Source organism: Canis lupus, chromosome 14, assembly GCF_048164855.1.
Source record: "Canis lupus baileyi chromosome 14, mCanLup2.hap1, whole genome shotgun sequence".
Classification (NCBI taxonomy): domain Eukaryota; kingdom Metazoa; phylum Chordata; class Mammalia; order Carnivora; family Canidae; genus Canis; species Canis lupus.
In genome coordinates this window covers 8,956,671-9,503,364 of record NC_132851.1, presented here as the reverse complement: position 1 = coordinate 9,503,364, position 546,694 = coordinate 8,956,671, and the positions used below count along the sequence as shown (strand labels likewise).

The following is a 546,694-nucleotide window of genomic DNA, read 5'->3' as shown; positions in this document are numbered from 1 at the left end:
TCACTGACCTCTACCTCTGAAACTAATCGCAAATACATTATATGTTAATTAATTGAATTTAAATTAAAAAAAAATTTAAGAAAGACCTTTTAAATAAATAAAACTACTGGTTGAGTGTTTGATGAGGAACAGGGTGTTTTACATAATCTCTAAGCATCTTCCCACAGATTACTAATAACAAAGGGTAAGATAGTAACTGTACGATAGAAAGAGCTGGTGACCACTACCTTAAAGTAGTAATCAAAGTTAATGTCACTAAAATTAAGACAATGCTCCATTATATATGTTTGATATGATCCACCGAGGTCATAGTATTTGTAGTATTCTTGCTGACAAAGCAGGTTAACCCAATCATAAGGAAACCAAAAACCCAGATCAAAGGACATTCTACAGTCTACCTTATCTATCCACTTAGAAAATATCAAGATCTGGAAAGACAAAAATGACTGAAGAAATGTTGTAGATTTAAGGAGACTAAACATATAGGAAAACAAAGTGATATGTAATACTGAATTAAATATTGGGCTGGGTAGGAAAAAAGGACATTGGAAAATTGATGAAATTGGAATATAGAAATATGAATTAGGTGAAAAATAATATTCAGTTGTAAATATCCAGATTTGGATCATTTTACTGTTATTTATGTAAATGAATGTCCTTTTTTAGGGAAATGTACTCTGAAATATTTGGAAAATAAAGGGATACCTTTCAACTTATTTTTTTTAATGATTAAGAAAGAGAAAGAATTCAATAATAAGGCAAGGGGTTGAATATGAAAGTAAGTGGTGAATCTGGGGTAGAGAGTTCTTTGTACTATTTCCATAACTTTTCTGTAAGATTGAAATTGTATTGAAATTAAAGCTTACAAAATGTTTATATTGTTTTAGAAGAATTGGGAGTGGCAAAGAGGTCATAAATAACGCCAAAAGCTAATATCAAGAGCAGAAGTACAGAAGTCTGGACATGTGAAGAAGGAGCTTTGGAGTTTTAAACCCTGTAAAAGGAAGCATTTTCTGAGGGTGATAGACTAAATCATGGCCTCACTAATGAATGATGTCTAGGGAAAGGGAAAACCAATATCCTGGCACTGTGGAAGGAAGAAAAAGGCCTGTCATCAATACAATGTTTCAAGTCTACAAAGATGACAACAGTGATTTAGTTGTAGACAAAGACTTCTCTAAGTGTTAAGATCACCAAATAAGATGGAATGAGTGGATAATAACAATGTAGTTGAGTAGAAGGTGGCAATAAATGGATAATATTGTGGCTCAAAGAAAGGCACCAAGAGGGGTTAGTGGGGCAGCACTGAGGAAGAAGCAAAAAATGGGAACTAAATGTATACAGACATTTCCAGGAGCGAGGAGAAGGTGAAGGTGAGGGAGGGAAGCCTCTATTTCAGAGGGTGGCCAGAAAAGCAGTATCATCAGGCAAAACCATGTTTCACTTAAAGAAAACAATGCATTCAGGGCAATGTCAAAACCATAAGGTCACCTCTTCAACAGATAGCCCTGAGAAAACGTGATATCCACATTCAGATGAATAAAATGGACCTTTACCTTACAACGTATAGAAAATCAACTCAAAATGAACCAAAGACCTAAGTAAGAATTAAAAAATAAAACTTTTAGATGAAAACATAGAGGAAATCTTCATGATGTTGGATTTTGCAACATTTTCTTAAATACAACACCCAAAGCACAAGCAACAAAGGAAAAAAATAGACAAATTGGACTTCAAAAAAATTGAAAATTTTTATCATATCAAGCAAGCAAATCCAAAACACAGAATGGGAGAAAATATTTGTAAATCATATCTGATAGTATTTGTATATAGAAAGAACTCTTACAATGCAACAAAAAGACAATTTAAAATGGGTCAAAGAACTTGAATAGACATTTCTCCAAAGAATATATACAAATGACCAACAAATGCATGAAAAGATGTTCAACATCACTAATCATTAGGGAAATGCAAATCTAAACACGAGATGCTACTTTATAGCCACTAGGATGGCCATAATAAAAAATGGAAAAGGACTTTGGAAAAGATAAGAAACTGGATCCCTCCTACATTGCTGGTAGACATGCTGTTACAGCCATTGTGGGAAAAATGATTTGGTGGTTCCTCAGTCAGCTGAACATAAAAATTATTGTATGATCCCATAATTTCACTACTAGAGGAAGGAGTGTGTGTGTGTGTGTGTGTGTGTGTGTGAGAGAGAGAGAGAGAGAGAGAGAGAGGGAGGAAGAGGGAGAGGGAGATAAGTACAAGAGCATACAAAAGAAAATCTGTATATAAACATTATGCTAAGTGAAAGAGGCTAGACACATGAGGCTACTTAATTATTATAGGATTCCATGTGGGGAAATGTAGAGTGACTATATAATGGGTATGGGTTTCTTTTGGCAGTGATGAAACAGTTCTGGAACTAGGTAGTAATGATGGTTACACAACATATGAATGTGTTTAATGCACTGAACTTTACAGTAAGTTTTATTTTATGCATGTTGTAGCACAATAAAAAATACAGGGTATCAAAAAATATTAGAAGAAGCTAGAGAGGTGTGAAATTATATTGGGTGTCTGCAGATGGAGAACAAGAAGATGAGAAGAGTTGCACGAAGACACCAGAAAGAAAACCTGGAACCAAATTTTGAAAAGCTTTTAACATCATATTAAAGAGTTTGCACATTGCTCTAGAAACAAAGATCCACTAAAGAGTTTTAAGAAACAGAGAAGATTGACCTGACAGTTCTAAAGTTTCTGTATACTGTCTTGAATGGGGTTCCAGCAGGATTTCAAAATAGCCATCAGAAATTCTTTTATGGACAGTTTCAGTAATAAACTTGATTAAGTTGTTTCCTCCCTTACCCCAGTAAGCCAGGGCTCAAGTCTCCTAGTATATAATTCTTCCAACCTCCTTCTTAGACTATAAGCTAAAAGTAGCCAGCTGATGGCCATCCCTAAGACAGTTTATTTTTTTAGTATAGTTGACATACAATGTTGCATTAGTTTTAGGCATACAACCCAGTGATTCAACTTCTCTATACACTATGCTATGATCACCATAAGATTAGCTACCATCTGTCAACATAGTAAACTATCATACCATTGACTATATTCCTTGTTTGGGTCTTTTATTCCTAGAACTTCCTCCTTGCTAACCGGAAGCCTTTATCTCCCACATTCCTTCACCCATTTTGCCCATCCCCTCACCCTCTCCCCTCTGGCAACTAACAGTTTGCTTTATTTATAGGTCTGATTCTGCAAGGATTTCCTACCTCTTAGGATACTTTTTTTTTTTTTTTTCTGTTAACAAAAGGAGACAAAGGCCTCCCTAAACAATTAGTGGACTGAAGGCCCAAGTATTTTAACAAAAATATCTCCCTGCTCCCAGACAGCCCTGAGGAGCTGAAGCCTCCTCTTAGCTGTGGGATGATCCTTTGTGTGTAAGCATGAAAGCCAGAGCTGCTGACATTTCATGGCAGAGAGTCAACTCTGCCGCCTGCAAGTCTGGCATGTAAGGCATATAGATCTATCTTTAATCAAAACCACAGACAGTTGGCATTTGGGGCACTCCAAGAATGCAGGCAGGAATTCTCTGTGATCCAACCCTGGCTCAAAGCTCAAATGAACACCTGATAGAGATATTTGGTAAGATCCATTATTAACTATTTACTAGTTAGCCACTATTATGTTTGAGTTAATAAATTTCATACAGAGGCTTTATCAACTATAATTCCCTATTTGTTTGGCTCTTTTAGATTTTAATATTATAGCTTCAGACTCAAATATTCAACTAAATAACTTTTTTAAAAAAAAACTAGCAACACATTAGCCAGAGTTCATTTGAGACCTTTTGTGAGTTATCCGTAGTCATTTTATCCCTCTAGACTCATCCTCGACTTTTCCTCCATAGAGCCCTAACTTTTTCCTATTTATCTAATTGATAATGTACCTTCTGATGTGTTATTTGCTGAGGATACAAAGATAAGATATGAGGATACATAGATATGACATGATTACTGCCTTCAAGGTACTCTCTTAGCCTCCCGCTCACCCCACCCCACTTCCCAAAACCAAACAGATATTGCAGCAACAAGGTATTTTCCAAGTGTCTCCCTCCAGTACTGTTTTAGTAGATCACAATTCTGTGCCAAACATCATTAGAGACATCTCCCCATTCTAAGCAGGAATGCATTTTTCAAATCACAAGGAGATGAAAATTTAGGACAATTAGACAAGAAAAAAAGGGTTTACTGTCCCTTTATGCCTAACAAAATGGGGTGCCAAGAAATACCCAGATAATACCATCTCTGTCTTGGTTTTGAGCAATCTTGTGTGTCTTCCCACCTGAGCAATCCAGAACCCCTAAGGCTTGCATACTACCTACAGCCAAACTTCATGACCCTGACCAAGAGGGGGTCAGGGTCCTTTTCCAAAGGAAAGGACATGCTATGTCCTTTAGTAGCTCTTGAGCCTCAAACTGTGCTATCCCATCATAACGCTGTTACTTCTTTTGAGTCATGAGGGACAGGTCTGTCTGTCTGTCTCTCACCTGTCATAGAATCATTAAAAATGCAAAATTTTGAATAAAATTATAAAATTATGTTTTAGAGATTTTACAAGATCAACATGCCTTCTTCCTTTGTATAATACGTATTATTTATTTTACAGTGACTTATTTAAGAATAAACAATGAGAGGGGTGCTTGGGCAGCTTAGTCAGTTAAGCATTTGACTGACTCCTGATTTCAGCTCAGGTGATCTCAGGGTTGTGAGATCGGCTCTACCAGGCTCCACACTCAGTGGAAGTCTGCTTGAAATTCTCTCTCTCCCTCTCCCCCTATGTCTCTCTCAAGTAAATAAATCATTAAAAAAAGAATAAACAATGAGTATAGTTTGTTAATTCTATTTGTTTCTCATGAAAAGAGAAGAAAATTATATGCTAAGCATCAGGACCCATGGTGATGATTAATCTTACATTTCAACTTGTTTGGGCTAAGGGACACCCAGATAGCTGGTAAAACACTATTTCTGGGTATATTCAAAAGAATGTTTCTAGAAGAAATTAGCATTTGAATCAGTAGGCTCAGTGAAGAAGACCTGCCCTTACCAATGTGACTGGGCATCACCCAATCTGTTGGCCTGAACAGAAAGGCAAAGGAAGAGTGAATTCTCTTTCTTCTTGAGCTAGGACATCCATTTCCTTCTGCCTTTGAACATCAAAAGTCCTGGTGTTGGAACCTTTGGACTCTGAGCTTTATACCAGCACCCCACCCCTTTGGTTTCTCACACCTCTGGCCTCAGACTAGTAGTTACCCCATTAGCTCTCCTGGTTCTCATACCTTTAGACTTCACCAAATTCTACAACTGGCTTTCCTGGTATTCCAATTTGCAGACAGCAAGTCAGAGGACTTGACAGCCTCCATAACCACATGAACCAATTTGTATAATAAATCTCTTCTTATCTATCTATTCTATTGGTTACGTTTCTCTGGAAAACCCTAATACACATTTTAAAAGAGAAATTAACTTAGGACTTCCTCATTGCAAACATGCAGCATGGTGCTAGGTATATGGATTTTTTTTTTTTTTGATGAGACACTAAGTTTTGTCCTTATTTGTGGGCCTCCACAGAGAATACATAATCTGCCCCCCACGCACACACATACTTTATTCAGATTCTCTTTGAATTTCCAAACAGCACTAGTTTTTACAATACCTTTGAGTCAATCCAGTTTACATATAGGAATTCTACATAATTAGTTACTAAATTTTCATCAGTTGCCTCCAACATTGCAAAATAAACACCAAGCTGCTGCATCTGAATGAGTCATTAAGGCATGCAGCTTCTTGTCTATCCACTATTTGTGACCTATGTGCTAAATGCTCCATACTGCTGGAATGGAATAGAAGCAGAGGTAGTAATAATTGTGAACTTTATACATAGCCAAACTCATTGTGGGGTACCCATAAACCATGATGGAGTTTTCATTCTGGCTTGCATCAGTTTTAGATACTACTATCCTGAGGTTATTACAGTCTTGCCACTGAAGCAGCCCAATGTGGGAATGTTTCTCTCCTTCTTGCTATCCTGCAAGCTATGAGGCAGCCCAAGGTCTTCCACATAGAGGCAGTTCATATTCAGTCCTTCAGACTCCATCCTCTCCAAGGCCAGTGTAAGGTCTGATTTACATGGAGGCAGTAGGAATTCTGCCTAAATTTTCAACCAGGGAGATCTGAGCTTTGGGAATTATTAATTCTTGATTTAAAAACTGGTAATTTATTGTTTTCCCTGAACCAGTGTTGGACCTATTAGCACTTAGAGGAGTGATCAACTGGTACTCTAGAATGCCAACAGGCTTCAAATAGGCCATTTCTACAACGGCTCAGTTCATTTTCCAAAGCTGTTTCTTTATGACCACATAGACAAAGGAAAATATGTCCCATGAATTTATTCTAACTCTTTCTCCCTAAACAGACACAAAATCTGCAGTTGAGAAGACAGATCCAACACAGTCTTAGAATGTCTGACACATCTTATGGTCATCTGATCTCCACTTTTCTCCCAAATAACAAGAGTGGGATTCCCTTTAATAGAAAGGATGTGAGAGGATAAATGGTTAATAGTTATATAAAGAGGAAGTAAATTTAACTTCAGCAAAAATTAAAATTCTAATGATAATCTTTAGCAAAGAACTAAACCCATCACTGGAAATGCAAAGCAGAAGCTGGATGTTTATGGCAAGGGGCTATGGAAGGGATATACAGTTTGAGTGAGAAGTTAAAGGTTCTGTGAGGGCAGCCCAGGTGGCTCAGCGGTTTAGCACTGCCTTCAGCCCAGGGACTGATCCTGGACACCTGGGATCGGGTCCCACGTGGGGCTCCCGGCAAGGAGCCTGCTTCTCCCTCTGCCTGTGTCTCTGTCTCTCTCTCTCTCTCTCTCTGTGTTTCTCATGAATAAATAAATGAAATCTTAAAAAAAAAAAAAAAGGTTCCGTGAGATCCAAATGCATAACAAAACAAGATCCTAAGCTGTTGTCCAGCCAAAGCACAATCAAGAATGGTTTTCTTTTCCCATGTAGCTTGAGAGGCCACCAGATGTCAGTGTAAGCTGGAAAAGAAAAGCAACTCTTTGGGGTGTGTGTGTGTGTGTGTGTGTGTGTGTGTTTTGTTTTTATAACTTGCCTAAATTTACATGAGGAGAGAACATTCTGGACATGTTGGACATAAACACTAAGAGGAATATCAAATACAGAAACTCAAAAAGTGTCAAGGTTTGTTAATGAAACCCATGATTAATCAATCAGTTTCCAATTTTTCTCATAAAGGGAATGTTTTACTTAACCAATGCCACATTTGGGAGGAAGAAACAGTGGTTTCTGTCGGTCAGATAAGCAGCAAATAGCAAAATTATTTTAATAAACTTGACTTTGTGATACCTTCTTACCAAAGATGAATACAGGCATCATGTGAAATGGGCAAGTTATTTGGGAGTCACAGCTATTGATTAATTCCAGGGAATTCTACAGACTTTTCCACATTCCCCATGTGAATAACCTGGCTTTATTGTCTTATTGACAATTTTAGAAAAAGTTCTGCCTACTTAGGGTATTTAGCCACAAAAAATTAAGTAAAACAATTAAAAAAAATTAAGCCACAAAATTAAGTAAAAACAATAAGAAAAAATTTACTATGGTTAGAATAAATGGGCATCTGCCAGAAAAATAATTTCATATCTACTTCAAAGGTTAATAGGGTCTTGTGGGAGCCTCACCTATACTTTCAAATTAGCCATGATGATAAGTGAAATCTTTCCTTAAAACCAGAATTGTCCCTGAGGAAATAAAAACCAATCTTTTTATACCACTTTATGCTTATCAGACAGTACTTCTACCTACATTTGATATTAACAGTGATCCTGTTATATAGATAAAATAATTCCATGCCTATTTCATAGATGAGGAGATCGAAGCTAAACCCAAAATTTGCACATTGGATTCACTTCTTGGTATTCACTTCCCATTTGTTTTTGGGTTTTTTTTTTGTGTGTGTGTGTGTGTGTGTGTGTTTGTGTTTTGTTTGTTTGTTTGTTTTATTTTTAAGTAGGCTCCACACCTAGCATAGAGCACGATGTGGAGCTTGAACTCACAACCCTGAGATCAAGACCTGAGCTGAGATCAAGAGTCAAGCACTTAACCAACCAAGCCACCCAGATGCCCCTCCATTTGTAAATTTCTGACTCAGCTACAAAAGCGAATAAAAAGAGCCATATGCTATTGGAAAGGTTTTGTATTGGGGCGCCTGTAGGGCTTAGTCAGCAAAATGTCTGACTACTAGTTTTGGCTCAGGTCATGATCTCATGGGTCCTGAGATTGAGCCCTGTAGTAGGCTCCATGCTCAGCAGGTAATCTGCTTGAGGTTCTTTCCCTCTGCCCCTCACCCTGTATACATGCTGTCTCTCTAAAATAAATCTTTCAAAAAAAAAGATTTTGTATTTCCAGAGAAAACCACCAGACAAAGGCAGAATAAAGAGACAATTCTGAGTGTGGTTATCCAACAGAGAAAACAAAACCATTTAATGTGGTCAACTAAAGCAATTCTTGTCAAATTCTAAAGAGAGTAAATTTGTCATAAGACTACACCACTGTAAACAAAATGGAAAATGTAGATATTTTTTACCTTCATGTCTTTGGCAGGAGTAGGATGGGTTTGGAGCAAAATATACCTGATGTTTATTTATAAGGCCTTAATTCCATATTTAAAAATTTTATTGTGCAGAAACTAGGAGAAAAGGAAAGTAAAAAGTTATGAAGATTTGAGAAAGAGCCTCAATAAAATGAACGTTTACTGTCCTGAGTTCTGAATGGATGAACAGGGTAGTCAGAAGGAGAGAGAGAGACAGAGAGAGAACGCAGGTACTGGGTTCCTTGGAATGTACCCTGAACAGGTTCCCTCAGAAACAGACAAGGGTTTGACTGCAAGTGGTTTACTCAGCACTTAGTCCAAGCAGAGGCGTGAGGGAGTGAGGCTGGCTAGCAAGAATACTTACTAGAGCCAGTCACTGCTGTGGGCAGCCCGAGGTCCCGCCGGCCAGGGAGTTCTGAGAGAAAGCAGAGAACACACCTCTGAGAGTATCTCAACCTCCAACCCAGGAAACTGGTGTATTTACTCCTCAAACTCCCATCCATCCTTGCCTGAGAATGCCTTTAGGGACATCCACTCTCAGGCCCTTCCAGCTTGTCTTGGGCAAGAGCCAAGCAAGCTCATGTGGCCAAGAATAAACACTCAGAAAATACAGGGGGCTGAAGCATCAGCCTTCTGCCTATAGAGATGAATGCAGGAGGAGAGAGGTGGGGCACCCATGCCATTTACTATACCCAAGTCACAGGCAGTCCTGGTCAACCTCAGGCTTCCTGAGCAGGGCAGGGCACCAAGCTTGAAGCTTACCACATGGCCAAAAGCAGACAGAGAAAGGGACTGAGCCATGTTTGCTCAGTTCCTCACCCAAACTCAGAGGAGTAAATCAGGGGCCATTGAGGAACCAGTAGTGTACTCAGGGGAGGTAGGACAAAAAGACTCTCCGACGATGGTAATTCTGAGTGAGAATTCTAGTAGGTGAGAAGGATCTAGAAAAATTCCTTAGAATGTCTTCACTCACTTTTGTTACCTCTTGGGTTACCAAAAAGAAATCCCAAGCAAGCTACTTTTTCTGCTGGGACTGCAAGCACCTAAGAGACTCTGAATGAGAACCACTTAGCTAACCCTAGGCAAACCTCAAAATTATAGAGAGAATAAACAGTGGTGGTTATGGTCAGCCCCTATTTGAGGGTGGTTTCTTACAGGCCAATAGACAACCTGAAACAGAGCTCATGAAAATCAAACTCCTCTGACTTCAACTAACCAGAAAAGGGGGTTAGACGGCATTCTTTGGGTCTTTCAGGACTTCCCTGGAATGGAGATGGGGTTTGGCCCCCTGACCCATTTCTTCTCTTTCTGTCTATGCCTCCTGCAGCACTCATTCCTGTGCTGACTCCTCTCTGGCCAACCCTTCTCACTACAAAACAAGTGACAAATCACTGTTCACTCCCTTAGTCTGGAAATTCTACTGGTGCTCACCTTCAGAAATGGCCCTGAGGGGAGACAACTACCAAAATGATTCTGAGGAGGTGATATTTTCCTAGAAGACACTAGAAGATAGGCAGCATTAAGTAGGGTCCCTTTCAATGCAGCACGAATATAAATCTCATTGGCTTCTTTTGTTGCTGTTGTTTTAAGCTGTGTATAAAACATTTCCGGGCAGCACCTTTTCATCAGCACAGCAGGAGATGTTTTTACTTATTGAAAGATGCCAGATGCAGGCAATCACCTTTGCTCCCAGGTCTCCTTCACAGACCACTACGCAGACTGGTGTGGAAGTGGCCGCAGCCTCGGCCTAACAAGCACCCAGCCTTGGCCAACGAGATCTCCCACCCCTAGGACACTGGCAAGGTGGGAGGGCCACAGGGGTGGGGGGCTCTGGCAAGTGGGATAAGGGGGTTGGGAGGGATCGGTGGAATGGAAGGAAGTGAAACATCTAAGCTTCTAACTCAAAATAACATAGATTTCTGAGTCTGTGGCCACTGTCCTACTTGGGAACTAGTATTGCCACATGCCCCAAATGTGAGCTAAGTGACCCAGGGCCTCTTCTGTTTTTTACAAGTATAGAAAGTCAAGACAGCTTTGCTGTAACATCATTGCTTGAATCTTCTCTTGGCTTTGCAGGTCTCAGAAGCCTTTGGTATGGGTTTTTAACTATCTACATGCTCACCTTCAACTCTGGACCAGCTCGGCCACCTGTTCCAAATGCAACATGGAAATGTGATCATGAAGTACATTATTGGGTTCACCTTTGCCATGCCTCCTACCAACCCAGACAACTTACTGGACACTGTCATTACTTCATAAAAGCAGCAGTACAGTTAGGCATTCTCATCTTAAGCTCATTAAATAACAAGGGGGTTGAGAAAGCGCAAGGGTTCTCCACAAACGCGGTTCCTGTGACCATGGCCTTCATGTGCATGCTTGACGGCATAAACTCGGCAGCAGTGGTTCTCAGCATGAGCAGCACATTTGAATCACCCAGAGAGCTTTTAACATGTGCTCAAGGCAAGCCGACCCCCGGCCAGTTACATGAAAATCACTATGGGTAGGTCGCAGGCACTGGTCATTTTTAAAGCTTCCTCCTCATCCTAAGGTACAACTCAGTGCATTTTTTGCTGCGTATTATTTTCATGGATCATAAATCCTCATGGTTTCCAGAATAACTGCTCTCAATGCCTTCTGAAATTTTAGGGCTGTCCACTCCCACTGTTCCCATTTATTTGTTGCACTATTTGTCACTACAGAGGACCCTAAATCTGTGTTAAAAGGAAACTTGCAAGTCAGAAATATAGAAGACTCTAAGAATAGAAAGAGCTCTGGAGAGAAATTGTCTGTTGCCTGAAGATAGGTTCTGCATCAAGCATTAGCCTTAGTCTAGTCATTCTCCCTAAAGACTTGGCAATTGTGTCTAAGTGTTTTTATGTAACCCCCAAAAAGAGGGGTGCCCTCTAGACCAGAATTAGCACATTGCATCCACGAGGCAGTACAAATATATGTCCAAAACGCCTTGACAAAAGGTGTTTTACTTATATTTCTTGAAAAGATGCAGAAAATTATACAGCATAAAACAACAAAATATGCTTAAAAATGCTGTCCGCCCCCCAATCCCACACAGCAGTATAACAAATGCTTCTAATATGTCCTCCATGCTCTTTCAAAAACACCATCTATCAAATATTCAGCCTACTTGGGACTTTCCACCTCTCTCTCCCTTTTTTTTAAATCAATGTTTCTTTCTATAAATAGCTTACTGTCTCTGATATTAGTCATTGATACCTTATTTTTTTATGCCCAGATTCTAAAATGTCTTATTCTAAGAATGAGAGCACTTTTCCTTGAGAAATCACCCATCTTCCTTGCAAGTGTTTCACGTATAGCTGATCAAATCTGCCTCCAGGACTGAGCACCAGCCCTGGCCAACCATCTGCAGCCCACAGTGACCTACCTTGGTCAAGCACATGTGCCAATTGGAGGCAATGGAAAAGGACTGTTTGTGCTATTGGGCATAAGACTTTTACTTCTGAGGATAGCAGTGTCAGAAATATAAATCCATAGTTGCCAAAAGAGAGTATAAGAAGTCTTGAGAATGAATCCAATGACCAAAGTATAAAACTCAGGGGTGAATATAAAACATCTGGGTGTGACAACATCACTCATAGAGGTTAATCCCAAACCTACTAAGCGTTTGATGGAATCCAGCTGTGCTTCAAGAAAACCCACTCTGCTTCCCATATAGAAGACAAATGCTCTTAGAGTATTTTGAGTTAGTTCTCTGTTTCTTAAAACTGGAAGAGTTAGGGCTAATACTGAAACCAATACTTGGATACAGGGTATTCTAAGAGTCCATAAATGTGGAGTTGGCTGAACTGTGAAGGGTGGATGACAATAAGGATACTCCCTACTATTACAAAGTTGAAAATGTTTATTATTAGGTGGTTAACCCACCACCTATTGCACCTGGGATACAGATAACATGCCTAATGAAGCTGAAATACTGGGGCTGTTTTCAGAAAACTCTAGAATGTAGGGGTGTATTGATTATTCCATGTAGCCTTCACTAAGCCCCAAGAAGAAACAAACTTCTTGAATGGTGTTCTGTACATGCTAGCCCATCTGGAAATAGAGGGAAGAAAATAGAACCATGCTAAGAAAGACCTTTTCGTCATACAAGTAGTTGAAAGAGTTTTAGATTCTGTTCATGTTTTTTACTTGCAGGGTTAGCAATACTAAATTCTGTGGCCCAGGCTAAAGTTGGAATTGAGGCTAAAAGTGGAGGAGATAAGATAGCAGGAAGAATCAATCACTTTTTCCCTCAGACTTCTTTTAAACACCCCAACCTGTGAACTCCCTATCTACAAAGCAAACCATCAGAAAAAAGCCAGTCATTGGACTATAGGCTGAGGACAAGGGAAAGATAATATGGGCCTTTGGGCTATCTTGAGGCAGAAGCCAAACTAAGAGAGTATTAAACTAATCACCACAAAGATGTACAGCATTCTAGGGTCCGCTGACCAGAACCTAAATTCTGGCACTGACTCGACAAGGTAACTATTTTGGCTTTACTAAAATTGACCGGCACAAATAGATTCCAAACTTTCTTAGCTTTTAAGAGAGTCATGTTTTTCAGAGAATCCATAGTTTGTTGAATAAATGCCTACACATATATTGTTCTGAAACCTTTCTTTTTTCAGTTAGCCATAGGTCTTGGGAAGCAGCCTATGCCAGTGCTTACTGGCATAACCCTCTCTAACTTCTGCCAATGGTGTTTTGTTGTATAAAAATGTTATAATTATTAAAATCCACTCTTGCTGACCACCGACTACTATCTAATTTAGAGATATAGAGAATGTTGCACTATAATAGTTTCTTTTTAAAAAATTTTAAATTATTATTATTTTTATTGGGGTTCAATTTGCCAACATAGAGCATATCACCCAGTGCTCATCCCGTCAAGTGCGCCCCTCAGTGCCTGTCACCCAGTCACCCCAACACCCCGCCTACCTCCCTTTCCACTACCTCTTGTTCGTTTCCCAGAGTTAGGTGTCTCTCATGTTCTGTCCCCCTCACTGTTATTTTCACTCATTTTCTCTCCTTTCCCCTTTATTCCCTTTCACTATTTTTTATATTCCCCAAATGAATGAGACCATATAATGTTTGTCCTTCTCTGATTGACTTATTTCACTCAGCATAATACCCTCCAGTTCCATCCATGTCGAAGCAAATGGTAGTTATTTGTCATTTCTAAAGGCTGAGTAATATTCCATTGTATACATAAACCACATCTTCTTTATCCATTCATCTTCAGTGGGTACCGAGGCTCCTTCCACAGTTTGGCTATTGTGGACATTGCTGCTATAAACATTGGGGTGCAGGTGTCCTGCCATTTCACTGCATCTGCATCTTTGGTGTAAATCCCTAACAGTGCAAGTACTGGGTCGTAGGGCAGTTCTATTTTTAACTCTTTGAGGAACCTCCACATAGTTTTCCAGAGTGGCTGCACCAGTTCACATTCCCACCAACAGTGTAAGAGGGTTCCCCTTTCTCCACATCCTCTCCAAAATTTGTTGTTTCCTGTCTTGTTAATTTTCCTCATTCTCACTGGTGTCGGGTGTTATCTCACTGTGTTTTTTTTTAATAATAAATTTATTTTTTATTGGTGTTCAATTTGCCAACATACAGAATAACACCCAGTGCTCATCCCGTCAAGTGTCCCCCTCAGTGCCCGTCACCCATTCACCCCCACCCCCCGCCCTTCTCCCCTTCCACCACCCCTAGTTCGTTTCCCAGAGTTAGGAGTCTTTATGTTCTGTCTCCCTTTCTGATATTTCCTACCCATTTCTTCTCCCTTCCCATCTATTCCCTTTCACTATTATTTATATTCCCCAAATGAATGAGACCATATAATGTTTGTCCTTCTCCGATTGACTTATTTCACTCCGCATAATACCCTCCAGTTCCATCCACGTTGAAGCAAATGGTGGGTATTTGCCATTTCTAATGGCTGAGTAATATTCCATTGTATACATAGACCACATCTTCTTTATCCATTCATCTTTCGATGGACACCGAGGCTCCTTCCACAGTTTGGCTATTGTGGACATTGCTGCTAGAAACATCGGGGTGCAGGTGTCCCGGCGTTTCATTGCATCTGTATCTTTGGGGTAAATCCCCAACAGTGCAATTTCTGGGTCGTAGGGCAGGTCTATTTTTAACTCTTTGAGGAACCTCCACACAGTTTTCAACAGTGGCTGTATCAGTTCACATTCCCACCAACAGTGTAAGAGGGCTCCCTTTTCTCCGCATCCTCTCCAACATTTGTGGTTTCCTACCTTGTTAATTTTCCCCATTATCACTGGTGTGAAGTGGTATCTCATTGTGGTTTTGATTTGCATTTCCCTGATGGCAAGTGATGCAGAGCGTTTTTTCATGTGCGTGTTGGCCATGTCTATGTCTTCCTCTGTGAGATTTCTGTTCATGTCTTTTGCCCATTTCATGATTGGATTGTTTGTTTCTTTGCTGTTGAATTTAATAAGTTCTTTATAAATCTTGGAAACTAACCCTTTATCTGATATGTCATTTGCAAATATCTTCTCCCATTCTGTAGGTTGTCTTTTAGTTTTGTTGACTGTATCCTTTGCTGTGCAAAAGCTTCTTATCTTGATGAAGTCCCAATAGTTCATTTTTGCTTTTGTTTCTCTCGCCTTCATGGATGTATCTTGCAAGAAGTTACTGTGGCCGAGTTCAAAAATGGTGTTGCCTGTGTTCTCCTCTAGGATTTTGATGGAATCTTGTCTCACATTTAGATCTTTCATCCATTTTGAGTTTATCTTTGTGTATGGTGCAAGAGAGTGGTCTAGTTTCATTCTTCTGCATGTGGATGTCCAATTTCCCAGCACCATTTATTGAAGAGACTGTCTTTCTTCCAGTGGATAGTCTTTCCTCCTTTATCGAATATTAGTTGACCATAAAGTTTAGGGTCCACTTCTGGATTCCCTATTCTGTTCCATTGATCTATGTGTCTGTTTTTGTGCCAGTACCACACTGTCTTGATGACCACAGCTTTGTAGTACAACCTGAAATCTGGCATTGTGATGCCCCCAGATATGGTTTTCTTTTTTAAAATTCCCCTGGCTATTCGGGGTCTTTTCTGATTCCACACAAATCTTAAAATAATTTGTTCTAACTCTCTGAAGAAAGTCCATGGTATTTTGATAGGGATTGCATTAAACGTGTAAATTGCCCTGGGTAACATTGACATTTTCACAATATTAATTCTGCCAATCCATGAGCATGGAATATTTTTCCATCTCTTTGTGTCTTCCTCAATTTCTTTCAGAAGTGTTCTATAGTTTTTAGGGTATAGATCCTTTACCTCTTTGGTTAGGTTTACTCCTAGGTATCTTATGCTTTTAGGTGCACTTGTAAATGGGATTGACTCCTTAATTTCTCTTTCTTTGGTCTCATTGTTAGGGTATAGAAATGCCACTGATATCTGAGCATTGATTTTGTATCCTGCCGCACTGCCAAATTGCTGTATGAGTTCTAGCAATCTTGGGGTGGAGGCTTTTGGGTTTTCTACGTATAGTATCATGTCATCAGCGAAGAGGGAGAGTTTGACTTCTTCTTTGCCAATTTGAATGCCTTTAATGTCTTTTTGTTGTCTGATTGCTGAGGCTAGGACTTCCAGTACTATGTTGAATAGCAGTGGTGAGAGTGGACATCCCTGTCTTGTTCCTGTTCTTAGGGGAAAGGCTCCCAGTGTTTCCCCATTGAGAATGATATGTGCTGTGGGCTTTTTGTAGATGGCTTTTAAGATGCTGAGGAATGTTCCCTCGATCCCTACACTCCGAAGAGTTTTGATCAGGAATGGATGCTGTTTTGTCAAATGCTTTCTCTGCATCTGTTGAGAGGATCATATGGTTCTCGTTTTTTTCTCTTGTTGATATGATCAATCACATTGATTGTTTTACGAGTGTTGAACCAGCCTTGCATCCCAGGGATAAATCCCACTTGGTCATGGTGAATAATCTTCTTAATGTACTGTTGGATCCTATTGGTTAGTATCTTGTGGAGAATTTTTGCATCTGTGTTCACCAGGGATATTGGTTTATAATTCTCCTTTTTTGGTGAGGTCTTTGTCTAGTTTTGGAATTAAGGTGATGTTGGCCTCATAGAATGAGTTTGGAAGTATTCCATCCCTTTCTTTCAGAACAGCTTTAGTAGAATAGGTATTGTTTCGTCTTTAAACGTTTGATAGAATTCCCCTGGGAAGTCATCTGGCCCTGGACTTCTGTGTCTTGGGAGGTTTTTGATGACTGCTTCAATTTCCTCACTGGTTATTGGCCTATTTAGGTTTTCTATTTCTTCCTGTTCCAGTTTTGGTAGTTTGTGGTTTTCTAGAAATACATCCATTTCTTCTAGATTGCCTAATTTATTGGCATATAGCTAATATTTTTAAAATCATTTGTAATTTCTTGGTATTGGTGATGCTCTTTCCCTTTTCATTCATGATTTTATTATTTTGAGTCTTTTCTCTTTTGTTTTTAATTAGGCTAATGGTTTATGTATCTTACTAATTCTTTCAAAAAAACCAACTCCTGGTTTTGTTGATCTGTTCCAGTTTTTCTGGTCTCTATTTCATTGGGTTCTGCTCGAATCTTTACTAACTCTCCTCTTCTGCTGGGTGTAGGTTTTATTTGCTGTTCTTTCTCCTGTTCCTTTAGGTGCAAGGTTAGCGTTTGTATTTGAGTTTTTTCCAGTTTTTTGAGGGATGCTTGTATTGCAATGTATTTCCCTCTCAGGACTGCTTTTCCTGTATCCCAAAGATTTTGAACAGTTGTATCTTCGTTCTCATTAGTTTCCATGAATCTTTTTAATTCTTCTCTAATTTCCTGGTTGACCCTTTCATCTTTTAGCAGGATGGTCCTTAACCTCCACGTGTTTGAATTTCTTCCCAATTTCTTCTTGTGATTTAGTTCTAGTTTCAAAGCATTATGGTCTGAAAATATGCAGGGCACAATCCCAATCTTTTGGTATTGGTTAAGACCTGATTTGTGACCCAGTATGTGGTCTATTCTGGAGAAAGTTCCATGTGCATTTGAGAAGAATGTGTATTCAGTTGCGTTTGGATGTAAAGTTCTATAAATATCTGTGAAATCCATCTGGTCCAGTGTATCATTTAAAGGTCTTGTTTCTTTGGAGATGTTGTGCTTAGAATATCTGTCATTTACAGAAAGTGCTGTGTTGAAGTCACCCAGTATTAGTGTATTATTATCTAAGTATGGCTCAACTTTGGTTATTAATTGATATACTTGGTGGCTTCCACATTCAGGGCATAAATATTCATGATTGTTAGATCTTCTTGTTGGATAGATCCTTTAAATATGATATAGTGTCTCTCTTCATCTCTTACTACAGTCTTTGGGATAAACTTTATTATCTGATATGAGGATGGCTACCCCTGCTTTCTTTTGAAGACCATTTGAATGATAAATGGTTCTCCAACCTTTCAGTTTCAGGCTGTAGGTGTCCTTATGTCTAAAATGAGTCTCTAGTAGACAGCAAATAGATTGGTCTTGCTTTTTTATCCAATGAAACCCTGCACCTTTTGATGGGGTCATTAAGCCCATTCACGTTCAGAGTTACTACTGAAAGATATGAATTTAGTGTCATCATGATACCTATTCAGTCCCTGTTTTTGTGGATTGTTTCTTTGGACTTCCTCTTTCTTTTACAGAGTTCCCCTTAATATTTCTTGCAGAGCTGGTTTGGTGGTCACACATTCTTTCAGTTTCTGCCTATCTTGGAAGCTCTTTATCTCTCCTTCTATTCTGAACGAGAGCCTTGCTAGATAGACTATTCTTGGCTGCATGTTCTTCTCACTTAGGACCCTGAATATATCCTGCCAGCCCTTTCTGGCCTGCCAGGTCTCTGTGGACAGGTCTGCTGTTAACCTAATACTTCTCCTCATATAGGTTAGGGATCTCTTGTCTCTTGCTGCTTTAAGGATCTTCTCTTTATCTTTGGAATTTGCAAGTTTCACTATTAAATGTTGGGGTGTTGAATGGTTTTTATTGATTTTGGGGGGTATCTATTTCCTGGATTTGAATGCCTGTTTCCCTCCCCAAGTTAGGGAAGTTCTCAGTTATGATTTGTTCAAATATGCTTTCTGGTCCTCTGTCCCTTTCAGCAACCTCTGGAGCCCCCATTAAATGTAGATTTTTCCTTCGGAGACTGTCATTTATTTCCCTTAACCTTTCCTCATGATCTTTTGTTTCTCTCTTTTTTTCCTTAACTTCCTTCCTTGCCATCAACTTGTCTTCTATGTCACTCACTCTTTCTTCTATCTCATTAACCCTCGTCGTTGGGAACTCCAGTTTGGATTGCATCTCATTAAATGATTTTTAATTTCAGCCTGATTAGATCTAAATTCTGCAGTCATGAAGTCTCTTGAATCATTTATGCTTTTTTCTAGAGCCACCAGTAGCTTTATAATTGTGCTTCTGAATTGGCTGACATGGAATTGTAATCCAAATTCTGTAACTCTGTGGGAGAGAGGACTGTTTCTGATTCTTTCTTTTGTGGTGAGTTCTTCTTTCTAGTCATTTTTCTCAGTGCAGAGTGGCTAAAAACAAGTTGTCCTGGAAAAAAGAAGGAAAAAAAAAAGGGAAAGAAAGGGAAAAAAACAACCAAAACCAAAACCAAAACAAAACAAAAAAACCAAGGATGGGTATCCTCTGGTTCTATATACTATAAATCCCTCGACTTCCCCTGGAGCTTTCCAGCACTGCTTGGTCAATAACTTGCTTTTCCCCTGTCCTTCCAGATGGTCTTCTGGGGGAGGGGCCTGCTGTGCTGACTCTCAGGTGTGTGCACCTGGGGAGATGCCCCGCCCCCTGCCGGGTGCTGGCTCAGTCAGAGCTGTGTACCCCGAGGCTCCTGTTCCCTGGCGCCCCTTCCCTCCCAGGCACAGGGTGACACCAGGAGGGACACCACCACTGGCGGCAGCCAGCTCCCCAGCCCTGGAGTCAGCTCCCCAGTAACCATCACAGCAACCAGTCCACAGGGGCCTGGATGCTCCGGGGGCGGAGGGCGCTGACCTGCACAGCTCGGAGGCCCCGGGACAGGAGCGTCTGTCCTGGGCCCTCCCTGCCCCCGCCTGTCCCGGGGGAGGCAGGGTCCCGGGCTGTTTCCCCCGCGCCCTGGGCTCCGGGGCCTGCGCCGCTGGAATCGCGCTCCCGGGGCCGCGGCTCCGGAAGGCAGCAGGTGCAGCCCCCTCCGCCCGGAGCCCCCGCCCGCCCCCCGGCTCCTCCCCGAGGCCCCCCGGCGCGGCTCCAGCCCTTCCCCTAGCTCTGCCCGCTCTCCCCCGGGCGCCCTCCTGCTAGTGGCCCCGGGAACCTGGGGGCTCCGCTGCCCTCCTGCGGTCCTGCTCGAGCTCCCTGTGAGCGCCCTCCCGGCGGGAAGACTCCGGGGATCGTTCAAGTTCCCGCTTCTCCCGGGCCCTCCCGGCCTTAGCCTGGCTCCTCGCAGGGCCCCCCATTCTTCTTCTTTCTTCTTCTTTTCTTTCTTCTTCTTCTTCTTCTTCTTCTTCTTCTTCTTCTTCTTCTTCTCCTCTTCTTCTTCTTCTTCTTCTTCTTCTTTCTTCTTCTTCTTCTTTCTTCTTCTTCTTTCTTCTTCTTCTTCTTCTTCTTCTTCTTCTTCTTCTTCTTCTTCTTTCTTCTTCTTCTTCTTTCTTCTTCTTCTTCTTCTTCTTCTTCTTCTTCTTCTTCTTTCTTCTTCTTCTTCTTCTTTCTTCTTCTTTCTTCTTCTTCCTTCTTCTTCCTTCTTCTTCTTCTTCTTCTTTCTTCTTTCTTTTCTTCTTTCTTTCTTTCTTTCTTTTTCTTCTTTCTTCTTCTTTCTTCTTCTTCTTCTTCCTTCTTCTTTTCTTCTTCTTCCTTCTTCTTCTTTTCTTCTTCTTCTTTCTTCTTCTTCTTCTCTTCTTCTCTTCTTCTTCTTCCTTCATCTTCTCTTCTTCTTCCTTTTCTTCTTCCTTTTCTTCCTTCTTCTTTTCTTCTTCCTTCTTCTTCTTCCTTCTTTTCTTCTTCTTCTTCTTCTTCCTTCTTCTTCTTCTTCCTTCTTTTCTTCTTCTTTTCTTCTTCTTCTTCTTCTTCTTCTTCTTTCTTCTTTCTTTTCTTCTTTCTTCTCTTTCTTTCTTTTTCTTCTTTCTTCTTCTTTCTTCTTCTTCTTCCTTCTTCTTCTTTTCTTCTTCTTTCTTCTTCTTCTCTTCTTTTCTTCTTCTTCCTTCATCTTCTCTTCTTCTTCTTCCTTCTTCTTTTCTTCTTCCTTTTCTTCCTTCTTCTTTTCTTCTTCCTTCTTCTTCTTCTTTTCTTCTTCTTCTTCTTCCTTCTTCTTCTTCCTTCTTTTCTTCTTCTCTTCTTTTCTTCTTCTTCTTCTTCTTCTTTTCTTCTTCTTCTTCTTCTTTTCTTCTTTTCTTCTTTTCTTTTCTTTTCTTCTTTTCTTTTCTTCTTCTTCTTCTTCTTCTTCTTCTTCTTCTTCTTCTTCTTCTTCTTCTTCTTCTTCTTCTTTTCTTCTTCCTTCTTCCTTCTTCTCCTCCTCCTCCTCCTCCTTCTTTTCCCACTTTCCTACCTTGTTAGAAGCGAAAACCTTTCTCTCTGTAGCGTTCCAGCTGTTCTCTCGTTAAATCTCAAGGTTATCTAGGTAAGTTGCTGGGACGGGTGAGGTGAGGGCCCTACTCCTCCACCATCTTCCCCGCCCCTATCACTATAATAGTTTCTTCTTTAAAACTCCAACCTGGTACTATGGGAAGGGTTATCATATTTTAGCAGACAACCCCTAGGAACTCAAACAAGCATTTGTTCGATAAACGAATGAATAGCTATCTTTATTAACCATGAGCACTGTGCTTCGTTCCCAGATAGAAAAGTCTCAGAAATATCCTCCATAATGTTTCAGCCAAAGACCTTGGCAAAGTGCCACGTGGACGGTGAATTTAGGATCTCACCTGTGATGCTCGAGCAGCCTGCCAGCACAGAATCTCCACGCCCCACTTCTCTTTTTCTTTCTGGTTGGTTTTGTCAAAGTACCACGGTTTCCTACTATGCCAGCAGCATGTTTGTTTTTCATTTGTGGGTGGCTTATAAAGCCACAGATGTAGGTGGGTGGCAGGAACTCAGCACTTTGCTTCCTGAGCGATAAGTACCGCCATCAACTGTGCACATATGGCTCCTATTAACGTAAATGAAAGGCACGTGTCTAATGTGGAGGGCAAAATTGGCAAAAGTGAAACAGCTGTACCTATTGACCCTCTCTTTGGAATAGGTGCTACCTGAGGTCAATAGTGCCATCCCCTTTTCTAACCTGTTTATATGACTTCCTCATTGCATAATGGTCATTTCTTTTTCCCTCTGTTCACATATCATAGGCTTTTTCCCAGGCTCTTCTCAGAATGAAAGAAGACATCTAGGAAAGCCATAGTGCATGGAGTCTATCCACACCAATTACAAACAGTAACCTTCCAATGCCGGCAGAAACTGGGTGACCAGTCATTGGTATATTTTAGAGGAGAATCAAATATCGAATTGGGATAGTGGTTGACTGGAAGGTTTCATTTGACCTCAAGTGTCTATGATTCATGGGTTAATTCAGTGAACACATTTTGAGCATCTTAATATGCCAGTTCCTGGTAGAACTTGGACATAAAACAATTTCTATTTCCAAGGATTTCACATTTTAGAGATGGCAGTCAAGAAAACTGCCTCCTACAAGAAACCATGAACAATTTGAGAGCAACGAAACTGCTGCTTATTGTCCTGTTGTTGGCACCCTAAGTATTTGTTATATGACTAAAATATCACAATGTATGTGAGCAAGTAGAGACATGGATCTGAAAGTTGAAAGAATAATCTAAACCTGGATGGAAATTGAGTTGTCACCATAAAGATATTAGAGAAAATATAAAAATGAATGAGACTGACCAGGAAAAATGTATGAAATGTGGCCAGATTTGGAGCAACTGACCTCTAATGGACAGATATGGGGCAAGGAGCCACCAAGACACAAACAGAAATGTAAGATGAGAATCTGTAAAAAGTGATGTCCTGGAAGTGAAGAGAGGCTGCTATAATAACACACCATGAACCAGGTGGCTTATGAACAACAGAGGTTTATTTCTCACAGTTCTGGAGGCTGGGAAGTCCAAGAGGAAGGCCCTGGCAAATTTGGTGTCCACTGAGGACCAGTTTTCTGTTCACAGATGGCACACTCCAGTGCATTAACTTCACATGGTGGTAGAAGTGAGGCAGAGCTCTCTGGGGTCCCATCTATAATGACATTAATCTTACACTTTTTAAAGATTTTATTTATTTATTCATGAGAGACACAGAGAGAGAGAGAGAGGCAGAGACATAGACAGAGGGCTCCCTGCAGGGAGCTTGATGTGGGCTCCATCCCAGGACCCTGGGATCACAACCTGAGCTGAAGGCAGACGCTCAACCACTGAGCCACCCAGGCATCTTAACATTAATCATATTTATGAGGACTCCACCTTCACGACCTCATCACCTCCCAAGGACCCCACCTTTTAATTGTATCACCTTGGAGTTTTGGATTTCAATGTATGAATTTTGGAGGGACACAAATATTCATATCACAGCAGTTTCAAGAAGAGTGCTACCAAAGAAAAGCTACAGAGTACATAGATCAGATCAGATGGAAAGTTCCCATTTAATAAAAAGGATTAGAAAAAAAATAAAGGAAAGCAGGCTAAATAATATAGAAGTAGCCTAGAAGAGGGAAAAATAAAGCTAAAGAAATAAGGCTTTCCTTTGTCTCTGTCTTTAGGATAGAAGCTTCCTTCGTATCCCTAGATATGCTCCCTAGAACCCAGCGCAATGATTAGCAAAGAAAGTACTTTCCCATGCAATTCAGCTATGTTTTAAGCTGGAGAGAAAATATTGTACCGACATATAAAATGCTGATAGTCCTTCCCAATTTGTACAAAACATTAATTTAAAAGATGATTGTGTTCTCAAATTCAACTTCATCTTTCATGTATCTGTATTATGCTTTTTAGTGTCCATTCTGCACTTCTGCTCTCAAGTGCTAGTGTCCAAAAACACAAGGGGGGATAAAAGTAATAAATTTTAAATGAGGAAACCTAGGAAGAAACTAACCACGTGGGGTTTGGTGATTTTTTATTTCATGGACAGATATGCTCAAGTTTGTGATTTCACATTATAAATGTAAAGTATGCTCTCAGTTCACATAACAGAATTAAGGAGTCTGGTTTTTTTTCATGGTGTTCTGAAAAGTATCATAAAATCTGAGGGTCTTATGGTATCTCTTAGACAAATTTGAGAACTGTTGTCCTAATACAGTAGTTTTCATGGAGTAATCAAATTTCCTATTCCTACTTACTCCTTCCCTTTCTTATCTGAAGTCTTATAGTGAGTTTAGTGTGGAATCTACCTTCTTTTTTTCTTAAGATTTTATTTTTTTATTCATGAGAGACACACAGAGAGAAAGAGGCAGAGACACAGGCTGAGGGAGAAGCAGGCTCCATGCAGGGAGCTTGACGTGGGACTCGATCCCAGTCTCTAGGATCATACCCTGGGCTGAAGGCGGCACTAAACTGCTGAGCCACCTGGGTTGCCCTGGAATCTACCTTCTAATGAGAAAACAGCTTTGTCCTTTGTGCCTAGATGACAACGATTGCCAAGGACACAGAATGTTTCAGACTGGGAGGTGGGACTATGGGTAGGTTTTGGAGAAGCTAGATAATTGGATAGAAAAATGGATATTTTAATAAATATTACTGTGTACTATTTGATTCGCCTATGAATCTTCTCAAAATAGCATAAATAAAATATTTCCATTTTTCCTAGATTCCTTTTTGGGAGTCTGGATTGTTTTTGGAAAGTTAAACTACTACTTAAATGGTGCTACTTGAGTCTTTAGGTTCAAAGGGGTCACATCCAGAATTTCAGGTCCATTTGAGTAGTTCTGAGGCAGGTCTCCAGTTAGCTGTCCTAACTTCCTGAGCAGAGAACTGTCCTCTCAATGACACACTGTTGCACACATTTACCCATGTATAACTACATCTGGGCAAATGGCTCTGCCCTCCTGTTTTGCTTTAGTTCATTACCGTTTAAACCCAAAAGGTTTTGTTTATCAGCAATATCTGTAACTTACTTCCTGTCAGCATCTAAAGGAGCCTGAACACCATCGGAAATGAAAGTAAAAGCCTTCTAAGAGCTTCAAGGAGTCAGAGCTAAGGGAAGGGCATTTGAATACCACTGTCATGATAGTCTGAAAAAAGAGCTGATCTCTGGACATGCTCAAAGCTTGTGACCTTTACTATCAAATGTGAAGAAGGGACTACATACAGAAGTACACACCTAGGAACAACTTGTGTCCCAGCCTTAGCCAACCTTCTAAGGACAAGAAACCAAAGGCCTTTTTATCTCATGATGAAAAATTACTCCCTCATCATTGGTATGTGATCATTTCCACACAAGGACTAAATGAGCTGAGAAAATCCCATTTCTTCCGCCCTTGGGAGCATTAGCTGGACAAAACAGACATCCTACTGATTTACAATCTGGACAGCCTTTCTCACATATGTGACAAAGTATTTTTCACAGAGCTTTTCTCAGCTGTTGCTTTTTCCTGACGCAAGTGTCAAATGCTCTGGCAGGTAAATTCTGCATCCCTGTGGTGGCCTTGGGCATTGGCATTTGTAAGCCAGTATATTTCTGTCATCTCCTGCATGTCAGAGTTCAACCCATGGGTTGGAGGAAAGGCAGCTGCTCTTGTTCCTGGGGGAAAATGCACTTAAGAAACTTTTTAGCACACAACCTCAGCATTTCCTTTGAAGGATAAGTGGGAGAGTTGGAGATCCAAGGGGTTCAGACCAGGACAATGGACTCTCTAGAGCCAGATACACAAATCTAAGAAGCTTAAGGAGACTGCAAGGTAGAAGGAAATGATAAAAGATCGGGGCCTCATCCCATGCATCATTTTGGCCAAATCTCTTAGGTAGAATCCAGAAACTCTTTTATTTGATTCTGCCTGACAAAGCACAGAGATGGAATTAATTTTCAATGCATTTTATGTTGTATAGACATAGCAGGAACTGATAATTATGGAAAGAACCAAATGTGTGTGTGTATATATGTGTATATGTTATATACATATATATTATATGTATCTCAAGACATCCTACCAGCTTAGTTAGCTGTCAGTTGAAATATTTGACACTTTACCAGAAGACATTTCTACTTTTCAAAAAGAAAAGAGTAGGAAAAACCATCACTGGTTGAAGCAACACTTTACACACTGAAAGAAATATAAAATATTAGAGTCAGAAATTACCTTAGACTTAAATTTCTACACTCTTCATTTTGGGTGAAGAAACTGAGGCTCAATAAAGTGAGGTGACTAAGGTCTCAGCTGGTTAGTGAGAATAGTAACTTTCATGGTTATTTAGCAAAAAATAAATAAATCAATCAATTTTCCAAGGCATGGTGCTGGGTATCTGTGGCTACAAAGGGGAAATAAACATGCTACATTCAATTCTTTGAGGGCAGGAGCTATGGTTTCCAACAGGGAAGAAAGATAGTGTTTAAGTATCCCAGCCAGAACCAAACATGTGATAGTGGATAAAGCTAGGAGTGGATGAGCTTATTCAGGCACAATGTGCAGAGCAAAGACACGAGACACAAAAGCCAATCTTCATATGAAAATTCCAAGGTTGATTCTACAAGCCCTATCTCAATCCATACCTGCAAAAAAACAAAACAAAACAAAACAAAAAAAACTTGGTATCATCTCCACAGCACTATATTGTTCAATCTTGTGATGTAAGAGAATTTTATGTGAATGAAAAATGTCATATTTATGCCAAAATGCTCTCTAATCTTGTGCTGGTTACTGTAAAGCAGATTTTTATACAAATATGCCAAGCTTCAGCACCTGGGAGGTCACATTTCCCATTTTTATATTCAAACTATTATAGTTGGAACCCTCTTATCCTTTTGATGTGCAACGTTTCTAGGTTATCTTAGCCTCTATAACAGAAAACCACAGAAAAAATGGTTTATAAATATACAACAGGAATTTATTTTTCAGAATCTTGGAGGCTTGAAGTCCAAGATCAGGGCACTGGCAGATTCAGTCTTCTGAGAGCCACTCCTCCTGGCTCACAGCCTACTGTCTTTTCTCTGTGTCCTCACATGAAGCAAGGGGGTGAGGGAGCTCTCTGGGTCCTCTTTGATAAGGGCATCAATCCTGTTCATGAGAGTTCTGCTTTCATGACCTAATCACCTTCCAAAGGCCCCACCTTTTATTACTACAGATGGTCTCTGACTTTTGATGATTTGACTTACAATTTTTCAACTTTACCATGGTGTGAAAATGATGGGGAAACATACCTGGAATTTTGAATTTGGATCTTTTCCCAGGCTAGCGATATGCTACAGGACCCTCTCTCTCCATGCTGGAGGGTCTTTTTTTTTTTTTTCCTCATTCTAGCACTTTATTGGAAACTGGTTGCATACATCAATGAAATCAGACCAAAGTAAAAGCATCACTTCCACACAATATTCTGATATCTGTGCTATCTTCTGTGCTAGAATTTAATAAATCCCAAGATGTTCCTGATTTTGGTCAAGGAACTTGAGTGGTCCAGAAATCTTTCTATAAATATAGATCATAGCATCCAAAATAACCATCACTGTCTTGAGTGAGTTCCCAAAGTCCTGGGAACATCTCTTAAAATCTGTAGCTTAGACTGGCTGCAGTGCTGGTGGGAGGGAATGAAGGGTGTACACTTTACACCACGGAGCTGGTTAGAACAGGTGCTGGGGTGAGGGGACAGAGCTCCTTGAGTGTGAGACACACAAGTGAGTGGGGGCTGGAGATCCTGAAAGCCACCCGGGGAACTCAGCCACCCTGTGTTTTCCAACACAGCTTGAGTGTCAAAGTGAGAAGACTCAAATGCAGAAAGGTCCCAGTCAGCCACGTGATCACGAGGGTAAACTACTAATACACTTACAACCATTCTGTACCCATGCCACCATTCTGTTTTCCACATTCAATACAGTCTTTAGTAAATTATATGAGATATTCAACATTTTGTTATAAAATAGGCTTTGTGTTAGCTGATTTTACCCAACTGTAGGCTAATGTAAGTGTTCTGAGCAAGTCTAAAGTTGGCTATGCTAAGTTGTGATGTTTGGTAGGCTAGCTGCATTAAATGCATTTTCAACTCATATTTTCAACTTGTGATGGATTTATTGGGATATAACCCTATTAAAAATTGAACAAGATCTGTACGTCTATAGGAGTCAGGATTTCAACATAACAGATTCTGGGGGTGGGGTGTAGATTCAGTCTCTAGCATACGTTTTCTTCTTTTAACAGCTTCTGAGTATCTCAGCATTTTGTATGTTCCCCAAGTCCTCCCCTGACCACTCATCTGATTCTTGACCCTATAAACTGCTTCTTTTCATCCCAGGAGAGCCATCCCCAGGTGTGCCACAAGCCCTTCCCCTTTACTTGTCACAATGCTGTAGAAATTAGCTAGTATTTTAAAAATCATAATGAGACTATTTTAAGAATAATTCAAAGATACTGCACAGTTCTTGGCTTCTTACAGGTCCTTTGCAAAACAGGTTTACATCACGTCCTCTATCCCACGCCATTTGCTCAGAGCTAAGGGTTTATCCTATACCCAACCACTGTTCATGCTCCAGGTACCTCACACCTCCACATCTAGACCAAAGGGAGCCCAGGCTTCAGAAAGAGAAGGAAGTATTTCCCTCACCCTGTTCTAAAGCTCACTCAGGAGTGACTGCTTTCCAGAACGACTGACAAAGGAAATGCACATTTCCTTCAGATGCAAACCTATTCCTATCTACCAGGTTGTGGCTGAGCTGCTTACAAGACAATTCTGTGATGGCTGATAAGCATGTTTCCCAAAGTTCATGTTCTTTAGCTGGTCTCCAATTTATAGGACCCAACGGAAGTGAGCTGTTGCCAAAATTAGCACAATTCTGTGATGGGTAGGATAATGTCTTCCAAAGATGTCTATTCCTAATCCCTGGAACCTTTGAATGTGTTTGTTACCTTACATGGCAAAAAAGACTTTGCAAATGTGATTAAGTAAAACCTTGAAATGAGCAAATTATCCTGGATTAGATGGACAGGCTCAATGTAATTACCAAGGTCCTTACTCATAGAAAAACTTCCCCAGCTATATTGAGAGGTGGACGTGACTACAGAAGAGAGGGCAGAGACTTGCAACATAACTTGTTTTGTTGCAAAGAAAGGGGCCACAAGCAAAGGAATATGGTCAGCCTACAGAAGTTGGAAGAGGCAAGGAAATGGGTTCTCCCCTAGAGCCTTGGTAAGAAATGCAGCTTTGCCAACACCTTGACTTTACTCCAGTGAAACCTATGTTAGGCTTCTGACCTCCAGCCTATAAGACAATAAATCTGTGTTCTTTAGGCCACTAAGTTTGTGGTAACATGCTATGGCAACAGTAGAAAACTAATACCTTATTCCTTTTCAGTCTTTCCTCATTAAGTATGCAAAAGACATGGAGACACAGTCTCACCTAGGAATAAACTCATAATGTGTATTATGTTTGTTACACTTGTAATATCAATTCATCTTGGATGTGCTGTAGGGAATTTTGATAAAATTCTGTACTAAATTTAGTCATTCTTAGACTCAAGAAAATGATCTAAAAAAGAAGAAAATGATTTAAAACAGTAAATAATGTTGAGGTCAATAGGGAGAAAATTTAAATCAATTAGAAATAAGTTCTCTGGGATCCCTGGGTGGAGCAGCGGTTTGGCGCCTGCCTTTGGCCCAGGGCGCGATCCTGGAGACCCGGGATCGGATCCCACATCAGGCTCCCGGTGCATGGAGCCTGCTTCTCCCTCTGCCTGTGTCTCTGCCTCTCTCTCTCTCTCTCTGTGACTATCATTAAAAAAAAAAAAAGAAATAAGTTCTCTAACCCAGGGGTTCTCAGCTTTGGCATTATTGACATTTTTGGGCCAGATAATTCTATTATGCAGGGCCATCCTGTGTATTGCAGGATTTTTAGCAGCATCCTCACCTCCACCCACTAGATGCCAGTAGCAAGCCTCCAGATGAGACAGACACTGCCAAAGGTCCCCTAAGAGACAAAATCATTCATGATTGAGAACTAACATTCTATCCCAGCGATACCTTGGAGGACAAAAAGCTGTCTTATAAGGATAAACTCGCTATTGTAGGATACAGAAATGTTCAGTTAAGAAGTATACACTGGTAGGGTATGTGTCATTTCCATAGGTCTTTATATTTTCAGTACATGAAACACACAGTGTCTGAGATACAAATATTCATTTCAAAGTGATTTGTGTATAGGGACCTTCTTGGATAAACTTTCAGTACTGTCTTTTGCTTTTAACATAAGGTCTCTTTCCATGAGTCAATCGTTTTTCCTGGCAAACTGACTTGGAATGGTGCTAAAGAGAGTTGGGCACTGCGGCTTTACTTGTAAGGACATGGCACAGCTTCTGAGGAGATCACACACCAACACAACCAGTTGCAGGTAGCTTCAAGTTACAGAGCACAGACCAGTGGGCAGGACGGGGATGTCACCATATAGTCCCTTACTAGGTAAGACGGGCAGGGGCTTCAAATATCACTAAATTTGTCTGGGCTAAAGCTATTAAATGGGATGTATTCTCAGGGGGGAAAAACTCACTGAGTTAGATGTCATACACAACTAGTCCCATACTTCTATCCATCAAATGAACTCGAGTTAGCTATTTAGCCTTAATTGCTGACACCTCAGGCTGCCATGTGCACAAGACTTCAAAGGTAACCTATTCTTCTCAAATATGGTAATGATCTAAAAATAGGGAAGTGATTTAAGAACCAAACAAAGCAACTGAGTTGGTTGTTTATATCCTGCGAATCATCCAGCACATGAATTCAACTGACAACAATTTGAAAATGAGAAATTCGGCCAAGAGCAAAACTTAAACCGCTGTCATGATATCAACCCAAATTAATAAATTAATAGAACAGATGCTCCAAGGTTCTAGTCTAGAGCAGAAGAGCTAAGAATTTGGGTGACATTTCTTTCTGACCATCATTAAAGTCGGCTGGGTCTTTTTTGCAGGACAGAGACTTTTAAAACTGGATTTTTCTTCAATGTACATTTATAATGTCTGGCTGCCACATGAATTAATAGCCTATGGAAGCAGTATTTGGGAATGGGAAAGTGAGTTAAATGTGATAGATAAATGAGCTATTTTTAGCAGAGTTCTATTTTAGATGGTTTTTATAAATATACTCCCTGTAATTAATAATCACTATATAATTAGAGAAAAACATCCTTACTTCTCCTTCAAAATAATTAATAATTCCCATTCTCCTTTTAGATTAGTTCAAGGCAGTATCTCAGTTATATTATAGATAATACTCTATGGTCACAACTTGAAGCTCTCTCCACATAGTTCGGGGTCTGTTACATAGAATGAGAACCCTCGGATGGAAATTTCAGGAAATCAGGTTTCAGAACAAAATACAAAAAACCTTTTGTTGCTGTTCTTCAATGAGAATTGTTTAACCAGAGGCTGAATTCTATTGTTAATGATTTCTGGCAAGGGCCGTATCATTTTTTATTTACAGCTGTGTGTGCAGGAGCCCTGATTTCAACGAAAGGCTAACGGGAATTCCTTAGAATGGCCTCTCCACACCATCAGAATTCTACACTCTAGCATCTGGAGGTGGCTGTCAGCTGGGGCTCCCAGGTCCTGGGTTCTAAGATGTCAGATGACTCTCCCAGCACCAGAGGGACCTGACATGGCCTCCCAGAGCAGGGAGCAGTGATAGGAGGGCTTGTCCTGTTTTCTGTTTTAGAGCCACTGGCCATGATGGAGCACAGGCTCTGTCAATAGCACAGGTTAGTTCCGTATGGGGAATGGCCCATGGCCCACTCTTCTGCTCCTTACTCCCCTTTCCATCAGCAAAAATGTTTGTAATCCTGTTACAGTCTCATCCCTAATAAAGCAGGCCCTGTATTAATGATTGTAAACTAGCTCATAACTTTGGCTCAAACCTGTTCCCTAAGCATATTGTAAACTGAAATCGGTCAGGCAATAAATATATATTAAGAACCTACTGTGTCAGGCATTGTAGCAGGCATTGAGAATAAAGGGATGAGCAAAACAGGGGTGATCCTTGCCTTTTAAGATGTTAACAATTCAACAGAGAAGATAGACAATGAACAAGCACTCCAGGAGCATATGGTGGCAGCCTCTCACCTATGGGGGTAGGGGTTGTGGGAAGGGGGCTTGACAGAGCCAAGGGGGATTTAAGCTGAGACCTGAGGAAGGAGTGGGGATAGGACATGGAAAAGAATGAGTGTTCCAAACAGAGGAAGAATGTTGAAGGCCAGTAGTCAGCAGAGCTATCCGCTTTTGAGGAAGAGGTAGAAGTTGCCCATGGATGGGAGAGAGGTAGAGAGTCCTGAACACTCAGGCTGGAGAGAGGGGTGGAGGTCTTCCTCCTTCTTGGTGATCGTGTGGTGTAGCCACATTAAATCAGTTACTCTGGAAACAAGGAAAGTACCACCCTAAGCACCATGAAACCACTTACCCCAAAACCAGTATGCATCTCTTCCTTGAGTGAAGCACTGTCCCTGCCCAGATAACCCAGGTGCTGATCTATTCTGGCCACACAGCCTAGAGGTGACCCCGAGAGCAGAGCCAGTGACTGTCTCTCTGCTCCATCTTTCTGCAGTTCCTACCAAAGGTTGCTAGGAAGTTGCTACCCTCTCCCAGCGGGGGCCTACTATTGCTGAGGTATGGTGAACACCACAGTTTCTAGGTCCTTCCCCACCACCTGACTCCTGGTACCACCCTGCTGGAATGCTCCTAATAGACAGACTTGATCAGGGACTTTAATGGGATATGCCCATTTGTCCATGTTGTTCTCCGGGCACAGCATTACCTAGGGATGGAGTATGGAGAGGGGAATGTTAGTGAGATAGCCCATCCTTCCATACTGCTTTATCCTCACTATCCCCTTGGGTATTGACTGCGAATGATATTCTGGAATGACAGATATCATTCCAGCCTCTCTCCTTCACCCCCTACTCCTAGGTTGCATGATGTGGGGGTGGGGAGAGATTGTGTGGATGCAGGCTGTAAACAGTGCAGTCTCCCCCATCTGTAATTAGGGTCCCTGCCACACCTCTGCATCCTGCAGGTTACCACTGGGTGAAGAGAAAGCTTTCTCTGATTCCCACTTTTAGCCACTCTCATGAGCTCTGAGTCTCATGGATATATGTCAGTTTTGGGGCTCTTCTCTCCCCTGTTTCTCAGAGCAGGAAGCTCTCCTGGGCCTTGGCACACATGCCCCCAGGGAATACCTCTAGTTCTGAGTAAAAGGAATCAACCTGGTCACTGAAGAATCTTGGAGGGCACAGGGTGGCCATCCAGCGGCGATCAGAGATAGTAGCAATTTACTCTGGAAACCTCATCTGGAAAAAGAAACTGCAGTTTTATGCAGCTGAAAGCAGACTTATTGGGTAGAATTTGAGCCCTAACTAACTGATCATGATGTTAAGAAGTGATGATTTATTGTTTAGGTGTGATCATAGTGTTAGGGATATATTAAAAATAATCTTCTAGAAAGACAAGCAGGGCTGAAATATTAATAAAATGATACACTGTCTAGTAGTTTATTTCAACATCATCTGACAATGGAAGGAAAGTGGGGATATATGAGGTTAGACAAGTTTAGCCATTAGCTCATGATTGCTGAGCCTGGTTGACAGAGACTCCTGGTACACAGACTTATGATACTGTAATCTCTACTTTTGCCTGTGTTTCAAATTTTTCCTACTACATAGTTTTAACGAGCCAACTAAAGGTTTAAGGTAACTGAAATCCTTTAAAAAGGTATTAATAAATGGCATTTACTAGGTGAATAAAGGCAGAACAAAATCTTCACAACACACATGGAATCCAGCAAACCAAAGATAACTTTTGGAAGACCTTCTACTGTGGATTATAGACATGGGAAATATCAGGCTTGGAAAATCAAAATTAGATCACATACAAAGAAGGAAAAAATCAGTAGAAAGATCTTAAGTAATATATATTCTTTCTTGGCAATGACACTATTAGATTTACCAGATAATCAAGATTTAAAAACAGTAACAACAAAAACAAACATGTATTCATTTTCTAAAAAGTTTTCAGTCTAGTTCTGCTAGAGGGAAGAAGTATGGTTCCAAGTAACCTCCAGCTCTCCAAAATTGGTTTCTGTGTAAATGAGAGATAATTTGAAACCTCTCAGAATCATTCTTTTTATTCTAATGTTGGCAGGTTTGGCTCAAAAAACAGACATCAGTTTGTTATCAAAAGGATTGGAAATACTCAGTTCTAAATAAATAGTGTAAAAATTCAGGAAGTGGATCCTAACCCTCAGGTGGGCCTCAACCACAAAATGTAAGAGAAAAGGAGAGAATACAGTGAGCTAGTCATTTCATTCTAACTTAGAATTTAGATGCCATCACAATCCAGATTCTCAGTTCAGTAAAAACTGCCAAGGTTTTCATATGACCCTCCATCTGCCACTGAGGAACTGAATCAGGAGACAGACAGGAATTGACCACTTTCGGTAGGATCAGAGCCTAACAATGAACTATTGGGTGCCTCGGGTGCTAAGCATGTCACCAACGACACTGAATATACTTTTCAGCCCTCTCATTATCTTTCCATTTTACAAATAAGGAAACCAAGGCACAGAGATGTTCAGAAAGTCACCTAAAGTCATATAACTAATAAGATGCTAAGTTTGGATTTAAAACTTCTCTGACTACAGAATCCACGTCCATTGTCACCACACAAGCCCATTTTATCAAATACAATGGGGACTATAAAGTAAATCAGAGATTGTTTTCTCTGGCATTGACCAAGTAAACGCACACTCTTTTGTTGATCCATCAAGCAAGTCATCCAATTATGTCCTTCATCCCTCACTACAATTAACCTCTAGTGCTGTGAAATTCCTTTCCTTCCAGAAGCTCATCAGGACTCCAATCTGGGATATATGGCAAAGAGCCACTCTTATATTTAAAAGTAGCCACTTATTTTTCACACTCATACACACGCACATGTGCACACATACATTGATTTTGGTGGGTTGAAAGCCAGAGACTAAGATAAAAGAATCCCTGAAAAGGATGCCTGTGATAATCAAAAATAACTTCTGATTAGAATTCAAAAGAGAGCCCAATCTAAGGCAAAGCGGACTTGTTAATTTGCCAGAGAAACTACTCATTTCCTGTCCTGGAAGGAAGTAAATCTAGACCCGCATGTATGTGAGTAACATGGCCACACATGACTTGTGAAAGCACTGAGAAAGGAGGAACTCTTTTCAGACAGGGTCTTTCTTAGGAGTAAGAGGCAAGGCCAATCTTTCCCCTGCAAGCTCAAGCTCATTAGCTCCGTGTTGCTAGCCTCATATGTGATCACTAAGATTTATTGTATAATATTTAGGTAGATCCAGTTACAATGTCCCTATTAACTCTGAAGGACAAGTTATTTGGCAGAAAACTGAATGCAATCCTCCCCCTTTGAGAGATTTAAATACTTGTCTCCCTAACCCCACTGGAAGAACAATCTTGTAGCTAATAATATGCTCTTTGCAATAGAGCTCTTTGGCTATTAGAGTCATTAATTAAAAGACATCTTCTCCATGATATAACTTTTGAACTAGCTGATCAGAAGCATTTATTTTTTAAATTTTATTTATTTATTTATGAGAGACAGAGAGAGAGGCAGAGACACAGGCGGAGAGAAGCAGGCTCCATGCAGGGAACCTGATGTGGGACTCGATCCCGGGTCTCCAGGATCAGGCCCTGGGCTGAAGGCAGCGTTAAACCGCTGAGCCACCCGGGCTGCCCTGATCAGAAGCATTTAAAGGTAAAATAAGGCATCTTATTTTCCAGTTTTTGATACCTATGTGGGTTGACTGCACTAAATCCAATTCAAGAACCCTTTGCTTTGGCTGTATCATATTGTGTATTTCAAACAGATGTTATCTGTTAGGTTTAGCGTTTTGTTGTACTTTGTGCTGGGGTTTCTCATGAATGATAGTGACCAATTGCTTTTTATGACGCTAGGCCATAAGACATTCTAGGTGTAGTAAGTTTCCTCATTTAATTAAAAACGTGGAAAGGACAAATAATGGTCTACACTCACGTTCTCCTTCACAAATACTTCACAGTCTTATGAGGTGAGTGGCAAAAATGAGTAATATATAATTTCAGTGAAGGAATTGAAGTTTGTGCATTTTTTTCTTGAATTAAAACAGAATCATGTTTTTTCTTCTATAATCACTCTTGCTAGCTTGAATTTTAATTCTGGATTTTGATTAATTTTACATGATAAAACTCCAGTTCAAAGTGGCCTAAATAAGAAAAGGAATTTATTAGTTAACATAACTGAAGAGTCTTAGAGTAGTAACATCTTCAGATATGGCTTGAGCAAGATGCTAAAACAGTGTCACGTGGACTTTTACTCTCTTAGCCTTCTTTGCTTTCCTTTATGGTGAGTTCCTTCCCAGGTAGGCTCTCCCCATGAAGTAACAAAACAGCTCACCCTATCACTTATCAACACCAACAGAAATTAAACCTTTCCTTCCCAGTATCCTAAAAAACTCTAGGATTGAATCTCACTGTATCACTGGGGTCACTTCTCCATTTCCGCCTCTGGGTTGGGGGTGGGAAGATAAAATATACTGATTTGTTAGATCAATCACTCCCCTGGAGAGGAGGAATGGGGCAGGTAGTGGGTCATACTCAATGACGTGGGCAGAGAGCAAGATGATTACTGAAAGACAAAATGAGATGCTGGTTCTAGAAAGAAAAATGAGAACCAAGCAGACAAAGATCAGTCAACTTCATGCAACAACGTGGAATGTTAGAAAAAGCATTTGTCCACTACACCTAACAGACAAACCTATGTTGTTTCCTGTTCTTACATGGCAATACCAGCAAGTACATTGTGGTGGTAATGTGAATTATAATCCTGTAAATCTTAACAATTTATTTTCTCATTTTATTGACAGATAAATTTTGAATAAGGAAGATAGCAAGAGAAAATGCAGAGAGAGTAAGTACTATATCCACATCCATATTGACTCTGATGCCATTATGGTAAACTTTGCTTAAATTTGCATCCAGATTCTTTTTAAGCCTCATCTATTATACATGTAAAAACAGATAAAGACATGAGAGCTGCTTGCTCCAAGACCTTTGAAGAATGAATTTTATGGTAGCCCATCTTTATAGGAGGAGAACCTCTAATCCACTGAAAAAACATTCTGGTTGCTTTAATTTATGTTGTTTGGGTTTATTTTGGAATTGTTCCCTCAGACTTCCAACTGATATCAGCATATCCTGTAGAAATTGCTACAATGTTATTGATTATTTGCAGAAAAATACAATTTGCAGAAAAATCTATGCTTTAAAATGAGGGTAGGAATGAATGACTTGCATTGCTTTATACATTCAATTGCCTTTTAGTGCCACAACATAATTCTAACTTGTTTAAGATTGTCATAGAATAAGATAGTTGATGTAGGATTTTTTTCCAGCTACTTGTTTAAATTATGTATTACTTTGACACATTTTTCTAAAGTGCATTATTTAGTAGCTTAACATAGATATATGGGCCATAGATAAAAATATCAACTAAATTAGCATGTCAAAAATCGGCAGTGTCAGGTCTTAGAATTTACTGGGGTTTGAATGGATCTTTAGCTAATGTATTAAGAGGTCTTCAAACTCAAACAGAATTGGAGTTGTGTCTGCTGTGTCTTCCAGAGGGTCAACTAGCTTCTTAATGCTATAAAGGTATCTTTCTCATTGCAGTTTCCAACCTGTGCTAGAAGGAGTAACAAACAGCTTGTTAGAATTTATCTGAGAGTACATAGACCTCTATGTGATAATTTAAGGAGCTCTGCAGTAAGGTACAACAGTTTCAGTGGCAGTGTCTGTTAAGGTCCATAGGATTCATAAATGATCTATCACTTTTTCACTTCATGTTTCTTGTGAAATTCAAATGAAATAATCTGAAAGTTTTTTGTAAACTATGAAACAATATCCAAAAATTAAATGGTGTTGGTATTATTTTTCCATGAACTTGAAGATTTTATTTGTTGCTGAAAATCATCCAAATTCTTTTTTTCCTTCCTGTAGCCTTCAGAGATAAATCAAAACAAGTAATGCTTTGTTTTATTCAATCATGTTTTTATTTGCATTTGATTTTTCCAAAGTCCAAGTTCTAGTTTGGTTTTAGATTTGTTTTGAGGGATTGAGTTACATATTCTATAACATTTTGGAAGTGTTGGGAATGAATATTTGCTCAGAGGATCTTGGGTAAAGGTTTATAGTATTTTAATAAGTAGATTTGACTGATCTAGGGAATCTATTTCCCATATCATCTAATAAAGGGCCAAGGAGTGAAGTATGGATAGGTAATATAAGAGGCCTCTTTGAGATCAGCCCTTTCTTTGTTTGGTAGATTCAGGGTATGCCTATTTGCCAAGTTTAGCAAATAAAGTAAAATACTGGTTAAATTTGATTTTCATACAAACATGAATAAATTTTTAGTGTAAGTACTGCCAAATGTTATGTCCTGTACTTTATCTGGCAACTGTAGGTAAGACACAGCTTTTAAGATTCTTAAAAGACTCCTAATCTACTTGAAAGGGACTATAAGTAGTCTTAACAAAACTGTAACCTTCAGGTGATCTTTACCCAAAAGTGAGATACTTTTTGCCACCTATAAAACAATTCTCTAGGTTGACCAGGGTCATCTGGGATGTTCTCATTTAGTGTCTCTCATGTAGGTGAAATTATATGGCTGCGGGGCTGGAGTGGTCTAAAGACCCAACTAAGCTAAAGATCCAAGACCTCACTTAGATAACTGGCTATTGACTGGGAGTTCAGCTGACACTATTGATTAAAGTCTCTGCACATGGCCAATCCTCATGGCTTATGCTGCTTCTGGCATGGTGGCTGTGTTCCAACAAACAGCCCAAGAATAAGTGTTTCAAGAGCTAAATCTTTTGCTTTTGCTTTCAAAATAAGCAAACTCAGCAATATTATTGATACCACAAGCACTCATGTCTTAGAGATGTCCAATATTGTTATAGCAGATGTTGCATGGCTTCTGCTCTTTAGGAACACATTTCCTTCAATAAATACAAATAGAAAGATAGAAGAGAGGTCGAAGAGTAGCAGCAAATGATTGAACAAAGGAGCAAAGGACAGGCGTGGAGGCAAGTTATAGACAGAGAAGTGGTAGCCAGGAGCAGCAGATCAGGGTACTAGATAAAGTGGGAAAGCTATGGATTACACTGGATTGATATATGGATCATCTAGGAAAATTCTGAGGATATAGAGAGCTGGGTTAATTAAGAAATACGTTGACTTCTGAGGAAGAAAAACTGAGAAACTTAAATACAGTTAAAAAAAAACTGTCCCCCAATTTTTTATACTTTAAACCCTAGAAGGGACTAAACTATGGTAAGTTTGTGGTTTATCCTTTCTTAAAGAAAATAAAATTTTGATTTTATTTACACACTTTTCCCATTTAAGTCTATGTCTAGTCACTTTAAAATAAAAGGCTACTTTCACTTAAATGTACTAAAAATATTAATTTAACCATAGAAAATTGCCTCTAACACAAATCTTCGTTTATATCTTGAATTACAACATTCAGTGCACTGCTGTTTTCCTTCCTTATTTCATGAATGTCCCAAGTATAAGCTGAGAGTCCCAAAGGCATTCAGGAGCTTGAGTGAGTCTAATTCCCCTCTATCAGAGTTTCTAATCACAAGTTCTTGACATGCTTAAGATACAATGTGTGTACAGACAATGTTTGATTGAGGATCCCTATAATTGTAGGTTAGCCCCAGAGGTCTCTTTGGTTAAATAAATATTAGGTCTGTTAGAATGCTACCTTTCCCAACCATAACACAGCTGCCTGCTGAGCAGAACAGTTGGTAGATAGGAAAGTAGTGAGTAAGAATATGTTCTACCTGTTGCTATGAAATGTGAAAGGAGGTAGCTGATAGCTTGACTTGTCCTGAGAGACTGCGGAATAGAAAGGTCAAGCAACTCAGTTGTACATTTGGTGTAAAATGCAACTGAGTTGTTTGTGAAAGGCAAGCCCAGAGGGAGACTGTAACAAGAGGGAGAAATGAGATCACTCTGTCCAGCCAGTGACTGAAGAATCAGGCTATGATCTTTGGGTCTGTCACTGTATCAGAAAACAGGACATTTCACCAACAGCATTCAGTAAGTGACCTGGAAAGCCATTGAGTAGGGACGGAAAACTAATGGGAGTGTACATTTCATCCCTCAGAGTGTAAGTGGCCCCGGGAAAAGCAAAATAAAGCTAGTGGTCATCAGTCAGCAATATAAGAGTCCTGTTGATGTGGCCCAGCCATGAGTAACTAGAAGAAAGTTTTATTTGGAAAAATGAGCTTAGGAATGCAAATGAGTTAAGGTGATAAAAGGGGAATAAGCAGTTTGACTCTACATGGCATAAAGGTTAAGATTAACCTAACATAGCATTTCTAAATAGCCTTGGAGGCAGATAGTAATACCTGAATATTTAGTCTTTAGTTTCCTTCTCTAAGAACTAGTCTTGACATTGGAGACATTAGATAATGTTGGAAATTTGCAGTGGATCTTGACTACATGAACTGTTGCTTTAACCTTGTCATATCATCACTGTGGCAGAAAACACAAAAGTGGTTCATTTGTAGGTATTTCAGACATCAGTTACTTGTCCTCCCTCACTTAAAGAAAAACAACTCCTAGAGGGTTACCTAACACACTTCAGACAAGTGTCTTTGTTTATCTTCCAGTGAAGATCAAAAACTCTTCATTCCTACGTGTTTGAGGCTGGGTTATGATAACTAGCTATATTTGCAGCCATGGGAACCAAATCCTAGCATCCTCCAAGTAGTCATTCTGATCATACTTCTCCTCGCCTCAGATGACCACTTAAAGGCAGAGGGAAGGATACCACTTCTCTGTCTTTCTTTCCTCTGCAAGAGTAGTTCAGCAGCTCCATTAAGGTATTCGGATTTCCAAATTTCAGATTCCATGAAGCGGCTTTTCAGGTTGGAACTCCACAGAGCAATGGCAGATTAGTTGACACGTCTGAGTTTGAGAGGAAAATGGAATGAAGCACATCACAACAGAAAGAAGATGTACCACGATCCTTTTTAAGACAGCTTCCGGCCACGTGAATCACTGAAACTTCACTGAGCATCACAATTACTTCCTAATCAAATTTACCCATGGGTAACCCTCAAAACATTGAAGGACTGGGACAGCCTGAGCCCTGAATGAAGGCTGGGGCTTGAAGGTCCCACTATGTGCCAGGTGTTAACCCTTGAGGTGATGGATTCAGGTGTCTAGATGTTCCTGAGCAGAGGCCGGCATTGGGCACCAGTGTGGCTTGCACGAGTATTTCAACATTCTAGCCATGGTGCTGTCTCTGCATACACCTGCATCCCATCATCCCTGCGTATAGCCTGTGCCTCTCTCTAAATGGTCTAAGACACAACAGAAAACAAATATCAGATGATCTTAATTTTGTACCTGCTGTGTTTCTTATGCAATTATGTAGTTAACTGCATTGTTTTCCTTGTGTGAAATAATCTTTCCCACCTTCAGTAAAGATTTCATGAACACACAGTGATTGTGAAAGCTTCCTGAAGGAAGGAATCTGTCATCTAAAAATATCATAATTACTACTCTCTAGTATGGTCTTTGAAAGATTCTTAAAGAATTTTTGTCATGTAACTTTCCTGACACAGTCATTAAAAATGCACATACTTAGCTGGATTCAGATTCGAAAGTTATAACTACTGCTACCCTCCTTCTCATTATTATTAGCATATTGTACTGGTGTTATTTAGAGAATATTCTAAAGGAAAGTTTAGGCTCAATATTTTTCACTGTCCCTAAGCCAAATATCTTTGAAGGAGTCAGAAATATACTCTTGTTATGTTTGTTGGTTTTACCACAATTAAAAAAAATGAATGATGGGCAGCCCAGATGGCTTAGTGGTTTAGCGCTGCCTTCAGCCCAGGGCGTGATCCTGGAGACCCAAGATGGAGTCCCACGTCGGGCTCCCTGTATGGAGCCTGCTTCTTCCTCTGCCTGTGTCTCTGCCTTTCTTTCTGTGTCTCTCATGAATAAATAAATAAAATCTTTAAAAAAATGAATGATGTTGGCAGTTTAGGGTTAGAGTATATAAGAAATCCAGGGACTTTCAATAGAAGGACATAAATAATTATACACACACACACACACACACAGATACCTGTATATTAACTGAGATGTGACTTGTAAGTATCAAAACCATATTACCTTGACTAATGGGTAAGAAAAAATATACTCTATCATATCGTCAGGAATATCTGAGGACATAGTACAGTTTTCACAGCTAGGCAACTTCCTCAGCAGAATAAGATGAGACTAACACATTAGCATTAGCACCAAAACCTAAACCTTTAGTTGATAAAGGAATGAAAAAATAAAACATGTACTGAAGAAGACAAACCTGTTTATCTCATCACTTAGAAGAGGTTTCAGAGGGAAGAATAAGTTGTGGAATTGGGTGAGCAGAGGACGATTTATGGAAGTTCACTTATAATCTCATCTGTGGTACTAGCCAAAAACCAAGCGTGAGTGACTTTACCTTAGAGTAGAACAAAAAGCCCTCTTGAATGCATATTGAGCTTCAAAACAAAGAGCAATGTAACAGGTGGCTACTAGATAAAAGTCTCCTGAAAGAACACTGTCATTAAAAATAACCTGAAGAGTATTTTAAGTACAGTGTACAGTCACTTAAGGAAGGTAACAGAGCCATTGACAAAGAATGACAGGGATGCTCAGCAAGTAACTGCTTGGAATTGCAGTGCACCTGTTTTACATAGAGGCTAAAAAAAAATTTCAGTGAAGGGTAGAATTCATCTCCCATTCTAATTTTACTGTCATAATAGCAGCCATGCTGCCACTCAGAGATCTGCTACTGCTTCTGCATTGTTTACACCTGCCTGGAGTGGGATGTTGCACAGTCAGAAGTAACATTTTGCCAGTAAGTCCCAAAACAAAGTTTCTGTCAAAGAGGATCAGCGGGTGTGGAGGAGCAGACACAGAGGAAAGAAGTAAGTGTTGGAATCTGCATTGAGAAAGGTCCTTTCAATACAGCCCATCTCTAGCTGAGCCTGTCTTGTGCCATACAGCAAAGAGCCTTTGGGGTTTTGAGAATCTGAGCTTGAATCAGGATGCAAGATTTCAATTCTGTTTATATCATCTATTTCCTCCACAACCTGGACAAATAATGTCTTCCACAGCTCCACTTACCCGTCTTAAAATGAAGATAAGGTACATGTTTTTCCACTTTAAGTTGTAACCAGGAGATGCTTAGACAGAGTCTCTTAGGAGACTAAACGTAACACAAGATGCATTGTAGACTCTAGCGGCATTGAGCTGTATTTTCACTGAAGTAAATTCAAAAGACATACTTGGGATGACCCAGAAGCCCATATATACACAAGATACAACATAATTCCTTGACTGTCATTCATTTTGTGCATCCTATTAAAAAGCAGTTTTCAAAAGCAGGGAATTATAATCATGTAATTCTCTGTCTCAGGTATATACTGTAATAATACAATTTTTTAGCAGTAACCATGGTTTACCAAGTCCAGTTTTAAGTACTTTACACATATTACCCATTAATCTGCCCAATAGCCCCTGGTTAATACTACTTTCATCCCCTCTTTATATTTAGGCAAAGAAGAGAGAGTAGGTAAATAAGTTGCCCTAGGTGGACTGGTTTTCTCCTGCTGTATAACAAATCTGCACGAACTCAACAGCTGGAGATAATACACATTTATTAACTCACAGTTTCTATCAGTCAAGAGTCCAGGCATGCCCTAGTGTTCCTTTCTCACAGTTTGCTTGCAAGGCTGCAAGGAGGTGTCGGCTGGGCTGCTTGCCCATCCCCAGGCTCAGCTGGGGAAGAATCTGCTTCCAAGCTCATGCAAGTGGTTGACTGAAATGCTCTCCTTGCAGCTGCAGGATAGAGGACCCCCCCCCCCTCCGCCCCGCTTTGCTGGCTGTTGGCCACCTTTAGGTCCTAGAGGCCTTGCTGTGTACTTAGTACCTTGGCTACTTAGATCACCAAACCCACAAGGAGAGCCTCTCACCTCAGGGAAGAATCAGTCCCTCCTGTAAGGGCTGTTCACCTAATAAAGTTGGGCCCTACTAGGAGTATTCTTCCTTTTAACTCAGAATCAACCAATGTGAGACATTAATTGTATCTGCAAAATCTCTTCACCTTTGTCGTCTTCTGCCAGCGGGAAGTAAGTCACAAGTCCCACTCTCATTCAAGGGGAAGGGATCACACAAAGGTGCAAATAACAGGAAGTGAAAATGATTGTGCAAACAACAGGAAGTGAAAATGATTGAGGGTCACCCTAGGGTCTGTCTGCCACAGTAGATCAGCGCTCCTCAATCTTTAACGCACATACAAATCATCTGGCATTCGTGCTAAATGCAGATTATGATTCAGTAGGTCTGGGATGGGGCTGAGAGTCTGCACTTCCAAGCTGCCAGGTGTTGCCGATGCTACTGGCTGGTCTAGGGACCACGCAGACCCACAAAGCTCGGGGTAGGAACCAGCAGCTTAAGCTCCTAGCCCCCCTGCTCTTAACCACTTCACTAGTCAAATCTTCCAGAATGCACTATGGTTGTTATCAACAATGGGTCTAGTTTTATTTTTGTCCCACATTCATCCTTGGAACCCTAAGCTATTCAATGTAGTTGACATCTCATTGCCTTCTTTTGCGTTTACGTGATTTACAGAACAAAACTTTTCATGAGCAACTCGACCTTCAAGTCGAAGCTTCAGGCACACTCCAGCTGGTCCGAATGCCCTCCAGCCCCTTCCTCAGAGGAGACAAGTGCCCCAGTTAAGGGTGACACCCTGGGGAGGGGATTTTGCCTGCTGAGGAATATTGTATTACTGTAGATTCTCAACCATCACCCCTCCCAATAAGATTATTTTTGTTTTATAAATTGGACCTCCATAGACATGCTCACTTGACTGAAGTGTCTCATCAGAGAAACCTTTTCCTTGTAAGGAAAAGGAAAGGAAATACAGGTTTTAAACATTCCTTGTTTTTTTTTTTTTTGTTTTTCCATTCCTTGCTTTTGAAGAGAATATTTACTCTAAAGAAGACAGGATTTAAGACATGTACTTAACTACAAATAACTCTCCCTGGATTTTAGAGAGAGTAAAGAAGAGAGTAAAGAAAGCTTGAACAAAACTTTCTCTTTTAGCAGTCTCTCCCTGACAGGAAACTGTTATCTACCTTCTTTTAAAAATGCTTAGATCCTTAGACTTAAATTTAGCTCTCAGGCACCCTCTCCTTTCTCCCCCTGGGGTACAAGTGGTGTTAAATGACAGATGTTAAACAAGATATCTCCCCACACAGCTTCTTTTGACTCTTTGAATAAGTGCCAAACTCTACTTAAAATAAAAAAAAAAAAAAAAATCTGATGTCTGTCAGAGGGCTTTGAAATTAACATAACTCAGACCTCCTGCCAGTGTCCTAAACTTAAAATAGTGAATTACCAATTGTCTGCCAGTTAGCTGCAAGGCTTCCAAAGCCAAGCCACTGTTCCAAGATTGGAGCATGCCTCCAACGCTTATGGCACTGGGAAAATGAAGGCCGAAGGACCATGATAAATGCTTCCTTGTAAAACCCCACATTGAAAAGCTGAAATCCTACCACAGATGCTAACCACAATGAGATCATCACTCCCCACATCTTTTGAGCTGTGCTAACAGCTTTACATTCCAGGCCCCATTTAATTTGCACAACAAACTTGTTAAATTTCCACTTCCCACTTGGGCAGGGGGTCTCAGGCAGAGAAAAGTTAGGTAATACACCCAAGGTCACACGGCTGACTGAGCTGGACTGAGCTGGATCTCAAGTCGGCCTCCTGATGCAGGCTGAGAACAAGCACAATGGACGCTAAAGAAAAGTGAGAGAACACATGCAAGAGGACATTAGTGGATTGAATGGTGCCCCCCCCCCCACTGGATGGCCCACAACCTAACCCCCAGAATTTGTGAATATGGTGTCATTTTAAAAAGAGTCTTTGCTGATGTAATCAATTTGAGGATCTCAAGATCCTCCTGGGTTATCTGGGAGGGCCCTAACTAAACCCAATGACAAGTGTCCTTACATCAGAAAAAGGCTGAGGGGAATCTGACGCAGACAGAAGCGGAAAAGACACAGACCGGAAGGTGAGCGACCACACAGAGGGACAGGCAGAGGCAGAGGCTGGAGCGCCGCTGCCGCAAGCCCCGGAAGCCGGGAGCCACCAGAAGCTGGAGAGGCAAGAAAAGACTCTCTCCCTGTCAAGGTCGTGGCCATCTGCTCCCTCAGCCCCAGCAAAACAATACAGACGCGGAGAACGGAAACCTTAGGTTAACACGTTGTGGAGACCCGTGTGCCTGAATCTCTGACTGGATTGGAAACCCCGAGAGGGCGCAGACACTACCTCATTCGTCTCTGAACCTCTAACATCCGCGATATTGATGTGCAGCTCCATGAACGTTCATGGACCAGGACCACAGAAAGAGCTGGAAGTCTGGCAAGCAGAGGCGGTAAAGGCTGTAAGCCCGAGACCATCCAAAAGCGCCGCAAGGCCGGCGTGGGCAAGTCGCTCTCGTCGACAAGGGCCGCGAGCGGCTGCAGGTGCGCATGCGCGGCTCTTCCGCAGGCCTGAGGAGGCGAAGCGCCCGGCGGCCCGCCCTCCTGTGGGGCATGTGGCGGCGCCCTGGGGAGACTCCGAGCTGCCGTTTTCAGCCCTTGTGTAAACAAAACGTAGTCATGGAAATGGACACGTTTCCGTAAAATCTGATATGGAGAAAAAAAGAAATCTGAGGTCCAGGGAAGCCCAGGTGGCTCAGTGGTGTAGCTCCTGCCTTCAGCCTGGAGCATGATCCTGGAGTCCTGGGGTCCTGGGATCGGGTCCCACGTGGGGCTCCCTGCATGGAGCCTGCTTCTCCCTCTGCCTGTGTCTCTGCCTCTCTCTGTGTCTTTAATAATAAAAATAATCTTTTAAAAAAAGAAAGAAATCTGAGGCCCTCCTACTCTCCACTCTTTCATTGTTTTATTTTTAATTTACCTTTCAAGTCAATGCATCATTAACACACCCGGGGATGCAGCCCTGTCTCCCTCCGCGGTCACCCCGGGGCTCGCCCACCACGTGTGGCCCGAGAGCCTGCCTGGTGCGCGGTGCTCAGCGCTTGGGGTGCGTCAGTACGCGAAGCGGGCGAGGAGCTGTCTTCACGGCCTCTCAGGCGGCTGCGCTGGGAAGTCGCGGCCCAGCTCGTCGACGGGCTCCGGCAAAGACTTGGACGGACGGCAGCCAAGCAGCTCTCTCTCTCCTGCCACATTTGCAAGTAGGCTTTTCTGGAAGCTTCTAGAGTTTCTGGATACGGGAGCAAATGTGAACATATACTCTTATGTTCTCTTTGTCTTGAAAGCATATTGTACTATGTCTTGCTTTTTAAATTTAATGTCTCTTGGAGCTTTTTAAAATATATGTTTAAAAAATATATATGTTTATAAGATTTTATGTATTTATTCATGAGAGACACACAGAGAGAGAGAGACACAGGCAGAGGGAGAAGCAGGCTCCATGCAGGGAGCCGCTCGCGGGACTCGATCCCAGGACCCCAGGATCACGCCCTGGGCTGAAGGCGGCGCTAAACCGATGAGCCACCCGGGCTGCCCCTATCTCGGAGCTTTTTATCAGATAACTTTCTTGACCGGAAAGTTTCCCTGTTTATCTCTTTTTGGACTACTGACTAGAACATCCTTATTTGTGTGGATACAATGATGTATTTAATTGTTTCCTTATGATAGGCATTTAGGTTGTTTCTAATCCTTCACTGTTCTGAAAAATGCGGTAATGCATAATTTTGTACAAATATCATTCGACTCTCTTGGATAATTTCCCGTAAGAGGAATTTCTGGGTCAAAGCTATATGAATGAGTGATTTTAACAAATATTGCCAACCGCCCTCCACGGGACTTTTACTGATGATTACCTCCTGATACTGGTGAAGCAGAGTGCTTGTTTCCCACATGAGACCAACGAGTGTGACATAAACTTTATTTGTAAGTGTCTTGGCCGTTGCAGTGTGCAGAGAAGTGATAATCTCATGTAATTAAAATTTTTTTTCATGTCTTATGAATAAGGGTGTATTTAGGAGCCATTTGCATTTCTTTTCCAATGAACTCTTTATTCATATTTTTGCCCAATTTGCTACTGGGAAGTTGGCCTTTTTCTCATTGATTTCTATGTGTTTTTCATATACTAGGGAGATTATTCTGTTTTAAGAGTCCACAAATATTTCTTCCTGTATGTTATCTTTTCACTTTATCTATAGTTTCCCTTTTCTTTATATTTTTCCTTGCATAATTTTTTTAAAAATTTTTTATATTTTTTCCTTGCATAATTAAAAAATTTTTTTTCCTTTTTAATTTTTTTTAATGTAGTAACATTTATTGATATTTTTCTTTATAGCCTCTGGATTTTGAGTGCTGTCTTCACCACAAATTTATAAAAGAATGTTCTCATTTTCTTCTAGTATGGTTTCATTTTTTTTACATTTCATCTTTGATTTATTTAGAATATTTGAATAGAATATTTGATTTATTTAGAATATATTCAGGTGCACATTGTGAAAGATGAATCCAACTTTTTCCCCAGATGCCTCCATGCTTTTCCATCACCATCTTTTGAATAATCTGTTTTCTCCCTACTGATCTAACACCTCTATCATGTATTCATTTCTTGTGTGTAGTTGGGTTTGTTTTCTATCCTGCTCCAGTGGTTCTGTTTGTCAGTTCATATATCAATACAATACTGTTTAAATAATTGAAGTTTTCCTGTCTATTCTTTTTTTTTAATATTTATTTTTGAGAGAGAAAGGGAGAGGGAAGGAAAGAGACTTAAGCAAACTCTGCCCAAGCATGGAGCCCAACATGAAGCTCAATCTAATGACCCTGAGATCACAATCTAAGCTGAAACCAAGAGTTGGACACGTCAACTGACTGCACCACCCAGGCACCCCAGTCCTTGATTGTTTAGTTTTCATATGGTCTGTAGAACGTTTGTCTCATTGTAAGGAAAGACAAAAATTAAATTATTGGAATAGAGTTAAATTTCCCATAGAGAGAAATTATGTAAAATTTTCCCATCTAAGGAAAATATTCTCACTGTAGAATATTTTTTATATTTTATTTTTTAAGTTTTATTTAAATTCCAGTTACTTAACATACAGTATAATATTGGTTTTCGATGTACAATATTCAGTACTTCTTATATCACCTGTGTTCATCATAGCAAATGCACTCCTTAATCCCCATCACCTAATTAACTCATCTCCAGCTTGTTCTCTATAGTTAAGAATCTGTTTCTTGATTTGCCACTTTCTCTCTCTCTTTTTCCCCTTGCTCATTTGTTTTGTTTCTTAAGTTCCTCATATGAGTGAAATCATGGTACTTGTCTTTCTCTGACCTATTTTGCTGAGCATAATACTCTCTAGCTCTATCCTTGTCCTTGCAAATGACAAGATTTCATTCCTTTTTATGGCTGAGTAATATCCCATTCACATCTTCTTTATCCATTCATCTATCGACGGACACTTGGCCTATTAGCAAAAATGACATACCCAATTATGGTTTTATCTTTTATTTATTCAGTTGTATTTTGTGCCTTTCAGGAGTGCTTTATGGTACATAGTTTTTGCATATTTATTAGTAAGTTAATTTGTAGATATTTTATCTTTATTGTTATTATAAATGGCTAATTTCTTTCATTATACTTTCCAAATAATTTTCTTAAATATATGAGTGATATTTATTTCTGCACAATAATTATCTAACCCACCACCCCATTGAATTCTTATTCATTTAAAACTATTTTTAGTTGATTCTTGTGTTTTCCAAGTACACATTCATAGTCTTTGTAAATAAAAATAGATTTATGTCTTCAACTCCCATTTTTCTACCTCTAGCATCTTTTTCAAGACTTTTCTTTCATTAGTGTCTTTCCACCTCACCCATGAATTTTTGGATATGCTTTATAGCCTCCCTTTTGCTTCACAGAGATTTCTTTATCTTTAAATTATGGCTAAATGTTCACATTTTTCACTTTTTTTGTGGCAACTTTTTTCTCATAAATCTTTTTTGATAGGTTTACTGTACTTCTCCACATTTTCTCTTACAGTGTGTTTAGGTTAATATTGTGCCTATTTAAAACTTTTTTTCATCAATGAGTTGAAGTTTTCTGGACTAGGCATTTTAGAAAGCTGCTGTGGAGAGGGAGGAGATGCCAGGGTAGCTTCTCAGTGTTCAAATCTCTGTTGCTACCACAGAGATGGACTGTTTCCTATAAGTATGGTGCATCCATGCAGTTCTCTATGCAACCTTATTACCTCTGCCTCTTTAAATCCATTGCTTTTCAAAGTTGAAGTTCGGAAGGATTTTTATTGCTATTTCTGACACCAGATTTTCCCCTTACTATAGCAAACAAGTCATGCAGCTTTTTTACTAGAGGGAAAGCCCTTCTTTTCAGAAAATGTGTTTTCACAAAATCCTTTGGCAACCTATCTTCTAAGTATAGGAGTCTTAGTATAGTGTCTTCACTTCCTGTTAGGTGGATTCTAACCAATCTCAGCTATTTTAGCAGTCATTACACATATATCAGAGTCTGCAAATTATCTGTGTTCTTTTAACTGGAGACAGTCTGACAGTTTTTTGTTTTTTTGATTTTTTACCTGTGGTTTTAGATGACTCCCAGGGGAGGGGGGAGCCTGGCATACAAAGCCATGTTCAATAGGCTATCTCAAATATTTTCTTTTCCTCAAAATGACAGCTCTTCCCTGAAACTTTCTAGCACAAAGTTTCAGGATTGGGAGTAGATTATATGAAAAATGCATGTCTATAGATGAGCTGTGGGTGTGTGGTATAATTATGATTACCTATTTCCTTCTGGTTTTCCAAACTTTCTCTTTCTGTCATGACTTTCTCTCTCTTTCCCTCAACACATATACATATTTATATGCACAGTCACACACACACACACACACACACACACACAGAAGAGGATGTATATAAGATTATCAATGCTCTATAGGAAGTTTAAATAAGTGAGAATCAAAACTCTCCCTTGGATCGGTAATGAGGAATTCATCTGTGACCCTGAATAAACTGAGTTTGTGGACAGAAACCAGAATTGTGAGTTGAATAAGTTGAGATGTGAACAAAAGGTCATAGATTAAGGAGCATAGACCACCTTTTAAATGTACTTTTTTTCTTCTTTCCTGAAATATAATTGACATATAATCCTGTGTAAGTTTAAGATGTACAACACATTGTCTTGGTATACTTTTTAATGCAAAATTGTTATCACCATAGAGTTAGGTAACACCTCCATCAGGTCATATAAAGACACTTGGCTATTAAGGAAAGGAAAATTTTGCAGGATCACATAGAAAGTCAGGGCTAAGAAACTATATTTAGGCCTCCTTAAGAAGCTTGTTCAGAGGGTGGTGTCATGAGATTGTGAAGTCCTGTCCTTCAAGGGGGAAAATAATTTGCATTAGAGCATAGTCATTAATAGCCCTGACTCTTAAGTCAGAGGACCTGGATTTGATCCTGTTATAACTCTTGTTAGCTCTGTGACCTGGCACAGCTTAGTCTCCATGATCCAAAATGATGCCCTAATTTGTATGAGTCCAGATCTTTCTCCTGAGCTGCAATCCCTGCTTTCTGAATAATGTCCTGCAAGTATCTCTAATGTGACCAAAATTTAATTTAATGTTTGTCCAATCCCCAAGCTTATGCCCCCTGCATTTTCATTCTTAGTGAATGAAACCATCTATGTAGAAACCCAAGCCAGAATGCCCATGTTTATCTAAATGTCTTCATTTATTTCACAACTAATATCTCATTGTTACCAATTTATATCAATTGTACCTCTTCATTTCACCTGTAGTATTTTTGCCCTCCTGCCCAAATTTACTGCTGCCATCTTGGAGTATTTTTCAATCAACTCTTACCTATGCTACTGCTCTCCTATGGCCTCTGCCCTTGCTCATGGCCTTGAGCCAGAAATCCTCAGTTCAGATTTGTGAATCAAGTTCCCAGGGAAGGGGGAGGGGAAACAGTTGGTGGAAGAGAGTGGGAGCAGCTGCCCATTGGCTAGAGTTTGGCACAGTTACCATAGTAACCAGATTGAGCAGGTAGGGGTCACCTCTCCACTCACCCATTTCTAATGGTGGAAACAATCCAGGTCTGCCTAATTTGGAGTTAGCAAGACTAACTGAAATTTCTGAGTTAGAAGGGCTGAAATGGGGTAGGAAAGAGGCCACAGACCCATCCCCCCACTCCTACATCCTGTTCTTGTGGTAGGGAACTTCCTTTGGATAAAAGAAAAAAATTTCCTGAGTCTCAACTCTTGCCCACATACCATCCTGAATCTATCCTTCATACCACCACCGAAGTAAATTTGTTAAAAATTTTAATCATGCCATTCTGCAGGCTAAAACTTTATAATATTAGAATAAAACCTACATTTTTTATTAGGGCTTTAAAGTGCCTCCACAATCTGGCCCTGCCTATTGACCTCTCTATTTACTTCATTGGTAAAGAAGGTGAGAAGTGGTCAAATTCTGGATACTTTTCAAGATAAATCCAATAGAATATACTAGTGGACTGGTTGTGGAATATGAGAAAAGAAAAAGAGTCTAAGATAACTTCAGGTTTCTTGGCCTGAGCAACTGGTAGACCAAAGTTAATTTTTGAGCTGAAAAGAAGAATACTGTGGAAAGCTCACATTGGAAATACTGAGTATTCAGTTTTGTACACATTAGGATTGAGCTAACCATTAGGCAGACATCTAGTAGATATGACTACCAGGTTGCTGAGTATACATGCCTGAAGTATAAGGGATAGGTCAGGCCAGACACTGACGTTTGGGAATTGTCATCATGAAGATGGCGTTCAAAACTTTGAGATCACCAAGGAAGTAAGGATAATTTGAGCAGTGAAGAGGGCCCAGCTTTGCACAGTCCAATGTTAAGAAGCTAGGGCCAGAGTGGGGTGGGGGTGGCGGGGAAATTGGGGGGCGGGCAAGTACCAGCGAAGGAAATTAAGAGGGAACAGCCATAATGTAGGAGGAAAACCTAGAGAATTTTTTTCCAGAGGTCAAGTGAAGAAAGCATTTGAAGGAGTGACTGTTCTAATGTGTCAAATATTGCAGTTAGGACAAGTATATTTAGAACTAATAACTATTAGATTGCACAATATGGAAGTTATTGGTGACAGTACAAGGGTAGTTTTAATAAATTGCAAATGTAAGATCTGTTTGGATTGGGTTCAAGAGAAAACAAGAGACAGAATTGGAGGCAGGCAATAAACACAATTCTTCCAAGGAGTTTTACTGTTAAGGGGAGTGGAGGAATGGGATATATGTGGGGTCAAGAGATTATATTTTTAAAGGTGAAATAAATACCAACATTGTTCATATTTAAATAGATGTAATAATCATTTGTGTTTGTTTGCTAAATTAAGTTAATGTGACGACAGTTTGGTAATAGGTTTTGTGATATTTGTTTTCTGAAATTTTCCTTAGTTTCTGGGAATATATGTAAACTGCTATGGTCTATAATGTAAAAGTTAATACTCATTACTCTTACTGAAATTTGAAATGCAATCTATAAATCTAGGTTATTTATTTACAAGATGGCATCATTATTCTTGATAACAGTGTAAGTAACAATAATATGAATAGCTTCCATGTGGTGTCCTTATACAGTGTAGTGAGAAGTAGGCTGTCCTACAGACCTCATCCTACAAAAACATGATAATGACACAGGAAAAATTATGATTGCCATTTTCAGACAAGGCAATTGAGTCTCAGAGAAATTCATGAACTCTGCATGGGTACAGAGTTTTGAAAGAAGATCCAGAATGCAAAACCAATCTGCTTGAACCCAGTATCTGGGGTACTGGTCACTATGCTCTTAAAACCTACATGTTGAGTCTCTGTTGGACCCACAGCACAGTAGGATCTAGAACCATGGTTCTCAACTATAATGGTATGTTAGATTAAGGTAGTGTCAGGACTCTATCCAAAACCTGTCTCTAGGTCTAGCACTTTACCATATGTAGTTTGTAAGCCCCACAGGTGATCCCAATATGATTTAAGATTCTGATGTGATTCTCAGTGATTGTAAACCACTGGGCACTATATTCTAGTAGATTCCAGGAAAGAGTCTGTATTCAACAGAGTTATCATTACTAAATAACTGAGACCTCATCTGCCCCTCATCATGCTGAGGGAAACCTTTTAGACACTGCCTATAAATTACCTTAAAATAAAACACTATAAATAAGCTTTCCCTTACAGCCTCCAGTCCCTGCAAATGACCCCACTTGACCTTCCCATCTGACGACTCACTCCTGCCATGCGTGCAGTATTAATACTATCCTTCATCAAACAGAATTATTTAAGGAGCTTTAAATTTCTAACACCATGACTCAATATCAAGGTATGAATAGCAATAGCCATGTAACAGGAATTACACATGCCAGGCATGGTGTTAAGCGCTTCCCATGTGTTATCTCATTTAATCCTCACTGTGACCCTATGAGGTAGATGCTCTGATAATATTCATATTACAGATGGAGCAATTGAACCATAGAGAAATTAAATAACATGGCCTAGGTCACCCTGCTAACCAGCAGAGCCCAGATTTTCACTGGGTATGCTTGACCGCAGAGTCCATTTTCCTGGTTACTCATAACATCTCCACAGGCATTCCTGGGGCTTCCTCACTTCAAGATGGAAGCTTTCCCTTCTTACTACAAATCCTCCTCTTTTCCTGTTCTTTCCTAGCTAATGTCACTTCCTCACACCCATCATTTAAATTGAAATCTCTGGGTCATCCTTGACACCCATTATCCACATGACTAACTAGTAACTAGTCCCTATGTTCTTTTGATAGTCCCCCTCAGTGGCTCTCAAATCTTTCAGATCCTCATTTGGTTCTTTCCAAGATTATTTTAGTAACTCCTGTAAATAGTCTCCCTACCCTAGTTTTATCTTTTTCAATCTAAACCTCACTTTACCAGCTCTAGATCTGATTATTTGGTAATGCAAATTTGAGATTGCATTGAGTTTAAAATGCCACACTGATACAATAAGTTGCTTATGACAAAACACCAATTCCTGAGCAAAATATTGTTTACAATGTAGCTCCAACTCACTTCTTCAAAGGCCTGTCCTACTGCTCTCTAGCCCTTTATCCTTACCCCATAGACACTGTATGTTCTTCTATAAAGTTCCTAAACTGGTGCCCACAAGCAATCTCTTCCAAAGACATGCTATACCATGTTGGTTCACCCAGAACTACTGTGTGTGACTGTGTGTGTGTGTGTGTGTGTGTATGTGTATTAACTGTCACCATTTAAAGAATTGGGAGAGTTTTTGCAAAAATACACACTTCTTATGTTTCTTGAAACATTACTTCATCAGTTGCCCATAGTCCTCACCACTCCATGTTGTACCCCCAATCCAATTCACTTCACACATTTGAGTAACCCACATAACCTGCAGGCATTTGAGTTTGTGATATCTACTCCAGGCCATCAGAAGGTCTCTAACTATACCATGTATCTTATTCCTCAGTAACTTTGTTCATGTTGTTTCTACAGATCAGAGACCCTTTTTCCACCTGCTAAGGTTCTCTTTATCTTTGAAAAGCCAGAGAAAGGATCACCAAATTTTTATGAAGTCCTTCCAATAAAATCAGACATGCTGTGCTCAAGGATCCCATTAAGCTTTATTTGTATTTCTATCGTAGCTCTCCCCAAACTATCAAAACAGTTGTGTGTGTCTTATCCTGGCTAGACTGAGAAAACCTTGAAAGTAAGTTCTGTTTTGATCAGTTTTCTACCCTGTCTCATGTTGCTTACCATCATGCTTCACCCACTGTGTACACTCCATGAGCACTGAGTAAATTCAATTGAAATCAGAAATTCTTTTCGTTCTTTATTAAAGTATTTTTATTCCCACTTTGTGAAACTGAGCTAGTAAAAGAATTATTAGTTTATGTAGAAAGGATCAATAGAATAATTGCTTCATATGAGCTTTGAGAAAATGTAGATTTCTGAAGTATTGTTTTTTAATTTTTAAAAATTTTTTAAAAAAAGATTTTATCTATTTACTCATGAGAGACACATAGAGAAAGAGAGAGAGTCAGAGACACAGGCAGAGGGAGAAGCAGGCTCCATGCAGGGACCCCTACGTGGGACTTGATCCCAGGTCTCCAGGATCACACCCTGGGCTGAAGGCGGCGCTAAACTGCTGAGCCACCCGGGCTGCCCTTTTTTAAAAATTTATTTTTATTTTTTTAAAAGATTTTATTTGTTTATTCATGATACACACACACACATAGAGATTCCTGAAGTATTTTTAGGAAGAGTATATAGCTGATGACAAATATTGGTCCTACTTGACTTCTCAGTGCATTATGCAAAGAATTCTATAGATACAACCCCTTCCCCTCCTCCCAAGTATTGCCTATATCAATCAAGTAAAAACTAATATTTTTTCAACACACTTTAACACTCATGACAAACTTCATAGGTGGTAATTACTTCATTAATCAGCTTTGCACCCTCACCTACAATTTCTAATATCATGTTTTCATAAGAAACTCATGTTGTAAACTATTTCCCTCTATCTTTATCTTTGAGACTCCATTTTCATTGCTTTTCCACCTCCTATTAAAACAGAAGAGGGGGGATCCCTGGGTGGCGCAGTGGTTTAGCGCCTGCCTTTGGCCCAGGGCGCGATCCTGGAGACCCGGGATCGAATCCCACGTCGGGCTCCCAGTGTATGGAGCCTGCTTCTCCCTCTGCCTATGTCTCTGCCTCTCTCTCTCTCTCTCTCTCTCTCTGTGACTATCATAAATAAATTAAAAAAATAAATAAAACAGAAGAGGGGATCCCTGGGTGGCTCAGAGGTTTAGTGCCTGCCTTCGGCCCAGGGCATGATCCTGGAGTCCCGGGATCGAGTCCCATGTCAGGCTCCCTGCATGGAGCCTGCTTCTCCCTCTGCCTGTATGTCTGCCTCTCTCTCTCTCTCTCTCATGAATAAATAAAATCTTTAAAAAAAAAATAAAACAGAAGAATACTGAACTCTTAAGAATCCAGATATAGGTTGAGAAAGAAGATAGAACACTTCTTTTAAAATACATATAGATCTTGGTTTAGAGAAGGAATGCCTGAAGGAGACATAAAGAGGAAACAAATTTTAAACTCTCTTCTGGAGAAGCAGAAATGAGGAACCACAGTTGCCATGGAAGTGAAATGTCAGAAGGAATGACCAGATTCTGTTAAGAGCTGCCTGAGTTTTTTTTTTTTTTTGCCAGGACCATCTGCTGACAGCCCCGAGCCCCAGGTAGTGACTGCAGTGCTGTTAATATTGAAACACCAATAATAACTTGCTGTCTTCACTTCATCTCCCTCTTTCGGAATTGAATGTGGAGCAGGTGTGCACAGGAAGGCAGAAAAATCCCTTGAATGATTGTAAATTAGTTTGATCCTGGGCTAAGCTCATGGGCACTGCTAAAGAACCCCATTCCTTCCAAGGCATTCCATGTGGGATGAAGGGAATCTAAGAGGAACCAAACAGTCTGCAGTATATCTACATTCTTAAGAAAGTATGTCAGAAATTTCAGACTCAGATTTAAATCTTCATTTGTAATAGTTTTCTTTCCTGGTGATCCAATTTCCTCTTAAGGCAGATTTTGTTTCAGTTAACATTATCAGATGCTGTTGAACTCTTGGGTACACATCTGACAAATTTTAGATAGAGCATTAAATCATCTCCAAAACTGCCTTAATCTAAGAGGTAAATGACCTACATGATGAAAAATTGACATCGACATATTTTTTTAAATAAATTTGTCTCCTCATCAGAATTAACTGAGCTTTCATGCCATTTTTTTTGAAGCTCTTAGTAGCTCTCAATCAATATTGATTAGAGGTGGGGCACCTGGTTGGCTCAGTGGTTGAGCGTCTGTCTGCCTTTGGCTCAGGTAGTGATCCTGGGGTCCTGGGATAGAGTCCCGCATCAGGCTCCCGGTGAGGAGCCTACTTCTCCCTCTGCCTCTGTGTGTGTGTGTGTGTGTTTCTCATGAATAAATAAACAAAATAAAATAAATATTGATTAGAGGAAAGGATACAGTTCTAAACTCTATAGAACTGTTGTGTGACAAAAACAGACACATAGATCAATGGAACAGAATAGAGAATCCAGAAGTGGACCCTAAACTTTATGGTCAACTAATATTCGACAAAGGAGGAAAGACTATCCACTGGAAAAAAGTCAGTCTCTTCAATAAATGGTGCTGGGAAAATTGGACATCCACATGCAGAAGAATGAAACTAGACCACTCTCTTTCACCATACACAAAGATAAACTCAAAATGGATGAAAGATCTAAATGTGAGACAAGATTCCATCAAAATCCTAGAGGAGAACACAGGCAACACCCTTTTTGAACTTGGCCACAGTAACTTCTTGCAAGATACATCCACGAAGGCAAAAGAAACAAAAGCAAAAATGAACTATTGGGACTTCATCAAGATAAGAAGCTTTTGCACAGCAAAGGATACAGTCAACGAAACTCAAAGACAACCTACAGATTGGGGGAAGATATTTGCAAATGACGTAACAGATAAAGGGCTAGTTTCCAAGATCTATAAAGAATTTATTAAACTCAACAGCAAAGAAACAAACAATTCAATCATGAAATGGGCAAAAGACATGAACAGAAATCTCACAGAGGAAGACACAGACATGGCCAACACGCACATGAGAAAATGCTCTGCATCACTTGCCATCAGGGAAATACAAATCAAAACCACAATGAGATACCACCTCACACCAGTGAGAATGGGGCAAATTAACAAGGCAGGAAACCACAAATGTTGGAGAGGATGCGGAGAAAAGGGAACCCTCATACACTGTTGGTGGGAATGTGAACTGGTGCAGCCACTCTGGAAAACTGTTTAGAGGTTCTTCAAAGAGTTAAAAATAGACCTGCCCTACGACCCAGCCATTGCACTGCTGGGGATTTACCCCAAAGATACAGATGCAATGAAATGCCGGGACACCTGCACCCCGATGTTTCTAGCAGCAATGTCCACGATAGCCAAACTGTGGAAGGAGCCTCAGTGTCCATCGAAAGATGAATGGATAAAGATGTGGTTTATGTATACAATGGAATATTACTCAGCCATTAGAAATGACAAATACCCACCATTTGCTTCAACATGGATGGAACTGGAGGGTATTATGCTGAGTGAAATGAGTCAATCAGAGAAGGACAGACATTATATGGTCTCATTCATTTGGGAAATATAAAAAATCGTGCAAGGGAATAAAGGGGAAAGAGAAAAAATGAGTGGGAAATATCAGAAAGGGAGACAGAACATGAGAGACTCGTAACTGGGAAACGAACTAGGGGTGATGGAAGGGGAGGTGGGTGGGGGGTGGGGGTGACTAGGTTACGGGCACTGAGGGGGGCACTTGGTGTTATTCTATATGTTGGCAAATTGAACACCAATAAAAAATAAATTTATAAAAAAAAAGAACTGTTGTGTGAAAAAAAAATCTTTGTCTTACTTTAAGAAATTATTCAGTGCTGAGTCCTGAGCATTTTTATTTGGTTAGCACTCTTCATATATGGTTCATTTTCTCTCCAAATAACCTGTCTAGCAAGTCCTTTTTAAAAACTATATTTCAACCTTTGTTCTGAAAATTGAATGAATGGCTTTTTCTGCATCTACCTAAAGGCCTGTGAAAGAAGGATGTGTAATTAAAAACAAAAGGTCAGGTGAGGATTACTTCCGATAGCATTTGCTCATTTTGTCTTTAAATGCTCTTTAAAAAATTTTTTTTTCAAAACATTTGAAAAGATCTTAGTAATAATCTATGAAGTTCAACATGTGTGTAGGTCTTAATTTAAAGATTTAAAATTGGACCAAAATTTTGATCCTCATCTTTCTATCAATATGACCTGTCTATACAATTCAAGATTGGGACTGAAAAACCTGGCCTTCGTCTACTCCTTATTTGGGCCTCACTTTTTCCATCTGGAAAATGAAGGTTGGAGGATGTGATTCTAAGGGGGTATTGAATAGGGGTGAAGACAAAAGAAAAAGGGACTTCAGGGTCTTTGATAACTAGAATAAAAAGCACAAGTTTTGAATCAGACAGATGTGAGTTTGAATTGCAGATATTATTAGCCGTAGGAAGTTAGATTTCATTGTACTCTGCTATAAAATGGGACTAATTAAGAGCTATATTGAGATTTAAATGAGAACAAGCCTATAATATTCCTAGCACAATTTGTGCACATATTTTATGCTATAAATGGTAGGACCATATTTTAAGGTCACGAAGAACATAAGGCTGAGCACATGATCAAATCTAGTAGTTTCCACTCTGGCACTTGAGAAGAAAGGGAGTGCATATCACTGTCCTTTCCCAGCAGAGATGTCCCTCTGCTGTGATGAAACTGGAGACGTCAGGGTTTAAAAAAAGCACACCATCGGGGAAGGCACCACGTCTTGGCAAGAAATGTTTAACATAGTTTCCACTATCACCAAACTCTCCCCCCACCACACACACACACACACACACACACACACACAAACACACTCTGCTTCTATTTAAATCTCGGCACTCCATGGTCCATACTCCCAGGCTCCCAGCAGAGAGGAGAAGGCATGGCTCCGGAAGAAAAGGCAAGAGAAGAGGGCCCAGCCAAGCGTGCCCTCCGGAAGGTACGCACAGCCACCCTGGTTATCAACTTGGCCCGAGGCTGGCAGCAGTGGGCAAATGAGAACAGCACCAGGCAGGCCCAAGAGCCTGCAGGTTGGCAGCCGGGAGGAGCCCAAGACCCACCGCAAGCTCCAAAGCCAGTGATCTACCCCACACCCCAGCAGAAAGCTCAGAGCACCCTGAAGTCTCCCTCCCAAAAGCCAGAGGGCCATGGAGATGGACAAAGCTCTGAGGAAGCCTCTGAAGTCTCTCATATCAAAAGGAAAGAGGTGACCAAGACAGTTGTCAGCAAAGCTTATGAGAGAGGAGGTGATGTGAGCCATCTGAGCCATAGATACGAGGATGGCGACATGCTTGGAGCTGGGCAGCCAGAAAATGACATTGACAGAATGCTCCACAGCCATGGCTCCCCGACACGGAGGAGAAAATGTGCCAACCTGGTATCTGAGCTGACCAAAGGCTGGAAAGAGATGGAACAGGATGGGCCCAAGTGGAGGAGTGACAGCATAGACACAGAGGACAGTGGCTACGGAGGGGAGACTGAGGAGAGGCCCGAGCAGGATGGAGAGCAGGTGGTCGCCACCAGAATCAAACGCCCCTTGCCTTCCCAGTAAGTGAATGCCCCCCTCCAGCTCCTTATACTGCCTTTGAGCCCCAACCAGCCAGGGGGCCTGGGGCAGGGAAATGTTACCAATGGTAGAGTGAAAATCTTAAACATTGGGCAGGCCGCAAGGTCCTGCAGGGAAGGCATGCTCCTGAGCTAAAGGAGCAGTGCCGAGCTAGACACGGACTTCTGGGTCAAGGGCCTGAACTCTTTTGTTTCTTTAATGTTTTGAACCAAACACTCAAGTTTTAGCCTCAACAAAGGTGAAGCCCCCAGAGAAGGATGTCTGTGTTGGGTACATTTTTAAAATAAATTTCGTGATGAGTAGCAAATTGGCTTATTTCTCTGCAGAAAAAGTGCAGACTAGGATGCACATATGATGCACTCTATATGAATAATAATAGCTTTTATACATGGAGCATATGTGGCAGGTAGTGTGCTAAATTCTTGGAAGCCTTAATCTCAATTACTTCACCCAATACAACAGAATTTATCCCAAAAGGTTACTGTTGCTATCATTTTACAAAGGAGGAAATGGGCTTAGAAAAAAAAGACTAGATGTCACAGTGAAGATCTTCTGTCCGCGTACTTTGGATTAGCTAGAGGTAGGAAGGGGACAGCTGGGGTCAAAAAGAAGTGGAGACTAGTGCTGGTAGACTAGGACTGGGCAAACGTTTCCCTTGTCTCAAATCAGTCCATAGTATTATCAGGAGACACATCTACCCACATAGTGCATGTGGGACACACGTCTCTATGACCCTGTAAACAGGTGGGAGGCTGCTATCCAATTTGAGAGTAGCCTCTGATGTTAGACGACCCAAGTTCAAATTCCAGCTCTGCCCCAACAATAGTTGATAATACTGTATTACATACTTGAAAGTGGCTAAGAGAGTAGATCTTAAATGTTCTCACCTCCTACCCCCCCGTCACAGAGATTATTTTTCTAAGCCCATTTCCTCCTTTGTAAAATGATAGCAGCAGTGACCTTTTGGGATGAATTCTGTTGTATTGGGAGAAGTAACTGAGATTAAGGCTTCCAAGAATTTAGCACACTACCTGCCACATATGCTCCATGTATAAAACCTATTATTATTCGTAGAGAGTCTATTATTTGGCAATTTTTCACACTTTCAGAAAGAGTTTGTTCTGTTGTTAAACAAAGACAGAGATGCTATTAAAGCTAAGTCATTAAAATACCACAACCCTAAAACTTTTAGATATCAGATACATACACCTACACACACACACACACACACACACACACGCGTGCACGCAAACACTGAGTCAAATTGATACACTTATTCAGACAAAAAAGTACATACTTTAAGACACCACACACAATAGAAAGTCTGGCTATTTCACTCCACAACCATAGACTATCAAAATATGTGAAAAGAAAAAAGAAAGAAAGAAAGAAAGAAAGAAAGAAAGAAAGAAAGAAAGAAAGAAAGAAAGAAAGAAAGAAAAAAAACCAAAATATGTGAAAAGTCTCTGATATGATGAATGCTTACAAACTGACTCCCTTTGGGAATATTAGATGTATAGGTATGTTTTTAAACTTTATGAAACAAAGTAAAGAACAAAACTGAGGACCCAATTTGACAAAAATATGTCACAGTTTGTGACTTTAAGGGTGTTTTGAAAGAATTAGAACTATGACATCCCATGCTTTCAAGAAAACTGAAACGGCAAATGTAGATAATTATAACAACCTTCATGCATTTAGTGCTTGCCATGGGCATTTTACATGTTCTGTCCTTTTAATTCTCATGATCCTATGAAGCAGGTATTATTATTCCATTTTAGGGATGAGGGCACTAAAGCTCTGAGGGCAAGTTTACCCAGTAAGTTAGTGACAAAGCTGAGATGTGCCTGTCTCCAAATGCAATGTTTAGAAATCAGACTTGGTGCTACCTCTCCCTGCAGTGCTTTGAAGATGTGTTGAGAGATTTGGATTTGTGCTCTACTTATATTAATACAGAAATTCATCATCAGAAATAATTATCCTACCAGGAAATATGGAACCATGTCAGGCCTTGTGGATTTTGGGTGTGCATGTGTGTGTGCGGGTGTGCGTTTGCTAGAAATGGAAGAATAGAACCCAGCAGAATAAAGATTGAGGATGTCACAGTGAAGATCTGTCAGTGTACTTTGGATTGGCTAGAGGTAGGAAGGGGACAGCTGGGGGTCAATGTTTATTCATATATTTATTCATTTAATCCTCACAGTATTGTCATGGGTAGGTATAATTAATATCCACATTTGACAGATGGGGACATAAGACAAAGATATAGTAAAGAATTTGTATAAGATTGTAAAGCCTATGTGATTTGAACCAGGCAATGTTGCTCTTGATTTCACTCTCTTCACCACACTCTCAACTGTTTCACCTGGAAGTGAGGGCGCACATACAGGACCCTCCTCAGGTTCCTAAAATCAGGCATGTACATGGACACCTTCTTAGTGTGATGGAGGGGTGCATAAGCTTTGAATGAGAGACAGTTAGGTTTGAATCATGGTTACTTTGGCAAATTATGTCTTTGTCCTCATCTAAAAAATAGATGTAACCCACAGAGTTATTTTGATATTAATTATGCAAAGCAATGGACCCAGAGGAGCTCCTAAATACGTTCTAGGCATTATAATGCAAGGGGCCATTCCTGGTGATCCCAACCCTACAGGCTGCTAGGAGACTGATCCTCAGGGTTGGGGTGCAGGGGTGGGATTAAATCTCTTCTTTCCTTCTTTGGTTCATTTCTTGGTCATAGAGTACACAAGGTACCAGAATGTCGTGTGCAGGAACAGCATCTCTTAATGTCAGTGGTAATCCTAGCTGTGCTCAGGAAGCTTCAGCAGAAGCCTGATGAGACTCTCAAGTACTGCTTGAGAAATGAGCATGGCATTATTGAGTAAGCCTATATGAAAGGAGGATTTGTTCATTTATTTTTATTCTTTACCCATATCTACCAATAGGGAGAAAATTATGTATCCTGAATGTTTAAGTAAAAAGAAAGTTTTTTGGGTGGTTAAGAATTTCCATGGATAACAAAATCAAACAAGTTAGGTTTGGTAAAAAGTAGAGATATTCTTTACTAACAGAGTTTTGCTAACTAGGTTTTACTATGAAATTAGTTTTATTTTATGCTTTATTTAAAAAATATTGAGTGTTTTGATTGTATAGCTACATGACTTGTTCACTCCAGCTCCTTTAGACAAAAGAAACTGCATCCTTCACCTGTACATTAATGGTATAATATTAAAGTGCCAATCATCTATTCATCCTCTCCTCCAAGTTATATTCAGCAAAAATAATAATAGCTGAGAATAAGAATGCTATTTTATAGAGAAGGGAATTGACTCACAGGGACATTAAGAAATGTATCCAAGTCGTAGAGTTAGTAAGTGATGAAGTTGGGAAGGCTGATGACAGAGTTCTTAACCACTATGCTAGGCTGATTCTCTCAGTAGAAAACAGACTCAAAAAACCAAAATGGAGATCAAAGTGTCAGCTTCATTAACAGAATCTAGTAACACCCAAAGTGTAAGGTCTGAGTACAACTGTATTGAAGGACTTTGCTGGAAATGGAGGCCAAAGTATGGCTTTTTGCTATTTGACCCCAATTCTAGAGCATGGGACCCTTTCTATGGACTCTGAGGACAGTGACCAATCTGCAAGTGGAGTCACAGGCCTGGCTCTCAAACCTGATTGATAATAGGCAGAGATAAATGTGACCCTCTGAATGGCATGCTTCCAATTAGTCAAATTGGTTATCCTTCCTGTGGAGAGGAGAAAGCAAACCAATGCACAGATGAGCAAATTCTCCCCAGCACCTCCCTGGGAAGTTGGAAAGGGTGGCAGAAATTATTTGCTCAACTGACAGAGAGACGTTCCCAGGTGAAGAGGAGAAATACTCCGTCCACAGGAGAGTCTACGAGGTGGGGCCACGAAAGCGGATTTCTGCTTTCTTCATGCAGATCTAAGACTTAGAACCAGAAAATTTCACCTCTGGGCCCCATGACATTTTGAAGCATTGTTTGGTGATGCAGGTGAAGGCCACCTACCAGAGCTTTTCCAGTGCCAGTGAACTTGGTTAAGTTTGAAATATACCTTTCAGAGCTTTTATTTCCTGTTGGGTTTATTAATTTTTAACAATTCATCCACATAATTATTACTCCAAAATGATAAAACTGTGATACAATTAATTCCTATATTCTCAATACATTGCTGAAAAGCCCATATTCACATGAGAAAGCAACACTCAAATTGATGCCATTTTTAAAGATGACAAAAAAAAGGGGCACCTGGGTGGCACCTGGGTCCTGGGATCGAGTTCCACATCAGGCTCCCCACAGGGAGCCTGCTTCTCCCCCTGCCTATGTCTCTGCCTCTCTCTGTGTCTCTTATGAATAAATAAATAAAATCTTTTAAAAAAGATGACCAAAAATAAATTTCAGAATTTATCTCAATGAATGAATATACACTTTCCAATTAGAACACTTACAATGTTTGGTAGAATTAGTGACTTTGTACATAATTGGACAAGGGAAATATTTGATTCACCACAAGAAATTCTGTTTACTAAGAATGAAGAAACTTCTTAAGAAGACAAATTTAGATGAAATATTACCATCCTAAAATATGGATGTGATGCCAGTCTTTGGCTTTGCTTTCTACAAATTTAAGCTAGATTTTTTTTTCTAAATCTCAATCTAAGCTATTATTCACATTTTTACTTGAAGATAAAAAAAAAAAAACAGGATAAACTGGTATATCGTTTCTTATGTTCATTGACCAAGAAGATATTCAAGGTATAAGATTTTCTAATCGTGATTTAAACATTAACTTTCAGACTTTTTAGAAATCAGAAATACAAAAACAATACAGAACATTTATAAGATAGAGACAAATACTCATTAAGGTGTATTTCCTCCTGGTACTTCATTTTTTATAACCTATGTTCTAATTCTCGCTTATTAGACCCATTCCTTTGCTTTTCTTCTCTACTATTACTGGAAATTACAATTTGACGATATAACAAATGGACATTAAGATTTAGGAGGTGCTTTTTTAGAAGATAAATCCTTCACTTCCTCAGAGATTTATTGTCTTGCCAAACTCAACCTTATCCCTAATGACATAGAGTTTCAAAACTCAGGGACTCTAAGTTCCTAATGCAAATTAGAGAGAAAAAATCCCTACATCAGGGAATCAGAGAGCCATATAACATGCAGTTTAAATAAGTTTCCTTTGGAGGCTGATTTGAATATTTTCCTTTTTTTTTTTTTTGCTTTAAATTATAAAATCAATATGGTATCAATAGAAAAGATAATTTTTAAAAAATGAAAAAATTCAACTGCCATCTGGATAATGACAATTGTTTTCAATCATGCACATGCCACCGATTTCTTCATCCTAAATGTGTATGCATTTTATATGGTTAGAATTTTACCATATATTCACATTTGTATTACTGATTATTTTCAAGAATGTCTTTTAATGTCTATTTACTTTTTTAAAAAAATTATTGACTATCCAATAAGTACCTTAAACTTTGACACAGACTAAGTGTCATAAATACTTTGATAAAAGATGGAAAGTATGCCAACATGCGCAGGGGCTCCTTAAAGGGAAGATTTACAGTACCCTCCCACCTCTTATCTGTGGGTGCTAAGACCTTCAGTGAATGCTTAAAACTGCAGGAAATACAAAAACCCTATATATATTATGCTTTTTCCTAATATATGTATCTATGAAAAAGCTTAATTTAGAAATTAGGCACAGTAAGAAATTAACCACAATAATAATAGAATAGAATTATTATAACATTGTGCTATAATAAAAGTATATGAATGTGGTCTCTCTCCCTCAAAATATCTTATTGTTCTATACTCACTCTTCTTCTTGGAATGATGTGAGATGATAAAAAACCTCCATAAGGAGGGGCACCTGAGTGGCTCAGTGAGGTAAGTGTCTGACTTTTGATTTTGTCCCCGGTCATGATCTCAGGGTTGTGAGAATGAGCCCCATGTCAATCTCCACACTGGGCATGGAACCTACTTGGTATTCTCTCTCTTCCTCTCCCTCTGCCCCTACCTGTTTGTGTGTGCTCTTTCTCTCTTTAAAAAGAAAAGAAAAGAAAAAAAAAATGCCTACATGATGAAGTGAGGTGAATGATGTAGGTACCGTGATAATGGCATTAGGCTACTCTTGTACTGACCTTCTGATGACTCATTAGAAGGATGATCATTTACTTCCTGAATATGGTTGCCCATGGGTAAGTGAAACTGTGAATAATTGTGGACAACTGTATTACATTTTATAATATAGGACAGAACTGCAATTGACACTTGGGAGATACAAGTATGAGTCAACAAACTATTCTTTTCACTTTCTTCTGAGATGTTTCAAATCTCTTCTCTTGCAGGATGTCCCTGCTTCAAATCTGGTATGAGCTTTGGGTTACGCTAGGATGGGCTTGAGTTTGCTATTCAAGGCTATGCCTGTCACGTATTGCCATGGTTCTAAGGGGAAAAGGTGTTTGCTATCATCTGATAATGAGATCAAACAGCCTATATCTGGGAAGCTGAACAGGGACAGCCTCTGGAGAGGCAGGGGATAGTGAGGACCAGCAGGGCTGAGAGAAATCCATCCGGTTTCAGTGTGGTGAAATTCCTAGCACTTTTCCATATATATGTGACTTAAAAATTGCAGTAACTGTGCATACGGTTTCTTATGTGCTTTTTCCCACTTAACTTGGCCATATATTTTTGTTTATGTGGCTACAAAGAAGAGAAGTGCTATACGTATCAGTGTTCTATGTATCAGTGTTAAACCATATCTAGTTTGAGCTCTCTTGTAATAATGAAACTGAAAGCAAGCAGTTTTGAACACACAAAACCTGGGAATTAGTGAAAGTCTGCCATCTAGTGGCTGTTATTCCTCTTTTGAAAATGCTAATATGAGTATAGGTGTCTCCCCATCCATGTCTGTGCGTTTCCTGCATCGGCTAACCAGATTTCAGGAAGGAAGTGTGAGACTGGATAGTGAAGAATACCCACATCTGACCTGTAACTGGGTTTTGAATAAAAATTGTGAGAGTTTGGATAGCAGGGCTACTTAGCTGAGACCTGCTGCTCATGTGAACAACTGAAGTGAGTGTTTGTATCTCCAATCTCAGTGCTTCCAGACATGAGGCCACTTGGTATTGGGGAGAGGAAGGGTGGGTCACTTGTAACAATGAGGAATACAAATCTGTGACTTTTAGATAATCCAAGAATTATATTTTACTTGTGAAGGCAAAGAGACCCGAGAAAAAGAGTCGAGGAGATTGGAACTATAGAAAAGACAGAGAAATCTTTTAAAGATAAATTTTACTGATTTTAAAATTAGGCCTGTACCTTCATGATACTTCTGGTCCACATTGTTCAAGGCGGTTGGTTTTTTTAAATAAGAAAATGCAGTCCAAATTGCAAGGACACACACACACATCTGAAACACAATTCACCTACTTCTTGGACACTGTACCTGCATGATGAGTGACAGACATCACTGCACAGTGGGAAGAGTATTGACTTTAGCCTCAGACAACTGGTGTTTAAAACTACCTTTGCCCCTGGTTTAGGACATTATTTCACAGTAGTTACACATAGGCCTGGTTCAAATTCCACAACTATCATTTAACAGGTTTGTGACTTTAAGCAAGTTACTTAACCACCCTGACCTCAGCTTCCCCATCTGGGAAGTGAGAATAGTTGCACCTATCTCACAGAATGGTTATAGAAATATTAATGAAAAGCATTTAGAAGAATACCAGCACAAAGTATTCAATAAATGTTATTATTGCTAGCAATCATCTTCCACCTATACAACTTGATACTCCAAAATTTGAGGCACATCATTGATACTAGTATAAATATGCTCTCATTCAAAATCCATATATGGTTTACACATATCTATGTATACATAAGTGAATAATACACAATGTATATGTGCTAGTATAATAAGTCTTATTTTTTCGAAATAACTGGTTTCTGAAGTCCCATACAAAATAGTTTCCTTAATGCATTTATAGGACTCCAATTCTAAAATGTTATCAGCTTGCAACTTTAAGACATACATATTACATAATATTTGTGTAAAGAAGCTTTTTTCTTGAAGTAGAGTTTAATATATTTTTATGGTGTACCAAAATGAGAACAATGTAGTTGTCAACTATCCTCAAATAAAAAGAAAGAATGGTGTGACGGTTATACTTTTTCTTCTTTCATTTCGAATTATGTTGTGATTATATTTTGTTAATAATGAAAAAAATAGACTTACATTAAGTTGCCTACGTGCAGGCAGTACAAAGAGAAAGCAACACTTGGATGTTAAATATCAGTATCTTGATTCTTCACCCTCTTTCCCTTAAGGGCGAATAGATTTACAGAGAAACTCAGCTGCAAGGCCCAGCGGAAATATAGCCAAGTGGATGACCTGAAAGGGAGATGGCAACAATGGGCCGATGAACACATACAATCCCAGAAGCTCAATCCTTTCAGTGAAGAATTCGATTATCAGCTGGCCATGTCCACCCGCCTGCACAAAGGGGATGAAGGCTATGGCCGTCCCAAGGAGGGAACCAGAACCGCAGAAAGGGCCAAGCGAGCCGAGGAGCACATCTACAGAGAGATCATGGACCTGTGCTTCATCATCCGTACAATGGCCCACCAAAGGCGAGATGGCAAGATCCAGGTCACTTTTGGCGATCTCTTTGACAGATATGTTCGTATTTCAGATAAAGTAGTGGGCATTCTCATGCGGGCCAGGAAGCATGGACTGGTTGACTTCGAAGGAGAGATGTTATGGCAAGGCCGAGACGACCATGTTGTGATTACTCTACTCCAGTGAACCTTCAACACGAACACCTGACTTGACCCACTGTTGTCTTAATGCTAAACACTAATGTAGTAAAAATTAAAAAACAAACTGCTCTGTAATAAGTTAGTAAATATTAAACAGTTTTTACATAAATGACTTTCTGGCACTCTATTTCTGAGGAAGTTTGAAGATTTTGAGGAAGCACTCACACAGCATGTCAGAAGGCATGTCGAATGTTATTAGTATACAGTAATAGCATGTCTCTGCCTCTCTCTCTCTGTGTGTGACTATCATAAATAAATAAAAATTAATAGCATAAATATTTGAAATTCTACTTAACCTTTAGGCAAAAATATTTGGCTATTAATTGCAGAAATTATTATAGATCTTTAAATAAACAATTACTAAATCTAAGAAAATGCTAACTCTAGGTAAACATTAGCAGAATATATTAAGACGTGTCATTTTGAAGGAAAGGATACTGTTAAGTTTGGCAAAACTAAACATTTTCTAAGAAGCTTGACTTTATACTATTATTTCTATCAAAGCATCACATAAAATAAACACATAAATAAAAAGTAAGTAAGATGTTGAAATTGCTGAAATTTCTCAGTGAGCTGGGAATTTAAAAGATTTCCAATAGGAGTTAATCATCCTTTTGTATGATTTTCACAAACTACATAAAAACAAACATTGCTGGTGTTTTAAAGCTAAAAGAGAAGGCAGTATGTTTACCTTTTTACCTTCACTGTGAAAGTAAAGCACAGGTGAGAGATTCAGAATGACCTGTCTTTCTAGGACTTCTTGGAGAAGTTTATTTTTTCTCAAAACCTTAATGTGCCATGCTGCTTACATTTATGTCAATATACAATGAAGTAGGAATACAGAAAATTCTACAATGAAGTAGAATATTCAGTGTAGAAGAATCTGATAGAATCATTGGTAAGTTAGAAACAGATTTGAGCTATTTTAATTTTCTTAATGCTCTAACAAACTTTATGAAATATCTGAAAGTCATAAAATGGCAATATTCATTTTGCCAAAGTGAAAAAAGCTGTTTAATATGATGACAGAGAAGTTTAGTGGGCATTTATCTGTTACTTGTTATTTTTTCTCGGATTTATTTATTTATTTATTTATTTATTTTTAAAACACATTTTTTTTTTAATTTATTTATGATAGTCACAGAGAGAGAGAGAGGGGGGCAGAGACGCAGGCAGAGGGAGAAGCAGGCTCCATGCACTGGGAGCCGGATGTGGGATTCGATCCCGGGTCTCCAGGATCGCGCCCTGGGCCAAAGGCAGGCGCCAAACCGCTGCGCCACCCAGGGATCCCTTTTTCTCGGATTTAATGTGTCTTACGAAATGCTAAAAACAAACTGGATAAAAAGTGTGGTAATAATTACTGAATTCACTGAAAGCGCATAATATAGTACTTTCATGTTACAGAAATTAATGTCAAATTATAACACCTCGAGATAGTAGACACTCATAATTGTTAGTTGTTAGATTTAATATAAGGTATAGATTAAACTATTATAGGAATTATCTTTGTTTTCATGTATGATTCTCTTTCAAACTGAAAGTTCCAATATCTTCTTAAAGAAGGATGTACATTTTTGTTTCCATAATAGATTTGTTAAATTACAAGTTAATGACCAATATTTCTAAATAGAATTTCATATAAGATGTACACTTCTATCACAGTGAAACTTATGTCAACATTCAAAGTCATGCACAAGAATAAAAGATATTTTCTATATTTTCTGTTCTTGTTTATATATTACTATTTTAATGTTATATTCCACAATGCCACTTTCTTGTGTTTCTAATTCAACAAAATTATAGAGTGCAAGTTGGGTTGCTTCTGGTATTGGTGGAATATTTAGACCAAGGCTTCAAAAAAATTTCCTCATATTCAACTCTGGGCAATAACAGTTTATGCAAGTACTGATGCAGATTATTCCAAATTTCAACTTGTTGGAATTTGAGGATGGAGTTAGAAAATCTTCTCAGAGAGCCTACATTAACACTTTTCTGAGTAAGGGGAAGTCAGAAAGCTAGTTCCCTTAAAGGAAAATGCCTGCTTTGTGACAGAATTTTATCCTAAAAACTCCACGATAAGAAAATCTATAGTTGAAAACAGAGCTTTGATACAAAAAAAAAAAAAAAAGAAGATAAGTAGAACTCAGATGGCAAAAGTCCTCGTAGATATTTATAGTTCTCAAAATAATATATGAAAATTACACATGAAATAAATATACACCATCAATAGCATTTCACCAATGGTAATTTTAAATGCCCAATTATAAGCAGTATACACTTGGTTTCCAAATCTTCAGAATTTTTCTTTTCCAAACTTTCAGTAAGATGTTTAAAGAATTTTGGGGCAGTTGAAATGTACTTTTGAAAAACCCCTTCTGTCTGGACCACTAAATGTTTGATGCCTTTCAACTTTTATAACGAAGTTTTACGACTTCCTGATTCCCCAGTTCACCTTCTTACCATTCTGCCCACCCGCCCGCAACAGGAGGGAAGTTCTGTGTTTGAGTTTTCTCTTTCCATGCAAGGTGGGGCTGCATCTATGCTCTTTGCCTTCCACTTTGAACTTCTCAAACTCGTGTTACTTCTTTTTTTGATACCAGCAACAGGTCTATCAGGTGCTGGTTCTCACACAATGTGGGGCTAATTCTTTATAAACCAAAATTTTGAGTCCATGGGAACTTGTGCTCAGGGAAGGATTGCAGTACTTATTAAGTCACCCTGTTCAGGGATAAGAGGAGCAGAAGACCATCTGGCTCATGCTAACGTGGCCTCTTAGTGAAGATGCTCCCTTAGGATTCCTAGAATGTTACTTTTCAACCCCAGTACCTACAACATTTCTTAGTACACAGTAAGGACACAGTTAATGTCTGTTGAATTATTTAGTTTATAAATGCGTTATATGACCTAATCTTTCAGGCTAGAGATTTTCGGAGAACTATGGTTCACTATCATCCCAACAAGGATTATCTGATGACATTGGGTGCTCGGATTTGGGGGGGCATGTCAGCATTTAACAAAATTACATTGAATTTAGTTTTGACCAAGAAATTCCACTCCTTAAATATTCCTTGAAGATAAAACTTAGTATGAAAACATATATGCATAATGCACTGTGCATTAAATTGTAAAATACTGGAAAAACAATACATGGATGAACAAAGTATGGTACAACCACACAATGGATGCAGCTCTAAAGAAAAAAAAGGAAAATCCCTAAGAAGTTATTTTTAGTGTGTATATATGTGTATACATATGCCTGCACAATGTACACACACTGGGTTACATATGTACGTTTGTGTGTGTGTGTGTGTGTGTATAAAATGGAGGATATCCAGAAATAATGAGATTGACTTCCTGTAGGGTGGGGGGGAAATGGGTTGAAAGAGACAGGATTCTATAGTTTGACTTTGAAACCCTTTAAATCCTTACATATACAAAAAGTAAAATTAAATAAATGAAGACGGGGGATCCCTGGGTGGCGCAGCGGTTTGGCGCCTGCCTTTGGCCCAGGGCACGATCCTGGAGACCCGGGATCGAATCCCACGTCGGGCTCCCGGTGCATGGAGCCTGCTTCTCCCTCAGCCTATGTCTCTGCCTCTCTCTCTCTCTTTCTCTGTGACTATCATAAATAAATAAAAATTAAAAAAAAAATGAAGACGGGGATCCTTGGGTGGCTCAGCGGTTTAGCGCCTGCCTTTGGCCTGGGGCATGATCCTGGAGACCGGGATCGAGTCCCACGTCGGGCTCCCTGCATGGAACCTGCTTCTCCCTCTGCCTGTGTCTCTGCCTCTCTCTCTCTCTCTTTCTCTTTCTTTCTCATGAATAAATAAATAGAATCTGAAAGAAAGAAAGAAAGAAAGAAAGAAAGAAAGAAAGAAGAAAGAAAGAAAATGGAATGTAAACAAAAGTAATAAACAAATTCTATTTCAAATGATTAACCACATCGGATGAAAAAAGAAATGAACATAACTCTTGAATATAGTACTTTGATTAAATATCCTCAGTCTAAAGACAAAAATCTGCAAAGGAATGTTCTACTTTTTTATGAGGGTATGGGTGTAACAATTCTGAAACTAATATCTATATTGTCAGATTATGCAAATGAGTAATATACAGATATCTTTCATTCCTCACTGTAGGAGAAGAGAGATACAAGCATGGAGGGAAGACGAGGACGAATAATGGTAGATTGCAACTAGAGGTATTAGTGTGCATTCATGATGTGTGAATTTACTTTCTGTCTCCTCAAAGGCCCTAGAAGCAATGCCACCCCAGTAGCAACAAGCACATCTAATATTCCAATTTTCAAGTATCATTCTCCTCAAAAAGAAATATGTATACTTGGAGAAATAGCTGATTCTAGGATTGGATTACAGGAAGTACAGGTAAAATCTGGAACATTGTTGTATCGGAGGCAAGCACTCAAGAAAATGAAGAATTGTACAGCCAGCAGTCCATTTGATAGGGCACCCGCTGGTTAAGTATAGGAGAAAAATGGATCATAACACTTCGAATAAAAAAGAAAAAGAACCCATTAGTTCGTACCAATAATACATATTCTTAAATGATAAAAGAAAGCTCTTACAGTAAACGTCAACTAGTAAAAGTGCTGGGAATGAAAGTTAGAAAAATCATTTTGCAACCATTTCTATAATTCAGGCAAGGATCCTTGATACCAAAACATTGTGAAAAATTGGGGGATAGAGTATCTATGGTATTAAAGAATCTCCCGACACATTCTTTATTAATTACAAAAGGAGAATGATAGTAGTGGAGAAATAAAGTGAATAGTATATTAATCAATTATAATCGAAGCTATTATCACTAATAAGGGGATAAATATACATATGTGCATCCTAATATGCAGAGAACACGACATCACTTCTGCGGTTTTCTTGCCAAAAAAAGCATAACCTAAATATAGGAAAAATTTAGACAAATCCACATTGATTGACATTCCATAATCCTGAGCTCTTCAAACGTATCACTGTCATAAAACCCAAAGAATGACTAATGAACTCTTCCATGTGAAAGGAGATCAAAGAGAATAACGGACTGCAATGCAGGATCCTGGATTGGATTATGGGATCAGGAAAAATAATGCTTTAAAAGACAGTATTAGGACCATTGGTGGAATTGAAAAATGAATGGCATATTAAATCAAAATATTGTATTACGTTAAATTTCCTGAATTCAGTCAATCATTGTACTGTGGTTATAAAAAAGGATACCCCTGTTTTTGGAGATGCACACAAATACATATGTAAAGTATGACAGAATTAGATTGAGCATAATAGGTGAGTGGATGGGTGTGTGGAGAGAGGAGAGAGCAGGGAGAGGAGAAAGCAGATAGTTCTGGAAACATTCTAATACCTACCTCTTGGTAAACAAACGTACACATTACTGTTGGATATAAACCAATGCATTAAATTGCTGGTCAAAGGCTTAGCTTTAATAGAGAGTGCCAAGAAAAATTTCCAAGGTTGTCCCACTTTACATTCCCTTTTAAGATAGCTCTTATTGGCTCTTTTAATACATTTAGGGATTGCCAGTCTTTTTTGTTGAACTTTTCTGATTTGTAGTCGATTATGTATTGTGTATTTGAGATTAGAGCTGTTGTTATAGAAACCCTCCATTCTGTTGCTCCCCCTTTCATTTTTAATATTTTCTGATGAAAAGTTCTTAAAATTTTAATGTAGTAGAGTTCATTTCTTTCCTCTATTAGTTCATTTGTGTCCCATTGAACAAATGTATGCATAGTCCAAGGTCATGAAGATAGCCTGTATTTTTAAAACTAGTAGTTCGGGTGGTCTCAGTGGTGCAGCGGTTTGGCGCCACCTGCAGCCTGGGGTGTGATCCTGGAGACCCGGGATGGAGTCCCACGTCGGGCTCCCTGCGTGGAGCCTGCTTCAACCTCTCTCTGTCTCTGCCTCTCTCTCTGTGTCTCTGAATAAATAAGTAAAATCTTTAAAAAAAATAAAACTAATAGCTTTATTTGCTTTTACCTTTTCCATTTAGTTCTATAATCTGTAATTTTTGCATGTGGTGTGAGATAGATCAAGATTTTTTGTTCCATACACATATCTAATTAATCCAGCACCACTAAGCAAGTGTCATCTTTTCAAAAAAATAAATTCTGGACACTTGATTTTGGTACTTTCCTCTGTAAATCCTTTGACCGATACAACATTGTAATACTTATCAGCTTTTTAATAGGTCATGGTATCTGGCATTCAAGACCACAGCCTCATTCTTCTTGGCTATTCTGTCTCTTTAAATTTCCACATAAATTACAGAATCAGCTTAATTTCCAAAAATAAAGCTGGATGAGATTTTCACTATCAATATGGATTGACTTGGAGGACGGGTGGAGGACGGGACCTCTTTCAATATTGCTTCCAGTCATGAATACAGTATATCCTTCCTTCGGGGGTCTTTCTTTGCTATATATCCAGTGTTTTCAAAGGTATTACAAATGGCAATATTCTAGGCTTCATTTTCTAATGGTTAGTTGTACATGAAAATGAAGTCTTTATATCGAACTCAGATTTAGTGACCATAATCAACTAATTAATTCAAATTCAAATTAATTAATTCAATTTTAAGTTTGATCTTTTGGAATTTTCCATGTCCACAATCATGTCATATACAAATGACATTTAAAGTTCTTCCTTCCTAATCCTTATGTCTTTTCTCTATTGCTTTTCCATTAGATAAAACTCTCAGAACAATGTTGAATAGAAGTGGTGATAGCAGTTATCACTGTCAGATTTCCTATCTCTAGGAGGAAATTTTCAATAAATCACTATTACAGATAATGCTTTCTGTGTATTTTTCAAGAATAATTTTTTTAAATCATTAATGATTAAGAGCCCTTCTTCCCTAGTTTGCCAAGGTTTGATCATAGACCGACATTGAAATTAACCAAAAGCTTCCAATATTTCTAGCGAGATGATCATGAAAAACTTTTTTCTATAAATGTGGTAAATGGTACGTTTAAAAATGTTAATTACTCTTGCTTTACTGGAATAAACTTAATCTAATCTGGTTATTCTTTTATAAATGGCTGACTTGGTGTTTTTTTTTTATTTAAAATATTTTATTTATTCAGGAGAGACACAGAGAAAAAGGCAGAGACACAAGCAGAGGGAGAAGCAGGCTCCCCACAAGGGAGCCTGATGTGGGACTCAATCCTGGATCCTGGGATCACACTCTGAGCCAAAGGCAGCCGCTCAATTGCTGAGCCACCCAGGCATCCCATGATTTGTGGTTATTTTATGTCTATGTTCATATGAGACTATTTTAGAAATTTATATTCTTGTAAGGATTGTTAAAGTTTTGGTATCAAGATCATGCTGGCCTCAAAAGGCAGTATCAGAAGTTCTTTTCTCACTACCCTGGGAAAAGTTCATCTAAGACTGACTTTTTTTCCTTAAATACTTGAAATAATTACCCAGTGGAACCATATGGGCCTGGTTTTGTTGTGTGTGTATGTGGACTATTCCTTTTTAATTAATAAGTTCAAATTCTGCTGTATTCAAAAATTGTATTTCTTCTTGGGTCAGGTTTAGCAAAGTCCATTTTCCAAAATGCTTTTTACCTACATTGTCAAGTTTACTGAGGTAAAGTTGTTCATAGGATGCTCTCTCTTTAGAGTCTAGAGGCTCTGTAGTAATGTCTCCTTTCAAATTCTTAACAATGGTACTTTTTCCTTCATCTTCCTGGAGGTTTACAGTTTTATTATCAGATTTTCTGTCTTGGATATTTGCATAAATTTTATTGACTTCTGTTCCTATCTTCATTTTGTCCCACCTTTTATTTTCATTAGGTTTGTTGTTATTCTAGTTTCTAGAAATGCAAGTTTAAGAGTCTTTTCTTCTATCACTTAATTTAGTACCATACCCCTGAATTTATCTCAAGAGCTCTTTCTTTTCACTCGGTCTATAATCTCCAAGAGCATTTCACTTGTAGGTTATGGCTTCAACATCTACCTGTATGTGCTGATTTTAAAATCTTTTTATCAGAACAAAATATTACCCCCCCCACCATTAGCTAATTTCTCATAACTAACAATTTCCCTGTCTGCTGCTTGTTTCCCTTTTTTGCCCATCATTCATATCAATGGGTAATATACTCAGTTGCTAAGTAAAATACCTAAGAGCTATCCTTACCTCCTTCTGACAAAAAATGATATCGTGTTAACTAATTACTAAATCTCTTTCAAATCCATGCCTTCCCCCCTCCCCCCCCCCATGCCTCCTTCCTGATCATCATTGCTACAATTCTTATTCAGGCCTTATCCTTTTTTATCTGGACTGTATAACAGACTTGTTTGCCTCTTGGTCTCTAATTTTTTTCTTTACCAATCTAATTTTCAGAGATCTTTCCTAAGTGTAAACTTGATCGTGTCATTCTTCTACTCAAATTTTCTTAATTGTTCCTATGAGATAAAAAAAAAAAAAACTACATTTCTTGGCAATGCACATTATAAAACTCTTTATTGTATAAGTTCTACCTTCCTATGCACTCCCCATCAAAAGAGAAAACAACATAATCTAAAAATAGCAAAGGACTTGCACTTCTTCACAGGTTAAGTGCCCTCTCACTTCCTCATTTTTTTTTTAAAGATTTTATTTATTTATTCATGAGAGACACAGAGAGAGAGGCAGAGACACAGGCAGAGGGAGAAGCAGGCTCCATGCAGGGAGTCCGACCTCACTTTCTCATTTTTTAAACTATGTTGTTCTCTCTACTTGAATACATCCTTCCATCATTACTATTACCAGCACCACTACCACCACCACCCAAAACTATCAGAAGCATTTTTTACACATAAACCACAGTAGAAAGCTTAATCAAAGACTTCTTAGATATGAAAGTAATTTGATTATTCAATAAATTCCAAACTCAAATTTGTATTTAAGTATTTAATTTTATTTGGTATACACGACCAGGACCTTATTGTAACTGAAATCCAATACAGGATTTTTTTTTTTTTTTTAATGATTAGTCAGCCCCACAAAGACAATAATACTGCTGTGGAAGACCAAAGGGGAAAAATGATATATTTTTATTTACAATTCTCTATATTGTAAACATTTAATCTATATACTGTTACTAACTTATAATGAGATAGCTTTACATAGACAAGGAAATGATGCCCACATTTCTATTCATATTCAGCGATAGCATATTAAATAGATCAGATTTTCTTTTCCATTAGCATTATGCTTTCTTTAGATAATTATCTAAACTTTTCAAAAGATCTAAATATAGTCAAGTCCTATACAACTAAAACTACTAAAGCCAACATATTTGGCTTATAATTTCCTTTTCAGAATAATTTAAAGTGCTATAAGCAACCTGGCAATCGACACTTTCTATAAGAACAAAACTACCTTTAAACATTAATTTACAAGGTAATATACAATGTTTATCTGGAATAGCTGAAATTTCAGCACAAGGTCACTGTCACATGTATAACAGCAGGATTTTTTTTGCATAACATGAAGCTTTGAAATTAACTGATGAGTGACTGCCACAATGGCATATTATTGGTTTCCTACAAAAGAGGATAAGAACTACTAGTATATTCTATCTCGGTTTTTTTTTTTTTTTTTTTTGAGGTCACTTGACAGTAAGTTTGCATATTCAACAAGTCTACTGAGTTACAATATTGTCTACTATAATCATTGCCCTTTTATAACAGCAAATGCTAATGGTAGTTTATAATATATACCACTCAAAAAAAACACACTTTTTTTTTTTCCTTTTGAACAGGAACCTATATTTTGGGAGTTGATATGCAATAAGGCTAAAACAACAGAACTATAAAACAGTATATCTGACACAATATGTTGAAGAAATATGTATCTGTTTCATAGTTTTTGTACTTATGATAATGCCCTGCTAAGCTACAAATATGTAAATAGTATATTTTCTCACTTGATATATTAAATCCAATAGAATCATCAAGTTCTCATTCCCCTTTGTATTTTAAAACTTTATCAGATAATCCAAACATGAAATCATATGCCCAAACCTGCAGATCATGTGCACTGTGGTCTATTACAATCAGAATTCTCTTCAAATTTCATTTTTATTAAAATGAAATTGAGAATGCCTACAAAATTAATAAAGAATGTTGTAGTGTGAATTAAAATTAGAACTCAGTGGTTTATGAAATATGCATTATTTTGGCATGTGTTTTTCCTTCACAAGAATGACTAAACTGACAAGTCCAACAGTCACCTGTGCCAACCTCACAGATACCTCACAGCATTATCTAGTCTTCATTCTCTCAATGTCCCAATTAGATTGCTCTAGTAAAACAATCAATATAGTTTTAAAAATAATAAACTAAAAAATTCAAAGAAAGAGCACCATCTGATTAGGAGACTGAGATAACATGGATTGTAGATGAGGTGGTCACTATGATTAAAAGGTTGCCAAAATTCTGACAAAACCCACGCTGTTATACTGCATGGACCCACACCATGGTCTAAACCTAAAAAAACCCTGGGACAGAAACATGATTTTAAAAATAAATTCCAAAATTATAGCTGTAAAAAATGGTGATACAATTAATTTTAAAGCACGAGTGACATGTTACATTGTATTGCTTCTTGAACTTTCCAAAGAATGCTTGTCCATGTCAGGTTTGGGCCATTATCCTGCTAAGACAGAGAGCATTACATTTATTCAAAAGCCCAGATTTCAATGTCTTGGATAAAGAAATCTTCCTTCTTAGAAAGCGTATGATTCCCAAATGTTTTACAAGAATGGCTTCTTCCATGGTAAAGATCTCCATCAAGCCAAAGGGCAAATTCTCCCCTGAAATATATTAAAAAAATAGTTTTAAACAATAATCTCTTAATACTTAAGGTTGTAAGACAATTATTACAGAGGGTATAAAATAATAAGTTAATTAAATTAATTTAAATGAGGCTTTTCAATATTCAAAATTCTGATATCATTACTTTTTTCAAGCCTTTCCCACTGGTACAAGGCAATTTTGTTTTGTTCACACCCTCTTATAAAATCACTTATTACACAGATCAAATAAAATGAATCCTCTAAAATTAGATTTATATAGCATTCTTTTGAGATGGGTGTCACACTGTTTTATTACACAGATCAAGTAACAAAATGAATTCTCTAAAATTAAATTTATATAGCATTCTTTTGAGATGGGTGTCACTCTGTTCTTCTTTGCTTGGTATTATGGGTTTCTTTTTGCTATACAGTTTTAATATATTTGACACGAGTTAAATATTTAATATACTTAACATGAAAACTTCCTCTCATCTAACATTATTAACGTGTAGTTAATGTTAAGGTTCTTTCTCCAATTCACAACTGAGGAAACTTTCAATTTGCTAACGGTCCCATATGGGACATATGTTGAAACCAGAATCTAAATTGGTCTAACTCCAAAGTCTATATTTAGTTCACCACATCATGATTTAGGTTTTGGGGCTCCTATTTGGGATTCTGGAATATCAAGATCCTGTAGCTTTAGGCTTCTGAGCCTGTACTCTCCTTCTCCAAAGACTGTACTTGTCTTAATTTGTTATCAAATGACCCAACGTTTAGTTGAGCTTACTGCAATCAGATGGTATATTCAAAATCAAGTTTCAGCAGACATCTAGTGACATTAGGTATGTTATTTTCAAAGATTTAAGGCACCCTTAGCAGCCTGAAATTACTAGCCACTTGCTTGTGATGCCCTCCTGGAGAGCTAACTGAATCACATGTAAGACTACCATTTGGGCTAAATGACTGCCTGCACTCCACCAAAAAAAAAAAAAGTGTAACTGGAACATACAAACATATGCTGATTCCAACAACTAAAAATAACATGGTTTTTAGTTACTAGTTATGTCTTTCAGAGAAGGCTAATTTTTTAACCACTGAAATCATGTCTTTCAAACACACATCTATAGAGAAGTGGTAAAAGAATTTGTTAGAATTACTCAGGGTAGTGAGCATTCTTATAGGTTAACAAGATTCTCCAGCCTGGATGAATTATTATATATCCTCAGCTGTGGGAAACAAATAATATTTTATAAGTTTGGGAATTACTTAGCATACTTTATGTCTGATCCTGAAGGACAGAGAGAACTACCAAAAGAAGGCATCACTGTTTGCTAATAAGCACTATTTGAAAAGTCTAGGCTAGGAGGAGGTAGAGCAAACTATATGTAAACACTGTAAAGGCTGAATGAAGTCAGGATAAGTAAGCAAACGTTCTTATAGTGCCTGCTATGCAAAAGAATCCAATCAAATTAATGATTGACACATACTGTTAAAAACAAAACAAGAAAACAAATTCTGAAAATCTGGGCAGAAAGGGTATCACAAATTTTTTGTAGGAAAACAAATTTCTATTATTCTCTGACATATCCATTCAAATAGTCTCCAGGGTAGAATAAAAAGAAAATAACTGGAACTTTTTTATACGTTGGGAGAAACAAAATAACATTGTATTTTTTTAAAAACTTGAGAAGGTCTAAGGCATTACTGCATTTTACTTTCAAATACAAGAAGTCACACTGTACTCTAAGGATGGGCTTTAATCAAAAGGGAAATCAACTCAACAGCATTTTAAAATGAATAAACAAATATTTTATCAATAGTTTCAAATACTACACTTAAGCAAACCCTCTTGTAAATATATTGTTTTCTTAGTCGTAATATACAAATTAAGATTCTAATGTCAAAACTTTCCAAAGATAACTGATTTTATAAGTCACACAAATAAGTAAAGTATCTTTAAAAATCTCATGGTAAAATGTTCAAGAGACTTACCCTCCACCACCAAAAGCTAGTGAATCCATGTCTCCCTTGATAAAAAACATATTATCTCCTGTCCACTTAAAGACCTACAGAAATACAAAGAAAGCTTTAAACATGTAGATGAAAATGGTCACTTTACAGAGTCGGTTCTCCCAAACCCCAAGTACTGAAAGCCTAGACTGACAGACATAAGAGGAATAAGAACAATAAGGATAAAAGACTGGGCAGAAGGTTCTGGTGCTCTGGGCTTCTGTATTTGTATGACTAAAGTTAAAAGCATACAACTTTCATTTCCAAAGCCTCAAATCTTATTATCTATTTATACATATTTCTCTTTTCTATGTATGTGTCAAGAACTGAATAGTTAATAAAAAAAGCAGAAAATTGGTTAAAAAATTGATATAGATGCCAATAACTTTTTTTTTGATGCCAATAACTTTTAACATTAAACAGAAATGTCATTAATTTGATAATACTTTGATATAACGCCAAGGTCTTTTTCCTTTGGATACTGATTTGCCTATCATTATTCTTATATAAGTCTGCTACAAATGTTCATGATTTCTAGTTTCAGTTTTTTTAAAGAGCAGTGAGAAAATAAAAACATTTCAGAAGTTCAAAAACAAAATCTCTAGATGTTCATATTCTTAATTTTTTTTTACTAGCCTTCTTCCATGGGAGTTCTACTTAAATGTAATACAATAACAATTTCTAGCACATCATCTTTACTGTAATACAATAACAATTTCTAGCACATCATCTTTATCAACTTTTCCTCAAATATTTATTATAGTTTTCAATAAACTTTAACAACTTTTTCATAGTTATATAATACCTAATTAATTAATTACACAGTCAAGTAGAAATAGCATAAAAAGATTTGAGTACAAGCACAACTGATGCTTCAAAAATCTGCAACAGGGGCACCTGGGTGGTTCAGTTGGTTGAACCTCTGACTCTTGGTTTCAGCTGAGGTCAGGATCTCATGGGCCCTGAGATCCAGCCCTGAGTTGAGCTCCATGCTCCTTGGGGAGTCTGCTGCTCTGCCTTTCTCTCTCTGCTGCCCCCCTCCCCTCATACTCTCTAAAATAAGTAAATAAATCTTTAAAAAAATCTGTATCAATTATAAACTTCCAGTTAGCTGTAGGCATTGGTTGTTATGTTTTATGAGGGAATGGAAAGCACTGGTTAATCTAGTGAGCTGGTTAAGCTTAAGTTTGCTAAAAAATCTTCTAGTGTGTTATCAAAACCTTCCTATTTTGATAATCATAGAAACTGTTTCTAAAGACTACTTTTTTAACGGTGTTGATTCCTTTTTTCGAGATTATAATTTCATCTCTTAAGGAAAGGTCTGATACACTGAACTTTAATGTACCTAAGATGCTGCGATTGCATGCGATGTTTTACAGTCAACATATTCTTTAATTTTAGGTCTTTAATTTTAGGTCTAACTAGTACTGGAATGTAGTCAATTTAAATTAATTAAGCCATAATAAAGAAAAAGAAATCAGATAATTTAAACCTAAATGATTTATTTTTTAAATTTTCATTACTTACATTATGCAACTTAGTCATTAAAAGTTTCTAAGAATTTCACAATGGCAATTCAGAATAGTAATAATGATGTATACTCCTTACTGAGACCATGATGTATGTCTGGCATTATGCCCTGTTACATTTTATGGTTCCCATTCTATCCATAGGAAAGTTAAACCTCAAAATGGTCGAAAAGTGTGAAGTTATAGTTAGTAACAACAGAGATGAGCGTCAAATGCAAGTGTAAATGCCTCCAATGTGCATGTTCTTTTCATTATGCCATCTCTTTATAAATTGAATACTGGAATAATTGTCCTTACCTCAAACTCTGGACAGAACGTAAAAACAAAGGTTTCTCCGGTACCATAAAAGCCATCACTCACTTTAAATGGCTCAGATGCTAATGCACCAAAAACCTAAGGATTAAAAAGAGGCATGGTTAATGACATGACTATTAATTTGCTTCATTAAGCATTACCTCATTATTTAAGTAAAATGCAAAAAAAAAGGAAATGAAATATAATTTTATCTACTACTTAAAAAGGGAAACACGATCAGCTGTTATGAAATTTGCATTATTGTCAAATACAAAGCATATCAGTTTCTCAATGGGGAATTTTTTCTAGTTTTGAAATCTAAAAAGATTCTTATAAACAAACAATCTTAAAAAGTGATTACCTCGTTTCAGGAGAACTTATATGCACAATGCATGTACAATAGTTATAACATGTTACAGTGGGATTATAGGATTTAGCAAAAACTCTTCTGCATCAGTAAACATTCTACTAACTAAAAAGGTATATGCTACTTTTGTCTTCATTATATAATAAATTCCATGAGGGAAGGCCTCGGTCTTAACTGGTTGGACCTGTAGTGCTATGCTCTTACACAGAACAATAGGTATCACAGCATAAATAACCTAAAAAAGAATGAGTGAATAAGGAACCTGGATAAGTTATTTCAATGCTGTGGGTCTAAATTTCCACAGCATTAAATGGGAATGTAGAGAGTTTTATAGATGATTTCTATAGTCACTGTCTCTGATCTGCTTTTTATAGTCTTAGTTTTTAAAATAGACTTTCTTGTTGAAAGGTACATGTTATACATATATATGTTTTATATAAATACACACAGCTCAATGTGGAATTATCACAAAGCAAATCCCATTTAACAACCTTCATTTAGATCAAGAAACAGAACATCATCAGCACTTTGGAAGCTGACCTTGTGCCTCCTCTTCATCACCACCTCCACTTCCCCAAGGAAGCTAACTAGCTTGAATATCATAGATTTGTTTTGCCTATTTATGAACATTCTTTAAATGGAATCATAAGATAGTTACTCCTTAGTGTCTGGTTTTCAACTCAACGTTACATTTGTGACACTTATCTATGCTATGGCATGTGGTAAGCAGTTCCTTCATTTTTGTGCAATTACCTTTATTGTATAACTCTGGGAAAGTTGATGAAATTCGTTTAGTCATAGTTAACTCTTCAAAACAGTGATGTTATAAAAGTATCAATCTCATAGAGCTTTGACGATTAAATAAGATAATGCATAAGTGATTAGTTAAATGGGTGGGAAAAGCACAATAAAAATGTCAGAAGTAGTAGTATTTTGTTTTGTTTTTTAAATTAATATTGCTATTTCATCTTCTCACTCTCCAATCCTAGCAACTGACCTAACTTGATGTTTCAGGAACAAATCAGTATTTCTCTTGCCTTCCTATGGTTTTGTTCTGGTATCATTCTCACACAATTACCTTTAAGTTTTAAAACTACCTATGCTTCAAGACTCTAACAATATTCACTCTTTCAATGAACTTCATTCTGACCTTGTCCAAATAGATATGAACAATCCTTGCTTTAAACACCCCTTTTGCTTTCTCTAGGTTCTCACTACACTTGATACTGGTACACATATTCTTTTTTATCAGACTATAATCCCTTTATCCATGCTCTTGTTTATTCTCTGTATCACTCAACAATGTCTTGTATATTAGAAGTACTCAATATTATCAGTAAATTTAATAAAATACACTAATGAAAATAATTTTTATCAAAAAACATATTAAATGTTACTTTTACTGTAATCTCTGAAAGGGTAATGTATCTATGTAGTTACTTTTCATACCTGCCCATCACTGTCTTTAATCACCATCAGCACTGGGGTGTCTAAACCTGTCATTGTTCGATAAAGGGTCTTCAAGCTTGTGCCATGCTTCCCAGTGCCATAAACAAGAGTCCATGGATAGCCAATTGTTCTTGGTGGAAGATGCTTGGTAAGCTTTGCAAAACAAAATTTTAACATTTTACTTGATAGCTATCTATTGTCAACGTGCAAGATAGTAATGCCAGCTGGAATGTAACAGAACTTTATAAAATTGAAGGCTACGCAAATAACAGTAGAAATTATTCTCAAAGACACAGAGATGCTTGAAGAAAAAACTGCATTTCTCAGCATGAAATAATAATTGTCCACCAGGAAAAGAAAGGAACAGGACCCACAAGACACAGAGTAAAAGAAAGACAAGAAATAGGGATTACTCACTGTTTTTACCCTCTGTACTGAATTAACAAAAATACTGAATGGACTAACAGCTTAATTATTAATAACTTCTCAAATAATGGGCTCTAGAAATCAAGTTTCAACATTTTAAAGCTGCGACTTTGAGCAAGATACTAAATTTCTTTATGTCTAAATTTTTTCACTCATAAAATGTGCAGAGTGCACATTCAATCCCTTTAGGTGCTATAAAAAACTACATGAGATAATCACATAAAGCAAGTAACTAGTACACAGTAAAAAATTAAATTTTGGCTATTATAGTGTCTCATCTAAATTGCTATTGTTTATTTTATTTATTTATTTTTAAAGATTTTATTTATTCATGAGAGAGAGAGAGACAGACAGAGACACAGGCAGAGGGAGAAGCAGGCTCCCCACAAGGAGCCCGATGCAGGACTCCATCCTGGATCCCGGGATCAGAACTTGAGTCAAAGGCAGATGCCCACCCACTGAGCCATCCAGGTGTCCCCACTATTGTTTATTTATTTATTGTTTATTTTAATGTCTGCTCCTAATATCTTCTATTATACTAGTTGCTGTATTTTGTTTACTTTTCTTCACGGGAAAGGAAGACTAACAGCAGTAACCCTGCTTCTTTAATTTGAAGAACTGAAAAGAGGCTGTTTTACTCTTATGGGTACATACTCTGAAATGCACATATGTAAGTATGTCATACCTTTTCAATTTGATCTGGCAGTAAGAGTTCACTGGGATCACTTAGGTTTGGTCGAAAAGATTCAGACTCCAGGTCTGCTTTTGCTGGAGCAATCTGCTTTGAATTTATGTCTTCTCTTGTAGTAATCTAAAGAGGTAAACAGCAATAGCATGTTAATATAAGACTGCAACGTGCAATAAACAGTTTCTGCCTTTTGAGAGAAATAAAACTTTGCACCTTAAAAAATGGGCTAAAACTTTAATTTAGGATTTTAGAAGGCAAAGATGTCCATCCATCTAATAACAATGGTATATCCAATGTAGAAAAAGATCTTTTAACTATAAGCAGACATTTTTCTTATCTACTGTATGACAGAAAGAAAATGATTAACACCCATATTTCTGTGTGAAAGGAAAAATCAGATGCAAATTTTAATTTTTCCGTTGAAGGGCAAAAGTGAGCCAGCTAGTTTGCTATTTATCTGTGCTAAATTATTTAAAATATGTGGGATTTTTTTTTCATGATAAACATAAAATTTGCCAAAAATAATTAAGAAAACATTCTGGTGCCAAAGTTTTAATTTAAAGAACTTTCTATGAGTATGTGTGCATACAAATTATTAGCTGCTTCACTGAAAAAGTTACCATTACTTTAAAAATTGCCTTCATTATTTTTGCTTTGGGGTCACATGATAAATTTAATTTTTTCATAACCATATCTTAAAAATTAGATAAATTTAATGCATTAAAAAAGAATATATGCTTTTGCATGATGCAAATGATCTGACATTCCTAAAATGATAGAAATGTTGATTAACTCAAACTCTGATACAATCTATTCTATTGATACTTTTTCATATTAATTTAATTTTTATTATTATTTTAAGATTCTATTTATTCATGAGAGACACAGAAAGAGGTAGAGTTGTAGGCAGAGGGAGAAACAGGCTCCATACAGGAAGCCCGATGTGGGACTCAATCCCAGGACCGCGGGATCATGCCCTGAGCCAAAGGCAGGTGCTCAACCACTGAGCCACCCAGGCGTCCCATATTAATTTTATTTTAATATATAAAATGCAGTAACATTAGGAAATAAAAGCTATAAAACATATCTATTATTGATGAAACTTTTAAATTGGAAAACAGAATTCTATTGGAGCAGATAACTAAAATGCAGCAATGCACAGAGACTGTGATTCCATTAAGAATGAAATCTTGCTAAATTATTTTGTTTCTTTAACAGATTTTTTACCAAACCTAAATAGCATGTTTTCAATCAATACATGTTCTAGAACTGTATTGCTTTTTGGTGATGAGAAGTTAATACTATATTAATTCTTTCACATCATCAGCATGTTTTACCCTTATTCTGATGATGTGAAAAGTTAAAAGAAAAATCCAAGGCAACATGAGAAGCATTAAAAGAAAAAATAATTCAGTAGATGTAGCACAGCCATGAAAGCATATCTCATTAAGAAGAGTAAAACACACAATAATACACAAAACTGAAAAATGAGTTCAACTGTATCACTTTGTTTCTAAAAAAAAAGAGAAAGAAATCACAAAGATTATTTTATGGAATTTTAAATAATTTATCTAGTTTGGTAGGTAGGGTATACTATTCCAAAGTATTTCTAATACCAACCAGGAATACCTCAAAAACAAAAACAATTTAGCTTATTAAAATATTTGATGTGGAGTTGATACAATTGAAATAGCCTTAAAGAAGAGAAAATATTAAAGTCTTGCTTTGCATTAAAAGGTTTTCAAATTTTCTGATAGTACTTCATCTTTCAGATGCTACTGAGTAAAGATTCATCCTCAAACCCAAAGACATTCTTCCAATGTTAAAATTAAATGAACACTCTTTATTGCTTTAAGAAACACACAGTTACTGAGAACAGTTCTACAATGCCAGAAAATTCCTCTGAATATTTTTAAAATGAAAAGATGGCAGAAAGTATAATCCTGAAGCTCTTCAAGGCAAAACTGTACTCTTTAATACAAAAAGGAATTTTCTGATGGGCTATTTTAGTGCTGCAGTCAAGACAAATCCTTTAAAAATGAGATTTGCCCTGACGAGAGACACTAAAAACAAGGAGGATTCACTCTCCGGAGGGGTTTAAACTACTGAATGGGGCACCTGGAGACGTCTGCAGAGTGTGCGCAGTTCTTCAGTATTTAGAGCATCGATCCTGCGGTGATACTCAGCCACTGACACTACCTGAATATGGAGACAGGAAGACAATAATTCCACTGACAGTTGAGAAAAAGAGCCAAAACAAAACAAAACAAAAAAATATGGAGAAATTTAAATGGAGAAAGAGAACTGTCTGTAATCAGGGTTTCTTTCCCCACTCCATGCTGAAAATCCAGGAGATTTCTATATCAAACTACAGTGAAATACACATGACTGAGTTTAAAAGTCCTATATACAACAATATAAGGTTTATGAACTGCTTCGTACAGATAGAATCTGATTCAATAAATAGAATAATAGTTGTTTATAAAGGAAACACTACAGAAAACAACATGCTGTTTTGCTAACATCGAAGATAACATCAAAGATAAAACATCTAAAATCATAATGGCAGGCATTTTACAAAGAAAATGTAGTTCAAGTCTCCTCTCCAAATCAGGTTAGCTCAAATATTATATCCTAATGGCAATGCTGGAAGCATTTCTTCTAAGCAAAGGTGAGAAACATACCCATGCCACATGATCTGTATCAGAAAAAAAGGGAGGAAGCAAGAATAAGATATGAAGTACATTGAAAAACCTAAAGTAGTAAGAAAAATGAAAGTAAAAATTAGATTTTCAGAAGTATATCTAATCAACAGTACCTTCTCAGGCATGTCTACATGACTCTTTTCAGTTTTTGTCTTTATATTATTTCTTTACAGTTGGTACTGCAACAGTTATTTGTGACTAAAACTTAATAACTATCCTACATTCTAAATTCCTAAGAAAAATTCTTTGTCTTAAATAATTGCCTAGACCAGTCTCTTGTATAATGTATTTGCAAGCCATATAGAACAGAGGAACATTATTACAAAAAGTCCACAAAAATAGACAAGTTTCCTTAGGTTGATATAACAACTACAACCTTCTCAGATTATAATCTAATTCCTAAAACAGAAACCATAAAAAAGTGAATTCTGGTTGTGTCATTAATATGTGCTGATTCTCCTGAGCCAAAGCAGATTCATTTTGTGATTAATGCAGTTGAATCACTGGCTCAGAAAGAGTTGACTTCTAACCTAGGTTTTAAAAAGCTCTTGTTCTAGCCAACTAAAATAAATTAACCACTTGTAAATATCAAGGAAATTCTGAAGAGTTATGTGAACCTGTTAAAAGCTGTGAAAGACATGAGAATAGTAAAAAGAAACTGGATTTCTGTTTTAGCATAATATTGAATTTTACAAAGCAACAATGTATGTATGCAATATGATAGTCGATTCCCGACTTACAAAGAAATGTAAAATGGTTATGATCTCAAGCTCTAGAGGATCAGATGGATCTGAGTTTGGACTCCTTTTTATCTTTTTCTTCATAAAACAAAGGAAATAATAAGAGCACATTTTTTATGAAATGAAATAAAATGCACATATAAATGATTGAGTACAGTGTCCAGCACACAGTAAATAATAGCTACTATTACTAACATTACTTTTACCTAATCATTTTTCGCCAATTTACCGTAAGGACTAAAGGGATTTAATGTTCAAAGACCTTCCTTATTTATTTATGGATATTAAAATATTTCAGTTTTGAGAGTTCAACTATCTAGTATATTATGACTCTTCTGAAATCAATTAAATTTCAGGATTAGATAAAAATATTAAAGATCTTTCAATTAAAAACAAAAAGTTTTCAATAAAGATGAAAGAAAAATAAGGTCCTAAAAGTTAAAAAATCATGGCCTTGTTTTTTGTGACCAGAAAAAGAAATCTCCACAAAATATTAAATGGCCAGCTGTATTTTCCCTTTTCCCGTGGTATTCAAACTGATCAAGTCTTCTAGCCAAGAGTTTTCAAATTATATGACTTTCCTACTACTCAGCATTCTATTTTTTTAAAGGGCCAATAGCATCTTAGTATTATTATTATTTTTAAAGATTTTATTTATTTACTCATGAGAGACAGAGAGAGAGAGAGAGAGAAGCAGAGACACCGCAGAGGGAGAAGCAGGCTCCATGCAAGGGAGCCCGATGTGGGACTAGATCCTGGGTCTCCAGGATCACGCCCTGAGCTGAAGGTGGTGTTAAACGGCTGAGCCACCTGGGCTGTTAATACTAGTTTTACACTTATTTCTTAAAGCTCATTTTACCACATAAACACAATTCTTCGATGGAAGTAAAACTAAATTATGCTCACAAAAGGAATTACTTACAAGCTAACTCTATCAATAGCACTGAGTAGGAGTTATCAGTGAGGGAACCATGAACTGCCTATCCTAAGTATAAGCTTATAACATTTAGTCAAATCTTAGTTTCTTTAATGTCACAATCTACCTTTTCTCATTCACACTCTTTTTGTAAAAAGCCTGTATTTTGGGACTTATAAACTCATTTCTTCAATCCTAAATATTTACTTGTGTTGTAGATACAAAAAAAAAAAAAAAAAAACTGTCAAAAGGGTCTGTGCATTAATACAGAAAAAATGAGTACACAGATAATATGTCATCTTCTCAAATTAAATGAATAAAGAGATACAGATTCCAAGCATGTATGATGGAACTAGAATTAGTCTTAAATTAGTTTTTATCTCTTTGGTAAATCATATGTACAGAATTTACTTACCCAAAAAGATTAAACCTCAGAAAATGGACATATCTCTACAATATGTCCTGCATCATACTTCCAATACTAAGGATGCACAGTCAAAGAAACCAAGACCTCAATTAAAAGTATATTCACTGTCTTGCTAGAGTCATTTCTTGAGGAATAAAGTATTTTGCACATACTGCCAAATCCCCTCTGTAAGAAGTAAGTACTATGACCTACTCTCTACAGAATTAAGTGCTACTCTCCAGTCTTTTCAGTCTGACAAAGGACTCTCACACAGAGAAAGTATTCCCTAAGCATTTATTTTCACAGAAAATAAATGTATGGGCAGGATTAAATCCACCCATCTTTATTACAAAGGAACTAACAACAACAACCAATATAGAACAAAAACTTAAAGAACTAACAACAACCACCAATATAGAACAAAAGCTAAAGCTAGAGAAAACACACAGTTTCTCTAAGACCCATGAATAAAAACATGTTCATAAAGACCAACACCACAGTCTAACAGTCCTCCTTCCAGGATGTTCCAGTACTTCCCCCTGAAATTACCCCACAAACAAACCAAAATCTCCCATCCCCCCCAACTTCCTGACAAACTAAGAAAAGTCTGGTGGATAACTATGAAAATGCCATTTTTATCCCTTACTTATTTCTTACTTTTGTTCCATAGTAAAGGAAAATGGAGTAGAAAGACAAATATATCTAGTCAATGCCATTTATACTTACCTTGGTACCTAAAAATATGTTTAATGAGGAGAAAATCTAAGTTGTAGTAGCTAATGAAAAGGCACACAACATTATCCTTGAAATCACATAACCTTCTGTTCTGTACATACACAACAACGTTTTATTACAAAATAAGACCTGGATTATGTTAAAACTTCGCTTCTTTTTGCCCTAAACTACTGGTTTCAAAATAACACTTCATGGAACTGTAATAAATAAGGTATAAAAGAAGCAAATAAAGAATCATAAATTAGCCAAAAAACAGAATAGAGGAAAAAGAGATGTAATCCAGAATGAACTGAAAACAGAACATATTATCAAAGTTTTGATTTGAATAAATCTATATTTAAAATTACTTCCTCTTAAGTATATTTGCAGGTGATTCATAGATTTTCATTAGAAGGCAGATATACTCACTGTTCTTTTAGTCAAAAAGAAACCTGTAAACTACTCAAACTATTGCTTTGGCTTTTTGGAACAATAAATACAAGAAGTGAATCTCATAAAAAGGGAATAATCTAATATTTTCCATAGTATGTCAGGGGGAAAGAACACTCATTACGTAATCTTGAAATATATAAACCCACTATTAAGAACTGGAGATTTCAAAGCTCCTTTATCAGTAATTCACAAATTCAGCAGGCAGAAAATCAGTAAGATTATAGTTGAACTGAGAAACATCCTCAATTAACTGGATCTAATTGACTTGTATACACTATTCATCTAAGGACAACAGAACACACATTCTTCTCAAACTCACATGGAACATCATTAAGACAGACTGCACATTCTGGTCCATAAAACATACCTTAACAAATAGATATCATAAAAAATATGCTTTCAGAACATGACAGAACTAAAATTTAGTAACAGAGAAATAGTGGGAAAATCCCCCAAATACTTTTCAACAACACATTTCTAATTAATGCATAGTCAAAACGAAAGTCTTGGGAGAAATTTGAAATGTTTTGAGCTAGATGGAAAAAACACTCCAAAGTATCAAAATTTTGGGATGTAGTGAAGATAGGAATTAGAAGAAAATTCATAAAATAAAATGCATACATTAAGAAAATATCTAAAATTAATAATCTAAGCTTCCATCTTAGGAAACTAGAAAAAAACACATTAAATCTTAAGTAGAAAAAAATAAATAATAAAAAAGTTAGAGCAGAAATCAATGAGACTGGAAACAGGAAATCAACAGAAAAAAAAAATCAATGAAACAAAGTCAGTTCTTTGAAAAGTTAAATAAAATTGATAAACCTCTAGCCAAGCTAACTAAAAAAGAGAAAGAAGAAATGAATTATGTCAGAAATGAAGAAGGGCTATCACTGTTGATCCCGTTGACATTAAAATAATAATGGAATATTATAAGTGACTCAATACCCAAAACTTTGATAACCTAGATGAAATGAACCAAATCCTTTAAAGATACAAACCACCAAAACTTACACAAGAAAAAAAATAGATCAACTGAGTAGGCCTATATTGATGAAAGAAACTGAATTAATAATTACTAACCTTCTAAAATAGAAAGAATGAGGCCCAGTTCTAGCCAACTAAAATGAATTAGTTACCAGGAAACATCAGGATACTCTATAAAAAAGCTATGCAACCTTGTTGGAAGCTATGAAAGACATAAGAACTAAAAAAAGAGATAAACTGGGCAGATTTCCATTTGTGCCGTTATTATTATAGTGACTTTTGCAAAGGAACGACGCATATACTATGGTAGCTGATTCTGTACTTACGAAGAAACTCAAAGTAGTGATGATCTCTAGCTCTGGAGCATCTGGAGTGAATCCAAATGGATTCACTGATAAATTCTATCAAACATTTAAGGAAGAAATCATACTAATTTTCTACAATTTCTTACAGAAAAATAAAATATTTCCCTACTCAGGGTCTAAACATCCAAACAGACATTTCACAAAGACAGATGGCATATAGATGGCAAAGAGGAATTCAATATCATATGTCATCAGGGAAATACAAATTAAAATAATGAGATACTACTACATACCTATTTAGGATGGCTAAAATCCAAAGTACTGACAACGTCAAATGCTGGGGAGTATGTAAAGCAACAGGAATTCTCATTTACTGTTGGTACAGTGCAAAATGGTACTGCCACTTTGGAAAAGTCTAGTAGATTGTTACAAAACTAAACATACTCATATAATCCAGCAATTATGCTCCTTGGTATTTATCCAATGAGTTGAAAACTTATGTTCACACAAAATCTACCCCCAAAATAGCTTTTTACTAGAAGTATCAAACATTGGAAGCAATTAGGATGTCTTTTGATAGGTGAAAAGATACAAGACACTGGTATATTGATACAACAGAATATTAAGTCAGCACTAAAAATAAATGAGCAATCAAGCTATCTAAAGACAGCGAGGAACATTACATGTATCTTACTAAGTGAAAAAAGCCATTCTGAAAAGTCTACATATTGTGTGATGGCAACTATATGACACTCTGGAAAAGGCAAAACTACTGAAACGAAAAAGATCAGCAGTTACTGGGTATTCAGGTAAAGAGGGATAACTAGAGGAAGCATAGAGAACTTATAGGGCAGTGAAACAATCCTGTATCATCCTATAATGGTATATGTCATTACACAGAATGCACAACACAAAGAATAGACATTAAGGTAAACTAACTATGGACTTCGGATGATAATAATGTATATAATATTAGTTCATAATTTGTAACAAATATACATACCAAGATGTGAATAACAGGAGTACTGTGTGTGTGTGTTGGTGTGGGGAGGGGTATATGGGAACTCTGTACTTTTCAATTTTTTTGTAAACCTAAAATTGTTCCAAATATAAAATCTATTAATTAAAAAAAAAAAGAAGAGGAAGAACAAACACAAAATTCTGAGAGGTGGTTACCAATTTGAGGAAAACATGAGATGACAGAGAGAACACATAGGCTCATACAACTGCTTTGGTAATGCTCTAGTTCTTAAGTTGGGGAGTGGGATCATAGAGATTCATTTTATTATTATGCCTCCTATCTTACATATGCTTTTCAACTACTAAGTCAAATAATAAAGAAAAAATATTCTACACTGAATATATATGTATATATCTTTTCAATTAGGTTGTTAACTAGAAAGCAGATGTTTTACATATAATAAGATGTATATATAGTAGTTAATAAACATCTTGTGAATATGTACTAGGCAACACAGTATAGCAGAAAGAATACAGACTTTGGGTTCAGACTTCTGCCTTAAATAATTCTAATTCTGCTTTTTACTAGGTTTTGTGAACTTGAGCAACTGCATTTAATCTCTATATTTCTATGTCTTTCAAACAGAAATAATACTTTAAGTATTTTATGAGTAATGATAACATATCTGACATATATAAAATAAACAATGATACATTAAATATACAAAATAAATGTTAATTCCTTTCCCCTGGTTATGCTGTGAAGATTTTAAGAAAGTGTAAAGAATTTAAGGGCAGACGCTAAAGCCAGAATGCCTGGATTCAAACCATATACTGGCTGTAGTAAGACAGCTATATGCTTTTGTGTCTGAAAATGGAGAGGAGAGTAGCAATTTTCACCATGAGGATTAAATAAATGTTAAATGTTTAGAATAATACAATGTTATTTTTAGTACACAGTGTTAGAGCTTAATTATTTTTCTCATTAACTTGATTATTATCTTGAACCAAGGTCATGAAGATTTTTACGTTTAAAGTGGCTCTTCTTATGGACTTATTTCTTGCAGAGATGTAAATAATTTATGACAGGATTTTTCTCCTTTGTTTGCATACATGAAAGCCTACGTATAAAAAATTATCTTGTCACATATGAGGGCTTAAATAGAAAAGAAAATGGTGACTAGTTTAATGAAATATTGATAGAGATAAAACAGTGTTGCTATATTTAATGATTTGTGACTTTAATCTGATTAAGCCTAAATTCTTCTTATAAAACAGGCTTATACCGCTCAACCAAATTACAATTTATTGACATTTAAAAGGCAGGATAAAGCATATGGTTACATCAAATATATAAATAGCTTCAAATAAATAGTTAGAAATTAAAGTTTAGGTTGTGTGTCAGAATAAACTCTAAACTGGCCTTAAAAAAAATAAAGACAGGAAAGTTAACAAGCATGCCTGATCAATATGGTTCTCACTGAAGCTAAATGGCAAAGGTTTACATTCATTTCATGTCTTTTAGAACATATTTTACCTATTCGTTATTAGTTAATGTCTCCAAGTCTTAAATTAATTTATTTGTAAAAATGAAAATAATCTACATCTGATTAACACACAGAGTTAGTTGTGAGGTAAAATATGATGCTATATACATGAGCATTTAGAAAACTGTCCTGGTTTACATAAATACATAGCCATATTAATACCAGCTATAAGGCAGTTTATCAGTGAGATCTATAGACACCATTCTACTAATCAGTTGACATGACAAATTGTGAAAAGCTATAAAATATTTGTTATTCTATAAGAATCATTTTATTTTATTTTATTTTATTTTATTTTTTTTAAAGATTTTATTTATTTATTCATGATAGTTACACAGAGAGAGACAGAGAGGCAGAGACACAGGTAGAGGGAGAAGCAGGCTCCATGCAGGGAGCCCGACGTGGGATTCGATCCTGGGTCTCCAGGATCGTGCCCCGGGCCAAAGGCAGGCGCCAAACTGCTGCGCCACCCAGGGATCCCGAATCATTTTATTTTTTAAAAAGATTTTATTTATTTATTCATGAGACAGAGAGAGAGAGAGAGAGAGAGAGAGAGAGAGAAAGAGAGAGAGGGGGAGACAGGCAGAGGGAGAAGCAGGCTCCATGCAGGGAGCCCAATGTGGGACTTGATCCCTGGACTCTGGGATCCCGTCCTAAGTCAAAAGCAGATGCTCAACCACTGAGCCACCCAGGTGTCCCTAGAAGAATCATTTTCTATTTTTGATTTTAAAGCACGAGATTTTTCAGGCAAAATCTTATAGGAAATCTCAATCTACAAAACAAGAATTGCTAATCTTTTAAATCTTATTTTCTTAAGTTTTTCTCCTGCCTTATAGCTTCTAGGGTATCTATTCTAAGGCAAGGAAAACAGCTAGAAAACCAGAACCTGAATTTGTCTACACATCAGAACACAACATACTGTACTGTCCCATTTTTAAAAATCTCTCAAATACATCCTGGTTAGGTAAAGAATGGGATAATAAAGCTGTCTCTGTGCTCCATAACAGCTTGGTTCAGTAATTACTTCATACCTGTTTCCTCATCTTTAAAATGGGGAGTAATGCTGATTCTGCAAGGTTACTGTGAAGGTTAAATGAAATAATACATAAGCTATATGCATGAGCCAAGCTGAAGACCAGTGAGAGGCATGCTTTCATATCTGACAAGATCACACAACAGCTTCCTATAAGGTTAAAAACAGGAAATGTTGAGTGTGGTAAGTTTGTGATGCACATTATGATGATCTATAAAATTCAAAACATGCACAATTTTGTCTGTATTTATAACAGATTAAACTGTATTAAAGTCTTAGCAAACTAATGCCAAGCAGTTATTTGAGCTGCAAATAAAAAAATACATGAATGTTTCACTGTTGTTGGTTTTAAAAAGAAAGCTGTGTTCACTTCAGATGCCTACATCTGTGCTGATATATAACATGAACAAAAAATTGAAATTATTCAACTTAAACATAAAAAGACATAACAACTCAAGCCTGACAAAAACTAACACTAGTTGAAATAATTTTAGTATTTTTTTTGTGCTTAACATTTATGAGTAGTAAGCTGCTATGGGGGGCATCTTCCAAAGTCATTTTTGGTTTTAAGTATGTGTCTAGCTTTATTTAAATCATCCACAATTACAGTAAAAATAATATTCATAAGGCAAGTTATAATCTTGAATTACCACAGAAAGAACTGGCAGTATATTTTCTAACAAATAATGCACACATATTTTTACTAAAAAATAACAGGATTCTCAAAATAGTAAGGCTGAGATTTTTCCTGGCTAGAGTGAGTATCTTTTAAAAGTTTTGTATTAGGTAGCACCGCTGGAAAATTTTAGAATAGTTTAAAGGAGACTTTTCTCAAGATAACTAAAATAATTGTCTTAATACACAATATTATAAATGTCCCTAGTCTGGGATCCAGTCAAAAATTAAAGTTAATTCACTCTGATTGTTCTACTCAATTTCTTAAGAAAAAAATTCTGAATATTTTCCTACAACAACTAAAATTAAAAATTTAGGTAGTAATAAAGATTTAATAATTTCCTATTACTGTAAACTAGGAAAGTCAATACACTTTTACAAAACAAAATTACAGTTTATTCATTTCCTTTTTTGAAGATATTTAGGATTAGCAGAAATAAAGTACTTCACACTTCTCTGTAATCATACAACTTTGTATTCTACAAATATTCTCTCTGCTTAAACTTTCAGGAATTGTATATTTTTGCATCATGTCATCATAAAGACTAGTAAACAGAGAAATTGAAATCATTGACTAAGATTTACCAGAGTATATTTATGATTAATTGGTTGATGTCTTCTCCCTTTTTTTCCATACCAGAGACGAGACATTTCCTTTCCAGAGCAAATTAAGTTAAATTAAATCTCATAAGGACTGTTTTAAAAAGCATTCTTCCTCTGTTAAAGATAAATTTTCAGCACAGGAGCTCTACTACAGTGACAAAACAGTTTGCTAGGGACAAAGATTTGATTGACAAGACACAGAGCTAATCGCTAAGTAGTATCCATTGCAAAGATAGTTCTGAGTGGAGACTGTAAAACCAGGGAGGGAAGAGAAGGTTTCCCATGTTTAAGTTTGGTTGCACTGTACCCAAATGTGCAAAAAAGGGCTCAAAAGTTTAAAGACACAGAGCATGTATTTGCAAACACTAGTATAGTAAGAAATACACTAAAAATATCTATCATAAAAAAGTACTAAGTGCAGTTTCCAGACTCCCTCCTAGAGTGCATAAATGATTTCCACTAATATTTTGTTGTTTTGGCTCATGCAGTCAGTCATACATCTATTCTTTACTTAAATCTAAAAATCCAATAAAATGTCATCTTTATGTGACCATTTTTTAAACGATTCTTTGAGTACCTCCAACTCTCAAATTTCATAGAAAGCCTATGTAAAAATAAAGCCAATTCACTACAAATAAATCCTACACAAATATTTAAGTGACCTGAAAATTCCTTTACCTGTTTATACAGTCCATTTTTGCTTTTTTATAGATTTTATTTGAGATAGAGAGAGAGCACATGAGCAGGAGGAGGGGCAGAAGAGAAGCAGACTCCCTGATGAGCAGGGAGCCCTATATGGGGCTTGATTTGATCCTAGTACCCTGACTGAGATCATGACTGCAACCAATGGCAGATACCGAACTGACTGAGCCACCCAGGTGCCCCTATACAGTCCATTTTAAAACTGCATTTTCTAATAGCTAATTTCTTGAAAAGGTACTTTATTTATATAAATAAAAGATTTTATTTATGAAATACAGAGACAGGCAGAGACAGAGGCAGAGGAAGAAGCAGGTTCCCTGTGGGGAGCCCGATGTAGGACTTGATCCTAGGACCCCGGTATCGTGCCCAGGCCGAAGGCAGATGCTCAGCCACTGAGCCATCCAGGCATCCTTCTTGAAAAAACTACTTATATTTATTATACCAACATATACTTCACTAATCAGTGGTATGCTGAACATAACCAAATAAGTGAATATTTAAGATTAAATATTACGGCTATAAATTAAAACTTCCTAGAGCTCAATTTTAAGTAGAATATCAATGCATATAATAGTATGCCTGAATATTTCTCCGTATTTCATTTTATTTTATTTTTAAAGATTTTATTTATTCATGAGAGACACAGAGAGAGAGAGGCAGAGACACAGGCAGAGAGTTAGAAGCAGGCTTCTCGCAGGGAGCCCGATGTGGGACTCGATCCCAGGACTGCAGAATCACGACCTGAGCTGAAGGCAGATGCTCAACTGCTGAGCTACCCAGGCGTCCCATCTCCATATTTTAAACCAGCTCTTCCTCCTTTATCTTGTTGTGTGTTCACACAAAGCTGTGTATACATGACACCACCCTTCACACACATACCACCTTTATAGTATACACACACACACACACACACACACACACTGAACCACACCCACAGCTCCACAGCTTCCTCCACATTCCAAAATGTACACACAAAGCATGCAGCAGACTCCACACTAAATAACCTACCTCCCACTCAGGTCTCCCATCTCCCCAACCAGCCCCACCACTCTTACCCTAAGATCTCTTTCCCACAGTCCCCCATATGCACACTGTAATTATCCCCACATTCATCTTACTACACATTACACATATTTATACAAAGAAAACAAAAACAAATTCAAAAATATATATGTACCTGTGTTTATTGCAGCATTATTTACAACAACCAATTGAAACAACCTAAGTGCCCATTAATTGATGAATAAATAAAGATGAAATGGTACACATGTGTACACACACACACACACACACACACTGGAATACTATCCAGCCATAAAAAGAATGCAATCTTGCCATTTACAACAATATAGATGGACCTTGAGAGCATTATGCTCAGTGAATTAAGACAAAGACAGGTACTTTATGATCTCACATGTGGAATTTAAAACAACAAAACCCAAGCTCACAGATAAATAGACTGGTGGTTGCCAGAGGCAAGGAGCTGGAGGTAGGCAAAATGGGTGAAGGGGGGTGAGGGTGACAAAAGGTATACATTTTCAATTCTAAAATATGTCATGAGGATGTAACATACATGGTGATAATAGTTAACACTGTATTGGATATTTGAAAGTTGCTAAGAAACTATATCTTGAAGTCCTAATCACAAGAAAAAAAATTAACAATATACACGTGACAAATACTTGAAACCTGCTGTGGTGATCATTTGTAATATATACAAATTATCAGATCTTCATGTTGAATATCTGAAACTGATATGCTATATATCAATTATATCTCAATTAAGAAAACAACTGATTTAAGCTATTTAAGCCTGGTTTTCTGTTTCTTGAAGCCAAATGCTTCCTAATTAATAAACACAATATCTAGCAGACATAAAAAATGAGTTCAGTAAATCTTTCTTGCCTTTTTTTCATTGTGTTTAGAAAATATATTAGATCATTTAAATATTTCTAGTTATCCCAGAGCTTGAAAGAGATACCAATTTACCATTAGTGTAAAATAACAAGACTATAAAATGAAGCACTTTTAAAAACATAACCAGTTTAAAGGTAGATCATAATTCATTCATAATTCAAACGTTCTCATGATTCAGATACTCAACAATCTCGTTTCCTCTACTTACTTTATTGGTGTTGAAATTATGAGATTTCTTCTGTGTTGGGAGTGGTCTATCAGGGGCAAATATATAAAATTCACCCTATTCAATATTTAAGGTAATATTTTAGAAGCAATTTTAATGTTTAAAATCATAAATTAGTTGTTCACTGCTGGTTTATAGAAATACAATTGATTTTTGTGTTGTTAAAAAATAAATTAATCTGTCATTTATCCATCCTGTCTCTTCTCACAATCAATACTAAATAACATTTTGGATTTTTTAATAGAAATATGATAGCCTGTAACTTCTGGCCAATTACCAAGGGAGAGTATTAACAAAAAGCAAAACATTAGTTCAAAATTTTCCTGAGGTAGATAACATCCTAAGCTAACATTTTCATTAGTCAAAACAGACATTAGGCATGATTAATGAGTGCCCAATGCTAATATGAGAAAACTTATGAACAGTCTAGAACTGGGGATCTACTGTATAGCACACTACCTATAATAATACAGTATTGTTATATTTGAGAATTTGCTAAGAGGATATATTTTATGTTGTATTCTTATTACAAAATAATAATAGTAATAATGAGAGTAGGAAGAAATTCTTGGAGATGATGGATGTATTTATAACTGTGATGATGGTTTCATGGATGTATACTTGACTCCAGACTTATCAAGCTGTACATATAAATATGCAGAGATTTTTGTATGTCAACCCTACCTCAATAAAGTGATTTTAAAAATACTTAATATAGAGGGATGCCTGGGTGGCTCAGCGGTTGGGCATCTGCCTTTGGCTCAGGCCTGATCCTGGAGTTCCGGGATCAAGTCCTGCATCGGGCTCCCTATGTGAAGCCTGCCTCTCCCTCTCCTATGTGTCTTTGCCTCTCTCTCTCTATGTCTCTCATAAATAAATAAATAAAATCTTTAAAATAATAAATATTTAATATGGAAATATTAAGACAACTTGTATTAACTCATGAATTCTAATTGCTTTAATATTTAGAAAGTAACGCTTAAAAACTTAAGAAATCTGCAAGTGTCTGCAACAGATACATTGACAGTCCCCCAAATTCTAATTGTTTTTAATGCTTTTGATTTCTACCCTTTTGTCAATAATTAAAATTATCAAATAATTATTATTAAAATATTTGATAATTTTAATTTAATGATTCATTAAATTAGTTTTGGAGTTTTGGTTTGTAATATTATATGATCTTATCAATGTAAAAAAGTATATTTTTCTTTAATTGCCTTTAATATACACAGCTGCTCTATTTAGTGACTTAGACATAGAATAATTTCATTTTGAACAAAAACAATTCTGTATGGATTTTGCCAGCTACGCTGAGAAGTAATAAGAAATTTTGTTCTATGTATCACCTCGATTTTAATTTTGGCACTACTTATGCCTTAATTAAAAATAAACCTTTCTGTTTAATAGAACAAATATTAGAATACTCATTATCAGATAGCATAAGAAATAAAATATTCACCAAAGAACTGAAATCATCTCAGAAACCAAAAATTGAACAAAATACATTTTTATCAATATTTTGGCAAGAGAAGTGAAGACTAGACTGGTATGAAATGCTTCTAATACTAATCATTACTTTTAAGAATAAAAAATACTATTATGCCATATAATCTACTGGCACTTAGTACTAGTAAACTCCTATTTTAAAGTTTAATAAAAAAGTATAAACCTGGGAGGTAAACTTCTAAATAAATCAATGAAAGCTAATTTAATGAAGTCAATTGCTTAATTGTTTTCTCATCCCAGGGGCACTGCATGTCTTAATTAGTAGGTTTGGAGTCTGAAAGATATTGAACTGTAAGTGGGATAAAATTAACTTTAAAGATGAAAAAATGGAAAACTTTTTCTGCCAGTTCTTATCCCAAAAGGAGTGCAAGTCAACTGAAAGGAAGTGGCACAAGCAATTGTAGCTTAAAGAGCTACATTTCTGAGGCCTGAATCATTTAGCAGCAAGACTGGCATGTCCAAAACATGTGACACTTTGAAACCCAAACATACTTTCAGAGGATTCAAATAGAGTCTCCAAGACTACAGGAGACTATAAGACTAATAGGCTATTAGAGACTTTTAGAGACTCTCGGGTTGGCATGTGAAGCTGTGGGTGATAGAGCCTAAGGGGTCAGCCATTAAGCCACGTGGCACCTGCTGACAGGAGAAATTTGACTTTTGTATTACTATAGTTTCACTTCTGCTTCATAAGAAATTTTTAAAATTATTTTTGTATTACAGCAGATAAAAAGATGAATGCAAAATTCATATGAATCTTAGAGATAAAACAGGCTTCAAAGATACTTTAAGATATTGTGGCTGCTGTGTTAGACTATGCTACTAGACTCTTGTGTACTTGTCAAGTACATCATTTAAAGAGCATTTGATGGACAAATTCAAGAGGTGCAGATCAATGACCTACAGAGTGGTATGTTTCTTGGTTTCCCTCTCCTTGTAGTGCCTCTGAGCACACAATGTGATAAAAATCCTTTGGTGTGTTAGGGATCTATGCCTGAAGTAATTCGGCCTGGCTGTTATTGATAAGAAACACACACACAAACAAAAAGCTGTGCTTTTAAAAATCAAGGCATATAATGATTAAGGAAACCTTTCTCCACACTGAACCAAATTTAAGTTTTTGGTGTGCAGATGCAAAACACAGAATAGGAATATCTTAAAAAATATTTTATGCAACCTAACTTGCATGACAGGGCCTTGAAAATTAAACTATGTTATGATTAATACAGTCTGAAAAAATCTCCCAGCTTAGGATTTAGCAATATTTAACATAACACCTGAAGTGATGACATGGAGTAGCACAGTTTTCATCATGTACAATATCATCATGTGAAGAGCTTTACAGAATACTGATTTTTATTTGGTCTGAGGTGACCCTGAGGCAATGCTTTTTGAAAGCTCTCCCAAAGGACTCAAAGGTTCTGCCAAGATTGAGAACCTGGTGTGGAGAAAAGGACAACTGAATGAATTACAGATTAACTATTATGACGTGTTACTATGAGGATTTTAGCCAAATAAGAAGCAAGCTTAGAGAAATTATCTATAGAATAAAGATAACAGTCTATAATTAGATGGGTTACTCTAGATCTAAGGCAGAAGAACATGTTAATGACTCTGGGGATATGGTCAGCAAAATTCAGACTGTATGACATTCTAGAAAAAAATATAATTTCTTAAAAATGAAAATTACAAGGAAAAAAGCAAAGCACAGCAAAAAAAATGGACAGAGAACCTACATTTACAGACTTAAGAGACATTTTAGCTAACTGAAACATTTGGAGCTTAGCTGGATCCGGATTCAAATAACAAGTTGTAAAAATTTATTCTTATTATATATAATGTACACACACACACACACACACACACACACACACACAGGCTCCGGGATCACAACCCGGAGTCAAAGGCAGATGCTCAACCACTAAGCCACCCAGGTGCCCCCAGCTTACATATATTTTAAACATAATTATGACATTTGAAGAAATGTGAACTGAGGAGAAGGAAGGTTTATAGATGGAATAAGCTGATAAAGCTGAGTGATGATATATGCAAATTAATACTACTTATCTCTATTTTTGTATGTTTATCAAATCATAGCATTATCATCAGGAAATGATGTCAATAGGCATCTTTCCCCACTTTTATCTCAAGATCTTCCTACACATTCTTGAAAGGCCACTAAAATACTTCCCTTGTCAGTGAAAATCTATAAAAACACTCTCCAACAAAACCCAAAAGTAACATTTTTCACCAAACTGCAAAGCCCCACAAAAGATACTATCCTCAGTATACATGCTCTACTTCTACTACTGTCACCAGTAAGAAGCAGAAGTTTCTACTACTGGTGACAGTAGTAGAAACTAGAGGAAAAGAATTTACAGTAGTTCCTTTCCAGTTGCAACATAAGGTTATTATTAAACTCCCAATAGCAGAAGGACTCATAATTAAGGAACTTAAGATACTATGGCTGGAAAAAATAAACTTGATATAAGCCAATGTTTTTATGCTAACAATACTGACTGAACTAGAACAATAAAGAATATATGGTAAAGGATATCAATCTCCTACACACCTTGAGCTATATGCATAGTTTCTCAGACTTCTTAGATTCTTTCAATAATCAGGAATCTTAGAATAGAGGCTCTTATTCCTGACAACTTTAAAAATCAGGCTAACTGCTCTCAATGAATATAGGTTTCTGCTGCTCTCAACTCTCTCTGGAATTCACTATACAAATCTCTAAGTGTACTTCTTTACTCCTTCCTTTTCTCATCATTTCTAATTTTTAAATTCCAGTATTTTCTAATCATCTTCAGTAAGACTTTCAATTTGCATAGGTTATAATTGAAATTGTTTCAAATATTATAGAATCTTTCTTGCTATTTCAAGTGCATATTTTAGTAATTTGGGGTGCTATAGTTTGAATTAAGTTTTAACACCCTTGAGAGTAATGATGAAGACAGTGTTGAATCTACAAAGAGTTAATAAATGGGGGAAGTACTAGATAAACTAACCTTAGAAGAAGATTAAAAAGGAATAAATACTTTCAGATTATCATTATCACAGTATATAGAAAACTTTTGTTGCTGATGTACATCAAAAGGTAGAACAAAGACAGACTAAACTTACAAACCTATGTTCTTTAAACTGTACGAAAAAAAGTTTCTAACAGAGTTGTCCTAAAATGAAAAGTACTGTCCTTTGAGGTAATAAACTCTATTACTGAATTATGTTAAAGCAGACCCAAGAATAGCGTAAAAAAATGAGAGGCTGAACTGCCAGTTAATTCCAACTTCCAGAGTTTATAAATTTATGACAAAATATTTACTATAACTGACATTAAAATTTATTTTAGGATGTAGGCCATCTTGGAAGATGAGTAAAACTTGTATATCCTATTTTAATATTTGCCCAAATTTAACCATTTAATAATAGTAATGTAATATTTGTTGAGAATGAATTATATCCTTCCATTGTTCTTAGCTGAGGATATAGTCATATATGAAACTGACAAAATCCTGCCCTCTGGCACTTACATTGGGAGAGGGACAGGAGAAGCTAGAGCAGAATAAATTAATTATATGTGAAAGTTTTCCCAATGTATAAATTTCTGGTTAGCAATATATTTCTGCTTGGCAGCAGTTAGGGATACTAATCTTCTAAGTATCACTGAGGCAGAATAAGAGTGAGTAGAGCACCTAGTTTTAATCAAACAGACTGATGTCCAAGTTGGCAGCCATAATAAGTTCATCCTGTATTCTAACTCACCTATTTTCCACCTCTATGTAGAAAAAAGGCCCCAAAACAGCATTTCACATTTTGAAGTAATTTTACCTAAGTACTCAAAAAACTTTCCATTTTAAAAACATGTAACATTTAAAATACTTTCTATGTCATTATATATTTGTTCACCAAGAGTAAACCCTAATGTAAACAATGGACTTTGGATGAAAAAAGGATATGCTTTTCATTTAGGCACCTAGTAACCATCAGGCACTAGACCAGCATGGTACAAGAGAAATGCAATATGCAATACATATTACAATTATAAATTTTCTAGCAACTACATTAAAAAAGAAAAAGAAACCTAGTTAAATTAATTTTGATTTTTATTTAATTCAATATATCTAAAATACTGTCATTAAGCATTATAAAAGTTGATATTTTATACTTTTATTTTTTTTAAAAGATCTTATTTATTCACAAGAGACAGAGAGAAAGAGATAGAGGCATAGACACAGGCAGAGGGAGAAGCAAGCTTCATGCAGGGAGTCCGACATGGGAACTCAACCTTGAGTCTCTAGGATCACACCCAGGGCCGAAGGCGGCTCTAAACCGCTGAGCCACCAGGGCTGCCCAATATTTTACACTTTTAATTCTAAATCTTTAAAATCCAGTGTATATTTTGTATTTATAGAACATCTCAATTCAGACTAGCCACATTTCAAAAGTGCTAAATTGCTACTTGCAAGTAGTAGCTATTGTATAAGAATTAATATATTTACACTACAGCATCTCTCAATTCAGACATTAAATTTTCACAGGAAATACCTGATGCTGTTTAGATTTAGATTAAAACTGACAGTTGAAAAAGTAAATTCATATATCCTAATTGTTCTAAGCACATAAAAAACTTATCCAATAACTGATTCAAGTATCCATTTTAAAATTTAACTGGAAGTCAGTAAACTTAAAAATTCAATTCCTTAGTTGCACTAGCCACATTTCAGGGACTCAGTAGCTACATAATAAAGATGTGGCTACCTTATTAGACAGTACACCACTGTTTTCCTAGAAAATGCAGCAAAAAGTTTCTAAAATTATTTTCTCTTCCATTTCCTTTTTATTCGAATTCTGGTTGAAAACAGGTGAGGAGAGATTTATTTTTTCTTCAGAAATTATACCCTATAGAATCTGCCATAAGAACTGAGGCAGTTCCTTTGAATCGAAATAGTAATCAATCAGTAGTGATAGTCTATTATTTCCAAGGTTAAGTGCAGCCCCAATGGAGAAAGGTCCCTTACTTGACTGAAATTATTGCAACCCACCTTGTCACCCAAATTAGAAATTTCAGTTATCTAGCTGTCATTAAATCCTGTCTTAATAGCTAGCTGATAACTGTTTAAAAAACTTCATCACCTTCTATAGTACCGCAGTGCAAGTATCCATCTTGGATCATCTGAGCTATCTTAAAAGCCTCCTAAAGCTAATTTTAAATACACAGAGATTTTATATATGTCAACACCCATGTAACTAACTGTCACCTGTAAAATACAGAATATCTCCAGTATTCTATAAAGTTCTCTCCTGTCCCTAGCGATCCCCCTCAGAAACAGGTGGTCTGATAGAATTTTGATTAGTTTTGACCCACTGAACTTCATGTAAATGGAATTACACCGCATATACTCTTTTACACCTGGCTTGGTTTAATTAAACACATTATCTATGAGATTCATCCATATGTTGCCTGTCCAAGTAGACCTTTTTTATCACTAAGTTATATGGAATTCTATGAAATATTCTCGAATTTATTTATCCATTCTTCTCCTGATAGGAATTCAGGTTGTTTCCAGTTTGGGACCTATTGCGAATAAAGCTGGTATGAAGTTAATAATGCTGGTTTAAGTATTAAGAGAACCCAAAATAAATGTTCAATATATGTTACCTCTTTCCCTCCATTGTATTAGAGTTACAGTAGAAACTGATGCTGTATATACTACACAGAATGAACTTAAACAATTCAAAATCAGGTTGAAAGACATGCCATGTATACCTCCAATCATTATACATGTTGAGTACATGTACAATAAATACATATCACATATACAACCACAAACATTAACACCAAGTGATTAACAAAATTGAATTCTGTTTAATATCACATTTTAGCATCTGCTCTATATTTTCTAATGCATCAAGAAGATATTAATCCAGGCAACCACAACAGAAAAACTAGATTTTGTTACTCTATCAATGCAATAAGACAAAGCATATAAAAAACATGATTATGTAATATTAAAAGACATATCTTTAAGAGGTTACAGAAAGTTAATTACTGTTATTCTGTCCATTTAAAGAAGTTCAATATATTTGAGCATATTAAATTTGACATTTTGTAAAATTAGCATCAGCTTCCCTAGCATTATTGTAAATTCATTTCAAAATAATGCTTGAGTATGGACTTAGAAAGGAGTGCTAATTGACATGAACGTGTTAAATGACTGGTGCACTTCCTCCATGCAGGAAGTGATATTAAAATGAATCAGATAAGAAATGTTTTATATAACTTAGTAAAATAGCAATTAATATTCTAAAAGGCACTCAATAAAAGTCATTTTACTGCCAATCAGTTGCTTCTTTAATATTTTAAAGCAAAAAAATCCAGGTTACTAATCAGATTCATTCAGTAAACATATATACATGGATGGTAAACCCTTAAAAAATCACTCTTTGGTACAAAGATCACTTGTACTTTGCCTGTACTACCGTAAAGCTATAAATTCACAAAAAGCAAAAAGATCAATGAAATCTTCACATATTTCTCCTTACCTCCCATTCTCTGGCTGCTGCTTCATTAGTAGAATCCTCATTTGTTTCAGATTCTTCAATCTTCTTCACTACTATGAATCCAGGTTCTCTGGTATATTCACCAGTGTCATCTGCATATATTTCTGGACTCCACTGAATGAAGAAGGCATACAAGTGGTCTGTCCTGTTAGAACAAGTGACTGTTAATAACAGACCTACTATTCTGTGCTCCTAGCTATAACTACAAAATGATATTTGTTATGTATCTTCAAAAAACTAGAAGACTTAAAATACATAGAACATATACTATGCTTTATTTAAAAAGATAATGAAGCTGAATGGCAGGAAGAAATTAACTTAAATCTAGTTGGCTGTGTTCTGTCAAGTTGTTCTGAGAAACTATTTAGATTTTTCTTGGCATGCTTTTGAGTAAACTCAGATGCTATACAAGGTAAAATTTTTCTTTTTATCCTTAAAGAAACTAGTGATAGGAAAGGAAACTGAACCAGCAATTGTGACCTCATTCAAACGATGACCTAATTATCTAAAATACAAGTAAACAATTTACTAACTGCCTATTTTAAAACCTGGACATTATACAGAACTTTTCCAAGTTTACAGAAATTTCATGTGTTTAACTTTTAATGATACCAGGAATACACAATGTATTACTGGTTCAGGGATAAATGGTCTAATCTTTCAAGTCTCTGGATCCCATTTTCAATTTTGTTTACTATAGTGAAAATATCTATGTTTCCTTGGCTATTAATTAGCAGGGATAATTAAATTATAAAAAGGGATTATATTATTACCTGCCTTGAGGCAGGGGTCATACTGTTTAATATTTTGATGAACCTTCTTGCTCTAAGACTTTTTTTAAGTTTTTATTTAAATTCTTGTTAACACATCGTGTAATATTAGTTTCAGGTGTAGAATTTCAGTGATTCATCACTTAGATACAGTGCTCAGTGCTCTTCACAATAAGTGCCCTCCCTAATACTCTTCACTCATTTAGCTCATCCCCTACTGACCTTCCTGCCTCCAGCAACTGTTCAGTTTGTTCTCTATAGTTAAGAGTCTCTTATGGTTTGCCTCCCTCTCTGAGACATTTTAACTAGGTTTCTTTACCACTAAAACTAGGAAGATACTCACTTTTTTTTTGCATTAAATCACAAACAAAATTTAAAATGGGGTAAATTAAAAAGTACAAAATAAGAGCTCAATAATTTTAAGGGATCCTGTGGTTCAGTCAGTTAAGCAATTGGCTCTGTTTTGACTGAGGCCATCATTTCATGGGTTGTGAGATCCAGCCCAAGTTGGACTCCATGCTTGGCAGAATCTCCTTGAAGATTCTCTCCCTCTGCCCCTTCTCCAAATCGTGTGCAAGTCCATGTACACACACTCTCTCTCTCCCTCTCAAATAAATAAATCATTAAAAAGGTAATTTTAAAAAGATTTAATGTTAAGTTTTAATCATAAACCATTTTTTAAAAGTACTTTTCCACTGGTGTTAAGTGACATCTAAGATAGTTTTAATTCAAGGAATCTCAATGTTTTTGAGTCTTTGTTTTTTACCTTTCTTGTGGTACAGCAAACCAATATTCATGTTTCTTATCTCTCTGCGCATACTGTTGCATTGTCGCACTTGCTTGAGATACAAATGTTTTCCTCATTGGTTTTCCAACTCTGAGACATAGGAACTTATGTAATCGATGCCTTCTCTTTTCTTTTAAAAGTACAGAACCTAGAAATGAAATACAGAATTCTTGTAATTCTCAAACACCATACTTATATAATTTATTTTAATTAATGTTTACCTTCAAACTTCTGACAAGTAATACAGAATAAAACTTAATTTACTGACAGTCATTTAGATGAATTCTCATAAGTAACTTATTTTCTTCCAAAGGTAAAGTGCCAGGTAATAAAAAGACTCATGAAGTAGCACCCAAGTTAAGAAATGATATTATGTCTAAGCATATCAGGAAAAATGGGAAAGGTTTAAGAATTCTTTCATTAAATTTTTGCTTGGAACAACTTTATTAATTACATGCACATATATATTTTTCTGAGTATTCTCTATCAGCCTTCTAGAATAACATCTAAACCATTTGTAGAATTTTTAAAGGTTTAAATCCAGTTATTACAGACAAAAATTTAATAAAAATTAATGAAGCTTTTACATATATGTGAGGTAGGCTAAAACAATCAACAATATGTTGGATGCAGCCACCTGTTTGGACAATTTATTATGAATGATCTCTAACTCTTTCAAACAGAGATGCTGACATAGGTATACTGAAGTCTGATGCTATGACTGAATTCAGGATTCTGGACATTACTAGCTACAACGGTGGCATACTATGGAAGTAAAAGCACTTATCTGTGGTCAGGAGCACTGGGTACTAGTCATGGCTTTCTTCTGTATCGTGCAAGGTGCACATATCTATCTTAGCCTCAATATTTGCATCTGATTAAGAGTGAACTTCTACCATTTGCCCCACAATTATTTTCCACAGTTGTATATTTATTAAACCATGTTGTTATAAAGTCAGTAAAGATCAGAAACATGGAATATTTCCCTACTATAGAACCTCTAGTTACTTAAAATTAGTTACTAAAACAGATTTTCATTCCTTTTCCCCTCAATAAGAACCCAAAGTTAATACAGGTATACCTATATCTAAACTTATCAATTTTTCTCCTTTAGTATTTTGTTACAGGAGCTCCCTCCCCATCAAATTTCATACCTCAACAAACGCACTAAAATTAAAGCATTCTACCACATTATAAACATATCCCTCATTTTATTTTTTTCAAAAATTTCAAAATATAAGGCAACCATCAGACACAAAGAAATCAAATTCACACCAGTATTCTTTACAATACCAAAGACAGGAAATATCTTAACAATACAAATTGTTAATAATAACTGAATGTCCAGTATGGAAATGGTTAAAATACAGGGCCATTAAAAGCCATATTTTCAAAAAACCATAATGACATGGGAAATTATTCATGACATAAAATATTAAGTGAAAAAAAGGTACAACACAATAATCCTGACTTTACATAAAAAACATGTATAGATAAAAATACCAAAATTGTATACATATGTATTTATATGTGTATGTATATACATATACACACCAAAAATCAAAGATATATACACCAAATGTTAACAATGATTATTTCATGGATGCATTTTGGGTAATTTTTATAAATTTTATAAAAATCTCCCATTTTGTCAAATGGGTAATTTAATGAATATTAATTCTGAATAAAGAAAAAGGCATTACAAAATAATTATTCAATCTTTTATAGAGCTTTGAGTAAATTAATTCTTTAACATCTACTGAATATCATTAGGATATCTAAAAAAAGATGGCACAAAGAAAATGAAAACAGAATACATGTATTTTAAAAACTGAACCAAACTTGTGTGTATTGCTGGTAGGAATATAAAATGTGCAGCCACCATGAAAAACAGTTTGGGGGTTCCTCAAAAAGTTAAACACAGAATTACCACTGGATCTAGCAAATCCTCTTTGGATATATATCCAAAAAACTTGAAAGGAGGGTTTCAAATAAATATCTGTACACCAAAGTACATAGCAAGATTATTCACAATAGCCAAAAGGTAGAAACAACCCAAGTGTACATTAACAAATGAACACATAAAAAAAAGGTGGTATATAAAGTCAACTGCTGAATGATGCAGGGGTTAGGGACACTGACTCCCTACATAGTCAAAACTGGAGTATAACTTTTGACCCTAAAAATCCTAACTACTAGTAGCCTAATGCTGACTGGAAGCTTTACCAATAATATAATGATTTATATACTATATTCTTAGAATACAGTAAGCTAAAGAAAAGAAAATGCTAAGATAATCATAAGAACAAATATTAAAAAATACACTTAAAATTTATAGTACTGTACTGTATTTTGAAAAGTATGTAGAAGTGGACCTGCAAAGTTCATTCAATGTTGTTCAATAGTCAATTCTATAATGGAATATAAAATATAAAATATAATGGAATATAAAATATAAATATTTTGAAACATGCTACAACTTGGATGAAACTTAAAGGTATTACTCTACCGGAAATAAGTCACACACAGAATAACAAATACTATATGATTCCACTTAAATGAGGTGCCTCATGTAGAAACAAAAGTTCAAAGAGACAAAAAGTAGAATGATGGTTGGCAGGAGCAAAGTAAGGAAAGAATGAGGAATTACTATGTAATGGGTATAGTTTCTGTTTGGAAAGATGGAAAAGTTCCGGAAATGGATAGTGGTGATGACTACACAACAATGTAAAGGTACTTTAATGTCACTAAATTTTACACCTAAAAATGGTTACGATTGTAAATTTTATTTTATATGTATTTTAGCAATAATTTACTTTGGAGTTTAATTTAAAAAGTTCATATGCAGATTGGAGTGATTTAGAATCAATATTTTAATAGAGTATAATAAATGCTAACTAAGATAACTGAACTATACTCCATTTAATCTATTATATATTAAGGGGAGCACTGTATATTAGAAATAAAACATAGTCTATAATTTTCATAAGTAAACAGTACTAAAAACCAAAACTGATAGAGAAATAGTGTTTTAATTTATTCTCAGTGCTTTATAAAGGAAAACTAATCAAATAATGACAAACTCTGACACCTGGAATACGGTAAGAAATAAATTTTTATGTTTAATTGCATTTTTTAAAGGCAGAATTACAAACTTTGGCAACTACAAATTGCAATATTTTATGTGCAGTGAAAAAAGACATTTTAATGAGGTAACATACCAAGAATTAAGAGAAAAATGGAAAAGTCATAACTATCATAGAGCTTGCGTGCATTTTCAAGAAATTTTTTAAAGATGGAACACAAGAGTATCTAAATGCAGTGGAAAAGATGCTCATTACGTGTACAATCCACCACCGGATAAGAAAAGACAAGACTAGGAACTAGAGACCACATACTTATCCCCAGAGAAAAATTAGTCAAGGGCCACTAGATCATCCTTCAGAGTAGCTTAAGATACTGCAGCTTTTCAGTCTATGAGGAAAGAGGAAGACAACATGTGATAAGATGAATTAACTTTATATATTGCTTAACACTTACCTTCTAAATCAGCAGTTGCGATTTTATGTTTAATTTCTTTTTGTGACACCTGTTGAATATTTTCCCTTTGCTGTCTAGTCTGTTGCATAGTATGGGTTTTCCAGAGTTTCCGTAGCTCTTCTACCTCTGTCTCAGAGTCCTGATTTTGCTCCTTTCCTTGTTTTCCTTTGTTGACAGTTTGCTTTTGTTTAAAATCTGCTGCTTCCTCACAAGGCATACTTTCTTTTTCACCCTCTTCTTGATGTAGTGAATTCTCATTAAGAAGAAAATCCTGGTCTGCATTATCTTTTAAACTTGTGCTTTGTTCTTTTGGGCCAGATATTTCCTGAAAATTATCCGTAGCTTGATCTTCCTTCATGGCTCTTTCCAGATTATTTAAATTTATTTTAAGAGAAGTCGTCCCAATTTCATTTGTAGAATGTCCAGAATCAGATTTTAAGTGATCAGGTGTATTAGTAGACTCTGAAATGGCTGTTAAGCATTCTATGCCACTCTGATGGACAGTTTGCACAGATTCTGATGACGCACCAGATGATTTATCTTGTCGAAGCTCATCTGAAGAGACAAGCTCCTCTCGTATAGGAGAGAGTTCTGATTCCGTGAACACGTCCTCAGAAAGAGACTCCTCAGTGCTCTTCGGGGCTGTGCTGGCACTATCATTACCTGCATCGCGGGTTCTGGAGTCTATTTCATCAGTATGACTTTTTGTCATTTTCTTTAAATGGCAGAAGTCCCTTCCTGATACCTGATCTATTTCTCTGCCAGTAAACAAAATTAAAAGTTGTTACTTTTTAAATTCTATTTTATTTCCTACAAACTTAATACTAAATTAGTTATCACTAAAAAGGTTTCTAGAAAAGGGTGTAGCATATATCTCAACAGCACATCAAAAATTTGATTTATACAGACAGACCAAGTAAGCAGTTAAGTCAAGCTTTTGCAATATCTAGGGATCTGAGAAATATCAACATAAGATTTCCTGAATTAATCCACCTTAAAGAAGCTGAAAATATAAGTTTTGGGTGAAGCTCTAATTCTACACTAAAATTTACTGATTACGGGAATATGGAAAACAAGCTTAGATAAAATTTGGATTAAAATTTTAAATGTCTTAGTAAAGAAAAAATACACAGATATTACACACATGGACACACATAAACATCCAGTGCTTATTTACATGTAAATAGAGATTACACTAAAATATGCACCTCAAATGCAAAGCTGAAGACCAACTGGAATAAAACGGAGACAAAAATACTTACGGTAATTCTTTAGGCTACCAGCAACATCTCTTAATAATTCAGAAAAAAACTTGTTCAGCTAAAGGTTCAGATACTAGATATGTGAATAGTTAATAATTCTATCAAGATTTCCATGTTTAATGGCATTTGTATATAGGAGTACTAATGTTCAAGGTTAGATAGCTTAAGTTCTGGAAGGAGGCAGTACAAACATCTACATAAAGCATGAAATAAAAGAAATTTAAAACGATGGTTAAAAAGTAGTTTGTGACAAAAAAAAAGTAGTTTGTGACAAGTGGAAATTAACATGAGTTCTTAGTGGAAAAACTACTAACATTTTTATAAGTATAGGAGATAAGTTTAAACAAATAATTGGCTGTTTCTGGATGTGAAGCTGGGTAACCTCTATTTAATTCTTTCCTTGTGATATTTTCCAAATTTAATATAATGAGTATGCATAAAATTTTTTAACTAGAATAGGTAAATATTTATTTTTAAAAAAGCTCTTAAGTTGAATTACAACTCCTGTCTGTTTTGTCTCTCTTGCATTTGATTCACCGAAAGAAACATAAACATCTAATTTGTGCTATTAAAGATGTAATAGTGTCATCTACTGGTGATTCACTCAAATTGCATAGATACGGTCTTGGCACTTGGAAAAGGCAAAAGTTTTGAGAAACTGTGCACATTTAATAAGATCATTAGGTAGGAGATAAAGTTAACAAATGTAAGAAGACACACGTTTGTATATGGACTGGTAAAACCTTCAGAGTTAAAATGCTGAAAGACTATGCCAATGATGTTACTACTGCTGAATACAGTTCTAGAACACTACTTTTGAAATCAACTTTCCAAGTGGAAGACAGAAGGAAATCAATCAAATCTTATACCTCAGTATTGCTACACATGACATTACTCTGCAAAACTACTTGATTTATTTGATTCACTGCCAAATATTGTTTTTGATTAATTCACAAGGCAAGACTGAAAGACTTCTTTAGGGAGGAAGGAGGAATTTCTTTAAATGTTTGGGTCAAATGCATGGTCTTACCAGGGACATTCTAAATAATAAAACAGTAATTTGCAAGAAGAAGAGCACTACAAAATCTTAGTGGAATACTTACAGATTACTCAGCATAAAAGAATCCCAAAGTATCATAATAAAAATAAAAAAGCAGGGCAACAGAAAGTGAACCTCACAGTTCAATATATACATACTTAAATAATCTTCTTGTTTTCTAATCTAATCCTTTACTCTTTCACCCTTGTCTCATCCCCCCACCCACCCCAATATTATTTATTTCCTGAAAGTGACTTTGGATGAAGATATTCTAGGAATTACCTGCACCTTTACAGGTGAGTTTACAAAGCCAAAATAATTTCTATTGGATAGAAGGTAGAATGGAGACTGTTTGAATAAGGGATTTTATTCTATCACATGTATCCTAACAACTCATGTACTCTGTCTCAGAAACAAAAATAATTTGTTTTTCTCCTATGCAAGCAGTTCTGTACCACAAGGGTTAATTTTCATACAATGATCCACATCCCTGTGGGCTAATAAAAGGATATATATCTCAATATCAGTTAAAGTGAAGCCAATTTTTAAACCTTTGACAAAGTATGTGTAGAGGAATGGAAAGTGTTCTTTTCTGTTCTCACTCCTTTCTTTGTATATTACCTTTTACTTTTATTCTTTTCTTTTCTCTCTGGTCATTCCTTTGGTCAAGCACATTACTTTCAAAGGCCATGCTGAGCTGCAGTCTTATAACTATGTTATTTGAATCGTAAGAATCCCTTGATCAGTATATTCCAAGGTTAACTTTTTCAAGGTCAACTGAGGGAGAAGGATGCTCATGGGATCTCCCTCAAATCCCACACCAGAATCTTCAGGCTGTTCTAAGAAAAATTTGAATGCTACCCTAGTCTACTTATATTACCTTGAATTAGTCACAGGAATAATTTAAAATTCTGAATGCTGTGTCTGAATTAAAAGGGCTGGTAAACACTAAATTAAATAAGGTTTATAGGTTACTTTTAAATATCCAGTTCTGACCAATTATACAAATATAAATCTAGAACAATTCCTAATTATTCAAAATGTGTTAAATATAATCTTTTCAGACTGTACTTTTTCATTGTTGATAAAATGAAAAACGCTTATAATAAAACTAATAAAAAATACTTGAAAGCAAAAAAAAAAAAAACAAAAAACTAGGAGTATTAAACCAGAGTCATCTACCTAGATGCAATAAAATTCCAAAGGAATATAAATACCAATCTTACATGGGTAAGGATTCCTTTATTTTGCTATCCAAAATTTCTTTGTACATTGCAGCTGACATCACCTCTTCCATTGGACACATGATGCCATATTCCTCACAGCCATTCTCTTGAACCAAAGGGTCAGTTTTATGTGGATCAAACATTATATTATTTGGTGTAACTAGCAGCACACCACTGACTGTACCCTAAGATGAAGAAAAAAAATAACATTTAATCTTCAAATTTTAAATTTTCAAAAAGTATTCTAGCTGTTTTTAATAATTTTCTTCCAATGTTAAGCCATCTGTTATATATAAAAGTAGTACATTTAAGCACTAAGATATTCTCATGAAAACATTTTTCATGTTTTACATTGATCTGCATTCTGCTTCCTGTGTTCCCCTCACTAGAGGTACCAAATATACTTTTATGTTCACAAATAGGTTTAATAAATATTGTGCCGATAATTCAATCTAGTATAAAAGAAAAATAGCATATTCTCTTTAAAATATTTTTTTAAAAATCTGTTTCAACTTGAGTCTGTAACTACATAGCTATTTGACTGTGGGCATGCAAAGCTCCTGGGCCTCACTGTCTTCATCTGTAAGAGTAGGTATATTAGATGACTTCTAGAGTACACAGTAATCATTTTAACTTAATCATGAAAAGTTATAAAATTTTAAATACATTTATAATAAACAGCAATATAAATATGAAGAGTCCAACCTCTTGTTTTACAAATGAGTAATCTTAAGTCCATGAGAAGCTAATCTCACTAACATTAGCTAATACTATGGAAAGCTTTATATGTATCATGCTCTATATACATTATTATTTATTTGCTCTTCATAAGCATAGCTATGAGATGATTATACAAATGGGAAAATTAAGGTAGTGAGAGTCTAGTCAACTTATTCTAAGTAATAAATAACACTGCTAACATAAGTGGTAGAATCAAGGTAGTTTGTGTTTTTAAATAAAATCCCTCCAGATTTGAGTCTAAAGTACAGTCATTTCAACTCAAGTGCTAAAAATTCCTTTAATTCAATTTTTAATTCCCATTCTACTATATTCTGTAAGTGTTAAAAATGAAGAGCCAGACAGAATTCTAAAAATAAACTAAGTAGTTACTTCAAAGAGGCCTGTCCTTTTTTTTGGAAGCTATTAAGGAAAAGAAAAACTTAAATCATGCTTGATTTGGTATCACATCCTTCTTCAAAATCCATATTCAACTCTCTAAATTTACCTGGCTTAATTTTAAGAACATAAAACTTAAGTAATGAGAGATACTACTATTGAAAATGATCAAATGGAAGAGTAAAAACAGAAAATACTTAAAATTGTCACCCATCTGGAAAAAAGTTATTACAGATGTTCAAGATAATAAAACATGCTTATCATTTGTAGAAACTGCATGCAATATTGGAGAGAAGCATATGTATGTGTGTATGTGTTTTGGTGGAAAAGGGGGAATCAATCTTGAAAGTCTAAATAGCATTTTTATTGTTGATCAGACCAGGGGCCACCTAAAAAAGGACTAACTTTATATAATATTTGATTGATATTTTAAATAGATTCATATGTATCAGATATGTTTGTATTCCTGGATCATATGCCAACACAAGTCAAAGAGAGATTGTAAGGTATGTTGCAGGGACATTTACATCCCTAAGGATAATCCAAAAAATAGACCATCAAGAGCAGAGTATATACAATGTAAAAAATCTTAAAGATTTTTTTTTTATTTAATTTGCCAACATATAGTGTAATACCCAGTGCTCATCTCATCATGTGCCCTCCTTACTGCTCATCACCCAGTTACCCTATCCCCCCACCACCCACCTCCCCTTTTGCAACTCTTTGTTTCCCAGAGTTAGGAATCTCTCATGGAAGGTTTCTTATTCTCTATCTTCCTTACTCTATCTTACCTTCTATAATTTTAAGTTATTTGAAAATAAAATCAAGTGATCAGTAAGAATTAAGGAAAGCAAACACCAGGTCTCTGAAAAACCTCAGTTAATTCTTAATTTCACAATTTCAAATAAGCATTAGCTTTAAATAATGGTTTAAGGATGAGATTCACTGGCATTACAACTCATCTTTCACTTTAGAATATTTTTGCAAAGACAATTTGTAGTAGGCATATACAATAGAAAAGGCCCAGTATTATGTAATGTTTTAATTCACTATACCTGTTAATACTATAATACTGCTAGTTAGTAGTGCAACAACAGAAATAATTTGAAAAGCCTCTCAAAATTGTGTTTCTGCTTCTTAGATTAGAAGGGGCTTAAAGCCCTACCTCTTAACGCTAGACTGATCAATCTGTAATGTTACTTTCCAGGAAATCATCCTTAAAATTGCTGCTACTGATACTGAAGATGTGCTAATGTATTCTTCAAGCTTCTTTCCCTGACTCTAGGTGGGACTTTGAGATATCCTTTCTGATATTGTTCTCCCCAAATCAAGAGCTGACCATGAGAAACACTACTTCAATATAAAATTCATAAAAATCTTTTGACAAACTGCTCAAATTCATCTAACCAAGACCAAGTGTGAAATCATAAATTCATACTAAAGCATTCCTCTTTCATTCTTTTTTAATACTGTTTCATAAATCTGAACCTATCAGGAGCAAGAACATATTATAGTAAGTGGTTTCCAATTAAAATATCTCCTTAATCTCAAGACTTTCAGAAACTTTAAGCAGAGATTTCTCTTTAGTATTAGTAACTGTCAATTCCTTATGTGCAATTACCTGACTAATCTTCCATGGAGAAAATATTTGTTAGAAAATAAAGTCTATTTATAAAAGAAAAGTTACCACTCACACTGCAGTATTTCTGTAAATACTAGAAGATAAAAAACTATGAGCTGGGAATCCAATCCAGTAGAGAGAAAAGCTTCCACTGATCTTTTTTAAAAAGAGTTTATTTATTCATGAGAGAAACAGAGAGAGAGGGGAGCGGGGGCAGAGACACAGGCAGAGGGAGAAGCAGGCTCCTTGCAGGGAGCCTGACATGGGACTCGATCCTGGGTCTCCAGGATCATGCCCTGGGCTGAAGGCAGCGCTAAACTGCTGAGCCACCCAGGCTGCCCTTTTTTTTTCAGTCTTAAGTCCACTGTAACTTAACTATGACAATTTTATTGATAAATTTCCAAAATTTTTATATAAAAAAAAGTTACTACAATAAATCTATAGGAAGACCCAGCCTCTAGCAAATGAACATTAGGTTACAAGCTGTTCCTAACCCTGCCATTGACTTTATCTTTTCTTTGATACTTAAATACAAATTTTATTCAAATAGCTACAACTGAAATTCTGCTTCTAGCCAAGAACTAATTTTGCCTAAAACTACTAAAACCACACACACACACTACATCAAATGAGTGTTTTCAGCTACTGGAATGCTGGGCAGTGATACCTTTATAAGGGAAAACAAAGAAGATGAACTCTACAAAAGCCCCAGCTTACTGAGTAGAGAGTTTCCAGGCCAGAGGCAGAGAAAGGAGAGAAGAGATGAGCACTCCCTACTGAGAATGCTTTGGATATCTACTGAAGGCCTTCTTTCAAATTTCCAGCTGAGCACTGAATGCTACTTATATGAATGGCAACTATCCCAGGACAAGAAAAGCAGCAGCATTCAAAAGCAGAGGAAACAATTCATGGAGTCAACAGAGAAAGGAATAGTTTGTGTTCTCAATAACCACTGCAAAAAAACCTTGTAATTTATAGGGTCCCAGAAAACTCAGAAGGGCATAGTCTCTCAGTAAAGAGAAAAAGTAGCTATTTGCTTTGGTCCTGCCTAACAAAACTTAAAACAAAGCCATGTTATGATCAAATTGCTTTTAAAAAAACAACTGTGTTAGAGAAAATAGTATAAGAATATGTAGGAAAATACACAAATATCTAGTACTCAAGAAGATAAAATTTGTCCAGTTAAAAATTACTAGGCATGTAAAGGAAAATGAAAAAAAGGGGGCTCATCACAGTAACAAAAGTCAATTAACAGGAACAAATACAGAAGTGAGAGAGATAAATTAATTAGTAGAAAGATGTTATAACAATTATGATAACCATATTCTACATATTCACGAATATAGAAGATAGATTGTACATAGTAGTTATGGACAAGGAAGATAAAAGAGAGCCAGTCTGAACTTACAGAGATGAAAAATATGCTCAAGAGAATTAATAGCAAATTAGACAGGAAGAAAAAACATTAAGTGAACTTAAAGGTATAGCAATTGAAATTTCCCAAAACAGAGAGATAGGGGGGAAAAAAAAAAAAAGAACAGAGCATCAATGAGTTATGCACAAAACCAAGCAGCCTACTTACTACTTGCATAACTGCAGTTCCCAAAGAGGAGAGGATAGAGAGAGAAAAAAAAAGTGAAGAAATATGGCTCTGAATTTTCCAAATCTGATGAAAACTATAAACCAACAGATTCACGAAGCTGAGCGAATTCTAAGTAAAACAAACAGAAAAATACTCCAGGGCACATCATGATCCAATTGTTCAAAATTAATGGTAATGTGACTCTCTTAGAGATCTGTACTCTGAAGACTATAGAACGCTTATGCAAGAAATTGAAGAGGACACAAAGAAATGGAAAAACATTCCATGCTCATTGACTGGAAGAAAATATTGTTAAAATGTTTATACTACCAAAGCAATATATGCATTTAACATAATCCCTATCAAAATACCACCAATATTTTTCAGAGCTAGAACAAATGATCCTAAAATCTATATGGAATCACAAAAGACCTGGAATGGCCAAAGCAATCTTAAAAAAGAAAAAGCAAAGCTGGAGGCATCACAATTCTGGACTTGAAGCTATAGTCATCACAACCTGATTACTAGGTTGTAGTCATCAAGACAGTATGGTACTGGACAAAAACAGACACATAGATCAATGAAACAAAACAGAAATACCAGAAATCGACCCATAACTATACAGTTAACTAATCTTCGATAAAGCAGGAACGAGTACCCAGTGGAAAAAAGGCAGTCTCTTCAACAGTGGTGTTAGGAAAACTGGATCGCAACATGCAAAAGAATGAAACTGGACCACTTTCTTAATACCATATACAAAAATAAATTCAAAATGGATGAAAGACTTAAACGTGAAACCATCAAAAATTCTACAGAAGAACATAGGCAGCAAACTCTTTGATCCTGTCTATAGCAACTTCTTAACTAGACATGTCACCAGAGACCAGGGAAAAAAAGGAAAAATGAACTACTGGGACTTTATCAAGATAAAAAACTGCACAGCAAAGGAAACAATCAACAAAACTAATAGGCAACCTACGGAATGGAAGAAGATATTTATTTGCAAATGTTGTATCTGATGATAAAGGGCTAGTATTCACAGTTTATAAGAATTCAAGAAACACCCAAAAAATAGTCCAGTTAAAAAATGAGCAGAGGACATGAATAGATATTTTTCCAAAAAAGACATCCAGATGGAAAATAGACACAGGAAGTTGCTCAAGACATCATTCAACATCAGGAAAATACAAATCAAAACTAAAATGAGATAGCACCTTACTCTGTCAGAATGGCTAAAATTAACAACACAAGAAACAACAGGTGTTGGCAAGGATGGGTATAAAGGGGAACCTTCTTGCACTACTGGCGAGAATGCAAACTGGTGCAACCACTCTGGACAACAGTATGGAGGTTCCTCAAAAAGTTAAAAACAGAACTATGCTATGATACAGCAATTGTACTACTATTTACCCGAAGTATACAAAAATACAGATTCAAAGGGGTACATGCACCCCAAAGTTTATTTATAGCAGCACTGCTTACAAGAGCCAAACTATGGAAGGAGTCCAAATGTCCATCAACTGCTGAATGGAGAGAGAGGAGGGGCAAGATGGCGAAGAGTAGGGTCCCCAAGTCACCCGTCCCCACCAAATTACCTAGAAAACCTTCAAATTATCCTGAAAATCTATGAATTAGGCCTGAGATTTAAAGAGAGACCAGCTGGAATGCTACAGTGAGAAGAGTTCCCGCTTCTATCAAGGTAGGAAGACGGGGGAAAAGAAATAAAGAAACAAAAGGCCTCCAAGGGGGAGGGGCCCCGCGAGGAGCCGGGCTGAGGCCGGGGCGAGTGTCCCCAGGACAGGAGAGCCCCGTCCCGGAGGAGCAGGAGCTGCACCGACCTTCCGGGGGGGAAAGGGGCTCGCGGGGAGTTGGAGCAGGACCCAGGAGGGCGGGGATGCCCTCGGGCTCCCGGGGATACTAACAGGCACCTGCGCCCCGGGAGAGTGCGCCGAGCTCCCTAAGGGCTGCAGCGCGCACGGCGGGACCCGGAGCAGCTGGGGGGGGCTCGGGGGCGGCTCCGCGGAGGGGGCTGCGGGGCGGGAGCAGCTCGGGGGGCTCGGGGGCGGCTCCGCCGAGGGGGCTGCGCAGCCGGGAGCGTGAATCCAACAGCGCAGGCCCCGGAGCACAGGGCGCCGGGACACAGCCCAGGATCCGGCCTCCCCCGGGACAGGCAGAGGCCGGGAGGGCCCAGGACAGCAAGGACGCTCCTGCCCCAGCTGAGCAGATCAGCGGCCCCGCCCCGGAGCCTCCAGGCCCTGCAGACCGAGAGCTCCGGAGCTACTGCGGGGGCTGAATCCAGGGCTCCAGTGCTGGCCCCGCCACTGCGGTTGTTCCTCCGGGGGCCTCACGGGGTAAACAACCCCCACTGAGCCCTGCACCAAAACGGGGCTGAGCAGCTCCCCCAAGTGCTAACACTGGAAAATCAGCACAACAGGTCCCTCCCCCAGAAGACCAACTAGACGGACAAGTTCCAGGGGAAGTCAAGGGACTTAAAGTACACAGAATCAGAAGATACTCCCCCATGGTTTTTGTTGTTGTTTTTTTTTTTTTTGTTGTTGTTGTTTTTTGTTTTGTTTTGTTTTTTGCTTTTTGATTTGTTTCCTTCCCCCACCTTTTTTTTTCCTTTCTTTCTTTTTCTTTCTTTTTTCTTCCTTTTTTCTTTTTCTCTCTTCTTTCCTTCTTTCTCTCCTCTCTTTTTCTCCTTTTCCCAATACAACTTGTTTTTGGCCACTCTGCCCTGAGCAAAATGACTAGAAGGAAAACCTCACCTCAAAAGAAAGAATCAGGAACAGTCCTCTCTCCCACAGTTACAAAATCTGGATTACAATTCAATGTCAGAAAGTCAATTCAGAAGCACTATTATACAGCTACTGGTGGCTCTAGAAAAAAGCATAAAGGACTCAAGAGACTTCATGACTGCAGAATTTAGAGCTAATCAGGCAGAAATTAAAAATCAATTGAATGAGATGCAATCCAAACTAAAGTCCTAATGACGAGGGTTAACGAGGTGGAAGAACGAGTGAGTGACATAGAAGACAAGTTGATGGCAAAGAGGGAAACTGAAGAAAAAAGAGACAAACAATTAAAAGACCATGAAGACAGATTAAGGGAAATAAACAACAGCCTGAGGAAGAAAAACCTACCATTAATTGGGGTACCTGAGGGCGCTGAAAAGGACAGAGGACCAGAATATGTATTTGAACAAATCATAGCTGAAAACTTTCCTAATCTGGGAAGGGAAACAGGCATTCCAGGCATTCAGATCCAGGAAATAGAGAGATCCCCCCCTAAAATCAATAAAAACCGTTCAACACCTCGACATTTAATAGTGAAGCTTGCAAATTCCAAAGATAAAGAGAAGATCCTTAAAGCAGCAAGAGACAAGAAATCCCTGACTTTTATGGGGAGGAGTATTAAGGTAACAGCAGACCTCTCCACAGAGACCTGGCAGGCCAGAAAGGGCTGGCAGGATATATTCAGGGTCCTAAATGAGAAGAACATGCAACCAAGAATACTTTATCCAGCAAGGCTCTCATTCAAAATGGAAGGAGGGATAAAGAGCTTCCAAGACAGGCAGGAACTGAAAGAATATGTGACCTCCAAACCAGCTCTGCAAGAAATTTTAAGGGGGACTCTTAAAATTCCCCATTAAGAAGAAGTTCAGTGGAACAATCCACAAAACCAAGGACTGAATAGATATCATGGTAACACTAAACTCATATCTCTCAATAGTAACTCTGAACGTGAACGGGCTTAATGACCCCATCAAAAGGCGCAGGGTTTCAGACTGGATAATAAAGCAGGACCCATCTATTTGCTGTCTACAAGAGACTCATTTTAGACAGAAGGACACCGACAGCCTGAAAATAAAAGGTTGGAGAACCATTTACCACTAGAATGGTCCTCAAAAGAAAGCAGGGGTAGCCATCCTTATATCAGATAAACTAAAATTTACCCTGAAGACCATAGTGAGAGATGAAGAGGGACACTATATCATACTTAAAGGATCTATTCAACAAGAGGACTTAACAATCCTCAATATATATGCCCCGAATGTGGGAACTGCCAAATATATAAATCAATTAATAACCAAAATGAAGGAATACTTAGATAATAATACACTTATACTTGGTGACTTCAATCTAGCTCTTTCTATACTCGATAGGTCTTCTAAGCACAACATCTCCAAAGAAACGAGAGCTTTAAATGATACACTGGACCAGATGATTTCACAGATATCTACAGAACTTTACATCCAAACTCAACTGAATACACATTCTTCTCAAGTGCACATGGAACTTTCTCCAGAATAGACCACATACTGGGTCACAAATCGGGTCTGAACCGATACCAAAAGATTGGAATCGTCCCCTGCATATTCTCAGACCATAATGCCTTGAAATTAGAACTAAATCACAACAAGAAGTTTGAAAGGACCGCAAATACGTGGAGGGTAAGGACCATCCTGCTAAAAGATGAAAGGGTCAACCAAGAAATTAAGGAAGAATTAAAAAGATTCATGGAAACTAATGAGAATGAAGATACAACCGTTCAAAATCTTTGGGATGCAGCTAAAGGAGTCCTAAGGGGGAAATACATCGCAATACAAGCAGCCATTCAAAAACTGGAAAGAACTCAAATATTAAAGCTAACCTTCCACATAAAGGAGCTAGAGAAAAAACAGCAAATAGATCCTACACCCAGGAGAAGAAGAGAGTTAATAAAGATTCGAGCAGAACTCAATGAAATCGAGAACAGAAGAACTGTGGAACAGATCAACAGAACCAGGAGTTGGTTCTTTGAAAGAATTAATAAGATAGATAAACCATTAGCCAGCCTTATTAAAAAGAAGAGAGAGAAGACTCAAATTAATAAAATCATGAATGAGAAAGGAGAGATCACTACCAACACCAAGGAAATACAAACGATTTTAAAAACATATTATGAACAGCTATACGCCAAGAAATTAGGCAATCTAGAAGAAATGGACGCATTCCTGGAAAGCCACAAACTACCAAAACTGGAACAGGAAGAAACAGAAAACCTGAACAGGCCAATAACCAGGGAGGAAATTGAAGCAGTCATCAAAAACCTCCCAAGACACAAGAGTCCAGGGCCAGATGGCTTCCCAGGGGAATTTTATCAAACGTTTAAAGAAGAAACCATACCTATTCTCCTAAAGCTGTTTGGAAAGATAGAAAGAGATGGGGTACTTCCAAATTCATTCTATGAGGCCAGCATCACCTTAATTCCAAAACCAGACAAAGACCCCACCAAAAAGGAGAATTAACAGACCAATATCCCTGATGAACACGGACGCAAAAATTCTCAACAAGATACTAGCCAATAGGATCCAACAGTACATTAAGAAAAATATTCACCATGACCAAGTAGGATTTATCCCCGGGACACAAGGCTGGTTCAACACCCATAATCAATGTGATTCATCATATCAGCAAGAGAAAAACCAAGAACCATATGATCCTCTCATTAGATGCAGAGAAAGCATTTGACAAAATACAGCATCCATTTCTGATCAAAACTCTTCAGAGTGTAGGGATAGAGGGAACATTCCTCAACATCTTAAAAGCCATCTACGAAAAGCCCACAGCAAATATCATTCTCAATGGGGAAGCACTGGGAGCCTTTCCCCTAAGATCAGGAACATGACAGGGATGTCTACTCTCACCACTGCTATTCAACATAGTACTGGAAGTCCTAGCCTCAGCAATCAGACAACAAAAAGACATTAAAGGCATTCAAATTGGCAAAGAAGAAGTCAAACTCTCCCTCTTCGCCGATGACATGATACTCTACATAGAAAACCCAAAAGTCTCCACCCCAAGATTGCTAGAACTCATACAGCAATTTGGCAGCGTGGCAGGATACAAAATCAATGCCCAGAAATCAGTGGCATTTCTATACACTAACAATGAGACCAAAGAAAGAGAAATTAAGGAGTCAATCCCATTTACAATTGCACCCAAAAGCATAAGATACCTAGGAATAAACCTAACCAAAGAGGTAAAGGATCTATACCCTAAAAACTATAGAACACTTCTGAAAGAAATTGAGGAAGACACAAAGAGATGGAAAAATATTCCATGCTCATGGATTGGCAGAATTAATATTGTGAAAATGTCAATGTTACCCAGGGCAATATACACGTTTAATGCAATCCCTATCAAAATACCATGGACTTTCTTCAGAGAGTTAAAACAAATTATTTTAAGATTTGTGTGGAATCAGAAAACACCCCGAATAGCCAGGGGAATTTTAAAAAAGAAAACCATATCTGAGGGCATCACAATGCCAGATTTCAAGTTGTACTACAAAGCTGTGGTCATCAAGACAGTGTGGTAGTGGCACAAAAACAGACACATAGATCAATGGAACAGAATAGAGAACCCAGAAGTGGACCCTCAACTTTATGGTCAACTAATATTTGATAAAGGAGGAAAGACTATCCACTAGAAGAAAGACAGTCTCTTCAATACATGGTGCTGAGAAAATTGGACATCCACATGCAGAAGAATGAAACTAGACCACTCTCTTGCACCATACACAAAGATAAACTCAAAATGGATGAAAGATCTAAATGTGAGACAAGATTCCATCAAAATCCTAGAGGAGAACACAGGCAACACCCTTTTTGAACTCAGCCACAGTAACTTCTTGCAAGATACATCCACGAAGGCAAAAGAAACAAAAGCAAAAATGAACTATTGGGACTTCATCAAGATAAGAAGCTTTTGCACAGCAAAGGATACAGTCAACAAAACTAAAAGATAAGCTACAGAATGGGAGAAGATCTTTGCAAATGACCTATCAGATAAAGGGCTAGTTTCCAAGATTTATAAAGAACTTATTAAACTCCACAGCAAAGAAACAAACAGTCCAATCATGAAATGGGCAAACGACATGAAGAGAAATCTCACAGAGGAAGACATAGACATGGCCAACACGCACATGAAAAAATGCTCTGCATCACTTGCCATCAGGGAAATACAAATCAAAACCACAATGAGATACCACCTCACACCAGTGAGAATGGGGAAAGTTAACAAGGCAGGAAACCACAAATGTTGGAGAGCATGCGGAGAAAAGGGAACCCTCTTACACTGTTGGTGGGAATGTGAACTGGTGCAGCCACTCTGGAAAATTGTGTGGAGGTTCCTCAAAGAGCTAAAAATAGACCTGCCCTACTACCCAGCAATTGCACTGTTGGGGATTTACCCCAAAGATACAGATGCAATGAAACGCCGGGACACCTGCACCCTGATGTTTATAGCAGCAGTGTCCACAATAGCCAAACTGTGGAAGAGCCTCGGTGTCCAACGAAAGATGAATGGATAAAGAAGATGTGGTATGTATACAGTTATCAAAATGAATTAAATCTTGCCATTTGCAATAATGTGGATGGAGCTAGAGTATATTATGCTAAACATAATAAGTCAGTCAGAGAAAGACAAGTACTATATTTCACTCATGTGGAATTTAAAAAACAAAACAGATGAATATATGGGAGGGGGATTAAAAAGAAAGGTAAAGGGAGACAAACAGTAAGAGACTCTTAAAGATAGAGAACAAACTGAAGGCTGATGGAGAGACATGGGTGGGGGATGGGCTAGATGGGTGATGGCTACTGAGGAGAGCACTTGTCATGTTGAGCATTGGGTGTTGTATGTAAATGATGAATCACTGAATTCTACTCTTGAAATCAATACTGCACTGTGTTGATTGACAAGAATTTAAGTAAAAACCTGAAGGAAGAAAGAAGAGACTATCTTAAATGCAACCAAAGAAAAACACAAATGTTGTACAATATACCAAATATAAAAATTGTAGATGACTCCTCTTCAGAAATAGTGCAAGTCAGAAAACAACGGAGTTCTGAAAGAAACATCTTTAAAGTTGTGAGAGAAAAAATAACATGTGTGACTTGATAAGTTGGTAACATACTACTGCTACTTTCTAAGCAGTATCTGGAGTATATTCTCCAATTCTGTGTTACTTTACTATACTCCCTTTGTTTAGAAAAGCAGCAAGCTGTGGCAGATGAAACATGCACTCACACAGGGTTTGAATTCCTGCCATGATAGGGAAACCTTGGACGTATTAACCTTTTCTGAAAGTTTTTGGTTTTTTTCTTGTGAAGAAGGGAATAGAACCACCTACTCCACAGGATTATTTTGAGTTCATGAAATACTTAAAACCCCTCATAGAGTTTTCTGGCATATAATAAATACTCAATAAATAGTAGTTATCTTCCTAGTTATCTTCCCTTTATGTGTGATACTAAGTTTGTAAGAGTTATCACCCCAAACAGTGCCCAGCAGTGGTCATTTTATATCAGCTTTTTGAAATACTCTATCAACAGCAAATTAGCTGTACTTTATTCTAGTAAATTTATATCCCACTGCCTTTAACAGCTACAAAATACCACCAAATTCTGTATTAGTTATAAGCAAAGTCCATACTAACCTAAACTATTATTTCCACCAATATCTTCTCAAAATATTCAAACAGTTGCTGATGCTGGTAACTTAAAATGCAAATGTCAAACTGTCATATTTCAGTAATAAATAAAGCATAATTAAAATTTTTTCTCATGTATTATTCATTACCTTGCCACTGGTAATATATTTGCAATTAATTTTAAGAAATTTCTCAGTGAATGCTTCTTCTTCCTCAGAAGTTGAAGATACAACTCGTGTAGGTCGAATACCAGTAAAAGTAGATAGGGGAGTTGCTTCTTTCAGGTGGACTACATCAGGATTCTTAAAAAACAAACAAACAAAAACAATAACAAAGGCACTTCAGAGAACTAAATAAAAATTAAATTAACACTTTATTAAAGCCAAATGAATAGCTTTCCTCAATTCTCATCACATTCTTGGGAGGTCAGCTTAGTATTTTTTTTAAAGATTTTATTTATTTATTTTTGATATACACAGAGAAAGAGGCAGAGACACAGCAGAGGGAAAAGCAGGCTCCATACAGGGAGCCGGATGTGGGACTCGATCCTGGGTCTCCATGACCACACCCCGAGCTGAAGGCAGTGCTAAACCACTGAGCCACCCGGCCTGCCCAGCTCAGTATTTTTTAAAAGATATTTACTCATCTATTTTTTATTTTTATTTATTTATTTGAGAGACAGAGAGAGAACACGCAAGCGAGCATGAATTGGGAGGAGGGGAGAGGAAGAGGGAGAAGCAGACACTGCTGAGCAGGGAGCCCATCTCTTGTACCTGCACCCCCCCCCCACACACACACACACACAGAGACACACTCAGTTGCTCCTAAAAAGACCATTTAATACATCCCTCAGGTATTGGGAAGAGAGAAAAGATAGAATGCTTGTCTGTGATACTTAGGAATTCAGCCAAACTCATTCATTGGGAGAGTCTTTTAAAATCTTAAGCTACAAAGAGTTTATCAATGCCATCGTACAAAGTATTAGTTAGATCACATGTTTAACTTTTTTAATGCCATTGACCATTTCACAGTGAAGCCTAAGGACCTCCTTCTCAGAATGTTTTTTGAATACTTAAACTATAGGATTGCGGAAGTAAAACAATTACAATGAAACAATTATCAAAACATTTAAAAAATTAGTTATATTTTTAATTTATAATAGTTATATATATACTTCATTATTAAACATGAAATGATAAAATCTAGTGTTGACTGATAATTATAATTTTGAACTAGATGGTTATAAATAGTATTTTTAATATCAACAACTCAATTGATTTGAAAATACCTGTGAGTTCCATTGGAGACAAAGTCGCAGGTACATATAGTGCTACTTTACAGCTTATTTGTATTCTTAATTTAAAAAATATATTTCACTTAAAATTATTCATATCCAAGTTCACAGACCCTTAGAATTCATAGTCCTGTCCAAAGTTCAACATTCTGTACAATGTAGGAAGGCTAGACAAATGTCCTTTATTTTTGTTTTAAATACCTCCAGAGGCATTTTATACTTCCTGAGTAAATAAATAGTGCCTTACAGAATAGTTTTCATAGTATCTTCTTCAGAGCTTTGAGCTAAAATCTGACACTTTGTAACTAATACCCGATAGCCTTTGGAAATAATAAACAAGAATGCCTCCTCTTCAATCTCCAAGATGTTGAGATATTTGAAAAACACTCTCAAATTTTAACATAACTTCTACTCCAATAAACAGATCTAACTCCTTAAGTCTATTTGAGAACAAAATTTAGACTGCTCTTCTAAATTTCATTCGTTCTCCTAACAGATACCTAACAAATATTTTTTGAAGAAAAATCAGTACAGAATACTGCAAAATAACTGTATTTAATATACTATGATTATGTTTTAAAAGGCCTAAATGGAATTCAATTTTAACAGATGCATGACACTGTTCAATCATTAATATCTATTAAGTTCTCCTCAAGCTTTTCATTTTATGATGCAAACTAATAAAATAACTTTATACTCAGTCTGTTGTCTCTGGTGATTACTATACCTGAGTTTTGTATAACGTATAAATTCATAAACTCATGAATATTTGTTATATTCAAGTGTTATATGAACTATCTCATTTAATTTTCAAATCATTCATATTACTTAATTTAAAGGAAACTTATGGTTAGCCAAGTTCAGTAACTTGCCCAATGGATAAGATGAAGCGGAGATGCAAAAGCCAGGTTACCAACATATGAACTAGTGCCCTTCACTGCAATACTTTCACCTTCCCTTTCAAATATTCTTCTAAACAACCGATAAATTTGCAAAGGTAATAAAAGGCAATTCCTGAGCCACTGGAAGGTCCTCTTAACCTTGCACAAAACTATGAACAAATTTTCTTTATTACTGTTCAGTTACTGCCAAATCCAGTTGACAACATTATCTACTATGTAACTTATCATTCACAAAAACTGTATCCAGAAACACTGTCAAATGTTTTCCTTATATGAAGATATACCTCGTAGAAGAACATGATCTCTTAGGTTCCCTTCAAGTCTCAAATTCTATAACTCAGTATCTATACAATCCTGATCTGTCAATTTAATCCTATTAAAAATAATACATGAAATTAGCTTAGTAAATGCCTAAAGTATAGCACATAAGAGTATATTTCTTTTAAAAAAGGCTTTGTTCAGAGGAATTGTAATCAGATCTCATAACTTACATATATGTACATTACCCAAAATATCAGTGTCTCTATGTAGCTAGTTTTGACTGATATGCATAGATTCTGATTCTTAATGCAGTGATTTTGAAGCTCATGAGTGCTTTCTAAAGATCTTCGTGCAATTCTGTTTTAGCCATTAGGGATAGAAAGGTCCTTGAAAACACAGAAGTATAAAAACATCTATCTAATGAGCCTCAATCATTGTCCCAAATGTTCAAATGTGCAAAAGTTAAGAATCACTAGAACAAATGAACCAAAAATGTTGACTTAGGGTCATCTTTTTTTTTTGTACAATATGATTAAATATTATACATTATGATTTTTCCAGCTATTAAAGTGGTAATAAAGACCAGACTACCTGGTAACTGAAGGTAGCCTAGCTAATTGAAGGAACTTAGACACAATTACTTAACCTCTCTCCCTCAGTTTCCTTATTTGTAAAATAAACACTGTTACTGGTCACGCACTGGAAGAAACAGATGGCACATCAAGCTAAAGAGTTTAAAAATGGAAGTATTTATAAAGATATACATGTACAGTGTATATGAAAATTCAGGGCAAACAACAGAGGCTTCCTTATCACCCATAGACCTAAAAAAGTAAGGGGAGAAACAAATACCATAGTAACAGAGGGCTCCTGTGGGAGCACAGATGAGAGGTTGAAGAATGTAGCCACTCTGGAGTGACCTTGTGGGGAGGAAGCTCCGCTCCCTTTATCTCCTGACAATGTTCTTGAAAGACCACAACCAAGAGAAGCAAAAGCTCAAGGGAGCACACTGATGTAGTCTAAAGCCCAAAGGAAAGTGTAAAATGGTTCTAGAGGAGAAAACAAAGACTGTCAGGCCAAGTGCTTTATTTCATAAGTTTGAGGTTAGGAATAAATGACAATACTTTTAATGTACTTAAAATTGTACCTGACACATGGTAAACTTTAGCCACTTATTCTTTACTCTTACATTGGTTCCACCTCCTTCTATGTTTCTTCACTAATATGTAAAGAAAAAAAATGGGAAAAAACTGACCCTGGAAATTCTCAAAGATAATATTTATGTGAAAATAAACTATTTAAGAAACCCATTGAGATTCTTTATGCTAACAAAGCCAGGAACGTATTTTAGCCTCGATGGTAAGCCACTACAAAGCTGAAAATTCAAGAAACCTATAGGTGATCATTAAAAATATAAGCTGACAATTTCTGGGAAAAACATGTGCAATACTAATAAAGATTTTAATTACTATAATATGAATTATATTTAAAACATAAGATCTTTGCTTCTAAGTAATTTAGAATGAAAGACCTAAATACAATAATTACATAAGGAGATATAAACACTAGAGATATGTAGAAAGTTACATAGGAATCTTGTGAGTCTAGTGATGAACAATTCTAGGTAAAAAACAAAATACAACTAAGGTTTATAAAATTACTGTTCAAAGAATTATTTCTAATTATTGCCTATAATCAGATAGCAGGTGATGACTATCATCAGGGAAAGGGAAAACTGTAAGAACTCAATGATTCGTAACTCCTTCCTGGATCCTTCGTAGGGAGAAAAGAATTTATTCATATGGCCAGTCATATTAGAGGATACCTTCTGGCCATCTTTGACAGCAGCTGAATCACTACAGATTAAAAAGATAATTCATACAGCTTTATTATACTCTTCCTCTCTTCCAGTAACATGGCAAAAATGAGGAAGAGAGCATTTTTACATAGGAGAAGGTCTGGCTTTGTTGCTCCCTTGAGCTTCAGCATTCTGTTCTTTTTGATCCTATGCCTTTCAAGAAAGCTTATTGGTAAGATTTGGGTTAAAAGTGAGGGACAGAAAAGGATCCCACAGCATTTTATTTTTAAAATTTTTTAAAACTTTTATTTATTTATTCATGAGAGACACAGAGAGGGAAGCAGAGACACAGGCAGAGGGAGAAGTAGGTTCCATACAGGGAGCCCGATGTGGGACTCGATCCAGGGTCTCCAGGATCATGCCCTGGACCAAAGGCAGGTGCTAAAACGCTGAGCCATCCAGGGATCCTCGATCCCACAGCATTTTAGCAGGCAGGATGCTGACTAAAACAGCCAAGTTTTCACAATTCTGCTTTAGGATTTGAAAACGAAGGTAAATTAACCCTAAGCTACATTGCTATCCTATGTTGTTGCACTGCTTCTAAATATAGAGATTTCTAAGTGTCATGGAAAAATGGCATGGCCATGTTCAAAAAAGTATTCTTATATCGTTTGGTCCCACAATGCCTACTTATTAGAACCTGATGTTCCCATCAACAGTGAAAAGTGTAATACATCCCTTTCATGTGACTGCATTCTAAAGTACAGTGCTGATATATTTACACAATTAAGATATCCAACAAATAAACATTTGAAAATGACCCCACTTCTCTGTCTCACACACACAACACACTCAAACACACACTACAAGTCTCTGAGCAAGGAGTAAAGTGGAACTAGTTTAATACTAGAGCTTAAAAACCTATCATCTCTAATAATTTGGTTTTTTTCATCTCTAATAATTTGTAGGCAAGTTAATATTTTGTTTTGTTACCCATAGGTCATTTGGTATCTTTTTTTTTTAAGATTTATTTATTTATTTATTCATGATAGACATAGAGAGAGAGGCAGAGACACAGGAGGAGGGAGAAGCAGGCTCCATGACGGGAGCCCGACGCGGGACTTGATCCTGCGACCCCAGGATCGCGCCCTGGGCCAAAGGCAGGCACCAAACCATCAAGCCATCCAGGGATCGCCAGTCATTTGGTATCTTAAACTCTGAGATAAAGATTTGGTATCTTTACTCAGGGAATAAAAGGCTGCCTCCTAAAGTAGTAGGCAAGGCAACACAGAAGACTCTTCCACAGGAACCTAGCCATTTAATAGAGAACAGTCTTTTATATGTAAACATAATTATTAGGTCATCACAAAAATGGGAAAATATGATTATATTAATTTACATAAAATAGGCAAAAAATATAATACCTTTCAGGGAAATTTTAATAAAAAATTATTAAATACCATTTGGTTCTTTAAAATTCATTTGTGAAGTATAACTTATATAGAATATTCCTTAAAAATGCTAGGTAAATTAATTATACAGAATACTTGGAAGAATGATCAAGATGGTAAGTTACTTTTTAAAAGACAGTGTATCAAATACAAATTCAAGAGTTCTACATACTATATAAATAGTGACAGGAAACTGAAATAAAATCAAACAGGACATGGACTTCCTTTCGTGATGCTGTCACGCTTAGTAGGTAAAGCTCCCTCCTCAGCTAAATTATATAGCATTTATTATAAGAGAGAGTTAATGAATATCTGAACCACCACCGATAACAACAGCAAGTTAATTTAAGCTGTGTAGTTTAATTAGAATGTTCCCTTTAAAAACTGAAATTTATAAATTTATGTAACAAAATAAAAAGGCAAATTTTGTTTTAACCATAGTCAAACCATGATAAAAAAACAAAACAAAACAACAACAACAAAAAAAAACAGGGCAGCCTGAGTAGCTCAGCAGTTTAGCGCCGCCTTCAGCCCAGGGCCTGATCCTGGAGACCAGGATTGAATCCCACATCAGGCTCCCTGCATGTAACCTGCTTCTCCCTCTGCCTGTGTCTCTGCCTGTGTCTCTGCCTCTCTCTCTCTCTCTCTCCCCATCTCTGTGTCTTTCATGAATAAATAAATAAAATCTTTAAAAAAAAAAAACAAAACAATATGAGGGTCGCCTGGGTGGCTCAGAAGTTGAGCATCTGCCTTTGGCTCAGGGCATGATCCTGGAGTCCTGGGATTGAGTCCCACATTGGGCTTCCTGCATGGAGCCTGCTCCTCCTTCTGCCTATGTCTCTGCTTTTCTCTCTCTCTGTGTCTCTCATAAATAAATAAATAAAATCTTTAAAAAAAAAAAAAACAAATTCCCAATATGATATATACATATACAGTGAGATTTCTTCATATTATCTTTGAAAAGTATGAATACTTACAGTGGCCTTATCAAATTCAGCTTCGGAAGATGTTGGTGACAAAGGACTTATAGGGCTCAGAGATGGAGAGCTCTCCACACTGGAGACATAGTCAGGATCAGGAACATACAAAACCTGCAAGAAAACATTCATATAAGGATTCAGTCAAATTGAAATATTTATAATTGAATAGTGTTCTTATAAGCAAGTCATTAACAATGATCTTCACCAAAAAAATAGAAAAAATAAAAATCTTCAAATTAAAAGAACATTACCATAACAATTCTAACAAAGTCAAAAAAGAAGATTTAAATTCAATTTAGACAAGTTTGATAATAAATACTGTCAAGGATAGGGTGGGGAAACAATAATTCTCATATATTACAGATGCTCCTCTTAGATTACAATTTGGCAACAGCTAGCAAAATTTAAAATGCATGTATCATTTAACTCAACAATTTTACTTCATGGACTTTGCAGTCATCCCTGCATATAAAAGAAGAGATAGATATAGAAGAGCGTACCCTAGAGCAATGTTTATAACAACAAAAGAAACAGTCTAAAGCTTATTGTGCTATGTTAATATATCAATATAGTGGAATACTATCTACACATAAAAAAGTCTGAGGTGAAGCCATACTCAAGTAAAACATTTTCTAACAATCAAAGTTAAATAAACAAAAAAAGAGTAATGCTAGAATATTTCTGGAGGACTATATAAACTGTAAATGTGGTTGCTTCTAGAAAAGGAAATTGGAAGTCTGAGATAGGATAATTTTGAATTTTCTATCACGTACAGGTATTGCTTTGAATGTTTTAATAAGCTCTTTAAAATTACACTTGAAAAGATAATTCACATTTTCAATCTTAGTAATTTTCAATTACTAAGAAAAATTAGTATGTATAGAAGCAACCATTTTCTCTTCTATAGCCAACATGATTTATTCAAAGCATGCATAAAATTATTCCTAAATTTTCTATATATTATTAACTACACTTCAGTGGATACTTTGTCTTGCTACTGAATGCTTTTAAACACCAATGCATTAAAAAAAGATACCTGTCCAGTAACAACTGCTCGAGAGAATAACTTATTTAATTGAACAAGTTCGTTGGGCGTTGTATCAAATTTCAGGGCTATACTATTCAAAGAATCCCTTGATTCAACCTGTTTGAAAGAAAAAATAAATTATTTGAATCTGTTAAAACAGGAAAACTAAATTATGAGGTTTAATATCATTAAGATGTCTGTGGACCAATCTCACATTTAATTAACAAATGGTATTTTCCATCTTTAGATATAGGATAACTTGAGAAATTTTGTGCTTTCTTAGTAAATGGTCCCTTTTATAATATAGTATATGCTTTATCACAGTATATCATAATTATATGTGGGCCTCTACTTCAAGTAATTGCTAAACACAAAATATAATTTACAAAACACAGATGATTTTTATTCTTACAGGCTCTAAAATACATTATTTCTTTGACTAGTTTCTAAAACATATGGAACCTAGAAACATACAAATTTTATTTTAGAAAAGTATGCCTGTATCAAACATAAAATACTATTTCTAATGATCTTTATGTATATATCCTATCATTTAAATACATAAATTAGAAAACATATTTGAACCAAAATTCAGCAATCTGTTTCTAAGTCATTAATATCCTTTAATGATCATATTTACAGAAATCTTAAATCATGGGATTTTTCCCAATTATCTTGAAAGAAAAAATCACTTGCTCAGTCAATATATTCCTTTGGAGTCCTCCATTCAAAGGGCATTATGGCAGCTCTGTAGGATAAAATTAAATGCAACTGAATGGTTTTAGTGCACAAGGGATTTACAATCTAGTTGGAAAATAAGAAAGACAAAAAAGGTTATATATGAGAGATGAAGAGCTTTATTTTTTTTTAATTTTTATTTTATTTATTTATGATAGTCACAGAGAGAGAGAGAGAGGCAGAGACATAGGCAGAGGGAGAAGCAGGCTCCATGCACCGGGAGCCCGACGTGGGATTCCATCCCGGGTCTCCAGGATCGCGCCCTGGGCCAAAGGCAGGCGCTAAACCGCTGCGCCACCCAGGGATCCCCCGAGATGAAGAGCTTTAACTGAAATCACAAATATAACAGAAGTCCTGAGTATGAATAGTGTACCACATTTGCTCCAAATTGTCCAGGAAAGACTTCATTAAAAGCTAGATTTTGAAGAAGGAATAGGAATTTGAGAAGTAGAGAGAAGGGAAAAGAACACTCAAAGTGAAGAAAATAGGACTGACACATTAGGAGAAAAAGTACAAAACACTTTTTTGTGTGATACTCTTTCTTCCTTCCAAACCATCCAGAGTACACTAATGAGTTTAGGGTTTTTAGGAAGGTGAGTAACTAGAGTTAATTCTCAAAAAGGATGAGATTGGATGGCATTTAGAATTATGCTGTAGGAGACTTTCAAAGTCATGAAAAATAGATATGCATGTAGTGTAAAAATATATATATATTTTTCCCTTAAGGGTTATATAAAATCAAATTTGTGACAAATACATAGGATAATAATTGGATAGTTTTGCTTCCTTTTTGTGCAAACTTTCCCATCTATGTAATGAGATGATCTATCATTTACCCATCAAGACAGTATATTTAGAAGCTTTCTGTAAACCAATTTTATTTTGCAGCAACATCTGTAAGTTTACAAAGTACTTTCATATTATTTTACATTTTATCCTCACAATGATCCCATTAAATGAGGGTGATGCAAGTAACAAAAGATACCAATAATTATAAAGCAAAGAAGTTACATGGCCTCAGTGGCAACAGGTCTAGAATTAATAAGACAAGAGAAGAGATGCAGAAAAACCAATTTAACACTACTGCAGTAAATGAGGTTAAAGTAATAAAAATGTAAAAAGAGATTAAGGTATATAAGGTTTCCAAATAAGACTTGAGAAAGCACTCATGGAATGAATGAGGTTGTGAGGATGGCAGTAAGAGTAGTAGCAGGTCAGGGGAGCAAATGGCAATAAAAAACTAATGCCAAATCCAAAATTCCAATCTGGATGAATAACAGACTGAGGGAAATGGAAATAATAAAATCAAGCTTCAGACAAGGATGGAGAAATTGGTAAGAGGTTTGCTAAAACTTATTAAATATCAAATGAAAGTAGGAAATACAACCATCTAGAAAGGTAGGAATAGAAAAAAATTGGGGTCTCACGCCACATAGTTTATATATAGTAAGGTTCTTAAGATCTCCAAGTAATAGAATATAAGTGGGAAAGTGAAAAGAAACAAGGGACCACCTATATTTAGAATCAAGAAGAGTAGAACAGTCAATAAAAGAGATGGGTGATAATCTTTCAGAACTATGAATGACATACTCCTTAGACCAAAGAAACACAGTAAGTAAAAATTTGTCTGACTCTAGACTTATCACAGTAGCACTGTAGAACTGTACACAAAAAAAGGAAACTCCAAAACAATCTTAAAAAGATTGTCTGAAATGAATAAAAATAAAAAGGCAAGAGAGGGACATAAGACAACAGATTGCAATACTGAGAGCATTGTCAAAAAACAACAGTCAACCTGATGATCTATAGACAGGTCAAGTACCAGGAAGGAGAGTGAAGACTTTCAGACATTGCTTGATTATCCATTCCCAGGTCGTCACTGAAAAGAACTGTTAAAGAACCCTATGAAGAAGAAAAGTAAAACCAGAAAGAAGGAACAATGAGCAAAAGGCAACAAAGAAAAGACCCCTGGGTTTGATAATTAGAAAATCATTAGTGACCTTGAAAAGGCTCTTTCATTAGAAAGGTATAGAAATATTAAGTTAACTAGGAAGAAAATGATAAATGTACAGCATTTTCAATGTTAGTTTTGATTCCTACTGAAAGTGATTCCATAATTAAAAACAGTATGTATGTTTATACATGTACATACATATACGCAGGTATACATACATATATAATTTTAACCTTAAAGCTATGTAAATACAATGATTGATTTATATTATATTTATATAGTATGAAATATATTTAAGCAAGATCACAAATATTTCAGAACAAATTCTGAGAGTATATCATATCAAAAGTTTTATTTTAAGGGAAACAAAGAAATATATCTTTTCCTAAGTATAAAAATGTCATATAAATATAAGATGTTATAAGAAACTTTTATAAAACTATAATAAGAATAGAACATAGGAAAATAAAATCTTACTAAGTTCTAGAAATACATTTCTTTCTTTCTTCTAGGATTTGGCATAGGGAATAAACAATTAAAAAACAGGGGGTAAAAATCTAAACAAAGACCTACAAGAGGATGTTTTAGAACTTTTCTGGTTAACACTTGATCATTTCCAAAAGGTTATTTATAATGTTAAGAAAAAATGTAATTTCAAGTTTCAATTATCCCTCCAATAAAATAATGGCTCTTAATTCAAATTCAACTTTGTTATAGATAACACAAGTTTTATTGATTTTACAAGAAGGGTAAACTCCTAAACTCAAAACAAACTAAACTTTAACAATTCTTCACACACAGTTACATGTGTAGATAACATCTTATGCCTCATGCCTATAATCTTATGCCTAAATAAACACTAATGAATACGTCAAATTACACAACCCATTATTTAAATGTTTGAACTTATTTTCTCAATTTCTCAATCATGCAGAGAATGTACAAGCACACTCAATTTAAGTTTATAATATGCTTTAAGAAGAGATTTTTTCAAATGTAAAAATAATCCTACCCTAAATATTTGGTTCCCAACCTTTACAAAATACTTAAAATCTCAAATTATCAATTATACACCATATATGGAAATAAAGTATAACTTAGGTTTTTGATAATTTTTTCAATTTTAAGGGTTCATCAGAAATAAGATCAAACCAAGACTAGGTTTCATGATGATACAAATGCAGAAATTGTTTAAAATTGCTATTTTCTTAATACAGTTGTAACATATTAGGAAACACAAAATAGTAACACAAAATTAAGATCAGTTAAAATAATTGCTTTATAACATTAACATTATGCAAATAAACAATATTTATATACAATCAAATAAGCATTACGCCACAGACTAAAGTGGATTGTTCTCACTTCAGTTTTCCATAGTAATCAGAAATGTAAAAAATGGACTCTAGAGAGATTTGAAGAACACAGAAAAAAGTTCCATTTCAAAGCTAAACAAACTGGGCAGCCTGGGTGGCTCAGCGGTTTAGCACTGCCTTCAGCCCAGGGCGTGATCCTGGAGACCTGGGATCAAGTCCCATGTCTGGCTCCCTGCGTGGAGCCTGCTTCTCCCTCTGCCTGTGTCTCTGCCTCTCTCTCCCTGTGTCCCTCATGAATAAATAAATAAAATCATTTAAAAAAAAAAGCTAAACAAACAGCCATAAATCAGTGCAAATAATCATGTGAGAGGTTATTCTGGAAGATAAATGTCAACTTATCTTTAAAGTATTCTGCCATTTTCATTATTCTTAATACTGCTGGGAATATAATGAAGATCACATTTCTAAAAGAGTAAATATCTTCCTAAAAGCCCAATCTAATAAAAATTATTATCACAATACAGGAATTTTGACTCCGTGTAAATTACCATCTATATCAAATTAAACTTGCTGGAATAAATATCTTTGTATCACACTTAGTAAATTTTCTCTTTAAGGAAAAAATAAAACCTAAAATAGAATTAAGAACTTAAGTATTATTAATAAGTTATTTAAAGGCAAGTATGGATTTTTGAAATAAGGCAATTAATCTTTGTCTTATTATAATATAAACAAAGAATGTCTTAACACTCTTGCAAAGATAAATCAGTTTTTTTCAAAAGCAAATAACTTACTGTATATTCAATAGTTCCTTTAGGTTTCTGAAAGGACATTCGTCTCCCATCTTTCTTGTCTAAGGTCTTCTTTTGGCCAGTGTCTGAAAAAAATGAGGTAAAACTCCTATTAAATTCATTTTCCTTTCAGAACAATGTCAAGGACTGATAACTAGAGTTCATTGGGCAGTTATCTACTAGACACACTATTAATACAGTTTGCTCCCTGGGATTCTCTGCTCTAAAAGGTAACCAACTGTTGAAAAAGGAAATGTACCTTCTTGCTTGCTTTAGCAACTGAATAGTATAAGATTATGCTATAATAACTGGAAGTCAATTCAAAATATAAACAACTGTCAGCGAAAGGATCATTAAAAGTTTTATTAAAAACTAAATTACGGATCATTTCTTTCAACCTACCTAACTTGATTACAATTAACTGTATTTGAGGATATATTATTATTACAAACCAAGTCTGAAAAATGTAACATTGGTCTTTTTTTTTTAAGATTTATTTATGTATTTATTTATGATAGACTTAGAGAGAGAGAGAGGCAGAAACACAGGAAGAGGGAGAAGCAGGCTCCATGCCAGGAGCCCGACGTGGGACTCGATCCCGGGACTCCAGGATCGCGCCCTGGGCCAAAGGCAGGCGCTAAACCGCTGAGCCACCCAGGGATCCCCAGTTTTTATCTCTTTTTAATAATTCCTTTCACTGAGTGGTAACCTACAAAATACTGTGCTTGCTTTGTTCCAAAATGCCTCCTCAGTGCCTGACATGGCAAGCATCCAGCTTGAACTAATGTTCTGAAGCAACAACTTCAACCATACCTAGAACTATCACAATTCTCATAAAACTGTCAATTTTCCACAAAGAAAAGCAGACAGATTTATGGCTCATCCATTACGCCCCTGGGGGGAATGAATAGTGTGTGTATGTGTGTGTGTGTGTGTATCCCCTACTTTTATTTCCTAAGTATTTACAGAATTCTTAAAAACTGAGAGGGGGAAAAAAAGATAAAAACTCAGAAAAACAGATAAAATATATGATCAAACAATTCACAGGAGAAAGTAAAAATGGTCCCTAAACATATAAAAATATTTTCAACCCAACTCATAACTAGAAAAATCCAAATGTGAACTACACAGAGATACCATTCCTCAACTATCAGATTGGTAAAATTGAGAAGTCTGACTACACATAGTTTGACGAGGGAAAAAAACAGCATTCTTCTATATTTATGGTAGGAATGCAAAATGATATAATGCTTATGGAAGGATAATTATATTTGCTTATTTCAATCTATTTTCCCTCCAATGAAGAGCATATATTTAGATATTCTTATGATAAAACATTAAATTATTTTAAATCTAAAACTATTTTACAAGTTTTAAATAGTAATTTCTGCTTTTATAAACAGCAGAGGTAGCCAAAAACACTATCCTCATTTTGTTGTTTAAAGCAATGCAAAGTACAATTATAGATTACTTTTAACTAATAATATATAGCCATCCTTAATTTATTTTAGGAATAAGCATTAGTCTACATTTATTTTGCCTAGTAGAAGTTTTTCAATTTGTGTTTCCTAATATCCTAAGAGTTCATTAAACATTTAATCACAATGAAGTTTGCAATTGCACTCATTTTCAAGAGTTCACCACGGAGTGCAATTCAGAGCAAAAAAACCTAATATACCAGCTGTCTATAGTTTCAACTTTATTTTTTTTTTTTTGGTTTCAACTTTAAAACAAATTCAAAGTATCTACCTTAATTTAGAATTATATATTATTCTAATGTTTATTGTAAGAACAGTTAATTTTAATAACATTAAAACATTTATTCATAAATGTAACTACCAGAGCACAATGAAACAAACTGATCATTCTCTTCTATCAATTTGAAAACACAATCACATAATCACAATATTTGAGACTTTGTGAGTGATCACAATTGTCACCTGGCTCAGTCTCTTATTAAGTAATCGCAATACCCTTTTTAAAGACAGCTGCCAGCATAAAAGAATCCAGACAGTGAGTATGGAGAGGTCCTATTCCTCTTCCTCACAAAAGTTATTACAATTTAGAAATATATACATATTTGTGATTTATTTAACAATCAAAATAATAAGCAATTATCAAGTGATCAGTATGAGCCAGCCACTGTTCTAAGCGTTTCACATTTATTACTTTATCTGATTCCTTGGTCCTATAAAGTATCATTATTATCCCCACTTTACAACTTAAAGAACCTGAAGCACATTAGTGGCTACTGCAATTAGGGAAATGTTACTGGAATCTAGTGGGTACAGGCCTTGGATGTTGTCAAACATTTTGTGCTAAATGATGTATACCACATTTCCCTAACAAATTCTCTGTCCCAGAATGTTCATGCTTTTGAGGTTGAGAAGCCTATGTACCCAGCACCTTATATGATGTCTGGCATATAGTAGGTGTTCAGTAAGTTTTTGCTAGGTAAATGAATATATAAAACTTTCCCCTGAGATAAAATTATATTTATGTACTGAAAAGAACAAGGGATTTAGCTTTTATTCCATCACTACCAGAAGCAGACACTTCTATGTAATCTAGAGCAATAAATTTCCATTCTGAGTCCTACAAACTTTGATACTGTATTTTAATAATTTGGTCAAAATATTTTATAATTTCTACTCTAATTTCTTCTTTTGCTATTTAGAAAGTATTGCTTAATTTGCCAATATATGACAGTTTTTTTTTTTAATTTTTATTTATTCATGATAGGCACACAGTGAGAGAGAGAGAGGCAGAGACACAGGCAGAGGGAGAAGCAGGCTCCATGCACCGGGAGCCTGACGTGGGATTCGATCCTGGATCTCCAGGATCGCGCCCTGGGCCAAAGGCAGGCGCCAAACCGCTGCGCCACCCAGGGATCCCTATATGACAGTTTTTTAAATTCTTTTGGTTACTGATTTCTACAGTAATTGCCCAATGGTGAAAGAAAAGAAAGAAGCTCAAACCTTTGAAATGTGTTGAAATTTGTTTTATAATCATATATAAATTTAGTAAATATTCTATATGTACTTAAAAGACTGTGTATTCTGTACCATAGGGTAGTGTTATATGTGAGTATATCATACATACCTTTAATCTATCTCCATATCCATAAGATCAAGTTTGATTATGTTGTTCAAATTTTCTATATTCATATTAGTTTGCTTTTATATGCTTATTCTGTAAATTACTAATAGATGTTAAAATCTCCTACTATGGCTGAGTGGCTTAGTTGGTTCAATGTCTGCCTTTGACTCAGACATTTCCACTCCCTCTGCCGGCTGCTCCCCCTACTTGTGCACTGTCAAATAAATAAAATCTTAAAAAAAAAAAAAAACAAAAAACTCCCACTGAAATTATAGGCTATATATATGATCCCTTATAAATTTTTCTACTTTATTTTCTGTATTTTGAGGCCATGATACTAGGTTCATATAAATTAGTAACTGTTTTATCTTCCTGGCAAACTGAACCTTTTCTCAGAATACTTTTTGCCTTAAAGTTTGCTTTGTCTTATATTAAATATACCAGTTATTCTTCTATTAGTGTTTTTCTATTTTCAATACCTCTTTATCCTTACACTTAATTTTTTATATTTTTTTAAAATTTTTTTAAGAGTTTAATCTCTAACCCAATGTGGGACTTGAACTTAAAACCCAGAGATCAAGAGTTACATTGTCTACCAACTGAGCCAGCCAGGTACCCTATCCTTACACTTTAGATATATGTCACTAAAGAAGAACCTTTTTGTCTATTTTCTATTTATCTGCCTGTTCTGTTACCTTTTTTTCCTTCTTTTGGATGACTATTAATTTTGTTTTCCTCCCATCAATTTAGAAGTTATACACTGTTTAACATTTCTGTTAGTGTAGCATTCCAGAGGTTATAGCTTGAAATATGGACTTATCACAGTCTAATATTAACTAATACTCTTCTCCTCTTTCTGAACAATATAAGGATATCAAAGACTGTGTGCCCCTGCCAAGATTTACATGCTATTGTTATTAGATACTTTTAACTACATATATGTATAAAAAAAACTATGCCATTATTTTTCTTTTTTATTATTTTTCTAGACAGTCAATATTTACTTAGTTTTGCCTTCATATTTACCATTTTTACTGCAACTCTGGGTAATATTAGAGAGTGCAGAATTCGAGGTTGGCAGATATTCTCCCCTGCCTTTTAGTTTCTACAGTTTCTGTTGGGAAATCAACTGTCAATTTTATTGCTACATCATTAACTATTTGTTCTGATTGCCTCTAAGAAATTTCATCTTTGGTGGGATTTAGTACTGATTCCACTAGAGGTTTGTAGGGATGCTTGAATCTATGAATAAAGTATTTCATCAGTTTGAAGTTTTCAGTCATTCTCTTATTAAATAATGCTTCTGCCCCATTCTCTTTCTCTTCTCCTTTAGGGACTCAAATATACATACATTAGAATTTCCCATTGTATCTTTTATTAACCTTAACCATCTCCCATATTTTCCATTATTTTGTCCCTCTCTCTTTACTCTGGATATTTTCTTCTGACCTATCTTTCAATTCACTAATTCTCTCTTATGGGGTAGCTAATTTGCTGTTGAATTTCTACAAAGGCTCTAACTTGAATTACATTTTTTTCAGTTCTAGAATATCCATTTTTCTTTTTTATAATTGCTATCTTTCTCCAAAATCCTCAATGCAAAATTCTCAACACAGCTATTTTAAATCATAACTACAATAACCAGAATTACTGTGAGTCTGTTTCTCTTCACTGTTGTTTCTGAGGTGTTGGTATATGCCTAATTAAATTGTGTGCTGCATACTATATTTGCAAAATTGTTTATAGACAGAAATTGACAGACAAAAAGCTGTATCTCTCCAGAAAATATTATTTGCTTCTATCTATCAAACAGCTGAGGAAACTAGCAATACCAGATCTTATTAATGAAGATATAGGAATGATAATCTGAAGCTAAGCCAATATCTTATGAGACTCTACCTACCTCAGTTTTTCTATATCCTAAGGTACAATGTTTTAGGATCCTCCATGAGAGTTCACCACCTCCCTTGTATTGGGTCTTGTATTCTATCCCTGTCCCTTTATGTATGTTGTTAAAAGCACCTTTTAATCTCCTAGTTGCTATTTCTGGAATTAACACATTACCCAGGGAAAAAGCAATCTCAAATTGGAGCTGCTCCTCCTTGGCCTCTGTCCTCACTCAGATCCTAATCTAATCATATCAGTTTGCTTTCTGATACTCTCAATAAAATTTATTTTGTTTTGGCCCAGCTTTTCAAATTGTTCTCAGCAGGAACGTCTGAATCACCCAGCTTGCTATTACCAGGCTCAGAAATCCCCAAAGATTTTTAAGCAGAGAAATGAAGCAGTATCAGAACTTTAAATTAAAGTCATTTTGGTAATAGAATGGAGAAGGCAAACTGGAGAAAGAAAACAAGCCTGTAAACCAACAATGAAAATAGCATGAGATCCAGTCTTAAAATACTAGAAGCCCACTATTATAACTGAATAGTCTAATTTTGGCAGTAGCTACTGATAAAAGTATGATAAATTAAAAATACTGAGCTGGAGTCAATATTTTCAAACACAATAATACAGATATTACAACTCCAAAAGCGCCTTTTAAACTACAAGAGATATTCTGATTAGTTTTTCTAATTAATTGATTAATTAGTTTTTAATTAAATTAATTAAAATTAATTAATTAAAATTTAATTTAAATTAATTAGTTTTTCTAATTAATTGAAAAAAAAATGCCTGTATTTTCAAACTTTCACCTTTCTGATGACTCTTCATAATCAAAACAAAAATAAATTTTAAAAATCCCTCCATTTTTCTTCAACTTTGTAAATATCCTCTTCTAGATATTACACTCTTTCTGCTTTTCATAGTTGAACTCTTGGAAAGAAGAGTCTACTTTCACTGTTTTTACTCTATCACTACCCACTGATTCCACAATGCACTATAATGGCTTCTCTCTGCTCAGTTCACTAAGCCTGCCTTGACAAAGGAGAATAAACTAAGTGGTAAATATAATGGGCCTGTTCAATTTTATGTTATTTGATTTCTGTGAAGGATTCAACTAATTTCTTCTCAATGCTCATCTTTCCTTTTATTTGGTAATATCTCATACTCTTATTGGTCTCCTACCCATTAGTTGTTTCACTTTAGTGCCCCTTTTCTCTATCTAGCCAAGTATTTTTTTTTTTTTTTTTTGGTCTGCTTCTAAGTGAACAGCTCCATTATATAAAGTGCTACATAGAGAGAGCCTTGCTACTTAAAGTTGTTTTTCAGGGACCAACAGTACTGGCATCACCTGGGAGCTTATGGTGAATGCAGAATCTCAGGCTTCACTCCAAAACTACTGATTCACAATTGATATGCAAGCACAATAAATTTGAGAAGCACTAATAGTTTTTGAAAGGATAGAACTTGCAGACTGAATAACTGACAGAAGAAATGGGCTTCCCTACTACTGACAGTAAGACTAGCAATTTACAAATCTCTGTCAAACTAATCTATTATTTTCTAAAGTAGTCATTGTGATAGACTAAATTGTTACTGAGTATCCCGTATTCCTCTCTGGGAGGGAATATGAATACACTGCAGTAAGATATTTATGTCTGACATGTCCATTGTCTTGCTTCAATCAATGAAACATGAACAGAAGTGATAAGTATTCCAGGTAAACTATTAAGACCCACATTATACTTCTTAACTCTCTTTTTCCTCTATTTCAAGACCAGGGCCATTCCATATAGTGGCTGCCCCATCAACATGGATCCTAGAGGAATGATGTAAGTCCAAAGAGTATCACACATACACATAAGTACACACAAATCTGATTTCCTTTCTGCTCTTGATTAAATTATAGTGCTTGGAAAATAAAAGAATCCATGCACAAAAAGCAAATCACCTCCTATGAGGAAAAGCACTCTAGCTTGCTTAACACTTCTTTTTGGAAACATTATTCATTGCTAAAAGACTGAAGTTATGTTAACCGAATAAAAATAAAAATTCCAAGAATGAGGAGGACTCGATAAAAGGAAGAGTGAAATGCACTGAATAATGGTATAAAAATATAGATGAAAAACTGTGAATGTTACAAGTATGAAAAATATAAAAAATAATGAGTCAACATCAGGAAATGGGGAGAAAATATATGGCAGATGCTAATGTCATCTGAAGCAAGAATAATACAAACGTCTTAATATTTTCTCAAAATCTGCTTAACTTTAGATACACCTTTTAGGAAATACTTTCTTATGGCAAAAAAGTATATCTTTAAGTTATTTCTTTCAAGCTCTCCATATGTCAGTCCTTTCTGTATATATACATAAATCTGGACAATAATGCCTATCTTAATATTAATTATGTCTCTGGATGGCTAGATTGGAGGTGGTTTTTAAACTTTAATCTTGCAATATATGACTTCTTCATAGTTGGCATACACGAATTTTACTTAAAAAAAAAAAAAAAAAAAAGGTTTGGGCAGCCTGGGTAGCTCAGCGGTTTTAGCGCCGCCTTCAGCCCAGGGCATGATCCTGGAGCCCTGGGATCAAGTCCTGAGTCAGGCTCCCTGAATGGAGCCTGCCTCTCCCTCTGCCTGTGTCTCTGCCTTTCTTCTCTCTCACTCTCTGTGTCTCTCTCATGGATAAATAAATAAAATCTTTAAAAAAAAAAAGTCCTATAAAAGACTGGAAGCAAATATACTTAAGATTCTAACTTCAGCATTTTTCCTTCCAGCACATAAATGAGTCTTCTTTTCAGGAACTTTTCATCATCACCTCAAATTTCCTACGGTCTCAATCCTGTTGAGAGGTTGCCATACAATTTAAACATGCATCTTAAAAAGATAAAAATAAAAAAAATAAACATGCATCTCTTCTCAATCTGAATTATAAAATGTCCAAAGTGCTTGTGAAGAAAAAAGACAAAAACACAAAAGCTCATTGAGGCTTAGTAATTTGATTGAGAGAAATAGTATTGAGGAAAATAGTGGGTTTTTTTAAACCCTACTTACACATTAGAATCACCTGAGAAACTTAAAAGTAGTTGCAGTCCTAACTGTAGATATTTTGATTTATGATCTAAAACCTTTGATTATGCCAGTTTACAGAGATCTCATGCTAAGAGCGGGGCCTTACCATCAGAAATTTAAAAATCTACCACGGAATTCTAAAGTACAGCCAGTATTGAGACTCACTACTCTAGAAGAGTGCTTTCCAATGAAACTTTCTGAAATGACAGAAGTAGTTTACATCTGCATCATCAGATATGGTGGCCACTAGCCTTGAGGCTTTGAGTGCTTGAAATATGGTGAGAACGAAAAATAAATTTTTAATTTTACTTAATTAAAATTCTACTTCTGCAGAAAACTCTATAGAGTAGCACTGCTTTAGAAAATCTAAAATGGAGAGCATTTGCGTTATGATCTAAAATCTGTAGTTTATAATCTGGCACCTGCCCCTCAATTAAGACACACGATAACTGCATATTTGGATTAATTGCTTTGGCCCTGTCACAACTGCTTTTATTAACTTGCATTTTGTTATTGTACCACTGAACCTCACTAAAGAATGGTGTTAAAAAATAGCTTTTCGAAATTAGAGGCTACATTTACTTATAAAAATGGTAAGGATACTTTTTGCTACAATAGAGTCCCACGAGAACTTTTTCTCATTATTCTATCCAGAATAGTGATATCCCTGCAATGAATGGAGTTTTAAACAACGATGGAAATGTTGTTATCTATTATAGTAGCCACTAGATAAATGTGGCTATTAAGCACTTGAAATGTGAATAACGAGGAACTGTGTTGAGGAATTTGGAGTATAGACTCTATTTCTGCATTGTCCTGTATGACAGAAGTCAGGCATATGTGGTGGCTCTTTTAGTTTAAGTAAAATTAAAAATTTAGTTTGTGTTTCTCTTGCCTGTAGAGGCAACAGGCTTATCTTAGGGACACAGATTTATGTCTGATCATATTTCCCTTTTTTTCACTGCTAGAAAACAAAGGCAAAATTTTGGCCTTTCTCTAACCCATGAAATTTGACCATAAAATATGCCCCCCTTTTTTTTCCAACAAAATTTGTCAAGAGTCTCTTAATGTAAGTTTGTTGGTGACCATGAAGAGAGACTTTATAAACAAAAGAACTATTTGCAGTTACTTTATTTTTTAATTAATGTTTGATTTATTAAAGGACAAATGTACAAACCTAGTTTTCCTTTAAGCCTTCAACTATAAAGAACGTTTTATTTTTAAATCTAGTAACTTCTTTTTTTTTTTTTTTTTTTTTTTAATGATAGTCACAGAGAGAGAGAGAGAGAGAGAGAGAGAGGCAGAGACAGAAGCAGGCTCCATGCACCGGGAGCCTGACGTGGGATTCGATCCCGGGTCTCCAGGATCGCGCCCTGGGCCAAAGGCAGGCGCCAAACCGCTGCGCCACCCAGGGATCTCAAATCTAGTAACTTCTAACACACTTCCCAAGGTGCTTTTGATAGCTGATGGACTAAAACAGAAAACAAACTAAATATCCTTAAAGAATCCTATTTATAAACCTGAGGAGTTAAATTTTCTCACATAAACTGCATTTACAAATTTACCGTATTCTACATTAAACACTTTAATTGGCTCTAACAAAGACATCTAAGAATATTAACTGTAGGTAAATTCATTAGAATAAAGTTTAAAATATAATTAAGTTCTAAATATTCTCAGAGCTAAATTTAGCCAAATACTTAAACCTTGCAATTTAAAAAACAATTACACAAACAAAATGTATTTACAAGACTAATTTGTATGTACTCTAATAGACCTAATTCTCTGAAACACAATTTGGGGGAGGGGATAGCCAGCAGGCACTCTCATACAAGGGCAGGGGAGAGGCAGAGGGAGAGAGAATCTTAAGCAGACTCTGTGATGAGCATGGAGCCTGATGCAGGGCTTAATCTCACAATCTCACCTGAGATCATGACCTGAGCCAAAATCAAGAATTGGACATCTAACCGACTGAGCAATACAAATGCCCCTAAAACACAGTATTTTAAAGGGCAAATACAGATTATTCCTAAACTTAATTCAAAAATATTAATATTAAGCACTTAATAAATGAAATTTATTATCTATATTTAACTTCTAACCTTACCATGGATAAAAGACCCACTAAGTAGTGATTCTCAAAGTGAGATCCTTAGATCATATGAAGGAAAGCAGTAATTCTCAAAGTGTGGTCCTCAGACCAGCAGCACCAGCATTACTTGGTAAACTGTTAGAAATCCAAATCATGGAGCCTAATACAGAAGTACTAAATTAGAAGTTCTGGGGAAGGGGCCCATCATTTTTGTTCTAATGAGATTTTCAAGTGATTCTGACATACACTAAAGTCTGAGAATTACTGCTTTATTGTAGCGTCAAATATTCAGAGACTGTTTTGTCCGAAAACACAGATAACACAAGACTTCAGTTCAGAGATCCTGAGATGAGCAACAATTTTAAAATAGGGAAATATACCCTGAGAAGGAAACAATATGATGAGTTCAAACTTACCATCAGTTATCACTAGCAGACTAAGGTTATTTATCAAGGTGGAATTCTTCTCCTCCTCCTCCCCCCCCCCCCACCACTTTAAGAAATGAGACTAAGAATGTAATCATCTAGGATCCTCCTCCTCCACTGACCAACACTGTGAGTCTTGGGTTCTTTTTTTTAAATAGTTTTTGCAATAACTGGTCCTCCAAATCTTTTAGAGGCACTTGGTCTTTCATGTGTTCAAGATAAACTATTATCTAACTCTTATGTGTAATCAGCATCTGCAATTTCTAATCTCTTCATTGGATTTTGCTTTTTCAGCTCATTTTAATATCTTTCTAACCCTAGAGAAGCTTCAATGATAACCCATCCTATTCTTTACCTAATTTAACTTGTTTTAATTTATCACACATCATAGAGCTCTGCATTCTTCTCACGTTTTTTTTTTTTTTTTCCCTGTCTGACAGGGCCATCACTCTTATAAATATTAAGATATCACCTGAATCTATTCTACATCCCTTCTTTCTTTGTCTGGCTCAGTTTCTTCATCAGGAAAATGAGATAACAGTACCCATCTTAGAGTTGTTATTAGGATTAAATATTTTCTAGTGCCTGCTCAATGTTCCTGGCAACTAGTATTCTTGTTGCTGTTCCTCCTGATAAGTGTTTTAATCACTAAAGCTAATTGAAAATAAATTTTAAATAGGACTGAAATGCGTTTAAAGTATACTGTCACAGAGTTGACATAGCAGGGTAGCTTATGATAATAACTATATCACAGAAAGTTGAGACTTAAACTTGATAACCTAATTATTTACACTTACTTATTACTATTATAATCTAGTAACGTGAATACTTTTAAAAGCTAAGTAAAGTAAGTCAGAGAAAGACAAATACCATATGATTTCCCTCATGTGGAATTTAAGAACAAAACAGATGAACATGGGGAAAGGAGGGAAAAATAAGATGAAATCAGAGAGGGAGACAAACCATAAAAGACTCTTTACAGGGGATCCCTGGGTGGCTCAGTGGTTTAGTGCCTGCCTTCGGCCCAGGGCGTGATCCTAGAGTCCCAGGATTGAATCCCGCATCGGGCTCCCTGCATGGAGCCTGGTTCTCCCTATGCTTGTGTCTCTGCCTCTCTCTCTCTCTCTCTCTCTGTGTGTGTGTCTCTCATGAATAAATAAAATGTTTAAGAAAAAAAAAAGTTAAAAAAAAAAGACTCTTTACAGGAAACAAACTGAGGGTTGCTGGAGGAGAGGTGGGTAGGGAGTTGGGGTAAGTGGGTGACAGGAAGTAAGGAGGGCACTTGATGTAATGAGTACGGGGTGTTATACGCAACTGATGAATCACGAAACTCTACTTCTGAAACTAGTAATACACTATATGTTAATTGATTTTACACTAAAAAAAATTTTTTTAAAGCCTGCATAGTATAGGTTATGGTCATGCTCCCTAACAAGAGCTATACTCAAGGTCCAAAAATTTTTCTTGAATCAAGTCATAATTTACTCTCTAGGCAGAAACAAGAATTGCATCATAAGATTTTTTTTTTTTTGTAATTATTATCGACTAGAGTGATGGTGTGATAAGCTCCTTAATGTGTCTAAGTCTCAATTATGGTTTTCTTGGGGGGAGACTATAAAATGTTGGAGTCAGAAAACACTAAAAGATAGTAGCCAAAGGAACCACCTAGGAGAGTAAAGGAATCAAACACTAACTAGTCCAGTAAGTGTTTTATTTATAAAAAGAGCAGAATCAAAAACATTTGACCAAAATCTTACCTAATTCATTCTTAATACATCAACAGTAAAGCTATTTTATCAACTGAACACAAAATGGGGCAAGATCACTACAACAAATGGGGTCCTGGAGTGTAGCCAATTTACAAGTGGGGATGTGTCTGTACAAGAAATGCTGCAATATTTAAAGGACATTTTAAAGAACTAAAGGAAGGGTGAGACGATAGGAAACTTAAGCAGCTTTTATAAAAATCTGAAATAAAGGTAGTCACAAGCAGAAAGTGCAAAATAAATCTTTCAAACAGACTGACAGATATTCATTCTGAAAGACAAATACAAAAAAAAAAGAAAAAATCCTATAACCAAAATCCACTGGGTAGCCAGAAATAGAAATAAAGCATCGTTTATTTTTCACTTGTATGTATACATGTTGCCTCTCAACGGAGTCAATCTAGGAAACTATACTTATTCTAAAAATGGTGATCAAATTATTGCTGGGTCAAATTACTTCTTGAACTACCTTCAGAACTCTGTAGGCATAACTTCATAGATCCACAACGTTTTTACACCAAATACTATTTTCTAGCTTTACTGCCCATCATTTTCACTAGCTGTGATCTAAATGAAAAAGAGCTCTAAAATTGAGAACCTTTGGGATCATCTAATCAGTCTCATTTACAAACAAGAAAAGATAGGCCCAAAGAGATTAAGTAAATGTACAAATTCTTTCAGCAAGTTAATGATAGGATCTCCTGCACACCTGACTGTGGTCATAACTAGGACATCACAAGGCCTCTCTAACTTGTGTCAGACATCTGGGAGCACCATAAATATTAAACAATGTGCCGTGACTTGATAAGGCAGCTTCAACAGAAGAGGAACTTTAAAACTGCAACTCTGAAGGAGAGCGTCAGATATAGCAGTCTGCTCAATAAATGTCTTAGAGTGAATAAATCTGATATATATGTTTGGGCTCATTAAAATACTGATCATATTCCTTACTGGTTGAATCACATCACATATTTCTGAGTTCTACATCTATCCAGAGGCTAGTCACCTATGAACTGTTTTCAATCAAGCAACGAAAGATTCATTTTAAAAAATCCTTTATTCCAACACTTTAAAAGTCCAGTCCTCATCCTGGAGAATTCTGCATCTGGTTAACATTCTTCAAAGCAGATATATAGGATCCCCTCCTTTTCCATTTTTAATTCCATAAACAGGAATTCTAAAGATATGTTAAGGAAAGTGAGGAAAAATCATTTTAAGGGGGCAATGCTATAATTAAGATTTTTAATATTCAAGTTTCTTCAAAGTTTAAATTACACACCTACACACACAGATCAACAGATGTCTCCCCTGTATCACTGCTTTAAAATGAGTGGCAAGATGTGGGGTTATGGATAGATTTTAAACTCCGTGAGCTTTTCTCTATTTTCTAAACGCTCTAATGCTAAGTTTACTCTTGTAACACCAAAATGCATATTAAAACAACTAGCAAAGATAAAACAGAAAAGACTAGGTCTGCTGCTTATGTAGAGGCCAAGGACACTGGACAAGTTCTCTTATGGAATACCTCTTCAGCGAGCGCTTTTTAAAATTCCGTAAGACATCAGCATCGGGCCTTTATCACTGTTTTTGTTTTGTTTTGTTTGAAAGAACGGTACGAAGACGTATGATGGAAAAAAAAAAAAAAGGCTAACACAGGAGCGGGTAGAGTGGTCGCTGAGGGGGAATAAGTCTCTTAAGTTCTGCCACCTCGACACCACGCGCGGTCTTTCCAAGTCCACGGCACGGAAACCAACCCAGGCTCCAGCGTAAACTCCGCATTCTCCTTCCGACGTAACACTGAGGGCTGGAGCCGGCGACCCCGGCGGTCGCCAGAGACCCAGTAACCTCGCGACCCCGACCACAACCAAACCCGCCGCCGCGCTCTCCAGTACCTCGAGGAAAAAACACCCGCATCATAATCGGTGCGATAGTCACCTCCCAGCGGGAGGGAAAAGAAAACAGACAAACGAAAACAAACAGAAAGGAATGGGTCCCCTCGTCCCAACACTCGGCGGGGTGAGGAAGGTGGAGAGTAGCTAAAGCAGGAAGAGCAGAGCAGGAACCGCGACGACGCAGACCGCGGCAGGTCTTCCGTCCCCGGCGCCGCGGGCCTCCCTCCCGCCTCCCTCCCTCCCTCCCTCCCGCCTCGCGCCTCGCGCCTCCCGCCTCGCGCCTCCCGCCTCGCGCTCACCTGCCAACGCCCCGCCGCGCGCCCCCCGCCCGCCGCCCGCCCCCTCCCCGCCCCAGCCCTCAGCCCGGTCGGCCGCGCGGGAGGCGAAGGAAGGCTGGGCTCACCGGGTCCCTCCGGGCGGGACGGCGCCGGGGGCCGGTGGGGCGGGGACCCGCACCCGGGGTCCCCCTGCGCGGGCTCCCTCAGGTAATCCTCGAAGCGCACCTGCCGGGCTTCGCCGCCACCCCCGAAGCCCCACAGGCGGTTGGCAGTGCCCCGCAGGAGGCGCCCGCTCTTCCCCGTGAACGTGGTCAGGTAGTCCATGCTGCCGCGGGGCAGGCGCCCAGGAGGCCGCGGCGGCGGAGGCGGAGGCGGCGGCGGCGGCCGAGGCGGAGGAGGCGGCGGAGGCGGCGGCGGCGGCGGCCACTGGGTGCGCGCCCGCCCCTGCGACCCGACCCGGGGGCGGTGGCTCCGCGCGCCTCACAGGGGGCGGGGCGGGGGAGGGGGCTTCCTCGGCGGGGCCCGGGGGCGGACCATCCGGAAGCGAGGTACCGGGGGATCCGGGCGAGCAGGGGCCGCCAAAAGTTTTTTGAAAAGTTCTTCTCGGGCTTCCAGACGCCACGTCAGGCAAAACTTCGCTTGGGCAGGAGGTGCGCTCTCCCTGGAACAGAGACGGGCCACAAGCCGGCGGCTTCCAAGCAGGTCGGACCGGCCCGCCCCCCGCTCCCCCCCCCGTCCCGCGCCAGTGGAGCAGGCCTGCCCCGCCCTGCCCCGCCCCGCCCCGCCGGGCCGGCCGGACTTGCGGGACTGCGGCGGGCAGCGGGGGCCGAGCGGGGCCGAGCGGGGCCGAGCGGGGGCCGAGCGCGACCCAGGGGAGGCTCTGCTGGAGCTACCGCGACCTGGGGGGGGGGCTAGGGGGGCAGTGCAAAGGGTTTCGGTGCGTGCGTGTGTTGGAGGAAGGGGCACCACTCAGACTTACGCAGTTGTGATTTGGGGTGCTGCGTGGGGGAGGAGGGGAGGTTATTTTTAGATAAAACTTCGTAATTAAAACAAAACCAACCTAAATAAAAAATAAATTCCCCAAAATAACCAATCCAGATGAAATGCTTTTTTACGAAGCATTAGGGAGACCACACTCGAAGAATAAAGCATTCATAGCCAACGTTTTCACTTCCTTGTGGCGTTATGAACTGATGTTAAGAGTTTGACATGCCATGAATCTGGTCCCCTAAAGCAAGGTAATTAAGGGCCTTAGTGTGCAACCTTATATCCTCCCTTAGGCAGAGAAGAATCAATGACTTTTTTTTTCCCTAAAGTTCAACTTATTCATTTTTATTTTAATATTTTATTTAAATTCAGTTTGCCAGCATACAGTATAACTCCCAGTGCTCATCCCATCTTGTACTCGCCTTTAAAGCCTGCACCCAGTGACGCCACCCCCCACCCCCCTCCCCCCTCCCCTTCTGCAGCCCCATCCCCCACCCCCTCCCCTTCTGCATCCCTTAATGTTTCCCAGAGTTAGGAGTCACTTCTCATGGTTTCTCTTCCTCTCTAATTTTTCCCCACTCAGTTTCCCTCCTTTCCCTTGCAGTCCGGATAAATCAATTTTGACATTTACTTGATTTTGTTTCTGTGAGATCTGATTATTCTCTTCCTTTCACATCTATACCACTTCTAGTTTTTTGCACGCATTAAATAAATAAGCCTTCTTTCTTGGAATTACTAACTTATTACAGTATGTGAAGAAAAGGTGTGAATTAGTTAAGAGTTGAAGATTTAGTCATACCAAATAATGGAGTCCAGAAAATCCTTCAGGAACTCCAGCGTTTTGCCAAACCATAAAGATTATCCCCTTCTTCCCTTTTTCTAATTGATACTTTTCCCCCACCATCACCTTTTCAGCTTAAATTCTTACTAGAAAAATTTCACCATTCTAACAACAGCATCACCTTTATACCTGATTAAAAATACAGAATGTTTGGGCTATACCCCCAGAGTATAACTCCAGTGTTTGTGAAAAGGGATCCTGGAATCTGCATATCCAGCAAACATCCATTCAGATGTTTTGGACCTCCTACTAGACACATCTGGTAGAATGGTAAGTGGCTCCTAGTTTTTCTGAGATTTCCTTTTGATAAGGAAGCATAACCACCCTTAGCACCACTTCAAAAATCTCACAGAAGCTCAGTAAGCTTAAAAATCGAATTGGAATGACTTAGGTCTAATTCTGATTAAACTGAAATTCTTTTTCTAAAGTATGTTTTATGTCTTTAAATTTATCATTTAGTTCGTGATAACCATATCCAAAATAGTGTCTGAGTTTTTTATAGTTGATTAAATATGCATTTTTATATCCAACCTCAGCAGGAACCTATACTCTATCAGTTCAAATACAGGTTTATAGGCAGTTAACCCATCTTTTTTTTTTTTTTCTTCGTTTCATGGAAAGCTACAGCTTCTGGAGAAAAATGTATAACCTTGATGATTAAGTGCTTTACAAATTTTGATTTAAACACAACTAAAGACCATAATGTCTCCAATATCCTTTTATGAATATAATCAGCTTTCTTTTTTATTCCTCACATTTGTTTTCTGAACCATCACTATTCTCCTGAAGTTACTAAATTCATCACTCCAATATGTTATTTTGCCTTCTGCATGAGAAGTCATAGGCCACCAAATATGAACACTCTCACTTTTCTTCCCTTTTTCTTTTCCATCTACAACAAGCTCATCTTCACTATTTTGCCTCAGAAGGAAGTCTTTACTTCTGTCCATGCCATTCCCTCCAAATTAACTCTTTAGTTATTTTTTATGTATGAGAGAGAGCTCACAAATGGGAGGTGGGGGGTAAGGAGGGGAGAATGGGAAGTGGGACAAGGTGGGGCAGAGGTACAAGCAGATTCTCCCGAGTGGGGCTGGATCCCAGGAACCTGAGATCCTGACCTAAGCCCAAAGCAGACGCTTAACCAACTGAGCCACCCAGGCACCCCTCAAAATTAACTCTTGATCTTAGTCTGGTTTATATTATATTTGACTTCTCAGCATTATGACTCCTCTCTTGTATTATTTTCTCTCTCTACACTCCACTCTGGTTCCTTTCCCTTTGCCTACCTATATCATTCACATAAATCCTTCATCCTTAAAAAAAAAAAAAAAAAAAAAAAAAAAAAAAGGTTTCTTTATACCATGCCTGCCTCCTCCAGCAACCTTTGCCTCATTTTAAAATACTTTTATTTACATATGATTTACAAGCCATGTAATTCATCTGTTAAAGATATACAATTCAATGGATGTTGTATATTTACACAGTTGTTAAACCATCACCAAAATCTAATTTTTCAACACTTCTCTCACCCTAAAAAAGATACTCCTTACCTCTTTGCAGTCACTCCTCATGCCCACACCCAGGAGTTGGTGACCACTAGTCTATCATTCGTCTTTATGGCTCTACCTTTTATTTTTTATTTTATTTTTTTTTAATTTTTATTTATTTATTTATGATAGTCACACACACAGAGAGAGAGAGAGAGGCAGAGACATAGGCAGAGGGAGAAGCAGGCTCCATGCACCAGGAGCCCGACGTGGGCCTCGATCCCGGGTCTCCAGGATCGCGCCCTGGGCCAAAGGCAGGTGCCAAACCGCTGCGCCACCCAGGGATCCCCTATGGCTCTACCTTTTATAAATATTTCATACATATGGAATTATATAATACCTGACTTCTTTCACTTAGCATGTTTCTGAGGTTTATTCATGTTATAGCATTTATTAGTATTTCAATCCTTTCTATTGCAAATAATATGCCACTGTATGGATATATCACATTTTATTCATTCATAAGGTGATGGATATTTGGACTGATCTCATTTTTTGGCTATTATGAATAATGCTGCTATGAACATCTCTGTACAAATTTTTGTGGACATATGTTTTCATTTCCCCATATGTATAATAGTATCAGTTTATGGTCTACAAAATGATAATTTAATACAAGTATGTATTGCAAAATGATTACCACAATAAGGTTAGTTAACACCTCCATCAATGCACGCAATTACTTTTTTTGTGTGGCGAGAACATTTAAGTTTTACTCTTTTGGTAATATTCAAGCATGCAGTCACCATGCTATACGTTGGAACCTCAGAACTTACTCATCTTAAAATTGGAAGTTTATATTATTTGAACAACATTTCTACATTAATCCCAACCCTAATTCCCTGGCAACCGCTATTCGAACCTCTGTTTCTATGAGTGCACCTTTTTCAGACTCTGCATGTAAGCGAGATCATACAGTATTTGTCTTTCTTTGACTTCTGTTTCACTTAGCATAATGCCCTCAAGGTTCATCCATGTTGTTGCAAGTGATAGAATTTCCTTTTTTTAAATGACTAATATTTCTCTCTCTCTCTCTCTCTCTCTCTCTCTCTGTGTGTGTGTGTGTATGATATTTTCTTTATCCATTCATCCAGTGATGGACATTTAGGTTGTTTCCAAGTCTTGACTATTGTGCATAATGTTGTAGTGAACATGGAAGTGCAGATAAATCTTCAAGATAGTGATTTCATTTCCTTTAGATATTTCCTTTAGCTATATACCCAGAAGTAAAATTGCTAGATCATATGGTAGTTCTAGATTTATTTTTTTTGAGGACCCTCCATACTGTTTTCCACAGTGGCTGCACTAATTTATATTCCTTCCAATAGTGCACAGGGTTCCCTTTTGTCCACGTCCTTACCAACAGCTGCTATCTCTCATTGTTTTGATAGGCAGTGATTTTAACAGGTGTGAGGTGATATCTCATTGTGTTTTGATTTGCATTTATCTGGTGATTAGTGATACTGAACATCTTTCCATGTTTCTGTTGGCCATTTTTATGTCTTCTTTAGAAAAATGTTTGTCGAAGTATTCTGCCCATTTTTTTTCCATTGGCATTTTTTTTTTTTTTTGCTATTGAATTATCAATTCCTTATGTATTTTGGATATTAACCCCTTATCAGATAAATGGTTTGCAAAGGTTTTCTCTCATTCTTTAGGTTGGGTTTTCATTTTATTGGTGGTTTCCTTAGCTGTGCAGAAGCTTTTTAGTTTGATGTAGTCCTACTGGTTTATTTTTGTTTTTGTTGCTTGCCCTTTTGGTATCATATCCAAAAAATCATTGCTAAGATCAATGTCAAGGAGCTTTTGTCCATGTGCTTTCTTCCGGGAGTTTTACAGTTTCAGGTTTCGCATTTGCGTCTTTAATCCATTTCATGTTACTTTTTGTGTATGATGTAAGTTAGGAATTCAATTTCATTCTTTTGTGTGTGAATATCCAGTTTACCCAACATCATTTGTTAAGAGATTGTCCTTTCCCCGGTGAGTATTCTTGGCTCCCTTGTCAAATGTTAGTTGATAGCATATGGATGGTTTATTTCTGGGCCTTGATACTGTTCTGATTACTATAGCTTTGTAATATAATTTAAAATCAGGAAGTATGATGTGTCCACTTTTCTTCTTTCTCAGGATTGGCTATTTGAGGTCTTTTGCAATTCCATATTAATTTTTAGGATTGTTTTATTTCTGTAAAAAATGCCACTGGACTTTTGAAGGGATTGCATTGAATATGTAGAACTCTATAGGTGATAAAGGCATTTTAACAATATTGCTCTAATACATGAACACAGAATACCTTTCCATTTATTTGTATGTTCAATTTCTTTCCTTAATGTTCTTATAGTTTTCAGAGCAGAGATCTTTCACCCCCTTGGTTAAATTTATTGCTAAGTATTTTGCTACTTTTGATGCTATTTTAAGTGGGATTGTTTGCTTGCTTTCCCTTTTGGATTAGTTCATGGTTAGTCTAAATGAATGCAACTGATGTTCTATGTTGATTTGAATCCTGAAAATCTATTAAAATCATTTATTAGTTCTAACAGTATCTTCATGGAGTCTTTAGGATTTTCTATATATAGGATCATATCATCTGTGAATAGAGACAATTGTATTTCTTCCTTCCATGTTTGCTTGCCTTTTCTTTCTTTGTCTTGCCTAAATGCTCTGGCTAGAACTTCCAGTACTGTGTTGAATATGAGTGGTGAGAATGGGCAACCCTGTCTTCTTGACCTTAGAGGAAAAGCTTTCAGTTTCACCATTGAGTGTGATGTTAAGGGGCTTGTCATATTTACGGCCTTTATTAGGTTGAGGTACATTTCTTCCACACCTGATTTATTGAGAGCTTTTGCCATGGTAGGATACTGAATTTTGTCAATTATTTTTCTGCATCTTCTGAGGTGATTTTATAATTTTTATTTTTCATTCTATTAATGTGGTATATGACATCTATTGATTTGCATATATTAAACCATTCTTGCATCTCAGGGTTAAATCCCACATAATCATGGTACATGGTCTTTCTAATATGCTATTGAATTTGGTTTGCTAATATTTTGTTAAAAATGTTTGCATCTGTATTCATCAGAGATATTGTCCCGTAGTTTTCTTTTCTTGTGGAATTCCTATCTGGCATTGGTATTAGAGTAATGCTGGCCTCATAAAATGACTGTTGGGAGTGTTCCCCCCTCTCCCATTTTTTGGAAAAGTTTAAGAAGAACTGGTGTTAATTCTTCTTTAAATTTTTGGCAGAATTCTTCACTGAAACCATCTGGTCCTGGGTTTTTCTTTTTTTGAGGTGTTTTTGATTACTGATTCAGTCTCCTTACTCATGTTTGGTCTGTTAAGATTTTCTATTTCTTCATCATTCAATTTTAGCAGGTTGTATGTTTCTAGGAATTTATCATTTCTTCCAGGTAATCCAATTCTGGGCATACTGATCTCTTATGAACCTTTAGATTTGTGTGTTGTTGGTTGTAATGTCTCCTCTTTCATTTCTAAATTTATTTATAGCTGTTTACCTTTTTTTTGTCCCCTTAGTCCAGCTGAAGGTTTGTCACTTTTGTCTTTTCAAAAAACCAACTCTTAGTTTCATTGGTCTTTTCTTTTGTTTTTCTGGTCTCTATTTCATTTATCTGCTCTGATCTTTACTAGTTCCTTCCTTCTAACTTTTGAATGAAGTTTGTTCTTCTTTTCCTTCTTTTGTTCCTTGAGGTATAAAGTTAGGTTGCTTATTCGAGCTCTTTCTTTTTTCTTAAAATTTTCTATAAAATACCCTCTTAGTACTGATTTTGCTATTTCTAATAGTTTGGGTATGTTTTGTTTTCATTTTCATTTGTTTTAAGATACTTTTTGATTTCCCCTTTGGCCCATTGGTTGCTCAAGAGTGTGTTGTTCAATTTACAAATATTTAAGAATTATGAATGTTTCCAGTTTTCTTACTGTTATTGATTTCTACTTTCATACTATTGTGGTTGGGGAAAGATATTTTATATAATTTCAACCCTTTTAAATTTGCTGAGACTTGTTTTGACATAAGATATGATCTGTTCCGGAGATTATTCAATATGCACTTGAGAAGAATGTGTATTCTGCTGCTATTGTACGTTATGTTCTGTATTTGCCTGTTAGGTCCATTTGGTCTAAAGTATAGTTTAAAACCAACGTTTCCTAATTGATTTTCTGCTAGACTAATCCATCCATTGTTGATTGTGGGATATTAATCCCTTATTATTATTGTATTGTTATCTGTCTCTCCCTTCACATGTGTTAATATTTGTAAAAATATATTTAGATGCTCCAAAATGGGTATATCTATATTAATGATTAGTATATTTTCCTAATGAACTGACACCTTTGTCATTTTATAATGACCTTCTTTGTCTCTCATGGTTTTTTACTTAAACCTATTTTGTCTACTTTGAGTATAGCTATTCTTGCTCTCTTTTGCTTTCCATTTGCACAGAATATCCTTTTCGATCTCTTCACCTGTAGTCTTTATGATTCCTGAAGTTAATATGAGTCTCTTGTGGGCAGCATATAGTTGGATCTTGGTTTGTCTTTTTTTTTTTTTTAAATCTATTCAGCCACTCTATACCTTTTGACTAGAGAATTTAATACACTTACATTTAAAGTAACAGGTAGAGACTTGATAAGGGCTTACTGATGCTGTATTATTGTTTTCTGATTGTCACTTAGTTCCTTTGGACCTTTCTTTCTCTTTTGCTGTCTTCCTTTGTAAATTGAGGGATTTCCACGGTGATATTCTTGTATTTCCTTCTTTTTATCTTTTGAGTATCTACTCTAGGTTTTTGCTTTGTAGTTACCGTGAGTTTTACATAAAACAAAATAGTTTTTTAAGCTGAAAACTTAATTTCAATAGCATGTAAAGATTCTACAATTTTACTCCTCCCCCTTTTGTTTTTGATATTTGTTTACCTCTGTATTGTGTATCCATCAACAAATTATTAAGCCATACTTATTTTTAATACTTTTATCCTTTAACCTTTTTACTAGAGATGTGATTAATATATCACCATGTTACAATCTTAGAGTACTCTAAATTTTACTATATACTTATCTTTATCATTGTCTTTTATATTTTCATTGTTTTTTAAAGATTTTTTATTTATTTATTCAGAGAGAGAGAGAGAGAGAGAGGCAGAGACACAGGCAGAGGGAGAAGCAGGCTCCATGCAGGGAGCCCAATGCGGGACTGGATCCCGGGTCTACCAGGATCACACCCCCAAGCTGCAGGCGGCGCTAAACCGCTGCGCCACTGGGGCTGCCCTATTTTCATTGTTTTTATGTTCTCAATTAGTATCTTTTCATTTCAGCTTGAAGAACTCCTGTTAGCATTTTTTTGTTGTTGTGTTAAAGCCTGTAAAATCTAACTGGCAACTATTTTATGGGATAGAAATGTCAGCACTCAAATTTCTGATGTGATCTGTAGAACCACTGATTGAATCAATAAAGTAGACAGACAGTAAGCTAAGAGGTTTTCTAAGTGTTAAGAAACAAAGGAATGAATCTATTTTTCACTTAATCTATCTGCATCTGTTAGTGAACCTACAGCTAAACTTGGTGTGTAGCCAAACTGGTTAAAGCTTGACATTAACGCTTTCTGTATTAAAAGTCTTGGTGATTTTTTCCTCCACTAAAAGGGTGGCACTAGCATTCAAACTTATCATATGAGACTGTCATTTGTGTCAAAATTATCACAGAGCGGAAGAGCATCCGTTGTTGTTTGGATACAACCATGATCAAAGCATGAACAGTATATGGCAATGATTCAATTTAACAGAATGGGAAAGAACTTAATATTAAGAACAAATTCCCCTGTAGTAGATGCCAATCCAGGATATGATCATCACAAACCCTACTAAAAACCAAGTAATTTTTGGTCAATTTGAAAACTGTCTAAAAAGTGTTAACAACTACACTTGTCAGAAAAAAAAATAAACATATGTAAGTAATCAAATCAAGCAAGGACCTAGGAATAGCATCATTGAGAATTGTAATTGAAACTTAAGTCACAATAACTCATATCAACTTGCCATATACTTATTTGAGGACTATTTTTATATCCTATCAAAGATTACATTATGTTAATTACAGCTCAAATACTCCATATCTGGAATGTGGCAGCTTCTGACTCTGGATCAATTTCACTTAGCTCATTGAATGAGTGCCAAGAGATATTAGCATTTATATCCAAAGTTGTGAAAACTTAACAAGGCTTTGAAAGTCTTTGGGATCAATAGCCAATCAAAATCCCCACAGAGGAGTGTTATGGTATGAAGGCAAATATTTACAGTCTCTTTCCACTGCAGATTTCTTTTTCTGTCTGTACTGTGTGGGGTTGTAGTACAGTGTTTATTTCTACAGATGTGACTAAGTGTGTAGCCATGAAGTAGTCTACTCTTTATCTCTATCTCTGATGCAGGACTCAATCCCAGGACCCCGGGACCACACTCTGAGCCAAAGACAGATGCTCAACCACTGAGCCACCCAGGCGTACTGCTTTTCCTCTACTTTAAAAACACTCCTTGTTCACAGCAGCAGCTTTCTGTTGATAATGACAGTCAGCTGTGAAACCTTTTTCAAATGCAAATTTCCCAACTATATCCCATACATACATTAATCCTACCTGCATTATAGGTATATTATAGGGATAATATATATCCAGGGTTGTAGGGTGGGGCTCAGGAGCCTACATTTTTTGATTATGAGCCATGTTTGAGACTTGCTCCTTTGTAGCTCTTCCAGGTGCTTCTGCATATTTGGCTTATGGGAATCACACATTACGTTCAAAATAAGGCCATACATAAGACTAGTTTTGGCAAGTACTGAGCAGAAGTGACGTATGTGTTTTATACACATATGTGTCAAGAACAGCCTCTGTTTAAAATCCAGGCAATGTTTACCACTCCAGATGCCTATGCCCCTGCCTCAGCAATGAAGGATACTACGTGCTCCAGATGGTACAGCTACTAGGTGGGAATACCTGAGAAACTCTGTGGACCAGAACTCCTCCTCCCTAACCTCAACCTGAACTGGACCTGTAATATTGGCAAAAAACAGGTTGAGAAAGACACTAATTACAGCAAGCCACCCAGGTTCAGGGGTTCATTTGGCACTGTAGCATAAGCTTATCCTACTCTGACTGATACAAGGGTGTTGCAAATGCTTCCTTTACATTTATTTTTCCCATATATACCAAATTAATATAGGTTCACCCCACTAACTTAGAGTAGAGCACTCCTATGAAACCTTTCATCAGCCAAAATGGTATAAAGGGAAGAAGCAATTACCATTAATTTATATGGAAAAAATGTTAAGCATTCCCAGAATAAACAAAAAAACAAAAAATCCAAACCTCTCTTTGGTTTTACTGATATCTTAGGACACATCCTGCTAACGGATGCACAAAATAAATCGAGATAAAGATGCTCAGAGACACAGTTCAAGGTAGGATGGCTTGATGCTGAGATGCTGAGTGTAATTCCACGGGGCAGGAGCTTGGCGGGCCTGCTCTCCCTGCTGGGGATGAATGCTACCTCTATAAAGGCTTACTGCAAAACATGTGCTTAATGCTATTCTCACTGTTGCCTTTTGTTCATAGCAGCAAAAATCTTCTTCGGATTTCTTTTGGTTATCAAAAAGAAGTACTGATTACTGTAGGTAGGTCTTGTGTAAAGGTGAAGAAGTTTAAACCTACAGGGGGATACCTGTACCTTGAAGATTAGCTCATTTATGCTGTGACATCAGTACATTTTACTTCTAGACCTCTCGTCATTTTCATATTCTGAGGTTGCAAGACTATTAATTTTTTTATCATTTAAACCATGTATCTGAATAAGGATTTTCTCAACATTCACAACCAAAAAGCAAACAACCAAAACACAGTAAGTATAATGCTGAGGCTCTGATGCTAACAAGAAGCCATCCATCATACGTCATTCCCAGTTTAAAACTGGTGTTTCATTTACATCAGCCCAATTCTCTCAATATATGTCTTTATAATCAGAAAATATCATAAATTTGAACTTGTAGAATATACATATGCCCATAAAATGCCATTTTTATGTTTTATATATTGTTTTTTTTTTAAAGATCTATTTATTTATTTATGATAGACACAGTGAGGAGAGAGAGCGAGGTAGAGACACAGGAGGAGGGCGAAGCAGGCTCCATGCCGGGAGCCCGACGTGGGACTCGATCCTGGGACTCCAGGATCACTCCCTGGCCAAAGGCAGGCGCCAAACCACTGAGCCACCCAGGGATCCCCCTATATATTGGTTTTATGTAAAACTTTATTAGAAAAAGTTTGAAAAGAATTGCTTTTAGAGCAACAGAGGGTAAGTACCAATTCTCTTTCACACAATGCCCTTAACATATTAATAGCAACCTTATTAGACCTGAGAGAGGCCTTGGTGTTTATCTAGTTGAGCCATTTATTTTCATTGATTTGTTAGCCAAGGCCCAGATTCATCAAATGAGTCTCAAGGTCATATACTTGAATCAGAACAAAGCCAGAAGACCCTAGGGCTTTCCTACGGGGAGTGCTACCACATGAAGGGCTCCATCTTTGGGCTGAGCAATTAATTGTGACTCTCAATTTACCCAAACATTTGTTAAAGTGGCATGATGTCCCATAAAGTCTTTTTCAGATGTGAAAGCTAAGTCAAACTATTGATTTGTTTTTGAGATTTAGCTTTTTTATCTGTAAAATAAGAGCAAGTAGTACCTATCTTATAGCTCTACTGGAAGAGAGCTTCTATTAGAAAGTATATCACTTATGTACAATGTGAGGACCATTGTTCTTTGGCTTTACATGACTAAATTTAGATTTATTACCTTCAGATGTCAGCCTATACTTCTAGATCAGGGTTCAGCAAAGTATGGTCCATGGATCAAATCTGGCCTGACATCTGTTTTTATAAATGTGGTTTTATTGGATCATAGCCACACCGGTTCACTTATGTATTGTCAGGGCCTGCTTTGGGGGCTACAGCAGTAGAGGTGACTAGTTATGACAAAGGTCATATGGACCAAAAGCCTAAAATATTTACTCCCTTGCTATGTTCAGAAAAAATTCTGTTGATTTACGTTCTAGATTGCTGAGATAAGTTTTTAAAAGGATTTTATTTATTTGAGAGAGAGAGAGAGAAGGAGGGGGGTGGGCAGAGGGAGAAGGAGACTCCCTGCTGAGGAGAGAGCCCAATGTGGGGCTGACCCGAGGACCCGGAGATCATGACCTGAGCTGAAGACAGATGCTTAACCAACTGAGCTACCCAGGTGTCCCTGCTGAGATCATTTTGAAACTACTCTTGATTCTTTTATCCTTAGTATCATCCAATATCTCTTTCACTGGGTCAGCCATGGACTTGGCTCCATTTAGGCTGTTCACAGAAATGTTTAGTGAGACACAGGGAAGGAGAAGCCCATGGCACACCATGAGAGACCACCTTCATAGCTGACAATGATTACCATTCATCTGAAGAAGTATGAATCCACTAAATGATACTATCAGCCAGTTCTTAATCATCAACAATGTTGTGTATTTGTTAAATGCCTTTCTAATACGCAGAAGATAGGGTACAGACCCCTTTTTTCCCCTCCCAAGTGGTTTCAAATCTGTGTTGTTTCTGTACCCTTCAACTCCATTTCAGCCCCATTTTTTTGAAATCTCAACTAGTCACCTAGCTACAGTTTTCTGGCAGATCTACTATTGTCTGTGTAGAGATTGATTATTATTATTAAACCTGATTATTATTCTTCCTAGGTGCACTAAATTCCCCAGCTTTCTTTTCTTTTCTTTTTTCTTTTTTTATTCATAGAGATGCAGAGAGAGAGAGAGAGAGGCAGAGACACAGGCAGAGGGAGAAGCAGGCTCCATGCAGAGAGCCTGACGTGGGACTCGATCCAGGGTCTCCAGATCACGCCCCGGGCTGCAGGCGGCACTAAACCGCTGCGCCACCAGGGCTGCCCCCAGCTTTCTTTTCAATCAGAGGTGGCCAAGTGACTAAGTTCTAGCCAATGGAAGGATTGCAAAAGTCATGTGTGCTCCTTCCAGGCCTGGCCCACAAAAGCATCCCATTGGTAACCCTCCATGGTCTTATCCTTCTCACAGCCTGGAAGTTGATGAGCATGGAGACCTGAGAGGCCATCTATTAAAGATGGCAAAATCACAGCTAGAAAGAACCAGGGTCCCCGAATCCATCCTTAGAGGGGAGCCATGCACCACTCCAAGAACACCGATTTTGGACCTGAACGTGAAATAAATTTCTATTGTATTTAAAACATTATATATGTGTTTTGATGTTTGTTACGAAAGAGAATGTAATTGTCAAAAATACACTTATCATTACTATTATATTACTGCCAAAATATCACAGGAAAATATCCTAATAACTCCATTTTCGAAACCAGGAGGTTACAATTCATGTAAAGTGGCTATGGGTTGTCTTTCACTATATTCTCACCTACTTTGGCCTAAACATGTCCATTTCACTATTTTTGTTTTGTATTCTAATAGCTCATTCTCCTTAATTGACAAAAATACAGCAAAATAGGCATTACACTTGTTCTGCCTTTTAGTAATCTCTTACTGTACACTTTCCTAAAAGAGCCTCACATTTCCTTCTTGTTCTGTTTTAGTCTAGGCCTTCCCTTTTCAACAGAATGAACCGAGTTCACTAGTTTCTTTACTGTTTCTAAAGCCTCACCCTGTTTTGGCCTGACCCTTTTTTTTTTTTTTTACAGTTTCTTGCCATCCTTACATTTGTCCCTGGTAATACGTCCTTCACGTTTTCATCTCTTCTAAGAGCTAAGCTCAGACAACGTCTTGTTAAGTCATGCTGCTTCCTCCCCATTTTGCTTTTTCATTAAGATTATTCGTTACTTTGGTTTTCTTTGGAATGCTACCATCTCTCCTGAAGGCCTTAGTTTTAGTCTTTGAAATTAGATTAAAATGTCTTTTTTATTATCTGCCCCTTCCTACTATCATTCAACTAGGACAGAGACTCCCTTTACTGCTTAGAACATGGCCTGGCACATAGTAGGCACACGAATATTATATTTGTTTAATAATTGAAATCATGTCTATCCTTTCTCTAAATCTGATACTAACTCACTTTTCTACAACCCAAGAACCAGATGTAATTAAGTTTAGCTTATTTCCTCTCTTCAGTATTAAGGAGTATCAATTTTCAATACTTTTCTCTCAAAGAGTGATTCTCAGCCTTGGCTCCACATTTTAAGACTCCTGTGGAGCTTCTGAAAATCCCAATGCTCAGGCCACACTCTAAATGAATGAAATCCAAGTTTCTCACAGGTAGGATACAGACCTCAGGGAAAGACACTTTCCAGGTGATTTCAGTGTGCAGTCAAGATTTAGAATCACTGCAGGGTTCCTGTTGTTTCTGTAAGTCTTTCCTTTTAGTGAAAATGAAGTCAAGACATCAGTAAATATTATGACATCATCTTGCAAGGGATTGTTAATAATAATGAACATTTATCAATTGTTTACTATGCCAGGCATTGTTCTGAGAGTTCTTTCATACATTATTTCCTTTATACCTCACATCTACTCTGTGAAGGAGGTTAGTGAACCCCTGCTTTGCCAACAAGATTATGGAGTCAGAGAGGTTAAGGAAAGTAACACTGTCATTTGGGTCAGTCAAGAGTCTCTTGGGTGTTTGCTTTTAACTTAACTGATACTACAGCACAAGGGTTATCAGTCATGGGCAATTTTGCCTCCCAGAAGGCTTTCTAGATTAAAATATAGGCCTCTAGTTAAATTTGAATTTCAAAAAAATGACAAATAAGTTTAGTACAAGTCTGGACCAAATATTACATGGGGTGTACTTATATAAAAAGTCACTTGCTGTTTATCAGAAATTCAAATTTACTGGGGCATCCTCTATTTTCACTAAAATAGAGTGAAATAGAGTTGCTTAAGCTGGGAACTCTACCCGCAGGGAATATTTAGCAATGTCTGGAGATATTTTTGGTTATCAAACTGAGGATGTGCTACTGGCATCTAGCAGGTTGAGGCCAAGGATGCTGTTTAAGACCTCATAATGCTCAATGCTCAAGACAGCTGCCACAACAGACCATCCATCTTCAAATGTAACTAGTGCCCAGGCTGAGATCTAGTGGATGTTGGGAAAGATTAACTACTCCCCCAAACTTCTCCCCACCCCCATAACAGCATCATGCCTCTGGCAACTTTTATTTTTACTTCATTTATTTTTTAAAAGATTTTATTTATTCATGAGAGACACAGAGAAGAGAAGCAGATACAGGCAGAAGGAGAAGTAGGTTCTCTGCAGGAAGCCTGATGTGGGAGGACTCGATCCTGGATCCGGGGATCACACCCTGAGCCAAAGGCAGATGGTCAACCGTTGAGCCACCCCTCTGGCAACTTTTATAGACTTCAGAAAGCTGCCTTTATCTATCTATCTATCTATCTATCTATCTATCTATCTATCTATCTATCTATCTATGTATCTTTATTTTAGAGAGAGAGCAAGCACTAGTGTGCACACATGGGGAGAGGGGTAGAGAATCTTCAAGCAGATCCCCTGCTGAGTGAGGAGCCTGATACAGGGCTGGAGCTCATGACCCATGAGATCATAACCTGAGCTGAAACCAGGAGTCAGATGCTTAACCGACTAAGCCACCCAGGCACCCCATTAAGTCTCATTTCATCCTGTGTCTAGCTATAATAATATGTAATATTCTTTTGCATTTGCACTCTAGTAAGGTGTGCCTGGAGATATCATTCATCTACTGCTCCTGGTGCCTCTTCATCTCGCTACAAAGAAGATGTGGGACAGGCTTTTGCCACCTCCTGACATATCGTCCTTTGCTTTCTCTTTCATCCCCACATTTTCAATTACAGCTTCAAAATCTATGTGGTTCCAGTTAAGACATTGTACTCTCTGAAGTCCTCCTTGGGCCAATTTGATTTAGCTGCAATTAGCACAGAAAAATCTGGGACTGAAAGAAAGGTGTGATAAAAGCCCATATGGCAAAAGGAGAAGATAGCTTCATGCAAAATGGTTTACTGCTAATGGAATGATGTTTCTTTAGCTGGCAAATTTGTATGTTGTGAATGCCACCGCCATGGTGGCAAGTTTTTGATAACCTCTAAGGTTGCACTACCTAGCAGATGTTTTCTCAAAACTTTAGCAAAAGAATGTTGCAATGAATTTTATAAATGACTTATAAATTACTTTGTAAAACATGCATATTAGCTTGTCATGAATAAATCTAAGTAAATGTACTTTATTATAGTGCATATTTTCTTGTTTGATTTTGGAGCCTGTAAAAAAGCGTGTTGAGTATTCTTTCAAGTGTTATGATCAAACATAGGATGTATTTGGTACAAAGAGTTTTAAGTATTATTTTCAGGAATTTGAGCTTAAACACTGAATCATGTGCCAGAATTTTAATTTCAAAAGATCTGTTTTTCTTAGACGTAATTCATTATACTCATTTTAGAGTTTTTTTAAAAACTGATTTGCAAGGTAACAGATGTCAATTTTATGCCACCAAGGGTTACAGCTTAAGTTACTTAGCAAAGTGAAGATCACTCACTATTCAGGCTTTTAAAATAATATACTTATTTCTATTATTTTTAAATAGAGGATTATTGTGCCTAAAAATCATCATGCTTACTACGTATCTTTCCCCAAAAGAAAAGACCATGAGTTCTGGATTATATAAAAAAGAGCCACATCCAGAGGTCCACATATCCTTAAGTGCCCAGTAAGGATTATCTGCATTAGCAAGGGGATAAAGATAATTACTACAAAAATCTAACATACAGTTAATTGACATATATATACACACACACACTTGCCTTGCATGTGTCATATAGGTGATCCTTAATAAATATGAATGCATTCGTCCAAAATTTGATATTGACTATTTATAAGGCATATATGTTTGAGTATGCATGTCTGGTCTGGGGATGTTAATAGTATAAAGAAAGAAAAAGAAACAAGGAGAAACACAGCCTTTGTAAATATAATGCTTTTTCTTTGACCAGAGATAAACCAAAGTAGGACACTCAAGATCTTAGAATTCCTGGCAGTGGCAGATGGCAGGGAGGTTGCAAGATTTTGTATACTTGCTCCCAAAGGGCTCTGTGACACCTCAATAATACTTATCTTAGTACACTATTTGTTTATATGTCTGAAACTATTAGTACGCCTGTCTACTTAATATGACCTTACTACTCTGTCTTCTGGTGCATTCTAGAAACATCCCAAATGACACATCAAGTTCATACACCAGAACTCTGAACCCCTTGCCTCAAATCCTCATCTTACTCTATCAATTCTAAACCATTATACCATAAACCATTATATGTATCATGACCGTTACTCTATCCTAATCAAGTTGTTACACTGAAAGACACGCCTTAAACTTGAAAAATCTCAAATATACCAAATATTTGTGCCTGCTCTCCCCCTATCAACCACCTCCTAGGTACTACTAAGGTTCTGTTGAGCTAGTATTCTCCTTACCTCAGTACTAACTCAGCTTTTTCTTACCAAAAGGTGGTTTTAGAGATATTGTGGGGAGTCAGCTTTTGAGACTTCCATTAGATTGTGAATTCTCAATGGGCAGGGTCTATGTCTCATTAATATTTTCTATAGGTTTTTTACACAGTTCCCCTGAGCAGGTAGCTCTCAAAGAGTCTTTAGACCAGTAGCATCAGCATCATCTGGGATTTTTTTTTAAGATTTTATTTTATTTATTTTAGAGACAGAGAGCAAGCAGAGAGAAGGGTAGAGGGAGAAGGAGGGAAAGGGACAAGCAAGCAGACTCCCCACTGAGCTCAGAGCCTGAGGCAGCGCTCATCCCAGAACCCTGAGCAGGACCTGAGAGGAAATCAAGAGTCAGAAGCTTAACCACTGACTGAGCCACCCAGCCTTTTAAGAAATTAAAATTTCGGGCTCAACCTTAACTCCACTGAACTGAAAGGCTGGGTGGAACTCAGCAATCTGTGTTTTAGTCAGTCCTTCAGGCAATTCTGACATACTATCAAATTTGAGAACTACTGTAGCTCACAGCAGATGGTTAATACACACAAAAAAGTACAGGGAATACATGATGAGAGTCAAGGGAGGTATAGTTATTCTTAATTAAAGTAGATAAAGTACAACACGGCTTCTTGGAGGAAGTGACAATTAGGGACTTGAAGGATTAGTAGAATTTGGGAATGAAGGCTGAAAAAAGTAGGGTTTAAGGGTGCTGGACTGGATTACAGAAAACACTGAAAGAGGCTGAAGCTAAAATGTGAATGTCCACCGAATGAGTTTATACTTCTTTCTGGTGATAGTAGGGAGTCACTAATGGTATGGTGCCCTTGGGGAGAGAGTAATATAAGGGAAACAAAACAAAACAAACACAAAAAAAAACTGTGTATGATTGGAAAACCATGCAGTGTATAAATTCTGCTGGATTATCTGATTTTGACTCTATGGCAGCTACTTTATAACTCTATAAATTGTAAAAAGTGATAGCAATCCAAAATAATTCCTGTCTATAAACAAAGGCAGTCTTGTCTATGTGAATTCCATCCAATAGACTGAATTGGCTCTCTTCACCAGCAGTGGAAAAATGTGCCTAGATCTGCACATTTATTTCAATAATCCTCATCTATTAATTATGTCTGTTTGGATTCTCCTTTGAACTGATTATAACATCTTACTGGTTCCTTCATTAATGAGCTAAATACAATATTTAATGTCTCCATTTTTATATCTGTCTTGATTTTATACCTTTTTCTGGGAGAAAATTAAATAAAATATCTTACTGTCTTACTTCTCTGATAGAACTCTTTGGGATATATACACATGTGTACACACATATATTAAAGCTCTTTCTTTTTCTACAATATTCTTTTAAAATACGAAAGGAAATAAAATTTTTGCTGTATTTATTAATTCTTTAGATTATGAAACTTCACATTTTCTAATCCACCCACAGTTACAAAGGCATTTTAGATCTTTTGGAATATTGTTATATTTTAAAATGAACGATTTTAACAGTAGCAACATGCTTAGGAGAAACAACAAATTATTCTAATTACAATTCTCTAGCCAAGGATTATAGTATTGTGCTGTAGCAGAACAAACAAGCAGAGGGGTATAAGAGTGTGTAGAACATGTTTATGGAATGGCAGACATTCATGATTTAACCACCAGGTTTTGTTTGTACTGACTGAGGGCTGATGAGCAATACAGACAATTTTATGCAGAGGCTGATGCTGTGGAGGGAACAGAGGGAGAGACAAGGGAACTGGGCATCTTCTAGTAAGAAGAGGGAGAGAAAACAACTTGAATATCTACAAAATTGAAAATCATGCACATCTAGCAATGCAGCTTCCTATTAACAGGGAGCCTCTCAGTAGCATAACCCAAATTAGAGAAGTGTTAAGGACCAGCGCCTGAGTGTCAGCAATCCTCTGATTCAGAGTCAGAATCAAAATTCCCTCCACTATCCTATTACTCATTTATTTCTCCTAATACATATTTGTCTAAAGGAAAATCTTAGATGCTGTAGATTATTCCATAAAATCTAAACCAACAGACCAAAATATAGTACCATATAGGAAGAACTACTTGGTTAAAATGGGAAGGTTTCTGAAAGCAAATTCTTGCTTGTCCACTGACTCACTCTACAAACACGAGGCACCTACTAAACCAGTCAGGCGTTGGTTATTCATCTATAAACAGTATAATGCTACATCTGGGGACGCTGGCTGAGTTTACTATTTAATCTTTGAGAACCATTCTCAGGTTTCTATAGGAAGAAGCCACAATACATAAAACATATTACCACAAATACTGCCACTTAATAAGCTGCAAAAGTGCTTGGGTTTTATTTTTAATAGTGTGGGGAATTTTCTTTTGCTCCCTTTTCTAAAAAAAAAAAAAAAAAGATATGCTTTGCAGTTAGAAAGTACATAAAGGGTTTATATGATGTTGAAAGGAATACTCTTCTATACAACAAATACATACCAGCTTAAAGGGTTTCCTATTGATCACATAACATCAAAAGGCCTAGTCTGCACTTAAGCATAGACTCTTAACAGAATGGGATGAGTACACGACTCTATTAAATGCTTAATTTGGATGAGTAGGTAGCTTAACATTTTATCAGTCAACCATTAAAGTGAACTGCCAGAGAAGAGTGCCATGAGGAGAACACATACAGGGCTGGAACAGAAGCATCATCAAATGCTTTTTCTTTTTTAAACACAACTAAGGCATTGAATTTAACTAAGATCAATGGCCCAAAGTATTCACATAATTAGCATCTACCATAGGATCCTTTTTGAGAAAAGGAGCTTGATAGATCTGGCTCTTACCAGGACTCCCTTGAAAATGTCCCCAGACCACTGAATCTGTTATATTTTAAAAATACTTTGGGGGTGCCTGGGTGGCTCAGTCGGTTAAGCATCTGCTTTTAGCTCAGGTCATGATCCCAGGGTTCTGGGTTTGAGCCCCACATAAGGGGGTCTCTGCTCAGTGGGGAGCCTGTTTCTCCCTCTGCCTCTGCCTGCCACTCTCCTTGCTTGTGCTCTCTCTGTGTCAAATGAATAAAATCTTAAAAAAAAAAAAAACCTTAAAAAAAATACTTTGGAGAAAGCTTCTCTGGCATCTCATTAAATGATTAACCCTTCTTACTATAAGAAACTTCTTATAGTTATTTCTAAAATTTCTAGAGCATAAGCCCAGTTCTTTTGGCATTTTTTAATTATGAAAAATCCGGGGCATCTGGGTGGCTCAGTTGGTTGAGTGCCTGACTCTTGGTTTCAGCTCTGGTCAAGATCTTGAGGTTGTAGGATCAGGCTCCATGCTCACTGCAGAGTCTGTTTGAGATTCTCTCCTTCCCCTGTGCCCCTCCCGTAACTTTAGAGTATACGGTCTCTCTCAAATAAATAAAATCTTTAAAAAATTATGAAAAATTCCAGCATTCAAAAGTAGATAGTAAAAAGGCAACTACTGAATGAGAGACGTGCATATGATATATCCAATAAGGAGTTAATATCCAAAATATATAAAGAACCTATACAACTCAACACCAAAAAACCAATGATTTAAAAACGAGAGGACCTGAATAGATATTTTTCCAAAGAAAACATACAGATGGTCAAAGGACACATGAAAAGATGCTCAACATCACTCATCATCAGGGAAATGCAAATCAAAACTATAATGAGATATCACTTCATACCTGTCAGAAGGGCTAAAATAAAAAGCACAAAAAATAACAAGTGTTGGCAAAGATATGGAGGAAAAGGAAGCCTCATGCACTATTGGTGGAAATGCAAACTGGTGTAGTCACTGTGAAAAATGGTTTGGAGGTTCCTCAAAAAATTAAAATTAGAATTACCATATGATCCCAGAAATGAAAACAGTAACTCAAGAAGATATATGTACCCCTATATTTATTTCAGCATTACTTACAATAGCCCAGATATGCAAGTATCCCTAGTGTCCATCTATAGATGAATGGAAAAAAAGATATGATATATATATAATATATATACATATGTATAGAATATATATGTACATATGTATGTATGTGTGTGTGTGTATAAAATGGGAGTATTTCTCAGCCGTAAAACATAATGAGATTGGTCATTTGCAAGAACATGGATGGACCTAGAGGGTATAATGCTAACTAAAATAAGTTAGCCAGAGAAAGACAAATACAAGATAACAATTTAATTTCAATTCACATGATAATATAATTTCCCTCATATGTGGAATTTAAGAAACAAAAGAAATGAACAAAGAGAAAAAAGAGACAAGAAGAATAGACTCTTAAATATAGAGAACTAGTGGTTGCCAGAGGGGAGAAGGGTGGGTAGATAGATAAAATAAAGAGGATTTAGAGTATATTATCTTGATGAGCATTGAGAAATATATAGAATTGCTGAATCATTATATTGTACACCCAAAACTAATTTAACAGTGTATGTTAATTATACTTCAATAAAAAATACAATAATAAAAAATACAATAATAAAAAATATGAGAAAGAACATCAGATATGATGGTGGGTTTTCACATATTTGAAGTTAAAGACAATGTTAGAATTTTTTAGCAATTAAAAAATGTTCCTTTTATGAATTCACATGGAAAAACTTTGAGATATATCTTTTGGGTGAGGATTTGAGGGTATATTTAGCTTCCTATATTTTCTAGTTTTCAATACAGGCTAAAGCCTGATTTATTTACTACCAGTGAAAATAAAATCCAAAATGACAAAAAAAGGTAGACAGAAGAGTAATAGGACAAAAGAGTAGTATGACAGATTCAACAATTTTCAAGATTTTGTCACATCTGTATCATAGGACAAAAGAGTAGTATGACAGATTCAACAATTTTCAAGATTTTGTCACATCTGTATCACTTATTGCTATTTTTTTGCCAAAACTTTTTAAAACAAATTTCAGATACATTATTTCACCCCTACATATGTCAGTTTATACATCTAAGTTTTAAACATAAAAATATTGGACATCCAACATTAACTATGAGGTGCCATTATCACACTAATGAAATCAGCATATATTCCTTTGCAGAATCCAAGACCTCGTCCATACTTAATCTCCCCAATAGATAAAAATTTTTTTTATTGGCTTGAATCATGATCTAAACAAGATCTACATACTAAAATTGGTTAAGTCTCTAATCATCTAGTCCAGTCGGTGCTTCTTAAACTCTATGTGCAAATGAATCACTCAGGGATCTTAAAATTCAGTAAGTTCTGGGGCAAGATCTGATATACTACACGTCTAACAATCTCCCAGGTGGTAGCTATATTGCTGGAATCAAAGTAGGTCACACTTGGAGCAGCAAGATCTTAGCAAAGGCCCCAATATTTTTTTGTTTGTTTGTTTTTTCCATGCCATTGGCTTGCTGCAAAAACAGGTCAGCAATCCTGAGCTGTGTCCCATGGTCTGGATTTCCATGTGATATTATTTAACTTGTTCCTCTTCCATTACCCTTACTTTCCTTAAATAATGTTAGCTCTAAAAACCTAAAATATTAAAGCTCACCTTTTATGGTAAGAATATCTTATATTCTGTGATTCAAATAACTACTCACTCTGTTTGAATATTATATGCCTTATGGTAACTGTTGTGCTAAATAGCTGGCTCTAGAGTCAGATTTCTATGATTCAATTTCTGTCTTCATCACTTAGTAGTTGTATGACCTTGAACAAGTTAATCCCCCAAGCTTCAGTTTTCTCATCTGTAAAATGGGTATAATATCGGTATTATATAGTAACTCTGAAAAATGGCACATGGCAAGTGTTCAAAAAATGGAAGCTACCACTGTTGCTGACTTTGTCATTGTTTCACTTCAAGTTACCATATTTTCGTTTCTGGGACTTTTCTTCTAAGTCCTAAAACTAACTTTTCAGTTCTTTTTTCACTTGAGGCTCTCTTATAAATCAGCTATAGCTTTTCTTTTTTTTGTACAGTGCAGATCACAAAGTAGGCAGGACTCTCAGAGGAGCATATTATAAGTTTTCAGAAAATTTCTTTTTCATGATTTAATTTCTCTTTTAAAAAAAGATTTTACAGGCAGCCCCGGTGGCGCAGCAGTTTAGCGCTGCCTGCAGCCCGGGGTGTGATCCTGGAGACCCGGGATTGAGTCCCACGTCGGGCTCCCTGCATGGAGCCTGTTTCACCCTCTGCCTGTGTCTCTGTGCCTCTCTCTCTCTCTTTCTCTCTCTGAATAAATAAATAAATAATAAATAAATAAATAAATAAATAAATAAATAAATAAATAAATAAAGATTTTACCTGTTTGAGAGAGAGAGAGAGCATGTGAGTATGAATGGTGGGGGAAAAGAGGGAGAAGCAGGCTCCCTGCTAAGAGGGAGCTGACCATGGGTCTGCATCCCAGGATCCTGGGATCATGACCTGAGCTGAAGGCAGACAGACATTTAACCAACTGAGCCACCCAGGTGCCCTTTTATGTTTTAATTTCTCTTTTAGATTACCATGGCTTATACAGCCTACAAATAAGACTATGTTTTAATCTTCTATCAGCTCACCCAAGTAAGTCTTTCAAGAGTGTTAATTCTTGGTGGTTCATCATAGAAATTTAGGTAACAAAATTGTGCACTATGAAATAGTTCCAAACCAAACATCTTAAGTGTATATTACAGAACTGAGGAAGCTTATTGTTCATTCATGTAAATCCCACATAAATTATATAATCTTTTTGTGTGTTATCAGTAATAAGGAAATGTTTTCATATCAAGACTGGGGTTTAGTCAGAGAGTAAATCTTCAAGAGATTACAGAAGTTGAGCTCATGGGACAAACTTATATTTCCTTCTTTCTTTAATAGGCTTTGGACGTTTGGAAAGAATCCCCACATAAAACCTCATACTTTGGGTAAAATCCCAAATAGCACACTACTTTTTGAAATTTTTTTTGACCACAGGAACACATGATTTATATGGGCCTGAAATCTGCCACTGTAAGTTGAAGCCATGACCTTCTAAATTCCATCAGCACAGAGTAACTTAGAGTCATCTCTTACAACAAGCAAGTGCTGGTCCAGATGATCAGGGCCAAAAAAAATAAATTAGGCAATGAGCCTAACTTTGTTTTACACTTTATTCTTTTTTCTTTTCCTTTTGAGGTTGATTTCTTCCTATAAGATGTTTTTCTTTTAAGACTCTGAATATATTTATTTCAGAGATGTATTCTCTTAGTTTAACATGAAGAGTAAAGTAAGGAAGTAGAACTGGCAAAGAGTACCAGGGCCAAAGCAAAATAACTGAAGAGAATATTTGAAAGTCAGTTACTTTTGAAGAGTTATTTGCAATAGAGACACATGGTAAGAGAAGAGCAGTGGTGTTACCATAATTTTACTAGTATGCAATATTTTGGAATAACAGACTTTCTTTATCTGTGATGCAAGCAACCCGGTGATTTAACTAGAAATCATATGGTAGGCTACATAATTGTGTCTAACTTAAGAAAAGGCAGCAAAAACTTAAATGATAAAATAGTGGTGTATAAAAAGTGCCCTTTTGGGGAACCTGGATGGCTCAAGTGTTTGACTCTTAATTTCAGCTCAGGTCATGATCTCAGGCCTATGAAATCGAGTCCTGTGTTGGGCCCTGTGCTGGACATGGAGCCTGCTTCAGATTTACTCTCTATACCTCTGCCTCTTCCCCGCCTCTACCTGCTTGCACACACATATGCACACACTCTCCCTCTAAAAAAAAAAAAAGTGTCCTTTATTTCTGTATATGTATATGTATATATATTATATATATATATAGCACCTAAATATATATAGCACCTAAAATAGCTATTAATATATAGCTATTATATATAGTTAATAGCTATTATATATATAATATATATTAGATAGATAGATAGATAGATAGTACCTAAAACAAAATCAAGATCAATACAGAATAAGCTTCACCCCACAAGGACAATCCATCTATCTGTTACTAGATAATAGAGCATTTCATTTGACAAGTTGTTTTATTTCCAGACATTTAAATGCATTTTACCTGAAATTATTGCTTAAAAGGCAAACATAAAAAGGAATTAAATAAGACTACCTAGAAATTAAATAGTATTTCATAACCATATTCAGATCTTAGGCCATAGCTGTTTTCCCACATTCCAGAAAACAGTAAAAGGCACAGAAAATGTTACATAATCAATTACTGTAATAATGGATGACATTGCAAAGCTAGCCATGTACTCACATGATACCACTTGAAGGTAATATCTGTTTCCACACTAAGCATAAAGAACACTAGTTTTTCTCCCCAAACCTTTCATTAAAATCGAAGGGTAGGTTTAAATGGATTATGTCCCGACTTTCTTCATTCTTAATATTTGCAAGATCTAAATCTCCTGAGAAATCTTCTGCCTTCTTGAAATGTATTTAGGTTTAGGAACATATCAGTAACATCTTTTCAATGGATATATAGATATTTCCTTTCTTCTTATCTAGTATATGAACCAAATATTCCCAGTATCTCTGATTTTATCTCAGTTTTCAAACTGTAAGTTTTTAGCTTTTTTTTTTTGCACTGTATCCTGATGAGGGGTATAGAATTATATAAGGTCTTATACATAATACATAGCAAAGACAGCAATTTCCTCAGGACAGAGGGTGAAAGCTGTACTGAAGGGATTTTTTTTTTCAGTTGGCTACTAAATCACTGTATCAGTAATATGTTCTCAAGTAAATTCATGTGGAAAATCATTGAACATTTATCCATTCTTATTAAGGTCAAATTTTTATTAGTAAACTGATTATGATCTCTTACCTCATGACCTAGGTCACTACTGACACATAATAGTCATTCTGTAACTATTTGCTGACTGAATTAAATGAATAAACAAACACTAACAGAATGCAAGAAAAGCATATTATACGTTCATTAAATGCTCCCAGTCTAGACTCATCTCCATAAAATATTCTTATCATTTACAATTCATTTTATAGCTGCTTACAAAATTAAAGCCACAAAGATATTTTGATAGATTTGGTGTGTGTGTGCGCCAAAAAAAGACTAATAGATAAATACAAAATGAGATGCATAAACAGTCCAAGGGCGAATATTTCTGAAGATATTTGCCTTCTTCATGTTCCACCCATACACGGAAAAGCAACAGTTGGTTATCATCCTTAGAAAGTACCAGCAAACAACACTCTATAAAACTACAGGTTGTAATTGTGTACGCGTAGACTCCAGTTTAAAGAACTTCAAACATTTCCAGTCTTCCAGTTCTCCTTTCTGCCCCTCATCTCTTCCCACTCACATGTGATCTTCCTTACCTTTCATTATTGAACCAGTACTTGAAATATTTAGTTAGTATTTTCTCCTTTTCCAATGATTTCCATGACATAACCACTTCCCTTGATCCAGAAAAAATTCCTGTGCTCCGTTGACCCCATGGAGTATTTTTCTAGACTTCACAAATGAGGTCAAGTCCCAATTTATACAGCAAAAGGCCAGAAGAAGATTCTCCAAAGGGAACTGGTATAATCTTATTTTGAAAAGAATGCTACAGACTATTTTCAGCAGTTCCCATTTAACTGCCTAAGCATTTACTGAATTTTGATGCAGCTGTGATTCATATACAAGAGGCCTATGGTTCTCTACCCCTATTCACTGTGCTCCTATAGTCATATGGTAGCTACTGAGATAAAACAGCTCAGTAAGGTTTAAAACAAAAGGATACCTCTACAAAGTGGTCTCAAATCTTTAAATGGATCAAGTGCCTTACTAATTTATGTCTACCCTCCCTCTTAAGAGACAGGTGGTTTCAATTAGTCATGTTGCTTTGGAGTTTCACTGCTCCTGGTATGTTTAATTGATAAACTATTTAGCTATTTCTGAATCTGGATTTATAAGAGAAAGTTATTATATGGATGACTTCAGGATACTAGATAGGTGATCTCTGATGTTTAGCTTAAATTCTAATTTGCCTATGCAGTAATACTCTTGAAACAAAAATTTTAACATGTTAATCTACTGGAAAACACATTTCAACATGGAACACAGCTTGGCAAAGGATAAATGTTTTTCGCTAAAAAAGTCTGAAGGTCTCAATTTTAAATTTAAAAAATGATGAGCGTTACATCATTTGGTTTACTTTCAAGATCCTCTGAGGCACATTTGGGTTGCAGTATGGTCAAATGGCAAGAGTTCATATAGCTTATGAACCACAGGAATAATTTGCAGTTGGTATATTTTAAGGTTAAGTTCTTATTACCTATTGGTATATTTTTACAATGCCCAATGTGGACTTTTAGCTCATTTATACTTATTTTACTCTCACTAATGACTAGAGAAACAGAAAGGTATGCATTATCTTTCTTCTTTTTCTAATACAAACAACCCCTTCCTTTTTTAATGCTTTCTTAATAAAGCTACCTTTAATGTATCTACTACTTTTAAGGTATTTTTAAAATTATAAATATTTTTTTTAGATTTTATTTATTTATTCATGAGAGACATAGAGAGAGAGGTAGAGACACAGGCAGAGGGTTAGAAGCAGGCTCCACGCAGAGAGCTCGACATTTTAAGCTTTTTGATTTGCAAAAACCCTTTTTTATTTTCCCTTAATCAATGCTGGGTGGTGGGGGGCAGGGAATACAGATAAAGCTGATATTCATGATATCTATTTTATACATTAGAAAGTTATATAGGCAAAGCAAATAAATAACTCTTCGGAGTTTAACTATTTAATATCCATTCTTCCCTTCTTCCTCCCTGATTCTATTTGAAATAACAATATAGGGATCCCTGGGTGGCGCAGTGGTTTAGTGCCTGCCTTTGGCCCAGGGCGTGATCCTGGAGACCTGGGATCGAGTCCCACGTCGGGCTCACCGTGCATGGAGCCTGCTTCTCCCTCTGCCTGTGTCTCTGCCTCTCTCTCTGTGACTATCATAAATTAAAAAAAAAAAAAAAATGAAATAACAATATACTTAGCAAGAAAAAAAAAAGCACTGTTTTTTTTCACTTTCTTTTTTTCTAGATAGCCCTGTGACACAGTTCTGGACACTGAGATATGAACTGAAGTCTCCTAGAGGCTTTTGGGAAAGTTTTTGCTTCACTGATACAGGTGTCCCTCCTTCCCGCCGCTACCATCTTCTTGTCTGAAAGATGGATGTGATGGCCAGAGCCATAGCCTCTTAGAACCAAGAGGAAAGGGCAAAGAAAATTTTAAGGAGAATTGACATCCTGAATTTATACCAGTAACTGCCTACTTCTAGATTTCTTCCACAAGAGAAAAATACAGCTTTATGTGACTGTAATCAAGAGGTCTTTATTCACAGACAAGTGCAATTGTTCACCTTTAGAGTAGGAACTTGAATTTAGGTTCTCTTCCAGTTCTATCATCTTTCCATTGTTGTAGATTATACTGCCTGGTAATCCTAGGCTATCTTTAACTTGTTATTTCTAGCACCCATGAGACATAGCACTCAATATCAAGTCCTACAGCAGGAAAACAAGGGTAGTATCACATCTTGAATTTTAATTGGTTACCTCTATAGCTCGAAGCTAAAAAGCAAAGTAATGAAAAGCTGTTTTTGACATTTCTCTCCCCCACCCCCACCCCACCCCCCCACACACATATTTTCAATGAGCTTCTCTGGACCCGTGGCACTTATGTCCTTTGGAATGTACTACTCAAATCCTATCGAGACCTGCCCTTTCCTTAGGGTTTTAAGCTCTCAGTTATACTTTCTTCTGCCTTTCCACCACTAATCAAAGCAGATAGGATGAGGAGAGAAATGAAGAATTATTGTCACTGAGGTAATTTATGGGGATATAAAAATTATTTTAGGAGGGTATCTGCAAGATGATTTATAAATCGAATTGAACCTCTAGGTTTGGAAAGCACTGAAGAGTCATTTGTGAGTGAGGGGTTTCACTCCTACTCCTCATCTAATCTAAGCAGCTACTCTTCTCTTCAGTTTAGCCCCTTTGGACATTCCCACTGACCTCTTTAGCCCCCAGCCAGCACAGGGGGCAACACAGCATAAAGCAGGGATTTGCTGCTTATTGTTAAGACCTGCCAAGTCCTAGAATTAGAAGAGTACTAGAAACAGGGAAAGGAAGGAATGTACTTTTGCTAATTCTGTACATTAAAAAATATGCTTAGTAGATATTTTAACTATGTAATACAAATTGGATAATTAAAAGTTTTTAATGTATGGCTGGCATTCTGTGAACTCTTTAATATATATTCTTCCTTGTAACTTCCTCTTTTCTCATCTGCCGTCATGTTACTTGCTGTTAAAAAGCTTAACTTCCTCTTTCAGATCATTCTATCACAGTCTTTATATTCCTTCCATGAGAATATCAGTTCTGCTGTGCCTATCAAGCGGTTAAAAAAAAAAACAAAAACAAAACAAAACAAAAAAAACAAAAAAACCCCAAACCCAACAGAAACAAAAACAAAGTACACTTAAGCTAAAGATTTGGTTTCTAGCTTCAAATTTATGACTCTGGCTAAATGATCATAATGCTTGGGCAGAGCATTTACCATTCCTGCATCTTGGTTTTCTTAGCTGAAAATATAGTGAGGTAGATTCACCTTGGAAAGGTACTTTTTAGTTCAAAGATTCTATAATTTAAGCCCATTTTCATACATATGTCATTAATCTCTGCAACAATCTTGTGGGGAAGGAGAGTAACATTATCCTCATGTTGTAAATTTAGAAAAGAGAGGTAAAGGAAGCTCAATGATTTGTCTACTGGTGCAAAGCTGGCAGATAGCCATGCAAGGAACTAAACCCAGATATTAGCTGACGTTTTTCTCTTCAGAGAAAGCTAGGCCACCATTTTCTGACACAAAAAGGAGACAAAGGAGGTCAACTAGGTGAGATTTTAAGGCTCACCCTCAAATTCATAGAGAGAGGCAAGGAGTTTCACTCCCTTCAGACATGGGATTATAATTTGCAGATATATCATACTGTATCTAGATCACATCTGCTTTAGACCTTATAGTTGTTGAATCTCTTGAGGATAGGGGATCCTGCTATAGAAGCTAAAAAAAAAAGTTTATTAAAAATCATGTTTGCAAAAAAAAAAAAATCATGTTTGCCTTTCTCTTCATAAAGGATGATAGTCAACAAATATTATTTATTTTATAATTTAACACTTGTGTTTATGCTGATATCTGTGAACTCTATATTTTGGGGGATAGTGTAAATTCTAGAATCATTTCTGCATTCCTATTCTTGACATACATTTACATACTAACCAATGGAACATAAACGTCTGTGAGTTTAAATTATTATTCTATTAAACATGGAAAAATGGAATCTGAACACTAGCAATGACAATGATTTACTTTGCTAACAGCTCTATCCTCTATTTTTACCAAGTTCCTCAGAAGACGTGGTAGTAGTTGGGTGAAAAGAACCACGGACTGGTAGTCAGAAGGTTCAAACTCTGTTTTAGGGACTTGCACTGACTCACTCAGTGACCACATGCCTAATCAGGCGATCTCCCTCTCAGATGTCAGAATTTAGGAGTGTTTCCTAACTTCACTAACCTATAGGAAATGCTATGAATATAAGTATAACTCTGGAAAAAATAAAAATAATCAGGAGGCAAAAAAGCATAAGATGAGTCTTACCAAATTTAGTGTGAAGTACAACTATTATTTAAACTTTTTAAGATAATTTATATTCTGAATTTTAAATGAATTATTTCTAAATGTTATCTCCTCTCCTTTGGTAGGAAAATCACTCAATTTTATGGTGGGGAAAAGAGAAGAAAGAGAGGGCAACTTTGTCTTCTCTTCACCCCCATTTACCTCTGTAAGTCTGAGGGTGCTCCTTCATGAAATCTGATGGAGTGTTATTTGAAGCGTTAGGGCAGTTACACAGTGAATGGAAGGAGAAATTCTTTATTTTGGGGGAAGAGCAAAGCCCCACATATTTTGCAATTCTGTTCAGTGTTCGCATCACTTCTTTATCTGTTCAACATTTGTTGGGTGCTGCACATTATGCTCAGCTCTGAGAATACAAAGATGAAGAAGATAAGGTGCCTGTACCTAAGGAAGTGCCAACAGATCAGAGGCATTAGATATTTCAACAGATTATTACACGACAGCATTGGGAGTGTACTCCCTATGAGAGAGAGGTCAGCAAAGAGGTGCTGGGGGCATCTAGAAAAAGTTAAAGATGTGGTTTATCAGTTAACCTTGGTGGGCAGGAGAAGCAAGAAAAAGGTCGTTTTCCAGATACTGTAAGTTTTATAGTAATGGGTTTTAAAAATGAATATTTAATCAAACTGAATTGTACACTTGGCAATGTGTCACACAGCAGTCAAGTCTAAAAAAGCACCAGTTTTGGAGTTGGAGAGATAGAATTACAACTCCATTTCTGTCTACAGGTGTGACCTTGGGCAAGTTGCCTGACTTCTCAAAATCTGTTTCTTTGTTTAGAAAATGGAGATTATAAAAGTATCCACACCTCATGGGGTTGTATGAAGATTAAGTGGGAGAATACACATAAGCACCTAGCCCACTCCTTGAAACCAGATAAGATGGTAAGTATTCAGTAAATACGAGTTATCAGTAAGTACTCTATATACATTTTTTAAAAGATTTTATTTATTTATTCATGAGACACACAGAGAGAAGTAGAGACATAGGCAGAGGGAGAAGCAGGCTCCATGCAGGGAGCCCCATGTGGGACTCGATCCCGGGTCTCCAGGATCGCGCCCTGGACTGAAGGCAGCGCTAAACCGCTGAGCCACCTGGGCTGCCCCTCTATATACATTTTCTCATTGAACTCTTGCAACAATCCAATGTATAGGCATTCCTAAAATAGGATACAGAACACAGAGATGCTAGGAAGATAGGTTCCAAACCATGAAAGATTATGTGTGCTATGATAAGGAGTCTGGAATATATGTAGCGAGCAATGGTAAATCTTTTGAGGGCTTTTAAGACAGAGCCAATGAGTTCTAAGTTTTTAGGAAGATCTTTGAGATGACAGCGTGGATTATGGGTTGGAAGGGCAGGGAGAAAAAAAAAAGGTTAGGAGTCCAATTAAGAATTCCTTATAGTAAGTCACTCTGAGTAATATGGGAAATCCTAAAAGCAACACTGTACACCTTTGGAAGGGATAGCTGGTATATACCTTGTGACTCCAGCTTCTACCTCCTCCTAGATCCTATAATGGCAAAAGCTTTAGGGCTTGCCTCAATGCTGATTTCTTTCAAGCTCTGAACTGCACCAGCACTGGTGGTCTTTCAGAGTCATTTTCTTTGTTACTAAGGGGCATGAAGTTTTGATCATCTCTGAAAGGAAGCAAATGAGCTCCCTGCTAGAGTTAGAGGATAAAGTATCAGTGTGATTGTTTCTTGGCTGGCAGGGAAAAAGTAGAAAGCAGATGCTCTAAAAGCACTGGGCTTTGATACCTTTATCATTTTTGTCACCTTTATATGTAGATGATGTCATCATCATTCATCTGTACCTTGATTCCAGGGGAGTAAATCACACACAGGATAGTAAATAGCAGAGTTTATGCAAAACACAAATACAGACTACCACATTGTTCCATGGATTTAACACCACACACCTGGTATTTTGTCTTTTTCTGTTTTTGAAACAGAAAAAGACATTCAATGTTTCCACTGTAAAACAGTAATCTCTACTCACTCTTTTTGCTGGAGGTTCTCAACAGTAAAATGGTAAAACATATACTTCAAAAGAGCAAGGAATGCAATGGAAGCTTAGAACATGTTGAAGGCTACTCTTTCTTCCAAAATGCCAGAAGCTAGATAATTCAGGATTGCTTTCTTGCTTATGTACCAGCACTGGAGTATAAACCTTAAGAAATGTCTGAGAAACCGATTTTTCTTTTGAAATACCATCTTTTTTTATCCAATTCTTCTCTTTTTACACATGCTCTGATGCAATCTTGCTTAACAAGACATGCTTTTATTAGAGTTGCCTTGATTTCAGTTGTTTGCATACATGTACTTGTACTTTGAGATACAGGTTTTTGATAACATGACAACTATCTGGAGAAAAGAGTCAAGACATAAGATGAAAAAGGGTTTCAGCATTTTATGTTTTTCAGGATTTGCAATCCTCAAATAATAAAAGCAAAATGTGTGCTAGCCCTTTTGAATACACGTAACATCATGTTATATTTAAAATATGTTAATCATAAAATTAAAAATTGGTTTGAAATATTTATATGATGAAAATTAGAAACTGGAAGTGTTCTAAAGAATTTTTAAAATTATACAGCATTAAATTTATTTAATGTGTTTGAAACACTAGTGAATAATAACTATGAGATATTTTTGTCAAGTTTAAAGACTCGGTGGTGGTGATTGCTTTTGATTATTACAAGAATCTACAATGTTAAATCAGGAGATCAGCTTTGAGACTTGGAAGAAAAAGTAGAGGAAAGAACATTGTTAAATGCTATTGCAAGTTTAATAAATGTGTAAGAGTTTTTTAAAAAAGAAGAAAATTAGGTACTTTTATTTTCTTATTTTTATTTGAGAGAGAGAGAGAAGGAGGGGGAAAGAGGGGGGAGAGATAAGTCAACTCCATGCTGAGCATGGAGCCCTATGCAGAGCTTGATCTCATCACCCTGAGATCATGACTTGAGCTGAAATCGAGAGTCCACACTTAACCAACTGAGCTACCCAGATGCCCCCCAAATTAGATACTTTTAAAGTAAAAAAAAAGGGATCGCTGGGTGGCGCAGCAGTTTGGCGCCTGCCTTTGGCCCAGGGCGCGATCCTGGAGACCCGGGATCGAATCCCACATCGGGCTCCTGGTGCATGGAGCCTGCTTCTCCCTCTGCCTGTGTCTCTGCCTCTCTCTCTCTCTCTCTCTCTCTCTGTGACTATCATAAATAAATAAAAATTTTTTAAAAATCTGTAAAAAAAAATAAAAAAGTAAAGTAAAAAAAAAATTACAACTAAGATTAATCATCCAGATAGAAAAATACGTTAAGAAAACACAAGACCAAAGCAAAATAACAAAATTAATTTAAAAATATGAAAAATGACTGAATTAAAAGTGAGAAGCCACCAAACTTCAATCATAGCCATGTCATACAGAGAATGATATTTGTATAAATACCACAAACAAAAGACAGGAAAGACTAGTCCTGTGTTGGGCTTTGTGCTTAGCGCAGAGTCTGCTTGGGATTCTCTCTCTCCCTCTGCCCCTTGGCCCCGCTCTATAAATAAATAAATAAATAAATAAAATCTTTTAAAAATATTTTTTTAGTTAAGTCTGAGATGATAAATGTCACACTTCTACTTAATAATTTAATTTTGAAAATTAAATAACAGAAATGTGGTTAACTGCATAACCATGACTTGCTTCTAATAAGTGAGCTTGATAGCTTCAACCCTGAGATATTTCTCGTATGTCTTGACTGATCTTTTGATTAAAAATATTTTTCCTAAGAATTTATGTGGCAACACACACACACACACACACCCCAAATAAAACCTTGACCAGAGCAAGATAGTACTTCATGATAGAAAAGAATTTTTTAATCCTGAAAATTATAGATAGAGTAGTATTTGAAAAGATATGAACTTAAAAGAGCAAATTTCAAGCATAGAAAAGAAAAAGGTATGTATGCATTAAATATAACTCATTCCTGTGATAAATTTACAAATAATCTAAATCCTTTTATGATAAAGCAAGCATATGAAAAATAGAATAACAGTTCAATCTCAAAAAAAATTGAAGTGTCACACATGACATCATTTTATCAAGCTAGAAAAACATTACTGGTGACATAGTACAGAATTACCTTGGTGACTCAGGTGGCTGAGGCTACAAGACCTAACCTGTGATTAAGTCCAGTTCAGGTTGTCAGTATCTCTCACTAGACACGTCCGTCCTGTTTTCTTCAAATCCATGTTCCAGGATGAATTATTTAAAACTCAAATCTGACAAGGAGCATCATATGATGCATCAACTAGCCATCTAATAGAATCAGTGATGTGGCTAAACAGAGTGTGGATCTCTGCTTTACACTCATATGCTGTTAGAGAGCATTTATTCGTGATACCAGCTCTTTGGGTTTTTCTTTTTCAGCACTGATGAGCCCTTAGTTATGCTGAAGCCCTAAGCTCATTCCAAATCTGGCTAAAGACAATTGTGACCTTTTGGCAATTTTGATGAAGCATGGGCAATTCTGACAAGCACATGTGTGGTGGGGACAGGGCGTTGTAGGCCTCTCTAAACAAGTAACATTTACATATCTTTTCCTCACCTGTAAAATGGAAATAATGTTAGTCCTGTCTACTTCACGGGGATGTTAGCGAACTTTATGTGAAATTAGGATGTATGTTATAAGTCTTTATAAATCCTGCAGTGCAGAGCAAATTCAGGTAACTATCAGAAATAGTAGATTTATAACTGAGATACAAGAGGAATAACAAGCAGAAATGAAAGTTAATTATGAGAGTCTATCAGGTCCCTCGCGAACTTTAAGACCTTATTTTGTCACCATTACCACTCTCTTCAGTCATATTGGTATTCTTTGTCTTCCTTGAACCGAACTTGTTTTCACACCCTACCTTTGTACTTAACTCTCATCTCTACATGGTTAGCTACTCTCCTGGATCCTTGTATAGCTTCTCATCATTTGGGTTTCAACTCTACTGATACCTTCTCATAAATGCCCCCCATCAATATCTAAGATCATTGTGTCACTGCCCTACTCCACTCCAATCTCATGTGATCATTATTTTGTTTTTAACATTTATTATCAAAATATCTTATTTCTTCTCTTAGCTGTTCATGGATAAAGTCACCACTATGTAAAAGCACTGTGCCCTTCTTTGCAAGGAGGACCTGAGTGACCAAGCAGTCTGTCACTAAGCAAGATCAAACTGCCAGCATTCCGGATGACAGGAAGTTCATGGTGACCTTGTCAAATCAGAGAAAAAATCAGTTGGAAACCTGACTTCCAGAGGAAAGAAGTGGGGAAAGGAAACACACAAGGACAAAAGCACTGAACAGACTCAGGACAAATTGCCCCCCTTTTTTTTTTTTTGCTTTGCTCTCATATTTAAAAGAAGTTGGAACTGGCCTAACATATTAAGCAAAAATAACAGTTTGGAGAAGGATACCTTGTTCTTGTCAGTACCCTGCAACCTAAATCCTATGAAAAAATAGATAAAAGTATCCTGAACAGATGAAGCTGACAATTTTCTATATGATGCATTTGGATAAGTGAAGATATTCTCTTAAAAATTAAATTCAAGGCAGCCCCGGTGGCTCAGTGGTTTAGTACCGCCTTCAGCCCAGGGCATGATCCTGGAGACCCAGGATCAAGTCCCATGTCTGGCTCCCTGCGTGGAGCCTGCTTCTCCCTCTGCCTGTGTCTCTGCCTCTCTCTCATTCTGTGTCTCTCGTGAATAAATAAATAAAATCTTTAAAAAAATAAATTCAAAATGTGTGTATTTATTGTTTAGGTAACTCATTTGCCTATAATTTCCATTCTATAGCATATGAAGTGTTATTTTAAAATATTCTCTCTTAATCTCATCCTCTATGGTACACTTATTTGTTCGCATTCCCCAACATCCTCTTTCTAAAAAAGTGTGTTTTTTTTTAAAAAAAAGGTAAGCTTTGTGCCCAATGTGGGTCTTGAACTCATAACGCCACGATCAAGAGTCACATGTTCTACTGACTGAGCTGGCCATGCACCTCTGTCTTCACTTTTGAGACACTTAATTCCCTTCCAGTCACTATTTACATACCCGCCCTATAACTCATTCCCCAAGGCCCTGCTTTCAGCTTTCAGCAGATCTCTGTTTGGTGTTTCTTCTAAATTCCAATTCAGAATTATATATAACCCTACTATGACACTTAAAGAAGTGCATGATTATAACTGTGTATGTGTCTGTCTCTCTCATTAGATTCTATTTGTATTACCAAATATGTAGTCCCAGTGCTTGTTTACTACAAAGCAGGCATTCAGTAAGTGCTTTAATTTTATACTTTTCCATGGTGCTAATATTTTTTTTCTGTCTCTCTCATTAGATTCTATTTTTATTACCAAATATGTAGTCCCAGTGTTTGCTTACTACAAAGCATAGCAGGCATTCAGTAAATGCTTTAATTTTATACTTTCCCATGCTGCTAATATTTTTTTTAACCATTGCCCATATGCTACTTTATTACTACTGTTTAAATGTCAACACAGGTGGGATTGGGAACATTTGTTTTTGTATTTTTCTTTTTTTTTTAAGATTTTATTTATTCATGAGACACACACACACAAACAGAGAGAGAGAGAGAGAGAGAGAGGCAGAGACACAGGCAGAGGGAGAAGCAGGTTCCATGCAGGGAGCCTGACATAGGACTCGATCCCAGGTCTCCAGGATCAGGCTCTGGGCTAAAGATGGCACTAAACTGCTGAGCCACCCGGGCTGCCCCGGTTTTGTGTTTTTCAATGGTAAAAACTCATACATTCTTTTTAGAAAAAAAAAAAAAATCCACAAGTGATGGAGTAAAGAGGCTTTTAAAGAGACTGTAGTGTTTAAGCCAGACAACTGTCAATTTTCCATTTAACTGGAAGGAACTCTACTGAAGAAAATCCCAGCAAATAGATGAATCTATACATAGTTCTATTTTTCTAATTAATTTACTTAGTCATGTAAATAAGAACTATAGAGTGATATGAACACAGACTCTGGAGCTAGGGCCTTACATTTGAATTCTGGCTCTGACACTTGCTAAGCTGATTTGACCTCAGGCAAATTTCTTAATCTTTCTGTGCCTTAGCTTTCTCATTTGTAAAATGGGAGTAATAAATGTACCTAATAACACAGGTTGATCTGAAGATATACTCAACAAATATTTATTTAGGACATATTACATACCTGGCTCTGCTCTTGATATAAGCTATCAAATATGAAAGAAAAAAAGGACAAATTCCTCCACAGAGTTTGCATTCCAGTTAGCAAGATAAACATAAATACACATCTATGTGTTAGTAATAAGAGCTAAGGAGAAAAAAAAAAAGGGAGGAGAAGTAGAGGGATATGAACTGTTGAGGGATGGGTGAGATTTGAAATTGTAGACAGGGTGGCCAGGGAAAGTCACACTGCAAAGTCAGCTTCTGGATACAGACTAATGGAAGTGAGGGGGCCAGCAGCATCAGTGTCTAGGTGGGTCCTGCAAGGCAGAGGCAACAGTAATTGCAAAAACCTTGAGAAAGAAGCATGTCTGGTGGGTTGCAGGGACAGAAAGAAGGCTGGTGTAGTTGAAGTGGAGTGAGCAAGGAGATTATAGGCACTAGGTGTGTATGTGAATGGTGCACACTTGCGCTGATGCAGGGGGGTGATCAGATGGGGCTCTGTGTGCTGCAATGGCAGCTTCAGCTTCTGAAGAGAAACAGGAGCCCTTGAAGGGGTTAGGTACAGAATGAGATGGGTGTTTTAGCATACTGCTCCAGCTGTCTTACTGAAAGCTGACTGTCTGGGAGTGGGGCAGAAGGAGGGGGGGTGGGAAAGTTGGGAGGTTTTGCAGGGGAGAACAGCAAGAGCAGAGGGAAGGAGGCCAGTCAGGAGACGACACTAGTTAGACTACAAGGGTGGTCAAAAGATGATGGGAGGATGGACCTAGAAGGAAGCAGTGCAGGTGCTAAGACCTGGCTGGATTCCGGATCTATGTCGAGAATACAGTCAATAGGATCTCTGGGCGGATAAGATACGAAACCAAAGAGGAAAAAGAAGAGTCTAGAATTACACCAATATTTCTTGGCCTGAACATCTACAAAAATGGTGCTTCTATGAACTGAAATGCTAATATAGCTTCATGTATGATTCTTACCATTACGCCAAAATGTACTAACATGTTAATTAGTTAATATATTTAGAGTGACATAATACCAAGTCACTCCTATGTAAATGTTTGCTGTTATTACTAATAATTGGGATGAGAAAAATTTTAAATCCCGTATATTATTAATGAGAAAATGTTCATGTTACAACTTCTGGTTTTGGGAAATTAAATGTATGAAATGAGAACTTGGAAGACTCTCCATTGGCACAGACAGTATAAAAAACATAATTTTCAAGTAACAACCAAATTCTATCTTCTTCAATTCCCCTTCACCTGCAAGTGCCTTTAATACAGCACTTCTTTCTGTTTTTTACTCTTGCCTCTTGAAAGTATCCCTATCAACAACAACAATAACACACACACATTACCTTTTAAAATGAGTCTGTGTACAATGACATGAGTCATTGTATTATACTCATTATAGCAATGGAATTTATATTAAGCGGTATTATTATAATACCATTGAGATATCCTGTGTTTTGAAGAAACAGCAATGACATTTATTTTTTACTATTATGTTCTTAAAACTGTGAAAGCCAATACAAGTATTAGAAAATGCTAAAATGCATGCAAATATCCCAACTGGTTCAAACCTAAAGTGCTTTTGGTTTTCATGCAATAGTACCTATGTTTATCTGTGGAGTTCATTTCTCATTGGTGAGTTGTAGATGAAATTTCAAGCTAAAAATATTTGAAGCCTTTTTTTTTTTTTTATGGCAGGAAAAGGGTCCTGGCTATGGAAATAACTATGTGACTAATCCTATTTGGTTCACTGATTTTACATCATTTCCCCCTTATGCATATCTGGAACCAGAGTGAGACCCTTTCCACAATTACTATTACAATTTGTAGTATTTTTCCCAGTAGGCATTAGCTTATACCTACAATTTTCTTTTGGTGGAGGGTAAAGCCCTATTAAAATGTATGTTGATGTGCAAATTCCATTTTAGTTAAAGTTTTTCTGTATAACAGGACTTGGTAACAAAATAACATGGGGGACCAACAGACAACAAATCAAGGTTCGGTTGCTTTGACAAGACCAAGAGACAGAAACAAACAAATGCAGAAAGAACACTAACTGCTGGCAACCAACCCACCCACCCCACCCCACCCACCTCCACCACGTTTTCCTCTGAAAGTCAGGGGCATTAGGCAAAATCCTTTGTCATACAGCGATTCAAAAAGCCACTGTTAAACATACTTATGTTATTTTTTTCTGAAGCCAAAGCCTTACAGTAATTTACAGATCAATTTGTCTCTTAAGTGGAAGGAATAAAAATAGGAAAGGAATTTGGGAATCTAAGTAACCTCTTTTATTTTTAATGTCACGGAGGTGCTGTGGGCTGTGGTTCTGCTAATTCAATAAAGGATACAAGCTCTCTGAGTCTGGCACACATTCAGGACTGGGATTCAAAATAACTAGAGCTCTGATCATTGGAAGTCCTCTGGAGACAGATTTCACAGTGCTCCTTGTGATCCAGTGAGTTAGAGGTCCTATCATTATTTCCAGTGATAATTAAAATGCAGAACTTATTACTCTCTAGTTTGGGGCAAACTCTTGAATTTTCCTTCTTTCATCTTCCTAACTTTCCACTTGCACATAAGTTCATCTAATAATGTTTTCATTTAATGCTGATGCTTAAATTTTATAAACAAACAGTACTTCATGGTTTTTAAAGTGCTCTCATATACATTTCATATTCAATATTTTTACTGGTTCAATTTTTTTTTTTTACAAATTGTCCTACCAATCCTATGATGAAGACATTATTCATATTATTTCTGTTCTTTGGATGGATAATTTGAAGTTCTGAGAAAAATTACCGGATCACTAAGTACTCACAGTTTTAAGGAGCAAAATGCTAACTTGAACCTAAGCCCTTAGTCTTAAAAACTTGGATTCTTGCCATTTTGTTACAGTTAAATTTTGGTCATTAATTTACTAACAAAATTCTCTATTTCCCAGAGGAGTTCAATCAAGACAGTTGGTTCAAGAACAGGTAGCCTCACACTGTGAGGGAATCAGTGAGAAGGAAGTTAGTGAGGAGAGACCAAAATTGGTTATGGATAAGCCATGTAACAAAAAAAGAATACTCTTAAAATGTTTGAATGTGAAATGCCCAGCTCTCGTCTATTATACAAGTAATAGATCAATCTATATTTTTACTGCCATATTTCATCATATCTAGCACAGCATGTCTTATAAGATGCACCACCAAGAGGAAAAAAAAAAGGAAAACTAAACCATATATACCATTGATCATAAGATACTTTCAGATTTTAAAAAGCTAAAATGTGAAAAAAAAGAAAAGGGCAGATCTTAGAATCAAAGAAATACAGTATGGTAACTATGAAAGTTCTCAAAATCAGTCATAGCACAACTTTCCCAGACAATCAATAAGCATTTATCAAGTGCCCGTGGATGGGCACAAGGAAGCAAATACATAATCGAGGTAAAGAAGCTTAAGTGCTATATATGAAATATTAATTACTATCCTTCAGTTTCACAATGTTGACCACTGTACAAGAAAACATACCCACTTGTGCAAAAAGATGTCTGTGTGCAAGTGTCAATAGGGAAGGTAAAGGAAGGAGGAAGAAGAGGAGGAGAGGGAGAAGTAGCTGGGAGGGGGAAGATGGCTTGGAGGAGAGGTAGAAGAATGGAGGAGGGGTCTAATTTTACCAGAAGCTTCCCTGAAATTCAACTGTGGTCTGAATCCTGTCTGTGCCAGATTTTGTGATTATATAAATAATAATTGCTGTCCTCTGTGTGAAATGATACTTTAAAACAATAGCAGCTTTGAAAAAAGGCTTCACACGTTTTTATAACCTCTCTAGGTTCATAACTAATACTGAAGATTTCTCCATTCTTGCATTTTTTTTAAATCATAAAGACTGAAAACTAGACAATTTTAATATTTATCAAATTTGAATGATAGGTAATGATTAAATGTTGGATAACGCTTGGAAAAGACATTTTGTTATGACTGGTTATCAACTTCCTTGAGGACTTAAAAGCTTTAGAATTTCTGATTAAAATTAAAAAGTTGTTTGAGCTGAAACTAACTATCTAAATATTTTACTTGGGCATTTTGCATATATCATGTTTATCATCACAAAATCTGTGTGCTGAACTGGAAAGATGAAATTAGATTGTTTCTAATTAAAAACATTTCTGTTTCTGTAATGAGAATTTCATACATAAATTGCACTATAATGTGAAATAATTGCTTTTGAAATCACTCAAATAAAAAGATACTCAACCTTATAACTGTACATTATGCTCATAAATTTATTACTAATTTGAAAGAGATAATATCCTCAACATCATTAAGCCACATGACTAAGTGGTAAACTCTGTTATACATTCTGATGTCGTCACATAGTTGCTGTGATTGAGGAAAAACTAAGCTAGTAATGGTAATTACTTCTTTTGAAAGGCAAAACTATAAATTAATAATGCAGAGTAATTTCATTTTTAAAAGTCAATAATGAATTCCATATGCTGCATGCCATTAAAAACCAAAGAGGTTACTTACATGCTTCAGATCTTTTTAAAACTTTATTCCTTCTATTTAAAAGTACAGGTCGATCCATCGATAATAATGTTATTTTGACTTGTTTGACCAAAATTAAAAACAAAAACCGAAAACCTCCCATTTCTCTCCTCATTTCTCTGGAGCCCAGAGAATTTAAAGCAATAAGATATTAAAAGAAAACAAATACATCTAAGCAAACTGTTAAGAGTATGGTTAGGAGAGACTAATGAAATGTATTATCAGTCTTTGATACCCAAAGCGGTGGTGATAAATCTGAGCATGTGACTCAATCACTGTTACTACCTTCGCTGTGTACAATTTTTCAATTAGGGACAAGGTAAGACCATATGGAAACCTTACTGATAATTGATTTCCTGTGAATGAATGAAGTCACTAACGACTTGTAAGTGGCCATTGGACTTGAAGACAACTCTAAATCACTATGTTTGAATCTATTTCTGGGGAGCCCCTCCTGACAGAACCACAGTCAGCAGCAGCACCTATAGCAAATCACGGACAAAAAGTATTCATGCACAGAAAGTCTTTTTTACATCCTGTATTTAGATTTAGTATTTCAACAGAGTTTACTCCCTCCAGACCTCCCCTACCAAAAACATTCCCTTTCTAGAGGCAGGAACCAGCATATCCATATAGCTTATCTGGATTTTGAAACTAGAACATAAAGTCAGCCCTATTTGACTTTCCAAAATGACTTGTTAAAAGAAGCAGAGAGCGCTTACACATACCTTTGCGAGGGCAGAACATTTCTGAGGTCCTCCTTTCACGCCTACTCAGCCAGAGATATGCTGCTTTCAGGAAGAGAGGCAGGGTTCTTGTGCTTCCCTGGGTAATACACTTCCTCTCTGGGAGAGCGCCCTCTCCCCCCACCGGGGCCTGACTCCTGGTGGTGATGTGAGAGATTCAGAAGTTTCTCTTTCTGCACACAGGAAACTGTTCCTGCCTTGTGACTGCGGACTTGCTCTTGGCTCACTGAACATTTTGGTAACAGTGCCAGCATGCTGGACATAATATGTTACTAAGTTGACCCTACAAGTCTATCATGGAGTGAGATAAAAGAACTCGGTATCTAACTTCTGTACAGTTTCTTATCATAAAGTAAATCAATGGCATGACCACTTTTAAAAATCTTTATTATTCAGCCTTAATAGTACTGACAGGCAGTAGTTTTGATAAGCTGGGTACTGACCTAGCTGGTGTTTTGTACCTTTACAGATATTTAAATGCTGCTGGCTCAATGTCCAAACCTAAGTTTGAATTTCTTTTCTCCCAGAACCTCCCACTGCATCATGATACAGTATATCTTATACTAATATTATACTATTATGGTTATTTCTTTCTGTACTTCTTCCCTATTAGCGCAAGGAGAGAGTCCACCACAACATCCATCATGGTACTGAACACTTAGTAATTGAGTAAATGGATAGGAGTCAAAATAACTCTCTCCTTCCTACCTGGCCCCCTCTTAATCCACATTCCCTGTTAGCTCTATGGAAGCAGGTGGCAGTCTCGATAGCCTGTTTTTCTTGGACTCCTTGTTCCTGTCCTTAAATTTGGGAATCCTGAAGAAGATTTTGGTGGACGCTTCTCTTTTATTCTCCCCTGTCATCACACTTTTATAAGATCCTCAATTCATTGAGATCTACACATATAATTCTGTATTTTATTTGGAGGTAGGAATCACAATCATAGGGTATAGAAAATGTCAACTCAGATCCGTGCAAGTCCAGGGACTACTGGATGCTGAGACAGGTGGGCTTCAGGGCCAAGTTGAGAGATATAAAGGACACTGAACACCAGGCAGAGTTAGTACATTGTAACGGACTGACAATGGTTATAAAGAAAGCAGAGTTCATGTTGCCATCAGTGCATAACAATGGCACTCCATATCATAGCAGTAATACCACCATTCTGCATGCAATACCAGATCTATAGCCTTTGCCAAATTCTGACAGCTTCATGATAAACTACTCATTGTCTAGTAAAGTATCTCATCAAGCCAGTGATTTTTAGAGAGAAATGTTATAAACTGGTAATATGATTCATTTTCAAATAAAAATTTACGATGTCTCATTTTTTCTATGGAGCTATTTTGTACCTTCTACAAACTCCTTATTTGGCTCCTTTAAGAATTCCAGCAGTATTCCCTACAAATGCTATTCGATAAGACAACCTACGTAAAACTTCTAGTAAAGTTCTTGGCATTCTGCTATAAGTAGGTGCATAACAGATATTAATTTCCATTTCTTTCCTTAATGACATGGCTGGTTTAAAGTAATGCTAATGATAATAGTGCCTTACATATGTTTAATGCTTTCTGATTTACAAAGTGCTTCAATGAATATTCTCATGTTATACACTAACTGCAGTGGGAGATTCTGTGTATTCTCAAAAATTTTGTCGAGTTAGCTATGTACAGAAAATTAGTGACAGACTGTTTCCTTGCAGCTTCATATGGTGCACAAAAAGAGAGGATGGGAATGTTTTGAAGATGCACTGATGCTCATCTTCAAATAATTCAGCATATCTGCAGATTCCCAGGGAAATAAGAACAGCAGGTAAAAATTAGGAAAGGAATGGGCTCTTTTTAAAAGCGAGACTTCATGTTAGAAGAAGAAGCACACATGCGAAAACCCTGGACAAAATATAATGCATGGTTTTCAACATCTGCAGAATATGCAAAGGAGGGCTTTGACATTTTTATATCTCACATAGGTGGTAATGCTACCTATATTTGTATCGTGTTTGAATATGAACAAGAAAGCTAAAAAATATGTACACATTCATATCAAACACACTTGTGAATTGGTATATGACAAGTGTTTATATAAGTAAATATCTACACATATATGCACCATATCTATACAGATACATATTTCCCAATAGTTTGTCATTTGCTCTCTCCTACTTGCTCTCATTAGGAATCTGATAGGAGTTAGACATGACTCACTTGTCAGCTAAGTGTAGTTCTTTCAGGTTTTGTAAGACCAAATCAATCTTTTAACTGTACTTAGACCTGTCCATTAGGCATCTGATGAACAATTTCCTGTGAGCAGTACTGGCTCTTGGGCATTGCTTTCTCTTAGCTGTCCATCATCTTTGCTATCCAGGCTGTTAAGAGGCTCTGATTTAAAAATGTTTTATATACTTATTTTAATTTTTAAATTATTTTTTAAAGATTGTATTTATTTATTCATGAGAGATACAGAGAGAAAAGCAGAGAGACATTGGCAGAGGGAAAAGGAGGCTCCCTGTGAGGAACCTTATGTGGGACTTGATCCCAGGACCCTGGGATCACAACTTAACCGCTGAGCCACCCAGGTACCCCTCATTTAAAAATATTTTAAATGCTACAATCAGAAATGCCACTGCTTCCATATCTCCTTTAGTTTTTATTCTAGATTCTTTTTCTAACTTAGTTTTCATTTTCCTAGTTTACTTTTCATTTATTTTCTTTATATTTGTTATTGAAGCATATAGATTAACCAATTTATGATAAGGTGACTTACCTTATTTTTTGAAAGCACTTTTTTTTTTAAAGATTTTATTTATTTATTCATGAGAGACACAGAGAGAGAGAGAGAAAGAGGTGGAGACACAGGCAGAGGAGAAGCAGGCCCCATGCCCGACGTGGGACTAGATCTCAGATCTCCAGGATCATGCCCTGGGCTGAAGGCGGCACTAAACCGCTGAGCCACCCAGGCTGCCCTGAAAGCATTTTTAAAACTTTGTTATAATAAGAACATTTAGCATGAGATCTGTCCTCTTAAGGAAATTTAAGTGTCCAATATATTGTCGTTGACTATGATATTGTGACTTTAGATGTCCAAGTTTGTTGGTTTATTTTTATGACATGGAGAAATCTGCTTGATTACATAATTAGAGCTTGTTCAAACTGAACTTTTGAGGATGGTAGAGAAAAGAGCCTTTGCTAAAGGAAAATGTATGATAAAAACTCTTTCTAAGCTTTGGGTAATTTTGCAATCATGTAGTCTTACTATTTATAGATGTTAATTGTTGGCAGGTAGGATTATAAAAGTACTTTCACTAATACCACATTACAATGCCAAGGATACGGTCTTAACCTGAGATGTGAATTTTACTGGTAGTGTGTACCCTTTTCAAAATGCACTCTGCAAAAGACCATGAACACTTTCCCTGGTCTAGAGAAAACATGTAGCGTCTCTAGGAGAAAAGTTACTTATCAAGTGTTTAATTTTTTTTTTTTGAACAGAGGCAGTGTTCTTAAATTCTGAACTGCTTATAGTACCATAGTATAACGTTGGATATATAAGGGGTATTTTAAGTGTTAGACTTCAGAGCAAAGAAATACCTCACAAAATTCCTGTAAGTTTAGCATGCATAAAAGAAAGCCTATCACAGAGCATGTGACAGATCTTAATGTTTCCTGAGCATCTACTAGTTTGAGGTAAGCCTGTGCTAAGCACAGTTACAGTGCTGAGTCAGCCATCTGATACACATGGCCTTTTAAGTTTTCTTCTTTCTTGTGTACATACTTTATGACTAAAGAAAATAAGTCTTTTATAGTCCTGTGCTTTTTCTCTTAGGAAAAATGTCACATATTAAGCAGGGAGCACGCCTTCCATTCTATTCTTCCCTCCTGCGACATTTCTCAGCAAACTGTACCCAATAGTCAGCATACCTCCTAGCTTGTGTGGGCTACATCAGCTAAGGCAAAGGTTGCAGAGTGATGGACAGTTAAAGCTCTGGAGTCGGTCTGCCTGGGTTCTAATCTCTGTTTCTCCACTTTCCAGACATGGGTCTGATATCAATTATCAACCTCTCTGCCCCTCAGTTTTATCATCTATGAAACCAGGATTTTAATACTTCCTACCTCATAGGGCTGCTACAAGGATTAAAAGATTTAATACATACATGGTACTTAGAATAGTACAGTAATAAAGTACTCAATAGTTAAATAGCTAGCTTGTTAAATTATCATTATGAAGAGAAAGCTTTTATAAAAGTATAGGTAGGTATCTCATGTATTGTCTACCTTGTCAAGATAAGCCATGTTTATATAACAGTCTTTATAATGCAGAAATTTCTTAGGATGAACTCTTCAAAACAAAACCTGAATGAACAAACAAAAAAAGCAGAATCAGACCTATAAACACAGAGAACAAACATGGTGGCCAGAGGGGGTAGGGGTGGGCGATGGGCAAAATGAAGAGGTGGGGGAGCTATAGGCTTCCAGTTATGGAATGAGTAAATCACAGGGATAAAAGGCATACCATAGGGAGTATAATCAATGGTATTGTAATAGAGGTGCATAGTGACAGATGGTAGCCACAGTTGTGAACACAGCATATGTATAGAGTTGTTGAATCACTATGTTTACACATGAAACTGTCACATCATGTGTGAACTATACTCAATGTGTAAAAAAACCCAAAAAGACAAAAACCCAACTTTTATTTTGTTTCATATTTTTAATGTTTTTTTCCTTAATTTTAATTCCATTATAGTTAACATACTGTTATATTATTTTCAGGTATATGATATGGTGATTTAATAATTCTATACATTACTTAGTGCTCACCATGTTAAATGTCATCTTAATCCCACCACCTATTTAATCCCACCACCTATTTCACCACCTCCCCACTCACCTCTCCTCTAGTAACCAACAGTTTATTCTCTATTTTTCTTTTTTACTTGTAGCAAAAATTACTACCAAACTTCACTCATTTAGGCCAGAGACCCTTGTGGTGTTAATGAAAGACCTGCCCCTCACGTAGCACACTGCCTACACTTGTGAGTTTATTGGCCAGCCAAGTTCGTTCTTTATAAAAGAATTGGTTTTTTGGTTTGTTTCTTTTTTCTTTTGTTTGTTTGTTCTTAAATTCTACATATGAATGAGATCATATGGTATTAGTCATTTTTATTTTATTTAGCATTGTACCTTCTAGATCCGTCCATGTTGTTGCAAATGACAAGGTTTCATCCTCTTTTATGGTTAAGTAGTGTTCCACATCTTTACACATTCATCTATCGATAGGCACTTGGGTTGTTTCCATAATTTGGCTATTGTAAGTAATGCTGCAGGAAACACAGGGGTGCATGTACCTTTTCAAATTAGTATTTTTGCATTCTAAAAAAAGCTTTTCTTAACATCTGATTCATAAAATTCTAAATTATTAAGAGAAGAGATACAGAAAGGAAATAAAAGAAAAAGTGCCGATGATAGTGACAAATGAGTTTTAGGCTTGATTTCAAGATCCTATATTAAAAGTCTCTAGAAGAAAATTAATGGTTATACACCTAACAAGCTATGTAGTATATGTATATGCTAGACATATAACAGGTGTTCAAGGAGTATCTGTGGAAAACCTTGACTGAATGAATATGTACACACTTTATTCTGGTACCTAAAACATATTCATAATAATCCATTTTGTGTTATTTTGATTTAATTATTGATTTAATCCAAGTTGGAGTGTCATGAATGTTGTCTAGAGGAATGTCATAAGTTGATATTTAAAGGAAGAAGAAATCAAGCAAATAGAATTATGTGTTCAACAAGTAGTTGTAAGCAGGGGAAAAGAAAACTAACTGTTCAAGGCAGAGAGACTAACGTGGGCAAAGGCCTGGCAGCTAGAGAAAGCTTTAGCTAAAAGAAGCCCAGTGTCATGGTGAGGGATAGGGCAAGGTAAATTGGGGCAAAGAAAGAGGAGAGACATAGGTGAAAGAATGAAACAAGGGACGCCTGGGTGGCTCAGCAGTTGAGCATCTGTCTGCCTTTGGCTCAGAGCGTGATCCCTGTCCTGGGGTCGAGTCCCACATCGGGCTCCCTGCGAGGAGCCTGCTTTGCTTCTCCCTCTGTCTGTGTCTCTGCCTCTCTTTTCTGTGTCTCTCATGAATAAATAAAATCTTAAAAAAAAATAAACAAGAAATGGCACCTTCATGTGTCTTATAAATTATACTGAAGATTTGGATTTTAATGTGAGGTCAATAGGGAGACACTTTTTTTAAAGATTTTATTTATTTGACAGAGAGAGCGAGAGCACAAGAGCAGGGGGAGCAGCAGGCAGAGGGAGAAGAAGTAGGCTCCCTGCTGAGCAGACAGCCTGACATGGGGCTCAGTCTCAGGACACTAGGATCATGACCTGAGCCAAAGGCAGATGCTTTACCTACTGAGCCACCCAGGTGCCCTGATATGTAGGCTTTTAAGCAGAGCATTAAGAGATGTGAACTTTATTTTATTTATTTATTTATTTATTTATTTATTTATTTATTTATTTATTTATTTATTTATTTTTAGATGTGAACTTTAGAAATTATCAGCAATACAGGAGGTAGATTGGAGGGGGACACATCCTGAATGCAAAAGACCATCTGAGAGGTGATGATTATAATCCAGTGTGATTTATGAAGCTGAATAATAGCAGTGAGGACTGAAAGAGATAGATCAGTTGAAGAGACTTTATAGGGTAGAACAGAGTAGGATTCTTGAGTGACTGTAGCTGTGTTGGTGGGGGGAGATGTGGTAGGGGAGGTAGAGGCAAGAATCTAGTTTGGTGTCAGAGAATAATAAAGGAACCGAGGTAAAGGCAGACCTTATAAAACCAATTGTGGAAAGGCTGATTTTGAAAAATCTGTGGAATATCCTAATGGATATGTTTAGTAAACAGCCGAATTTATAGGTCTATTGTTAATTATCTTTTTGGTTGGAAATTTAGATTCAAACATCATTTGCTCAGAGATGTGAAATAATATTGCTTAGGATAAATGTATTTTTATTATTCTTTAACTAGATTCAAACACTCTTAATATTTTATTCCATTTCTTTCATATTTGTGTTTTCTTTCTATGATAGATGTGTATACGTCTATCTATGCATAATGTGTATATTTGCTGAACTGAGGGTAGGTTACCTGCCTAATGGCTCTTTGTCCCTAAATATTTATGTATACTTCCTATGAATATAGATGTTTTTTACATAACCAGAGATGTTTTTAACTTCAGTCAATTTCACATTGACATAATCCTTTTATATTATCTGTTGTCTGCGTTCCAATTTTGACTACTGACCCAATAATTACTCCACACTGCATTTTTAATTCTCAAGTAAAGGTCAATCTCTTCTGCTATGTTTAGCTTTCACAACTATACAAAAATCTAAGAATCACATTCAGTAGTTGATTTTGTTTGTATTTTCCTACCTATAAAAGAAATAGTAAGGTTTGAAAACCTTATATTACTTATATTACTGAAGTCCATTTCTTACAACTTTTTAAATTCTATGGTTCCATCATCAAAAAAGGGAAAAAGTCACCATGTGAGTAAAAAGAGTTTTCCAAACTGACCTCCTCTGTAGAGTACTTGCTTTGATACTTTTTAAAATAAGCAATAAAGCTTCTTAATGTCTCAGACAACATTCTTCCTATTACTAAGATCACCTAGTTTGAATTGTATTATTATTTATTTTTTCTTTTCAGGAAAGTAACCAATCAAAAAAGGATGAAGAGCAGTGGTGGAAGGGGGGACATCTGTTCATGAAGCATTGTTTATGATTAAGGTCACCTTTAGGAAGTATCGAAATTTAGCTAGAGCTTATTCACAAGGCTGTCAGTAAGAGTTCAGAGTAGGACAACATAAACCATCAGCATTCCAAACCTAACAGGACCAGAGTGGCACAATAGGAGGCTTTATTTATAGGAATCCTTTGCACCCACTTACAAAGTTGCTAAACTGGTTTGTTTCCTTTGTGGGTGTTTTGGTAAAAGAAGAAAAGCATGCTTTGGCTTGTCACTGAGAGTTGATCTCTAATGGAAAGGGAACAGATGTATCAGTATTACTTAACTCTACAAGTGCCCTAATTCAACATTGGTAAAAGCTACCCATACATGGACAGATAACTTCTCACAACACCCTTCTTCCTTTTCAGATACAAGAAACCTGGATTAATCTGCAAGCCATATCAAAGGCAGAGGTTTGATAAGTCCTAGATCTTTGATTAAAAAAATAATAATCCATATTGCTGTCCTTAGCAGTCCACAGAAACCACCACCAAGATAACCAAACTATGATATGTTTGTCATTAGGCTACTGGAAGATCTGCCACTAAAATACATGAACACCAGCAAGGCTTCATAAAACAGATGCCTTAAAAACAAAGTCAAATGCAGGACTCCAGGGTAGTGGTAGAACTAGGGGCTTCGGAATCAGATACATCTGAGTTTGAATTCTCTCTGTCACTTATTGTGTAGCGTTGGGCTGAGTTATACAAAGCTCTCTACTTTCCAACCGGCTTGCTAATAAAAAAAGGAGAAATAACACCTACCTGGACAGGGCATTAAATTAGGATTAAATGAAGTAATACATGTAAAATGTCTAAACCAATGGCTGCCAAATGGCAGGTGCTTAAAAATAATTCCCTGAGCCCCACAGTTTGCTGACAAGGATGAACTTAACACAAAGCAGGATTGATTTAAGGCCAAAGGTATGGAAAAGAGGGACCTGAAGCTTCCTGGGGGTGGTGGCACAAACCAGCAAAGGAAGGAAAGCATGGAACAATTAGGAGGCTCTGCCGGTAGTCCCAACAAGGGCACAGGCAGTTTAAACTTGGATGGCACTTGGGAGGGTGGGAAGGAGTACAAGGAGGCAGCTGACTCCCACTGTTCCCGTGTGCGTGCCAGAGAGAGTAGTGCTGTCCTAGTAACCCGCAGGGATGAAGATGTTTTGAGTCAAAAATGGTCACTTGACACACAGAACATTAAGGAGGAGTTTCCCGGTTCAAGCTGGACATACAGGGTGCTGTAAGTGTGTCAAAAAGATTAGCACTGAAGTTCTACTTTGGGGGACTTGGCTATGTATAGGTGAGTTGATATCAGAGCAGAAAGTCTCCTTAAGAAGAAGTACAGGGAGACAATAGGAAAACTGTAGACCATGTGTATTTAGGTTGGAGTAACAACTCTGATTTTTACTTTACAGCTTTAAAGGCAGAATGCCAAAACTACTGCTTGTAAAAGGTCCTGAAATGCAGTGTGCAGTGTGGGAGGGCTTTGTGCTTATCTGGTTTCTGGGACATGGTCTGTTGGCAGGCTCTTTAACAACAAAAACCATTCAGAGAGGGTTTCTTCTTCTTTGTGGGGGTTAAGAAGAGCAAAAACTACCACATTCCCTATGTGTTTACTTAGTGGCAGGTACTCTGGTGTGGTAGGCAGAACAAATAACCCCTAAAAGTGTCCTTGTCCTACTCCCTGGAAGCTGTGAACATGTGATCTTACTTACATGACAAAGAGGAATTAAGGTTGCAGATGGAATTAAGGTCGCTAATTAGTTGGCCTTGAGATAGGAAATTATCCTGATGGGACCAGTGTAATTACAGGGGTTTTCATAAGTAGAGAAGGGAGACTGGAGAGCCTGTGGCTGAGTGATGCGATCTGAGAAAGACTTGACTGGCCACTGAAAGCTCTGAAGATAGCAGGGGACCTCTCTAACCTAGAAAAGCCAAGAAAAATGGATCCTTCTCTAGAATCTCCAGAAAGAAAAGTGGCCCTACCCACATACTGACATTAGCCTTGTGAGATGAATTTTGGATTTCAGACCACCAGAACTATAAGATAATAAATTTCTGTTGTTTTAAGCCACTCACTTTTTGGTAATTTGTTACAACTGTAATAGAAAATCAATGCATCTGCTAAATACTTTAAATGCCACATCTGAGGCAGGACCCATTATTATTCCCATTTTACAATAAAATAAAAAATGGAGGCTTAGAGAAGTCATACTCTGGTGTGATATCAAAGCCCATGCTCTTAACCACTATGTTCTCACCTTCCAAATTCTTCCAAAAGATCTAGAGTAGCCTCAAGTTATCATCTTCCTTCCTTCAAGGAAGTTCCTCAATATAGCTCTACTCATTCGAAGATACTTATATCATGATATAATGGGACAAGAATGGATTAAAATCACACCTAGTAAAAACAATATGAGTTATTTTCTGGTTAGGATGACTAATTACTTTGTAGTGGTTGCTTTCAATCAGGAAATAAAAAAGGGCCTTATCACAAATAACTAACTTTCATTCCTCAAAGCTTAGTGTGCATGTCATTTCAATCTAAATGAGAAGTAGGGGATATGGACAAGGTTCTTAGCAAGCTCTTGTTCACAACATTAAATCCCAGGACTTTCTGTCCTGGCTCCTCCCTGCAGATGGTGGTTGGCTTAATTACAGCAGGCTATTAGGTAAGCCTGGGCTAAGTCTTACTGGAGAAGTAAAAACATCTGACCTGTACAAATAGACCTCCGATAGAAACCAGATCAGTAGTGCTGAAAGCCAGCCATACCTTACCCTTGTGTTTTCATTCCTGTAGTTTTAATTTTGATAAATACTTTTAAAAATTTTAGCTTTCAAATGTAAAATATTACAGAGTTCATTGCTTTATGAATTGTACAGTAAACTCTTCTAAAAGCTTGCCTTCCCTGAGAAAATCTTTTCCTCACACCCTTTCAGCACAAAGGAATGATTTTACCCTGGTGCAAATTAAAAGTCCCAGGATCTCACCTTCATCAACTTGGAAGATTTCAAGAAATCTAAGCCAAAGAGAGGATTTTGTAGTATCTGACCTTTTAACTGATTGTAAACTGATGTGGCTTTCTATCCAGATGACATCCATGACTTGTGTAAAGAGACGTATGAATCATACACATACACATGTCCACAGGCCACACAAACATGCTCACGTGCTTTTGCACATACAAAAGCAGCTTAAATAATTTTTGAAACACTTCCTTTCTGGTATATAATCTTCAGGCATATTACATAAACTTTTTGAGAGCCACTCTGAGAACAAGAAAAACTTACATAACAATTATCAAATACTAAGCCTTCCATGTTATTACAAATAGCTGTACAAGCATTTCTTAATCAGCTGTGTGCTGGAAAGGCAATAGGCAGTTTTATTCAGTAAAACTCTTTTTTCTCTTCGTCCCTGGCTTAAAATCATGTACTCCAACACTTTAGTAAGGCAAATGAGTTTTGTTCTGCTTAAATTTCTGCATCTGTCCACAGAAAACAAATGGATGAATTCAAAAGCAGTGATTTCTAATGCTGCAAGTTTAATAAGAACAATACTCATAGAATTTCACAGAAAGACAAAAAAAGTTTTGTACTCTTTCTCCTTTATTAGCCATGCCTTGTCCTCATATAGCCATATTTTGCAGTTCTTGGCTATTAGCAGCCTATGTTTTTCATATGACCAGGTAATAGATGACTATGGAACACAGCAAACCTTACAGGAAGATGATAAATTTGGAAAGGGAAGCACATGTATAGGCATCAGGTATTTTGGCTCTAAAACAATTTGTTGCATAAAGCTTAGATAAGCCTTTTAAATTAAATTTAGTAAGATCCATTTCTGTTCTACCATTTATTTTAGCAATATAATTAACCAAACTAATCAGATCAAATATTAATCAGCACCATCAATAACTCAGAATAATTGTATTCTATTTGGAATGATCAATGATAATGTCACCATGTGGAGTATCAGCTTACATTAAGAGTGATTTTTTAAAATGATTTATTCATTCATTCTAGAGAGAAAGAGAGAGAAGAAAGGTGTGCAGGAGTGGGGGAGGGGCAAAGGGAGAGACTCTTCAGACAGACCCCCCCTCTGCTGAGCACAGAGCCAGACATGGGAGTCCATCTCAGGATCCTAAGATCGGGACCTGAACAGAAACCAAGAGTTGGACACTGAACTCACTGAGCCACCCAGGTGCCCCGATAAAGGCAATTAAATCAACAAGGAAGCACTAAGAAACATGTATCGCCAAATTTATGATTGAAAAAAATCATTAAGTCATCCATACACATGGTACGCATGGCTTTGTGTATACACCACATGCAGAGATGTGCTTAAGAACATTAAAGTATGTTTCAAGGAAGAACAAAAGGAAAGTCTATATGCAGATATTTGTACACTCAAACCACATTGCCTTTAAGATAGCTATGAAACCTTATTGGGGAATGGGATATGGATAGGAAATGACACAGGGTTTCAGTTTGCTTGTTGGTATACTCTACTTTTTAGTTCTGTTATTCAGATTAAGTTCTACAATTTTAGTAGACTTATTTATTGTGAGGTTTAGGTGACAGTAATGGAAGCACATTCTATACTTTATAGAGTCTGAATAAGTTCAAGGTGATATGATTTCACTGCAGCTACAAATGGTGGGCATGTCTAGGGATGTCACCCAAGTCTACATTTTCCCAATCCCCAAAAAGGTGCCTAGGTTGGCATAGGGATCTTTTTTTTTTTTTTTTTAAGATTTTATTTATTCATGAAAGACACACACAGAGAGAGAGAAAAACAGACACAGGCAGAGGGAGAAGCAGGCTCCATGTAGGGAGCCTGACATGGGACTCAATCCTGGGTCTCCAGGATCACACCCTGGGCTAAAGGCGGCGCTAAACCACCAGGGCTGCCCTGGCATAGGGATCTTAATAAGCCTTTCCTTGAGCTGACGGTAGGATGAGCACTCACCTGACACCTGACCCACAGGCAGACAGTCTGGCAATCACAACTAAGAGATGAATTTTGAAGATCAAAGACTAAGTAGAGTTAGAGCATTACTGAAGTCATAGCAATAGAAGCCATGTGCAAACTAATGGTTAAGGAAAGAAACTAGTCTACAGATGAGGATGGAAAAGACGGGCAGAGAAGAGTGAAAATGAAAGACCTTGCGGAAGCAGGGAGAGAAAGACAATCTTGACTCCTGACTTTCAAGGACCAAGTCCTATCTCCATGAAGCCTGGACTGTGGGTGTTGCTGCCCAGTTATTATCCTATCTTTTTTTGAATATTATTGGGTCAGTTTTAACTTCTTGTGAATTCAGCTTTGACGTGATAGAAAACTACCACTTAAACAGTATGAAACATGCTGTTGGAAAATTTGTATATTTTTTTCATTTGACCTTACTAAAGTTCTGAAAAAAAAAAAGGTCACTCCCAATTTATAGGCAATGAAAGGAAAAAGGAAGGTTTTGTTCAGCATTGTAGAGCTTTGTCCAACTCTGAGATTTTCAACTCAGGATTGTCTATCTCCATCACACCACACAACCGTCACCATTATATTCATCACCATTAGTTTCTTCTCAGTAGTTAACAAGGCTCTTTCACAACCATAAATGCTCATTTGCCTGGAATAACTGGAACCATGCCCAGAATTCCCTTAGGGTGGTGCCATGTCCTTACTCCTAACACAATGAAGCCAAAGCTGCCAATAGAGGTCTTAGCCCTCACCCAAGTTCTATAAATTGGATGGCACTGCATACAAGAGTTGAGGGCATAATGGGTAAGTGGATCTTTCATAAAGTATGGGTCATTTCAAAGAATTATAGGCAAAAAATTTCCAACTAATCTTTACATACACTAAGACCACGTTTGTGCCTGGAACATAACAGGAATTCAAATATCTAGAATTTGATGGTTAATTTTATGTGTCAACTTGGATAGGTGATATAGCCAATTGTTTACTCAAATAGCAATTGTGATGTTTCTATGAAGATAATTTTTAAGTTATAAACATTTAAATCTATGAGTGTTGAGCAAATCGAATTACCCTCCATTAATGTGGATAGGTTTTAGCCAATCAATTTAAGGTCTTAAAAGACAAGACTGAGATTTTCCGAAGAAAGAGTAATTTGGGCCCAAGACTGGGACACAGAAACCTTTCCAGCTTGCCTGGGCTGCCCTGCAGATTTAAGACTAAAGACGGCAATATCAATTCTAATCTGAATTTAGCTGGCAGCTAGCCTGCCAGCTTGCCCAGTGGATTTCTGGTATGCCAGCTCCCACATTACAAGAGCCAATTTTTTAAAATAAATATCTTCAGACAGAGAGATAGATGGATAGATTATATATATTTTTATGTATTAATATATTTTATGTGTATATATTTTATACATATATATTACATGCACATATATAAAACATGTATAATATATATAAGTACTATATAATATTTTATATAAATTTCCTATGGTTCTGTTCCTCTGGAAACATTTTATGTATATTTTATTATACATATTTATATATTTTATATTTCATTTTATATATATTTCCTATGGTTCTGTTTCTCTGACTAATATATAAGGTTTGCTGAGGTTGTTGGAGTGGAAGCATTTGACTCAGGAGAGGCTAAAGAAAAAAAAGTAATTTCAAATCTGCAGTGAATCCTTTGTGAAGGTGAAGGTGAAGTTCCTGAGTGGATGGCACTATCCTTAGCAATATATCTTGATGAGTTTTTCAGTACAGACCTAGGGCCAGCACCTAGACTGGAAAAAGGGGTGGAGAGCTCAGCAGCTGTGCAACTTTCCCAGCTCCCAGGTGTGTTGGAGACTTGAAAGCCAGATGGAAGTTATTAGAAGAGGCTGAAGAAAAGAAGCAAAGGCTTCAGCAATGTGTCAAGAGGCCTAAATCTGAGAAAGAAATCCCGTGTTGAGGAATTGTGGGTAAATTCTTAGGAACAGCGGTGAGTAACATCAAATCTATTGATACTGAATACTCTTTCCTGCTTTTTCCAGAAATCACCTTCACCACTTCTTCTCTTCCAACCTCCAACATTCAATAAAGTGTCACTCTTAATGTTGCTTTAGTTTGGGGATCAAAGCAAGAACGTGGGGGTTACCAGCTTGAAGCAAAGTGGGCCAGTGAGCGAGGCTGTGCACCCAGCAAGTGCTAATAGTGCAGAGCAATGATTAGAGGCGATAATGACAGAGAAGCAAGTTGCATGTAGTCTGACTCAGTGACAGCTATTCTTGAAAGCAGTGGAAGTACAACTGTTTATTGAAAAACAGTTTTAGATAAGATAGCAGGGTAAGGGTTACAATGGCTGAGAGCAAGCATTAGGATAAGACAATCCTGAGATTAAACACTGTTGACCAAAGGTTGATCTTAGGCAACCTCTCTCTCTGGCCTATTTCCTCATTCATAAAATTGGATAACTAAAAAATTCTTTAAGGTCTTCACAAACAGGGTGCACATAAAGGACATAGCAGACTATCCAGCACATAGAAAAAATTCAAACAGTAGATATTATCATTAATAAAGGGAAGCCTGCAGGACCTCTAATGTGGTTTGTAAATGCCATTTAATAACCTACATTTGTGCTTGATGTTGAGCTATGATAGGTTTTCTTTCCCTCTGAAAACAAAATTTTCTGACTACACAGCATCCAGGCTTATCCCTTCACCAACAGGAGGTCACAGTCCTTTTGAATTTTTTTTTTCTGACCATTTTTAAAAAGGTGTTTGAAAAAAATAAGATGGTTTGGGTTTTTACAAAAGTGTAATTGTTGGCTTGAGGTTAAGTGTAACGACATAATTAGTACACTATATAAGCCTGGTTTTTCAAGTTTTTCCATTTAATCCCTACAAATGTTGAGGGTGCTTCTGTTTATTCTTTATTTTTAAAGCAATTTCAAGTAATTGTTTTCTAAAATATTTTAAAGTTACTTTTTATTATAATTTAAAGTTCTATTAAAGTTTTTATTAGGTTGTATATTATTTTTTTAAAGATTTTACTTATTCATGAGAGACACAAAGAGAGAGGCAGAGACAGGCAGAAGGAGAAGCAGACTCCTCGCTGAGTGTGGAGCCTGATGCAGGGTTCGATCTCATGAAATCAAGAGTTGGACGTTTAACCAACTGAGCCACCCAGGTGCCTTGAAATATAGTATTTCTAAAACTGAACACCATCTCCTGACCCTACCCTGCAGGCCAAAATGCCCCTCCTCTATTCTAAATAGCACTACCATCTACTCATTTGCTCACGCCAAAATCCTAAGAATCATTCTTGATTATTTTCTTTCTCTCTTCTCCAAATCCTATCAGAAAGCCCTGTTTCAATTCCATATTTATTTAAAATTTATCTACCTCTACTGCCAGCATCCTACTCTAACCTGCCCTTATTTTTTGCTTGAATCATGACAGTGATTCTGTTCTCCATTCTCATTCCTCAGTTTATTCATAAAGATCATATCATTCCCTTAGTATTACTTTGCTATTGTGGTATAACAAATTGCCATGAATTTGGCAGCTTAAAAACACAAATTTATTATCTCTTAATTTATTACTCAGTTTTTTTGTTTGATTTTTTTGAACAGGGGTCCAAGCATGGCTTTGTTGGGTTCTCTGTTCAAGATCTTACCAGGCTGAAATCAAGATGTTGGCTGGAGCTGCAATCTCATTTGAGTTTCTTCCAAGTTCATTGGTTGTTGGCAGAATCTAATTCCTTACAGTTGTAGGAGCGAGGCCTTTAGCAAATAGAGACTTCCCACTGTTTCCTGCTGCATGGACCTTTCCACACAGCAATTTGCTTCTCAGAGCCAATGGGAAAGCATATTTGCTTTATCTCTGACTTCTAAGATCTCCAGACCCTCCCCTGATTAGGCCAGGTCTATACAGCATAATCTCCCTTTGGAATAACTTAAAATCAACTGATCAGGGATCTTGATTACATTTCCAAAATCCTCCCACCTTTGCCATACAACATAACCTAATCACGGGAGTGATGTCTTCATATTCATATTCATATTCATATTCCTGCCCATGTTCATTGAATGGGTAAAGATTTACAGGGAATGTATACTAGAAGAGGAGAGTCTTGGGAGCTTGTAAGGACTGCATGAATTCTTATGTGGAGACCCTTATTGCATTTGGATAGTATAATAAGAAGGTGGGGCCTCTGGGAGGTCATTAGGGTTAGATTAGGATATGAGGGTGGAGCTCCCAAGATGGAATCAGCGTCCTTATATGGGAAGCACCAGAGCCCTCTCTTGGCCATGTGAGGACATAACAAAAAGTCAGCTCTTTGCAAACTAGGAAAAGTGCCTTCCTCAGACACCACATCTGCTGGCATTTGATCTTTGACTTCACAGTCTCTACAACTGTCAGAAATAAATGTGTGCTGTTTAAGCCACCTAATGTGTAGAATTCTATTATACTGGCCTGAACCAATCAGTACAGAATTGTCTCTACCATACTTCCCATTCCATATTTGGCTCTGGGAGATGATATCTTATGTGATGTATTTTCTTTTTAATACTTTTTGTACTTTCTGAATCTTGTATACTGACTATGTATTAGCATTTTTCCTCTGCAAAGATATCTGAAGTCATGTCATTCTTCTGCTTAAAATCTTTCCGTGGCTTCTCATTATGTTCTTAGGAAACTCCAAACATCTAGTGGTCTAGAGGTCCCTGTATGATCTGGCTCCTGTATGCTTCTTCAGCCTCTAATCATTTCAGAGAACTTTTAAATTATTTTGTGTTTTGTCCATTTCCCTAACTAGAATGTAAGTCTAAGGAAAGCAGAGGCTTTCTCCTTTGTATCCTAGGACATAGATCAGTGCCCAACACCAAGAAACTGCACGGTTTATATGTATTGGGATGAAACAAATGCTAATGGAAAATTATCTTTCTAAGATCAGCCTATATAACATGAGCAATACAAGTAAACTTGGAATAATGTAGTCAAATATGAGGACCCTTTTTGTAGTTAAGGAACTGACTGTATCATCCATGAAGCAAAGAGTTAGAACTCTTAACAGTGATACACTCTCATATAACAAAGACAAAACAGAGAGACCTGTGGGACTCTTACTAGTCAGAGTATCTACTGCTAAAGTTCACAAATCATTGTTATTAATATCCTCAACCACAAAAGAGAATATTTTCACTACCATCACTGATATAATTGACAAAAAACTTGGCAGCCTCAAAAGGTGATGAATTTTTTGTCACTGGAATTGTTCCAACAGAAGTAAACAGCCATTTGGCAGGACTATTCCAGAAGGGATCTGAAGCCTGGATAATAGGTTAGAAGAAACTACAATTTGGTTTGGGCTTGTCATAGGGTAGCAAATTGGGGATACATAGGCAACATTTATTTTGCAGATGGGTTTGTTTGGAAGATACGATCTTTATTTTAAATTGGTTTGAATGTTTTTAGATAGGGCATAAGCTCTCGAATTTCTGTGGTTTCTATTACTTCTACTATTTGCAAATGATGGCTGTAGTCACTTATGACCCCAAAGAGGTACATGAGTTTGCAGCTCTTGGACTCCCTAAGGTCTCTTTCAACACCTGACTATAAGGGACAAAGTGACATGTTAAAAGAGTGTTGAGATAGAGGGATGTAAACTTTACACTAAGAATAATCATCACTGCATGACTTGGAAACCTATTCTCTACTCTTTCTCCTCAGCATTCTACTCTATCAAATCTAACTCTCATTACTTAAGCTTGTGGCTCACTTTGAAGATTTTATCTGTTGCCAAAATATTAACTTAACCTTTCCCAGTAAGAAACTTGATAACAATCCAATTCATCTGTGCACCAAAAAAATAAAAAAATAAAAAAAAATTCTCTTTTTGTTCCTGGTTGAAGAATAAATCTGACCCAGTTCAGATGTTGGAAGAAAGATACATAAAGTAAGAAGGCTCTCTAATCATGCAAATACTGATTTCATGCTCAAAGTTCTTTTTATTTCAGAGCATTGAGTTATAATCGTATTTTATTACTAAACATTTTGACCACTATGACAAACCAACTTCATGTCCTTCCACCAATTTTTACTGTTTCAGATGCTGAATTAACATATAATGAAGGAATGCTGACAGTTCCTCCTCTCAGTAATAAACAGCAACTGAGAAGAAAGAACAGTGTGTGTTGTGTCTGAGAAAGAGGTAACACTGTCCTCTCATTTGCTCTAAGCTAGCCTCCTTAATGAAGTCTTCTAAGTGAAGCCATTGAACTTGTCTACACTGCCCCTCCTTTCTCATTTGTTCAAAATTTTCTCGAAATTATAAGCCATTTTTTTTGTGGCAATTCCCCAATTTTTATCAAATGAAACCTGGAAGAGAAAATCTTTTAAAATTGAGGATATAAGGGAAAAAATAATTCTTTTTGTTTGTTCAGTATAATAAATTTTACCTGAAACCTCTCAGATTAACATACTTGTACTTGACATTTCTTTCATTAATGTGAGCCTAACAGTGATCGATGAATACCTGAAAACTTAGTTTAATCACTATGATGTTATTTCTTTTAAGGCCATGGTGCCATTTAGCCAATTAGTAATTGGGCCACTGAACAGTCATAGAACAAACAACTCAGTTTCTTGTTATCACAAAAACAGTCCGTCACTTTCTAATTGGGAGAAAAAAAATCTGGCTTGCTTCCAAAAATTTACGATATTATTAAAATAATTTATATTATTACTTATACTTGAAGCTCACCTTGCCTGTAATCATTAACTGCTTAAATACATTTTAAATGGTATTAAATCTAGATCATATATTTCTTTTGGAGTAACAGTTATTTAAATACTGAATAACAGACTTGAATGTTTTAAATTTTTCTGCTATTGGTCAACTGTTTTGAGCCAACTGAATATATCATCTACACTGGTTACAAGGCAAGTAATCTCAGTGATCACTGGGATTTTCTTTTCATAGGTTATGTTTCTACTTTTTCAGGAGGTTGAATGTGAGTCTTTGTAATAGTTGCCTAATAGTTACTTTATCATATTCTGAAGCACTTGCAGTGATGGTCTTTCTCATCAGCACCCCCGAGGTTTTCATTTTGGTGAGTTGCTAAGTGGAAATAAACTGTTGTTTCTTGGTTAAATTTTAGTTAAGTATTAGTTACTATTAAGGTGCTTTTTCTTTTTCCACAATCCCCCAAAGCCCCGGGTAGATGTAAAGGGAACATCATGAAGTTGTCTCTGATAATCCTTGCATTCTCCCCTGTTGTGGGGTCATGTGGGAGACCTCATATATTATCAGAGGCCTTACAATTCTACAGAGTCTACAGAGTTGTCTCACCCCATGGTTCCCTGTCAGATCTAAAGGTTACCTTCACACCTGGGTGTGCTCATGCAAAGGAATGTTCACACCTGTGCCTTCCTGAATCACACAGGAATCCGTTATACTATACTAGGGGCAAGAACAGTGGCTACAGGCAAAAATTGTCCTGAAGAATAGCTAAAACTATAGACAATCATGGAAGATAAATGAATTTCACAAGTCACAGTTTGATCGAATATGACCCCAGGCATTCAGCCACTAGTGATCCATAATCCATAACTGATACTAATCCAAATATAATAGCATCTGGCAGGAAATAATACATTCTTCACAGAGTCAGGCTCAATTCAAGGCAGTTACGATTACTCAGAACATGAGGTACCTCCTGTTAATTTTCTGAGAGCAAGATATCCCACAGTTGTGAATTAAATTTTTCAGACTATATTTAAAGAAAAAATTTATACTAAAATTTCATCCTGACTGTATTCCATCTGGATTATATGAATATAAATATTAAACCCTTCAAAATTAGCAATAGTTCTGCTCTTGAGTTTTGTTTTTATATTTTTATGCTTTCCAAAAATAATAAAAGGCGCTAGTTGGAATTACTATCCAGCTATGTAATACATAGCTTTTTCTAGTATTTGTGCTGTTGAAGTGAGCACGTATGTAGTGCATAGCTAAAAACAGTTGCCTTTTGAATTTTGCAACTTTTGGTTCACTTAATGCAAAATATTAAACATTAAGCCAAAATTAAAATATGACCTCAGATATTCATGAACATTCTCATGTTTCATGGGATACATTTGTGTTGCCAGGGAGGCAATTTCACACATTAATAATAATCCCTTTGTGGACTCTCAATATCATGGATCTGCAGAAATGCAGACTTGCCTAGCTATCTGATTATTTTTAGAAAATGCTCTAAAATTAGGGGTTTAAAAAATCACATGCAGTAAGGACTCAGACACCCAGTACACATGTCCAAAAATCTTTAACACCATCATTTATAATGATGATGTTTTCTTTGGTCTGAATTTTTTTTATTAGATTGAAAAATTATATATTTGAGACACTTGTAGTTGTTTTAGAAAAACATTTTGCTTTTAGTTCTTTCCTTCACTGCAGTTCAAGTAGTTAAAATCCCACATTTAAAAAAAATGAGTAGGGGCACCTGGGTGGCTCAGTGGTTAAGCCTCTGCCTTTGGCTCCGGTCGTGATTCCAGGGTCCTGGGATGGAGTCCTGCATCGGGTTCCCCATAGAGAGCCTGCTTCTCCCTCTGCCTATATCTCTGCCTCTCTCTGTGTCTCTCATGAATAAATAAGTAAAATATATATATTTTAAAGATTTTATTTATTTATTCATGAGAGAGAGAAAGGTAGAGACACAGCCTGAGGGAGAAGCAGGCTCCATGCAGGGATCCCGACCTGGCACTCAATCCCGGGTCTCCAGGATCACACCCTGGGCTGAAGGCGGCGTTAAACCGCTGAGCCACCCAGGCTGCCCAATAAGTAAAATCTTAAAAAAAATGAGTAGTAGTTCACAAAGAGTCATAGTTGGAAATTGCTCCTTCCCATTATAGTTCTCTGAACTGCGTTTGTTGTTCTGAATATTCAGGTAAGCAAAATCATCTGCACATTCTGGCTGAGAGTTTTTCTAGGCTTATATATGAAAATAGAAGTAACCTGTATCAAAATCAGAATGCTTATCACTTTTTAAGAACTCATCATGAAGACTCAGCAAGAGTAATGACTGGAGGAATTATCTACTGGACGCTCTGGTCTCAAGCAATGTCCCTGGCATTAAAAAGAGGGCAAGTTCTGTAAAGGCACAGACTGTACATAAATAAGAACTAGTGAGCGGTGGCATGATTCAATCGAAGAAGAGGCACCTGGGCTAATGTCCTGTTTCTGCAACTTCTGTGGATCCTGCGCTCGTGAGAACCAAATGAGACAGTGGGGGGTCAAAGGGCTTCATCTATGTGAAGGCCTTAAGGAAAATTTTCATATCAACCAAATTTTCAAATTAAAATACTCTAGTGTACTTTTCTCCCCATTGGAGCCGGCAATCTGCCACTATTATACCTGGGAGAAGTGATCCAGAATAAGAAGTTCCCAAAGTTCTATTTCTACTGTGGGTGAGAAATGAAAACAAGTGGGCAATGTTGGTACCTACTGAGCCAAATATACATATGACAGGCAAGCTGGACTATCTCGCTTTGAGTTGACCTTCACTGCTAATTGCTCTGATCAAGGGAGTCACAGCCACAAACAAGACAGCTGTGTATATTTTCCACCCACATGTGAGATCTATGCTTAGCAAAGAGAAGATGAAGCCGCAAGTAAGTGACTCTGAAATTAGGAATTAAACTCCAGTGAGCAAACTGGGTTTGTTTCCATGGAATGAAAAGGACAGTCAGAACAGGACAAAAAACTGCCAGATGTTAGAAAGTAATTATCAGATTAGAGGATTTCTAGAGAGGCCCAGAAGAAGAGAGTTAACTTCTTTTCTGGAGTGATGAAGCTGTGAGAACAGGAAGCACTTGGCAGAAGGTGTTTCAAATTAATGACAAGGAGAAAGCTATGGAAGGCCCTTGACTTAGAGGATTTTGAATGGGAGATTCTAGAACTGCAGTTTCCCAAGAGCCTGAACAATTGATTAATCAAGTTTCTTATTCATCAGTTGAAAGACCCATAAGGACCATTAACTGTGCTAAGCACCAGGGATACAGCGAGGGATAAAGACAGTCTCTGCCCTCCAGAAGCTCACAAAGAAACATGCAATTATAGAAGGAGCAATTAGTACTATGATAGGGCTGACCGCAGGGTACTGGGGAAATGTGGGAATGGAAGGCATTGATTTCAGCTTTGGTGGATTCCGGGCAGTTTCACCAGAGGAAGTGATGCCCAAGGGAATCAGAAGGATCTTCTGAGAGTGGCCAAAAGAAGTAACCAAGAACAGCATGTGCAAAGGCCCAGAGGTAGGAGAGAGCTTAGCAAATGGGAAAAAGGAAGCAGCTCAGTATGCCTGGAAAGGGACAGTGACAGTAGACAGTGAAAAGGAACTTGGCAAGAGATGTTGTGAAAGGTAAGCAGAGACCAGATGGTGAAGGGCCCTGTGAATCATGATCAGAGGTTTGGGAAATGAGGAATCAGAGGGAGGCAATGAAGAACCACTGAAAGGTAAGTAACTTGAGCAAATCTCTAAACTTCATTTCTTCACCTAAAAAAATAGAAATAATTCTACTTGTCTCCATCAATTATAATGAATATCAAATAAAAGTGAATGGGAGAACTTTGTAAACTACAGAGCTTTATAGAAATATGCTATAATGTCATTTGTTTCCCTCACTGGAAAAATGCAAGTACCAAAACCAGATAGTCTTTAAGGGGTTTATTTTGTATTTAATGTATCTTCCCCTCTTTCCTTTAAAGATACGTATTCTATCACTATACATACCATGTACCAGTTCTTTACCACTTAGTTTATACTGCTTTGTTAAATAATAACGAAATCAAAACAGAGTGGGAAACTCAGTAAAAAAAAAACACTGCGCTTCTGGGGCACCTGGGTGCTGCCCTTGGTTAAGCGCTGGACTCTTGATTTTGGGTCAGGTCATGATCTCAGGGTTGTGAGATCGAACCCCTTGTCAGGCTCCACGCCAAATGTGCTTGGGATTCTCTCTCTTTCCCTCTCCTTCTGCTCCTCCCCACTCAGGCACTCTCTCTCTCTAGAAAAAAAAAATAAAATAAAATTTAAAAAATACCTTCTTTCCCTCTGCCCCTGCTCTTTCTCAAAATAAATAAATCTTAAAAACAAACAAACAAAAATCACTGTGTTTCCCTCTGCAGATCATTTGTTCCAAAGTCACATGAGGCCCACCTTGAATTGCCTACTTAAAAATACAGTGTACATACCCCCTGGCCCTAGTCCTTCTTTCACTTTTCCCATTGTAGTTACTTCCTCCTAACATACCAGGAAATTTATTAGTTATTAGTTCTTATATATAAGCTCCTTGATGGCAGGGATCTTTATCTTTTTTTTGTTAACTGATGGATCTCTTATACTTAGATGGGTTCTTGGCACTAGTAGCTGCTAATAAATATTCACTGAATTAATGAATAACTAGAAAAAGGGAAGTTCAGTAGACATTTTTGCAAAAATTCCCATTTCAAAAATAACATATGGTAAATTTAAATTGCAAAATTAAGAATAAAAAATTTGAAATAGATTTTCAAAAATCTAAAGCCAAATTCAACAGTTTCTTTTATAAATGTTCCTATTAACTGGTCTCCTCTTACCTGGGTCTCTTAGCCTACAGCAAGACATGCCACAGGCTCCATTTAAATACTCAAGTGTGTGCTGAATTCTAATTTCAGTGAGTTACAGAGAATTCAAATACTGCTCTAAGAGTTTTATTTGCCACCTTTATTGGCTACGCCTTATTCCTATTATGCCTGTGGGCTCATTTACAAGCAAGGAGGAAAGGGCCACTTAAACTATTATCGCATGCAGGTAAAAGTGACCATAGGAAGTAGATAAATGCTGTCTTTATTAATTTCTTCCCTGTGAGGTATAGTTCTAGCACTTTTAAGGGGGGAAATGATGCCTCTATTTGAATAGAGAATACAATGATGTGATTGGTTGTGAATAAAGCAAAAAGCAAGTTCTATGCATGCTTCTTTCTCAGAGTCCTGGGACTAGGACTCTCTTGTAATTTTAAAGCAAGGCAAGGGCTGCGAATTGGGAGCCCACGGGTCACATGTGGGCCACATACAGAATCTTTCACTGGCTACTTTCCCTTCTGGGTAGTACCTGCTCCCACAGGCTGGGAGATTATACAAAACTGAGCACCTTTTAAGGGAAGTGAGAACGGTTCTGGTTCCTTTGTGCCCCACTCTGCTATTGTGTTTCAGAGGTTCCTTTTGACTCTAAACAGCAATAGGAACCCATCCATTATCACCAGGGTCCTTGAGCTTCAGGTTCCACATCTCGTATCACCCCAGGCTGGCATCCCCTGAAATTTTAGGTGTCCATGATTTTTGCTATCATTTACTGAACTTGTTCTTAGAAGAGATTTTGAACTTATTCACATTCAAGATAGAAAGACATGAGAACTTCAAGAAGTCTCCAAACAAGAGCTACAGCTCAAATAAGAAAGTTCTTCAAATGACAAGTAAACAGTAGTTAGGGGAAGAGACTAGTTTTCCAAGGCTTCTGTGGGGGCCCAACATCATGCCTCCATTCTTTTTTTTAAGATTTTATTTATTTATTCATGAGACACACACACACACACACATACACACACACACAGAGAGAGAGAGAGAGAGAGAGAGAGAGAGGCAGAGACACAGGCAGAGGGAGAAGCAGGCTCCATGCAGGGAGCCCAATGTGGGACTCAATCCCAGGTCTCCAGGATCAGGCCCTGGGCTAAAGGCTGCACTAAACCACTAAACCAATGAGCTACCCAGGCTGCCCTCATGCCTTCATTCTTGCGTGGAACCAGGAAAACCCCAGGCTTGACTACTTCCAGGGCAACTTTTACAAACTGCCAAGTGAACTAGATGATCGTTTACTTAATTCTGAGTTAATTTAAAAGATGATGAGACTTTCTCTTACACAATAATAATGGTATTAAAATCTCTCTTAGCCTACTTTACTTGAAGGGTTTACTTTATTGGAAACAATAAAGAAACTAGCCTTCAAATAGAACCACATGTCCTATCAACTGTCAATTAGAGAATAAAAACTAAAGTCTCGACTATCTAATAGACACTTGAGTTTTACTTGCCCTGTTTGAGATTAAGATATGGTAGCTGTTGAGCAGGGCTTGGCAGGACCCTCAACTTCCATTCTTTTCTGCATACAGCCTGGGCAAATAATCAAAACAGAGTCTAAACCTTAAGTTTATGGTCTTACATTTCACAACCAGATTGGGTTAAATCAGAATCAAGTAAACCAGGTTGATGAAGAACCTACTATGTATATGCTCCCACACTAGGTCTACATGCTGTTTAGGATGCAAAGATGAATGCAGTCAATCCCAGCACTATTCTATATGGCACCTGCATGCAAATGACGGGGGGGGGGGGAAGAATTCTTGATGGATGCAGCACACCAACTGGGCTTGGTGTTATGGGGCTCATCAGTTTGATGAGTGGTTGAAGTTGGCTTTCAGTCACATTCATAGACTTGGTTGGGTCTATAACCCCTTATGAAGGGGTCAACATGCACATTCATTCATGGTAGCCCTGCAAGTCCTACTCCTTGATTTCATGATTAGAATCTAACAGCCAATGAGACAATACTTAATGAGTATCCTAGGATAGAGGTTAACACAGGAAAGCTATACTTGAAATACGAGTTCGAAGGATGAGATTTAATTATATACAGTTGAGGGATTGGGAAAAGCTTCACAAAAAAATCTTTAAAAAGAGATTGAAATAGAAAGGAGGAGAGAGCCAAAGGAAGGATTCTAGAGAGAGGAAGATACCTGATAAAAGACAGGACAAAGGAACATGAAGGCACACTTAGGAAACATGATATGGTTCAGTATTACTAGGGTTTATGTAATGTTTATGTACATTATATATAATTTGGGTACACAAGGTGGAAGGCACTGAAGGCCAAAACTGAGGATTCTACTTTTAATTCAGTGGCCATTGTCTCAATTGTTCTTGAGCAGGAGCAGGTGATGAAGATAACAGCTAATAATTATTGATTACTCACAGAGTGCCAGGCATTTTGCTAAGCTCCTGGCATGCATGATCTCATTTAACTCTCATAACAATCCTGTGAAATATATACTATTTATCTCCATTTCACAAATTAGGCAACTGAACTCAGGAAGGTTATGTTCTCATGGCTGGACAGGCTAATAAATGAGAGAGCTGGAGTTAAGACCCTCCATGATTTCATAGCATAAGTGTTCTTCTCATTCAACAAGTTGGAATAATGCTTGGACAGTAATGGGTAAAATTAATGAAAATGGAGAGATAAGGATAGAAAGACTACTGCAATGTTCAGGTGAGAGACAATGAGGATGTGAAATGGCAGTGGGGATGGAAAGGAAAAGCTAATTTGACTGACATTTTAGGAGAAGGGTATTTCAGACTCAGCAACTGGATGTTAAGGAGAGAGAATGTTGGTATCATAGATTTCAATGCAGAATAGCAGTGCTACAGATAAAAATATGAAAAAGGTAGGAGAGAGTTTCCAGGGACAGTTGAGCATTATCGCTGGGGACGTTCAGGTGAAGACATTCGGGAGGCACCACGGCTGGAGTGCTAGCAGGCACATTACAGATGAAAGCCTTGCCCCAGGATAGCAGAACAGATAGACCATATCTCTGGTCACTTTGAGTATAAAGGTTTAGTTTGTCTAGATCATGTGGTTGTGTCCATGTTACCATCCGCTACACATAATTCCTTTTTTGATACAGGATGAATATATATATAGTCACTGAAATCATGGAAAACTTAGTTCTGATTACCTTATTATTTTCAAAGTTCCCCACAACTTAGGGAAACAAGGTTGAGGATTCTCTCTCATTCCACTGTAATTCTGCTGCTGCATTCATGGAACAAAAGGGTTTGATTCAGTGCTAATCTAGATAATGTGATATAAAGTAGGTAAGGAGTTTCGGAACAATTTACTCAAAATTTGGGCAGGGAGGAAATTTTCAAGTAAAAGGAAATCGGAAGTATTGAGAAATAAAAGCACCACACCTTATTTCTGGGAAGAAAGCTTAGGATTAAAATAGGGCTTTATGTTTACAAACATGGGAATCTGGTTTTCATATTTTTCTAAAAAGCAGTACTAAAAGAAATCTGCTAACTACATGATGTGGGACTCTAGATTTGTTAGGATCAAGCTGAAGACATGGAGATTTAGTTGGCTACAAATCCAATCCTATCCAATGGACATATGAGAAAGAAAAGAGGAGGGAGCCCTCAGGTGCATTTGATGGCGTGATGTGTGACTAAGAGAAGTTATGGTTCCCTTGTCAGAGGAGATTTATAGTAGCCTGCCCAGTGCGGGGGAGCCACCCTGTGAGGGGGGACACTGACAAACCAGAGAACCTAAGAAAGCAACCTGGCTGAAAGCCTTAGAGAAGGGCTGGAGAACTAGGAATGTTAGGCCTTGAGAAAAGGAAGGAGGTCTAGGTGGGAAAGAAATTATCATTCCTCACTAGTTCCCTTTACCAATTCTTGTCCTCCTACAATCTATTTTCTTTTCAATATCAAGAGCAGGCTCCTTATCAGGAATAAGGTTATTCCTCTGATGACAATTCTCCAACAATATCTTGTAATTTAGAATAAAATCCAAGCTCCGTAGCATGACCTAGCCTCTGTTCTTTCCCTTGCATTCTTCTCTAATACAGCCATGTGCCTTTTTTTTTTTTTTTTTTTTCACCTAGATATTCCAAACTCACTGCCACTTCTGGGCCTCTGCACATGCTGTTCCTTCTACCTGGCTTGCTGTCCCCTCGATCTTCAAAAGCTTGGTTTCTCCTCTTCAGTGCCATCTCCCTAGAGAAGACTGCCCTAAATACCTCTGGAGTCAGAGGGGTTCTGTTTCAAGTCCAGGTTCCTCCTCTTAGCATCATTCTGGCCTTGCCTCAGTATCTTCATCTGTAAGGTTTAATAGCTACTTGAGAGTTGCTATGAGAATCCAATGAAGCAAATCACAGAAAGCACTCTGAGCAGAGCCCTTAGCTTGCTCTTCTCATAGTAACTCATAAATATTAGTTATCATTATTATTATTTAATGTACCAATCATAACCTTAAATGATTCTATTTATTGGTATTTTTTCCTTATTTGTTGGCTATTTACCTACACAAGAATATGAGTTTTATCAGTACAGATTTCTTGGTTTTCACTTACCCATTTTGAGTGCTTCTAATAGCACCAGGCTCATAGTAGGCACCCAATAATTTGTTGACATTTAATAGGGGAAGGACAATGTGGCAAAGCAGGAAGAAGTGGATTTTCAGTAGCCTAATCCTAAATTTTCCACGATTAGTGTCACCTTGGTCACTCCAGGGCCTCAGTTTACTCTTTAGTATGACTTTATAATAGGAGATTTGGCTTGTTAATTTTAGGATATGATGGGTGAAAAAATAAAGTGATGCATCATGCAGCAGGGGGCAGCACTGTGCAAAAATGCACCAGTAGCTTGAAGACCTGGATTCCTCTCCTTTCAACAGAATAACTTATATTTAAATATTCCATCAAGCCATTACATCCTGCAAGATAAAAACAACAACAACAACAACAACAACAAAACCAGTGATACCCTTAGAGACATGATGTGTAAACTCTTTGTTTCCTGTAAAAATAGAGTTTTCAATACAAGGATTAAGAAAGACTCATTCTTGCCTTCTGATTTTATTTCCAAATGGGAAGCAGTTACTCATGGGACCTACAAGAATCAGATTTAAAAACTGTGGTGGTGGTGGAAGTAATAGCTACAGTTCCACTTTACTAGCTGTATGACTTGGGATGTTGGGAATAAGAGGTAAAAGGTAGCTTATCTATAATAATACTATTTAATTCTCAGACCAACCCTATAACTTGTAGATATTAAAACACCAAACAATGAGAGATTAGATAATTTGTCTAAGACCATGCAGCTCAGAAATCCAAACTGTGATAGGAAGTTTTAAACTATTATGTCATATTGTAAGCAACTGCTTGGTTTGGGGTAACTGGCTGGCTTAGTTGGAAGAGTTTGCGGCTCTTGATCTTGGGGTTGTGAGTTTGGGCTCCACACTGGGTATAGAGATTACTTAAATAAATAGAGCAACTTAAAAAAAATAAATACTTCACTCTTAAAAAAAAAAGAGAGATTGCTTGGTTTAAAAGTAAACGAGGGATTAGATGAATTTCTTGTAAATAAATGAAAACAAAGAAGCAAGAAATGTATTCCTCCTTTGCTTGAAAAGATAGATCATTAAATAAGAGATTCAGTGTTCAGGTAACACAGTATCTGGAAGTGCTGCCAAAAGTAACTCAAGATAGCTTAGGTGTCCTTCTGAGATCTATCTCATACCATCATCTTGCTTGCTTTTTTATTGAGGTTGTTTATATTTAGGACATGGTTCAGCTAGGCTTACCTTCATGGGCCCATCATTTTGAATAATGTCTTATCTAAATCAGTATCTTTGCTTTCTCTGTCTGCAGGCATTCTAGTACCTGTGTTATTGTTTTTTTTTCTCTTTTCCTCTGGCTTAAAGACACTGGTAATGCTCATCAGTTCATACATTAAGCTTTCCATCTAGAAGTGACATAAAAAGGAAAAACATACCAGAAAGAGAAGGAAATGTGCAGAAGGAGATCCAGAGAGGTTTCACGAAGAGGGAGAGGTGAACAGCCAGGTAGTAGAGTTGATATAAGTTCAGCAGCAGCCCTATATGTGTACACTCATTACACAGAAACCCACCAACGATCACACATGGACCTGTTTGGGCTTCTAAGAGAAGTTTAGCCTGTTATTTGAGAACATTGTTTATTCAAAGTCCATCTTAAAAAAACAACTGTAAAGTTGTTTTGTATTTTCAAATTCAGCTATAGAAGCATGACCAAGCAGGTTTTCCAGAATATTCCTGTGAACCTCCAGTGGGCCCAGAGTACTGCTTGGTACGTGTATGCTTTTTTCCTATTATGCACTCTCCCATTCTCCTAGAAGGGGATTTCCCACCATTTCTTTTCTCCTAAAAAAGCCCTCATAAACTCCTTCCATTCATATTCTCAACTGATGATCTTGCTAATCGAATTTATGGAACAAAGTGAAGCATTCAGAGAACTTGCATAGACTCTCAGCACCACGTCGTGCCTCCTACTGGCACCTGCACCCACTCACTCAGCTTTCTCATATACCATTTTAAGCTCATTTAGCTCCCTCTCCCCTCACCTATTCAAAGAATCCTTCTGCAACTCTGAACTGCACATTGTCACATTTCCCCCTCCTTGCTGGATTATTCTCATTCACATAAAAACATGTGTTTATTTCTCCCATCCTAAAAAACAGCCCTCTCTTGACCCAATTTACTCCATCAACGAGCACTCCCTTCTTCTGCACCCCTCTGCAGAAAGACTCCTTGAAATAATCTATATTTGGCATTTTTAATACTTCTATGTTCTCTTAAATCTGGTCCAGTTGGGCTTCCAGGTTGACTATTGCCCTGAAACTGTTCTTGTTCAAGTCTTCAAAGTTCTTGAGCTTCATAAAACCAATGGTCATCTCAATTCTCATTCAGCACCTTGACCTCTACACCTCCTTCCTCAAACACTTCCTTTGCTGGCTTCTGGGATATCACAATTTCCGTTTTTCTCCTACTGCACTGGTTGCTCCTTCTGTCTCTTTTGCCAGGTCTTCTTCTCCCCAAACTGGAGACACCTAGGCCTCAGTTCTTGGTCATCTATCCATGCTCACTCTTTTGGTGAGCTCATCATGGTTTCTGTTATCATCTACATATTGAAAACTCCCAAAGCTATATTTCCAGCATAGATTTCCCCTCAAAATCCCAGATTCATATAGCCAACCTGTGTATTCTCCACTTTTATCCCCTACTGGACATCTCAAAGTTAACATGTTCAGAAATAAACTCATGAATTCTCTGCAAATCCACTCCACCTCATATTTCCCATTTCACATGAGAGACAATCCATTTGCTTGGGCCACAAACCTTGGAGGAATACTGAACTCATTTTATCTTTACTTTCTCTTTACTCTCTCAAACCCCACATCCTATCTATCAGGAAAATCTACTGGCTCTTAATTTAAAATATAAACAGAATGTGAGCACTTATTGGCATCACTACCATCTTGGTCTAAACCACCACCACTTCCCACCTGAATCACAGCAATAACTTCCTAACTGGTCTGTCTGCTTCTATTCTTGTTGGTTCAATGGTCTATTTTTCCATTTCAGTTAGAATAAGTCTTTTAAATGTAAGTCAGATCTTGCCATTTCTTCACTCAAAATCATTCATTGCTTTTGTTTCACTCTGGGTAAGGGCTGTAGTCCAACAATCCAGAATAAAAGCTTCTAAGATGCTATATGTTGTGACGCCCATTATCTCACCAAACTTATCTCCCATTTTTTCTCCCCTGTTCGTTTCATTCCAATTACACTCACTTGTATGTTTCTGAAATACATAAAGCAAGCTCCTGCCTCTGGGCCTTTCTTTCTGTCTTTCTAGAATTCTATTTCCCCAGGTATTTGCATTGCCAGCCCCTCACCTCCTAAAAGTCTTTGCTCATCTTTGTTATCTTCTTAATGAGACTTACCCTACTACTATTAAATAAAATCACAACACACCCCTTCCTGGCACTCCATCCATTTTCTTTACTCATTACCACTTATCACTTAATTTATTACACAGTTTACTTATTTATGATGTTCATTTTCTTATCTTTATCTACTTACACATAAGCTCCAAGAACCAGATTACTATAATATGTAGAACGGTGAATAATGAGATAATGTAAATTTTTTTAAACTAGACAGAAAATCAGGCAGAAAATATAACTTGTAATCTGGATAATAGGTATATAACCTAGTAAATTAGTTCAGACAAAAGCTGCCTGAGATGATAGGAGAAAAAAATGAATAAAGGAACATGTGATTTACTAGGTTGTTAAGAAATGGGGTGGGCTTGAAAAGTCCCATTAAAAGAAGAGATTTGGCTTGTTAACCTGTATTTTGGTAGATTTATCTAGAAGTAGCACTAAGAAACCCAGAGTCCCCATCCACAACCCAAATGAATGACCGTTATTATAACAGACTTAAGATGATGATAATGATCTCCTTGGTTGAATCACATTTTTTAACACCAGGAAAGCATACCAAAAAAGTAGAGATGATGAAGAAATAAATATTACTCAAACTGGGTTTACATGAATCTTCTACAATGTGATGATATGATTACATTTTGTCTCTTTATAATCTTAGTTTTAATTTTTATCGAAGTTTCATATGAACTAAAGAAGCCAACAGTTAGTTCTCTTGGGCTTCTTAGAAGATAAAGCACTTCCTTTAATCTCTTTCTTTTTCCACTCCTCAGAGCCAACCTTGAACTCTCTCCATTCTGAGCTGCTCCAGCCTGGACTGCTATTGTCAAGAATAGCTATCTTAGTGGAAATGCCCTTCAGGAGATCCCCATCATTTCTCCCTTATGAGTATCTCTGGTTTCCTGGATTCTATACCTTTCTATTTTTTGCTTTATTTTCTTACATTGATGGAGCACCCAAGAAAGGGGGTATGGGAGGGAAATTTTAAAGACATGCATGTACAAAAATGGCTTTATTCTACTCTTACATATTATTTATAATTTTAGTAAAACTTTTAGTAGAAAATAATTCACCATTGGAATTTTGAAGGCATACTCCATTGTCTTCCAGTTTCCTGTAGAGAAATTCTATACCATTCTGATTCTTGATCCAGTAAATAAATACGTCCTCCAGAAGATATAAGGATCTTTGTCACAAGTTTTCTTAAGTTTCGCGATAATATGCCTGGGTGTGGGTTTATTTTTATTCATTGTTCTTGGAATTGGGACCTTTCAACTTGGAAACTCAAAGTCTTTCAGTTCTGGGGCATTTTTATGAGTTATTTCTCTGGCTTTTCTCCACTCTATTTTTCCCCTTGTCTCTTTTTTCAAACTCTTATTTGGATAATGGACTTCCATGACTGGTCCTCTAATTTTCTTATTTATTTTTCTCTTCTTTTCATTTTTATCCTTTTGTTTTACTTTGGGGAAGATTTCCTTCAAAAAGCTTTGCTGAGTTTTTCATCTATGCGATCATATTAGAGCTTTTATTTTTTGTTTTGGAATATTCCTTCTTGCATCAGCCTATTTTGGTTTTATGGATACAAAATATTTGGCGGAGAATATTAATGATGGGGCACCCAGGTGGCTCAGTGGCTGAGTGTCTGCTTTTGACTCAGGACATGATCCCGAGGTCCTAGGATTGAGTCCCACATAGGGGGCTCCCTGCAGGGAGCCTACTTTTCCCCCTGCCTATGTCTCTGCCTCTCTCCCTGTGTCTCTCATGAATAAATAAAGTCTTTAGAGAGAGAGAGAGAGAGAGAGAGAGAGAGAATATTAATGATGTTTTAGAAGACCCTCTTCCCTCTTATATCTTCTGTTCTTCCAAATATTTTTTTATGTGCATTTGGTTTGGTCAATACGCTCATATTGGAAGCTGTAACTTAAGAGTGCTTAAATTAAGAATTTAAGAGTGCTTAAATTCTGGAATGCACCTCAACACCTTTCCCATTTAAGAGCAGAACATGAAAAAAGCTTATTGGCAATGAGGCTTGCAGTCTGTACTCTTTATTGTAAGATTCTCTAGTGGAGCTGATTCATAGAATTCTTAATATCTATAACTTTAAGTCTTTTCTCTTGCATCAATATACTTTATAAACAGACTTTTTGTCTTATCTTTCTGACTCAATATCAGCAACTATCTTTTGAGAACCCTTTACTACAATTTGGCACCTCTTAACTTTTCTGCTAGTTCCTCTGTCTCCTAAACTATCTGCTTTCCAGCTTCCAAAATTATTGCTATTATTTCCTTTTTTTTTTCTTTGTCCTATGTTTCCTTCTTTTTAAAAAATCACTTTACTGTCATTTAAGTTGAGTATTGAAAAGAAACAAACTTTAATGGTTATATTTCATCTGCCATCTCTAACTGGAAGTCTTGCTACCAGGTATGATTTTAAGATGTTTCACGGGTTTACGAGAATCTAATTTACTATACATCTATAGATTTGATTTATTAGTCTTATAGGAGTTAAGTACCTAGGAAGTATTGGCTTATTGTATTTTAAGTTTGCCCCAGTAGGCATTTGTAGTGTTTGTTTAAAAAGTATAGTTTAAAATGTTTAAAGAAGCTTATTTAACGAGGTTTGTAAATGGGAATAAATCTTTTTTTTTTGGGGGGGGGATAAATTTCAAGGGAACTTAATCTGTTAAATTTATGAGTTAATGGAATCAAGTAAGTATGTTTTTATGCAAAAATACCTAGACTTAGAATTGTGCTTAAATCTTAAGAAAAACATGTGCTTTAAATAGTCTTTTCCGCAAAACACAATCCTTTCTCCAAACTAAAAACCTAATTGATGAACTTGGAGGACATTATGCTAAGTGAAAAGTCAGAACAGAAGAGTAACTACTACATGATCCCACTTATATGAGCAATCCAAAATAGCCAAGCTCACAGAAGTAGAGTAGAATGGTGCTTCTAGGGGCTTGGGAGAATTATTAGTCAGAGGGTAAAAAGTTTCAGTTATGCAACATGAGTAAGTTCTAAATATCTACTGGGCAACATATTGTGCATAGTTAACAATAGTGTATTGTATACTAAAAAAAAAAATCTAAGAGGGTAGATCTTATGTTAAGTGTTCTTATCATAAGAATAAGTAAGTGAGAAAGGGGGAGAAAACTTTTGGAGGTGATGGGTATTTATGGGATAGATAGCCTCATGGATACATACTTACCCCTAAACTAACCAAGTTGTAAACACAAAAATATACTGCTTTTTGTATATCAATCATTACCGCAAAATAGTTTTTCGGTTTTAAAAAAAAATCCTAATTGATGGGAATAAGAAAAAAATAGCATATATAGAAGTCATAAAAGTAGAACTTTGTTTCAGTTTTGGCTGAGGACCTCAAGGTTAAAACTGTGAAGTAGGTACCAAATATCTCCATATCCTGAAAGTGATGCTAGGAGACTATAACATTGGTTTGGCCAGCATTGGCCCACCACACACCTAAAGAGTATGAAACAATTGATATGAAAAATGCCAAAAATATATTCTTTGGAGAAAGTGGTCAGTATATTGTGTTTCCACCCCCAGCCCCATATGGTTTGGGCAAGGACTAGGGATATCTTCCTCTACATATCAAACCAAGTGAGAGTCTTCAAAGGGACTAGAGAACCTAGCTGCAGCAGGCTGGCCAGAGAAAGAGAAGGAATCTGTGTAGGCATTGAGCTTCACTCCCACCAATGGCAAAGCAAAGTTGTCTATTTTGTGGAAAACAGATGCTATGGTAGGGTACTACCAAGATGCCACAGTAGCTAATTCTGTGGAAATGTTTTAAAGGGGGTCTCATGCAAAAGAAGCACCTAGTGAGCAAAAGGGTACTCCAGAGGACATCTGAGGTGCTGGCAGGTTAGAGTAATTATATGTAGTTAAGCATCCTCTGGCATAATTCTTACAACTCCATAGAAACCCATCCACTACCTGAAATGAGTATTATAACAAAACAAGTCAAATAGCTTGTTTGGCTATGTTATTAGTATTAGTATCCATCAGAAAATGGTGCTCCCTTGTTACTTCATTGAGGAAAACTTTGTTAGACTAGAAAGAAATAGAATATTGTTATATAGTTGCACATTACTTATTATTTTCCAACTATTACTAAACGATCCCCTGGAAAAGTCAAAGGCCTCTACTTTTCTCTATTCTATCCCCATTTTCTCTAAGAAATCTCCTATTTGTTTCATGGCCGCTTTGTGACAAATTCCATAGAGTTCTCCAAATTCTCACTATATTATACATTAATGACTCCTTCATAAAATAAGCCTGTTAGTCAAGTGATAAGCTTCAGCAGTTACTTCTATTTTTTTTTTTTTAAGATAGCTTTTTTTTTTTTTTAATTTTTATTTATTTATGATAGTCACAGAGAGAGAGAGAAAGGCAGAGACACAGGCAGAGGGAGAAGCAGGCTCCATGCACCGGGAGCCTGACGTGGGATTCGATCCCGGGTCTCCAGGATCGAGCCCTGGGCCAAAGGCAGGCGCTAAACCACTGCGCCACCCAGGGATCCCAGCAGTTACTTCTAAAAACAGGAAATACATGCTGCTGTTTATTGCTTCATGAGTTTTTTTTTCTACTTTATAGAATGTACTATTTTCCCTCCAACTTTGTCATTACACAACATTTTCCATAAATTTAATAAGGTATTTGGCTTTTTAAGATTAGCAAAGGCTAAGTTGAAATGTTGTAAAAGACTATTTTTATTTAAAAATAAAAGTATTCTCCATTGTTGAATACTAACCATCAACAAGAAATTATAGAAAGCTTTATAATGGCAGAGACATTTCTATTTCATTCATCATGCTAGATAATCATAACACAGAATATATATGGAAAAGCAAATTACATTGTCCTCAGTTTTGCTACTTTTAGATGTCTCACAGAAAAAGTTCCTGTTTTTAGCTTATTATTGACTTTTACTCTTATAGTTCCACATATTCTTGTCTTATGTAACTGGAGACAGTTTTTTGTTGTTGTTGTTTTTTTTTTTTTTTTTTTTTGGTTTGTTATTTTTATTTCTTTTCAAGTGAGCTACCCTGAGTTTTGGCCAATATTTGTTTTTCTTTATATTAAAAAATATGTCTTACTATGTTTTTTTATCAATTATTTTTATAAATTCTCTGATAACATTAGTCACTAGCTATACAAGGTGAAATTTTCTGATTTCTTTCCACACTAACAATTCTTTTAAGAATATTAATATTGTTATCTTATTGTGAATACATGTGACATTAAATATATTACAATTTCACTTTGTTCCTCTGTTCTAGTGTTTAGAATGAAAAAGATATTCGCTCCTAGAAGTTTCTACTAGTGAAATGAGAAATGTAAACAAGAAAAAAATCGAACAATAGAAATAAGATAAATGTTTTTAAGAGCTTTCTTTTAAAACTTATACCACAGTATCACAATATTAGAGACAACTAACATAACTAGTGCTTTTTTCTTAAAGTCAAAGATTGGCAATTTCTAGTTACTTACTCCATAATTGGGTCACTATACAAATATCCATATCCACTGTTACTTGCATAAGATCCTATCATTTGGTTAATTTCCATATTTCACTAGCAGGACTAGCTTTCCTGCACCTAATGATTGATCTTTCAAAGTAAATGAGAAATAGAAAAATAGAAAGGCATGATTACAGAAACTTACTTCTCAGCTTCATGGATATTGGGCATATTTCCTTGGAATTCAGCCTTCTGCAGTGGTGGGTTGGTGACTTCTCTTTCAAGCATTCTTGCTATTTCACTGGGTTTATTTCCATCCTAAATTCTACATCTCCAAGTACAAAGTGTCTTTGAATAGCACCATTTTTTTTCTCCATCTTTAGCAGATTGTCAAAGTGAGAAGTCTACACCTTCCCACTTGTCTCCCTCTGACTAATTTTAAGAAGCTTTTAGAGCTGGGTAAGACAGTGGTAGCCAAAAGAATGAAGAAACAAGTATGTGTTTTAGGTTCAAAAGAGCAAGTTACTCATTTACTCAAGGAATGTTCTGGGAAATATTTAGCTCCTAAAATTAAACATTTAGAGGGCTTCAATGATATTACATTTTTTGAAATCAGATTGCTTCATCAAAAAACTGAAAAAGATACAATTTTTACAGACAATAACAAGTGTTGACGAGGGTATAGAGAAATTTGAACCCTAGTGCACTGTATGTAGGACAGTGAAATGATGCAATCACTATGGAAAACAATGGGGGGGGGTTCTCAAAAAGTTAAAAATGGAACTACCAAAAGATCCAGAAATACTACTACTGTATCTACATATACAAGGATTGAAAACAGGGTCCCAAAGAGATATCTGCACACTCACATTCAAGTAGCACTTGAATAGACAAGAGTTGGAAGGAACCCAATGGCCACTAACTGATAAATAGATAAATGAAATGCAGTATGTACCTGCAGTAGAATAATATTCAGCCTTAAAAAGGAAGGAAATCTTGTCACATGCTCCAATATGGATGAACCTTGAGAACTTTATGCTAATAAGCATACGGGCTTTTATTTTCACTAATAAGTGAAATAAGCTAGTCACAAAAAGACAAATACTGTATGATTCCAGTTGTATAATCAATCTTAAGTAGTCCGATTCAAAGAACAGAAAGTAGAATGACAGTTACCAAAGGCCAGCATTAAGGGGATAAGGGGAAATGGGAAAAAGTTAGTTTTACGGGTGTAACATTTTTGACATGCAAGATGAAAAAGTTCTGAGAATTTTGATGCAAATATTTTTAACACTATTGAATTGTACACTTAGAAGTGGTTAAGATGGTTTAAAAAAAAGATAATTGGAATGAACCTTATTTAAAATATTCTCAGTGTATCATTCTGTGTATTTAGAGTGACAGCTGCCAGTCAGTCATACACAAGAAGAAAATGCTGGTCATCAGTATAAGTTGAATCACAAACAGTGATTACATGCAGCTGGCTGGAAGTACATGGTCAGTCGGAATGCACACGCTTTCGCTGTAGGCCTAGGATGACACCAGAATCTGGGTGCTGCCACAAGACTAGTGAAACCTTTTGGAGTTTTAACCCATCATTGTTACCCTAAACTTCAAGGAATTGAAGAAATACACACTTATTAATGCTAAATTATATGAAATCAAGAAGATATAGCACTGTGATTAAAAATATGGGCCCAGAGCTGTTTCAGAGTGTGAAATCTTAACAACCCCCCCTCCCTTAGTAGAGACAGTGTGACTTTGGACAAATTACTTTTTCTCTCATCCATTTAGTGAAAATGTTGTAATTACTTTGTGGGGTTCTCATGAGTAGTACAGCAGATGAATCATGTAAATGCTTACAATGGCACCTGGCATGTAATAAACACTGAAATCTTGGCTATTGTCATATCTCCTCCCATGCCCTCTCTCTATTTTTTTCTTCTCTCCCCTTTTCTGTAAGAGATACCTGAAGCTTAGAGATTTTCTTTTCAATATTCTGAGTGGGAAAATAAATCAAAATGTTTTAGTGAGTCTCTAAAATCAGATTTTATAATTACTTTGATTTGTAGATTACTTGTTTTCTTCAAATAATAAGGTATTAAGTATTCAAATATTAATGGTATTCATCTTTCCCATTGTTACTTTCAAACTCTATGATATTCTATGAAGTAGCAAGAGAATGTTGGCATCACCTTGCAGTAATGGAAAGAATACTAAATTTGGGGTAATAAATTTGTTGATTCTAGCTGTGTTACACTGGACACATGTGAACTTTACATTTTGGATCAGTCTCCTCATATAGAATTAGATCAATTTCTATTGAAATCCTGAAGTAGAGGCACCTAAGTGGCTCAGGAGTTGGCTGTCTGAATTTGGCTTAGGTCGTAATCCCGTGGCCTGGGATCTAGTCTAGCATCAGGCTCCCTGGGGGGTGGGGGGTGGGGGGGCTGCTTCTCCCTCTGCCTAGGTCTCTGCCTCTCTCTCTCTGTGTCTCTCATGAATAAATAAATAAAATCTTAAAGAAATCTTGCAAGTAAATGTGATCAATTGTGATCATCCTTACAAAAAAACTCTACAAACCCTAGTAAGTTCTTTGGAGTTATTTGATAATTAAAATGTATGATTGGAAAAAAAAATAAAATGTATGATTGGATTAAGAATGATTTATCTCCCTATCTATCTAAAGGATGTATATTATTGGTAACTGTTCATTGTGGAGTCACTGTCTAGGGCAAAAAAACGTTAAGCCAATTACATGCAGATTCACTTTTATGGGTGAAAATAGTATTTCTTGCCTGGTACATGGATCTAAATACAAACCCAGCTAGACCGTTAATTGCTTAACCCAGCAACCTGGCTTTGGAACAGGCTGTTCTAAGATCTCTATTCTGGTTACTGCTTCTTCCAGATTCCTAACAATCGCTGGGCCTTTCAAACACAGACTGAAATTACATTTTGAAGGATTTTATTAAGTAGTGATTTTTCTCCCTATTTTCATTATGGAAATAGATGCCACATAGAGATGGAGGGTCCATTTGTTGTGTAAGTAAGCTATGTCTACTTAATAACCTTCCCCTAATATTAATAAGTCAGGAAAATAGTCATTCAGACATAATGTTCAGTTGTAGATATCAACAAAGTCATCAAGTGGGATTATAGAAGGGTAACATAAACATTGCTAATATCTGAGTGTTTTTTTCTGTGCTGAACAATTCTAAGCAATTTACATGGATTATTCAACTTAATCTTTATAAAAATTTTGAGGCAGATATGTGGTATTCATATGATTCTTAAGAAAACTGAGGTAGAGAGAAATCCTATAGAAGTTTGCCTAAGGTCACACAACTAGTAAATGATTGAACCAAGATTTGAGCTCAGTCTGTTCTGACTCCAAAGCCAACAAACTTAGCCATAAAGCTTTATTTTTTAAAAATTTTTAAATTTTTAAATTTTTTAAAAGATTTTATTTATTCATGAGAGAGACACACACAGAGAGAGGCAGAGACATAGGCAGAGGCAGAAACAGGCTCCATGTAGGGAGCTCAAAATGGGACTCGATCCTGGGACTCCAGGATCACACCCTGAGCTGAAGGCAGACACTCAACCACTGAGCCACCCAGGCATCCCAGCCATAAAGCTTTATAACATTCTTCCCTGAGTACTCAAAGATAACCAGACATATAAAAATAGTCACCTACTTCTCCCACTTTGGCCTAAGCTTTTCTATTTATTTAAGTAGAGGTGGGGAATCCCTGGGTGGCTCAGCGGCTTACTGCCTGCCTTTGGCCCAGAGAGTGACCCTGGAGTCCTGGGATCAAGTCCCGCATCGGGCTCCCTGTGTGGAGCCTGCTTCTCCCTCTGCCTGTGTCTCTGCCTCTCTCTGTGTCTCTCATGAATAAATAAATAAAATCTTTAAAAAATAAGTAGAGGCTGGCAGGCTTGGGAGGCAGCAAGGCCAATGCTAACTCTAGTCTTAGGGAAGATGGAAGGATACATAGGAGAACCAGAATTTTGAGGCATTTCAAGTGTCAAAGAACAGCAATTATACGATGTGAGACAGAAAGGGATGAGTTTCACATGGTTACTATATAACCAACCCAGCCATAAACAGGAAATTGAAGCAAAAGGGAAGCAGCGAGCCAGAAATGTGGTCTGACCAAGCCAGGAACCCAGAGAAAGCTCAAAAATTCAGGAATAAAAATAGTCATGGCTAGGGACAGGCAAAGGCAACCAAAAATTTTAGGAGCTAGAAGAGGTCAGTTCAAGTCAGCAATATAGGACGTGGCATTTATTGAAGGACAGTTTGGTATATTTTCTTCCTATACATGAAGAGGGTTGAGAAGATTATCTAGGTTTTAACTAAGGTCAAATGGAGTGGTTGATAGTAGGAATAGGATAGAGAGTAAACAGGAAGATGGAACAACCTTGATGATAAGAACAATGCAAACACCACTGAGCTGATGAATGTGTAATCGGAGGTGCTAAGTATTTTACTAATCAATGAATTTAGTTCTCAGAGTCCAGAATTCAGATGCAAGTGGGATGATGAATTTATTAACCTATGTTATGAATTAATGATTGATTTATTTACAACCACATTAAATTTGTGTTTTCCTTCCTGTTTTCCTGTCATATTTTTACAGTTATACATATGTATAATTGTACATAATTCATAAGTACATTCATAAGTTATACATATAGATACATACATACACGCACATACATAGAGAGTATACAGAATCAGTTTTTAATTCCTTAAAATGTTGATAAGGAAGCTATGCTGGTCATGAGAAGAACTATGATTTACATCCCTGAACCATACTGAACTAGGTATATCCTATATATGAACTTTGCAAAGCAAAGTTCAGAAAACTTTTATTAGAGTTACCACATATGCATATCTATGTTAACTTGCAACATTAACTAGCAGGAAAATTATTTTATCAATCTATGTATTTCTGCTTTAGGAAATTATGCTGTTATCAGTCAGTATAGCCAGGAGACAGAACAGAATATAAAGAACAGGGACCCCTGGGTGGTTTGGTGGCTGAGCATCTGCCTTTGGCTCAGAGAGCCTGCTTCTCCCTCTGCCTATGTCTCTGCCTCTCTCTGTGTCTCCCATGAATAAAATAAATAAAACCTTAAAACACACACACACACAGTTTATGTATAAAGTAGGTAACTAATACCAAATCATCACAAAGATGGCAACTGTAGGAAGCAGCTACTAACTCTAGGGCTGGGGAACAAAAGAAAGCAGATGGAATTTTTAAACGTAGGAATTTAGAGAAGGGTGGCTCCTGGAATGAACCCTAGTTGCTAAAGTAAGGAAAGGTAGCTGGATAAATACAGAAATGTCAAGCAGAGGTCTTGTCTCTTCCAACTTTGCAGTCGCCTTCTGGCACCCTCTATGGACAGAGCCTAAAAGTCAGCAGCAGGCGAAGCAGAAACTGCTCTCAAGAGACTCAGCCTAGCCTCACAAAGTTGAATCCAGAGAGTGGGTTTGGATCTGAGAGATAATAACTTAAAAACAGGCAGATGTAGAAATATATTCAGTGTAATTCATTATTTAATAAAGGAAATCATGTAATTTAATTGTCCAAGTGATTAGTTCAGAATATCTGCAGATAATTATTTCAAGCTAAAATTGTAAAAATATATTTTTTTAAGATTTTATTTATTCATGATAGACACAGAGAGAGAGGTAGAGACACAGGCAGAGGGAAAAGCAGGTTCTCTCTGGGGAGCCTGATGTGGGACTTGATTCCAGGACCCCAGATCATGACCTGAGCAGAAGGCAGATGCTCAACCACTAAGCCTCCCAAGCACCCCACATTATAAAAACATTTCCTATATTTAATAATTTTCTGGATAATACTATGAATTTTTCTAAGTAAAAATTAAAAAGTATTCCCTTAAAATATGAAGAAACAAATTTACATGGAAGAAACTCTATATAAAATATACATGAACGTTTCATTCGTATATGCAAGATGAGTATATATATAAAAATTTTTTAAATACTTTTTTGGTTTGAATTTATTGCAGTTCTACCAACCTGAAATACGATTTTAATTTGTGAAATGTCTGCAATACTATTTATTTATTTATTTGTTTATTTATTTATTTATTTATTACTGTATTTATTTATTCATGAGAGAGACAGAGAGACAGAGACACAGGCAGAGGTAGAAATGGGCTCCTGGCAGGGAGCCGGATGAGGGACTCGATCCTCGGACCTGGGATCACGACCTGAACCTAAGGCAGGTGCTCAACCGCTGAGCCACCTAGGTGTCCCTACAGTTTTATTTATTTATTTATTTATTTATTTATTTATTTATTTATCTATCTATCTATTTATTTATTTGTTTTTATTTATGATTTTATTTATTCATAAGAGACACACACACACACACACACAGAGCGAGAGAGGCAGAGACACAGGCAGAGGGAGAAGCAGGCTCCATGCAGCAGCCTGACGTGGGACTCGATCCCAGGTCTCCAGGATCACGCCCTGGGCTGAAGGCAGTGCTAAACTGCTGAGCCACCATGGCTGCCCCATACAGTATTATTTAAATAGCATGAACATCCTGTCTAAATATAAAGTTGTCTACTTGCTTAATGTAAGAATTTCCTTTCTAATGTTATAATATATGACTAATCCTTATGACCATTACTTTACAGAACAAATAATTTAAATAGCATCCAAGAGACGTACCCAATAGACCCTCAATAAACTGTTTAAGTAGACCATTGAATATTATTAAATATTATTAAATATATATTATTAAATATAACTTTAATTATATAATTTAAAAATAACTATATTTATTAGAATTTAATAATTTATTAGAATAACACATATACATTTTAGAAAATTTAGAAGATACAGAGAAAGTAGAAGAAAAAATAACCTTACCCATCCAAGAAAATCATATTAATATTTAAGTGCATTTATTTTTGAGATATCTTTCAATTTTTAAAATTGGTGATCAATTTCTATGTGCAGTTATATCCAGCTTTTTTATTATAAATGTTTTTTCTGTGATATTAAAACTTCCTGTAAAAATAACCTGTAAAGACTTTTTACTATTCTTTGAATAGATGAACCATAATTTCATTAAATGGCATTGTTCTAAAAATGTTACAATTTCAAAAAACAGCATTTCAGGTTGTTTCTGGTGGTGATAGTGATGGTGATGGTGGTGGCTGTATGTGTGTGTTATAAACAATACAAAATCTTTATCTCCTCTGTCAATCTCTCAGCTACCATTATTGGTTGTTAAAATGTTTGCTGCTCTTTTCTAATTTGCTGTTTTTAATCTGCCATGGACTTGGAAATCATATAATCAGATATGTTAGGATTTTATCTAAATTCAGAGTTAATGTGCTTTGAAATGAGAATCTGAAATCTCTCCTGAGAAAATTGCATGAGTTTTGGCACATAAATAAATGAGGTATCATTTATTATAGCAATTCAATACCTGTTCATTTTTAAGAACATATATTCTTCAAGATTCTTGGCTGAATCAAGTCGGTTGGTATCATTAAACCAAAATTAAATGTAAGCAGGTGTCATTAAATGAGATGCTTATAGCATCTCATAGGTTATACCTATATCCCCTTAACCTCCTTTACTGACTCAGTCAGGCACATGAGAGTTTATATTTGTATTAAAACAAGGGATGAATAAATGAGCAAAATAATAGAATTTAATGTAGACATGAAAACATTGCTGGTACATATGAAATCATACTTAGGCTCATCAGTCATAGAAGGTCTACAAATGTCCTTTTTCAAGTGAGGCAACTTTAATTTATTTAATTATAATAATGCTAGCAAGGGTGGTATGGAAGAGATTAGCAGAACAAGCTGGAGAAATTTTCAATATCCTTTGTGGAAAGTAACTTAGCAATAAAGATCTAGAGCCTTTAAAATTTTCTTACCTTCTGATTTAATTTCATTTTTAAGATTCTATTCTAGTAATTCAAAATTATTTTGAAATTTTGAATTTCTAGTAATTCAAAAATTTATTCACAAAGATGTTCACAGTTACACTATTAATACCAACAAAAACTGGAAACTTTAAGTATCTAGTACTAGCAACAGAATAAACTTTGATACTTTTATAAGTTAAATTAATGCAAACATAAAACTGATATTTAGTATCCATTTTAATGATGTGAGAAAATTGTATAGTATTAGCTTTAAAAATGTAAAACTGTGTCCAATTACATGAGTAAAAAGAAAACTCTCAGAGAGAAAAGCCATAAAGGAAATTCACCAAACTCTTGACAATGGTTATCTCTGGCTAGTGAAATTATGGTTGATTGTTAACTTCTTTATGTTTTTCTGTATTTTATAAACTTTCAAAAGTGTGCATTTTTAGAGATGAGAAATAAAGAGTGCATATTATAATTATTTTTAAATGCTGGATTCTATAACCCATGGTAACTGAAGTAAAAATGTTATTTTCATGTACACAAATCTTATATTCTGTTCATGTTAGTTTATATTTGGACAACTTGGTACACTAACTGAGAGAATTGGGCAGATGCATCATTTCAGCTTTGGTGGACAGAGAGTTATACAGTTCTTTTCTCCTGAGGCTCTGTGGGAGAGCCTGCTGGTTTTCTCCTTATTATACGTATTCATCTTCTATATATAGAGAGGGTTTATCTGGGCACTAGACTGTCCAGATACTAGTTTTTGGCCAATAAGAAATGGATAGAAGCAATGTGATGACTTTTGGGCCATGCTCCTACAAAGAAAGTTCTATAACTTTCTTTCTTTTCCTTTCTTTTCACTGGTTAAAATGTAGATCTTACAGAGGAACACTAAAGTACTTTTTTGGACCAAAGGATGAGAGATGAATATTAAGGATGCCAGAGAACAAGAATAAGTCTCTACTGTTGACACTGAAAAACCTGCCCAGGACTGCTTACGCTCAAGACTGTTATATGGGGCAAAAATAAAATCTTTTGGCCTTTATTATAATAGCCAAATTAGTATCCTAACTAATCTGCTGTTCTATCTGGCAGAAGCAGCTGGATTTGGTTGATTACTTTTAGAAGATTAGCTCACCATTAATTACACACAAACTAAAATCACTATATTTAGTAGCCATTGCCCAACATTTAAATAGCTAATCTTAAATAACCCATTCTATAGGGCAATTAATATAGCTATTTGAGAGTGCAGAGTGCCGTGCTACTTGAAACCAGATGTCCCAGAAGCCATCTAAGGTTCTCCTAAGAATGAATTTTTTTTTGAATTAAAAATCACTCATTATATGCCATATGGCTCAGACTCACTTGCTGGAGAAGATTCAAAATATTTATTGGGATGATGTTGGGAGCACTTTCAGCCACATGACTTTCTATACCAGTGCTGAATTGAGATCAGACTCTCAAGCTGTTCACAATAGAATGTTAGAAACTTCAGATCTGACATCTTCAGTATAAAGAAACTTTGTTTTACTTTATATTGTAGAATGCAATGGGATGGTCCTTTCTTAGAGAACGAAATCTTGAATTAACAACAGAATATTGTTTAAGCACTGAAAATGGCTTTATTTGAAAGACTAACCGATGTATAGCAATCTATTCTAGATTCTCCAAATCATGTCTCCCATTAGATCAAAACATCAGAAAACAAAATAAGTATATAAAATGTTAGTATTTCCCTGGTGTTTCTGGCCTAATCTAAGAGTCAACATTGGATATATTATCTCCATAAAACACTGTTTCTTTTTTCTTTCTCTTTTCCCCTTCCTCCTCCTCCTTCTGACAACACTTACTTCAATAAACTCTTCTTTGAATTTAATTTTTAGAGTATAAGATAACTCTTCAAGCTTCCTTTCTTTCATTTTTTTAAGATTTTCTTTATTTATTCATGAGAGACCCGGGGGGGGGGGGGGCGGCAGAGACACAAACAGAGGGAGAAGCAGGCTCTCCACAAGGAGCCCAATATGAGACTAGATCCCAAGTCCCTGGATCACGCCCTGAGCCGAAGGCAGATGCTCAACCGCTGAGCCACCCAGAGTCTCACTTCCTTTCTTTCAAATATATATCTCAGATATACATCTAAAACCTAAAGTTTCCCATTTAGTCACAGCTATTCTGGTGGATATCTGCCCCCTTTTTTTCAGACACCAAGCATATATATTCCTCTTCCTCTTCATGACAGCACCCTACTCCAATATAACCTATGTGCTTCAAGGGTAACTGACTTGACCTCCAAATGAAAAGTAGAATCTATGGCTCAGGCCTAAGGCAATTGGCATAACCCCATACCTAGACCACATTTGTTGAGATAAGAATGGGCAAGTGCTCTAAATTGATTTATTTAGGCCAAAGCTCTGGATTTTTGTTTGAGAGTAGGAAAAATGGCTTTCTTCTTTGCTGAGCATGAGTGAGAGAGCCTGTGTGAGATACAGGCTCTCAAACATTTATAATAGATTGTTACCTATGTCAGACTGGACATCTTAATCACCAAGAAACCTGAATGCTAACAAGGTAGTCATCTTGGGACCGTGAAGTAGGAAGCCTGCACAGAATGGAGTTAGCACTAATGCAGAGGCAAGAAATAGAGAGATCATGAGTATAGGTCTTTCTCTCATCATTTAAGTGGATAGATCAAGTCTGATCTTGTCAAGCTTATCCTTGATTTCAATCACCTCTGCCTACTAATTTATTTTATTGTTAAAATTAATTTGAGATTTTCTGTTGCTTGTAACCAAAAGCATTCTGACCAAAAGCATTCTGATAAAGACAGCAAGAAATTGATATAAATTTAGGGTTTAACTCCAACACCAATTTCCTCTCACATTCCTGATAATGCCAATTCCCTCTCTTGAAGGTGGTCCCTGGTTTTTGAACTTAATTACACCACCTTATAGTATGCTTAATTTCATAAAACTCTGCAGACTTTTCTTGCTTTGCAAGGGATGGTGGTGAGAAAGAAACCTACATTGATTCTCTGCCTAGGGGTACTCTGATGGCTCTAGTCAGCTGAATATCCGACTCTTGGTTTCACCCCAGGTCATGATCCCATAGGTCATGGATGGAGCCCCACATGGGCTCCACACTCAGTGGGGAGTCTGCTTGAGGATTGTCTCCCTCTGCCCCTTCTCCGAGTTGCAAGTGCACACTCATGTGTGTGTATGTTCTCTCTCTCTTTCCCTAAAATACATAAAGAAATCTTTAAAAAAATGTTCTGTTTTGTCTGACATTTAATGTGTATGTTTTATTTAATTGTCAAAACTGAGAAAGTAGGGTTTCCACTAATCTATAAAGAAAATGAGGCTCAGAGAAGCTAAGATTCTCAAGGTCACAGAGCAGGTAACTCAGCTGCTCATACTTGAATCTCTAAAACTCAATCTCTATTATACTAGATTGCTTTAGATGAGTAACAAATTCCAAAAAATAATAACAAGCCCATGGAGATACCATTTAATATGTAAATGGAACAGTGGTCACTGCCTACCACTCTAAATTTGTATAACATTTTAAGAATTAAAATTCTGTTTAGGAAAAGTCGGGCATTTCCCGGATCACTTAGAAACAATTTCAATATCTCCAAAATACGACAGGTATCACTGACTCCTAAAAAGAGAAAAACATGAATGTGCTAATTTGAACAGTCTGACAACTAGAAATTATTTTCCCTTGATCTTTATCTTCAGTAGGCACCACATGTTTCAAATGATTCTTTACTGAAAAGCTATTTTCAGATTTCTTCCCCATCTCTGTAAGCTAGGCCTCACAGTCCAAATATATCTTGGCCATTCTTCTGCTTTCATACTGTAATTTCTCCTTTGATTTTTTGGTAACTTCCTATTCCATAATAACCTCCTTCCTCTGTGGGTGGAGGCCAGCTTCTTTGTCTACTTTTATATTGTCTCTTGCTAGCATGCACTGAAGGTTACATTTCATACCTTTTCTCTCAACATTCATTTAACTCCTCATTTTAAATTTTCACTCCTCTCCTTTCTCTAAATCTTTACTCTGTCAGCCAGCCTCATTCCTAATTGCTCATGTTGCTATACCTCTCAGAGCTACTGCACAGACAGCAAAATCATATTTAAACCTCTTGGTAATCATTAACTGATCACTTCAAATCGATCTCTTGGCAATACAGAAAATACAAAGCTACTGGCTCTGGACTTCCAGGTCTACATACACTAGAAATATCAAGGGGCAAAAATCTCAAATCTGGAGATACAGACACAGTGGAAATGGCATTACTGGTTTTTCTGAAGCTCAAAATTAGACAACACAAGGAAGCACTAGGGGATCCTGTTAGAAGTACTGTTTACGTCAGAGTGGGTGTTCAAAACGTGAGGATGTATCACAGCCAAGGGGTCGAACTCAGATCAAACCATCAAAGCCACACTATGATGGTGACTGACAGGAAAAGCACTGGCTGTGAAAATTATATAAGCCCACATTCAGCTGTAACATATTCTGGTTATTTCAAAGCATTTGTACCTAGTGATATAAATAATCTATTTACCTTGGAAAAGCAGCTACCACACAGACATTTCATATCTGATTCCATGAGGGGAGAACACTTAACAGGCTACAAATATTTCACAAGGTTTTACAGTGTTTCTGGGTTTCATAGCAGTTTGGGATTAACTTAAATGGGCACTGTCAAACTCTTTACACTATTTTAGCAAGATTTTATTTATCCTTGCTGGGTCATAGGAGCTTGTATACATCTCAGGAAATGCAGAAATGGGTATTTAGTATGAAATTGCCTTTTTAAACTAGTTTTTAATTTTCAAATTTATTTATTTATTTATTTATTTATTTATTTATTTATTTATTTATTTTACTATCTGTGAAAAAGGGGGGAAACAGTCAATCTCAGTTGACTGGATTGTGAATTGACAATCATTTGGTGAACAATTTGGCAGTATATGTAATAATTCTCTAAAATTGTGAGTAGAATACTTGCACTTGGCATTTCTACTTTTATGAATTTATCCAAATAGTAATAAGGAAGAAAGGCATAGGTTTGTTTGTCTGAATGTTGATTATGACACTACTATACACAAAAATGAACAAACAGAAAACCTGACAAGTCTGATGATATAGGATCTACTGAGTAGGTTGTGATATATCTATACTGTAGAATACTATATAGTCACTGAAAATCCATTTATTGGCCCAAAAAGATATAGAAGATAAGTTAGGTTAAAGAAGTACTGAGTATACTCTGGTGGCTCAGTCAGTTGAGCTTCTGACTCTTGGTTTTAGCTCAGGGCATGATCTCAGGGTCTTGGGGTTGAGCCCCACATCAGGCTTTGAGCTCAGTGTGGAGTCTACTTGTCCCTCTTCCTCCCTCTCTACAGCTCCCTCAAGCAAACAAACAAATAAATAAAAATAAATAAATAAATAAAATGAGTATATACTCTGTGATTGGCACATTTTCAATGCTGGAACAACATTAGGGAGCAACAGATCACAGCACATTCCAGCCCTTGCAGAGCACATACTCCGGTGCTTACATTAGAACCGTATAGTACCAACCTGTTTTGTCAATGTGTCTACACAGTTCGCACATAGTTTAGAAAGTGGGCAAATCACATTTAAAATTGTTCTCTTAAAAAAAAAAAAATTGTTCTCTCTAGAGAATGCGTTTATGTTTCATTTCTTCTATTTTTAAAACTATCTTCTAGTATTTTGTACAATGAACAAATAATCATGTTTTCATTTTAAAATGCTTGATGTACAACAGAAAGAATGAAAAATTAGTGAAAAGCAATGAGAAAAGATTTTCTAACATACAGGAAGCAATATAATATATAAATATAAATATTTATAAATATAAAAATTTATATATATATCTATAATTCAGATATATTCATTTCTAAAAATTATGGCTACTGTTAGACCTCAAAGACAAAATAAAAAGAAACACTAGGCAGGACAACTATTTTAATAGATGCTACCACTCTTTTTACCAAAACAATTCAGGAGGAAAAAAATTATATCTCTTTTATCTGCTACAGCTCTATATTTTATCATCCCTTAGTATAGTCTCAGGATTATAACTTTTCTGTAGGGTCCAGAGGTCAGAGGCCAGAAGGTTTCACAGAAAAGGCAGATTTGAGATATATAAAATGATGCAGGATAAGAAAAGGAATATAATTTATTGTGGACCTAATGAGTTATAAGTGAAGGATTTCATACTTGGAGCTTTAAATACCTCCTCATTTATTTATCATAATTCCCAAGAGGTAGGTATTCTCCATTTGTCACACATGAAAAAATTGGAGAAGGTTAGCACATTCATGCAGGAAGGAAGGAAACAAAATCTGAATTCATATCTGGGTCAAAATTAGTCCTTCTTTCATTAACTTGATTGGCAGAGAAAACAAGATATATAAAGTCAATGACCTAAAAAGCCAAGGAATTTTAGGTCAGGAAAGGATCTTATAGATCACATGTTTCCATATTCTTATATATGAGAACGCAATGACCCTGGGAGGCTAAGCAAAAGTTGTCTAGGGTCACATTCCACCAGCACTAGAAAGAAATGATCATAAAATATCATAATTTGAATCATTAAGCAATGATTTTATTTTCCTTTGGCCATTGTTCAGTGCCTGTTAGCAAATTTTCTGTAATTACATATCATCCAGATAGATAGCTTCATGCAATTAATTCCATTTACATTTTAATTGAAGATCTCCTGCATTTAATAACTGAAATGGAGAGTCACAGAATTTACTATTTTTAAAAAAGTATTTAGTTTTCATTACCTTTATCAACTCTTCCTACATACCGTGTGTTTTGAAGAGATGCATCATAGATATGGTTTCCAAATTATGCAGTGTATTTACTATTTTGACAGACCAGCATGAGCTTCCAAATGTTCCCAATTTTGATAGTTTTAATAGCATTTGTATTTAGTATTACAATGAATACTGGCAGTCCATCTCTGGAGAAATAACTCCTTATTTGGGTAATTATCTGCCAGTCTGCTCACACAAAACAATGTAAACAGATGAGGCTAAAAAGTGTATCTGAATTCATTCCTCACTGAGGCAAGCACAAAATGAAGGCCATGGCATCAAATGAAGTATATCTTCATTTTGAGGTAGCCTCTGTATAAAGCATATGGTGCTGATGAAATTGCAAAGCATCTGTTGAAGCCACGAGTAATCTTTTTAAAACCCAAGGAACCTATCTGAAGTGTTTGGTCCACCTGTTTTGAATCTAAATACAGTCAACATCCCATACACCTTTATAGGCATAGCAAGCATTTAATAAAAGACAAAGTTCCCTCATGCTTCCTCTTCCTGCACCCAATGTGATACAGAGTGTGAAAAAAAAATCTTATGAAAAGTAAGATATACAAGTTTTTAATTCAAGCTTCTTTTCGTATATTGAATAAAAATGAAATGGGCTGAATTAGAGTGGTTTGATCAGAGGGCGGGTCCACTTGTCATGACCGTTAGGGAAGTGCCTATGACTATAATGCCATCTGGAGTGTACACCAATTGGATTGATGCTCCTGCTCAGCAGATGGAACTTGCGGGGCATGCATGGGCTTCAGGAGAGCCCCTACAGGTTATATGTCAAGGTTTAGGACAGCGACTACCTCTCGATGCCTGCTATGAACAAGCCTAGTCAGCTTTATACGACTCCTACAGAAGTAAAAAGAGTCACTAGGACGTGTCAGTGCTATGGGTGAGGTTATACAAAAAGAGCTCAGAGGTCTTGGATACCAGCCTTTTATCTGATATGTCATTTGCATATATATCTTCTGTAGCGGGAAACTGAGTGGTGAAAAATTAGAGAGGAAGACAAACCATGAGAGACTCCTAACTGGGAAACAAAGAGATGCAGAAAGGGGAGGTGGGTGGAGGGATAGGGTAACTGGGTGACAGGGATTAGGGAGGGCACACGATGAGATGAGCACTGGGTGTTATGCTTTATGTTGGCAAACTGAATTTAAATAAAATTTAAAAACTTAAAGAGCTCAGAGGAAAAAGTCTAACCAGCTTATAGAGTGGAATTCTATAATCAGTGGCTCTCTCAAACTTTCCTTAGCAAGCTGACAGCCTTTTCTTTATTACTGAGGTTAGTGTGCTTTTATAAGTATACTTCCTCAAGACAGTGGACAATCTGTAGTCCTTGGTTTTCCAACTTCAGTGCCAGTAAGAATCATCTGTTTAAATTGCAGACTCCTGGGTTCCAGAGATTCCGGCTTCCTCCATATTACCTCCAGTTTTATGTTCTTCAATGGCCTTCATCCATGATGCCTTTTTTTTTTAATTTACTTTTTATTGGTGTTCAATTTACTAACATACAGAATAACCCCCAGTGCCCATCACCCACTCACTCCCACCCCCCGCCCTCCTCCCCTTCTACCACCCCTAGTTCGTTTCCCAGAGTTAGCAGTCTTTACGTTCTGTCTCCCTTTCTGATATTTCCCACACATTTCTTCTCCCTTCCCTTATATTCCCTTTCACTATTATTTATATTCCCCAAATGAATGAGAACATATAATGTTTGTCCTTCTCCGACTGACTTACTTCACTCAGCATAATACCCTCCAGAAAAAAGCATAAAGGACTCAAGAGACTTCATGATGCCTTTTGAAAAAGGATGTGTGTCTCTTTCCACTTTGAGAATCATGTATTTGGGAAAATCTATACCAACTTTATTTTGTTTTCTATTGTGAAAAAAAAGTAATTGGGCTTATTTTTGTCCCACCTGACAAATATAATAATTACAATATTAAAGTACTTAATATATTGTTTTTTTCAAACTACCCTATTGCCATCACTTTTATAATTAAGAACTGTTGTCCTGTTACTAAAGAATATTTGTATGACTTGTGTTTGTCCTTGATGTGGGTACTGGAGTTTGTGAGAGGTAAGGTGGAGAGGAACCTGGATATAAGCAGTACCCTTGGTGTACCAAGATGTAGGGGGCACCAGTGCTAACTTCAGGGTAAAGTATATTAATGGTAGATATCAAAAGTCTTGGGAAACCTGGACAGGAAGATTGTAACATGGATGGGACACGGCTAACACTCAACCAGTTTGTATCAGCAATAGTTTGTCCTGGCCGATATACAGCTACTGCTGCAACCCCCAGATGGTCTTCCACCTTGGTGTTCATGCTTATCCATCTCCACTCATCCCCTCAGACCACCTGATGATTCAGGAACTAAAGGGTCAACAATCACCTGGCAAGGGGCATCCGGGCTTGTGATTCAGCCCTACAACTGCATTCAAGTGGTCCAAGCCTCTGCCAAATTGGTTGCTAAATATTTTGAGTATCATTTTGAATAGGGGTAAACTATAAAAATATTCATAAAATTCCATCAGTTTGATTGAGCCAATGCAGAAGTATGAGAAGCATGAAGGAGCTCAGATGAGGCCTGAAGACTCACCCAGCAAAGTGTTACCTCAACTACCAACTCAAAGAAGTTACAAGCTCAAGACCCTGTCCTTGTTTCAAGCTACTGGCTTTCCAGTTGGCTTATTATGCATCAGTAGCAACCGATACAAAAAGGGCTACATGCTTTTTCTTTCCACAGTGGCCTGTCCAAGAAGGAAGCTTTTCCCCAGCACACATCCCAGAATTAGCAGCTCATCCCTTATATAATTCTCATAGCAACTCTATGAAGTAATTGTTGTTCCTGTTCTACGCATGTGGAAATGATGTTTGGAGAGGTGAGGTGACTTCTTCAGTCGTAAAATCTAATCAGTGGTAAAGTAAGAATTCAGTCAGTTACATTTAACTTCAAATTATGGGGGTTAACATCTGTAGTAACATGTAAGATACTTTAGTTTGAAAAAAAAAAAAAAAAAAAAAAAGATACTTTAGTTTGCTGACCTGTCTTCAATTTTCAATTTGGTTTCTGAGTTGGTGATTTTGGCTTGAGTCAGGATCTCAGGGTCATGAGATCAAGTCCTGCTTCGTGCTCCCGTGCAACACGGAGTTGGCTTGAGATCCTTTCTCTCTCCCCCCTTCCTCTTCCCTCAAGTCACACAAGCTGTCTCTCTCTTTCAAATAAATAAATCTTAAAAAAAAAGTAAAATAAAATCAAGCACTAACTTACAGCTATATATGGAATTATTTCCTATGTTTCAGCTACCTTATTAAGAACAGTAAGAAATTAAAATGGTTTTACGTAGCATAAAAAAGGGGAGGTTTCTTTAAATCCTACTAATCAGCTTTTTAGGTAATGGGTTATAGCTCCCTCATTAGAAAACAAAATCTTAATTAATTAATTGGAAGGGCTCAACACATACAATGTTTCATTAACTACAATTAGAGTAAACAGAGAAAAAGGTATTGGAGTTAACGTGTATGTGTAAAAAGGAAGAATTCAATTCACAGGAGTTCAGAGAGAAAGGAAACCGCAGGTGGGTATTTGCTCAGACTGCATAAATAGCTTCATGGTTACAAAATTAATGAGGGAAGGGAATTGCTCAGTTTCAGCTGAGAGAACAGGAAGCCGTGGCCTGAAGCTATGGAAGGAAAGCTCAGACTAGCTGTTAGGAAAGGCAGTGGGTTAGAACAGTTAGCAGGGAAGCGCACACACAGAAAAGTTGCTTGAGAAGCAACATCGGCACAGATGTTACATAATCCATGAGGAAAGATTATGTAAAACACAGGCGTGGTGCTAGTTGGTCAACCTGCCTAAAAAGGGGCTTCTGTGCAGCTTTTGCTCTTGTGTCTTGTTTCTCAAGGACATCTGACATCCTACTATGCTCAACTGTTTCTGCATAATCTCATTTAATGATAAAAATCTGTGAATTGGGTCCTTCCCTACCCTGTTTTACAGATGAAATCAATGAGAGGAGAGACAGTTCGCATTCCCCCAGCTCATGCAGATAACAAGGACAGAACCAGGATTGGAACAGACTCTCATAGGGTAACCCAACACCTATGCTCGTCACGTCTCTATGGCTTCTGATGTTGAGACAACATGGTCTTAAACATAAAATTCTGTACTCTTCAATACCGTGAGTCCTTGGTTTGGAAACAAAACAAAACAAAACAAAACAGTGTCTTCAATGAAAGCACGACACGAAACAGATTTGTGATGTCTCCCTCCTCCTTAGTCACTGGCCTCCAAACTGTGCTGCTAGTCAACACAAAAGGGCTTGGAGTGTGGTGGGTTCAATCCACTTCTTGCTTCCTCAGGCTACTTTTACTCCTCTTTGCTTCACAGACTCTGCTACCAGGATAGCCAAGATAGGCCTGGGTGAGGGTCATGCCCAGTGCCTTGTTTTGTAGAGTTCTCAGACACTGCTGGCTCTCACAGCATTTTGCATTTTGCTGCAAGGCTTGGGGAGTTGGTTATCTTTGGAGAATTTCCCCCTGCTGCATCTGTTAACATTTTCCAAAACATTTTTTCCTTGTTACTATCTCTAGCCCCAGTGAGAGAACTTCCAATGCTGTTTCTGTTGTTAATGCTACAGCTGAACAGAACTTACTTTCCAAATGAAAAAAAAAAAAAAAAAGAGGGGAAAGGTTTATCCACACATGAACTGGACCTGCACACCAAGGTAGAGGAGAAAATCACACTATGGCATTCTCTAATCAATTTCCTGTTAGGTGAGCAAATGTAATATTCAAATATACTATTAGTCTGTAGCATGCCACTGTCCTATTAATGTCCATCTTTATCATTATTCCATAATCAACTCCTACCCCTGTGGCAAAGCTTTATTTCAAACCAGAGTATGTAGTTCAGGTCAAAATTTATCCTCAGATATTTTATTAAACTGATCATAAGTAGAGGCTAGAGTTTTCAGTTCACACTTAATCGAAACCTTTGAAATAAGCCTCCTTAGTATCATTTGAGAAAACTGAGCCTAAGACCCATTAATTATGACCAGCATATTCATTTTATGCACAAAGTACATTCTTTTTACATCTGATCTCATCAAAAAGCTCTTTAAGTAAAATATATTCTTGAAGTAAAATACTCTTATGAGGGCAATTAATTTTTTTCAGCGCATGAGCTAAGCTACTCGGTGGCAAAATTCCAGTTCGAGAACATTTTATGATAAGTCACTCTACTGGAAAAAGAAAGTTACTCAGAATGCTTAGTTCTCAGAGTTTATTTAACTCACACCATATGATTATTAGGCCCAGAATGGACACAAAGTGATAGATATAGATATGGATATGGATAAATGATTTTCTCAAGTCACGGGGAAATTAAACCATTTTAGTAAACTATTTTGGGTTCACAGATATAGGAATGAATCTAGACATAATCTATTGGTGTGACACATAATTGGCATAGGCAGAATTAATTTTTTTCTATGCAAGGGGTAAAAAAAGATGTCAGCTTAGACCACTTTCTAACAAAGATACTTATTATTCCATATTTATCAGCACAGTGTTGGGTTGTTTTTGAAAGGAAAGAGATAATAAAATTATTTCTATTGGATATAGAAAACTCAAATGTCTTCAAATAAGATGCCAAATTTATTTTTCATTTTAAGTACCATTGGTAAGAACAAATATATTTTAATAAGGATGACGTAGTCATGCTCATCCTTTTGAACGATCCCTGATCAGATCTGCAGTTGTTAGAAAAAGACAAGTCAGGGAAGTGTGGTTATAGCTGTGCTTCTTACCGAATCCCCTAAGTAATCAGGTTAACATGCAGGAGACATCCCTAGAAGCAAAACTATATGATACTTTCTTCCTCAGTAAAAGTTATCACTGTCAAAAGAGTGCATTTAAGAGAAACAAGGTGGGGACCACATGGTCTTCTCTCTTCCAGTGCAGACCAAATGTGGAACCACCACACTTTCCTTCTCCAAGGATTTGCAGACCATCAATCATTGAAGATTAGAGATGGAAGGAAAAGGACAGGGCTACAGTTCAAGGAAAGGGTCAGTGCTGTCTCTGCAGAGGTGTCACCTAATGAACTCTTCATGAAGGAGCAGGTGCTCACAAACCGGACGTCCAGGGTCTGCAAGAGGCAAGAAATAGCCCCAGTAGAGCTGGACTGAGTGATATCTACAAAAAGGCATTGATGTTTAATTCTACTCTAACTCCATGTGTTTGGGCATTAGAATTCAAAGCACATAAAGAATCTTTGTGTTAAATATTCATTTTGATTACTAATTCCCACATGGCTCCAAAAAGGAAAAAAAAGAAACTTAAATGATAATTAAACAAGACACCTATCTTATCCTGCCTAGAACAAAGCCAGGCATGACTAATAACTGAAATAGATGCTCATTTTCAGCATTTAAGGGAAGCTCCAAAGATGCCCTTGACATTGATCATCAAGATAAAACACAGAATTCTCCAGGGCCACCAAGACACCATGGAGCTTGAGAGGTGCTAAACACAAGCATTCTCCCTAAAAATTGTCCTTCTATCTGAAAATACTGCCCTGTCTGGAAGGGCAAAACATGTGTTTAGAAACCTCCAATCCCCTACCTGTTCCTTACCCCTGCCCTCATATTTCCACATCTACATCATCAACAATCTTTTCCAAGAGATTCTGAATCAATTCACATCTCTGTGACAGTCACTCTGATCCAAGTTACTATCTTTCTGCTATACTGAAATAGCATCCTAGCTGGCCTTTCTGCTTCCAGCTTCATATCCAACAGTCCATTCTTCACACACACTAACTTAAAAAGAAATTATATATATACTTGACTCCCAAGTATTCTATGTCTAATAAATTACTATTGAGTAAATAATGGCCAAATTTACATCCTGTCAAAGTTGGGGGATTTATCAGGAAGTCCATTGCTTTGACCTTTCTTTATCCACTGCTACCATAAGGAAAACTCTTTCAATCGAGCTTTGGCCTTCATCGACAGAATTCTGGAACAACTTCAGTATCTCTAGATAGTTTATATTGTTTCCCAAAATTTGTGGTCAGAAAATTCACCTTGGATAAATGTTAAAATATCCTGTCCTCTGCATATTCATACAGTCGGTTTGGATTGGGAACCTCTACATTAACATGCTCACAATATTGCCACAATCATGGAACATTCCAGGATATGGTATGATTATGCACATTTGGGAATATTAGCTTAGAGCAGTACTTTTCAACCGTGACTTGAATAGAGTTGCCTAAAGAACTTCTTAAAAATATCATAGCTTTGGCCAAACACCTAAATATTCTGATTTAATCCAAGATAAGGACTGAGAATTGGTATTTAAAAAAAATCTTCCCAGGTGATTCCCATGGACAGCCAAGTTCATAGGCTTATATTGCTGGTTTTCAACTTGTCTGTTCATTAGAGTCACCTGGGAAGATTTTTTCCATCCCTGTGACCAAGTCTTAACCCAGACAAGTTAAATCAGAACGTCTGGGATGACATAAATCACTTCTTTAAAAGAACGTAAAGACTGCTAACTCTGGGAAACGAACTAGGGGTGGTAGAAGGGGAGGAGGGCGGGGGGTGGGAGTGAATGGGTGACGGGCACTGGGGGTTATTCTGCATGTTAGTAAATTGAACACCAATAAAAAATAAATTAAAAAAAATTATTTTTTAACTTTTTATTTTTTAAATAACTGTAGACTTATAGTAAAGTTGAAATAATGAGAGAGAATCACCATATAACTTTCTCCAAGTTTCCCATAATATTGACATCTTATATAATCATAGTCAATTATCAAAACCAGGAAATTAACACTGATAGAATATTTTAACTAATCAAGTCTTATTTAAATATTAGCAGTTTCCCCACTAATGGCCATTTTCTGGTTCAGGGTCTAATGTAGGATCTTGCACTAGGATCATGAAAATGGAAGTGAAATTCACACAACATAAAATTAGCCATGTTAAAGAATGCTGGCCAGTCATTTTGTAGAATGATCTTGAAATAGATCTGTCTGATGTCTTCTTATGTTCAAATGGGTTATGCCCTTTTGGGAAGAAAACCCCAGGGTTGATATTGTAGCCCCTCAGTACATCATATGGGGTATACATGAGGTATGATATGCCTTACTATGAGCATGAGTATGTTTCAAAACTCCCCAGGTGATTCCATTGTGCAGTCAAGTTTGATATAATCATTAACATAGAGGAAATTATGGTAAGTGACTCCAGAAATAGTAACTTGATGGATCCTGGGATTTGGATATTACTGAGAATCTAACAAGAAAAACAAACAAACAAACAAACAAACATTCGAGCTATTGAAAGCTGATGATAGAAATACAAATATAGATACAAATATAAGTAAACTGGCATTTCAGCTTAAACATTTTTATTGAATGTTTACTACATTTTAAACATTGGGAAAGAAAGATAAACAGGACATAAACTTGGCCCTCAGGGAGCTTAAGGTAATGAAGAAGAGAAATTTTAGCTTAAAATATCAAATATTAATACAGAGTTATTATGGTGGCTTAAGTGATGCTACTTGAGTTGAACCTGAAAGAAAAAGGGAAAAGTCAACTAATGGAAGGTGAAAGTGGCCCTCAGGTAAGAGAGGAACTTCACAAATAAAGAGCTGTAGGCAAGAATAGCAAGATTTGTGGCTTGGCAGTAGAGGCAATAGATTATATACATTTTGTTTTTAGTAGAGTATAATGTTTTTTAAAATATAAAAATAAATATTATATAGAAAAGGATGACATTAAAGGTTTTGTTTGGATTTTACTTTTTAATGGGTAAGACTTCAGTCTTATTTAAATTCTCTAAATAAGAATTTATTCCTAGTAATGCCTACAATTTTTTTCTCCTTTTGGTTTAGAAAAATTTTCTTTCCTAAGATGCCAGCAAATATTTATGAAACAGTCACTACAGGCCCAGCATTCTGATTAGTACTGAGGGGAATTTTAGTGGTGAATCAAATAGTCTTTGATATCCAAGATACTATTATTTATTGGAGAAACAAGTTAAAATGATCTACCCCCTTGACCACACTGAGGCTTATAGAAATCATGTGGAACTAAATAAACTGAGAACCTAACAATGTCACTACTGTTAAGAGATATGAAATATTCATACTAATAAACAATGAAATTCAAATGAGTGTCATATCTGAAAAACTTGGGATAAATATAGTCTCTGGCCACCTCATCCACCAGAAAAACCGTATTTTGTATTTTTTGAAAATGCAAGAGTCATTGAATTCTCTCTCAGGAAAACTCAGAGAATGCATGGAATTGATGAGGGAACAGAAGGTGAGCTGAGGACAAAGCAAAAGCTGACACCCCGCAACCCCTGCCCACTCCCGGGTGGGATATGTGTGTATTCCTCAGGCACTCTTGATTGCCCTAAAGCTAAGGGAAGGGAAAAACAAATAGTTAATTTATAGAGATTACAGTCCAGCAAGACATGAGTCTCCCTCAGTTTACAAGTGTCTTAGTGATTTACAAGAAAATAAGCATCCTTATCAATAACCTAACTTCCAGAAGGAAACTCCCAACTAATGTAATGCTTTACTAAAGGGAAAAACAACCTTAATGACAATGGCAAGGCCTCTAATATCTTGTAGGTCCTCTTTAGTACAGAAAAATTCTTTTGAAAACCTCCCTTTTTCCTTACCCCCAACTCCCAAGAATATAATCAGTCACCCCTTACAACCTCATGTAGCAGCTCTTTCTGTCCAGTTGTCCTGTCCCCGTGCTTTAATAAAACCACCATTTTGCACCAAAGACGTCTCAAGAATTCTTTCTTGGCTGTCAGTTCCGGACCTGACCCCACCAAACCTCACCTATATTCCCAAACTATATCAGAATCACAATGCAGTTTTACTTTGTGGTTTTTCACAAATATATCTGGCCAATTACCAGCTAAATTTACAAAATTGCTATCTATCGGGAAGGTTTAATATTTAATGACGTTAAATATTAAAGCCCCTATGGATTTCTAGGAGTCCTGAATATATTGATCTCAACTTTGATCTTTTTTTCAACTCTGATTTTTAAATATAGCAATAGTTTAGGCTTGAAGTCCACATACTGACACGGCCTATGAATAGAAACATAGAGGGCTGTCCACACAAAATATTCATATAGCGGATGGGGGAACATGAACAAAACTGATTTGCTTGATAAACAGAAATGGGATTATTTAGAACAGATTCATAAAGAAACCACCAGCCAGTTTCTCATCTCAGCTGCAGCAATTCCGACAACAGGAAGTTCAGCCAAGTACTTTGCCTACAGGCAAGCATGAGGGTGGTAGCTGAGCTTCCAACTGGAGTTGAAGTTACAGCATCTCAAAGGACATATACAACCTCCCAGTTCTCTGAATACATCTAGTCCTTAGTATGACTGATTCCCCTGGTACAAAGAATTATCTATGGAGCCCTTCTTTCTATATCAAATCTACTTAAAAAAATTAGCTAGAAGAAAAACAAAGGAACACCACCAAGTCCCCTCCCAGTCCCTAAGATACTAGTCTCAGCATTTTAAATGGAGCTGTTCTCACAAATGAAGACCAGAATGTCATTTGCTGACAGGCATTCATTTTAGCCTCTATAAGCAGTAAAAAATGCTAAAATAAATAACTAATTAAAAGTTTTTACACTTTTGTTCTTTACCCAGGAGTTTGAACAGAAGACTTTAGAATTTTTTTTTTCCCGGTGGCCCATTTCTTTCATTAATTGTCATGTTTCAACTAAATTTTGCTCATTTCAACAAGAAATATTCACTAATCACAACAATTATTGAAACTTACTTACATAGCTGGCTGTTACATACTAGGTTTAATTGGCTATTTCCTAAAATAAGTATAGTGCTTCAGGATGAGTGAATTTTCCAAATAATTTACACACTTACTTTAAAATGTAACTGCTCTTGATGGTAAACTATTTGAATTCTATTACTCCAATTACATGCCCAAATAAACCAAGGTATACGAAAATGGGAGCACAGAGAATGGAAAGGTTTATTTGGGGACTGGGAGGAGGTTTCCCAGGAGAGGTAGCACGTGAATTAAGTCTGAGAGCATTAATAGGCATTAATTAGCTGAGGAGTTGGAAAGGAGTAGCATTCTAGGATAAAGAAACAGTTGAGTCCTGAAGTGTTGTGACAACCGGTTCCTGCACTGCTCGGCCACTTTTGCTCAGTTTGGACTCATCTAGTGTCCTAGGCATGTGGATTTGTCCCACCGCGAGGGAAATCCAGATGGTGAGTCTTCTGGAAGTCTTACTTATGAGTCATACAGAATGCTACTGTGAGGACAGATTCTGTAATTTCAGCTCTTGCTCTTGGTCTGGTATACATGGAGTGATGTTTTAAGAGCTGGGATAAGAACACTTCTGCACTGAAGTCCTCTGCTTAGAGGAGAGAGCAGTTTGAGATCATTGGGACTAGCAGCCGTTCCAATCCCAAGTGGCACTGTCACTTTGGGTAGATTGGTAAGCGAGTTAAGCCACAGCTTTCTCATATGTAATATAGGAATGAGGATGTCATGCACCTCACAGCACTGTTGTAAAGATTACATTAGATGTCTAGGAAAAGCTTATTAGTGTGATGCCAGGCAAACAGTAAGAATTCAGAAATACTCGTTATTTTTATTCAGAATGACCTCTGCTACACTGTGTTCTTTCCAAAGGCAGGAGATGCAGCAGTGAGAACTGACTTTTGTAATAGAACTCAGAAAGATCTCCAAATAGATAATGATAGTTGATCATTATCACTTATATCTTTAGTTTTTCATCTAAGTGACCCTATCAATTTAAAAACAAGTATAAAAAAACAAAAAATAAAAAATAAACACAGATATGATGAGACATTAGTAAAAAGAGAATCTTTAGTGTCATGACCAGAAATAAAACTCCAAAATTAAAAAAAAAAGTTAGAACTTTCTCAATCACATTCATACATGCTGGCTACCATTCAGTGTTCACTCACTCACAAAGTCAGCAGGTGGTCACTGAGTGTTTCCTAACTGCCTTGTCCTGAACAGAGCGCTAGGAGATACTGATGAGCCAAGCAGCCATGATTCCTGTCTTCCTGGAGATTATGGTCTAGAAAGGGATGAAAGTTACTTCAAAAGTGTTCATAGGTTTTATGATGGGAAAATCCACAATGCTCTGGGAGATCTGAAGTCAGATTTGTGACTCACCATTGCCTTTGCTTCAAGGAGCGGTGTTTCTATGTAGGCTGTTCCAATTCCCTAGAGGATGGAAGCCCATAGTTTAGATTTATATCATTGCTGCTGTTTTTTTCCAGTGATCATGACTTTGAGGCAGGTGTAGTCTTCGCTGGCATTAGGATTGCTACTTTATGCTGCTTTAATATATTCATGAAAGTGGCTGGGGTTATTTTTGTGTTGTGATAAATTCCAGCGAGAGGAAAGAATTCTATGATTGGATGTTTAGACAAGTAGTTCTTTCTCTGCAGCTGGTTTTAGCCTGCTAGAAAATGGCACATTTTATAATATTCACAGACTACATTACCTTTGAATCTCCAAATGTTTTGAGAACTCTAAAAATCAAATCCAAATCTCTTCATATTAACAGAAAATAATTAAGCAAAAGGCAATACACATCCCACTAATATCTTCAGCTCTCTTTTACACATAGCAATTTCCTATAAAAGACTTCATTAAGGTCCCACACATACAGTCTACTAATAAATGAAAACTACTTCAGCTCTTATCCATTCATTGTTGAGACAGTGTAAATTACTTTTAATGCACCCTTCTCTACTGGTTTGTAGAGAAAATAGTATTTGTTCATATTTCTTATTCAGCTTTTTATATATTATGACATTTTTTAGTGATTAAGAACACTTCACATGACATCTGCCCTCTTAGCAAAATTTTAAGTGCACAATACAGTATTGTTCCCTTTAGGCACATGTTTATAGCTGTTTCCTTGATAGTCTCATATTTTCCTGTTATCTTTCTTTTTTATAGTGAAAGATTAGAACATGTTCAACCACAAAGCAAAAGGCAGGCAAGGGTAACATTAAAATGGAAAGTTTCTGGCCTGTCCCTCTTTGTGTCTACTTGTGTGTCCAGAGGAGCATTATGCTTTGGGGGAAGGACCACTGGACCAAGAGCCAGGAAACATGTTCAACAGCCACTTACCCTGGAGTAGGTCCCATAAATTCTCTGACTCTGGGTCTGCTTATGGCAAAATGAGTGAGTCAAATTCATTAATTGCTAAGATACAAAAATGAATGATTCACACCACTTCATACCCATCAATGATTATTACTTAAAAAAATAAACAGACATTTGTAACAATATGGATGGATCTAGAGCATATATTGCCAAGTAAAGTAAGTCAGCCAGAGAAAGACATACAATTTGATCTCACTCATATATGGAATTTAAGAAACAAGTGAACAAAGAAAAAAGGAGAGAAACCAAAAAGCAGACTCTTAACTATAGAGAAAAAACTGTTGGTTACCAGAGAGGAGGTGGGGGGGATGGGTAAAAGAGGTGATGAGGATTAAGAGTACACTTATGATGAGCACTGAGTAATGAATTGTTGAATCACTATATTGTACACCTGAAACTAATATAGCACTGTATGTTAACTATACAAGAATTAAAGTTTTTTTTTTTTAAAAAGTGAACAGATAAAAACAAGTGTTGGCAGAGAATGGGATGAAATTGGAACTCTTGTGTATTACTAATGGGAATATAAAATTGTGCAGCTGCTATGAAAAAAGTATGGTGTTTCCTCAAATGACTAAAGATGGAATTCTCATTATTATTCACCAATTCCACTTCTGGGTATATACTAAAAAAAATGAAAGCAGGGACACAAATAGGTATTTATAGCAGCATTATTCACAATAAACAAAAGGTGGAAGCAGCCCAAGTGTTCACTGATGGAGAAATGGATAAAGAAAATGGGGTATATGCATAAAATAGATTACTCAGCCTAAAAGCGAAGGATGTTCTGACACATGCTACAACATGGATGAACCCTAGAGATATTATGCCAAGTCAGTCACAGAAGAACACTAACTGGAATTTTCCACTTGGATGAGGTACCTAGAATAGTCAAGATCAGACACAGAAAGCAGAATGGTAGTTTTCTAGGGGCTGGGAGGAAGGGGAGAATGGGGAATTACTGTTTAAATGATGCAAAGTTTCAGTTTTGCAAGATGAAAAACATTGTAGAGATGGGTGGGAGTGATGGTTGCACAACCATATGAATATACTTCATGCCAGAGATGTACACTTAAAAAATGTTTAAAATGATAAAGTTTTGTTATATGCATTTTACCAAAATTTCAAAAAAAAATGAGTGATTCCTTTAAAAATATACTTTACAATAACAAGTCTACAGTGCTGGAGCCTGGGAATGCAGTGATTCAAGTCTCCCCAAAGAGTGCCCTGGTAAGCAGAAAAGGGAGCTAAGTAAACAAACACTGACAGTACAACTAAGCTCATCACTGTGTGCTAAGAGGAAAAGCCGACAGAGAGTGCAGACATCAGAGGAGAAAGTGGGTCAGGTAAGCCCACTGGTGAGTGTCACGTAGTCTGGTGAAGGAGAGAGAACAGGCCCTTGGGTAGAATGAGAACCTACAAAACAGCAACAGAAGAGTCAGCATTTATTTGTTGAAATGTAAAATTTGAAGTATGTGACATTTTTCTTCCAAATGGTTAATCAATGTTCCAGAATCATTAAATAAACTTTCCTTCCTTTACCTTCTGGTTTATAATGCAACTTTTGAAAACTAATTTCTTTTTTTTAAATATTTTATTTATTTATTCATGAGAGACACACAGAGAGAGGCAGAGACATAGGTAGAGAGAGAAATAGGCTTCCTGTGGGAGCCCAATGTGGGACTCGATCCCCAGACCCTCGGATCATGCCCTGAGCCAAAGGCAGACACTGAGCCACTGAGGTATCCCTCAAAACTAATCTTTTTTTTAAAAAACTAATTTTTTATATGAATTAAAATCAGTTTTGAGGTCACTTATTCTGTTCTACTGGTCTTTCTGTGAGTTACTGCATTGATGTAGCATTGGTTTTGATTATTATAGGTGTATGATATGGTTTAGTATCTGGAAGAGCAAAATGATTTTCATTTCTTTTTTTTTCATTCCTTTCTTTTTATAATGTCCATATATTCCCTGCTTATTTTTTTCCTAGCATCCCTTTTTTGTTTTTTTCTTGCCCATTATAAAAGGGATTCCTAAATCTCATTTTCTAACTTGTTATTGATGGTTATCGATTTTGTATATTTATGATTTTAAATATAAATATATGTATTATGTTGGCTACTTCAGTGTAGTCTTTATTCAAATGATTTTTCAATTGAATGTCTTGGTTTTGCCATGTAGACAACTACATTATCTAAAATGATAATTTTCTCTGTCCTTTAGTTGCTTTTTTTTCTAATTTCTATTTTATATTAAATTGCATTGTCTAGAAGAATGATCCTTAACCAGAGTTGACTTTGTCTCCAGGGGACATTTGGCAATGTCTGGCATTCACAGCTGGGGTTGGTTTTATTGGCATCTAGTGGATAGAGGCCAGGGGTACTGCTGGACATCCTACAATGTACAGGACAACCTCCCATAACATAGGATTATTTGGCCCAAAATGGCATTAGCACTGAGGTGCTAAACACTGATCTAAAGCTTCCAGAAATGTTAAATAACAGTGATAAAAGATGAGCAATATTGACTTTTCCTATAATCACATTCTCAGTGATAAACTCTAATAAACTGATCAAAATTTAACTGGTAAATATATACAGTATGTTGTTAGCCATCTTGAAGGTTTTTATCTCTTATCAGGATAGTTACAAAAAATTAATTAAATAATAGGAGATAATTTAGGGCCAGTCTGGAGAAAGTTCAAATCATCATCAAACTTCACAAATCATCCCAGCAAAACTATGTGATCTTTCATATAAAAACTATCAGAGAGAATCTACTATGTCCTATGATGATGAGTGGCAGCATTACAATTTTTTCCATTAGTTTTATTTACAGGGGAATACAGAATACTTTTACTTTTATGTCAGTTAAAAAAGCAATGAGCTTTTCTCTGAGGTTCCTTCCACTGACAATATGCACAAGCTTAATTGCTCTCATCAACTGATAACAGATCAGATACACCTTAAAGAGCATTTCCATAACATAAGGTTAAACTTTTACCTTCTAAAACAAAATAAACAAAATATTGAAATATGTTCCTGCTTACTTGGCCTTTTAATGTGATCAAGATTTGCTAACAAAAATGCCCATGAAAGGCAAAGGAAAGCTGAAAGTTTCACATATTGTTGATTGATAGATACCTTTCATACTGCATGGGTATTGCACAGATGATATGCTTTTGACAAGAACACCATCATGTAAATGAATGAAGAAAAAGCTTATATTCTCTGCACTTAAGAGGCAGGATAAGGGCCACCTGAGTGGCTCAGTTGGTTGAGCATCTGCCTTAGGCTCAGGATATGATCTTGGAGTCCCCGGATCGAGTCCCAGGATCAAGTCCTGGGATCGAGTCCTGCATCGGGTTCCCTGCATGGAACCTGCTTCTCCTCCCTCTGCCTGTGTCTCTGCCTCTCTCTGTGTCTCTTGTGAATAAATAAATAAAATCTTAAAAAAAAAAAACCCGGCAAGGTAAGAATGGATATGTAAACATTTAGAATGCTAAGTCATTCAATACTACTCAAGCCAGTGCTCTGGGGAAATAGACAATTCCACCTAAGACTTTCAGAGTTGACCAGTGTTTTCTTTATTGTATGGCTATCAACGCAGCCCCATCTCTGACATTTATGTACAAAGACCCCAAGGGGCTAGAGCCTAAAACCTAGATTCCTCTTTATTCTCCTGCTAGGAAGATTTTCATTTAGATTCCATCAGTGATAAGGACTTGTCTATGGACATAAAGATTTGGAAAGGAGAAGACAGGAACACTACTTTATTTCATTAGTGGCAAAGGCAGAGTTATGGGTGGATGGCACTCTGAGGTTTTCAAAGGCTTCTTGAATCTTTCCACAAATCATTTATTTCAGTAATACAGACGGCTGAAACCATTAGCACCAGCTTCCTGCCATATTTGCATTTTTGTTTTGTTTTGTTTTTTTATTTTTTTATTATTTTAAGATTTTATTTATTTATTCATGAGAGACAGAGAGAGAGAGAGAGAGAGAGAGAGAGAGAGGCAGAGACACAGGCAGAGGGAGAAGCAGGCTCCATGCGGGGAGCCTGACATGGGACTCGATCCCGGGACGCCAGGATCATGACCTGAGCTGAAGGCAGCACTAAACCGCTGAGCCACCCAGGCCGCCCTGTTTTGTTTTAAACCAGCAATAGTTCTTTCTTTTACTCAGCTTCTTCTATAGCTTTGTAGGCATATAATACCTCATATTAAGTCCTTTGGTCAAACACCTAGAGTGTGGTTTCAGTTTTCCTAAGTAAATCTTAGCCGACATAGGGTATTGTTCACCAGTGAGTATCCATTGGGAGAAATTCACCTGGTTGTGTCTGAAGAAACTAATTTTCATGTTTAAGGATGGCAGAGACTTTTCATAAATTTTTAAAGAAATCACAAAGAATTACACACTTTATAATTTTTTGGCTTCGATTTTATCTTTTGTTTTTGATGTGCATATACTGTTCAATATCTTTTCTCATGCAGTCATTAACTAATCTCTCATTGCCACATTTAAGTACTCAAAAATGAAATAATCCAACAACCTAAAACAAGAAATACAAAGATAAATTGGCTGCATCTCAGGTGGAGATGTTTAAAATAAAAAAGGAATAACTACATACAGCTTAAACTAATAAAAATAAATTAATTTCAAAGTAGAATACTTGATCAATAAGCCTTTTGTGAAATTCTGTGAATGAAGACTATCATGTCATTTGGTAGCCTTCTCCTACTTTTCCTTCCTGATGCTCTATAGAATCCTCCAATGTCTAAATTTACACCTAGCCACAGAGGATGTTACCCAGAAGTGCTGACATGTAGGAACCCTCTTCTTCATGCTTATGGTACAGGAAGAAGTCACAATTTCTTTAGGTAGAGCCTATTTGCCATATTAAAGTCATTGAAATAGGACCTCCTAGAAATGAGGCTAAAGACTTGGGAGCCTTAAGCCAAAGCTAACAGACTGACCAGCTACATCTGAAATCAACTACAGGCAAAAGGAATTTATCATACCCTCAATCCTTTTCTGGGGGTGGGGTGGGTTGGGAACTATTGACACAGCCTATACCCAATAATGAGAAAAAAATAAAAAAAAAGAAGCCAGAGACAGTGAAGGTTTTGCTATAAATAAATAAATAAAGTATCTTCAGAGATATGGGAACTAAGTTACATACAGTGTTTCATTACTTTTTCTCATGACCTTAGACCACGAGCCAATGAGGAATATAGTTTCTTGCAATGATATTACCTTCTGGTCATTGCTAATACCATGATATATTTGAAACACTTATTTAAACTGAATTTATTTATATTCAGTAATGCTACCACAATTTTACTGGAGGCAATGGAAATTTTAAAAGGAAAAAAGCCTGACCCACACTAGAAATTCACTAAGACAAAATAATTTTGATTGTATGTATGTGAATTTTCTCAATAAACTTTGGCAGAACTATAGATTGAGGAAAAAATAAGTCGTATGAGTTTTTCAAGTTCTGAATAAGAGTTTCATGTTTAAGAAGCTTTCCTCTGAAATTTTTTGCTTTATGAAGATTAACAAAAACCTATGGGGGATAAAGAGGATATATTTTCCCCAATCAGGTGTACCACCAGGTTAATAAACACTTGTTTAAGAATGCCTACTGTTTGTTTGCTTCTTCATAAACTATTTCATTTTAGGATTTCAAGTTGGGTAATATTTATAATAACCTCCAAATATAACCTTAGTGGCTAAATAGTTTTACTGAATCTAAACAATTATCTCTGAAGGGCTTAGGAAGATCAGCTGCACACCTATTAAAATGGTGAAGTAATTTTGCTGTTTGTAAATGAACAGATCACTTTATCCGTTAAAAGTGACATAAAGCAAACAGTCCTCTGCTTTTATAGAGAAGACAAATTCTTAATCTATCAGTTACTAACTGTGAGATCTCAGGCAAACTAGTTAACCTGTCTGGGCCTTAACTGGTTCATTTGTTAAATGGGGAAAAAAATATATAACTCATAGAACATACTCAAGTAAAAATAGAATGAAACATGTAAGAGCCAGGATGCCTGGGTGGCTCAGTGGTTGAACTCTTGCCTTTGACTCAGGGCATGATCCTGGGGTTCTGGGATCCAGTGGCACATTGGGCTCCCTGCAGGGAGCCTGCTTCTCCCTCTCCCTGTGTCTCTGTCTCTCTCTGTGTGTCTCTTGTGAATAAATAAATAAAATCTTAAAAAAAAAAAGAAACATGTAAGATCCAAGAACAAAACCAAGTAGTGAACTAAGTGATAAATTGGGCCTAGACAGAAAGTTGGTATCCTACACCTGCTTCGAATTATGTGTTTCTTCTTTACTACCTTTGAGATCTGTATTCACTCCCTGGGACCCCCCCTTGCTCTGCCCTGCTCTGCCCTGTGTTTCAATCACCAAGTATTAATCCTTGCCTTGCTTCCCAAACCTTCACTGAAATCAACTGTTTCCATAGCTCATTATACCTCAGGGAACCGCTTCCATGCTTCTAAGGTATCCACCATCAATCTGCTAAACTTAGTTTTTCCAAAGTGCTGATAAAGTAAGAATCAGTAGTATTGCCTCTCTTCCCACAGATGGACCAGTGATTCTCTGGTAAAAAAGACCTGTCTTGGCTTTATAATTTGGGGTGATTTTCAAAGGAGCGCTTTGGAATTAAACCAAAATAGAAAATATTTGGGGTTGATATGGCTTTATGATACCCCTCGAGAATCATGTAGTGTCTTTTTTTTAACAATAAATTTATTTTTTATTGGTGTTCAATTTGCCAACATACAGAATAACACCCAGTGCTCATCCCGTTAAGTGCCCCCCTCAGTGCCCGTCACCCATTCACCCCCACCCCCCACCCTCCTCCCCTTCTACCACCCCTAGTTCGTTTCCCAGAGTTAGGAGTCTTTATGTTCTGTTTCCCTTTCTGATATCTCCTATCCATTTCTTCTCCCTTCCCTTCTATTCCCTCTCACTATTATTTATATTCCCCAAATGAATGAGAACATACACTGTTTGTCCTTCTCCGACTGACTTACTTCACTCAGCATAATACCCTCCAGTTCCATCCACGTTGAAGCAAATGGTGGGTATTTGTCATTTCTAAGGGCTGAGTAATATTCCATTGTATACATAGACCACAAGACGTAGTGTCTTTTTGAACAATGAGAGAATCTTGTTTTCTTCATCACCACTGTATTTCCTGGGAAGGATAATGTAAAGAATAATGGTGAAATGAAGTTGTATTTCTTTTTTTTTAAATTTTATTTATGATAGTCACAGAGAGAGAGGCAGAGACATAGGCAGAGGGAGCCCGATGTGGGATTCGATCCCGGGTCTCCAGGATCGCGCCCTGGGCCAAAGGCAGGCGCCAAACCGCTGCGCCACCCAGGAATCCCCTGAAGTTGTATTTCTGAAGAAAACTGTGATAAATGATCTGTGTCGTATCTCAGGAGCACCAATTTGTTTCATGTTAACATGGCAGTTATCCACTTCTTTTTGTTTATTTACCACTTACTCTGTAGTAAAGGCATTTCTAAGTGTTCTAAAATTGTGAATTATCATACCACTGTAAACTATTATTAACAGGTGTTTGTTAAACATTTATCATGTTTCAAAGGGTATCCTAATTTTAAAAACACATTATCTATATTTAATCCTTGGAACAGCATAGTGATATAAACAATACCTTGTCCTGACAGATCTAGAAACCAAGGTCCAGAGAAACTAAACTAAACAATGTTCCCCATATCACATCGTAACTGGTAAAGACTGGAATTAAATTCAGCTGTGTTTGGCTTTATGGCCAAGACTTTTAACCTCTTCTACAGTGCCACTTACTAAGGGACACTCACTCCCAACTGGGGCAGTAAGCGTATCAAAATGCAAACAAAAGTTGACTTGTGGCATGGCATATTCTATAAAATAGAATGGCACATACATTACCATGGTTTGGTGCAAAAAAATATATAAATGTGTTATTTTATAAGGGCAAAGTAAATAAAATATAGGACAGAGTTGTCTTACAATCTCCTATTTTTATAGTTATTATTTTCATAAGGTCCTTTATTTTAAGCTAAAAAGTGATCTTGGAACGTCTGCCCATTGATTTTAGAGCTACCATTTGGGAGCCATGTAGATTGATAGTTGATCTTTCTTCCTTAGGGTCAACAACAACTACAATATATCCCTGAGATCCTGATCATTTAAGATTATATGCCCTTTATGGCTTGTTATGCCACATTATTAACAGGTCATTCCAATGGGAAGGATCAGAATATGCCCCCTCCTCCAAAATATGTCTCCTTGGCATATGGACTATTTTAGGCTGATCATTTTTAAGAAACAGCAGACGTGGAAAAGCTTTGAAAACTGAGAAGTTACACTTTTGTAAGAGACCTTCACATTTATGAGGGCAATCTCCATTTGTAAGGGTATCTCGCTCTCTGTACCAGGAACAGAAGGACTAAATCTGTAGAAACTCCTATCAATGGAGAAGGAACAACTTAAATGTGCGTAACAACCTCACCCTTGTTTATTATGTTTTGCCTGGTACTTTCCCATAACTGGCCTCCCCCACCACAAACATCTTTTATCTTAGGTTGAATATGGTATTTAAAGTGGTGGCTTGGACCATTTCAGGGAACTGTTCAGTCTTCCTGGGTCTCTCCCATACATGCAGGAGGTATGCACGTTATTGAACTTCTCTTTTTCTCCTGTTAACTTGTCTTTTATTACAGGGAGAGTCTCAGCCAAAAATCTAGGGTAGAGAGAAAAATTATTTGTCCTCCCCCACATCTCCTAAAAATAAAATCTATGAATCTTTGAATCTTTTTTTTTTTTTTACTCAAATTGCTGTTGAAGGAAAACAGAATTCACCACCCCAAAATATGTCAGTTTGGCATAAGGATTATTTTGGGCTAAAAGCAAATAAACTCAAGCAGATTCAGGAAAAGCTCTTTACCTCCCCCTCAACTGCCTTAAACTTACATGGGAAAGGGGGCCCATCCCAGGAAGTGAATTATTACCAGAGATACAGTTTACCTAAGAAACTTACCTGTATAACAGGGTAACCTTTGTTTTCCAAACATTTCTCACCTTCCTATGAATGGCTTTCAACCTTTTCTTCCCCTGACCCCTACCCCTTCCTTAGCTCAGGATTTTATATGACCTTTGATTACTCGGCTGCCTTTTGGAGTTTCACACTTATAAGGGACTCCCATACATACAAAATTAAATTTGTTTTTCTCCCATTAATCTATCTTAATTCAATTAAATTAATACACCAGCCAAAGATCCTGGAAGGGAAGAAGGGAAATTTTTCTATCCCTACAGTGTTACATCAGGTTTTCTGAAATATATATATATGTACAGATGGCTTTTTCAAACAAAGAGAAAAATTAACATTTGAACTCATCAAACATTAAAACTTTTCAGTCTGAATCAACTATACAAAGTTGGAATCGATTGTATAAATGTAAATTTTTCAATTTGAATCAATCCTTTAAGGCAAACTTATCTTGTCATATTTTGATCTCACTAAACATTGTGTCAATTTACATGTTATCTGTCTGTGCTGATGGTCCAGATAAAATTCCAATGAGACACGGTGGTCCCAAATTCAAGCCTTGTGGCTAGTGCTAGAAACCACTCTCCCAGCTGGCTCCTTGCCATTCGTCATCCTCCAAGCTAGGAGAATCATCTTGTGTTTATTTTCTTCTTTTTAACTTACCATCATAAGAAATCTGTCAAGTGGTTCTACCAAAATCAAGATATTTTCTCCATGACATTTTCCTCACCCTTAAGTTTTCTTTTTACAAAGAAAAGATTGGTTTGACATAAGTCATTCTTAAAGAAGTCATATCCAATCCCACAGCATGACATTTTAAATTAATTTATCATTTTTTAAACAACATGTTTAGTGAACTTAGTTTTGGTTCCTATCAAAATAGCATTGTAATTTTATCAATTCATAATCTACTAGAGAAGGAAACAAGCAAATTATAGAAGTTCTATTTAATTACTAAAAAACCTACATACGTATACACACACACACACACACAGAACGAGCCTTAAGCCAGATCATACAACGAATTTTCAAACATTGCCAGTATTCTACAGTCATTGAGAAAATATGGAAAGGGCATGTTTAGTACTTCAGCAGGAATAGTGAATTAGTTATAAAATGCTACTTCAAATACACACATGAGAAGTAGAATTACATGAGTAAAACGGAGTGCATAATTGTGCATATCAATTATTTATTATTGTTCCTTAGGAAGCCTAAATGACTTAACCAATTTTCTCAATTATAGCAACAATAAGTCAAAGTTGTCACTTTACAGTTGATACAGTGCTTATATAGCCTTTATGTCATCCAATAAACAAAGCTGCCACAAAAGAATAGGTCACACGGCTTGAAGAAAATGAAATCGAATGGGAAGAAGATAGGTTTTAGAGTCAAATACAGATTTAAATCCTTTTCCTACTTGTGACCAGCTGGGTGACCTTGGGCAATTCATGGGAAATATCTGAATCTCATGTGTAATATGAAGACTAAAATATTCTATGACAAGGTTTTTAGGATGATTAAATGAAACAATGATGCACAGGGGCTCTGCATGCACATGTGCTTATAACTGCTGGTTCTTTTCTCCTTCCTCTTCCCCACATAGCTTCATATGCATTTTCGTATGTTCAACTTAACTCTGCTTTACTGCACTCAATATACCTACTTTTATGATATTCATGGTTGTGGAGTTTGTCAAAACTATCTGGGGTCATGAAACCCAAACAAAGAACCTAGTCACCAAGAAAAGATTCCTTCTTCTGTAAAGGGATTTTTCTTAAAGATTTTATTTATTTATTCATGAAAGAGGGAGAGAGGCAGAGACATAGGCAGAGGGAGAAGCAGGCTCCATGTAGGAAGCCCGATGTGGGACCTGATCCTGGAACTCCAGGATCATGCCTTGAGCTTGGGTGGCTCAGACACTTAACTGCTGAGCCACCCAGGCGTCCCTATAAAGGGATTTAATTGGGACAAAGGTTGCTCATTTCAACACAGTGTTACAATTGGACTAAATAAAGAAGTTTAGGAGCCTGTAAGAAAAGACAAATTGTGATGAATGGTTGGAATCATAAACAGGAAATAAGTAGGTCCAACCTGAAACCTGTAAATTTTAGAAAAAGAAACTAGACTAGTTTTAGAACAACATGGTTTAATGGGAAGAATACTAAAAATGGCAGAAAGAAGATGATGCAAGTAATTGAACATGTTTTTAAAAATAAATGTTATTTTGAGCTATATTTAGAAAGGTGTTATGCCAAAAATCAATGTTCAAAATAATCTCATTTGAATAGAACACTAATAAAATGCACTTCAGTTAAAAATATTAAAATCTAAGAATCAGAGGCACAAAGGAATATCTGTGAGCATGAGAATATCAAATTCCCTAGTTTGTCAGATATAGGAGTCAGAACCCTGACAGGATAAGTGACCCAGGGCCAGGAAGGACCTCACACTTAGTTAGGAATAAATGTGGGAATAGATTCAAAGTCCTCTGATTTTCAAGTCCCCCCTTTCTCTTTCTTTCCTCCTTCCTTCCTTCCTTCCTTCCTTCCTTCCTTCCTTCCTTCCTTCCTTCCTTCCTTCCTTTCTCTTTCTTTCTTTCTTTCTTTCTTTCTTTCTTTCTTTCTTTCTTTCTTTCTTTCTTTCAGATTTATTTATTTATTTATTCATGAGAGACACAGAGAGAGAGGCAGAGACACAGGCAGAGGAAGAAGCAGGCTCCTTGCAAGAAGCCCAATGCCGGACTCCATCCCCGGACCCCGGGATCATAACCTGAGCTGAAGGCAGACACTCAACCACTGAGTCACCCAGGCATTCCCTCGAGTCCCATTTTCCCACTGTTAATGATTATGTATCTAACTCTGAGGTCCACTGAGGGTCTCTCTATCCTATGTGTTTGGGTATATTCTCCCTATTTCTGCCTAATTCAACCAGGACAAGAAATTTAGTCCTTCTACCAGTTTCCACAGGAAATCCAGTCACAGTCAGAATTTCATCATTTGTACAAACTTTGCTGAAATTTCAGGAATCATAGGTAGGGGAGAGGACATAAGGCCCAGCATTATTGGCAGCTGGGTTAAAAGATGATTGAATTGGTAGAAAGAGCTCTGGAGAGATACAGATTTATATCTCTGGAGCTATGTACTTACATTTTGAAAGAGGCTAAAACTGAGTGATTCTGTTTATGTTGCAAAGGACTGTGAAATCTTAGGGACCTTTCCCAGAGAGGATTTGTTTCTGTTAGAAACTAGGGAGATTTTTTGTTTTTTCTCTCCTCTTTCCAGAGGGGAGCAGGGCAGCTGTCCAGCTCCTGTATAAATGTCCAGAGTCATAATTTCAGGGTTCCTGCAGTACAGACCCCTGTAGATAAAGCAGACACCTTTCATCGTGTTGTTGCTAGGGAAGGAGGAAGAGGGAATCAGCATTGTTACTGCTGTCGGTAATAATACATCTGATCCACAAATCTTATTTTTGCTTTCAATACAAAATAGATAAACACAGATATTAAACACTTACCAATAATGTATTTCCCTAGGCTAAAACTATTACTGACCAGTTCTTACTTCCTCATTGACCTCCTTCATTTCCTTTTTCCTTCTCTGATGAAATAGCAACTATTTGTTTCATATTTACTAGCCAGATTCAATACAAAGAGCTTTACACACAGTATCTTTTTTTAAAACTCACAAAAACTCTAGGAATAAAGTACTTTTATTCCCAAAGAATAGTTGAAAATACTGATCAGCAATTTCGACCAACACAACCGGTGAATACTGGAGCAAAACAGCCGGTAAATTTTTTAATTTCTAACATGCCTCGTGTCAGAATCCATGTTACTTCTTTTGCTCTTCCGTAAACTGCTCATACTCTTGACTAACCAAATTCAGAAACTGCCAATATGTTTCCAATGCTCCAATGTTAACAACACAATTTTACCTATTAAGATGGTATGGTAATTTGTGTATGTTGTAATATGAAAACTGTGTATGTGTAATGTGACATGATATCCACATTCTTATTCTGAAGGTTTCTTATGCCACAGATATTAAGGGCTGGGAGCTAAGCAGTTTGTTTTGAGAAAGGAACACAAGTCTTAATGATAAATTCTTGGTCCAGAATGATAATCTAGGTCTAAATATCGAAACATATATTATATGTGTTGTCAAATGAAGAAAACTTTCAGGCTCTTTAGACTAGCCTTACTATTTATGGACCAGCAACATCAGCATCGCTTGAAATCTTGTTACAAATGCAAAATTGTGGCCCTACCACAGGTCTGCGGTGTCAGCACCTATGTTTTAATAAGATTCTCCAATGCACACTAAAAAGTAGAAAACAATTCTTTAGAATAGTTTTAAGACATTAAAGCTTTCCCCTCTGAGTCCTGTTGATGAAAAATAAAATCAAACCTTTCCCCTCCCTTCAGGTGGTATATCATGAAACTGCCTTTAAGACTCTGAGTCATTTGCTGTCTAGTGCTCATCCTTAAGTTCTCTGCGAGTCCCAAAATAATGTAGGAGAAAGTTCTCAGACCGTGTGATGTGGTATGACTCCACAATAGATAGGGTGTTTAAGCAGAATGAATCATAAGTGTGATTTACACAAAAAGAAGAGACTCATGAATACTGATTCAATACTGGAAAAGGATGTTTTGAGATACGTTGACTTTTCTCAAAATCAGATCAAAACCATTTGCTTTTAACATCAACAAGTTTCTGATATAATACTTAGACATCAATCCCAGGTCATCCATTTTTCTTGACAGATATTACTCCAATAAACTTAAAAGGTAAGTGATGACCAAAGAAGAGAGCCAAAGAGAAGCTGCTGCCCCCTCTTTCTATAAAGAATATTCTCTACCCACCTCCAACAGAGCTTTCATAAACACCCATATTTTCTAATGTTATCATGTCAAGGTCCCATAATAAGAATCTTCTTTTGCACTTTTGGTCATATGAATGACATAGTTTCATTTCTCTCCTAAGTAACTAGTAGAGGCTAAAAAGGGGCAAGTCTACTGGATTATAGAGCTGAAGGACACAACAAAGATTGCCTCTTCTGCCCTTGACCATCCATTCTCAGTAACCTCTGCAGCCTCTGGCCTCGTCCTACCCCTTATATTTTGGATAGGACTCTTCTCACCCTACTCACCTGTCTTAAGAAACTCCTGTATGCCTATGTGCCAATTTGATTTGATGATGTTATTCTAAACCTATCTCCTGAGCATCAGAACTGCAGATCCAGCTGCCTATTTCCATAGGTTCTTCAAGCTCAAGAGACGCACAATTGAACTTAGTATTCCATTTTAAGACCTAACCCTGGAGTATTTTCCATCTTTGAAAATAGTAACCTCATTTACCCAGACATTCAAATTTGAAACTCTAAAGTTATCCTAGAAGCCTCAAACAAAACATAACATCATTTTAAGAATTAATATTTTTCTTTACATCGAGAGTCAATTCCTCAGCCAATTCTTGATTTTGTTGATTTTCTCAGTTCTAGCTTTCCGCCTGTACTTAAATTTTTGTTTTACACTCCCCTTGAGAGGAAATTTTCAGGTTTTCCACATTTTTATCTGACTCTTTCCTTCTCTCTCCTGTCTTCTCTTTCCATCAGTTATTTTGTGTTTATCTCTATGCACTCTCTGAGACTTTCATTCCAGAAAAAAAAAAAAAAAAAAAGTCTTATATTGGTGGCTCACATCCTGTGTTGTCAGTGGGGAGAAAACAAATCAAAATGAGAAATGAATGGGTGGTTTCTCCTAGGTCCAGCTGGCAAGCCTTTCTTTTTTTCCTCTGGCCTCTGAACCTTGCTATGTGCCACAACCTGGGGTGGGCAATATTACAGCTTTTCCCAGACTCCTTTCATGGTTGGGAATCCCTGCTTAGGTCAAGTCCAAAGAAGTGAGTGGGGCTTTATTCTCCCAAGCATCGTGACTTTTTTTTTTTTTTAACAAACATTTCTCTTTGAGAATAGTTTTTATATTTACCAAAAAGCTGCTAAGATAGTATAGAGTTCTCATATATCCCACCATCCAGTTTCCCCAATGATTAACATCATACATTAGATATCACATTTGTTATAATTAATGAATCAATACTGATATATTACTATTAACAAAAGTCCCATACTTCATCTAAATTTCCTTACTTTTTACCTATGGTCCTTTTTCTGTTCTAGGATCCCATATTGCACTTACTAGTCATGTTCTCTTGAGCCTGTGACAGTTGAGAGGGTCCTTCTAATCCTAGTGACGCTACTGAAATTGAGCTCCTGGCTGCCCCTATTTCTGGACTACAGCTCAAAAGGTCCATGGCTTCAATGTTCATATATTGTTATGTGTTTTTGACGTTTTTCTGGCCCAGAAAGATACTCAGTTTGTTTACAAAAGAAGATACATCTTCTTAATAAAAAAATGTCAGCTATTATTGTTTCAGGATTTAAAACCTAAAACTATAGCACTAACTGGAAAATCTTCCCTCCTCTTCATTTCCAGTTGATTACCAATTCCTCTAGATTTCTAGCTCATCTCTCTAATTCTTTCTTGTCACATTGCCTCTGCCTTACTTCAGACTCTTGTCACTCTTTATTAATATTATTCTGATCCTTTGCTTTTTATTTTTTATTATTTTAAGAGAGAGAAAGAAAGTGTGTACACATGCAAGGGGGAGGGGCAGAGGGAGAGGGAGAGACAGAATCTTAGGCAGAATCACAACTCTGAGATCATGACCTGATCTGAAATCAAAAGCCGGACACCTAACTGACTGAGCTCATCCAGGTGCCCCAATACTTTGCTTTTATTTAACATTTACTACATGCCTACTCTGTGCTAGTATCTATTAAGTAATTTTTACACATTATCTGATATAATAAACCTTATTACAAACCTAAGTGGTACAGGTACTTTCTCACTTCCCAAATGAAATTCAGAAGTTCAGAGAGGTTAAATGACTTGTCCAAAGTCACAGAGCTATTCAGAATGGCCAAGCTGGACCCAAACACTATAATCCTAGAGCCAAAGCTCTTAAGCAGTACAACATATTATCTATTCAGCCCATATGTCTAAAAGGTTTGTTTGTTTGTTTGTTTTTTGCCTCTAGGCATATATACCCCCATCACATTCTCCATATGATGCTTGAAATATCTCTCTATAAAGCAACCATATCAAAGCATTCCTCAGGCTGGACCCTTCAACAATTCCTAAAGTATCAAGATTAAGTCCAAACTCTATAGTATAGCACATGAGACCCCCATTATCTGGCCTTTTATCTTTCTCAAAACTCATTTCCAACTATTGGCACTTGTCAATGGTACTCAGTCAATCACTTATCAAGTGAACGAATAAGTATTTCTTTTTTTGAATAAAAATTCTTAAAACTGCCTGTTGAATTAAAGTTTAGATAGTCTTATATAGGGATGGAGGTGAAAAATAAATATGAGAGCATGGAGAGAAAGAATTATTATTACTTATATTTCTTTTTTTATTTCACTGCATCTTTTGTCTATACTTATCCCATCCCATTTACCCTATGTATATTTATAAGAATGTTCCTCATGTCACAAAAGATCTGTAATTTGACAAAATTATTTAAGGCAGGAAGTGAAACTCTGTAGCTCCAAATAGCATTCTGGATACCCTATTTCTTATAGTAAATATTATTCTCCTGCTTTTGCTATGTCTTGACTCACTTGAAGAAACTCAGGCTCTGAAACTACCTAATTGGAAAGGAAATTATTTTGAATGGGTCTATGGGACACTAAATAGTCATAAAGTTCAACACTCTGTGAGTACCTATAATATTTTATCTCCAATATACTAGTGATGACAATTTTTGCCTCCTATGGCTTCAAGAATCCTAAGAGGAAATCAATATCCCTTCTATCAATGTATTAAAATTTAAGCATCAAAAAAAAAGTGAAATAAAATTTAAGCATCACATAAAGTCCAAGAATCCTTGACTGCAAATGCTAGCAAACAAAAATATTATAATGCAGTAGGCAGCCTTTGTGATTTCAAAATGTAAAATCTTAAAAAAAAAAAAAGAAAAGAAAAAACAGGCGCCTGGGGGGCTCAGTGGGGTGAGCATCTGACTCTTGCTTCAGCTCAAGTCATGATGGAGGGCCCTGTGTATGGCTCAATGCTCAGCTCAGTGGGGAATCGGCTTGAGGATTCTCTCTTCCTCTCCCTCTGACCCTCTCCCTGTTCGTGTTCTCTCTCTCTCTCTCTCAAATAAACAAGTCTTTAAAAATAAATTAATAATAATAATAATGATAAAGTCTTACTGATTCCTTTGATGATGAGCTATTTTCCATATACTGAATGTATAATGCTTTTAATATTTACAACACGTTTTTTTAAAATTAAATGCCTATCAGTTATTTCCATAAGACAAAATGTACCAGAAGACTTAAGGTCCAGTTTATGAAAGAGATTTCCCAAAGAAATGACCAAACAGCATAGAGGAAATGTGGTATTAAGGTTTGTTGACCATGATAACAGAGACAACAAGGGCTTTCTCCCCAAGGAAGTATCCACTTATTATATGAATAAGTACTAAAGACTTATTCATATGATATTTAATATTTTGAAGATACTTTAATATACATAGTAACATCAAATAGGTTAATTCATAGATAACATTACTTTAAAACTTGCTCATTGGGGCACCTGAGTGGCTCAGCTGATAAAGCATCCAACTCTTGACTTCTGCTCAGATCATGATCTCAGGGTCCTGAGACTGAGCCCCATGTTGGGCTCCATTGCCCAGCTGGGAGTCATGTTGTCCCTCTTCCTCTGCTCTGCCCCCTGTGCACTCTCTCTCTCTCTCTCAAATAAGTAAGTAAAATCTTAAAAAAAAAAAAAAAAAAAAAACAGCTCATTAATTTATCTAGTAGGTATTTTTACCTAGTAAAAACTATTTCCTAAGCCAATTTATTGAACACAATATTTTCTGTATCCTGAGCTTATGTTTCCATTACAAATCCATATAGATTTTTTTATTCATAGATTGTACTTACACAAAGGTTTTTAATCTCACAGTTTGTCCAACTGATCTCAAAGTTTGAATTAGTGAAATTTCAAAATACCTCACTAAAAAGCATGCTTGCATGTAGATATGCACATGATTTATTGTAAATCTATTACAAATGGGCACTGAAACATCTATAATTGAATTGTTCAAAGTAATCACTGTAGTCAAAGTAGTTTCAAAATGTCTGGCAGAAATAGCAATGGAAGCATTCCCCACCCCAGTTGAGCCTGGCTTTTAACTATTTTTATTCTTCTAAGTAATATTCTTTTGGTCAGACTTGTGAACATGGTCACTATTTCTTTAAGGAACATAAATCTTAACTTTTTTTTTTTGTTTTAGTATGTGAATAAATGTCTTTAGTATGGGAAGTAAAAAAAAAAAAATCAAGAGATACCAAGAGAGCTTTATTTCTGAATGTGTGCAAAATCTTTAGAAGCTTTAAAAATCCATACTCTTTAAAAAAAGGAAATATTGGGGAAATTAGGACTTACTTTACTGCTCATATTTCCATTAATTCCATCATTAAATGTTTAAAATAAAGTGGTCTTTCTTAATAATCTGTCATTTTCTTACCCTAGTCATGGTTCAGTGAAACGAAGCATTTCTACAAGTGTTGGTGGATGGAAAGGGCAAGTTTTGATGACCGGCAGTGCCAAAGGGCTTATTTTAATAGGGATTTAGCAAATTTCAAACAGGATCATGATTATTGCTGAACCATGAAACAATGTCCATTTTAATCATTCCACAATTCTAACCAGTTTTAATTAGGCTGTTTAGAAATCATTAAGTAAATTGACAGGTATAATTTGTTTTTAGTAAGTTATAAGACTATTATGCTGCAACTCAAACACCAGACTGAAAATTCATTAAAAGAAACCTCATTTAAAATGGAATGGGGGCAGCCTGGGTGGCTCAGCAGTTTAGTGCCGCCTTCAGCTCGGCTCTGGTCGTGATCCTGGGGTCTCGGGATCGAGTCCTATGTCGGGCTCCCTGGATGGAGCCTGCTTCTCCCTCTGCCTGTGTCTCTGCCTCTCTCTCTGTTGCTCATTAATAAATAAATAAAATAATAAATAAAATAAAATAAAATAAAATAAAATAAAATAAAATAAAATAAAATGGAATGGGAAGGCCAGTAGGGGGAGCGCTCACACCTTACCACTGCTCCTTCCTTGCAGACTTACCTTGCTAGTTCATAACTATCCTACTAACCACAGGAAGGAAGGGTTTTCTTCTCCAAGGGAACCAGCCCTGCCAACTCAGCTGACAAAAGACCACAAGGATTCAAATTCCCAGTTTCTCCAATAGCCCTCCCAACAATCCCTTTTCCTCTATAAAAGCATCCAAGAGCATCCCTCTCTTTTACTCTCTGATCTCTATGGTTTTGCCTTAGTCGGCTTGTCTTGAATTGCAGTTCTCTGCTATTCTCAAATTAACACATTTTTGGTGGTAAAATAACTGATAGTTTTTTTTTTAAATTTTAAGATTTTATTTATTCATGAGAGACAGAGAGAGAGAGAGAGAGAGAGAGGCAGAGACACAGGCAGAGGGAGAAGCAGGCTCTATGCAGGGAGCCTGATGCAGGACTCAGTCCCAGGACTCCAGGATCACATCCTGGGTGGAAGGCGGGTGCTAGACCGCTGAGCTACCCAGGATCCCCCGACAGTTTTATTTTTAAGGTGAACAGTATCAACACTGTTTGCTCAGAGAAACCTGATGTTATTGACATTTCTTAATTCGTTGATCACAGCTATGATGAAGCGGTGTTTCTTGATCCTGGGCTGATTACTTCTGACAGAGGACAATCAGAAATTAGGGCAAAAAAGAGTAAGGCAAATGTATAAAATAGTGCTACCCCAGTAAATTAGATTTGGCAACATTAGCTGGCACTACCAATCTATAGGGATAGCAAACAAATGTTTTTCTTCCTTCTGAGTACACTGACAGCTGCTTAGTGAAGTATAAAATTATACCCATGTTTAGTAAAAAAAAAAAAAATTAATTTCTCTAGGAAGAAGTAAAGTTTTCACATTTATTCTAGAGTTGAAAAGGAGTTTCTGCTAGTGGGTTTTTCTAGCCTTCATGTTTTAAAGTGGGTTTTAAATGGAATAAGTTAAAAAATGACATGAAATAAAAACCCAATTAAAAACCTCTTCAATACATACACACAGACACAGACTCTCATTTACTGAATTCCTGATTCTGTTTATCCTACAAATGAACAAAATAATGAAGTTGGGCTCTCAATATCTTTAAATTCACTCACTTAATAAAAATTGCACATTCTTAGGCAATATACATAAAAAATTCAAAGAAATGGCACTCCTACACAAGCACTAGGCTTCAAAATTTGTGAAAAGCCCAGGTCCATTTAGGAAATTTCAGCTTCCATGTATCACCTCAGCAATGGAATAATTTTCCCTACATATTCTTGTGACTCAGAAAATATAAGAAGTCATCAAATTGTCAGAACAAACTTCAAAACAAAGTCATTTTTCTCAAGAACATAATTTAATTTGAACCCTGAGAGCAGTTATTCATTTTAGTTTCTGTGCTTATAGACAGTGACCTGTATGCCAAGATGGTTCTGCTGATTAAATCACAGAGACTTTCTGCTTTTACATGAAGATTCTTCTAGCTTGGAGAGAAGGTTCTGGTTCAGGGGTGACCCAGTTTCACGCTGCAGAATGTGTCGCCTCCAGCAAGATTAGTTTTTTCCATTTTTTTTCTCTCCTGTTACAGTATTTCCACTTTAGAGTTGCTCTTTTTTATTCTTATAATTAAAAAATCTGGCTTCAAAATGAGAGGCATACAAGTTATGTGATGATATTTTAAAATGCCTGGTTTACCACAATTAAAAAGCAGTTAAAGTGTGTCTTGCTTTTCTCTTTTTAGAATTTCCAAACTAGTTATTACTGATTTAATTTTGCCAATTACTCAGAAGAATTCCCAGGGAACCCCTAATTCTGTCAGCTCTCTTTTTAATATGTAAGCAGCCCAGGGTTGGTAAGATACAAATTTGTATTTAAGTGTGCTTCATTAAGATTGCAATATTGAAGGCATTCTATTCTGAAGGCAGGGCAAAAGACAAGAACATTGGATTTCAAATTTTACAATTTCACAGGCCAGTAAAATTTCAAAAGAATATTCTGGGGGACATTTCTCAACTTAATTTTGAGAAGCAGGAAGATTAAAAAAAAAATCTGACTTAAAAAGTCTACCAAACCAAAATATATACTATGCCATCATTTCACAAAAGGCAGTTTAACACAAGGAAAGAGGTAGGGAGGAAAGAAAAGGAAAAGGAAAGGCGAAAAAGGGGGAGAGAGGAAGAAGAAAAGGACAAGAGAGATAAAAATGAAACCAGGGAAGTACACTTCAGTTGAATAAATTTAATCTGATGAAAAACTTTTATTCTTTTTTAATGGATCTGTTTCACCATCAATGGAATGGACTTACCTTGAGGAACCACTCACTGAGATCTCTGTCAACAATGTAATTTCATTTTTGTTTTGCTTCTGAGAAAAGAATGCGATCTGAAAATGTGTAGATGATAAGCTATTTACTATTAGTCACCTGTCTATGTAGATTTTTTTCCCTTGGCTTTGCCACTATTTAGGGTGTGATCATGAGTAAGTCATTCAACTTTGAGACTTAATTTTACAGAATGCTGCATGGTGGTCAGAATATATGTTCCATTTACCCTTGAAGAATGTTATAAGCAATTACTGAATTCAATGAGTATTCGTTAGTAACCTAAAAAACTGACAATGGTTATGAAATCTATTCATGTTGATCAGATTTCAGGAAAATGTGGCTGGTTACTAGGAAAATTGCAGTTGAATTCTAATACTATTCTGGCTGGAAAGAGGAGTTAGCAGAAAGTCCGTGATAAGGCTTACATAAGGACACCTTTGGGAAATTTAGCTTAGCTAGAGTGTAGGGCTGGGGTCTGAGATAAAGCTGGAGAGTAAGTAGAGGCAGAACCCGAAAGGTCTATAGAGCAACAATCCTATCTTCTGGGGAGAGTGAAGAGCCACTGCAGGGTTTTTGAAGCAGGACACAGAAGTTGACTAGATCTTCAAGGATCAAAAGATAGGAGGCTTACATCACATAAATTCCAGGTTAAGCTTCACATCCCAATGCGCAGGGATCATTTGTGCTGGTTGCTTCCTTGATACACAGCAGTGGCAACAAGCTCACTAACACTCATGGAGAACTTCCCAATTCCAGGCTTGTACGAACACTTTCTATAGATTATTTTACTTACTCCTCACAATGGCCCTCTCAGTAAAAAAGAAAAAGATGTGAAGACACTGAGCTTTGAGATTCTAAGTACCCTGTGTATGCTCATATAACTAGCAAGAGAAATGGGATTCCAACTTAGACATCAGAGTCTAGAGGCTGGGTTTCTCACCATTGATTGCTGATCATGTGAGCAAAAGGAGGAGCTTAATAAGCACATGGAATGAGTACACCATGGTCTTGCTTTCACTGATCAAAATCATTTAGGATCTTTGAGACCTGGTCTTATCATTCTCCTTCTAGGCAAACTGACTCTTGAACCATTCTAAAGAGGTAAGAGCTGTACTTTAAAAAACAAACAAAAAGCAACATATACTAAAATGTGTTCTAATCTTCATTTAATTTCAATATTCTATTCCACAGCATGATCCGCAGATCTTATTATTTCTTGGTAGAAATGAAAAACATCTAGACACTACTTCTTTAAACAATGCCAGGAAGCCTGAGGATCATTAAACTTCCCCTCAATCATTTGCTTCTTCATGCTGCAAATGTCACTTCCATTAGTCTTTTCAAAACCAAATTCTATGAAAGGAAAATAAAAAACAACCCTTTGAAAAATGTATTATGAACACATCCAATGTCCTGAAATTGAAACCATGCTAGTTGATTTCTCAGAACTGTATAGGTCATCTGACAAAATTCATCAAATAAAAATTATATAAGATCTACACATTTTACAGAGTAACTTTTCTATCACCTTTCTCTCTTAACCTGTTTTTTTTTTCTTTAAATACTTATCATTTCTTGAAATGTGTTAATATCTGATTGTTTATAGTCTGACCTCCCCACTAGAATATAAGCACCTGGGTTTATTTACTCTCATATTAGCAGAACTTCAAATAAGGCCTGGCATGTAATGGGCATTCAATAAATTTTTATTGAATTTTATTGAATAAATGAATAGGTTCATAAATGAACGAACATATTTTCATATGTGGAAGAGTATGAGTTATATGTATGCCCCAAATAAACCCAGAATTCACTAAGCTAAGTGTAAGTGGAAATCACTGTGGAAAGAATGCTGCCTGATTCACCATAGGTGATGTTCTACCAAGAGAAGGTATTACAATGACATTAATACAGGTAGAATCAAAGGCAAAGACTGAGCCATGAGGGTACACAGAAGATTACAGAGGCCAACAGGCTGTCAGTTCATCTGACAAGGGGAGGACCTAACAGTGAGAGGTCTCAAATGAAGAAAAACTCCAGAGGTATTATTCAATCGGACACCTGATAGCCAAGGAGCCTCGGGATCACACCCGTTTGGAAGCCCTGCTGAGCCAGGAACCTGGGCCGGCTGTGTTCCGCCCTTGCCTTCCTTCTCTGTAAAGTTGCAGAGAGCACTTAAATAACATAAGCAATAAAGAGAGGATTTAGATACTCTAATATTGATAGATAGATAGATGATAGATAGATAGATAGATAGACAGTATTATTTGATTTATTGTTCTTCACAGCAGGTGTTCCCATCCTTCTCTGAGGAGGAATGAAGAACTAGAATGAAGCTTCCAAAGCACCTCCGTAGCCTGAACTCTGAGCCAATTTCCTCCATTCCTCCTCCACTAGCAAGGGCAAGGGTAATCCTCACAAGCCCCACTAGTACCCCTTTCTCCCACCCCCTTACCACCCTCAAAGCTTATTTAGCACTTTCTACGTACCTCACACTGTGTACTAAGTACTTGGATTACTGAGATCAACGGCCTCATTCCCCACCCACAGGAATGGAGACGTGTTAGGAGTCAGACATGCCAACATAGGAAGATAAGAGGGACAAGTAAATTCCAGATGCCAAGTGAGCTTCAAAGCAAGGAGGGCAAAAGGTGGTATAAAGGTGACTGGATCTATGGAGCCAATTAAGAGTCCCTGAGTGTCTTTATAATCTGCTCCAATTTCTCCATCTTTCAGATTCCACAGTACTTTGAGTGAGCCTCCTCTGGCCTCTGATGTTCCCCATTCACCCCCTTTCCCCCACCCCTGTCCACAATGTCATCAGGGCATCTGTCTTGTAGTCTACTCACTGGTGTGCCCATTCTCACCAGGCACTCTCTTCTCCTACCCATATGATGACCACCTTAAAGCAGGGCTCTCTGTTTTACTTTCGTTCTATTCTGATCAGTATTGCTCTACAGAGCAGGGACTGCTCAGGGGCTCATCAGCATTTGATGTTTCACTGAATGGCTCTGATTGTGAGGACATCCACTCAAGAGTTGTCCCATTTTATAACCATCAAGGGAATTGTCAGAATGGACAGACAGTAGCACCTTTTACTAATAGTCACAGAAGATGGATAAAGAGGTACAAACTCCAGTTCCAGATTCGGAAGCCAGGAACAAATATAACATGGAATTATACAGGCCCACCATACGGAGCAAGGGGGCATTTCTGGATCTTGTGTGCACTGTCTTCTTCATACCTTCATACCTCTACGCCTAATTTATAATCCTTTCAGAAGTCCCTACCCTTTGAATAATTTTCTGAATTAAAGGTATCATATAAAAAGAGTATTACAAACATCTAAGTCTACTATTTGGTTGTGTCTCGTATCTTTAAGTTGCGGCTGTGGTACTGAAGAACATAGGTTTCTTATATATGTTGTCAAACTAAAGAGGTTTTATACAGCACAGACACAAAATAAAGTAGTGACAAATTTCATTCTATTTTCATTTACCCATTAAAAATAACCCACCAATTTAATGCAATATCATCCTAGTTCTAATTAACACTTTTGTTTAAAGATAATGATTTTAAGTATTTGAAAGACTTCAAATATCTAATCTAATCCAGTGGTTTTTCAAACTGTAGTTCACAACTGATTAATGAATTATGCATTTGCTTCAGTGAGTTGAGATTGTGCTTAAAAATGAATGAGGATAGGATAAAAAATCAGAATATATAGTAAGGGAAATATTTTAAGGAAGTTTCATTGGAGCTGTGTTGGTAATTGAGTGTGTCTCTATGGGGTAAGTGACGTAAAATGTGCTAGGCACAATTTTAAGAGAGTCCCCAAATTCTTCAGCCCTCTGATGTACATGCACGCATGATCCCTGGGACTATGAATACAATAGACATTACTCTCATAATTAGGTAATGTTGACTTTCAGACAGGGTGATCATCTGAGTGGGCCTGATCTAATTACATGAGCTCTTTGAAAGCAGAGGGCTTTCTTGTCTAGATCCAGGAAATGTAGTCACAGATTTAAATGAGGATTTGAAACACAGTTTACTAGCTTGAAGATGGAGGGGACCACATGGCAAGTAAAGAGAGTGGTCTCCAAAAGCTGAGAGGTGGCCCTCACCTGACAGCCAGAAAGGAAATGGGAACTTCAATCCTACAACTGCAAGGAACTGAATTCTGCCAAGGAGAAGAATGGACCTGGAAGCATTTCTTTCCCTAGCTGATCCTCCAGATGAGAACTCAGCCCAGCTAGCACCTTGACTTTAGCCCTATAATGCACTGAGCAGAGAACCCAGCTGTGCTATGATTTCTGACCTACCTAACTGTGGGCTGATAAATGGGTGTTGTCTTAAACAGCTGCATTTGGGGGCAATTTGTTTGACAGCAACTACAAACTTACACAGTACTCTGTATGGTCAGTTATAGTAATAAAAAGAGAATATGAGAAAAAAATGCAAAAGACACTGATTTTATCTAAATCTTTCATTCTACAGATTCAAGAAAATCAAGGTCTAATAATGGTAAATAACTGTAAGATTATACAGTTAGTGACAGAAGCAGGATAGAGAAAGCTATTTCCTTATATGGACCTGATGTCATGATTACTTTCCTTTTAATAGTTATCTGAAGATTTATATATTTCAGATCAATAGAGAATAACTTTTCCTCTACTTATCCTAAATCAATGAGACGTTATTCCACATCTTGTGAGATGGGTTAATTCTCCTATAAAAAACAATGAGTTTATGCTGTGTCATTTTTTTGCTTTTAGGCTTAAAATGTTTCTATTATTAGGAATAATTAAGGGCCCAAATTTATTGTCTATACAAGAAGACTATAATAAGCCTTCCCTAGAATTCATTCAACAGGAAATAGAACCTATGCATAGGTTGATGAAGAGTAATAGCCGTGAGATCAAAAGAAATTTCTAGAGTAGCTACTGCACCACTAAGCCACTAAAAGAAGGTTAAATACCTTCAAAATTTTCTAGTTTTTTTTAAATTTGAAATTCTTTAATCCCCAGAATCTTTGCTTGAATTTAAATACAGTATTTCACTTAAATACAGTACTGCTCTTTATTCCAAAATTTAAATGTAGTACTCAACTTGGCCACATGAGGGCTCCTACGTTTTTTCAATTGTGTGAACCATAAATGGAGATGTTGAAAGATACCTTTCAATGAAAGGGCACATTGGCTGGTGGATGGGTCGCCAATGTTGGCACGGTTTTCTTAAATGAGATAATTTGAGAATTGAAGTAAAAATATTATTTCACTGTATGACCCATAGAAACTCCCCTGGTGCACCTCTGTGGATACCCTTCTGAGTAATGGAAGGCTGATTCTGAAGTGTCACAAGAGATGGTTAATTTCATTTGCAGAATCTGCTATCTCTTGCTCATGGCTCCTTAACTTCTCTCAGGTTCTATCCCTTATCTATAAAAATAAAGAGCAGAACACCTACCTAACAAGCTTCACTTGTGCTTGGTATATGCATTACCAGTAAGGGGTAATTTTAATTATTGTTATTACCAACACATTAATTAAGGAATACTGAAAGACCCTTGTTTTGTGAAATAACCTTTCAATCCGGCAATTACATAACTGCTAATATTTCAGCCTTGAAAATACCTACAGGTCCAGATTAGTAGAGAGGTTATAAAAAACATTTTACCTTTACAATTCAGATATCTGTTTTAACGTAATAGATATGCCATTGGCATTGATTATGAATTAAATTGTTGTAAGTCCAATAATTAAATATTCACCAGTGGTAGGGCTACTTAAGATAACTCACAGTTCACCTCCCTACAATCCAAACTCACCATTTAGACCTCCATTTTCCAGGCTTATCTCTTTATTTATGTGGCCGAGCTTGACACTGTTTCTCTCTTTTTCTCATCTTTAAGGAATATTGAGTTTGTATGATAAACTTTATTTTCTGAAGGCAAAATACTATTTCTTCTTAGCTAGTTAATAAGTCATAAAAGCAACAGAGGTGGTGGACATGCTGAAGGATGGGAGAAGAGGACATTGGAACACAGAGAGGCAGTTATGCAAACTTTATGGGCTTTTCTAGCTGACTGATTTTTAGAAACATGCTATTGTAATTTTTAAAAATGGAAATATGTACTGTTTATACCACCTTATATCAATTTTTATTACTTGACTGTTGATATTCTCAAAGACACCATGCCTACTATCTCTTAAAAAATAAGACTTGAACATCCTTATCAGGAAAGAGGACACCAGAGAGGAGATATAGGAAGAGAACATAAAATGGCAGAAAGGGAAAGCATGGTTTTAGTCTTCATATTCTGAAATAGTACAGACCTACATGGAGGCATGTCCTCAAGCTTGACAACAAATTAACCCAAAGACATAGGAACATGACTTGACAAAGTCACACAGGAAATTGATATGAGAGTCAGAATCAGAAATCTGGTCTCCTGATTGTGATCTCTAGCTAAGAATACTAAAGTATCTGAGAAAAAATTTTCAAACATCTCATATTGGACGGTTGGGGTGGTAGATATTAAATGAAATGTGACCCCTTTGATGTAACTTTGATAAACCCATGAAGCCATAGTCTCTACTTTGAAGGCTTTTGGATATGACCAAATCTCTCTAAAATGAAATAATAAGCAAGGCCAAATCTCCATCTCCATCTTCTCCTCCTGATTTATCTCCCCTATGCAACATCCTCTACCATATATGATATATTGAGCAACTTTTGTCTCAAACAGACTTCAGACACTGAAAATTGTTATTTTTAGAAAGCAAGGCCAAAGTTATCATGGACTAACATTGGTACCTAAAAGTTGATAATTCAACTTATTTACATTAACACTCCAATCAAGAGTTAAAGTTAAAAATTACAGGATATTATTCTATCTAGGAAAAAAGGGGCATTGTGCCTGCAAGACTGTCCCACAGCTTACTACTTTCTTAGATGATGGGCTCTATGTTGGGTTCAATCCTTCCAAAGTGAAGTAACGTGCAAGGCCAATGCACACCTGTGCTGCAATCTATCCTTCCTTAGCCTCTATTTTCTTAGTGGCTTTGGTAGTTACAGGGCACATCAACCCTTGTCTTAACAACCTGACAGGATAGGTTCAGAGACTTGAGAGCCTGGGGGAAGCATGAAAATAACAAACACAAATAAACAAGAAGCGGCACTAGCTGAGGAGGGCAAAAATGAAAGTGGGAGAACATGAGCTTATACCCTGAAGAACCACATATGCATATGGCTAATTCTCCACAGGCCAGGACATGGAAGGTCCCCAACTGCTCTCTTATTTAACTTTTTGAAGGTTTTCAGTGCTCTCTTCCATCTCCATTTTCAAAACACATGAGAAAGTGACCACATCAACCGGCAGAGAGATACACGCATCCTATAAACGAGGGGGCATGTAACTACAGACCCACACATTCACAGGGCTGTTCAGACAGTCTGCACCTGTTCACATCCAGAAAATGTCTGGTGCTCACCAATGGTGTAGAACCTCTTCAGTTCACTCCTCCGAGAAGGATGCTTCTGGATATTGGTCACATTGTTCTGCTCTTCTTCAATGATGGGCGTCTTGGGTGTGGGGGGCTTACTGGCTTGTGGCGTTTGCTTTCCTGCACCAGTCAGAGGGTTGAACCCTGGAGCGGTAATATCCACTGACTGGGACTTTTTCTTCAACCTACAGGTAAAGAACACCACATGCTGTGATCACTCACTCAAGAGAAACTTGTTTCAACTTTATCTCCATCATGATTTTTTTCAACAACTAAGCTAATATTTGGCCCTGAAATAAAATAAGGTTTATTCAGAAATTATTGACCTTCCCTTTAGGATTTTAAATTCTTCAAATATTTATGAAACTAGTTGAGGAAAAAAAATCTTCAGCCTAATCATTTTAAAAGATTTTGTTAAAAGGTATTAGAATGTAAGGTGATAAAGGACTTTTATATTTCTAATAGCAAGCTAAAATGTGCTCAAAGATAATGCATTTGGCTACTGCTTTTAGTTCCAAAAGGAGTATTTTTAATGCTATAGTAAAACACTAGTTAGAAATAAATAATTGCAACCCAAAAAAGGATAATGAAACAATTATTTGGATAACTAGAGGCTGTCAGTGCTTTTCTGTTTAATCTATAATAGCATCTTAGCTATAAAAATTATAGAGTTCACATTATTTCTCCATTCTCATGTATCGCTCACTTCTGCATTTTAGAGAGCTGACATCAGAACATGGAAAGCAAAAAACTATCCATAAAACATTTTCCCCACTCATGCACAGAGAATGTTTCCCTTGGTGTAAAAATTACTGATAAATGACATGAGATACAGTCAAATATTTCAAGCTACACAACTTTACATTTGTAATCATAAGTGAACCTTAAGCCCAGCCTACTCTTGGCTGGTGGAATTTGCAGAAGCTAACACTAGGTGTCATTTTTCAAGTCTAGATTTTCCATAGAAAACAAGTTGGCACTTTTCTTTTTTATTTATTTATTCCTGAGAGACAGAGAGAGAGAGAGAGAGAGGCAGAGACACCGTCAGAAGGAGAAGCAGGCTCCATGCAGGGAGCCCGACGTGGGACTCGATCCCGGGTCTCCAGGATCAGGCCCTGGGCTGAAGGCGGCGCTAAACCGCTGAGCCACCCGGGCTGGCGGCACTTTTCTTTATTAGTTATGGTAATCACACTTGAACATCTGCAATTTTCTAAAAGTTTCAAATATCTTTATACCTCCAGACTTCGTTTAGGCTTTCTAGTACATTCTTCTATACTCTGCCCCACTGTCAGGTCCTGCTCATGTTTCTAGACTCAGCTTAAAAATGGCCTCCTCTGACACTACACATAGCATAGTGTTTTAAGAACACTGACGTGGGAATAAGAAAATCTAGGCGCAAACACCATATCTATCACGCAAGCTTTGAAACCTTAGACATGTTACTTAATGTTTGAAGACAGCAAATCAGCAAGACAATGATAATGTAAAGTTCCTGTCACCCAATTATTTTTAGTTTATAGGGATCCGTCAGCCAAAGGATAAAAATTAACACTTTCAAGAAATCACAACCACAGCTTGATATAGATTGATAATGAATGAGGAGAAAGAAGTAGAACTTAAACTATAGAAATTTAAACTATAGAAATACTGTTATCTAACCATTAAAATTATTTTTGTTATATTTTTCATTAATGTTTGTATAAATCTGTTGTCTTATAAATAATACATATATTGAAAAAAACAAAGCCTCCTTCTTCTGGGAAGCTTCCCATGACATGGACCTTGGTGGTCTCACATCATTCAACAGAGGGGGTTATTCACAATTAACTCTCAATAAGCTTCTATTAAATTGAATTTACTAAAGTAAAGCCTTTTTTATTTTATTTTTTAAAAAAGATTTTATTTATTTAAGAGAGAAAGAGAGTGCACACAAGTTAAGGGGAGGAGCAGAGGGAGAGGGAGAAGCAGACTCCACACCAAAGGGAGCCAGATATGGAGCTGGATCCCAACACCCTGAGATCATGACCTGAGCTTACCTGACTGAGCCCCAGGCACCATAGCAAAGACTCTTATAAAGGAATAAATGTATCAAAGAGTCAAAGATTCATTAATGAAAGCAATGTTTACTAAATTTTAGCAATCTCACCATCACACATATGATTTCTGCCATACCCATATGTCACCTACCTAATAGTCAAGAAAATCGAACTGGTTTATTCAGATTGCCAACAAATATGTTAAAAAGTGCTCAACAGCAGTCATGAGAAACACATGACCAAATTGCACTCATAGCACACTCATTAGAATGGCTTCAATGTGAAAGATACGATATTAACTGCAGTGATAAGAAGCAATTGGAATTCACCAACAGCTGATGGGGGGCATGTAAACTGGTACAACCTTTGGACAAATGTCTGGCAGTACCTGCTTAGCTGAAGGCATGATTTTTTTTACTCACTAATTCTATTCCTAGGATATATCCTACACAATATGTTTACCCAGAGACACAGTCAAGAATATTCATAGAGGCACTATTTGTAATACCTAATATCAAACACAACTCAAATGCCTAATAACAGCAGAAAGGGGTAAATGAATTGTGATAGTATCTGTAAAATGAAACCTTATACAGCAATGGAAATGAAGGAGCTACAATTATTTTGCAACGGCATGGGTGGTTTTCACAAAAATGATGCTGGGCAAAAAAAGCCCAGTACCAAAGAACACATACTGTATGATTAATATAGAGTTCAAATAGAAGCAAAACCACTTCTGATATTAAAAATGTGGGTAGGATAACTATTGGGAATTATTACACTGATGAAGACATGAAGAGGTTTGTGGGATTTTAGCAATATATTTTTTTTCCTGATCTGAGTTCTGAATACCGGGATGTATTTACATTCGTTGTGAAAATCTAATACATGATTTTTCAGGTTTTCTGAGTATATGTGATATTATCCATATGAAATTGACCAACTTTTTAACTTATTCGTTTACAATGAAGATTAAAGATTATATGTGGTTATTGAATGGCAATTCGCCATAAAAAGTGACAGTAAAAAGAAATAGAATGATAATATTGGCCTTTAGCCTCCCAAAGATGACCTAAGTAGAGTGAATCTGAAGAAGGATCCTTTCCTTCTTTAAAAGCGTTTTAAAAGAATCACTCTGGCTGCTTTGCTGAAGTATCTCAAAGTTAAGCAAACTACATGCAATGTCCTTCTGAGAGTAGCTAGCAACAATCACCTAGTGGACCACATAGATGAGGAGATGTGGATTCACGCTGCACAGGGCTATCTACTTTTTTTTAATGCCTTGGTCTTCCCAATAACACCATTCTTCTCCTAGTTGGAGTTTGTAGGCTGCAGCTAAACGCTATAGTTGTACTACAGGCAACTACGAAAGGCATCAAAATTAATGAGTAAGTTAAGAAATAAGTTGCAGGTCACTGAGGCAACAAAGTTAATTTGTCCCAACACGGCTTCCCAGAAAAGCACACTTAGATGCACTAAGACTTAGATTACACTGGAAATATCACACTGAACCCTGTAAACTCTATGAAATCACCAATATTTGACAATTTTTCACCTACAAAAATGTCAATTTTCTGGGGTAAAATAGATAAAAGAAGATGAAGAGGTACAAACTTCTAGATATAAATAAGCCATGGGGGTGAAAAATACACCCTACAGAATATAGTCAATAGCATTGTAATCATGTTTTATGGTGACAGATGGTAACTATACTTATCATGATGAACACTGGGTAATGTACAGAATTACCTAAAACTAATACAACATTGTACATCATTTATACTATAAAAAAATTCTTCAATGCCAAGTTTCTATAGCTCATCCCATAAATTTTATTTCAAAATTAAATTTGAATTTTGCTCTGAAGCAAGCTTTTTGGGGGAGGAGCTCAGGGGAGTCAAAATTTAAGGGCAAGGTGCTAATTTTTACAAAAGGAAAGCTAGTTACTCTCTAGTTCCCAAAAAAAGATTATTTTCAAAATCTAAGTGTGACAAATTTTACCTCAAATTCATAGAGACTATTTTTTATCACCAGAAACTGTTTCAGAATTGAGACATTAAAGTCTCATAATACAGCCTATCAACAGTGACAGCTTATATTTGAGACAGTGCTAGATACACAACTGATGAAGTTCTATGTCACTTAAAATGTCTAAGTGTCCCACAAGTTCTTTTCATTAGCCTCTTTGGAATGAGCAAAGGAGGTAGTTTTGGGGTCCAAAGGCCAAAGGCAAGCAGAAAATAGCCCTGTAATATGTTTCCTGTTCCTTCTGCCCTTCTTTACCAGATAGTCTTCCCAATTAATACTTGAAGGGTGTCGTGTTTTCACTGCTGTTGCTGGAGTCTGGAACATTGCAAGTAGCTTTGCTGGCTTACTTAAGAAAAGATGTTTTTGCATGTTTTTAGAAAGCAGAACTGTGTGGGTAACTGAATTATCCCTTTAAAGATTCTAAAAATGACTACTATGATTGGCAAGGAAACGTGCAAACTGTTACCTTCAATTTCCAAATTTCATGAAGGGAAGTCTTTCTCAATTTTTAAACAATGTTCTTAATTAAACATGTTAAACAAAGGCAAATTGTATAATGGAATATGTAGGTGTACATGGGATAAAATATTCATTGATATTAAACATTACAAATAGAGACAAAAACCATCTCTTAATAGGCACCACTGTGCCTTTGCATTTCCAAAGGAAAATGAGTGCTGAGATCTTGGATGGAGAAAAGGAAATGAGTTAAAAGGAGCCATTCCTTCTGGCATTGCTTCACTAGGCAGACTATCTAGCATTTCATAATCTTTGCCCTTTCTTGTTCCTCTGTGTTTAAGCAGAAAAGAACTACTCCTTCTCTTCTCCACATGTATTCCAACACCTTTTTTCAGCATGGTAACAATGTTAGCATGGACAGTTTTCTGAGATTCCGTTTTCTCATCTATAAAATGGGAATAAGACAAAATACACCCAGAAAGTTCTGTGGATTAAGTAAACACCCTCCACCAAAGTGCTAGCATAGCACCTACACAGGATGTTCCCAATTGATGTACATTTTACTCTCTTTGTGAAAGGATGTAAGGGAGGACATAATTCTGTTCTTCCAACTTCCAAGGGATACTGTGGAAATTAGAACAGCTTCTTGGGATCCTTTGCTGTTACACTAGTTCAGGGGCTGTAGGGGAGTCTCCCTTATTCAGCAACATGGATTTGGGAGAAGGAGCAGAGGATAAAGGTTAAGCTACATGGGAGTCCTCTGTGTGGTATACAATGTGGTGTCTCTCCTGTGAGGGTCCCTAAATCTTTTGGAAAACAACTGAATCCATTGAATAGTTCACCAGTGCATCTATTTTTAAAATCTGTGTGAGCTGACTTAAAACAGCAAACTCATAAGCAGAGGTGAAGACCAGAGAACTATGAGAAGGACAAAAACTTGAAAGGAAGTATGAGGAAGGCTTTGACATTCTTATTCCATAAAAATAGGATTCATGCCAATTTCAACTAGCTCTCCAAGGAGCAAGGGAAGCCCTGCAGGCCAATGATGAAGTGTGGTCACAGGAACTAGAGAAAAAAATAAGTGGCAGAAAACTTCCAATACCAACCAATTTAAATGGGATTACCCTCATAGGAATCAACTAAATTTTATTCTTACATGATTTATTTCTACTTTACCAGAAACATGAGAAATCTTCCACGTATTTTCCAAATCACTGAGTAGAAAGCATACACCTTTTGGCTTAAATTATTTAATGGACACCCCAAAGCTCAGGGCTTGGATCAACAATGACTGAATGTGGTTTTATAAGGCCAACCTTAGAGGACTGCTCCCAAAGTTCTGGGTCAATTCTCTATTTCAGTAGCTTTGCCCATGGAGGCACCTTCTCTAAGCTTCTTTCCTTTAGCTCTTTATTACTATTGTCTATTACTTGCCATACTCTTTTGGTCATTCCTTTCCTTTTTCTCTCACATTGTAGAGTTGTAGGGTTTTCATCTACTATCACTAGCCTTCTATCACCTTTAAGTCATAGCCAAGCAGTGCTTGTCATCTTTCTTTGTCTGCCATGCTCTGCAACTCATAATAGTTTTGTTAGTTTATCTAAAATACTACTTAAGCTTAAACTATATCCTGCTGTGATTTAAATGCATAAGGAAAAAAATGGTTTCATTTAGTTTGCATTCTACCCTGGAATTACATCTTCCATCAAATGGAATTCAAACTGTGCCTTTATTAGAACTAACTGGATATGTTTCTGAGTTCTGTAGCTATCTGAAAAAAATGAATGTTCTACTATACACCTGGTAAAGTCTTAGTATGCCCTGGAGTATGGTGGCAACAGTTGAGAAAATCTACTATAGTATAATGAGAGTATTCCCTTGATCAGAGGAATTTGAAGTGGTATAACAACAGAATATAAATGCCGTATTTGCATAGATTTGACTCTGCGCTTCCAGAAATAGCAGAGTGGTTAAGACTATGGAAATGGGGCCGGGTTCACTGGATTTAAATCCTTAATCTGGGATGCCGGGGGGGGGGGGGGGGGGGCGCTCAGTGGTTGAGCATCTGCCTTTGATTCAGGGTGTGATCCTGGAGTCTTGGGATCGAGTCCCGCATCAGACTCCCTGCATGGAGCTTGCTTCTCCTCCCTCTGCCTCTCTCAGTATCTCTCACAAATAAATAAATAAAATCTTTAAAATAAATAAATAAGTAAATCCCTAATCTGATATGCTAGCTTGTAACCTTGGGCAATTTTCTTAACCTCTCCTTGCCTTGGCCCTCTCATATGTAAAATGGAGGTATTAATAACACCTGTGTCATAAAATTGGCATAAGGATTATGTTATTAACATTTATAAAAACACTTAAAATACTTAGTATGTAGTGACTATTACTTTAAACAAAAATACAAGCAAACATAGTCAATGAGCATTTATAATATACAGGGCACAGGCCCCATATACATTATTTCATTTACTGATCACAATGAACCTATAAGGTAGTATCATATTGGACTTTCTAGACCTCTTATTTACTTACCCATAATGGTGCTATTCATGCTATCTGCCCATTTTACCCACAAGAGTTATTGTGGGCATAAAATGTGTTAACTTACATGAAAGCACTTAGAAAAATCCCAGAAATCCACAGGGCCAGTACTAGCTATACAAATTCATTCGTTGCCACATTAATTTGTTGTATACTAACAAAATGTGCATGTATACATATATACACGGATGTATGTAAATGGCTGTGCCCCTAAACCCAACATTTTGTAGTCCTTTCCAGTAATTTCCAGCAAGAAGACCATCTGTGGTTTGCACAACTCATTACTGTTAGCAAAGCTGTCTCCTTGCTTCTTAAAAGAGCTAGTGTAAGGATATTTTTTAAAGTAGTAAAGCTGCTGAGAATGCAGATTTTTCCAAGTTGGATACTGTGGCTGCTGCAAAAATCTCAAGTCACTCAGAGCTTTTGAGAGCAAATGCCTAAAAAAATTTCACATTTCAAAATTAAGGCCTTTTGTTACCCCTCCGGTATAGTCTGACTAAAAATCAGCAGCTAAAAACAGACCACACAATCAGCAAAAAACCAAGCATATTCAGAAGTCCACTGGAAAAAATGACAGACTGGATATCTACGCATTAAAACAAAAAATGAATCCATTAAGATATAGACTATGCCAATCACAGTCTGCTTTATAATTGTTGTGCCCATAAGATAAAGACATGTTTCTAGCCTTGCATGCATCCTAAGAAATTTCCAAATTTTCCATTTGGAAATACAGAGAACAGGAAATTCAAGATTTAAGCCACAAGTGCAATGATATATAGGAATGATTTGCTATTAATTCTATTGCTAAATGCAATTGAATTCAACTCTGTGAAGGGCAAGACCAGTGTATATAACATGAGTTACATAGAAGCATACGTGAATTCGTTGCTATTATGCCTAATTTTATGTTAAAAATACTAGAAATAAAACCCCAAATCAATCTGTCTCTCCTCAGTTTAATAACCTAACATATAAGGTGAACATTTCTTATTGATCTTTCAGGAAAAAGACATCCAAATCCTCCAAATTTGTCAACTGGTTTATTTATATCCCGACATTTACACCAGCCATGAGATGAGAGGTATGAAAGAAGCACTTTTTATTACAAGTCCTTACTACCAGATTAACTTATTTCCTACATTCACAGAAATTCTAGTCTGTTCATCAGTTTATTTCTAGGATTTAGCACGGCTCTTGGCATATAGTAGGCAATAAGTAAATAGAATATTGAATGAACGAATGGTCTCATCGTGCAGAAAAAAAGACCACAAGAAATAATACAAAAACAAGCAAGTTCACATATGAAAATCTATGAAAATAAACAAAGACTTTGGACAGTTTGGGAGAGATACAATGATCAATTTAATATATTCATTTAACATAGCCTTCTTCCCACCCCACTATTTTTTTGAATGTGTTTTTGAATATAGTAAAAGAAAATAAGTTTCAAAATCTCCATTATCAATACTATGACCAATGTGAACAATATTTAAATTCTTTATTCACTAAATCCAGTCTTGTAATTTGTAAGGAAACACTCTGTACTTTAATAAATTGATATCCTTACACAAAACTTTTTAGTGGTGGCATTAAAATGGTAGGGAAAAATGGTGGCATTTAGGAGAGAAAGGAGCAAGGACTCTGGAATCAAAGGAATGGGTTCAAGTTCAGGATCTACTGATCTTAAGCAACCTAAAGATGTAACATTAGAAATATCTACTTAATATTTTTGGAGCACTCATCTAGAATTTTGTATATTATTTTTCTACTATGAATTTTCAAAGCACTAAGTTAATAACAGTAACATTTTCACCAGTTTCCCCTTCCATGTACTTTCCAATTATACCACTATCTTACAAGCATTCACCTTGAAATTACACAAATTTCCAATTTATTTCAGTTTTTGCCTTGGAACTTCAAAGCCTTTCAACTGGAAAATCCTGAAAGTACAAACATATTATGCAAATCCAAAGATTAGGGCTTGAAGGATTGGGAAATCAAATTCTAGTAAATGTTAAATAGTCCTCTACAATAACTCACAGAGATGAAATTTAATTTTATTACCTTTGATGAAATGATTTTGTAACATGCTATTGCCACACTGAATGCATTCTGTTTATTCATTTTAGGAAGAAGAAATCAGAATAAACAAGACTATCTTAAGACTAAGGCTTCTATCCAACATTGCTGATTAAAGGAATCTAATTTTCAACAAGGCCTATTACAGACTATCCGTATAAAACATAAGGACTAGTTGATTAAAATGTAGTTTTGCTTACGTACAACATAAGGCAACCTTGAACTTAATCAAGATAGCTTCTGTAGGTAATGATACTCTGGGCCAAAGCCCAATGGTTTATAGTTAAAATGCCAATGCAGTACAACAATCTCCCATCTTAATTTCCCCAAATGAAGACATGAGAATCAGGAAATGAATATATAGAAAAATGCAGATTTTGTGTTTACATACTAATTCCAGGATCTTGATGGAAAACATCACTCTGGTTAATCCATTGCTTCAACTCTCTCTCTCTCTCTCTCTTTTTTTTTTTTTTTAAGATTTATTTATTTATTTTAGGGGGAGTGGAGGAGAGCATGACTGAGTGCATGGTGGGTAGGGGCAGAGGGAGAATGAATCTTTAGCAGACTCTGCACTGATCATGGAACCCCAGCAATGCTCTATCTCATGACCTTGGGATCAAGGCCTGCACAGAAACCAAGAAGTGGATGCTTAAGTGACTGCGCCACCCAGAGACCCTCTTTACGTCTCTAAATTAGATCATCCTCTGGTATATATATAAAAATCCATAAGTCATCATAAATGTTTTCAATTGGAAATGATGCTTTATAGTTTTTTTTAATTTTTTTTAAATTTTTATTTATTTATGATAGTCACACAGAGAGAGAGAGAGGCAGAGACATAGGCAGAGGGAGAAGCAGGCTCCATGCACTGGGAGCCCGACGTGGGATTCGATCCCAGGTCTCCAGGATTGCGCCTGGGCCAAAGGCAGGCGCTAAACCGCTGCGCCACCCAGGGTTCCCTGCTTTATGGTTTTTAAATGTAAGATTGCATTGTTGATTGTATTATTGATTGCAAATGATTTTTTTGGAAACTGCCCTATTTAGATTCTGATCAGCCACCCTGGATAGGAGGACATGCCATGTGCTCTTCCTCAATTTGAAAATCACTGGGGTATCTGTTATAGGTTTCTTCTGTTCAGATAATAGTAATTTAATTCATGAAGGCTAAGTAGGGCCCTCAGTACAATGGAGTTTCTTCAGATAAACATATTATATAATATTTAAAATTACATTAAAGAAATCACTGTCCTCTTCCCAATGGCAAGTCAGTAAACCTACATTTATCTTTCCCCACTATTTCCTGTTACAGAAATGATTGTGGTCCTTTTCCTTTTAAAGCCTATCTCCCCACATGTTCTCTGATTCCACCTATATCCTCTCTCTATATTTGAGGCTTTAATGTACTAACCACTTTCTTCCTTCTGTGAATCTTGAACCAACTGAGGAACAGGTACAGGTGTCAGGGACCCCATCACAAGTGGGCAGCTTGGAGAAGCAATGCCCTGGTGAGGCTGACAGGGCAGCAGGACTTTAGAGAATACAACAGGCATCAGGTCCCAAAGAGAGGAGGCAGAGGAAACTGGGCCACAGTCTGAGACGTCATTCTTCCTTTGGGGTTGGCGTGGGTATAGACAGTCAAAGCTCTCTTTTAAATCGTTCAGATAATAAGGAAATGTCTTTTTTGCTGCCCAAAGGAAGGGAGAAGATGTTCCTCCTAGGTCACTTTCTCAAGGCTTTACTCCCCGGTTACCTGCTTCCCATTCTGGTCATTGATCTTGCACCCTCTTTGCTAAATCCTTCCCACCAGCATTTAACCAGGGGCTAATAGCTCCTGTTCCTTCAAGTCCTTTTCTTTCTAAAGCTACCATCTCATTTCTTACCTTCTCTGCTCCCCTTTACAGCACTCAGCATCATCTCCCATTCACTGTGCGACGCTCTCTGCTTTGCACCCACCACTTTCAGAAAATGACACGTGTAGGTATGCAGTCACTTCATGGGTTCAAATTCGAAGTGACTTTTTGGTTTTCATTTCTTGTAACCTTTTAGTTGTGGGATATATTTGCAGAGGTGGATGGCACAGAGGTTAAGGACATGGATTCAAGTTAGAATGCCTGGCTCTCAAACACGGCTCCTTAATATAGAATCTTGCACAAACTACTTTAATCTCTCTCTAAAATGGGTAAAGTAGGTTTAATAACAATACTTATCTCAAAGGGTTTTTAAAAGGATAATATAACACTATCCATATAAATATTCAGTGTGATGCATTCTGGTACATATACATACTCAAGTCTTTTTTTTTTTTACAGTCCCTCTATCTTGGAACATTCTTGCTTAGATTTCCTGATACACAATTCTTCTAATATTCCTTTTTCACTATTCCTTGAAGAGTCTCTTTTATCCCCCTATTCAATCCTAAATTTTGTGTTATCCAGGCCTGAGTTGGACCACCCTCTGCTCTATCTTCACAATCTGCCTAGGTATTCTCATCCATTCCCTTGAAGTGAAATATTTATATAATGAAAACTCTGCATTTTTAAAATTTATTTGAAAGAGAGAGAGAGCGAGCAAACATGAGCAAGAGTGGGGTGGGGGGAAGGGAAAAGGGAAATGGAGAAGCAGACTCCCCTCTGAGCAAGAAGCCCAATGTGGGGACTCTGAGACCTTAACCCAGGCTGAAGGCAGATGCTTAATTAACCAACTGAGCTACTGAGGCACCCCTGAAAATTCCCATATTTTTACCTCCAGCCCAAACCTTCCTCGGAACTGCAAACTTAAATACATAGCTACCTTCTTGGCATTAGCCATTACCTGTGGCACATCTTAAAATTAACATGTCCCTAAATGAATTTTCGATTCCTAAACTCACCCCAACTTTTCTTCTCACCTTCTCTATCTCTGTAAGTGGCACCACCCTCCATGCAGTCCCTTAAGCTAGAAACTCAGAAATTATAGTTGATCCCTTGCTTTGCAACACTCTCCAGTTCCAAATCATCGTCAAGTTCTCTTTATTCTGCCTTCAAGTTCTATATTGAATCTCTCCACTTCTCTCCATCTCCACTACCACCACTTCAGTCATCCCCCTTCTGGGTTCCTGCCAAAGCCTCCATTTTGGTCTCCTAGTAAGACTTTCCTCTCCCACTACCTATTCTTACAGCAGCCAGAACAAGCATTTTTAAGCATAACAGAAATAGATCTTTTTCCTTCATATAATTGAATGGCTTCCCACTGAGGCTGGATAAATTTCTTAGCTTCTTTCTATGGCCCATCGGGTCCCACATATGTCTAAATCCTATTTCACTTTGGGCTAGTCTATTTCTTGCTCATTCATGCTCTCATCATTCTGGTATCCTTCAAGGTTCCCAAACATGTCAAGCTTCTTCCATTCTCACTACCCTTGCACATGTTATTCCCTTCAGCTAGAATGCTATTTGAGTTGCTGGTTCCTTCTTATTTTTTAATCTCCTTAGAAAAACCATCACCCATGATGCTAGGTAGGTAGTTCTCATTTCCTGCTCCCCACTCCCACTCAGTCCCCAATTATTCCTTCGCACTCTGCTCATCTGCTTCTCACAATGTCTAATAATATATTGTCCATGTTCACTTTGCTCTGCCTCTCTCACTTCACTGTTTACGCTGGTGGGGCTAAAAACACAATCCCTTTATGCATGGAGCACAATGGTTTGCAAATTTTATGTACACCAAAAATATTTACTACATGAACAAATAAGTGAATGCATGATCTCTTCACATAGATTCCACACATGTCTTCATTCAAAAGACCAGGGGTAATGAGTTTATGTTTACTTTTTCCATTTTCTTTCATTTGTAGTTTGGCTCAATCACAATGTTCCAAATCTTTCTTAAGAAATTACAGTCATATCTCTTTGGTTATAAAACACAAGTTCCAAAAAAAAAAAAAAAAAAAAAGAAAGAAAAGAAACCCCACAACATTCACAACAGTTATGTGAAAAGGGCACTGTCTCCTTATTGATGACCTGAAGTAATTTTAAAGCTAAAAATTATGGTTGAATACATGGTCTCAAATAGGCTTAGACTAGAAGATCCTTTTAAACATGTGTTCCAAAAAACCAAAAACCAAAAACCAAACAAACAAAAAAACATGTGTTGCTACACTGGTTTGTCCTAATGGGCATTTCACTATTACATTTTCCAGGTCTCATACTTCTACAGGTGGTAAATTACATTAGGAGAAAAATAAAAGAGATTGGATGCAGAGAAGCAAAATATTAACGAAGCCAGGGGAGAAAAAGGCAGTGGGGAAAAAAACCCTATAAATATGTTAATATATAATCTTATCAAGGGCCAAGAGAAATTCCTACGGAACTCCTTATTTAAAACAGTATATTCAGTCAACTCATTAAAGAAAAAGAAATAAAATCTGATGATGGCAAAACATAGCAAACTATATTTTAGATTGGAACGCTTTCAAATCTTTTTTTTTTAAACAGAAGCATTATATAACTTCTATTTTACATGTCCACAAATGCTTGTATAACATACAGTGACTACTTCTAAAGTTTATAGCAGTTTTTTTTCATAGCACAAAAAGAAAGGTGACACACAGGTGTGCTACAGTGATGCTGGGTCGAGCCCCAAGGAAAACACATCGTGGAGGAGGGCTTAGTGATGCCGATACTTAGGTCCCGGGCAGTTGCTGTGAGGTGCAAGCAAATCCACTTAGGCAAGGGTGGGTACCAGCATAGCATCCAGGCTGCTCATCTGCTACCTACAACGGAGGCACAACAAAATAGGCTATGCCAAGATTGTTTTGGGCACAGAACCCCCAGTCACCACAAACAAGGACTTCTTTAAAAAAACAGCTTGATGACAGGGACCAAGAGTTGTCCTGCTTTTTTTTTTTTTTTTTTTTTTAGGATTTTATGTATTCATGAGAGACAGAGAGAGAGGCAGAGACATAGGCAGAGGGAGAAGCAGGCTCCCTGCAGGGAGCCCAATGCAGAACTCGATCCCAGGACACCAGGATCACGATCTGAGTGGAAGGTAGACACTCAACCACTGAGTCACCCATGCACCCTGTGCTTTCTCAATTGTAAACTCTTACAATATAATAAAACTTTACTCTCTACTAAACCTTAGGCCAGTGTTTTATTTAGATGGTTCTGAAGTATAAATATTGACCTTTGTTGGCCCTTCCTGCTAGCATATAAATCAGTTCCATGTAGAATACATTTGCTAACAGAGCTTGGACTGGCCAACATGTCCTGCCAACCCAGGGCTATGCAGCTAAGGAATGTTTCAGGACTGTTGAGGGTTGCAGGAAAGCAAAGACTTTAAACTATAAATGCAAAGTTAAGGAAAAGGAAAAGTGTGAAGACTGCCAGAAACTTTAGGTTTTAAGGCTGTAGAAGCCCAAACAAACTCATTTGTTTCACAAACTTACTTTTCACAGAAATATTTAAAAAAACAATTTTTATGATTGCTTTTCTTTTTTTTTTTATATGATTGCTCTTCCATTCTTAATAGAAAACGTCAGAACTGACATTCACTTCAACTTTCTAAAAAAGTTTAATCCAAATGCCAGCGTTGGTGTTTAAAACCGAAAAGGTATATAAAATATTTACAGAATAGTATCTAAGCCACCATTAAAGGCTTACCTCCTTCTAAGGGAAAACTGAAAAATCTGGTACATACAAACACCACAGGAAAGACTGCTCTGAAGCCTTCTTATGAACACTTATTTGCTTTCTATCACAAATAAGATAATGGTAGTACAGTGTTGTTCTGGGTTCTTTTTAAGAGCAGTGTTCTGGACTAGATCTTGCCATTACTAGAAATAAAATCTGACACAAGACACTTCACCTGAACCTCATCATTCTCATCTGTGCAATGCTGGTAATCATCCCTGCAATATTTGCCTTAACAAGGCTACACATCTTTGTGTTCACCAAATATCTGGTGATTCCTTTGTGCGTTCAAGGCACTATACTAGACTCCAGTATATCTGCTGGCATCAGCACTCTGCATTTTGTTAAGTGTTTAAAGTCTACTCATTCTTTTGTTAGGTGGCATATATAATGGGTTCTTTGTAGTCCATTCCTCACTGGCGATCTCTCACCTATTTCCTCTCTTTGGGTAAATGTAACTCTTTCAACTGGAGACTAATGGGTCCTTCCCCAGCCACTGTGTACACAGGTCATTTCTGCTGGGGTCACCCCTCTCCTTATCCCTCTTAGATAAGATATGACTCTTTGGGGCCAGATCTCTTTTGTATGGCCACATCTTGCAACAAGAAGCAAGATGCCTTTGCCCTATGGGTCTCAGCAGACCCACGAAGTGGCAGCTCTTTGCATTCCCGCCTCTGATTCTCCAGACAGCTGTCATTCCTATTGTTTTTTGATTTCTCAGGGTCCAAAGTCTAACATATTATATACCCCAGCTTCTCTGGTTTGTCTCAGTAAAGCCCCATACATAGACTTGAGGTTAAGTACAGGCCTCTCTCACTTGTTTCTGGGGAGCGAAGATACAACAGGATTCCCAGAACACCAGCAACTCTCTCAGAAAATCCTATCCTTGTCTCCAAACTTTTGTATTGCATGGAGGCAGGTGGTCAGCTAAAAGTCACAAACCAGTTCCTGATCATCAGCTTTTCAAATCTTGACTTGGTGGGCTCACACCTCATTCTGATACGGAGTAACAGATACTTTCTCAGTTGCAGCTGAAACAGACTGTCTAATTTTAACTTCCTGTTACAAATCTAATGCATTTTTATTAATCTTTCTTGAGGTCATTGCTCTCTGGCTAAAAGAAAGTTGGAACTACCAAAATAGGTGCTGGCAGAATGGGACATCCCTCTATTTCAGCAACATTTCTAATTAAAAATCACTTACATATTTTTTTCAATTACTATCTATCTGTTCCCTGAAAGCTTATTGAGTTTGATACACTATGCTAAGTGCTGGGGATACAAAGACAAAAAGGAAATGGATAGCAACCATTTTTATATCCATTTAGGACACAAAAAGGAATGGATTTGGGCACCTGGGTGGCTCAGATGGTTTGAGTGTCCGACTCTTGATTCTGGCTCAAATCATCGTGAGACAGGGCCTGCTTGAGATTCTCTCTGCCCCACTTCCCTGCTCTCTCTTTCTAAAATAAATAAATCTTTTTTTTTTAAAGGAGTGGATTTAAAAAGCGAAATTATAGAAAATAACATGTACTCTGGTTACAAGAAGGTAATTCCTCTCCAACTTTGAATTTGCCTATAAGAAGTTCTAAAATTCATGTGTATTTTTTTTTTTATTTTAACTGTAAGAAATTAGGTTCAAGTATTTGTGAACTGTAAGTCATTGCTATTGAGAACAATTAGAATAAGAGGAAAGTGAAGTTGGGATTACAAAAAAAGAGGAAAAAGTAAAGCAGAAGGGAGGGATGGGATGGAGGAATTTTGTTTTTGTTTGGTTTATCAAGAAGCTTTGTACTGAAATGACGTGATCAAGTTTTATTCTACAGAAATGCTTTAAAAAAAAAGCTTCTATTACCAAATATTACCAAAAAAAGAAACGATATGTTAGACCAAAAATGGCAAAACTAATCTAATTGTACAATAAAGAGCAGAGCTTTTATTTGAGTAGAGTTAGCTTTACAAACACTGAGGACATCATCATTCATGCTTATTTTGCCATGGATAAGTAAAAATCAGATAGGCCTGGACTGCACACAGGCACTTGAAATCCACTAGATTGAATGATCTCAAATTTCTACAGGCAATGAATTTAATGAATCTTCATTAAGATTCCCTTTATTCAAATCCATTCCACCCCTGCCTCTCTCTATGCCTATAGCAAAGGGACAGACTTCCATACAATTTTCCACATCCTGCATTCAGGACTGGCTACATAATTTGTGATTCCCGGTGCAAAATGAAAATGCAAGACCCCTTGTTAAAAAAATTAAGAATTCAAGATAGTGATACCAGAGCATTAAACCAAGTGTGGGACCCTTTTAAGTACAGGCCCTGTGCAGTTGCACAGGTTGCACACCCATGAAGCTGGCCCTGCCTATAATGCCTGATATGAACCCTTAAATTGGTTTCCCAAAGCACAGCTTTTTTAAAATAATGCTTCAGCACCCATGAATCTTGTATAAAGAAACATATCCAGCTTGATGATGTCTTTGTTAGTAAATAATATCCTGCAAGTCACAGCTCAACCCCAAAGTACTGTAGTTCATATATTTATAAATATTGTCTTAACCTTCTAGGAGTTGATACTTCCTTAGTCAGTTGAAGTTAATCTTTGTGTCTGTGGTGTTATGTTGGAGCTTAAGAATAATATTCTACATGTACACAATTTGATTAAAACAAATGGTTGGATGGTTCAAAATAATCTCCATGTGGAGAAAAGGGTACTGAAAGCCTCAGCTGTGGGATGGGAAACAGCTGTGGGGGAAGTAGGCTATCCTTCCCTTTTTGCGTTGAAGCATAAAGTGTTCAGATAAGTAAGATTTTTATTTTCCAGAGGTAGGAGGCATTTCAGAACAAGGGTTATTTGGAGGGTCCTGAAAAGAGTATTCCAACTATCACACTAAGCTGGCCCACCATTATTCCTCCTTTGGAGGCCACCATGGTCTCCTCCTATTGATTGCACACCTGCTCTCACTAAATCTATTTTCTACACCAAGAGCAAAGTGTTCCTTCAATAACATCTTCTTGGAGTAGATTTAAACTCCATGTCGTGCAGGATCCCACATCTCCTGCCTACTTCATTGGCCTCATCTCTGCTCTTCCTTACACTTTCTGCTCTGTCCATCTCTCCTTTCTGTTCCTAGAAACCGTATGAACCTCAAAGCTTTTGTACTGGAAGTTCCCTCTTCTTGATACCTTCCTTCGAAAGTCACCTGCCTGGCTCCTTGTCACCCAGGTCTCAATAGTCTCCTTTTAGAAAGACATTCCATGATGGCCTAACCTAAAGTTGTCAACTTCCCCATCATCTTATTTGATTTACATTTTTTCAGACCATTTATCATTGATATATTTTCTTGTGAATTATCTGTAGTCCCTAACACCTCTTCATTAATGATGTGAGAGCTGGAAACTTGTCTGCCTTGTTTACTGACAGATCACCAATGCTTAGAACAGAGTTTTAGCTGGTATAGTAATTTGTTACACACTCGAATATCTCATTCTGCATTAACTAAGAAGGAAACACTACACACTTTCTATCACTTAAAAATGACAATTCACCTGGAGAGATTTTTTTTAAAGATTTATTTATTTATGATAGATATATATATAGAGAGGCAGAGACACAGGAGGGAGAAGCAGGTTCCATGCCGGGAGCCCGACATGGGACTCGATCCCGGGACTCCAAAATCGTGCCCTGGGCCAAAGGCAGGCACTAAACTGCTGAGCCACCCAGGGATCCTGAGATTTTTAACTAGAAGGAAACATATGCTTTCTACTACTTAAATATGACATCTTCTCTACAGAGATTCTTTACGCAGGAAAAAGACTAACATCTGCAATGTAGCACTTCATGTATGGTGTCTACCGTGTTTCTCCTTGATGACTATACTTATCACTTTGGAAATTTCTCAGAAGCTCCTGTAAGTAGTCTACACAAGATGACAATTTGCATCATAAAAATCTATAGAGCACTACAGTCAATAGCTAGATATTAGTAGTCACTTGTGATTCTTGGGTCATTAGGCTTTGTCACAGTAAGCAAATAAAAGCTCAATGACTACACATTTAGCATTCATTCCACAACGTCACAGGCAACAAAAATACTGCTTTATTATTCAGACAATGATTTGAAATTGCAAGTCACTCTAAGATAGTGAACAAGGTCAGAATTTTAGAGGAAGAACATTTTTTTAAACCACATACTGTCCTATTTAACTTCAAGGATATTGCTGGAGTCCAAACCCAAATATTGCTTTGTTTCATTAAACATATGACTAATTATTTATCAGTGTAGCCTTTCTTACCCAACACAAAATGTAGAATAAGATTCCACTTACCATTTAAGAATCAAGTATGAAGAGAGAAAATTCTTAAGATTGTTCATGATTCTGATTATGCATTCAGCTGATTAAGGAGAGTAGCAATTTTTAAGATAGGGATAGGTTCTTTGTATATTTTCATCTTTCTTACACATTAGAAGCAAAGTATCACATAAGCTTGAAGGGGAAAACTCTATAAGCATAAGCAGAATCTACTTATTTAAGGACAACCTAGAATGAAAAGAAAGCAAAACCACACTACACAAAGGTTTAGGTCACAGCATGGGGAGAAAATAAAGTACATTACATTTATTTTATATTAAATGTACACTTTTCTTTTCTGACTTAGGATGTTCAAACTGACTAGTCATCAATAAAGACCACAAGAAATAATAACATTTTTGATGAGGATAAATATTAGCCCAAAGCAAAAGTAATAATTAACAAGTAGTTATCCTGGTAATCACCTCCTGGGCAAAATTATAGTTGTCAAAGAAAACAGGACACTACAAACTTTAAAAATATCTATTCATTTTCTAGCCAAAGGTTTAAAACCTGCATCAGTTGATTCTTTGCCAAGATGATGAAGCAAACTACTGGCAATGAAACCATCTTGGGGAAAAAAAAAACTCCAAGCATTTTTGAAAAAGTTTTCTAAGTGACATTCTAGAAGTCCCAAGATGTGTCATGTAATTAACGCACACACACACACACACATCATATTGCTTAAGATGTGAGTATACGGGGGGGAAGGATTTAATCACCCACTGGGGCATTACAATGCAACTAAAAAAATTAGGGTTACCAAACACAAATGTCAACATTTTAGTTGCAGATTTCAAATTTCATCAAATACACATTTATGGTGGCATAGAGACTGAGACTCCAGGAGATATTTCCAAGAGTTTTGAGTGATGAAATCTTCACCCAAGAGCCAGATTTTTTTACAAGACACTTTAATTGTGACTACTTCTGCATTATTTCACAGCTAATATTTTATTTTTAGATAAAAGCAAGGCAGGCAGAGAGTATTATAGAAAAAGCCTAGTTGAATGTGTGTGAAATCTTCTAATAGAAGAGAAAGAATTGCCTGTCACAATCACAAAGAAATGATTAAGTGCCAATGACTCATATTACTCCATTAACTGAGTCCCATTATCAATTTAGAAAGATTATAGGTCCAATGTTTTTTTTAAGTCAATATGTCAATTGAGTCAGTGCTGAAGTATTCCAAGAGTTTATTTTATCATCATCAAAAACATTTAAGTCATCTCCCTTTAAAATGTCCTGTGTTTTGCCCTGAACTAGTGCATTTTACACAGATGACAGATCTAGTGGATATAAAACTTATTCTACAAACTCTGGTGTGTCCGAAATACCACTTTTGTTTAAACAACTTAAATCTAACACGGGGCATTCTGTGGCAGCAAACTCAAGCCCAGTCATATTCGTACTTTCTTCCCTTGCCCAGAATTGTGCAAAAATCTCAGGGTCCTAATCATCACCAAAGCAAAATGAAGCACCGCCACCCCTCTGCCCACTGCAGTCATCGGTCTATACTGGTTTACCGTTGTCACAGATGGCACAGAACACATTAGTCTATCCACTGTTGCAGGGTGCATGGGTCCCTCAAAGCCTGTGACTGTGCTGTTTCACTGCCTGTGGCAATCATGGGAATCATTAGTGTGGCTGTGGTAGTCCCATTAGGAACACTGCTGGGTCATCCTTCCTGAGATCTTGCTATCTCTTGATGACGTATTGGTCATCACCAACTCCCTTAGCTTTCAGGCACTTCTTGTCCTCCAGCCATTGGTTGGAGCCACATGACTAATTCTGGCCAATTTGTTGTTAGTGGTAGCGACATGTACACCTTCATTAATCACCAGTGAGAGATCCTCTTTCTCTCCTCTGGTCCTATACTAGTGATGTTGGAGATGGTGGCTGTTCTGTCTATATGATCCCAGAGTAAGGAAACAGCGGAGCAGAACAAGCCCATGCTAATCACAATGGAGATGAAGCCTGGATGAAAAATAAACTGTGTTGCTTTACACTACTGGGATTTAGAGCTAGTTTGTTACTAGAATATAATCTATCCCAGTGCTTCTCATACTTGAGCAGACATCAGAATCACCTGGAGGGCTTGTTAAAACACAGATTGCTTCACCCTGTTTCCAGAATATCTGATTCAGTAGGACTGGAGGGGGGGGGCAGACCCAAGAACTCATATTTTTCTTTCTTTCCTTTTTTTTTTTTTTTTAAGATTTTATTTATTTAGTCATGAGACACACACAGAGAGAGGCAGAGATATAAGTAGAGGAAGAAGCAGGCTCCCTGTGGGGAGCCCGATGCAGGACTCAATCCCGGGACAGCGGGATCGCGTCCTGAGCCTAAGGCAGACGCTCAACCACTCAGCCACCCAGGCATCCCAAGAATTCATATTTCTAACGAGTTCCCGTGTGATACTGATGCTACTGGTTCAAGGACAAGACAGTGAGAACCACTGTCCTGACTGATACACACTGCCTTGGAGTGATACACAAGCCTTTCTTCTGAATTGGAGTCCATGTTCAAGGCTTTCACAGGCTTGGTTGGGAAAAAGGACTAGATCTTTATTATCACCTCTAAGTAAAAATCCAGCATTTCCTTCTATTACAAATTTAGACAATAAACCACAATAGTATTAGCAGTACCTGTAAATCCATCATGAATGAAAAGCAGACATATTTTATTTTACTTTATAGCTAAAAATGTGTTCAACACCATATCAAAATTATTTGATATGCTGCTAGATATCATTTTTTGCATTAATAAATATGTTACTATATCTTAATCTTAAAAGTATTTTGACAAGTGGATTTCCATTTCATAGGCTTCCTTTATAATTCTTGCCAAACTACTGAAGAGACCACAATGTAGAAAAAATAAATAATACTCGCAATATCATCTGTTCAGCTCAGACTGAATTTTTTCCTATCTTGGGATAATATCTTTACCTCTAGCTGTCCTCAAAAGAGCTATTCTCTCTTCTATCCTACCACAGGTTACATTGTATAATCTCTTCAGTAAGCTTGGATTTGCAAAAGGAAAAAAGAGCAGACTTCCAATAATGTCTGCTTTTCACATTGCAAAATTTATGATGATGGGAAAACTAGGGAACTGGACAATTGCTTGGAAATGGGGGCACGATTTCAAGGGGAATAGAACTTCAGATAAATTTTTTTAAAATTATCCTACCACATTCCCCCTACATAGAATAGAATACCTTCCTCTCCTCCTTTGTCTATATAAATACAAGTGTTCATATTCTTTCAAGACTAGTGCAAGTTCTCTCTCTTCTCCAAAACTAAGTTACCTAATTTTAATAAGTTTTATTGTTCTTGGCCCTCATACTTTAATACGTGTGACTGAAAATTTATAACCTGAGGTTCATAATACATTCCTCAAAATCCTATGAGGATAATAAAAGCAACATATAAACATTATGTTGTCCATGTATATTATCATTACCTATATTCATTTGGTCATTTATTGAATCACAAGTATTAGCCAGTACTGATCAACAGAGAAATCGGCTTCCAGCTCCAGCTTGCCCCTCAGAATACCTACATGTTTCAGGTATGACTGGGGCTAGGAACACAGTGATGATCAAGGTAGAAAGGTTTATGCTCTTACAGAAGTTAACTTCTCCTGGAGGATATAAGTAATAAGTCAAATAATGAGAGAATAACCAGATAATGCCCCTAAAGTGTTAGCGAATTAAAAGAAGAATGGGTTACTGGTGCCATCTGGGAGCTTATTAGAAATGTAGTCTTAGGTCCCGTCCTAGCCCTAGTGAACCAGACTTGACATTTTATTATGAGCCCACATGATTTGTTTGCACATTCATGTTTAAAAAGCCCTGTAAGATGACTACATAGTAGCACATAGTACATAGTAAATGCCCAAAATTTACTAATTTAGTGACAGCGCCTATTTATTGACTGAATGCATGCTGTAGTTTCAGGTGGATAAATCAGGATACTGATAAAAGTGGGAGAAATTACGTTTTATAGGTATCTGTCTTCAATCTTTAAACAAACTTAGATCATTTTCAGGGCTCAGTTCCTTTTTCACAGTATACATCTACTGTGTGTGCTGAAAGGTCATCAAACTTTTTAATGAAGAAAAGCCATTGTTTTTTAGTGAGCCTATACGCAATATATTCAGCTTAAAATTTCACTAAGTGCTGGGGGTAGTGTGGGGGAGAAAGGGCACTGAAATCAAAACATTGCAAAAACTCAATGCCTCAAAATATCCAGCTTCTAGACGCCCACTGGACTAGCCAGTAGGAAAAAGGCTGTGGAAGGCATAGATGGGGGTGGAAGGTGTCTTCTGGTCCTGCTGCTTGCAAGCCATGACTTGCAGTATGTTCCCTTCCTCCTATCCTCCGGTACCTCACTGAAGAAATGGTGCAAATAATAATAATCCATCAGTGTTTACTATTTCTGAGATCTAAAATCTTTTTTTTTTTTTAAATCAAACATCCTTTTAAAAATTGAGGTAGAGTTTACCTATGTTACATTAGTTTCCAATGTACAACACAGTGATTCGACAACTCTGTACTTTCGGCTATGTTCACCGCAAAGTGCAGCCACCATCTGTCACCATACAAACATTATTACAATACTATTGATTATATTCCCTATGCTGTACCTCTCATCCCCATGACTCATTCATTCCATAACTGCAAATTCTTTCAGCATGTTCTGATTTAATTCTCATAATGACTATTAAGGTAGGTATCATTATGCCCTTTCTATGGGTAAGGAATAAGGTTCAGATGGTTGAGTATCTCAGGATCCTATAGAGATCAGATCGAAGAACTGGTGCTTGATAGCAGATACACAGGGCAGGCTTTAAAGAGCATGTTCTTACCCTAGCTTATATTGCCTTATAGAGCTAAAAATAAACTATGTTTTGTTTAGCCTAGAGCTAAGATTAAACTGACCTTCATTCTTGGGTCATTTTTCTTTCAGTCTCTACTGACTATAAATATCAGGTTATCATGTAAAACAAAACAAAACAGCTTTGGTATTCCATCAGCAGATCCTAAGCCCCCAGAAGAAATAAGCACGGGTCAGAAGGATATTGACATCCCAGGAAGGGAGAACAGCATCCCAAATGATCTGGATATGGTGGTAACAGTGTGTGTGTAAAATGGGGAAAGGGGAAAGAGTGAGAGGACATGAAAGAGGAGGACAGATGTGAAGAGACAAGATGGTATGTGTATGACAGATGCATACTGGACCCTGAGGGAGGCAATGTGCCATGAGATGGGTGCCAAGCTTGACAGCTCTGCAGGCTGAGTGGCTTTTCCCTAAACTGTTGTGCAGTAGAGTGTTGCTTAACCCATAAGGTCCCCACCAGCCACACTTGCATCTATAACTACAGCACCAAAGGAAGCAAAACAATTGCTAATGCACTTTAGAAAGATTTATGTTTAATACTAGTTCAATGTAAAAGGTCACTTATCCCAAAGGTCCACTCCAGCTATTTCAGCATATGTAACTATATCCTTCCAGAATATAGAAAACCTTTAGGATATCTTCATAAACCTAGACTGTTGTTCAGGATTCTGGACTGGTGAGGTTTTGTTAAAGCACAGATAAGACAGCCTGGTAAGTATGAATTTCTAATATAGGATACTTGAGGAGGAGCCTACTTGGGAGCCTACAGGCTTAGTGAGGCCATGCTTCCTTTTCCCAAAACTTAGCTTCTTAGCTTTTTACACCAGCCCAAATATCTATTTAAATTGCTGTTTAAAACATACTGAAAGATTTGGAAGACCGTAAGTAGGCAATGCTGCATTGTGGCCTGTTGTCAGCACTTGGAGGAAAGACCAGAAAACATTTGGCATTCCCTTATCACATCATGGTGCAGGTGACCTTTGGGTAGCTTCTGCTTGATGCATTTCTGACTCCAGAAAGTCATAAAGGCAGGCATTCCTAGGTTTTAAGGGCAACTGTAATCAATACAGTGAACACACTGGGGAACAGAGTCTCTTGTTTTCTTCCCACTTTGCTTTATTTTTTTATTTTTTTTTATTTTTTTTTATTTATTTATGATAGTCACACAGAGAGAGAGAGAGAGAGAGAGGCAGAGACACAGGCAGAGGGAGATGCAGGCTCCATGCACCAGAAGCCCGACATGGGATTCAATCCCGGGTCTCCAGGATCACGCCCTGGGCCAAAGGCAGGCGCCAAACTGCTGCGCCACCCAGGGATCCCTCTTCCCACTTTGCTTTAGATTCTCTGAAGCTTTCAGACACAGCAACACCCTACCTGAAGACCTAGCTTTGTTTTTTATGTTTTCCTCTGAGGGTTTTCTGAGATAACTCCATCTAAACAGATCAGGGACAAATCATGAACTAGCAGCACATGGCACTTGCTGAATCATAGATGCTGAGCATTTAGAGAGCTGAACAAGCAAGCACCTTCATTATAGGCAAACTGCCCCCAACACACTTTAGGGGCGCAGCAAACTCACAAGGGTAGGTGTGGTGCTTAAATTTTCAAGAAAAACACATTGAGGGCAGTCCGGGTGGCCCAGCAGTTTAGTACCGCTTTCAGCCCAGGGCGTGATCCTGGAGACCCGGGATTGAGTCCCACATCAGGCTCCCTGCATGGAGCCTGCTTCTCCCTCTGCCTGTGTCTCTGCCTCTCTATCTCTCTCCCTCTCTCTGTTTCTCTCATTAATAAATAAAATCTTAAAAAAAAAAATACTAGTTTACAAAAAAAAAAAAAAAAGAAAGAAAAACACATTGATACCTGATAGACACCATGCACGTGGTTTCCTTTCAGTTATTTAGACGTAATTAACAAACTGCTAGATACTCATTTTAGCCTCCTGAAAACAAACAAACAAACAAACCTGAATGGACCCAGAACATCTGAGATCCTCTAGTGTGTCTCCTAAGATATAACCACCTGTTATTTTATACCGTTTTCCACTTTTCAAAGTTGCTTTTTTATTGTTAAATCTGGAGGTAACATAAAGGTGACAACACAGATACCTTAGGAAGTGCTAAGCACTGACCTAAATATTCATGTAAATCATCCCAATCAGTTCAGAAAATGTCCTTCTTAGCCTCATTTTATGGATAAGAAATGGGCATAAGAAGTTGAGGCACTTGCCCAAGGTCATCACACACGTTCAGAATATGTGTCACTGGAGCTGATGCTTCTCACTACCACCCACTGCTCCTTGCTGGCCAGAAGCAATCAGTGTGACAATGTGTGACACATAACTCAACAAGCCTCTGTTCTTTCACAGAGTTGAAAACTGAACATTTCACACCACCAATATTTTCACACTTCTGAAATGTCACAGATTTCATAGGAGCTTTTTGTGGGGGTTGGGAAGAAAAGATATATCATCACATTAATTGTACGTATTGGCTAAAATATGCATTCTGTTTAGATAAAACATGAAAAAGTGTAAGACAAGAAAAAAGCTGTATACTCACTTTAGGGTGTGTGTGTGTATGCATGTAATTGAAAGTGTCTATCTACACTCACATACTGATTTCAGTTCTACTAACAAATAAAATACAAAGTAAAGGGGGAAAAACTCATGAAACAGTGAAGATAAACTGGAGACGGAAAAGAAAAGAAAGAAAAGCAGCAAAGCAAAGCCAGTTATCTAAGCAAGATTCTCCTCCCACAGAGTATTGAGCCAAGAAAAAAATCTGTTGCTATTGTATTTAGTATCAGTAGGAATCGGGAATGCTCATATATTGAGCATATGCATCAAGAAAGCAGATTTGAAAGGAATGGAGAAAAATAAATGCTAACCCCAGAGTGAGACATACCAGTCAGCGTCAGGCAGGGAGGATACACACGACAAGCAGAGGGCTGCGCATTATCGTTTGTTTAATATTAAACAGGTCGCATTAAGTACACACTCCTCTGGCTGGCACAGAGTCCTCCAGAATGCCAAGGGCGTAGCTCCTACATCTTACTCCACATACAAGCTAAACATGCCAAATCTGACTTATCCCTCCCCTGTGCCTTCTTCAGGCCATGGTGACAAACAAGCCTTCTCTTTGCCAGGAAGACTGTCCGGGGGTACTTCCCACATAGAGTTCTTCCTTTTGCCCTTCTAACCATCCCTCCAGGCTCATCCTAAAGAACAGCATACTTATTAAATACTGCATCCTCCTACCTCCCTTAAGATATACTTTCTTTAACCTCAGCACCTCATTATATTACAAATATTCCCTCATGACACTGAAATTATTCTTCTACTCTACTCCTTTGGTGATGTTCAGATATTTTAAGTCAGATGATACATTAAGTGACAACAAATAAAATCCACCATAGCAGAACACTGCTGGTTGGAGGTAAAGGAGAGGCTGATAAAACGGAAATGTAATCCTTTATACATATGTACAGAAACATGTTTGTATCTTTGGCTTGAAGTATAATGTCTTGTACATAATGGTACTCAGTAAGTATCTACCATATTTAATGAAAACAGATATAAGGGTAGTGATTGCACATCTCATTTTGCCCCTACAGTCCGGTTTAAGCCAGTTGTCCTGGAACAGTTATTAACAGTGTTCTTATCCTTTCCCAAGTGTTTCAATTTGAATACAAATTATATGGCCACTTTAGTTATAGGAAGAAAAACTGTATGATAGGTGAGAAAATATATATTTAATATATATACTGTAGGAAAGGTTAAATTACATCCTCAAAAATCATACAGCAGAGAAAGCCTTAGTACATAAGTCAAAGTCAGTAAAAGGCTGGTATTTTTCATAAAGCTTTGAACAAAAGCATAAATTATGAACATTTTTCATAAACATCTTAAGAACAGAAGACAGCTTGATAAAACATTTTATTAATAATCAGAGCTTTTTTGAAAGTATTATTCTTTGTAACCATGTCCTAATTCAACTCACATACCTTAATAATACTTTGTATTGTCTAAATCATCATTGATTTATTTAATATTCCAAACACATCACTACCAATTCTCAAAAAGTCAAAATCAAGCAACTAATAAATATTTACCTAGTGTCTACTACATATAAGATACAAAATAATGTCAGATAACTAACACAAAATGTGTATGTTTTTTGTACATATCTTTAATTATTTTTTAAGAGATTTTATTTATTTATTTGACAGAGAGAGTGCGTACAAGCAGGGGGAGGAGCAGAGGGAGGGAGAGAAGGAGACACCCCACAGAGCAGGGAGCCCTATATAGGGCTGGATCCCAGGATCCTGGGATCAGGACCTGAGCCAAAGTTAGACACTTAACTGACTAAGTCACCTAGGCGCCCCCATATCCTTAATTATTAAAGGGAGTCTATTTCCTGAAAAAATATATAATGATGAGGTTTTCCAGCAATTGCTCAAAGCCACCCCAATGATGACGTTACACTGGGTTAAGGTTCCTAGGGGCTCCTCTTGCATTCTTCATCCTGACATTGCCAAGTTATACAACAGCTTTAAGAGTACCTGAGTTAATATTCAGGAAGGCCTCACAATATTGAGGATGTTACCTAACATTACCCCAAGCTGCTTTTTACTTGAACTTCTAAAATTTTTAGGTTAAAAATATGCTGACATTTAAGATATTATAATTATGTAATAATGATAACATATGGCAAACTGAATTTAAATAAAATACTTAAAAAACTGTAACTTGGGGCAGCCCTGGTGTTTCAGCGGTTAGTGCTGCCTTCAGTCCAGGGCCTGATCCTGGAGTCCTCGGATCGAGTCCTGCATTGGGCTCCCTGCATGGAGCCTGCTTCTCCCTCTGCCTGTGTCTCTGCCTCTCTCTCTCTCTGTGTCTCTCATGAATAAATAAATAAAATATTTTTTTTAAAAATTGTAACTTATAATAACACTTTCCATTTCAGTAAGAAATTATATATACATGAATTTAATTGTAGTACTCTTCTGGCAATCAAGAAATTCCATTTCTTCCTAGATGACAAAAGGCAAGTTGAAAAGTCTCATTTTATGCATATAAATTAAACAAGAATATTAATTAAATGTGAAACAATGAGAACTCTCAGAAACTCAATACAAGCAAAACGGGCTTATTTCCTACAGCTTCAGACTATTTAATGTATAAATATACATTTTTTACTACACATGTAATTGAAATACTACAAAAAGAAAAGAAAGAAGGGCATTATTAAAAAAACATACTATCAGTATTTTTCTCTAATTCATTCTTTATTACAAATTTAGAAAAGACGGGGAGGATTTGAGAATTTTTACCAAGTTCAGGTTCCTTAAATTGTCTAATTCTTGACATAGTTGGCTCAGAAACCTAGAAGGTCATATCCAAGAGAATGTATGCCTGCACGATTTGCTGGAAGAAAACCAATTTGAAACATAGGGTGCAGCTTCAGTGACATTAGCTAAACATAGAACATGAAAGTGGAGGTAATTAAAGGCTTAGTAGGTAACATTTCTTTGAAATGTGTACAATACCGGCTTGGACTAACAGTCTGAAATAGGTTAGTCTGAAATTGGCGCAGTTTTCTTTTACTTGATTAATTCAATCACTATTTATTGAATGATTTCAAAAACTTATCTTGGGGCCCCATCCTAGGCACCACAAAAAAAAAAAAAAAGATGAATGAGCCATGGCTCTTCTGCGAAAGAAGGTGAAAGATGCAGGAGTAAGGAAATAGACAATGATCATGATAACAATACTAATGCTAATGACAATGCCATTATTAGAAACAGTATTAAGTTGTTGATTGTTTACTATATTCCAGGCACTATGTTAAGAAAGACAGCAACTCATTCACAGATGAGAAACCTGAAACTCCAAGAGGTGCAGTATTTACACAAGTCACTTAAGTAGAATTTGATAAAACCAGAATTAAAACTCAATGCTCTTAGCCACCATGCTATGAAGGTGAGGAAGAAATCAGAGGAGTGTGGGAGACAGGATACGGCTCTAAAAGATGCCCATCCCCTAATCTCTTGAATTTGTGAATAGATTACCTTACATAGCAAAAAGGCCTTTGCATATGTGATTAAGTATCTTCAGAGGGGGAAATTATCATGGATCTGGTGGGCCCAATGTAATCCCAAGGATCCTTAAAAGCAGAAGAAATGGGAGTCAGGGAGTTATATGACCACAATAGAAAGGTAATACAGGATTAAAGAATAGAGATTGCTGGCTTTGAACATGCAAGAAGGAAAACTGGAGCCAAAGAATGTGAATGCTTTCTAGAAACTGGAAAAGGCAAGGAACTCCCTAGGGGCTCTGCATCTTTCAGGGGTTTCATCTTTTTCCTCATCTTTGTCCCATTTTTTTCAACTGCCCATCACATACAACTTGAGAATTAGTGAAAAAAAAAAAAAAAAAAGAATCAGTTCTTTGGGACATAATGTGGGGGAAGGGAACATCCCAGAAATGTACGGCATTGCTACTACAGTTGTTAAAAATACAGAGAAGTCAAGAAGTGACAAAATGCTTGTAATACACTGACTGTCACAACTCCTACAGCTGCCACCTACATAACTAGCCAACTTCACAACTGAAAACACTGCACTGTAAATATGTCAAAAGTATTTACATTCCCAGTAAAGTCTCTTAAGTTTGTTATTTAAATAAAGTTAAAAACTTTAATCATTTTGTGAGTAAATTCTGAAGTCCAAACCTTTATATTCCCAAGTACTGCTTGCAGCTCAGGAATAACTATGAATGGAACAGAATAAAACAGGTATAAATACCGACTAGACTGATAGCAACTGAGTGATGTAATTAAAGGTTGGATCCTCATGCAAAAGCTAGTTTATGGAAATTAATTAGCCATCTCTAAAGAGTAAGGATAAACACCTAAAATTGAATCCCTCTATATTTGTGCAATGAAGGTAATACTTGGCTACCATGTATGACCAGGCAGGTTGTGCACTGCACATCCCAGGGGGGAAAAGGTGCAATAGTGACCCCCTGGAATTATGTAAAATGGCAGCCCTGTAAGTGAATGCAGTTTAAGAAACTGCCTCTAATTAGCAGTTGAGAAAAATGTGATGAGCAAATCTAAAGTGATACAGTAGAGGGCAATAAAGACTTATTAGATAGATGAGACATTGCAGAGTATGTCAATGGGAATTAAATGAAAGATTTTGATTTATGACTCCATTAGGCATAGTATCATAATAACATGCATAATGATCAGCAGCATATGGTTGGTAACAATTTCCAAAAATAATCTAAACAAGCACAGGCCTAAAGATATGTACAATATAAAACATATACTGACATTGTATTATTCATGGCACACACTAAATATATAGACGAAAAAGGTGATTATTGATAATACACTTTTAAAATGGTAGTATCATATTAAGTTAGGTTAGAGTTGTAAATGTGATTAATCTAAGAAAAGTCATACTTTTCCTCCTCTTTTGGGGGGGTACTGAATTACATTCAATAGTATTGAATATTATTCAATAAAGAATATCTGAAATTAACAAAATTATAGGACACGAAGGGAACTGGATATGGAATTTAAACTCTAGCAGATTATTCAAATGCAGTTGAACTTAATGTTCTACTTTAGAACTATACAAATTTATGCACCAGTCACATACACACACACATTCTCCAACTTTTCTTAGGAAACTATTATGATTTTTAACCTCTAATTGTGGAAAACTTCTTCCTACTGCTAAAAGTTATAATGGGTTTATAACGAAAACTAAGCAGTAGGAGAAATTACATAACAGTTCTTTCCTATATCAACTTATTTCTAGAATTAATCATATAGATTATATTAAATTTAACTCTTAACTAGCTCAAATGCATCAGGGACTTCCCACCAAAGTCTCATGCTATTTTACCCACTCCTTATCTTAAATATTCTCTCTTTTCTTAGGTTTACTGAATTGAGTATTTACCTCTTAAAAACAATAACAAAAAATCTTCCAATCATTGCACTTCATTTTTTTTATAGGTGCTCTTTCTGCCAAGCACTTTCTTACTATTCAGACAAAAGAATTCAACGACAAGATATATTACTGCCTTTTTATTCTGCTTTGCAAGTATGAATTAACTTTTTTTTTTTTTTTTTTGCCAAACATCAAATTTTGGTGATTTGAATGTATGTAATAAAATAAAAAGTAATCTCCTTGGACTCCAATAATTTTGAATTGATGCATTTTAGTCAAGGGCTTGCCATTTTATTCTTAAAAACAAAAACGAAAAACATATTAAGAATGGGGTGCTTTGTGAAATAATGATATACACCAAAAAATTAGGTACTCCTTCAGACATATTCAACCCTTGTAAAACTGACAGTTACATAAAACTCACACACTGATAATAAATTATTCTCACCTATTTATATAACAGTCACAGAAAGGTATCACTACTAATTAACAGTTACTTTGTCGAGTAAAGGTTCTCATCATTAATTCATTTAAATATAGGAATAAATACTATATTAAGTGTATGAAAGGCCTTTCCAAATTATTTCTCTTTCACTCCTTTATATTCTAATAGCATTCCAACCCCCAGCCAACCTAAGAGTCATAGATATACCAGCACCTTCTAGCTGAAAATGTGCAGAATCAGTAACAACAGCTAACATTTATTAAGAGGCCCTAAACTTCACCTGAATTATCTTATTTAATAATTATAATAATCTGGAGGCAGGTAAAAACAACCGCAACACCATTACCAATAGAAATAAAATTAATAGCAGTAATGCCAGATACAATTTGATATCCTTTATTTTTTTTATTTATTTTTTTTAAAGTTTATTTTTTTTTAAGATTTTATTTATTTATTCATGATAGAGAGAGAGAGAGAGGCAGAGACACAGGCAGAGGGAGAAGCAGGTTCCATGCACCGGGAGTCCGATGTGGGATTCGATCCCGGGTCTCCAGGATTGCGCCCTGGGCCAAAGGCAGGTGCCAAACCGCTGCGCCACCCAGGGATCCCAATTTGATATCCTTTATCTGTGGTGACTCATTTACTTCCACAGCAACCACAGGAAGTAGGTACTAGTATATTTTCCTCATTTTACATATGAGGACATTGAGGCACAGAGAGGTTATGTAACTTGCCTAGCCCAAAGGCTATGAAAAAGCAGACCAAGATTAAATTTAGTTTGGCTCTGGAACTTCTGTTTGTAACCATTACACTATGCTGCCTCTTCTCTCACGGCAATTCTATGACACATATACCAGTTTATTATCCTCACTTTACAGATGAGAAAATTGAGACAGAGAAGTTAAGTAATTTAATGAAGACTTTTTTCCAGTAAAGGGCCAAATACTAAATATTTTTGGCTTTGCAGACCATAGGGATTTTGTGGCAACTATTCAGCTCTGATGATGTAGCACTAAAGCAGGCACAGACAATACACAAAGGAATGAGTGTAGTTGTGTTGTAATAAAACTTTATTTATGAACACAGAACTATGGCTTTACATAATTGTCAAGTGCCAAAAAAATTCTTTAAAAAAAGCTTTTCAACTATACATATCATTCTTAGGTTTCAAGCCATTCAAAAATAGGCAGTGAGCCAAATTATTAAGACCAACTATAGTCTGTCTACCCCTGACAGCTTGTGATTGTAGGGGCAGGTATGTTAACCCCAGGTAACCCATGTCCAGAGTTCACATTTCAAACTACTCTACTCCAAAAAAGTGCTTCTCGAACTTTTATGTACATAGGGGTCTTGTTAAAATATACTTCTTTAGATTATCATATGCCCTCCTAGTCTCTGAAATCACCTACTCAATGGTATGCTGCTGCCCACAATCAGATGCTAGAAAGCTTGTGCTTTCCAAGCACACTTTGAGTAACAGTGACAATCCCCTGTCAAATAGGGGTGTCAATTTACCTGGCAAATAGAAAAATTCTTTAAATTACATAGTTTATAATCTTGTCAGTCCTAAAGGAACATTAGCCTGAAATTCACATGAAATATATTTCTTACTGCATTCATGATAGCACAGTACAACTAAGTAATCAAACTTTTGCTTTCAAATTAGACAACCTTCTTGCCTTCTACTGAGAGTTGTAAGGCTCATGGCAGTGACAAGGAAAAGCACAGTCAGGATATTAAAGAATATGGGTCTTCTCACCTGGTTTTTCTTAACAGAGAATTGAATAGGCAAGACAAATTTCTCCTTCTGATGAGACTCAACATTAAATGCATAGGAACAATCCGATAGGCAATTGTTTTAAAAGTACTGTAAGAATTTTTATGCTAATCAAGTTTACCCACAGAAAAAAAATGTAAATAATCCTGTTTAGAAATTTCTGCATTTTCCACTAGAAATTAAACACAGTTAACTTCTACTTTATTAAAGTGCCTTTTTTGGGGGATCCCTGGGTGGCGCAGCGGTTTGGCGCCTGCCTTTGGCCCAGGGCGCGATCCTGGAGGCCCAGGATCGAATCCCACGTCAGGCTCGTGGTGCATGGAGCCTGCATGGAGCCTGCTTCTCCTTCTGCCTATGTCTCTGCCTCTCTCTCTCTCTGTGACTATCATAAATAAATAAAAATTTAAAAAAAAGATTAAAGTGCCCTTTTTGGACACATAGATGGCTCAGTGGTTGAGCGTCTGCCTTTGACTCAGGTCATGATCCGGGATCCTGAGAGAGAGTCCCACATCAGGCTCCCCGCAGGGAGCCTGCTTCTCTTTCTGCCTAAATCTCTGCCTTTCTCTGTGTTTCTCATGAATAAATAAATACAATTTTTTTTTAAAAAGTAAATAAAGTGTCCTTTCTTCTCCCTATAGATTTATGGTCATATCACAAGGCTCTTTTTAGAGACTTGTAGAAAATAGAAAGACACACATTTTGTTTGAAAATAAAGGCTTTATGGTTATCTTAGGAGTTTATTATTTATATAACAAAAGATTACACTTAGTTTTCTTGTAAACCTACAATCTAGTACTCACAACCCTAACATTTGTTTTATTTTTCTGAAGAAACCCTGAGACGCCTAATGAGAGCATTTGCTGCCTAAACAAAACACGTATTTTTTATAGTCTTTTCAAGTGGTGTTTTCAAAGGGACTGGGAGAAAGGATGATGTTGTGTGATGACTACCATTAGGATGCAGTGATATTCTTTGACCTTTATTTAATCACCATCATCAAAAGGCATTTATCAGGTGCCCAGTTGTGTCAGTAGCTTATTTGTGCCATGGCATGAAGTTCCATCCTGCCTTAGGGCTGGGAGAAAACTTAAGTGGTCACTTTATCCAACTGAGCTTCTAACCAAAAATACACTGACTCATTCAGGGACAGCTTTCTCTCCTTTTCCAAATGGTATACAATATTTTTATATCCTTCCCTGTCAACTATTTCATAACAAAGTCAACTGAACATAAGTGAAAAAGCAGATTTTATAGGACATATCAGTGAGGTCTAATTTGTGTAATACAGCGTGGTGAATGTATGCACATGTGCATGCAAACACACACGGAACACACACACACACACACACACACACATACAAGGAATGACAGAAAAAAAACACATTGCCTGTCCTGACTAGGCATTTTGCAACATAGCTTATTGCTAAGGGTAAAAAACCAAAAAACTGAACCAAAAAAAGCCTCAGTGTACAAAATTAAGAACAGCTTAAAAACTCCAAGCATCTGCAGCCCAGATCAGAAGACCATATGCAGAGACCACTGACTACTACAGCTTACCAGAGAGAAATTCCTAAGAAATATAATCACTGGACACTGATATTTAGATGATTCAAAAAATGCAAATACTAACTAACTGTGGAAGAAAAGGTTACACATCTCCATGCAGTGACTGGAGTGACAGATTTAATTATATAATTTAATTATATGAATCTCTTCCATGAGCTATGCATAGGGTAGCAAGTTATCTGTTTGCAGATAGATACATCCATTACTAGAACAATAAATTTTTCTCACATGTTGAGGAGGTTTTACCCCTCTAAATTTAAACCAATTCACATATGAGGGTTACAGTAAATATCTGTTGTTGTTTTTTTGTTTTGTTTTTTAGCCATTTAGCATTCACTTACCTTCTTTCCCATAAGTACATCCCTATTTCCCTCCAGAACAGCTTCTGTCCTGCTCAGTCACCTGCCTCACCTGAACTACTTCAAGAAAGGACATTTTTCACCCAATTTTATCTCCTGCTTTTAAGAAAAGTTAGGATAGTCCCTCCCTGCCCCAGCAATAACGCACCAACCGTCACTTGCAGCTAATGAAAAGCCACCACAACCTTGAACTCCAGTTCTTGTCCAATAAACTTTTGTTCAAAACAACCCTTCCCAATTTCATCCTAAAACAATAAAAGTTGACCTTCCTTTGTCTCTTCAGACTTGCCTATGGTTCACCATAGCTTATTATCCCTAACTGCAATTTCTCTGTTATTCCCAAATAAACGTTTTCTTTTAAAACTTAAATTGCTCTTTGCTCTGTTTCAAGTCAACAACTTGAAAATCAGAATTACTATTGATGTCTCCTGTATTTATGTGAGGCCTTAGAAGAACCTTCAGCACTGGGAGCAATCTAAAATGTGATCCAGGAAATCTGTATTGTAGCTTTATCACCAAGTCTAATGGAATTACTTGAAACAAACTGTAGGTGTCCTCAGCAGGGTGTCATCTCTTCTTTTTCTACTTATATCTACATTAATTTCTTTACACTTAGTACAAAAATGTATTTCCTGTGGAAGAAAAAAAATCAATAAGTATAAATTGAATTGGAAGTAAATTACATCCTACAAATGAAATTTATAAGGATACAAATAATTGAGTTGAAAATAATAAAATCAAAAGAAAATCATGTAATTTCTAAGTTAAATTTTTAACTTCCAAAGAATAATCAAGAGATGATCAAATTACACTGGAACTGAATGTAAATTATTTGTGTTAAAAGAATAGTGAATGAGAGGAAGTTCCTCTTCCCTGACACTCTCCTCTCCTGAAAAAAAAAAATAGCTCAATAATGTACAATCCATTCCTCAAATCAATAATATTAATACTCCCTTCCTATTCCTGCAAAGTGTTCTAAGCTTATACTATGAAGATTCAATTTCATGAAAAAACTATGAATGCTCATCTTTTTATTAAATTCAGTAACCATTTAAAGTAAGGAGTTATGTGTCTAAACTGAGTTACAGTGCAAGATACAAAATTCATAAGATACAGATCTTGCCCTCAATTGAGAAGCACATAGTCTACTGAGGACAACAGATAGGTCAACGTACAAAATATAAATACGTAGAATAGGAGAAGTTCATACAAGTTATATAAGTAGGGCACTGGAGAAATTAATATTCTTTGAACAATGACATCAGAGAAAGCTTCTCAGAGATGATAATGCCTGAGTCAGTCTCAATTTATGAACAAGTAAATTTGGAACTTATATAAAGGGGCTTAGCCTACATCACAGGGCTAGTTTTATGGAACATTCAAGAATAGAACTTAAGTTCCTGAACTATCTCTTGGATAAAGAACTGTAACAATTTCCTGTCACTGTTCAAGTTGGTGAATTGTTCATTTTTAGTTTATAGAGAGATAATGCTGACAGGTAATGATGTTCCTCAGATTGTTAGTGACAACTTTAGTCTTCTAAGTGTTAAATCAAAAATCCATATCATCATCTTTGATCTGTCTCCTTCTCTCACATCCCATAGCTGGTCCATTCAGCAAGTCATGCAGGGTGTTCTTTTAAAATGTATGCATAATTCTACCCCTCATCACCTCTACTCTGGTCCAAGACAAGATTATCTCTCAACTCGTCTCTCTGTTCTACTGGTCTATTCTTAACACAGTAGCCAAAGTGACTGTATTAAAATGTAAATCTGATTGCATTACTTACCTGTTCATTCACTTCCAGTGGCTTCCCATTTCACTCAGAATTAAAGCCTCACAATGACTCTTCTTGGTTTGGCCTTCTATTGCCTTTCTAACCTCATTTCCTATTACTCACCTCTCCCCTGCCTCCATTTACTTTCTCAGTGACATCATTTCAACAACCTTCCCCTCTTCAATATTCTTCAAACACATCAGGCATGTTTCCGCCTTAGGCCTTACACTTATTTTTTCTTCTAGACACATCCACATCTAGATCCCTCGCTTCCTCCAGTAACGATCCAATAATCAATCACCCTCACAGTGAGGCTTTCCATGGCCAAGTCACCTAAAATTTCACCCACACATTTCCTATCCCCCTTTTCTATTTTATTTTTATCCTTAATACTGAAAACTATTTAACATGTCATCTATTTTATTCAGGTGTCTTGCTTATCTGTCTGTTCCCTCCTCCCTAATGTGGGCTCCAAGAAGGCAAGAATTTTTATCTTTTTTTCTCTATTACTTTATCCCTAGTACCTAACATATAGGAGCACTCATTATGTACTCATGAAAAAGTAAATGAATATAAATGTCATGACGATAAAGAATAAGCTCTTTCAATGGGCTAGAAAGAACCAGGAACTGTTTTTTTAAAAAGATAAGCTAAATTGATAAAACCTTAGTCAAACTTATCAAGAAGAGAGGACTCAAATAAAAAAAAAAATCAGAAATGAAGGAAGAAAAACACCAACTGACACTATAGAAATACAAAGGGTTATAAGAAAAGAAATGATGAAAAATTACATGCCAACAAATTGGACAACCTAGAAGAAATGGACAAACTCCTAGAAACATATAACTCTTCAAAACCAAATCAAGAGCTACAGAAAATTAGAACAGACCAATTACTAGCAATGAAATTGAATGAGTAACCAAAAAAAATTCCCAACAAACAAAAGTCTAGGATTAGATGATTTCACAGGAGAATTCCACCCAACATGTAAAGAACACTTAATATCTATTTTTCTCCAAATATTCCAAATATAGAAAAGGAAGGAAAGTTTTCAAATACATTCTATAAGCCAGCATTACTCTGATAACAAAACCAGACAAAGTCACTACAGAAAAAGAAAACTACAGGCCAGTATCTCTGATAAACAGAGATATAAATATCTTCAACAAAAATATTAGGGGATCCCTGGGTGGCGCAGCGGTTTGGCGCCTGCCTTTGGCCCAGGGCTCGATCCTGGAGACCCAGGATCAAATCCCATGTCGGGCTCCCGGTGCATGGAGCCTGCTTCTCCCTCTGCCTGTGTCTCTGCCTCTCTCTCTCTCTCTCTCTCTCTCTGTGACTATCATAAATAAAAAAAACAAAAATATTAGCAAACATTAACAATACATTAAGAAATCATTCACCACGATCAAGTGGGCTTTAATCCCAAGGATACAAGGGAGATTCAGTATTTGCAAATCAATCAATGTGACACCTCACATTATCCAGAAGAAAGGTAACAACCATAGGATCATCTCAAGAGGAGAAAAAGCACCTGACAAAGTACAACATTCACTTACGATTAAAACTCTCAAAAAACTAGGTTAAAAGAGAATATACCTCAACATAATAAAAGCCATATATGAAACACTTACAGCCAACATCACACCCAAGGGTGAAAAACCGAGAATTTTTCCTCTAAGATGAGGAGTAAGAAGACAAAGATGTCCACTCTCATCACTTTTATTCAACATAGTACTGGAAGTTCTAGTTGCAGCATTAGACAAGAAAAAGAAAAAAAGGGAGGCGGGGCAAGATGGCAGAGGAGTAGGGTCCCCAAGTCACCGGCCCCCAACAATCACCCAGGTAACTTTCAAATCATCCTGAAAACCTACGAATTCGGCCTGAGATTTAAAGAGAGACCAGCTGGAACGCTACAGTGAGAAGAGTTCGCGCTTCTATCAAGGTAGGAAGACGGGGAAAAAGAAAAAAACAAAGGCCTCCAAGGGGGAGGGGCCCGCGAGGAGCCGGGCTGAGGCCGGGGCGAGTGTCCCCAGGACAGGAGAGCCCCGTCCCGGAGGCGCAGGAGCTGCACCGACCTTCCCGGGCGGAAAGGGGCTCGCGGGGAGGTGGAGCAGGACCCAGGAGGGCGGGGGTGCCCTCGGGCTCCCGGGGACACTAACAGACACCTGCGCCCCGGGACAGTGTGCACACCCCGCGGCCGAGCTCCCTAAGGGCTGTAGCGCGGGCCCCGCAGGCCGGGGAGCAGCTTGGAGGCGGCCCCGCGCGGAGGGGGCTGCGCCGCCGGGAGCACGATTCCAGCAGTGCCGGCCCCGGAGCCCAGGGCACTGGGGGACACAGCCCAAGATTCTGCACTCCCCCCAGGACAGGCAGAGGCCGGGAGGACACAGGACAGCAAAGACGCTCCTGTTGCCAGCCCTCCCCACCCCCAGCTGTGCAGATCGGCGGCCCCGCCGGGGAGCATCCAGGCCCCTGCGGACTGAGAGCTCTGTAGCTACTGCGGGAGCTGACTCCAGGGCTGGGGAGCTGGCCGCTGCCACTGTGGTTGTTCCTCCTGAGGCCTCACGGGGGTAAACAACCCCCACTGAGCCGTGCACCAGGCAGGGGGCAGAGCAGCTCCCCCAGGTGCTCACACCTGAGAATCAGCACAGCAGGCCCCTCCCCCAGAAGACTAGCTAGAAGGACAAGGGAAGAGCAAGTTATTGACCAAGCAGCACTGGAAAGTTCGAGGGGAAGTCCAGGGATTTACAGTATAAAGAATCAGAGGATACTCCCCCTTGTTATTTGTTTTCTGTTTGCTTCCCCCCTTTTTTTTTCTTCTCTTTTTTTTTCTTTTTTCTCTTCTCTCTTTTTCTCCTTTTCCCAATACAACTTGTTTTTGCCCACTGCACTGAGCAAAATGACTAGAAGGAAAACCTCACCTCAAAAGAAAGAATCAGAAACAGTCCTTTCTCCCACAGAGTTACAAAATTTGGATTACAAGTCAATGTCAGAAAGCCAGTTCAGAAGCACTATTATAAAGCTACTGGTGGCTCTAGAAAAAAGCATAAAGGATTCAAGAGACTTCATGACTGCAGAATTTAGATCTAATCAGGCCAAAATAAAAAATCAATTAAATGAGATGCAATCCAAACTGGAGTTCCCAACGAGGAGGGTTAATGAGGTTTAAGAATGAATGAGTGACATAGAAGACAAGTTGATGGTAAGGAAGGAAGCTGAGGAAAAAGAGAAAAACAATTAAAATATCATGAGGATAACTTAAGGGAAATAAATGACAGCCTCAGAAGGAAAAATCTACGTTTAATTAGGGTTCCAGGGGGCAACCAAAGAGACAGAGGACCAGAAAGTGTATGTGAACAATTCATAGCTGAGAACTTCCCTAACTTGGGGAGGGAAACAGGCATTCAGATCCAGGAGATAAAGAGAACCTCCCTAAAATCAATAAAAACCGCTCAACACCTCCACATTTAATAGTGAAACTTGCAAATTCCAAAGATAAAGAGAAGATCCTTAAAGCAGCAAGAGACAAGAGATCCCTAAACTTTATGGGGAGAAGTATTAGTTAACAGCAGACCTCTCCACAGAGACCTGGCAGGCCAGAAAGGGCTGGCAGGATATATTCAGGGTCCTAAAGGAGAAGAACATGTAGCCAATAATACTTTATCCAGCAAGGCTCTCATTCAGAATACAAGGAGAGATAAAGAGCTTCCAAGATAGGCAAAAACTGAAAGAATATGTGACCACCAAACCAGCTCTGCAAGAAATATTAAGAGGGACTCTGTAAAAGAAAGAGGAAATCCAAGGAAACAATCCACAAAAACAGGGACTGAATAGATATCATGATGACACTAAACTCATATCTGTCAATAGTAACTCTGAACATGAATGGGCTTAATGACCCCATCAAAAGGCGTAGGGTTTCAGACTGGATAAAAAAGCAAGACCCATCTATTTGCTGTCTACAAGAGACTCATTTTAGACGTAAGGACACCTACAGCCTGAAAATAAAAGGTTGGGGAACATTTACCATTCAAATGGTCCTCAAAAGAAAGCAGGGGTATCCATCCTCATATCAGATAAATTAGGTTTATACCAAAGACTGTAGTAGGAGATGAAGAGGGACACTGTATCATACTTAAAGGATCTATCCAACAAGAGGACCTAACAATCATGAATATTTACTCCCCGAATGTGGGAGCTGCCAAGTATATCAATCAATTAATAATCAAAGTTAAGACCTACTTACATAATAATAATACACTTATGCTTGGTGACTTGAACACAGCACTTTCTATAATTGACAGATCTTCTAAGCACAACATCTCCAAAGAAACAAGAGCTTTAAATGATACCCTGGACCAGATGGATTTCACAGATATTTACAGAACTTTACATCCAAACACAACTGAATACACATTCTTCTCCAGTGCACATGGAACTTTCTCCAGAATAGACCACATACTGGGTCACAAATCAGGTCTTAACCGATACCAAAAGATTGGGATCGTACCCTGCATATTTTCAGACCATAATGCATTGAAACTAGAACTAAATCACAAGAAGAAGTTGGAAGGATCTCAAACACGTGGAGGTTAAGAACCAACCTGCTAAAAGATGAAAGGGTCAACCAGGAAATTAGAGAAGAATTAAAAAGATTCATGGAAACTAATGAGAATGAAGATACAACTGTTCAAAATCTTTGGGATACAGCAAAAGCAGTCCAGAGGGGGAAATCCATCACAATACAAGCATCCATATAAAAATTGGAAAGAACTCAAATACAAAAGCTAACCTTGCACCTAAAGGAGCTGGAGAAAAAAAACAGCAAATGGATCCTACACCTAGCAGAAGAAGAGAGTTAATAAAGATTCGAGCAGAACTCAATGAAATCGAGACCAGAAGAACTGTGGAACAGATCAACAAAACCAGGAGTTGGTTCTTTGAAAGAATTAATAAGATAGATAAACCATTAGCCAGCCTTATTAAAAAGAAGAGAGAGAAGACTCAAATTAATAAAATCATGAATGAGAAAGGGGAGATCACCACCAATACAAGGAAATACAAATGATTTTAAAAACTTATTATGAGCACCTATATGCCAATAAATTAGGCAATCTAGAAGAAATGGACACATTTCTGGAAAACCACAAACTACCAAAACTGGAACAGGAAGAAATAGAAAACCTAAACAGGCTGATACCTAGGGAGGAAATTGAAGCAGTCATAAAAAACCTCCCAAGACACAATAGTCCAGAGCCAGATGGCTTCCCAGGGGAACTCTATCAAACGTTTAAAGAAGAAACCATACCTATTCTACTAAAGCTGTTCGGAAAGATAGGAAGTGATGGAGTACTTCCAAATTCGTTCTATGAGGCCAGCATCACCTTAATTCCAAAACCAGACAAAGACCCCACCAAAAAGAATTATAGACCAATATCCCTGATGAACACGGATGCAAAAATTCTTAACAAGACACTAGCCAATAGGATCCAACAATACATTAAGAAGATTATTCACCATGACCAAGTGGAATTTATCACCAGGATGCAAGGCTGGTTTAACACTCGTAAAGCAATCAGTGTGATTGATCATACAGCAAGAAAAAAACAAGAACCACAGAATCCTCTCAATAGATGCAGAGGAAGCATTTGACAAAATACAGCATCCATTCCTGATCACAACTCTTCAGAGTGTAGGGATAGAGGGAACATTCCTAAGCATCTTAAAAGCCATCTACGAAAAGCCCACAGCAAATATCATTCTCAGTAAGGAAACACTGGGAGCGTGTCCCCTAAGATCAGGAACACGACAGGGATGTCCACTCTCACCACTGCTATTCAACATAGTACTGGAAGTCCTAGCCTCAGCAATCAGGCAACAAAAAGAAATGAAAGGAATTCCAATTGGCAAAGAAGAAGTCAAACTCTCCCTCTTTGCAGATGACATGATACTGTACTTAGAAAACCCAACAGACTCCACCCCAAGATTGCTAGAACTCATACAGCAATTTGGCAGTGTGGCAGGATACAAAATCAATGCCCAGAAATCAATGGCATTTCTATACACTAATAATGAGACTGAAGGAAATTAAGAAGTCTTAATTAAGAAATTAAGGAGTCAATCCCATTTACAATTGCACCCAAAAGCATACCTAGGAATAAACCTAACCAAAGAGGTAAGGATCTATACCCTAAAAACTACAGAACACTTCTGAAAGAAATTGAGGAAGACACAAAGAGATGGAAGAATATTCCATGCTCATGAACTGGAAGAATTAATATTGTGAAAATGTCAATGTTACCAGGGCAATTTACACATTTAATGCAATCCCTATCAAAATACCATGGACTTTCTTCAGAGAGTTGGAACAAATTGTCTTATGATTTGTGTGGAATCAGAAAAGACCTCAAATATCCAGGGGAATTTTAAAAAAGAAAACCATAGCTGGGGGCATCACAATGCCAGATTTCAGGTTGTACTGCAAAGCTGTGGTCATCAAGACAGTGTGGTACTGGCACAAAATAGACACATAGATCAATGGAACAGAATAGAGAATCCAGAAGTGGACCTTCAACTTTATGGTCAACTAATATTTGACAAAGCAGGAAAGACTATCTACTAGAAAAAAGACAGTCTCTTCAGTAAATGGTGCTGAGACAATTGGACATCCACGTGCAGAAGAATGAAACTGGACCACTCTCTTGCACCATACACAAAGATAAACTCAAAATGGATGAAAGATCTAAATGTGAGACAAGATTCCATCAAAATCCTAGAGGAGAACACAGGCAACACCCTTTTTGAACTTGGCCACAGCAACTTCTTGCAAGATACATCCATGAAGGCGAGAGAAACAAAAGCAAAAATGAACTATTGGGACTTCATCAAGATAAAAAGCTTCTGCACAGTCAACAAAACTAAAAGACAACCTACAGAATGGGAGAAGATATTTGCAAATGACCTACCAGATAAAGGGCTAGTATTCAAGATCTATAAAGAACTTATTAAACTCAACAGCAAAGAAACACAATCCAATCATGAAATGGGCAAAATACATGAACAGAAATTTCACAGAGGAAGACATAGACATGGCCATGAAGCACATGAGAAAATGCTCTGCATCATTGTCCATCAGGGAAATACAAATCAAAACCACAATGAGATACCACCTCACACCAGTGAGAATGGTGAACATTAACAAGACAGGAAACAACAAATGTTGGAGAGGATGTGGAGAAAAGGAAACCCTCTTACACTGTTGGTGGGAATGTGAACTGGTAGAGCCACTCTGGAAAACTGTGTGTTGGTTCCTCAAAGAGTTAAAAATACATCTGCTGTATGACCCAGCAATTGCACTGCTGGGGATTTACCCCAAAGATACAGATGCAGTGAAATGCCGGGACACCTGCACCTCGATGTTTATAGCAGCAATGTCTACAATAGCCAAACTGTGGAAGGAGCCTCGGTGTCCATCGAAAGATGAATGGATAAAGAAGATGTGGTCTATGTATACAATGGAATATTACTCAGCCATTAGAAATGACAAATACCCACCGTTTGCTTGGATGTGGATGGAACTGGAAGGTATTATGCTGATTGAAATAAGTCAATTAGAGAAAGACAAACATTATATGGTCTCATTCATTTGGGGAAGATAAAAATTAGTGAAAGGGAATAAAGGGAAAGGAGAGAAAATGAGCGAAAATGTCAGTGAGGGTGACAGAACATGAGAGGCACCTAAGTCTGGGAAATGAACAAGGGGTAGTGGAAGGGGAGGTGGGCGGGAGGTTGGGGTGATTGGGTGATGGGCACTGAGGGGGGCATTTGGTGGGATGAGCACTGGGTGTTATGCTATATGTTGGCAAATTGAACTCCAACAAAAAAAGAAAAAAAAAAAGAAAAAGAAATAAAAGGCAGCCAGACTGGTAAGAAAGAAGTAAAACTTCCACTCTTTGCAGATCACATGATACTATATATGGAAAATTCTGAAGACTCTACCAAATAACCACTAGAACCGATAAGTAAATTCAGTAAAGTCACAGGATACAAAATTAATATATGGAAAAACTACTGCATTTCTATATACCAATAACAAAGTAGCAGAAAGAGAAATTAAAACAATCACATTTATAATTGCACCAGAAATAATAATATACCTAAGAATAAAGTTAACCAAGAAAATGAAAGACCTATACCTGTGTATAGGTCACACACACACACACACACACACACACACAATAAGTTCATGCTCAGTGATACAGAGTAGGGACCAGCTAAGAGATGATAATCTATGGTTACTGTGCAAAGGAGCACCTCCATGCCTAATATATACTAGATGCCCAAAAATGTGTTGAATAAATATATTAATAAAAATAGCATAGGATACTTCTTCTAGCTTCAGATAAGACCTGTTATTTAACAACTATGAAGTCAACAACAAAAAAGTCTCATGGATTGACCAAGAGTCTCTCTCAACTGACACTTACTAATGTCAAGGACCATGGAAAAATCTAAGGTTGACTGTGGTAGGCTGATATTGTTATGTCAAAAGTTCCTCCAGTCCACAAAGAAGATAAAGAGGCATAACAGTATTCAATAAATAAATGGTCTTTATGTATTTTTTCAATTTTAAATGTTTGCATTTTGTGTGTGTGTGTGTGTGTGCGCGCACATGCATATGCAAAATATCGCACAAGGAACAGGCTTCCTTTCTTTTCACAAAGGTACATATATAATCCATTAATTTGTGTAGTCTAGAGGTAAACAACCTATATTTTTCCCCATAGTTTAAATTTACTCCATTAACTATACTACTAATTTCTTATGACAAAATAAGAATAAAAATACCTACATCATATGATATTTCAAGAACTAGTTCAATACTAGGCTTGAACACGCTTTGCAAAGTATTAAGTGCTTTTATTATTCCAAAGTAAACATTTGTGGAATAAAATACTTTTCCATGAAGATTCTAGGTTCAACTCCTTAGGCTACAGACAGAACAATGAGAATATAATCAGAAACTTCCAGAAAAAATTGTGATAAACTGAAATCAATATATAAATAGCAGAAACAAAGATAGGTTCACTTAAATGTGAGGGCAAACAGATGAAGCCCTGTACTTAACTTAATTTTGCAACGTAGAAGCATTTGTGGTTTTGAGGGAAACCAATTATGTATTGATGAAGAAACTGAATAATGAGTAATAACTGACTATATATTACCCAGATGACTCAGGCTTAGGGCTCAGACTTTCCTGACTCTAATTCAGGACTCTAAAAGCACAATAAAGTTGAAATCTAACTCTGTACCAATACTGTTTCTACTATGGTTATCGCAAAGATGCTGCTGCTCTTACAATCCCTACTTCCCCTTATAGGAGAAACAAATTGCCTTGACAAAGACAAATTAAGTAATTTAGCATGGCCACACAGTTTGGAAGTGGGTCAAATAGAATTTGAACTCAGGCAGGCTAAAGCCCCATGATGCTCTCAATCTCCTTGCCACTTCTCTAAGCAGAGGTAGACTGTCAGCGTTTCATCATGCCTTCTCATTCTCACGCAAAATTCATTCTTAGGGTGGAAAAAATCTTAGCACAATGGTCCAACACCTCCAAAGAGCTATAGAATGTAAACAGATACACTAAATCTGTGGTATTAAAATTCTACTGAAGGGAGAAAGAGATTAGGAAAAAAGGTCCTTATGAGGAAGAAGGGGCAATTATTAAAAGTGCTGAAAATCTGCCTTAGATCAATACCTCTTAACTGGAAAAAAGCAAACATTTACTATTTTCAACTGAGAATGAATTCAATAAACTCCCATCCCATTAAATCCTTTCCCACAACCCCTGAAGAGACTACTGTAGTTGAAGATCACATGGAAGAATTGTTTAAGTAAAGAGGATGGATCTAGCCTTATTAAGGCTAAGAACTAGCCTCTCTCCCTGCATTTTTCCTGCCAGCCTCCTTGACTTAATATTTTGTTTCCCTAGAGTGGATAAAATATGGGCTTAGGAGAACAAGGACTCAGTGGAGTGCAGTGGATGAGGCACAGTATTTGAACACAGGAGACTGGAGGGAACTTCAGGTCCACCATTTACTGGTGTTGACACATCATTTCAAACCCTTTGAGATGCAGATCTCTCATCTATAAAATGGAAGCAATAAAGAACAGGAAAAGTATAAATGTATTTTTAATGTTCGAAATTGTTATTGCTGGAAGGAAAGCAGGTGGTTGTGCTATTGAAATACAGTAATAATCTAGATGTAATTTTATATATTATCATATTTGAACCTCAAAATAAAGTGGAACAATCATTTCTAGGTCTCTTGAGTACAAAGGAAAAACAATTCAGAGAGCTTAGAGCATTACCTAAGGTCACACAATTAGTGATGGTCAGACCCAGGTCTTCTATCCTGAGGCATCGCTCTTCCAGGCAAATCTTTCTGTTAACCATCAGCACAATATTAAAGTGGTAAATCTCACTGATTTTCTAATATACTAATAGGCTTTAGAACAACAAAATAAATAATGAAGCTGAAAAAAATGAGTAAACATTTCCACCACAATAATGTTTTTGCTGATTGTGATTCATTCTTCATGGGCTCTTATTAGAATTTTAAATAGTTTATCCAAGGTCTAGTATTGTACTTGCTGTTCACTCAGAGAAGCACGTGTTTTCCCACAGCTGGCCACAGGGACTGAAGAGTATAGCATAGCAATAGGTAATGACTGAAATAGAGGCAGGAAAAGAAACTAAACACACTCAAGGCAGAAATCACAATTAAGGATTCAATGCAGTATTTCATTTATGTTTTTGCATGCTGCCTAAAGTGTACCAATCAGACAAAACTTTAAAGGTTCGTAAAGATTATTCCAGGGCACCTGGGTGGCTTGATCAGTTAAGCATCTGCCTTTGACTCAGGTCTGCTTTTAGCTCAGATTATGATCCTGGAGTCTCAGGATCAACAATCCCCTGAGCAGGGCATCTGCTTCTCTGTCTTTCCCTCACCCCATTCGTGCTCTCTCTCAAATAAATACACAAAATCATATTAAAAAGATTATTGTAGGGATGTGGACATATAAAACTGAAAAACCTTACTTAATTTCTCTGAAATGACTTTAATTTTGCTAAATTATTTACAGAGATAAAATTTTCTGGAACAGATCATTATCCTTTCCCAAAATTGCTTTGAGACATACAAAACAGACCAGTCGATCAATCAACCAATATAAATCTGTCTCTCAGATCACCCAAGATCTTCTTTGTATTATAAAAATAATAATACCACTAACTAAAAAATGAATAATGAAAAGGAAATAAACCCATCAGTATCCAAGTGCCTTTAAAGTGAGCCAGGACCCTTCCTCTAAACATAAGCTTTAAAAGTACAGTTCATATAATATCTTTAGATGTTTTCATTTGGATATTTCTTATAAGTCCTAATGAATAATTGTGGTATTAGATCTGATTCACAATCATTAAGAAGTAACTCCTTTGGCACAATATGAGTACTTATTATATTTTTGTGACACTTCGCATATATTATCTATTCTGATCTGCACAACCTGTAAGGGGGAAGGTAGGTATTATTACTGTCGATTTACAAAAAACAAAAAACAAAAAAAAAAACTTAGAATCAGGAAGAATTCTATATTTGCAGGTTTAAAATAATTGTAAAAACCATTTACTTAAACCATATACCCAATGCTTGACTGCCTTCTGAAATTCCTATTTTTAATATGTAAATACATCTACCAAAGGGGATGTAACATCTCTCAAGGAGGTTATTCTTACCCAAGCAGATCCGATTGAAGAAATTTTTCCTATAGTGAGCCAGAATCCATTCACATAATCTCAAACCACTGGCCCTAATTTACCTTTGAGGACACACAAGACAAATCCAACTGCTCTTGGGCAAACAAATTCTCAAATATATGTGCTTGGCTATGTCTCTCTTCAGGCTAAGAGAGTTAGTTATACATATATAACTAATAAACATTTTGTATTAACTTAATATATATTTACATATTAATTTATCATATCACTTTAATATATATTAAATATATAACATATACTTAAATATATTTATGTAAATACATAGAAGTATCTTCTAAATATTAATCTGTATATATAGGTCCTAAGTACTATTTTTCTCTATGATATTTCATACAAGTTTATGGAAGTAAAGCTGAATTCCATTTGATTGTATTGTTTAACCAAGTCAATATATATTTGAGAAATTACTATGTACTCCAAATTTGACCAGCATCTATGGAAAAAAACAAAGTAGTATAACATATGGTAACTTTCTTCAATGAATTTATAGTCCAGTTGGAAATATTTAATTTTAAAAGTATACAGAATAATCCTAGTAAAAGTAAATACTCCATTATCCAATACTAATTATAACTGCAACAGGAATTTATAGGATTAGCAAGTACAGGTCACATATGCCACAATTTCTATTGCCTTCCCCATAGTAGATATCCTAACAAGCCACTAAACTGAATGCTGAGTCTGGGCCTATGACTTTAAAAACCCTTCAGTAGAAGGACCTCAAAAGAAGTGAATAAAGGTAAGTTTGGTGGATTATTAAGAAGTTTATCTGTATAATGCTAAGTTAGCTCTAAGAAAACAGAAAATATATTAAATGTGCTTGACATATTTTCCCTCAGAATTTATTACTGGTTTTGTTGTTGTTATTATAGGTTGTTATAGGTTTTATAGAGACAACTTGTTTTTAAGTGGAGTTCCTTATAAGAAGCTTGACTCATGATAACAACATGCTTTAATAAAATTCCTCCATGTCCTATTAAAGACAGAATTTATACTCTTTCAGGTTTCTAAATTTACAGTTTAGAAATGACTGTAAAAGTATTTTGTCCATCGACAAATGCAAAGATCATACACCTGAATTGTCCTGGGGATGATCCTGGCTCATCTGCCAGTCATCTGTTTTAGGCCAATGTATATATCTGGTACATTCTGAGCACAGGGAAGGATTTTGCCTCACAGAAAATTATTTCCTTAATGACACATATTGAGGAGAACCCCAAGCTTTGAAACATCCTAGCACAGTATATGCCTCATAACTTACTTTTATAAAATGATAAAATTATAAATAATTATAATTATAAAAATGCTTTCACTAGCAATGTACTTAATTTTGCCCAGGCATGAAGCACAGGAAATAGCCATTTTTAGAGACTGCTTTTTAAAGCCCATTAGCCACCATTAAAAATGCTTCTGGAACCAAGTCTATGGGGTGGCCCTATCATATGACTTGGTATAGATGTTTTCCAAATGCTAGGAAATGGCATGCAGGAAACAACCCAGGTCTTTGAGTCTCATTGGAAACCACTGGGCTCTTTTTCATGCAGTCCCCAGATAACTGGAAGCAGAATACAGGGTCCTGCAAATCACATTTTTTTTATATATATATAAAAAGATGATGATGGCATTTAATCTTGCTCTTGGAAATGGATGGTGGCAGCCTCAGATAGTGTACTTAAAGTCTTTGCAGACATTTGCAGGTAGAAAGATATTCTCAGTGATCTATCCTTTGGGTCACTCTCAAGTTGTGAAGACACTGTTTGAAAGTGCTGGTGTCAAAGGTAAATTTAGAATAAGCTGCAAGTGACAGACTGGAATCTAGGAGGCTAGGACCATTTCTACCTTGTCGACCACCACATCTCTCACATCTAACTGCAAGCTGGGACTCAATATGACTTACTACAAAGCTGACAGTCAACTCCACAGCTAGAAGAGGCAGCTATGAATGCTCTACCTTCTCCTGACTTTTTAGCACATGCAGCACAGCTGGCTGGTGACACTGGGTGAATAATGAGGGTAACCATGATGTCATTTTTCTGGCAGCCCTCACTACATCACAAGGAGAGTCTTTTATTACATTAAAAGATTATTTTTAACGAAGAAATACATATTGTGGCAATTGATACAACAGGAAAAACCTGACATGGATTAATGAGGCCACATCATTATAGACATTAAGCTAAACAAACAAACAAACAAACAAAAAAACAGCAGCTATGCTAGGTCCTGGGCTTTTCAAGAAACTGGCCCACCTTCTCCCTAGTAAAAGGCTGCTGTCTAGAACGGAAAATGGTTAGCTAATTATAGATGGGGATAGAAAGAAAGACAATTACTCCTAACATTTGGTGCCACATGCCCAAGTTATTCTAGTAGAAAAGCAAAGTGGCTGGAAGGAAGTAATTATCTTGCTCACCTGACAAGGTGACTCGCATACAGGAGGTATTTAGTAAATTGCTATACTCAGTAAGTAGATATTAAATGAGTAAATCCTAGTCACAAAGTGGAGAAAGACTAAAAATTTAAAGTTATCTAAAAAAGGTGCTAGTCAAATGTCTTAGCCTCTTAATTAGTGATGCATCTTTATGTAAACTGCACAGAATAAATAACAACTGCAATTTACAGGAAACACACACACATACACATTTATTTATTTGGTCTCCAATAGCTGCCTAATTTGGTGAGATGGAATCTATCATGGATGGATGTTCCAAAGGCTACATAAGCTACAAAGAAAAAATGCAGGTGAAACTGTAGCCTGGGGGGGAAATCTACAACAGCTCTTGAAATTGATTCAGTTTGTCTCTTTCTTTCAAATGACAATGATACTATTAATTTTCAACATAATTATTTTATCAATAAAACCAGATAATAGTATTAGATTTATTCAAATTCAATTATTTCATCATTTTTCAAGTTCCCTTGTTATTTTGTAAATAACCCAATGCTTTATGTTGTTGTTGTTTTGTAAATAATGTTTATCTGCTGCTGCTGACTACACTAGAAGAATCTCAGAAAATCCTTGATGAACAGCTGTTTAGGAAACATGAACTTGATCATATGATTCAATGAACAGATTTAAGAATCATCAGAGGAAGCAGGAAGTGGGCATGATATGGAAGGACAATATCTATATTCTATTCCTGTTGTCTCTCCATCCTCTGCGTGACCTAGGATGACTCACATCTCTCTTTCAGAGTGCCTGCAGTGACTCAGTTTTTTTTTTTTTAATTCTCTGTTTAATTCTATATCATCCATAGATCATTTCCTCTGGAAAGCATAATAAATGAAATGATCTTTTTTAGTTCTTTCTTCTATCTGTACTCCAAGTCAGAGTTATTAAAACTCTATTGTTTAGGAGACTGAAGTGAATGTCATTATATTTACAGCATTTAATAGTAAAAAACTAATGATGAAAATATTTTAGAAAGTGTAATTTTTAAAGTTTTTGCATTATGGGACCTGACAACAATGACTTTTACAGCCCAGAAGAAAAAAAATTCCTCTTGGCATTTGGTAATTAGTTTAGGTCATCAGGAAAACTAAATGTATCTTCTGTGGTATCAGATTCAGTGGATCATAATATAAAAACACGTATTTGCAAACTTCTATGTCCATAAGAATTATCCAGAACCCAAGACTCAGAAACTGTGGCATCTCTACCCAGTGTCCCCTGTTAAAGATGAAAATTAGACCAGACAAGCTTTTCAGTGACACTATTCCTGGCGGTCACCACCTGTTCCTTTTTTTTTTTTTTTTTTAAGATGTTATTTATTTATTCATGAGAGGCACACACACAGAGAGAGAGGCAGAGACACCAGCAGAGGGAGAAGCAGGGAGCCTGACGTGGGACTCGATCCCGGGTCTCCAGGATCACACCCCGGGCCAAAGGCGGCACTAAACCGCTGAGCCACTGGGGCTGCCCACCACCTGTTTTTTCACAAGTATCTTTTTGAGAGTTATTCTAACATCTATAAACAGAATGATTCATGACTAATATTAGGGATTTGGACACAGACTCTTTGACACTTGTTAATGAAAGGAGAAGGCACTTTTAAAGGACAGGCATTGGACCTTGGCTAATGTTTTTATCAACAGGCAATATTTATCTGAGATTTTAAATTTGTTTCTAAAGTTGCTGTTGTCTTTTTCAGGCTCTGATATGTTCATTTCCGTGTAAAAGTTGTGAATAAATGTTTATCAAATAGTTTGTACAATATTGATAAAACATACCCAAATATCGGGTTAGTGAGTTCTTGTTTGTTTTGTAAAACGTAGTCCTTGACCAGTACAGAACCTAAATATTCTGACTAAAGCAAAATAACAATTCGTTTATTAGATGATGCTTGGCTGAGGGCACCATATAAAAGCAATAGTATCAGAAGTTTTCCCAGGACTATTTTGGAACAATGTTCTCACTCCATACTACTCCACAGTCAAACAGAGGAATGAGATACATTACACTGTACTTACTCAAGTTTTACTGAAAAATCACTGCAAGCATCAAGAGTACAGAGAAAAATACCACATAGCTGGTTCTTATCACTGTCCATGCAGTCACCAAAAAAATGTGTGAAGTGTTAAAATAAGTGTATACAAAATACTCAGAGGGCACCAAAGGGGCAGAAACTGAGATCATGTAGGGAAGCAAAGAAGGCAGGCTTGGAGATGGCATTTGAATTGGATCATGAAAGGCAAGTGTTGCTTTGAGAATAGAGAAGTAAATTTCAAGCAGAGTGAGTAGGAATGAAGGCAAAAGCACAGAGTTGCAAAACTATTTGCATTCACAAAATCTTGTAGTTCAGTGAAAGAGCATATGGGATTGAGTGGAGGGGAGAGTAGACTGGAAGGGTGGGCTCAGGGCACATTAATAACAGCTTGAATTCAGTCCATACACAATTCACTTATTGCATCAACTTCGAGATGTATTTTATTCTTTTAACCTTTAGAACCTTTGAAATGAAGATATAGTTGGGCAAGTGGCAATTATACTGCCATAACTATGAATGCATGTAAAAACTTGCAAAATGGATGCCAGCAACTTGGAATAATATTATTTTAAGAAATGTTTCACCAATGGGGCACCTGGGTGGCTCCGTGGTTGAGCGTCTGTCTTTGGCTTAGGTTGTGATCCTGGGGTCCTGGGATCGAGTCCCACATCGGGCATCGCTCATGGAGCCTGCTTCTCCCTCTGCCTATGTCTATGCCTCTCTCATGAATAAATAAATAAAATCTTAAAAAAAGAAAAAGAAGAAATGTTTCACCACTAATACTCCTGATGAAATAGAGAAAAAAATTATGTTACACCAAACATGGTAATCAATGACTCTGAAATGGAGAGAGATTCAGAAAAGTCAGGCTTTCAGTACAAAATTGTAAGAACCTGATATTAATTAAATTTAATTTATTTTGCTTATATTTGCTCTTATGTACAAAAGTGATAGATAATAAAAATCTTGTTTCAGTTTTGTTTTTCCCTAAATAAGTCTTTCAGGAAGAATGAAATTAAAACCCAAAAAAGATATAATAAAGAAAGAATTGTGCCACAGTTTAATTTGCATATTATTTTTCCTTAGTGGTATATAAGAAATGGTGTGTTCTGTGATCACTGACATCTTAGATTTGATGAAGCAGGTTATTTTCCATGTGCACTGCATGCCTAGGATCTGCCACATTCTGCACTAGGTGCTGGGGCTGTGATGAGAAGCAAGAAATGATCTATCCCAAATTTCACACTGCTTCCAGCTCACAGTCACGATGCTGGGCTGAAAGCCTGAACTATGTGTCCTACAGGGAGCCCTCAGAGGGCTTTAAGAGCAGAAATGATGTGATGAGATATGTTTTGAGGGAACTTGGCTCTATCAGTGATATACAGGCTTGAAGGCAGGAAAGGGGTAGTGCAGAGAAAGATCTTGAAATAGTTTGTGTAAGATATAATGAGGGCCGGCATTAAGGCATGGCCACAGGCAGAGAAAGAAAGAGGATTTAAGCAACATGATTCCCACTGCTCATAGTTCTTGATCAAAGAAAGTAAGCAGACAATTTAAACTGCCTTGACACTGATGGCAATACAGTATAGCATTTTTTAAAAGATCTTATTTATTTATTCATGAGAGACACAGAGAGAGTCAGAGACACAGGCAGAGGGAGAAGCAAGCTCCATGCAGGGAGCCCGATGTGGAACTTGATCCCAGGACTCCAGGATCACACCCTGAGCCGGAAGGCAGACATTTAACCACTAAGCCAACCAGGCATCCCTACAGTATAGCATTTGAAAGCTATTTAATCACCAAATTTTTCACTTTCAAAGTGGTATGTGCACTTTGGCCTTCAATTGCCCAGCACTAAAGACAAGGCAGCATGCTAAGCCCTAGGAATTCAAGGAATTGAGTCTTCTAGGTGAAGGGGGAAAGAGAGAGAGAGAGAGATAGAGAGAGCGCACGCAAGAGGTGATGTGATTATACCAATGCAACTGTGTGCATTAACAGGGAGCTCAGAGAGGCACTGGGAGAGCTCAGTTGGAAGCAATGCCCAGAGATGGAACAATCTCCCAGGGGAAGTCACATCTGAGCAGAGGCTTGCAGAGGTAGTGCAATGAGCCTACAGGTTAGACACTGTACGAAAGGGCATTCTGGACAGAGGTAAACCTGAGTAAAAATATGGAGCTGAGAGACAGCAAAGTATATTTGGAGTAATTTTCAACATATGGATATGCCTATCTATAGTGGGAAGAATTAAGGGGACCTTTCACCCAAAAGGCCTCACTTCACATTAAACTGCTTCCATTTAATCCTAGAGCACTGTGGACCCCCTAAAGGATTGCCTTATATTTCAACTTATGTCATTTAAGTAGGCTTTCACAAAATTTTCTAACTCTAAATTGGATCACACATAAAATCAACCCTAAGAGTTTTCATCAAGTTTCAAAATAAATGAGAAAAAGCAAGGGAAGAAATTACTAATATGTCCTATTAAAGTATGCAATTAATTTAAAATACTTTGAAAAAGCAAAGTTCCAGGAGCAGTAAATCGGTGACCAATTTAAAATATTATTTCTTTATATGTGCAGTAACAAGTAGAGTGGGTTGCTCTTTTTTTAGAATTATTCTATGATACAGGTCAATGTAACAGAAAAGTTACCTATAGATAGCAGTCTAAAGATCTTTTTTTATAAAGATAACAAAATATGGGAAAAATTTTGAGTTTATTCAGTTTTTCTTTTATATTTCTAACAGATACTGAATAGTATACTTAAGATTATATATTTCTATATATATTATATGTATTATATACTTAAAGATTATATATAAAGATTTTATATATATATAAAACAAATTATTGTTTTAACATCAACATTTGCTGTCATGTTTATAGAATAGATTTAAAATAGTGGTGTTTGTGAGTTCAGATTTACATGGATTTCACGAGGATATTAGGTCAGCATCCATCTTGCATCATTTTAAAATTACCACTGAAGAATGAACCATTTCTTTGTCCTGATTCTTTGATTACACACATGACCTTCCAAGAAAGGAATCAAATGCAAATGGAATCAGAAGCTAGACCATGGTTTGTGTGCTTCACACAAGAAATGTTCTAAAGTTTTTGGTAGAATTTGGAACCCTGAACTGTGTACACAGCTTTGTCAAGTGAAATGTGCTCTCTTTCCCCACCTAACCTCATGTGGTTTTAGCTTCCCACTGCTTGAACATGTAGCAGCCTTCCTAAAGTTATACCATATTTGTTATTTACACGTGTAACTCAGTTTCCCTCACTACTCTGTAAAACTCTGAAGAGCAAGAAGCATGTTTCATTCATTTTTTAATATTTTTAAAACAAAAAGTCAAATGCCTTGTCAAAAAAAGCTAAAAAAAACCTATGTTGAAGTACATTACAGACATATGTATAATACTTAAAATTTTTATTGCTAGTCTCGATTAATATTAGCATTTCTAGAAAACAATTAGAATTCTGTACTACGTAAACTTTGTTTCTTTGTGCTATTTTTATTTTTTTTACTTTTTTCGTGATATTTTAAGTCATTAATGTTCCCACCAGCATATTTCAACACCACCAAAACCAATATTTGAAAAATAAAAAGAATCCTATTATTTCATATAAATTGCTTTAAAACTAAACTGGCTTGGAAGAGAAAGATCATGTGTACACAAAATTTCTCAAAATGTCAAAATTATAGAACAAATTCTGAGTCTAAAGAGTATATGTTTAAAGAATGACTACTTTGATGTGTTCTTTAATCAGGTTTTTGTTTCTAAGTGGGTAGAATTCATCTGTGTAACTAAAATATATATTTACATTAGAGCTAGTATATATACTTGTAAGATTTCCAATATTATGCACTCAGACCTGGCCCTAGATTCCAAATGCTTCAGAATAGAATGTTCATAGTATCAATGTTAAAACTCACATTCTCAGGTGATTGTATTCTTGTCATCACCTCAAGAGCATATTTTTTTTGTATCAAACGCTGAGTGAATAAACACAATGTCAATTTTTTTTCAGACATTTAAGATGTCATTTAAGATGTGCAAAAGTCAGGCTCCAATAGCTTTGATAGATTCCATAGAAGCACAAGGGATTTGTTCTACATGAAATACTGACTGGCACCATAGGAGACACGGGATCTAGTTTGTGTATAAACTCCTGCATCAGCCATGAGAAGCATATTCTTAACAGAGAATATCCCAGGCAATGTGTTTATTTCAGAGCTTCTTGTTCTTGTTTATTTTTAAATTGTTTTTGTTTCTCCTTTTCAATCCAAAGCTTAGGACTACAATGATTTAGTGGGGTTTTTTTAGTCCTATTGGTAAAAATTTCACATTACATGGACATTTCCTAATTTTTATATTTCCTAAAGTCCTTCTGGTTTGCTTCAAAGAATCTGTGAAGATACTCTATAGAGACAAGCATGATGAGATCAACTATAGACTTTAAGGTGATGGAGAACATTTTAAGAAATGTGCACTTGGCATGTGGCCAGGCATAATTCTGATCAAGTAATTGCTAAGAAACTGCAGTTATGAAGAATGTTTTCATAATCACACCTTAACTTTGGTTAAAGCATCTGGCTCATCTCACTCTCCATCAGGTGTCTATTTCAAACACTTAAGACAACTGATCATTCGGTTATTCAAACATCTGTCATAGCACAAAATCATGGTTCATTCATCCCATGAAATATTATGCAGCAATGCAAAGATGAGTTATAACTCCACTGGCCTGGAGTAAGCATCACTCTACTGTGACATGTAATTTGGAAAGAGAGAGAGAGAGAGAGAAAGAGAGAGAGAGAGAGGAAGAGAGAGCATGTGTGAGCAGTGGGGAGAGATAGAAAATCTTAAGCTGAGCACGGAGCCTGCAACAGGGCTCAATCTCATGACCCTGAGATCATGACCTGATCCAAAGTTAAGAGTCAGACCTTAATCGACTAAGCCACCCAGGTGCCCCATTTAGAGTATATTTTTACTTTTGTTTAAAATATATATGCATGGGGGAAGGTATACAAGTGTTAAGTATGAAGAAAAATGTGGAAGGATATTCTCTACTGTCAGGGGAATATGTTTAGAAAGGGGATGTGGCATAATTTTTTCTTGTGTATTTTTAAACTGTTTTATTTGTATGAATAAGCATATATATTGTAATTTGAGTATCTAATGAAAAAAGTGTAAGTGGAATTTTTAAAAATTAATCTTGGACTGATTTTTTAATAATTTTTCTAATCTATTATTAATACTGGCTCTACTATTGGACCTACTGGTACCATTTACTAGTTGTGTAATGCTGGACATCTCTTTACTCTTTTTATACCTCAGTATACTAATCAGTCTAATAGGAATTATTACACCAATCTCACAGAAGTGGTGGTGATAACTGTTGACACATGTGAAACACACAGACTAGTGGCTTATATTAAAATATAAATATCATCTTCTAGTATAAGTGATGACATATCTTGAGACTATCTAAGAAATAATTTGCTAATGTTTCTGGGAAATGCCACCAGTTTTGTGACTAAAGCATATTTAATGTGGCTACCTGCTTTTGGCTCAGAACTTTGGATAGTTTCCTCATTTAAATACTGGGGGAGGGAAGCAAGAACTGCAAGTTTTTCTTATTAAACAAAGAGTCAAAAGTGATCAAATGAGTAACATCTGCTGACATAGGTTAATTCTTAATGAGAAAATTTTAACCCTCGAAATATCTTTTTAATTCAAGAAAAATCTATATATTTTTAACTAAGTTCCCAGATAATTGTGGTTTTCTGGCTTCCAAGATGCAAATTCATGGTCACCTATAAATGTCAAGCCAGGCAGCAGAATGTTAATTAGGTGATCTGGTTAGGTACTCAAGTTTCAAAAATTATGTCCCCCCTCCCCCCATCTACCCACTTGCAAACTCCGTATCAGAAGAAAAGAAATTAAATTATATAAAACAATGTAATAGTGTAAGATAATCTTGATATTTGAATAATGTTAAAAATATCAATACTGTTGCTACATCTCGCTGAAATAACAAAAAAGAAAATGCATCTTATAGTAAAAAAAAAAAACAGGAGAATTAATGAGTAAAGGGAATTTAGTTTACTTCTGAGGGTAGGAGATGTGTTTCTGCACCTCTGCTATATCTAATATTCTAAAGGATCATATGAGCATCTACCACTGCCCATAAACAATTGGAAAGTAAAAATATCCAACAGATTTCTATGTTGCTAGACCTACAGCATTGTTAGTTTCAAACAGAAAGTACTCAGAAAACTATTATTCTCAGAAAAATGTAGACAAAATTTTTCATGACTCTTGTTTTTTCAAGTAATTATTTTAAAAATGATTTTAAATAATGTAGTAAGCTCAACAGAACATACTAAAATATATAACAAGTGCTTACCATAGTTTTAATGAAAAGTAAAAAGTACGATGATCTCTCCATACCATTTAAATCATTTAAGCCACATAGCAAAAGGTGTCAATGCTAGTGTTTAGATAAAAATAGGGAAAACACCATTTAAAAATTACAAAGCATTATGGTTTTGAAAGGGATCAGATGTAATAGATATAGCAAACCAAGCATGTCAGAAAGGTTTTCTCTTTCTATAATACCTAGGCCTTTGGCAGGCTGCCTTGTTCGTGGTCCCATTTCACCAGGAAACAAATGGCAATAGAAATCCATCTGTTTGGTCCCATAAACACAAAGATTTGATTTTCCACTGGCACAGAAATCAGAGATCCTTCCGATAATGGAAGTAGGAAACGTTTCTGCATAATAACAGAGGAAGCAACAACAGACGGAGCTGGTAGATGCCACCTACCCGGGGCTGTTTTTGTCCTTCGTCATTTCTGTGCAGGTGAGCAGGAAACCTTATAGCCGCATAGGAGCCAGTCTGATCTGATGAGTGTTCTGTTACCTGTGAGCCTGGTACTTGAGGTCTCACATGCTCCACCCACACCTCCACAAGGGCCCATGGTTGGGAGAGGAGCTGGTATGCAGAACAGTATCCAAGGAAAAAAGAGACCCAAACTCCACACAGCAAGCTGTTATCCCCCTCAAGAAAATGCCATTCTGTAAGTGCAAGGAAGATGGGTGTTAAATGCAATTGCTCTTCAGTTAAGTGAGAAATATGTTCCATAAGTGTATTTTTCTTGGTAGCACATAATTTAAACCATATAATAAGAAGTATTAGTAAATGATAGGTACTACTGAGGGGAAACGTCCTTGTAACATATAAAGAAAATATAGAAACAATTTAGAGATAGCGCCCGTATCAGACTTATAAGCACTAAAGAATATCACATTGATGTCTGCACCATTGTCACTATAACTCACTGTGTCCTTACTAGGTCCTAGGCATTGTTACAAATGCTTTAAATGTATTAGTTAATCTCAATGGCCTATGAGGTAGGTACTACTCACATTTTCACTTAACAGAAGAAAGAATGGAATATTTAGCAAGGTTGAGGAACTTGCTCAAGGTCAAATAACTTTCCTAGTAACTCTACCATTTACTATGGCAAAGATGGGATTTGAACTATGTCTTTTAGGACACCTAAGACTGACTTCTTAGCCACTTTATCACATTTCCCTCACATTATACTACATTACTTTCAGTAGAGTCTTCATACCACCAGGATGTTGCTCCTAAATATTAAAAGAAAATTACTTAGATAAGGTAGCTTAAGGTAGATAAGGTAGCAGAAAACATGAACACATATTTCTCCACACACACACACATAAAAAATGCTCAACATCACTCATCATCAGCGAAATGCAAATCAAAACTCCAATGAGATTCCACCTCACACCTGTCAAATGGCTAGAATCAAAAACATAAGAAACAGCAAATATTGGTGAGGATGAGAAGAAAAAGGAATTCTCCTGCACTGTTGGTGTGAATGCAAACTGGTGCAGCTACTGTGGAAAACAGCATGGAGATTCAAAAAATTAGAAATAGAATGATCACATGATCCAGTAATTTCACTGAGTATTTATCCAAAGAATATGAAAACATTAATTCCAAAAGATATGTGTACCCTATGTTTATTGCAGAATTACTTAGAATAGCCAAAATATAGAAGCAAACCAAGTGTCCACCAATAGATAAATGGATAAAGAAGATGTGTGTGGGGAATGTGTATGTATACATATATTGGAATATTACACAGCCATAAAAAATAATGAAATCTTGTCATTTGCAACAACAGTGGGATAGATCTAGAGGGCATTATGCTAAGTGAAGTAAGTCAGTCAAAGAAAGACCAATACCATTTGAGTTCACACATATGTAGAATTTAAGAAACAAAACAAATGAACAAAGAAAAAAGAGGTAAACAAAAAACCAGACCCTTAAGTATGGAGAACTAGTAGTTAACAGAGGGGAAGTCAAGGGGATGGATGAAACAGGTGAAAGGAGATAAAATTACACTTACTATGATGAGCACTAGTAGCACAGAGAACTGTGGAATGACTATATTGTACACCTAAAACTAATACAATGCTGTACATTAACCATACTGAATTTCTTTCTAAATTATACTGAATTTAGAAGTTAATTAATTAAAATAAAGAAAGAATATTGAAATGTGGAAGTACACTAAGAACAGTAAGGGATAAACAGAGCAAATATGAACACCAGATGATAAGATTCAAGAAGTATAACAAGACACAAAGATCCTTTCACACCTGGATAACATTGAGAAATCATGGCAGTGCATAAACAATGATCATAGAAATGACCCTACATTGTCAATATTTCCAAAGGTAAGAAAAAGTGCCATGCTTTTAGAAAGCTGTCCATCAACATTATTTTCAGTTATTTGTGCTAAGCTGACCATTCTCGTGAAGGCGTAAAGTTCCCTTAAGAGTTCTTAGAAATCCTCAGAACCTTCAACACGTTAGATTCTCTTCAAATGTTTGTTAAAGAAATTAAAAGAGTGCCCATGCAAAATCTGGAAAACGTTGACACAAACAAAATATCAGAATTACTGATATTCCTGCATTACTACTTAGGAGTGATCATTTGTTGAACTCATTCTATAAGCTAGGAACTTTTCATATGCCATTAATAACCAATAACAACATTGAAAAAATAAACAGTGGTATGCCTATTTTACTGATGAGGAAACTGAGACATTAAAAATTTATGTAAATTGCCCAAGTTCACAAAACATGTAATTGACAAAGTCAGGATTCTAAGTCAAGAGTGGCTTGATCCCAAAGCCTGCACCCTTTCTCCTACCCCAAATTCTTCATGCAATGATAACTGTACATAACAATAACTATATGTTAAATTAATTTCAGAATCAGTTATATTTGATTTTAAACATTACTCACACATGCTTACTCTTTGCAGCATGGTGTAATATTCATATCTTTATAAAAGATAGGGAGATAAAATGTGTTTTAAATTTCATTTCATAGAAGATTACCAATAACCAGAATGGTTTTATCAGTTAAGAAAAAAGAGTAATAAAGCCTGGTTAAAAAAAAAAAAAACAACTATAAATATGATCCTTAGATGTAAGTGACCAGCATCATAACAAATAGAAGGAGCAGAAAGAATAAAACCTATGTCATTTAAAAATATGTTGGAGGTGGAATAAAAATGTACATTTCTTCCATCAGAGACCATTGTAAAACTTCAATTCTAAGTGGAGAAGCTCTCTCTGTGTTCAGAAATGTATGAAACAGGATAGCCCCAGGGCTTTTCGACACCTTGACTGGTCAAAAGAAGTAGAAATGAGGGCAGTTTCTTCCAACTCTCAGCTACTGTGTTAGGGAACTACCTTTGAACACAACCAGGTGTCCTTCTTGTGGATATATAGAGGGTTACAGTGAAGGGTACATGAGCCACCTCTCATCCAACTCATCATTTACTCTCATCCATCTGCTTGGACTGGAGAAGAAAACTGTCACAAAGCCAACCTCCATTTCCCAGCCTAGTAAGAAAGGTCTGTTTGCTTCCCTCTGCATATACTAGAGTTTAAAAAATATCCCAAGACTGTGGTCTCATTAATGCTTCTATTCGCCAGCACCCCCACCCTAGGAGAAATTAAGGCCAACTTGCTTGTAAGGCATGACTTAACCTGGTGCAAAAAAAAAAAAAAATCTATTTTTGCCACTCCACTTCCAGAGGAGCTGTCTCCATTGTACTTTAGAAGAGTAGTAGTTAGTAAGATCTGTCTTGCCAAGTGCAGAAATTTTCCTAAGGCTTTGCAATCTGAGTAGTTCTAAACTGTGAATTAATTAGCATGAATGTCCCTTTATTTTTGTCCCTAACATTTTTAATCAGATAAAATCTGGATAAGTGGACATCTAGAGTAAACTTAAAAGGTAAGAAAAAAGTTAAAAAAAGGCAACAGATGACAGGCATAGATGGAAATCACGGAGGATGTCCTATGCCTTGGCAAAAATGGGGAGAGTGTACACAGGAGCCAGGCATAGCAATAAGGCTGGTATTATGTTAGCACAAGCTGGATGTGGTGCCATCTGGGGTGCTGCCCTGAAACATGACCCAGTTAATAATGAGCACCTCCCAAACTATGGGCATGAGGCTGCTAGGTTCAGTATTCTGCAGATGGATTTGCTGGCGCTATGAAAATGCTAATGTTTGGACAGACTCTTAGAATTAGCAGTTAGGCCTCATGGTACTCTTCACATCTTCATTGTTAGTTTGTCTTACAATGATTCAGACTTCACCCTTCTTGGGTATTTAGTGTCTAAATAAGCCTCTTAAATGACTATAGACTTGTCACTAGCCTGTGAAGTTATACTAGAAATAAAATAGGTGAGATTAGGCTGTTTAGTCCACTGTGCTACAAGGTTCTTTAATAACAGGAAAGCAGGTGGATATTATCAGAACTGCTTTAGCAGTTTCCATTTAATTCCCTATAAATAAAAGCCTCTGTTGGTAGACTCATTAGACGAAGGATTTAGAAACATCAAAAAAAGAACTCTCCTTGAATTCCTAATGCCTACTGCCCAAGGTCATAGCTAAAATACTTTATAATTGTTCTTAAATACGTGATTTATATTAAATTCTCTCAAAGCTAACATCTGTATGGTTTGTAACAAAGGTGGGAATGTGTGTGTGTGTGTGTGTGTATGCACACATAAACTTTCTACAAACATTTTGGAATTAAATTTTTCAGAGGTTAAATTCCTTTTTAAAACTTAAAATAAGGAAGAGCACCTGGGTGGCTCAGTCAGTTAAGCATCTGACTCTTGATTTTGACTCAGGTCATAATCTCAGGGTCGTGGGAGTGAGTCCTGCATCAGGCTCCACACTTAGCATGGAGTCTGCTTGGGATTCTCTCTTCCTCTCCCTCTGCCTCTCCCCCAACCCTCTATCTCTCAAATAAATAAATCTTTAAAACAACAAAAATGACGACTCAAACAAGGATTGAAAATATTTAATAGAAGTTTGTAAGTCTAAGCTCAGGTATAAAAATACACAGTGGTTAACAGTCACACCTGAAGAATGGTATGAATTGGGAAGTTACTAATGACTTTTATATATTTAACCTGAGAATAATTGATGAAAAAACACCGATCATCTAGGTTAATGCCCTCTACTTGTATTTTGATTTCAAAATAGCACTACTTTATATTTTAATATGTTTTTCTAAGATGAAACATGAACCTTGATTTTACTTAAAAATTCCAATTGCCAAATAGTCTCTTCAATATACTTAACTGCCTATATCTGAAGAGTCAACAAATAGAAACCAAATCCCATGCCTCCCTGAAAAGAAACAGATGAGAGTAGAAACTGTGGACAGTAATCTATTCATCAATGGTCTGCTATATTTTAGATGCATACCAAGGCCTATATAAAATTTAAAAACTAAATTTTAATGACTTGAAAGTTACGACAACAAAAAGAAATGAAATGCATCCAAATCAGGAGGAAGAAATAAAGCTTTCACTATCTGCAGATGATATGATACTATATATATAAAAAGCCCAAAAACTCCACCACAAAACATTCCATGCTTATGGATTAGAAAAACAAATATTGTTAAAATGTCTATACATCCAATGCAATCTACACATTTAATATAATCCTTATCAAGATACCAACAGCATTTTTTCAGATCTAGAACAAACAATCTTAAACCTTTTGTGAAGCCACAAAGGACCCAAATAACCAAAGCAATCTTGAAAAAGAAAAGTAAAGTTGGAGGTTTCACAATTCTGGACTTCAAATTATATTACAAAGCTACAGTATCAAAACAGTATGGTACTGACACAAAAATAGACAGATAGATCAACAAAACAGAATAGCAAACCCAGAGACAAACCCACAATTATATGGCCAACTAATCTTCAACAAAGCAGGAAAGAAAATGCAATGGACAAAAGAGTCTGTTCAACAAATGGTGTTGGAAAAATTGGACAATGATATGCAAAAGAATGAAACTGAATCACTTTCTTATACTATACCTCAAAATAAATTCAAAATGGGTTAAAGACCTAGATGTGAGACCTGAAACCATAAAAATCCTAGAGGAGAACACAGACAGCCACTTCTGTGACATCAGTCAAAGAAAGTTCTTTCTAGGCATATTTCCTGAGGCAAGGGAAACAAACTATTGGGACTTCATAAAAATAAAAAGCTCTGTACTACAAAGGAAACAATCAACAAAACTAAAAGGCAATCTACAGAATGGGAGAATATATTTTCAAATGACATAATCAATAAAAGGTTAGTATATAAACTGTAGAAAGAACTTATAAAACTCAATACCCCAAAAATGAATAATCCAATGAAAAATGGGCAAAGAAGACAGACATTTTTCCAAAAAAGACACAGAAATGGCCAACAGACACATGAAAAGATGTTCAAAATCACTGATCATCAGAAAAATGCAAATCAAAAATACAATGAGATATTACCTCATACCTGTAAGAACAGTTAAACAACACAAGAAACAAGTGTTGGTATTGATATGGAAAAAAGGGAACCATCTTATACTGTTGGTAGGACTGATGCAGCCACTCTGAAAAATGGAAGTTCCTCAAATAGTTAAAAATAAAACTACCCTACAATCGAGCAATTGCACTACTATTTACCCAAAGAATTCAAAAATATTGATTCGAAGGGACAGGGACACCTGGGTGCCTCAGTGGTTGAGCATCTGCCTTTGGCTCAGGGTGTGATCCTAGGGTCTGAGATTGAGTTCCACATCGGGCTCCTTACAGGGAGCCTACTTCTCTCTCTCTCTCTCTCTCTCTCTCTCTCTCTGTGTGTGTCTCTGCCTCTCTTTCTCTCTGTGTCTCTCATGAATAAATAAATAAAATATTTAAAAACAAAAACAAAGGGACACATGCACCCCCATGCAGCATTTTCCACAATAGCCAAATTATGTAAAGAGCTCAAAAGTCTATCACCTGATGAATAAAGAAGTTGCAGTATATATATAATGGGATATTGTTTAGCCATAAAAGAATGAAATATTGCCATTTGCAATGACATGGATAGAGCTAGAGAATATTATTCTAAGTGAAATAAGTCAGTCAGGTAGAAAGACAAATACCATATGATTTCACTAATGTAGAATTCAAGAACAAGACAGATGAACACTGGAAGAAGAAAAGAGAGACACACAGAGAGAGGTAAACCAAGAAACAGACTCTATTAACTACAGAGAACAAACTGATGGTTACCAGAGGAATGGGGGTGGGGGGGAATGGGCGAAATAGATGTTGGGGCTTAAGGAGCACACTTGTGATGAGTACCTGATGATGTATGGAAGTGCTGAATCACTATATTGTACTCCTAAAACTTACATTATACTGTATGTTAGTTAACTAATTTGGATTTAAATAAAAACTAAAAAAAAGACAACTATATGTAAAACCTTATTTATATTATTAATCTCAGAGGCATAGCTATCTGGTTTCTCATTCATTCAATAAATTTACTGAGTATGTACTATGTGCAGAGTACTTCAGCACTCTTCTAGGTGCTGAGAAATCAACAGTGGAAAGAAAAAGTGATTTGTTCCTTCTCCCAGTAAGGTGTGCAAGATAAAACCTACAAATGTTTGTAAGGCAAGTAATAAGATGGTTGAGGTGGGGTGGATGGTGAAGCCAGCACATGCATAACAGCTACATGGGAAGCATCTAGAAAGAATGAATTCAGAAAGCACAATGTTTAGAACCCTAAATGTAAATGCAAATGTCAGAAAGGCCAATTAAACTAAATAAAACAAAGCCAATTAAAAAGCTGAAAGAATAAAGAGCCAAAAACATAAATAGAATTTTAAAAAGCAAATGTCTTCTAAATATTAACAACAGTGAAACCAACAATGCAGCTATCATTTCCCATTATTTTGCTCCAGGTGCCATTCTAAGAACCCTTCATGTATTATGTCATTTAATTATCCCCACAACAATGGGAATGGGAGTTTTATTAAATCCAATTCATATGTAGGTGCGTGTGACTGAGGTACAGAGAAATACAGTAACTGGCTCAAGTTCACATGACTGGTAAATTAAGAACAGTGCTAATCCAACTCCAAACACATCAGACAAGCTATAGGGCCTTGCACCAACATGCTATATTTCTGGCCTCCTATCTTAAATATGCTGCTGTCATTTACTGAATCCTAACTGTGGCACTGTTAGACACTGTTAAGTACTTAATAAATATCATCTGATTTAACATTTACAGCAAACCTGTGAGAACAGCATTACTATCACCCCCAGATGATAAAACCAAAGCTCCAAGTAGTTGAATAATTTGCCTGTTTGCAAAACAGAAGACTCAGGCTTAGAGTCCCACACTGGTGACTACAAAATCCTTGCTCTTTATCCCTGTACTGTCTTCTTTTCTGTGTGAAGGTATGAAAATGCATTAGTGACACCCTAACACTCCAGTACTCAGGCAGTGCCAGGTTAGTAGCAGTACTTTGGGCATACAGCTTAGTGTGCAGATGAGCACTTGCTTTGGAGAAGGACAGTCTTGAGTTAGAATTCTGCTCTTTGCTCTCCGCGGACTGAGGACTAGTATTTAATCAGAAAGAGCCTCCTTTGAACTGAGAATAATGAAAGCTACTTTAAATGGCAGCCCAGAAAAGAGGAGGTACTGAATAAGTATTAGTTCTCTTACCCAATGAGCCTCAAACACATTTTGAAATTAGTGACCAAGATTTAGAAATAAAGGAATCTATAGCTTCCTCACGACTTGGATTTGAAACCTGGTAAATGTGGGATTTAGAAAGCATTCCTAGTTCCTAATCTGGTCAAGTAGAATAGCACTATCCAACAGCCACATAATATAAGCCATATATGTAATTTTAAATTTCCTAGAATCCACATTAAAATACTTTTATTAATATTTTATTTTACCCAGTGCATCCAAAATATTAAAATTTCAATGTGGTCAATTCAAAAATTATGAATGAGAAATTTTGCATTTTTTTCTCATAGTGAATATTGGAAATTCAGGGTGTATCTTTCACTTACAACACGTTTTAGGTTTTTTTTTTGAGATTTTATTTATTTATTTATTTATTTGTTTGTTTGTTTATGAGAGACAGAGAGGCAGAGACATAGGCAGAGAGAGAAACAGGCTCCCCAAAGGGGATGCAAGACTGATGCAAGACTTGATCCTAGGTCCCCAGGATCATGCCCTGAGCCACCCAGGCATCCAACTACACATGTTGATATGAGCTAGTGGCTCCTGTATTGGACAACTTTATAAAATATGAAGATATGACCATTTCTCTGGTCTGTGATAGGTTTTTCAATCCATTTCTTTCCTTATTTAGTCCAATCTGGATGTGGACATAATCAGTCAACAGTCTAAACCTTGTATATCTACCTTGACCTCCTACATTTATCTTTATGCTGATACTCATGGATGCACTTAGATTCACCCTATTATAATCTATGTGTGAACATTCCCTAAGGTCTGAACTATTCATTAGAAGTTGAATGCCTGAAGCATTTGCTTGTCCTATTAAATGGCACCTTATATATGCTTCCTTGTATATTTTTTATCTTTCCTTTTGCCCACATCTCTCCAGCTAAACGATAATCCCCTTACGGCTTTTTATGCCCTCGCTTCCAGCACAGTGTCAGACACATATTAGACAATTAATGCATCTTGGGATGACAGATGCTCTAGAAAAGTCATCTTGCAGTCTTCACCATATCTACCACAGTACCTTGCCATAGATGCTCATTTTGCTTAAGTGAATGAATGTTGCTTTACTGATAATTTGAAAAGAACCACAGCACTCAGTGTGAAAATACAGCCACTAAAGAGATTATATAAGAGAGTTTTAGGCAATCATTTCAGAAAGAACTTCATTTGCCATCCCTCATTTATAGGGAGCTATTATCAGATTGGGACCATTTTCCTGGCTTCCTGGTTCCTAATCACCCACTTTCTACTAGTTTATATTATTTCTTTCTGTTTACAGTCCTCTGCTTAAGTTCTCCAAAGGGGAGAGTCCTATCACAAAAGTCAAAGGTTGAAGATACCGAACTATAGATTGTTGAAATGCTGAAGACTTTCTACTGGTGGGAAAGATAGAAAATAGTAATGCAGCCCTAAAATGAAAGGTGAGGAGAAAGTCCATTCTATGCTAAATATCTTTTATTTTGGAGATATGAAGAGGAATATTTTATTCAATGCAGAAATACACTATGAAATTAGACACCAAATCATTACACTTGTTTTTACCTAAAGTTTAGAGAATTTCTATCTTCTAAAACAATATTTTCCTGTATGTTGATAGCTTGTTACTTTTGTTTAAAGATATATCACAAACATGCTGATGCTTTTAAATGTCATTTCCTTAACAAAATGACATATTTTTTCATGAAAGCTCAAGAAATTGAGAAATTATCTCACAATGGATTTTTAAAGACAATTATCTAGAGATGAAGAGATCAGTGTAAAGAATAGGAGAAAGTGCTTTGGAGCCTTATATTATCTGAATGTGAATCCTGACTATGTCACTTATTGCTATAGGATCAGAGATGCATATAATGGACAGATATTTTGGACAGTCATCCCCTTCTGGGGGAGGGAGGGCACAGTACAATGTATCACTTCTCTTTTCTCCATGGAGTTTGAGTTCTTTTGGACCCACTTTCCTGTTCCCAGGGGAGCATGTGACTCAGTTCCAGCCAATAAGGAAAATTATATTCAATTCTAGAAATGTGTAGGAACTGTAGGGAAAGAGGCATGGCTGGTCTGCTAAGCGTTGGCGAGCAGAAAGGATGTAAGCTGGCAGCTGTGGAAGCCATTTAGCCACCTTAACAGGCAGAGCAATGTGTGAGGGGAACACAGGAAATCACAGATAAGAGACGGAGAGAGGGAGATTATATCCTTTGGATCAGTCATGATGGAAGTCAGTTCTACTCCTCATCTTTACATGAATTATTAATATCTAGGTCTTCTATCTCTTGAAATCATTAGGTCCTGATAAATACTGTCAAGTATAACCTTCTCTTCACCTTATATATTTTTAGTGATAAAACAAGAAGAGATCACCCATTTTGTTAGGTTGTGGTGAGAAGTAATTGAAGTTGTATTCATAAAATTCCTGGAATATAATGGGATGCATTCAGTCAGTGGTGGATATTTGACTTTAAAAGGGCAGAAAGGGAGGTGGTTAAGAACACAGACTCTTGAACTAGATTATGTTTGAAAAAAAAAAAAAGATTATGTTTAAAACATGGATATACTACTCACCAGCATTACAAATTTGAGTGAGACTACATAACCTCTCAATTCAGGCTTCCAAATATATAAACTGAGAAACAACAATAATATCCATTAGATAGAAGCACCAAGCCATTTAGAAATAACATATGCGAGGGCCTCACTGTTTGGCACATGACCAGTCATGAAATGATAGCTATTGTTTCTGTTTATGCCAATTTCAACAATTACTAACTTCAATCTATTTCTATAGCAAGAACATTATAAATAGTATCCATTTTCATTTTTAGACAGAAAGTCATGATTATTTTAAAATTTTCCTTGGAGAGAGAAAAAAATGTCATGTGGATTTAAAAAAAATGGTGTGATTTTTAAAACAGATGTAACATCCAGAATAAAGGAAGTAAACCCTCACTTTACTCTTATTCTATCTGACCATTTTTGGAACTTAATTTTAGGTGTACATGTCCACGGGATATGGCTGATCATGCAGATATGTCCAACCACGTTCCACAAAGCAGTAAGTAATCAGAGCACTGAAAGTGAGGAAATATGTCACATGAAGGATACTTGTCACATCTGGGGCTGCTGAGCTTAGGGAAGGCAGGGAGAAGATGTAATAGGGCTACACACTACAGAGGTAAAGACAAGATGCTTCCAGAGGACTAGACAGCAAAGTCAAAGAATGGAAAGATAGTTTTCCTGTTATTTTGAGTCAAACTGTACCCACTTTCTATAGTTTTATGGTCACCTCTGCCCCTTTCACATCCTACATAACAGAGAATGTGGGGCACCTTGTTGGACCAGTGGTTGAGCGTCTGCCTTTGGCTCAGGTCATGATCCCAGGGTCCTGGGATCAAGTACCGCATCAGGCTCCCTGCAGGGAGCCTGCTTCTCTCTCTGCTTAGGTCTCGGCCTCTCTCTCTCTCTCTCTCTCTCATGAATAAATAAATAAAATCTTTAAAAAAAAACAGAGAATGTACTAGCTCTTCATCTGGAACATAAATTCACACCTACAAGACCCCAACATGCTTAAAAAGTCTCGCACATATACATGAATCATTCAGACCATTATAAATGATTAAGCAGATGTACCGATATTTATCAGGAAGAGATAGTTTCCTTTCATAGCATCACAAATCCTCACATTTGAGAGTAATTAGGGAGAACACCTGACCAAATAACTGATGAGCACAGATTAGGAAATTATGTTGTAGTTTTCTCTTTTCAAGTAGACTCTATAAATAGCAATAAAAATCCCAAGTAAGACACTGTTGTCAAGAAGAGCCCTTCAGGATTTACATTAGTAAACTTAAGATAAGTATAATTTGCAGAAAAAATATTGCTATTTACATGCAAATGTGGGTCATGTCCAAGAACCAAATGTCTTTACCCTGCACTTTCTACATTCAATTAATCAGCATGTCCTTTATGCTCCACCACCAAATATCTATTAAAATTGCCTTATCTTTCTCACCAGTATCATCATCTCAACCCAGTAGTTCTCAGTTGGTGCCAATTTTGCCCTTACCAGGGACATCTGGCAATGTACAGAGATATTTCTGGCTGTTACAGTTGAGCAAGGAGATGAGTGATTCTACCAATATCTAGTGAGAAGAGGTGAGAGAGAGTGCTAAATACTCTACAATGTACAGCACAGCCCCCCATCTCTCCAGCAAAGAATGGTCTGGCCTTAATGTCAATAACACCTACTTTGAAAAATTTTGCCCTGATCTAATTCACTATTGTGTTTTTCTCTTCTGGACTGCTGGCAACCCTACCTTTACTTCTTTTTAGTAGCTGCTCTCCCCAACTAGTGGCCCCTTACAATCCACTCTCCAGGTAGTAGCCAGAAAGGTCACTAAAATATTTAAATATATAAAATAAAAATATACAAATATATTGTATATACTTATTATACAGGTTGACCCTCGAACAACACAGGGGTTAGGGGAGCTGACACCCTATACAGTCAAAACCCATGTACAGTTTTTGATTCCCCAAAAACTAAACCTACACTAATAGCTTCCAGAAGCTACACTAATAGTTGACCAGAAGCTTACCAAAAACACAGAGATGGTCAATTAACACATATGTGTATGTTGTACGAATACGTCCACTGTACTCTTACAATAACGTAAGCAGGAGGAAAGAAAATGTAATGAAAATCATAAGGAAAATTCATTTATAGTATTTTACTATATTTATTGAAAAAAGTCCACATGAAAGTGTACCTACATTGTTCAAACCTGTCTTGTTCAAGGATCAACTGTATATTATTTGTTTACATCAAATATTTGTTATGTATTATTGTATTAATCGTAGGTGTGTCACTTTCACATGGAGATTAGTTTGGGCTGGAAGCACCTGGGAAACAGCAGGTGCAGGAAGGGCAATCTTTTTTTCTTCTTTAAAGATTTTATTTATTTACATGAGAGACACACAGAGAGAGGCAGAGACACAGAGGGAGAAGCAGGCTCCCTACAGGGAGCTTCATGTAGGACTTGATCCCAGGACCCCAGGATCATGCCCTGAGCCGAAGGCAGACGCTCAACCACTGAGCCACCCAGGTGCCCCCAGGAAGGGCATTCTAATCTTCCCTTTTCTTCCTGAAAAAAAAAAAAGTAGATAAAAACTCCCATGGGAAATATGCCTTCCCTGAACTAGAAGAAAAGAAACTTTTTTCAACCTAGAGTCAAAACTGAGACAATTGTGTGCAGACTGACCTTGCTAAAATAATTCTTGTTTTTCATTGGCCTTCCTATGATATTTTAGTTACTTTTCTAAAACTGTGCAACCTAGTATAAAAGCACATAGATTTAAACTCTCAGCCTTAAAAGGTTTTACAACTTATTTGGATCTTCATTTCCTTATGAGGGCTCCCCTGTCATGCAAAACGTACATGGTTTTCTTCTGTTATTGTATGTTATGTCAGTTTAATTCCTAGAACTAGCTGAAAAATCCTAAGAGAGTGGTGGTAAAATTTTGCCTCCCATACAACGTTATTACTAATTATAATTATTATATTAACAGTTATTATTAATATTATATAATGTATGTATGTGTATGTATATGTACATATAATACCACACACACAAATATAAATCTGGTCATCCCACTTCCCTGCTACACCTTTCTGGTGATTTACTGGGTATCTTGGAATTATTAGCATAAAATATAGGTCCATTAAAAAAATAATAATAATGAAATAAAATAAAATAAAATAATTAAAATAAATAAAATAAAATAAAATAAAATAAAATAAAATAAAATAAAATAAAATAAAATACAGGTCTTATCCAAGCCTTCAAAGCCCCTCACTGTCCCACCAACTCATCTTCTACTACCCTCTCACTTACTTCCTGAGCCCAACAGACCTCTCTATTCTTCAATTACAACAAACTTGTCCTGCTCAGCATTATTCACTTGCTATTCCTTCCACTGCACAGACTGTCACTAGATGTCTGCATGGCTGACGCCCCCTTCACCTCTTAGTTCAAAGGTTACCTCCTTGGCAGTTCCATGTGGCCACCAAAGCTCAAGCCATTCTGCTCCCCTCCTCCAGCCCCACTTTACTTTCATTCACACTGCCCTATGTCATCAGCTTCACAGCACTTCACTGCACCCTGGGGCATTACCTCATCTAAGTATTAGTTTCCTTGTTTATTGTCTCTCTTCCCTACTGATGGTGAGCTCACGGGGTATAGAGACCTCAAGTCTCTTATCCTGATTGTGTTTCCAGCACCTGGGATAGCACCTTATTCTTAATAGGCACTCAATGAATAATTGATAAATGAATGATATTTTCTGAATCCACTCAACTTTTTTCCAACTTTATTAAGGTATAATTGTTATTTAACTTCAAAACTACTTACTTTTTAATTTTCCTAAGCAGAGATCAACTTTTTAAATGTTGAAGTAAAAATTAGATTACTGGCTGTCCAAACTATTACAAATTTTAAATTACATAAATTGAACTCACTTTTTTTCTTTCCAGAATCACTTAATAATAAGGAAGGCAAAACTATCACCCCAAAAAGCAATTTTTTTCTTCTATGTTTTAGACATTCACAACTTCATAGTAAAAACACATGACATCACTGGTAAACTATGATGTTTCAAAGTACAATGAAAGTTCCAATTCTTTTGGAAATTGTCCATACTATGCCTCAGTATTATAGCCCTCAATGAGTTTTCCCAGGGTTTTACCCATTACCTCTTCATTTAACAAAGCTCACAATTCTGTAACAAATTAACTTTTCTTAAATGTTAGCAAACATAATGCAAAACTGAAAAGTTTCTCTAGGATTTAGTGGAATATTAGTTTTGCTTAAGCTACTTGGGACCACAGTAATTCATATGATCATACTGCCATCCACACCCACCCAAACATGCATACATATAACATCAGAGTAAAATAATTTAATTAAAGGTAACATTACATTCACATTTTGACAGCATAACATACACATATATGTTTAAGGCATGATAACAGAAAAGGATGCGATTTAAAAGATAATATTAAATTTGTTGTTTTAGGAAAATGTTTGATATGTTGGTCTTTTGCCCCTCCTAAAATGACTTATGTTTGCATATGGACTTTTGGTCGGTGGTAAATTAATCCTCTGAGCAAAAACGAATTTAATGTAATCACTTCTATAGATGAATTTAACTACTGGGGGAAAAACCATACATTTTTATTGTTATACATCTACTAGGAAAGCATATTTAAAAGAATGTTTCTTTCAGCCATTGTTTAGAAAAAGAAAAATTTAAAATATCCATACTCTAGAAGTAGAAGATGGATAAATAAACTGCATGGGATGATATATCACAATTAAAATGACCAGACTAGATAGATAGATGGAGATGACTGATTGATAGATAGATAGGTAGATGGATAAATAGATAGATAGATTAGATAGACAGATCTGAACAGGGACATATTTTGAAAAGAATATTGATTGAGAAGAGCAAATTGCCACAATATACATTCGGTATGATACAATTTATAAACAGTTTTTAAAAACAGTATATTCCTGTATTTCTTCATTCAACATATATTTTGGAGGTATCTACTTTGTGTCAGGCATTATTCTAGGCATCAAAAGGATGTAACCATAGAAGAATCATAGAAAGGATGTAATCATAGAATCCCTGGCCTAACAAAAGCTTATAGTCTTATGAGGGAATAAACAGCAAACAGATCAATGCATATGCACTCATATATACATATACCAATTCTGTCAGGTAGTACCCTTTATAGAGAAAAGTGAAGCCTAGTAAGGGATTCTGATGATAGTTCAACTACAGATTGATTGGTCTCCCCATCCCTACCAGGAGATGACTTCTGAACACAATCGGAATGCAGGCAGTGGCCTGATGGAGCCGCATGAAGACAGGCCTATGGACGAGTAATCAGGGGGGCAGGAAAGAATGCAATGACCCAGAGATGGAGACATGCCTACTGTGCTCCCTAAACAGAAAGGGGGTCAGAGGAGGCAGGGCACCTGAAGCAGGCACCTGAAGCAGGAAGGACACTGGGAGGCTGGAAGGAGGGTCATACAGAACCTTAGTGAGCATGGCAAGGACTTGAGATTTCCAGGTGTGATGGAGACCACTGGAGGGCTAGGAGGAGGGAGGTTATACAATCTGGTGTTATGTTTCCAGGTGTGATGGAGACCACTGGAGGGCTAGGAGGAGGGAGGTTATACAATCTGGTGTTATGTTTTTGAAGGACTAATCTGGCTGGTAGGTGGAGAAGAGATGGTAGTGTTGGGGTGATGTTGTGAGAGAGGAAGCCAGGACCAAGTAGAAAGTGCATAAAAGATGACAGGCACTGGACTAGGGGAGTAGCAGCATCAGGTGAAAAGGCACTGGAATTATGAAATAATTTATTTTGGAGGCAGAGCCAAGCAGACATTGTTTGTACATAAAATTATATGCAGTAAAAACATAAGAATACATATGTCAAATACAGATAGCATTGCCTCTGGGACAGGAGAAAGGGAAATAAGAAAATCATATTTCTTTCTTTCTTGATGAGGAAAAACAGTTGATGTGAACATGGTATAATCTTAACATTTGTAGGTCTGGGCTTGGGGCATCCAGATGTTTGCTTTATTATCTTTGTAATATTCTGGTTTTCATATTTTTCGAGAAGAATTATATTCTATACAGAAAGAATAATATCTATGCTTTCTTTCCACTGTAAATCATTGATAAATTCATGTATTCAACTAATATTCCTTAAGCACCTACTCATGCCAGATACTGGTATAGGTGCTGTGGATGCTACAAAGTACTCATGGAGTTTATATTCTGGGGGAGAAGGCAAACAGTTAAAGAAACAGATACATAATACAATGTCATTTTGGATTAGGGGATATGAAGAAAAATGAAGTATGATAGCAGATTTATTTTAAACTGGTTTTAGCTTAGTTCTCCTATAAGAGAAATCTAACATTCAGTTCTATTTTTGTGGTTATAAATCATACATTTAATAAAGCATAACAGGAACATGAGCAGCTGACTATTACAGAGAGATTAAGAGCACAGACTCTGGAGTCAGAAACCCTTCGTTAAAGGTTGGCAAGTGTTCCAGTTATCTGCTCTGGCTTAAATAATAATGTGTCCTCATCATCATCATGCTTATCTTAATCTTATTTTTAAATTCTATGACTTTTTAAGCCAGAAATTTGAACTGGGCAGAGTGAGGACAGCTCATCTTTGCTCCGTAATACTGGAATTCAGCTTATGACTCAAAAGGCAGGGGCCTAAAACAGCTATAGCTGGCTTAGCATATTTTGGGCTTCCTTAGAGCATGGTGGCATAGGATAGTAGGACTTCTGTAGGCTCAGGGCTCCTGAACAAATGTCTCTGGAGTTGTGGACAGAAGCTATAAGGCTTCTTATGACCAAGTCTTAGAATTTCCAGAACATCACTTCTGCCACATACTGTTGGTCAAACAAGCCATGAAGGCCAGCCAAATTCAAGGAAAAGGGAATTTAACTCCATCTCTTAATAAGATTAGAAAGAATTTAATCCACGACAGCAAATTACTTAATTATTCAGAGATGCATTAACTTAGTCCATAAAATGGAGCTAAAATGTTTACTTCAGAGTTATAAGAATAACAAATAATGTATGGAAACTGACTCGTAGCTAACATGATTTTGAGAATGGTTTTGTCCCTGTATACTTACAGAAAACTAACAGTCTTCCAAACCATTTTCACCTGAAATGAGGAGCATCCAGGAAATCCTTTAAGTCCATTGATTCATAAGGAGGCTCTATGATTTTTTTCAGAACTTGGAAGACCATGATAAAAAGAGAAACTGAAATGCTAGATCTAAGATACTCCAAACTCTGTGCATCTGTCTTAATTCTCAAAGTTTTATGACTTCTATAAAATAGGCAGAAGCTTTGTTTTGGAAAAGGTAGAGTATCATTTTATACCCAGCAGGTGTTTAGAAGAGGAAAGTGTTAGGTGAGTGAAGTCTTTATTCTTAGAACTCTAAAATCAATAAAGTTTTCTTCCTGAGGCAGCTGTTAAAACCAAGCTATTTTAAACATAGTAATGAATGTTCCTTCACTTAGTTCTGAAATGAAGTCAGATAGGTAAAGAGCACAATTCTATATTTGAAGAGAGTATGGGATAAACATAACTTTCATTCCCATCTGTGCTATATACAACTGTATTTTTTAAATGCTAATTTCATCCTATTGGTTCTCTTTTAAATCTAGGCAAACTAAACTGGTCCATTGGTTTACATAATACATAAAGTTCCTTTCAACTCTCTGCAATGGGCCTTTGGATATATTCATTTACAAGGGATTTGACTTCAGGGAAAAACGCTTTAAGAGAATAAAAGATACTAGTTTATGATGCAAATAAAAGCACTAAAAGCACTAAAGTTCTATCCACACACACAAAGAATAGGCTAGAGAAATCCTTCTATTCTTAGTTCATCTTAAGTGAACATAAATCTCTATAACCACCACTTCAAAGAGAGAAATTATTATAGAAATTACTGGAAAATATTTACAGTGAACGTGAATAAGCCTTAAAAATACTGAATAAAATCCTGGAAGACATTCACAAATTTTCCTACACTTCACAATCATTTTCTTGGCAAAACTGAGAAGCCCAAAGGAGCCTCAAAAAAACTCAAACATCTCCAATAGAGAAAAAATATATATATACATACACACATATATATATTTATATAATTTAATGGTCCTCCCCAAATGGAAGAGTTATTGATCTCTCTCATGGATTAATAATTATTTCTTAAGTGTCTACTCTGTGCCAGATATCCTGCTGGGATCTAAAGATAATTAAAAGAAATTCTTAACTACTGAGTTGCTCATTGGGGGCAAGTTTCCTCCCCTCTCCCATTGCGGGATACAGGGTGGAGAGTGAGGTACAAGGAACCAACTTTATCTAATAGGGCAGCCACTGTTAAGGAATTCCCAGCAGGGGAACAAACATGAGAGAGATGGATCTCTGAAAGGCCACATAGTAAAAGAAGGAACCAGATTGTGAGCCCCAGGCTAAGTGACTATAGAGCATAGGCTTCTACTTTCTTCTGACACTTGGGATCCAAATCCTGACTCTGCCACACAATGGTGATGAAGTTTTGAACAAGTACTTTAACTGCTTCAAGCCTCAGGTTCCTATTCTGCAAAAGGACATTTTAAGTATTTGCTTATGGTTGAGAGGATAAATATTAATGTTGGTAGTGGGGGATGGGTAGTCCTCCAGGATGACCAACAGGCATGTGTTACACCCAACCATAGATACCACATATCCCATTACCATGAGCTGCTTATATATGTTGATATTTGATTTTGAATTTCTAACTCTAATATCTTTACTTCCTATGTAGCAAAGTTGTTTTAAATACTTCAAAGTCCATTTACATTAATTAGTCGTTAGTTTTTGTAAAATGTGAAATTCTCTATCATCCCAATATACTAAAGTTCTAGTCTAGTATACTAGTATACTAGTATACTAAACAGTCTTAAAGCCTAAATCTAGTATCATCTATGATTTATGACCTAGACCTTTGAAAAAGATAGTAACTACTTTAGGCCTATGATTATGGAATTCTATAGGATAATTAATTAAATTGTCTGCTATGGCAAAACCAGAGACCAGTATACTCCACATCCATTCCACTGTTCTCTTTCTTTTGTTTCCTCTATAATAAAAATTAGAAAGAGAAATACTTGGACACCTAGCCTCTCTTGTAGGCAGGGGTGGCCATGTGACAAGTCCTGGCCAATGAGAGGTAGGTGAAAGTCTTTGGGGATTAACACAGAAGAGCCTCTCAAGATAACAGGCTAACTGATTTGCCCAACCTCTTTCTTAAGTTGAACACAGACTAGATGCATCAGGGTGCAGCCATCTTGTGACCAAGACAATGAAAGTTAAACCTTAGGGCTGCTGAGAAAGGACACTGAAGGAGCTCATTGTCTCAGTAACATCTTTAAGCATCCACAGTATACCTGTATTTCCTAGTTCCAGATTTCTTATTTGAGAAAAATAGACCTTATACTTATTTAAGTGATCATGCTGCCCATTATGGTTGCCAATATCCACATGTGGTTTTAAATTTTAAATTAAAATGAAATAAGATAACAAATTTGGTTCCTTAGTACAGAACAGTGCAATTATTGAACACTTCTATCATCACAGAAATTTCTTTAAGATTTATTTGAGAAAGAGAGAGAGAGTGCGCATGCACAGACACCCAGAAGCATGGGGAAAGGGAAAAGGAAGAGGGAGAGAAATCCTCAAACAGACCCCCCCACTCACACACACAGAGCTTGGAACCCAACATAAGGCTCGATCCCAGGACCCTGAGATCAGAACCAAGCCAAAATCAAGAGTCAGACACTTAACCCACTGAGCCACCCAGGCACCCCAGAAGCTTTTCTATTTAAACAGCATTAGAGATCATTTTATTTGCAGCCAAATGTACTGGAATGACTATAGATGCTAATATTTTCATCACTAAGCTAAGGGAAGAAACATTCCAGTCCCTGTCTCCCAACTAAACCCATTTGCCCCCAGGTATCTCACTGTTTATTGCATATTGAGATATCAGACATTGATTTATCACTAGCCCTTTACCTAAGAGATTTCTCAGACTTGCTTAGAGGATTAGATTAGTCTGCAGAAACTCTTCTTCACATAGCTGCAAATAATCAAGCACTCTCCTTGCAGATAATAGCAGAATTAAGGAAATTCATATTCCTGAGCCAATATTCCAGGAAGAAAGGAAAAACAGCCACAGCCATGTCACAGTAACAGCAGCTGCCAGGTTAAAGCGACTGACTTCAATACACAGTGATGTTTCTAGGGGCGGTTTTTAGCTCTTTCAGAAGCAGTTTCTTTTATTTTCTTAAAAATGTATCCAGAACGAGAGCTGAATGTGAGACCTGCATCACCCACAGCTGTGAATTGGCTGCTGAAGTCTTCTGGGATCAGAAAGCTGCATCCTGCAGTCTCTGGGCTTCAGCGAACACCCTCGTGAATCAGTCCACCAAATGTGGAAACAAATCACCACATTAAAATCAATGGGAAGAAAGAACTGATGAGGCAATTTCTTACAATTTTCACTTAGTTGTAGCGAAAAAGGGGGATATGTGAAAATTTCAAGTTATTTCTGACAAATTTCACAATGTGGTAATTTCAATTTTCATTTACTTGTTTGTTTATTTAAGTCACTTTAAAACACTGATTGTAATAATAGTCCTTAATATTTATTATTTGCTACAAGTTAGGCCCATTTTAAGTAATATTCCATATGCTCTCATTTGATCCTAACAGATGAACTCTGACACAGGTACTATTATTGTTAACATTATTATTATTATCATTATTATTATTATTATTATTATCTATTATTTTAACATTAGAGAGACTAAGGCACAAAGTGTTTTTAAAAAGTTGCCCAAGGCTACCTCTGAGTAAACAGCAAAGCTTGAATTCAAACTTAATACAATCTGTCTCCAGGGTCTTCACCCTTAATCACTATATTCTCTTAAATTGATCATGCTCCTACAGAAATAAGCCAGGGATTATTCAGGGGCTTATAAAGAGAATATCACTTTCATCCCTGTGCTGAGATGCTCCAGAAGTCATCTAGGATCTCAATGAAATTCCTTTTCATCACCTATAACCCCACTTCTTAATGGAGAGAAAACACCAGTTTATAAATACAAATATTTTCCACAACATAAAGTTACTTGAGATTCAGGTATGACTATCTTAAAAGACTGAATATAAGAAGACATATAAAACAAGAAAATAAGGATGGATATGCCACAAATTACAGGTCTTAAGAGTCTGGATAGCAATTAAAAAATAATAACAGCAGGGGGCACCTGGGTGGCTCACCTAGTCAAGCATCTGCCTTCGGGTCCTGGGATGGAGCCCCCACTCCCATTATCTGGCTCTCTGCTCAGCGGGGAGCCTGCTTCTCCCTCTCTCTCTGCCCCTCCTCCCCACTCGTGCTCTCTCCCTCTTGTTCTCTCTTACTCAAATAAATAAAATCTTTTATAAAGGATAATAATCATAACAGACAACTGCTGTATTTTTAAAGTGCCAGGCCTTGTTCTAAGCACCTTAGATGGATGAGCATGCTGCAACTTCATAACAACTTAGTGAGGGAAGCATCATTATCCCATACAATAGATGAAACACCCAAGGCACAGAGACACTCAGATAGATAGTAAGGGGCCGTCCCAGTTACCTGCTCCTCATCTTCCCTCACAGGCCTTTTGTGGTCTGCCCTTGACCATCGCTTTGGCTCCTGCTCCTCTCCCCTTTGTTCATTTTTTTCCAGCACTGAGTGTTCCTTCCACGTTCCCTCTTCAGGAAGTTTACATTTATATTTCCTCTTTTATCAGATGCCTTTCCTAACTTCTTAAAATCATAGCCCACTCCTCTGATGCCAGTACTGAGCACATATTTATTGAATGAATAAATAGACTGTTGTCAATCCCACTCCCTCAGAGAGGTGCAATGATGTTTGACACTGAAAAGCTGCTTTTGCACAGGTGTTCTATATTTCTTTCCCTTTCCTCACTAATTTTTGTTTGGGTCTTTATTTATTTGAGAGAGAGAGAATGAGTGGGAGGGGCAGGAGGAGAGAAAATCTCAAGCGGACTCCATGCTGAACCCAGAGCCCTACATAGGGCTTGATTTCAGGATCCTGAGATCATGACCTAAGCGAAACCACAAGTTAGATGCCCAAACAACTGAGCCACCCATGCGCTCCTGTTCAGATATTTTTTTAAAGAATGGGAGCCAAGGGTTCCAAGATATAAGATTAACTCCAGAACACAGAAGATATTACAGAGAGAGAAACTGGCTTACATTGCTATTTTACCATAGATGGAATGTCCCTCCTACTATCATAAGAGATAAAGGACGTAAGACCAATAAGGTTGGGGATTTACTCATCCCTTTACTTCTTTTTTATTTTTTGTATTGTTGTTATTCAGTGGTAAATTGAACACTTTCACAAAATGCACTTGGACAAAGAAGTAATAATATTCTTTTTAAGACTTGTACAAAATAAACAATAATACTAAAAACTAAATCATCTAAAGTTAAAAGTATGCAAAATACCTACAAACTTGAGTGAACTGCAGTACTGTTTTCATGGGCTAATCTCAAATTAGTCTTCAAATTATTTTTTTGATCAATGATGAAGGAAATGCCAGTTCAAATTAGGCTAAACAGGGACACCTCAGAGGCTCAGCAGTTTAACGCCTGCCTTGGCCCAGGGTGTGATCCTGGGGTCTCGAAATGAGTCCCACATGAGGTTCCTTGCATGGAGCCTGTTTCTCCCTCTGTGTCTCTGCCTCTCTCTGTGTCTCTCATAAATAAATAAATAAATAAATAAATAAATAAATCTCTGTGTCTCAAATAAATAAATAAATAAATAAATAAATAAATAAATAAAATCTTAAAAAAACAAATTAGGCTAAACAGATAACAATCTTGGAGATGGCTTAAAGAGATATCTATATTCTCAAAAGGAAGAAATGTAAACACTAAAATGCATAAGAAAAAAGCTCATTCTTACTAATAAAAGAAACATGAATAAAATATGGCATCATTTAAAATAATTTATCAGATGGAGAAAAAAATAAATTATAGTAATCAATGACAGAGTCCAAGGAAATCTGAATCTCATAAAGACCTTACTTTAAAGGGACAATTTGACAAAAATCATTACAAACTTCTAATTTTACACACACCTTGGCCATCATTTCCAGTATTATGAATTTATGCCAAAGAAATAATTATAGATGTTTGAAGATTTTGTTAGATACATGCTTATTGTATTATTATCTTAATAGTGAAAAAAATAAGAATCTGTGACAAAAAGAACTTGATTAAATACATAATGGAATATTTAATAGAATGTTTACTTCTTTTACTAGGTAGCCCTTAAAATCATATTAATGAAGAATATTTAATGACACAGGAAATATTTAAAGTATATATTTCAGTAGGAAAAAGCAAATGACAAATCACAACACTATGAATCCATTAAATATACAGAAAAATCCTAGGAAAGTCACATTAACAATTAAGGTTTACTTGGATGATGGAATTATAGATAATTCTGATATTTTCCCTTTTCTTTACATGTAGTTTATAATTTTTCTCCAAAGGATAAAGATTGGTTGTTTACTAAGAAAGAAATAATTACTGCATTGAAAAACTTCTTGATAAAGGAGGTTAGAGGATTTTGCCTTTTCCCTGTATGTATCTAAGGTAGTAAGATGGAATGATTTTTCTATGGATAGAGGCTCCTGAGGATAAAGAGGCTAGGATTCATCTCTCTGAGACCTCTTAAGAGATGTATAGCTTTTCATTCTATCCTCATCTTTTGTGGTTAAAACACTGCCCACATGCAAAGACCAATACTAGCCAATGTTTCCTCTAGTTTTAAAATCCAGTTTTGCCTTATTAAAAGTTTAAATAGGGCAGCCCGGGTGACTCAGTGGTTTAGCACTCAGGGTGTGATCCTGGAGACCCAGGATGGAGTCCCACGTCGGGCTCCCTGCATGGAGTCTGCTTCTTCCTCTGCCTGTGTCCCTGCCTCTCTCTCTTTCTGTGTGTCTCTCATGAATAAATAAATAAAATCTTTTAAAAAGAAGTTTAAATAATGGTCAAATTCCACTAAATCACTGTTCTGGCACAGTTAAATCAGTATAACAGAGGCTTAGAAAGTAAACATTATTTAGAAGCATCTTGGGAATAGCTAATTCACCCTGCCAAATTTAGCCAACTTATTCTCTCAAACTGCTTCTAGAATATATCTTAGCTATAGTTCCAGAAATACAGAAATATCTCCTTAAATGAGGCCCAATCACTTAATTTGAATGACAGTTCCAAAACCGAATACTTGAGGTTGCTTTACTGATACAGTAAGGATGGTCAAAAGGACAGTTGATAATTACATTTTAGAATAGATCTTCATTTTCAGGGTATTCATCAAGTGCACTTTGAGAGTAACATACATAGTTTTGAAAGACTAAGTATACAGTGTTAAAAGCTAAGGAATCCCTTGAAAAGTTTTTCTTGGTTAATTTTTATTTAACTAGATGCAAATTTAATTAATCATAAGAAATCAAATTCTCATAGGGCCAGGCACTATTGATTGTTGTGGGACCAAATAAGGAGAAGGTGGCTCATTGAAAACCCAATTGTGGCTGAGTCAACATTAATGTTTTTGAGCTCTGGAAGTCAGAGGCACCTAGAACCCTAGGGAAATGCTGGATATTTATGCTGGCCAGGCATGGGACCTTCTCTCCTGGCCAATACCAAGGGCCATTTTGACTTCCTTTGTATGCACTGTTCAGATCATTCATCTTTTAAGAGCGCTGAATAATATTTAAAATCTACATAATAATAAGTGCAATATAGTGTAAGGATTAAGATTATACAGCACAGAGTTTGGTGTTAGAAATGGATTCAAGGTCTGACTCTACAACTGCTTGTGACTTTGGGCTAGTTAACCTTCCCAAATCTCTTTAATCTGTAAATCTGGGGCAATAAATTTAGCTGCAGAGTTATGAGTACTAAACAAATGCTCTAAAATGGCATAAAATGAGCATTCCAGAAAAGATAGTTAATGCTTGACTGGCATTAATTGTGAATATGCAATCTTAGAAGTCCTTCAGCTCTTTATTTGAACCAGTACATTTAGGAAACACAGAAAATTATACAATATGACTTAAGGTGAAGATGTTATTACTATTACTCTGAGTATTTTATGATGCTTTAAATGAACAATTTTTTCTAACTAAGGTGGTAACACAGAATTTGGGATATATATATGTATGTTACCTCAAAAATAGATAAAAAGTGACCATTCAGAACTTTTTTGTCTGTTTTTTAACAGGTGCTCTCTTTTGTCCCCCCATTTTGGGGGATTTTGTTCTTTAAATAATATATTGTATAAAATATGCTACAGGACATGGAATACTTTGTCTTCATTTGCATTTATCAATCTCTAACTTAAATTATAGAATTTTATTGCATGTCTTCTTTTATTTTAGGCTTCATAAAAGGAGGCTTACTTTCTCTACTCCCCAGTGTGCTGTGTAGACTTAGTAGTACCCACATGGGGAGCAATGAATGCATGATTATGACAGTCACAATTCCACCTTTATTGCATCCTGGGAGCCCAGACAACCTAAGTCACTGATGACAAAACCCTTGGGAATACAATTTTAACATTTAACGTAAACTTCCAATGAGCTGAATTATTAAAAATAAATAAATAAAACATCTATAGCCTCTATGGCCAGAGAACTACCCTAAATAGTCAACACTACAGTATAATTGGCTGGTTGCTCTTACAGTTATCTGGAAACTATCAGTCTATTTGCATATATTTAATGGAAAAGAGACTTTCTTGAGGTTGTAGATTGACTGCATTAATGGTCCTAATTACTGGCCTCTCATATTCATGCTTTTTACTCTTTAAATTTAAATTTGTGTTTCCCTCCCAATCTGACTCTAAGCTCAGTCAAGTGACTTGCAAATAGAAGCAAATGATAAAAGCAGAGGCCTGAAAAGCATTTGGTCATTTATGCTTCATCTTGTCTCTAAGACCATGGTGAAAATCTACCCAGTCTTACCTTTGAAAGGCATAGGAGAGACAAGTATTTAGAAACAGCCCAGATGTCCCAGCCAAGGCAATCCTAAACCAGTCCACAGCTAGCCACGTAAGAGAATCCACCCAACATCAGCAAAACTGTCCTCCCACCCTGCAACTAACCACAGAGTGAGCCCAGCTGAGCCCACAACCATCCAGCTGATCTATAGACATGTGAATAGTGATAAAGGCTTATTGTTTTAAATTACTGTGTTTGGAGAAGGTCATCACATCTTGTTATTTTGGTGATAGATTACAAATACACTTGTAGATACGTTTAAAAAAATCTTAGTTTTTCAATTTTAACTTCCAGTTGTACAACTCAGAACTATTTTAAAGAGGTCTAGGGAAGACTAGAATTCTACACTCATGTTTTCCACAGTGTGTATGTGTATACGGGACAGGGTATACCTGATTCCAAAAAATCATCTATTTGGAAGTGGTATGAAAGATGTTAAAATTTCAATTTATGTTAATAATTCTACTTTGGGAATATGTTTTATCATGTAAAGAGTATATTATAGTAGTTCATATATATAATTTATGAAAATATACAAACGTATTTGGAGGCATATATTTTATTGATAGGTATGTACCCTCAAAAAAGTTCAGAGACCATTGATCTTGCTTATGTTTGCATATGGTAATTTTCTTATTTAGTAAGAGTTTCTCATGGCATGGGCTTTCAGGATGGTTTATCTCTTTAGGAATGCAGACCAATTCATTGATGAGGCCTCACTCTTCTGAATCTGATGAGATCTTTGGTACTTTTTAAAATTAGTATTCAGTTAAGGTAAACTGAAAAATAAATGTAGTTAACTGTATAGTGATTTTTTTAATGCATAGTTAGTGTATAGAACAAATGCGTTGGGAAAACAGAACACAGCCTCTTCTCAAATATTAATACCTTCACTGGCCATACCAATGGTATGGCATCTTACTATATTACATATATTACAAGCTATATTACATATAAACTATTTTTACTACCAACATAATTATTTTAAGAGTATAAAGCTTTAGGAGTATGTGATTTTATAAGAAATTGCACATATTAATGGTTTATAGTGATTTTAAAAGGCAGCTAATTTACTTTTTCACCTAAACTCCAAGGTAACTTCTTTATTGTAACTAAAACTAAAATGATCTATTAGTAAAACAGTAAGGAATAATGCATTTATTTTTCAGATATAAGGAAACTTATAAGAAAGATAAATTCTTGATGACTTTAGAGAGTAAAGATAAATGTTAGAACATAAATTCTACAAATTAACAAATGAAGATATATGACCTCCATTTCATAACCAATTTTACAAGGTGCTATATCTTTAAAAGGAAAGTAATTTAAAACTGTCAAATTTGCTTCAGAATGGCTTTCTTATATATAAATTCCTTTCATAATGCTACCATATATATTTTTTCTTTTTCCCTTGAATCATTCTGCCAAGTTCATACACATTCATACTTAAAGGTATTTTTAAAACATAAGTGATCTTCCTCCCCTTCACATAAGAATGCTTTCCTTCCTTTCTGTCCCAGAGAGTTAAATATCTTGGCTACCGATTTTCTGAGAGCTCACTTTTAACTCTTTAAAGGAGGGTTGGAATACTGTGTACATGCTTATCCAGATGAGTTGTATTCCTTCTGGTGGGAAAAAAAGAGCTTAGCGTAAAGTCTGATTTGCATACTGATTTTCATGATGTTTTGAGTTATGTCTAATTTCATAAAATGAAAGTAATCTTTCAGTTCAGACTATTTTAGTTGGACTGGCAAATAAAAAGTCCAGGTTATTTAGAAAGTCCATTGACTTACTGCCCAATAAGAAACAAATAACCAGAGAGTAGCTAAGAGATTGTCCCCCAATAATGCAGTAATCTAGACAGCACAGCTGAGGGATACACAAATGTAGTGGGACATGAGGTAGATGAATAAGTCTTCTTACAAACCCCATGGATTTCAGCTCCCCATGCCTCTTGCCATATAATGAGCTCATCTGTCATCTATTAAGCTTTTGAGCTGATAGGCTATTGACTGGATGCAGACTCCACAGACTGAGATGAAGACTGGAAGATCTTCAGACAGACTCACCATGTGACATTGATCAAGCCAATCAATACACCACTTGGCTCTCCGAAGTTCTTTATGTGCAAATAGAAGATAAGCAATGGTCTGCAAAGCCTCATCAGAGTGTTATAAGACTGAATGAGCACATCCTTTCAAGTCAACGTGAGTTCTGATAAATGAAGATGCTTGGTCGAGATAAGATGTATTTTCTGATCCAGAGCACTCAGAGTGAAGTCACCACTCCTCACAAAGCTTCTGTGCTTCCTTTCCTCAAAATGTCACATGCAAATGTGTCATGAAGAGATAAATACAACCAATGTAATGGAGTCAGCAGTGTTTTTGGTGATAAATATAGGAGTGGAATGTTCTACTTCTTACATTTTCCTGATAATGGTGCTGTATTTTTAATGGTTATGGGTTTGAGTACCAGCATTTTTCCAATATTAAAAAGGATTTATGTTCTGAGGACTAATATAATACATGTTCATTATATTTTTTTAATTATCCAAAAAAGAATGAAGTAAAACAATGACTGAATTCCATCACCCAGAGATAACACTGTCAACATCTGATGACTCTTCCAGGTATCTTTACGGATATATTCACACAATACATATACACATATGTATATATCTGTATATACATTTAAAAATCACACCTACTTATCAACCTAAGTATATACTGTTTTACAACTTTTTTTTTTCCAGTTGTTGTGGATATCTATGCCTCTTCCAAAAATAAATAGGTTAACAGCATGATTTTCAATAGCTGCTGCACTCTGCTCCACACCAAGGATAAACACTATTTTACTAATATTCACTACTGATATCTTTCTTAAATCATTCCAAAAATCAAACCACCATCAACAGAAAAGAATTTTGTCACCATTTCAAAAGATCAGACATTTCACTGTGAACAAAGGGCCAGGAAATGACAGACATTATAAGATAGAGAAGAACATTAAATATATGGAAAAATGGTGAGAGTAGATGAACATATTAGTATACTTTCAAATGAATCGTGTATAACTTATTTTTATGCAAATATGTATTGAGTAGTTCATTTACAAGATAAAATAAAAATTAAAGATTACAAAATCCCAAATTTGTAGACTTCACTGCCCCAAATGAACCTCCTCTTGATTTCTCTTGATTTAATGTCTTTTTTTTTTTTTTAACTTCCTCGTAATCACATTCTGTAACCTGGCATTTTTGTCAAAAGTTGAAATTTAGGATATTCCTTAGTACCTCTGGTCACTTGATTCTGAGTGGACAGCGGCATCCCTGAGAAGCCCCCAGCCTCAGTCAAGCAGCCGTTTCCCCATACCCTCTGTCCCCTGCCATCCCTGGCCACTTCATGCTTAGGAGTAGTAAAGGACCCACTCATCACCACTGAGGTCCCTCGTGCCTCAAGGTCACTATGCTCTCCCTTGTAATTTCCTATACTCTGATCAACCCTTTGCAAGTCATCCCTTTATTAAACTCTCCTCAAGCTGCCCATTTGGAGTGTGCCATCTGTTTCCGGTTGGGACTCTGACTGAACCATACATATTTCATACTGTAAAGATACTACAGAACATTGAAGTGATATGGTAAAAGTTTGAACTCCTACTGAAAACAGATTTTCATCACAAAATTTGGCTGACTAGGAAACTTAAAATGTTTCTCTGTGAACAGTTACAGTGTTTATAGCTATATTAGGAATAGAAATTTTGATAAATGAGTTTATTGGACTTAAGACACATTTGAAATTTACTTAGACCATTAGGTATTTTCTGATCATGCTTGAAATAAATGAATTTCCTCAGGCTCAAAGTCTAAGGTGAGAAATAATTAGTTCCTGAGAACAGGAATATACATAACATACTATAATCAACCTTAGTCAGATCTGAGTGATAAATCTGTAATTTTAAGAAGTGTGCATTCTCTAATTTACACAACTTGTCTTACTTGCACAATCCTGTCATATTTACATGATAGTGGAGTTCTGAATGTTAAGACCAATGGAATATTTAGTATCTGACAGCCACCATGTTAGGTACTTATGTGAATTATTGTATAATCCTCCAATGGTCTTATGACGTAGATACTATTATTGTCATTTTTCAGATGCAGCGTATAAGGCAGAGATGAAACCCGACAGTTCAAAATACACATATTAAGTATAAGACATGAAAAATTATTCATTAGGCACACAGAAAATCTATTTGATATGTAATACTCCTATGAGTCTTTTTATAACATTTTTTTCTTTTTATGCATCAATTTGGTTTCTTTGTAATGTTAATGAACATTTTAAGCTAAGAGAAAACTTGTTAAATCCAGAGTCAAGGCCCCTATCAAGTCTCACCAGCCTCAAATGGCCAAGTCACTCAATAAAATAAAATCTTCAAAAGTTGCTACTTTCCATTTAAATCTGGAGATAAGAACTAGCTAAATAAGCAGCACTTTGTCCCAAGGTACAAACATTACTTAAAAAATAGCAGACCGGGATCCCCGGGTGGTGCAGCGGTTTGGCGCCTGCCTTTGGCCCAGGGAGTGATCCTGGAGACCCGGGATCGAGTCCCACGTCGGGCTCCCGGTGCATGGAGCCTGCTTCTCCCTCTGCCTGTGTCTCTGCCTCTCTCTCTCTCTGTGTGACTATCATAAATAAATAAAAATTAAAAAAAAAAATAGCAGACCAGAAGGACTAGGCTGAAAGGGAACACTGGTCAGATTTATGCCTTCACACCATCCCTCATGCAATCCTTGGACTGGGTCCTATGTTTGCCGTGCACTATAGTACATGATCTACTAAGGCAGCCAGGTGCCCCTGTCTATGAACTTTTTAAGAGAGGGTTCTGTGTTGTTTACCTGGCAAAATATTTAGGAGTTTATCAAAATGTATTAAGTGAATGAAAGCTCAAGCAAGGTCATCATTCTAAGAAAGGAAAACTTCAAAGTTATGGAATAAGTATTTGAGGATAATAATACACTGAGCCAGGTGCCACACTATTCTCCTAATGTGCAAACATGTCCTCCAGGGATGTACAATCTAGGAATGGGAAAAAGGCAAAAAAATTACATGATACAATAAGTAAAATTATCCAAATTCAAAATGATTTTGGAATTCTGACAAGGGAACAAAAATTTCTGACTATGGAAGTGGTAATGTTAGAGTAGAGTAGTGATTAGACATAAAGGATGTCTAATCAGTAGAATGTATGAAAGAGAATGTTATTTCATAAGAAACTTAATGATGCAATTTTTTTATTTGCCAGGAACTGTTTCCCAGAAGGAAGCAATATGATAAATATCTATCCCTTCCTCTACATACTCATATGCATACTTTCTCCCTCTCCCCTACCTGCATGCACGCACACATGCACGCACATGTCTCAAAACAATCAAAAGATAAAGAAAATTAATAGGTTCTTATGTAGCTTACTCTCTCAATTAAAAAAAAAAATCTTGGTTACTAGAATTGAAATTTCAATGTTGTCCTGTAGTCAACATGAGCTATTAAATCAAACTGCAGATAACATAATGATGTCTTCTCTCTTGGCAAAGTATGTTAATACCAATAAAGGATGTCTTATTACAAGTAATAAGACAGATGGCAATAGATTTTAGGCCCACTGAAAAACCAGAAAGATACGCTGAATATTTACAAAGAAGAGGGGTTTTAAAGTGGTGAAAAGTAAATTATGGCACTGTTAAGACATTTTAACAGTGTGCCACTGTTGAGTCAAATAAAGGAAGTCAGCTCTGAAAAGACATGTCACCTGTCACTTCAGATATTTGTTTATATTTCCAGGAGTTTCTATTCTGTTATAAAGGATGACTCCGATTAAATCCAGGCCATCACTCCTCACAGTAATTGGTTTGCTAATTCTGCAGCACAGCTTTTGGCTTCTGCTCAGCAGTTGGCCTAAGGTTATAAACTGTACTATTTATTAAGCCTTATTAAGACTGCTGTCAGCTGTAATCATATTGCTCCTCTACACAAAACCTTCAGTGGCTCCCTGCTGCTTTCCTAATTAAGTCCATACTCCTTATCTTGGCATTTAAAAGTCCTTTACAATATGGTGCTAACCTCCCTCTCCAGTCTGTATGCTCACCACTTCGCCAAAGGCTGTTCTGATCTGGTCAAACTAAACTACTTCAAGTTTCTCTAACACCCTTTCAGATATCCATCCTTTACCCCTGTGGTTCTGACCAGAATGTTTTTTCTGCTTCCTATTTTTTAAAAAGATTTTATTCATTTATTCTTGAGAGATAGAGAGAGGCAGAGGGAGAAGCAGACTCCATGCAGGGGGCCTGATGTGGGACTCGATCCCAGGGCCCCAGGATCACGCCCTGGGCCGAAGGCAGGTGCCAAACTGCTGAGCCACCTGGGAATCCCCTCTGCTTCCCATTTTTAATATTCCACTGCCACCCACCTTTTGGTTTGCCACCTCAGGAGCTTCCCAGGTGAAATGTGAAATAGGTCTCCATATACAGAGCTCAGGGAGAACTCAAAGAAAGAGGCATACCACTCCAGATTGGTAGGTGGTGGGCTTAAGAAGCAAGGCAACTTACATATGAGGTTTGTCTTGGGCAGTTGCAAGATAAGTAGAACTCTGCACCTGCCCATCAGAATCTCTAAAGTTTATAAGAGGCCTTAACTAGGTTTAGTTACATATACTGTCCAGATGGTCTCAGCAACACATTTCTATCTCAAAGTTGTACCCTTGGGGAAGCTTCTAGCATAGGGGAGGTAAGTGGAACTCACATTTCAAGGACAAGGGAAAGGTTGAAGAATTTCCAATTATCCAGGTCCAGCTTGTTGGTCAACTGGTGGTCAGATTCTCTCGATGACCTCATCCAGTACCCTCCCCCATGTGACTAATATTTACAAAACTTTCCTAATATATCTCAAAAATACCCTATTAAAGCATTTAAGTGGTATAAGTGAGAAAAATATCAAGTTTGGGTGAGATAGATTTGGTTCTGAATTGTATTTTTTTTTTTTTTGTATTTGCTGATGATCTTGAGTATGTTAAATGAGATCATGCATGTAACAATCCTGTCTTAGTGTCGGGCACATGACAGAAAATCAATATACACTGGTTGCCCTTTTCCTGAGTTCTCCAATTCAACATGATCTTTTTCTCTTTGAATTACATAAGACAAAAAACACTCCAACTGTGTCACCTGGGAATCATGCATGGTCTCTTAGCACTTGTCACAGAGGAAACATTTGTCCTTTCATCAATGATAAATCATTGACAGCACATTTACAAACCAAACACCAAAAAACCCCATTAATACCAGAAAGCAAACCCCAAATATCATAAATTAGTTTATAAAGTTCAGAAACTTAACATAGCTCCTTAGCTCCTAAAGACCAAAAAATATTGTTGGTTAAGGAGAAAAAAAAAGGGCACTGCATGCAGTACAAATGATGAAATTATTATGATATTCAATTAAAAGTAGATATAGCATTAGCTGTATTTTAATGTTTTGTTATTTACAATATGCTATCCACCATATACACTGAGAACTGGGTCTGCTTTAAAAGCTAGAAAGCATCCAATTAGGAGTATTTTCCAGATAGCACAGAGTTAAAAATCTAATTATTGACCCTTACCCTTACCCAACCTGTTAAAAACTCTTTTCAAAGTTGCTGAAAATTTGTCTTGATTAGCTCTTATTCAATTTCACTAATTATATCTAGGATACTGTAAAATTCTAAAGATCTCAGATTCTTAAGCTTGATAGATTGATGTCTTTCTAAAAATATTAGTGCATACATTAATAAATCACAGGAGTTATCTGAAGGGTTAGTTAATTCTGAGAGGAGTGCATAGGGAGTACGATGGAATTCCTAGGGTCAGGCACCTGCATATGAACTAAATACATGTTTCGGCACCATAACAAATGATCATGCTTCAAAAGCAGTGTTAGATCAAAGTCAAATATTATCAGAGAATGAATATACTAAAAACAGGCTCTGTATAAGATGAATTCAGCAGATCAGTAACAACTCTAGAAAAATAAGACATGTATATTTTAAAATTTTTAAATGAAGGTAAAGTTGAGCCTGTCTAAAACAAATTTTTCTTTAGTTATTTGCCAAAAAATGTTCTAAGTCAGTTATAGACAACCAAATGGATTCACTGGCAAACAATGGAAACTCATATGGTATTTACCAAGAATAGCGTTTAGTATTTAGCAAGTTAACATCTATCATTAAATTTCTATAATATGTTGAGCATGAGTATTCCCCTTCTAAGACAATAAAAACAAACAGGATTATAAAAGAAATATAAAACATCATTATTCTACAATGAAAAATACATCTTTTTAAAAGTTAAATGTTTCATCTGATTACATAAATAATATATATTATAAAGCTTTTGAAAATGTAGAAAAACACCAAAAGAAAAATCACCCTAAATACATTTAAGAATTATAATTCAATCTACTCAGTTAACCAAGAAAACTAGAGGTGCACATTGCCTGACTTGATCATTACCATAATTCTATCTCAGGTCAGTTTGGGGTCTAAAAACTCCTGACTCCCTGTGTACTTCACCTTGAATAATGATTATATTTGTTTAGGAATTTTCCATGCCAAAATAAGTTAGGTTATGGAAATTGATAAAAACATTTATGTTGGAATTGCTCACAGCCCAAAGGTCTATTTGGTTCTTAATGCTAAAAACTGCACATTGTTATGTATGGTGACAATTTTAAAGAAGTCTGGTGATTGTTTCCAAGGCTGGGCCTTAAAAAGACAGCTTGGTCTAAGAGATAAGATGTAGCTTGCTTTCAGTCTCAGGGCCACATTTTCCCCATCCTAGTATTTGAAGGCTAGGTTACCTACTGCGATTCTGAGGATTGATTTTTATGCTACTGGATAGGGCTATGGCTGTGGAAATTTCCTAGAGACATAAAAATCCTGGGACAGCTTGATACAGTCAAGAGTGAAAGTTGTCAGAAAAAAATCTAGGTTCAAATGCTAAACTACTAGTATCTCACAAGAATTGTGAGAATTAGTTAATAACAATAATAATAAAAAATAATATTTTACGTGTTTAATAATAATATGTTTTGAAAATATAATAAGAACTTTATAGGGGGCCCCTATAAAGTTGGCTCAGTTGATTGCATGTCTGGCTCCTGGTTTCACTTGAGTCATGATCTCAGGGTCCTGGAATACAGCCCGATATTAGGGCTCTGTGCTCAGCATGAAGTCCACTTGGGATTTGGGATTCTTCCCCTCTTCCTCTCCCTTCCCCTCTGCTCTTCCCCTTGCTCACGCTCTCTTTCAAATAAACCAATAAAATCTTATAACAAAGAAAACCTTTATAAGTATTTTTACATTCAATCTTCATAATAACCCTGTGAAATAGGTTCTACATTTCTCTCCATTTTATTCCTGAGAAACTGAATATAAGAAAATTAAAATATCAGAGAGCAAGTGCGTAGAAGAGTCATACCTAGGTCCTAAGCACTTTAACTTCAAATTGTTCAGTTCCTATGATGCTACTGTAATATGTTGTATGCTCAATGTCTTTTATAGTACAGAACTTCTGCTGTCCTGAACATGGAACAGGCCCCTTGGGTGTCCCTATATCTAAGATGATATATTTTAATCATAAAGGATCAAAGGCGAAGTAGCCTGAAGGCTTATGCTCTCTAAATACTAAAAGGCCAAAGTTCTAAGATTGAAAGAGCTGTGCAGAAATCAGGGACCCTGGTTAAGTAAAGCCTTTCTTTCTTTCTTTTTTTTTTTTTTAAATTTTTATTTATTTATGATAGTCACAGAGAGAGAAAGAGAGGCAGAGACACAGGCAGAGGGAGAAGCAGGCTCCATGCACCGGGAGCCCAATGTGGGAATCGATCCTGGGTCTCCAGGATCGCGCCCTAGGCCAAAGGCAGGCGCCAAACCGCTGTGCCACCCAGGGATCCCCAAGTAAAGCCTTTCTATTGCATTATGAATATTCACTAAAAATATGCAACCAACATATATTTATTTACTACTGAATAAAAATCTACTGCATTAGGGCTAGGGGATCAAATGGAGAGTAAGGAAACCTCTCTTGCAGAAATTTCATATGGGGAAAAAAAAACATCATTTATATGTTTCCCTTATGATACCAAGAGCTTGTCGAATGAACCAGATATGTCTTTCACACTTCTGAGACTTCATAGTATAGTACAAAATGGGTATCCACTGGATAAAAGTCCGCATGTTTAACCCAGCCTAAAGTGCTGTGCAACATCCTGCCTTGCCTCATGCCACTCCACAATCTCCTCTCACTCTGTATCATCCTTGATGACATTAGCCTTTCCCCAACCCATGAAGTTTGCCCACATGGAGGTTTCAGCTTAAGTACCATTTTCACAGAGAAATTGCTCTTCTGTACATTGCCAAATTTCCCTATAATTCATTCCCATATCATAAGACACTTTTACCTCCTAACACTTACTCTCAAATATGATTAAACACTTATTTTTCATAATTAATCATATAAGGGCAGAAACAACGTAGGTCTTATTTGCTGCTTATAATCTCAGCACCTAGTATCTAATACCTGGTAAATGCTCAGTAACAATTTATTAAATGAATAAATGAGTAAAGAAGTAGATGAATATTTCTGAACAAGTGAATCATTTTTAAAAGAAACATAATCATAACAATCATTTCTAGAGGCTACAGATGCGAAAGAAATAGACAAATCCTGAGAAGCTTAGAGTTTAGCACAAAATTTGGTCATTAGAAATTACCACTGTTTTCTCTGAGACATTCATTTTAGAGTTGCTTGTTATACACATTCTACCTCTCTTCTTTTGCTTATACCAGTCATCCATATAATAATTTTCTATATTTTGAGCCTCCCTATATTAGTTTATCCACGGTTTAGGTTTTGAGGTTAGAGGATTTTACAATCTTTTTGCTATGCCTATAAACAGTTGCATCCTCATTTGGCTCAGCACCCATTTGCAGGTATTACCTTGAAATTGAAATAAATTCAGTGTTCAGGGAGGCCAAAGCTCCTCTGGAAGGCTCGGGGCTCTTTTTGAAGAAAATTCTAGATTAATTTTGTGTAAATGAATTGATTTATTGAATAAAGAGTCACACTTGGGCACCTGGGTGGCTCAGTGTTTGAGCAGCTGCCTTTGGCTCAGGTCATGATCCTGGGGTCTTGGGATCAAGTTCCGATCAGGCTCCCCAGCAAGGAGCCTGCTTCTCCTGCTGCCTATGTCTCTGCCTCTCTCTCTGTGACTCTCATGAATAAATAAATAAAATCTTAAAAAAAGTCATATCTTTCCTTTTTTATTTAAATTTAATTAGCCAACTTATAGTACATCATTAGTTTCACATCATATTCAATAATTTTTCAGTTGCGTATATAACACCCAGTGCTCATCACATCACATGACCTCTTCAATGCTTATCACTCAATTACCCATTCCCACCCACCGCCATCCAGCAACCCTCAGTTTGCTTTCTATAGTTAAGTCTTTCCTGTTTTTTCTCCCTGACGACTTCATTCAGTTTGTCCCTCCCTTCCCCCACACCCCTCTGCCCTGTTTCTTATATTCCACATGTGAGTAAAACCATGTGATAATTGTCTTTCTCTGGATACTTATTTTGCTCAGCATTAATACTCTCTGGCTCCATCCATGTCAATGTAAATGGTAAGTATTCATCTTTTCTGATAGCTGAGTAATATTCCTATATATATATATATATATATATATATATACACACACACCATATCTTCTTTATCCATTCATGTGTCAATGGACATATTGACTCTCTCCTCACTTTGGCTATTGTGGATATTGCTGCTATGAACACTGGGGTGCAGGTGCCCCTTCGGATCACTACATTTGTACCTTGAGGTGATAACTAGTAGTGGAATTGCTGGGTCATAGGGTAACTATTTTTAACTTCTTGAGGAACCTCCATACTATTTTCCAGAGTGGCTGTACCAGTTTGCACTCCCACCAGCGGTGTAAGAGGGTCTCCCTTTCTCCACATCCTCACCAATATTTGTCATTTCCTGTCTTGTTAATTTTAGCCATTCTGACTGGTGTGATGTGGTATCTATTGGTTTTGATTTATATTTCCCTGATGCGGAGTGATGTGGAACATTTTTTCATGTGTCTGCTGGCCATTTGTATGTCTTCTTTGGAGAAATGTCTCTTCATGTCTTCTGCCCATTTCCTGATTCCATATAAATTTTAGGATTATTTGTTCCAGCTCCGTGAAAAATGTTGATGGTATTTTGATAGGAATTGCACTGAATGTGCAGATTGCTCTGGATAGCATAGACATTTTAACAATATTTATTCTTCTACCCCATGAGCATGGAATATTTTTCCATTTCTTTGTGTCTTCTTCAATTTCTTTCAAAAGTGTTCTTTCTTCTAAGAATGTCACTAATAGCCAACATTTATCACTATTTCAGATACAAAGGATACTTAATATTCATTAGATTTAATTAGAAAAGCAAGAAAGTAACAGGATCTTTAACTATCCAGCTAAATCAATTTAGTTCTCTTTACTGACAAGTTTTCTTCATTGATAAATGGAATATCAAAGTTAGAAACATGAGTACCAAAACCATAATTCAGTAAAAAAATCATTTTGTATTTTCTTCCTTCTAGAAATAAATAAGACCAAGTATAAATGCAAACTCAAAACTTTCTAAGTCATCTAGACTTAGATGTCACTGAAATAATAGGAAATTATATAGTAATTATCAGTTTTGGGGTTGACATTTTATCAGCAGTTTTTAAAAAGATTGTGTGTGTGTGTATGTGTATGCGTGTGTCTCCTGTAGGTATTAAAAAAAAATCAATCCCAATAAATCAAAGAAGAAAATTCTTCACTTTCCTACTGAGATGAGACCTTCCCATATACTCTCCAAAGCAAAATATTTGCAAGATAATTCGTTGAGAAAGGAACAGGATTAAGAAGTATATTAAGGGATCCCTGGGTGGCGCAGCGGTTTGGCGCCTGCCTTTGGCCCGGGGCACGATCCTGGAGAACCTGGATCGAATCCCACGTCAGGCTCCCTGCATGGAGCCTGCTTCTCCCTCTGCCTATGTCTCTCCCTCTCTCTCTCTCTGTGTGACTATCATGAATAAATAAAATCTTTATAAAAAAAAAAAAAAAGAAGTATATTAAAAAAATCTAATTCATTAAACCCATTTTAAGACCGTATATAGATAATTTACATATTCTAAGAAAAGAAAGCCTATCTAATTCTTTTTTCTATCATTAAGGCCAACTGTAACTACGCCTTCCGTACAGTGCAACTATATCCTCCTGCTATATAAAGCTAGTGAGTGAATCACAAATATTCTTAAATATTTTCTAGAAGTTGTGAATTAATTTTCATGAATGTAATTCCTCTGAGCTCTACTTAAGTTACTCTGTTGCAAACTCTAGTTCATTACTTTCACAATTCCATTGGCATAGTGTACCAAGTACATGTAAAAGTCAAGCATTTCTTACAGAAGAGGAAACAATTTAATTGGAAACAATTTAATTTCCTTGGAAAGAAATTGTTTTCTCAATTTTAATTACTCCCCAGGCCAAACTGTATAATCATTTCCTAAGAATTAAATAGAGACGAGAAAAAGTAGCTATATCCCCCCACAAAAGACTTTTGTTGTGTTCAATAGCAAAATGATCTTTCTTTTCTTTTTTTTTAACAAAAGCCCAATGATGCTCCTTATTTCTCTGCTTTTGCAAAACTGACTCCCAGAAGTGATTCTGGAAAAGCTAATAATGGAGAAAGTGATATATGATCCCCCACCATGTGTAGTCATAGTATAAGCATTATTGTATGCCTGAAGCATACCAGGCACCAGAGAGAAAAGCTCAAGAGGTTCCCAGTCTAGAGGCAGAAATAAAATATTGCATAATAAACACCATTCCAGTTACAAAATATTTTCGTGTATGATCCCTTGGTTAAATGTCTCTTGATGGGCCAACTTCACCCTCTTGCTCTGCCTATCTACCTCCAAAAACACCTGACCACAGAATTAACAGGATTTTCTTTCTTCTGGGAAGCTAATGGGAATATCCTATTACAATTTGTTTTCCTCAAACAAGTCATACTGACACCTGTGTGTACTCTCCCAGACAGCACTAAAAGAATGAAAAATATGTAAAATTAATTTGCTGGATTAAAACTGCCATTAAAGAACAAAGAAGGACCCGCCCACTGAACCTGCCACCAGTAAGATAGTAGTCTGCTCTAATCAGAGCCTTATATTCTACATAAAGAGAGAAGATAAAAGAATGGAACTACCCTACCCCCCCTCCTTGAAGTAATGAGTAAAACCTTGTGTGTCCAAAATCTTCCAGAATAGGGGACCCAGAACAGGAGGAGGAAGAACAGGAGGGAAAGAGGAGGAGAAGGAGGAAGAAGAGAAATCTCACCAACAAAGAACTGATATTAATGTGAGTCATATCTAGATATGGTTGAATATAGTTTTAGGTTTAAAAACCTGGAAGAATAGTTGAAAAAAGCAATGATTTAATGTATATATCTTGATATCCTGAAATGTCCATCTTATTATTTTAAAAGGGTTAAAAGTAAGTCTATCCCAGGGAAAAGATCCATCTCTGGTTTTGGCAAGCACCTAAGACAGTGCTACAATTCAGGGTTTCTCAGGAGCAAGACTTAACATTTTGGCTAGATGGTTCTTTGTTGTGGAGAGGCTGTCCTGTGCATTACAGGACATTTAGTAGCATCACTGGTCTCTACCCACTAGATATTAGTAGCAACTTCAAGTCCTGTCAATAAAAGTGTCTCCAGACATGTGCCATATGTCTCCCATTTGAGAACCATGGGTGTAACTGTGGGGACATTGTCAACCTTACCTGGGATATTAGTAAAGGTTCCCCAAACAATTATACTTGAGTTGAGCTGAGGACGAGAAGAATTTGTTTAGAAGGCCAAAATAAATCCTTTGCCCATGAGTAAAGTTAATTGGTGAACAAAAATTGAAAATATACAGGGTCAATACCAGCCATTTATGAACCAATCCAATCTCCAAATTGTATAGATACAGTTTCTCTGCCATATTCTCCTTTCTTCAGCACAATGTATTCTGGAAATTTTACGCTGCTGAAAGATGGTATATAACAATAAACAGCGGCAGTGGCTAAATCACTATGTAATCTTGGTGGAGTCATCTAACTTTTGGGAGTGTCAGTGCCAATGTGTATAAAATGAAGGTGTTCAATTAGCAGATGACCTCCAATGTCCCTTCAAATTAAGAAATTCTTTGATCAATCATCTTGTTTCTTACAGTAGTCTCTCTGCTCATTAAAATGGACAACTTTCATGTTACATTGATTTTCAGTGGGCAGTAATCAAATAGCAGTTCAAATAAGTTGGGTACTGAAAACTGATTAGAAATGCATGTTCTGTTTTCATGCCCCTCTGGCAAAAAATTATTCAGATTCAAAGAAGAAATCACTTGTCTTTTAGACAAATCCCAGTATTACCACACTGACAGTGAATTAAACTGCCCAGGATTGCATCAGTTTCAAAGAGTTACAACCCTGTCATGTCACAGATGTATGCATCTATCATATCAATATACTTGAAAAATTCCATGTTTCTGCAAAGAGAGAAAAGGAAGAATATAGTTCATTATGTAAACCACTGTCTTCAGATAACTTTTTTCAACAGACTGTTTTTTGGAGCAATTTCAGGCCCAGAGCAAAACTGAGCAGAAAACACAGGTTCCAAATACGTTTCTCACCTCATAAATGCACAGCCTCCTCCACTATCAAAATCCCCCACCAGAGCGGTACTTTTGTTATAGTTGATGAGTGACACTGACACGTTATTATTACCCAAAGTCCACAGTTTACATGAGGGTTCACTCTTGGTGTTGTACATCCTATGTGTTTAGACAAATGTATAATGATATCTATCCACCATTAATAATATCATATAGAATAGTTTCACTCCCCTAAATATCCTCTGTGCCCAGCCTATTCATACTTAGCTTCTAGCAACCACTGAATTTTTACTGTCTTCATAGTTTTGTTTTTTCCAAAGTGCCATAGTTAGAATCATACAGAATGCAGCCTTTTCAGATTGGCTTCTTTCACTTAGTGACATGCATTTCAGTTTCCTCCGTGACTTTCCATGGCTTGACAGCTTATTTCTTTTTAGTGCTGAATAATTATTCCATTGTCTGGATGTACCACTGTTTGTTTATCCATTCATCTACTGAAGGGCATCATGGTTGCTTCCAAGTTTTGGCAATTACAAATAAAACTGCTATAAACATCCATGTGCAGCTTGTTCAGACATAATCTGATACTTTTTGAAATGCAGTTTCATACATATGAATAAGCAAAGCAGAAATGAATATCACAGCCTAAATTCTTGACTAAGAAGTAACTCAAATCCTATTAAGTAAACTTCTAACTTATATGTTTCTGAATAAACTCAGTAGTTATGTTAGAAATCCAGACAGAACAGCTATTCTTGTGGTAGTAAGTATTCATATAAGTACAAAAGCAAGCAGTAAGGCAAGCAGAACTTGAGATAAGAGGAGATCAGTATAAGGTACAGAAAAGAAAATTCCAAGTATGGTCTTCTAGAAACCTAAATCACCTTATTTGTAAAATGGAGATAATAGTAACTACTGAGGCACCTGGGTGGGCCAATCAGCTAAGTGTCTACCTTTGGCTCAGGTCATGATCCCAGAGTCCTGGGATGGAGCCCTGAGTTGGGCTCCCTGCCCAGCAGGGGGTCTGCCTCTCCCTTTCTATCTGCTTCTCCCCCTGCTTATGCTTTCTCTCACTCTCTCAAATAAATAAATAAATAAAATCTTTTAAAAAATAGTAGTAACTACCTTATAGTGTAACCATGAGTGGTAAGCACACTGCCTGGCACAAAAAAGCATTCAGTAAATGTTTCCTCATTGTTATTATTACTATCTCTTCTGAAAGAACCTTACCTCACTCCAAGCAACAAATTATCATCCAGTTTGGATGGAAAGAAAAAAACTGTCTTCTCTCTCGAATAATTCATCTTTAAGTCACTTGTTTATTAATTCATATTTCTTAGTACATAGAAAGGGCAGACGAATTATTTCTAGTTAGCGTTTATTTTTATGATAGTGAATGACTTTTTCCAATTTTCACTGACAAGAAGAGAATCATCCAATTTCTCATTTGCTAGTTTTAAGAAAAAATATATTTAAATGTTTGCCTTCCCATCTTTTACTTTTCACTTCCTTAAATTTACTTTCACAATACATACTAACACTGAAATTTTTGAGTAGTTGCTACTAAGCAATTAAATTAAGAAGTAAAAAGGATCATTTATTCCTCCAAAATATATATCTACTTGTATCTATCCTTCAGAAATCCATTCAAGAGGATCATGGTAAGTTTAAGCATGCTTTATTTACATATCAAAATGAGATATTCTCTCTATGAGTGATTCAGAGTGGAGCCTTGTTATGGAGATATTTTATTATAGATGTTTCATTTTATAACACAACAAATTTAAGTCTTATTTATTTTTCCTAAACTCAAATGGAAGAGTCAATATTTCAATCACTAATCTGCCAACTCTAGCTGTAAAATCGTAATACAAGACCAATTTGCATTAATTTTGAAAATAAAACTTTCAAAAATGTTATTGTGAATATTTTAATACTCTTGGAAAAAGAAAATGGATTTGAAAGCAATGTTTTTTGTTAGAGAAATACTGGGATTCTTTCAGTCCAAAAATGTTCATTCTATTTCATTCTCTTTTGAGGGTATTTTTAAGAGGATAGCCATAACACCAGAATAAAACCCAGCAGAGGTTAACCTGATAGCTTTGTCATACATATGTAGAAAGTAGTTTTATTTGATATGAATATGATTTCCAATCATTCAAATGAAATTTCTTTTATTTACAAGAAGAATATTTGGCATTTAACAAAAAGTACTTCTGAATATCTACCATTCACACTTTGATAGTGATAATAAAAAGGAAAGTAGGCAATGTTCCTGATTTAAGGATGATGTAGTATGCTTATAATGTGTACTTTAATATGTAAGGGTATATACAAAGAAAATAAATCTGAAAGATCATTAAAACAGTGCAAAAGATACAATGTTTTTTTTTAAGATACAGTGTTAAATCAAACAGCTGGAAAGCTAATAATCAAGTACTGATTCAGAAAAAAGTGAGTATTGAAAGGGCAAAATACAGACTACTTGTGAAAAAAACTAGAGTGTTAGGGGCATTGACAAAAATAGAACAGAAAGAACATATACCATTGCTTTATAACTGCCTGGTGATGAATTTTCTTGATTAGCCAGAAACAGAGAGACTTGAAACAAGATAAAAATACATTGAGATTTTCTATAGACCCTATTTTATCACAGGGAGAGCAAAGCACAGGAGTCAAGAGCTTGCAATCTGAAAGCAGAATCAGACTGCCTGGAACCAAACTTGCTTCTGCCACCCACTAGCTGTATGATGTTGGGCAACTTTACTTGATTTCTTTGTGTCCTCATTTCCTTATTCGTAAAACAAGGATAATAACAGCACCTGCCTATATGCTGGATTGTGCTGTGTCAACCTAGTTACGGTAGGAATTACATTTCCCAAAACCTCTATCCCTGTATGGTTCTGGATCACTCAGGTCAAATGAGAAACTTGCTGGAGATGGAGCGTGGAAGTGAAGCAAATAGCATTCTCTGAAAGTCATTGTGGTTAGATGGAATGATGGCCAGATACAGAGATGCCTGGATGCCAGCTTGTCCTGGCTTTTCTTCACCCCATCTAGCAATTCGTCCCTACTGGGAATGGTGCTGCCCAATGGCAGGCACAGGTCAGTCAGAAGGCACCTGATTGAAGACGCACTAAGGTAAAAGCTACAAAGAAGTCACAGCTTCACACAGACCTCTTCATCAGCTCCCCTTCATGTTGTCACTTCAGTTGCCAGACAAGACCTGGCTTCTCAGACTCATTGGCAGGTGATTTCCCTGATTGCTCATTTCCTCTTCTGGAACTTCATGTCTCTAGCTCCTCCCACAACTGTGTAAGACCTAATTCCTGTAAGACCGTTTATGCCACAATGCTTATTGTGACTGATCCCTGAACAAATGTTGACTGATATTCTTTCCCATAGAATTTTGTGAGAATTATCTGGGTTAATATTTGTAAAATGCTTAGGATAGTTTCTGGCATATAGTCAATACTATAAAAATGATTGTTAAATAAAATAATCTCTAATTCATTAAGCATCAGGCAAATGAGGAAGAAATAAAATCTATGGAGATAAAGGATGACAAGCTTCAGTACTCTTTATGATTTATAACATTTGGGATAACTAAGGTAAAGGAATTCTGACACAGGGTGATATAATAGTCAAATAAGAACTTCTAGCAGAATAATAATAGATATTGAGTGCTTTCTATGTACAGGTACTATTATAAGTCTTTTATATAGGTTATTTCATGTAATTTTTACAAACATCCTGTGAGGTAGGTATCCTCTCTGTTTTGCAGAGAAGTGAAGAACATAAAATATCTATAGTACTACAATGAGATGTAGCTAGGAAATCATGTATAAAGGAAATATACCCCCCATGTCTACAGTTAGTAGAGTTGGAAAGCAGGTGGATTATGCTGGGAAACATAATGTTCTACATTTCTCTTGGTTTCTGTGTTAATAAAGTATGTTACAAGTTGTATTAGGCCTGGAAACCTCATAACATATTAGAGATTCTGAGAGATTCTATTCTATACAAAGACCACAGTTGCTGTTGGTTGCTCATGTTTCTTGGGCAAAAGAGGCTGTAAGTGACATGAAATAAGCACATTTTGACACAGTGGAAAAATTAGGAGTTCTGGTAACTAGGCAAATCTGCATGTCATCCCCAACTCTATGCCCTCATGTGTGATGCTGAGCAAAGACCTTCACAAGTGTGATCCTAATTTTCCTCAAGAGTAAACTGAAAATAATGACAGCCTAATGGACCTTTTGTAAAGATTTATGAAGTAACATGAAGACATTTAGACAGTGTCTAGCATGTTACTAGGCACTTTATAAATGGCTGACTGATATTTTAATTTATACTCTAAATCTCAAGCTCTGGGAAAAGAAAAATAATTAAAAAGAAAAGAAAAAGAATTTGTTTCTGTTATAAAAAATACTACCAGCATTCTAGGATTCCCATATATAAGATCTGCTGATTTCCAGGGTACCTGGGTGGCTCTGGTTGAGCAGTCTCTGCCTTTGGCTCAGGGGTTGATCTTGCTGTCCTGGGATTGAGTCCCACCCATATCAGGCTCCCTATAGGGAGCCTGCTTCTCCCTCTACCTATGTCCTCTCCCTCTCTCTCTTTGTCTCTCATAAATAAATAAAATCTTAAAAAAAAAAAGATCTGATCAATACTCTTGAAATAAAGTTCATGTAGAAATGGTGAATATCTTATTTGAAATAAGGTGATAATATGAAAAAATAGGTATTTTACTCACAGGGGATCACAGTAGAGATAACAAGTACTTTCCAGCATCTCGAGAGAAAACACCTAGCTAGTGTACCATAACATTAGCTGATATGTTTGATCGTGGACATTTCATCATAATTAAAAATCCTAACAGTGTACATATTAGAGAAAATAATATAAAATTAAATAATAAAGGTCCTGTTTATATTTCCATTTCAAAGTTATCTATATTCTTAAAATTTAAAAAAATAACTGTTCTGATTTCTTTAGTTACAAATGCCTATAGAAATGTATTTGTGGGCACCTGGGTGGCTCAGTCCCTTGAGTGACTGATTCTTGATTTCAGCTCAGGTCATGATCTCTGGGTCCTTGGGATCAAGCCCTGCATCTGGTACCGCACTAATGGGGAGTCTGCTTAAGATTCTCTCTTTCTCTCCCTCTGTCCCTCCCCCCACTCATGCACTCTTACTTTCTCTCTCTCTAAAATAAATAGGTAAATCTTTAAAAAAAGGAAAAGAAAAAAGAGAAATGTATTTGCAATTTACCTCATAGTTCACATCAGGACAACACTCAGCTCTCCTATAGGAACATATAATTGAAACAGGTTTATCTAACTCACAATATAGAAAGTTGTACTTAATTGAAAGAATTATAGGGATGCCTGGGTGGCTCAGCGGTTGAGTGTCTGCCTTTGGCTCAGGGCATGATCCGTCATCCAGGATCCAGTCCTGCGTTGGGATCCTTGTGGGGAGCCTGCTTCACGCTCTGCTTCTCCCTTTGCCTATGTCTCAGCCCCTCTCTGTCTCTCATGAATGAATAAATTTAAAAAAATATTTTTTTAAAAAAAGAATTATAAAAAGGGTCATGATTCATTGATTTTTATTGTTCCTCTCTGTTGTGGATATTAGCTAGAATTTTGGCAATTACCCACTCATAGCACTATATACACTCTGTTTCACTACTTAGTGTTTCATGGCTACACTATATAAGACATCACATACATTTGCAGTCCTAAAAAGAAATGGTGTAACATTTCATTTTTATTCCATTTTTCACTCGGTGATTTCATTTCCCTTTTCATTATCACCTGAGTCAAATGAAATACTAGAAGAAGGAAAATAGGATTTCTTTTTTTTTAGATTTTATTTATTTATTCATGAGAGAGAGACAGAGACAGAGACAGAGAGACAGAGAGGCAGAGACACAGGCAGAGAGAGGAGCAGGCTCCATGTAGGCAGTCCAATGTGGGACTCCATCCTGAGTCTCCAGGATCATGCCCTGGGCCAAAAGTGGCACTAAACCTCTGAGCCACCTGGCTGCCTATGATTTATTTTCTTTTTTAAGATTTTATGTATTTATTCATGAGAGACACAGACTGAGAGAGAGAGAGGCAGAGACACAGGCAGAGGGAGAAGCAGGCTCCATGCAGGGAGCCCGATGCGGTACTCGATCCTGGGACTCCAGGATCATGCCCCGGGCTGAAGGCAGGCGCTGAACTGCTGAGCCACCCAGGGATCCTCCTGCCCATGATTTCTAATCACAGTCTGTCTTATACTTCAGAAAGGGTTCTTTGGGGATAGTAAAATGCTATTTTAAATAATATTCATTAACTATTCACATCTATCATTGTAGCAACCTTTTTTGAATCAAGAGTTTAAAAAAAATAATATACTGGATGAGGTAGAAAGCAACAGATTATGAAGTCCAAGATGAGCTATAACACTCATTTTTATTTCAGTTGTTCCCAGCCAGGTAAACAGCTGGGAACTAGAGAAAATAATGGTGATGAAATGTGAGGATTGTTATTGTCACAGCATCACTAAATACAATAAATAGTACAGAGATATAGTCTCTTGTATTTGTCAAGTTTTTAAGCATCTCATCTCTGCATGAACACAATGAGGTACGCTAGGATATTTGTGGAACTACTGTATCAATGTTAGACATGGGGAAATTGAGTCAGGATTATTTAGGAGGCTTAATATCTAATTGATCATTGCTTTCATTTAAACTTCAAAACATTTTGAGATTTTCAAGTGGCTTTTGGGGCACCAAAATCATTATGGCAGGTGCAAATAAGTAAAGACAATAGAGACAAAATTAAAAGATTATTTCTATTTGAATGTAACTATCTAGTGGGGGAAGGGTTAAACTGAAATTTTAAAGAAAATGAGACAAAAAATTCCCACATGTGCATGTACAAGGAATAATTTTAGAGAACAGTGAAGCAGTAATGTATCGGCAGGGAACAGAAGTTATGTTTATTCTTAGATATCGTATTACAATTCAGTTTAAACAATCTAATTTTAAAATGGGCAGAATAAGTAAATAGACATTTCCCAAAAATATTCAAGTGACCAACAGGTACATGAAAGGTGCTCAACTTCGCTAATCATCAGGAAAATTCAAATCAAAACCACAATGAGATATCATCTCTTACCTATAAGAATGGTGGTCATCAAGAACACGAGAGACAAGCATTAGCAAGGATGTGGAGAAATGAAAACACTTCTGCAGCGTTGGTAGAAGTGTAAATTGGTTCAGTTACAATGCAGATCAGCATGGAGATTCCTCAAAAACTAAAAATAGAACTACCATGCACTCTACTAATCTCTGGATACATATACAAAGAAAATGAACACAGTTTATTGAAAAGACATATGCACCCTCTTGCCCATTTGTAACTTATTTCTCTGATAGCAATAAACCTGGCTCCCACGATCTGTAATTTACATATATGCATAATGCATATAAAGTAATTTCAGAATTGCTAACAGTTACTCCAACGAAAAACAAATTTGGAGGGCAGCCGGGTGGCCCAGTATAGGTTATCTGCCTTTGGCCAGGTCATGATCTCAGGGCCCCGGAATTGAGCCCTCAGGTTGGGCTTCCTGCTCAGTAGGGAGTCTGCTTCCCACCCACCCTCATGCTCTCTCTCTCTCTCTCCCTCCCTCTCCTTTTCTCTCCCTCTCTCAAATAAATAAAATCTATAAAAAAAAATTATAGAAACAAATTTGCCAACTGAATATAGTGTTAGTGCACAGTTCTTGTTTCTGGTTTTAGAGTATCCAATCAAAACAGAGTTTTAAAAAATTATTTAGGTAGACTACCTTCAGTAATGTTAAGCCATACACTTGCAAAAAAGTAAGATTTATTTGTCAGTCTGCATTCCATCCTGGGATCCTTTGACATCTTGGTTGATCTTTTAAAAAATGTGTTCAGGGGACACACGGGTGGCTCAGTGGTTGAGCATCTGCCTTGGGCTCAGGTCATGATCCCGAGGTCCTGGGATTGAGTCCCACATCGAGCTCCCTGCATGGTGCCTGCTTCTCCCTCTGCCGATGTGTCTGCCTCCCTCTCTGTGACTCTCATGAATAAATAAATAAAATCTTTAAAAGAAACCAAGAATATATTCACATATATTCACATTTCTGAATCACATTTCTATGGTCTTTGATAAATGCATGAAGTCACGTATCTCCCCACTCAAGTAGTATGCAGAACAGCTCCATCACCTTAAGAATTCCCTTGTGCACACATTTTATTCAACCACTGTTCCTTCTCCAAAATCCTGGCAACCACTGATCTGTTCTCCATCCCTATAATTTTTCCAGAATGTCAAACATGTGGAATCATACAAATAGCTTCTTCAGTCTGGCTTTTTTCACAGAACAAAACATACTGAAGATTCATCCATGGTGTTGTTTATCAATAGTTCCTTCACTTTTATTTCCCAGTAGTGTTCCACTACATGGCTAAATAGCACTGGCTTATCCATGTACCAGGTGAAAGATATTCAGGTTGCTTTCAATTTCTAGTGATTATGAATGAAACTTTTAAACATTCTCATACAGGTGTTTGTGTGAACACTGGTTTTAATTTCTCTTGAGTAATTACCTAGGAGTAGAGTTTCTGGATCATATGTCAAACATATGATGTTAATTTTATAAGAAACTGTTTTCTTTTACCTTTTCTTCTCCCATTCCAAGGTATGTAAGCAGTAAACATATCCTTTTATATTGCCCTCTAATTTTAAAGATTTCATCTTTCAGAGATAGCAACATGTCATGATTTGTGGGTGGTTGTGTGTCAGTTGCTAGAAATATGTTCCTTTCCTACCCAACTCATAGAATAAAATACTGTCTCTCAAAATGCCCTGTCATTGGTTACTTAATCATCTAATGGATAATAAGTCTTTAGAATAATTATGGTCTGCTTTTTTAGGTAGGGATTCCATTTAAAAAAAAGGATTTTCTACTATTTTCCTAAAATGTACATTCTACTACTTTCTTTAAATGTACTTTAAATTGAACTAGCTAAAATTATCTAAAGAATATGCAAGTAACACTTTTTCCTTGGCTAATGATTTACTGTGTTTCTGATAGTATATAATATACAGGAATATGAAATTCTAATGACAACATATTCTTCATTTATGTCAAACAATATAATTTGATATAAAAACATATATAGGAAGATAATTATATAGTTCTACATAATTTATATATAAAATTGACTATAATAGTTACATTTTCAAAGCTCCTGTATTTTTAAGCTATGAGGTACTTTATATGACCATAAGCTGAAAAATACAGCTTTTTAAATCTTTTTTACTGTTTTAAATTTTAAATCCATTTAGTTTAGTTAACTTAGTTTTATGTTAATTTCAGGTATATGATCTGTGATTCAACAATTTTATGCATTACTCAGTGCTAATCATGGTAAGTGTACTCTGGAATCCTCATCACCTATTCACCCATCCCCGCCCACCTACCTTCCCTCTGGGAACCATCAGTTTGTTCTCTACAGTGTCAGAGTGTTTCTTACTTTCTCTCTCTCTCTTATTCTTTTGCTCATTTGTTTCGTTTTTTAAATTCCACATATGAGTGAAATCTTATGGATCTGTCTTTCTCTTATTATTTATTTCACTTAGCATTATACTCTCTAGCTCCATGTCCTTGCAAATGTCAAGATTTCATTCCTTTTTATGGCTGAATACTATTCTATTGCATATATATACCACATATATAAAAATGTAGCTATTTTTCATCCACCCTACATTATATGAAACCGTTACTCATGAATGCTGTCAAGAAGAGGGAAAATGGAATAAAGAAGTATCCCAAGTTTTATTTTGGTAACATTTAAGTGTTCAGAGATTTTCAAAGAATTAGATATAATATGGTTTTCCTATCTACTGTGTTATAAAGTCTGCTTAAAAATAGATATGAATAACATATTAAAAATATACAAAATCCTGGCAACCACTGGAGCATGTTTTTGCAGAACTGTAAACATTAGTAGTCTGAATGAAAAATTCAAAGTATTGCTATGAGTTGGTGGCTAGATTATAATTCTTAACTGTCGTGGGACTATCCAGGCCCAATTATGTTATAGTAATTAAATGATGAACAACTATCCCAAGTAGCTTCTGATGCACAGAGATGGTGTTATCAATTTATCATCAGAAAATTTGTTTTGAATTATTTCTCTAGTAGTGAGACTAGATAAGCTAATGTTCATCCATACTGTTCCTACTATTTTCTCTTTATCCTACATTTGTGACATCAGCTCGAATTATAGGTACAGACTGTTGTGATGGAAAGACTTAGGGTAATCAACTCATTATATAAGAGTACAGAAAAAGAAACCATATGGAAGCCTTGATTCAGAAAGGAAAATAATGTCTAAATTAAGTATGGAGAAACAGGAAGGGGGAGGAAACAGTGGCAGATCCTCCAGATCTCCTATGTCAGGAGCAATATGATTCAATAGGGATCTGAGTGAATTGTTTAAAGCTGTGGCATCAAGAACAGGGTTTCTGTTTAGATTTAATGCTATTTGAATTACACACCTATTGGTGATAATCCTATCTTGTTAGGAAATATAAAGCCATATTTATCTTTTCCAGAAAATTACTCCCCCATTTATCCAAGTCTTCTATAATACATTTAAACTACTTTAGAAGGTAATGACTAGGCTATAAAAAGTTTTTTAAACAATCTCATTCTTTAGCTCCTTGGTTAAAGAATATGCAGTGCCCTTTGTTACCATTTTTTTAAAATGATGATAAATCAAGAACACCCTCACTGGATATCATAAGATATCACTGCATATCATCATGTCATAACAAGCTCTACATATTTTGGTACTACCTTACTACTTTATTTACTTGTCAATGTGAACTTTCAATAGATCCCTAAGCCCTACTAATAGTTCCTCATATCTCTTCCTTTGTGACCTCACTTATGTTGTAACTCATCTGGGAAAAACCCTCCTCTGTTCACTAACCCAGGTCATTTTTACCTTCTTCAACCGCCTACTAGGCATCCCACTTAGATATGTTAAAGGCACCTCAAATTCAACATTATCATAACTGAACTCCTGAATCATTTCACCATCCCTATCTTCTTCCTTACCCTCTACCAGAGTAAATGGAATCATCCTCTAACAAGCATTTGTGTGGAGTAAGAATTTCCCATATGCAGGGAAATGTTTGTACAACAAGATAACTTCACTGTGATTCATTACTAAGGCTAGGCATCCATCAGTTATTCAAAACCCCTGAGACCTCTTTTGTCAACAGAGCACCATGAAGGCCTACTGCCAAAGATGAGTATCATACATAAGAGAGTGCTCACTGCTCTGTTTCTTTTCAAAGTTCTGCAGCTCTGCTGCTTATATGTCATGCTTGGGGCAAGCAAGTCTTTGTTGAGGCTGGGGATCCTCTGTAATACAATGCAGCCATCCTTGGTGATGCCTCTCTACCTCCAGAGTAGTGCTAAGGAATAGTGCAAAGTTTGTTATTTCTGGAATATAGATTTGCAGGCAACAATTTCATTATTTAACATTTTCTATATTTAAATTTTTCTTTTTTATAATGTATTGCTTTAACATCAAAAAGAAAGTAGTGTTTGGAAAAACACTAAGAAAGAAAGAAAACAACTAGGGATTTTTTTTTTTTTAACTAGGGATTTTTTTAAAGTACTGTTTAAAAAAAACAAATTCTGAGTTCACAGACCTCAAAAGAATGCACAAATGCAGTTTTACTTCACAGAAAATCAATCTATGATAAAGAATATTGGTTGTGACATTTGAAAAAAAAAGTGACACAGACTTGAAATCTTGTTTTAAGTAGAGCATCTGTTTTTATTTGTTACATCTCACTATTCACTACTCAAAAAATATTTAAAAGAAGGGATACATTTTTCCCTTATGACTCAAGTCAAAGAGTGTATGCCTTGGTCATGGAATACTGACATCATTTTAATGAAAATGGTTTTATTTATATTAACACATGCATAATACCATCTACATAAACTCCTAGCAATGCATGCCACAAATTTCACTTGGAACATTAACCCTGGTAAAATCAGATATAGAGCAAAATGTTAAATTATTTTTTATCAAATACAATCTCTGCATTTTTTAAAAAACTTTTAATTATGAAAAAGTATCAAATATATACAAGAATAGGGGAATAATATAATGAACCTATGAGCTTCAACAACTCATCACACATCTTCAATAATTGTTAACTCACGGCCAATCTTGTTTTCTACATATGCATTCACTGTCTTCAACTCTAATTGTTTGTTTGTTTGTTTAGAAAACTCATCTAAAAAAAAAAAAGAAAAAAGAAAACTCATCTAAACAAACAAATCATCACCCTGAGATCAAGACCTGAGCTGAGATCAAGAGTCAGATGCTCAACTGACTGAGCCATCCAGGAACCCCAATTCTAATTATTTTTAAGCAAATCTCAGACTTCATAACATTTAAATTTCTATACTGTTTTCAATGGCAAGCCCAAAAATAGATTAATGGAAACATTAAGTTAAAAGCTACCTTCAATTTACTACCATTGATTTTCCCTTCTTCTACAAAATATAGAGTCATAGGCACAAAGTTGGTAGTCTCCTACAGAGTGTATTTTTAGGGGCTCTAAAAGATCAAAATGATCACAAAAGAGATCCTTTAGTCCAACCAACTGCCTACTAGTGACTCAGACAGAGGCCTTTAGAACTGAAGTGGCTCTAATACCTTGTTAGCCTCTATCAGTAAACCAAAACCTAAGCCAAAGTCAATGCACTGGAATCCAAGAAAGTAAAACTGAAGAACAATCAATCATAAACAGCCAATTAGCCTTCCTCAAATAAAATAACTGCTTACAATAAAGCCAATTGAATAATTTCATTGTTTTGTTCTTTATAAAAACATCTACATCTTCTCTATAAAAACCGGACCCATAGCTCCTGTTGGTAGAGTGCTCCTACCTTTGGTGTGCCCCATTCCAATCCATGTGTGCTCAAATAAACTCTTGAAAAATTTTAGTGTGCCTCAGTTTACCTTTTAGCAATAGGAAACTATGAACCTCAAGGTGTAAAAAGGAAAATGGTAGACTTTCTTAGATGCTATGAGCCTGAAGTTCAACTTAAAGACTTTAAAGTCCCATGAATCCTGATGGTAATGGGTGGCATAAGAGCAGCATCAGGCCAAGAGCAAGGGCTGAGTGCCTATGAAGGATTGACTCATATACATAAGCATAGGTGGGGCCATTATTGTTCCAGCACTGGCCCAAGGTTAGCCAAGTATCTTATTTACATCTGGGCCTTTGCGTAGTTTTTCCTGAGACTGGAGAAATAAGGATTATATTTATTCTCACTTACTCTTAAGGTGAAATCCTAGTTTTTATTTCATGAACTCACTGTGTTTGCCACTATCACCTCTTCCCACCTGCAATTTGTTGCTTCTAATTTGTTATGGCCTGAAAAGCCACAATCTAAGCTTTCTAATATTGGAGCTACAATAAAAGTGTTATTTGCTTGAGGAGTTTACCTATGGAAGGCACATGGGCAATAGAATTTGCTCAATCTATTTTAGGATGTAAGACAATTTTACTCTTGATTTCCGGCCTTAAGTGTGTTCTAGGATGATTGAAGTTGCAAAATAAATTATCCTGAGATAAATAAGGTGTTATTATAAATGGGTTTAGAGCCCCTGTATCACCAGATGGTACTGATCTGATGCCTACTACTCAAGTGTTTGATCATAATGAACACTTCCTGAGCGATCTCATTAGTTGGAAAATTGAGTGTGCTTATATATCTTGTCTATAGAATGTACCCTCCAATAATCTAAATGAAATTAAATTCCAGGAGAGATGCCACACTAGGCTTAAAAATGCTTTTTTGTTGTTGTTGCTCTTAAAATTCTCTATGTGGGAAAAGAAAAAGTTATTTTTTAGTTCTACTTATAACCTCTGGGTTTTTCCATTATCTGCTAAATATTTCAATGCCTTCACAATATCATTTTTTAAAAAGATTAATAAGAAAAAAAAACAGAACTAAAAGCTAATTCAATAACCTCAGTGAAACACCCACCAATTCCAAAAGAATGACTTCCTTTCCTAGACTGGAAAATGTAATTATGTCTAGATGGAAAGAAAGAGTTGCTATGGAATTTCTAGCAGCGTTTGGGTGTTCAGTGCTGGTTACTTCCGTTGCAAACTTCTACTAGCAAACAATTGGAAAGAAAGGATGGCCTGTGTACAATTGCAACCCCTGCTTTTGGCCATCTATCCTTTATGTTCCATTTGAAGTTATGCATCAAGAGTGGCTAATTTCTAAAGCCAGTAGTTTATATGACTTTATTCTTATTTATATCCTGCAGCATGGCATTAACGACCATTTTTGTCTTTTTAAACTTCCTCTTTTTTTCTGTACTCTGCTTCCACAACAATCTCATAACTTGGATCAGTACTCCTTTACTAACTCCTGAACTTTCCATTTCTAGCTATGTATTTCAGGTGTTTATTCCTCAATTTTGGGTTACTGAAATAGCTTCATGGTTTTCTCCCTTCTATCTCCTTCTCCCTTCCAATCATCCAATTTACTAATTCAATAGTCATCTTCTTAAAAGAGCCTTTTTAAAAAATTTGCTAAAACCCATCAGTCTGTCCACACAATAGAAGACTATCTCCTTAGCACTAAGCTCCTCCCTCCAACCTTATCCTCTCCTGTTTCTCTGCCCCTCTCTCCCCTCGGCCATACCTGCAAACTTACTGTCTCAATGTTATCCTGACAATTTCACTGACTGTTCACCACCAAGAATGCCTCCTATGTGATCCTCTCCACCCTTCCTCCTTTAAGACCTAGACATAAGGAGAGGGGAGGGCAGAAGAAGAAATACAAAGGCAAGAGGAGAATGAGAAAAATCTCCATTACTACTTCTCTACAAGTGATGTAACAAGCAATGCTTTGGGGAGCCCTTCTTAATTGTTTAGATTGATTATTCCTCAATATAACGTCCATTATTTTTTACAAAAGATACATGATCTCCCAGAAATGCAATGCTTTATCATTGGCAAACTCACAGAAGAGACAACCTCTACTGAAAAAGTGGCTTAATGAAATATATGAAGAATCTCCTGTGTACCTCATTCTGGTTCTTGATATTAAAAATCAGAAAATTTTAAACTTGCAATGGGCTTTCCAGTCCAACTGTCTAATACTGGAGAAATTAATTTCTCCTAGTCAACTTTCCAGTACTGGAGGGACACCATGGGTTGGAAAGATCTTTAGGCTAATCCCTTTACAGGCTTGAAGCCCTCTGCATTAATTAGGGTTCTTATTCACAAGGAATGCAATATAGCTAGCTTAAGTAGAAATAACTTTATTACGGGCTAGTAAGTGGTTATAAAAATTCCCAACCACAACATAAGAATGTTCTAGAGAAAATCTTGGGCTGTCACCACTTTCTATTTAGCACTTATGATGCCAAAGACTAGACTAGCAACCACACAAGAACCGAAGGCTTTTGCTGCCTTTCCTACATCTTACTGCCATACATTCCAAGTCAGACAACTGAATCTGTTTGGCAGAGCCCAGTGCAGGAGTAGAATTCCAGTTGGAAGGGAGTGCTTTCTGTATTTCCAGCCTTTACAGGCAGATATGCTAGAATGGGAGTAGTAGGTATCAAATAAGACAATCTGCAAAATCTGCCCCATGTACTCACCACACAATGAATGAGTTTGCTTCTCTCATGGAGTAATAAACTGGATAATGAGGCCATATACAGACTCAAATACAACTATAGGCCTTGCATTGAGAACACTAAGGTCCAAATCACATCCCAGGTACTACTTGTGTGATCTTGGGCATTCATGTACTACTTCTATGTGTTTTACCTATAAAGGGTATATTTGTAATTCTAAACTCCCCAGCTTAATGTGAAGATTAAGTATATTAAAATGTGAAGTGTATGGAACACTGCCTACTATTGAGAAAGTGCTCAATAAATGCCAGTTATCATCATTTCTAGGAAATTGTGGCTTTTTAAAACTTATGTAAGCTGGACTAAGATCCATGTGCTTCTTTATCAGATGACAAGTTATATGGATTGCAATAAATGGGACACAGGATATTTGCAAAGGGTTAATGAGAATTCTCTCCCTAGACTTTTTGCCAGTTTGCTTTTGTAATGTTGCTATGAAAGAATGGGGTAAAAAAAAAAATCTGTCATCAACCTGTCTCAAATTGGGTATTTGCCACAGCCTATGACTGCTGTCCCCTAGAAGGTAACCAAAGCTTTCAGATATCTTTCTTCTTTGAAAGGACTGGACAGTTGTGCCTCAGGACTATGCAACTGTTTCCAGACTCTGAGTCTGAACAAAACTCTGCTTCTGTCCCCCCCACAAAACAAAAACAAAAACAAAAAACAGAATCTAGACTGGAATCGGTATGGGTAATAACAAAATGCTGTTTAATACTGTTTTGAGTCAAGAATTTAAGGACAGTAAAACAATAATAACCACCACAAAAGCTTTAAGCAATTCTTGGTATCTAGATAACTAGAAATTTCCATCTCTGTACTGAAAGAAATGCAATTAGGGCCAGACCAAAGAAAAGAGCCTCCCCCAATTTGGGCAAATACCTAAAACAGCAACTTCTGCCATTTCTTGAGCATCTCTGCTTATTAGAAAATTCTTTCACATAAGGCTCGGGACTCTGCCAAATTTAACCGACTGGCGAGTTCTGCAACCTAGCACTATATGAAATCATTCTCTCTCCTCACACAAAGCACTGCAGTCCTGGAATAGTACTGTCAAGGACCAGCAGCTGTTAATATGTGATGCCGTATGGCACTGTCATTAAGGACATGGGCTTATTCTCCCTCTTCCTGTGTGATATCAGGAAGGCGAATTAACCTTTCTGTACCCATTTTATTATCTGTGAAATGGTGATAATAAGTATACCTACTTTACTAGATTGTGGGAACATTAAATGAGATAATTTAGTATTAGTTATCACTAATGATATCATCACCATCAACATCACAGATTCTGAATTGGTCTTAAAATTAACTAACACTTTTAATTAAAATATCTTTATGAGATGCAATTTTTTTGATCTTCTCTTTAATAGATAGGCTTCATGTTGCCAGTCTCTTCCATAATGTAGTAAGTGCACCATTCTTTGCATGTGATTTAACTATTACAGCAAACAGATGAATCTTTCTTCCTTGCCCATCTGTCCTTGCTCCATACCTGTATTAATGCCACCTTTGACAGTAGGTATGGAAGTTCATCGCACTTCTGGTTTATAACACTTTATGGACACATAAAATCCCTGGGTCTTTTCCTGAGGAGCTGCTATTATTCCAAGTATCTCTCATTCTATAGTTTCATGGGTGATTTTTAATTTTATCCTAAGTTCTACATGATAAAAGAATTCTGCTTAGAGACATCTTTGACTTGGCTTGTGTAATTTATAGGTTAAGATCCTCTAGGTAAATAGGATAAACCAAATAAAGATGACTCCCATGGTATTGAAAATCCAATTATTTATGTGTCTTTGACCAGACTATTAGCTATATGAATCCTGATCATCTATTTACATTTTGGCCAGAAGTGTGCACTCAATACATGCTGAACTGCTAACCTCTATGCAGTAAAGTAATGGCTTGTTTCCTTTGTTTTTATCAACAATGTGCAAGACAACCTGACAAATATGTGAACATTGCATCAATTCCTTCATAATGTATTATTTCAAATGATGCAATGACAAAGCACACATCTGGTTTACAACCAGTGTTTCATTTTAATGTAATCTTAGAGCTGCCTAGAGGATGTAATACATGTCATTGATAACACATTTCCAAACTAATTCAGCATGGCTTACTGCAGGTAGTGAAAATATATTCAGATGTACATAAACATGATATTAACTATGTAAAATGCATGGAAGTTTTACATAGAGAAATTTTTAAAAACCTTTCATGCTATAACCTAATTAAAATACTGATCAACAGTGTTCTTGCCTCATTACACAAGCAACTCAAGGAATGACAACTGCTTTTATGATCATTTATTACTAACAATGGGAAAACATGATTTCCATTAAAATAGACACCTTGAAATGAAGTGAGCATACTCTCCAGGGATATAGTTATCAATCTTTCCTTTCCTATGTTATTCAAATCTCCTTACTCTCCACCGTTGGGAGGCGACCAGGGGGAAAAAGTGAAAAGAGTATTAAAGTTCTTCCTTCCAAGTAAGCCCAGTATTCTTCCTCTCCAGAGTCATCCTAGATGCACAAAAACAGAGCAGCTAAGATCAAAGACTTGAATATCACCTATAGAGGTTCATAGCATTTCCTTCCACTTACATGGGTAAATTATTTAACCTGAATTAAGTTTAGTTTCCTCATGTATAAACTGTCGATTATCCAAGGCCCAGAACTGATATAAAAATTTATTGGGCTTATATTACACAGCACCTAGCACAGTACTTAGTATGGAAAGCACTCCTACAGTGCCCACCCCCCACCCTCCCAACCAAAAAAGATAAAAACCACTGTAGTTCACAGATATGGACAGAAGAATCTAGAGTAACGGAGAAAATACCAAATTGCTGGGACCTTCTGACAGGGCTGGGCCCTGGGGCAAGAGTACAGTCAGTATTCATAATTACGTGTTCATGTGGAGAAGGAGGCCGAGATCCTAGCAAGTGCATAAATGCTGCTGGGGAGGCCTGAGCCTGGGCCAGCCTGGTCAGCAGGTCTGGATTAGTGTGAAAAAAAAAAATCAAGGACAGGATGGAAACATTATCAGAATTTCTATTTGAAGGATTTAAAATCAATTGGAAAAAATCACCAATGAGAAAATATGCAGTGTTTTATATCTTTAAATTTGACTGTTACCTATTAAACTTAGGAAAGTAGATTAGTAAACAAAGAGAGAAAATGTCACTCTAAACTTACATAAACACTCACAAAGGAACAAAGCTGGAAGGGACCTTCAATTTCATATCAATGGAATGGTTTAATTTTGCCATGAAGAAACAAAGTGCCTGGAGAGAATGAGTTGACCAAGGACACAGGAATTACTGTGGAGCAGGATTTAAAGCCAGGTCTTCTGATTTTTAGTGAGTTAAAAGTCTGATTTCCATACATTTGTTCTTCAGATATGATATCACACTAATAAGAAAGCTTCACATAGAAACCACAGAAACAAAGAAAAAAATCATTTGAGCGAAGTTAATAATTTAGAAAGAAATCTCTTGATTTTCGTTTATTAATTTCGCTACAGCTAAGAGATTATAATTAGTAATCATTTCACACATCTATATGCCACCTGGAGTTGTGGCATAACTAGAGGTATCTTTAGGCTATGGAAATACTCGATTGTAAGGAATATCAGGTGAATTTTCAAACCAAAAACTTACCTTAAATGAATGTCATTGCACAAAAATACAGAACAATAATACCTAATATTCTATAATGAGGAACAAATCTTCCTGGACGAATAAACCCTGATGATATGATGGAAACTTCAGATGAATATATTATGAGAGGATGTGATGAGACAGGGAAATCTTATTCAGATCAACAGTAAATGATGTGAACAGCAAAGGTACATCTTGTTGGTTTGGGACCCACATCTGAGAATGGTCAGAGCTTCAGGAGGCAGCTGGCAGCTGTTAGAGAACTGTTCTTGTTCTTTCTATTCTGCTTCACCCTACCTCATTAAGATTTTGCCTTCGCCCTCTCTCTTATGTGCAATCAGTTGTTTCCTCTCCATAAACTTCCTTTTCCATTGCCTCACACTTACCTAAATCTTTCCAACTGAAATTTTCTTCTGTCTTGATCTTGAGTCCACCTCATGACCAGCCTCTTCTCTCCTACTCATCACCTTCTAATTTAATAAGTCAAATTCATACTCCTTTTCCACCCCTCTCCTCACACACAAACTAAGCGCACTATGGTTCTTGCCCTATTATTCCAAAGAAACTATTCTCCTGTGTCAGTAATAACTAAAATCCTAACTTCCACAGTTAATAGCTTAGATTTAGTTGGAACTCTTCGTTATTTAGCTATCCACTCCTTTAAAATTATGCATTGGTTTTTCTCCTAAACAAATTTGAAGCAAAATCCCTCATTAATATATTGTATAAATAACAGATAAATTTGATGCTGAATTATGGTAGCTGTGACCATTTCTACTTTGTTTCATTACAAAAAAATCATTTTTAATCTCTCATTACTTTCTTTATACATAGAAATCATGTCTAGTCTTTCAAACTTTTATCAAAAAAAGAAACTGCCATGAAGTCATATATCTGAGAAGATATCCTGCATGTAGGATATAAAAATATTTATAGTTTAATAATGAAAAATCAAATAGCCTAATTAAATATATGGCAAAGGATCTGAATAGCATTTCCACAAATATGTAGCCAATAACTATATAAAAATGCTTAGTATTAACATCATTAATCCTTAGGGAAGTACAATTCAAAACCACAGAGATACTACTCATACCCAATTAAAAGGTACATAATAACAAATGTTGACAAGAATACAGAGAAATTAGAACACTCATGCACTGCTGGCGGGAATGTAAAATGATGTATAGCCACTTTGCAAAACAGTCTGTCAATTCCTCAAGAAATTAAATACAGAGTTACCAATATGACCCAGCAATTCCAGCCCTAATTATATACCATGATAAGTGAAGATAACGTCCACACAAAAACTTGTGCATGTGTGATCATAGCATTATTTACATTAACCAAAATGTGGAAACAACCCAAGTGTCCATCAACTGATGAATGGATAATGTATATCTATTTATATATAAAATATGGTCTATATTCAGATATAGTATATCTATTCAATAGAATATTATTTGGAATGATTTGGAATAATGAAAAGAAATGGAGTACTGTGGCTGCTACAATACGGATGAACCTCAAAAGCATTATGTGAAGTGAAAAAAAAGCCAATTACAAAACATCATATATTATATGATGCTATTTATATGAAATGTCCAGAACAGGGAAATTCATAAAGGCAGGAAGTAGATTAGTGGTGGCAGGTGGCTGCTGAGTTAGGAAAGGGAGGGAATGAGGAGTGACTGCTAATGGGAATGGGGTTTCTTTTGGGGGCAGGATGAAAATGTTCTATTGATTGTGGTGATGGCCGCACAACTCTGAATATACTAAAAGTTACTGAAGTGTGTATTTTAAATGAGTGTATTATGTGACATATGAATACTATTTCAAGACAGCTATTATATGTATTTTTAAATACCATGAAAACCGGAGTGGACAGCAATGGCTGCCATATTCCCCTTCATTTTAAACATTAAGGAGTAAGAACTATTGTTTTTAATTTGTATACCAAAAATTGGTCCAAAGTTTACAATAGTTGTATGCCTCAGCCAACAGAAAAAAGCATGATCTTAAATGCTGACAATATTCTCCTTCTGTCAAAAGGGAGCTTTAAAAAAACAGCTGAATTGTTAGCAAATAGTGTCAGAAAGATCTCTGGCATATCAATTATACCTAATGCCATTTGTTTTTGGTAATAACACTATAAATCTAGACTCTAAGGAGATAATTTTATTACCATCTGGTCTCAAACTTGCACTTGCATCAGAATCACCTGGAGGGCTTGATAAAATGCAGATTGCTGGATCCCAACCCCAGAATTTCTGATTCAGTAGGATTAGGGTGGAACCGATAACAAATTCCCAGCTGATGCGGATTCTGCCAACCCAGGGACCACACTTTAAGAACCACTCATTATTCTATATTAATCTATTTAGTTTACTTGTGGTTTTATTTATGATTAATTTACCCTGATGAGCTAAAAGAGAGCTATACTCAAAAATCAAAGCTGTGCTATGAGCCATATAGATTAGAACTGTCATGGCAGAAGGACTGCTTCATTGACAGAAAGCTATCGCACAATACTATAGTGTACCAAATGGGCCAACTCTTAGGCTTGAAATATATGGCAAGACCTAGGCAGAGCTAGCAGATACAGAATCAGAAGGTCACAAAGAATGACATCAGTAAATCAGGCCAATGTCAAAGAATAGGGAAGGAGATCAATAAAGTTTTGCTCCTAGAGGCAATGAGATGACAGTCACTGGAGCATCACTGCACTCCAATCAGCTTTTAGTTCCTTGAACTATGGGACCCAATGGTACAGCTGTTCTGTGTTCCCCTGATACTTTCTTGTGCTGCTGTTTCTACAGCACAGAAAGCTTGCCTGTGGGGCTGAGATACATGTCCTCGTTATTCTAGAGTTATTCCTACAATAACCTGTGCCTACTTAAGATAGACTTGAGTGGGCAACTTTTCTTGAAAGTTCAATGAACAAATTTCCAAAAAGATCTTAACAAAACAGGGTTGATGGGCTAGTTCTCATAAGATGATGCTTGATATAGATACGCACTCATTATGGAATTTGAGCTCATATTTGACAATCACATGATAAAATTGACAAAAACAAAATAAGCGTGAGCTTGTCCTGCACTTAGAGGAATACACAGCCAGAAAAGAAGATAACGGTCTCATATTTGCACTAGGTCAAACCAAACTTGATTTCTGTGTTATTTCCGTATTTTCAGTAGAATCAATGACAAACTAAGACACACCCAAAGTGGAATAGAAAGGTGTGGAAATCATGTAACTAAGGGTTAATCAACAGGTTTAATTTGGGAAACTTTAAAGAAAGAGAGATGAAGGGAAGAAGAGATAGCTTTTATCCAATAATTTTAGTGCTGTTCCAAATAATACCAAATACAAGAAAGAAAAAAAGATTCCACAGTTTAAATTTGGGAGACCTAGATTGTTGTACCTTCCTCTTAAATATCTCCAGTATAGATCAGAATAGAACACATCCTGACATGTAGTAGATGCTCAATAAGTATTTATTGAATGACAGCCCCATAAAGAATTTGTGAAGTACTGAAAAATAAGTAAATTATGGTTTGAATTACTGCTTCCCCAAATAACTTGACTGTGACTCCCCCTACCTTTCCTCATGATACCTGTTAACATATACCATAAAACCAGTGGTCTTCAGAAGACTTTTGGGAAATGTTATATTAGACTTATCACATACAGATTTTGGTAAAATAAAAAAAAAAAAAAGTAGTAACTAAAGTAGTAGCCTTAGATCCAACGTAAGGGAAAACCTGTAACAATTAGAGAAGCCCAAGATCATAATGGTTGCTAAGAAATCCTACCAAGGGTTTTCGGGAAAGGGTGGGTTGCCACTTACTGGAGTTGCTACTGATGGGATTCATGGTTTGGGTAATTAGTCAAACTAGATGAGCAGTGCCCAGACTTTTCAATCTATAGAGACATAAATCTGAGAATTAAAACTGGAGACTTTAAAAAAATTGAAAACTTTTGAGCTAAACGCTTCTGCTTTTATACATCAGGGACAATAATTATCGTTTATTATCACCTTCATCTCATGAAAGAAAGACTTTTCTAATACCAAGTAATCATGCAGTACATCATTTCAGACTAAAGAAAGAAATTTAGCAAAATCTGACCAATATTATCTTTTTCTCTTTTTTTTTCCTTTTATTTTATAATAGGATGCTTTGCCACTGGCTGGCCGTCCTCCATAAAGCCGAACTTTGTAACCAATGCCATATGTGACCTCATAGCTTCCTTCTAGAAAATATTCTGTGACTTTCGGCATATGCCCTGTCAATGTCAGCCGATAAATGATGATGATGAGTAAAGGTTATGACACAGTTACAACGGGCAGAAGATTTCAGAACATGGAACTGAGGAAATTTCTCCAAAATGTAAAAAATCAACATTACAGAATAGGAACAGGGCTGTTTTATTTTCTTAAATACCAGGAAAGCTCTTATTTTAGCTCAGATGAGCCACAGCCCTAATTCAGAGTTGCAAATATATCCACAAAATTCTTCAGTGTTCAGTGAAAAACGTCTGCGTACGTTAGATACAAAATAACCTTATGACTGCCAAATCACTTCATCTTCTGTTTCCATGTTTTGTTTTGTTTTTTGTTTTTTGTTGACCCAAATCTTCCCACCTATACTATAAATATGCTCTCCATTACAATATCTGGCTGAGAGTCAGACTGAGTGCTCTGGTGAATCTTCAGCCACTCATGAGTGCAAAGAACCCCTTGAGTAACAGGTGCCACAACGTGTAGGATGACCTCATTCCTGTCCCAGTAGGTGACCGTCCAGACACATCCTAACTGGGAAGCTGAAGTTTTGTGTATGTCATCACACTCTTCTGGTAACAGCTATAACTCAATGCTTACCTTCAATCGATCACATTTACAACTTGCCAAATATAGTAAGTATTTTATATCTCTGTGTTATTCTCCAAATGCCAAACTTGGAAAAACATATGGAGGGATATCAAGAAAATTCCTTTCCCTTATTCAGTTTATAAGAATCTAAAAGCAATAAACATAATGAATGCTCTCACTATGCAAGCAAATTAATAGAAACCTTTTAAATCTTTTATTATCATTCTTACAGTCACTTCAAATATCTAGCTGTTTTCCATAAAAACACTACAAAGAAAAAGAGAGAGAGGCAAACCTAAGAGACCCTAGAGAACAAACTGAGGGTTGCTGGAGGAGGGCGTGGGTGGGGGATGGACATTGAGGAGGGCACTTGCTGTGATGAGCACTGGGTGTTGTATGTAAGTGATGAATCATCAAACTCTGGAACTAATATTACACTGTATGTTAACTAGTTGGAATTAAAATACGAACTTGAAAAGGGAAAAAGAACACTAAAAAGAATGTTATGGATTGAAAGGGACCATCAAAATTTCAGTGAACCTGATTCTATGCAAATTCTGTATCTGAATGCAATTTTATGATATTATAAAAACCTTGGGGAACATGTCTAAATGAAAATGCACCCAAGGAAACCACTTAGTTTGAATTCAACATTTTCTGTCATATTCATGAGAGCACTTTGTATCAGTAATCTAAAACCGAAGTGTAGTTAACCTCATCTAATTTTTTTGTCAAATGTTGGAGTAAAACCAATTTTCGATTACAGCAGGAGTCTATGAAGCCAGTGTGCATAAAGCTGAAAAACCATCTGGAACAATAATAGCCCTCCTACATGAAATGTATCAGTCAGAAAAAAATGTATATGTCTCAGAACTTTAGCTTTCTACCCCAAGCTCCTAGTTGCAATGGGGAGACCTGGTATACTTGGTTCTTGCCAGGGAGGTTATTCTGTCTCTGCTGCTGCTGGGCTGCTTGGAATACTAACTTAGCACAGATGTTGTAAATTCAAGCACAATTTTATCTAAGCAGACTGAGATGAAAAGAAAATTTTCACTTGAGTTCAACATGGTATCTATAATTAACAGTTTCAACTCACCGAATATCATTTATGTGACCTCTGTAAATGTGAATGTGAGAGCATTTGACTTTCCAAATTCTGGGGAATCAAAACACATGCAAAGGCTCTAGCCTACTTATTACGAAATATAAGTATTCTTATTATTTGGGGGTAATGAGCATTGAGCAATGAACTGATTTTGCCCACAATAAAAACTGAGTTTGCTGCATCACCAGTAGGAAAATGAAAGAAAATATAATTGTTAAAAAGAGAAGGAACTGCATAAATATTAAATATAACTAAAAATAAATAGCAAGAGAGAAGTCATTATAATGCTACAGAGAGAATTCCTGGACATCAGATGGTAATAATGCATCTAAGAAAGGTGGATTAGCCACACTGACTTACATAGGCAGAGGTTTGCCTAGATCTAGTAAAAGAACAATTATCATATGCTGTGAGACCCTTTATCCCATTGTAGTAATAAAGTCATTTGTAAGCTTTCTCAATCACTGAATCTACAACCCTATAGTGCCAAATGAAGGTGGTAGATATCGATGGATGATTTCTTCTCTGATCTGGATCATATATCATTGACAATGAATATTTTGGATTGAAGCCATTTTGAAAAAATTCCCAGTCCACCAGAAGTTTCAGACTTTCTGATTTTATAGTCCAATTAAATTAAAACACATACAAACAAGATGGGAGAGGAGTGGGATCAATATTGTGTTTCCAACTTTTATTTTGCCAAGTAAAGACATAAAGAGAAATAACCTAACCTCTATCTATAATCAGTGCCATAAAAGAAACCATATTTTATCATCAAAAGTGTAGAAAGGTAATAGCCTTAGAATAAAGGTGAATTTTTTTTTCCAGGAAGGACACTTGATAATGTTATGGCACCATTCTCTCTAAAACACATGTGAGGAATTGGAAAGATGTTCTATTCTATCCGGTTCCTCAAAAAAACCCACACATACATTAAACAACCAGTATAAAGGAGACACTTCATTGCTTAATGCACTTTTAGGTTCATATATTAGAATTAGCCTTAAAGTTTATGATGGTGAGAGATTTAAAAATAAATGTGAACTCTAAGTTGGATCATTGATAATATATTTTCAATTTCCACAATTTACAAAAATATTCATTGATCTCTGTAAAGCTGCTTAACAGAAGACAGAATATATCTATTGATGAAATATCTTTTATATCATATCCCTAATTATTCAGATGTATCAGATTTGTCCAATCTTTTAAAATAGATGATAATGAGACACAGACTATATTCATGAAAAAGGTTTTTTCATTTACTTTTTTTCTTTCACTATTATATCTTATTAATCATCTACTGAGTGTTTATATTAAGAACACAATATGAATTGCTTTCATAAAATCTGAGGATCGCAGGGAGGTCCTTTTGAAAGAGAAGTCAGATCAAGACTTTGCTCTTAACACTGAATTCTCCCCATTATTGAATTTCACTGAATTTACATTTTAGATGAATTTCCTCCTCTGATCTGGTCAGTGAGGGCAAAGTTTCCTATCACATTTAGAATATAATCCATTTTCCCCATGATCTACATATCCCCCTGCTACCTCTACAAGCTCAGTTTCTGGGACTCTCCCTTCTACTGGCTGTTTCTATACCAAAATACCTTGATGTTTCCTCAAACACAACAGGTACACTTGAGTCTCGGAGCCTTTGTCCTTCCTGTTTCTCTTTCTGAAATGGTTTTCTGCTCAGACTTATACTACTTACTCCCTCTCTGCTTAAATGTCACTTGCTCCAGAGGCTTTCTTGACCAATTTCCCACTCCCCACCCTATCACTCTTTTTATTCTGCTTGGTTATTCTTCAAAATATTTATCACTATCTGATATTACAAAACACATTTTTTATCCGCTTATATCTGTCTTCAGCTCTAGAGTGTAAGCTTAATGAAAGTAGGGACTTCTGTTACATTCATCATTTTATTCTATACATAGCAATGAAAACTATACATTGTAAGCATTGAAAAATGTTGAAGACATGACTGAGTATAAATGTGGGAAAATATTTTCTAATTAATATAAAAATAATGTACTACTAGTCTAGATTAAACTATACTAATCCATCTCTCTAGCTGCAGAGGAATAACTTTTAAAGTCCCATAAAATTTATAGTAACAAACCTATAATTTAAAAAAAAAACATAACACCAAGTATAAACAAATACATGTAAGTATTAGTGACGATCCAATTGAGTTGAAAAGTGTTTTTTCCCCCTCAATTACACTGCAATAGTTTTAAAATCAAGGCAAACTCTCTTTGCAATCTTAAAAACAAATTTAAAAAATCCAATAAGCAAACAAACAAAGATAATGGGGGGATATATACCAAGATGAAACAATAGCTGAAAATTTTATGCACCAATGGCAAATGATGTTTAAGATTACAGAATTTATTTTGATCATGCTAAAAGTAACATACCTGAATCTATATAACTTTTAATAACTAAAATTATTCTGTAGACCATTCACTGGCCTTTATCTTAATTATTCAAGTCCAAAAAGGCCGAGTGTTTAATAACTCTAGCCTTTAAGGGTTGAAATGGACTGCCCAGTTTTATGTTAAATTTTCTATAGTTTAAGGAAATATTGCTGTAATTATTCATTGTAGTTTTTCCACAAGAAAATAAACTATGACTCCCCTGAGAATGATGAAAAGACATATTTCAAAGCATGTTCATAGACATGGATGATATTCAAAAGGAAGATGATATGGCCCATTATCAATCCCTGAAGAGCACCTGACTTAGTGTATATATATATTTTCCCAATACTGACTGTGAATTGCCGGTAATCAATCAACCGTTTCTAATGACTTGTGACCAAAGAGGGATGATTAAGGTTACAGCAGTAGGCTTTGGCCACAGAAGAGAGTAGAACTAATTGATCTCTGTGGGAATTGAACCTGCAAACTCAAATTCATTAACTCTACAAGAAAACAAACTCCTGTAAGTCGATAAAAACTTACCAATTTTCTTCAAAATATGATTCACATCTGGTTGGCACTAATGTTTAAGAACAAAAGTAAAATATTCTTTTTTACTGATTATTTGATTATTCAGGGAGAAAGAATTTGAGGTTGATTTATAGAGAAAAATATCCAGGAGGTTTCCTATAAATGTTTACTTTTTTAAGAAACCATTTCTAAAGGCACATAGCTTAAAGCCAAACATGATCAAAGGTATTAAAAATATAGTATGTTTACTTAAAGAGTCAAGCCCAATCAAAATAGGATTAATCATCTTAAAAATGAAGGGATTTCTATTTGAAAAGGCATATTATGACTACAAAGACACTGAAATTTTTCAGAATTTAGTAAACTGACTTTTACCCAAATCATTATACTTAAAGTGTTACATGATTTTGGAGACATATTTTTATTCTTCTTGAGTCATCATTTTGGCTATTTTATTCTCTTTTCTCTTCCTCTCCTAGGTCATCTGCTCTTTATTCTCTCCTACACTCAACTTACTCTCTTCTGTGTTCTAGATCTACTCTTTTACAAGCTGAACATCCCCACTTATATGAGGATTCTTAAATTTTAGGCTCTCAAAACCATTCTCTCTCTTCCTAGCACCTTAATATAATAGTCATTCATTTCACATGTGCTTACCATTCTGGGAAATACAGTATTTCACCATCTAAGCTTTTCCTATCAGAAAGTCTTATCTTTTTTTCAATTAGAAATACTAGCTTTATATTTATGTCTAACCTTCTCTCTCTCTCTCTCTCATCCAAGAATTGTTGAAAATTCTTTTACCCTTTACTTATACAAATCAAGATGAAAATTTCCCTTTGCAGTCTCTCTACAAACCCACATTTCACTCCACTGTGAGTTCTGAGCCCTTCTAAAAGAGATAATTCAAGTCTCTACTTCCTCTGCCACTGCAAATATTACCCCTGAGAGCCTGCCATTCAATAGTGTAAATAAGAAAAGTAGTTTGCAAAATAGTGGTTAAGGCAACCTTTGAGAAAACATTCTGACTTTCCCCCTGTCTTTACTATAAATAGACTGCTTCTGTCTCTCCAGAATCTTTTTTTACTCCTAAATCCTGGTGTCAAAGAATGAGTGATTCACTTTTTCTGTTATTCATTAAGGAAGAACTTAAATAAAAATACTATAACATGAATAATCTGACAAAGCAAAGTATCTACACTTCTAATTTTGCATCCTTCTCATTTCTAGGATTCTAACACACTATTGCATTTAGATAAAGAAGATAAGTCAAATTAGTTTTCACCCCCCATTAGAGAGCATTATTGAACTTGCTAGCATTCATAATAATATTTTATACTATAAGCATATTCAATAAAAACCATCACCACTTATAAATTTAGTCAATACATCAATAACTTACACAATTCAGACTTTACTGTATTTCTAATCTAGGAGTATCTATGCTGGAATGGTTTGTTGACCTTTAATAAAATTTTGTTAATCAGCTGTAAGTACTTCCTTGACAATTAGCACATTTTCAGTGATTATGAGGAACTAAATCTGGTAAAACAGATAGTGTATAAGATGGGTCCCTTTCAGGGACACCTGGGTGGCTCAGTAGTTGAGCATCTGCCTTTAGTCAGGGTGTGATCCCAAGGTCCTGGGACCGAGTTCCAGGATCCAGTCCCACATCAGGCTCCCCTCTGGGAGTCTCCTCCTCCCTCTGCCTATGTTTCTGCCTCTCTCTCTCTCTCTCTCTGTGTCTTTCATGAATAAATAAATAAAATATTTTTAAAAAGATGGGTCCTTTTCTAAATTAAAAAAGGAGATGAGTTGATAAGACACTTTCTCAAAAACATATTAGCCTTGATGTCTGCAATCCAGGGAGCTACAACCTAGGGCCTCATCAGTTGCCCTACAGCCCTTGGAGCCCAGCAGAATTTAATAATTTTCCTCACAAGAGAGGTACTTAAAATAGTAAAAAGTGAAAATTAGAAAAAACACAAGGGTTCAATCTAAATGACTGTAATAAATAACGCTACTACCATACAATGTGACCCAGCCTTTACACATGATGATGTTGTTCTATATCCATCAGAGATATGGCCATAGAAATTACATAATGGGGATCCCTAGGTGGTTTAGCAGTTTAGTGCCTGCCTTTGGCCCTGGGCGTGATCCTGGAGTCCTGGTATTGAGTCCCACCCACATGGGGCTCCCTGCATGGAGCCTGCTTCTCCCTCTGCCTATGTCTCTGCCTCTCTTTCTCTGTGTCTCTCATGAATAAATAAATAAAATCTTTTTTAAAAAAAGAAATTATGTAATGAAGAAAGAAGATGCAAAATATGCATGGTTTGAGTTCAGTTTTGCAAAACTTTGTGAGTATATGTAGGAAAGAATATATCTCAGCATTTATACCTGTGGCTCTCTACGTGTGGTAAGGTTTTGGTCATTTTTATTTCTGCTTTTATTTTTCTAAACTGTTTGACTCTTCATAATTAGCATTCTCCTTTATTTTTAGTAGTAAATGCAGGAGACATATTTGCATCCCTAAAAAAATAAACAGGAAAAACAAACATCCATTTTGTTTCCCCAAACACCCTACCTTTTATTTATTTTTAAAGATTTACTTATTCTTTTTATTTCTTTTAAAGATTTACTTACTTGTTTGAAAGAGAGAGAGAGAGAGAGAGAGAGGGAGGGAGAGAAAGAGAGAATGGGGGAGAGCGGCAGAGGGAAAGAGAGAATCCTGAAAGAGACTCCCCACTGAGCACAGAGCCGGACACTGGGCTCCATCCCACCACCCTGAAATCAAGACCTGAGTCAAAACCAAGAGTCAGCAGCTCAACAGGCTGAGCCACCCAGGGGCCCCACCCTGGAGGTACCTTTTAGAGCACGTATCACATTAAGTCTGTTATTTGATTATTTAGTCTTCTTGGCTAAGAGATGATCTCCTACAAGAGAAGTCATTACTTTCCATTAAGACTGCATCCCTGTAGGCAGCACAGGGCATGGCACATTACGGATGCTCAATAGATTTTGACTGGCTATTTGGCTTCTTACTTTCATTTGTCCAGTGTCTTCTTCCTCCCTTATATGGCTCTAATACAGTTATTTTCACCCCTGTCAGGTACCACAGTCTTTAAGATACTGTGAATAAAAGCTGAAATGTGCACAGGCATCACAACAAAAAATAATTTGGAGTCAAAAAGTTGGCATCTGGCAAAATCAGTTAAGCCACCATTAGGATCTCTGTCTGAATACTGGTTAACATATATATGGTAACACTAATATAATGAGAGCTAAGGATGCAATAGGGCCAGAGGGAGTAGAAAGTACTTGATTTAGTAATGGAGGGTCTCTATGAGATGGGCAATGGAAGAGTCATTTTAGTAGAATTATAGCAAAGTGCCAATATCTTTCTGTTGTGCTTCTTTTTTACCATGATGAAAAATCTAACAATTCCTAGTCTGTCACATGATAAGTGGGACTAAGATTTATATTTGTAGTTTAGGTACCTCATCTTAAATAACTTTGAAAGTTCACCTAAATTTCTGATAGCAATAACCTCTACACCTCCTCTAGGAAATTAGAGTGCTCACCCACCACCCCCATACTCTACCCTCAATATTATTCTAATGTCTGATAGCATCCCCAGGTTCAGGTATTCACATCTTTCCATGAAAGGCCCCAGGATATCTATATAAGGGAAACATTCTGGTTGGAAATGGCAACTAGGGGACTCACCTGAAGCCACACACACATAGCAGAGTATTGCTCTACCAGACAGTATTTGTTTTATATGGGTAGGTGAGTGCTTAGGGCTACTAACTGGCTGCCTGCATTCATTTCCTAATTCTGCTTCTTAGTGGCTGTGTCATATTGGGCAACTTTCTACTAAACTTCCTGTGCCTAAATTTTCCACTTGTAGAAATGCAAACAGCAACACTACATCACTAGTTAGGTTATGTGAGGACTTTATGGGTTAATATCTACAAACTGTCTAAAAAAGTGTCTTGTACAAGGTAAAATGCCATGTAAATGTTCACTCTTGATAACACTTAGTTTTCATATCATAAAAATAGAATGTTTTGAGCCGAAGGCAGGCGCTAAATCGCTGAGCCACCCAGGGATCCCCAAAATGGAATGTTTTGAAACAAATGTTTTGAAACATTACATGTTCATGTACATATGCATTATATATATATACATCATACATGAATTACATATAATCTTATAAAAGCATTAAAAACCAGGTTGAAGATGATTTTCAGGGAAGAAGCACTGAAAGTCCTTTAAATACCCCTTGGTATCGCACCGTTTCTCTCTCTGTGCTATAGAAATAGGACTCTTTTTCAACTCCCTGTGCTTGCCTCATGTCTCCTGTTAATTACCTCTGCTACCAGCAACAATTCTTTCCCTCAGATCATAGCCTGGAATCTGTCACCTGTACATAGATGTCTGCAATTGATTCTGTACATTCCTTTGTCTCTATATCAACCAAGTCAACTCATTCATTGCTTCCCTCAGGTCATTATTTACTGAACAGAAAGATTCACAAAACATCTGTTATATCTTACCATGTGATTCTTATAATCAACTCCTACGAGTCTCTTTACTTGATTGGCACTGCATAGTTTCCTAGAAATTTGGATTTCCTAGATTGTATTTCTTTCTGAGATTCTGTGTGAAAGGGCCAAATTATTTTATATTCTTTTCAAATGTCAGACCCATAACCCATAACTACTAGAGTAAGGACATTTCTTTTAATATGTAAAAAGATAATTTTCTTATAGTAGGTATTTAAAAGCTGGGAGGATTGCTTGGATACTTGTTCACATGAACGTATATTTTCTAAATTCTTCAGTTGCATGCAGGGGTCACAATTAGGCACCCTCATTCCATTAAGCCTTGGAGTTAACTTTTAAAATCAATACAGGGATACAGTTGGGTATGTACAATATAATACTAAACAGATGAAACTTCACAAATTGAAGTGGGTTTTGACTATAAACTCTGCAAACATTAATGAGATAACCAAACAGAGGGGAGTCTGGTAGAAGCGGAACTCACAAGAATCACAGAGATAAAGACTGATAGTGTTGCTCTAAGTCTCAGCCAGGAAGAAGCTGCCCTGAGAAACAGATGGGAGTGTCTGGCAGATACATCCCTATTGACAGACATCTCCCACCAGGTGCACTCTATCCCTATCTAGACTCCCTGGAACAGTGGAGGCATATAATTCTCCCTGCAATAATTATATGATCATCAGCCAAACCTCTGACTTAGATTCCCACATAGTTTTCCACAACCGTTACAGAACGCGCTGGTCAGGCCAAATCAAGCACTCCAATGCATTTAAAAGTTACATACCTCATTTTAAATTAATAATCTGTCAAATCGGTTTATTTTCCAGTGTCAGTCAGTATTTTCATGTCTTAGTTGCTGGATTTCAAAACAGAGAGCCAGAACCTGGACTATAATAATTTCAGTAAATTAATTTAATTAATGCCAAACTCCACACTGTTGAATAATGAGGTAACATTGGTAAAAGAAATTAAGAGCTCTCTGTATGGAAATCTAACAGAGAACATTAGTTGTAGCCACAATTAAGGGTACTATTAGATGAAAATATCCAAGCATTATTTCTGTAAAATTTGTAACTCTGAGATGGGAAGAATTCTAACAAATTTCAGATATATGAATTCTATAAGATATCCCTATAATCAAAAAAAAGTTTTAGAATGAAAATACTAATTTGCCATTGAATTACCTATTCTGCATTTTTTCACTCATTTGCACAGCATAAATATATAGAACAGCTACTAAAGTCTAAGAGCTGTGCTAAACAATTGGGTGGGAACCACAACATACAATCTCTTCTCTTTGTGGAGTTCACTGTGTTTTGAATGACCCTAACATCACATTGAGGGGACGGCGTTTGACCAAACCATCATATCACATCAAGTCAGCATTAATTGAGGTACATACCAAGTATGTTCAAATATTTGCCCTGTCCAGATTCTGGGAACCAGGCTACACCACACTGTCAAATCTTGACATTTGACAATCATAGCTGTGTTTTAATCTCCTCCACCCTTTCATGCTTATTTGTCTCTTCCCCCCATCCTCCTCCTCCTCTTTGTTCTCCTTCCTGTCCCTTCCCCTTCATCTCTTTCTTTCTTCTTAGGCATGCAGTCTGCTTTCTGGAGATTCATCTCCAACACATGCATTTGCCAGGGGTATAATTTCTTTAAATAAATGCATCCTTAATATCTCCCAGGGGTTTGGGGACGCCTGGGTGGCTCAGTTGGTTAAGTGTCTGCCTTCAGCTCAGGTCACAATCTTGGAGTCCTGGAATGGAGCCCCATGTCCGGCTCCCTGCTGAATAGAGAGTCTGCTTCTATCTCTCCCTTTACCCTCCTCACCCACCCCAGCTTGTGCTCTCTCTCTCAAATAAATAAAATCTTAAAAAATATATCTTCTAGGGGCTTGAAGGGGTTCATACATTCTACAGAATTTTTTTAATGGTGATTTTACTTTAATAATAATATAAAACATTTTACAGTAATAACTCTAACTTCAATACTTTTTTCATTTATTTCTACAGAATATATTTTAGCTTCTTTAATTCTTTTTCCCCCCAAACTGAGATCCTTAGCACCCAGTAGGAATGCAAGGTCACATTGTAGGGAGTCCATAAAAACTGGGTCCTTTGGAAACACTAGTCTAAATCTAAACAAATAATTCTACCCTTTGCTCTAAAGAAATTGCTTACTTAACTAAAAATAAATAGATGAAGCTAAGTGGCAGAACCAGTCTTTAATGCTATCTGTATTTCCAGCACAAACTAAAGACAAGGATAAGATGGGTTCCTATGAAAATGGGCGAGATTACTAGATTTTTCTCATATTCACATACTGAATACTCTAAATTTGTAGAATATCACTTATTCAGCTCTTTATATGTATTTTTTAAAAAACCCAAAGTCCAAAAAATGGCTAATCCATCCCTGCTAGTATTGCTCTTCATTGCTATAGAAAAATTGACTATATGCCAAAAAAAAATCTTTGTACTTCCTATTTTAAATTACAAACAGAACTTAAACATGAACTGGAAGTCAAAGATTATTCAGAATGCCAGCTATTTAAAGATATGAATCTATAAGAAAATTTTCTCTTCCATATTAGATTTCTATCCAGGTTAGTCTCGGTAGATCTATTGAAAGTCTGAGGAAAAGTACTGATGAGAAAATATCCATCCAAGCCTTATAGCTTCCCTTACAGACTGTTATTTCTGTAGCTCAGATTCTAACAGTAGCTAGGACCACTGAATGAGTATTTAATTCCTACTTCTCTCTCCACTAGAGTGTCTAGGAAGAAAGGTATGGGATGTCATTGGGATTCATAAAAGGTTTGAACCCTTTCCAGAGTTCCCAGATACCACAGTGCTGAAAAGTCCAAGTTTTAATTCTAGGTAATTTTCCTTCCATTAACCCAGGATACCAATCTCTGGAAACCCGACTTTTTCAAGTTCTTTCTCTGCTCCAGTTCTGACAGTACAACCTTCTCACAAAATACTGCTTCAGGATATGCATGTATTTGGATTAGGTTAGAAAGTAATTCACTTACCATGATAAATTAGATACAGACATTGCAGCAATTTATGGAGGAGTCTTGTGGAGCAGTCTTCTCTAGATTTCAGAACAGGAAATGAGTAGATTGAGTAGACAAGACCACTGGGAACTTCGGCTTTGCTGCTGGAATGTTGCACTTACAGTCTGAAATAACCTATAGAGAAAAGAAATGAAATGGCTTCTATAGAACCCAGTCTTTTCACAAATGTATTTCATCCAGGTCAATAGTTTTGTCATGGTAAGAGACGCAAAAAAATACGTTTTTCTTAAAATATAAGACATGTTATAAACCAAAGATAAAATTAAATCAACCCTATGATAAGCTAAATGCTTTGCCTTTGAAATAAGTTTAAAGATTAATACAATGTTCATTCCCTGAAGTAGAGAATACAGGGAAAGAACAGAATGTGTTTTTAGATGCATCAATTTTTTTCTCCATATGGTCCATCAGTTATGCTCTCTACACTAGTTTTTATATACTTGTGATAAAAGGATCAAAATAAAGATCCTAATGGCCATAGCACATGTTTAAAAAAAAAAAAAGCTCCTTGGCACAAATTATCATATCCAAAGCTGTAACCAAAAAATCATTCACTACTACCTCTGAGCAAATGAGAATTTATATTGAGTAGCATGTGGGAGGCAAGCCAGTAGGTATTTATCTAACCTTTCCACAGGTTATGAGCATCTACTCTGTATTATGTCCCATGATCTTGAACCATAATTATTGCTGGGTACACTTAATTCCATGGTACTGTATTAGGAAATAGCTTAATTCAGGTCATTAATTCAGTACTGTTCAATTAAACAAATATTTATTGAGGATATACTATGTGCACATACACAATCCCAGGTACAGTGCATGGATAAGGAAAAATGACATAAATAAGACATGTTTCTGTCTTCAAAGAACTTTGTATGTAAAAGAGAAGACTGTAATAAAATGGAGTGTTCTAATAAAGGTTTACACCGAGCATACAAAAGCAACAGACTCTGTCTTCCAGCTGAGTAAGCAGCTATAAGATCTGTATCCTAAATGGTTTCCTCACATTCCAAAAGAGGTCTTCAAATCCATCCTGCCCTTCGTTAACTATTAAAGCATATGGCATAACGACAGAGGAACTTCAAATTATGCTCCCAAAATTGGTGACTTCAAACTCCCCAAATCTGTATTACCTGATTCTTATCAAGGGTTCAATCACCAAAAAAAGGCGGGGGGGAATGTACGTACTATTATCTGATATAATTCATTCTAGATAATCTTAATTCTTAGTTCTATCTTTAGAGAGCTGTGCATCTGGATGTCATTATTTTATTATGTAACCAAATTACTTTTACTGAATTATACTTTGGGGTTTTGCCAAGAGTTTGCATTGAGGGATGTCATTAAAGATAATAATAAATAAGCAAGTGAAATCCAGGCCTATGAAATCAGCTATAAGGTTTAGTGAGATATTTACCAATAGAAATATGTTGCCCTTATGAGCACTCAAAGCAAAAATATGACAGGTTTCAACACTAAGAAAACTATTTTTCTAAATTACTGAATTGCTTTAATCCTACAGGGACATTCTTCTTCTTTTTTTGCTTTAACTTATGGGAAGCTCTGCAACAAATTTGTCATTTTTTTTTTCTATTCATGACAGACATAGAGAGAGAGAGAGAGGCAGAGAGAGAGGCAGAGAGAGAGGCAGGCTCCATGCCGGGAGCCCGACACGGGACTCGATCTCAGGACTCCAGGATCGCACCCTGGGCCAAAGGCAGGGATCCCCATCATTTTCTTTAAGAACTATTCAAGGTTTCAAGGTCTGAATTTTTATCCTTTTTTTTTCCTTCTCAGACAACTTTAACTTTTAACCTGTTTTTGATAAACACCCATACATATACAAACATAGGCACATATATACATTCATGTATGCAAATACATATAAAACCTTCCCTAAGTCTTTTTTTAGAGTGAGAAAGAGTATAATTAAAGACAATTTCAGATTTACTTGCTTCTGCAGAATGTAGGTATAACATGTGAAGAAATTAGATCCCAGGATCATTGATCAAACCATAAAAAACTGTTGTTTTTGTAGGTCAAAATGGCCAAATATTAGCAATGTATATGGTGCATTGTATATATGTATACTTAATATATCTGAAGGGTTCACCAAGACAGCCTCTTACTGTTGCCTCCAACATGACTCAACTTTAGACAGTCTTCTTCCTGACTCTAGACCTCTGACCTCTCTTAGAGTGTTTACTATAGAAAACTTGCAATTGTAAATTCTTTCCCTGCCCCTTTAAGATAAGAATCTATCAGTGTTTTGCCAATTGTACAATTCAGTAATGTCTTTCTCAAGGGCTGGGAGCCATCCATTGGAAATGTAGCCATCAAAAAGATTGTGCTCTACCTTCTGGTCTCTGTGGGAGCACAGGTGCCTAACTTCTGTAAGCACCAAACAGATGGCCTGGTCACATTGAGCAACCTCCTCTTAAATTCCTCCAGTACTTTTCAACTAACTCTAGCACTTAAAACCCTCTTGTCTTCTGTTTGAGTAGAACTGAGGTCAGTCACCATCCTTTAGTTCAGAAGTCTTGAATTAAGTTTTCCTTGCCTAATGAATTGTCTGGTTTAATTTTTCTTTTTTTCTTTTTTTTTTTTTTTGTTCCTTGAGGTTCAGGAAAATTTCCTAAGATTCTGGCAATGTTGTTAAAACGTAGTCTTTTCTCAATGTCCTTTACCTGTAATAACTAGCATCTTGGATTTTGATAAGTTTATATTAAATGTGGATTTATAAAATAAAATAAATATTAGAATATTGTATTTTTTCTGATTTTAAACCTAGATGTTAATAAGAATAAAATATTTGAACATAAAAAAATTCACAGTGTGACCATTCATAATAATTACAATAATCACTCTGGCATTCATTTTGGTATTATATCATCTTTTATTTTTATTTGCATCCTATAACTAATTTATTTCTTCAAGGATACATATCCACAAAGCATTCAATAAAGTTTACTAAATTTTATAACACAAAAAGACTATGATGTGATGTTTTCAAAGGCCTTCAAGGTGAACTTGTTAGTCCCTTTAAATGGCATTAAATGATCCATTGCTTATCAATGAAATCTCTCTAGCAAAGATTACCTTTAGGACCTTCAGGAGAGATTAATTTTTCTGTTCATTTTGATAATTCACAACATTAAAAAAAAAACATTTTACTTATTTAGTTGAGAGATAGAGAGCGAGAGAGAGAGTGAGCACAAACAGGGTTAAGGGCAGAGGGAGAAGCAGACTCTACACTGAGCAGGAAGCCCCACATGGCACTCGATCTCAAGACCCTGGGATAATGACCTGAGCCCAAGGCAGACGCTTAACTGACTGAGCCACCCACATGCCCTTATGATTCACAATCTTTTTTTTTTCTTTTCTTTTTTTTAATAAATTTATTTTTTATTGGTGTTCAGTTTACCAACATACAGAATAACACCCAGTGCTCATCCCATCAAGTGCCCCCCTCAGTGCCCGTTACCCATTCACCCCCACCCCGCGCCCTCCTCCCCTTCCACCACCCCTAGTTCATTTCCCAGAGTTAGGAGTCTTTATGTTCTGTCTCCCTTTCTGATATTTCCCACACATTTCTTCTCCCTTCCCTTCTATTCCCTTTCACTATTATTTATATTCCCCAAATGAATGAGAACATATAATGTTTGTCCTTCTCCGATTGACTTACTTCACTCAGCATAATACCCTCCAGTTCCATCCACGTTGAAGCAAATGGTGGGTTCACAATCTTTATGCAAATCCCAACATCAGTCTCCACACAAGTATGAATATATAGCTTTCAGGCAAAATTCTAACATTACTAATTGCCTCTACCTGCCTCATTGTCATAAAGAAAGAGAGTTTATTTTCACATTAGGGAAAACTTTTTAAAACATATGGACTGATTTTATTTTGCCTGAATGCCCAGCCAGGATTGTAAGTAATAAGCATGGGCACAACTGTTCTCTTGAGGTCACTCTTTTAGCACAAAGTTAAAGAAAACAGTATGTGAATTTAATACAAGATCCCTCACTTGACATATTCATTAAAAATGTGAATAACCTGGGATCTCTGGGTGGCGCAGCGGTTTGGCACCTGCCTTTGGCCCAGGGCGCGATCCTGGAGACCCGGGATCAAATCCCACATCGGGCTCCCGGTGCATGGAGCCTGCTTCTCCCTCTGCCTATGTCTCTGCCTCTCTCCCTTTCTCTCTCTGTAGCTATCATAAATAAATAAAAAAATTAAAAAAATGTGAATAACCTGGGGCACCTGAGTGGCTCAGTCAACTCAGGTCTCGATCTCAGGGTTGTGAGTTCAAACCCTGTGCTGGGCTCCATGCTAGGCTCCATAACAGGTGGGAACCCTACTTAAAAAAAAAGTTTAAAAATGTGAATAACCCTTGAATACAACAATGGATTACTGAGATTATATTTTACCAAAATAGTAATTTTTATCATTTTATACATGAATAAGATTTGGGGCTTCAAATTGAGCTGAAAGGAATACTACATTCTAATATGCTCATTTTATTGTAATCACCTTGCCATTTAATTATATAACATGAAAGAACTTCTGTAAAGTGATTTAAGTAAAAGAATTTTCATAAACCAAGTCCCATGAATACACAGATGACTTGTATCTTTAAGATGTTGAAATTCCATGAAGTTCAGTTTAAGTGACCTGCCAGACAATAAAGGTATGTTTTGATACATTCCATACTTAAAACAATAAATCTATAGGAAAAATTACTTGGAAGAAGAGTGAAAATGCTTAAAGGTTCTGACCATAAGCACTATTGGGTATACATAAGTGAAGTGCCCTTGCTTTGCCTAAAGAGCTTAGAGTCTACAGGTAATACTAAACATTACAGAATAATTTCAAACTGGGTTGAGACCAATGGTCCATTGGGTTTTGTTTAATTCCACTAAGGGTATTATAAGAGATAATGGGCATAAGGTGAAGAATAAAATGCATTAAATACAGAAAAAGTTTTTATGTTAAAGATTCAAAATAAATGCTAGAAAAATGAATAATCAAGAAACTCTAGAACATTTTGAATTTCACGGAGTGGCTTCCTTTTTATTATCAGGTCAAAGGCCTCTGCTTTGCTTTCTGGTTTCCCTATGAACTAATCCCCAATATTTCCCAACCTAGCAGCCCTACTCTGGTTGAGTTTGTTTGCTTGCTCAAATGCTCATTCCTATGCCCTGACTATACTACGAAGTTCTGATTCTTCTCTGTGGCCTGATATCTTTTTTCTTCTCTAATTTCAAGTATCTAACTTCTTCAAGGATCAATACAAGCCTCACAGGCCCTATGAATTCTTGCCTCAGTTTTAGGTGTCTCTGATATGCTCTTTCTGAACTAACATACCTAATTTAGTAATTAAAATATATTGATCATAAGAATGTGTACATAATTTTTCAACGTCTATTATTTTTACTTGTTTCAATAAACTGTAAGTTTAAACGGTCAGAAATTGTTTTCTTTGTTCAAACTGCAAAGCATCTACATTTGCAATTATCTGCAATGCTGCAGTGTATATCCTTATATACGTGGTACAATGTAAATGCATGTTTGTAGATAAAGGTCTCAAAGTAAAATTTCTAGGTCAAATCTATGAATATTTTTAATTTTAAAGAAACTAGTAGGTTGCCTCTCATAGAAGGTGTACCAATTTATATTCCTATCAGCAATGCATAAGCTTAACTGTTTTGGCATTACTGCTCTTTAGGGTACCAATAAACCAGGCAGATTTTATAAATACACTTCCTGAAGTGTATTAATGGTCCAAGCCAGAAATACTCTTCCACACATCCAATTAGGCACTAAGCCTGGTTGATTCTACCTCTGTGATGTCTTTAGAATATGACCACTTTTCTCCATTTGTACCAATGGTGTCCACCATCTACTCATGCCTGCATAAAAATGACCTTATAAGTAGCCCTGCTTTCTAGTTTAATGCTCATCTAAAACATTCTTTTGCAGCAAATTACAGGCTGAGGGCTCCTTGTGGGATGTAGTCATTTTCATGATGAGAGTGTCAAATTAGAGGCAGGGATGATGACGTCAGGAAAACCTGGGTGTGACTTCCTGTTTTGCTTCTTGCTAACTTCTGGCCTCAAGAAAACTAAGTACATTCCCTCGCTTGTTTCTTTATTTGTAAAATAAAAATGTTAATAGTACTTATAAAGAAGGTCACAGTGAAAAGTAAAAAAAAAAAAAAATGCAGGAAAGGAATATTGCCTGGCACATAGGAAGAGTTAAAAAAAATGGTAATGCCAATGATGATGACAATAATGAGGAAGAAGGAGGAGGAGACTGTGATAATAAATTTGCCCCAGTATCCATTAATTGCTCTATTTGCCCTCACTTTAAAGCCCCAATTCCTTGAGACAGTTTATAAGACTTGAGATGACTTAACACCTGCTATTCTTCCCACCTTTCTCTCTCACTGAAGCCCTACAACTCTTTCCCAACTACCTCCCGGACCAGCCACTCTATTTCAGCTAAATGGATCTGCAGTTTCCTGAATCCACCTGTGTCTGTAGCTTACAGGCCACTCACATGCTACTCCCATTGCATGTTATACACATATCCCTTTTCCCCTCTGCTGGGCTAACTTCCAAATCATTACAACTCAGCATTGACAGAATTTTATCCAAACTTTCCTAATCCTTGGTAGGTATAACCCTCTATGCTCTCTCATAACTCTGAATGCATGAAGATGTTTAAAAATAATAGTTTAATTCTTTAACGTGGGTCTGTATTCCCCTCTAGATTGCAAGTTCCTTGACGACAGAGAGAAAAATCTCAAAAAAAATCTAGCAAACCCAAGGCCTAGCATGATATCTGAGACAAAGAAGGTACTCAATCAATGTTTGAGGAAAAAAAAAAGGAATATCTGAAATCAAGAAATGTAAAATTATATAGATTGATGAACTAAAAGCAGTGTCTTTTCCTTTTAAAATATAAAAATACTATTTCTTTAATTTTTGATCATATTTATGGGTTCCAAACTTCTAAATGTTGTACTTTTTAAAAATAATTTTTTTTTTTATTTATTTATGATAGTCACACAGAGAGAAGCAGAGACATAGGCAGAGGGAGAAGCAGGCTCCATGCACTGGGAGCCCGACGTGGGATTCGATCCTGGGTCTCCAGGATCACGCCCCGGGCCAAAGGCAGGCGCTAAACCGCTGCGCCACCCAGGGATCCCTAAAAATAATTTTTAATATTTTTGAAAATTGTATATTAATTATGGAATATTAGTTATGGAAACATGGTAGAAGCCATTCCAGTTTTCAAATGTTTTGCTACTCAATTTTGTCCAAAATATAATTTAGTAGTAAAATATGTAAACTAACATCTTTCTTTGGATATGCAAAATAGGTCGAACAGTCCTGATATTCTAGCTATGTCAACAATCATCACACAAACTTTCTATCAGGATACAGACATGTATTTTTCTAGAACTGAGTGGTTAAGGTCAGCATGGACATAGTCCAAATAGCGTAAGTTCCTTCCAAGTTGCTTTTTTTATATGCTATTGATACTTAGCCTGAAAATACAGTCTTTGTAGAGGGCTGAGAAATCCCACATATTAAAATTTCAGATTAGCACAGATGGTAACCCTGGAGACAGGCTAATGCAAAGCTTTATGTGTCCTTTTACTGCAGAGCAGCTGTCATTTTACTTATATTAAAGCTATTTCATGCAATGTATTAGTATTCAATTGAGCATGTCAGTAATTGGTCTAAAAGCATTTAGCACAGAGACTTGGCTATATTTATGATTATCCTAAGTACCTACTTCAGAAATATCCCTTATGTTCAAATTACAAAAAGTATTTACCACAGCCAGAGAAATAAAGGGTTATGGACCTTACAGTAATTCTTAAATAAATTATCACACTAAACCAAGATCACCTTCAAGTAATTTGGGATAATTTTCTTCCAAATGATTGTCCCAGATGTTATAATTTTCTGAGAATAAAATCATTTTATTTTTATATGAACTACAAAGATACCTCTTCCACTTGTGCTTTTGTGCTTTGATCTCAATGTCACTTGACTGTAATGCAATCATAAGCTTCTCTGTGGCCGCTATCTTTCATCTCTTCCTCTTCCCGGCCTTCTTCCTCCATGTCCCTGATACTACATAATCTTTCCTTGCCTCAGCTATGACTTCAAACTAGTCCTTTCTCTTATTTCTTCCCTTCCCTGACCAACTCCACAAACCATTCCTCCATATCCACCGACTTCCCCTCTTTACCACCCACTTTTGCTTTCTAGTTTTTATTTCAATATTCTTATCACCAGTCAACTGGCCCATATATAACTACTAATTCCAATAGCCTCTGTCAGACTCCACTCTCTCTGTTCACTTGTTCTGGATGCTCCTTCTTTGACTTCCAGGATGCTAAAGCAATCATGCTCCCCTCATCCTCTCTGTTCTTCACTGATCCATCATATTTCTCTGATTCCCTTGATGTGGATGTTCTCCAAAGTTCTAATGTGACTTTCCTAGCAGATAATTCACAATTTCTATGTACCTCATCTTTTTCCCTGAATTCCAGAATCATCATTCATAATTATTATTAAAGTTGCCAAATGTTGTTTTAGTTTTTTGTTTTGTTTTGCTGCTCCATAATATCTCTTTAAGCCATTGTCTCCTTTTTATCCCTACTACCGCCACCCATGTTCAAGCCCTACTGTCTTTGGTCTTAAACAGCTTTTTTCCCCAGATTTTTGAAGCACCTAAAAATAATTAATGAAAGCATATTTTAAAACCTTAAGAGTGGACCAATAACTGACATCTTAATCGAAAAGAGTTGTGTGTGTGTGTGTGTGTGTGTGTTTTAAGATTTTATTTATTCATGAGAAACACAGAGAGAGAGGCTGAGACACAGGCAGAGGGAGAAGCAAGCTCCCTGCAGGGGGCCCAATGCGGGACTCCATCCTGGGATCCCAGGACCACACCCTTAGCCGAAGGCAGACACTCAACCACTGAACCACCCAGGCGTCCCTCAAAAGAGTTTTAAAAGGTTCTTCAGTTATTTTTTTTCCCTATGAATGAGTTGTGGTTTTTTTTTTTTTCATTGAAATATAGTTGACACACCATGTTATATTAGTTTCAGGTATACAGCACAGTGATTCAAAAACTCTATTATTTTACCTTATGTGTCCCGCCAGTGTATTTACCAGCTGTCACCATGCAATGGTTTTACAGTATCACTGACTATATTCCCTATGCTGTGAGCCTTTATTTTGGGGGTAGTTTAAAATCTTTAGTATTTGGGGGTGCGTGAGTGGCCCAGTCAGCTAAGCATTCAATTCTTGATTTAGGCTCAGGTCATGGACTGTGAGATTGAACCCCACAGAGCTTGGGGACAATGGGCTCTATGCTGGGAGTGGAGCCTGCTTAAGATTCTCTCTCTCCCTCCCTCTGTCCCTAGGCTCCCCATCTTCCAGGTCTTGCCCATGCTTACATGTACTTTCTTTCTCTCTAAAAAAAAAAAAAAAAATTTTAAATTAAATCTTTAGTGTTTAATAAGCAGCATGTTGATGTTTGGAAAATAAGCACTCCTACTCCGCTGAACACCAGTGTCCTCTGGTACACAGTTTACAAATCACTAGCTGGAAATTGTTGTGTTGGCCTTAAAATTTGTCTCTGACCCCTAATCTTTATCACAAATTAATTTTATTAAGGCAAAGCACTTATTTATGCAAACTCCTTGTTTAGAAACAGTCATTCTAAGTAAATAGTTATTCCATGTAAATTTTATACTTGGGATCCTTTTCCATATGGTCTATCCTGTATTTTCTGGCTTGTCTACATTTAGGTTAGATTACTACTGTTTAGTGAGTTTGTTTCCACCCTCCACTGAAGGCCTAGCACAGCACTTTGTACCTTGGAACTGGTCAAACATATTAAATTGAATTCTCAGTACAAAACTCAAGTTTTTCAGGTATACATTATTGTGCTCAAGGGTAGCACTAAATAAATGAGGCTTTTAAAAAGTATGATACATCTAAACTGCCTAGTGTTTTAGAATTTACAACAAATTTTGATGAGTCACTAAAGGTTCAGTCCCATGTGGAAAGCCCAGCAGAAAGGGCAGAAAGGATTGCCAAAACTAGGTTTAATTAAAAACAGAAAGAAGCAGAGCAGCAGATTGGTTTTTCTCCCCTAAATAAATGTTTCAAGTAAAAAATATCTTAGGTACACTTAAAGAATCTTTCTGTACTCTCAGACATAAGCCACTCACACATTCAGAAGTAACCTGGGAGAAGTGAGGAAAGCCAGCCACAGACACAGTGCATTTTAGGAACGTAATATATACTTACTGCTGTTGCTTTCCTGAAGGCTTTTCAGGCACTGCTTCAAGGCCCTTCACATTTCAGCCGGGGTCACCTTGTCGATCCTCATCTCAAGTTATCCCACCCGTCCTGCCTCTTAAGTCCTGGCCACACGTATGTCTGCTTCCTCCTCAAATAAACTAACCACTTCCATGCCTGTCTGCTCAGAATGAACACACTGGTCCTTACGTTCCCACTTTCAGCAATGTCTGTCCCTTACCTGTCCAGAAACCATACTTGTCCTAAAGGGTCCAGCTCAAATATCAATGTTCCCTGTAATTTAAAATTTGGTAGGGGCACCTGGGTGGCTCAATGGTTGAGCATCTGGCTTCGGTTCAGGGTGTGATCGCAGGGTCCTGGGATGGAGTCCCACATCGGGCTCCCCACAGGGAGCCTGCTTCTCCCTGTGCCTATGTCTCTGCCTCTTTGTGTCTCTCATGACTAAATTAATAAAATCTTTAAAAAATAATTTTAAAATAATTTTAAAATAATAAAATTTGGTAGAAGTGTCTCCCCTTCATATTTATATGTTTCATATATATATATTTCTATAGCAATATTTATCATATTTCACTATTGTTATGCCTTATCTGCTAAAGGTAGGTTAGTATTTTTTTTTTAAATATTTTTTAAATTTATTTATGACAGTCACACAGAGAGAGAGAGAGAGAGGCAGAGACACAGGCAGAGGGAGAAGCAGGCTCCATGCACTGGGAGCCCGACGTGGGATTCGATCCCGGGTCTCCAGGATCGCGCCCTGGGCCAAAGGCAGGCGCCAAACCGCTGCGCCACCCAGGGATCCCTAGGTTAGTATTATATTAAATTATTTTAGTAGTTTAAAATATTTATTTAAGAAACATGGAATTTGAAGTTTCTGGCCATAGGGGTAATGGAGCACCTTTGTGTTAAATGGACAGATAAAAAAAGAGACATGAGTAATATTTATTTAAAATGTATTTATTTGTAGATAATATTTTAAAATAACGACAACAGCAAAAGAAATCCAGTATTATTTATTCACTTATCTCGGTCCTACTAATTCTCAAAGCAATAATTGTATCTTATATCTTTCTTTATCCCTCTACTACATAGTGTAGTTTATTATCTAGAAGAACCAATAAATATGTTAATTTTAATTAAACTGCTATATTTTTGTAGTCATGCAAATAATTAGCTTTTCTTTTGTTTAACAATGAAGGCAACTGCATAAGAGACACTCAAACAATAAGAAAAAAACAACCTATTTCCAAGAGAAGAAATTTAAAAGGAATGTCCTGTTGATAAACACTAGTCAGCCCCGACGTGTAGGCAATACCTTCTCTTATGGAATATAGCATCCTGGAGTAAAACATTTTTCACAGATACAGATATAGATACAAAAAAATGTGCATGTCACTCTTTGGTTAGGGAAGTATTTTCTTCTTTTGGGCATTATTTAAAAAGACTCAACATGATCAAAATCCATTCATTTCTCTTAAACAAGTCCTTTCAATGAGCTTGGAGAACTAACTGACTTTTCCCAAAGAGCTTTTTGACTTTCATTTTGCAGGGACAGACTTGCTTAATTAAAACTGAAACCAGGGGATCCCTGGGTGGCGCAGCGGTTTAGCGCCTGCCTTTGGCCCAGGGCGCGATCCTGGAGACCCGGGATCGAATCCCACGTTGGGCTCCCAGTGCATGGAGCCTGCTTCTCCCTCTGCCTGTGTCTCTGCCTCTCTCTCTCTCTCTCTGTGTGACTATCATAAATAAATAAATAAAATTAAACTGAAACCGGAAGGAACTTCCACATTTTTGAGCTAAACAGAAAATGCCTCTAACCATCAGAGTATCATTGAAGATTCAAAGAAATCACAGTTTGTGAAGGCACATAGCCTGCTCTGCAGAGGGATTATGTCACCATTGGCAAAAAAGAATTAGGTATTAAAAAATAGTTCAAATATCCATGCTGAGATGAAAAACAAACAAACAAAAAAAAGCCTTTTCTTAGCTTATCATCCAAACTATCTTTTTTCACAGTGCCTACTCAACAATTTCTTCATTAGTTCTTAATTTTATTAAATAAAAATTAACTCAAATCTCAACCCTATGTTCTTATAAGACTCCACACTCCAAAGAAATGAACTGTTAGAAATTATGTCTCCTTGCAGACTGAATGCCTGCTTTGTCAACCAAAGTGCTATGATTTCAAAAATATATGTAATTTTTTTAAATTTATTTTTTATTGGTGTTCAATTTACTAACATACAGAATAACCCCCAGTGCCTGTCACCCATTCACTCCCACCCCCCGCCCTCCTCCCCTTCTACCACCCCTAGTTCGTTTCCCAGAGTTAGCAGTCTTTACGTTCTGTCTCCCTTTCTGATATTTCCCACACATTTCTTCCCCCTTCCCTTATATTCCCTTTCACTATTATTTATATTCCCCAAATGAATGAGAACATATAATGTTTGTCCTTCTCCGACTGGCTTACTTCACTCAGCATAATACCCTCCAGTTCCAACCACGTTGAAGCAAATGGTGGGTATTTGTCATTTCTAATAGCTGAGTAATATTCCATTGTATACATAAACCACATCTTCTTTATCCATTCATCTTTCGTTGGACACCGAGGCTCCTTCCACAGTTTGGCTATCGTGGCCATTGCTGCTATAAACATCAGGGTGCAGGTGTCCCGGCGTTTCATTGCATCTGTATCTTTGGGGTAAATCCCCAGCAGTGCAATTGCTGGGTCGTAGGGCAGGTATATTTTTAACTGTTTGAGGAACCTCCACACAGTTTTCCAGAGTGGCTGCACCAGTTCACATTCCCACCAACAGTGTGATTTCAAAAATATATGTAATTTATTCTTCAACATTAGTAAGGACCCTGGGTGCTCAGAGTTATACAAATAGGTTTTAGTGTAACATCAAATTTAAATTTTCACTTAAAAATTGTGTCAGCCTACCTTGGATGTGTAACGCCCTGGCTCTTTTTTTTTTTTTTTTAAATAGATACTCTGATAAGATGGCATTCATTTTTAAAAAGCCAAATTTTATCAAGAGAATTGGTATTAATGCAAATGTGTTAGCCACCTCTGTCAACAGTTTTCTGTAATTCACTAATAAACACCACTGTAAGTTCACTACCAAGAAGCTGCTTCCCCTACAATCTTCAAATGCTGCTGTCTTACATAGTTTTTAAATCTTCTATACCATTCCAGACTTGAAGTTGAAGCTTGACTTCTTTACCAAATGATCAAACTCTTTCATCTTCTTCTTCAGATCTTCAAAGGTATGTAGTACCTCAGTAGCATCTACATGGTTTCAAGTTTATGATTATCTATTCCCTGCATGAGATACTTTTCTAGCTTTTCAAATAGACCATACTATCCTTGAGTAATTCAGTGAAGCTTTCCAAAACCACAATATTGTTTTGAATTTTCTCACAAGTATAAAAAAAGCCTACACATTATAGATGGAGGTATATGCATGACCAAGCTTATGTCTTTTATGTGTTGACCTCACTCAATATATTTTATACCTCCAATATTCCTTTTAATGCACGGGATTTTCTAGGCCTCTTGTGCTCACCAACTTTCTTCATAAGCTTGTCCATTTCCTTAGAAAACACAGACATGATCCTGGAGAGGACTAGCGAGCTACGATGGAAGAATACGCTGCATCCTCCTACCTGGACTCACGTACAACTTAAACATTTCCATTGTTGTGCTTATACCGTACGTTATGGTAGAATTTTTTTTTAATTTAAATTCAATTAGCCATCATGTAGTACATCATTAGTTCCAGATGTAGTGTTCAGTAATTTATCAGTTGCATATAACACCCAGTGCTCATCACATCACATGCCCTCCTCAATGCCCATCACCCAGTTACCCATCCCTCCAAACCCCTCCTGCAACCTTAATTTGCTTCCTAGAGTTGAGAGTTTCTCACGGTTTTTTCTCCCTTTCTGATGACTTCCCATTCCGTTTTCCCTCCCTTACCCTATGATCCTCTGCACTGTTTCTCATATTCTGCACATGAGTGAAACCATATAATTGTTTCTCCATATGATAAATTTCTCTAATTGTTTTATTTTGCTCATCATAATACTCTCCAGCTCCATCCACTTTCATGTGGTGGAATTTCTATTTGGATAGTAAATTTGGAGTGAAAATTCCTGCACAGTGTTACAGCAAATATTTTGATAGCAAGAGCTCAGATAGTGAGGACTATCTGTATTGCAGAAATACATGTGTTAACTGGTCTCTAACACAGAACCTTTGAATGAGAAACGTTTCCCAGCTCCTTGTTCCTCCTAGTGCTAGTAAGAATGAATTGTCACCAGTTAAGATACCTTACCGTTGTTTCTGCATATTTCTTATTTCATTTATTTACACACATTTATTGAGTCCCTATTATGTGTCAGGCAGTGTGAGGGGATATAAGAATTAGTAACATGTGTTCCCAGCTCTCAAGGATTCTGCAGCACTGCAGAAGTAGACAGACACAAAGATAGGAATACAGTACAAGTCGCAGAAATCACGGCAAATATTCTTACAATATAGTTGAGGCACACAGAAAGACTTAGATATTTGTTCCCAAGGTGGCTGATTTCAGGAAAGCATTCATCGAGAAGCTGACACTTGCCACAACTTCTGAAAGGCTCAGTGGGTGCAGCAATTGCCAGGATGCACAAGAGGTGTGGATGAGCACAAACAGTGTGCCATGTGAGGGAATGACATACTGGATGGTAAAGCAGAGCAGGAAGGTGAGGCGCTCATAGTGAGAGGTGAGAGTGAAAGGAGACCAAGGGCTAGAGGTCGTGAAGGGCCTCGCATGCACTTAGGTAAATCTGGCCAGGCAAAAAAGTGGTTGTTGATCCTTAACATGGTATATGTAGGATTCTACCTTTCATGCATTAGCTGACCAAATCTTCCTGTTCACAGCTTCCACTGGGAGAAAGGCCAGAATGCTATGGCATCCTCTTTGCACCCCAGGAGAATTTTAAAAAATTGGGAGCCAGATGTCAACGCACTCTGACCTCCGGGGGATCGGGGCAGAGCAACAGTGGTGGGAAAAGAGTGTCTGCTACAGACAGTTGCGGACTGCATTTATCTTCACCCCAACCTTGACTGACCAACCTTCTGATACCCAGGAAAGCCCAGCCTCTGGGGACATTTCCAATCCTCTCTTAAAGTTGCCTAATGCTGTGCGGAACAAAATATATTGGAAACCTCCAGTGATGTTTTAGTTATTTGACAATGGAACACACTCATTTTAAACATGTAAGTTAATTTTTAAACTATGGCTATTTGACTTAAAAACATTCTCAGAAATTTCCTGGGTAAGAATGAGAACTTGAGTTTTACAACTGACAGTGGTTATTTGCTGTGTCTATCTTAGACGAACTACCTAACCTCTCTGTGCATCATTTCTTCCTTCTTTATGAGGTTGTTAGAAAGATTAAGTAAGTTAATACATGAAAAAACTAAAGCAGTGCCTGAAACGTAAAGAACTCAATAAATACTAGATGCTTTTGTTATGAGCTTCTCCAATGTTCCCTGCTCTTTCTTCTGGCAATAGTTTGAATTTCCACCTACAGATATATCCTCCCTAGCCTAAGTCTCAGGTGGTTTGGATGCAGGCCAATCAGCATGTTACAATATACCAGCAATGCTGAATGGTCCATGAATAGGCACACAGCCCAGTTAACAAAGAGATACTATGAGTCTCCTGATGGGAAGGTTTGGAGTTTCTTGTTTTTTTTTTTTTTTAACCTGCTGTACCTTCAAGCTGAGAAGCTGTAAAGCAGTGGCAGCCACCATCTTGCTATCATATTTTAACCTGAGCCTGGAGCCAACACGATGGCAGGCAAAACTGAAGTAGGAAAAGAAACCAATTCCTGTTGACATAATTCAATCCAGATCAATTCCCTGGAATCTTCAGTTGTCATCAGTTCCATTTTCCTTAAGCAATTAGGGCAGAGTCTCCTCTTACTTGTAATTGAAAGGGTATTTCATAATAAAGAAATTATCCTAGAGGCTATAAAAAGACACTGAAGGAGTTTAAGGAAGGAAGGAAGTACAATTATCATTCTAGCAGCACTGGTGAGAGCTGGCTAAGGAGTCTGACAGAAGGGCAGGAAGACAAATCAGGAGAAAATCATACAATCTAAGAAAGAACTGATGAGGACCTAAGAGCAAGGTAGCTGGGATGAAGATGGCGTGGTGGAACAAGAGAGAAGGATATTCAGTGCTTGACTGGACTTAAAGAATGAAGAAAAGTGGAGTTTAGGATGACTCCCAGGCTTTTCACTTTGCTGACTTGATGGATAGTGAGGCCATTGATCTGGATAAGAAATATAGAAGGTGGAGTAACATGTAAGGGGGGAAATGAATTAAGGTTTTAACATGTTGAGTGTCAGGTGTCTGTGATATTAAGAAGGCAATTGGACAAACCAATCAGACACTCGAGCAAAAAGTCTGACCTGGAGCTTTATGTTAGGCAATAATGAATGGAATGGTTGAAGCTTTGGGCATTGGTGAGTTAGCCAACACAGTGTGTAGAAGAGGACCATGCCCAGAATCATGAGGACATAAATAACTAGGGGCAAAGAAAGAGAATCCAGTGAGAAACGCAGAGGATAAATGGTCAAAGGGGAGGAGAACCCAGGAGACACTCCGTCACAGAGCAAGACAAAGAGGTTTTCAGAAAGCAAGACATCAACAGCATGAAATGTGGTTTGGAGGTCAGGTAATAAAGAGCACTTCTCTCCTTTGCTATAACAACTCCAATGCAGGCGGGAACAGATGTCTAATTTCACAGAATTGATGTGAATTGAAGAAGCAGATAGATTTAGAACTATTCTTTTTAAGAACTTGGTTTAAGTGAAAAGGAGGGACACAGTGATGGTTTGCCTATAAATGTTTGAAAACCAGCACTAAAGGGTGGAGAGAAAATCCAGTTTGTAGAATTTGCCGATTTCTCTCATGTGAACCATTACACACACTATAGAGGTGATTTCAATCTACCAACAAGGCATAAATGAAAGTAGGGGTGGGAAGAGGGGCTCATAGTTGGTCTCAGAAGGCATGCTGGTGTGGCTGAATCCAGCATACAGATGAACTAGGGAAAACAATCGGGATGAGTACATACTGTGGAGAAAGAGCTAGCACAGAGGAAAAAGCTAACACAATATGTAAAAATGGATAAGGAAGCAACAAAGAAAATTTTTGAAGATACCAGGTCAAGAACACATGGAAAGATGAAGTTGGTATAGAAAAAAGAAAGAAAATCTCTGAGGCTTAACAAAAGGAGGTGAAGTTGGGGTATAGATAAAGGAACATTTTTAAAAAAGGTTTATTATTTATTTGAGAGAGACTTGGTAAGGGGGGGGAGAGGCAGAGGGTGACAGAGAGAGAATTTTAAGCAGACTCTGCACTGAATGTGGAGACAGATGTGGGGCTTTATCTCATGACCCTGAGATAACGACCTGAACAGAAACCAAACCATATACCTTTGCTTGCTCAACTGACTATGCCACCCAAGAGTCCTGATAGAGGAACATTTTTAAGGGTAAAAATGGGAAACCATACAAATAATGACTAAGAGAATTCATAGCTTCTGATTCCTTTGAGAAGTAGAAGGCAACTTCATTTGGTTAGCAATCCAGTGGCATTAGGCTTTCAGAGTATAGAAGAGGCCATGGGGGGAATGGAAGCAGATGGGAACCAGAGGCAAATACTAAATATATATGTGTGTATTTCACACACACACACACACACACACACACACACACACACATTTGATGTTCCTATATTCCCCCATTAGGTTGAAGTTCTTTTAGAGAAATGAGGCTATCTTATTTATCTCGGTTTCCCTGATATAAATCCGAGTTCATTTAGTTGTCTTTTAATATTATTTGTTGATAGACAGGTATACAGGTAGATTGGCTGATCAAATAAGTAAGGAAAAATTATGTAGGTATTTCTAAAAGGATGTACTATTTTAAAAGCATTTATAGGGGCTATCATCAATGGTATTATAAAGTATCATTGTATGGTGACAGTAGCTATACTTGTGAGCATAGCAGAATGTATAGAGTTGACAAATCACTATGTTATAAACTTGAAACTAATATAACATTGTGTGGCAAGTATTCTCAAATAAAAAAATAAATAAAAATAAATTTGAAAAGGAGGTGCTATTTTAAGTGTCTTTTATTGCTTAATATCAATCAAATCCCATTAAGCTGAATTTAAGTACTATATTTATGCTATTTGTTGTTGTAGTAGACATACTATAGCATCTACACAGAAAATAGTGACTTTAGTCTCCAAACAATTTTAAGTAAAGGTGGTAGTTATAGAGGAGATTAGACACACAGAGATGACACAAAAATATTAGAATCCATGTCCCCTTTTTCTTTTACAGAATATATACAACAGAACTTTTCGTAGCAGCAGTTAAAATATATTCAATGCTCTCCAGTCACATAAATTGTCTAACCTTATATGTCACTTAATATCTTTATCCACTGTGTTTATATTTGCTTATTTCTGCAGTATGAATAATGAAAGTTTATCCAATGTATCTTTGAGATTACAGTAAGATATGCTCTAAATGTTTTGCAAATATCAGTAAATGTTAAATAAAACAGAGGCTTTAGGAGAAAAAGTTTGAGATTTCTAAAATTGTAGCAGGTAGAACAATTTTATAGCAATTTACTCTAGCTGTGTTCTTTAGTGCCTTTATACTCTTCATTCATTGATTCACTGATTCATTTGACCCATATTTAAATGCCTATTAAATGGGAAGCATTGTTCTATGTCCCAGTAACATAGTAAAAAACAAGGAAAAAACTATCCTCACAGTGGCTCAGATCCTAAGGATACAAAAACATAACATTAACAAAATAATAAAGGGTTATACAATGTTAATAAAGAATAAGTGCTAGGAAGGGGCACCTGGGTGGCCCAAACGATTGTGTGACTCTTGGTTTGGCTCAGATCTTGATCTCAGGGTCATGAGATTGAACCCCACCTTGGGCTCTACTACACTCAGTGTGGAATCTGCTTGAGATTCTCTCTCCTTCTCTCCTCTCCTTCTGGCTCTCTAATATAAATAAGTAAATCTTAATTTTTTTTTTAAATTTTTATTTATTTATGATAGTCACAGAGAGAGAAAGAGAGAGAGGCAGAGACATAGGCAGAGGGAGAAGCAGGCTCCATGCACCAGAAGCCCGATGTGGGATTCGATCCCGGGTCTCCAGGATCGCGCCCTGGGCCAAAGGCAGGCGCCAAACCGCTGCGCCACCCAGGGATCCCAAATCTTAATTTTTTTAAAGAAAGAATAAATGCCAGAAGAAAAATAAAGCAAGGTAAGGGATCAATGGGTGATGGGGCTACTATTTTAGATATGGTGGTCTGGGAAGGTCTATATAAGGAGGTGATATTTGGGCAGAAAATATAAAAGGGAATAATTTCATTTCCTTCCTATTTATTGGTTCATTATTTACTGTTTATTACTCTGGGTTTTGAAAGATTTTTTTAAAGTTTTATCAAAAATATAAGTAAAGGATAAAGCAGCTCAGGTAAAACTTCTAAAGCATATCATTGCATATACCTTTGCTTTATTAAATGGAAGGAAATAGAGATAATTTAAGTGCTTCCTGGTGACTTGCAGTGGCAGATTATTATTATGATCCATTTAAATCAGGAACTTTTTTTTCCTTTTCCTTTTCTGACAGCTGCTCCAATCACAACATATCAGTTAACTGCTGCTAATTGCTACAATACAAAAAAATCAGCCAAGGCTGAAAGGATTCAGTGAAAACAGTTAAAACATTCTGACTGATGGTTTTAAGGTTTGTCTACATAAGAGTTTTTGGTGTAGGCTTATAAAAGTTCTTCCATTAGCTCTGAAAATTGTCCCTTGTAAACTCACTCGGGGAGAAGGAACATATAAAAGCCAATGTTATTTACGTATTGGATCATAAAAGCTAGTATTTATTAAATGTTTATTCTATTTTAGACTTTGTTCTGAGAACTTTACCTCACTTAATCCTCCCAAAGCTAAGCTTGCTCCCTCACTTTAATTATCTATAAAATGGGGAAATATGGAGTAGCTTCTTTTGAGTTTTACTGATAACTTTATGACTCATCACATATTTAGCAAAGAAGGATTTTTTTTTTTTTTTTTTTTATCAGAGCACAGTGCAGAAAGAATCTGAGACAAAAATGAACTGGGCATGTCCTAGGTACAGCAAAAGGGCCAGTAGGACTTATTAAGTATGTATATCTAAAGGTATATGCCATTTTCTAGGACATTCCTAGTTATCTGTTTTACCTGCACTTTTGTTCAATTACTCTGTGCCTATAGCTGAATGCGGGCAGTGCAGGAGTAACTCTCAAATGGTAATACTGCAAGCGAATTCCTCATTGTGGAAAAAGAAAATGTAATCATTCCTGAAAGACAAACATGAATACCTAAATGAGAATCTCTCTGTAAGAAGAGAAACAGATTTAACTAACAGAAAACTGAAAAATAAATCACTTTTGTTTATTTAGGTGCTATGCATAAATTCCTTCTTTTATCAGATGAGAGTAACTTGAGAGGACAGAGAGTCTTCACAACCCCCTCTGCTAAGGAATGAGATCAAGACCAGATAGGAATTTTAAAAAGGAAAAGACAGAGAAAGAGACAGAATCTGGTAACAGGCAAGTACCTATTTCCTTTCCAAAGAGTAAACTGTTGTATAGATTTCAAGGATCATAAAATATATTTTATAGAATTGCAAGTTATAAAGCATGGACAGTTTAGGATATAATCACAGTTCATAAGTTACGAATACTTGTAAAAAGCATTTCAGACATAACAACTTAAAAGTAAAACAGGATTTCCTACTGAAGAGGTCCGGGTTTGTTCCCAAACCTGTAAGAAGCCAAATCAGCTTTAAGTTTTTGAGATAGCTATTATGAATTTATTTTCCTTACATACAATTTTTTTTTAATTTGATTTTTTGATTAACTAAATTTCTAGCTAAAACTTTATAATTCCATCTCCTTCCTTAGGAGGGATATCTTGTTTTGTCCTTCCTAACTTGAAAGAAAAGACAAGACTTCAAGAACATTTATGTTTAACTCTGAGACAACTAGGACTTTATATAAGAAATTTTGACAATGTTTAAATAATTTTTAAAGCGAGATAATAAACATCTATGAGGTTGTTCCATAATGACAGTGTCCTATGTGCACAACATCATAAAGCTTAGAGACTTGAGTTCTACCTCAGGGTGGTGTCAAAAACCTCTTGTGATCCTAGGCTAGTCATTTAAGGTATGGCCATCTCAGTCTCTATCTGTAAAACAAAGAAGCTGAACTACATCATCTGCCTGTGACACTGTAATGAAGTATTTAATAAAATATCAAACACTATTCCAATAATATTTATTATTTCTGTATAGTGTTATTGGTATATTGTATGGTATGCTATATTATAGCATACCATTAAAGTTCTTTATAAACTCAAGATTCTAGAATTTTGCCATAATCCTCTTTTAAAAGTTATAAATTGGGCAGCCCCCGTGGCGAAGCGGTTTAGCGCCGCCTGCAGCCGGGGGTGTGATCCTGGAGACCCAGGATCGAGTCCCACGTCTGGCTCCCTGCATGGAGCCTGCTTCTCCCTCTGCCTGTGTCTCTGCCTCTCTCTCTCTCTCTCTCTCTCTGTGTCTCTAGGAGTAAATAAATAAATAAATAAAATCTTAAAAAGTTCTAAATTATGAATCCTTAAATGTGAAATTATGTTCCATTAAATTAACATTAGGTGACCTTTATTGCATTCTAGTTATTAGCAACAATACATCTATCAGATATATAATTATTTAGAATGCCCGAGCCACAAAACATGCTTTATTAGTAAACGGTATACTCTGTAGCTGTTTCTGTCTCCCGTTCTCTCTCCCTTTCTTTACACACACACAAACACATACACACAAACAAATATACCCCTGTATTTTTAGAAAAATACTGTAAGTCAAATTTATATTACTCTATTAGGGATGTCCTTTGTTTCAATGATAATCTACATTTAGAAAAGTCTCTGAAAAAAAAAAAAGAAAAGTCTCTGATTTTACTCATAAACCAGTTGCCACAAATGTTGACATATATAGCTGAAATATACATTAAATAATTTAGAGAAAGAAATGTTAATTTTTCCTCGTTTAACTGACTTTTCTTCTCTCCCTCCCTCTGTATTTCTCAGTTTACAATATTGCCACATTTTACATAAGCTCTTACTTTCAGTTGCCTTAGTCAATAAGCAAATATCATGTGCAGACTATAAACTTATCATGATAATAATGTCTTCAAAACTGTTTCTATTCATTAAATATGCGATATGATAAAGATATTTGGCCCTTAAAAAGCACAATTAAAATCTCATCTGCAAGTGAGAATATTCATGAATTCTTTGTACTTCTATGTTAATTACAAAACTTAATATTTCAAGTCATGCTTTACAAACATACTGCCAATTGGAATATTTTCAAAGCAGTGCTGCTTGACATTAAGTTTAAACATATTTGCAAAATACAAATACAGTTTTATTTATGAAGGGTTTATAATATCCTATCATCATGTTATAGACATTTGCTTAACATTTGAATTAAGCTCAGTGCCTAAAATGACTCTTGCTAGCATGAGCCACTGGTTTATGCCAACATTTCCAAGTCATTAAGGAGTCATTCTTGTCCAGCATCTATAATATGAAGTAACAGGAAGTTCTGTCAACCTGCCACAGTGCCAAAAATACTCTAATTTGGTATTCATCTCCTAAAAATGGCTGAAGTAATTTACCAAAAATAATATACTTTCAGAAGAGAAAGTTGAAGTCAATGTACTGAAGCTTGCCACTGTCCCTCCCTAGATGCAGTAATGAGACTTTTATGGGGTAGGGCAAAAAATTCTGCCCTAAATTAATTACAGCTACTGAAAACAATCGGATTACAATGCATCCCTCTGAATTTAGGCATAAATCTACATTTAGAAAATGAATGTGAGGGAGCAGTATATTACAACGGGATTGGTGGGCTGGTTATGCCTAAGAAAACCAAGCCCTTGACTAAAGTCTGGTACATTGCTGCCAAGAAAGTAACTCATAAGACCATTATCCAGAGTACCCTAATGGGACACATCCAAGTCTCCAGCTCTGGCACTGGAACCACTGGCTACTTGCAGTAAAACTGCTACTCTTCCTTAAAGCACACAACAAAAGACTCAGTGTCCTTTGTAATCCATGAAATGCTAGACAATGTCTATTCCTCTTCTATACTGTCAGTATGTACCTTGCCTTACCTGGATAAACTGTGATCCTTTAATCTGCTTTTTGGCTAGACTTCCTTGCCTCCCTTCTTCTCAATGGGTCTAAGGAAAATTAAATTGGTATTAAAGTCAACTTTTGTATTTATATCTTCTGAGTCCATTTTATTTAGGTAAAACCTCACTCTTTTAGAGGAAAATCAAAGACCTCAAACCTAGTTCTAATTCTTGTCCCAGAGAATTAGTATTCAATCAGATTAGGAATAGAACAATCCAGGAATCACTTAGCTCAAATAACTTTATCTGATTTTTACTTCAGTGAATGGTGTACTATAGCGATTGCAACCAGAAGGGTATGATGGGCTGACAGAAGGAAGATCCAAATTGTCCTGCCCTCCCATGGAAAATAGTCTGAGTACGACTCAGCCAAGAAGGCTGACTGTAGGCATCAGGATAACTGTAGGCATTCATTCAAGTATTTGAGGGCATTTACCACATACTACTGCTCAGTTAAGGATATACAGAAATCAAGGAAAGAATCTGATCTCAAGGAGCTCAAGGTGCCAGGTGAGTGACAAAAATGTAAATGAATGATTAAAATATTACATCATTATAGTATGCCTGGAGATTAGAAGAGGAAAGTAGAAGATACAAAGCCACTGAACTAGGCAAGGGAAGGTAGGTCTGAGCCTAAGTAATGTCAAAGTTTTTAAAAAATGCCAATTAAGGCATTCTGAGAGAGGGAGGAAATATATGTGAAGGCCTCAGAGTTTAAATGCTCTGGAACAGAGATAGCTAAAATGTAAGTGGTTAGGTTTAAATGGTGTATTTAAATGGTTAGAGTAAGGGTAGCTAAAATGTAAGTGGGTATGTGTGATCTATGCATCTGTGTGTGTGTTTAGGGTAGACATGAGATGAAGCAGGAAACGTGGGTATGCTGTTTCAAGAAAGGTATAAAGCAACATTTTTTTTTTAAGATATGACACCTAAAGCACAAGTAATAAAAAAATAGATAAATTGGAATTCAAAATAAAAAAAACTTTTGTCGGGGCATCTGGGTGGCTCAGTCATTTACACGTCTGCCTTCAGCTCAGGTCATGATCTCAGGATCCTGAGATGAGCTCCAAGTCAGCTGGGAGTCTGCTTCTCCCTCTGTCTCCCTTTTCCACACCACCACCCGCCCCCCATGCTCATTCTCTATCTCTCAAATAAAATATTTTTTAAAAAAAATTAAAAAGTTTTGCCTGTCAAAGGACACTAAAGAAAGCAAAAAGACAATGAACAGAGTGTAAAAAAAAATTGCTAATCATGTACCTGCTGAGGCTCTAGTAGTCACAACCCATAAGTAACTCTCCCTAGTCAATAATAAAAAGAAAAAGAACCCAATTAAAATATCGGCAATTAATGAATTAAAATACTGGCTAGAATGTTTGGAAACTGGAGCTGTCATTATATTGATGGTAAAAATGTTAAAGGTGCTATGGAAACAGTTTGACAGTTACTCCAAAGTTTAAACAACGTAATACTATGTGACCTAGCAATTCCACTCCTGGGCATCTATATACAAGAATATGGACAACATATATCCACATAAAAATCTTACATGAATGTTCGTATGGCATTTTCATAATAGCCAAAAAGTCAAAACCACTCAAATGTTCATCAACTGATGAGTGAGTAAATAAGATATAATATATCCACATGAAGGAACACTGTCCAACCATAAAAAGGAATGAAGTAATGATACATGCTACAGCATGGATGAACCCTGAAAACATTATGCTAAGAATGTGAACAAAAAGGGTCACATATTATAGGATTCCATTTATATGAAAAATCCAGAATAGGCAAACCTACAGAAACAGGAAATGGATTATGGTTACCTGGGACTGGGAAAGGGAAGAGTGGGAATTCACAGCTAATGGGCATGGAATTTCTTTTCTGGGGTGGTGGAAATGTTTTGGAATTACACAGTGGTTATGGTTGCACAGTTTTTTGAGTATATTAAAAACCACTGAACTGTTTACTGCAAAGGGGTGAATTTTATGACAAATATTTTTTAAAGGAAAAGGTTTATTTTTTTTTAAAGATTTTATTTATTCATTCGTGAGATACAGAGAGAGAGAAGCAGGCTCCCTGCAGGGAGCCCAATGTGGGACTGGATCCCGGGTCTCCAGGATCACACCCTGGGCAGAAGTTGGTGGAAGGTGGCGCTAAACCTCTGAGCCACCCGGGCTGCCCAAGGAAAACTTTTAATGTATTGCCATTTACAGACATACTTGGTAGGCTTGAGTTTCAATGATAAGGCAGAAGTGCCCAAAACCCCATTTTATGCTTTTTAGATTTTCCTACAATCAACCTTTATACTATAAATGCATTCAGTTTCCTATCAACAAATTACTTAGGCATCAGTAAAAATCTAATTCATACAATAAACATTGTAAGTTTAAGTATACACAACAAGATTTTAAGTGTCAGCTTTTCTTCCATAGTATTTTTAAAAGTGAAGATCCAACTAGAAGAGGATCCAACTAGAAGAAATATGGCAAAAACAGATTCTTAAAACAATATATGCACAGCTCAAATTTTGAAGCTGTTAATTTATGTTATCCTAAATTTTACCTTGAACCCCTCTCAGCTTTGCCTAATTCCTTAACATATGACTTGATTTTATAAATTCTCAAATCCAATATATGTTCTCACTTATTTTACAGGAAAAAAAAAAAGTGTGTCAGGAGTAAGGAGGAAGGAAAGTGAATACACATACATACACATCCTCTCCCTTCTAAGAAATAAATATAACAAATAGTGCCAAAAAGTATGCTTGAAGATATTTTATGCAGTGTTTTCCTTTATAAATTACAAAGAATAAAAAGTTTGTCAAAATGAGATTTATGGCATTTTCTTCCGTAGTTCAACACAAATAATTTCAAAGCCATCATTTGTTATATTTTTATTAAAAAACTAATAAAAGACTTGTTTAAAGTAATTTTATAATTCCTAAGACGCCTCTGAGAACACTGCAATTGAATTGAGTTTGCAAAGAAATTAAAATGTATTTGTTTAAGTGTATAGTGAAAAATTAATCTATGGTAATAATAATTTTAATTGGGAAAAACATTTGAAGCAATTTTTCAAACATTTCATTTCAGTCAACTAATGGAAAATATCCAATCATATTGCATAAAGTTAATTTTGAAATGTTTTGTTGACGTTAGACAGTTAGAATGCATTACTGTTTTTTTTGTCATCGAATGAGATGTCTGTTTACTTGAGGACTGAAGATAAAGTAAACTTAAGTATTTATAAAGTAGGGCAAATAGTACTGGAGTAGTAGTTCATACACAAACAAGTAACAAGCAGGTCTTGAACAAGATAGTCATTTATTCTACTGAAGTGATTCTGGGCAACTCACCAACACTGAATCACTACAATAAGCAAACAGAATAACTCCCAAGTCTAAATGATATTTACAATGAAACTTAGTTCCTCTTACCACTTCATATTTACCATTTTTTTTTTCAAAACAACTGGTCACCCTTCATCAAAACTATCATGTGGAGGTCAGAGAAGAATTATTATTTCTGAGCCCTTAGCAAAAGTTGCCAAGAAACAGCTACACGTTTTTGTAGAAGAGATGCTTCTGACATATTCTGCTATAGTCAAATCATCTTGGTTGAATGTTTCAAAATTGACCAAAATGAGAGTGTTACCAGCTCTTCATGCCTTGATGACACAGACCAATGAATTTGGTAGCACTGACTTGCACTTATATTAAATAATGCTCGTTCTTTCCAGTGCAGGAAAAGTAGAGTCTTGAGAAGACAAGCCATAATCAAGGAGGAGTTCCTAACACCCAGTAGTAATAAACCACATTCACCCAGAAAACAAAACATGCCCAGAAAAACTTCTACCCGTTAGATGATTTTTATCTTTCTTCTTGACACCACAAAGGAGCATGTTTTCCTTTTTTTTTTTTTTTTGTATCTAATGTTAAATTGAGCTTCAGTTGAGACAGGTTGATCCAAGAAAATTATAGAACTGTGAAAAAGTCACAGTTTTTAGCCCAAAGGACTTCTGCAACAAGAAGAAACCAATTCTATTTGGGGGATGATCAATTGTCCTCTTTCAATATGATTTCTTACAAGTCTTCAATTAAGTGCCTGGCATTATGGGAAGAACTGCAAATGCAAGTAAGATAGAATTACTAAGCTTAAACCATTCAGTCTAGTGAGAGAAATAAAAGAAGTGTTATGTATGAAGGTCAAGAAATGTAAAACAGAATGGCAATTCAGAAACCATGAACTTTGCTGTGGCTAGATCATAGGGTAGTTGGGGGAGTGGCCCACCAAGGATGAGGCCAGGAAGGGAGACAGAAGTCACAGCACAGGCAAGATTGGTGATGAACTAACTATATGGCAGGTGCTATCATAAATAATCACATACATTTTTCTCATTTAGTCCTTATAAAACTAGTCTGTAAGGCAGATGCCATTTTGATCACCCCATCGTAGATGGGGAAGCTGAACTATAGGGAAGGTATGAACACTGTTACCCATGCTGCCCAACTAATAAATAGGAGAACCATGTTTTGATCTCAGCTCCCAGATTCCAGATCCTATGCCTATCAAGGGTCTGTGTACAAAAACAAGGATTTGCATTTCCCTCATACGTGAGACAGGATCACTGTTGAGTATCTCACAGAGAAGTAGCACAATTAGCAGGACTCCAAAGTTAAGCATGGATTAGAGGAGACAGAACCATAGAACTGGCAGATAAGTAGAGGGCCAAAGTGGTAATCCAAGCTGGAGATAATAGAGCTGTGGATTTGTGGCAGTAGAAATGAAAAGGAGGAATGGCCCTATCAGAGTATTAATTCATTTATAGATATTTAAATTTCTAAATAATGGCTATGGAAAAATAAATATGCTCTTTTTAAAAAAAAAAAGATTTTATTTATTTGACAGAGAGAGAGAGAGAGGGAGAGAGAGAGAAGCAGGTTCGCCACTGAGCAGAGAGCCCAAGAAATATGCTTTTGATAATCTCTCCAATTCATCAAATGTCCTGGTCTAAAAGGAATGTTGTTATGGTGCTATTGCTGTTCAGGGGTCTTCTTTTTTCCTATTACTTTCTTTATTTTTTGTCTTTTATTCTTGGCTCTAAAACAAAACTGTCACCCTTTCAATATATGAATCTCAGAAAGGAGGCTGACTGACATTGAATTTTAATGTATTCCCCCTCCCTTCCCCCGCCCCCTGTCAGTGTCCAGCACAGTTGGGCTTATGCTCTGCCATGGCCTTCCTGAGACATCTAAGGGTATAGTTAAATCTTTGTTGCTTATTAAATTTATTTTTAGTTTTTGATATGGGATTTTTTAGATCTAAAGGAGAATTTTACTGGATATAATGAAACAGGCATAATCAATGTCATAAATACTCTTCTTTATTGTTGGAACCAATGAAGCTAAGCTACAATCATCACTGCATCTTACAGCTCCCAGATTTGAAAGGGTCCCCAAATACTCTTATCAGGGCACTGTCTTCTGATTCACATAGCAACCAAAGATGACCAGCTTTCAAGTACAACCTGTGTCCTGACTCCTGAGCACTTACACCATAAAGAATGCCACCTGAGAGAACACAAACACAATACACACTTTACTGTAGGTTGTTTGTATTTCTCTAGGATTTCTAAATACACAGCATAGTGGCCTGAGGAGATAGTCATTGGAATGGAGGGAAAAGTTGCTCCTATTTTTTGAGAATACTTATATCCGAGCTGTCTGTAGTTCTTTAAAAATAGACACTAACACTTTAAAGATGTTCTAAAATAGAAGTAACTAACCTGAAGAACTGGTATACAGAAACTTGCTATTTGTACCTGCTGACTGGATGCTTGGCATCAAAAGGAACTGAATGAAACAAAGGGAATTTGTTATTGTTATTGTCTGTTTTCCTTCTTTGGTTTAAAAACCTCTCATCCTCTGTTCATGCCATGTCACCTTTCCCACCACAGATAGGTATTCAGGCTGTATTGGTCAGAGTTTCTCATCCCTCTGGATGTACATTTATCCATATACACACAGGCAAGAAGGGCCAAATGTAACCCCTCTGAAGAAATTTTAAACATTAGGGGAGAGAAAGTCTTGGTCTTTTCTCTGGTATTGTTAGCTCTGAGGCCATGTAAGCCTGGCACTGATAGCCAGCCATCTTTCCCGCCATGTGTTACCCCAAAACGATGCCAAAATAGGAAGTTAGTAAAAACAAGAGAGACACACAGACATCCAAAATCCCAAGACCCACTGCATCCACTCTATTTGAATCAACCCACACTCTTGATAGACTTCCCATCCCTTTTTCAATTCAGCTAATTCGAATTGAATTTCTGCCACTTGCAGCTGAGAGGGTTCTGATTACCAATGCAAGACCAACAATAAATTAGTTTCTTCTCTTTGAGAACACAAAATAATAGAATACTGGTTAAAAATAGGTACATTATATAATGAAATAAATTTATGTTTTGCTTATCAATAGATTAACTTGAATTATGAGCTGGTATACATAATTCCTTTGGCACTGAGTAACCAACTTTTAGAGAATCTTGAAGTACAAAGCCAAATAGAATACTTTTTTGAGGAGACATTTATTAAAAAAGAAGGAAAGAAACCAATGACAGCCCAAAAGAGATTTTTTTTTTTCAAAAGCAGAAAAACAGTAGGAATCTGAGGACTTCAACAAGAGTTAAAACATTGTGGAAAGCTGCATTTAGCGAGGTACATTTTCAGTTAAGGACAATGGAAAACATGAGTGAATATATTTCATGAATTATGCATTGTATCAGAACCTCATCTGGTAAGCATTCTGACCTCTGCTATTTCTGTGCTAGTGTCTATTGTACTCCCAATTAATCAGAAACAAAATTAGCATGGTAGATAATAGATAATGCTAGAATTAAAGACAGAAAGTTGAAAATCCTTATAGTTATTTAACATTTAAAAGCATGAAATTAGTTTTGAAATTAAAATGAAATCAAACAGCAGGAGCAAAAGTAACCTCTTTCTGGTTCAAGCTAAATTTTTAGGAGGACATAAAATTGCTCCATATTTTTATTCTCCACAAAGTAGTTCAAATGTGAATGAATTAAATATATAAGAAAATCAGAGAGAGCAATGAATTGATCACGTAGGTTCTGCATTCAAAGTGAATGTGGTAAAATATAAAAGAATCTAATGGTGATTAGATATAGGAGAAAACCTTTATAAAGGACACTTAATTATTGAAATTATAGGTAAATATTCACATCATAGATGAGAAATTAAAATGAGTATCTATGGTTGTGAATTTTCCTAAAAATTAAAATGATTTAATGATTTTTCTCATAGAGAAAGTATTAATTGTTTATCATAAATCAGCTTCCTTTATAAATTATGCACTATTTTATAAAGTAGAAAGTTCTAAGCAAAAAATTTAATAGAAAGGTGCCAACCTCTACAAAGTCCTGGAAAACTTTCATGACGCCCCTCAACTCTTGCTCACTACCTTTCTGACTCTTCCCTATTACTTTTCTCTGCTCTCTCTGCTCCAGCCCAACTGGCCTCCTTAATGCTCCTCAAAAGTTCCAGGCATGCTCCAACCTTGCATGGGCTGTTCCCTCTGCTGGGAATGTTCTTTGGCTTGATAATCACATGCCTCACTTCCTGCACAAATTCCTTCAGGATTTTGCTAGAGTGCAATTTCTCAAGAAGGCTACCTTGACCATTCTATTTCAAATTCCCCCACAGAACCTCTCAGGTCTCCTCCCCTGCTCTATGCCATTTTATTCTTTTTCTCACTGTTTAGAAAACCTTATGATTTAATTTTTATTATGTTTTTGTCTATGTCCCTTCCTCCTCTTTAATTTTTATTATTTTTTAAAATTCTCTACTCCCTATCCCACAAAAATGGGCAAGCATTTGTATCTGTTTTGTCTTAAGAACTGAAGAAGTACATTGCAGGTATCTAATATATTTTTAATGTTAAATGTATTACTGAAGAATAGTTGGCATACATATAGTTTCACTTGCATAAGATAGTTATTTGAGAATTCTATACAATACACAATACTTAGCATGATAAGCACAGTTACTGTCATCATATACCATTATTATAATGTTACTGACTATATTCCCTATGCTGTACTTTTCCGCCCTGTGATTTATTTTATAAATAGAAGTCTGTACCTCTTATCCCCTCCACCTATTTTGTCCATCCCCCCAACTTTTCCTTCTCCTGCAAGCAACAGCCTGTTCTCTGTATTTATGAGTCTCTGTTTGGGGTCTGCTTTGTCTTTTGGTTCATTTGTTTTGTTTTTTAGATACCACATATAAGTGAAACCATATGGTTTTGTCTTTCAGTGATTTATTTCTCTTAGCATAATATCCTCTAGGTCCATCCAGGTTATTGCAAATGGCAAGATTTCTATCTTTTTTTATTTCTATCTTTTTTATAGTTGAGTATATTCTATTTGCCACATCTTTATCCATTCATCTACTGATGGACATAGGTGTTGCTTCCATACCTTGGCTATTGCAAATAATGCTGCCATGAACATAGGAGTACATGAATCTTTCTGAAGTAGTAATTTTCATTTTCTTTGTGTAAATACCCAGTAGTGGAATTACTGGATTGCAAGGCATTTCTATTTTTAATTTTTTGAGGAACCTGCAGACTATTTTTCATAGCAGTAGCACCAATTTACATTCCTAACAGTGCACGAAGGTTCCCTTTTCTCCACATCCTCACCAACACTTGTCATTTTTGTCTTTTTGATACTAGCCATTCTGACTGATATGAGTTCATATCTTATTGTGGTTTTGATATGGATTTCCCTGATGATTAGTGATACTGAGCATCTTTTCATGTGGCTGTTGGCCATGTATATCTTCTTCAGAAAAAATGTCTATTCAGATCCTCTACCCATTTTTAGTTGGATTATTTATGGCTTTTGGTGTGGAGTTGTAGGAGTTCTTTATACATATATATATATAAAGAATATTAACTCCTTATTGGATATATTCTTACATCAATCACAGAAATAAACTTGCAATGATTACATATTAAAGATTAATAGATTAATAACTTAAATATAAGATGTGAAGCCATGAAACTCCTAAGAGAAAGAAAACAGATGCAATAAACTCTTGCACATCAGCTTTAGCAACTGTTTTCTGAGTATATCTCCTCAGGTAAAGAAAAGAAAAGCAAAAATAAACAATTGGGACTACATGAAACTAAAAAGCTTTGTGAGTGAAGGAAATCAATGAAATGAAAAGTCAAAAAAAAAATGAAAATTCAGTGAAAACAAATGGGAGAAGATACTTGCAAATGATATATCCAATAAGGTATTTGATATGTATTGAATGAATAATTGAAAAGGTTGAATTTGACAATGATAAATGAAAATATGTGCCATATGGAGCCCACTAGTTTCTAACAACACTTGTAATCAGCAAAACATAATTTTTTTTTAAAGATGTTCTTTTTTTTTTTAATTTTTTTTTTATTTATTTATTTATGATAGTCACAGAGAGAGAGAGAGAGAGGCAGAGACACAGGCAGAGGGAGAAGCAGGCTCCATGCACCGGGAGCCCGACGTGGGATTCGATCCCGGGTCTCCAGGATCGCGCCCTGGACCAAAGGCAGGCGCCAAACCGCTGCACCACCCAGGGATCCCCAGCAAAACATAATTGAATGAGTAAAACTGGAATATATAAAAGGAAAACCATATGCAATTTGGGCCCAAAGAATACACCCAGGCCCAGAAGGTAACAGAAATACATTCTAGTATTCACTGGTACTCTCGCCTGTCACTCTCTCTCTCTCATTTTTTTTTAAATTATTTATTTGAGAGAGAGCAATCATCCTCACATATGCACAAGTAAGGGAGAATGGCAGAGGGAGAGGAAGAACCAGACTCCTCGCTAAGCCGGGAGCCTGACTTGGGCTCGATCCCAGGACCCTGGGTTCAGGACCTGAGCCAAAGGCCCATGCTTAACTGACTGAGACACTCAGATGCCCCTTGATTATCTATGTTTTCATCTTAGCATTTCCTATCAATTTAAATATATCTTGGGTACCTTTGTCATCATAAAAATATTAACAACACATTTTTACTGCTGAAAGGATCCTAAAGATAATTTAGCTCACTGAGGAAATGGGAAATCAGAGATGGTAAGCGATTTGGTCAAAGACATACAACAACTTTAATGAGAAGACTGGTGATAGACTCAGGTCTCCTAGTTTCCATCTAGGTTTTTTTTTTCTTAAAGATTTTATTTATTTATTCATGAGAGACAGAGATAGAGAGAGGCAGAGGGAGAAGCAGGCTCCACGCAGGGAGCCTGACATGGGACTCGATCCGGGTCTCCAGGATCACATCCTGGGCCGAAGGCAGGTGCCCAACCACTGAGCCACCCAGGGATCCCCTCCATCTAGGTTTTAACTGTACCAGCATTTTCTACTTCTCCACTGTGGAGACTCATATAGAAAATCTGATCCTCTTGGGACACCTGGGTGGATCAGTGGTTAAGCTCTGCTTTCTGCTCAGGGCATGATCCTGGAGTTCAGGGATGGAGTGCCACATCAGGCTCCCCTCAGGGATCCTTCTCCCTCTGCCTATGTCTCTCTACCTCTCTGTGCCTCTCATGAATAAATTAGTAAATTCTTAAAAAAAAGAAATCTGATCCTCTTCAAACAGCACAAATATATTTCAGAACTGTTTGTTATTTCTCAGAATATAAGAAAACACCTTGCTGGAAAATGCATGAGTGACTCCAGCATCCAGAAACGTACTCTCCTTTTTTTCTGGCAGTAAAGCACTCCCCAAGTATTTGTGGGATACCCAAGAGTATGCCCGTTGCTTGGATGTAGCTACTATCTGGTTGCTACCATAAGGGCTCTGCTTTCTCTTTCTTCTTCCTCCATAGCCCCCTCTAGTGGGTAAGTCCCCATCAGATACTAGCACATCCTGGATACCACTCCCAGTTACCCACATGATTTGCAAGCACCCACCCACAGCATTCCCACTGGGTGTCATTTTCACTTTGACTTAGACTTGCTGGTTCCCCTGGCTGTTGCCACTGTTGTGTTCTGCCAGTTTTGGTGGGCACTGCTGTTTCTTATCAGACACCATGGTTATCACTTGCCAGACCCTGAAATCTCCCTTTATGTAGATGTGACACACTGAGTCCCTAGATGCAAGAATTACAATGGTGCCTTTTATGTGACAGAGGAGAACCAAGGCATATAGACCCATTTCTTATATATTATTAAGGCAAACAGTCTTAAAGTTCTTCTTCTCCCTGGAAATCAGATATTAACCAAGAAGATCTGAAAGTAAAGACACCAGGCTATTGATTCCAACAAAACTACCCAGGCTTCGCTACTAGGTTAATTGTTAGTAATAGGGTTACATCTTTTCGAAGGAAGTACTCCAGTTCCTCATCCAATGGTACTTGCCATTTTCCACTCAATACACTAGAGCTTTCATCCATTAGTAAAACTAGTTCCCCTAAGTCTCAAATGCTTCTTGGAAGAGTGAGAGATGGAGGGAGATATATACGAATAAACAAAGCTTATGACAAAATGTATGATTAAAGATGGCACATTCTTACCAAGTATTATAATTATCAGCAGTTACAATAAAAACATTCACCCAAACCTATTATAATTCCAAAGATGCCAAAGCAACTAACTTTATATATTTGGTGTCTCAGGGTCTAAAAGACCAGTCATCCTGATGCTGTACATATGTCTCCTTTCTATTTTTATTTTATAACCAATAAAATAAGTTGTGATAGATTACATCACTAAATTCATTCTTTTACAGCTTCTCATAACACAAATGCTTTCACCTCTGAAGAGAATTTTATCTTGTAGCAAACAATAAAAATGGCATAATTATTTTTATAAAGAGAATTTTAAAATAAAAATAATCTGCATATTTGACTAGAAATGTAAATGTAAAATACATACTAAGACTTTTCTCTATATGGTCATCTTCCTAAAACATTCAGATCTAAGTGAAAAATATAAATCAAGGAAAATAAATGTGATGGCAAATTTCAGGTTGATTTAAGAGTTGATGTGCATTAATAACACAGTGATAACGGATGACATCTATGGAGCATCTACAAGAGTAATCAGCATACATATGGGGACTGCTGTCAAGTACTAGCTCATATAATCTTCACAGCTACTGTATGTCACAGATGTTATTATTACCCCCACTGTAGAGTTGAGGACACTGAGACAGAGAGAAGTTATTTGATAAAGGTGAATGGCAAAGCTGAGGGGTGAAAACCAGTCTGATTCTAGCCCTAAAGCTCTTAACCCGTATACTATATTGTCTAGCAATAGCAAGTAGCAGGTCCTCTGTAACAAAAATGTGCAAATAAATCACATGCAGATTATTTCTAAAGGGAAATTCTGTAGATTCAGAGAAAATAGTATAATTGTGAGCAGGATGTGTTACATGACAATACATGAAGAGTTAACAGAACAATATTAAGGAAACTTACTGTTCCATTTTGGGGGGGAGGGGGGAGATTTCTGTGAAAAAAAACCAGAGTGGTTCAGCGGTTTAGCACCTGCCTTCGGCCCAGGGTGCGATCCTGGAGTCCTGGGATCAAGTCCCACATCAGGGTCCCCGCATGGACCCTGCTTCTCCCTCTGCCTGTGTCTCTGCCTCTCTCTCTCTCTCTCTCTCTCTCTCTCTCTCTCTCTCTGTGTGTCTCTCATGAATAAATAAAATCTTAAAAAAAAAGGAAAAAGAAAAAAAAAAGAAAAATACTCTCCACAATGTCTTTCCTCTTTTGTCTTTTATTACTTTTACTCATTTCTTAAAGGGTCTGTTACTCACTTAGAGATGGCAAATGCATTTTTCTAAACTACAAAATTTCTTGGATACTTCAGGAGGCCACACTATTAGTGGGAATTATGGGAAAAATATAAAATTTGAAACTAAAAGATGTGGATCTTTCTAATTCTTTTACTTTGTATTGTGAGTTTCATTTAAATACAATACACATTGTCTTATGATTGCTTCTGCACTATATCAGCAGAGATGAATAATTTTAACAGTAACCCCACAGCCTAAAATATTCACTATATGGCCCTTTATAAAAAAGAAAAAAAAAGGTTGCCTACCCATGGTCAAAGTAAAAAATGAGATAATACACAACTGAAACACTCAGTGTCTGGTCTATAGTGAGTACTCAACAGATGTGAGCTCAGTCTCTGGTTCTAAGGGTGGCTGAAGTCAATATAGGGCACTAGGTTTTAGAAAAAACAGAAAGGAATTATTACCTTATCCAAGGACAAACCCAGGATGCAGCACATGTATTAGCAGTGATTTCTAAAGGTTTTTTGTTAGTTTTTGCATAGAACCTTCTTTTCAAATAATATATTACATTGAAACTCAATATGCAAAACAAATGAAAGCAACACTGTTCTCAGTAAGGATGGGGATGGTAGAGCTACAGTTTAGGAAACTGGCTCTCAGCCTTTTTGTTCTTTCCTCCGCATCTCATACTGTTCCTTCAGATAACAATGTTTTGTGATTGCTCAGTTTTTATTTAACTGAGCAATAAAGGTAAACAAGACTGTATAAAGAGGTATTATAATGAATTTGTTTTCCAAGGAGTAATCTAGAGTCTTCTCAACCAAAAATGTAGACCAAGTGATTCAAACACAGCAGATATTTGGTAGTTCCCAATTAATGGGGTATCTATTTCAGAACCGTAGCATAAATCAACATTCTAGAAAAAAGCACCTTTTCAGGAGAGCTAAAAGCAATTTCAAACATTAGTTGAAGTGAAGTTTGGGGTAGAATCTGGAGTCAGTGCCTTTGGTTAGTGGGAAAGACTGAATGTAGAAAGGCTACACTCTCTTCTGCTTCCTCACTCTTCTCACTGCTCACCTAATATCCTTTCGAAATAGTCTTTAACACCATTTAGAAATTGGTGTGAAGATTCTTTGTGTTTAGTAACACCTAGAGGTGCCTGGTCCATCTGTGCCTTTCACCACCACCACCGACAACCTCAACATCTACCACTGAACTCCTGCATCTTACCTGTTCCTGCTATACCTTGAACCACACAGTGTTGCCAATAACATGCCCACTGGCTGAAGACCCTTCTGACAATAAAGACCATTTCATTAACTGTAGTAGCAAAGCAAGATAATATGCTTAAAAAAAAAATCAGACTCTCAAATCCATTATATTTTTTCTTAGAAATATGAATTGTCATTTCAAAACATTTAATATGATAAAAATGTATTTAAAGCCTTCCATCCTTCTACCAACAAATGAAATTTTTCACAAAGCTCTGTTTTTGTCAGCTGTGATGCAAAGTCCATCTTAGCTATAAATTATTGTTTTCAACATATAATTTGTAGAGGGAAAACGAATCCCAGATTTGAAGAAATTTTGTTCTTGTCACATGAAGTACCACAGATTTGTGATACTAAGTCTTACACATATGAATCAAAACTTCTAGCTGTCAAAGCTGGAAGCAAGTAAATAACTGCTGTCAGGAATGACAGAGAAAAAGAAAGAGACAACATAAAGAAAGAATGAGCATTACAAGCACAGAGTGATTTTATATTTATCACCAAAAAATTGCTTGTGAAAATGAATATGCACTCAGTAATTCTTAGTTAAAAACACACTACCGGGATCCCTGGGTGGTGCAGTGGTTTAGCGCCTGCCTCTGGCCCAGGGCGTGATCCTGGAGACCCGGGATCAAATCCCACGTCAGGCTCCCGGTGCATGGAGCCTGCTTCTCCCTCTGCCTGTGTCTCTGCCTTTCTCTCTCTCTCTCTCTGTGTGACTATCATAAATAAATAAAAAAAAATAAAAAAAAAACTACCTATTTTGCCCTAAGTCCTAAAACGGAAGTCATATTCAGTTAGTGTCATTGTGGATAAGGCAATGGAATGATGGGAAGACTGAACTGCTAAATACAAGTTTTCTTAATGATTTCCTATTCTCCCTTTCTAAAAAGAATTTCTGCTATCTTGTCTTTGTGGGTTAAGAGGTAAGAGATAGACACAAATATTGGGAGAAACCTAAATCTATGACAAGGAGACACTGAAAACAGAGGTGAGCAAAAAAAATGAGGTGAGAAAAAAGAAAATGTCTATGGGGATAAGGGGCAGAATACAATGAAGAGGAGAATCTCAGGATATTATGAAGAGAGAGCTTAGCACCCAAGTACAACCTCAGACAGAGGACTTGACGTGATGTGTGACACGGCTGCATCTTTACATTTCAGTAATAGTTACTACTGCTCTAAAACCTACAGCCTGAAAGGAAGTATTACCTGAAAAGAGGGAAAGATTTATAGAGTGTCACTTCACTCAGTCTCTCAGCCTCACTCCAGACCACAAAGGACACCTCTCAAACTGCATCGACTTAGAAACAGAAAAGGACAGCAGACAGCGACCACAGGACCACACCTCCCCCTTTGAAACTGAATGTTAGCGAGGACAAGAAATACTACTGATCAGCAACTATTCCTAATCGAAAGGTTTTGTTGACTTTTCACCTGAGCTAACAAGCCAAAGTCTAAAACATAAAGGATCCTCTTTATTTCTCCTGCCTGGGGCCAGTGAGCAGCCCATTTATCTTCAAGGAGTTCTTCTAGCAAATACTGCCCCAGAATGCTGCCTAAGGGGAAATGGCTGCAGCTGCTTCTTAATGCAATTTTTGTCAGGAAGATAAGTTTCTTCATTGAAAGGGTAAATGGAAGAAGAAAAGGCTTCTGCAAACTGTCATATTTCACAAGAAAAAGGCCTTTTAAAATTCCCTGGGAGTTTGATTTTTCTCTTACAAACCAAAAGAGCTCTAATTGCCCTGCTTCAAGATAGGCAAGATAGGCCTTGTTTCTTCAGTCCAAACCCAGACAAAAAGTTTAATTCTCTGAAAGGCTGCTCCTCTTCTATTAAATCACATTCCTTCTAGATATAAAGTTGGCCAATCACCAGTCAGAAAATGTGCTGCCATTAATGGTATGTGATTTTCTTTAGTCAAAAGAAAGTCACTTTTCAGCTTGTCCTTCTGGCTGCTTGGCAAAGGGTAGTTAGCCTCTTCTTTGCTTTCTTCTCTGGCTCCACTTCAATGCCATCAGCTAAACAGAAGGCTTTTCAATAGACACCAGCCCTAAATTACTTCTGCTGGAAGATCTCATGAAAATAAGCACCTGTAAAACAATTGGTTTTTTAAAAATGGTATGATATATTTCATCTGGTTAAATTACTCTCATAAGTAATCTTTAGGAAGCCCACAGGTTGGTATGAAGGCTAAGGTAAAATATGGGAGCAACATAAATTATCTTGGGAATATATAGGCTACTAGAAATGTCAACCATGCAAATAGTCAAACCACTTAGATACTAAGATTAATATACTCTTATAAAAATATCCTATGGATATTTTCTCCCTCATTTCTTAAAATGGCTACTGACTATAGATAGATCTATGATTCAATTCATTTATTTACCTCTTTCACTGCCAGGCTCTAGCAGGGAAAAAAATTTAATATTTTGTACCTGCTCTCCAAAAGACTAAGAAACTAGCAGAAAAGCAAGTATCCTTTTATAGCCATACTTGTGATATGAATAAAGGAGTGAAGGTAGGCAGAGGAGGAAGTAATTTGGCCGGGACTCAGAAAAAAAAGGATATAAGAAGTCTTCACCAGAAGGGAAAATCTAGCTGAGCTTTGAGAAAAATCTCTGAATTTGCCAGGCAGGAACGTGATGATGGGGCATTTCAAGAATACCAAAAGTCTGTATCACTTTGAGGAAAGGCAGAGAACCTGGCAAGCACAAGAAGCAGGGTGAAAAGGTGTGAAAAGAAGTTAGCAAGATACTTTTTTTTTAAGACCTTGGATACCCCACAAAAAAACTAAAACTTTCTGGAGGCTCTGAGAATTGTCCAAGATTTCTGAGCAAGGAAGAAACTTCGAATAGAACTACAGGCCAGAGATTACAATGACTTTGCCATTTTCTGGAGGCTCTGAGAATTGTCCAAGATTTCTGAGCAAGGAAGAACTTCAAATAGAACTACAGGCCAGAGATTACAATGACTTTGCCATTTGTTTACACTAAACTTGAAAAAAGTAATAAATGCAATAAACAGTATATAACAAACTTCTAAAAAAAACACCTTTGCTTTTAGTTAGATTTTATAGTTAATCAGTTCTAGGGTGGGGACAGAGAAGAAATCTGAACTAATTACTTTAGACTTTTCATTTTGTGAGAGTGCTTATACTCAGATAGCAAAGTTACACTCAGATAAAATGGTATTTTCAAATTTATAAATTTTGTACCCTGATTACCAAGGTTGGATTTCTGTTTAAGATGCATATGTGTAGGGGATCCCTGGGTGGCTCAGGGGTTTAGCGCCTGCCTTCGGCCCAGGGCATGATCCTGGAATCCTGGGATTGAGTCTCACGTCGGGCTTCTGCATGGAGCCTGCTTCTCCCTCTGCCTGTGTTTCTGCCTCTCTCTCTTTCTCTCTGTGTGTCATTCATGATTAAATAAATAAATAAAATCTTTAAAAAAAAGATGCATATGTGTATAAGCCCGCATAAACTCAATATTTATAAAATTTATGTAAAAAGGACTGGAGTTTAATAACAGAATCATTATTATAATAACATTATTCTTTACATAACAGGTTTATTTTATTAGTCTTTCCTTTGTGTCCTCTTTTATGGGCAGAAGGAAAATTAGAATTTTGATGAGCTTTATTGTGGCTGAATGCAAAAAAGATTCTTTTTGTGGGGGGAATGTAGAAAAGATGCAAAAAGGGAGAAAAAGCATGAGACAGAATTCTCCTCATAAAGATATTCTGAAGGCATCCTGCTGTGTCAGTTAGATCCTACAGCTGCTCAAAATAGGAAATATCCGGAAGCACTGTGCTGTGTAATGGGAGAGGAGCTCTCATTTTTTAACTTTCTTGCTCCAACGGTGTCCTAGCTAGAAAGTCATCTGGGAGCATGAGCTAAAGGAATATACACATTAAAGGTTACATTTATGCAAAATGTAGTAATATGATCAATATTTAAAATCAGACCTTAAACTTAGAATGTTCACTTGACAAAACTTTATATACACACACAAGCATACAAAAGTCATGTTTACATAAACTTCATTATAAAAAATATCAGTCTGTTGCAAACTTCATCATAAAATGGAGTTAAACATATTATAGTGTCTTTTCAAAGAGAAAACAAATATATTAAGCCACCAGCCTTTCCTAACATAATGTTTTACTGAAGTTTTGAAGGGAGAAGTTAAACATGGAATCTTTATAGGGATCCAAATTAAAAAACAAGGATGCAGTTAAATATTGTAGGTTCATTTATCTTCCTTTGTAAAAACAAAACAAAACACATCACTGTAAGTGAATGGTTATAACCCTCAGTGACCAAGAGAGGTAAGAAGATGGGAGATAAATGTGCAATGTAATGAGGGAGGATTGTCTAAAAAGCCCTCCATGTTTTCAGTCTAGATTCTTTTCAATAAAGATTGATTACAGCCTTAGAGGCAGAATGTATATCGTTATTCTTCAGAGATCCCATCCTGGGAGGCTAAACTACTCCCTTGCTATTTTTATTAGCATGTGTGTCTATAGCCGAAAATATACAGGGAAAAAGAGCTTTGACTCCTCTATTTTATATATGTACCCTTATATAACCAAAGCAATGGATATATTTGCATTAGGATTTAATCATCTGATATGGGTCCTATGTTTCTCCAACATTCAGATTTTCCTTTACACCTTTTGTTGCCAAAACTGGTTGAGCCACTTCAATGATAGGAGCCTACTGTGGATTTACTACAGCTTTTTATTTCACAAAAACTACTGCAAAATCACACAAACCAACTGCCTCTGTAAACGGTTTTGCAGATTATCCATTTATCAAGGCTTTTTTATACATTTTATTTTATACATTTATCAAGTATATTTCATGATTCTTTTGTTTATGTCAAGGTTTAGAAATAACACGCATGCCCAAAAAAAGGTTTTCTGATCTATTCTATAGGCCTCTTGTTTCTAATTTTGTTCATCTGGATTTATTCTTTGTGGAATTAAGAGATAGTAGTATTACATATAAGTAGAGATTCAGATGGAATCTGACAAACGGAATCTGAAGCCCTTTCTCCACACATTGCCATGTGGGCTTTCTGAACATCAGATCACTTTCAGTGAAAGGGGAAAATAACAGTTGCATATGTAATAAATAACAACAGTTTCTGCTACCTAACACATTATGTTTCCTTTTTTTTTTTTTTAAGATTTATTTATTCACTCATGAAAGACGGGGAGAGAGAGAGAGGCAGAGACATAGGCAGAGGAGGAACAGGCTCCTCAAAGGAAGCCCAATGCAGGACTCGATCCCGAACCCCGGGATCACAACCTGAGCCCAAGGCAGCTGCTCAACCGCTGAACTACCCAGGCATCCCCACATTATGTTTTCTACTGCATTTCTTTGATTGTAAGTTGCCACTGATATAAGTCTCATTTGTGAATTAGTGAACAGCTTTTCTGAACATTTCTGAAACGTTAAATGAATAAAAATGTTGGTCTTAGAATCAAGAAAAAAATTATTTTTAAGGAAATGTTTAGCCACTTTTAAAGATCTCCAACTATCAATTACTTTGTCAAAAAAGATGCCATCCAGTTGTAGAGGGTCCCAGATATTTTGTGTTTAAATATATATATATTTATATATATTTACATTTATATATATATAAATATATATATATCTCGAATAAATTACTTCCAATAACAAAAATTTTAAATAGTTTAAAATGGGGAAAATGGAAAAAGAAATACCATTTATGTGCTATTGGCTATTTGCCTCTGTGCTATGTGTTTTATATAAATTCTTTCTTTTAACATTTACTGCAATCCTATGAAATATATTCTAACTTTTCTCATTTTACACTAAAGGAAACTCAGACTACAAAAAGGTAAAAACAAAACAACACAGAAGAAATGCTTGACCAAAATAAGATACTAGTAAGTGGCAGAATGGCTATTCAAAAAGTCTAATACCTTCTTCATTATAATGCCTCTCCAAGAAATGTCAAGTTGACAGGTTTACAAAACACTAACAAAATCTCTGCTAAAATATACTTTCATATGCTTAAAGCAATTTGTTTAGAAATGTATCTTTTATATTACTTCAACTGAATTCTTCAGGAATATTTATTCTCTCATCACTAATACTAAGACCAATGTCTTTCCCCAGAGATAATTCTGAATGACTCTATTGTTATATTCTAATTAACATAAACTTCTTAAAAATTCAGTTAAGATCCCATTATTTTCTCAAAAGTCAGGATATTCTTTCTTTAATGAGACTTAACAACTGATTACTTGTATTCTATTCCTGGCTACACTTGCCAGGATGTGGTTAGGAGCTTGCGTTAAGCCAGGCTAGACTGGGTTTGAGTCCCTGCCTCACTAGGTTCTCAGGGACAATGAACCAGCTACTGAGCTTCTTTAGGCCACAGTGTCATTAACATTTATGAGTTCATGTTCTAAAGCTCTTAGTTCACTGCCTAGCACAGAGTAAGCCTAGTTGATTCATTCCATAGATAGTTTAAATGTTACTGTGGTATAGAGCATACGAAAGGGAACTGGAAATGTCAATGCATTTAACTTCAGCTTGGGCAGTAAGCAAAATGCACTCACTGTGCCTTATACATTGAAATAATTAAAACTAGTTTTAGACTCACGCATGTAATATTGAGCTCCACCACTAATTAGCATATCAAATATTGCCTTTCCTTTGGAATTAGAGAAGCACTGGTGAAAACTGCATGATGGTTTATAATATGCACCTTTTTGATATCGCAGCTTGATCTAACATCAAGAACCATGGTAACACTTCAGTTTGCAACAAATGAGAAATACCTACCTAGAAGAGTGTTCCCAGAACTTGTTCCACAGACACTGATCTCCCTACAATTTTAGATTCATATAAAATAGTGATACACCATGATCATGTGCTCTGTGACCATCTACAGTAAGGAAGCCTATTTAACTTTATTTACAGATTTATAATTTCCTGAATTTGCATCATCACAGATTTCTTTTTCTTCATGTAACACCTATTAAAATAAGTTCTATGGAAACATAGTCCAGGGTTCAAAGTCCTCTTTAAACCCTGTCCAAAAGGTACATTTAAAAATAAGTCTCTTCTTTAATCTCTAGTAAAAGTAATGGCATTATGGATCTCCTCTTCAGTTTTCAGAAAAATTATGCTACAAAGGCATGGAGGTACATATTAAAATTTCAACTAATTTAGTGCTGAGGGCTACAAGATGAGAACAGCATATGGCAGGGAGTCTTACACTTCCTACCTACATGAACTGTTTTAGTTCCATTAAAAGCTGTTATGATATATATATATATATATTTTGGCAATGGATTCCTGCTACAGAAATAATGTATCTTTAGGCTATAATATGGCTGGAAGAATTCATTTTGTCCTAGCAAGAGGAAAAACAAAAAACAAAAACGACATTGGACTAGGGAATCTTCCTCATCACAAAACAGCAACATGTATCTCAAAATTGGTAACTGTGCTTGTTAAAAGGAAGAAAAAAAATTCTTCAGTGATACAACAGGTGTCAGGTTACTGGTCACCAATTTAGGAAAGTCTCATTAAATTCAAAACACACAAATGAAAATCAAATAACCATGGCAAACAGTGTTCCTCATTTGCTTGTTTCTAAAATCTACTGCAAGATAGAATATGCTGTACCCCAATTATATTGGTTTCCAGTGGATTTAAAATTACAACTTTCTCATTAAAAAAAGTATGTGCTTAGGGAATTTAAAAAGTTCCAAAAATGAAACTATAGCTCTAACAGCATTATTCTAATAGTAAATCTTAACCAATCTTGAAAGCAGTCATGATAACAGCAACTATTTCTCAACAGGGGAGAGGCCAATATTCTATCATTCTGAAATGATATTTCACATACATTATGACTACTTGGAATAGTGTAAAAAACACAAATGAAAAAAATTTTTTTTCAAGATTCTCCATACCTTCCTTCCTTTTCACTTTGATTAGTGGTCTCTGATGTTCCTCATGATCACATGTTTCTAATGACCACTTTTTAAGTTAGAAAATACCTCCAAAGTACATCCTAAGCAGCTCAAAGGAATGTCTCATCCAAACACATGTCTCTCTTTGATGTCATCTTATTATTTGCCTTACACAGATGAAACACAGACATATGCCAATGTAGGTACCCTCTATTAACATTTGAGGGGGAATTTTAAGTTCAACTCATTTATAGAGTCATTAGCTAATAAATGACTTCATGTTATATAACAAACTATACAGGTCACTGGGTTAAATTAAGTCTTTTAAATAGCTTTGAAGAAACTAACATTTTTTTACTGTTCGTAAGTAACACCATAAAGCTTAGTTCACTGAAGCGCACCAATCTAAGTCACTCAAGCTTGAGAATACTATAGATGGAATGTTTGTGACCCCCCCAAAATTCATGTTGAAATGTAATTCCCAGTGTGATGGTATTTAAAGGTAGGGCCTTTAGAAGGTGAGTAGGTCCCTAAAGCTCTTAAAAAAAGGATCTTATTAGTGCTTTTATTAAAGACACCCAAGAGGGTTCCCTTGCCACTTCTGCTGTATGAAAACACAGCAAGAAGATGGTGTCTAAGAAGCAGAAATGGTCCCTTACCAGACACCAAATCTCCTGGTGCCTGATCCTGGACTTCTGAGCTTCCAGAACTGTGAGAAATTCATTCATAAGAAACTCAGTGTAGGGATCCCTGGGTGGCGCAGCGGTTTGGCGCCTGCATTTGGCCCAGGGCGCGATCCTGGAGACCCGGGATCGAATCCCACATCGGGCTCTCGGTGCGTGGAGCCTGCTTCTCCCTCTGCCTGTGTCTCTGCCTCTCTCTCTCTCTCTCTCTCTCTCTCTCTCTGTGACTATCATAAATAAATTAAAAAAAAATTAAAAAAAAAAAAAGAAACTCAGTGTATGTTATAGCAGTCCTAACAGACAAAGACACAGAGTAACATAATAAATGAGGAACCTGGATAAATATCCAGTGTGGTAGCCAACTTCCAGTATTACCTGCAGTGATTCTTGCCTCCTGAATTCATACTCCCATGCATCCTCTCCTACAATGAATAGAGCTGGCTGCTCTAATAGAATTCTGTGGAAATGAAGTATGTATGGCATCTGAGGCTAGGTCATGGATGATACTGTAGCTTGTGCCTTATCTTCTTGGCTTGCTCACTCTGACAGAAGTCAGGTACCATGTTGTGAGGACAGTCAAACATGGAAAGGCCCAGATGGGGAAGAACTAAGGCCTCTTGCCAACAACTAGCACCTTGTGAATGAAACAGCTTGGAAGCCACCCCACATCAAGCCTTCAGATGACTGCAGCCCTATCTGGCACACTGATTCAATCTCATAAGAAACCTCTAGTCAGAGCACCCAGCTAAGCTGCTTCTAAAGCTCTGAGCAGCAGAAACTGTGAAATAATAAATATTTATTGTATGTTTTAGCCATTAAATTGTGGGGTAGTTTGTTACATAGTAATGAATACTTAAATAATTGTGGGGTGATTTGCTGCATAACAATGGATAAGCACACCCAACAACCAATCCACAGAGTTTTGTAGCTCCTGAGTTGTTATAATAAGTGAGGCATATATATATTCTAGTGGTAAGCACCGAGTAGAGACTTTCAAAGAAGTTGGGCAGTTCTCTCAAATGTCAAGGGTTCACTGTATGAAGAGTTACAAGTAGTACACAATAAGTTCCATGAGGGCATGGATTTTTGTCTGTTTTATTTTCTAGTGTATCCCCAAGGCCTGGAATAGTGCCTGGATTACATTAGATGCTTAATAAGTAGTAGATGAATGAATGTATGCAGTTAGGAGGGCATCTACCATTTAGCTCTCATTAATCACCAACACTCTTTGCTTTGGAATGCTTTCTGTTATTACAGAAAGGAACACCAGATAGGAAAAAGAATATTTGCTTTGCCAGGTCTACTTGGAAGACACATCCTGCACTACTCCAAAATGTTCTTTCTATGCCTTCTTCCTTCTCACACCAAAGGACCCTTCCACTGAAAGTGAAGCTGGACTTAAGCTGAGCTAACATTGAGTTCAGCTGTTTAAACTTCATGCACCAAGGGCAGAGTTTGGTAACCTTATGATTGCTAATGACTACACGGAAAGCAAAAGAGGGTAGAGAAGGAATATATATTCAAGACAGACTTAGTTCAAGAGCACATTCAAATGATATGAAATCCAATCTTTGAAATTTCTTAAAATCTTTTAAACAGTTAGCCTCTACCCCCTAAGTAGACACAAGTAATAACAAAGGGATTTTAAAAGAAATAAACCCAGAAGTATAACAAAAGAAAGGGAGATAATGGCAGAGAGAGGAGTGGAGGAGGTAAGATACAGCATAAATCCAGAATGCTAGAAAGTAGAATAATGCGAAATAATTGGCTTAGAGCAGAGAAAGGTGAAAGTTCAATACCAAGAAGGGGTAAGAAGGAGTAACAGATAAGAAACAAACAAGTTAGCTGACAGAAATCAGAAAAAGATGCATCTTACATTTCTGAGGGTAGTAGCAAAGGTGAGGCTAAGAAAGATGGTTGATTGAACACCTAAAAGCATAGAGGCCCTTGGATCCAATCCTCCACCCTGAGCAACCAGATGATTACAATTCCTTCACCCAGCAACAGACTTGTTCAGTTTCCTATAAAGTTGAATCAAATTATAAAAGACCTCAGAGTGAGGTAACTGCTAGAGTGTCATAAAAAAAGGGAATAAGTAAATGTCTAGTGAATGTCTATGTACTAAAAGTAATCCCCCTGCCCCATCACATACTCCAACCGCCCTGTGCTACTTAATTCTAAGAATGAAGGCAGCCTATGAGGAAGGATCTGAGATTATTCCTCTGTGACCAAATTGGCAAACAAAATAAAATGCTTGCAGTTAATAGTCATTTAGTATATAAACTATAGATGCAGATATATAGATGGAGACATACAGTTTGGTGTGTATATATATATACCAAATAAAATGGTTAAAAATGAATAAGTGAACAGTGAAGTTTATGACTCAATAAGTTCTACTCATAAATAACAGGTATACAATAGGATTTTAAATGCCTCATTTGAAAATATAAATATACAATCAAGACATAGATGAAGGAAACAAGAAAGAAAAAAAATGTAGAGAACAGAAGAAAAGTTTAGAAAACTATAATCAATAAGATATATAAACATGAAACAAGTACAGGATATTATACAAAATGTTTGTGGAAACTAATTAACAATAAGAACAGAAATAATACATCCAGTAAAAGAGTGGAAGATAAAATTGAAGAAATCTCTCAAAGTAGAACAAGAATAAGAAAAAGGTGGAAATTAGAGAGGAATAAGGAAATTGGAAGACCTACCAAGTTGTTCTAGTATCTTATATTATAGGAGCTCCAGAAATGCAAAACTGAAAACCAAGAGAATTATCAAAGGAAATGTTTCAAAAAAATACACTATAACATGAGTCACCAGATACAAAGGATCTACTAAGTATTTCATATAATGAATAAAAAACTATCCAAAACAAAATCGTCCAAACTAAAGCACATCAGTGTAAAATTTCAGAACACTGGGGATAAAGAGAAATCTCTAAACCCCTAGTAAAAGGAAACTGACAAACTGAAAAGCAGCCCAAAGCCAAGATATTAGGTAGCAGGATAGCATCATACTTCTCAACAGCACCTGAGTGCTAAAAGAAAATGGAAAAATACCTTTAAAATATGGGGGTGGGGAGAGCATTTCTAACCTATATTTATATACTCATTCAGACTTCAATCAAATGTGAAATTCGAATAGACATTTTTTGGCCTATGTTATATATTATATCTCAAAAATGTACCTCCAATTATGTTATCTTTCTCTGTAAGTTGTAAAAGGATGTGCCTGCCTAAAATGAGAGAAAAAAGCAAAGAAAGGGGGAGACATGAGATCGGAGGGAAGGAAATACACAATAGAGAAGCAGAGGGAATTCTGGGATGATGACGAAGGGAAATTAGGTATGACAGCTGTGCAGCAGAATTACAGAACTAATCCAGATCAGCATAAGGGGAGAGACAGCTATAACACAGCTGTATGAAGAATATCTCTAAGAAAACAAAAACAAAAAATGACAGAATAGCGGATTTTTATGACATTATTGAGAAGTTTGCCCTTCTGATGGAGAGTTCAGAATGAATGAAAATGACAAGACAGAATAGAAAAAACACATCAATTACTGACACCAGGAAGAAACAGAACATTATTAAAGAAATGTAATCAACAATGAACAACATATTCATGGTCATAATTTTATTACTAAATATTGATTTCACTGAAAAGTTACATAATTAATTGAAAAAAATGGAAGAAATGACATTTTAAAAATTATCGCCATTTTTTATAGTAGGAAATCTGAAGACATTACACAAAACAGAAATGTGAAAAAGCATTAAAATATTCAGAAACACAGAGGTAAACGCAAAAAAGCAGCAGCTGAAAGTGTGAAAAGTAGCTGCCCTAAAAAGTAAAGAATAGGGAGGTGAAAAGAAAGGACAGAGTACTGTCTCATTTTGTTACAAGCCCTGTGAAACTACTGACTTTTACACTAGACATATATATCAATTTTGTTTAAAAAAATGTAATTTAAAAGATCAAACCTAATTTAATTGGCTGTCCCAAAAAAGTACTAAAAATATTATATTTAATAAAACATGAGAAAATTTCATCCACATATGAATACAATGGGAGAAAAATAAAAAATATTTACTTCCAGAAGAACAGGAAATTCACTTTCTTCACTATTACTCTGACATTAAAGTCTTCAGAACTAACTTTTCATATTAATACAGTTCAGACATGGTTTTAAAATCTGATGAATATAAAAGCTAAACAAATGAGACTTGAAATGGGTCCATCAAGAAAGGATACAATTATCTCATGTATCCTGGGGTATGTTCCTGCTACTTTACCTACTTTACTGGCTATGCAAACATGTTAACATACATATGCATCTACATACATAAATACAAATACACACGTGTCCAAAATGTATTTAAAATTTGGGTGTAGGATGCAGAAAGATAATTTTGCTATGATTGCCACAGAATTGATTTTATTTTTTTGAAAATGTTTTGCTCAATATAAGAATTTCAACTTCTTACAGATCTGCAAGTTGTAGGCAGATCATTTTCATGAGTATTACCCCGAATAAAAAACAGAGCTACATATTTCAATGACTCAGTAGCTTTCAGAAAAGTATACATTCTAAATTTTGAAGAATTTGGTTTCGGAGCTTGCATGTCATTTAAGTATGCTGACTTTCTTGATGACAAACCCAGTAAGGTTTTTTGTTTTTTTTTGTTGTTGTTGTTGTTGTTGTGTTTTTATATTCATGAAAGACACGCAGAAAGAGACAGAGACACAGGCAGAGGGAGAAACAGGCTTTCTGTGGGGAGCCAATGTGGGACTCAATCCCAGGATCCTGGGATCACGACCTGAGCTGAAGGCAGATGCTTAACCATGGGGCCACCCAGGTGTCCCACACCCCAGTAAGCTTTAAGAAAATATAGAAAAATCAGGGATTTCATGAGTACATTTATATAGCCCACAAAATAGTTATATTTACAAATTTACAAATAGATTAATAGGTTTTACAACAGAAACAAAAATTTGCATTCCTTTATTGAATGAGAAAATTTCTTTCACATCCTATAATTCTGTCATGAGAGCTTTAACTAAAGCTTTCAGAGTAGTATAACTGAAATCATATATAGTATCAAATAGAGAAATATGTTTTCTTCTTTGTCAATAATTTGTAAACGATAAGAATGAGGATAATAAGCAGGTAACTACTGAGTATTTTCCCATGTCAATATACACATTTAGCTACCTTTAAATCTTATTTTGTGTAGATGTTTTAGTACTCTATAGTATTTTACCGTAGAGTTTCCAAATGCATTCTAGCATTATTTAAAAAGGATCTTTTACAGGATACCAGGCACATAATCTCACCGTAACCCATAGTCTACCTCTACCCCCTAACCCTAATCCCAATACTCCAGAAAAGTCTCTGAACTGCAGGATGGATACCAGGCACATATCCTCACTCTAACACTAACCCTAACCCTAGATCTGAGAACATGGATTCTTGAACACACAATAAGAAAAAATGAAAAGCAGCTTAATGAGTCTGGAGAAGACCCAAAATATTAAAGAAACAGTAATGTTTACGAAAATAAGCATGAATGTAGAGATATAAATAGAACAATTGAATATCTATTTAAAGAGTATTTAGAGCCCCCAATCTCATTTGCCTCACCTCTCTTATCTATTCTCCAGCCACCATAACTCTAGAATTTCATTCTCTGGAGAGGTCTCTGAACTGCAAGACACCATGCACACAACCTTGCCATAAGTCTAACCATAGCTTTAACCCTAAGCCTACCACTAACACTTAACACTAAACCTTTCCTAACCCTCAACCTCTGGAGAGGTCTCTGAACTGCAGGTTACCAGGTACATACCCTCCCCCTAATCCTAATCCTAGATGTGAGAAAGCGGGTTCCTGAACACATGATAAGAAAAGTTGAGAATCAGCCTAGTTCTTCTGGAGAAGATCTCAAATATTTAAGAAATGGTAATATTTGTGAAAATAGATGTGAAGGTAGAGATAAAAAAACAAAAGGACTATTGAATATTTACTTGAAGAGTATTTAGAGTCTTAAATCCCTTCCTTGCCTCAACTCCCTGGACTGCTTCCATGTCTATTCTCACCTCAGCAGGAGTCTGGGGTTTTATTCTCTGGAGAAGTCTCTGAACTGCAGGATGCCAGGCATATACCCTAACTCTAATCCTAACCCTCAACTTAACACTAACTTTAAACCTAACCCTCTGGAGAGATTACTAAACTGCAGCTAACTAGGTACATGCCCTCATGCTGGTACTAACCCTAGCCCACCCAAACTGTACCTAGGTATGCAAAAAAAAAAAAAAATTGAAAATTTAGTATATATGTGCAATGGAATATTACTCAGCAATAAAAAAGAATGAAATCTTGCCATTTGCAATGACATAGATGGAGCTAAAGAGTATTATGCTAAGCAAAGTCAGTCAGTCACAGAAAGAAAAATGCCATATGATTTCACTCATATGTGGAATTTAAGAAACAAATGAGTAAAGGAAAAAAAAAAAAAAAAAGAAGTGAACCCAGAAGCTGACTCTCAATTATAAAGAACAAACTACCAGAGGGGAGGTGGGCAGGGGGGATGGGTTAAACAGGTGATGGGGATTAAAGACAGTGCTTGTTGTGATGAGCACATGGTGTTGTACTGAAGTGTTGAATCACTATACTGAACACCTGAAACTAATATTTCAGTGTGTTAACTAACTGGAATTTAAATAAAAATGAAAAAAAAAGAAGGCTCCTTTAGGCATTAATCAATAGAAGATTACATAAAAGCTACTTGTTGAGTACATATTCACGTGTAGCTTCTTTCCTTAGATTCTGACCTAACTAAAAAGCAATTAACAGGTAGGAAGATGCTAATATGATGCTACACAGCTGGCAAGGAGTTCTTAGATTCTTCTAGGTCTGCGTTGGATTACTTACCTGTTACTGAGTAGACACTACTCGTTTTCAGAAAGTGGACTCCAATAATCACTGCCTTTATTCTATATCCTCAGAAATCTCACTCTAAGAATTTGTACTCATTGACCTAGCATCTTGAAAGCTGTCAACAGACTACAGGAAGACACTCAGAGGTCAGCATTTAAATCATTTCTTAAATTCATGCCACTATTTTTAACAATTCAAACTTTTTCATTCATTTAAAATGTATCCCTGGGAATCAACCATACCCCCACACCACTGTGCTACCTGCTGAGGATGCAAACTTCAAAAGGACACATATGGTTCCTGCCATTCCATTTTTACATTCCTGTGACAGAAGCTTACATTCTTGTGGGAGATACATACAGATAAGAAGGCAGAACAGGACAAAACAAACAAACAAACAAACAAACAAACCCTGGAGTAAGCAAGGATGAGAGCTAAGAAGTTTAAGCATAAAGACTGTGGAAAGAGTGCTTGACACTGAGGGAATAGCATGTGCTAAAGCCCAGAATTAAACGGAAACCAGAAGATTATGGATGAATGAGGAATGTAAGGATGGGAGAAGGGTGACAAATGATGGGGCTAGAGACGTCAGTTGATGCCAAACCATGAAAGATAAGTGTTTGTGATTTTTATTGAAGGACAATGGGGGAAACTGATGTTTTTTAAATTTTATTTTCATCAAGGTGCTATTTGTATACAATAACATATTTGAGTGATGGATAAGTTTGTGCTGAAAAGCAACGTTCCAGCATACTTACACCTTCTTCCCCAGGACTATTCCCAAGAAGCAACCTCTGCTACCAGTTCTTATATTAGGCCTCTTGATGGTCCCCAACTCCAAATCAAATCCTGATTTCTTGGTGACTTAGGTTATTTATTCTTCCCCTCCATAATTTTTGACAATCATGCTATTTTTATAAATTCAGAGTCAGTACCTCCTTAACCTGCTACGTAAGATGAGTCTATGCATGCTTCTACATCTCCCTCCTTCTTCACATTCCTTTTTACCTGTCTCCTCTTTGACCACCTAACTTTTTTTAATTATTATTGCAAACTCATAAACATCTACATTCTACTTTGAAAAGCAGCGTAAAATCTACACAGACTAAATGCACACATGCTAAGTATGTAATTGTCCAAGTGTTAGCAAATGTGCATAGCACTATAACCAATACATTGGGCAACCCAGGTGGCTCAGTGGTTTAATGCCGCCTTCAGCCCAGGGTGTGATCCTGGAGACACAGGATCGAGACCCATGTCAGGCTCCCTGCATAGAGCCTGCTTCTCCTTCTGTCTATGTCTCTGACTCTCTCTCTCTCTGTGTCTCTCATTAATAAATAAATAAAGTCTTTAAAAAAAAAAAAGAAAAAGGATCTTTAAAAAAAAAAAAAAAACAATACCTTAATCAAGATACAGAACATCTCCATTTTCCTAGAGAGTTCTACTTTCCCCTATTGTATAGTCAATTCTCACCCCCAAAGACAGCCCCTCTTCTGATTTGCTATCACCCAGATCAAATCTGCCTATTCTAGAAAACTCATAAAAGTGGAATCATACAATATGTACTATTCTTCACTTAACATAAAGTTGTTAGAGATATCCATGTTTATGTGTATAGCAGAACTTGATTTTTCTGCATTGTTAAGTAGTATTCTTCTGCATTAAATATATCATTGTTTGTTCATTCTGTTGTTTTTTCCAAATTTTACCTATTATATTTAAGCTACTATAAACATGTCCATGTTTATAACATGTTAATTTTTTTAGTTTATTTTGTATATAAAATAAATCCTTCCACTTGTTTTCAATAAATACCTTGAATTAGTTACAGGCTAGGTATGTGATAAATGAGACCAAGTGATAAAAGATTCCCACAGCTTTAAATCCCAACTTATTAATAGTAAGAATGAAAGAAAATTAACTTTAAGGATTTATACATCAATGCTTTGTGAATTCAAAACTATTGAATCTCACTTGAAGATTAAATCTGAACACTTATGGCTAATATTGCAATTTAAGATCCATCAAGAAAATTACTCCTTTGATATCACCAAAGGAAAAACATCTTAGTACAAGGAAATTTTTAAACCAACTGTATAACTGCATCAACAGTTCTTCAGAATCTAGAGAATCTGATTCATACTGCATTTTAATGGGAAAAAAAAAAGAGAGAGCTTTGAAGGTATGGAGAAAAATGCATAATGAAAGTAGCCTAAAAAGTAAAAAGTCACCCATTTTGCTTCCTAAAAATCTAAGCCCATTGGGTAATCTCTTGTATACCTCTCCTGAGGTATTTAAATAGATTAGCTAAGAGTCCTCTAGCTTTTGCTCTAGAATACAAACTGGTAGCTTTGTGTTAGAGAAAGCAAATCAAAACCTTTCTATCCCAATTACAGGTGGGAACAGAAGGAAGGTCCAACTGACATCATTATACAATAGTGATGGAAAAAAAAAAAAAAAAGGGACAGAGAATGAATCTTAGACCAGACTCTGCTAAGAATAGATACTGGACCTAGAAAGACCAAGAGGCACACTGGCTGATGAAAAAAAACATGAGCCAGTCATAGCAGAAAATAATGGATGAGTGGCTGGGGGATGTTTGAAGGTAAAAATGGATTCTGGAAACTATGATCCACACAACTAAACAAATAGTTAAATATTATTTTAATGTCTCAAGTTAATACAAATAAATCAAAGAATTTTTATTATAGTGAAAAAAGAACTATTAGCAAAGTCATGAAAAATTATTTAAGCCTCCTAAACTAATTTAAATTTATTTAATTGGAGCATTTTCCTTCGCCAGAGCTGTTAACACTTAAAAACATATTTGCTAAATCTGACTCTTTGAAGTAACATTGAAAGCATGTACTTTCACACATGATGAATCTTAAGCTGGATATATATATCAACTCTTTTGGTTATCTTTTTGTAAAATATATTTTGAAGATTATGGAAAATTATTAACATAACACAAATTTTAGTACCAGAAAAAGGGAATAAACATAGAAGAAAGATGATTAAAATACAATTAATTGGTAAAGTGACTGCATAGGGGATCCCTGGGTGGCTCAGCGGTTTGGTGCCTGCCTTTGGCCCAGGGCACGATCCTAGAGTCCCAGGATCAAGTCCCGCATTGGGCTCCCGGCGTGGAGCCTGCTTCTCCCTCTGCCTGTGTCTCTGCCTCTCTCTCTCTATGTCTATCATGAATAAATAAATAAATAAATCTTTAAAAAAAAAGCAACTGCATGGGAAAGAAAACAATGTAACATCATCAACTTTAATACGATTTTTTTCTATAAACAGTTTTATCTTAGCCTAACTAGAAATTTCTTCCCATTTGGAAGGAAAAAGCACAAAATTTCTAAACCTAGTTTTGTTCTTTTCCTTATAAAATTTTGTATTACTTAAAATGACATGTAGTAAAAGAGAAGTAATTATGGTAAAGATTATTATACTTTTATCTCAGTCCAAAACAAACATGCAAATGAAAAAAAAAAAACTTAAACAAGGCATATAGGCTTATATCTGTATATTAGCAGGACTATTAGCTTTTGTGAATTACCTTGTGTTCATTCCAGACAACTGACCCTAATTAACAGTGAAACTATAGTTCCCTTGAGTCAAAGGTATCACCTATGAAGAGTTTTTCCCCCAAATAAAAACCTGAGCTGTCCATACAGTAGCCACTAGCCACATGTGCTACCAAGTACTTTGAAAGAGACTAGTGCAAAGGAGGAGCTGAATATTTTTCCTTTAATTGAAATGCGCTCTAAGTGTAAAATACAGATTTTGAAAACGTAGCATAAAAAATGCTAAATAGCTTACTGATACTTTTTTATATTCCTTACAAATTGAAATGATTAAAAAAATGAAATGATTTTTTTTGGCACATTGGGCTAAACAAAATGTATTATGAAAATAATTTCAGGACACTTACGTGGCTCAGTCAAGTTAAGTGTCTAACTCTTGATTTCGGCTCAGGTCATGATCTCAGGGTCCTGAGATGAGATCGTGCTCTGAGCCTGCTTAAGATTCTCTCTCCCTCTCTCTCTCTCTCCCTCTCCCTCTAATAGGTTTTAAAAGCTATAGGTTTAACTTTATTCAAATTAAATGCACAATGATCAAGCCAACATTTTTGAGATTAATAGGTTGGTTCTGACACTTTACTAATTAGGCGTAATCCCAGGCTTAGATTTTAGACATCAGGAAAAATCAAATTCAGAACACTTATCTAAGAAAAATGTGTCTTCAAAGAAAAACACATAGAATTTAATATGAAATAGAAAGAGCCCAGTTGTTTGCCTTTTAAAAGAAATAAATGAAATATTTAGGAATATAGGTGATAAGGCAAGATTCTGGGCTAGCAAATCAGTTATTCAGAGATTAGAAAGATATTAAATTATGGCATAGTAACAAACTAAATTAGTGAGGATTTGATTTAAAACAACTCAAATTTAATCAGAATTGCAATCACTAGTAGAAAGACGATTGAATCTGTTTTCTTGAAGAAGTAATTACAAATAATATATACTGATGGAGCCAAACAATTTTATTTAGTGAAACATAAAGCATTTTCAAATAGAAATTTTTTTACTACTTATAAATAATAATTTGCACAGCTAAAAAAAGAGAAGCAAGTAATGTAATTTTATTTAAGTTACCTTACAAAGATAAGTGAAATGTATGCTAGTGTTACACCACTAACAGATATTAGAATTTTGGAAAGTGAACCAAATACTCAAGTACATTTACCTGACAGGTATTAGAAGGGAAATCACACAAATTTTAAAATACTTTGTTAAAATTTTAATTAAAACAAGTTTCTGTATTATAAATATTTTATCCCCAAATATGTAAATGTTTATTCAATAGACACTTGTGTTTTTGAGCATGTGAAACATAAATCCTAAAAATGCCAACAGTGACTGTGAATCCTGGTGTTTAATCTATTTGATAGGTTTACTTGAGTGATTAAACCAAGTAATATACACAAATTTCCAAGTTTATGGCTGAGTAAGCATCCAATAAAATATGTTTTTAAATTATTTTTATTTTAAATTTATTTTTATATAAAATATATTTATTTCACATAAATGTGAAATGTGTACATTAAAAACAAAGACAAACTCAGCCATATCAACATACAAAATTAAAATTAGGCTAACTTACTCAGAGCTTTCCTTTTCATTTATGTAATTTAAAAAAGACAGGTGTGCATTCTTTTTTCCCCTTCTCTCAAAATATTCAATCCATAGCTTCTTTCTCCCTCATGACTTTACTGCCATACTTAGGTTGTAATTACTAAATGTTTTTTAAAAATCCATCCTTTACTATGAATATATTACACTTAGTATTATGGAAAAACAAACTGCTGAATCCAAATATAGTAGGAAGTTCTTCTGACCAAAGAATGATTCTAGAACTCAGGTAAAAAAAGGCTGACAATAAAAATTGAGAAAAGTTGCAGATAGCCATGAACTCTTTATAAAATTATTATGCTGATACTTCCATATGACCTCCATCATGCCATATATAAGTAGGTCTTTGTTTAGTTATTTAACTCTATTATTAGTAATTCAACAAAATTTATTTTTATCTACTTTGCTTTTAATTCTTTCATGTGATAGAGGCCTTTGTCCTCTCTTTGAAGGAAAGTATGACCAAAATTACATTCTTATTTCTGATTCCTAAGTGGAAGTATTTTTACTTGAAACAACATAAACAAGGTATGTTAAATAACTGAGGTGTTTACTGAGTCCTTAAATAGGGTCAATATTTTTATATATTTTCATATAACTCTTAGAATATTTTTTCTTAGAATATTTTTCAAGTCTTTAAAGCTTTCTGAGGAAGTTACTTTTATTCATTCACCTTTTTAACAGATAAGGAGATTTGAAGTTCAAAGAGGTGATTTCTTAACTTACCCCCAAAAACACAGATTCTGGATCCTTTAGACTTTAAGATGGGTTTGTTCTACTTTGATGCATCCCTGAAACTGGAATATAATTTACAATTAATGGTATCTTCATCTGATGAAATTCAGTAATGAACATTACAAGAGGGATTTGGACCTTGATTTCTTCAATGCAAAACCCTTTGTTCCTCTATAGAACTGCATTACAATAGTCAAATGGGTTTAAACCTTGAATTCAAAACTTGACTGAGTTTCCATGCATTGTAAATTTCAAAGCCTGACTACATTTTTATTTTCCTATTGATTGAGCACTGAAATCAACCCACTGAAATATAAAAAATAAATCAGTACAATAAATGTTTATTTTTTTAAGATTTATTTATTTTAGAGAGAGAGAGAGAGAGAACGCATAAGCAGGATGGGCAGAGAGAGAAGGAATGAGAATCCCAAGCAGACTCCACACTGAGTGTAGAGCCTGATGCAGGGCTTGATTTCACGACCATGAGATCACAACCTGAGCTGAAACCAAGAACTGGGTGCTCAACCCAGGTGCCCCTACTATAAATGTTTATTTTTTTATTTTTTTAATAATTTTTATTTATTTATGATAGAGAGAGAGAGAGAGAGAGGCAGAGACACAGGCAGAGGGAGAAGCAGGTTCCATGCACCGGGAGCCCGACGTGGGATTTGATCCCAGGTCTCCAGGATTGCGCCCTAAGCCAGAGGCAGGTGCCAAACCGCTGTGCCACCCAGGGATCCCCTATAAATGTTTAAATAGCATATTCTATAAGTATCACATGAAGACACCTCAAATCTTAAATTAGATGACTCAGCTCTCTTAGTAGCAAAATAAGTACCTGAAATATACACTAATTGCAAAATTAATAAACAATACCCTATCAATAATAAACAACCCTTCCTCAAACCATTTGACTCCAGGTAACATTCACTATTCTTTCTTTGGGGAGATTTTACAGTTACAAGCACTATGTGGAAAGTCAAGAAACCCAGCTTTCTATCCAAGCTTTTATATGACTTGGGTTTTTAATCACTTCCTATTTTAGGACCGAAAACTGCCACATTTTACAACATAAGGGTTTGAACAATTTTGAAATATTCCACTTCTAAACCCAATTATCCATTTTCTAACCCAGATATAAAGAAGAAAAAGAAGGGTGAGGAAAAAGAATAAAACTGTCCCAACAGAAATTATCCAAGAGGGGTTCTAAAGGGACAGCCTGGAAGGCAGCTGTGTGAAGAAATTCTTTTTCCCTAGTGGAACATAAGGCATTGATACATAATGTTCCCAAACTCAAGTCAATTGAACCTCTTCAAAAAGGTATGCAGAAGAAGTTCTTTTTCAATATCTGTACCACTGGCTTTCATGAAAGAATAACAGAAGTAATGATGGTTTTCATTGCAAGTTACATTTTGATCTGTCTCTGAAATGTCTGTACAGCACAGTCCTTATGCCACAGATGAGTCATTGCATGCCTTGGGTAGAATATTTGTAGAACATCATAAAAACAATGATTCACAGTGCATTTTATGCTGCAAATGACTCATTAATTCATTCCTCCAAATACATTAACAGAAGGATCTATGTATAATGGAAAATTCTATATGTTTAACAGGAATATGGAAATACACATATGAAATTAATTTAGAGTAGAAATCTAAATAATAAATCTTTCAGGTTATTTACTACTCTATCCAAATGGAATAAACCATAAAACAAAGAGACTTAAATATAAATCTTAGACATGGAAAACAGAAAAGATCAGGGGCCCAAATTAAAGGAAATGCGTGAAAGGAAATCATCAGGCTTAGTCTGGGACATTGCTCAATTGAAAGGGTGAGTTTAAAAGATGAGATCAGGCTCTATTGTCAGGGGTCAGAATACTCAGCAGCTCAGGAAGGCTGATCTTTTTGGATAGGTCTGACTAATTCTATCAAATAACCCATAATTTCTTTTAACCTATATAACCAGTCTTATCTCTAAATATGATTTCCCCAAATTCTATGCCCCAAGGGTTTTACCTCACTTCTTCCCTGACTTTAATAAAATCCTATTCATCCTTCTCAAGAGAATCTGCCTTTCTTTTCATGAGCCAAAGGACTCTGTAAACTTTCCTCCAACATATCCATCTCTTCCACAAAACTGTGATCTAGTTTCATTCATCCAGTATAGTACTTAATTAATACTTTTTAAAAAATGAAATAAAATATTTCCTCTGGGCCTTAAATCACTAAGAAGTGTCTCTGAATGAGATCAGAGGGTCATCAAGCACATATGGCATGGAGGAGATTCTCAGTAGATATTTGACTGAAAACTACAGGGAGTGAACATCATAATATAGCAACAGTGACCCAATGTCATTAATAGAATGAATGGAAATGTGAGAGAGACATGGAGAGATGGGGGAGAACATGACAATAAATGAGGTTGAAGCCACAAACAATGACTTGTTCTTATCTATCACTATCTCCTCAACCACCTGGAAAGAACACCTAGGAATAGCTGGACCAGTTCCTGCAGGTACAATTACATTCTGAAAACTATAATGCATTCACTGAATACCAATACTCTCCCTGCAAAAGACAGCATTAGTAATGCATATCACTACCTTGGGCTACTATACCACATCGCTTGCATTATTGTTCAAAAACATTGCTGCAAAAACTCATTCCATGCTAACATCAGGCTTGAGCATGACTTGCTTTGACCAGTGACATGTGGGAAGAACTGATACCTAGGCAGAAGTTCTTGGATCAATTATAAGGTCTGTGATGTTCATTTTTTCTCTCTGCTTTGAGCACACAATATTCCAGATTTAGGCTACACTGTCAGCCTGGGTCCAGAGTAAAATGATATGAAGAAGAGCTATAGCTGACTTACAATGGACATGTAGAATGAGTAAGAAATAAACTTTGATGCTCTAAACGACTAAGATTTGAAAGTTTATCACTAAGACACAATTCCTAGTTTGTCCCAACTCATTACATGTGCATTTCTATGTGTCATTACATAAGCAGTGCATCATGTATAAACACATGAATACATAAAACACACACACACACACATATATATGTATAAACATGCTTTCTCATGTTCTGTTTTTGAGAGGTTTCTGGTCACTAGAGGGGGAAGAAAATGAGTGTCCATGTCAACAGACTTGTAAGATTCTTATTTGTCTGCCACTAAACAACTGCTTTTGTTCTGTTTTCTTGCTCAGAATGACCTCCTTTATATAAAACAATAAATATAAATACCATTTGACACTCCATATTAAATCAGCTATGTGCATATTCCATCTCTGTAGAGTTCTGGCTCTGATTACCCACTTTTGCATCATTTTCCATCCCATTCTCCTCTATTCTATTTATCTATAAAAAATACTCCATAAAGAAGGTATTATAGAAACAGAGACTGTATGCACTATGACAGATTCCAATTAAAAGGATTTATTTTCCTCTAATCCCAACTTGATATTCACGAATGAGCAGCATCAAATTAAACAGGCTGAGGAGCAGATAAGAAAAAGATTTTGTTACCTATCTACCAAAAAATTTTTGCAATACTTTTTCAAGGTTTAAACTTGGTCCATAGCTGGATCACTACCTCCCACAATGATAAATTTTATGTATCTGCCAGGGCAAAAGCTTGCCATCAAAAATCTGTTCTTTTATGTTAAGCATCTGCTCTGTATTCACTAAGTATTCTCATCAGTTTTTGTTTACTCCCTTCATCCTGCGGATTTTCCCTACTCCTTTCCCAAGGTGTTCTTAGGTAAAGATATCCTTAAGTGTGATGAAAAACTCTCAATGAATATTTACACTGAATCATAAGATTAGTAAAAATAAGAACTTATATGCAAATGGTTAGAACAATGCCCAGTACACAAATAATTTATAAGTGGTAGTATGCCTCCCCTTAAAAATTATCTAATCAAAGACAAAATAATACATTAATCTAAGACAAATCAAAATAAAATCTTAGAGTCTATTTGTCTAATATATTCCCAATCATGTGGCTCAAGTCATTTTATGTTGACAGTACAGGAATGAGTAATGTAGTCACCATCCACACAGATACTGATAATACGGTGAGACCAACCTTGTAAGGTTTGCATGAGCATTTAATGAGATAATGCACATGAAGTAGGCAGCAATTTTAGTCATAGTGCCTCTAAATATTAGTGGTTCTGACAATGAGTGGAGCTATCATCACACAGCAAGGGTGTGCTTGGGCTTCTCTGGTAAGTGAAGAGCAATTTTTTCAGAGTAAACCAGCGATAACATAGCATCTTCTACAAGTTTAGGTCAAAATAAATAATAGAAATTAGAAGCCAAAACTTAGGAACACTTGTACTAGCATGGGCCAGGAACCAGGTTCCTAAATCTGAGATTATTCTTGTCCCAGCATTAGCTTTCCCCTCTTTAAAAAAAAAAAAAAAAAAAAAAAAAATTTATTCATGAGAGACACAATGTGAGAGGCCGAGACATAGGCAGAGGGAGAATCAGGCTCCTTGAGGGGAGCCTGATGCGGAACTCGATCCTAGGACCCCAGGATCACGACCCAAGCCAAAGGCAGATGCTCAAACCACTGAGCCAGTGAGGCATCGCTACCTTTCCCCTCTTAATCTGACCTGGCTTTTGACCCAATCTCAGGGACCACAGAGACATACATTTACTGCTTGTCCAAGGAGAGAATAACAGCCAGAGATTCTATTTAGTCTACCACTACTCATCAATACAACCCAGATCCATCACTATGGTTTAGTCAATCACAGAAAGCTAATAGGAGAACAAGAGCTCTATAGGAGACTCATTTAATAAGTGCTTTCCTCTTTGATGGTAGGTACTGAAGACAGTAATGGTCAAGTTACTTCTCTTTTCCTTGGTTACTCATCTGTAAAATGGACATAATGATGGTACTTTGTTTCCAGAGTTGTTATAAGGCATAATAAAAGAGAAAAGATCTGCAAACCACCTAGGGCAGAGACTCACCTATTTTTAGTCTTCAACAAATATTATTGATATCGTTATTATTATTATCATCATCGACATCATCATTATATAAAAGACCTAGGGGCAATCATTAAAGCCTCTTTATACCTGTTTTTAAGAACGGCAATAGGAAGGATACCCTTAGGTATGAGCACACTCAGCCAAGTGAAAGTTGATAAAACCTCTGATTGTCTCAAGGCAAAATAAAGCAATGAAAGGAGTTGGTACAATACAAACTGATGATGAACTCATCTGTCCCCGTAAGAACTGCAGACTGGATCAACCAACAGGAGACTGTGAACAACAGTGGCTTTGGAAATTGCTGCCATGGCTGGGATCTTCCCTGATGAGTGATACACCTAAGGGAACAACAGTTGTGAGAAATGATGGAAACAGTCACCTCAGGGAGCAATCACTAGGAGCAGCAGACAGGGTCAAGCTAGAAGGCTTTCAGGTTGTGAGATCTCCACCAAGAAGGCGTGACTCACTCTCCAGAGGAAAAGGTCCAGTTTCGTTAACCTATAACATCTGGAAGTATGTATAACAAAGAGACTGGTGATATTTTATTCTTTTCTCCTTAAAGACAAGACACATGTCTGATTTATCATTCTATTCCCCAACACCAGTACTTTAATGTTACCTGGTACTTTTTGACACAGTAGATATTCAAAAATATCTGTTGGATGAAAACAATTGAAAAACAGTTCAGCTCCAAATATTCTAAATGGTTAAGAAATCTGGAATAACTGGATGGTAACTGATTTGCTTGCAAACTGTAATCAGATCCTAAGATTTTCTGGAGATCTGGCCAAATACCACAACTGAAATCTAGCAGATGCTACAGAAGGGAAGAGAAACTGCTAGATCCCACCAACTCAAATCTTATGGTAATGTTATTTGTGGTACAATGAGTCTTTCCCTCTATAGTGGGGTTATTGTAATATATATGAACTAGTGTCCTTTAATTCTGAAATATCACTCATGCTAGTTTGCTCTCTTTTAAGAGATAAGACTGAGAAGTCCAACATGTAATATTCATTTAAATATTTAAAACTTTTATTTAGGGCAGCCCAGGTGGCTCAGTGGTTTAGCACTGCCTTCAGCCCAGGGCCTGATCCTGGGGGCCTGGGATTGAGTCTCACGTCAGGCTCCCTGTGTGGAGCCTGCTGCTCCCTCTGCCTGTGTCTCTGCCTCTCTCTCTGTGTCTCTCATGAATAAATAAATAAAATATTAAAAAATAAAATAAAAAATAAAACTTTTCTTTAATACTTGATATAACTGAGGTCATTTACCTCAGATTTTGGTTAACCTAAAGAAATCTTTTCTATAGTAGTTACCCTAAACTTAAATGCTAACCATTATGCCTAGCAGCATATAGTTATACTTTTGTTCTTTGAAATCATACTCCTCACCTTTTCTAGAGTTTAATAGGATTATCTACAATGTTCTAGACATTCTATTGGACACTGGAGTTGTAATACACAGTCTTCCTTCTACTTGCTTACAAGTAGTTTGGGGGGAGGCAGGGAAAAGTAAATCAACCATTCTTGATTTAAAACAGTGCTCTGATAAAGGTGAAACACTTAGATCAGAATGGTTGGAGGATGTGGAAGGCTTTCTAAATGGTGGTGCATAAGCTACATTTTAAAGAACAAAGTTTAGCTGGAGTTGACCTGTGACTCTACCTCATAAACATGAGTTAATTTGTTTTTTTAAAATGTTTTCCTAAGCTTTCTTTTACATGTGCCTACTAATCAAAACAAAACAAAATCAACAAAGTGTTTGAAAATCTAGAAATCATAACTTTAAGGTTCTGTTCCATGAGGTATTATTTTATAACTTATCAGTGTGCAGTTCCATTGATTTGGCAACATAGCACACCTCTAAAACTGTAAAATCACCAATTATTCAAGAATACGCCATACCTGGATAAGCCAGAGAACCTGATAAAAAATATGGCTTTCACTAATGACTTCATCTAAAGCAATACTCCTTAAAGTGAGGTCCACAGATGAGTCTGCTCTGGAAAATCATTCTGGTCTACAGCAAAATGAGGAGCTTGTGCTAGAATGTAAATCAATGTACTGCATCCTTCATTGAGAAAATCTTGCTATAAAAAGAAAGTCAGCCTATTTACATTTTGGCACAATCTCCTTCTGCTGTCACAGACCAGTGGCAAAGGCTACAGACCAGTACTTTTGAGGAGCACTGGTCTAAATGAAACTTCACTGAAGTATGACTCTTCTCTTTCCCTCATATCCAACATCTAATCCATCAGAAAGGGCTATGTCCACTACCATTTTTTGTGGGATACCTTCTTCCACACTTTGTGCTTATCCCAAATGCAGCCTCTCAGATCACCTCTTCCATTAAAATCATACTGCAAACAATTCTTATTTCTCACATCGATTCCTGTGACCTGCCACTACCTGGTTTCTCTGCTTCTACCCTGACCTGGGATAGTCTTGCCTCCTTGGCAGCCAGGATGAAACTTCCAAAATCATCAATTGGATTAGGTCATCCATAGGTTTAACAAATGACTTAAACATTCTCTTAAACGTGTCTTAGCTGTCCTGCTACTTCACTGGCTGCTGCTTCACAGGCCCCTTGCATTGCCTCCCTCCCTTCTCATTCTCTAAATATTACTCTATCCTCAAGCCAACCCTCAGCTCCCTTCTCTTCTTTATCTACACACTAATATAGTTTCTCAACTTCCAGGCTTATCAAGCTCTGTCACATTATTCACATCATTGAAATATCTTTTCTTCAAAACATTTATACATGTGCTTAACTGCTGCTTGTCTCCACACACTAGAATGCAAAGTCTGTGAAAGTAGGGATTTATTTAGATTTATCAGTCACTTATTTTTTCAATGTTTGGCAAAGAGTAAACATTCAGTTTATGTACTGAATGAAAAAATGAAAGAATAAATGAATTGTCTTCCAGTTATGGAATGAGTAAATCATGAGGATGAAAGGTACAGCTTAGGGAAGATAGTCGAAAAGTACAGTAAGTTGGGAATTCTTGAAATTTTATGGAATAAAAACTACAATCAGTTTATTATACAGTTAGCTGAAATATATTACACAAATACGTATGTGTGGAGAGGGTGTTCCTGTATCAATTCCAATCAGACACTCCTCCACGTCAGGCTATGGGAAAGTTCTGGACCTTCCCTGTACTTCTCTCACCCCGATGTTGCTTCCCTGTGACTCATGCTGTTCTACATTGGAACAATACTTTCTTCACATCAGGGTCTGCACTTCCTGTCAGCAACTGTATCAAGTGCAAGGTTCACAAATTCAGAATCACCACTTGGACTTCTGTAGACCTAGCTCTCTCTCTTCTTAATTTCACAAAACTTAAGGAAGCTCCCACATCTACCAATATATTTTGCTTGCCACTTCTGAATTCTCATTGCCCAGGAACCCCACCTGTTTGCATGTCCCACTGTCCCTTGGCTGCAGCTATGGGTCCCAGCAATCAGCCTTTGCATTCTGCGTGGGCATGGCCACCACCACCCGACATGCTTCAGACCTCACTCCTTCCAGTAGAAAGATGCAAATGCACAGGAAACCACTGCACAGAAATGTGTTTTTCAGGCACTTAACTGTGTGTGAGACCAGAAGTGTCTTATCTAGCTGGAACCATCCAGGAGGGCTCTGTTTTTTCAGCTATATATGCTCGTAGAAACAATAACTGATAGCAAACCAAATACTTGGAAGCAAACCCCAAATTTAAACGTGAATACTCATCTTTGTTTACTAACAGCCTCCTATGGATAAAAGGTGAAAACTGTTTTGGGTTTTTTTTTTTTTTTTTTTTTTTGGTGTTTTGGTCTCCAAGGTAATAGTTTACTAAGCAAGCCATCAGTTCATTAAACACAGCACAGCAGAGTTCATTATCCTCATGCTACCTCTCCTTCTGCAGCATTTTTCTTTTGAAAATGCGATGTTTTCCCCATTATATTACCTGGGAGGGAAAAACCTACTTTCCTATTACATGAGGACTAGGGATAACAAACGCTTCAGTATATTTAGGATACCTTGTAGAAAATCGCTGTTTATTGTGTCCCCCCCCCCCAAATGCAAATGAGTGAACCAAGTTGCTTCATAATGTACTCGGAAACCATTCAGGCCATACCCTGGAATACAATGTTTTCTAATCACTGAATTATGACTTGCAGAGCACCTCTTCTTAAAGCTTACTAGCCAGGTTCTATTTTTAGCTAAAGGGCTTATCTTATAACCCTCCTTAGCAGAAATTATTATCCAGGAGACAAGCACTGATGTAAGACAAAGTGAATCTAAATAATGCCTCTGATTCCCATAGCTTTCCCTTTAGCCCACACGCAATCCTAATTTATAGATGTTTTGTGTCTCTCTCTTCATAAAGAATTATGACAAAATAAGCCACTAGCATAAACTCATATCAGAAATGTCATTACAGTTCCTCTGCTTTCCACTTTAGGTTCACAGGACACTTGACATACTCATTTCCATTACCACACTGTATCTTTTCTTCCCTGCCTTTAAAAGGAAATGTCTGTAAGAAACTGATACCTAGGATACCAAACGGAATGAAGCTGTGGTACAATTTTGCATCCAAAATGACTGACTCATATTTTCTAGCTATTTAACGTCCACATGAGAACATAAATGTCTTTCATTGCTGAGTTACTGGAAATAGAGGATAATTTGTCTTTTATTATTTTTACTGCTTGTCTCTCTAATCTTGTTACTCATGTGAGAGACCATTACTGGGGTTGTAATATCTTATTTGTTGAACAATAGACCCTAGAAGGCCTCATGCTAAAACTGAAAGTGTAACAAATAAATGTATTCATGGGTTTCAGATGGAGAGGCTGTAACTAGGAATCTACTCACTACCATTTATGTTTGTTTTGGTAATACACAGCAACAGCAAGTCTCTTGTACATGAGAAAAAGTAGGATGCTACTACTTCAGAATGTAGTTTAAAAGATGCAGTGCTATTTAAAGCAAATGGCAACAGGAGTGAAAAGTTAGCACATTCTTTGGTTTCTCTTGCAAACTTTCTGGCTCAGGGAAACAGAGATGTTCAAATCTTTCACACTCATACCAGATGACATCTTTGGGCCTCTCCCTTCCTGCTGTCACCTGAATTTTGGGGCAGTTTATTGGCAGCATAAATGTTTTAATTCTTTGGGTTGAAAGAAACAAAAACCTAAGTCAAAATAGCTTAAGCAGAAGTGGAAAATAATGGGTTTGTGCAACTGAAATATTCAGAAACCACTATTTAGCGCGGTGGGATCAATGGGCTGAAATGTACCTTTTCATCTTTTGTTTCTATCTTCCTTGGAGTAACTTCATTTTCAGGCAGATTTTCTCCATTTGGTAACAAAAATCCATCAGCAGCTGTAGATACAAATCCTAACAGCTTTGGAACCCCCCATGGGAAAGAGAGCATTGTTTCGGTGTTCTGACAAAATCCCAGGAAGTACTCTCTCCATCTTGCTGGCTGAGATCATATGCCTATTCCTGAACAAACCACTCTGGCTGGAATTGGGGATACTTTGGCTGACTAGGTCATATACTCACCCCTCGAGGAAAAAGCAAAGGAGGCAGGTCTAGCCCCATGTTCAACCATGGAACTGATTGATTCTAGTGGTGAGGACAGTCCACAGAGGAATGCTGCTCAGACAAAAGACATATACATATTCCCAGAAGCACATTCTCAAAAACAAACAAATACCACCTGAAACAGAGAACAATGCCCCACAATGCTATGGTTAGGCTCTGAGGCTCTTTGGCATGTGTTAAGATGCCAAATACAAAGAAAAAGAATTCTCTGCAACTTCTCTAATCATGTCTTCTGAATGTCCTTGTCTCAAAGACCTTTCAAAATTCCTTATAAGTTGAATCACTAAGTAACCTTTTATGTCTTCTGCATACTAGGTAAAAAGAACGTAGGTAGTAATAATATGCCAGGTAGATAACAGGTGGATGGAAACTGTGTTTCAGAACACACTGCCTTAGCTTCATGTGAAACATTTCAGAAATTGCACCAAGGGAGGCACTCAGACCCTGGGTTGACGCCTTGAAAGGGAAGAATGTTCCTCTTGTTCATGTCCAATGCCTTAGTATCCAGAAACAAAGTCCAACTATCAATGAAAATAATACAGTGAGCTGGTAACTAATTCATTCCTAATGGTAGCTAACACAATAAGGAGGCAGAGCTGCTCAATTACTTTGCAGACAAGATTTTGCCATTTTGAAAAGTACACACATGAAATGAAAAGTATATTTTATATTCCTACTCAAATGATATAAAGTTTCCAAGAATTTTTAATCCAAAATACTGGCTGAGGATCATATAGACATCAGTGTTCAATACTACTATGGCCCATATTTGTTAATCAAATGGGAAATCCAAAAATTTTCTATAAATTTAAAGGTACTACAGATTACCATCCCTGCAAAGGGCTCTCTTGCAAGCCAGTTCAATTACAGTGATAGTACCTTTAGCCCTTTATAATGAGGTCCAAATAAACAGGTATACAATTGTAATTATAATAGCAAGCAAAGATCTCAATGATTTTAATAGACTCTTTTTTCAAAAAGATTGAAAACAATGTTAATAGCTTTTATAATGGAAACCTTATGAAGAAGTCTTCAAAGACACATGACAAAAGCAAGTGGTTTAGAATTCCCTCAGTGCAGAACCTCAAAGAAACAAGTAATTTAATCCTGGAACTGAACCCAAAAGCTTGCTACCCAGAGTTGAAGGAATATTTGTAATAATGTATATGTATTTTGATACATGGGTCATATCCACTGTGTTTAAATAGCAGACTTTTTAAATTTCTAGGCATCCTGCTTTTGTTTAATGTTATCTGTTCTCTTGGAAAAGAAATACAGTTATTCTATATTGATAACGGATAGTAGATGATGTCACTGCCTGCTTCAAAAACAAAACTTCTCAGTCTGGCCCAGAAGATCCTTCATTGTCTGATGCTGTTTTATCTTTCCACCTCTACTTCATCCCACCCTTGCCCTTCTCCCAGGCACAATGATCGTCTTTCATTTCCTCATATGTGCCAAGCTGTCTCCTCTGCTAGGAACACCTCTCTACTCCTCTCCCCAACTCCAGCCCCATGCAGCTCTCAACCTAAGGAGCCCTTCCCTTCTCAAGAATGGTCTTCAGAGCACCTTCCTGGCACTATAACTAATGCCTTTCCCTCTAACACCCATGAAGACAGGGACCACTTCTGCTTTGCTCCTTATTATATTCCCAATGTTGAGCTGAGTGCCTGGCACATACTAGGATCCCAAATATTTGCTAGAAAAATGTTCTATTAAAAAAAAGAAAAATGTTCCATGAAGTCTAAGGCTTATGTTTCCCTGTAATCCCTGTAAGTATATTTCTGTCTAAATGTATTTTGATTTGGCAGATTTCACTGTGATCTGCATTCCTGGGACACAACAGAAAGGTCACAGTAAAAATATTTTAGTGACTTTAGGAAATTCCTTGATTATTGTAAGGTTATACAGACTAGACTTAGGTCAATGACAGAAGTTAAACAAAAGCAGATTTTTCCTCAGAAGAGGCAAAACTTCCTGTCAGGGTTGTCAAAATGAAATAAGCTATCTTGAGATATTTAGAGAATCTACATAGAGAATCTATAAATTCTCAGAAATGTACCCTTTGCACTTACCAAGTGGCACGAAACTTAACTAGAACCAATGTTTCCTACAGGAAGGCACAGCTGACTAGCAGATCAAGCACAGGTCTGGTAAATTAGAACTCACTCAACAGCTCAGGCTTTCTGGACCAAGCCATGTGCACTGAATGGAACTTACTACTGAGATACCAAGAAAGGTTTGAGATACCAAGAAAGGTTTCACCTTTTTTTAGGTGCTATGAATCCTTCTGGGAGTCTGTTAAAGCCTATGACCTCTCTGAAGAACACGATATACAGAAAAGGAAACAACATACAATGAAATACAGTTGCCAAATTTTAAAAGGATGAATTTGTGACATGGTAAACATGTTTCTTTACTAATACCTTAAATACAAAGATCTAATAGCCAGTCTAGTAATAACCACACTTTTGAAGTGGGAATGAGCATAAACAAATTAAAAAAATATATCTGTAGGGGTGCCTGGGTGGCTCAGTAGGTTAGGTGCCCAGCTCTTGATCTCAGCTCAGGTCTTGATCTCAAGGTCATGAGTTCAAGCCTCACTGGGGTCCACACCAGGCATGGAGCCTACTTAAATACACCAAATAAATTGTGATGTAATGTGATATTATCTGTGACTTCCATTGGCAATAAAGTCACAGGTACTGCCAAAGTTTCTATGATTTGTGACCTGTGCCACAATTAAGGACAAAGCTAAATTTTAATTGGATGTTATTAACAATAAAGATGTCATTTTTTTTTTTTTTGTATTCGGCATACTGAGTTCTATCCATGCCTACAAATTACAGGTTAAAAACCTCTGGTTTTGAAGAATATTACATGAATTCTAAAGATCCTTTAGCCTGGAAGAAACTTGGTCAACTTGATATAACTTTAAGGGAGTGGAAAAGCTCTATATGTATTTATAGACGTCTTTGGGTTTTAAAAATAGAATAGTTTATAAATCAGTAGTATTTTATGCATCATAATGAAAAAGGACATGCAGATACTATGTAGGATATTTTTCTTGCTGAGAAAATGAGGACCTTCAGGTCTCTCTTATTATCAACCCCTCTAGGCAACTTCTGCTTTCTCCATGATTCTCTTGGTCTATTTCTGAACGTCTGCATTTTCTCAAGTGCCATGTTTTTCATGAAACATTCATGGCTTCTGCTCTAATGGTTAACGTCAGTAATTACTGGCACAGTGGTGAGGTCAAGTAACTTTCATTTTATTTTTTATTGTCAAGTAGAATTCTATTCTGTGGAATACTACCACAATTTGTTTACCCACTGCCAACTGAAAAACATCTGGGCTGTTTCCAATATCTGGCAATTATGAATACAGCAGCTATAGACGTTTGCATTCTTTGGATCTATTCTCAGTCTTAGGCCCCATAAACTCGGGCCTTGGGTTGACTTTTCCTCAATATTTCTGTCCTTCCTTCCTCATGTGTCAGCCAATATATGCTCCTTATCTGCTGCAGCTCTCTACCTTGTATCCATATGGGACTCTGGGCCCAGTGGGGTTTCTTTCCCTCCCCCAGTGAGTGGCTTAAGGTTTCATATATGAGAGAAGAATCTGGGGTTGTTGGTAAGATTGTGTGCCTGTCCCTGGAAGCCTCTTACCACCTGCACATGTGACAAACCAAGGGGGTGGGGGGTCTCTCTCTGGTCAATTCCCCTCCCCCAGGCTTTCTGGTGAATGCTGAGCAGAGGCCCATGGGGGACAACTTGTGAGTGTGTATTCTCCTTGTGTCCATACTCCCATTTATTGTCAACATATGGTTGGCTTCACTTGACTTTTAAGATTTTAAACACTTTCTTCCTCTTCTTCACATTTTAAATTTTTTACTATTATTCTTTGCTGTGGTGAAACATATATAATGTAAAATTTATCATCTTAAGGCATTAAGGACATTTACACTGTTGCACAACCATCACTACCATCCACCTCCGGTTTAACATCATACCTTTTTTTAAAATTTGAGCTACCTGAATTTTTAAAGGCAGCTTGTGTCATTACTCTATATGGAGACTACAACTTAGTATAAATAGAAGATAAAATAAAAAATAAAGAGAATGAAAACAAAACAGTGTTATTCGACTTCTAAAAGCTTTACATCTGAAGCCTTCTCTTCATTAAAAAGGGAGATATGTGTGTATTAGAGAGATATTACAAACTAGCACCAAACTGAAACTTTCTCCTTGCCTTAATGAGAAATGCTGAAAGGGAACAGATTCAAAATCCTTTCAATTCAATTCAATACATATCCATATACCACCCAAAGTCATCCTGCACAAAACCAGTCATTGATCCCATACCTTTAGAAACACTGCATTAGCCAAAGTCCCCCCCCCCCCCACCCAGTCTTCACATTAATACATTAACTGTAGAGATTCAAGGCTAGTTCTGCCGGCAAAGCCAGCCTAGAGGAGGAAAGAGATTAAGGAGAAAAATTACTCCCCACTTCCAACCCTATTTTTAAAAAGGTAAAATGAAACAGAGATAGTGATGATATATGAGCAAGATAATCCTAGAAAACCAGAAGGCTATAAAAGATAGTAGGAGTGAATATGGCACGGCTGATACCAATCAGGTAAGTACTCAGGTAAACAATGAACATACATTTGTAAAGCAGACTCTGATTAAACAATAAATTCATTCAACAAAGTTATTGATCTTATGTTTTATGCCAGATAGTATGTAGGATCCTCAATTGTTCTTTATCAGTGTCAGAGTATACTTCCGAAATGTGTATCTATGCAAAACTAGAGACTATGCGTGCCATTTTAACTTCTATTTCTACCAATATAGAATACCATACACAATGTTCAATAAATGTTTGGGGGACCACCAGAGTCCTTTGTATTCCTAGAAGAGAATCTCCAACATGGAACCATGGGCAGTCATCTAGTCTAAGCTCCCTTCACATTCAGAAATCTCTTCTACGTCATCTATGACAAATACCCATCCAGCTTATGCCGAGTGCTTCCAGAGTTGTGGCCCTCACAAATTCTCCAGGTAGCTCATTCCCCTCCTGAACCACACTAATTTAAGAATGTTTCTGCTTACAATGAGAGAAAATGGGCTTCCCTGAAACTTCCAGCCATAGGTCCTAATTCTCTGTAAATGAGCAAAGAAGACTACATCTTTCTTCCTTTTAATATCTGGAGGCTCATATTATATTTATCTCAATCTCCTCTTTGCCAACTTTATGGTCTGTAATTTAAAAAAAACTGTTCCTAAAAAAAAAAATTGTTTTTCTACCAGTTTTCTAGTGGACACAGGGTTATCTAAAAAAGAGCACCTAAAACTTCTGATATTGTTTTGTAACACAGGATATTACCCCACCTACTCCTTCGACCTAGCTATATGCATTGTCATTTTATCCACATCACACTTGTACTCAGTTGGATAGTGTTCTCCCCAAATTTTACATCCATCCTGGGAATCTAAGAATGTTATCTTATTTGGAAGTAGAGTCTTAAAAGACATAATGGTTTATGTTAAGATGAGGTCATGCTAGAATAGCATGGGCCCTTAATCCAATGTGACCTGTGTCCTTATTAGAAAACACGAGCCAGAGTCAGACACTGGGGAGAATGGACACCATGTGGTGAGGAAGACAGAGACTGGAGTGATAGATATCTATATCCATCAACCAAGGAACATCAAGGATTACCAAAAGCACCAGAAGCTAAAAGAGAGGCATGGTACAGAGTCTCCCCTTCAACTCTTCAGAGAGAAGACAGCCCTGCCAACACTTTGATTTCTGACTTCTATCTTCCAGAACTGTGAGAGAGTAAGTTTCTGTTGTTTTAAGCTACCCAGCTTGGGGAAACTTGTTACAGCAGACTTAGGAAACCCACACAGAATTTTGTCTTCCACATAGATACTGTTTAGATAATATACTCAGGGGTTTCCCCGCCATGCACTTTTTTTTTTTTCCTTTCTAGTAATTCATCACCACTGTACCAAGTTTTTCCATCATGAATCTGTGTAATGGACATTAGTGTGTCTGCCCAGCATCTTTCCGGTAGCGGGAGATCATCGATCATGTCTTGGGCTAATTCTTTGGGCTCACTGAACACAGTTGTCAGTGGACTCTCAGTCAAGAAGTCCTGTTATTTCCCAGAACAAACCCTCTCTCTCTCCCCTGCTGGGAACTTTGAGTCGTGACCATGGTGACAAAAAGATGTTAAAGAGCTAGAGTTGATTCATTCCAGTAGTGGGATATCCTCTCCTAGGTCTTGTTCATCAGCATTTCCTGCAGTTCCATGAACTCTTCCATAACAACCCAATGAATTCCTTTCTGCTTAGATTAACCAGAGTTAGTTCTATTTAATTCAGTTAAGGAACTCTGATAAATTAGAAAATTGAAACTCCGGATTTTGTTCTGTTTTCTCTTATTGTTTCTCTTATTTGGACTTCTAACTATTAGCAGGGCCCACTGAAATTTCAGTTTCATTCAGTTCCCTCCCACAAAAGTCTAAATGATTAAGTCAAAATGTGTCAAGGTACAACTATCTATTATGGATTTGCTATGTTTATGGATGTTTATATTACTAAACCATCTAGATGAATGAAAACAGAATAAAATATTTTTTACTCAAAGCTATTTATCATGGCTGTTAACATTCTGCTAAACTGTGATATGTGCTTGTGATATCCTGTCACTGTGATTTACATAAAGACTTAAGCATAGATGAGAAGGAATCTTTAGTCTATCAGTATATAAGACCACATTTTAATCTTGGAAAACAACTGCATTTAAAAGACTTCTGTGGCCACGACCCCAATAAGGATTGTAGAATTGTTAAATAAAGATTTAATAAATTATCCTTTCTGGAATATTTTGCTAACTGCCTATGTGTAGAAATTTATAGACATTAAGAATTGTTTGTAGCATAAATCCTAGCCTTCACACCCAATACAGTTTGGTCTGTGGATGTAGGGCCAGGGCCAGCAAGGTCACCCACGATCCAAGGGATAAGTCATCAGACAGATAATAATGTGAAGTAATAGTAACTTACATAATGGCAGCTCCTGAAACTTTAAGAAAACAGTGGTCCTATGACCAAGTGTCTAATGTAAAGAAACATATTGTTTCTTTAGTAATCACTTATTTGTAACAAAACATGAATCTTAGTGTCTATCCATTCAGTCTAATGATGTATTTTGAAGGATGAGAGCTAACGTACATTGGTTTCTTTTAATCACGAAGATCTAAATCTACTCAACAGTGGAGAGGGAAGAATTCTCTAGACTTTAACCATGACTTAGATGAAATAAAATCATGACTCTAACATTTTTCTTTAGGGCTTAATAATAATGCCATTGCTGTAGTGGCCCCTTCTTGTTTATCTGCCTAATACAGAATCCTCCTTCTCCCCAAAACAAACTCCCACCTTTCTATAGGAAAACATACTTCCCAACCAGCCCATACCATCCTTCCGGCCACTGTGATTGGTAGGATAGGCTCTTTATCGGATTGGAGCCAGCAAGATATGAGGGGATGTTTCTTAGGATTTCTGAAAAGAGCAGCTGCTTCTTTCCTCTGCAAGAGCTATGCAAAGACTCTCCCCTTCACTAGATTTGAATCTGGGAGTATGACGCCCTGCAAGCTTCCAGCAGCTATCTTAGAACCACAAGGAGGCAGCTTGTCAGAAATGGAGCCAACACTCAGGAAGGGGAGCAAGAAACTGCAATGAGAAAACAAGGAACTTGTCACATGGTATGAACCCTGGATCAGGTCCTCCGAGGAAACACAGTCCCCTCCTCTACTTAGTTACACAGTTATGAAGGCTTTTTTTTTTTTTTTTCCTCAAGCCACTTGAAATCAGGTTTTCTGATTCTTGACAATAAAAGAATCTGAACTGATTCACATAAAAATGATCACTTTCAAACGCACAGCTGAAATATGGTAGAGTAAGCAGTTAAGGATAAATGGTGCCATAAGATCTTTATTTGCTTGTCTCACTTAATAATAACATAAATCATACTCATAATCTGGTATCTGATAGGTATGATTCTTAAAAGATAGGAGAAACTAGAAAGCCAAATAATTTGCCTAAGTTTTCAAAGCCACTAACTAAAAAATAGAGATATTGAATTCAAGTTTGTCTGATTCTAAAGGTAAGGTTCTGTCCCGGTTTGCTGTCTGTCTAAAGTTGCCAGCTGTCCTGGTTTCCACTTTTAAGTCTTTCATTACTGCAAATTGATTATATATCCTTACCATAAGTTAAAAATAAGACAGCAGAGATCATATAACTTACAACCTGCAAAGTACCTTTAATGCTTTTAGGTTTTTATGTTTTTATTGAATGTGAAATTCTTTTCAAGACATCACAGTGGCAACAGCACTGAACTGACTTAAAACAATGATCTTATAATCTTTAGCATCAGAACCACAAGAAGAGTCCATCTTCCATTTTATGACCATTAATAAATATAACCCAGTTGAAGAACATTATCCATAGTGGTATTTTTGGTTCTTAGATACCTTCATCTAAAACTCTACTTGTGTTCATCTCAATTAGGAAAAAATAAATAAATAAAGATGTACTTGACCAATTTGATTATTTAGGTGAACAGCTAAGTTGAACTACACAATTTTAATTAGAGCTCCAATGACTTTTTTTTCCTACAGAAAACTTAGAGTATAACAACTGAAAAGAGAGGCTTTTCAAATAAATAAACATTTTTAAATAAATAGAAGAAACATGGATTTAACCAAAGACATTTAAATGTGCTTATTAAGGTGAAGGTTTGAATAGAAACTTTTAAAAAAATGTAGACTCAGCTGAAATGATGCAGTGACTACTGAACTTGATTGGGCAAATCACTTCATAATCCTGAATCCCCAAGACCTCATTAGTTAAAAGAAGACATCAGGCGACTTCATCGCTAACATCCCTTCCTAATCTATGATCCACCTCATGGCCCTTTTCCATCTCCCTTTGCTCACCAATGACCTTTCTGACTCCATATGCACATAGATCCCCCCCTTCCAGGACAGCTGCCATTTAAAATCTAGTACTAGAAGGATGTATAAACACCACCACTATCCCTACTTAAGAAGCATCCCCATTTTAAAAATATTTCTTCTAATCCTATCATGAATTCTACAGGAAAAAAAAATACCACCATTTCAAAAATGAAGAAATGGAGCTCCGTAAAGTTAAAAACAGTTCATCTAAAGTCATACAATTACTAAGTTGAAGGGCCAGATTTGGCTGCAAAGCTCTTGATCCTAAAGTGCTGTAGCTCTTTTCTTGTAACGGGTGGTTAGCAATCCTGTTCATCAGTTGGTGTTTTTCAAATATATCAACTGATTCTCAAGCCTGGTCATAACAGTGGCTCCAACCCAAACTGTTAAAATTAGGCTTCACAATCCAGAAGACTAAGATCTCTGTTTTGGTCAGTAGGGTTCCAGACCAACGTCAAGTAGCATCATGTCCTTGTGTGCTGCTGTCAGCACTCGTGACTATGCTCTCAGTGACAAACTGCATGTCTCTTTCACCTTCCTTAAGAGGACAGAAACAACTCTAAGTCACAAAATTAGGAAGGCTTGTATCAGTATCAACTTAGCCCAGTATTCTGATTCTAAATGACATCACATAATAAATATTCCAGAGATAGAAGAGACATGCTATTTATAATGAAGGCTGAAAGCCTCAGGAGATGTTCTGGGCTATTTGTTTCTTAAGATGAATAAGCATCTATAAACAAAAGTAAAACCTTCCACAAGCAGGTTGCTTATTTCATGCACTGCTATCACTCATCCTTAATAATAATGAAATAAAAAGCATAAACTCTCTTTGCCTTTGCCATAGCAATAAATTCCAAAATCCTGCCTTTCCTGTTGTTCTTGAGTTCAGCAGGGGCAACATACAGGGTTTGATAAAATTCTCTACCCTCATACTACTCTTCTTCCAGCTGGGACAATAAATGACATGGCCATGATGACCAGCAAGTTTGTTTATAAGTAATGGAACTGCCATATTATTTCCTTTTCCCCCAAATAAAGCATACATATCACCTAGTACGTAGAACAACAAAAATACTCAGTTCTTTAATCTATTAGTCACCTCAAAACTGTGACATGGCATGCTCAGTCTTTGAAGGTGTATGTATTCAAAGATTTTGTTGATTTCAAATTCTGCTTCATTCTAACCATGATACCAGCGTCCTACTGCTTCCTACCACTATGACTATCAGCAGTATAAAAGGGCATACATCCATTCAACAAGTAAGTGTGGGGAAGGAAACCATTTCTCCTTGTTCAGATGTCAAACAAAATCAATAACCACTTCCTAAAGAAAGGAAAAGGAAGACAAGAACTGACCTTTCCCCTCAAACTGCTCAAGCCCTCTCTGTCAAGTCTACACAGAGATCCACCTAAGTTTCCCCTCTAAATGTTCCTTTTGCCTTCCACATTTCACCAACTGTGATCAGAAATATTTTCAAGCATTAGGCTTTGTCTCCATAATTGCTCCAAATTTCTTGGAAATGAATAACCACCCTGTGTTTCTTCTTTACAGATAGTTTTAAAGGTGCATATAGAATATATGTATATTCTCTGCATGAACTTCGTTTTGAAACTGGTTGCAATACACAAGGCAGCCTGACCTTGAAAAAAGCAATAGTCCCAGCACCTACAACAGAACTTGCTACTGTTGAATTTACAAATGCTTGTTGAATTTGTAATATAGGATTCTCGTTGGTTCAAATCGTGTCTGTGAGCTTTCATATAGTCCAATGATAAGTACACTCTACCAACACCAGTGTTGCTCACACTGAAGTTCTATTTTCCTTGGTTCTTTCACCATTCCCCTGGGAAAGAGGAAGCCTTACTAACAGCAATTGAGCAAACAACCGAAAAAGCAATTTGAACATGCAACCAGAGACACTGAGGTTGCCTTTGTGGAAAACAAGGGCTCTCCCACCGCCCTTTTCCAATCTCTGTTCCACATGGAAGCAGGAAAGAGCTGTTTGTGTTTGTACACACAGGAGAAAAGGAAGGATCACTGGGTGCCCCAGAGACTTAGCAGGAGTATGAAGTCTCTTCTGCTATAGAAACTCCCGTGGGACCGATGAACGACAATAGCCAAGAGTGAAGGGAATGGTTATTAGAGCAAGAAGGGAAGTAAGCAGCTCTAATGATGATCTCTGTAGGATGGATTCTGAAACCGACCAACTGATCACCAAACAATGGCGGGGGTGGGGTGGGGGGCAGTGAAAATAGTGACCAAATCTCTTTAGTTTCTCTGGGCCTCCATGTGATAATGACAAAGCTCTTATCTAGTAAGTGTTCTGAGTTCGTGCAAACAAGCGATATTAGAACCGTTCCTTGATCCTATTACATTTAGTGTAAGCTATTGTTCCTTCTCTCTAGGCAGAGTATCGCACGTTAGGCTAGAAAGGTTTTTTAATAGATGCCACGCTGTCGATTTAAAATTGTAACTAAACATAAAAATTATACGAGATTCTTACCTTCTTGTGTAGATATCTACAAATACTATGGATTAACTATGGAATATTTTATGAGGCTTCTAACAAAAATTCATCTAGCATTGTTTTCTCTGATTCTGTTCAATCCCTCACTACATGAAGAAATTACAAGTTGCAACCTTTAATTGTAATTTAAAATTTTTAATTATGTATGTTAAAGAGCAATCACCAAACAAGTTCAATGAAAAATACCATAGCTGAATAGTTTTGTAATTTGTTTTCATCAAAAATGTTTACTCACTTCCTATGCATACCATATAACCTGTCATTGTAGACATTCTCGATACATGTTAGGAGTTGTTTCTAAGGCTGAAAAGAAGTTCCTCTAAAAGGAAACCTCTTTAATCTCCTTAAAACACATGTTTTTGAACATGGAGCTATTTTGCAAAGAAAGCCTCTTAGTATTAACTACTTTTAATTTTCAAGATAAACTCCAATAGGAATATGTGAAAGCATTTTAACTGTTGCTTTTAATTCTCATCACGTCATATTCAAGATCAGGTTTTTCAACTTTAGCACTACTAACACTGGGGTTGGATAATTCCTTATGGTGGGGACTCCCCAGTGTATTGTAGAATGTTAGCAATATCCCTGGCCTCTGCCCGTGAGATGCCAGAACACCTCCTCCCCGAGTTGTGACAACCCCAAAATGTCCAGATGTTTCCCTGGGGGATCAGGGGCAAAATAATCCAGGTTGAAAACCACTATTCTAAGCCTATCAATAAGATACCTTGAGGTAACAGGTGATTTCTCATCCATGTTGATTAACATTTCTCTCATAGTTCTACCTCATCAAGCCTATCACCACTTTGTTTTTTTTTTTTTAATTCATGAGAGACAGACAGAGAGAGAGAGAGAGAGAGAGAGAGAGAGGCAGAGACACAGGCAGAGGGAGAAGCAGGCTCCATGCAGGGAGCCTGATGTGGGACTCGATCTCAGGTCTCCGGGATCAGGCCCTGGACTGAGGCGGTGCTAAACCACTGAGCCACCCAGGCAGCCCACACCACTTTCTTTTAATGCCTATAGGTTAGAGCCGCAGACTCCACTATTTCTTAAAACATACCTGGGCTTAGGAAACAATCCTCCAGGAAAATTATTGTCAAAATATGCTTCTGAGAACTAAGAACCAACCCAAGGGTACAATCCTCTGTATTTCCAATGTAAGAGATGAAGGGTAGACAGGGAAGGGTTTTCTCAGTTCACATTTAATTTAACATTCTATAAATGAAGACTTCATCTCCACATGTTCATAAGATCTTCTGGTGCCTAAATTCGTTTTTTTTTTTTTTTTTTTTTGGACACCCGAATCAATTTGCCCAATAATCCCTCCTTCTTGACCCCCAAACATAGAAACAGGCAGATATATAAGGTTATGTTTTATCTGAACAGCACTCCAGGGAGAACAGAATTGATGGCTAAAAATAATTTATTTTACCTTTACCACATGTTCTAACAACAATCAATGAGGGGAGGGGAACCCCATTAGTAATAGAAGCAGAGACTGACAGCTTTAAGTCTTTATTCAAACTCTCCACCTTTCAGATGTTCAGAATCATGGACATATTTCAAAAGGTGAATCTCAATAGTTACTGTACTAGAAAGTGAGAAAGCCACTGTCACATGGAATAAGAAGATGTGCCCTGGCCATGAAGCTTGCTGTCCTTTCTGCTGTATCCTTCCACAGGTCAGTGATCACCGTGTAAGGCACCCCATATCATGATCCTCATCACTTTTTTAGAGCTCTCACTTCCCTTCATCTGAGTCTCCCCCTGCAAATTGGATGTGGGAACTATGTCTGGTGGTTGCACAACCACCTCAGAGCCCAGCCTTCTTAGGTATCCACATACAGTAGGTACAGTTCTCACTCTTCCTCTTTTGGAGTCCTCCACAGTGGCACAGGTTCCCAGAGTCACCTTCATCCTCATTTCCCCCTATCTGGTAAAGTCTCTCTAAAAACATGGCACCGAGGACGAAACACAGAGAGCTGGATGGAGTCTGAGAAGGCGCAGACACGGTAACAGATTCACCCCCCCCCCCCCCCCCCCGCCCCAACCCGTTTCCGACCCTGTATGCTGTAGACGCTTCTTCCCTTCTTGCGGATGGCGGGTGAAATCTTTCCGAGTCAGAGGCGTTTCTGCATAAGGCTTTTTACATTAGATGCTCGTTTATTCTTTTAATCTGGTCTTTTTAAGTTACATTTACATGTGGGGAACTCAGGAAAGGCAACTGCTCTCGGAAACCCAGGAGTGCTGGTCACTGCCGGGCTTCTCGCCGCGCTGGCCTTTGGAGCCATGACGCTTCCCGAGTCCGCGGGGCCACATCACCGCGTCACCTGCGGGGGCAGCAGAGGGAGCTGCGGACCCCGCAGTGACGCCCCAGGTCAGGAACCCGAGGATTCCCTCCCGCCGCCTCCTGGGGTCCCACATCAGAGCACAAGGCTGGAGCCAGGTTCGGGGGTGCGGGGGGCCGGGAAGAGGTTAGAAAGGAGCATCGCCGGACGAGCAAAGAAAGTGACCCCGGGGAAAGGAGACCGAAGAGGGTAGGAAAACAGGTCTCCCTTAACCCCCTCCCCGTGCAGCCTGTGGATCCAGGGTCCCCTCGTCACGGAGACAGATTGCGGCAGCAGGCGCGACCCTGGGCCGGCAGCACGCACCCCGCCCGCCCGGCCGCCGCGAGCCGCTCGCCGCAGACTTCTCTGCCTGACTTGCCAGCCCGCCGGTGCCCGCCGGTGCCCGCCGGTGCCCGCGGCCCGGGAGTGACCGCACGCCCCCGGCCCCCGCAGCCGGCACGTTCCAGCTCCGGCCTGCACCCGAGGGGGCCGGGAAAGTCCCCAGGGGGATGACCCCTCCCGGCCGCCGCGCCGCCGCGGATCTCCTGCCGGCTCGCCCGCGGCGCCCAAGCCAGGGAGGAGAAGGGGGGCGCGGGGAGCAAGTGAACCCCGGGGAACGGCCCCTAAGTCGGGAGTCGGGGCCGCACGTAGCTTCCACACCTCGCCCGAGCCTTCCCGCCCCCCGGCCCCCGGCCCCCGGCGGCCCGAGTCCTCCGCTCGAGCTCGGCACGGCGGCCCAGGGGCACCCTCCGGGCCACTTTCCGCATCTCATCCTCTCTCCAGGCGATGCCCAGCACGCGGCCCCGCGTACTCCCTCCCTCCAGAGCCCTCGATTCAAAGGCGCCGCTCGCCACCACCACCTCGCCCTCAACCTCGCACTAATTCCCCCAGGGGTCCGGGTCCGCTCGCTTCTCCGGGACCTACGGTCCCTGCCACCGGTCCTTTGCTCTCGTTCCCATCCGCTTTCCTCGCGCCCCGCTTTGCACCCCGCTCCGCTCCGCCGCTCCGGCCGGGACGGCTCAGCCCCCGCCCCCGGGCGCCCCCACCCCGCTCTCCCTCTGCGGCTCTCCTCGGCCGGGCGCCCGCCCCCAACCCAGCCTCCCCAGCCTCCCCAGCCCGCGCCGGCCTGCGGTGCCTCCCGTCGCCTCGCCGTGCGTCCCCCTGCCCGCGCGGGCCCCCCGGCCTCGGCCCCCGCCCCCGCCCCCGCCCCCGCCCCGGGTCCGGGTCCGGGTCCGGCACCCCGGCGGCCGCCCGCTAGCAAACCGGCCGAACGGCTCGCCGCGGCGCCGGGCATTCGGGGCAGCGTCCCGCCGCGCCTCCCTCCCGCCCGCCCGCGCGGGCTCCCCGGGCTCCCCGGGCTCCCCGGGCTCCCCGGGCGCCGAGCCCTCGGCCCTCCGCCCAGCCTCCTCGCAAACTTACTCGCGGGTCGCCGGGAGGGGGCTGCGGCGAGCGGCGGCGGGGCCCGCGGCGGCGAGGGCGCCCCTCTCGGCGGGGCCGCGCGGCGAAGCTGCTCAGCCTGACGCAGCCCGGCTCTGCCCGCGCCGCCGCCGAGGCCGCCGAGCGCCTCCACACATGCTCAGTGTCCGGGCCTGCCTGCGTGGACGCGACCAAGAGCCCGCAGCGCCGGGGGTGGCGGAGGGCGCGCCGGGCGGCGGCGGCGAGCCGGAGGCTACCACGTTGCAGCCGGGGAAGGAGACGGACGACGCGCCGCTAAAAATAGCTCCTGCGGAATCGGCGGCTCCGCGGCGAGCGCCCCTCCCCCGCGCGTGCCCGCCTCCCGCCGCCCGCCGCCCGCCGCCCGGAGCCCGCGAACCCGCGAACCCGCGAACCCGCGAACCCTGCTCGCGGCGGCCGGGCCCCTGCAGGCTCCGAGCTGCGCCCCGGGGCCGCCCGCCCCGACCCGAGGCCGCGCCGCCCGCAGCCCCAGCAGCGGGTCCCGCCGGAGAAACGGGGAAGTGGACCCAAACGGCGGAAAAGCTCCTCCACAACTCAGTGGGTCCAGACTTCTGGGGGAAAAATATATATATATATATTCTTTGGATGCTTGGATTTGTTAGAAGGAGGAAAGGGGACGTTCAACATCTCAGAAAGCTGCTAACACGTAAACTTTTCTGGGCGCTTACGGGATTTCGCACACCTGCGGACACCCATCCTGGCCTTGCTGGCCTTGTTGCTCTCGTGATCCGAGCCGTGATTCCTTCCCCCCCCCCCCCCCCCCCTTCTACCTCCATCCTTGCTCCTGCATCGCGGCTTTAAGTCGCACAAAGCAAAGGGCGCAGCCCGGGGATGGGTGGACGGTGCCGCCCGAGCCGAATCCCGCGGCTCCGCGACCTGCGCGGCCCGGGGCGGTCCCGCTGCCAAACTCCAGCCCGGACGGGTCTTTCCTTGGTCTCCTGAGCATCCAGCACTTTCAGCCTCGTGAACCCTCAAAGCCACCGCACCTGCGAATTATTTCCCCGCTGTTAATTTTCGGTGTATTTTACCTTCATTCCTGATAGTCTACTTTTGACATTTTTTTATTTTTCTGCTCTTAAACGGAGTCAAATCCCCGCCTTTTTCATTCACCCCTTCACAGCGACCTCATAAGGGAATCATTATTATCCCAGTTTGGCAAAAAAAAAAAAAAAAAAAAAAAAAAAAAAACGTTGACGTTCGGAGATGCTTATCTTTTACCTAAAGTAATAATGTGAGGTTGATCCCAGAGTCAGCCAAACTAGAAACTCCCATGGTTTCTGCATAAGCTGTCCCCCTAAATCCATAGCTTTACCTGAGATAAAGACTCGGGAAATTTAAGAATTATTCTCTATGGAGTGCTAATAATTTTAAAATGCTGATTGGAAGTTTTATTTTACCTTTTTAAAATTAATTAATTTATTTATTTGCCTAATTTCTTTCTGGGCATTCATAGTTTAGATTTCCATGTATTCTGTGGAAAGTGACATGTTTCATTTTTATTTATTTATTCAGAGAATTTGCTGAGAATCTTGTAAGAGTAATGCTTTCACTCAGAATGTATTTTATAATACATTCTCACAGTTCAATTTCTTTGCTAAGGCTACTTTTTTTTTTGCTGTTGTTAGAAATTAGTGAGGTTTTGCTACCCACCCCAACCCACCCCACCCCCAAAGTCACTTGTGTGCTTTTCACAGAACTGTAGTGGTACAGAGCTATTTGAGTAAAAGTTCTCTTCCCTCCTGGTTTCCTCTTTCCCCCCTCACTTAAAATTTAGTGTCATGTCCAGCCCAAAATAGATGATCAATTAATGTTTAATCTTTTACCTGCTAGTTTTTAGCTCCTTAAATTATTCTTCCTTTAAAGCATGTCTCCAATAGATGGCATCTCCAGGACTAGAGTCACTTTGAAATGACAATACCATTTTCCTAATTTTCCATGAGTGATTCAATGGGAAGATGAAAATGGAATTTCCTTAGGACATCAATATAACTCACCCATTCCTTTCTGTAGGCAGTGAAAGAAGATAAAAAAGAAAAATGTCTCTTTATCCCAGTTCTCCTTTTTTTCTCAATAATTAATCTTATCGTGGTTATGATTGCACATCTTTATGCTACAGCATACACACTACACATAATCATAACTGGACAGATTATGGTTTGAAAGTTTAGACTTTGATTTCCTACCTAAATATGTAATTCAAAAACATTGCATACAGGACTCATAATAGCAAATAACAGAAACTCAGTGCTAACTTAGGCAAACGAATGAAATGCATTGGGCCACGTAACTCAGAATTACAGGACTAAACCATGGCTTAACAGTATCAGCAAGAATACGTTCCTCTCTCTCTCACTTGCTGTCAGGGTTATGTTCTCTGCTGGTTTCATTCTCCATCAGGCTGTGTCCGTAGTGCAGTTCCAGCCCAACACAGATGACAAAGTTTTCGATCTTACAAAGAAAGCAAAGTTTGTGCTCTGATAAGCAGATCAACCTTTGACAGAGGGCTCTGGCTGGATGCCCTAGGTTGCGCACATAACCTTGTACATCCTCTGGGGGAAGAAACCTCTCAAAAAGAAAGTATCCAGTCAGTAGAAGATGGGGCTGGGTGTGCTTGCAAGATAGATACAACAGGTATCTACCACAGCTGTGTTTCTTCATAGGCAAAAAAGGACAGCAAGCTCCTGGTGGGATATCCGTTGGTTTGAGTTATTCAGAAATGAGCAAAAGAATAATAAAGCTTTGAAGTGATTTTTCCTATCTCCTTTTAGGTTCAGATGCTTTGATTTGCCTGCCTAAGGGTAGCAGTTAGTCTGCTTTTTGTTTCCTTTTTATCTTTATTTCAGGACCCTGGTTGTTTCCAAAGTACTGCCAGTCATTAAAGTTTTCAAGTGAGCCCCCAGTCAGCGGAGGCCTCCAGTCCACAAACTGTCTCTATAGGAAAAGGATATTTTCCATATACTTCTTTTTAATTGAAGTATAATTGATATACACTGTTCTATTAGTTTCAGGTGTATGATATATTGACTTAACATTTTCCATATTCTTTTTTTTAAGGAATTTATTTATTTATTTATTCATGAGAGACACAAAGAGAGAGGCAGAGGGAGAAGCAGGCTCCCCAGGAGGGAGCCCAATGTGAGACTCAATCCCAGGACCCTGGGACCAAAGGCAGACACTCAACCACTGAGCCACCCAGGCATCCCAACATTTTCCATATTCTTAAAGCCCATTCTTTCTTTTTTGATTTAACATACCTGATCATTATGTAAACCGTTTGGTAACAGTGTGCCTTTTCTCTTCTGCTTCCAGTCTGAACATATGGGGGGAAATGCTGTTCTTCCTATAATAAGTGTATTATGTCTTTCATAATACTGTTAGAATTATTTAAATAAATGGATTGTCACCCCTTTTCTCTTTACTTATCCCCAAATCCGTGCAATTCACTTGTTAAATCTTTTTAATATTTGTTTATGAATAAATGAAGGTGATCCATGAATCACTTCATGTAAAGCTCATTTTATAGTTCTATTAAAATCCTCAAATCCGGGATCTGTCCTTAAGCTCTTCCTCATCAACTTTTTGCACATGGTCTTCTAGGAATTCAGCATTTGTCAGAGCATACCTTAATCCACACCTCTGATTAGTCCTCCTCTCTTTTCCTAGTTCTTCTTCTTTTATTTTACCCTGAAGTTCTTTGTGCTTCTTTTATACCACTCCCCCATTTGTTTTACTTATCTACATGCCTTCTTTTCCTCCACCGCTGAACCAGAATTTCATGGAGGATTAGGAATTTGGCAGATTTTTGTATGTATGCATGCATTTGCATTGTTTTCAGTGTTCAGTAGATGCTTGCTGAAGCATTAATAGGTTATAAGGGAAGGTGAATATTTAGATCCGAAACAAGAAGACCCATGGGGCCAGCATTAAGTCCTCTGGTTTCAGGAAGTGAAAAGAAGCTGGCCAGGGCTGATGCTCGAGGTGGGATGGCATGAGATACAGACTTTGCATATGTCACCATTTGGTCTGAGGACAGCTCTTTTATAGCCCCTTCCCCCCTTTACTTTTTCTTACCAAATTTCTCTAACTTGGAATTCCTTCAATAAGATCTATGCAAAAATAAAAAATAAAAAAAAAATAAGATCTATGCCACATCACCAAGTATCCCCAATTTTTCCAGATAAAAGCACTGACCACTGAGCATATTCTGCTCCTATTACATAGAGAAAACACATTTTAGACTGTGGGGGCACTGGGCTATCTCTCCATTATACTTCTTTCATACTGAAAACGTTTAGAAAATCAGAACTAAATTAAGAATGTAAAGTAATTCATAACTGGGTTCTTTAAGAGAAAGGAAATATGAAGATGTCTTCCTTGAAGAGCTATTAAAAGCTATCTTCTTGATAGCTACTTTCCCATTGTAAAAAAAAATAATTTTTAATAATGGAGAATTAAATGAGAGTAATTCAAAGTCACTAATGCTCAAATTATTTTCTCATTTTATAGATAAATGTCATAACAGATCAACTAATATGTATGTACTAAAGATATAAATGTTCATTTCCCCCTCTCTCTGCACTTCAAGGCAAAAACTGCTCTAGGAAATAGTCATGGGGCATTAAAAATGTTCATAGTATTTGTGAATCAAAGATGCTTCTTGACTAAAAGACTTTAGCTCTGATGGCCCTTTCCTCAGGGAAGAAGAATGTGAGTAATTATGTACTTCAAATATCAGGCTTCTCTTTACTTGCCTGTAAATCTAACACAAACATTACTTAGTTATTGAACAAGCTGCAAGGTCTTGATGCAGCTGCAGCTCTTCACTTCTCATTGAGTCCAGTGCTCTAATAACATATGTTTTTAATGTCTGATCTCAGATTCTCAAGTGTTATCACGTACCTTCATGTGTCTCATTCTGGATAGAGACTCATTTTGCACACTACTTATCATTCAATTCTTACAGCAATCCGTTGAGGCGGTATGCTGCTTAGCATCTTTTCGGTTGTACATAAAGAAATCCAGTCTAAGCTTGTTAAGATAAAAGGGAGATTTTCTGGCACACTACTGATGCAAAATATAACCTTTAGAAGGCAGGGACATCTCTGATCCTCAGACGGAAGAAATGCTGTCATGATTCTGCCCACTTTTCATCAACATCTCTCTCTACTGTCAACTTTATTTTCCTAGCTTGCAGACAGGCTTCCTCTACAACCGCATAGTCCAAGGATTTCCAACCCCTCATTACATAAAGACTGAATCTATTCCATTTGTTTCACTTTAAAATGCCCAGAGAATTTAGTGACTTGCTTTCAAAGGAAAGACCATGGGAAAGGAAAAAAGAGCAACTTTGTGATAGAGAATCCTGACAAGTATCAATTTAAGCAAGTGATGTAAGTGAACATCATCAGTGATGTCATGTGAATATTTTTACCTCTTCATATGATATGATCACAGCACCTTATCTCTGTGGAATTATTTCCAAAAAACTACAATTGTAGTCCAATCAGGAAAAACAGCAGACAAACCCAAGTTGAGAGACACTACAAAACACCCAACCGGTATACCTCAAAACTGATGGTTGTAAAAAACAGGAAAAGACTAAGCTGTCAAGGACCAGAGAAGACCAGGGAGACACAAAATAGTGCTGCACCCTGGATTGGATCCTGAAACAGAGAGAGAACATTGATGAAAAAAAATTAGTAAAATCTGGAGTTTAGGTAACAATAATGTACTAATGTTAATTTCTTAGTTTTGACAAATGTGAGGCATTAACCATAGAAGAAACTGGGTGATGGCTGCTCAGGGTCAATCTGTACTATCTGCACAATTTTTCCATCAGCCTAAAATTATTCCAAAATTTTATTTTATTTTTTTCAAAAATTTAAAGATACATTTTAAAATATAAAAAATAAAGCTACTTTTGGTAAAAAAAAAAAAAAAAAAAAAGATTTCTGGGGGAAAAACTGGGGGAAAACCATCATCCCACCAACTTGGATTAGGTGTCCATCCAAGACCAGCTAACTTTGAGGAGTAGGCAAAGTCATCTAGCAGAAAGATGTGCCCTGGGTCCCACATTTGCTAGTCCAGCCATTTCCAGGGAATGGGAGAGGAGGTGGAAAAGTAGGTAGTTAGCCAGGCAGTTGTCTAGTTGGTGAGAACACAGAGGAAAAGCTAAAAGCCAAGGGAGTGAGTATTATATTTCATCGATTCTAAGATAAAATGGCCCACATTTTAAACTTTACGAGGCTGAAATTCTTCTATTCTTTCTTAGTGATATCAATTATATTTTAGATTTGGTGAAACATAGTAATTTGAATATAATAAATGATAGACCCAGCATTCAAACTGAGGCTTTTAACCACTCTATTGTGTGGATTCAAAAAAGTAAAATAAAATTAAAATAAACCTTTGGATGTCATTCCTTTCAGCCTTCCCTTCATATTGGCCATAGTACCATATCACGTCAGTGCTAATTACATCAACCCAACCTGCAAAAACAAGATTGGAATTGAAACCATGGCAAATTTGATCTAAGAGCTTATTATTCTAATAAAATTATCACCACTAATAAAATTGGATGGAAATCTGGGAAGTTAGGACAGTCAGGGACTAGGCTTTAGGTTATTTACATGTATTACACATGAAATGTCATAAAACTCCATTTTAGAGAACTCATTTTGACATTTCAGCTTAAATAGCTAGCAAGAAACTAGATTTATTTTAAAAATAAATTTTCTTAGCCATGTACCTCATTAGTTTAATGAGATATTATGAAAATAGGAAACATGGACATTTATTGTTTCACTTCTTTAAGACACCATGACATGCTATTGGAATATAACCTGAGAATGAGACAAACCATCCATCAATTCAGTTTAATTCATAATCACTTACTGTACATGTGTAATAGGCCAGTGGCCATACGGAGGCCCTTGCAACGTATTACAAAAATATATACTGATTCCTGCTTTTGTGGAGCTTTTATTATATAATTACAAATGAGGTAAGACTTTAAAACTTGTAGGAATTCAATAAGCATATGACCAGGGAATTTAACCAGGTCTGAATGGACAGAAATGGCATAAAGAAGTGATGCCAGGCACTACACTAGGTGCTTTGCCCAACCTGACAGATATTGTTCCAAATGGCCAGCTCATCATATGTTTAGATTTTTTTCTAAAGGTTTTAACTATAAGCAGAAATTGAAAGGCTGAAAATCTACTCTTCCCAAATATCCTTGTACCTGGAATCCTAACATAATTTAGGCTCCACCAATCAGAAGCTCCTGTTAGACTTTTGAAATTGGAACTAAGTACATGGGAGAGACGTGCTGAACTTGAAACTTACTGGAACAGTAATTGCAGATGTGTCAATGTCTTCCTGATCCTGGGACACCAGATAGTGATCTGATAGTACCCCAGGCGTGGCTACAGTGGTGTGATGCTTGAGCTAAAGACACAACATCTATGTAAAACCCCACCTCCCTTATAGCAGAGGCAACTGCTCTCCTGTGGGCTATTTTGGGAGAGTTCTGAAAGTGGTTTTTGAAGACTCAGTATATAGCATGCTCTTCTAACTATTCTAATGATTTTTGTAAATATCAGCTCTCTGAATAATTTCTTTTCCACAGTATAATGATAATAGTTTCTTCTATCTGCTACTGAGCCATGGATTAGGCAGCATTTGGTGCCACAGGTGCTTGCACCATTAAGAAATTATATCTGGGATCTGTTAGCTGACCTGGTTTGGTTGGAAAAGTGTGAGGTACTAGAAGTCCATAATAGTCACTGGGCAAATGTTACATTACAACCTGGGGTTATTTAGATTATGACCTGTGGTTAACCAAAATGAAGTGCCCAATGAAGGTGCAACATCAGTGATCCACGTGGCTGTTGCCATGACACAGTATGATGGGAGTGGGAAATGTAAAGAATCTGGACTGACCGTGTATAACTCTTGTAAGAGCATAATGAAGAAAATTACATACCTTAAGATTTAAAATCTTAGCTCAAAGGATAGTCCAAGTGAACCATTTTCTATAATGGCTTTAACAAACCACTCATCTCTTATATTTAGCTTGCTGGGCCTCTATATTAAAACAATCATACATAGAATTTAATCCTATGAATCCTGAGTTACAATGTAGTGTGAATTCATGGCCCAAAAACAAAGGGACTGATTGGGAAAGTGTGTGACCCAAGAATTAAAATGGTGACTAATACATATTGACGTTTGGAAGAATTATTCTGTATTTCCTGAGCCCAAAACTCCAAACCTTACATGTCTGCAGAAATGCCTTCCTTTGATTGTCTTACCTATAGTTACCTTGTCTGAGTTATTTGTCTTGAAAAATAACTATTCTTTCTTCCACCTCTACCAACTTCCCTTAGTCTAAACCTAAAGCATGAGTGAAATCCTAGCATGCTTGAGGAAGAAGGTAAAGAAGGGGGACAGTTACAAAGTCAACCCATATAGGAATTCTAAATGCTTCAAGTATACAATATTTGGCTGTTTTAAAATTAAATGAGCAAGAACCAGTGGTGTGTGTGTGTGTGTGTGTGTGTGTGTTGTGAAAATGCTAGACCAGGAAGAAAGAGGGACATAATTTATCAATGCGGTAATGCTTATCGGAAAGTGTATTTGATGTACTAGCTTAAAAACTTAAGGAAGATTTTAATAGCTTGCTCACTTGGTTAACTGAATCTTGGTCTTAATGGTGAAATGGTCTAAATGGAGTGAAGTTGAAATGCTAGAAATTCCTAGGTGAAATACAAAAGGAATCTGAGAGGTTATGAAAATAGGGCTATTGGAGTGGCATTGTCCAAGATGATTGGCTCAACTATTCCCAAACTATTGGCCCCTGAGAAGACCCAGAAGACTCTTCTTTCACCAAAACACTAAATGCTATGTTGACTCTCCTCTTTGCCCAGGATTGAAGGTGGGAGATGCTGACATTGAAATGGTTTCTAAGATTTAATGGAAATAAAGAATTGTCAGGGTGAAAGAGGCCAGGTAACAACTTAACTAGCACAAAGTGAGTGATTATCATAATGGATGATGAGGCTGAAATGGTTATAGAAAGTGTGACCCACGGAGATCCTTGGAAGTGACTAAAAATTGTGGGTTCCTTAGGATTGCACTACCTGAGTGACTAAGGTCCTACTTAGTCAATTACAATATACAACCAGGGTAGCTTTCATTGTGATTAAAATAGTTCTGACTTAAGCTATCACAAAGAAAGTCATGGAACCTCACCTGATTTCCAGGCCTAAACTAACACCAGAGCCTGTGTACATTCAGAGAGGAACCTTACATTGCTAATAGATACTTGATTTTTTTTCTCCTACTCTTTCCCCAAAGGACCTGTTGTTATTTATCAGAGTGACTGTATATTGGGCATTGGGAAGTACCCAGACTTTTCTGGGGATTGTTACCTTCTAATTCTGATTCAGAGTGCCGCTGTGGTCCACTGAGGAGTGATAAATAAAAATTCTGTGCTGCGTTAGTGTCACGGGGGCCTCCGTGGTTCTGCAAACCAATTCTGTGCTTAATTTCCCCATCCCTGAGTGAAGAGTTGGTATACACAACAACTGTTAATTAACTCCTTGACATTTTCAAAATGCTTTCAAGGTAGAAAGACACCCTCTCAAAACAAACCTCCTCCAAACCTAGTCCTGAAGTCCCCAGTAAAGTGATAAGTAATAAGCCAAAGTAAAATCACATTCCTAGGGAATAAAAGTATCACCACCAAATCTTTGAAATATACAACGGTAGTGCCTGAAATCATATCCTCCATGTAACTCACTTGTTTAATTTTTGCATAAGCTATATGAATTCTGCAGGAAGACAGAAGATTCTCAAAAGCTTAGCTAGGTGTTTACACAAATTGCAGTTGATTTTTGAAAGATGACCTCATTACTGGAGCAACTCAAGATAGCCCCTGACACCAGGTACACAGCTATTTATTGGCCAGATGTGTTTTTCATTGTATCCATAAACACAGAACTCCAGAAGGTATTTGATTTCACCTTTACCTGATAGAAAAAAAAGCATTACAATTTACTGTCTTGTCTCAGGGCAAAATCAACTTTCTGGTTCTAGGTCATAATATATAATCCAGAGGCACCTTGATTATGTCACCATCCCCCAGGTTTTATGACAAACAACTTTACTGATCTCATTGTCCTAATATGATCTGGTGATAAGAAAATAGTAGGTATACTAGATGCCTTGTTAAGACAGTTGACAGGAGGACACAGGTAAAAATTCTGTATATGTAAGAATATATGCATATATATACTTTTTAAAAAGATTTATTTATTTATTCATGATAGACAGAGAGAGAGAGAGGCAGAGGGAGAAGCAGGCTCCACGCCAGAAGCCCAACGCGGGACTCAATTCTGGGACTCCAGGATCGCGCCCCAGGCCAAAGGCAGGCGCCAAACCGCTGAGCCACCCAGGGATCCCCACATATATATATACTTATTATTCAATTATTTATTTAATGTCGCTCCTTTTGATTAGAATGTACGTTCCATGACATCAGGGACTGTCTGCATTATTCACCACCATATTCTCAGCACAATCTTGGCACTAAAATAAATAAGTATTCTTTAGGTGTGTTCTTTACTATGCTCCCTTTTCTAAAGAATGTTGACTTTTATTACAGCTATCTTCTTCCAGTAGAGATGAGGGTTTTAGTGCTTGGCATTATAATTCAGATAGGTTTTGAATTCTGCTAAAACAAGATTTAATGTGAAATCATTTGATGGAAAAAGCATGGTTTGGAATAGGTAATAAACATTATAAATTTCCTCAACTCTTGGTAATTTGTATTTAAAAAAACTTTCATTTATGGAAAAGAACAGAATAATTACTTGCTTTAATAAATGTTAGGAAAATATTGGTCACATAGGGCAATTATAGGGCAATTATGATATTCTAATGTGTGTTTGTTGTTTGCTTTTACCATTAAATATTGAGCAAACATTTTGTGAAATATGAAAATGGTGCATATTTAATAAGACAAGAGGTCAAGGAAACAAAAGAAAGGAGTAAGCAAAAATGAAACATCACTAAGAAATGATTTCATATCAGATTTTGTTTAAAAAGGGGGGGGAATGTGTAATATTTGTTGCTTATCCAACTAAGAATTAGTAAAGAATTTGTCTTTTTACTGAAAACTAAGTTGTATTGCTTTAAACTTCTAGAATAAAATATTGGAATAAGCAGAGACCTCTTTCTAAATAACCAATATATTATGCCAAAAGATAAATATCTATTTAGGAAACCAAGAATCTACATGCCGCACTTTGCTATTGCAGGCCAGATGAATTTGCTTTACCTACCTGCCTCCTGCCATATGTCTACTATCAGCCTAGATGCCACTTCACTGACACCCCATTTCCATCACTTAAAGTTGGACTGGGCACTCTTCCCAAGCACTCTCATCTTGTCATATTCTATCATACATTTTTTGTAATACTTAATGGTTGCAGTTTCATATTTTTTCATCTGATGCCCAAATTGAAGAATGGGGTTATATATTGTTTCAGATAACATCCCCAGCGCTCAAATTGTCCAGGCACAAAGCAGCCACCGATAAACATAGGTTGAATAAAAAAGGAGACAAAACATGACACTTGACATCATCTTCACTGACCAGAACATCTTCTCAGATTTGAGGGAGAAGGATCTGATGACTCCTGATGACATTCTTTAATTCAGAGAAACAAGGATGAGGATTGACCATGGGTTTAGAAGGCTTACCAGCTGAACTTGATCTTTCTCCTAAGAATCAGTAGCATTTTGACCCATTCAGCTTTCAGGAAAAACATAAACCATAAAAGAAATAATTTATAAGCTTGACTTCATTAAAATTAAAAACTTCTATTTCAAAAGATAATAAATGAGAAGACAAGCAAAAGATGAAAAAATATTTGCAAAAGACACATCTGATAAAGGTCTGTTATCCAAATTCTACAAAGAAACTCTTTAAACTCAACAATAACAAAAAAAAACAACCAGGTTTAAAAATGGGCCAAAGACCTTAACAGACACATCATCAAAGAAATTATACACACATGGCATATGAAAGGTGCCATATGAAAAGGTGCCCCACACTATATGTCCATCTGGGAAATGCAAGTTAAAACAACAATGAGATACTACTTTACACCTATGAGAATGGCCACAATTTGGAATACTGACAACACCAAATGCTGGTGAGGATGTGGAGCAGCAGGAACTCTTGCTCCATTGCTAGTGGGAATGCAAAATGGTACAACTACTTTTGAAAAACAGTTTGGCAGTTTCTTACAAAACTTAACATATTCTTACCATCTGATCCTGCAATTATGCTCCTTGGTATTTACCCAAAGGGGTTGAAAAACATGTCCACACAAAAACATGAACACAAATGTTTATAGCAGCTTTATTCATGATCACCAAAGCTTGGAAGCAGCCAAGATGTCTTTTAGTAGGTGAATAGATAAACTATGGTACATCCAGAAAAATAGAATAGTATTCACACTAAAAACAAATGAACTATCAAGTCATGAAAAGATACAGAGGAATGAATCTTAAATGCATATTACTAGTTGAAAGAAGCCAATCTGAGAAGGCTGCATACTGTCTGATTCTACCTCTATGACATTCTGGAAAAGGCAAAACTATGAAGGTGGTAAAAGGATCAGTGGTTGCTGGGATTGGGGTGTGGGAAGGATGAATAGGCGGAGCACAGATTTTTAGGGTGGTGAAAACACTCCGTATAATATTATAATGATGGTATATGTCGTTATTCATATGCCTAAACTCACAGAATATCCAACACCAAAAGTAAACTCTAAGGTGAACTATGAACTTCAGGTGATTATGATATGTCAATATCAACCTACATCAAGAAGCAAGAAAAGTCTCAAGTACACAATCTAACTTTACACCTAAAGGAGCTAGAAAAAGAAGAGCAAATGAAGAGTAAATCCAGGAGAAGAAGGGAAATAATAAAGATTAGAGCAGGAAGAAATGATATAGAAACAAACAACAACAAAAACCACCAGTAGAATAGATCAATGAAGCTAAGAGCTGGTTCTTTAAAAAAATTAATAAAATTGATAAGCCTCTAGCCAAACTTATCAAAAAGAAAAGAGAAAGAACCCAAATAAATAAAATTATGAACAAAAAGGAAAGATCACAACCAACACCACAGAAATATAAGCAACTATAAGAGAATATTACAAAAAAAATGCATGCCAACAAATTAGACAAACAGAAAGAAATGGATAAATTCCATGAAACATATAAACTATCAAAACTGAAATAGGAAGAAACAGAAAACTTGAACAGATCAATAATTAATAAAGAAATTAAATCAGTAATCCAAAATCTCTCAACAAAAGTCCAGGGTCAGGTTTCCCAGGGGAATGCTACCAAACATTTAAAGAAAGTTAATACCTATTCTTCTCGAACTGTTCCAAAAAATAGAAATGGAGGAAAACTTCCAAACTCATTATATGAGGCCAGTATTACTTTGATTCCAAAACCAGAAAAAGGCCCCACGAAAAATGAGAACTACACCAATATCCCTGATGAATATGAATGCAAAAATTCTCAACAAAATACTAGCAAGTAGAATCCAGCAATACATGAAAAGAATTATTTGGGCAGCCCCAGTGGTGCAGCGGTTTAGCACCGCCTTCAGCCCGGGGTGTGATCCTGGAGACCCGGGATCGAGTCCCATGTCGGGCTCCCTGCATGGAGCTTGTTTCTCCCTCTGCCTATGTCTCTGCCTCTCTCTCTCTCCATGTCTGTCATAAATAAATAAAAAAAATATTTTTTAAAAAAAGAATTATTCAACACGATCAAGTGGGATTTATTCCTGGTTTGCAAGGATGGTTCAATATTTGCAAATCAATCAATATGATACACCACATTAATAAAAGAAAGGATAGGAACCATATGATCCTCTCAATAGATGCAGAAAACGCATTTGACAAAGTACAGCATCCATTCTTGATAAAAACCCTCAACACACCTAAACATCACAGATGTGCCACGCCAGTGGGGGATGTTGATAATGGGAAGCTATGCATGTATATAGATAGGAATTATATGAGAAACTTCTATACCTTCCTCTCAAGCTTAAAACTCCTTTTAAAAACATACTCTTAACAATCTTTTGCCTTTTAAATTTTTTTCTATTGTTTCTATTTTCTATTTCATTGATTTCTGCCATTATCCTTATTAGTCCTTTCTTTCTAATTACTTTGAATTTAATTATGTTCCTGGCTTCAGGTGGTAATTTAGACAATTGATTTTGAACATTTCCTCTTTTCCAGTATAGGCATTTTAAAGCTATATATATATATACCACTAAGCACAGCTTTAACTGTATCCCATATGGTTTGATGTTATGTTTTCATTATTATTGAGTTTAACATATTCTTAAATTTCTCTATTTCTTCTTTGACCCATTGGTTACTCAGAAGTGTGTTGTTCATGTTCCAAATATTTGTACCCTTTTTAGGAGTCTTCTTGTTACTGATTTCTAATTTAATTTATTTTATTTTTTGAAACATTATGTATACCAATATGTTGACTCTTGTGTTGAATGTCTAATGTACACCTGAAAAGTGTGTGTATTCTGCAGATTTTTGGTGTACTGTTCTGTAAATACTAACTACATGGAGTTGGTTGATAGTATTGATGAGATGTTGTATATCCTTACAAATGCTTTGTCTACTATTACTGAGAATGGAGTGTTAAATTTTCCTATTATACTATGGATATCTTTCTCAAGTTGTGAAGGGTTTTGCTTCATCAATTGTGATGCTCTATTTTTATCTATACACATTTAGGATTGATATGTCTTACTAATAAATTGCCCCTTTCATTATCAAGTAATGATTTTCTTTACCTCTGTTTCATATTAGTATTATTATTTTTAATATAAACATTAATAGAATAATACCACCTTTCTTATATTTACTGCTTATGTAACAGGTCTTTTTTCTTTCTGTTGCTTTTACTCTATGTGTGTCTTTATATTTAATATACATATTTTGTAGACAACTTGAAGTTGAATCTAGCTTTTTTGTAATTTTGAGCATAAATTTCATATTTATTCAATATAATTATTCGTATGGTTTGGCTCAAGCCCACCATCTTCCTATTTGTTTTCCATTTGTGATTTTTTTAAAGATTGATTGATTGATTGATTTATGATAGACATAGAGAGAGAGAGAGAGGCAGAGACACAGGAGGAGGGAGAAGCAGGCTCCATGCCGGGAAACCGACGCGGGACTGGATCCCGGGACTCCAGGATCCCGCCCTGGGCCGAAGGCAGGTGCTAAACCGCTGAGCCACCCAGGGATCCCCTCCATTTGTGATTTTGTGGTTTTGTTCCTCTGGTGCTCCTTTTCTTGTCCTTTTGGGGATTAACCAAATATTTTCTAACATAGCATTTATTTCCTCTACTGATTTCTTAATTATATTTCTTTATTTTTAAGTGGTTGCTATAGCACTATACTCCTTTTATTAATTTATTGTATTTTAAGTGATTATTTTAAATAATAAAGGGCATCCTTAACCTATCAGAAACTAATTTGCATCAATATTGTACCATTTTACATTATACTGGATATTTTACACTTCCTACTTCCTATTTCAAACTTTTCACTTTTGCCTGATATTTCCCACTTCACAAATGTAATAACCTTAGAACAATGTAAGTTAAATTACTTGTCAATCTCCTGTACTTACGTTGTGTTATTGTCTAATGTCTTTGGCTTCTACATATGTTATAAACCTCACCTTACACTGTTACTGTTTTGCTTTCAACAAAGAAAGTCAATTGCCTTTTAAGGAAAAATGAGGGGGAAAAACCTCAGTCTTTTACATTTACCTATTTGCCACTATTTTCTGGAGGCCTAATTTTCTATTTGACATCATTTTCTTTTAGCCTAAAAGATAGCCATGTCCATAGTATATTTCTATCTACAACATTTTCTATGTCAAATTCCCAAAAATGACAGTATGATTTTGGTCCAGCTTACCATCATTAGATCCACTGTTTTTTTAATTTCATATCAGCTTATGGATTAGCTACCATTAGGTTATAGAATCCACTCTTGACCTAATCAGCTGTGGAAGAAGTTTGAGGATGAGTTATACAGGACCAAATATTGCTGACTAGAGCTACCTCTTCAACAGAGTTTGTAATTGGAATAGTTTATCCTTGAATAATATTAATGCCAGCTACCATTCACTGAAAGTTTATGAGGCCCCAGCCTAGTTTGATACTTACTGGAAATTATTTTATCTGATCATTAGAGTTACCTTAGGAGGTATTTTTATGTCTCAGATATGTCAAATAAATTTTCTAAAGTCACAAAATCATTCATTGTAGAACTGGAATACAAAGCCTAAGGTGCATGACCTCAATTATGCATATTTTTAAAAGCCATGATGCTGTTTCCTATAAGACTAACTGGTTGCTAACAAAGCCTAAATGATCTATTTGAAGATGTGCCATAGATCAAAAGAATGATGAGTAGACAACAATTCTTCAAGAATGATGAAATTTGAGTTGGAAGGAGTGGGCATTAAACCTGTCTAGACATATAGAAACTCTAGGTAGTTGTCTTACATATGGTTACAAAGTTTATTATAAATATGTTTTTTTACTAGAAAGATACAATATGAGCACCAGTGTTCTATGGAAATGTTAAATCATTGTATTGCATACCTGAAACTAATATTACACTGTATATTAACTAACTGGAATTAAAAAAAAAACTTTAAAAACATGCAGTAGAAATATTACCAGTGATTACAATTATATAAATGTCCTATTTTCCATGAAAGAGTTCTCAGAAAATGTTAGTCTTTTAGATAGATAACAGAAGGAATAAAAAGAATAATAAACCAGAATTAATCTTTGGATGGTGAAATTATATCTTATTTATTTCATGCTTTTCTGTATTTTTCAATGCAATCAAAAAGAGAGACAAACTATCATAAAAATGTATTTCCCCTTTGATGTTATGAAAGGCTCAGAACACTTGAAGCATGTAGCAACAATGATTTTTTTTATTCTAAAAATACATCTGTGCAGGAGATTTTCCCTTTTAGTCTACCTAATCTAACCAAAGCCCCCATCCTGTCAGGCTGATGGGAAATGTAGCCTTAGATAATCCTGGAACTCTCTGTCACAGAGTCCTGCAAAGGACTGGATGTTGTATGAACAGTACAATATCTGAAGGCCCCATCTTTCATTGATCCACACTGCTACTGCTCAAATGACCAATGCCGCGAAGTGCCTCAAAGCACTTACCTCTCTTCCCTTTCCCCTGTGGGATAAATCTCTTTTAGTTAAGGCTTTCACAGAAGGTAGGAAGAGATCTGGTCTTTGGAATCAAACAAACAAACAAACAAACAAAACAAAAAACCTCCACTCTATTTTGTTCTTTATGATGAGTAGACAGCCAAGGATTGTTGGCAGTCAGTGCTGAGCAAAGCTTCAGCTAGGTGCTGGAGTTGAAAGGAAGTCACAACCCAGCTGGGAAGAAAGGATAGCCATATGGAGAAATAATCAGCCAGATAGAGCCAATAACAAATATTAAGTATAAATCAGTTGGTGTTAGTTTTATTATCATCCCTTCTCAGTGTCTTTAAATTTTCTTCTACATGTTTTTACTTTCCTTTCCTTTATCTGTTTTTTTTTTCCATATGTCCTTAATCAGTATCCTCAGTCCTTTCCCCCAAATGAAAGCAGACAGATTTCTTCCTTCCTACACAGATTACTCAGTGGGTATGTCAGAGAATTTTTGTTTTTCTCACAAAGCAAATTAGAAATTTGAAATGTCAGGTAGACAGATGTGTGAAAAGTTCTTCTCAGGTACAGGAAGAGAGATGATTCAACATCTATACATATAGGAAACACAACAGAATTCAGTGCTATTATGTTTTGGAGAGTATAAATCTCATAAATTGTTTCAACAAAATCTGCCCTATCGAAAGTTTTTTGAGAGATACTACCTCGTTTAAAAATCAAAGTGATACCACAACACAACTGACTGACTAGCTCTCTCATTTTATTCCCTGAGTTATCAATTTATGAAACTTTTTATGAAACATTTCTTTCTTCTCTAGATATGCCTTCATTAATGAAAGAAATCTAAGTTTTTTAAAAATGAGCTAGTTTGCCCATACAGTGTAATCTCATCTAGCTTTCCTGGTTACCTCAGTGTCTTTTTAATCCATCAGAGAGAAAAAATGTAGAGGAAGACAAAGAATAAGGGAATATGTATTTACAATTTTCTAATATTGAGAGGCTGGAATGAAACACAGAGAAACCTATTTAACTTACTCTATGTAAGTTAACATTTTCTTTTGCACATTTTTCTTATGACTGTTACCATTTTGAAGCAGACATTGAGTCTTAAAATTTCCTATTTTCAGGATCTCAGGAACACACAAATAATATATACTAAATGCATATTGCATTATGCATTATTGTTCTGAGTTGAAAGAAGCTTTCTTCTTGGCTAACACAGTTTCAGCATCAAGATTTGGGTTCCAATCCCCAGGTGCATTCCTAGACAAATGGTGTTAATGACAGCCACTCTGTTTTAGTTTCCTCATTAGTAAGATGAGGAACAGACTAGAATCAAGCTAGGACTTTTGGGAGGGATACAAGAGATACTCCATTAGTCACAAAAACTATCATAGAAAGTACATATTTGGAATTTTTAAATGCTTTCTTGAATATAAAGTAAAAGAGAAACTAATTTATGAGTTCTATTCAGAGGTTTGGGATTTCTCTGTATATTTTTCCTCTCTTTGGATTTATCTCAGATACCACTAGATTCAGAACCTGAAGAGTTCTGAGGAGAGCCTTTTAAAACTAGTACAATTCTGTGAAGTGCTCTCTCCCAAACATGTGATTTACTGCTACCTATTTTTTGACATTGATTTCTGTTCATAACCTACCTGTGATCTCATTTGGTGCTTTCCATCTCAATTCCAAATTTTCAGTTGCCCTTCACTACCTTCTATTTTCTCCTGCTGACTTCGCCATGTGCTTGCCCACAACAATTGGCTTTGTTCTTCTGGCCTCTGGAAATTACCCTGGCAGTGATGTCTGGCAGGGTTCAGGACTGTACTCTCCAAAGGAGCATAGGAAGTAATTTAAAAGCTATTTTGGAGTCAGAACCAAGGGAAGAAGTGTTAGTAAGATGATAATATTAAAGGTTAGTACTTTATAACTCACTATTTGTTTAGTTGTTGGATTCTATTAGCTCTTTTCCTCAAAAGAGAGCAAGTTTCTGAAATTTATTCATTCCTAAAATGAAAGATAAACCTTATTTAAATTTTAAAAGACAGAAGAGCCTTAAAAGTGGTATCTAAGATAGTGTTTGTGGCTCACTGCATTTGTTTCTTGTTTTGAGGGTTTTTTAGCCATTCAATTTTAAGTAAGCATTTAATGAAGGAAATGCATTAGATGTTGTATGGGTGCATAGTTGAATCAGATGTAGATTGTATTAAGAAGCATTACATACTGAATAAAGAGCAAAAATGCTAGAAAATAAATAAAAAGAGAAATGTTAGAGGAATATATCTTGTGGAAATTTAAAGGAAAGGGAGATTATTTCTAGCTGGGGAAATGAGAAAGTTTTTTTATGGAGGTGTTGCCTTTTTCTTCTTTCATTATTAATTGGTATTTTGTTGTGCAAAAAGATTCAGTAATGTCTAAGAAATAAATAGTGAAATGCCAAAGGATAAGCTCAAGGAAACTTATTTAATGAAATAATACTTTTACTTCCAAAGTTTAACAGTGGGAAGGTGAACTGGTTAAGTCTGTAATAAGAGTCAGAAACTCAACTATAGCTTAAGAAAGGCAATACATTGGGCCATATAACTGTAAAGTCCAGAGGGACATTAATTTTATGCATAACTGGATCCAAACAATCTCATCAGGATCACTGGGCATATCTCAGCCTGATGACTGTACTTTCTTTAGTATTAGTTTTATAATCAGGAAACTCTATATAGTGGTCATATTGGTTGCTGGTTGTTCTAGGCTATAAGCAGTCAGGTAATCAACTATGGTGGAAAAGGGTGTTGGAGCTGATTTGGGGGGTTCTGTTTAGCCAAGCTTGGGTTTCAGTCCTGTCCCTAAGCCAATTACTGTGGCTAGCAGAAGGTGGTGTTTTGACTGACCAAATTTATATTATGTAGGACCCCATAGAGCCTGAGAATGGGTCAGCCGAAGGTAACCCATTAGTTACCATAGTCTGAGAATGCGTTTCACGAGGAAAAGCGAGGGTTATATGACCAGTAGAAGGATGACTGAATGTTGGGGTAGCAAGAACACACAGTATTCCATTACCAAAGGGAAACTCCAGATCATGGGGGGGAGAGCAGCAGACTAAGCAACGCTGTACTGTCTCCCTGGTCACTGCCACCATCTTTCTGGCACCCCACTGTTCCTTCTTTAACATTCTGGCTCAAGTATATATATATATTTTTAAAAGCAAACAAATGTCAGCTGGGTCTCTCTGGCATAGCTGAGGCTAACTGAGTCTTTAAAAAAACACTAAGAAGGCACATCTGAGTGGCTCAGTAGGTTAAGCATCTGCCTTCAGGTCAGATCAGGATCCCAGGAGCCCCCAGGATCTTGAACCCCATGTTGGGCTCCCTGATCAGTGGAGAGTCTGCTTCTCCCTCTCCCTCTGACCCCCACTCATGTTTGCTCTGTCTCTCTAGTGCTCTCTCTCTCTCAAATAAGTAAATAAAAACTTTTAAAAAAATCAATAAGGAAAGGACATAGATACTATTAAAAGATAAATGGAGATATATTAAAAATTTTAAGAGTTTATTTGAGCAAAGCCTAATTCCGATTGGGCAGCATCAAGCCAGAAGTGGTTAGGAGTGCTCCAGAGAGAGGAGTGAGAGACAGAGAAGGTGCCAGAACAAAGAAAGGAAATAATTTGATTGGTTGTAGCTTAAAAGCTAGTGTACCGTTTGTGACTGGTTTTGATTTCATAACCATGAGGCATTTACAGGCTTAGGTTTGGGTTTGCTTACATAGGCTGCCACTGCATTAGAGCCACCTCAGTCCGATGGCTTCTTTGTTTAACTCATTGAACAATACTCAGGGATACAAACATAAGTATTACAAAATAAAGATTTCTCTTTGAAAAAAATTTAGCATCGGGGAAAATATTGGTTGCCAGGATCTTTTTCCTGCTTCCTTCTTCCCTGATAATGCCTAGATTTCTGTTCCAACACTTTTATCTCTCCAATAGTGCCCAAGTACTACAAAGGAAGTTGAACGCTTCCTTGGCAACAAAGGAGCTGATAATAAATGTCCTCATGAGAAGGCATGAGAACTCATTGAAAAAAATGAGATGTAATGAAAGGTTTCCTGGGGGTTTCTGTAAAGATATTTCCCTCTTTTTAAGGATAAGCCTCTAGAGGAAAGACTGCTTCTTTTTAGGACATGGTGTGTAGACATTAAAACTTACTTTTATTACTATTACTTTGCTAGTGGAAAGGAAACCTTCATTTCTCTCCCTCCTTTTCCTTCTCCTCCATTGCTTTTCTTCCTCTTTTTCCCTTCTCTACCTCTCCTTCTTCTTTTCTCCCTTCTGCTTTCTCTCTCTCTCTCTCTCTTTTAAAGATTCACCCATTTATTTGAGAAAGAGAGAGAGAGAGCACACGTGCATGGGGGGACGGGCAGAAGGAGAAGGAGAGAGAACCCCAAGCAGACTCCTAGCTGAGCACAGAGCTGGATGTGGGGCTCAATTCCAGGGTCCTGAGATCACGACCTGAGCAGAAACCAAGAGTCAGAGGCATAACTGACTGTGCCACCCAGGTGCCCCCTGCTTTTACTCTTTATAGAACAATAATACAACCAAAGCAGAGCTGTATCTAAAAATGCTAAAAAAAAAAAAAAAAAAAATCTAAAAGAATATTTAAAAATACAAATTTAAACACAAATAATCATCGACCTTTTTGTAAATATTTTCAATAACAGGCATTCCTTAGGGTCACGATCTTAAAGGTAGCATATTGGGCAAGCCCCAGTGGCTCAGCGGTTTAGCACCGCCTTCAGCCCAGGGCGTGGTCCTGGAGACCCTGAATCGAGTCCCACATCGGGATCCCTGCATGGAGCCTGCTTCTCCCTCTGCCTGTGTCTCTGCCTCTCTCTCTCTCTCTCTCTCTCTCGTCTCTCATGAATAAATAAACAAAATCTTTGAAAAAAAAAATAAAGGTAGCATATCTTCTCTTGGCTTTCTTTTTTGTTAGGTTCACTGTTGGTAGCAAAATTTCGCTTTCTGCATGTTTGTATGTTCAGAGCCTGACTGACATCATGGAAGAGGAGAGTGGAACAGAGTATGAAAGGTTAGGTCAAATTTTATCTTGCTTGGTAACAATGAAGGCCTTGGACAGCTGCAGTGCTTGCTTGCTCATTCCTCTCAGATGATACTGGCTGTGATGTGTGTTTTCACACTCGTGTGAAAATTTGTCAAAAGCTTGATGAGAATAAATAGAATCTGGGAAAACTGACACTTGGAAAGAAAATGCTGCTTTACTCTATGGGTCACTCTTCGCATATTTGAAAATACCCAATATGAAACCCATTTATGTCTATGTGAAAAGATATGTGGGGCACCCATTAAACCCATAGCATAGCTTAATAATGACAGTGAAGTTTTTAAATAATGAGTCAAAATAAGCCCATTAGAATAACTGTATATTCTTTCACATTTGGGGGACTTGTTTTCTTTCAAAAACTAAACAGTTTTGGACATAAAATCATGCAAGTATTTGAGCCATAAATGGATTTTAAATGAAGTTTGTGTTATTGTTGTTTTAACCCTTTATTACCTTTGTTAAGATTCTTTGTTTTGGTTGTTCATGCGATAGACCTCAAATTAAACTCTGTGAAGGTGGGACACCTGGGTGGCTCAGCGGTTGAGCATCTACCTTTGAGTCAGGGCATGATCCCCAGGTCT

At 36.9% G+C, this 546,694-nt stretch overlaps 2 protein-coding genes and 5 long non-coding RNA genes across 13 annotated transcripts; 3 read left to right on the top strand and 4 right to left on the bottom strand.

Annotated features, from left to right (window-relative positions):
• Positions 1 to 36,783: 36,783 nt before the first annotated feature.
• Positions 36,784 to 41,609, top strand: LOC140603693 (uncharacterized). Its single transcript, XR_012006654.1, has 2 exons — positions 36,784 to 36,832; positions 40,838 to 41,609. It is a non-coding gene; the product is annotated as an uncharacterized lncRNA (long non-coding RNA).
• Positions 41,610 to 60,490: 18,881 nt separating this feature from the next.
• On the top strand, positions 60,491 to 71,932 carry ABRA (actin binding Rho activating protein). The gene is made up of 2 exons (XM_072774216.1): positions 60,491 to 61,317; positions 69,724 to 71,932. The coding sequence occupies exons 1-2, from the start codon at positions 60,653 to 60,655 to the stop codon at positions 70,199 to 70,201; spliced, it is 1,143 nt and encodes a 380-aa protein (XP_072630317.1). The 5' UTR covers positions 60,491 to 60,652; the 3' UTR covers positions 70,202 to 71,932.
• A 7,195-nt stretch (positions 71,933 to 79,127) lies between these two features.
• On the bottom strand, positions 79,128 to 359,491 carry OXR1 (oxidation resistance 1). Of its 7 annotated transcripts, none has more exons than XM_072774210.1 (16): positions 359,451 to 359,491; positions 298,303 to 298,499; positions 144,692 to 144,774; positions 139,899 to 140,006; positions 138,860 to 138,973; positions 132,326 to 132,478; positions 119,380 to 119,564; positions 115,853 to 116,610; positions 112,292 to 112,460; positions 110,738 to 110,900; positions 89,915 to 89,995; positions 87,794 to 87,919; positions 86,683 to 86,835; positions 84,870 to 84,965; positions 83,026 to 83,099; positions 79,128 to 81,048 (listed from the first exon to the last, which is right to left on the bottom strand). In XM_072774210.1, exons 1-16 carry the CDS (start codon positions 359,474 to 359,476, stop codon positions 80,913 to 80,915), a joined length of 2,622 nt encoding a protein of 873 aa, XP_072630311.1. In that variant the 5' UTR covers positions 359,477 to 359,491; the 3' UTR covers positions 79,128 to 80,912. The 7 variants fall into 7 exon arrangements, with proteins under 7 accessions (XP_072630311.1, XP_072630309.1, XP_072630312.1 ...); XM_072774208.1 differs by lacking the exons at positions 298,303 to 298,499; positions 359,451 to 359,491 and adding exons at positions 158,785 to 158,922; positions 159,326 to 159,576; XM_072774211.1 differs by lacking the exon at positions 89,915 to 89,995.
• Positions 118,412 to 122,130, top strand: LOC140603696 (uncharacterized). Its single transcript, XR_012006657.1, has 3 exons — positions 118,412 to 118,449; positions 120,933 to 121,001; positions 121,703 to 122,130. It is a non-coding gene; the product is annotated as an uncharacterized lncRNA (long non-coding RNA).
• LOC140603695 (uncharacterized) lies at positions 158,069 to 158,731 on the bottom strand. Its single transcript, XR_012006656.1, has 2 exons — positions 158,556 to 158,731; positions 158,069 to 158,207 (listed from the first exon to the last, which is right to left on the bottom strand). It is a non-coding gene; the product is annotated as an uncharacterized lncRNA (long non-coding RNA).
• Positions 206,289 to 241,673, bottom strand: LOC140603694 (uncharacterized). Its single transcript, XR_012006655.1, has 3 exons — positions 241,365 to 241,673; positions 208,461 to 208,597; positions 206,289 to 207,629 (listed from the first exon to the last, which is right to left on the bottom strand). It is a non-coding gene; the product is annotated as an uncharacterized lncRNA (long non-coding RNA).
• A 59,043-nt stretch (positions 359,492 to 418,534) lies between the features above and the next one.
• Positions 418,535 to 523,935, bottom strand: LOC140603692 (uncharacterized). The gene is made up of 3 exons (XR_012006653.1): positions 523,638 to 523,935; positions 438,332 to 438,490; positions 418,535 to 420,641 (listed from the first exon to the last, which is right to left on the bottom strand). It is a non-coding gene; the product is annotated as an uncharacterized lncRNA (long non-coding RNA).
• Between the last annotated feature and the right edge of the window lie 22,759 nt (positions 523,936 to 546,694).

What these genes read in the sequence shown, in the direction of transcription:
- OXR1 (XM_072774208.1), bottom strand. Translation starts at nt 159,524, where the DNA reads ATGGACTACCTGACCACGTTCACGGGGAAGAGCGGGCGCCTCCTGCGG. An exon ending in GTCCCGCCCGGAGGGACCCG is followed by an intron (nt 158,923 to 159,325) that starts GTGAGCCCAGCC and finishes TTTTTCCTCGAG; the next exon opens with GTACTGGAGAGCGCGGCGGC. An exon ending in GAGTTTACGCTGGAGCCTGG is followed by an intron (nt 144,775 to 158,784) that starts GTTGGTTTCCGT and finishes CATTTTTTTCAG; the next exon opens with ACACTGGCCAAAAGAAGACC.
- ABRA (XM_072774216.1), top strand. Translation starts at nt 60,653, where the DNA reads ATGGCTCCGGAAGAAAAGGCAAGAGAAGAGGGCCCAGCCAAGCGTGCC. An exon ending in AAACGCCCCTTGCCTTCCCA is followed by an intron (nt 61,318 to 69,723) that starts GTAAGTGAATGC and finishes CTTTCCCTTAAG; the next exon opens with GGCGAATAGATTTACAGAGA.